The 454055-nt window shown below is 38.3% G+C and overlaps 4 protein-coding genes and 2 pseudogenes across 16 annotated transcripts in view; 2 read left to right on the forward strand and 4 right to left on the reverse strand.

Moving 5' to 3' along the window:
- AFF1 (AF4/FMR2 family member 1) overlaps window positions 1–69038 on the reverse strand; it is a 205772-nt gene extending 136734 nt beyond the window's left edge. For both annotated transcript variants that reach the window (XM_029235699.1, XM_029235700.1), the window contains exons 1-2: window positions 68839–69038; window positions 56294–56367 (exon numbers count right to left, since the gene is read on the reverse strand). In XM_029235699.1, coding sequence (XP_029091532.1) covers window positions 56294–56331 — 38 coding nt within the window. In that variant the 5' untranslated portion in view covers window positions 56332–56367; window positions 68839–69038. The remainder of the gene's footprint in view (window positions 1–56293; window positions 56368–68838) is intronic.
- A 42210-nt stretch (window positions 69039–111248) lies between these two features.
- On the forward strand, window positions 111249–117973 carry CUNH4orf36 (chromosome unknown C4orf36 homolog). Its single transcript, XM_029234533.1, has 4 exons — window positions 111249–111294; window positions 112214–112345; window positions 117049–117203; window positions 117618–117973. Exons 2-4 carry the CDS (start codon window positions 112281–112283, stop codon window positions 117749–117751), a joined length of 354 nt encoding a protein of 117 aa, XP_029090366.1. The 5' UTR covers window positions 111249–111294; window positions 112214–112280; the 3' UTR covers window positions 117752–117973.
- Window positions 117974–143296: 25323 nt separating this feature from the next.
- Window positions 143297–144064, reverse strand: LOC114902833 (annotated as a pseudogene).
- Window positions 144065–150199: 6135 nt separating this feature from the next.
- Window positions 150200–169146, forward strand: SLC10A6 (solute carrier family 10 member 6). The gene is made up of 6 exons (XM_029235552.1): window positions 150200–150720; window positions 160834–160952; window positions 162523–162611; window positions 165624–165799; window positions 167657–167814; window positions 168929–169146. The coding sequence occupies exons 1-6, from the start codon at window positions 150308–150310 to the stop codon at window positions 169144–169146; spliced, it is 1173 nt and encodes a 390-aa protein (XP_029091385.1). The 5' UTR covers window positions 150200–150307.
- Window positions 169147–183539: 14393 nt separating this feature from the next.
- PTPN13 (protein tyrosine phosphatase non-receptor type 13) lies at window positions 183540–418417 on the reverse strand. Of its 12 annotated transcripts, none has more exons than XM_029234946.1 (48): window positions 417936–418417; window positions 360376–360495; window positions 334652–334830; window positions 320701–320766; window positions 318410–318595; window positions 314559–314646; window positions 303570–304136; window positions 287988–288083; window positions 287520–287613; window positions 281094–281316; window positions 277414–277488; window positions 277118–277292; window positions 275050–275203; window positions 274502–274640; window positions 273491–273643; window positions 270399–270581; window positions 267574–267736; window positions 261450–261867; window positions 261212–261309; window positions 259563–259619; window positions 240898–240987; window positions 240238–240345; window positions 239926–240057; window positions 238305–238552; window positions 236921–237067; window positions 235548–235641; window positions 232759–232844; window positions 231897–232059; window positions 230323–230537; window positions 230110–230208; window positions 228358–228725; window positions 227006–227186; window positions 225577–225738; window positions 224896–225067; window positions 224584–224794; window positions 221160–221230; window positions 218716–218777; window positions 216351–216444; window positions 215498–215635; window positions 215310–215398; window positions 199351–199406; window positions 195165–195271; window positions 193482–193630; window positions 191556–191646; window positions 189170–189507; window positions 187491–187706; window positions 186611–186673; window positions 183540–184272 (listed from the first exon to the last, which is right to left on the reverse strand). In XM_029234946.1, exons 2-48 carry the CDS (start codon window positions 360488–360490, stop codon window positions 184177–184179), a joined length of 7275 nt encoding a protein of 2424 aa, XP_029090779.1. In that variant the 5' UTR covers window positions 360491–360495; window positions 417936–418417; the 3' UTR covers window positions 183540–184176. The 12 variants fall into 12 exon arrangements, 11 of the variants coding, with proteins under 11 accessions (XP_029090779.1, XP_029090775.1, XP_029090774.1 ...); XM_029234942.1 differs by having other exon boundaries at window positions 236936–237067; window positions 238089–238552; XM_029234941.1 differs by having other exon boundaries at window positions 238089–238552.
- On the reverse strand, window positions 201096–202714 carry LOC114902605 (annotated as a pseudogene).
- Window positions 418418–454055: the final 35638 nt, after the last annotated feature.

The raw sequence follows: 454055 nt of genomic DNA on the forward strand, positions 1-454055 counted from the left end.
AGAAAGAAAGAAAGAAAGAAAGAAAGAAAGAAAGAAAGAAAGAAAGAAAGAAAGAAGAAAAAGAAAGGGAGAGAGAGCAAAGAAAGAAAGAGAGATAGGAAGGAAGGAAGGAAGGAAGGAAGGAAGGAAGGAAGGAAGGACGGACGGACTTCCCTGACTCCAGGCTGAAGATTACAGGGGCATCCAATACCCTTCCCAATTTTGCACATCAGTAGCTTTCTTTCTCTCTCTCTCTTTTTTCTTTCTAGATCTGAAAATGAAGAATGTATTTATTTAAAGCAGAATTTTATATTATACGTAGCATTCGGCAAACATATAAAAGAAATTCTCATCTTCTTAGAAAAATGGAAGGTAACATTGATAAAGATAAGATCCTATATTTCATGGTATTTCTCCAAAGCAGCATTTTTTTTTTTTTTTTTTTTTTTGGTGGTACGCAGGCCTCTCACTATTGTGGCCTCTCCCGTTGCGGAGCAGAGGCTCTGGACGTGCAAGCTCAGCGGCCATGGCTCACGGGCCTAGCTGCTCCGCGGCATGTGGGATCTTCCTGGACCAGGTCAAGAACCCATGTCCCCTGCATCGGCAGGCGGACTCTCAACCACTGTGCCACCAGGGAAGCCCCAAAGCAGCATTTTTGACCGAAAGTTATCTTAAGTGAAATCAGAGACATAGATGCCACAGACAAGAGATTCTTTCTCCAGGTTCATAAAAAGCTCAAAGCAGTGGGGTTTACTACACAATACTATGATGTTAGTTGTCACTTTGAGTTGCAAACAATATTTAAACTGAAGCAAATGAAAATATTACATCCTCTATGTTATTTCTTTTTTTAATTGAATTTAATTTTTTATACAGCAGGTTCTTATTAGTTATCCGTTTTATACATATTGGTGTACATATGTCAATCCCCGTCTCCCAATTCATCCACCACCACCACCTCCCACCAACCTCCCTCCATCACCATCCCACTCCATCACCACAAAAGCCCTCCAGCCAGCCAGTTCTCTTGTACCAGCAGTCTTTGCACAGAGTATTTTCTCTTTGTTGGAATGCTGCTTCCCCTCTTCTCCAGCTGGAGACTTGCTACCATTATTCAAATCCCAACCAAGGCAGCTCTTCTCAGAAGCTTTCTCTGAGATCTTAACCTTCACACTCTTTACCTATCAAACTCTTACCTCTCATGTCTATCAAGTCATGAGGCTGGATGGGATTAAGGGGAATGTTTGCTTGTTCATGGGAAAGGCAGCCAACAGATACTGCAGTTAATGGATAATTACTGAAACAGAGAACTGTGAAGAACTCTGCTGGAGGGGCAGTTGGCAAGATTTCCTCCTACACATGAATGCCTCCAAACCAGCACAATCTGAGGAGTTCTCTGATCATGTAATCACTGGACTCTGACCTGGGCCCACAAATGAAGCAACTGGAGACCAGTGAACTATTTTCAACATTTCAAAAAGTCCACAGGAAATCACATATCTGCCCATGGAAAGCATGTGAGGGATGCTGCTTTGGGCCTTTCTGGAGCTTATGCCAACTGAGTGTGGCAACACCAGTTAGCTCATGCTGATCAGGAAGTCGAATTGACAGCTGTATGTGGTTTGACTTGATTTAAAAATAGAAAAACAAACAAAATTGTTTAAACATATTTTGTTTGGTAGAGGGACTCTTTCAAAACGTGAGATACAAAGAAAAAGAGAAAACAGTAATAATTAAAAACACACACAGAGGACGTCACTTTGAAGATAGGTACTTCCCTCTTGGATGTGAACTAATGAAAACAATTCAGATCCTTCAGACTGAGCAGTGGTTCACAACCTTGGCTACACCTGAGAATCACGTGGGGAGATGTATAAATTCCTGACACCCAGGACACACCCCAGACCAATTAATCTCTGCAGGTGGGACCCATGCATCCGTATTTTTTAAATGTCCTCAGGTGATTTAACATGCAGCCAAGTTTGACCATCTCTGCTTTTGAGCCTTGCTCCTCCAAGCGTGAGCCACAGAGCCAGAGCAGCAGCATCCTGCACGGGATACTTGTTAGAAATGCAAAATCTTGGGTTGCATGCCAGGTCAACGAAATCAGAATCTGCAGTTTAACAAAGTACCTAGGTGATTCATATGTCCATTAAAGTCTGAGAAACACGGAGAGGAACCAAGATGGCGGAGTAGAAGGACGTGCTCTCACTCCCTCTTGCAAGAGCACCAGAACCACAACTACCTGCTGGACAATCATCGACAGGAAGACATTGGAACTCACCAAGCAAGATACCCCACATCCAAAGACAAAGGAGAAGCCGCAGTGAGACAGTACGAGGGGCGCAATCACAGTAAAATCAAATCCCATAACTGCTGGATGGGTGACTCACAGACAGGAGAACACTTATACCACAGAAGTCCACCCACTGGACTGAGGGTTCTGAGCCCCACGTCAGACTTCCCAACCTGGGGGTCCGGCAGTGGGAGGAGGAATTCCTAGAGAATCAGACCTTGAAGCCTAGTGGGATTTGATTGCAGGACATAGACAGGACTGGGGGAAACAGAGACTCCACTCTTGGAGGGCACACACAAAGTAGTGTGTGCATCAGGACCCACGGGAAGTAGCGGAGCAGTGACCACAGGGGAGACTGAAACAGACCTACCTGCTAGTGTTGGAGGGTCTCCTGCAGAGGTGGGGGGCGGGGGGGGGAAGGCTGTGGCTCACTGTGGGGACAAGGACACTGACAGCAGAATTTCTGGGAAGTACTCCTTAGCGTGAGCCCTCCCAGAGATGTCATTAGCCCCACCAAAAAGCCCAGGTAGGCTCCAGTGTTAGGTTGCCTCAGGCCAAACAAACAACAGGGAGAGAACCCAGCCCCACCATCAACAGTCAAGTGGATTAAAGTTTTACCGAGCTCTGCCCACCAGAGCAACCGGCAGCTCTACCCACCACCAGTCCCACCCATCAAGCCCCTTAGATAGCCTCATCCACCAGAGGGCAGAGGGCAGAAGCAAGAATACTACAACCCTACAGACTGTGGAACAAAAACCACATTCACAGCAAGACAAACAAGATGAAAAGGTAGAGGGTTATGTACCAGATGAAAGAACAAGATAAAACCCCAGAAAAACAACTAAATGAAGTGGAGATAGGCAACCTTCCAGAAAAAGAATTCAGAATAATGATAGTCAACATGATCCAGGATCTTGGAAAAACAATGGAGGCAAAGATCAAAAAGATAAAAGAAATGTTGAACAAAGACCTAGAAGAATTAAAGAACAAACAAACAGAGATGAACAATACAATAATTGAAATGAAAATTACACTAGAAGGAATCAATAGCAGAATAACTAAGGCAGAAGAACAGATAAGTGACCTGGAAGACAGAATGGTGGAATACACTGATGCGGAACAGAAAAAAGAATGAAAAGAAATGAAGACAGCCTAAAAGACCTCTGGGACAACATTAAATGCAACAACATTCCCATTATACAGGTCCCAGAAGGAGAAGAGAGAGAGAAAGGGTCTGAGAAAATATTTGAAGAGATTATAGTTGAAAACTTCCCTAACATGGGAAAGTAAATAGCCACCCAAGTCCAGGAAGCACAGTGAGTCCCACACAGGATAAACCAAAGGAGAAACACACCGAGACACATAGTAATCAAATTGGCAAAAATTAAAGACAAAGATAAATTATTGAAAGCAGCAAGGGAAAAACGAAATATAACATACAAGGGAATTCCCATAAGGTTAACAGATGATTTCTCAGCAGAAGCTCTTCAAGCCACAAGGGAGTGGCATGCTATACTTAAAGTGATGAAAGGGAAGAACTACAACCAAGATTACTCTACCCAGCAAGGATCTCATTCAGATTCGATGGAGAAGTCAAAAGCTTTACAGACAAGTAAAAGCTAAGGGAATTCAGCACTCCCAAACCAGCTCTACAACAAATGTTAAAGGAACTTCTCTAACTGGGAAACGCAATACAGGAAAAGGATCTACAAAAACCAACCCAAAACAGTTAAGAAAGTGGTCACAGGAACATACATATCGATAATTATCTTAAACATGAATGGATTAAATGCTCCAACCAAAAGACACAGGCTTGCTGAATGGATACAAAAACAAGACCTGTATATATGCCATCTAAAATAGACCCACTTCAGACCTAGGGACATATACAGACTGAAAGTGACGAGATGGAAAAAGATATTCCATGCAAATAGAAAACAAAAGAAAGCTGGAGTACCTATACTTATATCAGATAAAATAGACTTTAAAATAAAGAATGTTACAAGAGACAAGGAAGGACACTACATAATGATCAAGAGATCAATCCAAGAAGAAGATATAACAATTATAAATATATATGCACCCAACATAGGAGCACCTCAATACATAAGGCAACTGCTAACAGCTATAAAAGAGGAAATCGACAGTAACACAATAATAGTGGGGGACTTTATCACCTCACTTACACCAATGGACAGATCATCCAAAATGAAAATTAATAAGGAAACACAAGCTTTAAATGACACAATAGACCAGAGAGATTTAATTGATATTTATAGGACAATCCATCCAAAAACAGCAGATTACACTTTCTTCTCAAGTGTACATGGAACATTCTCCAGGACAGATCACACCTTGGACCACAAATCAAGTAAATTTAAGAAAATTGAAATCTTATCAAGCATCTTTTCTGACCACAACGCTATGATATTAGAAATGAATTACAGGGAAAAAAACATAAAAAACACAAACACGTGGAGGCTAAACAATACGTTACTAAATAACCAACAGATCACTGAAAAAATCAAAGAGGAAATCAAAAAATACCTAGAGACAAATGACGATGAAAACACGATGATCCAAAACCTATGGGAGGGGCTTCCCTGGTGGCGCAGTGGTTGAGAATCCGCCTGCCGATGCAGGGGACACTGGTTCATGCCCCAGTCTGGGAAGATCCCACATGCCCCGGACCGGCTGGGCCCGTGAGCCATGGCCGCTGAGCCTGCGCGTCCGGAGCCTGCGCTCCGCAACAGGAGAGGCCACAACAGTGAGAGGCCCGCGTACCGCAAAATGAATAAATAAATTAATTAATCAAAACCTATGGGATGCAGCAAAAGCAGTTCTAAGAGAGCAGTTTATAGCTATACAAACCTACCTCAAGAAACAAGAAAACTATCAAGTAAACAATCTAAACTTACACCTGAAGGAACTAGAGAAAGAACAACAAACAAAACCCAAAGTTAGCAAAAGGAAAGAAATCATAAAGATGAGAGCAGAAATAAATGAAATAGAAACAAAGAAAACAATAGCAAAGATCAATAAAACTAAAAGCTGGTTCTTTGAGAACATAAACAAAATTGATAAACCATTAGCCAGACTCATCAAGAAAAAGAGGGAGAGGACTCAAATCAATAAAATTACAAATAAAAAGAAGTTACAACAGACACCGCTGAAATACAAAGCATCCTAAGAGACTACTACAAGCAACTCTATGCCAATAAAATGGATAACTTGAAAGAAATGGACAAATTCTTAGAAAGGTATAACCTTCCAAGACTGAACCAGGAAGAAATAGAAAATATGAACAGACCAATCACAAGTAATGAAATTGAAACTGTGATTTAAAAGCTTCCAACAAGAGCTTGCCTGGTGGCCCAGTGGTTGAGAGTCTGCCTGCTGATGCAGGGGACGCGGGTTTGTGCCCTGGTCTGGGAAGATCCCACAAGCTGCAGAGCGCCTGGGCCCGTGAGCCATGGCCGCTGAGCCTGCACGTCCAGAGCCTATGCTCTACAGCGGGAGAGGCCACAACAGTGAGAGGCACGCGTACCACAAAAAAAAAAAAAAAAAAAAAAAAATCTTCCAACAAAAGTCCAGGACCAGATGGCTTCACAGGCAAATTCTATCAAACATTTAGAGAAGAGCTAACACCCACCCTTCTCAAACTCTTCCAAAATATTGCAGAGGAAGGAACACTCCCAAACTCATTCTATGAGGCCACTAACACCCTGATACCAAAACCAGACAAAGATACAAAAAAAAAAATTACAGATCAATATCACTGATGAATATACATGCAAAAATCCTCAGCAGAATACTAGCAAACAGAATCCAACAACACATTAAAAGGATCATACACCATGACCAAGTGGGATTTATCCCAGGGATGCAAGGATTCTTCAATATACGCAAATCAATCAATGTGAAACACCATTATTAACAAACTGAAGAATAAAAACTACATGATCATCTCAATAGATGCAGAAAAAGCTTTTGACAAAATTCAAGACCCATTTATGATAAAAAAAAAACTCTCCAGAAGGTGGGCATAGAGGGAAGCTACCTCAACATGATAAAGGCCATATACGACAAACCCACAGCAAAAATCATTCTCAATGGTGAAAAACTGAAAGCATTTCCTCTAAGATCAGGAACAAGACAAGGATGGCCACTCTCACCACTATTATTCAACATAGTTTTGGAAGTCCTAGCCACGGCAATCAGAGAAGAAAAAGAAATAAAAGGAATACAAATTGGAAAAGAAGAAGTAAAATTGTCACTGTTTGCAGATGACATGATACTATACATACAGAATCCTAAACATGCCACCAGAAAACTACTAGAGCTAATCAATGAATTTGGTAAATTGCAGGATACGAAATTAATGCACAGAAATCTCTTGCATTCCTATACAGTAATGATGAAACATCTGAAAGAGAAATTATGGAAACACTCCCATTTACCATTGCAACAAAAAGAATAAAATACCTAGGAATAAACCTACCTAGGGAAACAAAAGACCTGTATGCAGAAAACTATAAGACACTGATGTAAGAAATTAAAGATGATACCAACAGATGGAGAGATATACCATGTTCTTGGATTGGAAGAATCAATACTGTGAAAATGACTCTACTACCGAAAGCAATCTACAGAGTCAATGCAATCCCTATCAAATTACCAATGACATTTTTTATGGAACTAGAACAAATCATCTTAAAATCTGTATGGAGACACAAAAGACTCCGAATAGCCAAAGCAGTCTTGAGGGAAAGAAACCGAGCTGGAGGAATCAGACTCCATGACTTCAGACTATACTACAAAGCTACAGTAATCAAGACAATACAGTACTGGCACAAAAACAGAAACATAGATCAATGGAACAAGATAGAAAGCCCAGAGATAAACCCACACACCTATGGTCAACTAATCTATGACAAAGGAGTCAAGGATATACAATGGAGAAAAGACAGTCTCTTCAATAAGTGGTGCTGGGAAAACTGGACAGCTACATGTAAAAGAATGAAATTAGAACACTCCCTAACACCAAACACAAAAATAAACTCAAAATGGATTTGAAACCTAAATGTAAGACCGGCCACTATAAAACTCTTAGAGGAAAACACAGTAAGAACCCTCTTTGACATAAATCACAGCAAGATCTTTTTTGATCCACCTCCTAGAGTAATGGAAATAAAAACAAAAATAAACAAATGAGACCTAATGAAACTTAAAAGCTTTTCCACAGCAAAGGGAACCATAAACAAGACGAAAAGACAACCCTCAGAATAGGAGAAAATATTCGCAAATGAATCAATGGACAAAGGACTAATCTCCAAAATATATAAACAGCTGATGCAGCTCAATATTAAAGAAACAAACAACCCAATCCAAAAATGGGCAGAAGACCTAAATAGACATTTCTCCAAAGAAGACATACAGATGGCCAAGAAGCACATGAAAAGCTGCTCAACATCACTAATTATTAGAGAAATGCAAACCAAAACTACAATGAGGTACCACCTCACACCAGTTAGAATGGGCATCATCAGAAAATCTACAAACAACAAATGCTGGAGAGGGTGTGGAGAAAAGGGAACCCTCTTGCACTCTTGGTGGGAATGTAAATTGATACAGCCACTGTGGAGAACAGTATGGAGGCTCCTTAAAAAACTAAAAATAGAATTACCATATGATCCAGCAATCTCACTACTGGGCATATATCCACAGAAAACCATAATTCAAAAAGACACATGCACCCCAATGTTCATTGCAGCACTATTTACAATAGCCAGGTCATGGAAGCAATCTAAATGCCCATCGACAGATGAATGGATAAAGAAGTTTCGGTACATATATACAATGGAATATTACTCAGACATAAAAAGGAACAGAAAAAAAAAAGGAATGAAATTGGGTCATTTGTTGAGACGTGGATGGATCTAGAGACTGTCATACAGAATGAAGTACATCAGAAAGAGAAAAACAAATATCGTATATTAATGCATGTATGTGGAACCTAGAAAAATGGTACAGATGAACCAGTTTGCAGGGCAGAAGTTGAGACAGAGATGTAGAGAATAAATGTATGGACACCGAGGGGGGAAAACCGTGGTGGGGTGGGGATGGTGGTGTGCTGAATTGGGCTATTGGGATTGACATGTATACACTGATGAGTATAAAACTGAAAAAAAGCAACTAATACTAAACTTTCTTTGGGTTATTTGTGTGGAAATATGTTAATATAAATGTTTCAGACATTACATGAAATTTCTAAAAATCTTATATGTTCTGGTATAATGTTATAAGTCATAATTCTAGTTATTACTTTAAAATGTATATCTCAGAAATAACTAAATTTCCTTTTCAATTGCATTATTATGAACTTTCATCAAATCTTTACCCGTGGTCATTTTTAAGTCTTTTGTCATTTACAGGCAGCTCTGGGTGTACTCTGATGCTTTTGTAAAAATGTTCCTATAAAAGGGTTTCATCTTCAAGGAATTCATGGAAAAGACTCTGACAAGTACAGGTTTCTGGTAACTGACTATACTGCTGAAATGAATGAATAAGCATTTTCAGAACTCTAATGGAAAACTGATGAATTCATAAAAGTGCTAACAAAAGATCAAGATAAAAAAAATTAATTACATGGGACTGAGTGAACTGATGAGGACGATTATAATTTTTGTGACTTTCTGTTTGAATAAAAAAAAAAAAATCCCACAAGGACTCAGAGGCAAAAAATATACAAATCAATTTTCACTGCTGTTGTAAAGGAGCTGTTCCAGTGGAGCTGTTGCAGTGGAGGATTACTGGACTGAATGTCAATATTATGACATAGTATGAGTGTGTTTCATGTATGGCAATTGCAATCATTGTTGCTTTTGTTGTGGTCATCCATTTACAATGCTTGGTGTCAGTTTATTTATCTCTTGTAAAAATAAAATAGCGTGTGTGTGTGAAAAAAAAAAGTCTGAGAAACATTGCCTTATAAAATACAGAACATTTAAGAATTGCTTAACCAGCATTATTTACAATTGCCAAGATATGGCAGCAACCTAAGTGTCCATCAACAGATGAATGGATAAAGAAGATGTAGTATATATATACACAATGGAATACTACTCAGCCATTTAAAAAAAATGAAATTTTGCCATCTGTAGCAACACGGGTGGATTTGGAGGGCATTAAGCTAAGGGAAGTTAAGTCAGACAGAGAAAGACAAATACTGTATGATATCACTTATATACAGAATCTAAAAAATACAACAAACTAGTGAATAGAACAAAAAAGAAACAGACTCATAGATGTAGAGAACAAACTAGTGGTTACCAATGGGGAGAAGGAAGAGCGGAGGGGCAATTTAAGAGTAGGGGAGGGCTTCCCTAGTGGCGCAGTGGTTGGGAGTCCGCCTGCCAATGCAGGGGACATGGGTTCGTGCCCCGGTCCGGGAGGATCTCACGTGCTGCAGAGCAGCTGGGCCCATGAGCCATGGCCGCTGAGCCTGCGCATCCGGAGCCTGTGCTCTGCAACGGGAGAGGCCACAACAGTGAGAGGCCTGCGTATCACAAAAAAGAGTAGGGGATTAAGAAGTACAGACTATTATGTATAAAATAAGGATATACTGTAAAATACAGCGAGTATAGCCAATGTTTTATAACTATAAACTCAAAGTTTGGGTATAACCCTTAAAAATTGTGAATCATTTTATTGTATACCCATAGCATATAATATTGTACATGAACTACACTTAAAAATTATTAAATTAGTATTCATTTAAACTATTATTTTATTAAGGCATTTATTAAGATATTATCAAATTATAAAATCTTCCTTAAAGTAATTGTTACAATTAATTAGATTTACAAATAAGATCATAAATGGAAAACTCAGCAACAACCAAAAGAATTGCTTAACCTCTCAGAGACAAGTGACCGATATTCCCTCAATATTGAGTCTAAAACATTAATCTCTAAACAATGTTTTTGGGACAGCTTTCTCTGTTGTAGGAGCCTTTTCCATCCTTTCAAACTACTCTCAAATTTTCCTGATTACACATAAGAAAAGGGAAAGATTTAAGAACTGGAAGAAAGAGGATATTTCCCAGTCTTTCTTTGCAGGGTTGTTTTTTTCTTTTTATGAGGGGGGAAAAGAAATTACATACACAGACAAGCCACAATGATCAGTAAATTGCAGCTTATAAATTACACTAAGATCTGATCTCCCCATACATAAAAGAGGTTATGTCAACTACTGACATTTTTTTGTGATACCCAGGCCTGTCCTAAATGTGCTGTTTTTATTCCCAGCAAATGTTTAAATCCCACCAATTTAAAATCTAATTAGAGGTACCAATTTTACTTTCCATTTGAGGACTGAGGATTTCCTCCCAAAAGTCAGGGAAGCTTTATTTGAGGTTTATTTGTCATGAGCTCTGTCTCCTACTAGGTTGCATGCAAAACAGGAAAATTAAGATGAAATCAAATCATTTATTAAGCACGTATAATGTCCATAGCCCTGTGTAACTCTATAGAAGAGGTTTTTGGGGTTTTTGTTTGTTTGTTTAATCCTTATCTTCTAAGCACTTACTGTAACTAAGAGGAAGGACTGTTCTATTTTCTAAGTCCTAAATATCTTGAAAAATACAGTTGACTCTTGAACAGCTCGGGGGTTAGAGGCAGCCACCCTCTTTGCAGAAATACCATGTACCACTTATGGTCCCCCCTCCATACCTGAGGTTCCTCCGTATTTGGGGTTCTGCATCTGCATATTCAACCAACTTGGGATTTTGCAGTGCTATAGTACATATTTACCATAAAAGTGGACCGGTAAAAGTGGACCTGAGCAATCCAAACCCATGTTGTTCAAGGGTCAACTGTAAAGCAAGTCTAAAGAACAAAAAGTTGATTAATAATCAATTAAACCTTTTGCTAATCAAGGATCTATAAGTTATTGAGCAAATTAAATAGTTTTAAGCGTTACATTTAAGGATTCATTTAGGAATATTACAGCAGTTTTAGTTTACAGTATTGCCTATGTCTCAGAAAGGAGGGGTCGAGGTGAGAGTTCTCAGCTGGGAAGTTGTGAGCGCCCTGAACACCTCAAAGCCACTGGCTTCATGCCTTAAAATGCTTAACAACTTAACAGGCCCTACATTTCCATTTGGAAATTCACAGAAAGATAACTCTCCCCCAAATATAATAGTATTTCCTCGGTGTGTGTTATTTGAGACACTTAGTAACAGGGTCTTAGATACTAAAGCCTGGGCACAATGCAAAGCAAGGTAATAGAAATAATTCTGTTCGTGATATGAATTGCCAGTGTTTGCTGATTGCCCACAGTATGTCTGGCCCTGTTCTAAGTGCTTTGATGGTATTAAATTAATTAATTAATTAGATTAATTTATTAAATTAATTCCCACCACAAGCTGTTAAAACAAGTACAGTATTACCATTCTGCCTTAGGATAAGGAAAATGAGACCCAAGAAGTTGGGTAATTTTCTTGAAGTCATGCAGCTGTAAGTGGTGGGACTGAGCTGTGACCCTAACACCCTGGCTCCAGGGTCCCTACTCTTAATCACTATGCCATGCAGCCTCTCTGGAGAACCTACTGTTACACTCTCGAGGAAACAGTCGTGGGATTATTTTAACAATCTTTTAGAAAAACCATTCTTCCTGCTATTAGCTATGTTTCATTACAACACTCCCAAATTTGACATGATTTTTGAGCCCAGCTAGATGGCTTCTGCAAAAGGCAAATGGTGATTTATTATCATGGTTGGTTTCGTTTTCTTTAGGTATATCTGGGTTTGAAATTCAATATCTGGGACCAGAGCATCTACCATTTTTCAATGACTAAAAACAAAGATATTAAAAAAAAAAAAAGCAATTTGAAGTAAACATGGAACTCCAGTCCTGTTTTTTTACCTGATATTTCAGATACCATGAACACTAAAGTCTCCCAACCATGACTCACAAGTCACAGTGAATATGTCATTTTCACCTTTCAGAAAAGACGGTGGTAAAAAGTCTGCAGAACTGCAAGTTAATAATGTTACTGAGTCTGAGGGGTAAGAGTAACAGTTACTGATGTCATCTAGGACAATCATTTTATGAATAGAAAGGATTTTAGAATAAGAACTAAATTGGCTGAAACAATTTCAACTAACAGCATTTCTCTCCCTCCCTTTAACAAATGTATAGTTGCAAGGGGCCATATATGTAAGGCTGTAGATTTCCAACAGCCTCAAATAAGTGGATCACAGCTGAGAGACCAAGATAAAATAATAAACAAAAAATATTTTCTACCCAAACAATTTTCCTAACACTCATACATTTATTCTCAGAGTTGAATCAAGTTCCTGGGATACAACATTTTTGGACAGCCTCCTAATGCCTACATGCAATACTTAAGCCCGCGAGTATTTCAACAAACTTTGATGACGTCTATAGCATGTTACCCAAGACATCTTTGGCAAGCACCTCCCTGTACACTCCCTACTCACCACTGACGGCTAGTTGTTCCTGGAGGGCACCCTCTCTGTGGGCAGTCTGAAACTGCTCTTGGGGAGCCTGGGGTTTCGAGAACTTGTGTTGTACAAAAGCTCTGGTGTAGAGCTCTCTGGAGGTGGATCCCATGGCCTACTGTTTTCATCATACCTCTTTAATGTCAACAGCTAATCAAGGCTCTTTGGATGTTGCCAAAGCAGGGGTACCAGTGTCTCCTCACCCTGAAGGGGTCCTGCTGTCTTCCACAACTTATGCAGTCTTGAAGAAGTGCTAAATCATTACTACTCTACCATGGTATTTGCCTCTGGTTCCCACATGAGCATTAGTTAGTTATCACCTCTTAAGGAATGAGGACTTTCACGTGCAGGGCTGGATCTCAGCCAAATCTGACTTAGCCCAGTCTATAAATTGTTGTCAAGCCCCTAGCAGACCCCTGACTCAAGATGCAGAACCGTTGTGTTCAGACCCTACTAGGGAGGAGGGAAATGACCAGGAGGAAAGCATAGAGCAGCTTCCTAGGGTCCATTAGATAATTTGGCCCAAGCCCCGGAGTTCCTCCTGCCTCCCAGAGGTGCATTGATTAAGTAAAGGCTTGTCCACAAGCGACACCAATGCTTGCACATAACAGTATAAGATTCCGAGAAGGAAAGCAAGTGGGAGTGGCTATTACATAAGGAGCAGAGAGAAAATAGAAAAGACATCTAATCCTCTTGCTTAATTTCACAGGTAAGAAATTCAAGCAGCAGGGTTTTCCAGGTTTAAATAGACTTTATGATGAAGATTTTAAAAAAACATAACCACAATTACCCCACCTAAATGTTTCCTTTAATATTAATTAATATTTATAAAATTGTCCTTTAATAACCTCAAATATCCAGTTAGTCTTCAAATTTAATTGGTGTGCCCAGACCCAAACGGGATCCTTTCATTACAGGGTTGATATGTCTCTTAGGTCTTTTAATAATTTTTTTTTCCTTGAGCTTTATTTGTTGGAAGAAAAAAAGATTATTCTCCGTAGTGTTCTCACATTATGGATTTTGATGATAGCATGCAGGAAGTGTCCTGTAACATGTTCCTCTGTCCAGCATATTTCCTATAACCTGGCTTGTTCGAATTCCTGTCCAAACTTCTAGAAAGACTCTTTCATGGGTGCTTTGTCTACATCCCATTGAATCTCACCAGGATGCACAATAATTAACTCTTAAAAAAAAAAAAATCTTAACATTAAATAGTAATGGATTCAGGTATTAACAGCCACCCCAAACCATCCCATTAAAAAGTTTCTCGGGACTTCCCTGGTGGCACAGTGGTTAAGCATCTGCCTGCCAATGCAGGGGACACGGGTTCAATCCCTAGTCCGGGAAGATCCCACATGGCGCGGAGCAACTAAGCCTGTGCGCCACAACTACTGAGCCTGAGCTCTAGAGCCCACGAGCCACAACTACTGAGCCCGCACACCTAAAGCATGTGCTCCGCAACAAGAGAAGCCACTGCAATGAGAAGCCCAAGCACTGCAACGAAAAGTAGCCCCTGCTCGCTGCAACTAGAGAAAGCCTGCACACAGCAGCAAAGACCCAACGCAGCCAAAAATAAAAATAAATAAATTTATTTTTAAAAAAGTTTCTCACCACCTCTTAACCTAATGATATTATCAGCTATTGGTAACTAGTGCCTATCCAGTTTGAAAATGCAAATATTGTAATGATAATATCCCAATGCCATCAGTCTTTATTTGCCTTTTTTTTCCTGTAAATAACTTTTCCTCATTAATTATTTGGTTACCCAATCTGTTCAGGGAACTAGGATTAACACTTGATTCTTTCTTTCACATTCATTTTTTAAAGTATAAGTTGGTTCCCTGCCCTTTTCCAAAGGTGACTAATGAATTTTGTTGTTTTAGCATTATTTTAAATCCATGGGTTTAAACATGTTTGATGTATTTTAATCCACTGTAGTTTTTATTCTTTTATATTCCCATTGACTGACCTTTGGCCGCTGGGAAACCCTTCAAGTTGTTTCTGGAGTCTTTCTGCTATCACCCCAATACTCTTTTGTAGTGCTTTGTTTTCTGGTAATGATGAGAAATTCTAGGCTCATCTTTACATTTCCAGACCCAGACATAGAATCAGTCTTTACTCCAAAGAGCCCTGGTTCCTTTTAGTGGGAAATGGTGTATAAAATCCACACTGTGGGGTCTGGGAGAGTGCCCTGCTTCTGGCTTGGCCATTTTTATGCTTTGTTCCAAGGGCCAGAAGAAGAAAATGCAATTTTTTAAAACATAATAGGCATCATTAGTTTCATCATTATATTTAGGATTACAGTGTTTTTACTTAACCTCTTTGGTTTTGTTTGTATCATCTCTTTTCTCTTACAATGAAAATTTTGTTCCCTAACAAATACAATAATGATAGCTATGTCACTACTAAACATGTTTGCTGAGAACAGCTTAAGGTTTCTTTGCCATTAAAGTCACTTGAAATACAGATAATCCTCATTTGCAGAGTAGTGCAGGTCCATAAAAAGGATTATGCAGGCTGAAACTTTGCAAAAACAATCTTAATAATGAATGGGGGCAATTACAATTGTTCCATGTCCTTTACAGATTTTTGTCAAAACACTAAAAAGTCTATACATTTATAGTGAAAAAACTTACATAACATATATATCTTATATATATATAATATATATGTAACATAAGTTACATGTAAATAACATATACAAATAACATATATAAGTAACTTACATGGTTATCAGTTTATAGGGAAATGAACAAAATAGTAAAACTAATATTTACTTAGTATGCTGTGATCTAAAACAGACATATTTGAGAACTGAATGATTTTATTTGTTTAAAAAAAACTTTCTAAGAGTTCTTTGAAGGGTGATTGCCTTCCTCTTGCCACATAACTTATGACACAAAGCGAACATCTTTTCTATGCTTTGGCAAACCGTCATACTCCTTTCTAAATATGGATCAACTTCCAACATTGCATCCTTTGCTCTTTCAGTGTAGTGAAATATCTCCAGGACTTCTTTTAATGTGAGTGATTTTGAGGCACCACTTCCCCGGGACATCTTCATCCTTTCCATATCAACCACTTTCCTTATTTATGTCAATAAGTTACTTTCACTGCACTCTTCTGGCTGCACATGCCCACAGTCAGATATTTCTTCTATAACCTCATTATACTCTATTAGAATTTCACTTCCAGCATTGTCACTTTTTGTTTCTTTCCTGCACTTTCATCTTTGTTGGCCAATTCTCTCTTTCGATTATCCATTTATGTGAAATGTCACATGGGTTTGTCACTGGGAGACAAGAAGGCTTTGTGACATGCTTTGCTATCTCTGCAGGAACTAAATGAGCAACTCAGTGACCAATCACCAAAACGCTTTAAAAGAAGTAATATGATTGGTCACTGATCATGAGGCCATCTGTTATTTATATAGTGATTTGTGGAGTAATGAGCTAGCAGCAAAGTTTGCACTTTATGAAATTGCTGTGCTAACTGAAATTTGAACCATTGTGTTGGAGGACTGGTGTTATTTAAACCATGTAACTGAAGTTTGTACGTATTAGAACTGTGCAGAGTAAGGACTGACTGATTCCTCTTGGAAAATATAACCCACCAATTTGAGAAACTATTAAATTCATTTGTTCATTGTTGCTTTTCTTTTTTTTTCTTTTTTTTTTTTTGCAGAGCAAATGTCTTTAATCAACATAAATGCCAAAACAAAACATCAACAAATTAAGTCCAGCAATGTATAAAAAAAGATAATACATGGTGTCCAACTGGGGTCTACTGCAGGAATGAAAAGTTGTTTTAACATTTGGAATCAGTCAGTGAAACTCACTACACTAACAGAATAAAGAAGAAAAACTATATAATCATCTCAATGGGAAAAAAAGCATTCAGCAAAATTTAATATCCACTGATTATTTTTTTAAAAGTCTCAGCAGGGCTTCCCTGGTGGCACAGTGGTTGGGGGTCCGCCTGCCAATGCAGGGGACACGGGTTTGTGCCCCGGTACGGGAAGATCCCACATGCCGCGGAGCGGCTGGGCCCGTGAGCCATGGCCGCTGAGCCTGCGCGTCTGGAGCCTGTGCTCCACAACGGGAGAGGCCACAACAGTGAGAGGCCCGTGTACCGCAAAAAAAAAAAAAAGTCTCAGAGAATTAGGATTACGTCTGCAATATAATAAAGGGTATCTGTGAAAAGCATATTGCTAACGTAATATGTAATGGAAAAATATTGATTATTTTCCTTCTACAATAGAGAATGGAGCGTTGATAGCTGATCTCACTTCTTTCATTCAATATTAGGTTGATGGCCCGATCTATGCAACTAAGTAACAAAAAATAAAATGAAAAGTATAAAGATTGGAAAGAAAGAAATAAAACTACCTGTGATGAATAATTTTATGTATCAATTTGGCTGGGCCATGGTGCCCAGATATTTAGTCAAATATTATTTGGGATATTTCTGTGAAGGTGTTTGTTCGTTTGTTTTTGTTTTGTTTTGTTTTTGGTTGAGAATAACATTAAATTGGGGGACTCTGATAAAGCATATTGTCCTTAATAATGTGAGTGGGCCTCATTCAATCAGTTGAAGGCCTTAACAGAACAAAGACTGACCTCTCCTGAGCAGGAAGGAATTCTACCAGCAAACTGATTTTGAATTTGAACTGCAACTCCTCCTTGAGTCTCTGGCCTCCTGGCCTACCTCATCAGATTTTGAGTGTGCCATGTTGCTTTCAACTTTTAAGAGATCATTTTCCCCCTCTCCAATTTTGATTTAATTTTGTTTTATAATTATGTGTAACATTTAATAGTTCTAAAGTGAGCCACAAAACAAGGTACCTTTAGGAGAGTCTAGCTTCTATTTTTGTGCCCCCATGAGTTTTTGGTTTATCCTTCCATTATTCTTTAATATAAGCAAATACATATACATTTTCATATTCTTCCTCCCTTACTTTTACCTTACTAGGTAAAAGATAGCATAATTATACATGGTATTCTGCATCTTACTTTTTAAAATAATATATCTTAGAGACCACACAACAGTAAAAAAAATCAGTCCTCATTTCTTTTTATAGTTGTATAATGCTCCATTGTGTTGAAGGACGAGATTTTCTTTAAAACCAACTCCCTTTTGACATTTGGATTATTTCCAGTCTTTTGCTGTCATATATAGTCTACAATGAATAAACTGGTAGATACCTTTTTCTTATTTTTGCCAGTGTATCTTGGGGATAAATTCCTAGAAGTGAGCTGGCTGGATCAGGGGGTAAATGTAAACATAATTTTGCTACCTACTGCCAAATTCTCCTTGTAGGGTTATTCTGTTTTGCATTCCCACCAGCTATGAGTGAGAGCACAGTACATTTCCCCCTACAGTCCTTTCCAGGGCATGGCATGTGGGAACTTAGTTCCCCGACCAGGGATCGAACCTGAGCCCCCTGCAGTGGAAGTGCGGAGTCTTAACCACTGGACCTCCAGGGAAGTCCCCCACACACACCCACAGTCTTATCAACAAAACATGCTGTCAAAAATTTTGCTTTTTACCACCCTGACAGACAAGATATGATGAAGCAGTGTAGTTTTCATTTGTATCTCCCTTATCATGCATAAGTGAGCATCTTTTCATATTAAAGGGACATTTTAAAAATGTAAGTGCTTTGACAGGTTTAATATTTTGCTTTATTTTTAAATTTATTTATTTATTTTTGGCTGCGTTGGGTCTTCGTTGCTGCACGCAGGCTTTCTCTAGTTGCAGCGAGCAGGGGCTGCTCTTCGTTGCAGTGTGTGGGCTTCTCATTGCGGTGGCTTCTCTTGTTGCGGAGCACGGGCTCTAGGTGCGCGGGCTCTAGAGCACAGGCTCAGTAGTTGCAGCACATGGCCTTATTTGCTCTGTGGCATGTGGCATCTGCCCGGACCAGGGATAGAACTTGTGTCCCCTGCATTGGCAGGCGGATTCTCAACCACTGCGTCACCAGGGAAGTCCCAGGTTTGATATTGTAGAATAAAGTTTTCAGATAAACTTTTCACAAAGATAAAGGAAAACTGTTAAACACCCTCCTTAATTCTGAGTAATTTAAATACTCAGAATACCCCACATACTCATAGGCTTCATTCATAATACCAGTTCATCTAATCAACACACATTTGAGGGGTTTGGTGCACCAGGACCTGCTCCTGGTGTGCTAACAAAGGCAGGGCAGAGGGTATGGTAAGGCCAATGATGAAGTGTTCAGCGGGCATCCCAGCGGTGTGCACATCACTAGAGTTGAGAGTATCTGAAGCAAATTTCAATAAGGAGTAGTTCATTGGGTCAAAAGAGAAAGGGTTTTCTAGGCTTTAGAGGTGGTCTAAGCAAAGAATAATAAATGGTCACAGCTGAAGAAGCCTGCCTTTTTTTTTTTTTTTTTTTGCGGTACGCGGGCCTCTCACTACCGCAGCCTCTCCCGTCGCGGAGCACAGGCTCCGGACACGCAGGCTCAGCGGCCATGGCTCATGGGTCCAGGCGCTCGGCGGCACGCGGGATCCTCCCGGACCGGGGCACGAACCCGTGTCCCCTGCATTGGCAGGCGGACTCTCAACCACTGCGCCACCAGGGAAGCCCTGCCTTTTCTATTAAAAAAAAAAAAAAAAAAAAAAAAAAGGTGGTGTAATAGGCTACAGGTACCAGAGAATAATGGCGAGAAAAGCAGAGACAGAAGCAAAAGCCTAATACTACTGTAATAAAAACCTGTAGCTAGGTACCTCTAATCTAACGTAACACCCAACTCTGATTAAGGAGTATAAGAAAAAATCGTTCAAGAACAAAGAGTCCAGCAAGGTATTTTGTCCAAGGACAAGTATATATCCCCTGTCCCACATAGGTGGGAATCCTTTCTATTTAGAATTAAAATCTGAGAAACTGAGCAGGCTTACTATGAAACTTTACACTGTGCAATTCACTAGACAGAGTCTGCCATGACATAAACATGAAATGCAACAACGAGAATGTACCACCACCAAAGAGACAGCATTAAAAAATAATTCGAAGATTCTTTGATCAAAGTAATTACACATCTAAACAAAAACCCCAATACAACTAAACCACTTCATAGCTTTTCTTATTAAACCTATCAGCAACCATTTACCTTTTCCCTCAACCCCACAATTAAGACTGTAAGAGTCAACAGAACTCAGGGCAGAGCACACAGCTGATTCATCGATGTATCACCCACAGCACCATGTGCAGCAGGCACTCAATAAATATTTGGTGTATGAAAGAATGAAAACACCCTCCCATAACAACATGCTCAGACTTTTCCACGGGAGGACCTTCGTCCTGAACTATAAGTTGAGGCAACTCCCTAATAAACCTTTCAAATAAATGCAACAAACACTTATGGAGCACCCAGTAGTGTTAGGCACTATTCTTGGCACTGGCACGTAAAGATGAGTAACCCATAGCCCTTAACACCCCGAGGGAACTCAGTCTTCTGTGAGAAACTCGAACTATAAATAAAACACAAAGGAAAATGCCACCGCGGAGAGAAAATGATGTGGGAATACACGTGAAGGAACAAGTAATTATGCTGGGAATGAGCATAAAGAATGAGCATAAAGAAAGGTGAGCTCAAAGAATCTACAAAAATTCAATTCCAGCCCCCTCCTCCCCAACACACATGCTCACACACGCTCACACTCGCTCTCAAATCGTACTTGAAAAACAGACGCAAGACCAAGTCATTGAACTGCAAATAACCTTTCAAGGGTCTACAATAGGTCAAAATTTATCTCCACGCAATACAAAGTCCACCACCACCCTGTATGCTAGACACAGTTCTGAGCATTTTATAAGTATTTAATCCTTACAATGACCTGACGAGGTTGCTTCTACCATCATCTCAGTTTTACAGACAAGGAAACTGAGCCACAGAATGATTTTAAAAAACAAAACAAAACAACCTTGTCCTACATACTGGGCATGGGAACGTCAGATGCTGAGCTATGAGCCCAGTTCTGGCACCAGGGCCCTTTTCATAACCACCCACTTCTCTGCCTCATGTCCTGCCTCTGGGCTCCTTGCACTATAAAACTTCGGTGATATCAAACTACTTTAAATTCTGTGAACACCTCAAATTGTTTCAAACCTCTGCACTTCTGCATGGAAAGCCCTCACCAAACCCTTCCACTGCATGGCGATAAAAACTCTGTGTGCCCCTTCCATGATCAAAGTATCTTTTGTTATATCCCTCCATCACTGAGTTTATCACAATGTATCATAACTATTCATCTGCATTTACATTCCTACACATAGGTCTCCTATACTTACCCTATGATAATTAACCTTTACTACGCTTTACTGTAATTACTTGTTTAAATGTCTTTTTAAAAATGTCACCTCCTTAGAGAGGCCAATCCTGACTCTTTATTTTGTCTAAAATTGATTTTCCTCCACACCCAAGTTACTTGCTTTTTCAGATCAAAGATTTCCCCCTGCTTACAGTACTTCTCACAGATCAATTTTTTAAATTTGATTTGTCTCCCCCACTAGAACATATGCTTCATGGGGGCAGGAAGTATAACTGTTTCTGTCAGTATATTTTCAACACATAACCCTAGGACATAGGAATAAATATTTGTATATCTGCCTCCTTACACTATTAATCCTTAAAAAAAAAAGACTGTCTTAATGCGTTTTGTATCCCCAGCACACAGAACATAGGAAGTCCTCAATAAATGTTTGTTGAACTGAAACCAAATAAAGGTTAAGGCAGGATAGAATTTCCCCAGGAAAAAAAAGGAGCGCTGGAAGGCCATTTCAGGCCTGGGAACAATATGGTTAGAAACACAGCGGGGGGGGGGGGGGGGGGGGGGGTGGGAAGGGGGGGGGGAGTCGCGGGGGGGGGGGGGGGGGGGGGGGGGCGTTGGAAGGGGGAGGAGATTCCCCGGCGGTCCAGTGGTTAGGACTTGGCGCGTTCACTGCGGAAGGCCTGGGTTCAATCCCTGGTTGGGGAACTAAGATCCCACAAGTTGCACAGTGCAGCCAAATAAATTAAAAATAAAGTCATATTGGCTAGAAAGATGATGCTACAGTTAACGTAGTTTAAAAAAAGAAAGAAAGAAACACAGGGGGCACAGGAAGATGTGGCTTTTGGAGGAAAACAGTGAAAACTAGAAGGAGCCCAAGAGAAGTAGGGAAAGAACTAAAGAGGTGGGTGCCCAGCAGGCTGCAGATGCCTGCAATATTTTTCCTTAGGCAGCAGTGATCTAGCAGAGTTTTTAAAGCAGTCGTGGTTTTAGAAAGCTTCTTCCAGTAGACAGGGAATGGCAAAGGCAGCAGTTAGCTGGAGGCGCAGGAACTGCAGCCGATTGGGAAAATCCAGGCAGCATAGTCAAAAGCATTCACAAGACGACAGGCAAAGAAAGAGGGCCTGGAATCTGAGACCAGAAAGGATGGCAGAATCTCCAACACCACAACCTGATAGCTTATTCTTTGTGTCATGACCCCCATCTTTAGCTAGTGAACAAAGTTATTTTCTGAATTTAACCCATGTGACCAAAACATTACATCCAGCTTTTTCTTTTAAGTGTATACGAAATGCCTTCCTGTGGTTTCACATTGTTAGCGTTCAGGATGCTCGATATGAATACTGTTAATTAGAAGAAATACCACCCTTTCAGGAAATCACAAGTTAGCAATTCTTGATGGCATTTCCTGTCTAATCCCTTCATCTGTACTTCAAATCTTAGAAGGAAAGCAACTTCATAGTAACCAAAATGACAATGGTGGAACAGCCAGAAGAAGGAGACTGTATTTAATAATCCCTGCGTTTATAAAAACTCTAAAGTTTAAGTAGGACTAAGTTGAATTTTGCCACTGCAGTGCTTCAAGCAAAACGGTATGACTCCAAAGCCCCCAAAAGAAAGTAAATATGAGTCAGGATAATCGTGGTTCTCAGCAGAAAGACCTTACACAGGACACGTCACCTCCTTCTATGATCCTGTAACACTTTATTGCCACTTCCATCAGAGCATTTATCACACAGTTTCATAATTTATCTGTATGCCTATCTCCCTGGCTAAAGAGACAGGGACCCCTTATATCTTGATCATCTTTGAGACACCAGATTTTAACATACCATCTGACATAAGAAATGTTCAATAAATACTTGCTCAATGAATGAATGAATGAATGAATGAGTAAAAAAAACTAAAAAGGGACTTCCCTGGCAGTGCAGTGGTTAAGACTCCGCACTTCCACTGCAAGGGGTGCAGATTCGATCCCTGGTCTGGGAACTAAGATCCCACATGCCTCATGGTGTGGCCAAAATATTAAAAAAAAAGGGGGGGGCAAAGCTTTCATATGAAAAACTTTCTTAGTCATCATTCTGATTCTAGGAAATAAAGCTAAGCAAATCTGTTATTTGGATACTTCCTATTTCTTTACCAAATCCAACTCTTTCCAGAAATAATAAAGGAAAAGGTAAACTGCTACACTAGTCTAAATATCTACATTAAAATTTGGGGGCCACACAATAATTTGCACACTTCTTTCTTTTCCCTGCTATGAAGGATGTGGCAATTTAAGAAAAAAAAATAGAGATGTTTGGAGGCAGAATTGGGAAGCCCTATGTAAAATGCAGTGTAATCTACTAAGGAACTGTGCAGATTATTTCTACAGTGCATCACGCTCTCACCCTGCCCCCCTCCAAGCAGCTGCAGCAGCCAGGTGTGATGGGCATGGGACCCAACCTAACTGGTCTCCTGGCCTCCGGCCTACGCCAGCTCCACATTTTACTGCCAAACGAACCTCCCTACAGGGCAGCCCGGGATTAACAGAACCAGACTGAGATGTGTCCCCCGCCCTCCAACAGTTCCATGCAGCAGCACACTCCTGTCAAGTCGATTGCAACATCAAGGCCAGAAGCCTCAGGGGTGTTTCTGACCTCCCAAACCAACTGGTATAAATCCTAGAGCTTCACCGTTTCCAGTTTTCGTCTATCCCTTCCCTTCTTTCCATTCACCCTGCTTTCACTCCCTCTTCTAGGGCTACCAGGCCCAGCCTAGATCAGCTACGACCAAGAGAAATATAACAGGGGCTACAAATAGTAATTTTAAATTTGCCGGTAGCAACATTAAAACGGTAAAAGAAACCAGTGCAGTAAATTTTAATGTTTTATTTAAAACCAATATATCCAAAAAGCGTTTTCATTGTTTAACTTGTAATCAATATAAAGTTATTGGTGAGATCTTTTACATTTTTCTCCAGAGCAAGTCTTTGAAATCCGGATGTACTGTATGTTTCCCAGGACATGAGGACTGGTCTCAACTCAGACCAGTCACATTTCAGGGCCTCAACAGCTACATGTGGCCAGTGGCTGTGGTATTGAACTGTAACAGTGCAGGCTTAGATGGAATGACCCCACTGCACCACCGCCTCCGGCTTTTCACCTCTCGAAAATACTTTAACCTAGCTGTAACAGACCATTCCCCCTAAACCTCTTTTCTTCCATGTCACTCCTCTGGCTGTCCCTTAAGCATGTCTTTTCTGCTTCTCTCCAAACTTTAATACCGCGTTCAAGTGCTACCTCATTCATACCCTCCCCTCGTAATCCATCTCTATCTCCTTTGCACTTCCATGTCATCCTTGCAAGTCTATAACAACATCGGTGTTTTTGCCTGTGGTACCCAACAGATCGTAAACTCCTTAAAGACACAGTATTGCTATTTATATTACAGCTCTTGAAGAACACAGCACAGTGCTTTGCACACCGAAGACCCCTGATAAACTTCTAATGAAGTGACTTCTTTAGGTTACCAGCCTTATACAAGAGAAGTGTACCCTTATCATGAATGTATGCCCGAGGTACAGGTAGTTTCAAGGTAAACTAAACTACTGCTCAGTACCCGTTGGCAACACAAAAGCTGAATGTTGGGTGCATCCCAACTTAATCTCAGAAAAAGTGACACTAACTCACACTCTGATCCAGAATTTTAGCAAATGTCAGAGATCAGAAGAATCATCTTCATGGAGAAGAGGACTGAGGCCAGAACCCCTGGACATTCTACACAGCATCATAGGCCACATTCACAATAATTAATTACAGATCTAACTATTAAAAATAACATGCTCTAGGGCTTCCCTGGTGGCGCAGTGGTTGAGAGTCCGCCTGCCGATGCAGGGGACACGGGTTCGTGCCCCGGTCCGGGAAGATCCCACATGCCGCAGAGCGGCTGGGCCCGTGAGCCATGGCCGCTGAGCCTGCACGTCCGGAGCCTGTGCTCCGCAACGGGAGAGGCCACAACAGTGAGAGGCCCACGTACCGCAAAAAATAAAAAAATAACATGCTCTAAAAACATACTAGAAAATGGAAACTCCCAGATTGGATACCTTATCTGTGTAACAGAGTGCTGAAGTAACAACTAGGAAAAGTCAGGACCTGGTACCTACTCTGTAGTGTTTTATGTTCCTGTACCAAACCTTTGACTTTCTCTATGTGTGAAATGAGAGGGAAGAATACTCCCCATCCAAGGCAGGGATAGTTTCCCCTAAACTGCTTTTGCTCACGCCTACCACGTCGTAGACGTTTAGTGCTACTCCTCTGGTCAAAACCCTCAAGCAAGGGTTTCCCTGGTGACGCAGTGGTTAAGAATCCGCCTGCCAATGCAGGGGACACGGGTTCGAGCCCTGGTCTGGGAAGATCCCACATGCTGCAGAGCAACTAAGCCCATGCACCATAACTACTGAGCCTGCACTCTAGAGCCCGCAAGCCACAACTACTGAGCCCACGTGTTACAACTACCGAAGCCCGTGCACCTAGAGCCCGTGCTCCACAAGAGAAGCCACCACAATGAGAAGCCCGCGCACCGCAAGGAAGAGTAGCCCCCACTTGCCGCAACTAGAGAAAGCCCACACACAGCAACGAAAACCCAATGCAGCCAAACATAAAAATTAATTAATTAAAAAAAAAAAAACCTCAAGCGGCTTTTCATCTCACTCCAACAGCTTACCAACAGCTACAAGGCTCTCTACAGTCTGGCCTCCTGCTAGCTTTTTCAGACCTCATCCAACTACTCTCCCCCCTCACTGGCTGCCTTGCTGAGTACACACTGACTGAGGGCCTTTGCACATGCTCCCCCTGCCTGAAAAGTTTCCCCCACTCCCAGATTCAGTCATCTGTCTGGCTTATACTCCTTCAGGTTTTTGCTCAAATATTACCTTATCAGAGAGGACTTTCCTGATGACTTGACAGAAAATAGCACAACTTTTCCTCATACACCTGACACTACTTATACCCACCAATCCTGCTTTATAACCCTAACCTGTTACATGTTTACTCTTTGTCTACATTGGACATAAGCTCCAGAAAAGTAGAATCACATTGGTTTTATTTGCTGCTATAGCCTCACTGCATAGACCAATGCCTGGAATGCAATAGGGACACAAATATTTATTGACTGAACAAGTGAATGTGCAATGGTCTAATTTTCTTAAGGAAGTGGCAGAACGAGGAACCATTTCCTTCACCTTTTCAAATAATATTTCAGAAACCATTCATTTTAATATCTTAAACCTAACTACAAAATTAAGACATGCACATCATGAAAAAAATTACCCTTAAGTGTATAAGTTTTTTTTTTTTTAAGTTATGCCCCTCAGCAACCTGAATAATTCTATTCCCAAGAAAATTAACATTGCAAGGGTTGGGGCATGTCCTTTCAGAACCATTTTAATGCATGTATGTCTAGATAGATAGGACTCTATATTCCTATCCATAAAAATAGACCATATCTTTGATTCTATTCCATAATTTTTATATATTACATCATGCTATGTCCATTCACACAGAATTATCCTTTTTAATAGCTACTTAATTTTCTATTTTGTAGGTGTATCTAATGTAGAATCTAATCTCCTATTAATGAACGGATTCGAGCGTCTTTCATTTGAAAAGGACCCTCCTCCCTCTCAAAAAAAAAAAAAAAAAATCTCAAACCAAATAATTCATGCTCTGGCCAAGACATTAGGATCTCACCTACACATCTGGAGCCAGAGCAGAAACTGATGCACATTAATGAAGGAACAGGGAGGCACTCCATGCAGAGGGTATCGCATGAGACCTGAGACCAATGAACACAGTCTTCTGCTCTCTACCAAATGGCCCCTTCACTCTGTTTTTCTTCACAATTCAGCAAGCACTTATAAAACATAGATGATTCTGGGCCCACTGTGCCATCTCTCTGTCTTCTGCTCCTTTTTTCCCCTTCTGAAAGATGGATTATGTCAACCCAGACTAACCCCCACATAGATTTACACCTATCAATTCTCTGTCACCCATGTGTTATGCAAAAGGGATCTGTAGAGGGTCCCTCGAGACGCTCCAGGGCAGACTTTATTTCCTAAGCTGCCTTCGTGATTTATACAGCAGTTTCTCCCCCTCTTCTGTCCCCAGCAGTGATCCCAGAACAGGATGTTGCTCATAAATCTTTTCCCTCAGCTAACCTACCACCCACTGACTAGCTTATTTTTACAAGAGTTGCCATTTCCCATACTCCCCTAGTGTAAGCCCCCTGTGTAAGGTCTCAAAAGTGTGGTTCCTAAGACAAATACTCTATGTTATCACTTATATGTGGAATCTAAAAAATAAAACAAACAAATGTATATAACAAAACAGTAACAGACACATAGATATAGAAAACTACTGGTCACCACTGGGGAGAGAGAAGGTGGGGGGCAAGATAGGGGTAAGGAATTAAGAGATACAAACTACTATATATAAAATAGATGAGGGACTTCCCTGGTGGCACAATGGTTGGGAATCTGTGTGCCAATGCAGGGGACACGGGTTCAAGCCCTGGTTCAGCAAGATCATACATGCTGCGGAGCAACTAAGCCCATGTGCCACAACTACTGAGCCTGTGCCGTAGAGCCCGTGAGCCACAACTACTGAAGCCCGCGCACCTAGAGCCTGTGCTCCGCAACAAGAGAAGCCACCATGATGAGAAGCTCCCACTCACTGCAACTAGAGAAAGCCTGTGTGCAGCAACGAAGACCCAATTCAGCCAAAATAAATAAATAAATAAAAAATTTTAAAAAAGAATGTTGGCATGGCAACATTAATTATAAAAAAAAATACATGAGCAAAAAGGATACAGTGTACATCATAGGGAAATATAGCTATTGTTTTTTAATAACTTTAAATGGACTATAATCTATAAAAATATTGAATCACTATGTTGTACACCTGAAACTAATATCGTAAATCAACTAAACTTCAATTTTAAAAAAAAAAAAAAGTATGGTTCTTGGGATGGGCAAAGACCTCAGGAAAATGTCATACTTCTGCCACTGTGAGTGCAGAAACTTCTACAAGGGGCTATGAAGGAATGTTGATATATTTAAAAGCACTTCCTAAATCCAGGGAGACAAAAATAAGGCAAATCACTAAGAGGGCATTACAAGCTTCCCTGGTGGCACAGTGGTTAAGAATCTGCCTGCAAATGCAGGGGACACGGGTTCAAGCCCTGGTCCAGGAAGACCCCACGTGCTGTGGAGCATCTAAGCCCATGCACCACAACTACTGAGCCCACATGCCACAACTACTGAAGCCCGCGTGCCTAGAGCCCATGCTCTGCAACAATAGAAGCCACCACAATGAGAAGCCCGTGCACCGCAACGAAGAGTAGCTCCCAATCGCCGCAACTAGAGAAAGCCCACACACAACAACGAAGACCCAAAGCAGCAAAAAATACATAAATAAATAAATTTATATTTTAAAAAAAGAGGGCATTACCATTTCTTGACGGGTAGAGGCCAATTCTTACTCATCTTTAAATTATTTAATTACTTTATTGACTATCTTCTGAGTCTAGATACAATGTCAGCCCTTGGAGACACAAAGATGACAGCTCTTAATCAGCTGTCCAATGACAGAAATTTGTAAGGAAGATAAACATAAAAGCAATTTAAGAAATAAATGCCATAATAAAAGATTTTATCTTTCAGAGGCAGTGGTCCTTTACTGCTGGAAAGTGAGAGGAAGAGGTAACTGAACCAGCAGTTGAACAGCATCAGATGCTCTGAACCACTACAGTCTCTTCTCTTGGCCCCCAAGATAACACTCTCCTGGTTTTCCTCCCACTTCTCTGGCAGTGTCTTCTCAGTCTCCTTGAGCCTTCTTGCTACTTAGTTTCCTGTTCCTAGGCATTTTCATCCTGTTCTCTCCTTGGGAATCTCATGTACAACTCTGATTCAATTTCTACAGAATAATTGTGTATCTTGAGCCCAGACCTTCCCCAATGAGCTCCATTCATGGATGACCAATTGCCCACTTGACACCTCTACATGCAAGGATTTTCACAGGCATCTCAAACTATAAACTCTCCCCCAAAGAACATGTACCACCTTCAGTGTTCCTCATCTTAATCACAGCATCTCCCAGTAACAAAGCCAAGTGGTTGGGAATTGTTCTTGATCCTTCTCTTTTACTCATCCTTTACATCCAACCTACCTACATATCCTTTTGTTGTTCTTGCTGTTGTTGTCATTGTTGTTATTTCTCCTCAATTATCCAGAATCTATTCTGTTCTCTCCAGCTCTCCTGTGGGCTACTTAATAGGCCCCCAATTGGTTTCTGTGCTTCCACTTCTGCCCCACTTGACAAGTGACCTTTTAAAAGCAAACCTACCGATTGGTTCAAGATGGTAGAGTAGAAGGACATGTGCTCACTCCCTCTTGCGAGAGCACCACAATCACAACTAACTGCTGAACAATCATCGACAGGAAGAAACTGGAACTCACCAAACAAGATAGCCCACATCCAAAGACAAAGGAGAAGTCACAATGAGATGGGAGGAGGGGCGTAATCACAATAAAATCAAATTCCGTAACTGCTGGGTAGGTGACTCACAAACTGGACAACACTTATACCACAGAAGTCCGCCCACAGGAGTGAAGGTGCTGAGCCCCACATCAGGCTTCCCAACCTCGGGATCTGGCATGGGAGGAGGATTTCCTAGAGAATCAAACTTTGAAGGCTAGCAGGATTTGATGGCAGGACTTCGACAGGACTGGAGGAAACAGAGACTCTACTCTTGGAGGGGACAAACAAAGTACTCTTTGCATCAGGACCCAGGGGAAGGAGCAGTGACCCCATAGGAGACTGAACCAGACCTACCTGCTAGTGTTAGAGGGTCTCCTGCAGAGGCGGGGGGTGGCTGTGTCTCACCGTGAGGACAAGGACACTGGCAACAGAAGTTCTGAGAAATACTCCTTGGCGTGAGCCCTCCCAGAGTCCATCATTAGCCCCACCAAAGAGCCTGGATAGGCTGCAGTGTTCGGTTGTCTCAGGCCAAACAACCAACAGGCAGGGAACCCAGGCCCCCCATCAGCAGACAGATTAAAGTTTTATTAAGCTCTGCCCACCAGAGAAACAGGCAGCTCTACCCACCACCAGTCCCTCCCATCACAAAACTTGGACAAGCCTCTTAGATAGCCTCATCCACCAGAGGGAAGACAGCAGAAGCAAAAAGAACCACAATCCTGCAGCCTGTGGAACAAAAACCACATTTACAGAAAGACAGACAAGATGAAAAGGGAGAGGGCTATGCACCAGATGAAGGAACAAGATAAAACCCCAGAAAAACAACTAAATGAAGTGGAGATAGGCAACCTTCCAGAAAAAGAATAATGATAGTCAAGATGATTCAGGACCTCGGAAAAAGAATGGAGAGAAAGATTGAGAAGGTGCAAGAAATGTTTAACAAAGACCTAGAAGAATTAAAGAACAAACAAACAGAGATGAACAATACAATAACTGAAATGAAAACTACACTAGAAGGAATCAATAGCAGAATAACTGAGGCAGAAGAACGGATAAGTGACCTGGAAGACAGAATGGTAGAATTCACTGCTGCGGAACAGAATAAATAAAACAGAATGAAAAGAAATGAAGACACCCTAAGAGACCTCTGGGACAACATTAAATGCAACAACATTCACATTATAGGGATCCCTGAAGGAGAAGAGAGAGAGAAAGGGTCTGAGAAAATATTTGAAGAGATTATAGTTGAAAACTTCCCTAACATGGGAATGGAAATAGCCACCCAAATCCAGGAAGCGCAGAGAGTCCCATACAGGATAAACCCAAGGAGAAACACACCGAGACAAATAGTAATCAAATTGGAAAAAATTAAAAACAAAGAAACAGTATTGAAAGCAGCAAGGGAAAAACAAAAAATAACATACAAGGGAACTCCCATTAGGTTAGCAGCTGATTTCTCAGCAGAAACTCTTCAAGCCAGAAGGCAGTGGCATGATATACTTAAAGTGATGAAAGGGAAGAACCTACAACCAAGATTACTCTACCCAGCAAGGATCTCATTCAGATTCGACGGAGAAATCAAAAGTTTTACAGACAAGCAAAAGCTAAGAGAATTCAGCACCAACAAACCAGCTCTACAACAAATGCTAAAGGAACTTCTCTAAGCGGGAAACACGAGAGAAGAAAAGGACCTACAAAAACAAACTCATAACAATTAAGAAAATGGTAATAGGAATATACATATCGATAATTACCTTAAACGTGAATGGATTAAATGCTCCAACAAAAAGACACAGGCTCGCTAAATGGATACCAAAACAAGACCCATATATATGCTGTCTACAAGAGACCCACTTCAGACCTAGGGACACATACAGACTGAAAGTGAGGGGATGGAAAAAGATATTACATGCAAATGGAAATCAAAAGAAAGCTGGGGTAGCAATACTCATATCAGATAAAATAGACTTTAAAAAAAAGACTGTTACAAGAGACAAGGAAGGGCACTACATAATGATCAAGGGATAAATCCAAGAAGATATAACAATAATAAATATATATGCACCCAACAGAGGAGCACCTCAATACATAAGGCAACTGCTAACAGCTCTAAAAGAGGAAATTGACACTAACACAATAATAGTGGGGAACTTTAACACCTCACTTATACCAATGGACAGATCATTCAAACAGAAAATTAATAACGAAACACAAGCTTTAAATGACACAATAGACCAGATAGATTTATTCAACATTTATAGGACATTCCATCCAAAAAGAGCAGATTACACTTTCCTCTCAAGTGCACATTGAACATTCTCCAGGATACATCACATACTGGGCCACAAAGCAGGCCTCAGTGATTTTAAGAAACCTGAAACCATATCAAGCATCTTTTCTGACCATAACGCTATGAGATTAGAAATCAATTACAAGGGGCTTCCCTGGTGGTGCAGTGGTTGAGAGTCTGCCTGCCGAAGCAGGGGACACAGGTTTGAGCCCTGGTCTGGGAGGATCCCACATGCCGCAGAGCAACTGGGCCTGTGAGCCACAACGACTAAGCCTGCGCAACTGGAGCCGTGCTCCGCAACGAGAGGCCGCCAACAGTGAGGTCCACGCACCGTGATGCAGAGTGGCCCCAGCTCGCCGCAACTGGAGAACGCCCTCGCGCAGAAACGAAGACCCAACATAGTCAAAAATAAATTTATTTTAAAAAAAAAAGAAATCAATTACAGGGAATAAAAGTAAAAAACACAAACATATGGAGGCTAAACAATACGTTACTAAATGACCAAGAGATCACAGAAGAAATCAAAGAGGAAATCAAAAAATACGTAGAGACAAGTGCCCATGAAAACATGACGATCCAAAACCTATGGGACACAGCAAAAACAGTTCTAAGAGGGAAGTTTATAGCAATACAACCCTACTTCAAGAAATAACAAACATCTCAAATAAACAATCTAAACTTACACCTAAAGAAATGAGAGAAAGAACAACAAACAAAACCCAACGTTAGTAGAAGGAAAGAAATCATACAGATCAGAGCAGAAATAAATGAAATAGAAACAAAGAAAACAACAGCAAAGATCAATAAAACTAAAAGCTGGTTCTCTGACAAGATAAACAAAATTGATAAACCATTAGCCAGACTCATCAAGAAAAAGAGGGAGAGGACTCAAATCAATAAAATTAGAAAGGAAAAAGGAGAAGTTGCAACAGACACTGCAGAAATACAAAGCATCCTAGGAGACTACTACAAGCAACTCTATGCCAATAAAATGGACAACCTGGAAGAAATGGACCAATTCTTAGAAAGGTATAACCTTCCAAGACGGAACTCGGAAGAAATAGAAAATATGAACAGACAAATCACAAGCAATGAAATTGAAACTGTGATTTAAAATCTTCCAAAAAACAGAGGTCCAGGACCAGATGGCTTCACAGGTGAATTCTATCAAACATTTAGAGAAGAGCTAACACTCATCCTTCTCAAACTCTTCCAAAAAAACTGCAGAGGAAGGAACACTCTCAAATTCATTCTATGAGGCCACCAATACCCTGATACCAAAAGCAGAAAAAGATACTACCAAAAAAGTAAATTACAGACCAATATCACAGATGAATAGAGATGCAAGAATCCTCAACAAAATGCTAGCAAACAGAATCCAACAACACATTAAAAGGATTATACACCATGATCAAGTGGGATTTATCCCAGGGATGCAAGGATTCTTCAATATACGCTAATCAATCAATTTGATACACCATATTAACAAACTGAAGAATGAAAACTATATGATCATCTCAATGGATGCAGAAAAAGCTTTTGGCAAAATTCAAGACCCATTTATGATAAAAATTCTCCAGAAAGTGGGCATAGAGGGAACCTACCTCAACATAATAAAGGCCATATAAAACAAACCCACAGCAAACATCATTCTCAATGGTGAAAAACTGAAAGCATTTCCTCTAAGATCAGGAACAAGACAAGGACGGCCACTCTCACCACTATTATTCAACATAGTTTTGGAAGTCCTAGCCATGGCAATCAGAGAAGAAAAAGAAATAAAAGGAATACAAATTGGAAAAGAAGAAGTAAAACTGTCACTGTTTGCAGATGACATGATACTATACATACAGAATCCTAAACATGCCACCAGAAAACTACTAGAGCTAATGAACGAATTTGGTAAAGGTGCAGGACACAAAATTAATGCACAGAAATCTCTTGCATTCCTATACACTAGTGATGAAACATCTTAAAGAGAAATTAACAAAACACTCCCATTTACCACTGCAACAAAAAGAATAAAATATCTAGGAATAAACCTACCTAGGGAGACAAAAGATCTGTATGCAGAAAACTGTAAGACACTCTTGAAAGAAATTAAAGATGATACCAACAGATGGAGAGATATACCATGTTCTTAGATTGGAAGAATCAATATTGTGAAAATGACTAGTCTACCCAAAGCAATCTACAGATTCAATGCAATCCCTATCAAATTACCAATGGCATTTTTTACAGAACTAGAACAAAACATCTTAAAATTTGTATGGAGACACAAAAGATGCCAAATAGCAAAAGCAGTCTTGAGGGAAAAAAGCGGAACTGGAGGAATCAGACTCCCTGACTTCAGACTATACTGCAAAGCTACAGTAATCAAGACAATATGGTACTGGCACAAAAACAGAAATATAGATCAGTGGAACAGGATAGAAAACCCAGAGATTAAACCCACACACCTATGGTCAATTAATCTATGACAAAGGAGTCAAGGATATACATTGGAGAAAAGACAGTCTCTTCAATAAGTGGTGCTGGGAAAACTGGACAGCTACATGTAAAAGAATAAAATTAGAACACTCCCTAACACCAAACACAAAAATAAACTCAAAATGGATTAGAGACCTAAATGTAAGACCGGACACTATAAAACTCTTCGAGGAAAACATAGGAAGAATAGTTTTTGACATGAATCACAGCAGGATCTTTTTTGATCCACCTCCTAGAGTAATGGAAATAAAAACAAAAATAAACAGATGGGACCTAATAAAACTTCAAAGCTTTTGCACAGCAAAGGAAACTACAAACAAGACGAAAAGACAATCCTCAGAATAGGAGAAAATATTCGCAAACGAATCAACGGACAAAGGATTAATCTCCAAAATATATAAACAGCTCATGTAGCTCGTATTAAAAAAACAAACAACCCAATCCAAAAATGGGCAGAAGACCTAAATAGCCTCTTCCCCAAATAAGACATACAGATGGCCAAGAAGCCCATGAAAAGCTGCTCAACATCACTAATTATTACAGAAATGCAAATCAAAACTACAATGAGGTATCACCTCACACCAGTTAGAATGGGCATCATCTGAAAATCTACAAACAACAAATGCTGGAGAGGGTGTGGAGAAAAGGGAACCCTCTTACACTGCTGGTGGGAATGTAAATTGATACAGCCACTGTGGAGAACAGTATGGAGGTTCCTTAAAAAACTAAAAATAGAATTACCATATGACCCAGCAATCCCACTACTGGGCATATACCCTGAGAAAACCATACTTCAAAATGACACATGCACCCCAGTGTTCATTGCAGCACTAGTTACAATAGCCAGGTCATGGAAGCAACCTAAATGCCCATCAACAGATGAACTGATGAAGAAGTTGTGGTACATATATACAATGGAATATTACTCAGCCATAAAAAGGAAGGAAATTGGGTCATTTGTAGAGATGCAGATGGATCTAGAGACTGTCATACAGAGTGAAATAAGTCAGAAGGAGAAAAACAAATATCGTATATTAACACATATATGTGGAACCTAGAAAAATGGTACAGATGAACCAGTCTGTAGGACAGAAATTGAGACACAGATGTAGAGAACAAATGTATAGAGACCAAGAGGGGAAAGCAGTGGGGTGGTGGGGGTGGTGGTGTGATGAATTGGGAGATTGGGATTGACATGTATACACTGATGTGTATAAAATGGATGACTAATAAGAACCTACTGTAGAAAAAAATAAATAAAATTCAAAAAATAAGAGGAATAAAAATAAAAGCAAACCTACCATTAATCTACTTAAAATTCTTTTATGGCTTTCGATTCCGCTAAATATAAAGTCTAATTTTTTAGCATGGTCTACAGATCACTTCCTGGCCTGGTGTTCTATGCTCCAGCTATACTGAAATTCACTAAGTTCCTGAAAAGGACCCTATTTTTTTTACCCAAATCTTCTGAAGTATATTTTCTTTTACCCAGAATACATTTCTCTTCTCATTCCACCACCCAACTTTTTCAATTGGTTAACTCTTCAACATACATTAATTTTCTGCCTAACCACCACTTCCTCCAAGAAGTCTTCCCTGATTATTCCCTAAATCTACATTTAGGTGCCCTTCCTGTATGTTGCTGTAAAGGTCGTACTTTCCTGATGGCACTTACGGATGAATGCATGAATGAATGAATGAATGGAGCAGGGACGGGAGGAAGGCATAGCATATGCCAAGGCACGGTATTTCAAACACAAAGGCCTATATATGGAATTGTGAGAACTTCTGTACAGCCAGGCAGCAAGGCTGGGGGAAGGACAGGAGTGATGGGAGATGAGACTTGTAGACAAGGTTGAGGCCCACGGGACGCAGGGTTTGAATGCCACATTAAAGGAATCAATCTCTAAATTGTAGGTGATAGGGAGCCGTGGAGGTTTCTCAAGTAGAGGAGCAATGAACTTAGGGGAAACCTCCTAACATAATAAAGTTTCTCCCACTGAGGAGCAATCAAGTTAGGCTAGGAGATAATGACTACCACTTAGAGGCACAAAGGAATATGCTCAGGGAAGTGACAGCACTCTGGAAGCAGTTCTGGCTCAGAAAATCAGTTGGGGGAGTCACCTGGGCTGGGGGTGAGGTGGTGGTGAAGCTATGATGAGTACTGTGCAGGAGAAAATTTGTGGTATAAGACGGAAGCAACGCAGAGATAGAGGTCTAAGAAGTGACTTGCTTTTATCAGGTGGGAAAAAAGGAAGTTTCATGTGAAAGTGAAAGGGGCTAATCAGAATGGTAAGGAGCTTATGAGCCAGGATGAATGTCCAAGAGGGGATCAGGGAGGGAGGAAGGAATGTCCACATCGTGTGTCCAATTTACTGTGCTGTGCTCTGCACACAGTAGGTGCTGAGCATTTGCTGAAGTGTAAAATAATACACTGCGGCACCTCTGTTCAAGCTACATATACTCTAAAGAAGCTGCATATATTTCCCAGATTATCAAGTCCCTCTCTTATTACAGAAATTGTTACCTCAGGGAGTTGGGGAAGATAAAAAGCACACCCACCCAAAATACAGTTTTTTTTTACTACATTTCAAAAAACACCACACCCACTCCCCAATTCTAAGGATGCCAGGTGTGAAACCTTTTGAAAAGAAACAAGATCTTCTTTATACAAATTATTACTCTCTACTTTTTCAAATTGGGGATTTTAATGTATCCTCTGTCTTCATAAAGGAGAGAAATGTTGCTTTAGTGTGAAAAGGTCATCTGCATGGGTGTGAGTGGGGGGGCGGGGCGGTGCAAAGAGTCGGGCAATGACAGACAAATGCTGATGGAGAAGATTGGGCCTGGGCAAGGGAAGGCAGATGCAAATACCCAGGAGCTGAAGTCCGCACATCTCAGAGGTTCAACTAGCAGACTGAGCCAAGTAACTCTTTAGGGATCCACAAATGCCCATTAGCCTCATACTGATTCCACATATCAATATTTCCTTTCTATGAGCCATCACGGAGCACCTATCTTCAAAATGCAGGCAATATTTCTGGTCTTCTGGCTATGCTGCTTTCCTGGATGTAGGCTTACGATGCCAAAGGAAGGGAGAAAACATTCCCCCTATGGGCTGCCGGCTTCACTCCTCCTCCCTCGCTTGTGGGTTGGAGAGAACAGGCTCAGCAAGTGCCTGTGTAGAGCCTGAACATTAACTCGAGCTTCATACCCCCCGCACCGAAACAGACGAAAACGCCAATGCAAGATGACTTTGACAGATTAGCCTGAAAAGTGAAATACAGGTGACTTTTAAGCACCATTGGTTATAAGGCTTGCTGTGCTTTGAAGCAATTTGTTTTTAAAAGGTCAATGAAGACAAATAGGTAGCAGTAAATTATTGTTTACACACTTCTGAAGACTTTATACACGGGGCCTTAACATGTAGTTTTCAACAGTTGGGTCAACAATCAATTGCCTCAACAGCTACAGGATTTCACAGAAACACCAAGTTAACCCATTAGTAATAGAGCAAGAACTTTGGGCTGTTTTTCCAAGAAAGGGCAAATAAATACCCATCATAACCATCATCCATCCTCCATCTCTATGACAGCAACAACTACAACAGCCGCAAACTCAATCATTCATTAATGGCTGGTTATTTGCAAAGCACAGAGATAACGCTCAAAGATTAAACAGACCTCCAGCGTGAAAGAAATATACAATTTACACAGATGTGTGATGTAACACTGAGACTGAGGGAAATGAGCACTAGAGGTCATATTAGCCTAGGTCTAATCAGGAGAGAGAAACCACACGATAATGTGAACAGAAGTGTAAGATAAAAAATGTTAAACTATGATGGGAGAAAACTATCAAGACATAAAGAGAGACTCTAAGAGGTACCCTGGGCTGAGAGACGGTACCCAAGGACAGACAAACTTTGAGTGGGGAGGGTCACTCCCCAAAACTGAAGTTGAGATCTCGTCGTTGGCGAAGTTATGGTTGCAGCCCACTGGATGGCAGGGTTGTTCACTGGAACTGGTTCATACTAGCTGAGCAGCAGGAAACAATTCTCTGGGGTAGAGGCAAGCTGAGGCTGATGGGTATACAGAGAGAGCGGGGTGTCTCTGTAGGCATGAGGTCTGGAGTGTGCCAGTGTCTGCACTGAGAGGACCTAGGCAAGTAGCCAAGAGACTGCAAGCTCTGAGGCGCTGGGCTGGAACAGAGCATCACTGGGTGTCTGCACACGCGGCACAGTGTGCATTCTCTCAATGACAGTGTACAGCAAGAGTAAGAAAGAGCAGCAACCACAACCCTGAAGTGAATCTCTCTAACTGCAGCAATGTCCTTCCAGCACCCTCCACTGACCAAGTGTAACACCGTGCTGGCTATAAAGGATAATGGCCTAGAGTCCATTATAGCAGAGCAGGTACTAAAGGGTGAATTTGGAGAAGAGAGGCATTAATTGAAATGTGGCACGGAGGTAAAGGAAAGGATAGGAGTACACAAAAAGAGTAATGAATTTCTTGGGTGATTAGAGTTTAAAAGAGGTGATATTTCAGCTGAACATTAAAGGATGGGTAAGATTTGGGTGGGGGAGGAATGAGTAAGAGAAAACTCATTCTCTTGAAAGGAGTTTTACTACTGAAAGGAGTTTTACTATTAACTCTGGGATCTTCAGCAAACCACTTAACCTCTTCAAGCCCACCTACCTTATAAGATCTGTATGAGATTAAAATGCAACAGTGAATTGTGAATAAACTTTGAAAAAAGTTTAAAGCATTAGATGAAAACCACTTGATGGTAATACTTTCACAAAGTAACTAGAATGCAAGTGCTAGTGTGAGTTCCTATCAGGTTAATCTATCCCCTCCCCAGTTCCCTCCCTCCCCATCCTTTCCCCCTGGTTCCTAGCAGACACTTGTGACACCAAGGCTCCACAAGTCTTTGCTGAACAGGTGAGTCTTGAATTATCTTAACAGAGAAGACCTTCCATTTAAAGTCAAACAAACTGGACTTCCCTGGTGGTGCACTGGTTAATAATCCACCTGCCAATGCAGGGGACATGGGTTCAAGCCCTGGTCCAGGAAGATCCCACATGCCGTGGAGCAACTAAGCCCATGTGCCACAACTACTGAGCCTGCGCTCTAGAGCCTGTGAGCCACAACTACTGAGCCCGAGTGCCACAACTACTGAAGCCCGCACGCCTAGAGCCCGTGCTCCGCAACAAGAAGCCACCGCAATGAGAAGCCCGCGCACCGCAACAAAGAGTAGCCACCACTCCCCGAATCTAGAGAAAGCCAGTGCGCAGCCACAGAGACCCAACGCAGCCAAAAATAAGTAAATAAGTAAGTTTAAATAAATAAAACTGCAAAAAACTTTTTTAAAAAGTCAAACTAAGGGAAATGTATGATTTCTTATTTACTTAACACAAAAGGGTAGAAGTACTACTAATTAAATATCTACTTTCTCTACACACTTAGGCACACTTATCTTGATGTATACCCTAAACTATATCTTAATGTAATATTATAATAGGAAACATGAAATGAGGGTTTTACTGAGAAATGAATTCAGAGTGTCATCAACTATTTTAAATTGCCCAAACTCTGAATTATATAAATTCCAAAATAATAACAACAACAACAAAAAAACAGTTTCATAATCACCTGAGCCCACAGGAACATTTTATTAAGCAGTTCACACACTGCCAGACCTTGGTCACAGACCAGGATCTCTGAGCTGGGTCTCAGAACAGGGGTAGGGAATTGGGGAGGCAGGCTGCTTCCCAATACTGCCCAATGGAGCCCAAACTTTTAAACCTCCTAGGAACTTTAAGAACATCATTGAGGTCAAATTCTCTGTACCCTGAACACTAAAATTATCAAAGGCAGGTCAATAGAAAGGGGAGAAAATTAGTATTTATTAAATACTGACTCAGTGCAGGCACTGGGTTTTAAAAAATGCATTATCTCATGCAGTTCTCATTATTATTCTTATTTTACAGGTGAAGGAAGTAGAGTTTGGAGAGGTTAGGAAAATTGCCCAGCATTACACATTTAGTTGGGACTAGAATTCAAGCCCAAGTCTCACCGATTTCAAAGCAAAATCACTTTCCCTTGAACTCAGACTGCCTCTCCACGTGGAAATTTAACAGCAGAGTCTCAGTGAGCCTGTAAAAATTGTTCTCCTTACCTCAGTCACTTCCGTAGGTTGGAAACATGAGGACAGAAAGGAAAAGTAACAATGATATTATGAACTATTCCAGGGACTTCCCTGGTGGTGCAGTGCTTAATAATCCGCCTGCCAATGCAGGGGACACGGGTTGGAGCCCTGGTCTGGGAGGATCCCACATCCCACGGAGCAACTCAGCCCGTGCGCCACAACTACTGAGCCTGTGCTCTAGAGCCCACGAGCCACAACTACTGAAGCCCGCACACCTAGAACCCATGCTCCGCAACAAGAGAAGCCACCGCAATGAGAAGCCCGCACACCGCAACCAAGAGTAGCCCCCACTAGCCGCAACTAGAGAAAGCCCGTGCACAGCAACGAAGACCCAACATAGCCAAAAATAAATAAATAAATAAAAAGAACTGTTCCAAATATCTTCCCATCTCACTCCAATCATTGACTGTGCTCTCAACTCTTTGTCCTTTACAAGGAACACATACTTTAAGATATATTTTCTAGACAAGTAAGGTATATTCCCTGCTCTCATTTATTAAACACACTGTCTCTTTGAAAATCAACACCTCCACCCTTAAATTAAGGATGATTTCATATCTCAGTTTTCAAGTGCTCACTGAGGGAAAGTAAATTTCTGCCGGATGGTGAAAGATAATCTAAAATGAAACCTGCTACAGCTTCTAACCGTTGAAAGCTTGAGTTATTCACAGGGTCACCACCTGACATCTGTGCAATGCTCTACAGACTGCAAATTGCTCTCAGGGAGAGAGCACACATCACCTCACCGCAAGCATGAAAACAGCTCTAACTTATCTGAGTATGGGCACCACCTCCATCCCTCAATTTTAAACTTTTATTTATTTGGCTGCGCCAGGTCTTAGCTGTGGCATGTGGGATCTTTGTTGCAGTGTACGGTATTTTTAGGTATGGCATGCAAACTCATAATTGCAGCACACAGCATATAGTTCAGGGATCAAACCCAGGCCCCCTGCATTGGGGGCACAGAGTCTTACCCACTGGACCACCAAGGAAGTCCCCATCCCTCAATTTTAAAATTAATTCACCCTTTTCCAGCCAGCAGCTCATTAGTCACCCCTATCCCCTCCCAACCTTTTTTGTCCACACCCCAACTTCCACACCCCAATGTACAGATATCGGCTTTGTTCCTGCATTACAAAAAGATGAATCAGACTTTGAAGGCTAGCGGGATTTGACTGCATGACTCCGACAGGACTGGGGGAAACAGAGACTCCACTCTTGGAGGGCACACACAAAGTAGTGCGTGCATCGGGACCCAGGGGAAAGAGCAGTGACCCCACTGGAGACTGAACCAGACCTACCAGCTAGTGTTGGAGGGTCTCCGACAGAGGGGAGGGGTGGCTGTGTCTCACCGTGAGGACAAGGACACTGGCAGCAGAAGTTCTCAGAAGTACTCCTTGGTGTGAGCCCTCCCGGAGTCTGCCATTAGCCCCACCAAAGACCCTGGGTAGGTTCCAGTGTTGGGTGGCCTCAGGCCAAACAACCAAGAGGGAGGGAACCAGGCCTCACCCATCAGCAGACAAGCGGATTAAAGTTTTACTGAGCTCTGCCCACCAGAGAAACAGGCAGCTCTACCCACCACCAGTCCCTCCCATCAGGAAACTTGTGCAAGCCTCTTAGATAGCCTTATCCACCAGAGGGCAGACAGCAGATGCAAGAATAACTACAATCCTGCAGCCTGTGGAACAAAAACCACATTCACTGAAAGATAGACAAGATGAAAAGGCAGAGGGCTATGCACCAGATGAAGGACCAAGATAAAACCCCAGAAAAACAACTAAATAAAGTGGATGTAGGCAACCTTCCAGAAAAAGAATTCAGAATAATGATAGTCAACATGATCCAGGACCTCGGAAAAACAACGGAGGCAAAGATCGAGAAGATGCAAGAAATGTTTAACAAAGACCTAGAAGAATTAAAGAACAAACAAACAGAGACGAACAATACAATAACTGAAATGAAAAATACACTGGAAGGAATCAATAGCACAATAACTGAGGCAGAAGAACGGATAAGTGACCTGAAAGAGAGAATGGTAGAATTTTACTGCTGCAGGACAGAATGAAGAAAAAAGAATGAAAAGAAATTAAGACACCCTAAGAGACCTCTGGAACAACATTAAATGCAACAACATTCACGTTATAGGGGTCTCAGAAGGAGAAGAGAGAGAGAAAGGACCCAAGAAAATACTTGAAGAGATTATAGTTGAAAACTTCCCTAATATGGTAAATGAGACAGCCCCCCAAGTCCAGGAAGCTCAGAGAGTCCCATACAGGATAAACCCAAGGAGAAACACGCCAAGACACACAGTAATCAAATTGACAAAAATTAAAGACAAAGAAAAAATTTGAAAGCAGCAAGGGAAACACGACAAATAACATATAAGGAAACTCCCATAGGTTAACAGCTGATTTCTCAGCAGAAAGGCTACAAGCCAGAAGGGAGTGGCATGACATATTTAAAGTGATGAAGGGAAGAACCTACAACCAAGATTAGTCTACATGGCAAAGATCTCATTCAGATTTGATGGAGAAATCAAAAGTTTTACAGACAAGCAAAAGCTAAGAGAATTCAGCACCACCAAAACAGCTCTAAAACAAAAGCTAAAGGAACTTCTCTAAGCAGGAAACACGAGAGAAGAAAAGGACCTACAAAAACAAACTCATAACAATTAAGAAAATGGTAATAGGAATATACATATCGATAATTACCTTAAACGTGAATGGATTAAATGCTCCAACAAAAAGACACAGGCTCGCTAAATGGATACCAAAACAAGACCCATACATATGCTGTCTACAAGAGACCCACTTCAGACCTAGGGACACATACAGACTGAAAGTGAGGGGACGGAAAAAGATATTCCATGCAAATGGAAATCAGAAGAAAGCTGGAGTAGCAATACTCATATCAGATAAAAAAGATTTTAAAATAATGTTACAAGAGACAAGGAAGGACACTACATAATGATCAAGGGATCAATCCAAGAAGATATAACAATTATATATGCACCCAACATAGGAGCACCTCAATACATAAGGCAACTGCTAACAGCTATGAAAGAGGAAATCAACAGTAACACAATAATAGTGGGGGACTTTAACACCTCACTTACACCAATGGACAGATCATTCAAACAGAAAATTAATAACGAAACACAAGCTTTAAATGACACAATAGACCAGATAGATTTATTCAACATTTATAGGACATTCCATCCAAAAACAGCAGATTGCACTTTCCTCTCAAGGGCCCATGGAACATTCTCCAGGATACATCACATCTTGGGCCACAAATCAGACCTCAGTAAATTTAAGAAAATTGAGATCATATAAAGCATCTTTTCTGACCATAACGCTATGAGATTAGAAATCAATTCCAGGGGGAAAAAAAGTAAAAAACACAAACACATGGAGGCTAAACAATACGTTACTAAATGACCAAGAGATCACTGAAAAAATCAAAGAGGACATCAAAAAATACCTAGAGGCAAATGACAATGAAAACACGACAATCCGAAACCTATGGGATGCAGCAAAAGAGGTTCTAAGACAGAATTTTATAGCAATACAACCCTACTTCAAGAAACAACAAACATCTCAAATAAACAATCTAAACTTACACCTAAAGAAACGAGAGAAAGAACAACAAACAAAACCCACAGCAAACATCATGCTCAATGGTGAGAAATTGAAAGCATTTCCTCTAAGATCAGGAACAAGACAAGGATGGCCACCCTCACCACTATTATTCAACATAGTTTTGGAAGTCCTAGCCATGGCAGTCAGAGAAGAAAAAGAAATAAAAGGAATACAAATTGGAAAAGAAGAAGTAAAACTGTCACTGTTTGCAGATGACATGATACTATACATACAGAATCCTAAAGATGCCACCAGAAAACTACTAGAGCTAATCAATGAATTTGGTAAAGGTGCAGGAAACAAAATTAATGCACAGAAATCTCTTGCATTCCTATACACTAATGATGAAACATCTGAAAGAGAAATTAATGAAACACTCCCATTTACCACTGCAACAAAAAGAATAAAATACCTAGGAATAAACCTACCTAGGGAAACAAAAGACCTGTATGCAGAAAACTGTAAGACACTGTTGAAAGAAATTAAAGATGATACCAACAGATGGAGAGATATACCATGTTCTTGGATTGGAAGAATCAATACTGTGAAAATGACTATTATACCCAAATCAATCTACAGATTCAATGCAATCCCTAACAAATTACCAATGGCATTTTTTACAGAACTAGAACAAAACATCTTAAAATTTGTATGGAGACACAAAAGACGCCAATACCGAAAGCAGTCTTGAAGGAAAAAAGCGGAACTGGAGGAATCAGACGCCCTGACTTCAGATGATACTACAAAGCTACAGTAATCAAGACAATATGGTACTGGCACAAAAACAGAAATATAGATCAATGGAACAAGATAGAAAGCCCAGAGATAAACCCATGCACCTATGGTCAACTAATCTATGACAAAGGAGTCAAGGATATACAATGAAGAAAAGACAGTCTCTTCAATAAGTGTGCTGGGAAAACTGGACAGCTACATGTAAAAGAATGAAATTAGAACACTCCCTAACACCAAACACAAAAATAAACTCAAAATGGATTCGAGACCTAAATGTAAGACTGGCCACTGTAAAACTCTTAGAGGAAAACATAGGAAGAACTATCTTTGACATAAATCACAGCAAGATCTTTTTGATCCACCTCCTAGAGTAATGGAAATAAAAACAAAAATAAACAAATGGGACCTAATGAAACTTCAAAGCTTTTGCACAGCAAAGGAAACTACAAACAAGATGAAAAGACAACCCTCAGAATAGGAGAAAATATTTGCAAACGAATCAACGGACAAAGAACTAATATCCCAAATATACAAAAAGCTCATGCAGCTCAATATTCAAAAAACAAACAACCCAATCCAAAAACTGGCAGAAGACCTAAATAGACATTTCTCCAAAGAAGACATACAGATGGCCAAGAAGCACATGAAAAGCTCCTCTACATCACTAATTATTACAGAAATGCAAATCAAAACTACAATGAGGTATCACCTCACACCAGTTAGAATGGGCATCATCAGAAAATCTACAAACAACAAATGCTGGAGAGGGTGTGGAGAAAAGGGAACCCTCTTGCACTGTTGGTGGGAATGTAAATTGATACATCCACTATGTAGAACAGTATGGAGGTTCCTTAAAAAACTAAAAATAGAATTACCATATGACCCAGCAATCCCACTACTGGGCATATACCCAGAGAAAACAATAATTCAAAAGGACACATGTACCCTAATGTTCATTGCAGCACTATTTACAACAGCCAGGTCATGGAAGCAACCTAAATGCCCATCGACAGACGAATGGATAAAGAAGATGTGGTACATATATACAATGGAATATTACTCAGCCATAAAAAGGAACGAAATTGGGTTATTTGTAGAGACGTGGATGAATCTAGAGACTGTCATAGAGAGTGAAGTCAGAAAGAGAAAAACAAATATCGTATATTAACGCATATATGTGGAATCTAGAAAAATGGTACAGATGAACCGGTTTGCAGGGCAGAAATAGAGACACAGATGTAGAGAACAAACGTATGTACACCAAGGGGGGAAAGCAGCGGGGGGTGGGGGTGTGATGAATTGGCAGATTGGGATTGACATGTATACACTGATGTGTATAAAATGGATGACTAATAAGAACCTACTGTAAAAAAAATAAATAAAATAAAATTCAAAGATAAAATACTAATTCATGTGAAAAATTTTTTAAAAAGATGCACATTTCTCTAACTACTGGTGCCACAATGAAGCCATCTCCCAGGATCAGTGTTTTATCTACTACTCCTTTACAACGTCAGAAGGAAAGTCAACCAAGAGGATTTCCGGTCCAAGCTTCAGTTTCAAACCAGAGCTCAGAAAGTATTTCCCTGCCATCGGCTTCTCCCAAGACGATGTGGAACAGACTTGGGGCCCAGTGACAGAAGGAAGGTAGCTTGAGTATCTGCCACTGATGAATCAGTTAAACTTTTCTTCCCCTTTTTCATCTGTAAAATATAGCCTCATAGACAGCTGTGAGACTGAAATGAAATCACACCTATCAAATACTTATTAGTATTTGATAGCACAAAATCTGGTCACCGTGTTCATTAAATATTAGCTGCTGCTGGCATCTGAAGTCTTAAAAGCCATGTCAGCCAGAAGTGTCCCCACATTCGCACCATTCCAGTATGTTGGGGAATGGAGGCCTTGAACACTCTCTTATCTCTAGCTGAAAACGCATTGGCTGGAGGACAGCTCCTCTCTACCCTCCATCCAGGGACGTGCTCCTCTCCAGCTGTGACCTCTGCTCCTTTCTCAAATCTTATAACTTGTTTGGAAGATACACTCAGAAGGTGATTACCAAACACTTGGGAAGTCAGTAAACACATTAGAATTTTTGGATGCCCAGCGCCTTACTGGTTTCACTAGGGTTACAAGGGGCATTCTCTGACCCCCCAGCTGTTTAAAATCTGGCTAAGCCTTGGACTGACTGCAACAAAGGAGCCAAGTGAAAAAAACAGCAAAAGAGAGATATGCTTGATGGGGAGTTGGGGACACAAGGAAGGGAGTTTACTTGAAGGTGGACCTTCAGCTGCAGGGTTGCATTTAAAGAGCAGTTTCCAAGTCTTGGTTCCATAAATTGCCAGGTTATTAGTGCTAATAATAGTATTTTAATAGTGTTGCTTTCAACATAAACATTGATCATAAAATGTTCAAATACTATAATTTTGGTTAAGGGTTTTGATCCAATGCAAAGCCTTCTACTACATAAATAAAAGGAATACTAACTTTAAATGTAAGCCTGAAAGCAATAACCTTTGGACTTCTGTGCAAAGTTCTAAGAATTTCCTTAAAAACTGACCTCTTTCTGCATTGCATGGGAGTAAGGGAGTTTTTCTCTTGATGCTGGGTGGGAAAAGGAACAGAGGAGGGGTCTAAGCCCTCAGTCTCCCCAGAGAAACAGGGCTCAAAAATTCTGCCCTGTTCCTCCCTCTTGCAACAAAAATGTAGCTGAAGCCAGGGTACTTCAATTCTCAACCTAGCAGCAGTATCTGCGGGGCCACCCCAGGCGGAGCCATTTCTCCAGGATTTGCGAGTCAGGGCAAACCCAAGGTAACAGAGGCTGCCTCCCTGTAACCTTAACAAAGATCTTCTCCAGTGGGAGCAGTCAAAATTCAAATGAAGAGCAGCCCCACGCTCTCCACTAGGAAACCCTGTTTTCTTTTAATTAAAAAAAATGTAGAGGTCATCCCTCAGCTCTGCTTACAAGTAATGAGTCCAACAGCCCCCATTTATCACCCCTGGAGATTCTTTTACACTTTGATGTGAAAAGAGTCAGGGCCCATTGTGATGTCAACTACTCCAACAGCAGTCCTTTCACTTGCAAACGAAGCTTGGGCCCCCAGTAAGAACTGACTGTCAGAAAAAATTCATTGCCTTTCCTTCCAGTGATTTATCAGAGATGGGGGAAGAAGCTGGCTTTAAGACAACTTTGCAGAAAGGGTTCCCAGCACACCCCAACTGCATTCCCAGCCTCCACTGGTTCTTTCTGCCCCAAATGCCCCTTTCTCAGTGCTCGAGAAAGGCAACCTTCTCTCTTGAAGCCATCCCATCTGGGAGGACTTTCCTTCTCTCTCCTTCAAGCTTTCTTGGGGGCCTAACATTACTTACTGTTCCCCTGTTTCCTCCCTTAGGGCAACTCTCCAGAGCAAGGACGACACCAGCACCCTGGCTTGGCCATTAACAGACCCATAACCATCCCAATAATTAGGTCACAAGACACCCATTTCCCCATCTTTACCCGTCTCTTACATTAAAAGGAATTGAGAATTAAGGAAGTTTAAAAGGAAAGAGGATTTAAAGATTTCTTGACTCATCCAAGAATCTGAGGTGGTAGTCAAAAAGAGGAAGGTTCACAGCAGAACTAGGAAGATCTTTTTCAAGTAAACTTTAAAAATTAGAATATAACATGCACTCACACATGCATTTTCAAACAGTGACATACCCCTGTAAGCAGCACCCAGATCAAATCACAGAACAATACCAGCACTCTTGGACTATTAACTATTCTTAGCAAAAAGACTTATCTCAAATGTAACTGAGCTTTAGAGCTAACGTCCATTCTACAGGAAATACCTGGGATAGAACCACATGATTCTCAAGCTCAGCACTAGTGAGATTTGGAGCCAGAAAAGTGTTTGTGGTGGGGGCCATCCTGAGCACTGCAGGATGTTTAGCAGCATCCCTGGCCTCTACCCATGAGATTATGACAACTAAAAGTCTCTCAAGACATTGTCAAATGTACCCACCCCCCACCTCCAGGAGGTAAAAGTATTCCAGGTTGAGAACCACTGGTATATAAGAACAAAAACACATTAAGAGGAGCAGTCAGACAAATCCACAAAGTAGGACATACATTCAAACTTAGCTTCCTCAACCAGTCACTCCCCGCCCGCCCCCATCCCTGCCAAATAAGCAAGGTAAATGCTCTAGGTTAAGACTTAATTGACGAAACTTAACACAGTATACGCACTTTGATTTGGCTGAATTAGGATGTAAACAACTTGAATAGACATTTTAAAACACTCTGGATAGTTTGGAGATGGGTTAATTAATAGATGACTCTAAAATGTTAATATTATTAGGTATGAGATTGGTATGCAATTATATAGGAAAATGTCTCTTTTTTTAAGGAGATGCACATAAAGTATGCCAGAGTGAAAAAACAGATGTCTGGGATTTGCTTTAAAGCACTTCAGCAAAGAACAAAAGAAAAAGGATAGATTTTTCTTTTCAAGTGTGGCAAAATATTGAGAAATGTTAAATCTGGGGAATTCCCTCTACTTCTACTAATGTCTGAATATTTCTGTGATAAAATTTTTTCTTCTAAAGCGAAGAAAAAAGAGAGTGGGCAAGAAGTATGATAAAGTCTATACTAAATCAGTTTACATGCCCAGTCAGGGCCAATGTTAATTCTTTATTGCTGCTACAATGCACAAGATTTCTTTCTTTCTGTCTGTCTTTCCCTTGTGTCCCACCCTCCACTCCTGCCTTTCCTGCTTCCCAACCTCCCTCTCTCTCTCCCTTTAGACTGTCTTCCCCTTCACAAGAAGTCTTGGACCACCTCATGCTTTCAGTAGCTTTAATAAGATCTGTTCACTTAACAATATCTATTAACATCTTACCTATGTAAACACATACAATCTAACGTCTACCATTTAAAAATCATTTTAAAGCAACAAAAATGGGGGCATTCTGCATAACAGGTTAAGAAGAAGGCATCATCTGATGAAACAATCAGAACTTGCTGGTCAAAGGCAGAAATGAAATTGCACAGTGCCTTACATGTTAAATGTTATTTAGTAATTTAACAATTTCTCTCCAAAACAAACTAGTTGCCCCAGCATTCCCTTTAGTCTGATTCACACATTCAACTATTAATTTCTCCAGGCTTTTTCTTTCTCCAGTACAATGAGGCAGATTACTATCTAATCTGACCACATTACAGGGTTATCATGAGGTACAGAAAACAAGATTCAGATTCTGAAATAATGTCCTCCAGGCTTCTGAAAAAGAGGAAACTGGAACTGAAATGCTCTTCTTTCTAAACCTGTTCCACAGATTCCAGAGGAGGCTGACTGCTACAGCTTCAGAAGAAAAGGATTGTTATAACCGAAGCCCTCCAAAAAGAAAAGATTCTTCCCCAAATCAGGATAGTATAAAATCAGTATTCCTATAAAGACGGTATAATCCTAAACAATGTCAACACAATGTCCATCTTATCCAACACCATGGACCAAAGTGTCACCTAAAATGATATAATGCCAACTGCTTGGACTAGTAGCCATTCTATTGAAGGCACTGAAAAAATATTAATTCATTCTCCTCCAACTCACAGCATTAGTAGAATTCAGGGCTAAAGACAAAGAGAGAAAACGTACACAAATGAACTTGAAACCGACCTTGGGCACACTGACTTATGAATTTAGAATAATCTTTTTTTTTTTTAATTTATTTTATTTATTTATTTTTGGCAAAATTGGGTCTTTGTTACTGTGACCGGGCTTTCTCTAGCTGTGGTGAGTGGGGGCTATTCTTCATTGTGGTGCGCAGGCTTCTCATTGCGGTGGCCTCCCTTGTTGCAGAGCATGGGCTCCAGGCGCCCGGGCTTCAGGAGTTGTGGCTCACGGGCTCCGGAGCACAGGCTCAGTAGTTGTGGCGCACAGGCTTAGTTGCTCTGCGGCATGTGGGATCTTCCCAGACCAGGACTCAAACCCACGTCCCCTGCATTGGCAGGCGGATTCTTAACCACTGCGCCACCAGGGAAGCCCATGAACTTAGCACAATCTTAAGATGACTCTAAACGTTAATCTACCTTACAAGAAAGCAATTCCACCCCTTAGTAGCTACCCAAAAGAATGAAAACATAGGTGTTTGATGACCTCTACAATCCCTGCGTGTGATTTAAGACAATCCCATAGCCAATATTAAATGTAAAATAGGCCAGAGAAAAACTTGTAAGTGTATCCACATGCCCCACAAATAAACACACTCTTGTGTTTTGTTTTTCTTAAAGGTCTATTTCCTCTATCACTCTCCTTCCTATGTATACTATTCCTGGAATAGCTCACAAAGGAATCCCTTCCATCCAGAGAGTTGCCTCCAAACAAAGCCTTTCTCCTTTGAGGTAGAATTGAGGAAGGTACCGACTCTCCTGAAACCCAACACTATACCATCCTCACCAGAGCGATAGAATTAATAATGTATCAAGGACTTATGATTTACCAGGAACTGTGATAAGCACTTTATATACATTATTCTCTGTATCCCCATTTTAATGAGGCTTTAAAAGTTGAGCAATTTGTCCAAGTAACCAACGTATCAGAGATCTAAACACAAGCTGTGGCCCTGGAGTTCCACACTCAAGCCCAATATATCACCCATGCAGTAACAGGTCAATTGGATTTTACTGGTAAATTTACTCAATACTTCTACAGTTGAGTCTTTCCCCCCTACCCCCCCCACCCCAAAATTTAACTATCCATTTGGGAAATAACTAATTCTGAAAAAGATTTCCTCAGGTCTGGGATGAGTCTGAAATCAAACTCATCTAAAGCCACCAAACTGAATGACTCATCTTAAAACTACATATGACAATGACACATACTTCACACTTAGGAACCATTTTCTAAAATAAAGGGAAACAATGCATTCTATATAAGAAACATCATTGCACTTGTAAATCAGGCCTAAAACACTTGCTTGGGAAATACAGGAAATTTCACAATTCCAGGTGTGGATTATTTACAATGCCCAGGCCAATCACTGTTCCAGGAAAACACGGCCTACAGCCATTAATCTCTCTCCTGAGCGTCCGGAAGTCAGGCCCCTGATTTACTTACACAAAGAAAATCTGTCTATATAATAGGTGTTAATCAGCTTAACACCTTGTAGCCTCCTCACTAATTGAGGACTCTCCTCAATTAGGAGAGTTAAACATTATTTCAGACTCTCCTGGGGAAGTAGAGCATCCACGACTACAGCATTATGATTCAGGGTTCACAGAATGCAATCCTTCAAATCTTCACCCAAACTGAAAAGCATATCAGCAAATCTCCTAATGCATACAGAAGGGTAAGAAGGGGAACATGGTAGTGACACCATAAAAAGGCATGTTCTCTCTTTCAAGAAGGAAAAAGAAAAGTAATTACAAACTCCAGGAAAAATAAAAATACCATCCAAAGATGAAGGAATTTAAAACGTGGCATGAATCTGAACAACTTACTCAGCTAAAGAGTTAATCTGTCCTGATCAATATGAAATTTCTCAAGTGGTACTTGGGTTGACTTTGAACCCATAGAGGAGAAATGAACTTCCCAATCAAAATAATGTAAATAATGCTTATTGGTTTTTCAGCTTTTATTATCAATTCAAAGACAAAGCTTGCAAGGGCACAGAAGCTTATAAAATAAAATGTACTATCAATCTGGACAATTTAAAACAAAAAGCAGAGCTAACAAGTTGGAGGGTAGAGGAGAGAGAAGTGGAAAAATAGTAAGGATAATTATACTATCGTATTAGACTATGAAAAGTTGATGGAAATTTTTTTAAATTTAATATTGATTATATAATTAATATGGTACATTAATTTAAAATACCTTATTATAAAGACATATAAATGTTAAAGATATTCAAGTTTATAAAATAAAAGAAAATAACATAAACATCAGAACTAAATAGACAACGTAAAAGAATATACTATATGATTATTTTTAAATAAAAATCAAAAGCAGGCAAAACAAATCCATGGTGTTAGAAGTCAGAATAGTGGCAGGCTTTGAGGGAGACAGCAGCTGAAAGGGGACAGGAGGGACTTCTGGAGAGCTGGTATTGCTGTTGCTTGATCGGTTACACAAGTGTGTTCACTTTGTGAAAATGCACCGAACTGTACTAATAATGTCTGCCCTTCTCAGTTTGTTATACTCCAATGACAATTTTTAGAAAGAACAAAACGGGGAGGGGAAGGAAGGTGAGGGGAAATTTAAGTAAATCAGATTCAATAATGTCTAATGCTGATAAATTTGGAAGCCAGGGAATAAGCCTATTATTTACAAGAACTAAAACAAATATTGTCTTTACACATGACATTAATATTCTGTCCATGCTTATGACTTCTGATAGCCCTAAGCAAACTAAGGATTCACACGCAGACTTCTATTTAGTTTGAGCAATTAGAGCTGCCTGCTCAATACACATCTGTTTCCTTTAAAATATATTCTAGTCCTGGACCAGTTCCACATGAATTTGATTTTTTTTTTTTTTTGACTACTAAAAGATTAAACTGCCATGACTAAACATTTAAATAAGTGAGCTATTTGGTATATATTAAAAATAGAGCTCCAGGGGCTTCCCTGGTGGCGCAGTGGTTGAGAATCTGCCTGCCAATGCAGGGGACACGGGTTCGAGCCCTGGTCTGGGAAGATCCCACATGCCGCGGAGCAACTAGGCCCGTGAGCCACAATTACTGAGCCTGCGCATCTGGAGCCTGTGCTCTGCAACAAGAGAGGCCGCGACAGTGAGAGGCCCACGCACCGCGATGAAGAGTGGCCCCCACTAGCCACAGCTAGAGAAAGCTCTCACACAGAAACGAAGACCCAACACAGCCAAAAATAAATAAATAAGTAAACTTATTAAAAAAAAAAAATAGAGCTCCATTTAGGATTTCCCCTAGCTTATCACTTGTGCTGGGTGTTAAAATTAAAAAGGACCACATCAGGGAGGTAAGGAGCTGAAAAGGTAAATGTAACAAATAATAAAAACAGCTCTGTAATTGCTAGAATGTTACTACAAAGGGCAGTTACCTATCCTAACTTAATAATTAGCAACAATAGAAAACATATATAAATAATAAGACTACAAAATATCTTTTTTAAATTGTCACTGATGATGTTGTTAACTATAATTGATTCTCCTACCAGAAATTACCCTGGATGCAGCGTCAATAACCAGAAATAGTTGAAAAATCATACCTCCAAAAAATCTTAGAATTGAATTTTAAAATTGCTTCACTCCGTAAATTTTCATTAATCTAATATTTAGATACCTTTGTAAAAAGACCCAGTTTTAATGTTTTATCAAATTCAAATCTAATTGATTAATGCAAAGGGACCCCAATCAAATGCCAACAACTTTTCTAGAAAATGACTAATGACTCCAGAGTACACGTGGAAATGTAATCAGATGTGAATAGCTATAAAAATTCTAAAAATGAAAAGTAATGACAAAGAATCTGCCTGAATATTAAGACCTATAAAAATACACTGAAATAGTATAGCACCATTGCCAGAAGAGGCAATCAATGGAACAAAAGAGTCTAATAATAGACTCAACAATCTGATGGAATTTGGACACAGCACTCAAATCAGTAAAGATAGATGATTTAATAAATTATGTTGTAACAACTGACTAGTCTTTTGCTTAAAAAAAAAAAAAGGCTCCCTAACATCCCCAGACTTTTTTCATTTCTTATTAAAATGGAAATTTACAACACACACTTTACACTAACTTTAATTACAGATGGATCAAAATGCTAAAAAGTCAAAGATCTAAGATGGGTTGCAAGTTAAGAAGGTGAAGCAGCTAACTCAGTGTGTGAATCCAGCTGTGTGGGAATTGTAGTGAACTAGAAAGCATCGTGCTTCCCCAACTTTTTTTTTTTTTTTTTTTTTTAACATCAAGTCTCTCTGGGGCAAGCTGACAAAGCAGATATCTGCAGGAGGAAATCAGGTGGGAGTTCGGGAGTTCTGGAGTTCTGGTTGGGGAGAGCAACATCTTGGCACACCTGAAAAGTACTAATGGCACACCACTTAGGAAGTTTTGAATTAGAAAACTCATGACTTCTCAAAAAGAGGGAGTAGCTATTCAATTCCATCTGAATGTTGCTATATTGCAATGCAAACCCAATGTTGTTAAGTTTTTTAAGAGAGGATGGAAGTCTAGATCATTATGTAAAAATCATTGGTAGATATATTTTTTTAGAACACTGTGAGAGGCCAAAGAAAACCCATCTGTTGACCAGATCTGCCCCATAGGCCACCAGCTTACAAGTTCTGATTAAATGCAAAAAATGAAACCTTTCAAGTGCCAGCAGAGAACACATGACATTATTTTCTCAGTCTTGGAGTAGGAAAGACCTTTCTAAGCACAATCAAAACCAGAATCCATAAAGAAGACATTTAACTACATAAAAATTTAAAACTTATGTGAAACCAAACATTATGAATAAGCCTAAAAAAACGGATGATAACAGCTTCCCCTCTGGCTCTAGCAGAATGTGGACTGTTGCAGCCTGGGTCACCTCTGTGGGGGAGGAGAGTGTACCAAGTTTAACAACAGGACCAACAGGACCACCTGGAGTACAGGAAGAATTTCCTAAATGAACCAGAAAGGAGGAGGAAGTAGGAAAGCATCAGAATGTTCCAGAATTACAGTCACCATCATCTATTACTCAAGAAATATTAATTAATTTGAGTCTCCATGTCTCATACCTTCATATATATGTATCTGAGCATCTAATAGTATAAATAAAAACTGATCAGTGATATTAAGAATTCCTTCTGAATAGCAAATGGGTTATTCTTTATAACTGCTTCAGAATATAAATATGCTCCCCTCAACCAACCCTGGACATGTACTATATGCAAGAACTATATATACAGAGTTGGAGGGAGAGATGTGAAAGTCATAAAATGTAACTGACAGAATTCCCTCTTTCAAGGCTCTCATAAGGTGGATTTCATCATGATATCTGTTTCAGTACAAGCTGAATAGGTGTACATTTTCCCAGATCAGTGTAATCTGGACCAGTACCTTGAACAGAGAATTAAGATGCTGATCTAACATCACAACCACATGTTAAAGAAATGAGTTGAGAGTACTAGATTTAAAGAAAACATGTAGCCAGTCTAATAGGTTTGACTTCATGTAGAGAAAACAGAAATTTTCACACATTTTCCTGCACCAGAGAGTCATAAGTCACAAAAATAAAAAGGACCAAACTTATTCTTTGAACAATAGATTATAAAATTAAGTATCACATCCTTGCATCATGGATTTCATGGTTACCTGTTGCCACTGCTGTTGACTCTCTCGGTAAATGCCATTGCTGCCAGTCAGTGGAAAGCGACGAGTCTATTCATCTGAAAGAGACACAGCAGCCTGTGAACATTAGCCTGTAAGCAACCTCATAGGTACACCTGACCTGTAAGAAATCTTATTGGACACAGAATTCAACGTTCCCATTCGAATAAGAGAATGGCTCTTCACCAACTCTCAAGTTGCGTGAACAAACCAGCCAGCATATATCAAAGGCCAAATGCACTTTTGGCCAAATGTACTTTTAATTTTAAGGCTGCTACTCAAAGCAATTTCAGCCAGGAAAAAATGTGCACAAGTTTATCATGAGAAGGAAGAAAGGAAATAACATTTCCCCAGTGTCTACTTTGTGCCAAGCATTGTGTTAAGCCCTTTAAAAATGACATTTCATGTAAACATTACAATACATTTGCAAGGTGTAAGTGTACTGTAATGTTTACATGAAATGTAACATTAGTATTGCATACTAATTAGTATTGCATACTAATACACCATATACCAAATACCCCATTTTATATATAAGAAAACTGAAACTCAGTTTTAAGTAAGTTGCCTAAGGTAATAGGTTGTGTCAACAACCTCACTAGAGTCAAAAGGGAAAATGGTGAAAGAGTATGGACAAGAAAGAAAATTAATAGTTGATCTTCACATAAGAATTCAACACTAAATAAAAAAGTGGGCCCAGTTTAAGAGCCAATCTTGAGATTTTACTTCCACTCATAAAAGGTACTTAACCCCCAAAGCAATTCTGGAGCATTCTCTCAAAACAGTACTAGTTTTAAAAAGTTGTTATCCAACCTGGGCAGATGGCCTTGGTACTACCTTGTGTATCTCTAGAAACAACCTCTCTCTCTATGGTTAACACTATCAACAGCTGTTTCCTTTTCCCTTTCTTGTATGTATTTGTAAATTTACTGCTCTTATCCTAACTTGCTTTAAATAGTTTCTATTTTTTCAAACATCCTTAAGGCAGAGGGTATGTTACCAAATTATCTTAGTACCAATTTAACAAACTATTTGATGCAAATGGAAACATGATGTTAAATTTGTAACAATTTTAGCTTGTCTGCTACTTTAAGAGGCTTTTTGCCTAAGGCTGAAGAAACGCTGAATAGAGTCCTTCAGCTCTACTCTGCCTCTTGATAAGGTCTTTTATCTCCCCCTCCATGAAATTAAAATTGCTGACTTGCTGACTACAATGTTTCATATTAGTAGATACCACTTGTCACTCTATCTCCTCCCCCAAAAGAATGTAACACAGATGCTACAAATATTCTAATTAAACTCACACTAGTAGAGCTCAAATTTTCAGGGTCAAACATGCTTTGGAGTAGGCCACTCCTTCAACTGGCTATAGTGGCCCTAGGCAAGTTTCCTAAATTCTCCAACTCAAATCCCAATCACCTCCCTCACTCTCCCCCCTTACTCTCTCACTTTCCCCCCTTACTCTCTCACTTTCCCTCTCTCAAACACATGATTTTTAAAATTATTATTAATTTATTTTATTTTTGGCTGCATTGGGTCTTTGTTGCTGCTGGCGGGCTTTTCTCTAGTTGTGGCAAGCGGGGGCTGCTCTTCATTATGATCCGCAGGCTTCTCATTGCTTGTCAGGGAGCACGGGCTCTAGGGGCTCGGGCTTCAGCAGTTGTGGCGCACAGGCTCTAGAGCGCAGGCTCAGTAGTTGTGGCTCACGGGCTAGTTGCTCCACAGCATATGGGATCTTCCCGGACCAGGGCTCAAACCCGTGTCCCCTGCATTCGCAGGCGGATTAACCACTGTGCCATGAGGGAAGCCCATCAAACACACGCTTTTTTTTTGTTGGGGGGTGTGCACACTGCGCAGCTTGCAGGATGCTAGTTCCCTGACCAGGGACTGAACCTGTACCCTCAGCAGTGAAAGTGCAGAGTCCTAACCACTGGACCACTGGGGAAGTCCCTCAAACACATACTTCTGTTTCTCCTTCTTCCTCTGTCTTTCTCTACCCTCCTTTCCCTCCCCCTTCCCCCACCTCCCCTCTCTCTCTCTTTCTCTCTCAACATGCAGGGCTGGCCCACAGCAAATTATCAATAAAATAGTAGGCATTTGCTTTGGCATTAATCTTCTTAACACTGTAAAGCCTTCTCAAGAGTCCATGATGGCAGTCCCCAACACAGCCCTCCCAGTGAGGAGGGCCCACCTGCTTGCGGCCCAACAGCACCCATCCCAGGGCGGATTGGTGGAGAAAGGAGGGCAGCAAGGGAGGGGGCAGGGGGGCTGTTGAGGGATGTCGACCTGACAGCGTGGTCCTGAGTTCCCTTGTTTGTTCATTTACTCACTGAGCCAACAAATATTTCCTGGGTATCTACTGTAAGAATAAGAGAGTGAAGGAAATAGGCACTTGCCATGCTGAGTTGACAAACTACAGGAGGTAAGCAAAGATGAAACATAATATATAGATGTTAGACTTTAAAAGGAGAAAAACAAAGTGAACAGTGTAGCGCACCAGAGAGGAAAGGAGGTAAGGTGTTACAATTTTATATAGAGTGGTCAGAGAAGGAAACATTTGAGCAAAGGCTTAAAGGAAGTGAGGAGCAAACCAGGCAGAGCTGTAGTAAAAGATGGTCTAGCACTCTGGGTGATAATGATGTGTCAATGCTCATGTTCCTCAATTGTAACAAATGTACCACCCTAGTAGGAGACAGTTGATTATGGGGGAAGCTAGGGGTGGGGATGGGGACAGGGAAGTCTATGGGAAATCTCTATACCTTCCACTCAATTTTGCTGTGAACTTAACTGCTATAAATAAAGCAAGCAAGCAAGCAAGCCAGCCAGCCTGTTTTTTAAAAAATGGTCCTAGGGGAGCTTCCCTGGTGGCGCAGTGGTTGAGAGTCCACCTGCCGATGCAGGGGACACGGGTTCGTGCCCCGGTCAGGGAAGATCCCACATGCCGCGGAGCGGCTGGGCCCGTGAGCCATGGCCGCTGCGCCTGCGCGTCCGGAGCCTGTGCTCCGCAACGGGAGAGGCCACAACAGTGAGAGGCCAGTGTACCACAAAAAAAAAAAAAATTAATTTTTTTAAAAAAATTAAAAATGGTCCTAGGAACTGACAAGTCCAAGACTGAAGGAGTCAGCTGAATCCCAGGCTCTCACTACTGGTTTCTTGGTGAGTGAAGTACAAAGTGCAAGAGACATATTCTCTGAGGCATCTGGCCCCTGGGCACAGCCAGGGACTTGTGTGTACAATTCAAATTCATAACCTTGTATGGTGGCTCAATCCGTTCCACAGAGGCAAGGGTAAGGAGGCTATATCACCAGATTATTGACTCTTACGTCTCACAGGAAAGACCAAATTCAGCCTATGAAAGTCTGCTTAGATGCTGATGTATGTATGATTTGCACAGCTGTACAGAGTAGCCACACAACTCAGATATAAGGTTAGTTAGGTTAGAATGGAGGCCTACTGTAGTCAGGAAGTTATAACCCTAAACTACTGCTAAGAAAGGCAATTAGTATATGCTTCAGTTAATGTCTCCTTTGAAAATCTTTCTTAAAAAGTCACATTTGTACAAGAAGGTTTGTGCAATAAAATGTTGTTTATAATAGCAAAAAAAAAAAGTGGTAACAACCTAATACATATAAACACAGAAATGGTAAATAAATTATGGCACATGAGACACAATGAAACATCAAAAAGAATAGGTTTATCCAAACAAGATGCTGAACAAAATGTACAATGTGAGCCAATTTGTTTGAAAAGAAAATGCTTTCCTTTTATATTTATGCATAATACACACCCATAACACACACACACACAAACACACACACAGAACCAAACTGTTAATAGTGGCTTCTCTGGAAAGGGGCACTTTCATCTTTTATTCTATATGCTATGAATCCTTTATTACCTGTGTAAACATTTTTTTTTCCTAAATATAAGGGTTGGGGGGGATGTACTGGCCCATAAATATTGAAATCAGAAGGTCTTCTTGAAGTTTTCATACATTTTTATATTATTCTCACCAGATTATAAAGACAAAGCAGAATAAAAAATGGGGGAGGGGGGCAGTTTAAAATCCTCCCGTTAAAAAAAAGCAGTTAAGATTCCAACTTGGCTCTATATTAAAAACAGAGTAGGGACTTCCCTGGTGGTCCAGTGGTTAAGACTCCACACTCCCAATGCAGGGGACCTGGGTTCAATCCCTGGTCAGGGAACTAGATCCCGCATGTCACAGTGAAGATCCCATGTGCTGCCACTAAAACCCGGCGCAGTCAAATAAATAAATAACATAACATAACATAGTGCTATACAGCAAAAAGAGAATAAGTTCAAGTGAGACAGGTGATCGCTTTGGGCAAATTAAGCCCTACCAGCCTCAGTGCTCCCATCTGTAAAATGGAAAACAGCCTATTTTACAGAGTTACTGAGAAGAGTGTTTTATAGATCTAGCTAAAATGCCCAGCACACTGACACATCATGGGCATTCAATACATAGCAGTTCTTATTTAAGTCAGCAATGTCTATCTTACTTTTTATGTAAGTGAAACAGACTATGCTGCATGTAGGACTGTACCTTGCCAGATCTATTTAAGTGACCCTTCATAGGCCTTCCAGCCTCTTGGCAATGCAAATTTATTCAGAAATAAAAATGTCATGTACATCAAACTACTTTTCTCCCCAAAATAGGTAAAACATTTCAAGTAAAAAAGAAATTTTTTTTAAGTTTTATAGACATTTACGCCATATACATATATAATTACAAGGAAACAAAGAGAGAGGAGGAATACAGAAAAATTATTCAGGATATTTTCAAATATTCTGTTCTAGGTCATTAAGTGCTCCCAAACTTAGCACATTCTGGGGAACCTACTCTCAGCAGTCTTTGTGACATGCTTGTTTAAAGGCCTGCTTTGCAACCTACTAGGTATATAACCTCAAGAAAATCACTGTTCTCCCCCAAGGTCTCAGCCTTCTCATCAGTAATATGGGGCTTCCTGGGGTTGTTGTAGGGTTAAATAAAATGGGTGTAATGTTTTTAGCACAATGCCAAGCTCATGGTGAGCACTCAATAAATGGTTGTAGTAGTTGTTCCGGTTATCTTTCTGCCAACCAAAGCACATGCTAGGGACAATCCATACATTAGAGAAGCTCTTCAACTGGACAAACAGCGCTAAGCAGGTCTCAAAGCCCCATGACCATGACCCAGTTTCCAAAGGAGAATATTAGGAAAATAACTGTCCAGAGACCAGAGGATGTCTGGACTGGTCAGTAGTCCCTGGTCAGATCTCCTTCCCCTTTTCCACACATACCCTCCAGGAATAACAGTCTCTTGGTAATTGGCAACATGTCATGGGTGAGTCATGGGTCATATACTGTTTTCATCTGAATTCTCCAGAACTCTACCCCAAGTACCCCACAATCTCCCAGGGCCCCAAACTGACCTGAGCACCTACAATTCCTTTAGCTCTCCAGTGCCACATGAAGCCCACATGCCTAGAAATTCATAATGGAACATGATTTCCCCAACTATCTCTTCTCCACTTCAAATCCTTGTTCTAGGGGGCTCTGGTGCTGCCCCCAGACTCAAGTACACATCCCACACCTTGTCAGCTCCCTCCCATCATTCAGGTCTCAGCTCAAATGATAAATTCTCAAAGAGGTCTCCCCTGAATACAGTAGCTAATGTAGCGCTGCTGTGCCCTCCTGCCAACCCATGCTCTATTCCATTATACTCTATACGGATTCAGAATGTGCCTAGCTGCAAGTAACAAGTGCTTAATTAATAGAGGTTTCTACTTCTCCTATAGCAAGTCTAGAGGAGGGTGGCTACTGGTATAATTTTAGCTGTTCAGTGAGGCCATCAGGAATTCTGGCTCGCCATATTTAGCACGCTGTCTTTATGTTTGTTATTTCATGGTACAAAAAGGTTGCTGCCATAACCAGACGGCTTTTCAACATGCAAGGCAGGTAGAAGATGAGAGGAGGAAGGTGTGGCTATGTCAGCCACATCTCTCCCCTTTTGTCAGGAGAGGAATCCTTCCCCAAACCTATCTAAAAACCAGAACTAGGTCACGTGGCCTCCTCCAGCTGCAGGTAAATCAGGATACAAATTGTTGTCACTGGCTGAGAACAAACATGATCTACTGCCTAAGGCTGGGCACAATGTAATCCCACACACAATCAAGGTTCTCTTAGCAACAAAAAAATGGGAATGAGCACTGGGGAAGAAAAGAACAGTGTTGGCCACACTTATCTTTTCATAGTACTTACCACTATCTGAAATTAACTTATGCTAAGTAAATAAATATGTTAATGTTTATATCTCCTCCACAGAATGCAAGCTCTATGCCCAGCTTTACATATATATACTCAGAGCCTATATTTTAAAATAAGTGACTGTCAACTTTCTCACAGTAGGCAGGTATTATAGATACTGGAATATAGTAAGGGTAGTCTAGGTTATGCTATAGTGGCAAATTAACCCCCAAATTTCAGTGGCTTGATAGCACAAAAACTTATTTCCTGATTATTCTTTATGTCCATTGCATATTGTGGGGGGGAAGGGGAGGGGTGTAAGAAGGAGGCAGGGAGTTTTCTCCACACTGAGAAACCTAAACTGGAAAAAAGCCAAGTTGGAAGCTCCACTATCTCAAAATGTGGCTGCAGGGTTTACTACAGTAAAAAAATAGAGGTGGAGGGTCTCATAAGAGCCACTTAAATGCTTCAGTCCAGGAATATATGTTACTCCCATAGACATCCCACTGGACAGAATTAGTCACATGATTCTGTATAACTTAAGGAGGCGGAGACACATGGGAGAGCACATGAATGTTGGTAGTAAATATTTAAGCCTAATTCCCCATGGAATGGTAAGATTATCATACAATGCATCATCGCCATTTTAGAACTTAGACCCATTAAAGAAGTTTCTTGGAATGAACTCAAAGTTAGGGATACTCAGTAAAGCAATTATTTCATCTTATAAGGCAATACTTACCATTAAAAAAAAAATGTTTTTCCTTCAGGAGTAATAATAGGAAATATTTATGTAGCACTTATTATGTTCTGCTTCAAGCACTTGCCAAGTCTTATTACCTTTAATCTACCCAACTACCCAGTAAGGTAGATACTACAGTATTGTTAACTCCATTGTATAAGGGAATGGAAAAGTATTGGGAGCCAACTCTCCATGGGTCATTTCTGCATATTGTACAAGCAGAGGCACCAACTGCTTTTGTTCCATACAATCTTTAAAGATGCTTGTATAGAGAACAGCTTTGAAAAATATAATGTCTCCTTCTAGAGCAAAGGGTGGCAGGTTTACTATCCAGTATAATCAAGATAATGTCTCCCTCTGGAACAAAGGGCAGTCATGCTTACTGTCCATTATAAAAGATTAGGATTCCCTAAGATCAGGATTTCTCTCCTTAATATAATCCACTGTGTTTGCAGGTAACGTCTGACTCTCTCCACATCTCCCTTCTTTGGAAACTGGGGCTTAGGGAACCAGTATAAGAAAATGGTGATACTCTGGCCACAGCTATTATTATGAATAATAAACCCATTCCCAAGAGTCCATGAAACTGTGGCAGGTTAGCTTGCTACCTTGAAAGCAGGGTAAAATCTCAGAGCCTTAACAGTTCTTGACCAGAAGTTAAGTAATTTGCCTAAGGTCTGACAGCTAGTAGGTGGCATATCCAAGATTCAAGCCCAAGCTGTCTGGCTTAGAAACCATGCTTTTAAATTCTCTGCTATACTGCAGTAGTCCTCAAAGTGTAATTCCAGAACTAGAAGCATCAATATCACCTGTAAATATGTTACAAGTGTAAATTCTCGGGCATTACCCCAGACCTACTGAATCAGAAACTTGGGGATTGGGGGAGGAAAAGACACATCTGTGTCTTAAAAGCCTTCCAGGAGATTCTGATGCTTACTATAAGTTTGAAAAACACTGCCATATGCATATATTCTGCATATATTCACTGTATCTATAAGATAGAACAAAATGGTATGAGTATATCCTGATTTACATAGGGATGTGAACTGACCTTTCATAACCTGAATAATAGATTTGAAGCACTAAGGGAGATGGCTCCTAAGCCCTTGCATTTAATTTTTAGGAAGGTAGGGATCTTTATTTGGTGCAAATAAATACCACATGTCTGTTTAATACGTCTGCATATTCTCCTTTGGAGTCACAAACATATGTCCATAATGCTAAATGAAAATACCTGTTTTATTCCCATAATGATTAGAAAGAATTACTTAGCCAAGGAGAAACACTATTTATATTTGAGAGTCAAGCTGTAATTCCTGAAAAACAGGAAACCACATATCAACACAGCCAACACAGTGTACCACAGTAGAAAGGGCAGCAGGCTTTGAGTCACAGAGTCAAGTCACTTAACTTCTTCAACTCAAATTTCCTGATTTTAAAATGGAGAATGAACTCCAACTTCAGAGTTGCAATTAGGCCTAAATGATATGTCATGTGAAAGCCGTTGGTAAACAGCTTTTGTGCTACGTGGATGTAAACTCCACCTGCATGGGCTCTTTCTCTGTCTTGATCTCGTGTTATCAGTTTCTCCAAAGCTTAGAGTACTGTCTGGCACTAGAAGATGCTCGATACTTATGAGGTATTGGGAATGAACATGAGGTATTACATTAATGATGTAATTGATTCCTCTGGGCTCCACTTGTCACAATAATCTCAGTCTTTTAATAGGAAAAAGTCACTTGAACAAGAAATCCTTAGTCATGTTTTAAATGGGGCAGATAATTTAAGAAAATCAGCTGATTTTCGTCCCCTGGAGAACACTACTGAAGGAGTTCTGTCCTAAGGCATAAGACAGAAACTCCTATTAGCAACCCTCACGGCCTTAGGAGCCTCATGGTTTCACATCTACGACAATCTCTTGTGCTCTTGTAAACAGTCAGGAATAAAGGATGTGCACCTACAAAGAACTAAATATTCCACGTTTACTTCTTCACTGTGGTAGAATTTTAATAAATAGATTACAGGGTTTATGTAATCTCTTTTAATGAAATCTAATATTAAATCAGCAAATATTAAATAAGCTACTATTGTGTATAAAAAGAGACTGCTACAAAACCATTGTCAAATATCATTTGAGAACAGAAATCATTGTTGAATTTATAATTTAATGAAAAAATATAATTTATTTACAAAACTTTATGTATGGTAAATGCAGTTCCTTAATTTGTACTCTCTCCAACATACCTTCTCGATCTCCTGAAAAATTAGTTAACTCTTGTCCTAAAATAGGGGAACTTTGGGCTTTTAGCTTCAACAGACAAATCTAAGATAGCAAATGAATTCAAGTTGAAGGACAGCTTTCAGTGTAGAGCTGCAATAGTAAGGAGAATATCCCAGCTATGTTGCTATACCTTAAGGGACATCTGTAGAGTGTATTGTCCCCTGTGTATGTCTTATAATAATTCAGATATTTATATATAAATTAGCTCTACCTTTTAACAAGTAGCACAGTCTATCTCAAGATTTGGAATTTTAACAGTCAACTAACTTCATAAAGGATTATGCAAATTTGTTTGATGAAAGAGCACAAATTACAGAGTTGAACGTGAAACTCCTTTCGTTTGCTTCTTTAAAAATATGGGGCTTCCCTGGTGGTGCAGTGGTTAAGAATCCACCTGCCAATGCAGGGGACAAAGGTTCGATCCCTGGTCCAGGAAGATCCCACATGCTGCAGAGCAACTAAGCCCGTGCACCACTACTACTGAGCCTGTACTCTAGAGCCCACAAGCCACAACTACTGAGACTACTGAAGTCTGTGCGCCTAGAGCCCGTGCTCTGCAACAAGAGAAACCACCGCAATGAGAAGCCCGTGCACCCCAATAAAGAGTAGCCCCTGTTCGCCACAACTAGAGAAAGCCCGCATGCAGCAATGAAGACCCAATGCAGCCAAAAATAAATAAATAAATATTTTTTTAAATATGGAAAACAAGTTTGCCTTCCCTAAGCTTTTTTTTTACCCATCTTTTCAACTCCCAAGGCAATATAACTTCAACTAAACAATCACATGGCTACAGTGATTTATAGAGGTACCTAATAAAGATGCAACTCATATATTTACATATATATACCTTAATCGAACAATACTCTTCCAATGTAATCCAAAACCAAATTAAGCAAGTATCTCAGTCAATAAAAAAGTTACTTTTAGCTCCACCAAGTCCTTTCAAAATTCAGTGAAACCAAAAGGAAACAGAAGAGAAAGCCAGTTTTGACATAGTCTAACTACTTACTGTCTCATAACCCCACAATGAAACAGTGACTTCTGGTAGCAAAAAATGCATGCATATTCTGCATCTTGTAGGAGCAAGCAATGTTGAAAATCACCTGGGCTTTACACTTGCCATAAATTCTCAGCCTCTTGATGATTTTTGTATTCTAAATTAATACACTTGAGTCTTAACACATTTTGAGTCTTCAAAATCGTATCTTTATTAAATTGAAGAGTTAAGCAAATGCCAAAGACACTACAGAAATTCAATTGCTACAGTGAATGAATAAGACGTATAAACTCTGATATAACAGTTCATTTTCTTCCTGCAAGTGGGAAGCAAAGAGTCCACAGTAACACACCTTTAAGTTCCACATCCCTAGCCTCATCATCACTGTCAGTTCTATTTAGAAAAAGAAAAGAAGGGGGGGTGGGGGGAGGAAGTCCCCAATATCTAAATTCATTTTTTTTCAAAGACTTGTATCCCACTCTTCAATACCTCTTTGTCTTAAAGTGACCAAATTTGTCCCAAATCATTTCCCTGGTTCCCTTTCCTAAATTAGCTGAATTCAAATTAGTTTTTTATCTATTCTACTTTCTCTCCTAGTCTCCTTTCATTCTCGTGGGTCGTTATCCTTTAGTTCTCTCCATTCCTCTTCTACATATTTATCTTCAAATAAAATACTTTCAGACACTGGCAAGAGACACCACCTTTAAATGAAAACAGGCAAACCATCCAGAATTTTCAACTCTCCTGTGAATTTATTTCCAGAATATCCACTCAAGGAACCCTCGCCACTAAAGATGAAAGGCAAGCTAAGGAAATACATTAGACAGAGGAAGTAAACATCGAAACAGGGCATGCCTAGGTATTCTTAAGCCTCTAAGCAGAACTAGACTCCCGAGTCCAAAGGTCTTTCTTTTTCGTGACTTCTATGCCCTCGCGGAGTCTGACAACGCGTTGGTCCGGGAGGGGTGTCCCACCACCGCCCGTTCCTTCTACCACCTCTGCATGACCTTGCTCTGAAATAATCTTGCACAAGCAAAATCCCCCAAATTCTCAGGCTGGTCCCTTGCCTGAGGTTTCTGTGCCTCAATTACTGAGCTCTTCTCACCTTCCAACCGTCTCAGGGAACACTGGGTCTTCGCCTTAATGTACAGTTTCGCCTTTAAAGTTTTATATCTGTCTGGTTTCTTGATGGTATGTCATCCCTCATCCCCCATCCCCATCCCCGCCTCCAACAGGCACCAAGAGGGTTAAGATTACCCCATCCCACCCTTAAAAAAACAAAACTTCGTCTGTAAGGCCTTCCCCACCCCCACTTCAGCTCCCAACAGAGATGAGCTCCCGAAAGATTCGGACACACCTCCACCTCCAAAGCCAAGGGTCTTCCTGGGACAATTTGCACAACAATACGGGGTCTGTGTGTGTAAACTCTTATAAGACTAACCTAGGAGGAAAATATCAAGACCCTTGAAGGTCCCTCGCAGCTTCATTAACGATACTCCCAACACATTATAGGAAAGTATGATTCCTATAACCCTCCAATTCCTCTCCTTCCTAATTCGCCGACCCCGGCGCTCGCACAGTCGGAGGGCTAGCGTGCGCCAGTCGGAGGATCAAAAACCAAGAAAAAATTACCGTCAAGGGAAATTAACCAGTTCCATGTTCTGCAGACGCCGTCTCCCTGTGTGCCAGGAGCAAGCCTCAGAAGGTGCCTCCAACTTTTCTCCTCCCTCTCTAGAGTGCGGACCACCGACGCACGCTTCCACCTCAATCACAATTTGATGAGATTGGAACCACCAATCTGTCTCTACTAGACGTAGGGGGGAGGGGGGACTATGACGGGAGGGATGGGAACTCGTAATAGAGGAGAGAAAAGCCCCGCTTTTACCCCCCCTGAGAAACTTCTGGGACTCTTCTATTACGCAACCTCAGGACCAGGTTCCAAAATCCGAACATCTATCGGCAAGACGCGGGGCTCACGGGCCAACGTTTGATTTTGGGGAGGAGGATGGGTCCCTTCCTGTGTTCCCCTCCCCAGTTTTTCTAGACGCTACCTGCCGGGATTTGTAAGGACGGTGCGAGCTCTGCGTCTCCTTCGCCCGTTCTACCCTAAGGTTCCCACTGGAAAAGCGGGAACACCAGCGACTTGAGCCAGCGTGCTGGGAAGCCGGCAGCGAGGCGGCAGAGCCTGGGCTTCCCAGAAGTCAGCGACCGCGGCGTTCTGGCCAGGATGACCCCCAGCCCGAGGGGCGCAGGGTTCCGCTTACCTTCCAGACCTTTAGTCCTCCAGTCTCGGGTCGTGCGCCCTCGCCGCCTCCGCCCGCCCCTGACCTGTTGCCGTGGGGAAGGCGCGCAGGTGTGGGGAGCACAGGGCGCTCAGCGTCGGCTAGCGCTGGACCCGGCTCCCAGCCGCGGAGGCGAGAACGCAGCTGTGCCAGCGACGCGCGCAGGCGGCGGCCGAGTGCGCAGAAGCTGCGCGCTCGCCCGCTCGCTCGCTCGCTGGCTGGCAACCTCTGTGCGCCGGCGGCCCAGGAACGCCCAGGAAGCGAAGCCACGCCCCCCAGGAGGTCACGCCCCACCCCGCGCTCCCCGGCCCCGCCCGCCCCACGCCCTCTAGCTGGCGCCACCCAGATGGAGAGGAACTGCTCGGCCCTCCCCCCGGGACCAGTGGGAGGATCTAGGGCGAGCAGCCTCTCAGGATGGAATAATGCAGTGACCGCACCGGCAGCATGGGTGACCCTCCCCCCGGCTGGTGTGGGACACAAGTACCCTTTCGCTTTACAGCGGGATTAAGCTTAGGGTCAAGTTCTGACTAAAGTGTCAAGGAGTCTTTTTGCAGTCTCTTACACAATTGAAACATTCTGTATCCTTTAAAGGAGATAATAACTAACATCTGGAGAGCGTTTTACGGTTTATAAAGGGCTTTTCACACACAGGCCCGTCTCATCTTCGTAACAGCCTTATAAAACAGACACATTATTGCTGCCGTTTCCCAAATAATGAAACCGAAGAGCTGAAAATAAGTATTGTGCCCAATGTCACAAGCTCAAAAGTGGCACGAGAAACCAGGTCTCCAGAATCCAGCCTCCCGGTTCTTGCCCTTCAGCAGCCCAACCCCAGAAAATTCTTCTGGGTATTGGGGCTTTGTCAAATAGATCCAAAAGCTTATGTCTAGTTGCTACCCGATCCCTTCTTTGAACATACCAAGGAAAGCATCACGCTGAGTTCTTTGCATCATCTCACCTTCCTCCCTGAAAGAGATGCAGGAAGATTGTATCAAATGGACCAGACAGGCTTCTTTCCAATATCTTAATGGTTTAAATGACTGAAATTATTTGGATGAAGAAAATCATCTTATTCATATGCAATATAATGTAAATGTAAATTAATATAATGTATGAAAATATCCCCCTTCCGTGCCCTCTCTGTTCTCCCCTCCTTTGTTGTTGTTGTTGCTTTGTCCCTCGTGTCCCTCATTGTCAACATGAACAGTATTTGAAAACCTAAGTGATAGATACTTGCATTTCCAAATTAAACTCTGGGCTGCTTGACTTAATTTCCCATGGACTGCCTTCCAAAATATAACTCTTCTCCCTACTCCCTATGCTCCCATGATGATATTGATTCGATTTACCTTAACAGCGAAAATAATTAAGTTACCCCTGATGAGATCTAGTGTGCCTCTAGATGAAAGCTTTGGAGGTCTTCCCTGGGCAGGGTGGGACAGCAGTCACTCCTGACAGATGCGAGTTTGTGCACTTCTTAAATGTTTCTAACAGAGATTGATATCTATTTTAATCATAACAAATATTTTAACCTTTTTGTTATGGAATTAATATATTTCACTGTAAAATATATATAAGCCTGGTCATAATTTATAATCTGAAGGTTTTTACCAATCTAAAACTTTTTCCTTTGTTGTGTTCCTAATCCCATAACACCTCCTAATACCTTCAAACTGTAGTCAATTTAGTAAATGATGTTGACAGTGCAAGTTTGATAATATTATTTTACTGCTTTTGGAGCTGAAGGATGTAATTTTGCAAAAATTTTTTGTTGAAGATGATGTAGCTTTGGTTCAGGGAATAGTTCATTTCATTTATAGGAATATTTTTAAGGCAATGTGCTAGGTGATGGGCCATATCAGTGACAAAGACAGTGCACCTGTTTTCATGAGATTCCAGTGCCTTGCAGATACAAGCAAGTAAATAAACAATTCCAATGCATGCTTCTATTGATTAATTTCTGGAAATGGAAATAGGTTATTTTAAAACACTTAAATAAAAACTAATTTTCTCATAATAAATAAAGAAAAAGCGGTTAGTCATTCTAGTGAGTTTTTTTTTAAAGTTGCTTTTCTGCCTTTTCTCCAGGTCACATTGTATAACCAGTTAATAAGCAGGCTATTTTAAATAGTGATTATACCATATCCAAATTTTAAAAAAATGTATGACATAAAAGAAAGTAATTATGCAAGAGAGATGCAGATACTTCACTTTATTAGCTACACTTTCCTCTATCTTCTTCATTATAGGAATTCTTTAGTTACATTTTTTAGCTCACTCAATGAAATTCTAGCACTTTCTTCATCTTGACAACCTAGTCACTTTTATTTCTGATTATGTTTCTGCTAAGGTGAAGCATTTCTCTGACATCAGTGATCTTTTTTACAACAGAACTGAAAAAAATTTTTTCCCTTTTTAATACAATTATGGTACTTTATCAGCTACCTCTTCATGTAAGGACTCCTGAGATGTTACCTGACAATTTTTAGTCATGATTCTACTTAAATTTTGAAGACAAACAAGTGAACCCCCAGGAACTCACAGAAGCTCATAGGTGGTATTCTCAGAGCTCCTGAACTGTACAAGGGGGCAGGAACACATGTTAAGGTTGAGACTGGGGGGAAGTGTGTCTACATCCCAACCCCAAGGCTGCTTGCTTGGGCAGACTGGAGTATTCTTAAACTCTGCAGTCAGCAAGACCTGAATATTTTAAACCAGCAGTTTAAATTATGTCACTCCAAAATTACTGCATGTATATATCAAAGGGAATGAATTTCTTCAAAGTGTAAAAAAATGCTAACCGAACTGGCAAATAAATCCTAACCAAGTCCTAACCTGAGCATACACCTGTTGTTGATAACAACAACAACAACAACCAACCAACCAGCCCAGAGCTGGGGAGAAGGTGGTATAGATGAGGAGTGGTGACAGTGAGGAGGAAGGAGGAAGGGTTGGCCTAAGCCAGGTAAAGGGCAGTAGAGATACAGCCAGTTTCCCAAAAAGAACACAAAGAGGAGGGGGAGTAGGACCTCCAGGCAAAGATTTTGAGTGGCAGTGATGAGAAATATAGGAAAGGTCGATGGCAAACTGATGGTGAAAGCCCTACATGCCAACCTAGGGAGTCTTCTTTTCATCCTAAGCACAGTGGGTAGGAGATTGATTTGATCAGGTTGCATTCTAGAAGGACTACTGTGGTTGCCATACGAAAATGAAAATGAATAGGAGACTAAGGCTGTAGTCATAATCCCCGAGGTCATGGAAGAAAGTGTACTGAGAGCTGGGCATAGATTGTAGGCAGATATAGAAATTCCCAGCTTTACATCTCTACCTGGGAGGCAGGTATGCAGATGTAAACCTGCTGTCTTTTGCTTCAAGAAGAACTAAGTGTACAATTATTGTAATTAAAATAACTGTATTTTATCTTGAACACGTTGTATAAAACATGGTTCCTAGTGACCAGACCTCACTTTTTTTTCTTACCTCATTTTTTCTAACAAGTACATATGAGTTTTATATTTGTGTGTGTGTGTTTTTAATATATTTATTTATTTATTTTTGGCTGCCTTGGGTCTACACTTCTGCTCGCAGGCTTTCTTTAGTTGTAGTGAGTGGTGGCTACTCTTCGTTGTGGTGCGCCGGCTTCTCATTGCGGTGGCTTCTCGTTGCAGAACACGGGCTCTAGGTGCGCAGGCTTCAGTAGTTGTGGCTCGCGGGCTCTAGAGTGCAGGCTCAGTAGTTGTGGTGGACGGGCTTAGTTGCTCCACTGCACATGGGATCTTCCCGGACCGGGGTTCAAACCCGTGTCCCCTGCATTGGCAGGCGGATTCTTAACCACTGCGCTGGGCCACCAGGGAAGCCCCAGTGTGTGAGTTTTTACCTATTGCTACTACACAATACTTCCCAATCCCGGGGGGTTATGAATATTTTTGAGTCACGTGATAGTATTGTTAAATTAATTTAGTATTTAAAATTGTAATTTGGAAAATGCCAATGAATCTGGAGAAAAATAATATGAGCACAGATCCATATTTTTCTCTGAAGAAATAAATGTAGGGATTTAACTAAATTTCTACAATTTACCAGACATTTCACACACATAGCTTTTTTAATCCCCTTGAAAACATGTGTATAGTTCTAGTTCATGTCTAAAGAAGAAATAAACTCAGAGAGGTTATTCATCTCTATCATGATTATACAGCAAATAAATAGCAGACACAGTATTTGAACTCAGCTTTTCTATGGCTCAAGGTCATGTTCTTACCACTATCAGAATTAGATTAGAATTAGATTAGTATAAATATCCCAACTAATGTCTGTTACAGTTAAATTTACATCAGCAAGCCTGAGGGAGTTCGCAATGGGTTTTCAATCTGGCGGTTAAATAGGAAGCGGATAAGTAAGCTGAGAGATTATGGGAAAACCAAATATTTGGAAAATGAAAAAGGGAAAGAAATAACAGACAGAGCCAGAATACAAGAGCCAAGTTATGGTGCCCCAGTGGGGCACCACTGGGTGGTGAGCTCCCAGTGGGAGCGAGATGGGGGGGGGTGGGTAAAAGCACCCTAAAGACTATGGCACAACTTTAAGAATGCAATACTCAATACTATGGTTCACCTCAATCTATATCTCTCTTCTAAGTTCCAAACTATCACCCTCATTTGTTTGCAGGAAATTTCCACAGGGTTGTCCCATCGGCAAAACATACTCAGCACATCTAGTATGAAGCTCATGATTTTTCACTCTGTCCACCCATTCTTTTACAACCCACCCAACCCAATTCCTCCTGTTTGGTCTCCAACTTTTGTTGCTGGTACCGTTATAGACCCAGGATTCAGGTTCAAATGTCCATTACCAAGGGAACACTCCTGCACTATTGGTGGGAATGTAAATTGGTGCGGCCACTATGGAGAACAGTATAGAGGTTCCTTAAATAACTAAAGATAGAGTTGCCATATGATCCAGCAATTCCACTCCTGGGCACATATCTGGAAAAGATGAAAGCTCAAACTCAAAAAGATACATGCACCCCAGTGTTCATAGCAGCACTCACAATAGCCAGGACATGGAAACAACCTAAATGTCCATTGACAGAGGAATGGATAAAGAGGATGTGGTACACACACACACACACACACGCACACACACAAACACACACACTGGAATATTACTCAGCCATTAAAAAGAATGAAATAATGCCACTTGCAGCAACATGGATGGACCTAGAGATTATCATACTAAGTGAAGTCAGACAGAGAAAGACAAATATCATATGATGTCGCTTATATGTAGAATCTGAAAAACTGATACAAATGAACTTATTTACAAAACAGAAAGACTCACAGACATAGAAAATAAACTTATGGTTACCAAAGGGGAAAGGGGAGGAGGGAGGAATAAATTAGGAGTTTGGGATTAACAGATACACACGACTATATATAAAATAGATAAACAACAAGGGATAGCACAGGGAACCATATTCAATATCTTGTAATAACCTATACTGGAAAAGAAACTGAAAACGAACATATATAACTGAATCACTTTGCCGTATACCTGAAACGAATACAACATTGTAATACAACTATACTTGAATTAAAAAAATAAAAATAAATGGGCTTCCCTGGTGGCGCAGTGGTTGAGAGTCTGCCTGCTAATTCAGGGAACACGGGTTCGAGCCCTGGTCTGGGAAGATCCCACATGCCACGGAGTGACTAGGCCCATGAGCCACAACTACTGAGCCTGCGCGTCTGGAGCCTGTGCTCCGCAACGAGAGAGGCCACGACAGTGAGAGGCCCGTGCACTGTGAGGAAGAGTGGACCCCGCTTGCCACAACTAGAGAAAGCCCTTGCACAGAAACGAAGACCGAGCACAGCCAAAAATAAAAATAAATAAATTAAAAGAAGAAAAAAGAATAAAAATAAATAAACAAATACAAACTATAGAAAACTGACATTATTACATTGATGAAATTAAAGTTTATTAATTACAAAAAAAAGTCCATTACCTACCAAGTCATACTTAACTTTCCTTTTATATATCTCCCTACCCTACAAGTTCCCTTCTTATTTTTGTTTTTTTTCTCCATTTCACTGAATAGCTACTAAGTGTCAGGTACTAATTCTGATCAATTACAGGGATATAAAGACAGATATGAGACCCTCCTTGTCCTTGGAAGGTTCACATCTCGAAGGAGAGTGTCGAAGGCAGAATTCTAAGATGGCCCTGAAGATTCCCACTCCTGGTGTGTATTTGCTGTTTAATTTCTTCTCTTTGAGTGTGGGTGAGTCTGATCTAACCAGGTGAGCTCTTCTTTAAAAAGAAGATGTAGGGGTCAAAGAAGGAGGAAGTCAGAGAGATTCAAAGCTACAGCAGATGCTCACCTTTGGCCTTGAAGGAACAAATTACTATCTTGCATAGAGGGCCATATAACAAGGACCTGAGAGAGGCCTCTGGGAACTGGGAGTGGTTTTTGGCCTCCAGTTGGCAAAAAAATAGGAACCTCAGTCAGACAACTGCAAGGAAATGAATTCTGCCAAGGAACTTGGAAACAGATCTTTCCCTAGTTAAGACTCCAAATGAAGATACACCTGGACAGCACCTTGACTTCAGCCTGGTAAGATCCCGAGCAGTGACCCCGGTAAAACATGCCGGCCTTCTGACTTACAGAAGCTGTGAGGTAATAAATGGGTGTTGTTTTAGACTGCTCAGTTTGTGGTAATTCGTTATGCAGCAATAGAAAACTAATACAGAGAGATCAAAGAATAAATAGATCATTGTCACACAGCCTGCTTAGTGCTGTGGTACAGGCATGCACAAGGATGCTCTCAGAGCCTAGACAGAGGCATCTAACAAACACTAATGAACTCAGGGAAGGCATCCTGCCAGAGTTAGAACCTAGGATGAATCACAAAGGGAAAGACGGAGTTGGGGGATGTATGACTGGGGAGGGCAGAGTGCTGTGTGTGCAGAGGGAGTTAATATGCACAAGTCCCAGAGTATAGAGCAAGGATAGAGATGTAAGATAGGGTAATAAAAGAATAACACTTACTATTTACTAATTGTATACTATGTAGTAGTTCAGTGTGTAACCTCATCTGAGGTGTTCACAGTAACCCTGTGTGTGCTGGTGAGTCGCCCATTTGCCTCAAACCCAGTCCCTGCTCTTCCTCTACTGTGCTGTGAATCACAAGGGGTCGATTCTTGAAACTACCTTTTCGAGACTTCTTGCTGGGCAACACGATTTTGCCTGGGTTGAGCCAATGGATGGCACGGGGAGGAGACTGGAGGCAGGAAGAGAGGAGACTCCAGGGTGCTTCTCTTCTCTCTCTGCTATGGACAATGGCTCTGGCCCAGCGGCTGCACCTCCTCCCTAGGCTAGCTCCCACAGACCCTGAGTGGCTCTGCCTCCTGGGCTCCAGGAATACTATGTCTTCCCCTTAGTCCCAGCCTTGGGTGTGGCTGTTAGTTGCTTCCTGCAGTTGCTTAATCCCTGGGTAGTCTCACCTTCCCCTGTTTGCTCTAACAGCTCTTCAGCCTGTACCTTTTAACTAGTTCCCTTATTAAATTCTCTCTATTGAAATTACCACCTGGCAGGAGGGTTATTTTCCTAAATGCATCTTACTGAATCACCATAGGACAAGTCTGTGACTCTGAAGTATATCACTTTCTAACAAGCTGCCTTGTGTCTCCAAATTTACCATCATCACCATATTGAGTCAGCTCCTTTTCATTTCACTGTTACAGTAGCCTCTGAACTGTTCTCCATCTCTCCTCCCTCCTCTCTCTCTAATGTGTTCTCCACAGTGCTGCCACATGAGTCCTCTTTAAGCATATCTCTGGTCATGTGACATATCTGGCAATTGCAAAGAGAAGTAAGCACCAACTCCCCATTCTAGACTCAAGACTCCCTAGAATAGTTCTTAAATCAGTCTTTTCGGCCTCACTTTTGTTAAATATTTTGCTCTACTGAAAATCTACCCCAGATTTTCACTTCTGTATCTTTCCTTATACTGTTTCTGTTCCCTTTAGCTAGAATGCTCTATTTCTACCTTTTGAAATAATCTCTCTCTGTTCTATCTTTTGACATATCTGCCCTTCAAGGGTTATTCATCTATTCATTCATTCAACAAACCTGGGCAAGTTACATTCTAGGTCTTCAGGATAGAAAGAAGAACAAAATTATTCCTACCCTCTAGAATAGGTGCTGGCAAATGTTTTCTGCAAGGGGCCAGATGGTAATATATTTTTTAAAATTAATTAATTAATTAACTTATATTTGGCTGCGTTGGGTCTTTGTTGCTGCACGTGGGCTTTCTCTAGTTGTGGAGAGCAGGGACTACTCTTCGTGGCGGTGCACAGGCTTCTCATTGCGGTGGCTTCTCTTGTTGTGCAGCCCGGGCTCTAGGCACGCGGGCTTCAGTAGTTGTGGCATGCAGGCTCAGTAGTTGTGGCTCACGGGCTCTAGAGCACAGGCTCAGTAGTTGCGGTGCACAGGCTTAGTTGCTCTGTGGCGTGTGGGATCTTCCCGGACCACAGCTCAAACCTGTGTCCCCTGCACTGGCAGGTGGATTCTTAACCACTTAGCCACCAGGGAAGCCCCCAGATGGTAAATATTTTAATCTTTGTGGGTCACATGATCTCCTTTGCAACTACTGAACTCTGCCTCTGCCATTGTAGCACAAAGGATAGTACATAAATGAGTATGGCTATACCAGTAAAACTTTATTTACAAAAACAGGTGGCAAGCTGGATTTGGTCTATGAGTTGTAGTTTGCTGACCTCTCCTCTAGAAACTCGCATCAAAGCAAATGGGAAAGCTAGCAGGAAATGATAATGAATAAAAAATAGAGAAGGGATGTGGAGAAAAGAAGTACAAGTGCCAGCATCTATGTAAGAGGAGTTTCAAATGACAAAATTAAAAAGAATACGGAAGAGGGTGATATATTTGAAGAAAAAATAAAATTTCTCATAACTAATGAAAGATGAATGCTTTCAGATCATAAAGTGCCAAAGAGAAGAGATAAGGAAAAACCAGACCAAGACATAAAGAGAAAGCTTTGAAACTTTCTAGAAAGAGAGGGCATATGATCTACAAAGGAACAAGAATCATATTGATATAAGACCTCTCAACAGCACCCTGGCTGCAGGAAGACAAAGGAGTAATATATACTAAATACTGAAAAAAACTTGAGCCTAGAATGTTGTATTCAGCCAAAGTGTCATTCAGAAATAAAAGCATAGGAAAAGTGATACTCAGCCCCAGGCATACAAGTTCTCAGAAAATATACCACACAAAGACCCACATTGAAAATATATTTGAGGAAGTACAGAAATAATAAGAAGAAAAAAATCCTTTCTGAACTCCTTGGGCGGGGGTGAGGGGGTGGGGTGGATCTTGATGTGTTTTACAAGGTATCAGAAGTAAGAATACTATATACTTAAGTAAACTTTTTATAAACTTAAAAAAGAAAAAGCAACTAGGGCCAAAGGAAAGAGAAAGAGAAAATATATCCACTACAACACAAAACTAAAATTCTGGATATTATTGATATGATGGACACTTTGGGAGAAAGTGAAAGGGACAGGAGACCATGCTAATATATATTTCTTTTGTTACGGTAATAATTTGGTTGTGACACATTTAAGAAATAAATAAGGAGAAAATAACTAAGGTTATGGTTGTATCGGTCAGGACACAGAAACCACATCAGTAATTTATCAGGGAACATTTAATGTAATAGTTATGATCTAACAGAGAAGGTGGTTCAACTTTTAACAAAGTTAATAAAACTATTGAGAGAGGTAGCAGACAACTATAGAATAGCAAATGTAAGCAGCACTACTACCACTAAAGTTAAGGAAGAATACCCAAGGGAGGAAAAAACTTGGAAGAGGCCCCATCCCCAAGGCTGAGATTCAGACCTCCTTGGAGAGGGCAAGGAGCTAACTAGATGACAGAATTTCACTGGAGAGCTGCAGCTCCCAGCTGGGGTGCAGCCTGCAGGCCAGAGGTGGCCAGCTGGAAGGCGTCCACTAGGGTGGCGATGAAATTTGCTGGAGAGTGAGTGCCACGGGGTCTCCACAGGAGACGTCACAGAAACCGGAAGATCCAGGAAGGGAAGCCACCTTCTCTGCTCTGCCTTGCAGTGTCCCTCCAGTGCCCTCTGCTGAGAAGGCCTAACATTGTACCAGCTGGCAAATGAGAATGTTCACAGGGTCCAGTTCTAGGTGGCACTGGAGCCGACAAACAAGACATTGATACCTGGCACAGTCCTCCCCCATATTTTCCCCCGCTCAGTGCTATATTGTCAATATTCATCTATGTTCTATGTGTATAGTATGCCTTGAGCACGCTTCCTGGTTATCTTTTTCTTCCATTGTTTTTGGACTGTTTTACAGTTCTGTAAGCTGTAGAAAATGAATAATAATGCAAACAATTTTAGTCTGTAGAAATGGAAATGAATTGTGTCCAGTGAAATACAATTGATTATTTTCCTATGGTTAGACCATTTTGTATCTTTTTGTAAATTCATTCTAGCATTCCTAGTTGCCTATATATGTGTGATTGAGTTCTCCTTTGATCTAGTTGTAACATTTTACTCGTTTCCTCATTAATTAATGAGGGAAGTAAAACCTCTGACATATATTCATTTTATATTTGTATGCGAGTTATGATCTTAACTTTCAAAAAAATTATATCTTAAATAAGCCAGTCCTAGAGTAGTCAAGTTCATCAAGATAGAAAGTAGAATAGTGTTTGCCACACCTGGGGGAAGGAGGGCATGGGGAGTTATTATTTAACTAGTACCAAGTATCAGTTGGAGAAGATGAAAAAGTTCTGCAGATGGATAGTGGTGATGGTTGCACAAAAAATGTGCATGCTTAATGTCACTGAACTGTATGTTTTTAAATGGTTAAAATGGTAAATTTTGTGTTATGTATATTTTACCACAATTTTTAAAATTAAAAATTATACTTTAACATCGGCTGTATTAACCGCTTCTCAAATTCACTCACAGTTCTGCTAAATATTCTATTACCTAAAGACTAAATTGTAAAGTTAGCCACCAACAACTTGTATGTGAAATAATGGGAAAAAGAAGAAAATATTTAATATTTACAAATAAACACATACATACAAGCAAAGAGAAAGCTACTATAGTCCTTGTTTTTGTAATGGGTCATGAGCTATAGTTGATATTTATGACCCCTTTCTTTCATTACCTATTTCATATTTCCTTTGCTCTCAGCTAGAAGCTTAGCTGGTCAGTTTCCTAGTAGAATGACCTAACCTTCATTCTTGAAGCATATCAGTCTTTGAAATTCCTGCTTCTTTTTGGTTACATTTCCTTAATTAATGCTTCCTATTGGGCATGGAAGTATTAAGAGATACCGCAGGAAATGCCCTGGGTTCCAGATATAGTCCTGTTTGTACTCAGCGGTTAGCAGCAATCTAAGTTTCCCCTTGGTAGTTGGGATCAATAACTGCAGCAGTACAGAGACCCCTTTTACTGCCTGTTACTTTGTGACATAGTAAGTTCAAGATGGCCAGCTGGCAGCCTCATCTTCCAATTCAGTGCATGCACTGTTGTGTTCCCCGGTGGAAGCATTTCTCCTTTGGGAACAAAGACCTTTAAAGCAGCAAATCTCAGAGTTGCCAGGATGGGAAGCAAAAATTTGTGAGTGGGTTATTTGATACAATAGTGAGAGAAGCCACTCCTACTTACACCCCTTGATTCCTGAACCCATGTGCTCTGGGATGTGGAGGTGATACTACTACATATTGATCTCTGATTCAAAGCATATACAGCATCTTGCAGGACAGAACCCTGTCTTTAAAGTTGTCTCATAACTGGCACCATAACTTAGTTTTCAGTAAGCAATTCTACCTTTAAGCTAGAGCAGCCACTTCTAGATGATGGAGTATATGGTAAGACCAGTTAATTCCATAGGTATAAGTTCACTGCTGCATTTCTATTGCTGTGAGATGAGTTTCTTGATCAGAAGCAATGCTGTGGGGAATACCACAATGGTGGATAGGCATTCTGTGAGTCTGTTGATAAGAGGTCCTGGCAGAATTATTACGAGTAGAGAAGGCATCTATACTCAGAATATGTGTCTATTCTAATGAGGAAGATTTTTCCACTCTCTCAACAATGGAAAAGTTCCAATGTAATCAGCCTGCTACTAGGTGGCTGCTCATCACCCTGAGAAATGGTACCTTATCAGGGAGGGCCAGTGCTGGTCTCTGCTGTTGGCAGATAAGGCACTCAGCAACAGCATTAGCCAGGTCAGCCTTGGTAAGGAGAAGTCTGTGTTGTAGAGTCCATGGCTAGCCTCCATCTCTGACATGACCATTTTGTTCACGGGCCCATCACTGGGTATCTGGAGAAACAGGTTGTTTGACATCCACAGAGCCTATCGTTTCCACTTGATTATTAAGAGCCTCCTCTGCAGTGAATCCCCTTTGGGGAGCATTCAAATATCTTTACAGTCTGTCCTTTCCAAGATCATCGACATTCCTATTCTCTGTATGTCTTTGTTGCCCACCTTTCAATCTGCTCCCTTCCCTAACCATCCAACCAAACTGTTAACAACCACGCACGAATTAGTGTACGTACATCTGTCTTCTCACATCAGACAAAGCAGATATATTAGTTTCCTAGGGCTTCCAAAACAAATTACCACAAATCAGGTGCCTTAGAACAACAGAAGTTTATTGTCTCATAGTTCTGGAGGCTAGGAGTCTGAAATCAGAGTGTCAGCAGGGCCGTGCTCTGTCTCAGAAGGCCCTAGGGGAGGATTATTTCTCACCTCTTCCTAGCTTCTGGTGGTTGCTGGCAATCCTTAGCGTTCCTTGACTTGTAGATGCATCACTCCAATCTCTGCCTCTGCTGTCCCATGGCGTTTTCCCTGTGTATTGTGTCCAAATTTCCCTCTTATAAGGACACCAATCACTGGCTTAGGGCCCACCTTAATCCAATATGACCTTATCTTAACTTGACGACATCTGCAAAGATGCCACTTCCAAATAAAGTCACATTCACAGATTCTGGGTGGACATGCATTTTGGGGGAGAACACTACTGAAGCCAGTACAGAGGATAATCCTGCTGGGAAGATTTCCCTTTGCCACTGTCCATTAGGGTCATTTCTGGCCCTAAGCACGTTGCAATGAAGTTAAAATTTAATTACAGGGCTTCCCTGGTGGCACAGTGGTTGAGAGTCTGTCTGCCGATGCAGGGGACACGGGTTCGTGCCCTGGTCTGGGAAGATCCCACATGCAGCGGAGCGGCTGGGCCTGTGAGCCGTGGCCGCTGAGCCTGCGCATCCGGAGCCTGTGCTCCGCAATGGGAGAGGCCACAACAGTGAGAAGCCTGCATACTGCAAAAAAAAAAAAAAAAAATTAATTACAAAAGGATAGATAAAATTTCACATATTTGAAAATTAAGTTATGTAATACTGAATAACCTTTATGTTAAAAAAGAAAGTGCAAGAAAAAAAGAAAAGAAAAAAAAGTGCAAAGTAAGTTGATACTTAGAAATAAATAGCAATGAAAACAATACATGTGAATACATATATTTATTAAGAACAAGATAGTTTTAAAACAAAGCAGCTAAGCATTTAACTATGGTATTTGAATAAAAGTAATATCCAAAGAAACAAGAAGGAAGCAAAAAATAAAAATAAGCACTAAAAATAAAGGGAAGAAATAAAAGCAACAACATTTTTTAAAAGACAGAAAATAATAATGAAATAATAGATAAGAAAGGCAGATCTATGGCAAGATTGATGAAAAGAGAAAGAGACAGAGAGAAAATGCAAATAAATAACAATGTGAAAGAAGGGGAATTAACCACAGTCTCAACAGAAATTAAAACTTAGCAAACAGTATTATGAATAACTGTGTGTAAATAAATATGAAAACCTAAATTAAATGGACAAAACTCAAGAAGAAATACAAAACTGCAAAAATATTTCAAGGAAAAAGAACTTGAATAGATCAATAAAGATTAAACAAAAAAAAATAAAACCTCAAGGCCTAGATGGTTATACAGACAATTTCTACCCAAGTTTTAATGTATAATTAATGTGTAGTATATTCTTAGCAGCAAACATGAAAACAAACGGAGAAATCTTAAATGTATATCTTTGAGATCAGGAAAAGGAAAAATGTGTCCAATACTACCGGTGATATTTAGTATAGAATAACTGGTCTTGGCCAATGGTATTAGGAAATTTTTTTAAAGGTGAAGGGCTAGGGACTTCCCTGGTAGCGCAGTGGTTAAGAATCTGCATGCCAATGCAGGGGACACGGGTTTGAGCCCTAGTCCGGGAAGATCCCACATGTTGTGGAGCACCTAAGCCCATGTGCCACAACTACTTAGCCTGTGCTCTAGAGCTGGTGAGCGACAACTACTGAGCCCGTGTGCCACAACTACTGAAGCCCACGTGCCTAGAGCCCCTCCTCCGCAACAAGAGAAGCCACTGCAATGAGAAGCCCAAGCCCTGCAATGCAGAGTAGCCCCCGCTCACTGCAACTAGACAAAGCCCGCGCGCAGCAACAAAGACCCAATGCAGCCATAAATAGATAAATAAGTAAATAAATAAATTTATATAAAATAAAGAAAAGACACCATTTAAAATAGCAACAATACATCTGTGAAGAAAAATGTAAAACTGCAATAGAGAGCATAGAGGATGATTTGAACAAATGAGAGGACATTCCTTGTTTGGGGGTGAGATAACTTAATATTACTAAGATATTAATTTTCCCAAATTAGTCTATAAATTCAATATAAGTCCAATCAAGCTTTTAGTTGAAAAATTTAAGGAACTTGAGTAACTCACAGAGAGGAGTAAAAGTCTATAAATAGCTAAGTCAACCTTGAAAAAGTAGAATAAAAAGTAGGTCTTGCCCCATCAAATATTAGGGCATATTACAAAAATATAGTAATAAATACTGGATGTTGTTGGCACAGGAATAGACAAATAGATAAATGGGGGAATTCCCTGGCAGTCCAGTGGTTAGGACTCTGCACTTTCACTGACAAGGGCCGGGGTTTGATCCTTGGTCGGGGAACTAAGATCCCACAAGCCACACAGCCACATAAATAAATAAATAAATGGAAAACTGGATCGCCATATGGAGACAATAAAACTGGATCCCTTCCTAATATTATGTACAAAGGTAAACTACAGATGATCTAAGAGCATAAATGTGAATGACAAAACTCTATATTAATAGAAGAAAATGTAGGAGAATTTTTTTTTTGAGCACGGAACTTGGAAGGTGAAAGCTAAACACACACAGTGACAGTAAGGATGAAGGAAGATATTTCCTAAATATCTTCAGATGGAAGATATTCAGGAGGTTAACACTGACAGACTCCTTAACTTTCCCTTGTACTGCTGTCTCAAAGTTTAGAGGAGATAGGTGAAATGGGTATAAAATGCACATATATTGCTTTATATTATGTAGTTACTTATGATAATTTTGTGGCACAGTGTTATAAAGGGGATAAAATAAGGGGATAAAATTTGGAGTCAGAAGACCTGAGTTTAAGTCATGGCTCTTTCACTTACTAAGTGTGACCATGAGCCTTAGTGTTCTTATCTCCATAGATCGCATGGTTAAAAAAGATAAAACTTGCAATGTACAGTACTAAATATAGAGCTCAACCCTACCAATACCTGTTTTTCCCACTTGCACAGCCTTCTTCCTGTTATAGTTGGTCTTTGGTCTATGTCTGTACCTGGGAGTATTCTTTCATTCACACATTATAGATAGGCCAATTCAAACAGGATTAAACCAAACAGCAAAACAAAAAGAGGAGGGGGAATTATTAGCTCTTGTAGATGTAAAGTCCATGGGTAGATAGATCTAACTTCTAGCATAGCTGAATTCAGGTGCTCAAAAAGTGTTTCAGAAAGCTGTCTCTCAGGGCTTCCCTGGTGGTGCAGTGGTTAAGAATCTGCCTGCAAATGCAGGGGACATGGGTTCCAGCCCTGGTCTGGGAAGATTCCCACATGCTGCTGAGCAGCTAAGCCCACGTGCCACAACTACTGAGCCTGCGCTCTAGAGCCCGTAAACCACAACTATTGAAGCCCACGCGCCTAGAGCCCGTGCTCCGCAACAAGAGAAGCTACTGAAATGAAAAGCCCATGCACTGCAACGAGAAGTCCATGCACTGCAACGAGGAGTAGCCCCCGCTCGCTGCAACTAGAGAAAGCTCACTCACAGCAATGAAGAACCAATGCAGCCCCCCCCCCAAAAAAAGACTATAAAAAAGAAAGCTCTCTCCACCTCCTGGCTCGATTCATCATGGATCAGGTGTGCCCTGGCCTGTGTTCCCAGTGGTTTCATACTTATACCTTCACAGTTTCAAGAAGAGCTTCTTTTGCTGTAAACTCTCACAGAAGTTCTGGATATACATATGCTGGTTGGGTTAAATTTATTCCTTTTTTCATCCTTGAGCCAATCACTGTAGCCAGACAAGTGGCACTTGTTTTGATTAGCTTAAGCCAGTGTCACATGATCATTCTTGGAGTCAGGTGCACCCAAACTATGAGTACTAAAGGTGGGTTGGGGTAGTTTGCCAAGGAAAATGGGATTCTGTAATAAAAAGGGAGAGAAGGAGGTGCTTGGCAGAGAAAAACAATAGATATTTATTATATCTCTTCCTTTTCCTTTGTCTTTATTGTTCATTCTGACAAGAGAACACATATATGAAACCACTGCAGGAACCAGAGACCTGGTGATTAGCCCTTAGGGAGGACCTTGACTTGAATTCAAGGATGGCTGGGTATATAAGACACTGGGCTGTGTAGGAAGAGTAACTTGGAAATTGGAAGAGTCACTTCCTCGCCTCCTTATCACACAATCAGAGGGCTTTTTTACTTTTATTTTTTTAATTTTAAATTAATTAATTTATTTTTGGCTGTGTTGGGTCTTCGTTTCTGTGTGAAGGCTTTCTCTAGTTGCAGTGAGCAGGGGCCACTCTTCATCACGGTGTGCGGGCCTCTCACTATCGCGCCTCTCTTGTTGCGGAGCACAGGCTCCAGACGCACAGGCTCAGTAGTTGTGGCTCACAGGCCTAGTTGCTCCGTGGCATGTGGAATCCTCCCAGACCAGGGCTCGAACCTGTGTCCCCTACATTGGCCGACAGATTCTCAACCACTGCGCCACCAGGGAAGCCCTACTTTTATTTTTATTAAAAATTTTTTTTAAAAATGTGGACCAGTTTTAAAGTCTTTATTGAATTTGTTACAATATTACTTCTGTTGTATGTTTTGGTTTTTTGGCTGCAAGGCATGTGGGATCTTAGTTCCCCGACCAGGGATCGAATCCACACCCCCTGCATTGGAAGGCGAAGTCTTAACCACTAGACCACCAGGGAAGTCCTCAGAGGGCTTTTAAATTTTATTTATAAAATTTATTTATTTATTTTTGGCTGTGTTGGGTCTTTGTTGCTGAGCGCGGGCTTTCTCTAGTTGAGGTGAGTGGGGGCTCCTCTTCGTTGTGGAGCATGGGCTCTAGGCATGTGGGCTTCAGTAGCTGTGGTTTCCAGGCTTTAGAGCGCAGGCTCAGTAGTTGTGGTGCTCGGGCTCAGTTGCTCAGCGGCATGTAGGATCTTCCCAGGCCAGGGCTCGAACCCGTGTCTCTTATATTCACAGGCGGATTCTTAACCACTGTGCCACCAGGGAAGTCCCCAGAGGGCTTTTTTTAAAAAAGAACTTTATTGAGATATAGTTCACGCCATACAATTCGTTCATTTACAATGCACAATTCAATAGCTTTTTGTAATTCATAGAGTTGTGCAAATATCATCACAATCAATTTTAGAACATTTCATCATCTATGTACCCTTTAGCTATCATTTCTCCTCCCTTAATTTCCTCATCCCCACCAGCCTTAGCAACCATTAATCTACTTTTTGTCTCTATAGATTCTTCTATTCTGGATATTTAATATAAATGGAATAATATAATATGTGATCTTTTATAACTAGATCTTTCACTCAGTATAATATTTTCAAGGTTCATCTGTATTGTAGCATATATCAGTACTTCATTCTTTTTTATGGCTGACTACTCCATTATGTAGATATAACATGCTTTTAAAAATCGCATTCTTGGGCTTCCCTGGTGGCGCAGTGGTTGAGAGTCTGCCTGCTGATGAAGGGGACGTGGGTTCGTGCCCCGGTCCGGGAAAATCCCACATGCCGCGGAGCGGCTGGGCCCGTGAGCCATGTGAGCCATAGCCGCTGAGCCTGCGTGTCCGGAGCCTGTTCTCCGCAACGCAAGAGGCCACAGCAGTGAGAGGCCCGCGTACCGCAAAAAAAAAAATCCCATTCTTTAGTTTATGAACATATGGGTTGTTTCCACATTTTGGTATGTTTTTGGGTGGCAATGTGTTTTCATTTCTCTTTGGTATATACCTAAGGGTGGAATTTCTGGGTCAAATGGTAACACTATGTTTAACTTTTTGAGGAACTGCTAGACTGTTTTCCAAAGGGGCTGTACCAGACTTCCTTGGTGGTCCAGAGGCTAAGGCTCCGCACTCCCAATGCAGGGGGCCCGGGTTCGATCCCTGGTCAGGGAACTAGGTCTCACGTGCCACAACTGAGTTCGCATGCCACAACTAAAGATCCTGCATGCTGCAACTGAAGATCCCGCATGCCGCAACTAAGGCCCGGAACAGCCAAATTAAAAAAAAATTGGCTTGAAAGCAGATTTCAATAATACAAATTATGTTAAAAAAAAAAAAGAAAAAGAAGACCAGGACATCCCTGGTGACACAGTGGTTAAGAATCTGCCTGCCACTTCAGGGGACATGGGTTTGAGCCCTGGTCCGGGAAGATCCCACATGCCGTGGAGCAACTAAGCCGGTGCACCACAACTACTGAGCCTATGCTCTAGAGCCCACGGGCCACAACTTCTGAGCCTGAGAGCCACAACTACTGAAGCCTGAATGCCTAGAGCCTGTGCTCCACAAAAGAAGCCATCACAATGAGAAGCCTGTGCACCAAAACGAAGTGTAGCCCCCACTCGCAGCAACTAGAAAAAGCCCACGCGCAGCAACGAAGACCCAAAGCAGCCAAAAATAAATAAATAAATAAATACATTTATTAGGAAAAAAAACCCCACCAAAAACAAAAAACAAGTGGCTGTACCACTTTACACTCACAATAAGCGTATATGAAGGTTCCAATTTCTCCACATCCTAGCTGGATCTTTTTATTATCTGTCTTTTTAAAAATTACAGCCATCCTAGTAAATGTTAGGTAGTGTATCTCATGGTTCTGATTTGTATTTCCCTAATGGCTAATGATGTTGAGCATCTTTTTATGTACTTATTGGCCATTCATAAATCTCCATTGGAAGAAGGTGTTTTCAGGTGACATATTATTTGCAAATTTTTTTCCCCATTCTGTGGGTTGTCTTTTTACTTTCTTGATAGTGTCCTTCGAAGCACAAATTTAAAAATTTCAATGAAGTCCAATTTATCCATTTTTTCTTTCACTGTTTGATTTTTTTAAATGCCACCCTTGCTGCTTCTAAACCTGGTACTTTATACAAAAGCTTGTCTCTGTTTTATTTTATACATAAAAACCTCACAAGCACTTTAGGCAAATCCTAGGAACGTTTTTTAAAAAATATGACTCACCAGCATGGGACATCAGAGCCTGAATAAGGTGAGGAGGGCATCCACATGGGGGTGATGTGATGTGAAGGATCAGAGCCCACATGGGGCTAGGAGGACATCCATGCATGAGGATGGCCCAGCTCTGGGTGTTGGAGCCCAAAAAAGGGAGGAAGGGCATCCACCTATGGGAGCAGCCTTGGCTAGGGAGTCAGACTCTGAATGAGCTGTGAGTTCACGCAGGGGACACCTCTGGGTAAGTGAGAGACCAAATGGAGTGAGAGGGCTTTCATACAGGGGGTGGGGTGGTCAGGCCTAGAGTACTGGGATATAGGTGAGATGAGGAGGGTTTCTGCATGCGGAAGAGGACAGCAGAGGTGATGGGAGATTGATTATATTAGGAGGAATGATCAAATATTAAGGATAATGAGGGCCAGTTTTCTCACTATTGGAGAAAGGATTAAAAGTATAGAAAGGAAGAAAACTAGACTGAACCTTATGGTTGTGAATTAGAATTGGAGGTATTGGTGTGAACTCATGGTTTTTAATATAGAGAGATATAGAAATACAGATGTAACGTATACAGGTATACACACATTTACATATATGTATGCATACACGTGTCCATATAGACATAAATACACATATACACACATGTATTGAATAGATCTGTCCTCTTAAAGAACCTGGGAGTAGTGACATCTCAGAAGCAATGAGCAAAACTGGTACCCAGATATTGATTTCTAAATACCGTTTTGAGGGCTTCCCTGGTGGCGCAGTGGTTGAGAGTCCACCTGCCGGTGCAGGGGACGCAGGTTCGTGCCCCGGTCCGGGAAGATCCCACATGCCGCGGAGCGGCTGGGCCCGTGAGCCTGTGGCCGCTGAGCTTGTGCGTCCGGAGCCTGTGCTCCGCGGCGGGAGAGGCCGCGGCAGTGAGAGGCCCGCGTACCGCAAAAAAAAAAAAAAAATTAAAAAATAAATTAAAAAATAAATAAATAAATACCGTTTTGAGAGCAGGCAAAGAATTTGGCTCATAAATGAAGGTAGGCATGGACTATTGGGAGACCTGTCAATTCCAGGAAGGCAGAGAGTGGAGCCACATACAGTGAGAGTACAGGGGCCTGCAGTAGTTTCAGGACCAAGCTTTGGGTCTACACCAAGAGTGAGTAGGATCCCGGCCCTGGATTTGCTAGCTAAGCGATGTACCAGCATCAGGTTCCTTAACATTTCTGAGCCTCAGCTCTTCATTTGTAAACAGGATAGTACAATGGTAGAAAGGGACAATTAAGTCAAATGCCTGGCATGTTCTGAGCACTCAGAATTCTTGGGAACACCAGGAAGGCATGCTGCAGCAGCAAAAATCAAAGAAATAAAAAGTCTGTGAAAACTTTCCAAAATCTTCATCTTAGCTCAGAAGGCCAGGAACTTGGTGGCATTCCAGGGGCTTTCCAGTCCCATATACCAGCCTTGAAATTAATATGTAACATTTTTATGTTAATTAAGCCTATTAATAAAATTTGTGGTAAGAGATCTGACCTGTGTGTTGGATATTCCCAAGAGTGGGGTGTTGGATGGGGGTGGGATGAGAGGAATTATGCCACTTTGATTTTGTTCCACAGAACTAATGAGCTGGGGAAATTCCTATGAAAATAGACAGCCACTGGGATCTCACTACTGCTCAAACCAGAGTATTCTAAGTTTCCTCCCTCTCCCAGCAGTGCTTACATCCGATGAGTCACCAAGACATCCTTCCCAATTTCCCACAGTTGTTCTGTTTCTCTTCACCTCCCCTGTTTGGTTCCAGCCCTCAGTTCTGACTTGATTAATTTGTGCAAAAGTTTCTAACTGGCCTTCCTGCCCCTAGTTTTGATGTTCTCCAAACCATTCTCCATCCTGCCATGTAGTTATTTCCCTTTTTCCAAGCGTTAATCTGATTATGTCACGCCCACAAAACTCCCTGAATCCTTTCTTCCAGGATAAAATTGTGCACTTCTTAGATGTCATTCAAGGACCTCCTGCCATACAGTCAGCTAAAACCAATAGAGACCATTTATTCCCTGTCCTTTGGGATGGTGTTCTCACATTTCTACCTAAACTTTTTACCTAAGCCTTCCTTTTCCTTTTTGCAATGATAGTTTCTTTTTATATCCTGCTGTTAAAATATTTTTAATCACATTTTAAAATGCCCATAGAAAAACAAAGCGTCTACACAGACTTAGAGAATGAACTTATGGTTACCAGGAGGGAAGGAAGGGGGAAGGATAGTTAGGGAGTTTGGGATTGACATGTACACACTGCTATATTTAAAATGGATAACCAGCAAGGACCTACTATATAGTCCCGGGAACTCTGCTCAATATTTTGTAACAACCTAAATGGGAAAAAATTTTGCAAAAGAACTAGATACATGTAAATGTATAACTGAATCACTTTGTTGCACACCTGAGACTAACACAATATTGCTAATCAACTATACTCTAATATAAAAGTAAAACAAACAAAAAACAAAAAAAAAAACAAAGAGTCTAAAAGATTGCTGTGTAAACGTCAGTCCCCTGCCCCTGTGCATCACAACTTCCCTCTCCTCAGAGGTTACAACTTTCACTCGTGTTGATTATTTTCGTATCTTCCTCCATATGGTTGCTACTCAATTTTAAAATTTAAACTTTCTACTACTGAAGATTTTGCTCTTTTATACACACACACACACACCCTTGCTGTGCACACATCTTGCCAGTAAAATTATATAATAATTTTGCACAAATACATGTTCATGAAAATGCTAATCCAATTTGAGATGTAGTATATTATGACAACTTTTCCTTTTCTGCTTAATTCCCCCATTTCCTTAATTTCCTCTCAGTTTTATAAAATTCCTCCCACCATATTCAGAAGCATCAATTAAAAAAAAATCATTTCACTTCCTTCTGCTTTATCTCTTGTCGAAGTACCCTTGAAGTTTGTCTACAGTTGTTGTTATGGGACCTCTCTTCACTTCTCATGACGGAGGTCTTGTCTACTGAATCTTGTCTTGTCATCTTCTTTTTTGGTTTACTTCCTCATTTTGGAGAAGCACATTCTTTCTAGTTTCCTAGAGAGAATTCAGTGTACGTATATTTTTTTTGAGACCTTGTGTGTACTAAAATATTCTTATTCTATTTCATACTTGAATGATAATTTGGCTGAGCAGAAAATTTTATACTGAAAAAATATTTTCCTTTACAATCTCATCATCTAGCTTTCAGGGTTGTTGCTGAGAAGTTTGATTCCATTCTGACTCTTGATTCTGTACGTAGGATCAATTTACTTGCCTTTAAGGGCTTAATTCCCACCATATCCTCTGCTTTAGTTAGGATGCCTTCAGCAGCAAGTGAATGGAAATCAACTCCAGGTGGCTTAAAAAATAAGAAAATTTATCTCATATAAGAAGTCCAAAGTAGGATGGCTCCCAGGATACTTAACTCAGTGATAAATGGCTTTATCATTAACCTTAATCTTTCCATTTTCCAGCTTTTCCCCTCTTGTCTTTTTTCCTTACATTAGCTCTCGTTATGGTCACGAGATGGCTGCAGCAATTCTAAGTGTATCAAACATCCAGACACAAGAGGGTGTAAGGGAGAAAAAGATAATTGCTTCATAATGTGTCTTCTCTAGGAGTGAAGAAGCCTTTTCTAGAAACTCCTAGGCAATTTTACTTCATGTTTCTTTGGTGAGAATGTATCACCTGCCCAAGCCTAAAAATATCTATAATAAAGGGAATGGTATTACCTTGACTGTTTTAGATTAATCAGGAGCAAGCACATGACCAAGTGGAGGAAGTAGATGCCTGAACAAAACCGGAGCTGTAACAGCAAGGAAGAAGGGGAAATTGTTTTGGAAGGCAATCAACAACGTCTACTGCACTCCTGGACATACTTTAATTGATCCTGACTTTATTACAGTTCCTTCAATGCTCATATTTTTAGGCTCTGACTTTGGATTGACTCCTGCTGTTTCTGCCACTGTCTATAGAAAGCTGAAGAGTAGGCTTGATTTTTGGAGTCTTCCTAGGAAATCATTTACCTCTGTGCACTTGACTGTCATTAGATTAACCTTGTATCCTCTATAACTAAAGTTACAGTGTTGATATTGGGTGCTCCCTTATTCCCTGAGATGGGGCCCTGGCTGCAGGTTTGTACTGAAGCTCCCCCCTACTCCCATCACCACCAAGGCTAATTGGTCCAAGGAGAGGACACTGAACCCAAGTTTAACCAGATTCCCTCTGTATTTGGTATCAGAATGGAAAGAAAGTCAGTCTCCATTTGCTTCAAACTCAAGAGAGGCAGCTGTATTTCAACTTGTGCTTTGAGGATGAGAAAAATCAGCTTGCAAAAAATCAGCAAATGCACAGAGAGAAGCAGAAATGAGATGAAGTGGAGTGCTCCTGGCTTCCCACTTCTTGATTTCAGTCCCTGCCTGAGGGCTGGCTGCATTCCTACCATTGGGTCTCATGAGATAAGCCAGTATCCCCATCCCCCTTTCCATTTAAACTAGTTCCCTGGAAGTTCTGCTATTTTTAACCAAATTACAACTAAGGGGATTATGACCAGTCCTTCTGGACTAAGGCAATAAAACTTCAGAGCTTGTGACTTTATCATGTGGCTCAGGGCCTCTTTCTCTCTGCCTTATCACCAGGTTTTATTTATTGGTGTACCTTGTGGGGAATCTGGTATGGTTGGGAAAGGGATCTGAGGTGTTGTAAACAAGAACTGGTAGAGAGGGTGTGTGTCTGGTTCATGCAGAGACTAGTAGGATATTTCACTTTTCTTTTTAAAAATATTTATTTATTTATTATTTGGCTGAGTCGGGTCTTAGTTGCAGCATGTGCGCTCTTCGCTGTGGTGCAAGGTCTTCTCTCTAGTTGTGGCACACAGGCTCCAGAGCACATGGGCTCAGTAACTGTGGCACATGGGCTCTCTAGTTGTGGCACGCAGGCTTAGTTGCCCTGCAGCATGTGGGATCTTAGTTCCCCAACAAGGGATCAAACCGAGGTTCCCTGCAATGGAAGGCGGATTCTTTTTTTAAAAAATTAATTAATTAATTAATCAATCACTCTTTGGCTGCGTTGGGTCTTCGTTGCTGCGTGTGGGCTTTCTCTAGTTGCGGTGAGCGGGGGTTACTCTTCATTGTGGTGCACAGGCTTCTCATTGAGGTGGCTTCTCTTTGTTGCAGAGCACGGGCCCTAGGCATGCGGACTCAGTAGTTGTGGCTTGTAGGCTCTAGAGTACAGGCTCAGCAGTTGTGGCGCACGGGCTTGGTTGCTCCACAGCATGTGGGATCTTCCTGGACCAGGGCTGGAACTTGTCTCCTCTGCACTGGCAGGCAGATTCTTAACCACTGCGGGAAGATGGATTCTTAACCACTGGACCACCAGGGAAGTCCCTCACTTTTCTTTCATGTGGCAGGTATGCAGTAAACATTAATAAATATTTGAACAGATGAGCATTCGATACCTCCTAAATCTGAATTTGATAAAAGATTAAATTTTAAACTGATGGTTAATAGCTGTTGCTATTAGACACCATATAAAAACTCAGCAACCATCCTTAATTGTTGCACCTGTGGTCGCTGTGTTGGGGTGTCAGCCTTGCATTTACCAGCTGACTTCCATCTACATGTTATGCAGTCACTTTGCTGTGGGTAGGACAATTTTAGGGCTGACATAGGAGACCACTGAGAGAAGTCCTGTGGAGTTACCAACAGCTTAGGACCCACTTGAACAAGCACTTTTGCTCAGAACCTTGGCATTGATTGTGTCACCTTGGATATGTGTTTGCCTTCTGGCCAACTTTCATCACTTCTTGACCCAAATCTTCCTATACATGGTGTTTTGGACAAGTTGGAACTACGGTTCCTAGAGTCCCTTTCCTTGTGTGACTTGTGTTAGAGTTGGAGAAAAAGAAGCTGGTATGAGATTTGGTAGGTAGAAGTGAAACAGCAGCCATGCACTGGGAGAAGCATGCAGAGAGGTTGGCATGTCCCAGCTGGTCCCCACTCTCCACCGTACTGGTGCAGGTTCCATAGGTCCTTGCTCTCCCCTGCTCCACACCCAGCTCTTCTCTCAAGTGCAGGCCCTGCTGACCACCAGTAACTCCAGGTTAGGTGGTTCCACTCTGATGACTGAAGTGCCTGGCTTTCCAGACGAGTTGACCAACTCCATCTTGCCCACCTGTGCCAGCACTAAAGGAGGGCTGTTTAGTGACTTTTCTCTGATCCTTCAGCTTCTGCTTTCATACCCTTAATTTCCCAGCTTCTCCAACAATAGTGGGTAGTAACTATGTCTTGTTTGCTATCCCAGAAGTCATCATACCTTCTGGCATATAATGAATCCTCAGTAGACATTTACTAAATGAATGATCTTTAGTTTACAGAAAGAAGGAAAGAAAGAAAAAAAGAAATTATTTCTTTTCTTTAAAATTAATTAATTATTTATTTATTTTTGGCTGCACTGGGTCTTCATTGCTGTGCACAGGCTTTCTCTAGTTGCGATGAGCAGGGGCTACTCTTCATTGTGGTGTGTGGGCTTCTCATTGCAGTGGCTTCTCTTGTTGTGGAGCATGGGCTTTAGGTGCAAAGACTCAGTAGTTGTGGCTCATGGGCTCTAGAGTTCAGGCTCAGTAGTTGTGGCGCATGGGCTTAGTTGCTCCATGGCATGTGGGATCTTAGTTCCCTGACCAGGGCTCAAACCCGCATCCTCTGCATTGGCAGGCAGATTCTTAACCACTGCGCCACCAGGGAAGCCCAGAAAGAAACTATTTCTGACATTGAACTGGTCCAATTCTCGTCTGCATAATTTTGGCTATGAGGAAAAGGTGCTTTCCAATCTCTTCTTACTTCTTAAAATAATTCCACAGTCATATTCCTTTAAAAAAAATTAAAAAGGCACGGTTGAAATAGAGAAATGAGGGACTCCCCTGGTGGTCCAGTGGTAGAGAACCTGCCTTCCAATGCAAGGAACTTCCAATGCAAGGAACGTGGGTTCGATCCCTGGTCAGGGAACTAAGATCCCACATGCAGTGGGGCCACTAGGACTGTGCCCCACAACTACTGAGATCGCACGCCTCAACAAGAGAGCCCACATGCCACAAACGACAGAGCCCATGTGCCCTGGAGCCCGCACACCACAACTATAGAGAGAAAACCCACATGCCTCAACAAGAGAGAAACCCAACCAGACCGCATGCTGTAATGAAAAAGATCCTGCATGCCTCAACAAAGATCCCGTGTGCTGCAACTAAGACCCGATGCAGCCAAAAAATAAATAAATAAATAAGGAAAATAAATAAAATATTTTTAAAAATCTTAAAAAAAAAGAAATAGAGAAATGAAAGTAGCTTGCTTAAGAGCCCAGGGCAAGAGAGGAAATAAACCAAAATTAGAACTTGTATTGATACTTATGTTCTCCCTAACTACAACTTAAGCCTACTTAGCAACCCACTGAATTTTATCTTCCTTCCTTTGTCCAGTCCACTTTTGTGCACCACCACCTCTTCTGCCCCTTGCCCATATACACATGTATACTTGTCCAAACGCCAGCACTAAAAAATAAACAAAAGTACTTGTTGAAAGTATGGCTCTCCAAAGGGGAATACATTCAAGTCAATTTAATGGGTATTTATGGAGCATCCTGATGTAAGAAAACTTGCTCTACAGGCAAAGTAATGATGAATAAGAGGGCAAATGTGGTGTGCTGTTGCTGCTGGGAAACTTGACAAAAAAATCTTTGATGTGGAACCATTGTTGGTTATTACTTAATTCCTATTCTCAGTACTGTGTCTTTTTCTCATTCATCATTTGAGTTTTGGGGTTGTGGTTTCCTCATGAACATACACCCAAAGTAGCTTAATAACATTCAGCAGAAATAGGTCTTCCAGCCCATGGCCCATCTAAGAGAACATTTTGTTATTCCCTAGGCCAGTGGTTCTTAAAACTTACCAGTAAACCTTCACCTGGGTAGCCTCTTTAAAATGCAGGCGGCTGGGCTTCCTTGGTGGCGCAGGGGTTGAGTGTCCGCCTGCCGCTGCAGGGGACATGGGTTCGTGCCCCGGTCTGGGAAGATCCCACATACCGCGGAGCGGCTAGGCCCGTGAGCCATGGCCGCTGAGCCTGCACGTCCGGAGCCTGTGCTCCGCAACGGGAGAGGCCACAACAGTGAGAGGCCCGCGTACCGCAAAAAAAAAAAAAAAAAAAAAAAAAAAAAATGCAGATGGCTGGGCTTCCTTCCTCACTTTCCCCCTCCAACCCTGCCCCTGCAGATTGAAAGTTCAGGATATCCATGAAATTTGTATTTTTCACAAGACACCAGGTGCTCATCTGACACAGTGGTCTTCAGGCCACTTTTGAAGAAATGTGCAAAAACACCTGAAAGAGAAATCACCTGGGAACTTATTTTTGAAAAGCTAATTCTTGATCCCTACCCCCCACACCATCTGAATTAGAATTTTGGCAGCAAGGACTGGGTTATGCATATTAAATTAATTCTCCACTTGATTCTTATGGCTCCACAGATTCCCCCTTTGAGAAGTATTGTTAGATCTCCCAGTCTACATTTAAAGGCCAATTTAGACACAGAATCCTCTGGAGGGAGAAACAGAAAAAAAAGGCAAGGCCTTCCTCTCTAATAAACATTGATTTTAGATTCATCCTTTCTTAACTCTTAGAATCTGTTCCCAGCTTATTGCTGATCTGAGCATTTCCTGGGAAATGGCTGGGTTCCCGAGGTCGGGCAGCACTCACACCCTCCGGGGTGGTCAGGACTGCTGAGGGGACCATCCTAGCTAGCCCTGATTTGCAGACAAAATATTATCTGCAGACCCATCAAACAGTAATGGGAACCTCAGAAGCCTAGGGGGTGTTGGGAACTGCCTTCCTGGATAATGGGGGCCGTGATCTTTCTGGGGCCAACCTCCGGTCACCAGTCTGTTTCCCACCCCACCCCCTGGCATCCCCCATTCCCAAAGCCGTGTCTAACCCGTCATACCACATGCCAGTTTTGTAAAAAATAACTCTTATTCAGATCACTTGCAAAGGGCACGATGTGGCTGTGTGGAACAGAACAAGGATCCCGAGGTGGCTGTGGGTTTGAATCTTGACCTCATGCAGTACTAGCCTAAGTTTGGACAAGCTACGGACCCCCAAGGCTAAGTGCAGAGTGCTAACTGCTGGTAGGGGCTGTGTGAATCACGAGAGAGCACGGAGAGCCGCAGGGTGATTGCCTCTCTTCCTGACTCCACACTTCCTTTCGACCTTGCGCTTATCTCTTCAGTCCACTCTTCACTCTCCCGGCTCCCGGACTCATTTGCAAATTTGAGAACGCTTCCTTGCGCCCCCTCCGCCCTCCTCCCGGCTTTGTGGAGGACTCTGCCCCATAAGGCACTACTTTTTCTCACCAACCTCTCATAACCGAGGCCACCACTTCGTCATCTTTACCGCTGGAATACCTCCTAGGACTGGAAGGGAACATTTACTGAGCGCTGCGCATGGGCCAAAAGCCAAGGATTAAAGATACTGCAGGAAAAGTGCTTAGGGAAGGGCTTGGCGGCTTTAGTAATTATAGCTATTATTCACCACTGTTTTGCCATTTATTTCTTACAGTGACCCTGGAGAATGGGTCCTGACTGCTGATCTGCTCCTCTTTGCCGGTGAAAAAACTGGGGCTCAGAGAAAGTTAAGTAATTTGCTCCTGATCACATAGCTAGGAAGTGGTGGAACTGGGATTAAAAAAACCCAGTCTAGAGATGGCTCCAAATCCATACTTTTCAACTGCCATTATTAAGACCTCAGTCTGAGTTACATTCAGAATAAATATAGGAAAACTTTTAAAAAATGCTAGTTTTGGAGATATATACACATATTTAATTATTCTGGTGAAATTACAGTGACTTATCAATGACTTCAAAAAAATTACCCAGTATTTACTGGGAAAGTGATAGGTTAAACAAGCTTTGCAGATGTGTTGATAGCTGCTGACACTGGGTAATGGAGATTCAGTATTTGAGTCTCTTTGCTTTCGTATCTGTTTGAAATTTTTTTCACTTAAGGGTTAAGAACTAAATTCATTCTACATCTGCCCAAGATCTACTAATTACAGCAGCAGATTACCTGTAGGCCCTAAATTGGTAGTTGATAGGCTTCACATTTCGTGAGGATTCTCTTGTTTTTCAAGATTTTGAATACGAAGTTTTTACTTTTTAAACTCTCAAAATAATGAGAATTTGTATTATTATATAATATGGGCATGGCAGTCTTTTAAGTAATGTGTGTTCTCAGTTAATGACCCTGACAGTCCTGTGATGGAAGCATAATTGTCTCCACCTTATGGATGGAAAACGGAGGCACTGACAAGGTACCTTCCTAACTTCAGGGCTCCTTGCTGCTGTGGAAGGAGATTTTGAACACAGTTCGTCTCATGCCCACACATATTATGTTGACCCGCTGGAGGGCACCACCTTTAAGCAAATATTCATCTTAGTATCAGTTAGGAATGGTTTTACCACAAGTAACAGAAAAGCATACTAGTCGTAGCTTGTGTGGTCAGTCATGGCTCCAGGGTTCCAGCCACTTTTTGTCCTGATGCTCAGCCACCCTCTGCGTGATACCTTTCCACCTTTAGGCTTGTCTTCTTGGCACAAGATGGAGGCCTCTTACAACCTTTCAAGACACCTAAGACAGGAAGAAAATTCAGGAGCAGTGCTAGCAAATTCTTAAGTATGTTTCTTTCCTCAGCAGAAAACAAAATATTTCCCAGAAACTCCCAGCAGACTTCCTCCCATGTCTCATTGGCCAGAGCTTTGACTGTGGCCACCCGAGTTATAAGGAAAACTGGGATGTTGAGGATGTAGGATAAAATTATGAGGGTTGACTTAAATAAGTGGTTCATGAGCCTGGGGACACTAAATCACTGGCCAGTGTTAGATTAGTATTATTTATTATTATTATTTAAAATATATAGATCTTTACTTAAAGTTTTTCAGGAACACAGGGGAGAGATTTATACCACATAGCCAAGCAAAATTTCCTAAATATACTTTTTTTTTTTTTTTTGCAGTACGCCGGCCTCTCACTGTTGTGGCCTCTCCCGTTGCGGAGCATAGGCTCCGGATGCGCAGGCTCAGCGGCCATGGCTCACGGGCCCAGCCGCTCCGTGGCATGTGGGATCTTCCTGGACCGGGGCACAAACCCGTGTCCCCTGCATCGGCAGGCAGACTCCCAACCATGGCGCCACCAGGGAAGCCCCCCTCTTTTTTTTAAAAAAAATAAATAAATAAATTTATTTATTTTTGGCTGCATTTGGCCTTTATTGCTGTGCACGGGCTTTCTCTAGTTGCGGTGAGCGGGGGCTACTCTTCGTTGTACTGCATAGGCTTCTCATTACAGTGGTTTCTCTTGTTGTGGAGCATGGACTCTAGATGCACAGACTTCAGTAGTTGTGGCTCGTGGGCTCTAGAGTGCAGGCTCAGTAGTTGTGGCGCATGGGCTTAGTTGCTCCGTGGCACATGGGATCTTCCCAGACCAGGTCTTGAACTCATGTCCCCTGCATTGCCAGGCGGATTCTTAACCACTGCTCCACCAGGGAAGTCCCTTCTTTCTCCTCTTAACTCCTCCTCATTTCCAGCTCTTTCCTTCTGTGTTTATTTCTTTTTCATGTAAGAGTAATCTAGTCTATTGTGTTAGTTATCTACTGGAGTAACAAATTACTCCAAATTTTTAAAAAATAAATAAATACATTTATTTACTTATTTATATTTTTGGCTGCATTGGGTCTTTGTTGCTGCACATGTGCATTCTCTAGTTGCTGCAAGTGGGGGCTACTCTTCATTGTGGTGCATGGGCTTCTCATTGCAGTGGCTTCTCTTGTTGCGGAGCATGGGCTCTAGGCACATGGGCTTCAGTAGTTGTGGCACACAGGCTCAGTAGTTGTGGCTCGCGGGCTCTAGAGCACAGGCTCAGTAGTTGTGGCACATGGGCTTAGTTGCTCTGCGGCATGTGGGATCTTCCCAGACCAGGACTCAGACCCACGTCCCCTGTATTGCCAGGTGGATTCTTAACCACTGTGCCACCACGGAAGTCCCTACTCCAAATTTAGTGGCTTAAAATTGACATGTTATCTCACAGTTGCTGTGGGTTAGGAATTTGAGAGCAGCTTAGTTGGATGTTTCTGGCCCAGGGTCTCTGATGAGATGGCAGTCAAGATGTTGGCAAGGGCTGTAGTCATCTGAAAGCTTAACTGGGGCAGGAGGATCCACTTCTTAAGATGGCTCACTCATATGGCTGTTGACCTGAGGCCTCAGTTTTTCATTCCATGGTATCTCCATAGGACTGCTCAACAGGGTGGCTGGCTTCCCCCAAAGCAAGTGATCTGAGAAGGACATGCAGGCAGCCACATGTGCCTTTTATGATGGAGTCTCTGAGTCATACACAGTCACTTCTACTGTCTTCTATTTGTTAGAAGAGAGTCACTCAGTCCAGCCCACAGTCAAGGGGATGGAAATTAAGCTCCACATCTATACACATTACCTGCTTTAGATTCCAAAATCCAGGAGGGAGCCAAGAACAGGGTAGAGGTTGTGTCCTGACCAATGGGGCCAGAGAGGGAGGAGTTTGGTCTTTTTGTAGTGCAAGGTAAGCCCTATTTCCCCTCAAAACTCATACAGGCACATTCTTCAATAAAGGAAGTAGAGCAGATCTTGGGCAGCCAAAAAATGAAAACTATCCACTATTAATTCTGAACGAACATTGTAGTACTTGAAACGGGAAGGGGAAATTTCAACTTAGAATTCTAATAAAAAAATATCAGGGACTTATTAAGACACCATGGGAAAAAGAGAGATCCTCCTGGGCGCCTTGTCTTCTCTGAGGTGTTATAAATTAAGTGACCTTGAATCACACACAGTGATGACCCAACTCTTGGGTTTGCAGTTGCATTCATACCATGTTGGTTTTCTGTGCTGCAAATCAGTACTACAAAACTTTAGCAGTCTAAGAGACCACCCAATTATTATCTCACAGATCAGAAGCTTGGGCTTGGCACAGCTGGTTCTCAGCTCAGAACTTCACAAGGCTGAAATGAAGGGGTCAGCTAGGCCACATTCTCATCTGATAGACCCTTTCTATCACAGGCTCTTCAGAGCCTCTTCCAAGCTCACAGAGGCTGTTGGCAGAATTGAGTTCCTTGTAGTTTAAGATTGGGGTCCCCGTTATCTTGCTGGCTGTCAGCAGTGGTTACTCTTGACTCTTAGAGGCCAGCCTTATGTTCTAGCCACAACATGGCAGCTCACTTCCATGGCAGCTTATACAGAGTGTGTACATAGGTAGGTGGGAATTTTGGGAGCTGTATTAGTTTGCTAGATCTGCCATAATGAAGTACCGCAGCCTATGTGGCTTAAACAACATAAATTTACTTCCTTGTCATTTCTAGAGGCTAGAATTCTGAGATCAAGCTGTCAGCAGGGCTGGTTTTCATTCTGAGACTATTCTCCTTTGCTTTTATATGGTCATCTTCTCCTCCCTGTGTCCACACATTGTTTTCCCTCTGTGCATGTCTGAGTTCTAATATTCTTTTCTTATAAGGACACTGGTCACATTGGATTAAGGCTGACTCATATAACCTCAATTTACCTTAATTACCTTTATTAAAGGCCCTATCTCTAAATACAGTCATTCTAAGGTACTAGGTGTTAGAACTTCAACATATATAGTATTGTGTATATGTCAATCCCTAACTCCCAATCTAGCCCTCCCCCACCTTTCCCCCCCTGGTAACCATGTTTGTTTTCTATACCTGTGATTCTATTTCTGTTTTGTAAATAAGTTCATTTGTACCATTTTTTTAGATTCCACATAGAAGTGATGTCATATGATATTTGTCTTTCTCTGACTTGCTTTACTTAGTATGATAATCTCTAGGCCCATCCATGCTGCTGCAAATGGTATTATTTTGTTCTTTTTTATGGCCAAGTAATATTCCATTGTATATATGTGCCACATCTTCTTTATCCATTCATCTGTCGATGGACACTTAGGTTGCTTTCATGTCCTGGCTATTGTAAATAGTGCTGCAATGAACACTGGGGTGCATGTATCTTTTTGAACTATGGTTTTGCCTGGATATATGCCCAGGAGAGGGATTGCTGGGTCATATGGTAGTTCTATTTTTAGTTTTTAGGGAACCTCCATACTGCTTCCCATAGTGGCTGCACCATTTCCATTCCCATCAGCAGTGCAGGAGGGCTCCCTTCTCTCTACACCCAGGGATCATTTTAGAATTCTGCCTCCCATACATACATTTTGGCTAAAGGTGTAAGGCCAATGTTGGCTCTTACAAACATTACTAGAAAATCATTAATTGTCACTCTGCTGTGGGGTTTCAAGTCTTCTTTGAAAGATTCACAACTTGCAAAATATAAAGCACCCCCTGGAATATGAAGTATTATTCTGAACATTTCCAATTCCTGAGATTTAGAATAGAATACTTGTTTTAGATATTCAAGGAAACTATAAAGCTACTTAGATACATTTGAGAGAATTTGCTTAAGTTTGGCATAGAAATGAGTTTGTCCTAACATTGTTTCGTCTCTGTTATTTCCTTTCTCAAATATACAGTATATATGAAATAAACCTGAAAAAATTAAAAGCATTTTTTAACGTTTTTATTGGAGTATAATTGCTTTACAATGGTGTGTTAGTTTCTGCTTTATAACAAAGTAATCAGTTTCAATTTCATTTCTTTTTTATGGCTGAGTAATATTCCATTGTATATATGTGCCACATCTTCTTTATCCATTCAACTGTCGATGGACACTTAGGTTGCTTCCATGTCCTGGCTATTGTAAATAGAGCTGCAATGAACATTGTGGTACATGACGGTTTTGGATTATGGTTTTCTCAGGGTATATGCCCAGTAGTGGGATGGCTGGGTCGTATGGTAGTTCTATTTTTAGTTTTTAAATGAAATTGAGTTATTTGTAGTGAGGTGGATGGACCTAGAGTCTGTCATACAGAGTGAAGTAAGTCAGAAAGAGAAAAACAAATACCGTATGCTAACACATATATATGGAATCTAAAGAAAAAAATGGTTATGAAGAACCTAGGGGCAGGACAGGAATAAAGACACAGACGTAGAGAAGGGACTTGAGGACATGGGGAGGGGGAAGGGTAAGCTGAGACAAAGTGAGAGAGTGGCATGGACTTATATATACTACCAAATGTAAAATAGATAGCCAGTGGGAAGCAGTCGCATAGCACAGGGAGATCAGCTCTATGCTTTGTGACCACCTAGAGGGGTGGGATAGGGAGGGTGGGAGGGAGACGCAAGAGGGAGGGGATATGGGGATATATGTATATGTATAGCTGATTCACTTTGTTATAAAGCAGAAACTAACACACCATTGTAAAGCAATTATACTCCAATAAAGATTTTTTTAAAGAAAAAGCATCACGGGGCTTCCCTGGTGGCGCAGTGGTTGAGAGTCCGCCTGCCGATGCAGGGGACACGGGTTCGTGCCCCGGTCCGGGAAGATCCCACATGCCACGGAGCGTCTAGGCCCGTGAGCCATGGCCGCTGAGCCTGCGCGTCCGGAGCCTGTGCTCCGCAACGGGAGAGGCCACAACAGTGAGAGGCCCGCGTACCGCAAAAAAAAAAAAAAAAAAAAAAGCATCACGTTAGGGTGCAGTGCCTACTAATAAGCTGCAGGGGTGTCCTTTGACTTATTGTTAGTACATTGAAAGTAGAAATGGAAGCTGAGAAACAATTAAGGATCGGTGACTACAGACACAGAGATCAGACTGGTGGTTGCCAAGTGGGAGGGGGTTGGGGGAAGGATAGAAAGGGAGGTTGGGGTTAGCAGATGTAAGCTTTTGTACACAGAATGGATAAACAGCAAGGTCCTACTGTTACAGCACAGAGAGCTATATTCAATATTCTATGATAAACCATAATGGAAAAGAATATTTTAAAAAAGTGTATATATATGTATAACTGAATTGCTTTCCTGTACAGCAGTAATTAATACATCATTGTAAATCAACTGTACTTCAATAAAAAAGTAAATATAAGAATTTGTGACTATAGGGGCTTCCCTGGTGGAGCAGTGGCTGACAGTCCACCTGCCAATGCAGGGGACATGGGTTCGAGCCCTGGTCCAGGAAGATCCCGCATGTCGTGGAGCAACTAAGCCCATGTGCCACAACTACTGAGCCTGGGCTCTAGAGCCTGTGAGCCACAACTACTGAGCCCATGTGCCATAACTACTGAAGCATGTGCGCCTAGAGCCCATGCTCTGCAACAAGAGAAGCCACCGCAATGAGAAGCCCGTGCACCATGGCGAGGAGTAGCCCCCGCTCACTGCAACTAGAGAAAAGCCTGCACACAGCAACGAAGACCCAACGCAGCCAAAAATTAAAAAAATAAATAAAGTAAAAAAAAAAAAAGATAGGATAATCTGAGCACGTAAAAGCTATTGCAGTGGACTGAAACAGTGATTGTAGGTAAAGCTTCCAAAGTGAAAAAATGAAAAAAAAAGAATTGGTGATTATAGTTAGTAATACAGTATTGTATACTTGAAAGGTGCTGAAAGTAGATCTTAAGCATTCTAAACAAACACACACACACAGAGTTAATGTGTTCACTATGTGGGGTGACGGATGTGTTAATTTTCTTGACCTTGGCAATCATTTTATAATGTATATGCGTATCAAAATCATCACTTTGTATACCTTAAATACATACAATTATATTTGTCAATTATCCCATGATAAAGTTTAAAAAAAGAGAATTTGTCTTAGAGGTTCAAGCAGATGACAAAAAATTAAGGAGTAAAATTCACAGATAGGTTTAACATTAGGAAGTCAGTGTTTGAGCAAGTATAAGAAATTCTATGCTTTGAAATAATTCCTTTTTTTAAAATCCAGAATTTTAGTAGATTGATATTTATTGCCTATGGGAGCTTATATGCATTCTAATTTTAGATTTTGTCTTAAAAAAGGAATCTTAATTATTTCAAGACAACTTTCACAACTGACAGAAAGAGAGGCAATGATTTCTTTTTTCCATTTTTCTCCAAGCTGAGAATGTATCTTTTTCATAACTGACTTAAATCTTCAAGGGAAAAGAGCTTTTCTTCCATGTGGGGGGAGGGAGGAAAGGGAGGACAAAGTTCAAACTGTAGGGGCCAATCACAGAACCCTGCATACAGAAAGTGCTCAATAGATATGTGTTAAATTGCCTTAAGTTTAACTTAATTAAAGCTTAAGATGAAATATGAATCACTGAAATGAATAAAGTTAAAGAGTTTATGGATACGGTAAACCTGGGATATTAGTCTTCAAAAGAAAAAGTTTTAGGACAAACAAAATTTATAACCTTTTATATACTAACTTTAATGAATTCTTTACACAAATATGCCAAAATATAAAATAGGTAAAATTATTGTCCTTTACTAACTTATTAATGACTTAGCACTGAAATATTTATGTGAAGGATTTAGACAAATTCATGGACTCAATCATAAAACTATTTCTGAGAGCTACATATTAGGTTTCATAAATTATACAAAGGCTTAGAAACCATTCATATTTATGAACAGAGTCTACAGTCCAGGTGTTTTGGATTCCTAGTTAGACCCTTTCTATCAGAGCATACCACCTCTTCAGATGGTCTCTACCTCCTCAGGAAAGGAGTTCAATTGATGTGATTTATAATATATTTGAAAAATCAACAAACTGTGAATCATTTTAACAAATATTTAATGAATAACGAGAGATCTTATCTATTGTTTTCTGATTGCTTCTAATTTCCTACTTACTCTTAAAGTAACATTATGAATTAGCATGAAATTGAAATGTCAATTGGACTGAAGCAGATAAATTCTTTGTTTTAATTTGAACCTTATAGGGTGATGCTGTATGTAACATCCCAAAGGCCTCATATATTAAGCTGTGCAAAGAAAGACCTTTCTTCCCATTCTTACAACAAATGTTTTATGCTTGTGCAATGGAGGAATTCAAGTGTTGCTGTCAGGGGCTGAGCTCTTCTGGTGTAAACAGCTCCATGGTAGATGCAGTTTCTGGTGCCCTCCTGAGAGCCAGCCAGGGATCCCCACTGCTCCAGATTTTGTCCTGGGGAGAATCCTGGGCTGTAAATCACATGTCATAGCCTTGGATCAGGATAACGGATTCTGATCTGCTTTGACTCCCAAAGAACAGGAGAATTCGGTACCTAGAAAATTGTAACTTCTGCCTCTAAGCAGAGCAAAGAAGACACTAGCTGAGGCTATTATTCTTTGTTCTGGTCAGAAAATCATGTGTTTAAGGTACAGAAACATACTCCATTGACCTCAAATAAAATGGGTGGGTAGTGAATGTTGTAAGGATACAATGACGGACAAAAAGACATAGAGTCCAGTCATAAGATCCGGAGAACTCAAGGAGGTAGGTCAGGAGTGAAACAGACCTGGGTTAAATTTGACTCTGCAACTTACTAGTTATGTTATTGTAAGCAAGTCATCTTGTAACCCTATAAACTCTTTCCCCCTTTACTGTATAGGGAAACTATTTTCTCCTTCCCTCCTAAGCTGTGAGGATCAGATGTCATGTAAGACGGCCAAGAACGATGGCTGGCATGGACTAGCTACCCAACAATATGCTTTAAAATGGCTTGATGCCCTAAGTGTGGCTCATGGGAGACTCCTGGGGCATCCCCAGAAATAGAAACAGAAGAGATGGTTTAGGGAGTAGGTGATGAATTACATTTTGGATATGCTGAAATTTTCAGCTGAACAGGATATTCAGGTAGGAAGTTGCCACAAACCAGTGGAAATGCAGGATATGAATTCAGAAAGAAGGCAAGGCTGGCTAGAGATCAGATTTGGGGTTCATCCAAAGAGAAGTGATAATTACATTACTGAGAGTAGAGCCACTGAGAGTACTGCGGTAGAACAAATAGAGGAAGAAGGGCATCACAGCTACAGGCATAAGCCAATTTAAGTAGAGGAACAAAGACGGAAACACGGGAGGGAGTAGCTAGAGAAGTGAGAGAATTAGGAAGGTGATAGTACAGAAGGGTTGAGAACATTTAGGGTTTTCAGTGCTGTTAAGTTCTTTGGTGATTGTAAAGTTTTTGCAGATGAATTACTTTATCACTGTCTTCGAGTTGGTATCATTCCTAGAGAAGTTTTGGGTGTAGCCATGAAAAAAGTGTAGGTTGCATCTGTGATTTACATAATAAGTTAAAAGAAATAAAACATTGCTCTTTGAAAGTAGAACGGATACACATATACTGTATATATGATGAGAAATTAACAGAATGTTCGAAAAGGGCAGTTTCAAAAATATTTACAAGTATATACTCTAACACTTTGCCCTAATTACAATCCTGGGAGGATGTATAGTGCGGTAGAGAGAGCAGAAAATCAGAATCATAGTCCTGGGTCAAATCCTGTGACCTGCTTGAAGGGTCTGTTTTTTCCTTCTCTAATAACCGGAAGATTATATCACTAAATAATAGCATCTATTATTGTGATAATTAAATGAGACAATGTATATGAAGTACCTAGAACAGTGCCCAAAGTACAGTAAATGTTATCACACTAGTATTGTTTTTGTGTTACGATTATTGTCTCCTTTACAGTCCTCCTTGTACTTTAATTTTATCACTAGGTGGCAGCAATGTTCTCTTAACCAGTTTAAATGAAAAGTGGCAACTTTCTGGAATAGATGAGATCAGTGAAGGCTTATCCAACAGGAGGATGTGTGTAGGGCACCAGAAAAACAGGGGGAGAGAGGTCATAGATAGAGATAGAGACAGAGTGAGAAAAGGAGGGAGGGGAGGAGGGAGGGAGAGGGAAAGACAGAGAGGGAGAGAGAGACAGTGAGAGAGATGTTTAGAAATAATTTGATATTTCAAAAGAAAATACTGAAATAGTGATAATGGGGTGCAGGTAGAACTAGATCTATATTGGATATCCTTCCACATTCTATAGGATTTAGTGTTATTTTTGTTTATAAATCCATGTGGGGGAGTGGTGGTTACCATACACTGTTGACCCTTGAACAATGCAGGGCTCAGGGACACTGACCCCTGCACAGTCAAAAACCTGAGTATAACTTATAGTTGGCCCTCCATATCTGTGGTTCCTCTGTATCCAAAGATTTATCCATCCTTGGATCATGCAGTACTGTAGTATTTACTACTGAAAAAATCCACATATAAGTGGACCTGCACAGTTCAAACCCCTGTTGTTCAAGGGTCAAGTGTATTTTCTCTGCTGATGGTTTTTAAGGATCTATACTGGTCCTAGATGAGATTTAGTAAAATCAGCTGCCCAGTAAATGTCAGTAAAGCATAATGTGTTTTACTGTTCATTTGAATCAAACCATTAATCTCAATTATAAAAATATGGCTATTTTCTTCTATGTAAAATATTCCTTTTACAATAAGATACTTAATGGTACATTAGTTAGCTATTGCTCTGTAACAAATATCCCTAAGGTTGGTGGCTTAAAATGATGAACATTTGTTATCTTGTTTTTTCTCAGGGCCAGGAATCCTGAATTGGCTTAGTTAAGTGGCTCTGGCTTAGGATCTCCCATGAAGTTTCAGTGAGGACATCAGCTGGGACTAGTCATCTGAAGGCTTGCCTGAGCCTTGGAGGACCTGCTTCCAAGATGTTTCACTCACATGGTTGGTCGCAAGAGGCCTCAGCTCCTCACCAGTTGTTGGTTAGAGGCCTTGATTCCTTTGCATGTCAATAAGCTGACTTGAGTGTTCTCCCAACATGGCAGTCGACCTCTTCCAGGGTTAGTGATCTAAGAGAGAGGGCAAGAAGGAAGCCACAATACCTTTTATGAGCTAGTTTGAGAAGTCATGCTCTAACTTCCACCACATTTATTCAAAGTGAGTCATATAGGAAATAACTAAACACAATTTTCAGGAATAATATATGTATACAGGAAATGGAGTTCCCAAATGGAGAAATCACAGACTGATCTTTCTCAGCGTGACCCTGGACCCACCACATTCTCTCCCTGCGTCTTCGTTTCTTCATCTATAAAAAGAAAACAGGCCACGAAACCATGGCCACTTCAGCTGTAAGGTGGCCTATCTCTGCCACATCTGGGTGTGACCTCAGTTAACACCTTGGTCTCTGTTTTGTCTCTAAAATGAAGTGATCCTAGATGGTGGATTTGAAACTTTTTAGATCCACTGAGAGAACTGTATTTTACACTGAAACTTCACATACACACAGGTATGTGTATGAGTACATATGTATAACAGAAATGAAACTTCCACAAAATGATACTTAAAAACACTTATTTGCATGTTATATTCTCATTACCCCTTCCCGTCATTCTACGTTAATCCATTAAAAGTATTCGGGTGAAAATCTACTGCTTTGATTTCACAATCCATTAATGGCTTCACCATTCCTTGCGTTAAAATACCAATACCTCCTTTCACTCCTGGCTGCTCCTTTTTCATTGCTACTAGAACAGAAATGTTAAAGAGCAAGGGAGTCCTCATCTTGTTTCTGGGAGGCACAACAGTATCCTCTACAGGTGGGTCAACACTACCAACCAGCTCTAATTAGGCAGGAGCTAGTATCCGAAGTAGCTTGTCAGGGTGGAAAGGGTACTGCGTTTAGCTTCAAAAGTTGGCCCTGTAACTCACCAGCTATCTGACCTTGGGCAGTCCTTTAACCTCTCTAGTTCATCCCTCCTCTCTACAATTGGAATTAGTAATCCCTCACCTATTGCATAAAGTTGGTACTAGGCTCAAAATTATATAATTGGGCACTTACCCTGTAGCAGAGAATTTACAGACCCGATCTTTGAACCTCACAACAACCCCGTAAGATATAGAATATTACACTTGTTTTATAGGTGAAGAAATTAAGGCTTAGAGAACTTACGTAGGCAAGATCTAAAGTCAGCAAGTGGCAGAACTAGAATTCCAAACCAGTTCTGACTCCAAAACCGTCACACAAAAGAGGTAAACTATTAATATTTTCATTTGATGTTAAGTGGTGACCACCTGACGTACTAAAATATAGGTTCATCCCGAACCACCACAGTGTAGTGACTTCAGAAACTAGTCCATCAGGCCACGTTTTCAGATCCTATTTTGCCCTTAACACACATGAGGTGTTTCGAGCTTTAAGGGTTTAAAGCGGCCCTGACGCACCGGGGCCCGCGGGCACTAACAGCTCTTCCGCTCTTGCAGGGCACCCGTGAGACTCACGCACTGTCAGCACGTCAGAACCGGGCGCGTTTCTGCAAGTGCTGCCCCCAAACCAACACCTCAGGTCGCTTCACACAACCCCCTCACACTCATAAGCGTCGTTTTTAGGGAAAGGCCTCGCTTACAGACATTTCTGTCGCTGTGGGCTTTGTCCCGTCAAACGTGAGCCAGCCCTCGGCTGTGGGACGTGGAGCCTCCGCCCCGAGGGGACCCCGCGGGGCGCGTGTCCCGGGCCCGGCGCCCAGGCCTCCTCGCGGTCGGGGCCGGCGCCACAAAGCCCTTTATTGAGGCTGGGGCTTGACGCAGGGCCGCCCGCAGCTCCCGGCGCGAGCAGGAAGGAGGAGCGGGACCGCGGCGTGTGCGCGGCCATGGGCGACTAGATGGGCGCGCGCTCTGCCCTCGATCCCCAGGGGACCGCGACCTTCCCGGACCCCAGAGCGTCGGTAACCGGGCGTCGGCGGACTCTCCCAGGACCCGTCTCGCGAGGCCCGGGCGGAGTGGACGCGCCCGCTGCGTGTGTGGTGCGGCTGGGAGGGGGGGTGGTTTGAGACGCGGGCGGCGAGGGCCTGCCCTCACCTTCTTTTCTCTCTCCTCCCCTTCCCCCTCCTTTCCCCATCCCCTTAATTCCCCGGCTCCCGGCTCCGGGCCCCGCAGGCCGCGGGTTCCTCCAGGGGTCTCCGCGTCCGGCGAGGGGGAGACTCATCCCGAAGAAGTGTGCGTTGGAAGGGAAGTGGGAGTGGTGCTTGAAGTGGGCCACGTTTTAAGTTCAGAGGTTTTTTTTTGTTTTAAGTTCAGATTTATTTATTTATTTATTTATTTATTTTGCGGTACGCGGGCCTCCCACTGCTGCCTCTGCCGTTACGGAGCACAGGCTTCGGACGCGCAGGCTCAGCGGCCATGGCTCACAGGCGCAGCCGCTCCGCGGCATGTGGGATCTTCCTGGACCGGGGCACGAACCCGTGTCCCCTGCATCGGCAGGCAAATTCTCAACCACTGCGCCACCAGGGAAGCCCCTAAGTTCAGATTTTTGAAAAAGGAAAAACCTGGGAAGGTTTGTATCCTTTAAAGAGCTCGGGCGGAGGACGGGAAGTTCCTGTGTCCGCAGAGCTATTTGTCGCTTAACATTGCCACAGTCAGACACCTTCTGGTGATGAGGTGTTTGAGCCAGTTTGGTAGACTTAGGCAATGACAGTATACCGGGCCGGAATGCCGATGCTGTTCACCTGGCATCTTCTCCTTACATGGGAAGACATGATAAAGTGAGTTCGTGGAAAATAAAAGAGAACACAGTTCTACATTAGGAATTCAGTTCAGTGAACGTTGATTGGGGACGTTCTTACATTCAGAAGATATTTTTCTGAATCTTTTTTATTATTTGGATATTAAAAATATTCAAGTGAATATTTTATTTTAATATTAGTTGCATTGCAATCATTTCAGACAAAGTGAACAGAATATCTGAGTCATTACATCAGACAATTAGGAAATTGGACTGTAATAATTCACCATGGCTTATGGCTTGCCAAGAAAGAACGCAGTGGAAACCATTTTGAGGTGCAATTGTTATAAAGTGTAAGTATATTTATCCTGGTAAGCGTTGACTTGGGCTGGGGAGTATCCTTGTTAAAGGATACTTGGGCTGGGGAGTATCCTTGTTAAAATAAAAGTATTGGACACCCTTACGTTCCCCATACCGGACTATATGAGGCATATAGTCCCCATACCGGACTATATGAGGCATTCTCAGGTGTCTGGGTACTGATATTTTTAAAAGGAAAATGCTTTTGTAAGGATTTATAAATTTTCTTACTTGGTTTTTACAACAAAACAACACTGTGAAATGAGGAAACTGAGGTTTGAAGAAGTGGTATGATCCAGGTCCCACAGTCATGTAGTAAGAAAGTGACAGGGTTAGAAGTCTGAGTCTTCTTTACTCCAAAGCAACATTTTCCAATGCAGACAACCACTTTAAAGTCCCTCTTTAGATAGTGTAAATCTACCTAAAAACGCCTTGGTGTCAGATATATCTTAACAGAACACTTAATTAGCTGGTACAGAGAGTCAGTTTTGCATCCTGTACATTTTGTCCTGTGATGTGTGGACATCAAGAAGACCTGGGCTCAAAGCCTGGCCCTGCCACTGGCTCCCCATGCTGCCTTGAACAAATTACTTAACTTCTCTGTACCTTGGCTTCCACATCTGTGAAATGGACATATCAATACCTACATATATGGTGTGGAATACAAATGAAGTAATGTATGTAAGGTACTTGCATGTTGCCTGACATAATAGTAAACCCATAATAAACATGTGTTGCTACTACATGGTAATTTCACTCTGTTACCTTTTTTTAAATTTTTGGACTTGTTTTTTTAAACCTCTCTGCCACAATGTATGACATATTAGCGTGGTGAGTCAATTGAATTTTACTTTTTGACAGTGTTCTAAGAAGTAAACGGAGACACCCCACGGGGTTGTAAGACCAGAGATATGGGAAAACCAGAGAGAACTCATCATTGCATTCTATTTAGATTTGTTAGTTCAGTATGCATTTAGACATTGAACTATAGACAAATACCACTGTAGTCATTATTGTAAACATAATTTTTATAACGAAGATATTCCTGTATCTGGAGAATGATTTAAAGCACTGATTCTGTGGTTTTGGCTATATAGCATTTTATGTCACAAATAATATCTGCAAAACCAGTGTCTTCTCTATCACTCTCACAAGAAAGTATTTGATATTCTATTTATAAGAGCAGCTAAATTAAGAGGAATAGAATGGTAGTAGCAGTCTTTGGAGTTCACTAGCTCAGGTAGCTCCTCACCTTGGGCTTTTTTTGGTTAAGTATTTTTAGAAGATTATAAAAAAATACACTAAAAAACTTTCAAACAGTATAGAAGCATTTGAAAGGAAGATAAAAATGTTACCTCTCAAAAAAAAAAAAAAATGTTACCTCTCACATCCGCATTGCCATCCCTGCCCTACCCACCGAATCCTGCTCAGGTAAAATGTTTTATATATTTTTTAGAATTTCTGTCTGTTACATAAGATACACATATGTATATACACACACATGTTTTTACACATGGGATTATATTGCTATATAATATATTATTGTGTGTAGCCTAGTGGTTAAGAGCACAGATTCTACAGTCTGACTTTCTGGGTTGAAATTTCAAACCCAAGCCTTGTGACCTTGAGCAAGTTGGCCTCTGTTCTTGTTTCCTAATCTGTAAAATGAGCATAACAGTAGCATCTGCCTACTTCATAGGGTTACTCTGGTAATTAAATGTGTTTATATATGTATACTGATTAAAACAGTGTCTTGCATGTAGTAGGTGCTAGGTAAGCACTAGCTGTTTTTTTTTTCTTTCTTTTTTTTTTGGCCGCGCCATGTGGGTTGTGGGATCTTAGTTCCATGACCAGGGATTGAATCCCGGCCCTTGGCAGTGAGAGAGTGGAGTCCTAACCAATCGACCGCCCGGGAATTCCCAGCATTAGCTGTTTAATTGCTCATCTTTCCAAATCAATATATAAGGATAAATCTCATTCTATCATTACATGTATGTACTACAGTTTGTTTAACCAGGCTGCTCTTTTTTTTTTTTTTTTTTTGGGAGGGGGGCGTATAATTGCTTTACAGTGCTGTGTTAGTTTCATCCACACAGGGAAGTGAATCAGCCATATGCATACACACATCCCCTCCCTCTTCTATCCCCTCTCATCCCACCCAGCTAGGCCATCACAGAGCACCAAGCTGTGCTATACTGCAGGTTCCCACTAGCTATCTATTTTACACATGGTAGTGTATTTATGTCAAACCTAATCTCCCAATTCATCCCACCCTCCCCTTCCCCCGCTGTGTCCACAAGTCCGTTCTCTACGTCTGCTTTTCTATACCTGCCCTGCAAATAGGTTCATCTTTACCATTTTTCTAGATTCCACATATATGCATTAATGTACGATATTTGTTTTTCTCTTTCTGACTTAATTCACTCTGTATGCAGACTCTAGGTCCGTCCACATCTCTACAAATGACTCAATTTCATTTCTTTTTATGGCTGAGTAATATTCCATTATATATACCTACCACCTCTTCTTTATCCATTCATCTGTCAATGGACATTTAGGTTGTTTCCATGTCCTGGCTATTGTAAATAGTGCTACAATGAACATTGGAGTACATGTGTCTTTTTGAATTATGGTTTTCTCAGGATATATGCCCAGTAGTGGGATTGCTGGGCCATATGTTAGTTCTATTTTTAGTTTTTTAAGGAACCTCCGTACTGTTCTCACAGTGGCTTTTATCAATTTACATTCCCACCAACAGTGCAAAGGGTTCCCTTTTCTCCACACCCTCTCCAGCATTTGTTGTTTGTAGATTTTTTGATGTTGCCCATTCTGACTGGTGTGAGGTGATACCTCATTGTAGTTTTGATTTTCATTTCTCTAATAATTAGTGCTGTTGAGCATCTTTTCATGTGACTCTTGGCCAGCTGTATGTCGTCTTTGGAGAAATGTCTATTTAGGTCTTCCACCCATTTTTTGATTGGGTTGTTTTTTTGATATTGAGCTGCATGAGCTGTTTGTATATTTTGGAGATTAATATTTTGTCTGTTGCTTCATTTGCAAATATTTTCTCCCATTCTGTGGGTTGTCTTTTCATCTTGTTTATGGTTTCCTTTGCTGTGCAAAAGCTTTTAAGTTTAATTAGGTCCCATTCGCTTATTTTTCTTTTTCTTTTCATTACTAGGAGGTGGGTCATAAAAGATCTTGCTGTGATTTATGTCAGAGTGTTTTTCCTGTATTTTCCTCTAAGAGCTTTATAGTGTTTGGTGTTACATTGAGGTCTTTAATCCATTTTGAGTTTATTTTTGTGTATGGGGTTAGGTAGTGTTCTAATTTCATTCTTTTACATGTAGTTGTCCAGTTTTCCCAGCACCACTTATTGAAGAGGCTGTCTTGTCTCCATTGTATATTCTTGAACCAGGCTCTTCTTGATAGATATTAAGGTTATTTTGTGGAGTTTTTTTGGGACAAACAATGCTTCAATGAGCATTCTTGTAAATACATCTTTGTGTATTTGTTCAAGTGCATTTATAATAATTATAGACTTCAAGTCACTCCTTAAAGTTAGATGATAAAGTAAGAATTAAGCTGGAGGAGGAAAACAGATGGCATGTGTGTAATACACTCACTTCCCCTACTTGTACCAAAGCAGGTCTTTCCTCTTTCCTCATGCATATGAACTCACATTGACTGTAGATGAGAAACATAGCTGATATTTTAAAGTTCCAAATTAGGATACATAAAACAATCCATTAAAATTTCATTGTGATTATTTTTAAATATTGTAGTTTGGGGTTTCATTCCCTTTTCCAATTTTCTAAGGATTCTCTTGGTACTAGTGCTTCTATATACACCTAGGTTACATCCCAGCTCTGGTTCTCTGTTAACTTCTGAGTCTTTGTTTTCCTTTTCTACCTCCATGGTAGTTGTAAAGATTAAAGTCAGATCACACACTCAAAGCCTTAGTGTGTGCCAAGCTCTCTGCTCAATATGTGAGTATTCCTTTTGTTCCTTCCCTAATGTAATCATATTTTTGATCAGCCAAAAAAGACTTGGAGCTTAGTTTTTTTTCTCTTTTTTTAAAAAATTAATTAATTTTTGGCTGTGTTGGGTCTTCGTTGCTGCGCACAGGCTTTCTCTAGTTGCAGCAAGCAGGGGCTACTCTTTGCTGCGGTGCACGGGCTTCTCATTGCAGTGGCTTCTCTTTGTTGTGGAGCATGGGCTCTAGGCACATGGGCTTCAGTAGTTGTGGCTTGCAGGCTCTAGAGCGCAGACTCAGTAGTTGTGGCACTCGGGCTTAGTTGCTCCGCAGCATGTGGGATCTTCCCGGACCAGGGCTCGAACCCATGTCCCCTACACTGGCAGGCGGATTCTTAACCACTGTGCCACCAGGGAAGTCCCAAGCTTACAGTTTTTAACTACATCCTCTTTAAGGACATGTAAAGATTGGATTGACTCCAAAGAGGCTCTTTTTTGAGCAAAAATGTCTGTCATCATAATTTATGGTCATTTTCAGTATATCTCTACATTGGTTAATATAAGCCTCCTTCTCCTGGCTAGGTTTGCAACTCTGAAAAATCCTGAAAACTCTCCTTTAAACCAAAATGTCTAGTGGAAAATAGAACTGAGAATTCAAATGTCTTCTCTATATCCTGCAGTAGATGTCTATAAATATTTATTGAATGAATTTTTCCCCTAGACAGGAACCGTGGGAACTTGTATTATTCACAAAGACCTGGTACACAAACCTAGCCAACATCAAGTTGCCTTTCTTGGAAGAAATTGCGTTTGGTAGTTCTATACACCTCAAAAAATGTAAAACCATTAAGGATGGTGTGCTCCCTTCAGCAGAATGTAAGTTCTGAAGGAACTACTTTATTATACTTTTTAATTTGAATTTTATTTACTTATTTATTTTTATACAGCAGGTTCTTATTATCTATTTTATACATATTAGTGTATATATATCAATCCCAATCTCCCAGTTCATCCCATCACCACCTGCCCCCTCCCTCCGGGCTTTCCCCCCTTGGTGTCTCTATGTTTCTGTAGGAAGTATTTCAATAAATTGCAAACTCTGTGTGTTATTTTAATTATTAGACAAATGTTTAAATCTGATCATTCACACCCATACTCCCTATCTATGTAGCCCTGTCTTGTTTAGTATTCAAGAATGTGAATTTTTCTGTGTGCTAAATATTCAGTTTTGACTAAATTATGCCTGGTGAAAAATGTCAGTTGGATTGCATCATGTATTTTATTTTTCAGCCATCCAACTTGAAAGGGAGTATGAAATGAAGCGCTTGAGTAACCTGAAATGTGAGGAAAATGTAGCCAAGGAAATTCAGTTTTCCCTAAGGGAAAGGCCAGTTGGTTTGAGAAGACCTCTCCCACCTAAGTGACAGTCATCTCACAGTTGAATCTGTACTCTGTGCTTTCTGCATCCAAGGAGGATGAAGGACTCTGACCTTCCACTGTGTGAAGTTTGGTGCAGTCATCTGAATGCCCCCTGGTGGATGAGCCAGCTCCCGTGGGTTAGTTGACAGCTCTGAACAGATCTTCTGGGTCCCAGTCACGTATTTGTACCTTTGTATCACAAGCAACAGTACTGTAAGTAAATGAAAATGTAGCTGGCATCGAGTCATTTGTGCTATTCATTTTGATTTTTGTAAAGTTGCACTAAGGAAAGAAGAAACTCCTTGTCAGAGGCGTCCCCCCACCAAGAGACATTATTTTGAAGAATATTTTGAATTTTCATCTTTGAGACCCCAAGGAGGTACCAAGGAAGGAGAGAGGGAAATTATTTATAAAATGATTAACTTTGAAAAATTTTGTTTGATTAAGAAAAATTGTAGGTTTCATTTTAGTAACTCTCTAGTTTCTAGTTTTCAATGAAACATCATTTACTATTCTCATGTGGTACTTTATTTTTTTAAAACATCTTTATTGGAGTATAATTGCTTTACAGTGTTGTGTTAGTTTCTGCTGTACAACAAAGTGAATCAGCTATATGTATACATATATCCCCATATCCCCTCCCTCTTGAGCCTCCCTGCCACCCTCCCTATCCCACCCCTCTAGGTGGTCGCAAAGCACTGAGCTGATCTCCCTGTGCTATGCAGCAGCTTCCCACTAGCTGTGTATATATGTCAATGCTACTCTCTCATTATGTCCTAGCCTCCCCTCCGCCCTCTGTGTCCTCAGGTCTGTTTTCAACTCATGTGGTACTTTAAAGTGGCAAGTAGAACTTACTTCATTTTTGTTCTTCTAAAAAACTTTTTTCCTTTTGCCTAATTTCATATTGTCTTTCTGGGATACCCTCTGGAGCATGTGGAACACACATACATATGTGAAAATGATATGAAAATACAAAGACAGCATCTGTGAGGAAAACTCTTATTTGTACAGAGTGGTTGGAGAATGGGGAATTAACTGGAAAGAACTGGATTTGCATGAACAAATTTTCCTAGAATTCGAATCCAGTAAAGCACGCTTGGATGTGAAAGTTATATTTAAGCACAATTTAGTGTTAGATGACCCAGTAGGCATTTTATGATCTTCTGGTATTTTAACCTCATTATGAAAGGCATTATGGCATAGTATTTAAGAGTACATACTTTAGACCTGGCTGCCTTCTTCAGATCCCAGCTTGGCTACTGCTAGTGGTGTGACCTGGGGTGAGTTACCTTATATCCTGAGCTTCAGTTATCTTACATCATGTAAGATAAGGGTAATACTGGTACTACTTCATAGAATTGTCATGATTAAATGAAAACTGCCTGGTACACAGTGAGAATTACTCTAGCGTTAGCTATTAGTGTGATCAACATTTCCTTTGTACTGCTGTAATCTTAGTATCGAAGATGCATGACATTGGGCTGACTCTGTTGACATTTGTGGAGACCAGAAATCTTGAATTTTCAAAAATTTGGTTTTATGCTTGTCAATGTATATGTACTTGCCAGACCGTATGACCTGATTTTTTAAAATTTAATTTTTATTTTATATTGGAGTATAGTTGATTTACAATGTTGTGTTAGTTTCAGGTGTACAGCAAAGTGATTCAGTTATACATCTACATAGATCCATTTTTTTTGGATTCTTTTCCCATGTAGGTTATTACAGAGTACTGAATAGAGTTCCCTGTGCTATACAGTAGGTTCTTATTAGTTATATATTTTATATATAGTAGTGTATATATGTCAACCCCAAACTCCCAATTTATCTCTCCCTCCCTTCCCCCTTGGTAACCATAAGTTTGTTTCTATATCTGTGACTCCATTTCTGTTTTGTAAATAGGTTCATTTGTACCATTTTTTTAGATTCCACATATAAGCGACATCATATGATAATTGTCTTTCTCTGTCTGACTTCACTTAGTGTGATAATCTCTAGGTCCATCCATGTTGTTGCAAGTGGCATTATTTCATTCCAGCCTGACATTTTAGTTCAAAATCTGGCCACTGTACCTATGGCATATCCTGATCTTTCTGTTTATAAACGACAATCTATGATAATCAGCTTGTCACTTATGTCTTTCTCTTAAAAGAAGCATGGAAAATTTGTGTGAAAAAAGCCACTGTGTAACTCAGAAACATATGTATTGGTTTATATCTGCTCTTAGGAGCCACCAGGGGACCTTAAGCATCTTACTCCTCGCCTCAGAGCCTTACACCCCTAGTTAGAAACATTAATTGGGGGTATGAGTTACATGCTTCCATCCTTCTTCAGAGCCGTTGTGAAAATGGATAAAATATGTATCTGTTTGCAAAAAGCTTTCCGGAATTAAACATTTTAATATTCCTTAGGAAAAGGTGGGATTTGAGAAAACTTTAGTTTCCCATCATTCTCTTGGGAGAAAAATCTCTGCTTGCAGCTTTAAGATTCTTCTAATTGTGTTTTTAGGTATATATTTCTGAGCCTGCTTTAAACTGTACGTATTTAAGTAAAATTACTTCACAAAATATATGTAATATGTGTATGTACATCTCTGTCCTGAAATGACATAAGAAGAGGAACAGTTTCTTACTTATGTTTGTACTCTGGTGCCTTATCTTGATGCCTAACTCATGTAGCCCCTTAATAAACATTTATTGATCATTGATTGAAAATTTCCATATGGTCAAATTTCATAATAGAAAGTACTTCATAGTTGTATTTACTTTTTGCAGTAGGATAATTTTTATGGAGAGGTAGCCATGGTGTCATTGAATATGGGCTCAAACAGTTCAAGACAAAGATAAGAATGAACAAATACACAATTTTACATAAAACGTGTTAAAGTTATAAAAATTTGTTTTAAACTGTAACAATTTTATTTGCATACTAAAATTTTGCTCCTTTACATCTCTGACCCCTTCCACTTTGTTACTGATGTCACAAGTTACATATTTTTATATTGTATACCCATTAGTATAGATTTATAGTTACTTTTTATGCTTTGTCTTTTAAATTCTTTACCAGCATTCAAAGAGCACCACCATTACAGTATCACAGTATTTTGTGTTTGTCTATATATTTACTTTCACCAGTGACATTTATACTTTCAGATGCTTTCATGTTACTATCTAGTGTCATTTTGTTTCAACTTGAAGGACTCCCTCTAGCATTTCTTGTAGGGCAGGTCTAGTGGTGATGGACTCCCTTAATTCTGTTTATCTGGGAAAGTCTTAATTTCTCCTTAATTTTTTTTTTTTTTTTTTTGTGGTACGCAGGCCTCTCACTGTTGTGGCCTCTCCCGTTGCGGAGCATAGCCTCAGGACGCGCAGGCTCAGTGGCCGTGGCTCATGGGCCTAGCCGCTCCACGGCATGTGGTATCTTCCCGGACCAGAGCATGAACCGATGTTCCCTGCATTGGCAGGCGGACTCTCAACCACTGCGCCACCAGGGAAGCCCTGTCCTTAATTTTTTTTTTTTTTTTTTTTTTTTTTTGCGGTACACGGGCCTCTCACTGTTGTGGTCTCTCCCATTTTGGAGCACAGGCTCAGGACGCGCAGGCTCAGCGGCTATGGCTCACGGGCCCAGCCACTCTGCGGCATGTGGGATCTTCCCGGACTGGGGCACGAACCTGTGTCCCCTGCATTGGCAGGCAGACTTTCAACCACTGCACCACCAGGGAAGCCCCCTCTCCTTAATTTTTGAAGGTCAGTTTTGCCAGATATAGAATTCCCAGCTGGTAGTTTTTTTCTTTTCAGCACTTTGAATATATTATCCCATTCCCTTCTGGCCTGCAAGGTTTCTGCTGAGAAATCTGCTAATAATTTAACAGGAGGTCCTTTATACATGATGAATTGCTTTTCTCTCACTACTTTCAAGATTCTCTCTTTGTGACTTTTAACAGTTTTTTTTATAATGCATCTCAATGAAAATCTCTTTGGTTGAGCCTAGATGGAGTTTTTTGAGCTTTTTGAAGTTGAATATCCATTTTCTTTCTCAAAGTTGGGAAGTTTTTGGTCATTATTTCTTCAAGTAGGCTTTCTTCTTCTGGGACTCCCACAATGTATATCAAGTTGGTCTTCCTGGTACCCCACAAAGTCTCTTAGACTCTCTTCACTTTTCTTCATTCTTTTTTCTTTTTACTCCTCTGACTCAGTAATTTCAAATGATCTTTCTTCAAATTCAGTTATTCTTTCTTATGCTTGATCAACTCTGTTGTTGAACCTCTCTAGTGAATTTTTCAGCTCAGTTATTGTATTCTTCAGCTCCAGCATTTGTTTTCTTTCTTTTTGTGTAGTTTTTCTTTGTTGATATTCTCATTTTGTTCATGCATCACTTTCCTAATTTGGTTTAGTTGTCTATCTGTGTTCTCTTTTTAGCTCACTGAACATCTTTTTTTTTTTTTTTTTGTGGTACACGGGCCTCTCACTGCTGTGGCCCCTCCTGGCACAGAGCACAGGCTCCAGACGCGCAGGCTCAGCAGCCATGGCTCATGGGCCCAGCCACTCCGTGGCATGTGGGATCTTCCCGGACCGGGGAACGAACCCGTGTCCCCTGCATCGGCAGGCGGACTCTCAACCACTGCACCACCAGGGAAGCCCGAGATCTGCAATTTTTTTAGGATCAGTTTAAGGAGATTTATTTTGTTTATTTGAATGGGCCATGTTTACTTGTGTCTTTGTAGGCTTTGCGATCTTTGGTGAGATTTTGGCATTTGAAAAGCCAGTCTTTACAGACTGACTTTGTATGGGGGAAGAACTTCAGCATATGGGGGAAGAGCTTTAACAATCAGCCTGGCTAGAGATTTTGTGGACCTCTCAAACCTTTGTGGAGATACATCTTCTCTGGGTTTGTGTGTATAATTTCCAGGTAAAAGAGGTTTGTCCACTTCCTCACTGGAGCCTGTAATCTCTTGCTCCCACTGTTGTCTGTCTGTGATAGTACACTGTCTCTGGTGCTGTAGCAAACTGCAGTGCTTGTGTTCATTCTCTATGGCCCCCAACATGGTATCCAAACTGCTGTCCTCATCAGTGTTCTGAGTCAGGTGAGACAGAATCCCTTGAGGAGCCCCTGAAAAGAACACTGGATACACAGTTTACTCTTCTCTTTCCTTCCTGAGGGAGAAGCTGGGGGTTGGGATTTTTCTTTTGATCATCCTATACTGTGCCAGGGAGAGGGAGTGGCTAGGGTGGGTAAATGTCATGAGTTCTCCTACTTGCTTTGATGCATCTCTTCTTGGCTTTGTGTTCACCTGAGGTGGTACAACATCTTAACTGGTTTCTGGAGTTCCCACGAGGGCAGTTTGGTCTGTCTATTGTTAAGTCAGTGTCTTCTGAGGGATCAAGAGCCTAGGGCTTCCTATTCTATGATTTTGCTGACATCACTCTACAAATATGCGATTTCTGTTATGTTGATAGTACACCGGGATTTTAGGGTTACGTATAAGGATGAGGTTGCAAACCCATGCATCCCAATATCAAGTAGGTAACATAAATGAACAAAATGGGCCAGTGAAGCCATAAAGGGAATCCAGAGACAGGAGAAGTGGAGAGCATGCATCTCCTTCAAAGGGGCAGCAGCTTCTTAGCTCTTGCCTATTGATGCCATTCTAGAATGGCACCAGGGGGAAAATCTTCCAATTCAATTTTCCCCAGAGGGTAAATCTTCCAATTTTTCAAGGGAAAATGGAAATAGAGATGAAGAAGAGCACAACTTGTTATTGTGGAAAATTTCAAACATACCTAAGTAGTAAGAGTAAGAAAATGAACTTCCATGTTTCCATCATCCAGCAGCACTTATCAGCTCATGGCCAATTTTATTTCACTTATGCTCTCTCACTTTCCACACCATCCCAAGCCCCCATAACTGGGTTATTTTGAAGTAATTTCTAGATATCATATCAGTTCATCTGTAATTACAGAAATGCAGATTTTATAAATGTGAACATTTCCAATTTTATAAAGGATAGACCAATCAAAGCATACATAGGGGGCCATAATCCACCTGTAGGTCCAGTTTGGTTTCTCATTAGGGAGTTGTATCTGGTGGTTGGTGCTTTAAAATATTTAGAAGCTATTGTCTGAATTATCTTGAGATACTTTCTTCTATCTGTGACATGATGGCTCAAATGGAGATTGTTGCTCTTAAGAGTTTTTATGTGGGTGACCCATTTGACTTGGTGATCCTCAGACCTGGGAAAAGTTGTCAGAAACTTAGGGTCTGTATGCAGCCTTGGTTGCATAACTTTGAGGAGGTGGAACTTCCACATTCCTAGTTCAAGTTTGCCTTTATAAAATTCAGATGTGCTTTGTGTAAGATGTTTATCTGCTGAGACTTCCCTGGCAGTCCAGCCGTTAAGACTCTGTGCTTCCACTGCAGGGGGTGTGGGTTTGATCCCTGGTTGGGGAACTAAGATCCCACAAGCTGTGAGGTACACGGCCAAAAAAGTAAAAAAAAAAAAAAAAAAGATGCTTATCTGCCAACCAGAACCACTCCCAAAGTTTCTTGGCTGAAAGTCTGGGAGTTGGGACTTTCACTCTATTACACAATTCTACCTCTTCTTTCCACATCTGTCCCCTCCAATTGTTCTTTCTCCCATTTGACTAGTTTTTTTTTTTCCTCCACCTAGGTTATAATCATTAATATGGCAGCCAGGTTGTTAACTGCTTAAAATGTGGAAAATACCATTTTATGATTGTACAACCAAAGATCAGTCTTTAGCAAAAATTCAGTGTGTTTCTATTTCTTTAGAAATCAAAACCAATTTGCTGTTTTCTTTTAAAAAAATTTAATCACGTCCAGCTGCATCAACATATATTTTGGACAGTAGTGGAATTAATTTTGTGTTTATTTTTGTAGTTCACATCCCACCAAGTAGCTTATACTCTTCCCTTTTAGGGTCATTGTCACTAATCCTCCAACAGTTTCCTTGAGAACTGTAAATATCTTCTTATTTAAAGTCCAGAAATATATTGTACAATGTGTCTAATGCTGTTGTATTAGTAAGTTTTAATTTCTTAAAAATCAGATATGTAAGACAGTGGTAGAAACAAAACTCTAGGTTTTAGTTAACAGGTCTGAGTTCTAGTCCCCTCCCTCCTTTCCCTGATTCATTATGTATCCTTGAGAAAATTTCTTAATTTCAATGGAACTCAGTTCATTTCTCTTTAAAAAAATTATCAGTTTTAAATGTATTTTAAAGGGTAAAATAAAGATTTGTTTTCAAAAGCAGTAGTTCTGTGTATCCCCAACACTCATTTCCACTTCTCAGAGGCAACTAATTTTACCTGTTTCACCTATTTTGTTTTTTACCTCCATGTCTCTAAATAACACTTTTATTTTGCTACTTCTTGGTTTTTTTCCTTTTTAGGCATAATTATGACTTTTTGGGCATAATCTATTGACTTCCCAATGTTGAAGATAGCGTTTTGTTTCTTTTCTTTCCTCCATCCTCACCACACATACATAACATTTCCATCTCCCTCTAAATAGAGATTATAATTTTGCTTAGATCTATCTATCTATATAGATATATATACAAAGATATATATATATAGATCAAAGCAAAATTATTATATATATATATATATATATATATATATATATATATATATATATATGGCCGTGGCATGCAGCATGCGGGATCTTAGTACCCCAACCAGGGATAAAACCTGTGCCCCCTGCATTGGGGGCACGGAGTCTTAAACACTGGACCGCCAGGGAAGTCCCCTAGCTCAATATTAAGTGTTGACATTATTATGTGTAAACTCTTCACAGCTGAACCATGTAGTAAACTATGATTATTTTTCCATTCCTGCCACTTATATATGTGTATGTGTGCAGTATTTAGTAATCGAATTAGTAATTGCTTAGTTTTCAATGTATTTATTGCTAAGTCAACCCCAAGCTCTTTGCCAGTTGTCAGTGTTCTCAAAACATTTCTATATATTCTATCATTTCATCTTCCTAGGAAGTCCTCTGAGAAGGACTTGCTCTAACCTGAACTGTTTATTTCTTCACTCAGAACTAGCTGTCCTGTGATTTCTACATTACCATCTTGGGAATCCACTTCATACTCTGTAGTGTAGGTACTTCTGTTTCTCGTTATGTCTAATCACCCTCTTTCTTGCTTTATTCCTTTATCATAGTAGAGCATATCCTCCAATAGTTACCTGAGAAAGGGTATATGTGAGGAAAATTTTTTGAGGTCTTATTGTCCAAAGTCTTTATTTTACTCTCAGACTTCATTGATAGATTGGCTGGGTATGGAATTCTAGGCTGAACATATGTTCCTCTAACATTTTGAAGGCCTTGTTTATTCTTTTTAGTTTTTTGTATTGTTAGTGAACATTCCTAAAGCCATTTTTACTCTGGATCCTTTCCTTGAGACCTGCTTTTTTTTTTTTCCCCTCTCTGGAAACTATGGCATACTCTGAGAGTAAAATAAATGTGGTAGCTGAAATGAGAACCTTATAAATATTAGAAGATAAAACAGAGTTTCTCTCAGAAATTCATGTACCTCAGTTCTGGGAAATTACTTTAAATTATTTCATGGATCTTTCCATCTTTTCATTTTCTATATACTTTTTAGATTACTGTTATTCATATACTATACCTTCTGTACTGGCCTTCTAATTTTTAAATCTTTTTTCTCCTGTTTTTTATCCCTTTGTCTTTTGCTCCAATTTCTGAGAGAAACTCTGGTTTATCTTCTAACCATTATAAGGTTCTCATTTCTGCTATCATATTTTTTTCCCTCTGAAGGCTTGCCTCTCTCCTTTTAAAAAAGTAACCTGGGGCCTTCCCTGGTGGCGCAGAGGTTGAGAGTCTACCTGCCGATGCAGCGGACATGGGTTCGTGCCCCGGTCCGGGAAGATCCCACATGCCTCGGAGCGGCTGGGCCCGTGAGCCATGGCCACTGAGCCTGCACGTCTGGAGCCTGTGCTCCGCAGCGGGAGAGGCCACAACAGTGAGAGGCCCACGTACCGCAAAAAAAAAAAAAAAAAAAAGTAACCTGTTTTATTCATAATGGCTTATCTTCTCTTATCTCTCTGAGAACACAAAATAGATTTTTTCTCCCAGCATTCTACACATTTCCTCAACACTGTTTTTGTTTGTTTACTTTTATTTCTATCTTTTTATGTTAAAGGCTCTCACAGTAATCCAGGCGTGATGAACAGCATAACTTAAGGAAATAATGGTGGGATAGATAATACAGGTCTGGCTCAGGAGTCATGGAAGAAGTAGAAACCATAGGATAATGTCATTGATTGGATGTGTCTGAGTGAAAGAATATGAGAATTTAGGATGACTTCCAGATTGTGAGCTTGGGAAAGGAAGAATTGTCTTGGGTGTGTAGGAGATACATTTAGCCTTAGATATGTTGGTGTCTGAAGTTCTTGGGAGACATTTGAGTGAAGATTGCCAGTAGTAGTGGGCTTTACAGGTGTGCTGCTCAGGAAGGAGATTGTGTAGAGATGAAAGGCGAAACCATAGATATCTTTAAGCTCATCCACGGGGCGTACGTAGAACAAAAGAGGAGAGGTAGTGAACATTCTGAAACTTTGGTTGGCAGTGCAGAAGAGGCAGAACTTTAGGGGAAAAAATGGACTAGATACCTAAATCCTAAGTGAATTGCATACTACATTTTATTTTTAATGAAAAATATTCTGGCATAGAAATTTAATAGTAAATAATTGAAATTTTTGGAGAGAATCTTTATTTTTTTTCAGTTGATGAAGGTTCCTCAATGAAATTTCTTCAGTGAAAACATTTAATCAGGGTCAGAGGAGGAAGACAGAAGGCAGGAGAGGAAAGAGAAAAAAAATTTAATAAGAACTTAGATGCAAAAATTATTTTAGGTGCTCTATTCATACCCTGTAGTCCTCACAACAGCCCTGCAAGGAAGAAAGGGCAAGAACAGAGCAGAGCAGAGTTCTACCATCAGGGGAAGAAAGTCTAGGGACAGAACTGGGTCAGGGTTTTGATGAAGCAGAACTTATGCCGACAGTTGACAGGGCAGCAAATATGGAGGAGGAAACAAAGGCTTCTCCTTTTTCTCACAGTCTCTAAGTATCTTAGTCTCTAAGTATGTCTTGTTTTCACTCAGTTTCTCTAACGTCTTTTCATCAGAGTCTTGAGAACAATTATCTTCTTTTCTGTTCCAGTAAATGGCACCATTTCCATTCCTTTGTGTAGTTCAGAAGCCTAGGAATCATCTGTGACTCCTCTGTGTTCCTCATCTCCTCTTCCCTCCCAGTCCAATGCATATGCAACTCTTGTTGGCTCTACCTTCAGAATATGTTCCAAATGTACTACTTCTTTCTCCACCTCTATCACCCTTGTCTGAAACTCCATTGTCTCTTGTTTGGAATATGGAGAAAGCTGCTTAACTGACCTCGTTGCTTCCATTCTTGCCTTCCTACTGTAGTCTATACTCAGCTGCCACAGCAATCTTTAAAAAATGGCAACCGTATCGGGCTTCCCTGGTGGTGCAATGGTTGAGAGTCCGCCTGCCAATGCAGGGGACACGGGTTCGTGCCCTGGTCCGGGAAGATCCCACATGCCGTGGAGCGGCTGGGCCCGTGAGCCCTGACTGCTGAGCCTGCGCGTCCGGAGCCTGTACTCCGCAACGGGAGAGGCCACAACAGTGAGAGGCCCAAGTACCGAAAAAAAAAGGCAACCGTGTCATTGCCAAAAAGATCATGTCCCTCCCCTGAGTAACATCCTTTCCCATGGCCCATGAGGCTCTATATTATCTGACACTTGCCTTCCTCTTTGACCTCATTTCTCCCACTCATCATCCAGCCCTACTGGGTGCAAGCACATTAACCTACTTCTTGTTCTCTGACATATCAGACTTGTTTCTGCCTTGGAACCTTTGACCTTACTGTTTACTTTTCCCCAAATTCTCTTCCCTCAGATTTTCATAGTGATGTCTCCTAGTTATTTAGGACTTAGCTCAAATGACATCTCCTGAGGGAGGCCTCCTGTGACCACCCTAGATAAATTGGCCTTTCCTTTTACTCATTTACAATGATAGCGTTCTGCTTTAATTCCTTTATAGCACTCAGTATCTGCAATTATTTATTTGCTTACTTATTTATTTGCCTATATTATTTCTCTGTGGTGGCTCTACTGTCTATAATCGTATCTACCCATAGTAGCCACTCTATCAATATTTGTTGAGTGAATGAATGTATTACCTTAAAAATTGTTGAGAAGGTACCATTTCTTTTTTTTTTTTGCCACGCCCCGAATGTGGGATCCTAGTTCCCTGACCAGGGATAGAACCCATGCCCCCTGCATTTGAAGCGTGTACTCTTAACCACTGGACTCAGGGAAGTCCCAAGGTACCACTTTTTAAAATCAGTGTTTCTAATGCTTTAAACAAAATTTTTTTAATTAAAAATTTAAATCGAAGTATAACATACATGAAGTGCACAAATCTTAAGTGATAGATTTTTTTTTAATAAATTTATTTATTTATTATTTATTTATTATTTTTGGCTGTGTTGGGTCTTCATTGCTGTGTGTGGGCTTTCTCTAGTTGCAGTGAGCTGATGGTACTCTGTTGCAGTGCGCGGGTTTCTCATTGCGGTGGCTTCTCTTGTTGTGGAGCACAGACTCTAGGTGCGTGGGCTTCAGTAGTTTTGGCACACGGGCTCAGTAGTTGTGGTGCATGGGCTTAGTTGCTCCACGGCATGTGGGATCTTCCCGGACCAGGGCTGGAACCCGTGTTCCCTGCGTTGGCAGGCATATTCTTAAACGCTGTGCCACCAGGGAAGCCCTACATTTTTACATATGTGTACACTCATGTAACCACCATCCAGATCAAGATATAGAACATTCCCAGCACCTAGCAGTCTCCCTCATGCCCCCTCCCAGTTAATACTTTTTTCCTTCTGAAACTTTAATTTTTTTGTTTTGTGAAAGACTTCAGTGCTGTTGTGTTTTCTAATGTGGTTTTGATATTTTGTGGCGGCTTGAAGTAGGATCTGTTTCGTGACTGGGAATCAAATCCAGGCCTCGGTGGTGAGAGTGCTGAATCCTAGCCACTAGACGAACAGGGACTCGTATAGTTTAACCTGTTTTTGAACTTTATATAAGTGGAGTCATACAGCATGTACTCTTTAGTGTCTCTTTAATTTTGCTCAACAATCGTGTCTGTGAGATGGTTCCACATTGTTGCATGAAGCTGCAATTCGTTCATTTTCACTACTGTGTAGTATTCCATTGTACATCTAGTACAATTTCTTTTTTTAATTGAAGTATAGTTGACTTACAATGTTGTGTTAGTTTCAGGTGTACAGCAAAGTGACTCAGTTATATATACATATATATTTTTTTCAGATTATTTTCCATTATAGGTTATTACAAGATATTGAATATGTTCCCTCTGCTATACCATAGGTCTTCGTTGTTTATCTGCTTTATATACAGTAGTGTGTATCTGTTAATCCCAAACCCTAATTTATCCCTCCCCTCCTTTCCCCTTTGGTAACCATAAATTTGTTTTCTATGTCTGTGAGTCTGTTTCTGCTTTGTAAATAAGGTCATTTGTAATATTATTTAGATTCCACATATATGTGATATCATATAATATTTGTCTTTGACTTACTTCACTTAATATCATAATCCCTAGGTCCATCCATGTTGCTGCAAATGGCAGTATTTCATTCTTTTTTATGGCTGAGTAATATTCAATGTATATATATACCACATGTTCTTTGTCCATTCATCTGTTGATGGACACTTAGGTTGCTTTCATTTCTTGGCTATTGTAAATAGTGCTGCTATGAACATTGAGGTGCATGTATCTTTTCAAATTAGTGTTTTCATCTTTTCTGGATATATGGCCAGGAGTGGGATTGCTGGATCATATGGTAACTCTATTTCTAGTTTTTAAAGGGACCTCCATACTGTTTTCCATAGTGGCTGTACCAATTTACGTTCCTACCAACAGTGTAGGAGTGTTCCCTCTTCTCCACACCCTCTCCAGCATTTGTTATTTGTTGACTTTTTAATGATGGCCTTTGTGACTACAATGATGGTGATACCTCACTGTAGTTTTGATTTGCATTTCTTTAATAATTAATGATGTTGAGCATCTTTTCATGTGCCTGTTGGCCATCTGTATGTCTTCTTTGGAGAAATGTCTGTTTCGGTCTTCTGCCCATTTTTTTGATTGGGTTGTTTGGTTTTTTTTTGTTTTGTTTTTGACATTCAGCTGTATGAGCTGTTTGTATATTTTGGAAGTTAATCCATTGTTGGTCACACTGTTGCAAATTTTTTCTCCCAATCCATAGGTTGTCTTTTTGTTTTGTTTATGGTTTCCTTTGCTGTGCAAAAGCTTATAAGTTTGATTAGGTCCCATTTGTTTATTTTTTCTTTTATTTCTTTTGCTTTGGGAGACGGATCTAAGAAAATATTGGTACGATTTATGTCAGAGAATGTTTTGCCTATGTTCTCTTCTAGGAGTTTTATAGAGTCATGTCTTATATTTAAGTCTTTAAGCCATTTCAATTTTATTTTTGGGTATGGTGTGAGGGAGTGTTCTCTCATTGATTTCATGTGGCTATCCAGCTTTCCAAACACCACTTGCTGAAGAGACTGTCTTTTTTCCATTTTATATTCTTGCCTCCTTTGTCAAAGATTAGTGAACCATAGGTGTGTGGGTTTATTTCTGGGCTCTCTATTCTGTTCCATTGATCTATATGTTTGTCATTGTGCCAATACCATGCTTTTTTGATTACTTTAGCTTTGTAGTATTGTCTGAAGTCTGGGAGGGTTATGCCTTCAGTGTTTTTTCTTTTTCCTCAGGATTGCTTTGGCAATTCCAGGTCTTTTGTTGTTCCATATAAATTTTACGATTATTTGTTCTAGTTGTGAAAAATGTCATGGGTAATTTGATAGGGATCGCATTAAATCTGTATCTTGCTCTGGATAGTATGGCCATTTTAACAATGTTAATTCTTCCAATCCAAGAGCATGGGATATCTTTCTATTTCTTTGAATCATCTTTAGTTTCACTTATCAGTGTTTTATAATTCTCAGCATATAATTCTTTCAACTCCTTGGTTACATTTATTCTTAGGGTTTTTTTTTTTGATGTGATTTTTAAATAGGATTTTTAAAACTTCCTCTTTCTGATATTTCATTGTTAGTGTAAAGAAATGCAACAGATTTTTGTATATTAATTTTGTATCCTGCTACCTTTCTGAATTCATTTATCAGTTCTAATAATTTTTGTGTGGAGTCATTAGGGTTTTCTAAATAGAGTATCATGTCATCTGCATATAATGACAGTTCTACCTCTTCTCTTCCAACCCAGATACCTTTTATTTCTTTTTCTTATCTGATAACTGTGACTAGGACTTCCAATGTTATGTTGAATAGAAGTGGTGAGAGTGGGCATCCTTGTCTTGTTCCAGAATTTAGTGGGAAGGCTTTCAGCTTTTCACCATTGAGTATTATGTTGGCTGTGGGTTTGTCATAAATGATTTTTATTTTGTTGAGATATGTTCCTGCTGTACCCACTTTTGTGAGAGTTTTTATTATGAATGGATTTTGAATTTTTTCAAAAGTTTTTTCTACATCTATTGAGATGATCATGTAGTTTTTGTCTTTTCTTTTGTTGATGTGGTGTATCACATTGATTGATTTGCATATTTTGAACCATCCTTGTGACCCTGGAATGAATCCAACTTGATCATGGCATATGATTCTTTTTATGTGTGGTTGGATTCTGTTTGCGAATTTTTTAAATTTTTTTATTTTTTAACATCTTTATTGGAGTATAATTCTTTACAATGGTGTGTTAGTTTCTGCTTTATAACAAAGTGAATCAGCTATACATATACATATATCCCCATTCTCTTCCCTTTTGCATTTCCCTCCCTCCCACCCTCCCTATGCTGCCCCTCTAGGTGGTCACAAGGCACTGAGCTGATCTCCCTGTGCTATGCGGCTGCTTCCCACTAGCTATCGGCTTTACGTTTGGTAGTGTATATATGTACATACCACTCTCTCACTTTGTCCCAGCTTACCTTTCCCCCTCCCCATGTCCTCATGTTTACTAATATTTTGTTGAGGATTTTTGCATTGATATTCGTCAAAGATATTGGCGTGTACTTTTCTTTTTTGGTAGTGTCTCTGTCTGATTTTAGTATTAGGGTGATGATAGCTTCATAAAATGACTTTGGGAGTGCTCCCTCCTCTTCAATCTTTTGGAAGAGTTTGAGAAGGATAGGTGTAAGTTCTTCTCTGTATGTTTGGTAGAATTTGCCTGTGAAGCCATCTGGTCCTGGGCTTTTGTTTGTAGGGAGTTTTTAAATTACAGATTCTATATCACTTCTAGTGATTGGTGTGTTCAGTTTATCTATTTCTTCTTGATTCAATTTTGGTGGGCTGTATGTTTCTAGAAACCTCTCCATTTCTTCTTGGTTGTCCATTTTGTTGGCATATAACTGTTCATAGTATTTTCTTATATTTTTTATATTTCTGTGGTATTGATTGTTATTTCTCACCTTTTATTTCTTATTTTATTTGTTTGGGTCCTCTCTCTTTTCTTCTTGGTGAGCCTGGCCAGAAGTTTTTTGATTTAAAAAAAACACATTTTTTTTTTTACTGAAGTATAGCTGATTGAAAATGTGCCACTTTTGAAGAGTGATTAGGGGATTTGATTCCTGCTGTTTCTTCCCTATATATGCTTTGACACACATTTTTCCCCCAGTTTTATTGGGGTGTCTTTGGCTATACCATAAACTGCACATATTTAAAGTACAATTTGATGAGCTTTGACACCTGTAGGATCATCATAACAATTAAGATAATGAACATATCCATCCCCTCAAGAGTTTTCTTGTACCCTTCTTAATTCATCCTTTCTCATTGTTCTTCTCCCATCCCCCGCCTCCCCCAGGGAACCACTGATCTAGCTGCTTCCTGGTACTATAGATTGATTTGTAATTTTGAAAATTTTATATAAATGCAAAAATACAATATATACTTTTTTTTTAGTCTGGCTTCTTTTGCTCAGCATAATTATTTTAAGAGTTATCCATGTTGTTGCGTATATGTTCCTTTTTATTGCTGAGTGGTATTCTATTGTATGAATGTACCACTTTGTTTATCCATGAACTCATTGATAAACATGTGCGTTGTTTCCAGTTGAGTGCTTACAAATGAAGCTGCTCTGAGCATTGTATGGACATATGTTTTAATTTCTCTTGGGTGGATACTTCAAGGAGAGGAATGGCTAGGTTGTATAGTAGGTGTATGTTTAACTGGCCTATTTTCAAATCCTTATTTTAGTTTTGAAGGAATCGGGGGCTAGATGAAGGATATGTAACTTCCCCAAGGTGACACAGCTTTTCAAGGAGTGGAACTGAGATGCGATTTTAGATCTGTGTGAATTCAAAGTACAACCTTTTCCAGAAACCTGTGCTGTTAAGCCATCTGCTTGGTCCAGTTTGGCCTGGCTGCCTGTATGACCTATTGAGAAAGCTCATATCAGAGAATATGGCTGGTATGGGGCAAGTAGGAATTTGGAATGAGACAGATTTCCTCATTTCATTACTGGCAGCCCTGGGCCACAGCAGGCCTTCTGGGCAGCAGGGTGATTTCCAATAAGTGTACTGTGTGCCGAGTTAAGAACATATGGTTTCTCTAGGATGTTAGCTTCCAAGGGGAAGAAAGAGTGAAGAAATTGGGCCACATGTGCCCACTTTCTCCCTCCAAACTTATCAGTTAGCTCCTCTTCCCTTGGGGTGGAGTGAATAAGGGGGCAGAAGGAAACACCCAGAATAGAAAAGTGTTCCTTGTCAGCAACTTTATGTGTGATAACATACAAGACAGATAAGATCTTCTTGAGACAGAGTAGGAAAAAAGATGGTCTGAGTCAAGGTGAAATTTAGGAGGTAAGATTGAAGCACATTTCTTTGCCTTCCCTCATTTGGCTCACTCTAGACCCCGTGACTTTTGTTCTGTGTATTTGGACAGTTCCCAGGTGGTCTTCTGTATGAAGAACATATTGAGACCATTCTTAAATCCTTTGTGACTTTTAGGAGCGCCACTTCCAGGCGATCTGGCAAGACCCACATCATTTTAGATCTCATATGACTCTGGTAGATAATAAATCCTGAGAGAGCCTCACATTCCATCAGAAAGTGGTGGGAACCAACATTCACTGAATGTATTCTATGAGCCAGGGACTGCAAGGTGCTAGTGCTTCTGAACAGTTTTCATGTCATGGCACATGTAGAAAATTATAATATTTTATCCTGGAGTAAAAGATGAATGAGGTTGCTCAAGGCCAGAGGTGACTGGCCCAGGGGCTCTAGGCAACCCAAAGGCTGAGGGATCACCTCCTTGCCATGTGCATCATTTAGTCACAGTGCAGCATTGCACCCAATGGTTGGGAAGCCCTACACTACACATCCAGGATCCCTTATCCCATTAATCCTCTTATTTATAGACAAGGAAATTGAGGCGCAGGGGTTAAACACCTTGTCCTAGGTTGCACAAGCAGAAGCTTTTTCATAACCTAAAACATAAATTTTTTTGCACCACATGATGCTTTCTTCTAAAGGATCTGTGAATATTTCGGTCCAGTCCTGCATATCACTCACTGGATAATTTCTGATTGGCAGTTCATTCAACTGTTGTTCATTTCAATAAATATTTATTTGATTCTGATAATCTGTCAGCAGTGCTTGGTGCTAGAATTTAAAGATGAGCAAGACCCAGTCTTGTCCATTTTTAAAATGATAAATCTTTAGCTTGTTTCCAGTTTTCATTATTATAGATAATGCTTCAGTGAACATACTTAAACATGTCTCTTTATGCACATTGTGTGGGAATTTCAATCCAGACTCTATGCCTAGAAATGGAATTTCTGCATCATAGGATACATATATTAGTTCTACAACATAATGCCAAATTGCTCTCCAAGTGACTGTACCAATATATGCTTCTTCTAGTGGTTTATGAATATATTGGACATTTGCCTTTTTGTTTGTTCATTTTTGGACTGCCCAGAATCTAACCTCATTTCTGTGGTTTTGTGAGCTGAAAAGCCAGGTTCTTGCTCTACCTGATCCCAAGAGCCTGGGCATAAGCATGTGGCCAAAATATGCCAACTGGATGCTTCCTCCTGGGATATTGAATCTGGAGTGAGAGAGACACAGAAGCCAGGCTGGTTTGGCATTGATTTCAGTGACAGTGTCATGCATCCAGTGTCCAGAGGCAGAGGTGGAAGTAACATCAACAGTGGTGTCAGGTGCATCTTAACAGACCCTTCCCATGACAAGATTTTAGCTGTGATTCTGGGTTTCCTGAAGTCCTTGGACCTACCTGTTTTCTGAATCTTATTTTCTAGCCTTCTTATTCATACAGTTCATACCGTGAGCTCTCCAATGGCCTTCCAACAAATTCTAATTCTCCTACTAGAATTGAGTGTAGTGTACTGTTTTCATACTGTTAATCACAGTACATTGGAGGGTTATGAAATCAATTTAGTGGGTATGACCAACATTTAAAAAATGAAATAGTATAGAATCGAATAGAAACATTAGTGTTCATTGACTGTGGTAAGGGTAGGGATTGTTTCATGAAACATACACACATGTAACGTGTACAGATATACACATATGTGTACTAAGTTGCTAAGTAAAGTGCTTTTCTTATTTTAGGTTATCATTCAGATATTTGAAAAGTAGTGATATAGTGTTTAAGATCATGGGCTCTGGAATTATCTGCTTGTGTTCCAGTCCCACTTGCCAGCCATATGGCATTGGGCAAGTTACCTTAGCTCTGTACCTTGCTTTCCTCATTTGTAACATGGTAATATGTAGAGACTGCTAGTTTTCTACCAAAATTATTTCCCCTTCTTTCAAAGCTAGGGTATTTTTTAAGTCAGTTCAAGCTGCTATAACAGAATACCAAAGACTGGGTGGCTTAGACAATGAACGTTTATTTCTCACATTTCTGGAGGCTGGAAGTCCAAGATCAGGGTGCCAGCATTGTCAGATTCTTAGTGAGTGCCCATTTCCTGGTTTACAGATGGTCACCTTTTGCTCTGTCCTCACATGACAGAGAAAGAGATCATCTCTCCTGTTTCTCATAAGGGCACTAATCTCATTCATGAGGGCTCCACCATCATGACCTAAATACCTCCCAAAGGCCCTACCTCCAAATAATATCACAGTAAGGATTAGGGATTCAACATGAATTTTGGGGAACACAAACATTCAATCCACAGTTGTGTTGTAGCTGAGAACATGACAGTGCAGCAAGGCCATATTTGCTGGTTGACTTATAATTAAGTGTGGGGATGCAGCTAAGTTCTTGCCAATGGAATGTATGACAGTAATGTGTACCAGTTTCACATCTGAACCTTGAAAGGCATTGTGTATACTTCCTCCATTACCTTTTCCTTTTCTTGGTGGGTGGAACCCTGATGTGATGGTCATCCAGCTTTGGCCATGTAGACAATGATAATGTGGACCAAATAGACAACAAAATGGAAGGGGCTTGGGTCCTTAAATGACTGTAGAATTCCACTAACATGTGCTACTTACATCAAGACCATTGAATATGAGACAAATGTCCTTGTTCTCTAAGCCATTGCATTTTGGGATCTCTTTGTTATATAAACCTTATCTTTACCCTAACTAGTACACGATATCATGGAGCTGCTGAGGATTATTTGAGCAATTCCTCATGTATAATAAATACTAAATCAGGTATACCTGTTATTAATTTTTTTTTTTTTCCGGTACGCGGGCCTCTCACTGTTGTGGCCCCTCCCGTTGTGGAGCACAGGCTCCAGACGCGCAGGCTCAGCGGCCATGGCTCACGGGCCCAGCCGCTCCGCGGCATGTGGGATCTTCCTGGACCAGGGCACGAACCTGTGCTCCCTGGATCAGCAGGCGGACTCTCAATGACTGTGCCACCAGGGAAGCCCAATGTTATTAATTTTTTGAAATCAAGAACCCTGATTAGTAAAATGAGGGGTGAGTTTAGCTCAGTGGTTCTCTATGAGGGGGGATTTTTTTCCCTCCTCCCTCTCCCCCTCAGGGGACATTTGGCAATGCCTAGAAATATTTTTGGTTATCTTAACTGTAGGGTATCATAAAGGCATCTAGTGGGTGGAGCCCAGCGATACTGCTAAATATTCTACAATACACAGGACAGCCCCCCATAACATAGAGCCCCAAACGTCAGTAGTTCCAAGGCTGAAACCCTGATTTAGCTGATTGGTTTAAGCTACTCGGGGTACATTGCTGAAACAGAAGTTTGGGTCAAACTGCATGGCTGTGAATCATGAGGTGGGGTATTTCCCCAAAAGAAATGACATGCTATTTTACTATGGCAGGAGGAGAATGAATGCTGGGCAGAATGAATAGATGTCTCCAGTACCTTTTTGACTACTCACATTCATTCACACCTTCTTTCCATATATAAACCCACTCACTTATTCCTCAAAATCATATCCAGCTACTGCATCAGCTGCAAGTCCAGGATTTCAGGGTGATACACAGTCCTTGTCTTTAGTCTGGATCTTGCAACCAATAGCTAAATAATATGCCATTAACTCTAACACAATTATTATACCATGATGGAGAGAGAACAAGATAACTACATACAAGACCATCTTGTAGATAGATGGTCTTAGGTCACAAAGCTACCATTCCTTCCTTGGTATTTGGGGACAGACAGCAGAGGAGTTGCTGAATCTATTCAGACTTCATTGAGCCACCAATCCAATATTATGGAGCCCAAGGTGAAATCCAATTACAATTTTCTTTTGCTTCATTTGGGAGTTAAAGGGGTAGGAAACAAGACGATAAAGGCATTGACAGGGAGACTTAGAGATGTTTTCATCGTCCCTCAGAACAGATACAACCTATGAAAAGAACCTAGTGACCTTGGCTTACTTTATTTATAATTATGGGCATAATCTATTGCTCTTAATTGATCCCTAGAGAAGGAAAAAGTTGCCAATGTACCAGGCATCTCAGTCTATTTTGGAATTTTCTACTAATAGGCTCCTACCCTCCATTCATGTGCTCCTTTTAGTTTCAATCCCTCTCCTTCTCTTTAAAGCATCTACCTCCACTCTAAAGACTTGTTTTTCACTTTGAGACTTTCACAGTATTGGAATGTAGGTGTAACCTCCTTCATGCACTGCAAGTGTAGGTGCCATTTTTCCTACATCGAATCAACTCTGTCAAAATAACTTCTTCCAAATGCCAAAAACAAACTCCCTCTCTCATTGTTTTAGAGATTGCTCACCATATGGATATTTCCTGTTGGAACTTAGTTTCTTGCTCTCACCACGTATGTAGAGCAGCTAAGAAAAGAATAACCTGAACCTAACAAATGACCAAACATTTCCTGGGCTTCATTACCTGTACCACCTCCTTTCCCAGGAGCTCTGTTGCATCAGACCTTGGGTGTTCCCACAAGAGTAATTGTCAGAACTTGATCACTGCAGTTTAACAGTATCAAAATTACTTTACATACATAGTGGAAGTAGCTGACTTCATTTCCTTCAAGAGAAGAGGAGAACTGTTTCATAATGGTGGTCTCCTTTCATTATGGAATTGCATGGCTTTAGCATTTGAAAGAAATCACTAAATTTTACTAACAAAAGTCTTTGAAAAGCAAATCAGAAAATTGGAAGCAGGAGCAAAGAAGAATTTATTTATTTTTGATACTGACAGTTATTTTTTTGGGTTATATGTAACAGATGTTATTAATAATAATAACTAATAATAACACAATAGCTGATATTTGTTGAGCACTTAAATGTCCCAGGCATAGCAGCTAGAAATGGTCAGATCAAAAACCTAGAAATTTGTACCAGATGCTTGAGATTGATCCCTGATTTTCCTATGAAATACCTGAGCTCAGCAGCACTCTTTATTTTGATTAATTTTGGCTATTGTACTAGGTACGTGACCTCCTGGCCTAGGAATTGAGAGTAGAGAAAAAATAGCCATAGCTTTGGGGTTTAACCTCTGTTGAAAGTATATAAAGAAGGGATAAATGGCCACTTTCATCATGACTGTAAAATGTCTGATTTGCCTGGTTCCACCCATGTTTGGGGGTTGATTGTTGAGGTCAAGGATCTATTTTGCTTATGTATTTTTTTAGAGAGGACACTATAAAGTAGCTTATAACCCACAGTGAGTGCTGGGAAATATTCTTTGTATTTAAGATCATGAATGTTTGAATCAGGTAATTATTTCAAAATAAAAGAGTTATTCAGACATGTAAATCAGGATATTACCTTTTTAGCATGGATATTATTCTTTCATAATGTCAGTTAACACATGTTTACTGTGCACCTGTATTCAGCACCTGATAAAGCACATGAGTTAAGGGTTTAGGAAGGTGAATAATAGCAACCAGGATGTGATATTTAGTTTGAGTAGCAAGAATAATATTTTATACAAGGGAAACTTATGAACTTTTATTAATTTTTCATATACAGTATGAGCCCTGGAGTTGATTTCCATCATCTTGCCTTGTCATTTATTAGCTTAGCCCATGACAGGTTGTTTAACCTCTATAAGCCTCTCAACATTCGCAGGTAAACGAGGGTAATAATGGTGCCTGCATGACAGGGTTGTTGGATGGATTAAATACGTGTAGGGGAGAAAAAAATCTTTTTCTCTCTCCTTCTTGGGTTCTCCAGCTGGGACCTTGTAAGTTAGACTACAGACAGATTAATAAGAGAAAAAACAAGTTTATTAACATATGCGTCACACATATACATGGGAGCACTCAGAAATGAGTGACTCAAAGAGATGGTTAGAACTTCACCTTAAAAGAACAATACATTTTTAAAAATAATTAATTAATTAATTTTTGGCTGCATTGGGTCTTCATTGCTGCGTGTGGGCTTTCTCTAGTTGCAGTGAGGGGGGGCTACTCTTTGTTGTGGTGCGTGGGCTTCTCATCGCGGTGGCTTCTCTTGTTGCAGAGCACAGGCTCTAGGCGCATGGGCTTCAGTAGTTGTGGCTCGCAAGGTCTAGAGCGCAGTCTCAGTAGTTGTGGCACACGGGCTTAGTTGCTCCGTGGCATGTGGGATCTTCCCGGACCAGGGCTCGAACCCGTGTCCCCTGCATTTGGCAGGCGGATTCTTAACCACTGTGCCACCAGGGAAGTCCAGAACAACACATTTTTAAAGACATGACAAGACAAAGGAAGAGGACTTTGAGTTTCTAGGGGTGAGAAGGCAAATATATGGGGAAACCAGTGGTAGCAAAGTTTTGTTAGGTAGGTTCCTCTGGGCTGATAAGGGTCTAGAGTTGTCTCCAGTGATTAACTGCTGTCCTTCCTGGTAGAGAGGGGAGAGGAGACACTTTTACATATTTATGTCCTGCTTTTAGGCAAATAGGGGGAGGGTAAGGAACTCTTCTTGTATCTGCTTCTTTTAATTGCCTTCGTTCAAAATAATCCTTATGCCAAAGTGGCATATTTTGGGGTGGCAGATTCTGTTACCCTTCATATATAAGGGAACTATCACAAGGCCTGGCATTTTTAGGAAGAACTCAGTAAATGGTAGTTGTTGTTACTGTTATTATCACAGAAAATCAGAATCAGACGTTTGCTTTCATGGCTGACAAACCCCATGATCACACTTGTTACAATTTGTGGATGTTCTTCTTATAATTCTAGGATTTAGACAGGCTATGAGAGTTTATGGCTATAATCTTAACTACGTCTGATCTGATGAGCTGAGGCCAGAAAAGGTCATGGGAAAAGGACTGTAAGTACTATTATAAATAGCAAGGTACCAGTGCAGGGTAAACAGGTCTTTCCAATTGGTTGTGTTGATGAGCTTGCTTCATTTTCCCTTCTGGCTATTTTATCCTGAAGGTGGAGCAGATGCTGTTTCAGTATAACCCCTTTGGGAGTCCATTACCACCCTTCTCTAGATCCTACTCAGCCCATCTCTAGTCCTTCCCATGCCCATGCATTCCATTTTTGCAGGTATCTCTTACCTGGAAACTTTGGTATTTGTTAGCCTTTCTTATAGAAACCTACGAACAAAGACAATGGTTGAATCATCTCAACAGTCTGGCTCCTCCTGGAGTCATCAGGTTGTTAACAACTTTTAGGGAGCTGCTTGAAATAACCACAACTTACTCTATCTTTACTCCTTTTTTTTTCAGTTCCCCTTTTCTTGATTACAAAAATAGTAATTGATAGCCATTTCAAAGATAGTATGAAACATATAAAGAAGAAAAAAAAAATCATCCATAGTCGTACATACAGAAGTATTCACTATGAGGACTTTGGAGCCTTTCGATTTGGTCTCTTTCTGGGCTATTTTAACATGGCTGGGAGCAGTCTGTCTATGCCATTTGATCTTGATTTCTCTTGCTTACACACTTCTAACATAAGCATTTCTCACTGTTAAAATGTTTACATTTTAAAGAACTCCCATATCTCATGGTACCATAATTTACTTAAAATTAGACTCACTTTGGGCATTTAAGTTGTTCCCAGTTTTCTGCTTTTATAAATAATAATGCTGTTATAAATAATAATGTGTTTATAAATAACAGTGCTATTATAAACAGGAACATTTATAGTAATAATAAAATTTTTGCAAGTATTGCAGCTTATTTATTATGACAGCTTCTTAGACATATAGTGACAAGGTTATCAGTACATATTGCCAGACTTTTTCCAGAAAGGTTGTGTGAATTTTCACTCCTACCTGCAGCATATGAGAATGTCTCTTTCCCTCGACTCTTATTTACTAACAAGTAATATTCACCTTAAAATTGTTTCGTTCTTATTTATAGGAAACACGTTATCTTAATGTATCTAAAAAATTATTAGTGATGTTGATTACGAGCCTTGTTAACTGTTTTGTGAATTTTCTGTTCAAGTATTGGGTTTTTTCTGTGAGGTGATAGTATTTTTTTTTATCAGTTTGTGCAACTTTAATGAAGAAAAATAAATCAATTACCAGCAGAGCTATTAGTTGATCACTTATCCATTGACAACTTGCATCATTTATTCAGGGCTATATTAAACAGTATATTATTGGAAAATAGATTAACTAATAGCTTCAAGCCACCTAACAATTTAAATGAAAATTACAAGATGTTTGAGTCCCCATTTTGGAATATGAAGGGTGTTTGACTTCCAATTTCCATTCTCTGTAGAACAAGAACAGGCCATTCCTTTATTGACATGCATAAAATACATCACATTTTCTGTTTTGCTGATCCTATCAATTCAATACCAATCCTCTAGCCACATCAGTTATGAGCATAAAGTACATCATGTACCTCAAATCTCTAACAGTGGAAGACTTAAACAAGAATGGATGCTGCTAGAATAATGCTGCTTCCTTTGATGTGACAACTGAGCATCCATCTCCCTCCTCCTCAAATGCTTCTTCAGTATGTTAGAGCTGTGAGTAATGGTTTTAGTCTTATAACCAAATTAGAGTGAAGACTTTGGCCATGTGATATACATGCTCCATTTTTAAAAAATTTTTGAATCTTGGGCACTGTTCTCTTGTAACTACTTTACAGTTTCTAAAAGCAGTTATTGTCCAAAGCTGGAAGAGCTTAAGTCTTCTCAGATGAACATGTGAATGAATGGAGGGAGGTAAACAAAAAATAAAATTTAAAAAGACAAGGTCTGATAGGGGAGCAGCTGGATAAGAAAATCAAAAAAGGAACAGTAATTTAAAGTTTGTTCCAGCTGTAATGTGGGCTATTCTGACCTTAAGGCAGCATCACATGGCATACTTCTGAGTCCATTCCTGAGATATTCTGTTGTACTTATCTCTGTCTGTCTTATAGATCCATGCAATCTCTGGTATTAGGGGGTCATCTGGGTTTGGATCACACAGCAGTGAACAAATGGATAAAAGAACTTGAAAAATAGTTAAAGCAGGTGACAACTGTGATCTTAGAATATCAAAACAAATGTAGCCATTCCTGTTGATATTTTGATGATAAATTCTTATGGTAAATGCAACCTGGTTTGAAGGGATAGTCTGTAGGAAGATGAATTGTCAAAAAGAATACACCACCTTGATATGGGTTGTCATTAAGTCCCATAATTGTGACTTGTCAATGAAACATCATCCCCAACTGGACCTGCAGAACATTGTGCTGGGGGGTCATGGGCCAAATCACTAAGTTCCTTATTAATTCGTTTCAGCGCCATAGTCTGTGCTTTTCTTCTGGCTCCTCACTATCTTGGTGTCTGCTCAAAGGTCCGGCCTAAAATCTTGATTTTCTGGGCTGCTCGGAAGGGTTGTCTCTTTATCTCACACTGGTTCTGCCAGACATAGACGTAGAGGGGCTGGGGCGTCCCTCACGCTGTGGCCTCAGTCTCTTCCCCGCCCACCTGACAACTGCTGTATCCCTGACACTATGGTGCTCATCATGCACGTGACATGAGGTGATAGTATTTTTCAATACTATCAAAAGGTTTGTTTTTGTATTTTGGTTGCACCCGGCCCCTTGTGGGATCTTAGTTCCCCAACCAGGGATTGAACCTGGGCCTTGGGCAGAGTCTTAACCACTGGACCACGAGGGACTTCCCAAGGTTTGATTTTTTTCAAAATATAGAATTAGGGGCTTCCGTGGTGGCGCAGTGGTTGAGAGTCCGCCAGCCGATGCAGGGGACACAGGTTCGTGCCCTGGTCCGGGAAGATCCCACATGCCGCGGAGCGGCTGGGCCTGTGAGCCATGGCCGCTGAGCCCGCGCGTCCGGAGCCTGCACTCCACAACGGCAGAGGCCACAGCAGTGAGAGGCACGTGTACCGCAAAAAAAAAAAAAAAAAAATATATATATATATATATAATTAGGCTTTTTATCTTGTGTCATGTAACCGTCTATTTCCTTACCACCAATTTATTTTAATTTTGGATTAAGTAAATAATTTTCTTTTAATTTTCTTTTGTTTTGGATCTATCTCTCATGAGTTTCCCTAAACTCTTTTGGAACCTATAGGATTTTTTTTTTTTGGCCACACTGCACCATGGCTTGTGGGATTGCAGTTCCCTGACCAGGGATTGAACCCCGGCCTGGAATCCTAACCACTAGGCCACCAGGGAACTCCCTATAGGGTTTTTATTTTATTTTATTTATTTTCATTTCATTTCATTTTTTTGGCTGCACTGCACGCAGCATGTGAGATCTTAATTCCCCAACCAGGGATGGAACCCATGCCCCCTGCAGTGGAAGCGTGGAGTCTTAACTGGACCACCAGGGAAGTCCCCCAAATTGATTTTATTAAAATATAGTCAATTTACAATGTTGTGTTGGTCTCTGATGTACAGAAAAATGACTCAGTTATATATATATATATATAATACATATATTCTTTTTCATATTCTTTTCCATTATGGTTTAATTACAGGATATTGAATATAGTTGCCTGTACTATATAGTAAGACTAATCCCAACTCCCAATCCATCCCTCCCCCATTCCCCCTCCCCCTTGGCAACAACAAGTCTGTTCTCCATGTCTGTGTGTCTGTTTCATAGATAAGTTCATTTGTGTCATATTTTAGATTTCACATATAAGTGATATCATATGGTATTTGTCTTACTCTTTCTGACTGACTTTAATTAGTAGGATAATCTCTAGGGCCATCCATGTTGCTGCATTATTTTATTGTTTTTTTATGGCTGAGTAATATTCCATTGTATATATGTACCACATCTTCTTTATCCATTCATTTGTCAATGGACATTTAGGTTGTTTCCATGTCTTGGCTATTGTAAATAGTACTATTATGAACACAGCGGTGCCTGTATCTTTTCAAATTATGGTTTTGTCCAGATATATGCCCAGGAGTGGGATTGCTGGATCATATGGTAACTCTGTTTTTAGTTTTTTTTAAAAATTAATCTTTATTGGAGTATAGTTGCTTTACAATGTTGTGTTAGTTTCTTGCTGTGCAGCAAAGTGAATCAGTCATACATATACATATATCCACTCTTTTTAAATTTATTTTTAATTTATTTTATTATTATTATTTTTTAATGTGGCTGCCATTTCCTCAATTCTGGGAAAGGATCTTTTTTTTTAAAAAAATTATTTATTTTTGGCTGCGCTGGGTCTTTGTTGCTGCACGTGGGCTTTCTCTAGTTGTGGTGAGCGGAGGCTACTCTTCATTGTGGTGCGCAGGCTTCTCCTTGTGGTGGCTTCTCTTGTTGCAGAGCATGGGCTCTAGGCGCACAGGCTTCAGTAGTGGTGCTGCATGGGCTTCGGTAGTTGTGGCTCGTGGGCTCTAGAGCACAGGCTCGGTAGTTGTGGCACACGGGCTTAGTTGCTCCGCAGCATGTGGGATCTTCCCAGACCAGGGCTCGAACCTGTGTCCCCTGCATTGGCAGGAGGATTCTTAACCACTGCACCACCAGGGAAAGCCCCCACTCTTTTTATATTTCCTTCCCATTTAGGTCACCACAGAGCACTGAGTAGAGTTCCCTGTGCTGTACTACAGGTTCTCATTAGTTATCTAGTTTATACATAGCAGTGTATATATGTCAGTCCCAGTCTCCCAATTCATCCCACCCCCTTACCCCCTTGGTAACCATTCATTTGTTCTCTACATCTGTGACTCTACTTCTGCTTTGCAAATAATTTCATCTTTACCATTTTTCTAGATTCCACATGTAAGCAATATTATATGATATTTGTTTTTCTCTTTCTGACTTATCTCACTCTGTATGACAATCTCTCGGTCCATCCACGTCTCTGCAAATGGCACTATTTCGTTCCTTTTTAAGGCTGAGTAATATTCCATTGTATATATGTACCACATCTTCTTTATCCATTCCTCTGTTGATGGACATTTAGGTTGCTTCCATGTCCTGGCTATTGTAAATAGTGCTGCAATAAACATCGGGGTGCATGCATCTTCTTTTTTAAAAAATATTTTATTTATTTATCTATCTATTTATTTATTTTTGGCTGAGTTTGGTCTTTTGTTGCTGTGCGCAGGCTTTTTCTAGTTGTGGCAAGTGGGGGCTACCCTTTGTTGCGGTGCACAGGCTTCTCATTGCGGTGGCTTCTCTTGTTGTGGAGCACGGGCTCTAGGCGCGTGGGCTTCAGTAGTTGTGGCATGTGGGCTCAGTAGTTGTGGCTCGCAGGCTCTAGAGCGCAGACTCAGTAGTTGTGGCGCATGGGCTCAGTTGCTCCGCAGCATGTGGGATCCTCCCAGAGCAGGGTCGAACCCTTGTCCCCTGCACTGGCAGGCAGACTCCCAGCCACTGTGCCACCAGGGAAGCCCACATGCATCCTTTTGAATTATGGTTTTCTCTGGATATATGCCCAGGAATGGGATTGCTGCGTCATATGGTAGCTCTATTTTTAATTTTTTAAGGAACCTCTGTACTGTTCTCCGTAGTGGCTGTACCAATTTACATTCCCATCACTGTATAGGAGGTGGATTTTTTATGTTCTTCAAGCTTCTAGAAGTTTCCTGTTGTGCTAATTCTCAGAGTTTGGCAAACAATTCCTTAGCCATATTTAATCACCTTTCTTTTTGGCACTTTCCCTTCTGCCTTTACATTCTCAACCTGAAGAAACCAGGCTTTTCCTGAAGAATATCTTTAACCTCTAATTCTATCTGCAGAGAATAGAAATACATGAAGCATTTCCTGTGGTTTGTAGAATTGGATCTCAAAATTAAGGTGCATATATGTTGAACATATTCAGGTGCATTTTAAGCTTGTGAGCATATGAGAAAAATTTAGAGATTAGGGATTAACTGGTTTCTTTCTCCATCTTAATGCAAATAGTGGTGTTTTATCCCTGAGCTATGTCTAAGTGTTGCCAGTCTTTTCAGCATGATCATGCTGCCAACTACTTTCATTGTTTCCACTTTGCTGTGCTCCAGGGAAATGAGGACAAGCTGAGAATTAGACTGGGATTTAATATCCCAGGGTTACAACTTACTTGCTTAATAACCTTAATCACAAAGGCCTCACTAGTCCTTTGTTTCCTTATCTGTGAAGTGGGGAATGATAGTACATACCTCTTAGTTTGGATGTGAAGATTCAGTGGGATCTCATGATCCACCTCGCTAGCACGGGGTATAAGTTTGGCTTTTGAAATTTTCTAATTAATCACTAGAATCTCTACATGTCAATATGTTTGGGATCCCCTATTTAAAATCTCCTTTACAAATTTACTAAGAACTCTAGGTGCTTACTCTTCCGAAGGAGGCTCCTTCTCAACCCCAAATGGAGAGAAATTCAGAAAAGCCCAACCAGTCCACTGGTAGGCCCTGGTCTCAGCTGTTGTTGTTTTGTTGGGACCTGTTGAATAAATTGGTACTACTGAGGCCAGTGGGTCCTCACCCACTGCTGCCATGCCCCTTCTGGTCCAGATCCTTGCACACAACTTGGTGGCGCCCAGGCTTGGCCTCTCAAGGTTACTTCTCTTCTGGTTACATCCACATACTCAGTTGTGTGTCCTGTATCACCCTGTGACATCTGTGCCCAGACAACTGGATCCAGAGGAACTTGTCACCTGTCCAGACATCCCTTCCTTTCTGGATGTGTAATTAGATTTTATTTTCTACCAGTGGACCTCAGTTGTAATCATCCTAATTCATTTGAGAAATTCTGCTAACACTGAATTTCAAAAGGCAAGTGGCCAAGGACACCTTCCCCTTTGGAGACTCCTTAAGTCCACTTTGCAAATTTAGTCCCCTCCTCCAATCTGTTAGAGCTGAGTACCAAGCAAATCACCAAAGTTCCTATCACTGTCATCTATCAGGAATGGCTTACTAAACCTAAATTTGTATAATTAAGAAGGGTCATTCAAGTGATTATTTCAGGAACAAAGAAGGACTGCCAAGGGACTTTTTTTTTTTTTTAGCCAAGGGACTTTTTGACATTACCCAGACAGAAATAATCTGATACCTTCTTACTAAATAAGGTTAAAAAAAAAACTTCTGCTTCACCAGACACAGCCACATATGTGTAAAGTACCTAGCATGCCTCTGTCACTTAGTAGGTGCTCAAAAAATGTTAGTTCTCTCCTTCCTCCATTTCTCCTCAGCTCGACCACCCCTCAGCATCATTTAGCTGGGAACACGTAGCTTTCCAGAGACCTAACCCACTCCTAAATGTTCATTTCTCTGCTTGGCTCTGTATGAACACAATATAGATGGTTCTGGGTTGCCTCCTGACAGGCTCACCAAGCTTGGTGTAGACATTGGCTTGTTCTCGGGCATAAAACAAGAATTGGTGGCAGCAGGTCCTCATGCTGACCTCTGATGACCTCCAGCAAGGTTCTACCTTCAGAGCTGCTTTTAGGGGGGTTTGCCTCAGGCAGTTTATACTTTCTGCAAATAGTTAGATTTCATTTTACATTTGTATTCAACTTGTTTTTAATACAGCAAACATGCCTGGAGCATTTTGTCATGGAAAATAATTTGCTAAATCCAAAAATAAACAATGCATAGCTAGTGTCCCTCCTTGTCCCAACAAATATACTTCCTGCTTTCTGTGAGAAGGGGTGTGGCATCTGCTGTTTTGGAGCTTCAGTTTCATGGAACTATATTTTCCTTGTCTGGTTTTGCCAACAAAACATGTGTCCATGTGGTTAAGGCACACAGAGGGGCCCTGGGCCACTGCAGTCAGAGGCTGACCTCAGACTCTGTCTTCAGCCTTCCAGACAAGCTCTTTACTACATTTTTTTTGCTGAATTCCCAGACCTCACTACAAGACCTGGGGTGAGGCATCTCAAAAAGAAAGTGACAGCTCCCTTGAATTATTTTGTGTTCAGAAGTGAGTTTCCACATGTTTCATGAGGCAAATATCATTATTTTTACAGGTGTTTAATTATTGGCTTTAGACACAAATTCTAATAGAAATAGAAAGAAGAAAAAGTGAGACTAATTCCAAAGCTCTTTTGAAATTATCCTTAGTCCCTCCTGACATTTCCTTAACTGGCCTTTTGTTTTAATGTCTTCAACAGAAGAGTTCTCCTAATGCTGTGAGGTGTGGCTTTGGCTTAGCTGCCTTTCTTTTTTCCAGAGTTAGCCTTTGTCTCTGCAGAACATTGCATCCTAGCTTTTGGAAATCCCTACTGAACTTGGAGAAATTATGCCTTGCCATCCAACCTCTCTCCTGGAACACAATGTGATTTCTGACGGCATACCAGTTGCTCCACTTGACAGTGTTTGCTTGTCTCATTTCACTTGAATATTCACTGGTGAGTAAGAACAGAAGTGGAAAGTAATTACCACAGTTTATTATATGTTATTATATTATTATAAATAATATTATTTATTATATTTATAATATATATATTTATAATAATATTGTAAATATTATTTATTATATGTTTCATGCCCATGATAATTACTTTCATAATGCCACTTGTGAATAAATTGATCCGATTAGGATGAATCACCTGACTGGCCAACAGCTATTGGAATGGTCCTCCATGTGTGACTTGGAATTATTACAAAACGTGGCAGGATAGACCTGCCCAGCCATCGCGGCAGATGTTCATTTGTAATGCTGCCTTAAGGAATAAGGAGATGAGAGCAAACTGTTCCAGCAGCTCAGCCTGCCCTGCCAACAGTTCAGAGGAGGAGTTGCCAGTGGGGCTGGAGGTCTATGGGAACCTGGAACTTGTTTTCACAGTGGTGTCAGCCGTGATGATCGGCCTGCTCATGTTCTCCTTGGGATGCTCTGTGGAGATCCGGAGGCTCTGGTCGCACATCAGGAGACCCTGGGGCATTGCTGTGGGACTTCTCTGCCAGTTTGGGCTCATGCCTCTTACTGCCTATCTCCTGGTCATCAGCTTGTCTCTGAAGCCAGTCCAAGCTATGGCTATCCTCATCATGGGGTGCTGCCCAGGGGGAACCATCTCGAACATTTTCACCTACTGGGTTGATGGAGACATGGATCTCAGGTAAGTTACACTAGGGAAGCTCAGCTGTCTTCCCCTGATAGCACTCTGCCAGGGATGGGGGTGGGGATGGGGGGGACTGACACCTTCGCGTTAAAAACTCTGCCAATCTAGGTAGACATTCCATTGGGAAACATTTTACACAGACTTGTTCGGTCCCAGAAGGACTTTCCTTTCTGAACTTAAAATTTACTTTGCTGTGATTGTCCTCTGTTTTACTGTCAACTACTTTTCTGAGTAGAGGGGTTGGGTTCATATGCAACAGTGAAAGCAGGTCTCCTTCCTCACCCAATGGCCCTTCCTAGGCGTGAACCCATTCTCACCCACACTGATGGCTTTAACAACAGTCCTGGTTTCGCAGTCTCCCAGGACATAGGTTCAGAATCCCAGGAAGCTAAGGATACTGGTTGGTAGCTATTGTAGTGGTGGTGGTGGCAGCAGCATAACCAGAAGGAGGGCCTCATGGCTCTAATCAGCAAGTGATGCCCGAGCACCTACTTTATGAGATAAGTATTTTGGGGGACGGGATAAGGGAGCTTTAGGGGTATGTGATAGATGTATCCTGTTTTAAGTGGCTATTGAGTTGACTTGGGGAGCAGCACAAAGACTTATGACTAAATCTGTTCTTTCTTGTTGTTTTGCAGATGTTTAACATTCATTACTAGAATCTCATTCCTTTCATTTAAGCCAGTGACCTTATTTCCAATTATGGTGTAGATAAATACCCCAGGAAGCATTAAGCTTTATCATTCACTTACATTTTAATGAGATTGAATTAGTCACAGGTATTTTGGAGTACTTGTTTTGATGGGGAAAAGAGCATTTGAGGAAAAAACAGAGGAGTCACAACTGGAGAAAATGACAGGGCTAAAAACAGTGGTCTTTCTAGAATCTTTGCTTACTTCTGAACAAACTGTTTCACCTTTTGCCCAGAGAAAGAACTACTTATAAATTTAAATCTCTGTTCAATGTGTATGTCATTTAGTTGAGATTTATTATACAATGAATGAATCAGAGGTGCTGACCGTGCTGGGAGTTGACGTTAGTGAGTCAGCGGCAGGTATGGGTTTCTAGTTTCCTGCATGTGCTGAATGTTTAGCATATGGAACTTATTTCACCTATAAATTTTAATGGGTTCATGCCAAACAGACCAATAATTAATTTTCATCTGGCTATGTTTCTAGTTACCCACTTATCAAAGATTTGAAATGAATCACTTGCTTCGCTAATTTAACCCCCCCCCCCAGGGAAAGTGGCGGGGGGTGGGGTGGTGGTGGTGTGAAGAATTGGGAGATTGGGATTGACATGTATACACTAATATGTCTAAAATGGATAACTAATAAGAACCTGCTGTATGAAAAATAAATAAAATAAAATTAAAAAAAAACCCTAATGTGCACTGCTAATTCAAATTCAATTAAGTTGACCATTAACATAATAATTGGGAAATGATAAATATTCTTTACACAAAGTCCATATAACAGTGATAAATTCCAGGGCCTGAAAGTTTTTGGAAAGAAAAAGGAAACATAGTTATTAAGTACCCTGACAGGCATGGGGTCTATGCTTTCATGTATTTTCTTTCCCTTCTTTCTTGGCTCTCAAAATAACCTTGTAAATGGCCTTTTATTATTCTGAATTTTACAGCTGAGAAAATTGTGTCTCAGATTAGTTAAGTATGTTGCCAAATGCTACAAATGAGTATGGCAGAACTCAGATTTAAAAGCACATCTGTTTCTCATCAGCCTGAAATTTAGGCACTTTCTTCAATGCCATTTATTAACACAACTAGATCTTCTGAGCAGGAACATAAGTCCTTAAGCAGTGTTCTCAAGCACTTCTGTTCTGGGAAAGAGAACATTTATTACCTTCATCTCTTATTAGCCAAAATTATAATAAAAACACCAATTAACAGGAAGTCTATAAAAGATAAAGCTCATTTTACTTCCCTTAATTAGCTTTTAACTTTGGTCAAATTATTTAACCTATAAGCTTCATTTGTAAAACATGTTAAAATCGCCTATTCCCCACAAGGATGTATTTTAAGGAGGAAATATGTATGTTGGATGCCAGGCACATAGTAGGTATGTAGTAAATATTAGCTGCTTTCCCATTTTTCTTATAAAATTTTGATTTTGAGACTCACAAACAAAACAAAAAACAAGCATAAAATTTAAATTCTAAGAAATGAAATTTTAAAATGGGGACTAAATATTAGATTTTCAAAAGCTTATAGATACAAGAGTAATAAATCTTAATTCTCAGTAAAAATTGCAAATAGGAAATTCAGTATTATCAAGTGAAACAATCTACAAGTTCACTATGTTTTTCTTACTTGATTACCAACAAAAATAACTTAAGCAAAACTCACTAGGCAGTCATTGATAGAAATTTTGTTTTTCATACTGGATAAAATCCAAGAGCATTTAGTACAACATCTTCATTTTACAAATGAGGAAATTTAGATTTAGTGCTCTTGAGGTGAGCGCTAAACCTAAATGTGTTTCTCATGCCTTAACTCCGTGCTTCATTCAATTTACTTGCAGTTCTCCATGCGTTCACACCAAACAAGGAGTTTCACAATCAACATGTTTGAACCAGTTTCTGCATTCTGAGTATCTGATGCTGACACCAGTCATCCTCCCAGTCACCTGGACTCATCATCTTTGCAGTCCCTCCCCACCCCATGACTCCCCTTCATGCTTCACTTTCTTTAGTCAGTCCTCTGGCTAGTACTGTAGCCCACCCTCTTGATGTCACCCATAGCTATTGCTTCCTATCTGTCCACTGCCATCACCTCAGGTCAGGCACCACAGTTTCTTTCTTGGCCAATTGCAGTATCTTCTCAATGTTCTCTCTACCTTCAGTCTTTCCTTCATGGTTTTGTAGTAAGTGGATAAGGCAGGCTCTGGGGTCAGACTGCCTGTCTCTATATCCTGACTTGGGACCTCTTTCTGTAACTGGAAATCATAGTACTTCCTTCATGGTATTGTGAGGAGAAAAGGAACATATTATACATGTAAAGGCTTCTCAACACCTGTTAAATTGGATAGAACCTAAGCCGGGTCTAACTGACTCCTGCAGGTTTATTTACCATTAAACCCTTAAGCATAACAGGTCTTTGGTCAAAATGGACTATTAACTGTTTTTGTTTTTTTTTTAAGATTTTATTTTTATTTATTTATTTATTTAGGCCGTGCTGGGTCTTAGTTGTGGCACGCGGGATCTTTGTCGCAGCATGTGGGATCTAGTTCGCTGGACAGGGATTGAACCCCGGCCCCCTGCATTGGGAGCAGAGAGTCTTACCCACTGGACCACCAGGGGAGTCCCTAGTAACTGTTCTTTAAACATACCCAGCACTTTTCCAACTTTCTTTTGCCCATTGTCTTCACAGGCTGCAACAACAGCTGGCCTGATCTGTCTCCTCCAATCATCCATTATAACTGTTCTGGAAAACAGTTGGCCTACATGTATGAAGAGCCTTAAAATTATCTTGCCCCTGGACTGAGCTCTGCTGATCTTGGCAGGGCTCTCTCACATGTCCGGGGACTGGCTAAATGTGGACTGATCTTGGATGGCCTCAGCTGGGACAATCGGGCTCTCCTCCCTGTGGCCTCTCATTCTCCAGCAGGCTAGCCTAGACCTAACCACATGACAGTGTCTGGGAAGCTTACAAGGTCTCTTGAGGCCTGAGCTTGAAAGCAGTTCACCATCACTTCCACCACATTCCAGTGGCTAATGCAAATTGCAAGGCTAGCCCAGATACAAGGACTGGAGAAGTAGATTCTGCCTCTCAATGGGGTGAGCTGCAAAGTCACAGTGCAGAGGGCATGGAAAAGAGCGGGAGAAAGAACTGGGGACATTTTTGCAATCTACTATACTAAGGATGGACAGAATTCTTGCCTTGGACAGTAGGACATGAAAACTGAGATCTGGCAGTACAGTGTCATAGTTAAGTGCACCAGTCTGGAGCCAGAAAGTAGATCCATCCCTTACTAGCTGGGTCCTCTTGGCAGGTTATGTAAATTCTCTATGCTTTAGTTTCCTCACTTCTAAAATAGGGAGAAACATAAGTTACCTCATGGATTGTTGTAAGGATTGAATGAGTTAATATATATAAAGTGCTTAGAGTCTTACTGGCACAAAATGCTGTATGAGTTATTATTATTATTATATGGGTCAGGCAAAAGAGCACTGTGTCAGGGGCCTGTGTTTTAGTCTCTGCTCAAGGAGCTGTGTGTCTTTGAGCATACCTTTCTGGACCTGTTTCCTCATTTGTAAAATCATTGGGTTAGACTTTCTGAGGTCCCTTTTTCTTTTACTTTTCCATTATGGTTTATTACAGGATATTGAATATATTTCCCTGTGCTATACAGCAGGACCTTATTGTTTATCCATTCTACATGTAATAGTTTGCATCTGCTAATCCCAAACTCCCAATCCATCCCTCCCCTGCCTGCTTCCCCCTTGCAATCACAAGTGTGTTCTCTATGTTTGTGAGTCTGTTCTGTTTCTTAGATAAGTTCATTTGTGTCATGTGTCTTTTTTCTACTGTGGTAAAATATACATAACATAGCATTTACCATTTTAACATTTTTAAGTGTACAGTTCAATGCATTAAGTACATTCACATTGTTGTACAATCATCACCACCATCCACCTCTAGAACTTTTTCATCTTCCCAAATTGAAACTCTGTATCCCTTAAACAATAATTCCTCCTTCCCTTTAGGCCCTGGCAACCGCCATGCTACTTTCTGTTTCTATGAATTTGACTACTTTAGGTATCTCATATTAGTGAAGTCATAAAACACTTGTCCTTTTGTTTCTGGCCTATTTCACTTAGCATACTGTCTTCAAAGTGCAGCTATGTCGTAGCTTGTGTCAGAATTTCCTTTCTTTTTAAGGCTGAATAATAATCTATTGTATGCATATAAGACATTTTATTTATCCATTTATCCATTGATGGACACTTGGGTTGCTTCTTCCTTTTGGCTATTGTAAGTAATGCTTCCATGAACGCGGGTGTGCAAATATCTGTTGGAGTCCTTACTTTCAGTTCTTTTGGGTATAATCCAGAAATGGATATGAGGCTTTTTTAAGTTTTAAGTATTTTGTGACAATAGGAAAAGAAAAGCAAATTATAAAGTCTAAGCATCCCCCTCTCCCACCCCAGTTTTTAGTGTTTCTCTGGAAACTATTTGGCAGAGATGCCTCTCCTCTGTCCCATAGCACTAAATATGCAATGCTTTCTTGTCATCTATCAGAGGACACTGCAGTAGCTGGGCTACTTTCAGCCTCACTAGGTCTCTGAGCTCCTCCAGGGCTTGTTCCTCTGCATGCTTAGAGCCAGCCTGGTGGTGGCAGGGGCTTGATAGATGAGGGTGAATGACTGAAGGAAAGTTTCTGATTGCTCGTGTGTGTTACAAAAACTTCTCTTGAAATGCAATCAGTTTATTGGTACAACTCAGGACAGCTCCCACTGTCTTTAGTTTGATAACTTTTTTTTTTGGCCATACCATGTGGCTTGTGGGATCTCAGTTCCCCGACCATGGATTGAACCCTGGCCCCAGCATTGAAATCCTGGAATCCTAACCACTAGGCCACCAGGGAATTCTTAGTTTGATAACTTTTGTTATACGAGGTCTGTTCTTCTGTGAGGACGTGTTTGTGTCCTCAGCGGCAGAGAAAGGATTCTGACCACTGGTGGTGGTAGAGCCTGAGGGATTCAGTGGCCCAATTTGACTTTTGAACTTTAAAGGAGCTCCTGATCCTTTAGCAGAAACCCTGAAACTGGGACTTCAGATTCTTCAGATCTGTCTGACAGGGCCTGGTGGAGAACTGAAGATCATCTTGAGAGACAGAACTTAGATTGAATCCATGTGACTTAGTGTGTTTCTATAATGCTATATACCTTAATTTCCTTGTCTATAAAATGAAAATAATACCTACCCATAGGGTTGTTTTATAGACGAAAAGAGAAAATGTATGTAATGAGGTCTGATACTTAGCAGGTGGTGTTCAATAAATGCTGGTTACCGTTCTTGAGAAGCAGCAGACAGGAGTAACATTTATATTTAGGGATGGAAAACCTGGCCTTGAACTCTTCTCTAGGCCCAAGTCTGTTGATCTGATCTTATAGCATATTCCATGTCCATCTGACTGCTTAGATAATTTAAAATTTTTTTTTCAGTGGGGAAGCAAGTGTGTACTTTCATAGTTTTGAGTGTCAGAGTTCTGAGTGTATTGGTTTCAAACTAAAACAACAGGCGTATAACTTAAACCCCAATTGCAAAATGGTATACTTATCGACACTACATTTTAATATAATGCATATATATGTAATTTCCATGTATTAAAGGAGGTTCAGGATTTACCTGTTTGTCCAGACTTGCTTAATCTGCCCCATTATTCTCTGTAATAGTTTGCAGATGGTGACACCATTCTTCTTAGTGCAAGTGGAATCTTGTTATACTGAAATCAGATTTTGCCAACAATTTTCCTATATGTGAACAGCCAAGAGACCCAGTTGACCACATCCTCTGTTTATGCTACATTGGAATTTCATGGCAGTAAAACAAAAGGTGTGACTATCCAACGCATTCAGACACGTTCACTTGTGCTTTTCCAGCTTGGCAGAGCACCAAGGTCATCTGTTGCCTTCCTTGACCATTACTGTGAACATTATGGGCATGAAGTTGTATAAAGGGTGGAAGTAGTAACCTATGTAATCAAGGATATAGAATCAGTCTGATATAATCTCACACTTTGCTTCCCACAGTCATGAATCTTACCTTTCTGGTGTTTGAGCCATAGCCATAGAGGAGGAAAATTCTCTGCTAGTTCTCCAGAAGTTCAAGATCAAAGTGATGTAATATGGAATTCCTTTCAGGATGTGGTGATATGAAGAGCCAGGAATGTAGCACTATCATAGACTAGGAATTTGGAAAAGCGTTCCAGACACACACTATTCTTGAATACAAAGGTTTGAGAGCTGTGGCAAGCTGCTTTTCTTCGTTAATCTGCTCTCTAGTTAGGAAGAAGACTTTGCTCAAAGTAAGCATTCTTTGTTGTTTTTTTTTTTGTTTTTTTTTTTTTTGGTACGTGGGCCCCTCACTGCCGTGGCCCTTTCCGTTGCGAAGCACAGGCTCCAGACGCGCAGGCCCAGCGGCCATGGCTCACGGGCCCAGCTGCTCCGCGGCATATGGGATCCTCCCGGACCGGGGCACGAACCCGTGTCCCCTGCATCGGCAGGCGGACTCCCAACCACTGCGCCACCAGGGAAGCCCAAAGTAAGCATTCTTAATAGAATAAGATAATTTTAAATCTCATATGGAGTGAAATATATGCAAGAACTGCTCAGAAAAGTTTGAAAAGAAAGACTTATGTGGAAGTGTCTGCTCTGTCGTATACAAAAATACACTATGAAAACACCATAATTAAAACAGTCTGATATTTGCTTAGGAAAAAAGGACATTTTGAACACACTTGAACGTATATATAATATATAATGAAGTTGGCACTTCAGTTTAGTGAAAAATTGTTTATTTGGAAAATTTAACACACTTGCCTCTCAATATAGAAGACAATAGATTAGTTTCATACCTTATACAATATAAATTTTAGATAAGTTAAAGATATAAATGTAAAATATAAACCTATGAAAAAGTAAAAAGTGGGGGCAATATTTGAATAACCTCAGGAGAGGGGGAAATCTTTAACAAGGCAAGGAACTTAGAAACCAGGAAAAAAAAAGGACAGATGGACAGATTTGACTGTCTCACTGTTATTTATTATGGCAAAAGTCATAAGCATAGTAAAAATATAAAATAACCTTGGCAAAAATATTTGTATTACATTTGATGATATGTACCCTAATTTTAAAGTAGCTCCTACAGGTTGAGAAAAGAAAAATCGGACAAGAAAGGCTGTTGAGAGGGGATATCCAAGAGGTTAATAAACATGAAAGAAAGCACAACCTTGTATAGAGTCAGGTGTATAACAAAAGAAGAATGAGACGCAGTTTTCAATGTTCTCATGAGAACTGAAAGGGATTGATTGCCTCCAGTGCAGGCAAGATTGTGAAATGCAACAAGCTCTTTTGAAAATAATCTAGAAGTATCTATTAAAATAAAAAACAAACTTTTGACACAGCGATTCCACTTTGGAGAATCTATTTTACAGAAAGAGAAGAATTATTTCAAGTGAAATATATGTAAGAATGTTTAATACATTGCTTATAATGAAAGAAAACTCAAACAATATTTTCAGCATTAATGGAGTGATTGAAGAAATTATGGCATATTTATGTTGTACTCTGCAGTTCTTTTAAAAAAAAATGAGTTTGTTGTATCTGTTGCCCTGAAACATGCCTATGATATTACGTGGAGAAAAAAACAAAAGCAACCAAGCTGCAGAGTAAGTTGCTTTGAAAAGAAAACGACAAAGCCTCTGTTCTCTAAACAGCAGCTATGAAACAGGATTGTTTAAATGAAAACAAAGAGGAGAAGGGATATATACAAGTATTTGTGAATTACCTAAGTCTGGTTTTCTGAAAGGGTCACCAATTAGTTAAATATCTGACAGTGCATCTTTGGGCTGGATTCCCAGATGGGAGATTGTTGGGTCAAAGAGTAAACACATGTGTAATTTTGCTAGATATTACCAAACTCCCTCCAGGGGTTGTGCCATTTTGCATTTAAAAAAATAATAAATTTATTTATTTTTGGCTGCGTTGGGTCTTCATTGCTGCACACGGTCTTTCTCTAGTTGTGGCAAGTGGGGGCTACTCTTCGTTGCGGTGTGCGAGCTTCTCATTGCGGTGGCTTCTCTTGTTGCGGCACACGGGCTTACTTGTTCCGCAGCATGTGGGATCTTCCCAGATCAGGGCTCGAACCCGTGTCTCCTGCACTGGCAGGCAGATTCTTAACCACTGCACCACCAGGGAAGTCCTCATTTCACCAGCAGTGATTGAGAGTACAGAAGGAGTATTTTTAATATCATTGAAATATAATGGTTGCTGCTTTGCTGGGAATATAAACATTCTTCTGATAGAAAATGTCAAAGTTATCACAGACAGATTATTTTATAGACAGGGTAATTAGATGGAAACATTGGTGATTCATATTATGAGGAAGAATGATGTGTAACTTGCAGGCCTGATCAAGTGCTGGAGGACCCTTGCTATCTCTGCAGCAGACCTTAGTCCTACAAAGGGTCTCCTTCCCCTCCTCGCTGGGCTGGGAGGTAGTGAGCCTCAGTTTCTAGGCCATTTGTACCATTAACACAGGTTGGGCATATACTATGTGCAAGGCAGTCTGCTGTGAGAATTTAAACTATGAATATTAAAACCTTCCAAGACTCTTGAAGCCTAGTGTTGAAGGGAATAAACACTTGCTTTACCCCTGGGTTGTGTTGTATAATGTTCCGTGTGCCTCACCTCATCTGTAGAGCAGCATTAATCATGTCTATAAACAGTTTGTATGTGCTTAAACAGATTGTGTAATTTTTCCCGGTGATTTAAACATAAGTATTTTGTTGGCCTGAAGAATATCTCATTTCCATTTACCTTATTTCCCCTAATTTTATGATTGATTTTGTTGCTGGTTTTTTCACCCAGATAGGGACAAAATCCTATAAAGACAGAAAATAGATTCCTGGTTATCAGGGGCTGGGGGGAGAAGGGAATGGGGAGGGACTGCTAATGGGGTGGAGCTTCTTTTTGGGGTGATGAAAATATCCTGGAAATAGAATAGTACAGTCACATATACTAAAGATACTTCAAAACGAATGAATTTTATGGTCCATGAATTATATATCAATAAAGAAGAACTGTACAAGGAAAAAAATGAATCCTTATAGTGACTAGCAGAATATTTAGGACGAGTAAATGCTCATAAAATATGAGTTAATTGATAGATGGCAAGAACTGCAGGAAATCTTTTTCTAGACCACAAATACAGTCATCATTTGTTGAATAATAAAACAGGAGACAGTTTCAAGTAACTTACCCTACATAATCTCTAAGAAGTTGTACCCCAGGAGTCGTTTTTGGTAAGGACTAAATTCTTCATTTCAAACTTTCCCTCTTAAGCATCTACTTTAATTTTACTTTCAGCATCAGTATGACAACTTGTTCCACAGTGGTTGCCCTGGGAGTGATGCCACTCTGCCTTTATCTCTACACCTTGTCCTGGAATCTTGAGCAGAATCTCACCATTCCATATCAGAACATAGGTCTGTATTGGGCTTGTGACATGAAATAGTAATAGTAATGGTGATGGTAATAATAATAGCTGTTGTTTACTATGTGTCTCCTTTATACAGGGGTTTAAATATGTTATCTAATTTAATTCTCCAAATAACCCTACAGTATAGATTCTATTACCAGTCCCATATCCTGTATTTTCAGAATTAGGGAGGTGAAGTAACTCGACCAAGGTCATGCAGCTGTTAAGTGCAGACTGGAATTCTGACTCGCGAATCTGACTGCAAAGTCCAAGCTCTTAACCCCTACAACGGTTCACTTCTGAAAACAAAGCCAGAAAACTTACTTACTAAAAAAACCAAACAACCGTTATATAATTCACTAGAAAGCAGTTAGACTCATTATGACCCACAGGTGAACTGAATCACAGTGGCTCTAATGAGACCTTAGTTCCCTCAGCCCCACCTTTTATATCACCTGTGGCCTTGACTTCTTTACTGATCAACATAAATGATTCCTATTGAGTATTAAAGCATATCCACATGTCACAACCACACCCATAGCTCTTTCATTATCTCCTTAAACTCTGAGAGCTCTGTGGACTCACTAGGATTGGAAGAAAAACTTGGTGAGATGATATGTCTATTCTGGTTTTATCAGAGTCTTTGGAGAATTGGTAGAAACCATGATTCGTAAACTCCAAAGTGTCAATCTGGAGTCTCAAGTAATCACTTGGAGAGCTTACAACCCATGGCCTTTAGTTCAGAACCATGAATAGAGCCATGTCCTGATAACAGGTGAAGCCCACTGAATTTGTAAAATTTGAGTGAAATCTTAATTTAGAAATCATGATTTTATGTGCAACTTTTTCTTATCACTAAATTATTTAATATATTCTGTTTTAATAATATACTCTAAAAGGCACTTGTAAACAATTAAAGCCCCAAATATGAGCAACTCATATGACTTTGGAGCTAGTATTGCAAGTGAGCAGATTTGGAAAGTAGCACTGGAAAATGTCAGTGTATGGATCCTGTTGGCAAGTAGACCTCTGCTCTGTTGAGCCTGTCTTTAGTCACTTGTGTTAATTAAAAGATGTATTTCTCTACCTGCCTTTGGGTTACCTGGCTACACTTGGAAATATAAGAACTTCCTTTGGTTTCTGTAACAAATGCTGTTTTTGTCTTGTAATAGATATTCTTTACCTTGCGAAGCAAATCACCCATTGGCTTCAAATGGAGAAATAATAGCTATAGTTGTAGAGTGGTGACCCCATACGCAGCAACCAAAGAATTTTGCAGACATAAAAGGGTCCTCCTGTTTTCTAATCTTTACATTTTCAGTTGTCTCTAAAATTCCATGTGGTTGTTGAGGGATTCTGAGAGAAATGAGAGACTGTTTGTGACGGCATTCAGTGGTATCATATACCCTTCAAAGATTGTCTTCTAAACATTAACAAACATTTTTTTGGAGGTGGATGCAGAAATAAAATGCATCTTGGATTAAAGCTTTTATCTAATTGAAATAGACATAAATTGTTGAGAAATGGGTGGTCAGGGTGAGAGGGGATACCATCTGACAGATTTTTCTTCTCTTCAGGAATTACCCTTGTGTGCCTGACCATTCCTGTGGCCTTTGGTGTCTATGTGAATTATAGGTGGCCAAAACAATCCAAAATTATTCTTAAGGTAAGCAACTCCATGGGACAGTTAGCACACTTCAGAATCAGAGACTTCACAAATAGACATAGGCAATGACCAGAACAAAGGGGCCAGTCAGACACGGCCCCACACCTAGCAATTTTCTTTATGTGTTCTGCATTTTTGGATCCAGCCACCATATTTCCTCCACTCTAAGCCTTGCTTTGTCACTCCCATGGGCCCCTACACTGAGGCGTATGACACCCTGCAAAGCATGGAACTCGTGCTTTAGTGACAGAAAAGCTTAGGCCTGCGTGTGGCCAGAGAGCACCCATTTGTTCACAAGGCTTCACACAGGTGCTCTCAAGCAAAGGCTGTTCAAATCTGCATGAAATGGGGCCCATTGTTTATGAGTGTGGCTGGCTTCCTGGAACAGCAGGATGAAGGGCTGTCTTTCAGAAGCATTCCTGGGTGAGCCTCTAAAGATGGAGTTTGTACACACAAACAAGGGCTGCTGACCACACGAATAACTGTCAGAATGAAATCATCCAGAATGCACTGAGGAGTCTGGCCCTGGAATGATGGGAGCTGGAACCCTCTACCTCCTCTTGACTTTCCAGGGTTGTCTTTTGTCTGCTGGGGAAACAAGCCAATGTCCTTGTTAAATGGCTTTTAAAATTATGTGGCTTACACAGCACAGGGAGATCAGCTTGGTGCTTTGTGACCACCTAGAGGGGTGGGATAGGGAGGGTGGGAGGGAGACGCAAGAGGGAGGAGATAGGGGGATATATGTATATGTATAGCTGATTCACTTTGTTATACAGCAGCAACTAACACACCATTGTAAAGCAATTATCCTCCAATAAAGATGTTTAAAAAAATAAATAAATAAAAGAGGTTTTTAAAGACGGAAAAAAAAAGTTATGTGGCTTGAGAGGAGGTGTTCTCAACAATGGTGTCCATCTCCTAGGGTGTTGTCCATTTTTCTGATTATGTATTGTTTTAGAAGATATATACTTTTATTATATACTGCTCTCGTGAAGATTTAAAAAATGTTTTAGTTATTTTTTGCATTTGTAAAAAAAGATGTTTGGAGCTGATTGGAGGTTTGGCAAATAAATGTCAGTTCATTTTAGTTTGGGGTTTATGGTTTGGTTCAGTTTAAGCTCTTGATGTTTGGCTCTACCTGACAGAACATGCCACTCCATTTGCCTGCACGAATGGATGCTGCTTCCCCAGTTTGGCACAAGACTGAACAACTCCCTCTAGTCCTCCGATGAGATGGAGAACGAGAAGAGGGGTTGACAAGCAGACAAATTAGCTGGACACAGGGAGCTTAGATGCTATGCGTCCGGATTGCACGTGATGACTTTACTGTTATTTCAGTAGGAGAAAATTTCCAGTGTGGCAGCGTGTGGTTATAATTTTGTTTACAAAACAGGAGGAGAGAGTATGATCATGGGAACCTCTTACTTTTCTTACTTTTCAAGTACTCTATCTTGGAGTACTTTCTTAAAAGGGCATCTAACAAAAAAATAATGATTTTGGTGTTTCCAGATCCTCTACTAGGCCATCAGTGTCAGTGGAGAAATCAGATACATTTTCTGTATGTCTGTAAAGAGCAAATTAAAAACCATTTGGCTGGACTTCCCTGGTGGCGCAGTGCTTAAGAATCCTCCTGCCAGTGCAGGGGACACGGGTTCGAGCCCTGGTCCAGGAAGATCCCACATGCTGCGGAGCAACTAAGCCCGTGCGCCACAACTACTGAGCCCACATGTGATAACTACTGAAGCCCGTGCACCTAGAGCCCGTGCTCCGTGACAAGAGAAGTCACCGCAATGAGGAGACCGTGCACTGCAACGAAGAGTAGCTCCTGCTCACTGCAACTAGAGAAAAGCCAACGCGCAGCAACAAAGACCCAACACAGCCAAAAATAAATAAATAAATAAATAAACCCCCCCCCCCCCCCGCAAAGAACTACCCAGCTGAGCCCAGCCCAAATAAAAAAAACAAAAAAAACCAACAAAAAAAACCATTTGGCTATTCCAGAGGTGCTGTGGCAGAAAATATTTAATAATATGGTAGAAGGTTGACTGAGGATTTTTACAATCAGAGGCCTTTGTGTGTTCCAGCATCTTCCCATTAGGCAGAGGCCCAGTCTTTCCCTGTATTTGAGCAGTAAAAATGATCCCAGAACACATCTTTGGTACATTGGGTTGTTTTTATTTTGTTTCGGTTCCCCATGACCGTCTTTCTCCACACCCTGAATCACTTCAAATCAAGGTTGATGCTGAACTGGGCACATAGTTTGCTGTTTACATGATGTGAATGGGAGCTTGCCAAGATCCTGACTTTCCCCCACATATTCTGGGTCTTGCTTCCTCTTTATCTGGTTTAAAACTCTGACCACTGGGAAAAATTTTTGTTGAATTTTTTTTGTTTCTATTAAACAACAAAAGCAAGAGACAGTATTCATTTGGGAGAAGATATCAGTATCTTCAATAGTATCTCATTTTACATTAATATTAGCTCAGGTTGTCTAGTGAAGAATGGGTAAATTTCATTTGGAGGAGAGAAGAACAGGGAGCAGAGCAGTCAAGAAGTCATTGGTGGTTGAAGGGGTGGTAGGGAGAGAGTGGTGGATGGTCAGGCAGGGCAGATCTCAGGCAAGAGGTTACCAGCGCAGGGCCTGCAAGGTTGTGTATAGAGGTGTTGGATGCTTATTATCAGAATTTTCACTTATTTCACAAATTTGTCCTATCCACGAAAAACTCCACTACCCAATCCTTCTGGCAGAATCCTCCATTTGAGAGGAAAAGATACTGATCATAAAATAAGAAGACTTAGATTTGTGTTGAGCTTCATCAAATCTAGCTCAGTCAAGTCACTTGACCACTTTGGACCTCAGGTTTCTTCTCTGTAAAATGAGATTGGATTCGGTGGTCTCTAAGTCCTCTCTTTGTTCTAAAACCTTCTAGGTTCCAAGGCTTTTGGAGCAGTGATGGACTTTGCAAAAAGACTGTGATGTTTACCTGTGCCTCTTTTATTGGTTTGCCTTAGGTTGGAGCCATTGTTGGTGGGGTCCTCCTTTTGGTGGTTGCAGTTGCTGGTGTGGTGCTGGCGAAAGGATCTTGGAATTCAGATATCATTCCTCTGACCATCAGCTTCATCTTTCCTTTGATTGGCCATGTCACAGGCTTTCTCCTGGCACTTCTTACCCACCAATCTTGGCAGAGGTACAGTTAAATTATCCATAAACTTTTATAAGGAGGACAAATTAAACACACTGCCATTGACAGGCTTTGCTGCCTGGCTATGTCTGGAAGCACAAAGAGTTTTGACTTACAAGGTGGGTGGTGTTGTCCACTTGGGGAACATTTAGGGTAGTAACCAAGTACTTGGTGAGGCTCTGCCAAGGGTATCTCATTTCCTTCTTACTACAAGTCTGAGGGGCAGATACTCTGGGTATCTCATTCTACATTCTACAGATGAGCAAACCCTTCAGGGAGCTTAAGTAACCTGACCAAGGTCATAGAGCCAGAATGTGGTGGACTTAAGATTTGGGCCTTAGGTCCGTACAGTCATATCCGCAGGGCATTGGTTCCAGAGCCCCCTGCAGATACCAGAATCCAAGGATGCTCAACTCGCTATTATAAAATGGCATAGTATTTGCATATAACCTACGTATATCCTCCATATACTTTAAATCATCTCTAGATTACTTATAATACCTAATGTAATGCTATATAAATAGTTGCCTGCATGGCAAATTTAAGTTTTGCTTTTTGGAACCTTGTAGAATTTTTCTTTTCCCAAATATTTTTGATCCGAGGTTGGTTGAATCTGTGGATATAGAACCTGCAGATACAGAGGGATGACTGTAATTAGGAACACGGACTGTTGAGGAGTTGAAATATAATTGGATCTGGAGAGAAGGTATTCCTATGGCAAAGTGTAGTCAGCAATCCTGTTTTTCCACACCTGATGGCTTGAGAAAGATCAGGACTGAGATGCTGCATTTGCCTTGTGAATGGTCCAGGTGTGAGGTTCAGCTGTGTCACTTAATCTTGTCAGGTTATGGACAGGGCTCTGAAAGAAGTGAGGGTGGTTTGGAGAAAGTGTAGTGTGCAACAGGGTGACTAGAAATAAAATAAGAGCCACTGAATTTGCCCTGTACTAGTGACGATATTTTCACTCCCACATTCCACACCCTTGTTACCTCCACATCCCAGTCCAGTCTGCAAAGAGAAGCCGGTTTATCAAACGTCTCTTTCCTCTCTTCTGCCATCTGTAAAAGCCTCAAGATGCCCTTTGTATTCAATAAATTGGAGAAGATGAAACTGCCTAACCCAGCCTCCAAGGTCCTGCCTAGGTTTTCCTTCTTCTCCCTCCTGCTTTTTCTTTTTCAAGTGAGGTTTATTTTTCTTTTCTCTTCTGTTCTTTTCTTTTTTTTTGTAATTAGAAAATGAATAAAATATAGAAAAGGAGAAAGTAGAAAAAACTTATTACTAAACCATTTCACCAAAGAAACCATTTTAGACATTTTGTTTTCATGTAGGGTTTTTATGTTTATTTTCAAGTGTTTATACTGTTTTGTGTCTGACTCAACTTTCCATTCTCATGTCCTTCAATCCTCCACTCCCCGCAGGTTGGCTTAGAGCATAAGCAATGCTTACTGAATAGGCCAAGCTCATACGTGTCCCCAGAACTTTAATTTCAATCACTTCCCCACATTAAATGCCTCTTTCACTCTTTCCATTCTTTAGTTTCACCCTTCCTCTGTGAAGCCTTCTCTAACCATTTATGCCACTTTTCTGAATTTCTACAGCATTTCCCTGACCTTCAATCATACTTTGTCTTGTGCTGTTTCTATGTGTATATCTTGTCTTTTCACCCAGATTCTCAGGGCAGAGTTCATAGGGCCCTATTCAGAGGTGCCTCTCAAGAGGCCACCTACAGAGTAGGCACTCAGCAAATAATTATTGAATGGATAAACATTTTTAGTGGTCTCAGCTCATAGCTTGCACTTATCGCTATACGTAAAATTTAAAAATAGTCCTTATTGCTAGTATGTAAAATTTTTCCATTGGTAGTTGCAGGACGATTTCCTTAGAAACTGGAGCTCAGAATATTCAGATGTGCATCACCATGCTGCACCTATCTTTCACTGCTGAGCAATTAGTCCAGATGCTTAGCTTCCCATTGGCCTATGGACTCTTCCAGCTGTTGGATGGGTTTCTCATTGTTGCAGGTAGGTAAAGCCCCCATTGAGTGGACTTGACTGAAAATTGTTCACCCAGCTTACTAACTCCTTTTTCAATCTGAATATACATGTGCTGCCCTTGTGATACATTTTTAGCCTGACATTTCTGGGGAAAATAAAATGTATAAACAAGATCTTTTGCCACAAGTGGAAGTTTCACAGAAAAATATTTTTAAAAACCTGTGAAAGTGAGCTTATAATTATAAACAATCTTCACAAAAACAATGCACTATCAGAACTCTCCATGAACAATTATTTATCTCAAAAATGACATTTCTTATGTTTTATTAAGAGCCTTGAAAGTCTTCCAAATGTTATTTCACAGTACTTATGTGACTAAGAATTGTGCTGAATGTCTGTGAAATGTTTTTTAACTATGAAATATAATACATACAGATATTAAAAAATATATATGCTTATCTATCCCTACAGCCAAAAATACATCATTTTGCAGGCAGTCATTATGTAGGTTCACAGAAGGTAAATTTAAAATATATAGATTGATAGATATGTACACAAACATACGTATATTTTAATCTTGGCCATTGTAAATTTTTTATTGTCACAGAACGTAAGGCTCAATGATTACTGATATAACTAATTATATACTGATTACAGACAATTAATATAAGGAACACTTGGGGTTTAATTTTCCCACAAGATAAAGTCTAGCAGAATAAAACTCCTGGTCTTAAATTCAGGTTTTAATTCCTTCTCATGGTGAGACTGTGATGGAAGGAGTATGCTTGGCCCATTCCTAGCTACCTCCCAGCACCCGGGGGGGCACCTGACCCATATTAAGCCCTCCACAGGAGTTGCTGACTGACTGGATGGATGGACAGACGGACAGACGGACGGACAAGCTGTCAGCCACCTGATGAATGTCTCAATCACAATAGGTCCATTCCAGACAGAAATAGCCATCTTGATACACTGAATTATTTTGCTCTGTAGTTTTTTCTTTTCCCCTTCTTTTTCCTGTGTGTTTATACATATATGATCCAAAGCAAACAAACCCCCAAAGTATTGACAAGTGCACAATGTCACCAAATTATAGTCTTTGCTAAAGTGATTTTTAATACTGGTATGTTTTAACACCTAGCATATAAGATGTACAAGAGGACACTGAAGATCAAACACAGAATAAAGAACCCCGCTTTAAGGGTAGAAGCCCGCTTTAAGAAGAAATCCACTTCTCCCAAAGAGACCAGTGCTTTCTTGGAGGTGAATGAAGAAGCTGCTCTAACTCCTGGGCCATCAGGGCCCATGGATCTCCACAGGGCTGTCATGCCAACTGGCCAGATCTCATGTGCCAAGTAGGGGTTTGTTGGCTTGACTGGTCCCTGTCTTCCTCAGTGGCCAGTAAAGACAGTGCAGAGCTGATGAGTGAATCTCGTTGGCAGGGCTTATGGGAATGTTTGCGTGTCAGATGTCAACATATTTATATTTCTGTGTGGACTTTGATTTGTCATAGGATCCCCTTTTGAGAATATGCTCTGCCTATTTCAGGTTCTTTCTTTGGGGGTTTACACAACAGATTTATTAGCTACTTTGTGTGTTCTTGTCTTCCCATACAGTGAAGAGTGATCCCCATTGTTATGTGAAGTCGTCAAGCTGTGAATTTTAACCTCACAAGAGTTAGAACTCTGTGTAGAGGAGATGTCACCTCATACTGCAGGGCAAGGACAGAGTCTGGACCCACTTGACTTCTCGACTTTGGGCAAGTCCTTTGGGGCATTTGGGAGGAAGCATACAGCTCTTATAAAAATGGGGTCTTTTCTCAAATGATTGTTTTTTTTAAGGGCTTGAAAATCTTTTTAGATTTATAGATGTAATCACGAGCCTCGAGGGAATTTAATGAACACTTGAAGTTAATATTTTTACTCCCTAGAGATAGACACAATGTATATTCTTCTAATATACATTTATGCGTTATGTCATTTTAAAAACATTGAGGGCTTCCCTGGTGGCGCAGTGGTTGGGAGTCCGCCTGCTGATGCAGGGGACGCGGGTTCGTGCCCCGGTCCGGGAGGATCCCCCATGCCGCGGAGCGGCTGGGCCTGTGGGCCTTGGCCGCTGGGCCTGCGCGTCTGGAGCTTGTGCTCCGCGGCGGGAGAGGCCGCGGCAGTGAGAGGCCCGTGTACCGCAAAAAAAAAAAAACCAAACAAAAAACAAAAAACATTGAGATCATTCCACATATACTGTTTCATAAGTCACTTCATGAAATATTGTGGAGCATCTTTACATGGCAGTCTATGTTGACCTACCTCATTCCTTAGAACAGTGGCTTTACAGAAGTATTCCAGTGCATGAAAGGTCTATAATTTATTTAACCATCCCTTAGTCATGGACATTTAGATAGCTTTCAACTTGGTGTTACAGTGCCGCTACAGACACTTGTGCCTTCATGCAAGTGTTTCTGTAGGATCATTTTCTAGACTTGAAAATGTGCAACCAGGCTGATGGCACATTAAAATGTTGGGCAGTGAGCTCTCTGGCAACACTGTTCAGCAGTGCCTGAGAGTGTCTGGTTTTTCCACAGTCACACCAGTCTTAAGAATGATCATTCTGCTTTGTGAAAATACCTCATTTAAAGTTGCATTGTTAAAATTATACAATGAAGTGAAGCAGAGTATTTTTCATGGATGCTTGCTTGTTCATGTACTTTGCCTGCTTTTTTTTTTTTTTTAAAGAAATGGCCTTTGATTGATTAATTAGTAATTAATTTTTTGGCTGCCTTGGGTCTTCGTTGCTGCGTGCGGGCTTTCTATAGTTGCGGCGAGCAGGGGCTGCTCTTCCTTATGGTGTGCGAGCTTCTCATGGCGGTGGCTTCTCTTGTTGCAGAGCATGGGCTCTAGGGCGCATGGGCTTCAGTAGTTGTGGCTCGTGGGCTCAGTAGTTGTGGCTCGTGGCTCTAGAGCGCAGGCTCAGTAGTTGTGGCACATGGGCTTAGTTGCTCCATGGCATGTGGGATCTTCCCGGACCAGGGCTCAAACTCATGTCCCCTGCATTGGCAGGCAGATTCTTAACCACTGTGCTACCAGGGAAGTCCCTTTGCCTGCTTTTCTATTGCAGTTTTTCCTTTTTAACTGATAAACCAGACAGTGACCCTTTGTTCTATGTTTTGTCAATATTTTACCTACTCGTTTGTCTTTTTATTTTTGTATAATTTCTTTTGCTGTACAGAAGTTTTATATTTTTTATATATTCCACTTTATTAGTCTTTTAAAAAATGTTTTTTGACCTTAATATCTGTCAAATGTTAGACTATTTATACTTTTGTGTGGATTGTGAATTGGAAAAGGACCCACCCCTCTTTGAGAATGTATTTGGCCCCTTTTCAGGGAGTTCTTTTTTGGGGTTAATACACGTATTTACTAGCTGCTGTGTATACTGTCAGTAGATAAAACCCATCCTCCTTCTCTATTCTGACATTATTAAAAATATGTCCCATATATTTCTCTATAACTTTGGACTAAATATGTACATGTTTATTCCATTTTGAATTTATTTTTCTCTATGGCGTGTTAAGAATCTAATTGTCCTAACATCATACATTGAATGATTCATCTTTTCTCTACTGATATGAAATGCCACCTTCATCACATAACTTCCTATATAATGTGTTTTTGTTGGACTCCATTTGGTTCCATTTTTTCTATTTGTAAATTTTGGAGTGTGAGAAAGTGTATTGTCTGAGATTTAGTGCTTTACAATTTTATTTTGTAAGTATACTCAAGAACTTGTGGGTTATATATATAATGACAATGATTATTATGGTATTTTCACAAGTAAGGACATCTTTGTGGTAGTACAGAAAGAGCCCCATTGGGTGTCACAAGTATATTTATATGGAAAAGAAGTACACACGTGTGACATGATTGTTAATTCTCAACTGCTGCAGTGAACATAGTAGAATTATATGTTCAGAAAGCCCCAGTTCTAAAATAAGCATTACCACGAGTGAGTTTTAAAGGATCCACAAAAAAGGAATTTCTAAATTGTTCCTCTACATAGGCACCTAACATAAAATGGTAAATTCCAGTGTTCCATTCTGAAGTATTAACTGCATGGTCAGTATTTACCACAATCAGGACAGGTCTGGAGAGAAGTCTACCAAAAGCCATCCATTAAGACAGAAACAACACAAATCAATGTAAGGGTTTGAAAGTAGTCACATTGGAAGACTGCCATTTCCAGAGATGGTATGTAAACATGTTACTGAGAAGAACTAGAAATAGTCAAGTTGTCCAGGAGGCCACACATTATCTTTAAAAAGAAGAACGTAACTAAACAAAAGCTCTAACTGAATAAATTGTATTCTAACTGATCTCAATAATCATGCATTCATAAAAGCAGGGCCTATATGAAGCTCAGAAGGGGGGCCAGAGAAATAATGTTAAGCAGAATGAGTCCAGCTCTGTGTCTGGAAAAGAGCCAGGTGGATATTTGAGGTAGCAGAGTGTAAAGAACACGGTCTTTGCCAGGGCTACTTGTTGTGATCCACTTAAAGAGCTAGGACGCTTCAGGACTTGTGGGTTGAAGTCACGTAGTCCTAGAATTGAATCCCAGCTCTGTTATTTGGACAACGTTGAGCAAGTGATAATCCCCCTGAACTTCAGTTTCCTTTCTTAAAAAGGATGATATGCTGCCCACTAGCGGGTTGGAACCAGTCCTGTGATGCCCTGGGCTCTGCAGCCAGCTGCCCTGAGACCCTGCCCAGTCTACCAATGGGCTGGCACTGGTTTTGGCAGTCTCTAGGCTCTGCAGCCAACCACACTGGGACCTAACACTGCCCACCAGTGGGCCAGCAGCCACCGCACTAGGCAGGGCCTGGCAGGCAACCAGGCCAGCACCCGCCTCGCCTAACAGCGTGCCCACTGTAGTCAGCCCTGGCATAGAAAAAGGGCCCATGCAGTCAACATAGGGGGAACCCGTAGAGCATATAGCTCTGGTGAACAGAGAGGAGTGTGCTGCTCAGACCCATAGAATGTCTCCGACATAAGGGCACTTCTCTAAGATTGGGAAACATAACCAACCTACCTAATACATACAAATACATACAAACACAGAGAATTAGGCAAAATGAAGAGACAAAGAAATATGTTCCAAATGAGGAACAAGACAAAATCCCAGAAAAACTAAGTGGAGATAAGCAATGTACCCAATAAAGTTTAAGGTAACGATCATAAAGATGCTCAACAAACTCAAGAGAAAAATGGATGAACACAGTGAGGAGTTTAACAAAGAGCTAGAAAATATAAAGAACCAAACAGAGCTGAAGAGTACGAGAACAGAAATAAAAAAAATACTAGAAGGAATCAACAGTAGATTAGATGATATGAAAGAATGGATCAGTGAACTGGAAGACAGCAGAGGAAATCACTTAAGCTGAAAAGAAAAAGAAAAACAAACAAAAAAACAGTTTAAGAGACCTCCAGGACAACATCGAGCATGCTAACATTCACATTATGGGGTCACAGAGGAAGAGAGAGAGAGAGAAAGGCACAGAGAACATATTTGAAGACATAATAGCTGAAAATTTCCCTAAACTGGGAAGAAAAAAACAGGCATTCAGGTTCAGGAATCACAGAGAGTCCCAAACAAGATCAACCTAAAGAGGTCCACATTAAGACACTCTGTAAGTAAAATGACAGAAATTAAAGTGAGAATCTTAAAAACAGCAAGGGAAAAGCAATTAGTTATGTACAAGGAAATTCCCATAAGACTGTCAGCTGACATTTTAGTAGACACTCTGCAGGCCAGAAGGGAGTGGCATGATATATTCAAAGTGATGGAGAAAACCTACAACCAAGAATACCCTACCCAGCAAGGCTATCATTCCGATTTGAAGGAGAGAGAAAGAGTTTTACAGAGAAGTTTTAAAAGCTAAGAGAGTTCAGCACAACGAAATCAGCTGTACAAGAAATGTTAAAGAGATGTCTCTAAGTGGAAAAGAAAAGGCCACAGTAGAAATATGAAAATTACAAAAGGAAAAATCTCATTGGTAAAGGCAAATATACAGTAAAGGTAGTAGATCAACTACTTATAAAGCTAGTAGGAAAGTTAAGACAAAAGTATTAAAATCATCCATATCCAAAATAATTAGTTAAGGGATACACAAAACCAAAAGATGTGAAATATGATGTCAAACACATTAAATGTGGGGAGAGGGAGCAAATATGTAGGGCTGTTACAATGCATTTGAACTTGAGATCAACTTAAATTTATATATACGTTTATATATATAGGTGTGTTCAGAGCTTGTTATATTTAAACCTCATGGTAATGACAAAACAAAAAATCCAAAATAGATACACACACAAAAAAGATAAAGGAGTCCAAACATTAAAGATAATCATCAAATTCTAAGGGAAGAGAACAAAAGAAGAAGAAAGGAACAAAAAAGAGCTTCAAAACAACCAGAAAACAATGAACAAAATGCCAGTAAGTATATACCTATTAATAATTACTTTAAATATAAATGGACTAAATGCTTCAATCAAAAGACATAAAGTGGCTGAATGGATTTAAAAAGAAAAAAGACACATATATATGCTGCTTACAAGAGACCCACTTCAGATCAAAAGACACACATAGACTGGAAGCGAGGGGACTGAAAAAGGTATTGCATGCAAATAGAAAACAAAAGAAAGTTGGGGTATCAATACTTAGTCAAGATAGACTTTATTTTTATTTTTTTATTTTTAAAATTTTCTTAATATCTTTATTGGAGTATAATTGCTTTACAATGGTGTGTTAGTTTCTGCTTTATAACAAAGTGAATCAGTTATACATATACATATGTGCCCGTATCTCTTCCCTCTTGCATCTCCCTCCCTCCCACCCTCCCTATCCCACCCCTCTAGGTGGTCACAAAGCACAGAGCTGATCTCCCTGTGCTATGTGGCTGCATCCCACTAGCTATCTATTTTACATTTGGTAGCGTATATATGTCCATGCCACTCTCTCACCTTGTCACAGCTTACCCTTTCCCCTCCCCATATCCTCAAGCCCATTCTCTAGTAGGTGTGTGTCTTTATTCCCGTCTTGCCCCTAGGTTCTTCATGACCTTTTTTTCCCCCCTTAGATTCCATATATATGTGTTAGCATACGGTATTTCTTTTTCTCTTTCTGACTTACTTCACTCTGTATGACAGACTCTAGGTCCATCCACCTCACTACAAATAACTCAATTTTGTTTCTTTTTATGGCTGAGTAATATTCCATTGTATATATGTGCCACATCTTCTTTATCCATTCATCTGTGGATGGACACTTAGGTGGCTTCCATGTCCTGGCTATTGTAAATAGAGCTGCAATGAACATTTTGGTACATGACTCTTTTTGAATTATGGTATTCTCAGGGTATATGCCCAGTAGTGGGATTGCTGGGTCATATGGTACTTCTATTTTTAGTTTTTTAAGGAAAATCCATACTGTTTTCCACAGTGGCTGTATCAATTTACATTCCTACCAACAGTGCAAGTGTTCCCTTTTCTCCACACCCTCTCCAGCATTTATTGTTTCTAGATTTTTTGATGATGGCCATTCTGACTAGTGTGAGATGATATCTCATTGTTGTTTTGATTTGCATTTCTCTAATGATTAATGATGTTGAGCATCCTTTCATGTGTTTGTTGGCAGTCTGTATATCGTCTTTGGAGAAATGTCTATTTAGGTCTTCTGCCCATTTTTGGATTGGGTTGTTTGTTTTTTTGTTATTGAGCTGCATGAGCTGCTTGTAAATTTTGGAGATTAATCCTTTGTCAGTTGCTTCATTTGCAAATATTTTCTCCCATTCTGAGGGTTGTCTTTTGGTCTTGTTTATGGTTTCCTTTGCTGTGCAAATGCTTTGAAGTATCATATGTTTATTTTTGTTTTTCTTTCCATTTCTCTAGGAGGTGGGTCAGAAAGGATCTTGCTGTGATTTATGTCATAGAGTGTTCTGCCTATGTTTTCCTCTACGAGTTTGATAGTGTCTGGCCTTACATTTAGGTCTTTAATCCATTTTGAGCTTTTTGTGTATGGTCTTAGGGAGTGATCTAATCTCATACCTTTACATGTATCTGTCCAGTTTTCCCAGCACCACTTATTGAAGAGGCTGTCCTTTCTCCACTGTACATTCCTGCCACCTTTATCAAAGATAAGGTGTCCATATGTGTGTGGGTTTATCTCTGAGCTTTCTATCCTGTTCCATTGATCTATCTTTCTGTTTTTGTGCCAGTACCATACTATCTTGATTACTGTAGCTTTGTAGTATAGTCTGAAGTCAGGGAGCCTGATTCCTCCAGCTCCTTTTTTTGTTCTCAAGATTGCTTTGGCTATTCGGGGTCTTTTGTGTTTCCATATAAATTGTGAAATTTTTTGTTTTAGTTCTGTGAAAAATGCCAGTGGTAGTTTGATAGGGATTGCATTGAATCTGTAGATTGCTTTGGGTAGTAGAGTCATTTTCACAATGTTGATTCTTCCAATCCAAGGACATGGTATATCTCTCCACCTATCTGTATCATCTTTAATTTCTTTCATCAGTGTCTTATAATTTTCTGCATACAGGTCTTTTGTCTCCTTAGGTAGGTTTATTCCTAGATATTTTATTCTTTTTGTTGCAATGGTAAATGGGAGTGTTTTCTTAATTTCACTTTCACATTTTTCATCATTAGTGTATAAGAATGCCAGAAATTTCTGTGCATTAATTTTGTATCCTGCTACTTTAGCAAATTCATTGATTAGCTCTAGTAGTTTTCTGGTAGCATCTTTAGGATTCTCTATGTGTAGTATCATGTCATCTGCAAACAGTGACAGCTTTACTTCTTTTTTCCGATTTGGATTCCTTTTCTTTTTCTTCTCTGATTACTGTGGCTAAAACTTCCAAAACTATGTTGAATAAGAGTGGTGAGAAACAAAAGAAAGTTGGGGTACCAATACTTATATCAGACAAGATAGACTTTAAAACAAAGATTGTAACAAGAGACAAAGAAGGACATTACATAATGATAAAGGGATCCATCCCACAGGAAGATATAAAAATTGTAATTATGTATGCACCCAACATAGGAGCACCTAAATACTTACAGCAAATATTAACAAACATTAAGGGAGAAATTGACAGTTACACAATAATAGTAGGGGACTTTAACACCTTACTTACCTCAATGGATAGATCATCCAGATGGAACATCAGTAAGGAAACACTGGCTTTAAATGATGCATTAGACAAGATGGACTTAATAGATATTTATATAGAACATTCCATCCAAAGGCAGAATACAGTCTTTTCAAGGGCACATACACAGAATATTCTCCAGCATAGATCAAATGCTAGGCCACAAAACAAGTCTCAGTAAATTTAAGAGAACTGAAATCATATCATATATCTTTTTTGACCACACTGCTATGAGACTAGAAATTAACTACAAGAAAAAAAAACAAAACCTGCAAAACCTACAAATGTGGACATTAAACAATGTGCTACTAAACAGCCAGTGGGTCACTGAAGAAATCAAAGAGGAAATGAAATAATACCTGGAGACAAGTGAAAATAACACAATGATCCAAAATCTTTTAGCAAAAGCAGTTCTAAGAGGGAAGTTTATGGTGATACAAGCCTACCTCAGTAACCAAGTAAAATCTCAAACAACCTAACCTCATTCCTAAAGGAAAAAAAAAAAAGACCAACATAACCCAAAGTTAGTAGGAGGAAGGAAATAATAAAAATCAGAGCAGATATAAATGAAATAGAGACTTAAAAAAATAGAAAAGTTCAATGAAACTAAAAGCTATTTCTTTGAAAGAATAAACAAAATTGATAAAACTTTAGATTCATCAAGAAAAAAAGAGGGCCCAAATCAGTAATGAAAAAGAAGTTACAACCAACACCACAGAAATACAAAGGATCATAAGTGGGAATTCCCTGGCAGTCGAGTGGTTAGGACTCTGTGCTTCCACTGCAGGGGGCACGAGTTCAATCCCTGGGTGGGGAACTAAGATCCCACATGCTGTGCAGTGTGGCAAAAAAAAAAAAAAAAGAAAAGGGGCTTCCCTGGTGGCGCAGTGGTTGAGAGTCCGCCTTCTGATGCAGGGGACACAGGTTTGTGCCCCAGTCTGGAAAGATCCCACATGCTGTGGAGCGGCTGGGCCCATGAGCCTGCGCATCCGGAGCCTGTGCTCTGCAATGGGAGAGGCCACAGCAGTGAGGGGCACGCATACCACAAAAAAAAAAAAAAAAAAAAAGAAAGGATGATAAGAGATTCCTAAGAATAATTACACACCAATAAAATGGACAACCTAGAAGAAACTGACAAAGCCCTAGAAATGCACAATACCTCAAGACTGAATCAGGAAAAAATAGAAAATATGAACAGCCCAATTATCTCAATTATCTCAATTATCAATGAAATTGAATCAGTATTTTAAAAATCCCAACAAACAAAAGTCCAGAGCCAGACAGCTTCACAGGTGAGTTCTACTAAACATTTAAAGAAGAGTTAAGGGACTTCCCTGGTGGCACAGTGGTTAAGACTCCACGCTCCCAATGCAGGGGGCCTAGGTTCGATCCCTGGTCAGAGAACTAGATCCCACATGCATGCTGGAACTAAGAGTTTGTATGCCACAACTAAGGAGCCCACATGCCACAACTAAGCCCTGGTGCAACCAAATAAATAAATAAATATTTTAAAAAAAAAAGAAGAAGAGTTAACACCTATCCTTCTCAAACTCGTCCAAAAAATTACAGAGGAAGGAACACTTCTGAACTCATTCTATAAGGCCAGTGTCCCCTTGTACTAAAACCAGACAAAGATACGCCCCCTCCACACACACACAAACACAAACATTACAGGCCACTATTACGGATGACCATAAATGCAAAAATCCTCAACCAAATTCAACAGTACATTAAAGGTTCATACACCATGATCAAGTGGGATTTATTCCAGAGATGCAAGGATGGCTCAATATCCACAAATCAATCAATGTGATACACCACATTAACAAACTGAAGAATAAAAATCATATTATCATTTCAATAGATGCAGAAAAAGCTTTTGACAAAATTTAACATCCATTTATGATAAAAACTCTCCAGAAAGTGGGTATAGAGGGAACATACCTCAACATCATAAAGGCCACATATGACAAGCACATGGCTATCATCATACTCAATGGTAAAAAGCTGAAAGTATTTCCTCTAAGATCAGGAACAAGACAAGTATGCCCACTCTTGCCACTTTCATTCAACATAGTATTGGAAGTCCTAGTCATAAAAATCAGACAAGAAAAAGAAATAAAAGAAATCCAACTTGGAAAGGAAGAAGTAAAACTGTCACTGTTTGCCGATAACATGATACTATACATAGAAAATCCTAAAGACAACACCAGAAAACAACTGGTGTTTCTAGAACTAGAGCTCATCAATGAATCCAGTAAAGTTACAGGATACAAAATTAATATATAGAAATCTGTTGTGTTTCTATACGCCAACAACAAACTATCAGAAGCAGAAATTAAGAAAATATTTCCATTTACAATCACATCAAAAAAGAATAAAATACTTAGGTATAGGGCTTCCCTGGTGGCGCAGTGGTTGAGAGTCTGCCTGCCGATGCAGGGGACACGGGTTCGTGCCCCGGTTTGGGAAGATCCCACATGCTGTGGAGCGGCTGGGCCCGTGAGCCATGGCCGCTGAGCCTGCGTGTCCAGAGCCTGTGCTCCGCAACGGGAGAGGCCACAACAGTGAGAGGCCCGCGTACTGGTAAACAAAAAAACAAAAAAACAAAAAAGCAAAAAACTTAGGTATAAATCTAAGGAGGTAAAAGACCATTAACTCAGAAAACTGTAAGATACTGATGAAAGAAAGTGAAGATGACACAAACAAATGGAAAGATATACTGTACTCATGGATTGGAAAAATTAATATTGTTAGTGACTGTACTACCCAAAGGCAATCCTTATCAAAATACCAATGGACTTTTCATTGAGCTAGAACAAATAATTGTAAAATTTGTATTAAACTCAAAAGAACCTGAATAGCCAAAACAATATTGAGAAAGAACAGAGGTGAAAGCATCACACACTTTGATTTCAAACTATTCTACAAAGCTACAGTAATAAAACAGTATGGTACTAGCACAAAAACAGACATAGATAATGGAACAGAATAGAGAGCTCAGAAATGATCCCACACTCATATGTGGCATTAATCTACAACAAATGAGGCAAGAATATACAGTGGGAAAAAGACAGCCTCTTCAATAAATGGTGTTGGGAAAACTGGACACCTAAATGCAAAAGAATCAAGCTAGACTATTTCTCATGCCATATACAAAAATAAACTCAAAATGGATTAAAGACTTAAATATAAGACCTAAAACCATAAAAATTCTAGAAGAAGACATAGGTGGTATGCTCTTTGACATGGGTCTTAGCAATAATGTTTTGGCTATGTCTCCTCAGGAAAGGAAAAAAAAAGCAGAAATAAACAAATGGGACTATATCTGACATTATCTAACTGTAGAATCAATCCCAGCAGTTGTCTATTTGTGAACTTGTTTTCTTAAAGAAAGAAACCTCTAATTTGTGTAAGTCTGTAGGGCTAGTTTTTGCTTACTTGCAGTCAACTGTAATTCAAAATTGATATATTAAAATTTAGATTGGCTTTAAAATATTATGCAGGTCAATGCAATATTTGTTACATTTATCACCTCCATGACAAGGTACCCTGAATTATGTAAAATGGGAACACATTGTCCACCATCAAGACATCTGACTAAAAGACTGCTTTGGTGAGTTGTTCATTTCTTGGATGTATCACATTGCATTTAGATAACTAGACATTTTTTTTTGTGGCTGTCTTGTATCCTTGTTGCTGTGTGCGGGTTTTCTCTAGTTGTGGCAAGCAGGGGCTACTCTTTGTTGTGGTGTGCGAGTTTCTCATTGTGGTGGCTTCTCTTGTTGTGGAGCACAGGCTCTGGGCACACGGGCTTCAGTAGTTGTAGCCTGTGGGCTCAGTAGTTGCGGCACACAGGCCCTAGCGTGCGCGGGCTTTGGTAGTTGTGCCGTGTGGGCTCAGTAGTTGAGGTACATGGGCTCTAGGGCACATGGGCTTCAGTAGTAGTTGTGGCGTGCAGGCTCAGTAGTTGTGGCTCACAGGCTCTAGAGTTCAGGCTCAGTAGTTGTGGCACATGGGCTTAGTTGCTCCACAGCATGTGGGATCTTCCCGCTCCAGGGACCAAACCTGTGTCCCCTGCATTGGCAGGCAGATTCTTAACCACTGCGCCACCAGGGAAGTCCCAAACAGACTTAAAACCAAGAGATCTAGCAGGCTGTTTGGAACCACAGATGTGAACACCTGACCTTTTCTCAATAGCCATTTCTCTTCTTTTTATCATAATACAGAAATATTTCTACTAATGACATATACCAAACTTAGGGACAAAATGATGTATCCAATCTTGCAGTGACTATATTAAGATATTCTTTTAAATTAAGATATTCTTTTAAAATATACAACTTTAGTTCAGTTTTATAAATAGATTCCATCACGACTTGTGGTTCTCCTTCTATAGCAGAGAGTTGTCTGTCACTGGGAATCAGCTGCTCAGCCAACTCATTTCCCAGCTTCCTTGTGCGTAGGGCCACCATTTGGCCAGTCCTTGCTGATAGAATGAATGGCAGTGACGTGCTTTGTTTCCAGGCCTGCCCAGCTCAAAGAATCCCCCACAGGTGTCCCTACTCTTTCCCCTGTTTCTGGCTGGGGAAATGGAAACGATTCCCAGGATGACCTTGGAAGCTATGTGTTGATTACAGAAACTCCATCAGCCTGGGTTCCTAACAGTCAGAGGGAGGAGAGCTGCCCTGCTGAGCTGTTCTCTTGCCCAGATCTCTTAGATAAACTTCTATTATGTATGAGCCATTATACGTTTGGGTGTATATTTTATAGTACTTAGCTATCTAATGTGCGTTAGAGCCAAGTAGTATTTATTCATTCATTGGCTATTGGAGTGTCTCCATGTGCCACCCTGGCTCTGTGGCTTCGCCATGCTTTCTAACCAGCGTGGCCCTAGCAAATGGCTCACCTCATTCCATGGTAGTGGAGCCACATCCCGGATGAGGGCAGTAACATTTTTACTGTAATTATGTTTCCAGGGCTTCCCTGTTGGTGCAGTGGTTAAGAATCTGCCTGCCAATGCAGAGGACATGGGTTCAAGCCCTGGTCCGGGAAGATCCCACATGCCACGGAGCGACTAAGCCCGTGTGCCACAACTACTGAGCCTACGCTCTAGAGCCCGCAAGCCACAACTACTGAGCCTGAGTGCCACAACTACTGGAGCCCACGTGCCTAGAGCCCGTGCTCCACAACAAGAGGAGCCACCGCAATGAGAAGCCCGCACACGCAACAAAGACCTAACATGGCCAAAAATAAATAAAATAAATAAATTTTTTAAAAAAAAAGTTCCATTCAGGGTTTGTAAATCGAAACCCACATTTTCTTCCCACAGTTTCCATTTCCTAGCTACATTCTTTCCAGACAAAGGATCCTTCTCCAGCTTTCCCCCTCTATTTCTGTTGACTTCACATGGTAGCTAATCACCTCCAGCTGTACTGGCTCCTGGACCCTGCTGGCCTTGTTTCCTGTGCTTATGACAGGAAAACAAGGTCACATGATTCCAACTCACTCAGTAGTTTCTAAAAATCTTTTAAAGCAATAGAAACCTTTTTTCCAAATCTTTAGCTACAACTCAATCTGTAGAAACTGTTCTGATTGAAGTGGAAGTGATGGTGGTGATACTTCTCTTGCCAGATTCAGAGCCACTTCTGAGGTAGGATTCAAACTTGCTACCCGGCGAGGAGTCATACATATCCCTGTGGGGTTTTGTGCATTTCCTGACACTGTCTTCTGCCCTTAAATAGCCTCAGCTCTTCAGGAGTAGGTCCCAGAAAATCGTTGCACTTGGGTAAGATCAGAAATTCCAGTTAACTAGCTCAGAATTGGTCAATCTGATGAGAAGGAACCAAGCAGTTTCTGGGGTCTTGGGATGGCGTCACTCACGACTGAGTGGAGGAATGCTGTCACAATTAGGAGTTAGCGAAATACGTTCAGTACTGAGAATCAGAAGCAGGTTCTTTGAAGCTGATCTCTTCCTTTTAGGCAGAATCAAATATAAACCTCCCAGGTAGTGTGATATTGTTTTGTTTCATGAGATAGTCTGAGTTTTACAACAACTAAGACTTGAAAATTCTGACTTATGTACCAGTCAGGCTCACAGGAAGGCAGCAGGAAGGGAGAATGAATTTCTTAGCCACTGTTAGTCAGTACTTGATCCTCACCATCAGAGCCTGGAGAAGATCTACCAGGGGTTCTGACAACACTCCCAGGGCCTGTGGCTGGCACAACCGGCACCCAGTAGGGATATGGAAGTTGGGGTCCAGAAGTTCCTGCCTTCCCAGAGGCCTGGAATGTTGTTAAAAAATAGCGCACTGGGCTTCCCTGCTGGCGCAGTGGTTGAGAGTCCGTCTGCTGATGCAGGGGACACAGGTTCGTGCCCCGGTCCGGGAAGATCCCACATGCCGCGGAGCGGCTGGGCCCGTGAGCCATGGCCGCTGAGCCTGCGCGTCCGGAGCCTGTGCTCCGCAACGGGAGAGGCCACAGCAGTGAGAGGCCCGCGTACCGCAAAAAAAAAAAAAAAAAAAAAAAAAAATAGCACACTGAAAATGTTTAACTTGTCTGCACACACTTTTGGCTTGTTCATGTTTTAATGTGTATTTTTATTTACAAAGTGAGATGATGTATAACATGATGCAGTTACAAACATTTGATATGTCCATTTTCATGAAAAAGTATATAAATATATTACAGGAAGTTCTAGATAGTAAACATTAGAAATTGATATAGTAAACATTTGCTACCTTTTTCTCTATGCCAATATTACTGTCATTTAAAGCTTAAATACTGGTTTCAAGTATCCCCTATAAAATAGCTCTAGTTTTTAAAAAATACTGGAAAATAATTTCGCTATAAACAAGATTGGTGCATTAAAAATAGTCTCAGTGTGTCCTTGTAACAATGTCAACTATAGTCAAATGCTGCCTTAATCATCCCTAAGATATGCATTATTCAGTTAGTGTTAAAAAAATCTTTGATAATTATCACAGGTTAAAGTAGCTGTAAAAATACAGCATTTACCATTATTTATTGTTATTAAGAATGCCCCTCTAAGGTAGAGGAGAATAAGCATAATGATGTTTTATGGACTTACTGCCCTGTGATCTTTATTTTAAATAGACAGCAGGAGCATCTGCTGGAAGTTAGGAGAGAAGTGGACAGACATCCAGAAGGCTGTTCTTGTCATGTCATTTCAGAGGCTGGGCCTGCTCTTTCTCCTCTTCTTCAGCTTGAAGACGTGTCAGGACATAAAGGATGACTTGATAGCAGAAAATATACTGATCCTATAGCACCCCCCCCCAAAAAAAAAAAAAGAAAAGAGGAAAAAAAAAAGAGAGGGAGAGAAGACTTTAGATGTATAATTTGAATATATATATATATATATATATAGCTTCACCACTACTGGAAGTGATGCTTGAGTACTTTTGAAAACATGAAAAATTATGTCATAGGGTTGAATGTAAGAAGCAGGACATAGAATTGTGCACTGTCACAAAAATTATAAGAAACAGAAACCAGATTGACAAAATGTGGAGGGAAGAAGCCTTGGGGGTGGGTGGTGAGTGCTAACTGAAGTTGTCTCTGATGGGTGGACCACTTCTATTTTTTTGTGCTTTGGTGATTTTTATGATTTGCTTTTATAATGGAAAAATAAACTTCCTACAAAATTTCCTCTAGACTTATTGAACTCGTCTTGATGTTTTGAAATGTCAAGAAATTAATACCCAAGAAACTACACAAAATAACTGTCTTTAAATATTTTGGAACAAAAGAATATTTTTGATTTCAAAAATCAATGTGTTTTTGAAAATTAACTTTTTCAGTGAAATTAACTCTCTACTAAGTTGATAGTGCAGGGATCTGAGTTTTCCTGTTATTTGGCAAGGAATTAATGAGCCTGAAAATAAATGGGAGAAATTTACAGTATACTAAGTGGAAAGTAACAGTAATAACTACAGTTGAATCTCATTTAAAACAGTTGTGTGCATGTGAGCACACACACTGTGCACTAAAGAATGTTCGGAATGTTGCCTAAAATGTTAACAACTCTGAAGAAGAAGAATACAAGTCACCCTTTTATTTCCTTTTGCCCACCTGAATTTTAATTTGCCCACATTTTCCACACATTTATCCTTGACTTTCTCTCATGCCACAAACAATCCATTAGCAAACACTTCACATAATGCCCTTTTCTCCCTACATCTACACTCACCACTCCAATCTGGGCCACCACTGCTTGCTACCTAACCAACCTCCTGCTTCTAACCCTGCACCCTCCTTCCTAATTCAGTTTGGTCTTGTTTTAACACAGCAGCCAGAGTGGTCCTTTAAAATGGGAGTCAGATCATGTCATTTTATACAGACAATCCTGCGATGGCCCCATCTCACTCAGACGAAAGCCCAGGCCCTGGCCCCGTCACCTCCTCTCGCACTTCCCCTCCTGCTGCCTCCACCTCAGACACCCTGGCCATGATTATTCTCGAACACACAAGACCCACTCTCACCTTGGACCTCCTCGCAGGTGGTTCTGTCTGCCTGAAAGGCTCTTACCCCCAGACATCTGTGTGACCACCTGCTTCACGTCCTTCAAATCTTTGCTCAAGGGTTACATCCTCAGTGGTGCCACTCTATTTAAAATAGCACCCCAACCTTCCATGACTCATCCTCTTTACCCTACTTTTTCCCTCTAAAGCACTTATCAATTTCAAAGATCCTATATCGTCTACTCAGTTAATGGGTTTATTGTCTGCCTTCCTCATCACCATCCACTAGAAGATCTTTGTTATTCCATCAGCGATCTTCATCTTATTCATTGATACGCTCCAAGCATCTAGAAAAGTGCCTGGCATATAGTAGGCACTTAATAAACATCTGTTAAACAAGTGAACTTCCTGGGTCTAAAGAACTGCTTATACAGATCAGTATGTTTCTGTTACCTAGAAAAATATGACTGTGGATCAGCTTAATATTTAGGAGACTTAATTTGAATTAAAAAGGTATATGAAGGGAAAGTAGGCAAATTTAAATTTTAAAAATAGTAATAAACTTCTATATTCTTCAAGAGGTAGAGATAAATGAATTTATAGATATATGAAACTAGCTTCCACATCCCTCCCCCAATACAAACAAAAAGGATAATGGAACTATGCAGAGCAGACAGACACTCTAAGTAATGCAGTCCCTGGGAAGGACCCAAGTCTGTAGGTCAGTGGGTGATTTAACCCATGTTTTGACTTTAGGTAAGAGAAATGAAAATGATCAAAACAGAGGATAAATGAACACTTTCCCAAGAGTGCCTTCTCCAAGCTAAACAACTCCATCCTCCCTTCTTGCCTTCTGGTCAATGCTGTTGAATCCATTCCCTCTCAGGAAATCTCTGTAGCAAGAAGATTACCTTTTATCTCTTTTTTACGTTGGAAATGGGGAAGGAATGCCACTAATTACATGCTATTTTGTACCACCCCAAATTTTTGCCCCCAATATACCATCCTATTCTCTGTAATCTATTCATTGTAGATATTGCATTTCCTCATTTTTTAAACTAAAAGGCAGCATTTAAAAAAGATAGTCTAGAAATATTTTCACAAAAATCTTCATTAGAAGGCACCAGCCAACACTAACCTCTGTCTGAACCATTCCATGTCTTTGTAGTCTCATGCATCGCACTAAATCAGAGATGTCAAACTGCCAAAGGAAACAGAATCTGTATGTTAAATAAAAAGGATAACTGAATTTGAACCCCAAAGATTCACTAAGGAGTGGCTTACATAGATTTCTGCACCCCAATCTCCTTCCCCTTCTAGCAGTCTTGAGAAACTGTTCTGGACAAAATTAAGTTGGTGAACTGACTTTGCCATCATTTGATAATTTTATTTATGATTTTTTTTAAGAATTAGGAAGGTTATTCTATTTGAAAATCCCCAACAGAAATGCTCTTCCCTCTGAAATTTGACTTTCTAATATCTCCATTAAAAAAAAAAAAGGCAAAGTATTTTTCCTACATTTTGCTGCTCAGAATAAAATTCCTGATCTTTTTATTTTCCCAAGGGAGAAACAGACTATTTCATTTGTCCTACTTAAATTATCATGAGAGTGTGAAGAGCAAGACAGAACTGTTTTTAGCAAATTCTTCAAGAGGTAATGATTTTTAATTACATATTATGTGTAGTAAGATATTCTAACATTCTAAGCGTGATTTATACTAATTTAGGTTTTAAGTAAGATTATACTCTTATTAGCTTTGTTTACTTAGTAATAATTTTAAAAATTGGGAGTAATTGTTTAGAGATAGACTATTTAGCATCAATCTGCATAACAAAAGTATTTCCCACCTATAGGTAACAATAACAAAAAACCCAGTAAAATAAATATAAGTTTGAAGTATTATTTCTTCTTGATTATGGCCTATGCAGTTTTGAACGTTTACTAAAATACAATTCTATGTAGTAAGAAAACTGTCATTCATACAAACTGATAAATAAAAAAAATTCCGAGTACTCACTTCAAGATCTTGACTGATTAATCCTAGAACCACATCTATGCATATCAGGGTCCCTGAACGTCCAATGCCGGCGCTGCAGTGTGTGGTGATTGGGCCTGATCTATGAATGTGTCTCATGTAAGAGATAAAAGTGAGCAAGTTGTCTGGCTGAGAAGGTGTAGCATGGTCTGGCCAGGCAGTGAAATTCAGATGAGAAATATGTCGCACCTCTCCCGTCTGAAATTGTACAACAGAATAAGTAGATAAAGGCATACTACGTTGTTCACATATAATTAGTTCTTATTATTATTTTGTCCTTTTAAATTTTGACTTGGCCGTTGGATTAGATACAAGGAAAAGTGAAAGACAGACTCCATCAAACAACACACTGAGGGCCTTTATCAAGGAGGTTACTAGATCCACACTTTAAATATCGGTAAAAACGACTTTTTGGAAACCCTAAAAGCAAATTTACGTTTTGATATGAATAGCAACCTTTTTTTAATGATCCCATTTCAAATTCACCTTAGATAAAAGCCACAGTCATTGCAGTGGCTTAAAAGTGCTACATGATGTGGCCCAGCTACCTCTCAGACCTAACCTCTTGCTCCTGGCCACTTTGCTCCAGCCATAGGGACCTCTCTGGTTCTTTAAAAACACTAGGCATAGTTCAGTCTCAGGGCCTTTGCACTTGCTCTTTCTAACTGAAATGCTTCCCTCCCCTCAGATATCCCTGTGATGATGTTTTTCTCACAGCATCATCAACAGCAGTATCTTTTCATTAGAAAGTAAGGTCCATGAGGTCAGGGATTTCCTTTTGTTTGTGTTGTTAACTTCTGAATCCCTATATTCCGTAACAGGGCCTAACTAAGCTCTATAAACATGTGTTGATTAAACAAACAAGTCATTTAAGGAATATTGAACAATTGTGCTAGCATAAGTAATGGGAAGGCTGGTGTAAATGAATAAGGAAGTATAATCTTTAATTCTTTGTAAAACCACAAATCAAAAATCATGAAGGAATTTCTCAGGCTATGTTTACATGCCACCAATAACACTGAGTCAGTAAGTTTTGTTTCTATGAAAGTAAAATTATTCTGTTTCTTTAACAAAGTTAAAATGCCAATAGGAAACACATTACTTAAACTGAGTATTACTGGGTGGAGGAAAGAAATAAAGTGAAGGGGTGTGGAGGTGAGGAAACAGTAGCAGCTTTACTTAAGGTATACCCACTTATCTAATTCAAGCTAAATTTATTCAGTGCTTAGGTGGGTGTAATAGGAATTACGTGAATAACAAACATTTATGCTACAATTGTTCCTGTATTACCAAATACATTGTCTTTATGGGGGAATATTTGCTACTTAGAGGGTTTTAAAAAACAGTTTTTTTGAGTCTACTTAGAGGTTTGACCTGAAAAATATGTTTCCAGCACATAGCTTCTGAGCTATTCTGTGCTATCTATCACAAAGCAAAGGATGATGGTTGATCCTGTAAAAGTCCTGTATTATCATTTTCATTTAATACAGTACATACTGGAGGAGACTATTTGGCAGAATTCATGAAGAGGGTCACATTTAAGCTTATATTAGATTAAGGATAGTAGATGGAATTAGTTCCACTGAAATGGGACCCAAGAAGTCACTGGCTTTTATTCAGAAACACATTGATGTAATCATGGAAAGAGTTAATCCACGTACCTGAATGTCTTCTAGGGTCATTGCCCTTACTACAAAGCCCTTTAGCTGCTGTACTCTCACAAGAGCCAGTCGAAGCCTGTTGCTGACCATTGTTGTTTTGCCTAGGACATTAGGCCAATAGCGCTGGCATTTGACTTTTTCCCCTTCTACTTCTTGGGTCATCATGGCTATCACTGTGGATTTTTGTTCCCAAATCATCTGCCAGAAATCTCCAACGGTTGTAGGGAGAGGTCCTTGGCAGGCAATGTAGACGAATTCTTCTCTCCCCACTGGTATCTTAATGAAGCTGGCGTTGATATATCCACCTTCATTTCCAAGAGGCACTCTGGTAGCATCGTCTGTGAATTTCCAACCACAAAACAGAGCCATCTATATCATGCATCTTTAAACAAGAGCCCTATAGACAAGGTGAGTCAAAGATTATTAGAATTTCCTAATAACCATAGATGAAATCATAAAAACATTTTAATAAAGGCATATTTTCAAACTGCAGTACAGTCAAATCATTTTGCACATTTCCCTCATGTTATAAGTATATTTAAGATGTCGACTCAGTTTTGGAAAAACTTAGATATTGTTCACATAGATTTGCTTGGAAAAAATCAAAATTAATAAATTAATGAATGCATTTAGAACTTCTTAATAACTAGGGAAACACAACTTTGCTACTTCTCCATTGTTATTTTAATAATGATGACAATGGTAAATTTAATATGAATGAAAATTTCAAAAATTATTTCATACAACAAAAATTAGTATTACAGTGAAACTATTAAAGTACTTATTACAAATATAATTGACACAATTAATTCTTGCTTATCTAATTATAGTCTTTTGAGTAAGCAGCCAAAATAATAAACTAACTCAATAAATAAAAAGGTAGCTCACTTTATTCTCCAGGCATTGTAACTTCATATAGTCAAAATACATTTTCAAACCAAGCTCCCCCAGTAAAAAGTGTATATAAACCATCTCATCCAAGAGAATTAATCTGTATGTACTTATACATTAGAAGTCATTTCAATCTCAAATATAACTGGTTATTTCTGTGATTACCAAATTATGACATTTAGTAATAGATTTCAAAATCCTCCATCAATTGCCCTTCTATTATTTGACTTCTATCTCTTGATCCACAGAAACAAATCTACTCAGTAGTTTTGGATTTATGGCTTATCCCATTCTGCTTTGAGATACTAGTCTGCCATTTTTTTGCCTGAAACAATTAGCACCTACTTTATGCCAAACCATGATCTATTCCATTTTAAAAATCCTGTCTAAGATTCAATTCTTAAAGGAAGTTTTCTAAAATGAATTTTGTCTTCCACCTTGATTGAAAAAATTCAATTGTATTATTATTTATTGCATGATTTGTCACTATTGGTTATGTTATTTATCTTTGAATTTATGACTTCCTGGCAAAGATAAGGTCAGTATGTCATATCATGTAATCCAACATGACTATATATGTAAATGTGGCTTGTGATTATTATAAGAAGTTGCTAGATGTTAAAATTTTAGCTATATACATATATTCATATATATATATTTAAAAAAAACACGGTGAAATGGGTGAAATATAGGTAAAAAGAATTGCTATTTTTTCTTCCTGTTATCTTAAACAATTCAAAGAACAATGCAACTTGGTAGTCCCATGGTGGCCACACACACGTATACAGCTGTTATGTACCACAGACATTCCTCTAAACTTAAAATAGTAGAATAAATAGATTTGATTGTGACACATGAACTAAGAAATTGCTTATCTAGAAGCCAATTCCAATTTTTAAAAAGACTTTAAAAATCCATCAATGTCTGAAGAAATGTTTAAGATGCCTCTAATCAATTTTCAGAATACACAGATAATTTTATAAATTTTATTTATTTATTTATTTATTTTTGGCTGCATTGGGTCTTTGTTGCTGTGCACGGGCTTTCTCTAGTTGCAGTGAGCAGGGGCTACTCTTCATTGCGGTGCACGGGCTTCTCACTGCGGTGGCTTCTCTTGTTGCAGAGCACTGGCTCTAGGTGCATGGGCTCAGTAGTTGTGGTTCGTGGGCTGTAGAGCGCAGGCTCAGTAGTTGTGGCACGCGGGCTTAGCTGCTCTGCAGCATGTGGGATCCTCCCGGACCAGGGCTTGAATCTTTGTCCCCTGCACTGGCAGGCGGATTCTTAACCACTGCACCACCAGGGAAGCCCCACAGATAATTTTAAAAGAATTCAGGTTGTATATATAAATTTATTTGTTACTGATATAAATCTCTGAATGTGTGTGTCTGCGTGTGTGCACACTTATGTGAGAGATAAGGTAAACTAGCACATAAGTTTTAAATCAGTTTAAATTATATTAAAAATACATTTGATTTGAAGCCAAATTGGAACTTACAGGGAAGTATATTTTTATATCGGTTCTTCCTTCTGTTTTCCTTAGTCTGTCCAATTAGACACTGATCCAGAGGTTTTAATTCTTGAAGATTCTGTAAAGCAAAAGTGGAAATAAAATTAAATTTGTTGAGATAAACAGTAATTCAGTAATGATTGCAAATGCTTTTTTAAAAAATAAATTATTTTATTTATTTTTATTTTTGGCTGCCTTGGTTTTTCATTGCTGTGCGTGGGCTTTCTCTAGTTGCAGCGAGCGGGGGCTACTCTTTGTTGCGGTGTACGGGCTTCTCATTGCGGTGGCTTCTCTTGTTGCGGAGCATGGGCTCTAGGCACGTGGGCTTCAGTAGTTGTGGCTGACGGGCTCTAGAGCGCAGGCTCAGTAGTTGTGGCGCACAGGTTTAGTTGTCCCGTGGCATGTGGGATCTCCCGGACCAGGGCTCGAACCTGTGTCCCCTGCATTGGCAGGTGGATTCTTAACCACTGAACCACCAGGGAAGCCCCTGCAAATGCTTTAAATGTGCAGGGTGAAAAACTGACTATCGATCAGGGCAAATTTGACCGTTAAGAAACAGATATGTCCTGTCAAGACAAATAAGCCCGCAATCCCAATACTAATTCAATATATCAGTTGTTGAAATATATTGTTGCAAATATCTTTAACATGTTGTAGTCAACTAACTTTGTGAGGCAGCAGTTTGTACCTTAATTTTAAATTTCAGCTTAAAGATGTGTATAATTTCATTTTAGAAGAAAAAAACACAATTCATGAAAACAATTTTGGCTTAAAGTAATGAGCTGGAGCAGAATTTCTTGCATTATTGTCTCTGGGGTCACAGAATATTCCACGTGGTAGAATTGTGGTAAGATAGTCCTAAATTCTAAAGCCAACTCTTTCTCACTTTTCATTCACTCATTAATTAATCCATCCATCCATCTAGCCATCCAAGTCAACCAATATACATTGAAAATGCCTACTATATGCAAGGCACTGTAATAAGTGCTGGGAATACATTAGAGAGAAAGAAGATATGATTTGGGCTGTCCTGGAGACCACAGGCTACTGGGAGAAAGAGGCAGTAAAAGAGTAAACAAACAAATATTGCGATATATGCTTTGAAGAAATTAACAAGCTGCTGTGATACAGAAAAATAAACATCTGCTTTATAAAGGGTTGTGATGGAAAGTCTCTGAGATGGTAACATTTAAACTTAAGACCTTAAAGAAGAAATCACTTCTGCAAAATGGAGAGAAAGAGTATAACTTAACATTGTGAACCTGTTTCCAAATCCATACAATGGGATTTAAAATATTTTGAGCATTATACACAAAGCATCTAGCACACTGTTGAAGCTCTCAGTAGAAGTTAGCTCCTTTCACTTCAGGGTCTACGAAAAGCTCAGGATGTGGGCAAGTAAGCAGATGGTTTGAGGGAGATGGGCAAGGTAGACCCCCAAACCACAGTGGTGCTACATTATTCTTTGGCCTAGTGGTAAGTAATGGATGGGGCCAGCAAGACCACAGGAGCAAGGCCTCTGAAGCACTGCTGTTTTGAACTGGGGGGCACATTCTTGGAGCTGTATTAAAATAAAAACTGTTGCTAACGATGAATCACATCTTTAGTGTATTAACTATGAAGTTTAGTGGATGGTTGGAATTGATACTTGACTTTTTAAAAAAACTCTTTAGCCTTACATATGAGGATAATCTTCAGGGAGATTTATCAAGCTCCGAAGCTGCTAAAGAGATCCCTTTAAATCAATACTATTAGGATCCTAATTAGAAAAATTAATTTACTGCTAGAAATGACAAGATGGTACTTTTATAGTTGGAAGTTGTAAAGTAATAGACGTTTTCAAGATTCTTAAAATTTCTCCTAACCTTGCAGAAAACTTTGTTGGAGAAAGAACAATTGTCAAAAGCCCCTTACCTCTAGCTCCTTAGACGGAATTCCTTGATCTAGTAAACCCCGCAACATTCGAATGACTGATTTCAACTCCGTACCGGTGTATTTACTGGAGGGAAGCACTTTGACAATGGGGAGTGTGGTGAGCTCCTCATTTGTCAGAAAGGGATGACCTAACAAGAAGATGGCAGTTGATTAAAAAAAAAAACAATTCCCCCCAGAATTGATTTAGCCAATAAGAGAGCTAATTTTAGCCCGTAAGAGAACAAATTTTATCCTATTCTCACCTCATCTATTTTTTACAAAAGTGAGAGTCTTTGACTTAATAAGTCAATAGAACTAACAAGTAGGCAGATAACTACAATCATCAAAGGAAAATCCTGGCCATAGCAAGATCCTTGTACCCAAACCTTAAGGGAACACCTCACTGACTGTTCAGAGTTCTTAAGGCTCTTGGCTGTCAATTACTTATAGCTTCTAAAGGAGTTTAAATTGTTTCTCTTTGCTTCTCTGGACCCAAATGGCACTGTTTACTTGATAAGAGTGTATTTAGTCCTGTTTTTATTTTGCATTTAAATTAGCCTCCAAGCACATGGAGAAAAGATGAAGGGAGATGCTTCAGAAATTCCTTACAAGGGGACATGGCACTAGAAACACTGATTTCTCCCCTCTCTACCCACCCTTGGTACTCAGTGCCACTATCTCTGTCGTTTGATAGTTTTCTCCATGCAAATGAAATCCTAAGGGTCTTTAGGAGTTTATCAAACAAGTGCTATCAATGTCTAAGAAGAGGTATGTGTCTAATTTAGTACCTGCTCTACCTATGGAAAATGCTGATAACAGAAGGCAACTGTTATCCTGGAAAAAAGTAGGAGAGACTTCTTGCTATAGTCTGCACAAGTGTAGCTTTAATTACATCAATCAGTTGATAAAAGCATTTTGATGATGCAGCTACTATGCACGCAACAGTAATTCCAGACACTGGGGGATCTCAAGAAGCTTAAGTTCTGTCTGGGGCAAAAACTAGTTGTGAATACAAAATCCAATCATATGAAATAACTGTAAACGTTTACAGAACTGAGTGTGAATGCAACAGGAGCTCAGAGGCTGGACAGATGAACCTGGGTTACAGGATTTGAGCATTTCCATTGACACCAACAATCCAACTAAGTCAAAAAAGTGTTAATTCGACTCCTTTAATTTCTTTCAACAATGACTTCAAATCACAAAACCGTGTTCTTTCACTGCATTAATATAACATTTCTTTATACGAAAAAAAAGAAATAAAACGCTGGATAGAACTTCATTTATCTACTGTCTCAGTATAAAACAAGAGAGGCAGTAATAGTGAGGACAGACCAACTGACTCTTGCTCTTAAATATTTTCCTATCTTTGAGCTATTCTTCCTACTTTAAATAAAATGTGCTCCTAGATTTCTTATTCTTGTTTCCATTTAAAGTATTTACACATCTATTTACATATTTTACTCCAAGCCACTGAGAATTTTAGCCTAATAACTGTGCAAATATCTGGTCAATAAATGAATGTTGATGTTTGTCTATGTGATTTAACTTTATGTATAGAACTTAATAATGTAGACATATGGTGAAATAACATATCCATATATTCTGAAAACTGTAATTTTCAAACACTTATTTTTTCTACCTATAGTTTTTGATTTAAAAAGTTGCTAATAAATTTCTTGCCTTTATTGGAATCTTCGTGGTTTGTCACTTCTATTGGCAATTCATCACTTCCCCATGTTATTTCATCATCGTCATCAGTCTTCTTCTCTGCTGACTTGTGAATTAAGCTATGACAACAAAACACATTTATATTTTCTTCAGTTGTGTCCAAAATAAATTGAAATATTATGTCCTTGAATATTTGGAAATATGTCCTACATATTTCCACTACAATTATTATGGTATTTAAAATAGATTATCTGATTAAAAAAACCTTAAATCCACAATTCCTAAAATTTATTGGTAGATATAAATTAAACTGAGGTACAGAATTGTTTAATATAGTTTAAATTTTATCCTCAAACAAATCCCAAGTCTTTGAACCTTAGGTTGAAGGAGTCATCTTGGGGATGGAGAAAGTGGTGGTTTGTTTCCACCCTTCCACTTGGATGCATGATTACAACTGTGTAAGTAGAGCTCTCTTTTGTTTTTTTTAACAGCTGTCTACTATTGTACTGTATGAATGATTCTTCATTTAATTACAGAAGTCCCTACTGATGGACATCAGTCTTTCACTACAATTGGGGGTGAAAAGGACACTCCGGTATCTGGGCACTCACTTAATGTAATAAAACTCAGTACAAGTTCTCATTATTCTAGGGGTGCACAGCAGATGCCATCTCTCGGGTAAGGTGGGTGGCTAGAAAAGAGAAACTAGGTAGAAGAATAACATTTAGCGATCAGATGAGATGAAAAAGGAGAATGCAAAGGCCTGAATACATTTTAAACTTTCTGATGCTCAGGGGAACAAAGCAGAGTACATTTTGTCTGATGACATTATTATACACCATTAAGGCAGGACATGCACTAATGCTCCCAAAACATTGTAACAGGACAGCAATTATGCTGCTTTTATAGTGGATGCTTTCCTCTGCTCCAACTAATTGTACATCACAGTTAACATGTAATTTGCAAGTTCTGCATCCATGAGGTCTTCTTGGTCTTCTAGCAAGTATGCTTTGTTTGGAAGGATATGTTTTGGAGATCCTCCCATAAGGATTCTCCCCTCTTTCTCATTCTTTTGAACAGCTACTTAGTATTTCATTGTATGAGTACACCCTAATTTATTTTGTGTCTATTAGGGTTTTTTACTACTATAAACAATGTTGCAATAAATATTCTTATAGAAACATCTGCATACATATGGTAGTAGGATCAATTCTTAGAAATAAAATTGCTAGGTTGAAGGGAATGTACTACTATTCTGAATTAGGTCACAATGAGAGATACTTGGACTACCTATGTGCCAAACACCTGGAACAGCTGGCTGGGTTGTGGGTTCATAGGCCCTGTCTTCACCCCCCAGTGACCCTGACCAGCCACAGGTCGTGAGGTCTCAGGGGGCCATTCCTGCAGTGGGGCCTGTGGTTGATACATGGACTTCCTTGTCCCCAAGCAAATCTCTAGGAGGTTAGAACCCAGAGTTGACTAAGTCTCTGCTTGAAACCGGGTCACAACCATGGCTTAGGAGGGGCAGAGAGGGGAGACAGAGTGAATAATAAAGCAGGCAGGTAGTGAGGGCCACCATAAACTTCGCAGGAGTTCCTCCAAAGGCATTTCTGTTACCCGTACCCTTCTGAGATCTACATGTCCTTCGAGTTCCTTTGAGGCTGTTTTTGTCTGTTTTGTGGCCTTTTTCCCCTTCATCGTTACTTAAAAAATAAAATAGTTTATATATACGTCAGCAAGCAGAAGAGTGTTTAGACTTCTTTTCTTTTTGGCAGATGAAGTATGGGAAGCAAAAGCCTTCTGAGGTTCTAGTCTAGTTATATTATAAAGTTGAGCGTGGCCCTGCATGCCGGAACTCTTAAACAGGTCAGCTGCCGTCACCCCATTTTTTCACACAATGCCCAGGAGACAGGCTCCCAACAGGCCACTCTGAGGCCAACCTTCTTTGGCAGAGAGGGAGTCTGTGAAGTCCCAGGCATTTAGGGCTGCGTGGGTGGGACTAGGGCAAGGTGGTGGTTAGGGGTGGACAAGTGGACGAGTCTCGGGGCCCGGCCCGCCCACCCCCAGCTTTAATCAGAGCAGTCCAGTATTTGTCTGTTTCTAGGTAGTAGCTGTGTAGCCTTGGGCCACAGCACATTCCTGTGTGCCAGATACCACTCTAAATTCTTTTTTTTTTTTTTTTTGCGGTATGCAGGCCTCTCACTGTTGTGGCCTCTCCCGTTGTGGAGCACAGCCTCCAGACACACAGGCTCAGCGGCCATGGCTCACGGGCCCAGCCGCTCCGCGGCATGTGGGATCTTCCTGAACCAGGGCACGAACCCGTGTCCCCTGCGTCGGCAGGCGGACTCTCAACCACTGCGCCACCAGGGAAGCCCCACTCTAAATTCTTGAGGTGTATTGGTCATTTAATCCTCATACAATCTAGGAGGTAGACAGATACTATCCCTGTTTTAGAGATGAGCTCAGGTAATTTGCTCAAGATCACAGAGTAAGTGACAAAGCCAGGACACAAACTGGGCAGCCTGATTCCAAGCCCATGTTCTTAATCTCTACCAGTTTGCCTCCCAACTGACATGGGGTTGCTCTCACCCTCTCATTTTCTCTCTTTTCCTTCTACTTATCTCCCATGTTGGCCTCTGCACTTCCCCTCTGGCCCTCTCCAGTTCCTTCTCCACAGTACACACCTTATCATGTCAGTCCCCTGCTTAAAAAACTCCATGGCCCCCATTTCTCTTGGGATAAAGGCCAAGGTCCTTACCCTGCTCCCTTCTCATCTCGGGCCCCTCTCCTGTTTGCTCTGCTGTCAGCCACTCTGGTCTAGTTCAGGCCCTCAGGTGCTCTGTGCCCTCTCCCGCCCTGGGGTCTTTGCACACGCTGTTCCTCTGCTTGGACAGCTCCACGCCGTCTTTCCCATACCCCTACCCCTGTCCTAGGCGACTCCTGTTCATGCTTCAGAACGTAAATGTCTCTTCAAGGAGAAACCTCACCTACTACTTACTGTCTGAGAACATCAAGCCCCCAGGTGATATCCTCTCACAGTTTGTCATGACTTTTTACAATAAACAGCATTTTTCATGGTCTATGATGATTTATTTGTGGGATTATTTGATTAATATTTGCCTTTATGCTAGACTGTGAGTTCCTTGGGTTAAGGAGCTTCTTTGTCTTGTTAACAGTGTATTTCAAGCACACTGTCTGGTTTATATTAGGTGCTCAATAAATATCTGGATAATAATAATAATAAAAAAAGATACACTATTACTTTGCTTACATTAAGAAATAATATCAGACTATAATTTTATGACCCTTCATGAGACGTTAAAATTTTTAAAAAGTGTTTCCAAGAATCAGTAACATGTTAATAAAACCTGTATGTTAATAGTGTTTTCAATTTGCCACCCAAAGAATTTACACTAATTTATTCTTCCTCCCTTCCCCTGTTGACAGGGAAGAGCCTGTATCTTATTACTACTGGTGGCTGGCCCAGATATTTGCTGATCTTTTAAATATAAGACTATGCATTTCTATGTTAACAATATGTACCCCCTGTCTAACTTAGTGAAAAATTCACTGTCAATTTGCTTTTCTAGGAAAATGGAAATAGCTCCCTTTGACTGTTTGGTTATCATTTAATATGAAGCAAAATTTATGTACAGCCACTTTGTTGGCCAACAATATATATAAACTCTTCCTGAGACATCATTTAGTGTTACAAAAATATCTTATTTTATATTAGAAACCGTTTTCAAAAAGAAAAACATTTGTGGGGGGTTTAAAATGTTTCTTACCTTCTTTGGTTTTATTTTCTTATTAAAGAATGAAATTTGTGAAGTATAGAAAAATTTAGAGAAACAGAAAAATAGGTTACCTATAATCACACCAGGAGAAGGTACTATCATCATTGTTGGCATATTTCCTTTTAGACTTTTCTTGGATTTTTTCTGATGGTCAAGAGAATACATTGCTTTTTTTGAGCAATGTCATAACAAACACATTGTCACATGTCACTAGAACCTCCTTGTAACAACATTCAGGAACATTTTTAATATTCAACCATAGTTCCATAATCTACTCAATAAGTCTCATTTGACTGGAAAAGACACATTAATTTAAAAATCAACATTTAAATGGAAATCTTGAGAGCACTTCTAAAAAGAGAATGAAAGTGTTATAAATATTTGAAAAATAGTTTTTTTACCTTTCAGTTTTTACTTTTTCTTCACAATATTCTTCACAGCCATTCATTTTGGTAGACTACAACAAAGAGAAACCAAAATCAAATTAGCCCATTGTACCAAACAAACAAACAAACAAACCAAAAACAATCCTATATAATGTTCAATTTTATTTCCTATATTTACTGTTATTATTCATCATCATGTTACAAAGACACACGACATTCAATCAATGCATGCTAAACTGTGGCTAAGGCATCTGCAGTGGCACAAGAGTTTTGGCTGGCTCCACTTATTCACCTCACACTCATCTTGGCTTTTCATTAATTTCTTTTTATATATATATAAATTTATTTTATTTATTTATTTTTGGCTGCATTGGGTCTTCATTGCTGCACGCGGGCTTTCTCTAGTTGTGGCGAGTGGGGGCTACTCTTCCTTGCGGTGCACAGGCTTCTCATTGCCGTGGCTTCTCCTGTTGCAGAGCACGGGCTCTAGGCGCGTGGACTTCAGTAGTTGTGGTGCACGGGCTTAGTTGCTCTGCGGCATGTGGGATCTTCCCAGACCGGGGCTCGAACCCGCATCCCCTGCATCGGCAGGCGGATTCTTAACCACTGCGCCACCAGGGAAGTCCCTTTCATTTCTTATATAAGGGATATGAATGTATAGAGGTAAGGAAAAAGAAAAATCTAAAGTAACAATTATTTAGATGTGCATACATGGCATATGTTTTTACACTACTTCAATTTTAAAATCTAAAATTTCCAATGTGTTATCTTGCCCATTTATTTAATTTTTAAAATTTTTAATTAAAGTATAGTTGATTTACAATGTTTTGTTAGTTCCTGGTGTACAGCAAAGTGATTCACATACACACACACACATATATATATATACACACACATGTATATTCTTTTTCATGTTCTTTTCCATTATGGTTTATTACAGAATATTGAATATAGTTCCCTGTGCTATACAGTAGGATGTTGTTATCTGTTTTATATATAGTAGTTTGTATATGCTGATACCAAACTCCTAATTTATCCCTCTCCCACCCCTTTTGCCCTTTGGTAACCATCAAGTTTTCTATATCTGTGAGTCTGTTTCTGTTTTGTAAATAAGTTCATTTGTATCATATATTTTTCTTTTTAATTTTTCATACTTTATTCCTTATACTGATAGGTTAAGAAAGTAAAATTTTCCTAAGTACTAATTCATAGATAATGTTTATAAGCGGGACACAAAACATTCAGTTTCACAAACAGTAATATCCAATGATCCCTTAAATGCAATTTTAATCCTTACTTTAAGCTAAGTGCAAGAATAATACAATAAGCTAAATACGAACAAAACCTGTATATGCTGAACTACAAAAGTGGTTTCCATGGCCACACATGGTCTTAGTTAAGTACACATTTCCACAATGAACAAGTACTAACAAATAAGTTAATAAACACTACCCCAAATGCTTATCCTGCTACTGAAAGCACTTATTTTTAGAAGCTTTGACCTGGGAAAATGAGTTCTCTTAAAAACTGACAAATAGTATAAGCCCTGAAGATTTTAAATCAAATAAGTCTTCCAACACAGAAGCATTCATAGGGAAGTTTTAGTTTCTCAAAAAATAAAAAATTAAAATGAAAAAAATCACTCTTGTTATCTAAAGAGTATTAAAACAAATTATCTTAAGACAAATAAACACTCCTAAAAAAGGTTGTATTTTCTATCATTTTCTCCTTAAAGGTTGTATTTTTTATCATTTTCTCCTTAAAAGTCTTTTAATAACTTAAGACTACTGTAATCTAAAAACTTTAGAATACATGAAGCACATGTCTTCACTATCAAAGGTACCATTTAGATTTCACATATTAAACAGCTACAGTACAGCCTACAATGGCACAAGTACACCTAATACATAAATATTAATTCGTCATTTAGATGGTCAAAAGTCAGAAGGAACTGAATGGTTTGCAAGGTACTTTGACTTACATGTGGTCATTAAAATCCAGTAATTAATTCAAAGTATGGTAGTATAATGGCAGGCAATTAAAGGCTCAAATATCACTCTAAAATTGGAGACACGAAAATAAAGACTGAAAACGTTGTGGTTCTCCATTTTTCATTCACATGGCTAGATATCAGAACCTTACTGTGGAAAATAGTTATTAAATATGGTTTCCCCAGAAAATCATGAAGCTTCAGAAAGTACAAAAAGTGTCAAGATCCATAGTTTGCTTCATCAAATGCTTTTCTAGCTCGTTTCAATTCTTCATTCATAGTAAGCAAGTCTTTAACCCTAGCAAACTTTCTTGGGTCCTTTCGAATCAAGAAGACGATATCTTCAACTTGTACCCGACCTTGTCTTCCAATTGACATTGCCTTGTGAGTCATTTCGGTGATGAACTCTATGATAAGGTCTTCAAGAATATCTACTGACTCAGTATAAGGATTATGGTCATCCCCAAACCCATACATCATACACTGTAATGCTTTAGAAAAAAAGTCTCTTTCTTTTACCCTGTCCACCTTCTGCACCTCCTCCAATTTCTTCATTTTCTTCCTCAAAGGTGGGGTTTTCTTCTTCATCTGCCACCCCAGCAGCCAGCCACCTCCAGGGCCTGTATCATATTTTAGATTCCACATATAAGGGCTATCATATTTGCCCTTTTATTTTTTAAAGCGAGGGGTGTCTCCCTAGGAAACTGAGATCAATCAGGTCGTACTTTAACTGAGTATGGTGTCACAGAGACCCAAGTCCTGCAGAAGCAGTTTGCTACAATCAGGAGATGCCAAGTTGCATTCTTACATGGTTAATCTTACATTTAAATCTTCATTAGGACAAATTATCTTAAATGAGAAATTCCTTCCATTTCAAGATCCTGCATTATCTGGCCTCTGTCTACCTCTACAATCCATCTGGTTTTACTCTCCTCTTCACTAACTAGGATTCAAACTGATGGGCCTTTCTTTTAGCTCTTCAAAATCGCTCTTTTTTCACTTTTTCCTTGTTTAATCTAAGTGTCTTTACCTTCTGAGGATGTTTCCTAACCACCCAGTCTAAAAGTGGGTCTCCTTGGTATTCTCTTTCGTAGCACTTTTTTAAACTTCATAGACCTCATCACAACTTGTAATTGCGTGTTTATTTGATCTTTTAGGTACAGACTCTGTAGAGTTAAAAAGTATCTATAATAAAGTGACTCTGATATCATTTTCAGTTTATCTGAGGGAAACACAGAACTTCTATGGTGGAAGAAATAAAGTAGATTGTTTTTATCCACTGACAACTGAAAAAAAACCTTCTTAGACCTTATCCGTTTTTTTAAAAAAATAAATTTGTTCTTTGCTGTGTTCGGTCTTCGTTGCTGCGTGCGGGCTTTCTTTAGTTGCAGCGAGTGGGGGCTGCTCTTCGTTGCAGTGCGCGGGCTTCTCATTGTGGTGGCTTCTCTTGTTGTGGAGCATGGGCTCTAGGTGCACGGGCTTCAGCAGTTGCGGCATGCGGGCTTACTTGCTCTGCGGCATGTGGGATCTTCCCAGACCAGGGCTTGAACGCAACAGGCTCCGGACGCGCAGGCTCAGTGGCCATGGCCCACGGGCGCAGCCGCTCCGCGGCATGTGGGATCTTCCCGGACCGGGGCACGAACCCACGTCCCCTGCATCGGCAGGCGGACTCTCAACCACTGCGCCATCAGGGAAGCCCATGGCAGGCGGATTCTTAACCACTGCGCCACCAGGGAAGCCCTCCTTATCCGTTTTTAGAAGCTGATAATTTTAGTCTGGGTTAAAACTTTTTTCCAAGTAGTCATTTGGATTTCTTATTCCCCATCATAATCCTGATCTAGGAATCACCATGTGTGCAATCATTTTGCAAAGTATACAGCCTTTTATAAAGGTGTTACTGGGCTTCCCTGGTGGCGCAGTGGTTAAGAATCTGCCTGCCAATGCGGGGGGCACAGGTTCGAGCCCTGGGCCTGGAAGATCCCACATGCCATGGAGCAACTAAGCCCGTGCGCCACAACTACTGAGCCTGCGCTCTAGAGCCTGTGAGCCACAACTACTGAAGCCCACGCACCTAGATCCCGTGCTCTGCAACAAGAGAAACCACCACAATGAGAAGCCCGCAGACCACAACAAAGAGAAAGCCCGCGCACAGCAACGAAGACTCAATGCAGCCAAAAATAAATAAATAAATTTATTAAAAGAGTAAAGTGCTATTATTAACATTAAAATAATGAGATAAAGCCCAATTGGAAATACACTATAGCAATACTTGTATTAACCAATTTTTCACTATTTTGGCAAAGTTTACCTATGTATGGTTTGGGGGTGGGTCGGTCAGTCTTCTTATTCTGGATTGTAGGCTCTTTGGAAGAGGAGGAGGCTGTAGTACTGCCTCAAGGAAAAGATTTAAGGTTTTTATCATGGCCAGCCTGTTTGAAGGTTAGTTTGTAATCCTACTGCTCAAAGAATCCAGATCCAGCAACTTGAAGAGTAGAGGAGGTATCTGCTGGATCTAGGACCAGCTACATAATTTGTAGTGCCCAGTGCCAGATGAAAACAAGGGCTCTTTCTTTGGCATGGCATGTAAGTCATTTCATGAACCCATCCCTATCTCTTAAGCCTTAGCTTTCAAGACACCATGTGATACCCTAATAGCAATGATTTAGTGCCCTGAATTTTCCATGTTGATCCAGACCTTTGTACCTTTGCTGAGAAGCTCCTCGGTATGGAATGCTCTTTCCCATTTTATCTCACCTATCAAAATCTTTAAAATGCTAATTCTCTAGGAGGCTTTAATAACCATACCCACATACTCCTGTATAGCCCCTATATTCCCTAATTCTTTATAATCCTCTCTGAACTCCACATAGACACTCCATAAAAAAGCAGGATATGTTTTTTTACTATAGCTTTTTGTAGAGTTGAAAGTAAAATTAAGTTATTCTGATATTAATTTCAATTTATTTGTGGGAAATCAGAGCTTCCATGGAGGAAGAAAATTTACTTATTTGCATGTGTACATCTCCCAAATTGACTGCTAGATTGCACAAACAAATTTAGGACGGACACCCTGACGTCCCTTCTTACCCTGTTATCCCCAAAATAAACAAGTTCAGCAACAGCTGAAGTGAAGAGTTTTGAAACTTTCGGTAGTAATTTACAATAATGTGTATGACTGGTATTCATTCACAAATAACACACAGACATTGGCCTGAAGTACTTCGCTAAGAGGTATAGTAGTACCCCTTTATCTGAGGGGTGATACGTTCCAAGACACCCAGTGAATGCCTGATACCACAGACAGTGCTGAACTCTGTTTTCTGTTCATGTCTTCCACTCACAAATTGAATGCCTCTTCCATCTTAACTAAGCATTTTTCATGCACTGTGGCCTTAACTTTTGCAGTTTGAGGTGCAACAGCAAAACCAGCACAAATTTCTTTTTCCTTCTTCACAATTTCGCAGATAGATTTGTTCTTACCATAGATTTTAGCAACTAACCTCGGCATACGATTTTTCTCTTTCCTTATGAAGTAGAGAACTTTCACCTTTTCACTTAAAGGAAGCACTTATGGCTTCTCTTTAGCAACATCCAGATTGCCAGCATCACTACTCTTGTACTGCAGGGCCATCATTGAATAAGAGTTACATGAACACAAACACTTGGATACTGCCATGACCGCTCCGATAACCAAGATGCCTACTAAGTGACTAATGGGCAAGATACATTGGACAAAGGGATGATTTATGTCCTGGGTGGGACGGAGTGAGGCGGAGCAAGACTTCATCTCACTGCTTAGAGTGGCACATCATTTAAAACTTATGAATTGTTTATTTCTGGAATTTCCACTTAACATTTTCCAACTGTGGTTGACCGTAAGTAACTGAAACCCCCGAAAGTGAAACTGTAGATGGGGGGCCGGGGGCTACTATAGTTAAGTATAGAGACAATTAATTGCAGCAGAGGGACAAATGCAACGACTTACACAAGTAGCTATCAGAGGGATAATCTTTCTTTTTAAAAAGGACATTCCTCTACTTTTTATAATACCAGTGGATAGCACCTTAACTTCTGGCACATGATAAAACTTTCAGGGTTGCAAAATACACTGTTAAGAACCAATTCAGTAAATAATCATTTGTTTAGGGTGATTCCCAACGTGGCACACTTACAAACTTCTGAATATTTAAAAAAACTCTATGGAACTCTTTAAAACTACTCAAATGTAGGTAATATTCGAGAAACGTTAAGATGAAACAAAACTTTTCTAGAATACTGGTTCAGTCTTTCTTTCAGCGATGAAGATTAGTCATATTTGTCTCTTGAATTTGCCTTCTTATGAATATAATTAACATTGTGACTTTAACACATTTAGATTTTGAAACATATGAAACTTTTTCATGTTTTTATTTCAGTACCTTGTGTCCTCTTTTCCTAAATTTGTTTTCTGCTTTCTTTGTTTTGCTTACCATTAGCCAAAATCTCTTCTAAAGCAGAAGTCTCACCTATTCAAGTGCTAATTTGTTTTTCAGGATCGACTGGCCCGAAATACTTGGTCTTAAACATCTTGAATTCTCAAGACACAAATTTGTGGGCTCTATCTATACTTCAGTGGCAGGACAACTTATGTATTATTTACATAATATTTCCTAATAACTGGTAGGAATATTCTCCCTCCAAGAACCTTAATTTTTATATTTGTTCTGGATAGATTTACATCCTAATTCTACTATGTAAACTTTAGAATCATTTCACAAAGCCACCCTGCCTCTTATTAAAACAAACAACGAAACAAAACAGAAACCTCAAAATATTTTATGGGACCATATTTAATTTAGGGGTGAATCTAGGGAGAACTTAAATTTTAGATTTTTTTCTATCAAAGAACAATGAATGTTTTTAATACTTTTGTGCTTCTCTGTAGAGTTTTAAAGTATTCATAATATAAATATGTGCATTCTTGGTTGAATTTATGCCTAGAGCTCTTGTTTTGTAACTATTGTGAATAAAATTTGATTATACATATATAATTAAATTTTCCATATCCACACAAAGACGTGCACATGAGTGTTCTTTTTTCTTCTTTTAAAAAATTTATTTATTTTATTTATTTATTTTTGGCTGCATTGGGTCTTTGTTGCTGCGCACGGACTTTCTCCAGTTGTGGCAAGCAGGGACTACTCTTTGTTGTGGTGCGCGGGCTTCTCGTTGCGGTGGCTTCTCTTTTTGCAGAGCACAGGCTCTAGGCATGTGGGCTTCAGTAGCTGTGGCATGCAGGCTCAGTAGTTGTGGTGCACAGGCTCAGTTGCTCCACGGCATGTGGGATCCTTCCAGACCAGGGATCGAACCTGTGTCCCCTGCATTGGCAGGCGGGTTTTCAACCACTGTGCCACCCAGGAAGCCCTTGATTATATTTTATAAGTGGCTAAGACAAAGACTGTGTTATGAACTGACCTGTGTCCCGCCAAAGTTCACAGGTTGAAGCCCTAACCCCCAATGGGACTGTATTTGGAAATAGGGTCTTTAAGGAGATAACTGAGGCTAAATGAGGTCATGAGGATGGGGCTCTAATCCAATAGGATTGGTGTCCTTATAAGAAGAGGAAGAGACACCAGGAGTGTGTGCACACAAAGGAAAGACCATGTGAGGACACAGCTAGAAGAGAGCTGCCTACAAGCCAAGGAGAGAGGTCTTGCCAGAAACCAAACCTTCTAACACCTTGATTGTAGAAGTCCAGCCTCCAGAACTGTGAAAAGATAAATTTTCTCTCTCTTTTTTTAAGCCACTCAGGTTGTGGTGTTTTGTTATGGCAGCCCAAGCAAACTAGAACAGACTACAAACTCAAATGCCTGCAGGAATCAGAAAAATAATATAAACCTTTGAAGTGCTCGGGTTGAGGGCATAATTCTGTCTTGTGAGACCTAGAATTTACATTATAAAGAAATAGGAATCTTTGCTGCATTACTGTTTATAATAAATTTAGTACTCATAATATATAGTCAACTTAATAAATTATGGTATATCTATGCAAGAGAAGAATAGGGAAGCATTAGAAAGTATGAGACAGAGAGGGCAGACAACAGAAGCAAGAACTACAGTCCTGCAGCCTGTGGAACAAAAACCACATTTGCAGAAAGACAGACAAGATGAAAAGGCAGAAGGCTATGTACCAGATGAAGGAACAAGATAAAACCCCAGAAAAACAACTAAATGAAGTGGAGATAGGCAACCTTCACAAAAGAATTCAGAATAATGATAGTGAAGATGATCCAGGACCTCGGAAAAAGAATGGAGGCAAAGATCAATAAGGTGCAAGAAATGTTTAACAAAGACCTAGAAGAATTAAAGAACAAACAAACAGACATGAACAATACGATAACTGAAATGAAAACTACACTAGAAGGAATCAATAGCAGAATAACTGAGGCAGAAAAACGGATAAGTGACCTGGAAGACAGAACGGTGGAATGCACTGCTGCAGAACAGAATAAAGAAAAAAGAATGAAAAGAAATGAAGACAGCCTAACGGACCTCTGGGACAACATTAAATGCAACAACATTCGTATTATAGGTGTCCCAGAAGGAGAAGAGAGAGAGAAAGGAGCTGAGAAAATAGATTATAGTCGAAACTTCCCTAACATGGGAAAGGAAATAGCCACTCAAGTCCAGGAAGCCCAGCGAGTCCCATACAGGATAAACCCAAGGAGAAACATGCCGAGACACATAGTAATCAGACTGGCAAAAATTAAAGACAATTCATTGAAAGCTGCAAGGGAAAAATGACAAATAACATACCAGGGAACTCCCATAAGGTTAACAGCTGATTTCTCAACAGAAACTCTACAAGCCAGAAGGGAGTGGCATGATATACTTAAAGTGATGAAAGGGAAGAACCTACAACCAAGATTACTCTACCTGGCAAGGATCTCATTCAGATTCGATGGAGAAATCAAAAGCTTTACAGATAAGCAAAAGCTAAGAGAATTCAGCACCACCAAACCAGCTCTACAACAAATGCTAAAGGAACTTCTTGAAGTGGGAAACACAAGAGAAGAAAAGGACCTACAAAAACAAACCCAAAACAATTAAGAAAATGGTTATAGGAACATACATATCAATAATTACCTTAAATGTGAATGGATTAAATGCTCCAACCAAAAGACACAGGCTTGCTGAATGGATAAAAAAATAAGACCCATGGGCTTCCCTCGTGGCGCAGTGGTTGAGAGTCTGCCTGCCGATGCAGGGGACACAGGTTCGTGCCCCGGTGCAGGAGGATCCCACATGCCACGGAGCGGCTAGGCCCATGAGTCACGGCCGCTGAGCCTGCGCGTCCGGAGCTCCGCAATGGGAGAGGCCACAACAGTGAGAGCCCTGCGTACCGCCAAAAAAAAAAAAAGACCCATAATATGCTGTTTACAAGAGACCCACTTCAGACCTAGGGACACATACAGACTGAAAGTGAGGGGATGGAAAAAGATATTCCATGCAAATGGAAATCAAAAGAAAGTTGGAGTAGCAATACTCATATCAGATAAAATAGACTTGAAAATAAAGAATGTTACAAGAGACAAGGAAGGACACTACATAATGATCAAGGGATCAATCCAAGAAGCAGACATAACAATTATAAATATATATGCACCCAACATAGGAGCGCCTCAATACATAAGGCAACTGCTAACAGCTATAAAAGAGGAAATCGACAGTAACACAATAATAGTAGGGGACTTTAACACCTCACTTACACCAATGGACAGATCATCCCAAATGAAAATAAATAAGGAAACAGAAGCTTTAAATGACATAATAGACCAGATAGATTTAATTGATATTATAGGACATTACATCCAAAAACAGCAGATTACACTTTCTTCTCAAGTGCGCATGGAACATTCTCCAGGATAGATCACATCTCAGGTCACAAATCAATCCTCAGTAAATTTAAGAAAATTGAAATCATATCAAGCATCTTTTCTGACCACAACGCTATGAGATTAGAAATGAATGTAAAAAACACAAACACATGGAGGCTAAACAATACATTACTAAATAACCAACAGATCACTGAAGAAATCAAAGAGGAAATCAAAAAATACCTAGAGACAATGGATGATGAAAACACGACGATCCAACACCTATGGGATGCAGCAAAAGCAGTTCTAAGAGGGAAGTTTACAGCTATACAAGCCTACCTCAAGAAACAAGAAAACTCTCAAATAAACAATCTAACCCTACACCTAAAGGAACTGTAGAAAGAAGAACAAACAAAACCCAAAGTTAGCAGAAGGAAAGAAACCATAAAGATCAGAGCAGAAGTAAATGAAATAGAAACAAAGAAAACAACAGCAAAGATCAATAAAACTAAAAGCTGGTTCTCTGACAAGATAAACAAAATTGATAAACCATCAGCCAGACTCATCAAGAAAAAGAGGGACAGGACTCAAGTCAATAAAATTAGAAATGAAAAAGGAGAAGTTACAACAGACACTGCAGAAACACAAAGCATCCTAAGAAACTACTACAAGCAACTCTATGCCAACAAAATGGACAACCTGGAAGAAATGGACAAGTTCTTAGAAAGGTATAATCTTCCAAGACTGAAACCAGAAAGAAATAGGAAATATGAACAGACAAATCACAAGTAATGAAATTGAAACTGTGATTAAAAATCTTCCAACAAATGGAAGTCCAGGACCAGATGGCTTCACAGGTGAATTCTATCAAACATTTAGAGAAGAGCTAACACCCATCCTTCTCAAACTCTTCCAAGAAACTGCAGAGGAAGGAACACTCCCAAACGCATTCTATGAGGCCACCATCACCCTGATACCAAAACCAGACAAAGATACTAAAAAAAAAGAAAATTACAGACCAATATCACTGATGAATATAGATCCAAAAATCTTCAACAAAATACTAGCAAACAGAATCCAACAACACATTAAAAGGATCATACCCCATGATCAAGTGGGATTTATCCCAGGGATGCAAGGATTCTTCAATATATGCTAATCAATCAATGTGATACACCATATTAACAAATTTAAGATAAAAACCATATGATCATCTCAATAGATGCAGAAAAAGCTTTTGACAAAATTGAAGACCCATTTATGATAAAAACTCTCCAGAAAGTGGGCACAGAAGGAACCTACCTCAACATAATAAAGGCCATAGATGACAAACCCACAGCAAACATCATTCTCAATGGTGAAAAACTGAAAGCATTTCCTCTAAGATCAGGAACAAGACAAGGATGGCCACTCTCACCACTATTATTCAACATAGTTTTGGAAGTCCTAGCCACGGCAATCAGAGAAGAAAAAGAAATAAAAGGAATACAAATTGGAAAAGAAGAAGTAAAACTGTCACTGTTTGCAGAGGACATGATAGTATACCTAAGAGAATCCTAAAGATGCCACCATAAAACTACTAGAGCTAATCAATGAATTTGGTAAAGTTGCAGGATACAAAATTAATGTACAGAAATCTCTTGCATTCCTATACACTAATGAGGAAAAATCTGAAAGAGAAATTAAGGAAACACTCCCATGTACCATTGCAACAAAAAGAATAAATACCTAGGAATAAACCTACCTAGGGAGACAAAAGACCTGTATGCAGAAAACTATAAGACACTGATGAAAGAAATTAAAGACGATACCAACAGACGGAGAGATATACCATGTTCTTGGATTGGAAGACTCAATATTGTGAAAATAACTATACTACCCAAAGCAATCTACAGATTCAATGCAATCCCTATCAAATTACCAATGGCATTTTTTACGGAACTAGAACAAAAAATCTTAAAATTTGTATGGAAACACAAAAGACCCTGAATAGCCAAAGCAGTCTTGAGGGAAAAAAACGGAGCTGGAGGAATCAGACTCCCTGACTTCAGATGATACTACAAAGCTACAGTAATCAAGACAATATGGTACTGACACAAAAACAGAAACATAGATCAATGGAACAAGATAGAAAGCCCAGAGATAAACCCATGCACCTATGATCAACTAATCTATAACAAAGGAGGCAAGGATATACAATGGAGAAAAGACAGTCTCTTCAATAAGTGATGCTGGGAAAACTGGACAGCTACATGTAAAAGAATAAAATTAGAACACTCCCTAACACCATACACAAAAATAAACTCAAAATGGATTCGAGACCTAAATGTAAGACCGGACACTATAAAACTCTTAGAGGAAAACATAGGAAGAACCCTCTTTGACATATATCACTGCAAGATCTTGTTTGATCCACCTCCTAGGATAATGGAAATAAAAACAAAAATAAACAAATGGGACCTAATGAAACTTCAAAGCTTTTGTACAGCAAAGGAAACCATAAACAAGACGAAAAGACAACCCTCAGAATGGGAGAAAATATTTGCAAATGAATCAATGGACAAAGGATAAATCTCCAAAATATATAAACAGCTCATGCAGCTCAATATTGAAGAAACAAACAACCCAATCCACAAATGGGCAGAAGACCTAAATAGACATTTCTCCAAAGAAGACATACTGATGGCCAAGAAGCACGTGAAAAGCTGCTCAACATCACTAATTATTAGAGCAATGCAAATCAAAACTACAGTGAGGTATCACCTCACACCAGTTAGAATAGGCATCATCAGAAAATCTACAAACAACAAATACTGGAGAGGGTGTGGAGAAAAGGGAACCCTCTTGCACTCTTGGTGGGAATGTAAATTGATACAGCCACTATGGAGAACAGTATGGAGGTTCCTTAAAAAACTAAAAATAGAATTACCATATGATCCAGCAATCCCACTACTGGGCATATACCCAGAGAAAACCATACTTCAAAAAGATACATGCACCCCAATGTTCATTGCAGCACTATTTACAATAGCCAGGTCATGGAAGCAACCTACATGCCTATTGACAAACAAATGGATAAAGAAGTTGTGGTACATATATACAATGGAATATTACTCAGCCATAAAAAGGAATGAAATTGAGTCATTTGTTGAGACGTGGATGGATCTAGAGACTGTCATACAGAGTGAAGTAAGTCAGAAAGAGAAAAACAAGTATTGTATATTAATGCATGTATGTGGAACCTAGAAAAATGGTACAGATGAACAGGTTTGCAGGGCAAAAGTTCAAACACAGATGTAGAGAACAAATGTATGGACACCAAGTGGGGAAAGCCACGGGGGGGTGGGGATGGCGGTGTGCTGAATTGGGCAACTGGGATTGACATGTATACACTGATGTGTATAAAATTGATGACTAATAAGAAGCTGCTGTATAAAAAAATAAAATTCAAAAATTAGAAAAAACAAACGAATAGTAAACTCTGTTATTTGTATGGAAATATGTTAATATAAATGTTTCAGACACTACATGAAATTTCTAAAAATCTTATAGGTTCTGGTATAATGTTATACGTCATAATTCTAGTTTACTTTAAAATATATATCTCAGAAGTAACTAAATTTGCTTGTCAATTGCATTACTATGAACTTTCATCAAATCTTTACCCGTGGTCATTTTTAAGTCTTTTGTCATTTACAGACAGTTCTGGGTGTACTCTGATGCTTTTGCAAAAATGTTCCTATAAAAGGGTTTCATCTTCAAGGAATTCATGGAAAAGACTGTGACAAGTACAGGTTTCTGGTAACTGACTATACTGCTGAACTGAATGAATAAGCATTTTCAGAACTCTAATGGAAAACTGATGAATTCATAAAAGTGCTAACAAAAGATCAAGATGAAAAAAAAATTAATTACATGGGACTGAGTGAACTGATGAGGTTGATTATAAGTTTTGTGACTTTGTTTGAATAAAAAAAGTGTGATGTAAATTTATGTAAAAAGAACTTAATGTAAAACAATGCCACTCTTCTCACATATTTTCTCATTTTGGAAAATATATTTTCTGTTAAAAACGTGATTTATGCTGACATGTAATAGGTTGATTATTGTTATTATAAATGAATTAATAAATATTTTTAAGTTTCAAAAAGAAAAAGAAAATATGAGACAGATTTTTACATATTAGTGGAAAGAGTGTAATGATCAATTTTAACTGAGAACCAAATTTGGAATCACGTGACAAAAAGTATATTTACATGTTTTCATATGTATAATAGAAGGGTAAAACCCAATATTTTAACAATAGCTATCTCAGATGAAGATGAGGAATGGGTAAAAAAAGGAGCTTGCATTTTTTTTTTTTTTTTTTTTTTTGCGGTATGCGGGCCTCTCATTGTTGTGGCCTCTCCCGTTGCGGAGCACAGGCTCCGGACGCACAGGCTCAGTGGCCATGGCTCACGGGCTCAGCTGCTCTGTGGCATGTGGGATCTTCCCGGACCGGGGCACGAACCCGTGTCCCCTGCATCGGCAGGCGGACTCTCAACCACTGTGCCAGCAGGGAAGCCCCAGGAGCTTGCATTTTTAAATGATTCTGTTTAAAATATTTTTTTTACAATGAGGATGTAGTGTCTTCATTATCAAAATAAAAAAAGCAACTTGAATGTAGTTGTCTGCTATAAACTTTTGTTATAATAGCTCAGTGTAAAAGAGAATCTATATTATGTTTTTTTTTTTAAAGAAAAGGCATTGGATTTTGAAATAGATATTAAAGATTTTTATTTACTGTCTTAGTTAAGAGACTTCAGAACATACATTTTAAGGGGTATTTTAAATAGTATTAATAAAAATGATTAGTATGATTTAAAATGTTCAGAAAATCTTTTTCAAAGAACTTATTGTTATAATTATTAATATTTAGATAGTACAAAAGAACAATAACTTAAGTAAAAACACTACAGCATGATACACTGTGAGCTATTTAATATTTGTGTAATCATTTTTTTAGATTAGGAAATACATACTAAAACAGATATAAGCTTCCTTGTATTTACATACATTAATTATATGTAAGTATTTAATGAAAATAATCACGTGTATATGAGATTGTGTGTGGGTACATGCGTGGTAAGAATCCAGACCAGCTTAGTTTTGACAATTTTGAAGATGTTCAATAGGAAGAATCAGAAGCCTTGTGAGGGAAATTATCCTAGAACAATGGGCAAGATCAGATTCATATAAATAGGGTGATGCCTAGTTTGAGCAGGCTTACATATTATTTATCTACTATTTCATGCTTTTTTCTTAGTCAGCTCAATGTCCCAGAAGATCTGAAGTCTTAGTCTTAAATAAGTCTATGATTACATTTTTGAAAATTAATTGTTTCTTTCTCTTCCTTCTTCTTCTTTTTTTTTTTGGCTTGGGGAAACTTGAATAGTAATTCTTTCCCTGGCATAGGATGACTCTTAAATGCAAAAAATAAAATTAATCTCAGATGATTCCAACTTTGGGGTTTTATTTTTTTTAAGATTTTAACAAACATATATACTATATATTAAGCACTAATTCCTGTACAGCTTATTTTTACTAGTTTGCATCCAACTAGTTTAATGTATTATGAATGTCAGCTGTCTAAATCTTTTAAAACATGTCTCAACTGAAACTGCAGAGCAATCAGAGCAAAAGCCATGGAATAAATGAAAGAATGAGATGTTTCCATGATAATTAAGACCAAGGATCCATGAGGGGCAGAAGAAAACAAGCACTCAAGGATAAAAATCAAGTTTTCTACCTAGGTTAGGTATTAACTGGAATGGGATCTTGGAATTACCAACTTTGATTTGGTGTAAAAATAATGAAGATGCAAAAAAAGAAAAAAAAAAAAGATTTTTGGGCACTATTTTCCTGAATGGAAACCTTCACCAAAAGAGGTTAAATGATTTAAAAGCAAGTTTTCTCCAAAATGAGTAAATGACATCAGTTCTAATTCTTACTGAGGTTACTAACCAGCCATCAGTATATTATCTTTAATAGTTAGAAGGGAAACTGGTAGGTAGGGAGAGGTAAGGCCTCATCAGAGAATTCTAACAAGATATAGCATCACAGAGTGTTTACCTAGGTATTATCCTTACCTCCGTAAACTCTTCAGGTAAAGGTGAACCATCATAGTCTGTATCTTCTGCTCTCTCTTCACATAACTTCCCACTGGTTTTCAATGCACCTGGGAAAGAAAGAAATAGGCCAAGAGGAATTAAAATGCTCTGTAGAGGCCTTGCTGTACTCCTTCCGTGTACCAACTTACTCATTCTGGTTCATCTACCTGGAGCACAGGCATCTCGTGCTGCATTATTTTGGTTTAAAAGATTCTGAGCTTCCTCATCCACAACATCCAGCAGAGACTGGATAACTTCAGCTTCTTGAGGATCATCATAAATATCATCTTCTTGTACATCAGATTCTTGAAAAACAGTAATTTACATGGGATTTTACTTTAAAAAATATTGGTATGAGAAAGAGACAATGTGTCAAATATAATATGCCAGGTCTTTCAAATTTTAAGCATCCACTTTGACAAAGCAGCCATGACAGGAAAAGTGGTTTACACTAATGGGACCCAGGCATTTTTAGTTCTAGAACTACTTTGGCTGTTATGACAAAAGACCACACAAATGCAACTGAATAAACAAAAATCAATCTCTGTGATACACCTTTTCAAAGGACATTAATAATTTAATGTTTATTTCCCTAACTTAATCCCAAATTGTTAATTTATAAAAGAAACTAAAGAAATTTCTACCAAAGAAGTTATGTTACAAAGATTAAGGATATAATAGGGCAGCCCAAACATCCCCAAGAAAAAATGTCTCAGTTATTAGGTACCCAGTGAATTGCTGCTTCAAAAAAATACAAGAAACAATTATCAAACAAAACTGCTATCTCTTCAATCATTTAAAAATCATTTTAATCTTAAAGATGAGTATGAATACTGGACATTTGTACAGTAGTGCAGCTAATGTTAATTTTACGCTGTTCTTTTATTTCTCTGAACAATAATCTTTCCTTTTAAAGCTACAGGAACATGTAAGGCAAATAAGAAAGGCTGCCAACATTTCTTTATTACTTGAATTATTAGGGCATTTAGAGTAACTGGATGACTCGATTTGGGAAACTACCTTTGGATAGAATCAGGTCTGCTGATTCCTTCATCTGATAAGTAGAACATTTTCTTTCAGGGTACAAAATTTCAATTATTTCTTCCCCATTAACCTAAAGTATAAAACCAAAGCAAATCATTAGTTTTCTATTTTACTAACATCCAGGATTAGGGAGGGACTGCACACTGTCCCTCCATGTCCTTCTCCCCTTCTTTCTCGGTACAAAATCCTTTTTATATCTCCCCACCTTGGATCAGTGCTTCTAGGAGATACCAGTGCAGTGAAATATGCAAAGGGTATGGGACTTTCCATCATCAGATATGCCTGGAAACACTAGATTAAGCAACATTAAATCAATATTTTTATTCCAAGAATTCTCACAATGCTTACTAATATAAATTTTGAGTTGTCAAAAGAGAAATGTATTATGTAGTATTTCCTAAATTTATTTGACTGCAGAAATCTCTTTTTAAGGCATATTCTATGGGATCTGTCTTCCATACAACTTTTTCGAAAAGTTAAATAGACCTACTAAGAAGTTCAGGGAAATGAAAAAAAAGTCAATCTTTTAAGTATTTGTGAAGTTGTTACATGGACATAGTCTTCAATTTAGCAATGTGATCAACTGTTGGCTATAAAGATTTTCAAATCTAGTCTAAAGCTCATCTCAATTTAAGGAAAATAGCAATGGATTCATAACTATAAAGTACTAATTAAATGGAATGTAACTTTTAAATTCAATGGTTAATTGTGAAGCACTTCATGGCACGTAGCCTATTAAAAGATGATTAGGGCAAAATGCAATATTAAATGATTAGAATAAATTAAAATAATTTTATACAAATAAAGCGTGGTTTGCTTTAAAGATTTTACTTTTTTTATTAAGATAAAAGGTAGACCTAGAGTCTGTCATACAGAGTGAAGTCAGAAAGAGAAAAACAAATACCGTATGCCAACACATATATATGGAATCTAAAAAACAACAAAAAAAAAGGTCATGAAGAACCTAGGCGCAAGACGGGAATAAAGATGCAGACCTAATAGATAATGGACTTGAGAATACAGGGAGGGGGAAGGGTAAGATGGGACAAAGTGAGAGAGTGGCATGGACATATATACACTACCAAACGTAAAATAGATAGCTAGTGGGAAGCAGCCGCATAGGACAGGGAGATCAGCTTGGTGCTTTGTGACCACCTAGAGGGGTGGGATAGGGAGGGTGGGAGGGAGGGAGATGCAAGAGGGAAGAGATATAGGGATATATGTATATGTATAACTGATTCACTTTGTTATAAAGCAGAAACTAACACACCACTGTAAAGCAGTTATACTCCAATAAAGATGTTAAGAAAAAAGAAGATAAAAGGTAGAGATAGTAGATGCAATGAAATTATCTCTTCATAAATAATGGTTACATAATGTCAAAAAATTTCACTGTATTGTAAAATTCCACTCTTCATGAGAAATTCATAGTGCAGACATTAGTATTCAAGGACAGAATATCATTTAGGAGACTTCCTGGAAGATTTTAACTCCAACAAAAAATGTTTACAATCACGAATAACAAAAGTTCTAATTCCAGAAATCTTGTTGAGCTGATAAGATTTTCAGATTACTAGGAGGGAAATGCCTCAGCTCTGGATTTTACATGGAAAGATATTTGAGTAGTGAGGTTCAGAATAGATTGCATGAGATACGTGTGAGATAAAACAGTTCCATGAAATGAAGATCCAGCTGGAAGCTGTGTATATTACATGCCAGAAAGTAAAAAGAAATGTTAGCCAAACAAATGGGTATAAATGTAGCCTTAAATAAAGAGCTTGAAAGTGGAATTTAGTTATGTATTAAAATATTTTTGTTAAAACACCTCCAGATTTCCCTGTGATAATCTTAAATGATTTAGGTTCTTTCATTTTATTATGTAGTAAAGCATTTTCTATGTCTTTAAAAAAGCAAGTAAGCCTACTTCTTTTGCCACTACAGTTTTGCCTCACTAGTAGCAGAGATCTGTCATCTGAGAGTCACTGCTGGTCAATGTTAACCCACTCTTAATTACATTTTTCTCTTCTGGGTATTTAAGAGACAACCAAAAGAATTGTGCATATTAATAAAAAATCCCAGCACTAAAGCTATCTATATAAGTAATCAGCCTATTTAAGAGCTGAATGTGTGCCCGATGATGTAGGGTTACTTGTGTGGGGGCTTTTCATTGTGTGTTACTTAGTTAAGTCCTATTAGTTCACTAAGTACATGTATCTAAAAATCAATACATGTGTCTAAAAAAGGCAAATATTTAAATATGAAATCAGTTTGGTTCAAAATACAAACAAGCTACTTATTTAGATAAGGAAGTAGGACACAAAGAAGGTGGCTTTTCACTTACCTTGGAGAATGAGTTATTAGGTGTGAGTGCCGGTTTGCCACAAGGCTCCACAATGTGATGACCTGAAGGAAGAACAGAAAGAAAAGGATGAGCCACTCAGAACCACATTAGGGACAACAGAATAGTGAAAGAAAACCCATATTTCTGTGCATGTTCTTATTTTTATTAATACACTAAGAGAGGTCATATCACAAAGTGACTTAAAATCAACTAAATGGAATCAAATATTAGAGAAGGGTTTATTCCAAGGACAAAGCCAATTTCTTAAAAGAAAATAGTTTGCATAAAAGCTCAGTTTGGGCTAAATGTTTCTAGAGTGAGACACTAAATATAGATTTTCCCAACTAAATGGAAGAGACATTACAGGTGCTGAACTATATAGTCACTGGAAAGATAGCAGGTCCTTTATCTCATTTCACAAAGACTATCAATTTAACACAGAAAAATAAGTATGGATACAACTGGAAAGGACTTTTAGTATATTTATAAACCAAATGTGGATTTTAACTCTTAGACATCAGCACAAAAATTCAATACGTATATTAAAAATGATATTGTTTCCCCTACAGTTAAAAATTAGATTCATTATTTCCAGGAGATACCTTATTAAACTACCAGGAAAAATAATTAAAAAGTATACCAAAAATGAACCACTGGTTCAAAAGAATAATACTGGAATAGTATAAAGCACAATAGTTTATTATTTGTAATCTCTCCCACCTGTTTCCCCTGTTACTCTCTCCCCCTCTGTCCCCCTCTCCCCCTCTGTCCCCAAGCAACCACTGATCTCCTTTGTCACTATAGACTAATTTGCACTTTTGTACAATCTTGTATAAATTGAATAATACAATATGGATTCCTTTTTTTGGTCTGGTTTCTTTCATTCAGCATACCTATTTTAATTATGTTGTCGCATGTATCAACAATCTGTTCATTTTTATTGCTGAGTAGTATTCAGTTGCTTGGATATATCACAAATGGTTATTCATTCAACAGATTTTAGACATTTGAGTGGTTTCAGATTTTGGTTATTACAAAGAAAGCTGCTAAAAAATTCCTGTACAAGTTTTTGTGTATGAATATATGCTTTGTTTTCTCTTTAGTAAACAAACAGGAGTGGAACGGCTGGATCATATGGTGGGCATATGTTTAAATTTTTAAGAAACTGTCAAACTGTTTTCCAAAATGGTTGTACCATTTTACATTTTCATCACTACAAGAGAGTTCCTATTACTGACACTATGTGATTTTCAGAATTCATAAAGAAATTAGGCCTGAGAATCCCATAAAGACAGATTACTAGGCAGTTTCTACAAGGTGGCAGGGCACAGCTACCCTCCTCTGCCTTGAAAGTTACAAACAGGAGTGTTCTCAGAGGTCACTAGAAAAATGCTCTCCTGACTGTTCTGTGAGGTAGTTTGACTCTAATGTGAACCAGAACTATTAGAAAGCAGCAAGAAGGACCCCTAAGGCATTCAGATAACAACAGAGAACAAAGATAATCAAACTACAACCGCAATTGGCAGATTTCTTTTAGCTATTTTGGTATTTAGATACTACTGCCTGATAACCTAAAAGTTTAGTTATATAAGAAGTACTAAGAAGTACTGGATTTACATTTCAAATACTCTTTAAGTTCAACCACATTCCCCTGTACCTAACATTCTTATATGAATACTATCAATAAAAGTTACATTTACTGAGCCTGATTATGTAAATGAGAGCATGGAGTCAGACATCCTAGGTTTAAATTCTGGCTTGACTATTAACCCTGTAGCTTGGGCAAGTTATCAAACTTTTCTGTGCCTTGGTTTCCCCTTCTATAAAAGGAGGATAATAGTAATACTAGTCTCACAGGGTTGCTGTGAGGATTTAAGCACCTAGAAGAATGCTTAGTCCAGAAAAAGCATTAAATTAATGTTTGCTGCCACAACTATTAAGATTACAATTTCTATTACTATGCTAGAATATAAGACAGATACTTTGTTTACTCATTGCTATATTCACAATGCCCAGAACACTGCCTGGCATAGAGAAGAAATTTAGTAACTGTCTGAATAAATTATTATGTGACAATCATTGTGGTAAGTATATTATTGTATTTATGTCTCATTATAACCTTAACAGATAGATACTATTAATGTTCTTATTTTACTGGTAGAAAATAGAGGCTTAGATACAGATCAAGTAACTTGTTAAGGTTACACAGGACTTGTAAACTCAGTTCTATCTGGCTTTAAATGCCATGCTGCTCAACTCTTTCCTATTATGCACAGAATATTAGAGATGCTTTTATTTAAGTGTAATTTTTTCACTCAGATCCTGCAAAACAGTCTGGAAGGGCAATAAAAACATTTTGGTGATAGTATCCAAACTTGCTTTTGGGGAAAAAAATAGTTACCTCTCTATAACTACTTGCTGTCATAAAATGACTATATCCTTACCATTGGCTTTGGCTGACTTTGGAGTTGAAACAGCAGACGTCTTAGAACTGGGAACCACTGGATGACCATTTCTGTGTTGTTTACAAAAAACAAAACAAAACAAAACGCAATTGCAAATTATTTAAGATGTTTGTTTAAATATCCTTCAAGCCATCTGTTAACTATTTAGCCTCAGGAGCTTTATTTTAGATGGGCTTCAGGGGGTCTAGGTACTTCCTGAAGGTGCAGACAAAATTTTATCAGGGTTCATCTATACATGGTTGAGGGAGACATTCTTGACTGAAAAAAGATTAAGAATCACTTCTTTACATAATCTTTCTTGGGTTTCAGTTCAATACATCACCATATTTCCCCTCTCATTTAAAACACTGGTAATATTCATGATCTAATAACTTAGTTCACTGTCACTCAGGTGATAGTTCAAAGATAACTACACTCAGAAGTCACGGATCACAAAGTTTTGCCTATCTAAAGCCCCTGATATGTATTTTTCTTTGGAATTACTTTAAGTGATAATCTAGACAAAATACATATATTCAAAGCACTATAAGAATAGTACAACCCAACATGAAAAACAGTCAAGAGACAGCACCTTGGAAGAGTATTAGAATGTGATTTTATTGTTGCTAATACTTGAAAGCAAAGGGAGGTTGCCTAAGGTATACAGTGTTGGGAGAGGCAATCAGCCATGGGTCCTAAGCATCCCTGTATGTTCTTGCTGGGTACCTCAGAAATGCAAAGGCTCTAACCACTTTTTATCTGGGCCAGTTCTCAAGGCTATGTTCACAGTGAGCAAGCTTGAGGAATTATGTAATCTCTCTACCCAAACAAATTGCAAGCTTTCTTACAGGCTGCCATAAAGTGGTGGGTTCCCTGGCTCTTCTTACAGTACTCTTCTCCTGTACTATAACCCACTGCATGTACAGAAACCCACTAGGCCCACATATGTCATCTCCATGGGACTTGGAGGACATGGGAACCGACACCAATACCATGCTCATGCTGCTTGCTGTGCCTTTAGTAATAAGGTTTTTTGTTTCCGATACAGGAGTTTCATATCTTCTACCAGCATTCATAAAACAATAACTGGCTAGTTTATTAGTTTGCAAATAGGGTAAAATTACAGACACTTTACAGCTCTTGACAAATAATTACCACAAGTATACAACCCTCCATTACTGTTACCCTGTAGACTTTATTATTTCTTTAATTTTTAAATAAATTTATTTATTTTATTTTTGGCTGCATTAGGTCTTTGTTGCTGCGCGCAGGCTTTCTCTAATTGCGGCGAGTGGGGGCTACTCTTCCTTGCGGTGCGCGGGCTTCTCATTGCGGTGGTTTCTCTCGTTGCGGAGCACGGGCTCTAGGCACGCAGCCTTCGGTAGTTGCGGCACATGGGCTCAGCAGTTGTGGCCTGCGGGCTCTAGAGCACAGGCTCAGTAATTGTGGCTAGTGGGCTCAGTTGCTCCACGGCATGTGGGACCTTCCCAGACCAGGGCTCGAACCCGTGTCCCCTGTGTTGGCAGGCAGATTCTTAACCGCTGTGCCACGAGGAAAGCCCCCCTGTGGACTTAAAAGAGGGCAGAAATAAAACAACAGAGGAGAGAGAGCCGGAAGAAGAATGAAGGGTAAGGTAACTATGACTGCTACTACTGCATCTTTAGTGACTTCAGCAAAGATAAAAGTAGAAAGAGAAAAGAAATTGATTTTAGACCTAGGGTAAGGGCTGCTCTAGTGATCTGGAGGCAAAAAATTCATCTAGATCTATGGTTAGCAGAAATGTTTTCATAAAAACATTTTCCAGGTTGTTTGAACACTCTCCTCCTCCACTAATTAACATTCAGGTACACCTATGAAAATAACTGTATGCCAATCTAATTTTTAGAATATTGAAGAAAACCGGTCAGGGGTTATGTTCAAGGGAAAAAGTATACAATCTAACTTAAAGGTTCAGAAGGAAAAATGGGTTTATGATCAAATGATTTAATTAACAGTTTCTATATTTTGGAAGACATACTATATAAAACTCACCATGTATCGCAGATACAAATGTGAAGTTTTCTCTTATGTAACATAGGACTGTAATCTAGAAAGCCCGGGTTCATGTACATGTGGCAGGCGGAGTAATGGCCCCCCCCAAAGATGTCTGCATTATAATCCCCAGAACCTTTGAATATGTTACCTTGCATGGCAAAAGGAATTTTGCAGATGTGAGTAAATTAAGGATCTAGAGATGAGGAGATTATTCTGGATTATCTGGCTGGGCCCAATGTAATCACAGGGGTCCTTATAAGTTAAACAGAGAGGTAGGAATGTCAGAGTCAGAAAGATGTGATGACCAAAGCAGAGAGTGCTGTGATTGCTGGCTTTAAAGATGGCAAAGGGCTATGAACCAAGGAATATGGGCAATGTCTAGAAGTTGGAAAAGCAAGGAAATGGATTTTCTCCTGGAGCCTATGGAAGGGAGCTTGCCAACACCTTGATTTTAGGACAAAGAATTTGTAGTAATTTAATAGTAGTAAGAAACTAATACATAGGGACTTCCCTGGTGGTCCAGTGGTAAAGAATCCACCTTCCAGTGCAGGTGACACGGGTTCAATCACTGGTTGGGGAACTAAGATCCCACATGCCGCGGAGCAACTAAGCCCCTGTGCCACAACTACCGAGCTCGCACACCTCAGCTAGAGAGCCCCCCTGCTGCAAACTACAGAGCTCACGCACCCTGGAGCCTGCACCACAACTAGAGAAGAGAAAACCCGCATGCCACAACTAGAGAAGCCTGGGCGCCGCAACAAAGAGCCCATGCACCGCAATGAGCACCTCAACGAGTGCTTCAACAAAAAGATCCCACATGCCGCAATGAAGACCCGATGCAGCCAAATAAATAAAAACATTAAAAAAAGAGAAAATAATACATATTTTTTTTCAATTTATTTCCATTATTAAGTGAAAGAAAAGTTGCTATTAGCATTTTTTATAACGTGAAATTGTCAAGAGGTATAGTGAATGTGATGGTCTATGCCCCATTGGTTGTAGACATGACGTTCAGGTAGGACTGACCGTGTCCCAGCTCTGGGAATCGGCCAGGACTGGCCTGGGCCAGTCAATATATTCTTATCCCTTTTCCTCATCAGGGCTGGTCTTAATTTAGGTCTAAGGCAATCAGCACACAGCCCTTGCTTTACTACAGTGATTGCTGAGACCTGTTTGAGGATTGCTCTGGATAGTGTGGGATGCAGGTGCGAGGCATGAAAACTGGCACAGACATTTGACTACTATGAAGGAAACACATAAATTACTAACCCCCATTCACTTAGTCTGTGAATTACTAATTCAGGAATATCTTTAAGAAAACCTAGTATCTTTTAATGGCCTGAAATGCATGTGCACACACAAACAAAATCCATGAATAACTGCAGAGTACCTTGTTGCTTTCAGCACCACTGAAGGCAGTGACATGTCTAATGCTCTCTTAGCTTCTTCCAAAGTCATTCCTTGTGTGCTGACTCCGTTCACATAGTGGATGATGTCTAAGAGCTGGAGATTACCCTCAGTGGCTGCAACTGACCTTGGATTGATATCACTAACATATACCACTTGATGAAGGCTGTCGTGACCTCCAGATAAGGAAAAACCTTTAGGGAACAGAAAAATATTTGTTTCCTTAGTCTTAACAGTACTTACTCTTAATCTAGCCAAGAAAAATCACACTGCACAAAGCTTGAATTTGCATTACCCAGCTCCTCTTTGTTGCATGTAAATGTAATGTCAGGTAGCAAATCAGGCAGCATTAGCATCCTGGGTAATTCTAGAACTCGGCCAAGAACTAATCTGACTGTCTTGGGTGCAGCTCGGAGTAGATTCACTGCATCTGTGTGAGTCATTTTTGTAACATCTGTATCATTAACCTATAAAAATGAGAATGGGGCAAAGTAGGATTACAATTACTGGAACACAGAAGTTGCCAACAAAATACAGTAATTTCCCTAACTTTTTATATAATTTATTTTAGCCAGTAGGAGATTCACAATAAAGAACGGTCTCTAGTTTACTGGTAATCCCCTCTACTGTGGAAATCATGAACACAATGACCAAGTAATTATAAATGAAATAATAATGTAAAATACCTAACAAATGTCATTACTTTGCTAATATAGAAAATTTATTCTTATAGCAATTTAAGAAACTTTCTCTTCCTGAGACCCAAGATAGCTTGTTTAATGCCTTAACTGAGATTAAGCATTTTCCAAATTATTACTATATAAAGGCCTTTACTTTTAACAGGTGGAGAAGGAAAACATAAACCAAGCAGTGAAATAGAGTATTATATTAACTCAACCTTCTTGCTTTTCCTTCTTCGGTCCTGGATTGATCTTTGGTCACATTTGCACAAATAGAATCTGTTTAAATGTCTCACCTTTATAAGCCGGTCCCCAGGTCTTAGCCTTCCATCACTTTTGGCTGGATCCTGAATGACATCATGAACATAACAACCAATACTCTGATTGCCTTTGGTTACTGTAAAACCCAGGCTTCCTTTTTCTGACTTAATTAGGGTAATGTGGAGTTCTATCATCTCCTAAGGGAAGAAAACAGTGATTCTTTTAGGTTGTCTATTTTGCTGTAAAGGCAAAGAGAAAGACAAATATTTCCATTGATTAACACAGGAGGACACTACACCTTAAAAGGTTACTTAACTTGCCCAAGTGAAGAAGCCAGGTATGTCCAATTCTAGAAAATGCCTCCCTGCCCATGTAAGAGTTGAGTTTAAATTCAACATTATGTGCTTGTCTAGAGATAGCTGAGACAGAACTTACTCATGCTTCAATTCTTGTATTTTCAGAACAAACAAAGACAAACACCCATGCCAAGAGCAACAAAAGAAAGTTTTTTTTTGGAGTAAATACATGAAGTCTGGGTGACTAAATATCACAACTTGAGGTATTTAGTCGTATAATTTTTTTTTTTAAGATTTCAATTGAGATAAGGTTGCTTACAGCTTACAGGCATGATGACAGACTTCTAAGGAAATCGTTCAAAGATTATTTTCACTCTGTTGCTGAGAATGAAGTTGAAGATGTAGATGCTACACACACACACACACACACACACACACACACACACACAATTATAGGAAAATGAAATATCTGGAAAGATTAACTCCAAAATGTTTATGGTTTTTGAGTGGTGAGATTATAGGTGGTTTTAATCTTTGTTTTCTAATTTTCCTATAATAAATATTTATTACTTAGGTAACAAAAAAAAACAGTATTGAAAAAGGGTGATTTCGAATCAGTGTTAAAGCATATTATTCTTGGAAATTTGGCTGGCTTCCAAACTGAATTTGTAGCTTTAGAAGTTCTAGGGCTATTAGTAAAGAAAAGGATTCCATTTAGGCACCCATAAAACAGTGTGGAGGAGAATAAAATTACATTCAAACTTGATTAAAAATTAAACAGGTAACTCATCAGAATTTGGAAAATAACAGGTACTGTGCTAGGTGCTCTACATATGTTATTTCATTTAGTCCTCACCACAATACTACGAGGTTACTAGTCTCATTTTAGAGCTAAAACTACTAAGACTCAGAGGATTAAGTAATTTGTCCATAGGCACCTGCCAAACTACAGCAAGTCAGTGGTAGAGTCAGGATTTATACCCAGGTCTTTTTGCCTTTTTCCCTAATTCTCAGCAGAGAAACATACCAGCCAGATATGTTATCTATTTACTGAACATAGATATGAGGCTAATCTAAAACACAGCCTTTTCCCTAAAGGGAAACTGTGGAGGACTACATTTTACTTGAGAGAATATGGAATTTTCTTCATACAAGAGAAATAACTCACCAGTTCAAAGTCTTCAAGGTGGTTTTCCAAGTCATTTTTCAAAGACGTCAAGCTTTCCTGTCTAGTTGGCTCAGAAGTGTGACATTTATGATATTTATCCATTGCATTAGTGGAAGCAGATTCTGACTGAGATTGACAACTCTGCCCAGGAGTTACATCGGGTGGTTGAGGGGAAGGATTACTACAGAGACAAAGTAAGACTATTTTCAAACACATTGCAATGTCAATATAGTAAGTTTGTGCCACAAACAGAAAATGCTCAACAAATATTTATGTTTGCTTTTTATTCAGATCCTAAGCTACTTTTTGTCTGATTCTGGACTATGAATTTATTTCACATCTGTTCTATGCCAACATTACTGATTCTTATTCTCTGTCTACCTCTTTAAGCTGCAAAAATCAGTATGAAAAGTTAAATAGGTATACTTTTTTTTTGTTGTTGTTGTTTTTTGTGGTATGCGGGCCTCTCACTGTTGTGGCCTCTCCCCTTGCGGAGCACAGGCTCTGGACGCGCAGGCTCAGCAGCCATGGCTCACGGGCCCAGCCGCTCCGCGCCATGTGGGATCTTCCCAGACCGGGGCATGAACCCACGTCCCCTGCATTGGCAGGCGGACTCTCAACCACTGCACCACCAGGGAAGCCCTAAATAGGTATACTTTTGACTCCTAGTTGTTAATTCAAGGCTGAAGCTAATGTTATCAGAAGCCTAATGTGTGTTTCAACATAAGAAAAAGGAAGAAATAAGAAAAGAGTAAGTCTTATTCTTGTAGTTATTTTGGATGACACGATAGGAAAAAAACAAAAAAAAAAACTTGAACATATAGATAGTTGGACCTGAATATACCCAAAGTTGTAGCTAAACCATAAAATGTCTGAATAACTCTCATAGGTATAGATGTAGTCTTTCCCTTTGTATTCCTCTATGCTTTCGATCATTTCTTCTGTCCCCCTCCTCAGTACTCTTTTATGTCCTACCTTTTGCAAACTCTTTACCCACTTCCTCCCTACCGCTTCCCTTTATATGTCTACTCCTTACTCTTCCATCCCATCACTATCAAAATAGGTCTGTTCTCCTTCTGGTAAGTAATATGAATGATGGTGAAATATAAAAAACTTTCTTAATTACTAGTTAATATGCTCAAAAGAGCAGCAAGGCTCAGGTCAAATGGGTAGAGAGCGTGCTAACTAAAACTGTCAGACACAATAGCTAGATATCCAATAGAGTCACCTTCTGCCTAACAATTGTGAGGTTCACAGATAGACACATTTCATTCTTAGAGAAATGGAGGTGGCTGCTCTTGTTACTAACACTAACCAGCTGCTTTGAGGGCTACACATAATATTGACAATACCTGTCCTCAAGTTCTGGTTTATTAGGTGTTTTCTGAGGATAGTAAAACATGGTACAAATGGTAGTTTCTTGACTCATGAGTGCGTCGTGTTGACTTTGTGCCTGTGACACCATGTTGCTTAGAGTCTGATGCAAAGCTGAACTCCAGCTCATGTTTGGTATCTTTGCTGGAGCTTTCACTAAGTCGTCTTCTCCACTCCCACTACTGGCACTGTAACTGTCTCTCCTGGATGGGGACGTGCACGGTTTCTTGCTTTTGTCAGACATTTCATTTTCATCTGAGCTGGTGCCTTGCTCCACACATGCTGTCTGAAGAGGGTCTTTACTGTTGCTGTTTGGAGGTACTTGTGCTGGAGAGTGCAGTGGGGTCTGTAATGGACACATTTAAAGAGATCAGAGTGTGACAACTTATATTAACTTATATTTTCATTTGGTTGAAAATGAACGTGTTAAACATAAGCACCTCCTATTAAAATATTCATTTTTTTGCTAACAAAAAAATGTTATTTTTTCTCTCATTAGAGAAAAAATCATATATAAAAGTAACAGCTGTTAATATTGTACAACTTGTACTTTCATTCATAATTAGAGTTACAGTATATATTAATATCATACTTTGTACCCTGCTTTCAAAATTTAGGTTTCTACCATGAGTATCTTCTGAGATCCTTAAATATGCTTTGAAAACAACTGCATAAACCATATAATAATCTTACAGATGGCTATAGCTTTAATTTATTTCAGAATTCTTTTATTGGATACAGAGTTGTTTCTAGCTTTTCACTATAAATAGAAATCTAGAACTTCTTTGTATGTAGATTTTCACCTGAGTTTCTCATTATTTCCTTGTAATTTCCTGTAACAGAAATAGAATTTTCTATATTCAGCATGTAAGATGTTTTTAAAGGCCTTGTTAAATATTTCCAGATTGCTTTCCAGAAAGATCATATCAATTTACATACTCAAGAAATTTCCACTCAGTTCTTCCTATCTGGTTCCCAAAATCAATGTAGTCTCTTAAAATGCTATTTATAATGCACCTTACAGAAATGTTACTTTCCTGTTAATGTCCTTATAATACTCCCTCCTTCTCCCGGATATAAGGGTTAAAGTTTCTGGGGCCAGACACTCCTGCCTTTCATACACAGGTATCATGTTCATTGGTAACGGAGCACTATTTTAAGTAGACAGGCCAGAGGTTGTCTTTCAATTAGATTATTATTCATCTATGTATGGATTCCCACCTATCAGTATGCAATGTATAAATAACCATCAAAATAGATTTTGGATCCTTTAGCTATTCCTTAACATAAGAAAGGAAATGGACAAACATACTGCCTATGTGATTTCTAGTATTAAAAGTTAAGGCAAAAAATCTTAAATAATTCTCATTTTCATCTAAACTAGCTCAGAATGAGGACTACATTTCCAAATTTGATTCAATGAAGAAATGGACAAAAGGTTTTTGTAGCCATTGTTTTATGTCTTTTTGTATTTATGTTTGGAAAATAAATTCCTAAAATCCTAGAATCTTAGAATTGGAAGGGAGAGAAGAGAAAGTGAACTAAATTACTTTATATTACAAACATAGATTACACTCAGAGATTATGAGACCCACACAAGATAATACTCCTATCTAAAGAAGTAACTAGGATGAAACCCAGGAGATCAAACTATGATGAAACCACTACAACTGAATTAATCATTCAATTGATACTCTGTAAATATAGAAATTACTTTTCCTAAGTCTCACCAAAGGAGCAGGGTCGATTTCTGGTAGCACACCAGGTGGTGGTCTACAGAGAAGCAAGGATACTTCTGGAGATGTTCCCCTGAGAGCGGATATGACTTCCTGTGGGTACCATGAGTGAGAAATGAAGATACAGTTAAACCAGCATTATGAAATCATTCTGAAAAGCCAATCCAACTCATTAAAAATGCTGCACTCCACATGCTGGGGGCTCACCTGCTGAGACAGTCCTTTCAAAGAGGCTCCGTTCACTTTCAAGATAACATCTCCCACGTCAATTTGTCCACTTTCTGCTGCTGGCTGTCCCGGAAAAAGCTTTTTAACCCTTACTATGCTGATGTTCATTTGCTCGGGTATAAGGTTATCTTCTCGAGAAAAACTGAACCCTAGGCCTGAGCTATTTTTAAACAATTTCACCTCAAATGTATTCTCTGGAGAAAAAAAAAAAAATAAAGAAAGTAAATATTCTTAACAGGCTGTGTATACAAATGAACATATATACTTTTAGATACATTTTAAAAAGCCCATTTCCACCACATTTACAGCTTTATATGCAATTATTGTATGCTTATTCTATATTTAAATCCTATTTCACACTCTCTATTATTAAGAAAACTTAAGCTGCATGAACTAATATGCTGTTTGAACAGAAAAGTGGGTTCTGAAATAAGGGTTTTGAAAATGAAACTATGTTTTAATTCCATATGTTTTATAAAACTGTACAATGACAGAGAAAAAGAGGGAAAAAAACAAGAAAGCAGAAGAATAAGAGAAATTCAGGTATACAATGGGGAAGAGATGGTAAGAAGAGCAATACAGATGATAGAGAAGGGTTAAGGGCAAGTGAGGTGACCGTCTAATATTTAGGTGAGGTACAATTTAATCCAGAAAACTGCAAAGCATTGTGATAAAATTCTCATCAACAGAAGAAATTAAAAGAACAATAACCGGAAAGCATGAAAAACATATTTAGAGAAAGAGTAATGGAAGAAATAAAGAACGTAAGGCAGTGAGATTAAGTGGATACACTAATTTTATTTTCATAATCAGGAAAAATATATAGGTTGGGCTAATATTTTCTTTTTATTTTGGAGAATAATTCAGAATTGCTAACATTTGTATAATCAAAGAAAAATTTAAAATAAAGACAAAACAATGACCAAATACCACCACCACCACTTATAAAGTAAAGGACATTTATATCCTCAAAAGGAAGATAGATGGACTCAGAGGGCACTTCCGTATTTTGAACACATTCAGCCTTATGAAAAACTCACTACTACATCAGTCTTAATTTCCTTATTTTACTTCCAATTAGTGGTATGTCCAAAGGCTAGCAAAGTTTGTAAGAAAAACCAGTATCTGGGAACTGTTAGTGAATTTCTGCCCAGGCTTAGCTTCATAAGTCCATACAATTAAACAGAAATATAAAAAATGCAAGAGGCAAGGTTTCATATGGGTTTGAAGCCATTCTCGGCAATTATTTATATTTATCTTTTTCCTGTACAAATTTTATTTTGAATTTGACAACTATTTAAGGCACTATTAAATGACCATAATTTACTTTGTGCATGATTTCATTATCCAAAGCCTTTCAGACTTCAACAGCTACAAACGTGTCTGTTTTTTTTTTTTTTAATTTAGTATAGTGCTGCATCAGATTATTATTTACACTTGACAAGAATAAATAAAGAGACCCAGGTATGAATTGTGATCCAACATGTAAAAATCACATTTTAAATAATCCAGGAATAAGTTTAATGTGAGGTGACAGTCTCCCAAGGTCTGACCTTCAGTAACAAAGCTGTAGTCTTTTACGTGAGTCATTTTCTTCATCATTTTTTCTGGGGCTTGACTTTGGGCATCTGGATCTGAGAGGGTACACTGTGGGGTTACAGGGACATGTTCTTTGGCTGCTGGAGACTGTCCCTTTTCTAACAACAGATGAACCACCTGGACAAATAGAACAGTACTTCATTAACTTAGAAGAAAGTTTTATAAGAAAGTAGGTAAGTTTTCAGGACTTTGTATAGTTGATGGTATAAAATCATTTAAAGTAACTACCTGGTCTACCAAAATACAAGTAGAGGGAGAAAAAAATAGAGGGAAAAAGCAAGGGGCTGAAAATTTCAAAATCAAGGTTTTGAAAACTGTATAAAAAGATAAACTATTAGAAAGAAAAAAATTCTATTATAAAAATAATATAAACATGTTATAGAAAATTCAGGTATTAAAATAAAATCACCACTAACCTAATAACATAAAGATCTTTATAAATAATTTGGTAAACTCCCTGACTCAAAATGTATTAGACCAATGTGAATTTAGCCTCTGGGCTGAAATAACTAGAAGTGAAAATCACTAGATATTTGTACATGTTTATGAAAAAATTTTTAATGCAATTTGCCTCCTTCCTCCTGTCAGATCTCTGGTAATATAAGGGCTAAATGTGACAGAGAAAGCCAGCTTCCTAAATAAAAATCCTCAACATAATACTTGCTTCCCAGTTTGGAGGGAAAAATACAAGCATGTTTACACGAATCAGGCTTTGTTTCATGACTAATAAATTTGGAGATCTCAGTAAAATTGGTATTATTCACACAGTATTATGTTTTATGGTATCTAGAAAAGGTTGGTATAATGATCTATTACCTGTCCTGTATTTCTCAGTGTCTCCACAGCTTGCTTATGAGTAGCTCCTTCCAGACTAACTCCATTGACAGCTAGGACACGATCACCTACAAATCAGGCAGTAATGTTGAAAGAAGCAAATCATAAAATAAAGATTCTACATGTTCTTTAATACCTTATGGTCTCGTTTTGTACTAATTTGCTTGAGGAGAGACTCAGACAAATTCTGGACAAAACTGTGTCACAGAGTTTCTTTAACATGTACTTAATTCCTTTCTCAATTCTATGGCTAATCATTTTTTTTTTTTTTTTGTGGTACGTGGGCCTCTCACTGTTGTGGTCTCTCCCGTTGTAGAGCACAGGCTCCGGATGCGCAGGCTCAGCGGCCATGGCTCACGGGCCTAGCCGCTCCGCGGCATGTGGGATCTTCCCGGACCGGGGCACGAACCTGTGTCCCCTGCATACACAGGCGGACTCTCAAACCACTGCGCCACCAGGGAAGCCCTATGGCTAATCATTTTAGAACAGGATATTGTATATATTATAAAATCATTTTAAATTAGGGAAAAAAGATAAACTGAACTACAAATGTAGAGAGACTGGAGAGAACAAACCTAGTTAGTTCTTATTAGAAATGCAGATGTCAGTGTTTTTGCAAGGGCACCATCCCTTTTGCAGTCTCTGGCAATTTGCTTCTTAGAAAGTATCAATACAAAACATGAACTAAAACACTGTCAAGATATTTTCTGATACGAGAGAATAAGCTTAAAATAAGAGTTTTTGGCCCACCTCCTACAGTAACGAAAATAAAAACAAAAATAAACAAATGGGACCTAATTAAACTTAAAAGCTTTTGCATAGCAAAGGAAACCATAAAAAAGACCAAAAGACAACCCTCAGAATGGGAGAAAATATTTGCAAACAAAGCAACTGACAAAGGATTAAGCTCCAAAATATACAAGTAGCTCATGCAGCTCAACATCAAAAAAACAAACAACCCAATCCAAAAATGGGTGGAAGACCTAAACAGACATTTCTCCAAAGAAGACACACAGATTGCCAACAAACACATGAAAAGATGGTCAACATCACTAATTATTAGAGAAATGAAAATCAAAACCACAATGAGGTATCACCTTACAATGGTCAGAATAGCCATCAACAAAAAATCTACAAGCAATAAATGCTGGAGAGGGTGTGGAGAAAAGGGAACCCTCTTGTACTGCTGGTGAGAATGTCATTGGTACAGCTGCTTTGGAGAACAGTATGGAGATTCTTTAAAAAACAAAAATAGAACTACCATACGACCCAGCAATCCCACTAATGGGCATATACCCTGAGAAAACCATAATGCAAAAAGTCATGTACCACAATGTTCACTGCAGCTCTATTTACAATAGCTAGGACATGGAAGCAACCTAAGTGTCCATCAACAGATGAAGGGGCAAAGAAGATGTGGCACATATATACAGTGGAATATTACTCAGCTATAAAAAGAAACAAAATTGAGTTATTAGTAGTGAGGTGGATGGACCTATATATGGAATCTAAAAAAAAAAAAAGTTTCTGAAGAACCTAGGGGCAGGACAGGAATAAAGATGCAGACGTAGAGAATGGACTTGAGGACATGGGGAGGGGGAAGGGTAAGCTGGGACGAAGTGAGAGAGCGGCATGGACACATATACACTACCAAGTGTAAAAGAGATAGCTAGTGGGAAGCAGCTGCATAGCACAGGGAGATCAGCTTGGTGCTTTGTGACCATCTAGAGGGGTGGGATAGGGAGAGTGGGAGGGAGATGCAAGAGGGAGGAGATATGGGGATATATGTATACATATAGCTGATTCACTTTGTTATACAGCAAAAACTAACACACCACTGTAAAGCAATTATACTCCTACAAAGGTGTTAAAAAAAACCCAACAAAAAACAGAAACTAAAAATAGAACTACTATATGACCCAGCAATCCCACTACTGGGCATATACCCTGAGAAAAACATAATTTAAAAAGATACATGTACCCCAATGTTCACTGACTGCAGCACTATTTACAATAGCCAGGACATGGAAGCAAGCTAAATGTCCGTCGACAGATGAATGGATAAAGAAGATGTGGTACATATATCCAATGGAGTATTACTCAGCCATAAAAAGGAACAAAACTGGGTCATTTGAAGTGATGTGGATGGACCTAGAGTCAGTCTGTCATACAGAGTGAAGTAAGTCAGAAAGAGAAAAACAAACATCATATATTAACACATATATATGGAATCTAGAAAAATGGTACTGATGAACCTATTTGCAGGGCAGGAAAAGAGACGCAGATGTAGAGAACAGACTTGTGGACACAGCATGGGGAGGGGAGGGTGGGACGAATTGAGAGAGTAGCACTGACATATATACACTACCATGTGTAAAACAGATAGCTAGTGGGAAGCTGCTGCTACAGCTCCGTATAGCAAGGGAGCTCAGCTCAGTGCTCTGTGATGACCTAGAGAGGTGGGATACGGGTGGGGGTGGGGGTTGGTGGTGGGAGGGAGGCTCAAGAGGGAGGGGATATATGCATACATGTAGCTGATTCACTTTGTTCTACAGCAGAAACTAACACAACATTGTAAAGCAATTATACTCCAAAAAAAATATTTTTTTTTGGAATTATATCAAGGAGTTTTTTAATGCTGTAGTCTTAAAATAATTGATATGTTCTTATTTCATATTATGAATAATTTGAACATCTGTATCAACTTTCCAATTACTTCTTTATTTGTTGAAGTGATAATCCTATATGTAATCCCCATACACACAGTCTACCTTTGTGAATTCTGCCATCGGACTCTGCTGCTCCCTTGGGAATAACAGCTTTCACATAAATGCCACCATGTCTGACACTGGTATTCACACCTCCCTAAGCAGAAAAAGACAAATAAAATAGCATTTTGTAATATGAAAAATTTCCCACTCTATCTTTCAAATCTGAGACATAGAAAGCATTCAATTCATCAGCCAAAGCAGCAGCATCACATCAGCACATGCAATTATTTCAATACCCAAGAATATTTCTAGTAAGTTTTCCAAATGTTAAAGCAGTTACTTTTTTAGAAAAATTCTTTATTCAGAAAATAACAACACGCCAGATCTTGACTGTATGAGGAGTTGCTCTTCCTTTTATAAGTCTATACCATGCATTACACACAAGCAGCAAGCAAAAATCCATCCATGCAATATTAGTGTAAGAATATAACTGTCAGAAAAAACAGCATATGGAATAATATACTTCAGATCATATTTGCTAATCTGAAAGCAAATCTCATGAGTCAACGGAAAATTTTCTTTTCATTTTAAAAGATGTTGGTATAGAAGTTTTGTTACAGTGTAGATGAGATCTAATGAGTAGATTCTCCATCTCTTGTGGATATTCAGCTTTTATTTCCCTTCACAATAGGAAGATAATAAAATTCCAAAGAATTTACGAACAAGGGGGAAAGGGTTACAGATTAAAACTGAAAGAAAAGTAGGTTTGCTTTTTGATCTCTATATGTTAAGAGTGCTATTTCTACCTTACTTCTAAATGGCTTTTCATAACTAACAATATCCTTCAAATGTCATAAATGATAATGTTACACTTAGGGTACAGTGTATTCATTAACAGAATTCTAAAGTGATTTCATCAAATAGCCTATGCTCATATTTTACCTACTTTAAAAGTACTACATATATTCTTGGGAACTTCTAATATTAAGATACTAATCATATTTACATGTTAAGATGTATTATGAAGTGAGAGGCCATATAAACATTTATTAGACTTTAATTATTTTAATGTAGGTTAAAATGTATTATTCCATGCTAATGAAGAAGACGTCAAATGTATACAAAACATACTTATTTGTTAATAAGTATGTTACTTATTAACAAACAAAATATAATTTTATATTTTTCAAGTCTTATATTCAGATTAAGCAAGTATGAGATCTATGGGGGAAAACAGCATTTGTCTAATTTCTTTTAAACCACAGGAAAAAGTGAGTAGCTCACTCAAGTTTTTTAAAAGAAGTCTTAAGACATAATTCAATTTTTAATTTTGGAAATATTTGACAAGTTTCCCTTTTGAAGCAAAATAATTCAATTAATAAACTGACATACAATAGGCTGCTGGAAATGGAGAAGAGAAAACATTTGAAAACCTTGTCAAACAGTACCGTGACACTTATCCCCAAGCTGTTTTCATTTTTAGCCAGTTCAACCTCAAAGATATCTCCAGGTTTAGGAGGTGATGAAGGAAAAGTTTTAAAATTCATTTTGTTGGATGTATTCATTGAGGAGGAAGATTCCTTAACAAAGAAAAACAAACAGGATTTCTTGTTAGAGTCAAACTGAATTTTTAATGGAAGATCAATATGTGTTTTTTTAAAAAATTAAGAAAAAGTAAGACATTAAGGGACAGAGTAGATCTGAAGATCATGAAGTTTGGAAGAGATCTTAGGGATCATCTAATCCAATGCCTTCATAGTTTATGGTTGAGGAAATTGAGGTCTAGAGATTAAAGGGCTTTCCTCAGGTCAAACAGATATGGCAGAGGGAAGCCCAGAACCCAGTTCAAACCTGGCTTTTTACATAATCCTAATCCAATGCTTTTTATACACTCAAATTTAGAAAGTATTTCCATTTCGTTTAAAAAACAATACATATCAAGCAGTAGCTTTTAACTTGGACCTTTAAGATGAGTAGGCCTCATGTTTACTTTGCTAATGTTTACAAATCCACTATAAACACAGACACAACAGCTAAGCCCAGTTTATAAGGACATAACTCTCTTACGAAGAATGTTTTTCAGTGAACAAAGGGCTTAAGGTTCTTTTCTGAACCCGCTTGTGAATATGTGTATAAATTTATATCATTTCTAAAATTTCTAGGAAATGAACAATTTTCTATTTTGTTGCTCTTATTATCATACATTCAGAACTTCAGAATAATTTAGGCTATCAATAGTAAAGTCAACTGTCCATTATATGAACTATTTAGGAACTATTTTTTCAGATATTAAATTTTCTTATTAATATAAACAAGAGATAAACAATTTATAGAAAACAATCATAATCTGATTATTCATTCCTTTATGTAATCATGTAGCAAGTTCCCAGAATGACAGCCATTTTGGAGTTAGTATTCAAAGCTGCTAATTTCTCTGAAAGTTAGTATCAAATGCAGTAGCAGTTAGTAGCATAATATATAAACTATTTCTCCTTTCCAGAACAATGTACTCAGTTTATAGTAGATTATTCTGCTCTGTAATATATTTGCTGTTGTTTGCTTTGTTAAGTGAAAAAAACAAAGATTCAAATTAAACAATGCCTTTTTTTGTGTTTGATGATCCTGACTGCTGGAATAGGTGGCTTCATCCATGTCTGAATCTCCACGGTCAGAGTAATCTGTTGCATCATAAATGCCTGCTTTTTTAGTTTTGCTTTGGTTATTGTCAGTAGAAGTCCCCTTTTTCTCAGTGGCTTTGGATATCACAGATGGGGAAGGGCTGCCGTGCTGTGATTCCTGCCAGCTTCGGTCACCTACATGGCTGACAAAGAAACCATTGACCTGGCTCTGGGACAAGCTGGCACTCTCAGTCCTGGAATCTTGAGAACTCAGGCTTCCCTCCCGCAGGCCCCCAGACAGCCCAAATGAGCTATCTGAGATGTGCCCTGGGGTGCCACGTGGCCAGCAGTGATCCTCAGAAGAATTTACAGCACTGTCTTGCGCATAGGAAGCTTTCTTCATGTAGTTTTTCATGCCAATGCCAATGTGCACAGGAGCAGAAGGCACTGAAAAGTCAAAATCCGTCAATGAGGATAACAGGTTAGTGACACATGTTTGTGCTTACGTACATGTACAATGTTCCCTGGTGATTGTTGGGAGGATTTTAGACAGGATAACACACATACGACACATGAACCAGGGCTTGGAACCATGACAAGGACTCAACAAATGTAGCAGATGCTTTCTGTTTCCTTTGCTTCCTCTTTGGGTCTTTCTTTCCACAGCTTCTATGGAAATGTGGACCCCCTTTGCCTTAACTCCTCATTTCCATTCTCCAAGACCTATTTCTAGTGAGTCTCCCCTGTGAAGACTTTCTCAATTCCCTAACTAGAGATAACTTGAATCTCCAAAAATCCTTGATCCTTATTTAATGGTTATATATTTACTTGTTTTATATTGTCCTATCAGACTGCATTTTTTGGACTCCAAGTAATTATCAAGGAAGGCAACTCCGAACTCCTTACATACATAGTTCTTTCAAAAAGCCACTTACGAAAGCTTTCCTAAGACACAATCCACAGGTGACATGTGTAAAAGAATTACAGATGCAAGTTTATTAGAAATGAAGTCTTACATGGCAAGCGAAATAAGGAAAACTTAAATAATATACAAAGAATTCCTAAAAGTCAGTAAGAAGTATACAGTGTTAAGCAGTGAGACAGAATCTGCCCCTGGACTCTGAGCCTTTCTCACTGCTCACTGCACATGCTGTGTGTGCTGCTTTCTAACACTGCCCCACCACTTGATCCTCGTGACAACTCTGTGCAAGACAGACAAGGCAGGGCCAGGTCACTGTATCCGCTTTAAAGAAAGAAAAACAACCATAGCTCAAGAGGACTTAAGTCACACAGCTAATAAGTGGCTCAGGTATGGCTTGAACTCAAGTCATCTGATCTTTGTCAAGTGCCTTTTTTGTCACAACATGCTAATGGCAGGGATTATGAGACAAAATGATACGGTCTTGCTTCTACATTTCTGGTGTGTTGGTATCCTTTTCCTTTTATAATCAGGTTCACGACATGACTTCATAGGTAACTGTTATATAACTATATTAATTAGGCAATTATTAAGAATTTTATTTCTGATTTGGCCTAAGAAGTGATGGAACACACCGAGTACTCAGAATTTAATTAAGTGATATTGATTTTGCACAACAAGTCCATTTTTATGCATGTATTACTAAAGAGAAACAAGACAGAAAATCTTAGAAGTGATGAATGAAAAAGTTATACTGATGCATAAGATTAAAGCAATCAGAACTACACATATTACATTTCCAGAAAGGAAATAAGTTTAAATCTAATTTATTGCTCCACGTATTGAAATTTTTGTGGAAAGTGAAACAGAACACACAGCTAAGAGACATTCACAACATTACCTTTGGATATCTTTTCTTTTGGCTGAGAGATAACAAGTGTCACGTCTTCAGGTGCATTTTGCAAAATTTCAATTGCAGCATGGTGGCTGACCCCCTCCAGACTCACACTATTCACAGATATCAAACGGTCTCCTGTAAAAATAGACGATCCAATATTTTCTATATCAAAGAGAAATTCATGCTAAATCTTAGAAATGCTACCTGCCCCTCATTAGTGTTGTTTTGCCCAAGTTCTACTTTTGCCATCTGTGCAAATTCATGCCTGTCAGTTAAGTACTTAGGAAATTACCTAAATTACCTAAAAATAAATACCTGGCTTTAAGCATCCATCCAAGTCAGCTGGTCCTCCAGGGGTAATTGAACTAATAAATATACCTAGATCCAGTCTTCCCATCTTTTCTCCACCAATAATTTGAAATCCTGTGAAATAGCACATTTTAAAAAGATCTTCATGGGGAGGGGCAAGATAGGGGTAGGGGATTAAGAGGTACAAACTACTATGTATAAAATAAATAAGCTACAAGAATATATTATATAGCACAGGAATATAGCCAATATTTTATAATAACTATAAATGGAGTGTAACCTTTAAAAATTGTGAATCACTATGTTGTACACCTGAAACTTATATGATATTATAAATCAACTATATCTCAATAAAAAGTAAGTAGAAATAAAAATAAAAGGATCTTCATGATACTGGTGCTTTCAAGGACTAATGATTAGCCTGCATGACACATAGAAGTGTAGTCTCATATCAAATATGATTTAATAGGTAACACATGTGAGACGGGACTTAAATTTGGTGGAAATATTGCTTGTAAGCATTTCACCTTTGACATTCCCTGACTGGGCAGGTTGGGTAAAGGGGATGCAGGTAGGCAGAAGTGGGCTGGGGCCTCAATGCCAATGCTATGCAACTGACTTTTTCTCTTTGAATTTCACAGACCTTTAAGAATCTCAGTGACTTACCTAAGCCATACTTTGTATCTTTTTTCAGGTTAACCAGGATGATCTCCCTTTCTGGTGAAGATACTATGCTCCATCTTTTGTGCAGCACATCTATTGGAAATGCACAATTTTAAGATAAAATAAACATAACATGCTTGGGCATTAGACTGCTTGTTCTAATTTAAATAAAGCTCACTAACAGATTGCTCGGTCACTTTAAAATCATATTTTAAATAATATGCCATTATCTTATATGTTGATAGTGAGTTATAGTTTACCAAATGATGTTATCACATTTATTCCTTATAAATGGTTCCCTGTGAAGTATGTATTGATATATTTCAGTTACAAATGCATAAACAGATCTCAAGAGGTTAAATGATTTGAGCAGGTTTACTCAGCTAGTACAGGCAAGAGGTGAACCTTAAACTTAGGCTGTCAGACTTCATGTCTTTCTGTTATATGACAGTTGACTTCCTGAATTTGATAATGCTCAATATGTTAAGAATTTCCCACTAATAAGTGGTTGGCATTTCTACTTATAATGTGTAAAACATTCATGTAAGTTCTAGGGTAAAAGAGCAACACGAAGAAACAGGATTTATTCTTTTAAATCCCATTAATAATGACTTGGCTGGCACATTCTCAAAGGACTTCTGTTTCTTATTTTATTTGTGGAACAATCTCATGAGGTGAGCAAAGAGATTTCTAATCATTGTTTTGCAGATGAGGAATAATAGTTCATGACTTGCTCAACATTATCAGCTAGTATCACTGGCCAGCAAAATGCCTTAAGTACTTGATAAATGCTAGCTAAATACATTGAGTGAATGTTGGCGTCAGAACTAAAATTTACTTTTTCTTATTTCTACTTGGGGTTTTTTTTTAAAGTAAGCTGATCATATACAAATATCTCCTAAATTAAACCAATAAATATACCACTTAATTGTCATCTTAATAAAATTACTTCATTTACTTAATAATCAGAGCATGTGAAAACACACACACATACACACCCTTCTTGCTATGGGCTGAAATGTGTTGCTCCTCCCTTTCCTCCAAATAAATATGTTGAAACCCTAACTCCTAGTACCTCAGAAGTTAACCATATTTGGAGATAGGTTTTTAAAAACATAAGTTAAAATGAGGTCTTTAGGGTGGCCTAATCCAATATGACTGATATCCTTATAAGAAGAGGGAATTTGGATACAGACGTGTGTGTGCACAGAAGGAAGACCATGTGAAGAAAGAGGAATAGCTCTACCGACAAAGCCAAGGAGAGAGGTCTCAGAAGAAATCAATGCTGCTGACACCTTGATCTCAGACTTCTAGCCTCCAGAACTGTGAGAACATACATTTATGTTGTTGAAGGCACCCAATCTGTGGGATCTTGTTATGGCAGCTCTAGCAAATTAATACACTTCTTAACATCAACTGTAATTTAATAGTTTACACTGGTCTGTGAGGTGGTGGTAAATGAGTTCAACACACTCAGAAAGATATTTGTTTAAACTAAATCTGAAAATTCACCTCTACATAGTTCTTAAGCATATTGAAGCTTTTTGAAAACTAGAGATTATCTGCCAACATATGACTACCCATGGATTTAAAATTGTATTAATATGTTATAAATAGTAACTTTGTTACGCAACATATATTAATGTTTAAATGATGAAAATGTGATATTTCATATTCTAGAAATAAACTCCATTAATTTCAGAAAACAATAACAACCATTTGCTCTCTGGAGTCAATTAACCTTGTCCCTTAAACACCAAGTACTAGTGCAAGTTTGCTAGCTCCCGGTAGTATACACGTCCCTATTCTGTTGTTTCTTTTTGACCAAAACTTAGTTATAAACTTAGTTACAATCAACAGGAGTGGTAGTAGTTCAGTATTTCTAATTAATTAATGAGACTCCAAAAAAAGAGATCACTGGACAATGGTGTGAAGAGCCTTATATATTTGGTTTATACAAACAAGCATAAAGTTCATGAATCAGTTATTGCCTAACTTAATATTATCTAGGTATCCAAGATACTTTTAGCCTAAAATAGACAATTAGGCCTAATTTTCAGCTAGCACCAAATAAAAAATACAACAGAATGAACCCATAAAATAAAACAAATAAGGGATGAGGTCGTGTTAGGTATTAAATGTAAACTTGTATCACCATTCTGAAGACAGAGTCCATTTGCTTTAGACAGAGTGTTTCTGCCTTCAATTACAAAAGTGATCAATATTCTGAATGTTCCTAAGGAGTATCTGTTACAAGTCAAAGGTATTGATTCAAAGAATAAAAATGCCATTTCTTTATTTTCATTTCCAACATATGTACGAACAAGACTGGTTATTTATGTTACTCATTTGGCTAATAAATGTACATGTGTGGGTGTGTGTATGGATATTAAAACATTTCCCAGGTAAACAATATTGGAATATGTGTATAGACCCACACATACACAAAATGTGCAATGTTTTTATGTTATTTATTTCCCTAACTAGAATAGATTAAGCTCTCTGTTTTCAAGGACTCATCAGTGAGATATGAATATTAATTCATTCAATTATACTTTCACCTTTCAGATGTTTGCTGAATAATTTTCCTGTGAAAGTCCCACATTAGGCAATTGGGGAAAATAAAAAGAGATAATATGAAAGCTGCTAGCATAATAAATGTAAGCGCAATCAGATCAGGCTAGAAGAACAAAGATTTAGTCTGACTGATAAATAGAATGTTAAGACTTCAGAGAAATAGTTGTATTATGAAGGCATGAGTCAGAGCTGTAAGAGAGGAGAGGTTTCTTCTTGCCAGAAATAAAGACTTCAAGGACATGAGGTAGAGTTTTAATAAGTGGATTACGGAGATGGTTATACACAACAAGTAAGGCATTAACAAAAGCTGAGATGGAAAAAAGGCAGAAAAGTTTCTGCAAAAACGTCACAGATCAGCTTGGCTGGAGTACAAGGTATGAGTCGGGTGGAGCTGAATATTATTTTGGAAGGGGAAGCTTTGCTAACCTACTCTTTTTAATAGGGAACCCTCCCTTTTGCCGCCATGATATAAAGTGACATTAATGAGGGGATAGAGGAAGAAAGGATGTTGGTGTAGACCTACATGTTACTAGACACTACTGTGCACATGTTGAGTTTCTATCTATCTGGTATTATATTCACATAGATATTCAAAATACTTTCCCATTGGCTAAAAATAAAAAAAACAGAAGGAAGTATCTGAGGATATATAGTACATAAGAACCCAACTAAATTTAAAGTTATAGAATTCAATGAGGATTAAGTAGAATTTATGAATCATTGAAAATGATGAGCTAGATATTTCAAGTACCAAGACATTTCTGAGTTATTTTAATTACTGTATGGAAACAAGCATTAATATTCAAGGAATACATATTTTTACATCTTTAAAAGAATTTTCTTTTCCCATTAACATACTTTATGACCACAGCAAATTCTGTAGATATTTTAACGTGTAAAAGAGGCTCAAATAGAAATTTCCATTTCTTTAATTAATACATGCTGGTGTCATTCCCAATAATGTTTACCTGGGAAATATCTTAAGAATAATCGATAAATGTGTAATTTAGAAATTAAATGTACACCCTCTCTGCATTTGAGATTGTTGTTCCAATGTTGCCTTTCTCATCTCTCACAAGGTTCATGTGGATATATTCAGTCCCCAACTAGAATAACCGTGGATACTAATGATAGATACATCTACGAGTAAACTATTTGAATTTCCCAGTAAAAGCATGCTTCGGATAAGGGCAAAGTCATATAATCAATTTAAGTGTGTCAACAATCTTTTTGCAAGAAAAATTCATTTTCTTGGCTATAGATCTAGACCCTTGTCAACTATCAGGCAGCTCCTCCTGGAGGAACTGGACTGTATAAGTAGAGGAGGCTCTGGATAAATTCATTGCTCACTCTAGGGAAAAAGACCCAATTCAAACTCGGGGATGATGGGTCAGTAACACCACATTGGTATAAAAACAAAGAGAGGTATTTTCCATTGTTATATTACTTAATACACTAACTGTTCCGGTGGTAGGTAAGAAGGATCATAATGAAAATTTTGGTGTTTTATTTCTGTGCTAGCATGAATTAGCTGAGTGAACGTGAGCCATATAACATTTCTGGGACTCATTTAACTCATTCATAGAATGGAAAGGTTTCATTTAGATAAACTTTTTAGTTCCTTTCAGTTCTCAATTTATTTGACTCTATCTTTTGTTTCTGGTGAATTCTCATATCTGTTGAATCCTTTGTGAGCACTTTGGACTTTATTTTTTATTATAGTTTTCAACTTTGTATGTATTCTAATTAAACTTTAGGTGAAAAAAAAACCCCCTAGCATTTAAAGTTACATTGGTCCTTGACATCTGACTAAAAACTAATCTGTACAACATTTTATTACTAGGAATTAAGAATGTTCATAAAGACAATAATCAGTTCTAATACTGGGGAAAAAGTTTACTTAACTGTCCTTACAAGTTACTTTGCACCAGAATAAGCTTTTTCACATGAGTTTTTTTGCTTTTTGCATTTTGCTTTTGTTAAGAGTTTGGTGTTTGACCCCATTTTGTGGTTTGAACAGGAAGGAAGGTGACAAATTCAGCTAAAAGTTACTTTTCAATTGTACAGTAATCCTGAATTATAATAAAACAAGAAAAACTGCAAACCAATTTTACACAAGCCTTGCATAAGTTCTACACATTTTAAAAATGTTTTTACTTTTTGACTCTCTTAATAAGGAATATTAGAGGGGTTGATCACGATGGTGGAATAAGAAGACATGGAACTCACCCCCACCCCAACGAATACATCAAAATAAGTCTCCGTGTGGAACAATTCTCACTAGAAACTGGCAGAAAGACTCCTGTACAACCAAGGCTGTAAGAAAGACTCACATGTAGTCAGGTAGGAAGGAAACAAAAATGATCAGGTCAGGACCTGTGCCCCTGGAAGAGGACTCAGAGGAAAAGGGAAAATACATGGGCAGAGACCAGCTTTGGGGAGTAAGTGGTGAGAGCCGCAGACTGGGCGCTCTAGTCCTGGGGTCCTGCAAAGTGGACATGAGCCCCCTTGGATGGTTGGAGGACTTTAATACCCCACTGACATCAATGGACAGATCATCCAGACAGGAAATCAATAAGCCAACAGTAGTCTTACATGATACAACAGGCCAGTTGGATTTAACAGATATCTACAGGAAATTCCATCCCAAAACAGCAAAATACATATGCTTTTCAAGTACACATGGAACATTCTCCAGGATAAAGTCTCAACAAAACAAGTGCCAACAAATTTAAGATGACAGAAATTATGTCAAGCATTTAGACCTACCAAAACGGTATGAAACCAGAAATCAATTACAGAAAGAAAAATGGGAAAAGAACAAACATGTGGAGACTAAACAACATGCTACTGAAAAAACCAATGGGTCAATGAAGAAATCAAAGAGGAAATCAGAAAATACTTTAAGACAAATGAAAACGGAAACACAATTCTCCAAAATTATGAGATGTAGCAAAAGCAGTTCTAAGAAGGAAGTTTATAGTCATACAGGCCTTCCTCAAGAACAAGAAAAATATCAAATAAGCAACCTAACCTACCAACTAAAGGAAAGAGAAAAAGAACAAAGCCCAAAGTCAGCTGAAGGAAGGAAATAACAAAGATCAGAGAGGAAATTAAAAAAAAATAGAGACCAGAAAAACAATAGAAAAGATCAGTGAAACCAAGAGCTAGTTTTTTGAAAGATAAAATTGATAAACCTTTAGCCAACATCAGGACCTTCAAGATGGTGGTGGAGTAAGACGTGGAGATCACCTTCCTCCCCACAAATACATCAAAAATACATCAACATGGGGAACAACTCCTACAGAACGCCCACTGAATGCTGGCAGAAGACCTGAGACTGCCCCAAAGGCAAGAAACTCCCCACATACCTGGGTAGGGCAAAAGAAAAAAGAAAAAACAGAGACAAAAGAATAGGGACGGGACCTGCACCCTGGGAGGGAGCTGTGAAGGAGGAAAAGTTTCCACACACTAGGAAGCCCCTTCACTGGTGGAGATGGGGGTGGGAAGCTTTGGAGCCACAGAGGAGAGTGCAGCAACAGGGGTGCAGAGTGCAAAGCAGAGAGATTCCCACACAGAAGATCGGTGCCGACCAGCACTCACCAGCCTGAGAGGCTTGTCTGCTCACCAGCCAGAGCAGGTGGCAGCTGGGAGCTGAGACTCAGGCGTCAGAGGTCAGATCCCAGGGAGAGGACTGGGGTTGGCTGTGTGAACACAGCCTGAAGGGGGCTAGTGCGCCACAGCTAGCCGAAAAGGAGTCTGGGAAAAAGGCTGGAGCTGCCAAAGAGGCAAGAGACGATTGTTTCAGGGTGCGCGACTGGAGGGGATTCCTTCCCTGTCTGCCCACAGAAGGCAGAACACCGCCTAAACGAGCTCCAGAGATGGGCATGGGCCATGGCTATCAGCTCAGATCCCAGAGACAGGCATGAAACACTAACGCTGCTGCTGCAGCCACCAAGAATCCTGTGTGCAAGCACAGGTCGCTATCCACACAGCCCTGGGAGCGTGTGCAACATGCCACGGCCAGGGTCCTGTGATCCAGGGACAAGCTGGCTGGGAGAACACACAGTGCACCTCAGGCTGCTGCAATGTCATGTTGGCTTCTGCTGCCGCAGGCTCGGCCAGCATTCCAATTATAACTACCATACCCTTCCCTCCTCTGGGCATGAGTAAGCCAGAGCTCCCTAATCTGCTGCTTTAACCCTGTCCTGTCTGGGTGGGAACAGATGCCTGAGGGCGACCTACATGCAGAGGTAGGCCCAAAACCAAAGGTGAACCCCAGGAGCTCTGCAAACAAAGACGAGAAAGGGAAATTTCTCCGTGCAGCCTCAGCAGCAGCGGATTAAATCCTCACAATCAACTTGATGTACCCTGCATCTGTGGAATACCTGCATAAACAATGAATTATCCCAAAATTGAGACAGTGGACTTTGGGAACAACTGTAGACTTGGGGTTTGCTGTCTGCAACTGATTTGTTTCTGATTTTTAGGTTTCTTACAATAGTTTTTAGCACTTGTTATCATTGGTGGATTTGTTTATTGGTTTGGTTGCTCTCTTCTTTTTTTAACATTATTATTTTCTATTTTAAAAATTTTTAAAAATTTATTACTTTTTCTTTCTTTTATTCTCCCTTTTCTTCTGAGCCGTGTGGCTGACTAGGCCTTGGTGCTTCGGCCTGAGCCTCTGAGGTGGGAGATCTGACTTCAGGACACTGGACAACCAGAGACCTCCCAGCCCCACATGATATCAATTGGCGAGAGCTCTCCCAGAGATCTCCGTTGCAACAGTAAGACACAGCTCCACTCAATGGCTAGCAAGCTCCAGTGCTGGACGCCCCACGCCAATCAACTAGCAAGACGGGAACACAACCCCACCCATTAGCAGAGAGGCTGCCTAAAATCATGCTAGGTTCACAGACACCCCAAACACACCACCGGACGTAGCCCTGCCCACCAGAAAGACAAGATCCAGCCCCACCCACCAGAACACAGACACCACTACCCTTCACAAGGAAGCCTACACACCCACTGGGGGCAGACACCAAAAAAAATGGGAACTATGAACGTGCAGCCTGTGAAAAGGAGACCTCAAACACAGTAAGTTAAACAAAATGAGAAGACAGAAAAATATGCAGCAGATGAAAGAGCAAGGTAAAAACCCACCAGACCAAACAAATGAAGAGGAAATGGGCAGTCTACCTGAAAAACAATTCAGAGTAATGACAGTAAAGACGATCCAAAATCTTGGAAATAGAATAGAGAAACTACAAAAAATGTTTAACAAGGACCTAGAAGAACTAAAGAGCAAACAAACAATGATGAACAACACAATAAATGAAATGAAAAATTCTCTAGAAGGGATCAATAGCAGAATAACTGAGGCAGAAGAACAGATAAGTGACCTAGAAGATAAAATAGTGGAAATAACTACTGCAGAGCAGAATAAAGAAAAAAGAATGAAAACAATTAAGGACAGTCTCAGAGACCTCTGGGACAAGATTAAACACATCAACATTTGAATTATACGGGTCCTAGAGAAGAAGAGAAAAAGAAAGCGTGTGAGAAAATATTTGAAGGGATTATAGTTGAAAACTTCCCTAACATATGGGAAAGGACATAGTCAATCAAGTCCAGGAAGCACAGAGAGTCCCATTCAGGATAAATCCAAGGAGAAACACGCCAAGATACAGATTAATCAAAGTATCAAAAATTAAATACAAAAAAAAAAATATTAAAAGCAGCAAGGGAAAAGCAACAAATAACATACAAAGGAATCCTCATAAGGTTAACAGTTGATCTTTCACCAGAAACTGCAAGCCAGAAGGGAGTGGCAGGACATACTTAAAGTGATGAACGGGAAAAACCTACAACCAAGATTACTCTACCCAGCAAGGACCTCATTCAGATTCAACAGAGAAATTAAAACCTTTACAGACAAGCAAAAACTAACAGAATTCAGCACCACTAAACCAGCTTTACAACAAATGCTAAAGGAACTTCTCTAGGCAGGAAACAAAAAAGAAAAGGAGCTACAAAAACAAACCCAAAACAATTAAGAAAATGGCAATAGGAACATACATATTGATAATTACCTTAAACGTAAATGGATTAAATGCTCCAATCAAAAGACACAGGCTCACTGAATGGATACAAAAAAAAGACCTGTATATATGCTGTCTACAAGAGACACACTTCAGACCGAGGGACACATACAGACTGAAAGTGAGGGGAAAGAAAAAGATTTTCCATGCAAATGGAAATCAAAAGAAAGCTGGAGTAGCAATCCTTGTATCAGACAAAACATACTTTAAAATAAAAACTATTACAAGAGACAAAGAAGGACACTACATAATGATTAAGGAATCAATCCAAGAAGAAGATACAACAATTGTAAATATTTATGCACCCAACATAGGAGCACCTCAAAACATAAGGCAAATATTAACAGTCATAAGAGGGGAAATTGACAGTAATACAATAAGAGTAGGGGACTTTTATACCCCACTTTCACCAATGGACAGATCATCCAAAATGAAAATAAAAAAGGAAACACAAGCTTTAAATGACACATTAAACAAGATGGAATTAATTGATATTTATAGGACATTCCATCCAAAAACAACACAATACACTTTCTTCTCAAGTGCTCATGGAACATTCTCCAGGATAGACCGTATCTTGGGTCACAAATTGAGCCTTGGTAAATTTAAGAAAATTGAAATTGCATCATGTATCTTTTCCAACCACAATGCTATGAGACTAGATATCAATTACAGGAAAAAAAGTGTAAAAAATACAAACACAGGGAGGTTAAACAATACACTACTCAATAACAAAGAGATCACTGAGGAAATCAAAGAGGAAATCAAAAAATACCTAGAAACAAATGACAATGAAAATACGATGACCAAACCCTACTGCAGCAAAAGCAGTTCTAAGAGGGAAGTCTACAGCAAATACAAGACTATCTCAAGAAACAAGAAACATCTCAAATAAACAACCTAACCTTACACCTAAAGCACTTAGAGAAAAAAGAACAGAAAAACCCAAAGTTAGCAGAAGGAATCATAAAAATCATATCAGAAATAAATGAAAAAGAAATGAAGGAAATGATAGCAAAGATCAGTAAAACTAAAAGCTGGTTCTTTGAGAAGATAAAATTGATAAACCATTAGCCAGACTCATCACGAAAAAAAGGGAGAAGACTCAAATCAAAAGAACTAGAAATGAAAAAGGAGAAGTAACAACTGACACTGCAGAAATACAAAGGATCATGAGACATTCCTACAAGCAACTATAGGCCAATAAAATGGACAACATGGAAGAAATGGACAAATTCTTAGAAAAGCACAACCTTCCGAGACTGAACCATGAAGAAATAGAAAATATAAACAGACCAATCACAAGCAATGAAATTGAAACTGTGATTAAAAATCTTCCAACAAACAAAAGCCCAGGACCAGATGGCTTCACAGGCGAATTCTATCAAACATTTAGAGAAGAGCTAACACCTATCCTTGTCAAACTCTTCCAAAATATAGCAGAGGGAGGAACACGCCCAAACTCATTCTACAAGGCCACCATCACCCTGATACCAAAACCAGACAAAGATGTCACAAAAAAAGAAAACTACAGGCCAGTATCACTGATAAACATAGATGCAAAAATCCTCAACAAAATCCTAGCAAACAGAATCCAACAGCTCATTAAAAGGATCACACACCATGATCAAGTGGGGTTTATCCCAAGAATGCAAGGATTCTTCAATATACACAAATCAATCAATGTGATAAACCATATTAACAAACTGAAGAATAAAAATCATATGATCATCTCAATAGATGCAGAAAAAGCTTCTGACAAAATTCAACACCCATTTCTGATAAAAAGTCTCCAGAAAGTAGGCATAGAGGGAAATTTCCTCAACATAATAAAGGCCATATATGAAAAACCCACCACCAACATCGTTCCCAATGGTGAAAAACTGCAACCATTTCCTCTAAGATCAGGAACAAGACAAGGTTGCTCACTCTCACTGCTATTATTCAACATAGTTTTGGAACTTTTAGCCACAGCAATCAGAGAAGAAAAGGAAATAAAAGGAATACAAATTAGAAAAGAAGAAGTAAAACTGTCACTGTTTGCAAATGACATGATACTATACATAGAGAACCCTAAAGATGCTATCAGAAAACCACTAGAGCTAATCAATGAATTTGATAAAGTAGCGGGATACAAAATTAATGCACAGAAATCTCTTGCATTCCTATACACTAATGATGAAAAATCTGAAAGCAAAATTAAGGAAACACTCCCATTTACCACTGCAACAAAAAGGATAAAATACCTAGGAATAAACTAACCTAAGGAGACAAAGACCTGTATGCAGAAAACCATAAGACACTGATGAAAGAAATTAAAGATGATACAAACAGATGGAGAGATATACCATGTTCTTGGATTGGAAGACTCAATATTGTGAAAATGACTATACTATCCAAAGCAATCTACAGTCAATGTGATCCCTATCAAACTACCAATGACATTTTTCAGAGAACCAGAAGAAAAAAATTTCACAATTTGTATGGAAACACAAAAGACCCCAAACAGCCAAAGCAATCTTCAGAAAGAAAAACGGAGCTGGAGGAATCAGGCTCCCTGACTTCAGACTATAGTACAAAGCTACAGTAGTCAAGACAGTACGGTTCTGGCACAAAAAGAGAAATACAGATCAATGGAACAGGATAGAAAGCCCAGAGATAAACGCACGCACATATGGTCACCTTATGTTTGATAAAGGAGGCAAGAATATACAGTGGAAAAAAGACAACCTCTTCAACAAGTGGTGATGGGAACACTGGACAGCTACATGTAAAGGAATGAAATTAGAACACTCCCTAACACCATACACAAAAATAAACTCAAATTGGATTAAGGACCTAAATGTAAGGCCTGACACTATAAAACTCTCAGAGGAAAACATAGGCAGAACACTCTATGACATAAATCACAGCAAGATCCTTTCTGACCCACCTCCTAGAGTAAGGGAAATAAAAACAAAAATAAACAAGTGGGACCTAATGAAACTCCAAAGCTTTTGCACAGCAAAGGAGACCATAAATAAGACAAAAAGACAACCGTCAGAATGGGAGAAAATATTTGCAAACAAAGCATCTGACAAAGGATTAATCTCCAAAATATACAAGCAGCTCATGCAGCTCAGTATCAAAAAACAAACATCCCAATCCAAAACCGGGCAGAAGACCTAAACAGACATTTCTCCAAAGCAGATATACAGACTGCCAACAAACACATGAAAGAATGCTCAACATTACTAATCATTAGAGAAAGGCAAATCAAAACTACAATGACGTATCACCTCACAGCAGTCAGAATGGCCATTATCAAAAAATCTACAAACAATGAATGCTGGAGAGGGTGTGGAGAAAACGGAACACTCTTGCACTGTTGGTAGGAATATAAATTGATAGAGTGACTATGGAGAACAGTACGGAGGTTCCTTAAAAAACCAAAAATAGAACTACTATATGACCCAGCTATCCCACTAATGGGCATATACCCTGAGAAAACCATAATTTAAAAATAGTCATGTTGGGACTTCTCTGGTGGCACAGTGGTTAAGAATCTGCCTGCCAATGCAGGGGATACAGGTTTGAGGCCTGGTCCAGGAAGATCCCACATGCCATGAAGCAACTAAGCCCGTGTGCCACAACTACTGAGCGTGCGCTCTAGAGCCCGTGACCCACAACTACTGAGTCCATGCACTGCAACTACTGAAGCCTGTGTGCCTAGAGCCCGTGCTCTACAACAAAGACAAGCCATTGCAATGAGAAGCCCGCACACCGCAACAAAGAGTAGTCCCTGCTCTCCGCAACTAGAGAAAACCTGTGTGCAGCAACGACGACCCAATGCAGCCAATAAAAAGAAGAAAAAGAAAAGAAAGAAAGAAAAAAAAAAGAGTCATGTACCACAATGTTCATTGCAGCACTATTTACAATAGCCGGGACATTGAAGCAACCAAAGTGTCCATCGACAGATGAATGGATAAAGAAGATGTGGCATATATATACAATGGAATATTACTCAGCCATAAATGAAACGAATTTGAACTAATTCCAGTGAGGTGGATGTACCTAGAGTCTGTCATACAGAGTGAAATAAATCAGAAAGAGAAAAACAACACATACATATGGAAACTTAAAAAAAAAAGGTTCTGATGAACCTAGGGGCAGGACAGGAATAAAGACACAGATGTAGAGAATGCACTTGAGAACACAGGGAGGGGGAAGGGTAAGCTGGGATGAAGTGTGAGAGTAGCATGCACATACACACACTACCAAATGTAAAATAGATAGCTAGTGGGAAGCAGCTGCATAGCACAGGGAGATCAGCTTGGTGTTTTGTGACCACCTAGAGGGGTGAGATAGGGAGGGTGGGAGGGAGATGCAAGAGGGAGGTGATGTGGGGATATATGTATACATACAGCTAGTTCAATTTGTTATATAGCAGAAAGTAACACAACATTGTAAAGCAATTATACTCCAAAAAAGATGTTACAAAAAAAAAAAACAGAAAAACTTTAGCCAGGCTAACCAAGAAGAAAAGAGAGAAGAACCAATAAATAAAATAAGAAATGAAAGAGGAGAAATTACAACCAATACCACAGAGATAGAAAAAATCATAAGAGAATATTATAGTTACATGCCAACAAACTGGACCACCTAGAAGAAATGGACAAACTTCTAGAAACATACAGCCTGCCAAGACTGAGTCAAGAAGAAGTGGATAAATTGAACACATTGATCACTAGTAGTAAAACTGAATTTATAATTAAAACAACAACAACAACAACAAAATACCTCCCAGCAAACAAAAGTTCAGGACTGGACAGTTCACAGGGAAATTCTACCAAACATATAAAGAAGAACTTATACCTATACTATTCCCCAAAGTTAAAGAGGACAGAACACTCCCAAATTCATTCTATGAGGCCACCATCCATTATACCATTTGTATCTAATACAGATGTAAAAATTCTCAACAAAATATTAGCAAACCAAATGCAAGAATATATAAAAAGGACTGTGTATCATGATCAAGTTGGATTTATTCCAGGGACACAGGGATTGTTCACCTTTCACGAATCAATCAATGTGACATATCACATTAGCAGAAGGAAGGATAAAATTCACTTGATCATCTCAATAGACACAGAAAAAGCATTTGACAAAATTCGACATCCTTTCATGATAAAAACTCTCATCAAATTTGGTATAGAGGGAACATATCTCAACATAATAAAAGTCAGTTATGACAAACTCACAGCTAACATCATACTCAACAGTGGAAAGCTGAAAGCCTTTCCTGTAAATTCAGGAACAAGACAAGGGTGACCACTCTTGCCGCTTCTATTGAACATAGCAATGAAGTCCTAGCCACAACAATCAGAGAAAAAAGAAATAAAAGGCATCTATATATTGGAAGGGAAGAAGTAAAACTGTCACTACTTACAGATGACATGATACTTTAAATAGAAAATCCTAACGTCTCCACCAAAAAACTAATAAATGAATTCAGTAAAGTTGCAGGACAGAAGATTAATATACAGAAATCGGTTGCTTTTCTATACTCTAATAATGAACTATCAGAAAGAGAAAGTTAAAATTAAAAAAACCCCAAAACCAAACAAACAAACAAAAAATTCTGTTTAAAATCACATCAAAAAGAATAAACTAGGAACAAACTTAACCAAGGAGGTGAATGACCTACACTCTGAAAACTATGAAACACTGATAAAGGAAACTGAAGATGATACAAAGAAATGGAAAGATATCCCGTGCTCTTGGACTGGAAGAATTAATATTGTTAAAATGGCCATACTACCCAAAGCACTTTACAGATTTAATGAAATCCACAGCAAAATACCCATGACATTTTTCACAGAACTAGAAGAAATAATCCTAGAATTTATATGGAACCACAAAAGACCCTGAATTGCCAAAGCAATTTTGAGAAAAAATAACAAAGCTGGAGACATCATCTTCTCAGACTTCAGATTATACCACAAAGCTATAGTAATCAAAATACCATGATACTGGCACAAAAGCAGACACATAGATCAATGGAACAGAATAGAGAACCCAGAAATAGACCCATGCACCTATGATTAATTACTCTATGGCAAAAGAGGCAAGCATATACAATTAAGAAATGACAAGTCTCTTCAATAAGTGTTGCTGAAAAAACTGGAATGCTACATGTAAAAGAATGAGATTAGAACATTTCCTCATACCATATACAAAAATAAACCCCAAATGGATCAAATATCTAAATTTAAGACCTGGAAACCATAAAACTCCTAGATGAGAACATAGGCAGAACATACTTTGACATAAATTGTAGCACTATTTTTTTGGGTCTGTCTCCTAAGGCAAAAGAAATAAAAGCCAAAATAAACAAATAGGACCTAATTAAACTTAAAAACTTTTGCAAAGCAAAGGAAACCATTGACAAAATGAAAAGACAACCTACTGAATGGGAGAAAATATTTGCAAATGATATGACCAACAAGGGGTAATAGCCAAAATAAATAAATAACACATACAATTCAATATTAAAAAAAACCAACCAAATAAAAAACACAGGCAGAAGATCTAAATAGACATTTAGGCACATGCACATGAAAATATGCTTGAAATCAGTAATCATCAGAAATGCAAATTAAAACCACAATGAGCTATCACCTCACATCTCTCAGAATGGCTACCTACAATCAAAAAGTCTACAAATAATAAATGTTGTTGAGAGTGTGGCAAAAAGGGAATCCTTGTACACTGTTGGTGGGAATGTAAAATGGTGCAGCCACTATGGAAAACAGTATGGATGTTTCTCAAAAAACTAAAAACAGAACTGCCATATGACCCAGCAATTCCACTACTGGGTATATATCCAGAAAAAACAAAACCACTAATTCAAAAATATACATGCACCCCAAGGTTCATAGCAACACTATTTACAAGTATCTAAGTTACAGAAGCAACCCAACTGTCCATCAACAGATGAATGGATAAAGAAGATGTGGTATATATATCTATATACAGCGCAGTACTGGTCAGCCATAAAAAAAGAATGAAATTCTGCCATTAGCAGCAACTTGGATGGGCCTAGAGAATATTGTGCTTAGCGAAATAAGTCTGACAGAAAATACAAATACCGTATGATGTCAGTTATACGTGGAATCTAAAAAATAAAACAAATAGGGCTTCCCTGGTGGCACAGTGGTTGAGAGTCCGCCTGCCGATGCAGGGGACACGGGTTCGTGTCCCAGTCCGGGACACGGCTGGGCCCGTGAGCCATGGCCGCTGAGCCTGCGCGTCCAGAGCCTGTGCTCCGCAACGGGAGGGGCCACAACAGTGAGAGGCCGCGTATCGCAAAAAAAAACCCCAAAAAAACAAAACAAATAAATGTCTATAGCAAAACAAAAACAGACTCATAGATATAGAAAACAAACTACTAGTCACCAGTGGGGAGACGGAAGTGGGGAGGGTCAAGATAGGGGTATGGGAATAAGAGATATAAACTACCATGTATAAAATAGATAAGCAACAAGGATATACTGTACAGCACAGGGAATTATAGCCACTGTAACTTTTAATGGAGTACAAAATACTGAATCACTACGTTGAACACTGGAAGCTAATATAATATTGTAAATCAACTATAATTTAAAAAAAAGAACTGTTATAACGTGCCATTTTTTGAAAGGTTAAGCAACCTTTATTTCTTTTTGGAAATCACAATTAATCAAAGGATTGGAATCCTTTCCGTATTTGTTTCATGAGATTGGAAGACTCCTGCCTTTCTTCTTTTATCTTCTAAGTTTCACACTCTTTATGGGTCTCTGAAAGTTGTAAAAGGTTAAGACTGAATTTTATTCATTGGTCTTTGTATTAAGTGATAAATAATTCAGTATTAACTAATGCTCATTTCTAATTTTCTCTTAATAATCTTGTTCAGCAACGAAAAACACTGAAATTAGAATAAAAAGTCCTATATTTGACCAACAGGCAAGTAATTTAACTTTTTAATCTTCAGTTACCTTATTTGGAAAAACATGTTTGCCATGCTCTATTATGTCAAAACTCAATTCTCAACAGAGCACTAATTCAGGGCTACTTGGACAGACTGAAGGAGAATTTTGAAGAAAATATAAACTTGTCTATAAGCCAACTGGGGAACACCTCCATGGGAAGGTGGGTTGGCCCCTCTGTAGTGGGCAGGTGGGAAGATGAGTGCCTGGAGGTTTAAACACAGATCCTACCCTGCACATGATGTTCATTTGGTACCCAATGTAAATTCATATTCTTTTCCGTTAGAACCTAGGTAAAAACACATTTCAGGCTCTCATCCTTGAATAGATTATTATCCAGCTTATTTCAAAAGTTTATCTGGGAGAAATAATACCTAAAAATAATTAGGCATTATTATACTAGGAGACAGTCTAAAGAGTGGATTAGAGCATAGGCTCTGGAAACAGACATCCTGCATTCAAATCATGGCCCCAGCTTTTGCCAGCTCCATGACCTACTATGCAACTCTACCTTTCTGTGTTTTGGCTTCTCATCTGTGAAAAGGAAGTAGCATTAGTTCTGGCTCATAGGATTGTTGTGGGGATTGAGAGAGAAACATAACGTGCTTAGAACAGTGTTTGGCACATAGTAAGCACTAAATAACTGTCAGTCAATAAGTACAACCGTTATGGACATGTTAATAACTGACCTATTTTAGGTACAGAGGTATTCTAACTTCAGTCCATGTAAGACATTTGGTCATCAAAAAGCTATATGACAAGGTCTTAGTAACTTAGGTCTAAGTATAAACTGACTTTTTCTTTAATGGTATGCCCTCAGATTTTTTAAGGATTAATACATTAAAAAATAGGAGATGAAAAAATCTTTCATTTGCTATGAGTATTTAAGATATTATAAAAGTAAAAAGATTTACTTTTGGACACAATTTTGCTTCCAAGAAAAATGTTCCTCTCTTGAAGAACTGGTATGTGTATTTCTATCAGAGAATGAGAATTATACAAAATAGCTTACTGATGTCTGACAGCTTTGACCTACAAAAACAACAGTTTCATATGGTTCAACTAATTCGCATGCCTTCATTTTTGCCTTGGCTCTCAGGAAAATGAGAGCTAAACTTAAAGCTTCATCAAAGTTTAACTATATTAATACTTGTGATCAGCATATTTGCTTCCTTCTCATCAGGCTTCTGATTATTTCAACTTTAAGAATTTGAGGGTAAAACTTAAACATTTTTGGAGGAAAGATGTATATACATAGTGATAATAATATTCTTTATACCCATGAAGGTTGTTAGAAAAACCAAATAATGTACATGAAAGTATTTTGTAACCTAAATTATAAAAATTGTGAACCCACTGACCTTCAAGTCATTGCACAAAGTTTTTTTCCTACAATTTTGTTTCTTCTTAGATTCTTTCTAAACTATTAATCTCAACATTTAAAGTCTTCAAATTCTTCCCAAAAAATTTATGATAAGACTCAAAGCTGGTCGCCATTTAGTTTTTGACCTTCACTCTGGCCCCAGCATAACTCCATACTGAGATTCTTACATCTCTCTGAATCTGTTATCTTCTCACATGTCTGCATGTCTTTGATCACACTACGCCCTTGGTCTGGAATACTTACCCACACCATTCTACCTGAATAAATACTCCTTTTATTTCAAGATTCAGTTGAAACATCCCTCAGTTAAAACGCTTTTCAATCAAAATTATCTCCCACCTAAGCTACCTTAGCTCCCCAATTAGTGTCCTTATCTCGAATTTGTCATTTCTCTAGTTCATCAACATTAGTCTAAATTACAGGTCCCATCACATCACTGAGATGCTGAAAACCACAACTCTCTTCTGCCTCCAATGTAAGGCCTAAAAGCCTTGACATGGAATTGAAAGCTCTTTATTAGTAGGCCCATGACTATCTTACAAGGTACAAGAGAAAAATTATGATGGAAATGAGGGGAAAAACATTTTGTAAACCTACCATTTTCTTTTAAGGGTACTTGGGATGAAGAATTTCCAGAACTATGCAAAGTCATTCCTGTGGTATAAATTAAATTATTAGTTTAAAAATGGTCAGATACTATATACAGAAGTAATTTCTTCTGATAAATTCATAAAAATCAACAAAACATTAAGACAGCAACAATTTCTTTTATTTACACTCAGAAAAATAACTTGTCTCCCCACAATGGGCTTTTTTTTTTCTTTTTTACTACTTTTAATGTCCAAATTAAGCATATCAACTTGTTTTGCAGAATAAATTTAAACACAAATGTACTGTTTCTGACAATGACATTTTGATGTCACATATGAAATGATGAAACTAAAATGAGTTTTAAAAGTATCTGTTCAAATGTTAAAAGAAAGTTCAATATTCAATAAGAATGAATAATCAATCAAAAACAAATGCAGAAAATAATTTTTTTATGGTTGAATTTTATTTTACTTGTGTTTTTCTATGGAATATTCACTACTCTATATCTGATATGTGATGAATTTTTATGTAGAACAAAGCCTTCCTAATGAAAATAGCTTAGAATCTATAAGAGATCCCACTATATATGAATACACTTCGAAAATTATTTTCTGAAAGATTAAATCAGTGTCTTTTTAGGCTATTTTCAACGCATAGGGTGACCTATAAGATGGAGTCTTGTCTTTCATCTGTTTAAAGTTTTTTTAACCAATTCAATTTAAATTGATGATAGTATAATCTCTGAAAGCTGTGGAAACCTATATTAATAAAGTAATGTGACCTTCCATAAATATTTATCAATTATAGTGTAGTTCTCTTTGACTTCATTTACTCCACATATCCCCAATCCAATTACAGGGTGAGAAAATACTTTTTAACTTTGAATAGTTATGATAACACTTAGTTCCAAGGGAGAGTTAATTAGTATTATTTAGTAAAACAACCATAGAAAAGGGTATCCTTGTTGACTGCTTGTCTGCCCAGCTGTTTCCTATTCTGAGTAGTCATTCAGACCTCTGTGCTTAAATATCTACTTTTCTAAAAGATTGATTCCCATGCAGTTCGCTTTTAAGATGCACAAAACAACAGGAATCCTTCTGTTTATCTTATAAGGTAGTGTGTATTTATAAACACAAACAACTTCTGTCTATACTTAAATAGTTCATAGGCCCCAGCTAGCTGGGAGAAATTGAGAAAACTTAAATCAACTAAGAATTTCTACCTAACAACCATAGCACATTGCATAAAACTATCTCTTTCTAGACACAATTCCATTCTGAAAGTAACCTAAATAAACTTTTCTTAAAAAAAAATATAGCATCAGTGGAGTCTACTCTCACAGACTGTAAGGAAAATCCAAAGGAAGGCTATCCAAAGCCATGGCACCAGACTACCTGGGTTCTCTTGGTAAGAATGTCATGGCCTTTAACTGTGACCAAGAGAAAGCTAACAGTCTGTGCCATGAGGTAATCACTTGTTAAATCAATTTTTGATTTGACTTGGTACTTTTTAAGTAGCTAAAATTTTATATTCACAAAAGTTTTGGTAATTAGGACATACAACCAAAAATAATTTCCTGGTAATTAACACTGTCTCATTCACTTCATTATGAGCAAGAGGTAAGGGAGAAAGAAGGTAAGCTTGTTTATGCTGACCTATAACATATGCTTGACCAGGGTCTTCAAAGGATGAGGAGTCTGATTCCTGTTTCCTCCTTTCAGGACTTCTATTTAAACTTGCAACAGACTTTGAACTAAAGAGGGAAAAGGAAGGTGGGGGGAAGTGTCAGTGTAAAAAAGTATGATGAAAATAATAAATTGTCAAAACAAAAACAAAAGTAGGAAATGCAGAATTTACAAATATGTAGTTTGGGTTAGTTCAGTATGTTCTTACTTATTAAGTTTTGTGAATCCTGCCAAAGATTCCGTATCAGATCTCGCCATCTGGTGAAACGGTTTTCCTACCAACTCCGCAATGGTTTGTGGTGGGGATTCCATGTTAACAATGACATTTTTCCGATGAGGATAGAGAGAGGCCTGACTCAGATCGTGGTATGATTTACTCATCCCTCTAGGCTTTTCCTCCCAAGAAGCTTTGTCACTCTTCTCTTTTGCACTGTTTTGCAATGGCTGGTAAAGCGACAGCTCTGAGCAGGATAGCCTCTTCAGAATCTCAGCTTGAACTGACAGAGGTCGAACGGCAAGTTTGTTCAGGGTGTTGCTGGCCAGACTACCAGTGCTGATTGCTCGTCCCATATTAAATCCTCTAACGGACTCTGCTTGGAGATTCAGGCTCCTAAATGAAGCTTTCTCTACAAGGAAACAGGATTGCTTTACACGATGAAAACACCATAGAACCTTTTATGAGAAGAGCTATTTTAATAAATAAAAAACAGCATGCAATTTTTAATCATTTTGATTGCCATCAGAAGTAGGTAGCTTTCAAAGAGTGGCAATCGAGGATTTTAAAAAGGAGGTTGGAAGATTCTGGTTTTCATACCATCTCTCCATCCTTGTAGCTTTCTCACAGCCAGGGCCTGGTCAGAATTGCCTTATTTCATCTAGTGATTTTCCTGGATCTAATAATGTTTGGGTTTCATTCAGGCTTGCTGACCCCAATACAGTTTTCAGTTAGGAAGGAGAATGACATTTGACAGAGAAAATTTTATCGCTAGTAGTGTCTCTGCTAAAATACCAGCAAACCAAGGATGGGGAGAGGGAGAGATAAAACCTGGATAGGCCAATATAGTGAGATCATGCCTGAAAAGAGCTGTGCAGAGGAGAGTTTTGCCCAGAGAAAAAGTTCTTATTATATTTTTAAAAGCTTATGGCAGATTGTGGTGATGTTCGCACAACTCTGTTAACAATGTGGATATACTAAAACTCATTGAATTGTGCACTTTAAGTGGTTAAATTGTATGGTATGTGAATTAGGTCTCAATAAAACTACTAAAAAACAAACAAACAGGGCTTCCCTGGTGACGCAGTGGTTGAGAGTCCGCCTGCTGATGCAGGGGACACGGGTTCGTGCCCCGGTCTGGGAAGATCCCACATGCCGCGGAACGGCTAGGCCCGTGAGCCATGGCCGCTGGGCCTGCGCGTCCAGAGCCTATGCTCTGCAACGTACCGCAAAACAAACAAACAAAAACAAAACCCCCAAAACCCCAAACCCCCAAACGGAAACAAAAGCCTTTTATGGCCTATTTTATGTCATTTCATTACTGTGCCAATATCACCTCCCCACCTTCTAGACTTTTCCTGATTTAACTGAGGCCCAGGGGCCACAAGAGAACCTCACATTAGTTGTCTTTTTTGTTTCTGTTAATTAACATGATTAAGGAGCTGGGGTTCTCTTTATGCTTAAATTCCTTTCACTCCTAAATACATATCCAAAGTATTCTTTTAGGGGTCAAATTTAGAGATACCTTATAACAAATGATTGGCTATTCTGTTTTGTGAGAACAAATGTCATGTCAGTATTGGAACATTTGAGGCTATAAACGAAAGCACTGCATCACAGAATTTTGCCATCAAAATCCTTTCATGTATATAAAGGACCAGAAGCATAGAATTTCAAATGGTTTGGCTGTTCATGCATTAGTAATCCACATCACAAGGCACCCCAATTGGTCTCCCCATGGAAAGTACCAATACAGCTTGACCACTATGTAAAACAGCTGCGAAAACTTGTTTTTTAAAAAGAGAATGTCAAATGTTGCTGATTTAGATCTTAAGATTCTGTTTCATTTATCTTCTAATTCCTAGGGAGATTAATAATCAATATTTCATCTCAGGTGTAAACAGATAGGAAAACAATGCAGCTCTTTCATATTCATGCATCAGAATGAAGTTTAAATAAACATGTCTCTTGAGGACACAGGGAGGGAAGGGGAAGCTGGGAGAAGTGAGAGAGTAGCATTGACATACATACAGTACCAAATGTAAAATGGATGGCTGGTGGGAAGCTGCTGCATAGCACAGGGAGATCAGTTCAACACTCTGTGACGACCTAGAGGGGTGGGATAGGGAGGGTGGGAGGGAGGCTCAAGTGGGAGGGGATATGGGGATATATGTATACATATAGCTGATTCACTTTGTTGTACAGCAGAAACTAACACAACCCTGTAAAGCAATTATACTCCAATAAAGATATTAAAAAAAAAACATGTCTCGGGCTTCCCTGGTGGCGCAGTGGTTGGGAGTCCTCCTGCCGATGCAGGGGACACGGGTTCGTGCCCCGGTCTGGGAAGATCCCACATGCCACGGAGCGGCTGGGCCCGTGAGCCATGGCCGCTGGGCCTGCTCGTCCGGAGCCTGTGCTCCGCAACGGGAAGGGCCACAACAGTGAGAGGCCCGCGTACAGGAAAAAAAAAAAAAAAAGAAATAAGGAAATTTCCTATATAAATGTAAATGTCCTTACAAAAGGGGAAATTAAAAAAGAAAAACATGTCTCATCACCAGGAAAATTCAACATTCTTTCTCTGAAGTACAAGTGGACACCAAGTTAAAACATAACAATTAAAAAAAACCCTTTTGTTTTAAAATTCCCAGTATAATCTTTAGCTTCAAATAAGAGTTTTTATGAGAGCAGATAACATTAATTCTATTTTCTTTTACTTTGAGAGCAGACTTTATTCAAAGACGCAAAAACTGAGTCTTAAACAGATTCAACTACTGGGAAATGCCTCTATACCCAAAAGTTTTCTTCACCCTAAAGGAAAATGTAGACCAAACTGTGGCAGGCATAGGGACCACCAGTTCAGCTTAGGTTATATCTGTTTTGTAAACATACCAAGGATTATGCTAGTCAAATCCATTCATAGCTCATTCCTGGGTAGAATTTAAAGCATTGCACATATCCATGGAATGGAATAATAAACCACCCACTTATCTACTGTCCTACTGCCCTTCACCTGGAAAGGATTCCAACATGGACCACCAGGATGGGAAAGGACATTAGAATGAACCTACATCCTATTACTAATGTTTCAAATTTGAACTCAAAGTCTTTGTTAGTTCCACACTCAGTCTGCAATCCACACTGTGCTACTATTCAGTCTCTTGTACTTGTTTTGTATTTCCTTATATCATCAACTAAATTGTATGCTCTTTTGAGGAGAGAGGCTTCATTTATTTTTGTAACCCACAGCACCTAGCATGTAGCAAGTGCTCAGTAAATGATTATTAATCTTAATTCCATGCAAATTAGTTCTTTGGAAACTTATCAAATAGAAAGACTACTGGATTAGGAATTAAGAGATCACGTTCTAGTCTCCTTTGACTTCTAACTATGAGGTTAAGTGAGACACTCTTTTCTCTGAACCTGTTTCCTCATCAGTAAAATTTTGGACTTAATGGCCTCTAAGGTTCTTTCTATCACCCATATCCTATGACTCTAAAGAAGCAACATACACTTGTGACCCCATCAAACTCCAATAGATAACACCGGTTATTTTCACTTGTCTAGTACAGACAGTTAAATAGGCAGGTAGTTACTTCTAAGCTGCTTCCAAGCAGAAAATAATTCCTTTCGAGGCTTAACAAAATCAGGGAATAGATGTAGATAATACCATCTTAAAGTCCTTTTACATATGAATTTAAGGATACATAGTTGTGTTCTTAGGGGGAAAACTGAGATATGTAGAACATTCCCACTTCATGGGTGAAGAAAATGAGACCTCAAAACGTCAGTTCCTTTCCTAAGGTCATCCTACTACTACTAAAACTAGTGGTAGTCGTGGTAAAACAATGTTGATGATAAGAAGGATAATGAATATTTATTCAATACTTATTTTGTGCCGGCACTTTTACATGTATGAATTCATTTTGTCTTCACAATAACCTTATGATGTTGGTATTATCATTATGATAATCATTTTACCAGATGCGGAACTAAGGCAGAGAGTTTGAGTCGCCTGCCCACGGTTTCAGAGCTTGCAAGTAAGAGAGCGTGGTTTGAACACTGGCAGTCTTGCCCCACAGTTCATGTTCTTAACTACCACAATATATCATTGAAATGTTGAGGGCGGAAAGCTGGTTCATAGTTTTGTCTTCTGACTCTTCACTATAGCACCCTATACCACATCTACAATAATGTAACCTTCAATTTTTCAATTCTGACTTGAATAGAATATTAATCTAAGTAGGCATATCAATGACTCTCATAAGTTTATTTCACTATACTTTTTTAAAAAAATTTATTTATTTTATTTACTTATTTTTGGCTGCGCTGGGTCTTTGTTGCTGCGCGCAGGCTTTCTCTAGTTGCAGCGAGCGGGAGCTACTCTTCCTTGTGGTGCGCAGGCTTCTCATTGCAGTGGTTTCTCTCTCTCTTTTTTTTTTTTTAACATCTTCATTGGAGTATAATTGCTTTACAATGTTGTGCTAGTTTCTGCTTTATAACAAAGTGAATCAGTCATACCTATACATATATCCCCATCTCTCTTCCCTCTTGCGTCTCCCTCCCTCCCACCCTCCCTATCCCACACCTCTAGGTGGTCACAAAGCACCAAGCTGATCTCCCTGTGCTATGCGGCTGCTTCCCACTAGCTATCTATTTTACATTTGGTAGTGTATATATGTCCATGCCACTCTCTCACTTTGTCCCAGCTTACCCTTTCCCCTCCCCGTATCCTCAAGTCCATTCTCTAGTAGGTCTGCGTCTTTATTCCCATCTTGCCCCTAGGTTCTTCATGACCATTTTTTTGTTTTGTTTTTTAGATTCCATATATATGTGTTAGCATACGGTATTTGTTTTTCTCTTTCTGACTTACTTCATTCTGTATATTTCACTATACTTTGAAAATATATAAGAGCATACAAATTTTTTAGCAGAGCAAAGCAGGGAAAGAAAAGGAATAATGAGATTACAGCAACAGTTATATTGTAGCATGCATAAAATCACTACTGAGGAAAGCCTGTTAAAATGCAGATTCCAGGGACCCAATGTCCAAAGACTGTGATTCACTAAGTGTCACATAGGTTTCTAGAATCTTCATTTTTAATCAGTATACAGCCCCTACCATCTTGATTCTGAAAGGCTGAGAAACATTTATTCATAGGTTGCCATCACCCCAGTCTGATCCTACATGGGAAGTTTCGGATAAAGAATTCATAGGGCTCTGCTGCACAAAGTCATCAGTGCCATTACATTTAATTTTTTAATCAAATTCTTGATTAAAAAAGTGTTTCACTGAAGTCTATAAGAATTTAATATGCAGAACTAGACTTTCTACAACTTTAATCTCTACATGTGGTCTTGCAGAGTAAGCTTTAAATATTTCAGTTCTGATTGAGATTTTCTTCAGAGCTAAATTGGTTTCTTCTGTTGGTTCCTTTTCAAAAGGAACTGAAACCGCTCTCCTGAGCACTTATATTGGTACTATGGTTACTCACGTCAGTCTCAGAACAGGGACGTGACCAAGTAAAACTGAAATCTGTCACCCCCAAAACTGTTATGGTACCTGACTTCCCCATTCTGGGTGCAGAGTCCACCACCCTGTTTCCCATGTTCTTTCCCTTATCTGGAAAGCCCTTCCATTTATCGTCAACCTACTTAAGTATTTTTGTCCTGAAAGTTCCAATTCAAGTGCCACCACTCACATACTCTATCCTCTGATCTCCTTTTCCTCCTGTAGTGTATATCAGAGACTGTACAATATAACCTGTTATTGAAACCTTGACCCTCTATTGTGTATTACTGTTTCATGTTTGTTGGTCTTATCTCCCAGTGCGTAAGTTTACTACGGGTAGAGAATGTGTCTGAAACTTTTACAATATTTACATCAGCTAGCCTAACAATCAGCACAAAATAGTTCAATAGGTACTCCCTGACTGATGAGGGGTGCTGTTTTCAAAATAAACATGAAGTTGACATCTCAGCTTCATTTATGACACCTTTATGAACTTGACTTACATACCTTGTCATTTTCATCCTAAAAGTGGAAGTTCTTTTAAAGTTTGTGGCAAAAATCATGCATCTACCCTGGAGTCATCTGACACAGTTTGCTTCTCCTTACCGATATCCTGGGCATCTTGGTTGCTCTGTCTTGCTCTCATTTGCAGCTGGAACTTATGCTGGGAAGAGCAGAGGTGCAGCAGGTACTGGCATGTCTTACTGTTGTCTGTCTGGAAGGCGTGTTTTATTCCATCTGATGTATTCTGCAATGTGATTTTCTTTTTCTACAATATTAATCAAGGGTATTTAAAATTAGGATATTTTCCTATCACTTCATTGCATGACCAAATTTTAGAAACAATGAGTAAGTACAGATATTATTTTTACTTCACATTATTAGGCATGAATACTCATTGACCTATATCTAATATAAATATAGAAAAATATAACTCTGTATTATTAGAAATTTAGGAAATAAATGAAATTAATATTATTTGCCACTTTTAGAAACTGTAGCCTAAATCAGATTGTATAGACTGTATACCAGCCACCAGCAAGGGAAACAGTTTCCTTTAAAGATTACTGATATTTTGAGTTTACTGCAATGTTTACAAACACCAAAACTATTTGAAAAAGAAATTACAAGAAATATATGTTCTACAGTCTTAGATTAAAAGAAATGAAGTTCAACAAAAACTGATATTGATATGCAGTAATAAGCACTGTGATTCAGTCAAGAAAAATCTTGGTGGCATGAAGGCTGGGATGGAAAATGTGGGAAGTTAAGGAAAATGTTGGAATGCAGAAACACCGGATAACATAACTGCTGGGCTGAGAGATGAAACACATCAATATTTAGAGACAGTGATTCTTGCCAAATTCTGGGAAAGGAAAAGAATCATTAATCAGTTTGATCTCCCTGCTTCTTAAAAATGAATGTTTCATATGTAAGAGGACACCCCGAAATATTGCGACCTATGTGGTAAGGCTTGCAGTGATCCATATGCCTTAAAAGACTAGAATTCAACATGTCAGGGATCTAAGACTAATGTCTCTGGAGAATTGCTCAAGCCCAGCTAGATTCTACTGTAGCTCTTGGCCTCTCTACTGTACAAATTATTTCCTCTATATCATGTCCCTTGTCTTGCTGTCAAATGCAGAAATAGGCTCAGACAAGTCAAATTTCATAGACTCACAAAAGATATGATAACAGAGTATTACTCAAACTTCAATCATGCAGGTGCCATCTTCATAATTCCTGGTCTTAAAAACAAAATAAGACTATTAAATTCTTGCTAGATGTTGTTACCAATGAAATCTCGGGGACCCTGTTCTCTCTTTCTTTAGTAAAGGAAATCAGCAAGTATTAGAGAGGAGTTAAAGCTATAGTAGCACCAAGCTAGTATCCTGACTACCAGTAGCATTCCTAGTAACTCTGCAAATAGTTGGGGAATTTTTCTCCTAACAAACAGTGCATTTAACCACTATCAAGTAATTCCCAAGGATGTTGAACTCCACAGTCGTAAAGCTGTACAGGTTTGAAACAAATCATAAGGATAATTGATCCTAAGTGTTAACTGATGGACTGGACAAGAAATGTGCCTAAGGAAATTCAGTTGTAAGAGATGAGAAGGGCGAAGGGTAATTTATCCATCTCCCCAGAGGCCAGTGGAAGAAAAAAGGAGAGTTTAAAAAAGAGAACTCTGTGTTAGAGAAAGAACTACAGGATAAACAAGTTCTGTTAAAGACAGGAATAGTTTGCAGGGAAATGTGGGCTATTCTTTATTACTGGAGATCTTTAAAAATGAGCTAATCACAGCTAGTTCTATTTTTATTGCAGGGCTGATGTGATAGCTGGTAAATGACGGCTGAATGCTGGATGATTATTTGATTTGCTGCCCTTTTAAAACTGGTCCAAATTAGATTTGTATTTAATTCATCAAGGTTTCCTCTAGGCACTTGCTCTGCCAGCATTTTCATTGGGGAAGGTAAGTTAAACCTAGGTAATTTCCTGATCTTGACAATCTTGGGAAGATGAGGATGGTCTGGGATTTCCTGAGAGAATACATTATTATGTGGTAATCTTAGTGGTATCTCTGGGCTTCACGGGAAACCAACCAACTAACCCTCAGGTCTAGAAATGATTCCAAAGGTCTCTAGGTTGAAGATTATCCACAGTCAGTTGGGACTTTGATATTATAACCTTATAAATTTTGTTTGTTCTGGTGAAACCATATTTCAGCCCAAATATAAACTAAAGATGTCAGTAGTCCCTGAATACCATTAGGAAAACAAATACCTGAACAGATTTTTGATTTACCTCTGGGGTTTGATAATCACACTTCAATGTTCAGATTTTCCACCTACTTCCAAAATCAAAATATGCCTTTATAGTTCATTATCTTTCATAAACATGATTTTCTAAAAATTGCTTTCCTAACTTTATCTCCAGAGACTACACACTAAAACTTAAAACTGTAGAAAGTCCTGAGGCTAGTTCATAAAAGTCAGTAAATCTCTGGACCACTGAGATTCAAATACAGTTCTGTGAGGGACCTATTACTAAACTAGACAAAGTTCACTGGGGTTAAGATAATTATCAGTCTTAAATACATTAGCGGGTTTTCTCCATGTGAGAAGTATTAGTACCCTAGAATAAGTTCTGAATTAACAGAGAAGTCAACTTGGTTGTAATTTAACTAAAGTTAATTGAGCATATAACCAGCTAAGAATTCTTTTAAAAATCACCTTCTGAGAAAACCAAAACCAAAATCTCAATAATACTTCCCACAACTAAGAAAGAAGAGTTAAATAGTATTAAGACATATAAGCCCTACTAAATGCCAGGGTTTAAAGTTCGCTTAAGAAAAGTCAATTAATATGTTACATTTGAAATCGACAACACCAATTTAAATGTAGAATCAAGAGAGGTTAAAATGGACATACGGAAAAAGAAATTTTCTTGGTTTCCCTCCATGGAAAGCGAAGGACCAATGTGCGAACTCCATTGTGAACCTCAAACACAAGGACACCTTTAGAACAGACTCCAAGCAGTATTCCCGTTTGTGACTTTTTCTCAGGGTGCACCCGGTGAAAATGAACTCCATATTCTGTCAGTCTTTGGCAGACCTGTTGGAACAATACCATAACATAAAAATGCACCTTGGAAAAGGTGACTTAAAGATACAGAAGTTGTACCAATGTCGTTTAATATGGAAAGGACAGTCTCTTAAACAAATGTTGCTGGAACAACTGGATATTCGTATGCCAAGAAAATAAATCCTGACCCTTACTTTAGCCAATATATGAAAATTATCCCCAAAACGATAACAGACTTAAATACAGGAGCTAAAACTAGAAAGTTTAGAAAATATTTGACTGTGGGTTAGACAAAGATATCTTAGACGGGACATAAAAAGCAGGAACCACAGAAGGAAAAATTGGTAAACTGAAGCTTCATTAACATCAGAAACTTCTGCTCTTCAAAAGTCAATGCCAGGAAAAACAAAGGCAAGTCACAGACTGGGAGATAAGGAATCGTATCTAGAATACATAAAGAATATGTACTTCTCAGATACAAAATAACCAGATAGAAAAATGGGCAAAAGATTTTATTAGACACATCAACAAAGAAGACATACGAACAACAAATAAACACGAAAAGATGCTCAAAATAACAGTAATTAGGGAAATACAAATTAAAACTACAATCATAAACCACTGCTTACCTTATTTCAATAGCTAAAATGTAAAAAAAAGAAAACAAAACTAAACATACCAAGTGTTGTTAAGGGTGTAGAGCAACTGGAAATCCCATACATTACTGGTAGTACTGTAAAACTGTACAACCACTTGAGAACAATTTGGCAGTTCTGCAGAAGTAACACATACACTTACCACAGATCCCAGCAAACCTAATGGTAGGTATTTACTCAAGAAAAAGAAAAATCATATGTTCATGCAAAAATGTGTATTTGAGTGTTTAAAGCAGCTTTATATCCATCAACTAAAGAAAAAAAACAAATCGTTGCATATCTGTACAACAGAAAACTACTCAGCCATAATAAACAAACTACTATACACACCACACATGGGTGAATCTCAAAAGTATTATTCTAAGTGAAAAGAACCAGACACAGAAGACTATGCAATATATGATTCTTTAAATGAAATTCTGGAAAAGAATAAAATTATAGTGATAGAAAGCAGATCAATATTTGCCAGAGGTTAGGAATAGGGGGGAAGGGACTGAATGTAAAGGGACATGAGGGAAATTTTTGGTGTTGGAAGTGTGTTATATTTTTGGCAAACTTTTTATTTAAAGGGCTAGATAGGAAACATTTTCGGCTTTGTGGGTCATATGATCTCTGTTGTAACTACTTAACCCTGCTGTTGTAGTGTGAAAGCAGATACAGACAATAGGGAAACAAATGAGCATGGCCGAGTTCCAATAAAAGTTTACTTATAAAATAGGCAGACCACAGTTTGCTAACCCTTGTTCTTTATCATGGTTGTGGAAATGGTTGCTCAACTGTATATATATTTTCAAAACTCACTGAACTGAACATTTAACAGTGGTCAATTTTATTGTATGTAAATTATACCTCAATAAAGCAGATTTACAAAAAGATATAAAAGTTTTTCAGAGGCAATATAATATATAGCAGAAGGGTAACCTTGGAAGGGTATATTAATGAGATTTTAAAAAAAATTCTTAGGTTAGAAGAAAGATGCTCAAGCTGAAGAGAAAAGGAGTAACAGGATACATTATTAGAAGGAGAAGGGCAGCCTACTATGCATTAAGCACACTACTTATATGGGGAAAACTGAAGCTCAGAGAGGTTAAAGTACATTGTCCAAGTTTACCCAGCTGGTTGAAACAAGAATTCAAATGCAAGACTGTCTGAAAATCCCCATGCAAATTCTTTCTGCTGTGTTAATCTGTCTTCTACCTTTATTAATAAAAATATAACATGATATTTACTTCCTACAAGTATAAACATGTAATAACCGAGGAAAAAAATAAGTACATAAGGTAATGTCTTTAAAAGTAGAGTCAACTTAAAACAAACCACCCTGCCTTTCTTACCATAAATCCTAGATTAAAGGTGGTATAAGTCTGTGAATGAAACCCCTTTATAGATATTTGTAGGGTTGGGAAACTTGGCTCCCTTCCCTTATTATGGAGCAGCAAATCTAAGGCATGCTGTTACATCCTGGGGAGCTACAAGAGGAAAATATTCTTTTCTTTTCTTTTCTTTTTTTGTCGGCCATGCCACAGGGCATATGGGATCTTAGTTCCCTGACCGGAATCGAACCTGCACGTCCTGCAGTGGAAGCAGGGGGTCTTAACCACTGGACCACTGGGGAAGTCCCCCCAAGAGGGGAATACTCTGAATTTTCTCTTCTCAATAGAATATTATCATATATTTGCTGTTCACACTGGAAGTTTGCATAGTACTGTCTTTTCTAATCATAAATGCACTGTTATTCATCTGAGGTCTTATAGGAACATGGTGGCAGAACTGAAACTATAAATCAATTTTTCTAACTCCCTTCCCCCGTGTGAATTAGTTGGCATTAATGGAAAGACTATTTTTAGAAGATATAATTGAATCTTAAGCTTTTTAAGAAAAAACAAAGCAAAACAACTCTAGAATTAGTTTCAACTTGCTTTTCTTATCCAGAGAGTCACAAAATCCAATTGTTTCTTCTTTATAATATATCTTGATTTTGAGAGTATGAAATAGGATAAAAGCATATAATCCATAGCCAGATAGATACGGGTTCAAATCATAGTTTTGCTCCACATATCAGCCACTGACTTTGGGAACATTACATTTCCTCTCTGAGCCTCAGTTCCCTCTTTTACAAAATGAGAATTAAAATACCATGGTTTTAGTCAGGAATAAATGAGCTGAGATAAAGCATATAGCAACAGTTATTGGCACCTGAGCTTTTAGATGTATGTCTTCCAACACTTCTTCCTTACTTTGAAAAAGATGCAAAGTTTATCATTTGTAATCTTGCATGCTTACCTTTAAAAATTCTAACTCTGTCTCTTTTTCAGAAGCTCCCATATAGGTATTATGCAATTTCGGTAACTCTTCTTTAATATAGGATAAATCAAGTTTCTCCATCACTCTGGGAGGTAAATAATGCTCCAGTCTAAAATAAGACACACCGTGAACCTAAAAGGAGAGTGTTTGTGTAAGAAATTCTGTTTGCCCTCTTCCTCTTATCTTAAAGTTCTTGCCTCAACAAGAGATAAGGTACTCCTATTTATACTTCTCTCTGAGGAATGAGTTTTAGAGAAAGTGCATCTGTCTTTCTCTTTTTATTCAGTGAAGTAGAATGACTGAACTTATCAGCAAGCTTGAGGAGAGACTGACAATCAAAGGCCAAATGTCACTACAGTTAAGGATTAATGTTGTGAAGGATGCCGCTTGAGTGGCATAATCTCTTCTTGCTCCCTGCTTCCTCTTAGGTCCACTTGTATTCAGGTGCATTTGGCCTTGAACATGTGCTCTCCATATAGTGAGCTCTGCTGGGTTCTCAGCCTATCACTGCATGGATCCACGTGGAAGATGGAAGACCCCTTTGATCCGGATTTGGCTGGTAACCCTTATGTCTAGTATCTGTTAGTTAGAAATAGGGAGAAGGAAAGGTAAGTGCTAGATATCCCAAAACTCTGAAACAGGGTAATTTTTAAACAGAAAAAAAAAGAAAGGAAGGAAGGAAGGGAAGGAGGGAGGAAGAGGGAGGGGGAGAGAGAGAAAGAGAGAGAGAAGAAAGAAAGAAAGAAAGAAAGAAAGAAAGAAAGGAAAGAAAGAAAGAAAGAAAGAAAGAAAGAAAGAAAGAGAAATCCCACACTGCATGATTTGAAATAACCAATATACACGGGGAACTCAGTCATTCTGAGGCACCAAACTAGCCTCAAAAATCTCCAGATATAAACAGCAAATGCCTCAACCAGGTTTAGTCTTTAACCATGCCGAGGATAAGAACACCAATGCAAAATTTGTCCTGGAGAAAAAAATAAATCCTACCTCTGGTTGATAATCTCCATACTCAGCTTGTAGAGCCAAGGATGCTAGTAATAAAGAAGTCTCATCATCACAGTGCATCCTCTCCTCCAAGATATCTTTTCGCAGCTGAAGATAATACTGATGACAGGTCAGAGTATGTCTGGGAAAACAAACACATACACAAAACATCTAGGTTTTTGATCTTGAATCTTGGGGTGATTTTTTTTATTGGCATATAAGTTTAGTTGCCCAGATGGCTTATGATTAAGCATAAGAAATTAATAAACTATATTGAAGGAAATACTTCTTTTATGATAAAGAAGACTTTATTATTGATCAGAATAAAATAATTCAGAATAAACTAATAAGCAGTGATAAATAAGACTTTATCATTGATCAGAATAAAATAATATCATTGATCAGAATTCAATAATTCAATAATAAAATAATTATTTCAATAATTATTTCAATAATTATTTGAAATAATTCAGAATAAAATAAATCAGTAAACTAAAGGGTCAAAACACCAGGGGCCAAAAAGAGAAACACAGAAACTCTTGTGTACTCACTGTATTAGACTAACATCATCCATGAAAAATTTAATTCGAAAAAACAAAGTAAAATTAACAGAGGCTTTGCTCTTTTTCTTTGGTTCTTCTTTCCATCCCTCTGGGGCCACTTTGGTTAATTTTAGATCAGGATCAACAAAGAAATATTCATTATCTAGAACAGAATGAGAAATATTCAGATAAAATAAAAATACTTTCATGTTTTCTTTTAATTTCTTCATTTTTTGGTCAGACTTACACAAAACAGTTTTATACCAGAATAAAACAGGATTGTTAAGAAGTATGACAGGGAATTCTGAGGCACTGCATATGGATGGGAGGCAGTATGGCTCAGTCTTTTATAAATGAGAGCTCTGAAGACAGACAGATGTGGATTCAACTCCTAGCCACATCATTTACTACCTGTGTGATACTGAATAAATTATGTAACCTATCTAGACATCAATTTTCTTGTCTGTAAAATCAGGATAGTGCTAATTGCTACTTTTCAGGGTTGTTGTAGAGATCAAATGACATAATGGTTATAGAATATTTGGTAGTTTAAAGCATGTGGCACATGGTAAGCATTCAATAAATATTAGCTCTATTTATTATAGTTGAGCTACCATTGAAACCTAGAAGGAACAATAATCATTTTATTTTTAGTTTTAATGCATCGTTTAATTCTTGATTCTCTCCAAATAAAAGATTAGTCAGTAAGATCTGACTTATCCAGAATGTTTAAGAAATTAGATACAAAATTAGATACAAACTTCTGACTAATTGAATATTTTTATACAGATAGTATTACATGATTAGTCTAAAACTGTAATTAGTAAAGTGATCGAACATCAATAGGCACTAATCGAATATTTATTGGATGACTCTACAAAATGAATTGTGAGTGTTTAAGGAACAAGAATTCAATAAACTAAGTTGAAAGACATATTTCTTGTATGACAAAGATGGTGTTATCCTGATCTTGCAGGGTTTCAGGGTGATTTGATCCTTCAATTATAATTTATTGTACTTTGTTGTCAAAGCTTTTTAAGTTAAATTTTGAGGTAAACAGGAATCTGAAATATTGAAGAGTAATTTATAAATATAGTAATATTAAAGAAATATTTACTTAAACCCAGATCCAAAGGGTTTCTTTTTGTAAAAAAAAAAAAAAAACTAATTCTTTTTTTAAAAATGTATTTATATTTTATTTATTTTTATTTTTGGCTGCATTGGGTCTTTGTTGCTGCGTGTGGGCTTTCTCTAGTTGCTGCAAGCAGGGGTTACTCTTCGATGCGGTGCATGGGCCTCTCATTGCGGTGGCTTTTTTTGTTGCAGAGCATGGGCTCTAGGCACATGGGCTTCAGTAGTTGTGGTGCACGGGCTGTAGAGCACAGCCTCGGTAGTTGTGGTGCACGGACTTAGCTGCTCTGCTGCATGTGGGATCTCCCAGACCAGGGCTCAAGCCCATGTCCCCTGCACTGGCAGGAGGATTCTTAACCTCTGTGCCACCAGGGAAGTCCCCAAGGGGTTTCTTATTGCTATGACAATTCTAATTGATAAACAGCAGCAGTTTCTACTGAATCTGTGTTCTGAGACCCCCATGGTTGTGAACGTCACAGGTCAGTGGATGTAATGCTTAAAAAATGTGAAATGACTTATTTTCCGTCATCAACTGACAACATTTAGGAAGACACTGTTTCTAGGATAGTAAGCTGAAGAAGTTGATATGGAGATTCAGAAATAGGGTCCTGTTATATATTCAAACTCATATTAGCAGAATACTAATTTCTAGAGTACATATGTAGGCAAAATTATGGTCCCCAAAATATAACAATTAAAATCTATGTTTATATAGTCAATGCCAGAGAAAAATCTTCATGATCAGGTACAGAAGATGCTAAAAAGACACGGCTATTAAAACAATGTACCTAGTTAGGAAAAGGAAGGGAGTTCCTAACTCCTACTTCTCAATGCTGACATATCCATGTAGTTAATATTTCCCAAAAGAAGGTTAGGCAGAACAGATATAGGAAGTCGTTGTTGCCAAGTTTCCATACTATACCCTGAATTTAAAATGCCTTGGTACCTTTGAGGGTAGCTAAAGCAAACAAATGATGTTCCACTAAGCCAATATGGGCCACAAGCATATCAAACACATCTTTACATATAGTTTTGGTATCACAAGTCAGTTCCAGTTTCTGTCCACTCAGAAGCATTATGTTTACTTTTCTTCGGTTATCCTCATTCTTCCCTTTCTTGGTCTACAATTGAAAAAAATGAATGGAAGTTATCAATGTAAACATTATAAGAATTTTACTGTTTTAAAAAAATCATTACTAAAATTATTTTCTAAAAGTGACACCAAGTGGTTTTATTACTTACAAGGATAGACCGCGGCAAATCCAAAGATATAAATGGTTCAATCGTCATTTTCACAAACTCAGGGCCAAAGAAATTCTGTGAATCACAGAAGTAGAATCAATAGTTTTTATCATTTATTCTAGCTCTTTCCTTGAAAGGAAAATAATGTAATAATAATAATAGTAATAATAATAATAAACAACTACATGTAAGGCCACCATATCAGAACTAGTAATCTGAAACAAATGTAAAAACTTTCGATAAAGAAGTATGGTGGAATTTGCCAAGAGCGGGAATGGAATATGCCTTACACTAAGTGTGAATAGAAGTTCTATCAGCTTCATTTTCTACCAGCAACATAAAATATAAAGCCTGGCTTTATATTGTTTTACGTAAATAAAGGTTTTCATTTTTTGGACTCCAGGTAGACTCAAACTCCCCCCCAAAAAAATAGCAGTCTCAATTACTGAAGTAATATAGAGTTGTCAAGTTCACATAAGGATTTGGTTTAATAATGCTAATGTGTAAAGTTATTGAACAGAATTTCATTATTTCAGAGAATGATATTCAATTTGCCCTAAAACAAGTCTTAGTTATTGGACAACATCTATTTTGATATTACAAAAGACACATCCATCTGTAATCAAGTTCTGGGAATCCGGTACTTTTTTGTTCTAATTAGTGACAACTAGGGATATTATAAGTATCACAGTCTCTGCTCCCTATTGCTGCTTCTAGTAAGAAAATAATATCTCAGGAGCTGGGGAGAGTAGAGTCCACATTCTGCATTTACTTCTTTTCAATCTACTCTTTCCCTTTATGTCTTGTATATCCAGGGTTTTCTGCCTAGAGGGGAGAATTGGTTGAAGAGATAACTTAAAACAAGTTATATTCCAGGAGGGAGCAGCATTCAGAATAGATGGAAAAATTATGTCCAAATGGGCAAAAGGTAGAATGAACACAGGGCTAATTTTTAGGCCAAAGGCAGGTGGTGTGTGCGGGGGGGCGTGCTTTCGTGCATGCATGTGTTTGAACTAATGGGGGGTTACTGGAGTTTTATTTTTGTTGGTTTCTTCTTTGCATTTCACTGTACAGTTCATTTGATTGCTTGATGTGGGAATTCTATCCAACAGCCAGGTGTGGAACATGTGACAGGTACCATTTAAGTAAAAGTTTAACAGTAAGCATTTGTTAATACTCAACGAACCAGTAGGACACATTTTAAATGAGAATAGAAACAGAGTAGAAGAAATGATAATAGTCTGCCATGGAAAACACAGAATTTGATACAGATCAAATGAGGCAATAGAGTATGAACATTAAAAATTTGTCTGCATCAAAAATAATACAGAAAAAAAAAAAGAACTAAAAACTTATGTTTGGGGAAATAACATTAGTTCAACTGTGAAATTGTTCCTCCTAATACTAGTACTATTTTCAGCCTCAAAAATATAGCCTTCCTACTCTTTTTATTTTATTTACTTATTTATTTATTTGGCTGCACTGCACAGCTCTCAGGATCTTAGTTCCTCCACTAGGGATCAAACCTGGGCCCCCTGCAGTAGAAGCGCGGAGTCCCAACCACTGGACCTCCAGGGAATTCCCCCTTCCTGCTCTTTTTTTTTTTTTTTTTTTTTTTTTTTAGAGAAAACACTGTGTGGTCCTTCAACGACCAACAGTTCAAATTCTCTAGTCATTGATATAGCACGTCTCTGATGAGGAAAGCACACACTGACTGACTGAAAGGAAACACAGGTTTTTAGTGAGATGACACATAACAGTGGCATACTATAAAGGTAAAAACTCTCTAATGAGCCAAAGTTCTGCATTAGCTCTCTGAAACTATGATTTTAGAAAACAATGTGCATATATGGTGCCTTTTATGCTTTATGTGGGCCTTTAATCACTGGAAGCCTATGCTATCCTGCCTATTGCTTAATTTTGACAAATGTATTGGTTATAATGATAAATTGATGAAGCCTTATTGAATTTCTTCCCTTCGGCTTGAAATAAATTCAGTTGTATTTCACTGGAATCTAATAACTTTAAAATTAGACACTGTCTGGGCTTCCCTGGTGGCGCAGTGGTTGAGAGTCCGCCTGCCGATGCAGGGGACACGGGTTCGTGCCCTGGTCCGGGAAGATCCCACATGCCATGGAGCGGCTAGGCCCGTGAGCCATGGCTGCTGAGCCTGCGTGTCCAGAGCCTGTGCTCCACAATGGGAGAGGCCACAATAGTGAGAGGCTCGCATACCGCAAAAAAAAAAAAAACCAAAAAATTAGACACTGTCTTATAAATTACAACCCAATTCCACATTTTAAAAATTAGCATAATGAGACACAAAGTGGTTTAAAAATGTACATAAAGACATATTATTAGAAATTGAATTATTCGAAACTGAATCCAAGTCTTCTAATTTGTAGTTCAGTGTAATTTTCACCATACAATACTGTTTCTTCTCCTTAGAAGACTATGAGGAAAATTTGAATTCTATCAATTTCAGGGTATACAAATATGCTTTTAGGAAGATTCTTTGAAATAAGCAAGAAAACCCAAAACAGAATAAGATAATATACTTTCTTAGTGTAGGACTAAAAAGAAAAAAATCATTCTAGATTTTATCACTTTCCTAACATTTATTTTGCTTTTGAAGAATTATTTGTAAAGGAACAATACAAATGAGATACTGCCTCATCTATCAAATTGGTTATAATAATAAAAAAAAGAATGATAATATCAGAGTCGGTAAGAATATGGTGAAAACAGACATGATCAGAGGAAACATAAATTGGAAGAAACTTTTAAAGGGCAATTTGACCATATGTATAAAATATCTTAAAAGGTATTTGCCTTTGACTTGGCTATTCTACTTGGAGGAAGTTATCTGCAAAGATTTAGCTATAAGGATGTTCTATAGCAATTACAAATTAGAAACATTTTAAATGTCCAATAGCTGGAAACTGATTAAATAAATTATGGTACACAGTACGTTCACATAATGGAGTACTTTACAGCCCTTAACGATAGTATTATAAAAGTTGTAGAATGTTCATGATATTTTATGAGAAAAGACTACGTTCATTTTGAGCTTATGCTTATAAAAATATAGAGGATATATATTGAAAGAAAAATAAAGCAACTAAACACATAAAAGAAAATTTCCCCACAGACACAAGATTTGTTCTTTCTTATCTTTGGATATTGTAATATGAAGATATAATGCTTGGAGATAATGCAGTCATCCTTTAACTATAAAGAGAATTACTGTCAAAATTCTGAGAATGGCAGAGCAGAAAGATGGAATGCGCTTGATAGCATTCTTGAGCTTCTGAACCACCTCTGAACTCTCTATCTCTGATATTCTTGGTTTGTGGGATAAAAAATTTCTTAATATTAAAAAATAATCCCCCACAATACTGAATAAAGCCAGTTGACTTTAGGTTCATGAATATATTTTTAAAATATACAGTTAAGATACTCTAACTCCATCTAATGTTTTTTTAAAAATGAAATCATGAAAACAGCTAAATATTTATTTTAGTATCAACCAACAAGATATTTAACACCAATGGAAACTAATATGAGATTTCAATTTTAACTACAGGCAACCTATAGGATACCTATAGAATTTTTTAAAGTATTTTGTATAACATTTCCCTGTGAGGCCAAGTTTAGGTGCAGTAACCTGAGAATCAACTTACTCTTAGCTTTCTTTGGGTCATGGCTGTTTCTAGGGCCATTTCTCTTAAGGGATCCCTGGTGATGTCAAGCATGGAAGCTTTGAGTGTGTCTCCTGGATACAGGTTCAGTCGAGACTGTCTAAGGGCCATTCTGGCTTGCAGCTGCATCATTTCTTCTTCTTGCCGTTTTAGCATAATCTCTTGATTAATTAAGTTGCCTTCAAGGGGTGTTTCATATTGTCTGCTATATAGAAGAGAAAAGTAAGGGTTGGGAAGAAAACAATTACTTTAAGTCTAAACAATAAAAAGTCATGTTAAGTAAGGTATCAAGAATGTAAACGAACTTTATTTTTTCATTTCAGAAGAACCATTGCAGTAATATTTCAGTCCTATTTTTAATATATTAATATAGTATGGTGTCCCACTTGTAGGTAGATCTACATCCTTCACCTCTTCTCTTAACATCCCAGCATCTTCTGAAAACTGCTTCCCCTGCAGTTCTCTCAGATCGGGGCTGTTTTATTCTCATAATCTTGCACCAGTGGGCCGGGACATGCGATAGAGATTCCCCGTGATTTTTATTTCAGCTTCCAGATCATTACTGACCCGTCCTCCAAGAGCCCCCAGCTTCTCTGAAGTACATGCTATGAACTCACACCATCCACTGCTCTGTTTTGCTCTAGACATTGTCCTGTGGTCAACTCCCCCTTATTCATGAAAGATTTAAGTGGCTGACTCAGCGGTCTTCACCACTACTGCTGTCATCATTCGTGGTGGTGTGACAGAGATCGAAGAGTGCTCCAACACCCTGGCCTCCTCCACCTCAGCCGGCAATCTACACCCATGGTTATGCTGGCTATTACCAATAACTGCACCACTTCTAAAATTTCCTGTTTCTATCTTTCAATACCCTCTCTATCTAATCTCCTTATTTTTTCTAGCTTACTTCCTCATATACTCCCCTTCAAATAATTCACCAACTCTATCAGGAATTGTAGTCCATTGACTCTACCACTTTCTATTAACCCTCTCTTGCCCTTACACTGCTTGAATTCTAAGGCCCATCATTAAAATCATTCTTTTGCATTCAACCTCAACTCTCATGAAACTGCAGAACCATGCTGACTGATCTCAGTGGGTTCTTAGTACTGCCTGGTGATTAATTTTCTTAGAGAACTATTTCATATTTTCTTCCTTGTCTTTTCTTTTCAAAACTCCAGTACTTTCTCCCTCGTCTCCTCTCAACTGATGAATTTTCCTCAGTTTTCTTGGTGAAATAAGGAGCAATCAGGAAGTAACTTCCTTATCCTTCTACCACTGGACTTTCTAAATCTACATCCGTATGTTCTGCTGTCTTTTTCTGTTACAACGGATGGATCTCCTGCACACTTATACAGGCGTCAAACCTCTACCGTGCATGGGATTCCAGACCTCTCCCCCACCCAAAGACTTCGCTCCTGCAATTACCCTCTCACATGCATCACTAGCCTCATGCACTAGGTTATTCTCATTAGCATACAAACATGCTGTACTATTTTCTACTTAGAACAAAAAAACCCTCCTTTGGTTCCACATCCCCTTTCAGATTCTGTCTCATTTTTCTGCTGTCTTTTAGAGTAAATTTCTTCAAAACTGTCCTTTAAATTTTATCTCCATTTCATCTCCCACTCTCTCTTGGACTCAGACCAATAGTTTGAGTCCTTACCATTTCACCAAAACTAGTCACAAAAATGACTACCTTCTGTGTTACCAAAGCCAAAGGATAATTCTTAGTTTGCATCTTACTTGACCTCTAAGCATCATATAACATACAGCTGCTTAATCATTCCTCTTCTTAAACATCTGACTTCTGGGAAACCATGCTCTTTTTATTTTCCTTCTACTTCACTGGCTCCTCCCTCTCAGTCTCTTTTGCTGGATCCTCCTTCATTTCTAATCTCTTAATGTTAGACTGCAACAGTGCTCAGACCTCCAGAGTTTTCTAGTCTCCACAGTCTTCGTACCTACCTGATCTCATGTAGTCACCTAGTCTTAATTATCTTATATTCCCATAACTCCAGGCTCTCCCCTGAATTCTAATTCTACTCACCTGCCTAAGTGAGTGTTCTACTTGGATGTTAACATGCATCTTTAACCTAACATGTCTAAAACCAAATTCTTGATACTTTTTCCTTACGTGCAACCTTCTCTCAATCACTCACTGGTTGCTTAGGACACAACTTGGAGTCATTCTTGATTCCTCTTACAAATCCCACATCTGAATGACCAGCAAATCCTGCAGGGCACAACCTTGAAGAAATCTGTATTTGAATCTTCTTTACCACTAGCAACCTAATCTGTGCTGTATGCAGCTCAAATGGAGTACTGTAATTGCCTCCTAACTGGTCTTTTACTCCTGCAAACTGTTCTTCACAGAACAGATCAATTCCATTAAAATGTAAATTAGATCATGGCTCTCTATGCTCTCAACCATCCAATGGCTTCCCATTACACTTAGAATAACATCTGAAGTGCTCACCTTAGCTTTTGAGGTCTGATATGATTTGGGTCCTGGTTACCATCCACTCTGCCCTTCACTCATTCTGCTGCCTTCTGTGTTATGCTGCCCTTCCTGCTATTCCCCTAACATGGACATATCTCCCCTACCTCAGGGCCTCTGCTCTTGCTGTTCCTTTTGTCTGGAACTCTCTTCCCCCTGATATCTGCATGTTTTACTTCCTTGTTGCAAATAGTTTTCTTTTCATATGTCGCTCCTTGGGAGAGGCCTCCTCTGATCACCCTACCCTATGAAAACTAGAATTTGGACATCACACACCTGTAGTTTCTAACCCTTTAGCCTGATTTATTTTTCTTCCAAGCACCATCACATTCTGATGGTGCATTACTTACTTGTTTTTTCAGTGGTTTACTGGCTATCCCTCAGCACTAGAAAATCTCTTTAGGGACTTCTTGATCTTGTTCATGACTCCATCTCCAGTACCTATAAGTACCCAGTACATGGCAGGTACTCAATAATCATTTGTTGTGCAAATGATTGAACATGATTTTATGGCTCACTCTCACTTAATGGGGTCAAGGAAAATGGTAAGAATTTGAATCTTTACATTTTAACTCACACCTGTCATTTTCATCAAATATATTAGCCTTCTTGTTCAAATTATTTTATACCAGGGCTACAAACAGGTAGCAAAAAATGACTGATCATCACTTTATCTGGCCCAACACAATATCTGGTAGAAATTCCTATAAAGACTGAAATGTTTGAGAGGCAAAAAACAAACAAACTAAACAGACAAAACAAACGAACAGGGACTTCCTTGGTGGCGCAGTGGTTAAGAATTCCCCTGCCAATGCAGGGGACACAGGTTCGAGCTCTGGTCCGGGAAGATCCCACACGCTGCAGAACTAGGCCCATGCACCAAAACTACTGAGCCTGCGCTCTAGAGCCTGTGCTCCACAACAAGAGAAGCCACTGCAATGAGAAGCCCACGCACCACAAGGAAGAGTAGCCACCGCTCACTGCAACTAGAGAAAGCCTGCGTGCAGCAATGAAGACCCAATGAAGGAAGGAAGGAAGGGAGGGAAGGAGGGAGCGAGGAAGGAAGGAAGGAAGGAAGGAAGGAAGGAAGGAAGGAAGGAAAGAAAAAGAAAAACGAACAAAAAACTCAGAAAACCTAGATGATTTAGGAATGAATAAATAGGTTCTTTTGAGACAGAAAAAATGGTTACATCATTAAGCAGATAGGCACAGAAGCAGTGGGAATTGCACTATGTATAAATTGTACTTCAAAAGTTAACACAGAAAAAAAACTTAGAGTTGCTCTTTGGAAAACAGCTTTGAATATCTTTTTTGGTCACTGAAAGACACTTTTGATAGCTCAAAATCCAAAAATTACTCATTCTTCTGGATCTGACTCATAATTTCCTGTTAATCTCCCCCCACCCACTATGATACAAATCAATAGCACTGTCTCGATCTGTTTTTCCATTTCATTCTAGCTAAAGAAATGGAAATTTTATAAAGAAGCAGGCAACATGTCTAAATACAGAACTATTAATAGATCTCACAAATATGTGACCTAAAGAACAAACAGAACCTCCCGATTAAGTACCAGCATGTTAAGGATATTATCAGAAGCCTTTGTACACATACAGAAAACTCTGCACTTGAATAAGGAATCTAGACAATATTTTAGTTAATGTGTTTTTCCTTGTGCAGAAAGAAGAGATGGGGTACTCTAAAAGAAGTAGAGTTTAGCACCTTACATTAAATGTAATAAATACACAGACCTGACAATCTACTTCTCCTTGAAATATTTTTTTTTCACCTATAACTTTATCTAATACAGATGCTATGAACACTATGTTGTGTTTTTTACCCTCTTAAAATGTGAAATAAAAGGTAGCTTATCACTAAATTACGATTTGATGAGCTAAGGCCTCGATGTTAATGTTTCCTAAAATTAAACTGGAAACAGTCAAAACTAAGATTCTTTTATAATGCCGACGCTTTTAGGTACCTTATCAAGAAAATTGAAATAAGACTCACAAAATGGTTCAATTTTGTTTGGAGGAATATGTATTTTAAATAACTAGCAAACTGACTATAAAATCAATCAATCAGATTGGGAGTTTGGGATTGACATGCACTCACTGCTATATTTAAAATGGATAACCAACAAGGACCTACTGTAAAGAAAAAAACAGAAAAAAAAAATCAATCAACACATAATCCCAACAATTCTTCCAGTTGTTATCTTTACTCCTATTTCTGATTAAGTTAAAAGGGCATCATATTAACTATTTATAAGTTTTCTTCAAATTACATATATAGAGAAGAGTGACTTCCTCAATTCAACACAGAGCTTAGTGCAATTCAACATTTGCTTCACATGGCTGGTCATCCCAAAACAGTTTTGCTTCTTTAACAAAATTATGTAATATCAAGCATAGATCTGTCTTTGTCTCTTACCTCTTTGGTCAAAATTACCAAAATAGTAATCACAAATACTATTACCACAATGGGGTCATAAAAATAGAAAATGCTATTATGCAAAGATCATACCGCTTTAGGTAAATGAATACTTATTAGAGCTTTCTTCAAAGAAAGTATCATAGACTATTTTTTTTTAAGATTTTTTTTTTTGATGTGGACCATTTTTAAAGTCTTTATTGAATTTGTTACAATGTTGCTTCGATTTTATGTTTATGTTTATGTTATGGAGGTTTTCTGGCCTCCAGGCATGTGGGATCTTAGCTCCCCAACCAGGGATTGAACCTGTACCCACTGTGTTGGAAGGCGAAGTCTTAACCATTGGACTGCCAGGGAAGTCCCTCATAGACTATTTTAAAAGGAACAAGAGGGAAGAGAAAAACACACAAGTTTCATAAAAACTGGAATATTAAGGAATAATTTTAGTGCAATGTAATTACTTGGAGTCTAAACCCTGGACAAATTGTCTGCTTTAATCACATGGCTAGGGTTACCTGGTCTATTAATAGTTTACAGGTATGAAACAGTGTCTGCCAGAATTAATCAACTAAGGGGCAAGTTTTTGTTAATTTTCAAATGATTCTTTTGTGTATAATGGCACTTGAACTAAATGAACTGATATCAAATTTAAGAGGATTCCTGTCGTTTGGGAGTAAATTTGGAAGCAACCTCTTTTTCTCTAATATCACATTATGAATTTCAAATTAATGCTTAACATTAATAACATGCTTCTGTTCATGTAAGGAACCTGTACACACCTGCAAAAGATACACATTAATATATTCACTACTGATTTGACACTCTTCAGTTCAAACAAAGTAAATCAATCCATGCCTATAATACCACCATTCTAACCCTAGCACAAGAATAATACACACCTTATAAGAAACCTGAGTATTTCAGTATGAAAATGAACTCTAAACAGCCCGAAGTGGGCTTTAAAAAATACAAGATGACCTCTTTTAAGCCAGGAAAGATGTAGTGAAAAATTAACTTTTTACATAATAGGTTATTCAGTAGTAACCTATTAATTATTCATTCAACAAATAATACTCACTGAAAGCCTGCTTGTTGAGCCCATTCAACCTCGAAAGAAGTATTATTCTCTTAGAAATCAAAGTTTACTATCTTCTCACAGATGTTTAATGCCGTGCCTTCAGAACTTCCTTACTGTTAATAAGTTATTTTATATTCACGTTAATTTAAAAATCAAGCACAAACTATAAATAATCAGGGCCAATTCTAATTTTAAAAGATTCCAATAACTCAAACTACTGTAACATCTTTTACATAATTGAATGAATTTGCAAGAACTTAAAGAGGAGGAAAAGGAAAAGGAAAATGGAGAAAACAGAGGAAAAAGAATAATTTTTAAAAATTCTCCTTGATTCTAACAAAGAAAAAAAAACACACCAGCAACAGGAAATAGATTATCATTTTTTCATATTACATACCTTGGTCTCTGTGACTGGCCTTGACTTGGGGTTTCATCTACCCCTGGGAGACCACTGTTGGACTCAAATCTCTTTGACACTTCACTTTTTCTCACTAATTGTGAATGAAACAAAAATAGTACAAGTGATAAAAATATCAAGTCATCTTATTTAAAACTCAAGCATTCAGCAGACACATAAGATAATTTTTACAAATCATATTCATGTAATCAAATTAGTGACATAATGTCAATAAACTCTTTAAAGGTAAGTCATGTTATTTTCAAAACAATTATTTTCTCTACTATGAAAATGACTACACTGCTATTAAGTTCCTATAATACTGTTAAAATGAGTAACTGGAAGTTTTCTATAATTAAAAAATTTTATATAGAATTATTCTTTTGACACCTTATATCTCAACACTACTGAAAGAGAAGAACAATCATGGTTTCTTAAGAACATTTTGCTTGTTCAGATCCCTCTCACCTTTTCTGAAATCTGATTCAGAGGAAACAATAGATGGACTTTCACTGGAGGTACTAAAGATATCACTGTGGTAAGTTTTGTATCTTCGAATTGGTTCTGAAAGGATTAAAACATAAACATTAGAAAGCAAACTCATTAGCTGTTCCACACAAATCAAATAAGGCACTAAATTTATTCTTGTGAGACTAGAACATTTTTATACATTGCTTTAAATTTAATAATGGATAGGTGGTATTCAAAAATGTGACTACAGTTTTGAGGCAGTTTGGCATACGGGTTAAGAGCCTGGACTCTGAAGCTAGATTTGCTGGGGTTTGAATCTCAGCTCCAGTACTTACCAGGTGCATGACTTTAGGAAGGTATTTAACCTTCCTGTGACTCTTCTTCAACTGAAAAGAGGGTATAATAGTAGTGTGCATCTCATAGGGTTGTTGTGAGCATTAAATGAATTAATATATGCAGAGCTCTTAGAATACAGTGTATGCTACAGAAACATCATTCTTTGCACTACGTGCTATGAGGATGGAAAATCCAAAGACACAGTCCCAAGTTCAAATAATTTAAAAGGCAGAAGTACAAAATACTTAAGACGGGACATGTGGGGACAGGGTGGGGGGCGGGGGGAGCTGTGTAGGGATGTACGGTGTGTACTCTGTATCAGGGGGGCAGAACTCCACTAAAATCTAAATTCTACCTTCTAAATGTTTCTGACTCACCCCTCTTCTTTGTACTCATGGTCACTATCATAGATGACTATTCAGCTCAAGCCTGGACTACTTCACGTGTCCTAGATTCCCCTCTCTGCAGTCTTGCTTTCTTGCTTGTCTCGTATTAAAATGCACATTACAAAGAGTGAACTTTCCAGAAATGAAAATCTGAGCATAATACTGTATTTCTTAAACTTCTTCAAACTAGAGTTTTCAAGATACAGTTTAGTATCTCCTTAGCTTAGTATTCAAAGCCTTTCCATAAGGTGGTCCCTGACTACATTTATAGCAGTAGCTCTTCATATTCTGAAGTCATAGGTTCTTACTTGCTAGAATCAGATGAAAAGCACAGACCTCTCTTCTCTGCCTGCCCGCCCAAAGCACACTGAAATACACAAACATTGAAACAGAACTTTAAAAACTCAATCCAGGTAGAACCCTTGTTCCAGGGCATCATCACTATCCACTTCTCCAAATTTTGCACTTGTGTTACTGAATTTACAGATAACCAAAAGCATATAAACTTTTAGATTCTCTCCTGAAAGATACTTTCCCTGCTAGAAATGCCTTTCCTCCCCTTTTCTTCTGAATACTTTTTCTTTTTCCTTTAAGAGAAGCCTTAAAGGAAAAAAATCTTTCATGTCCACAAAAGCTTTCATGACCACCTCAAGGCTGAGTTAGATATTGCTTCTTGTACTTTCATATTGCCTTATGCTTAAAAAATTGTGACTCTTCCACTGCCTAATATTGATAGTTCTTTCTCTACTTGTTTCCTCTACCAAAATTATAAACTCTGACAAAAAGGACTGTGTCTTTTTCAGATATACCTCTAGTATCTAGCAAGTGTCTGATGCATAACAAGCACAAAATAAATATTTTCTGAGTAAATATGAATGAATGAATGAAAAGATGAATATATGTGATACACAAAGGTCACTGATGACCTTTAAGAGGACTATTTCCATTGCACAGACAGGTGAGAGACCAAATCAGACTAAATGATAGTAAATTGAGAAAATGAGTAACACTATTCTTTCAAGAAGTTTGAGGGTTTGAGAAAGAAAAAAGATTAAAAAAAATAAACTAAATGAGACTAGATGAGTTATTAGGGTCTTTTTGGAAGAGTGAAATGTCTGAGGATGTTTTTAGGCAGTGGATAATAAATGTGTAGATTGGAGGAGATTGCAAATGATAGTGGGGAAAACTGATGGAAAATGTGAAGGAACCAGGAGGAGGAGATGGGAAAAAACCAACATACATGGGATGGTTAATTTAGCAGGGAGGAAGAACCTTTCCTTCTTAAGAGAAGGAAATAATGAACAAAGGAAAGAGTGAAAATACAGAGGGAATCCCAAGATACTCATCAGAAATTTGCCATACTCCTGGTAATAAAAGTAAATCACGGGCCTCCCCGGTGGCGCAGTGGTTGAGAGTCCGCCTGCCGATGCAGGGGACACGGGTTCGTGCCCCGGTTCGGGAGGATCCCACATGCCACGGAGAGGCTGGGCCCGTGAGCCATGGCCGCTGAGCTTGCGCGTCCAGAGCCTGTGCTCCGCAACGGGAGAGGCCGCAACAGTGAGAGGCCCGCGTACCGCAAAAAAAAAAAAAAAAAAAAAAGTAAATCACTTCCTGAGAAGAGTAAAGAAATTCTGCTGTGAAGAAAGTGTTGAGTCAGCAAAAACAAACAAACAAACAAAAAAAACCATGAAAGCTTTTACATTACAGTGAGAGTTTAGATTAGGCTAGAATGCATGAATTTTATTGGAACCAATCAGAATGGTTTTGTGGCTTTTTCTAGGCACTAGAGAAAGCAGACCGTGGGAAATACCTAGAACTGAGGAGTGATATGGGATTCGTGGTAGCAGATAATCAAGGTACGTGAGGGTTTCTTTTTTACTAGTTTGCAAACTTGAGGATGGGTACTTCACAAAATGAATTATTCCCTTATGCTAGGAGGTGTTTAACAGAGATTGTTAAAAGAAAAAGAGATGAATAAATGAATGAAATAGTTAAATGGCACCACAGAAACCAGGCTGGAAACCAGGATGGAAATGATGGGCTGGAAAAATTGGGAGCTCATGCTGAGGCAAAGGATAGGAGTAATGCTGGGAAGAGTTGAAGGATAAATGACTGGCCATGGACTTGATGGAGAGGAAGTTGTGTATTGTTCTTATAACAATGTTTACCAGGAGAAGCATGCACAATATAGAAGACTCCTACTTTGTCCAGTTTTGTATACAGTGAACGTAAGTATCAAATAATACTATAATTAATAAAAAGAGTTTTGGAATTGAGAATCCAAGTATGTACCAGAACTTTAAAAAAAATGATTCCATTCTACCACAGGGAAGTCTCATGGTAAAATAAATGATTAAAAAAAAATTCCTCTCTGGGACTTCCCTGGTGCCGCAGCCTGCCAATGCAGGGGACACGGGTTTGAGCCCTGGTCCGGGAAGATTCCACATGCCACGGAGCAACTAAGCCTGTGCACCACAACTACTGAGCCTGCTCTCTACAGCCCGTGAGCCACAACTACTGACCCCGCACGCCACAACTACTGAGGCCTGCGTGCCACAACTACTGAGCCCATGTGCCTAGAGCCTTGCTTTGCAAAAAGAGAAGCCACCACAATGAGAAGCCTGTGCACTGCAGCGAAGAGTAGCCCCCGCTCGCTGCAACTAGAGAAAAGCTCAAGTGCAGCAACAAAGACCCGACGTAGCAAAAAAAAAAAAATGTGGGCTTCCCTGGTGGCACAGTAGTTAAGAACCCGCCTGCCAATGCAGGGGACACAGGTTCAAGCCCTGGTCTGGGAAGATCCCACATGCCACAGAGCAACTAAGCCCGTGAGCCACAACTACTGAGCCTGCACTCTAGAGCCTGCGAGCCACAACTACTGAAGCCCACATGCATAGAGCCCATGCTCCACAACAGGAGAAGCCACCGCAATGAGAAGTCTGTGCACTGAAACGAAGAGTGGCCCCCGCTCGCCATGACTAAAGAAAAGCCTATGAACAGCAACAAAGACCCAACGCAGCCAAAAGTGTAAAAAAAAAAAAAAAAGCATAAAAAAACTCCTCTGGTTTAAGATGAACGTGATTTGAAAGGATTGTAGAAAGTGTCAAACAACAGTTTTATCTAATTTATTTATTAGTTTTATGTAATTTAAATGTAATGAACATAGTTAAATTGTTATGTAAGAAAAACTGCTATCTTCAAGGGGCACCAAAGAACTTTTTGTTTTATTGTACAGAACCTCCACGCTAAAGTTTTGAGGAATCTTCCCAAGGTAACTTGACCAAATGACAAACCTGGCATTGTAACAAACAGGACAGTAAAACCAACAAGGCCAAGGGAAAGACCCAAATGTATGGAGGCAATATGGTTTTACCTCACAATGAAAAGTAGGAAGTTGCAACAAACCTATTCAGTGGACAGAGGAGAGAACTTCAGTCACTTGGATGTTAAGCCTGCAATAACAATTTCACACCCCATATTAATTGAATTTACTGTTTCATAACTATTTCTGCAAAGTGGCTGTATGAGAGTAAATAAATTTTAATTTCCATTCTCTGGTGGTGCTTTATAACTATTCTTACGTTATTTCACAGCGTCCACATTCCCTGTCTTTTGCTCACCTATGTTTTGTTTCCTATACTCTGACAACACTAGTAAACTTTTTTCAATCCTTGATTTCCTCTGTAAGACAAATTAATGTAACTTTGACAAACTCTTCTTAAAAATATAACACCAGGACTTCCCTCGTGGCACAGTGGTTGAGAATCCGCCTGCCAATGCAGGGGACATGGATTCAAGCCCTGGTCTGGGAAGATCCCACATGCCGTGGAGCAACTAAGCCTGTGCGCCACAACTACTGAGCCTGCGCTCTAGAACCTGCAAGCTACAACTACTGAGCCCACGTGCCACAACTACTGAGCCCACGTGCCACAACTACTGAAGCCCGCACGCCTAGAGCCCATGCTCCACAAGAAGAGAAGCCACCCGCAATGAGAAGCCCGTGCACCACAATGAAGAGTAGCCCCTGCTCACCGCAACTAGAGAAAGCCTGTGTGCAGCAATGAAGACCCAACACAGCCTAAATAAACAAACAAATAAATTTACACACACAAAAATATATATAACAATAAATCATCTTCCTGTGATGAACTACTGGTCTGTAAATGTTCTCAGTACCACACCCGGGGGGAGGACATTGCCTTATGATGCTTTACTGCTTCAGAGTAATAGGGCACAAACACTCTGGAAACACAAACTAGATGACTAGCTTAGCAGGACAATTAAGGGGCAGGAAGAACTTTTCCCTTCTAAGGCTGGGGTAGGGGTGGGGTGTTTATGTTAATTAAAGTGGTAGGAATCTTTTGTGAGCTTCTTGTATTCCGGAATGCATCTTTTAAAAAAAAACGTTGTTAACCATGTTCCTTTCACTTAATGGCATGGCAGATATAACCAGAGTCGAGTTCCCAGGCAATATTTACTACACAGTCATGGTTATAAAAAGGTTAGAATCAGATTAAAGTTCTCAGCCAAAATTTACTACTCAGTTCTGCTTACAAGAAAGTTTAGCCCTTATAAGCTTTCCATTTCTGAATTAAATAATAAATGTAACAGTTTCAGGAATTACTATAAAATTACATGTCCTTTACCAAGAGAATCTGCGTTGGTGTATAATAGAGGCATATTTTCCATGCTGACAGATAGAAACACTTCTTGGCTTTCTGATGACCCACATAAAAGGCACCCAGTAGACACTAACTAGATAGGTAGTAGCTTTCTTCCTCTGTTCTGGTCTGCAAAAGAAGGGTAATCCCTAATTTTCCACAAGGTGTCCTACCGTTATTGACGAGTTTTTTTGGAGGATCCAGACAACAGATATGTTTTCTATCTATATTTAAATGTATACTATTAGCACTTTAGATTTGGTCCAGATCCCAGGAATGTGGTATTAACTGAGTGAATAAAAAAACACACACAACTTTTTATTATGAAAACTTCTAAACAGACACAAAAATGGAGAGTACAAGTCCTCATATGTACCCATCTCCCCGCATCAACAAAACCTAGTGATTTTTATTTTAATTAGAAAGTGTCAGACTTTTTTTTTTAAACAAAGAGATGCTTTTAAGTATTTATAGAATATTACAAAGTTTCCTGAATGCCAAAATTTTTGAATCATGTGTAATGGACCTATTAAGAATGTTCAAATACACATTTTATAAAATACACATGTGGCTACTTTCATTGCAATGTTAAAACTGCAACAGCAAAATTTTAAGCTGTCACCATTACAATTGGAGAACTGAATTTATTTGCCTTTTGTGGGATAAAATTAGACTCAGTATCTAATTAGTTGGTTTGCAAATTTCTTTTCTCAGCTAGTAAATATTTAAATGAAACCTACATTGTGTAAATCAGTGTACTAGAGTTCATTTAGGATCATGAATATTCCTCATTTCACTAGATGATTTTCTTCTCTTTGACTTCCTATATGTATTTAGTTTTCAGACATGGAAAATAAAGTTGTAGTTAACAATCTTAGCATAGAAATAATAATGAGTGCAAAAGTAAAAATGGGAGAATAAAATTAGCCTGAACACATGTTACCAAAAAAGCAGTACATCAAATTGAGTGTGTGAATATATGTATGTAAAACACATAGGAATACAGTCTCTCCAAAAAACATTTTGTAGAATACTGGTGAGAGAATGAGAAGAATAGGGACTAGAGAATAATGGCTTAAAGAATTAACATCTGGATAGAAGTCTAGTTATAGAGATTCTGTAATCATACATACTCTGACAATTAAAGATATATTTTAATTTCTAGTATTACTTTACTATAATTAAGAGTGTACTATTTTTTTGGTCAGATTACAAGGTATAAAAATCTGACAGGACTTCCCTGGTGGTGCAGTGGTTAAGAATCTGCCTGCCAATGCAGGGGACACGGGTTTGAGCTCTGGTCCGGGAAGATCCCACATGTCGCGAAGCAACTAAGCCCGTGCACCCGTGCACCACAACTACTGAGCCTGTGCTCTAGAGCCTGCGAGCCACAACTACTGAGCCCCCGCATCACAACTACTGAGGCTCGCGCACATAGAGCCCGTACTCTGCAACAAGAGAAGTCACCTCAATGAGAAGCCCATGCACTGCAATGAAGAGTAGCCACTGCTCACCACAGCTAGAGAAAGCCCAGGTGCAGCAATGAAGACCCAATGCAGCCAAAAAAAAAAGAAAAAAAAAAAACAACTGACAAATATTTTATTATTCTTTAACTGTAAGCTGATCCTCTAAACTGCAGCTCTAACATGGTATTGACTCCACATTTATATAGCAACATTAAAAGGCAGCTTTTCAATAGGCTAGTGTTTTGTCATAAATTCTTGACAACTGAGAGTCATAATTTCCACCAACACTTAACACACTTAACAGTTTAAACATATGAAGCTGTGGCATGTGGTCACGAACACTATACTTTTAATGGTTAGGGAATTATGAAGACTTGCATGATATTCTGAGCTTATGCAGAGCTATTTTAGATGAAAAGTTCACATCTACAATCTTTACATTAAAATGTATCTAAGCCAGTGCAAACCGTAATCTAAAAACACGTTTTACAAGTGACACATATTCAAGCTCAGACACGTAACACGAAGGAACTGAGACTCAGGAAATTGCAACATCAGGAATTAAATAACCACTTTTAGCTTGGCATTTCTTTACCTTTAATACATGACCCAAATTACAGATAAACGTTTCAAAGAGAAATGCACTAAAATGACGGGTTTTGTAGTTCAGAACTATAAAAAAATATTTAAAACCCTGCATTTTATAGTTATAGGTCCTAACAAATAAAATATTTCAACCTTCAAATAAAGCAGAGAAACAAAAGTAATAACATTATGTATTCACGCATGAAGTGTTTTCCTCTATGCTTTCTTTTGAGGGGGTTAATTTCTGGAGATGAGAGATTGTATCTTGTTTATGCTCACTAGAGTCCACTGTATTCTATATTACACCATGCTGCATGATACATGAATAGAATATATTCTAAAATCCTTTGAGAGCTAGATGTGATCAATAGAATTTTTAACCAAGAGAAACGGAACACATGCAAGTATGAATATATATAAATGAGGAAAGGTATATGGAGAAATACTCTGTGAAATATAAATTACTTTATAGATGTAAAATTTGTGCAGAGTAGGAATGCAACAAGAGTGAACAGTTCCTCTATGATGGTCTTGTGTAATGCAGTAGCCATAAATCTGGGCCAGCTGTACCACTCTTCTAGCATCCTCCAGGATCCTTTGTTGTTATGACTTCAACTGCCCCTTCTAAAGCTTTCAAACAGTACAGAGTTCTAAAGGAAAGTGATTGCATTTGCTGTTGGTTGGTCAGGCTGTGACTGACAAGCATGTGATTTTCTCTTAGAGTTGGACAAAACAGAGGAGAAGGAGGTGGGATTTCTCCTCACTATATAGCATAATTCATCAGAGAATATTGTTGTATTCCATATCTGAAATAGCACCACTGAATATACTAAACATTTAATATTAATAGCCATGTTGCAATATTCAGTTTAGATTAACAAACACTTACTATCTATTATATGCCAGGCATAGTCGTAGATACTAAGGATGTAGCCATGAATTAGACCAGGGCAAATTTCTGGTGTCTACGAGAGGAGAAAAAAGCTCTTCAAAACAAATAATTTCAATGAAAAATATAGGCCAGCATCTGGAAGTGGGAAGATGAGAGAAAGCTTCCTAAGTTACGCAATGCCTGAAAGCTTAGACAGTCTTTTAAGGCAGAAAGCTGCATGAATAAAAGCATGAAAATATAAAATAGCCTGTATGGAGGGAGGGAAGTTGGTGAGGGAGGGCAAGAGGAGTGGGAGGGGAGGAGAGAGAGAGAGCGCGCGAATACACGTGGTGTTGGAATGACTTATGAGACGGGAAATGCTAAAGGGTGAGACTGGAGAGACACAATAATGGAAAGCCTTAAATACCATAATCTAAGAAGCCTGGATTTTATCCTGCTCAGCTGATAAAAAGTTATTAAATGGCTGAAGGCAGAGAAGAAATGTATTCAAATTTGCATGGCAGGTAAACAGAGGACAAACTATAGCTGAGAGAGATCAATTTAGAAAGCTAGTTCTATAGTCCATGGGCAACAGAAGGAATTGAGAGACTGGAATGAAATGAAGAAATATTTTGGAGGCTAAAACTGTTGGGTCTTAAACCTTGTGATGATACTCATTACTTGTAAGATCCATTTAAAATCTTTCTTAAAACATATCGATCCATGCTTTTCAGAAGGTTTCTATATCAAAGCCAAACTGGGTCTATGTTAACCATGTATGAGTTAGATTTAAATTAGGTCCCTAATTTCTGATAAAGTACCCTCTGATTTCTGTGGACTCCAAAACCAGTATTATATTACTATGATTATAGACACTGGAAAGCTCATTTTGGTTTCACTTGTAACTTTCCTTAGCATTTAAAAATGCAACTTCATTTTTTTTCACTTGGATAAATCAAAGAAGAGAAGTAAATGTCTATGCTCAGTTGTTTTTAAGCTAAAGAATGACTTACTGCATACTTCTTCTCAAATGCTTTTCAAACCAATCTTTGGTTATTTTTTTACTGGACTAACTGTGTGAGAATGGTTTGAAGCTGCACTCAATGGCTAGGTAATTTTAAGTAAAATATTGTTCCTTAGTTGCACTAGCTACAATGCAAGTGCTCAACAGTCACATGTGGCTTGTAACTACAGAGCTGGACTTTGTAGATATAGGACATTTCCTCCATTGAAGTTCCATTGGACAATGCTGGTCTAAAACATAAATCTCTTTAAATTTCAGCCCTGGAAACATAGTAGGCACTTGATTCTTTCTGGTTAAGATGTTGAATCCATCTATAATAGTGTGCTCTTCAGAGCTACAAAATATTTTGTATCTTAGTAGTATAATAATAAAGTCATTAATACTTAAGTATATGTGATACTTGACAAATATCACATAAAATCCCTGCTTATTAATATTTACTTCTGTGGAAACTGATTATTTAAATTATTTAAGTTCATGGAGTAATCCAAATAATGACTCAATCTTTTTTTTTTCTTTTTTGTGGGGGGGTTGCTATTCTAAGGGAAATAAGGTAAAAATAAAAACTGAGTAGTTCATCTTTACCAGTTTTGGCTCTTAGAAAAGAAAGATAAGTTTTGAAAATATTTCTCTCTCTCCATAAAATGTCACTAGTAGCATCCCCTATGATGAACTGTAACATTTATGATTCCATCCTCCTACTCTTCAGAAATGTTACTATAAAAGTATATGCGGGCTTCCCTGGTGGTGCAGTGGTTGAGAATCCGCCTGCCAATGCAGGGGACACAGGTTCGAGCCCTGGTCTGGGAAGATCCCACATACCGTGGAGCAACTAAGCCCGTGCGCCACAACTACTGAGCCTGCGTGTCTGGAGCCTGTGGTCCGCAACAAGAGAGGCCGCGACAGTGAGTGGCCCCCGCTTGCCGCAACTAGAGAAAGCCCTCGCACAGAAACGAAGACCCAACACAGCCAAAAAAAAAAAGTATATGCACTTTCAAGTTCAATGGAATGAATGTGAATGGAAATGAAACATTAAGGTGCCTTAATAATGAGAACAAGCTCACATATTTGAGTGCTTACATACTCTAGCTGCACAACAGAGTTTAAGCTGTATTCACACAACAGTCACAGAACAGCAAAAACTAGGCTAGACCAGAGGCCACAGCACTGAAAGAAAGGAAACGATACTTAATTTAGACATAAAGTAGATTGACTGTTGGAAGCAAAATTCTATTCATAGTCCCCACCCAGGGTGTGGAGTGCTGTTCATACTATACTCACAGTACTGGTTCCAACTCAATCTCTCATAATCAGGAATGTGCTGCCAACCCACAGAGCAATGGATAGGGAGTGTGTGGTGATTACACCACAAATGACACGACAACAGATACTCTCATTAGAAAACAGACAATTTCTCAGATCTTGAGATGGAGTAGAGACAGGTGGAAAAGAAAATACTGGGAACAGGGAAGAAAGGAAAAGAGTATAACAGTACAGTCCTATGCTGAGGTGAAAAGAGTGAAATGAAAAGAATAAAGCAAAAAAAGGGAATGACATCAAATTTTAAAACTAATTTCCATGAGAGAAAGCTGTTATGTTTCTTCCTGCCCCTCCCTCACTGCTTTATGAATGTAGAAAACTATTAATAATCATCATAATAATCTTATAATGTTTAAACTTCAACTACAATTTCTTTCTTGGGATCTCTTTTGTTCCTAACTTTATTTTGTTCCCAAAGAAATTAGAGCACTCAATACCAACCACTGCTTTTTGATAGTTTACTCTCTTATGCCATCAGGTACAGGATAACCGTCTTACAGATCCTACTGCAGTAAAGCCCCATCAAAACACTACCCAAAACAAAGCAAAACAAATCCCACTATCTGCCACAATAGAGGATATGACACGAGCTCCATCTTAACCCATATCCAGTGTAGTTTATTGAAGGAAAAACCAAATGAGCCTCTATATCTTGTTTTACTGTATTAAAAATTATATAATTTTACTAGGAAGAGACCTAAGGGGTTTGTTTAGGTGGTTAGTTGAATGTCCAACTTCCCAGGCAGTAAAATATTTTCCCAACAATATATCTGAAATGTTTCTGGTTTCTGCTTGAAATCAGAATGGCAGAATAGAAAAAATCTTATTCTGGGGCTTCAGAGACCTGGATTCTAAATTCAGCTCTGTTATGATTTATGAATTATGTCTTTCCTTTGGCAAACTAGTCTACTCTGGGTCTCCGAAAATGAGATGTTTGATTTAAATGATATCCAAATTCCTTCCAACACCAAACTCTGTGATTTTAAAGTCTGACTTCCCCTGTGCTAGTTGGCTGGTTGATGCTGTCAGCTGAGGAGATGCTATGGAGGTGATTTAGGTACAGGCTCCTTTCAAGAGGATGGGGCCTGGGCTAAGGTAAGGGCTATACATTTGAGGTTGAAGGAGACAACTGTCTTTCCCATTAGTTCAATGAATCTCCTCATGTGCCCCAAAGAACAAACTGCAATTTAGCAATTTCTTTTTTCTGACTGTTGTATTATCCCAGTGAACACTGTAGCACATCCTTTTTTAAAAATTAAGAGGTAACATGTAGCGGGAAATTCTTAGACGGAATGCTGAAATCTCTCATGGAAATCTACAATCTCCCATAACAATGGAAACTTTATCATTAACCAGTTATGTGATCTTGGGTACATTATTAAATCTTCACAAGCCCAAGCACATGTGCTTTAAGACCTCTTCTAATTCTAAAATTACTGATACCCAGTAGCAACTTCCAATTGTAAAGATCACAAAAACTGTACAGTGTTTTGTTTTTTTTTTTGCAGTATGTCGGCCTCTCACTGTTGTGGCCTCTCCCTCTGCGGAGCACAGGCTCTGGACGCGCAGGCTCAGCGGCCATGGCTCACGGGCCCAGCTGCTCCGCGGCATGTGGGATCCTCCTGGACCAGGGCACGAACCCGTGTCCCCTGCATCGGCAGGCGGACTCTCAACCACTGCGCCACCAGGGAAGCCCCCAGAGTATTAATATTTTTAAATGCTTTAGTCCACAGAAAAGGGATCTATGAAGCCTACTATTCATAAGAATTAAATGAGATAAATGGGTTTATATTATTTTCCATTCTTTTTTCTTCTTTGTATACTAGCTGAAATCTTCATATTGGCAATCTGTACTTTGCTCGGCTAACATAAATTATCTTACCTTTAGAAAAAGACAGCACAGCATAAAACCAGTAAATTATTCAACTAAATAACTAATAAAATTATTGCTTTTGAATTCCAAACCTCAAACATTCCTTTCAAACAATGCTTTTAGTCTAAAGCAAATATAATTTGTTACTACTTGCAAGTTACTATATAATAATGGAGTTTATTTAAGGTGCTATATTTCTATAATAAACCAACATTTTCAAGGTGTTCTGTTTTCCTTAACTTGGTTATAAAATATACTCTGGGGGAAAAATGGGTAGGTTCTTTGTGGGAGCAAATGCTTTTGAAAACTCTTCAATACCAAAGAAAGATTTCAGGATAGAAATTGTCCTATATCAAATAATTGAAAGCATATTTATTTTAAAAAAGAAATCTTTTCCTTTTCTTTTATCTCTTATAATAAACCTAAAATTTCTAAATCTGGAAATTTTTTTTTTGTAACAAGTTACCATTTTGAAAAAATAAGAGTTTACAGAGATTATATATCATCTTTGCAGATATATATATGCATATCTGAAAACAAGTTGGTCTATTTGAGTTTCCATAGTACACTTACACACACATGCATGCACATGTTTCCCAAGAAGATAAAAGACTTCTATGCAAACTAGGACATAATTTGACTTAATACTCACTTTATAGGAAATCCCCATAAATCACCTATTCAAACAAAACATGTTAAACAGACTATTGTAGCATAATTTAACAAATTAAAAATATTTTCACTAAAGTTTTGATGTTTTACTATTTGACTCTCAACCAAGGTTCAAGGGTAAAAAACACTTTCCTCACTTCACTAATCCAAACTACTATTAATTTACCAAATAGTAAGTCAGATAATCTTTTGAAACGTACACCTGAAAACATTATAAATTAATATTTTAATATTTACATGTTAAGAAAATATACCAACCTTTTAAATGTTAGAAACAGTCATCTAAACTGGTGTGTATCTTCACTATTTATATTCTGAGACAATCATGGTTTTATCTATTTGAATCATTGAGGGATTTTTTTTTTCCCACAATGGGCAGAATTTCTTTACATAAATGTCTCCATGAGGGAATGCTCATAAGAATGTCAGGCTAAATTATATTCATATGTTAGCAGTTGTGCAACACTAAATAGTCATGAAATACAACTTCTGAAAGGAGAGACTTTATTTTAAGCTACAAAGTCACTGCTTTTTGCTGTCACAACTCTAAAAGTTTACTTATCAGAGTTAAACAGTGAAATCATGCATAAAACAAATTTCTAAGTTTTTATTTTCATTGAAAAATAAAAGTCTTTTTAAGTCTTCGAAAGTTTTCAGATCTAGGTTATATTTGACCATCTCATAATGCTGGCTAATGTTTTTAAAAATGCAATTATATACAAACCCATAATATTAATTAAGTGTTCAATAATTTCCTCCATAATTTCAATTTCCCCACTTATTTGCAACTCCTGAATTGAAAAAAAAAGTGCAAAACTTCATTTATGAGAAGTAAAGCACAATGTGGGGTCTATTTTCAGTCCTAGAACTATGCTTAAAACTTAAGTAACAGACCAAACCTTTAGCAGAGTACTGTAAAGGCAACCTATGAATCAAAAATATTCACTAGGACATGATCTTAAAAATGAATATGACCCTTGATTATGTTACTACTCTCACTGAACTAGAAGCACCTTAAACCTCCCTTTAATCACCTATGTTCCAGGGGTCTAGAAGCGGCAGTTACAAAACTTTAATCTTCAAAAATGTAGAGGATTAGGGACTTCCCTGGTAGTCTAGTGGTAAAGAATCCACCTTCTAATGCAGGGGACACAGGTTCAACCCCTGGTCAGGGAACTAGGATCCCACATGCCACAAGGCAACTAAGCCCTCGTGCCACAACTACTGAGCTTGTGCGCCTTTACTAGAGAGCCCACGTGTGCAGAGCCCACATACTCTGGAACCTGCGTGCCACAACTACAGAGCCCACGTGCCCCGGAGCCTGCACACCACAACTAGAGGGAAGCCCGCGCACCGCAAGGAAAAGCCCGCACACCTCAACAAAGATTCCGCGTGCCGCAACTAAGACCCAATGCAGCCAAAAATAAATAAAATAAATAAATAAATCTTTTAAAAAATGGAGAGGATTAGATTGAAAATTCTTATTTTGCCCTCTCTTCTACTTATCTATACTAAAAACAGCCTCTATCCATGTCTAGAACATAATTTTATTCTGTTCAATATATTGTACTTTGTGTGTGAATAGGTACTTTTGAAACAGAGCTTTCCCTTGTAAATAATAACTGATAATTTATGAAGTTATTTTATGCCCCCATACTAGGATTGTAATAATTTGACTTATTAATCACTTTACATTCACTACCCAATTAATTTATTTGTGTTAAGCCCATTTTACACATAGGGTAACTTAAGACGGAGTGATTAAGCCCAGCTGCTGAACTAAGGATCACATAGCTGAGTTGGGTAAATAATTCAAGCCTAGGCTGTCTGACTCTAAATCTATAAACCTAAACACTATGATTTTAAAAATGTAGATTTAAAACTTCATTCCAGACCAAAGAAATTATAATCTCCAGGAGTCGTGTCCCAAAATGTGTTTTTTGAAGCTGGTGGTTTGGGAACCACTGTACTGTCACCAGTCTACGCTGCCTCCCTGGGATTGCTGATTTTGATTAACTGCATCTAATTTCCACGAACCAGTCCTTTACAGAAACCTCCCACAAGATAGTGTATGATAGCCAGTGCTGTGGAGGATTAAAAAGAAGTAGAAAACATGGCTCCTGCCTACCTAAAATACTGAGAGACTTATACAGTGGCTGGACTGGGTGTGTTTAGTAGGGATGACTTTGTGGTAGCACTGTACTTTGATTAGGGTTTTTGTGGAAGGAAGAACAGAAATTGATAGAGAAGAAAGAGCCTAATTTGGCTACAAAGGTTTGGCAATGGAAATAAGACTTATGGAATGGTTTACTAACCCTTCTTTATTTCAAAACACAATTTTAAATACTTCAATTCAATTCTCTCTCAAACACACACGAAATTACTAACCTTCTTCATTCATGGCTTCTCTCAGAACCTGAAGTTTCTTTTGTCTTTCTCGGATTCGGTCCAAAGCACTTGATATTGCTGAGGAGGTGGGCAATTCTCGTGTGTGAAACACTGGATCCATTTTCTGAGGGCCAAAGATATCTAAGGCCATGCTTCCATCTGAGTATCTTGCCTCCTTTTTCCTAGGAGTAGTTGAAGTCCGTACTGTTACCGCCTCAGGCAGACAGTGTTGGTATCTGTCAGTCTCCCCAGAAGAGATGTCTCTGTCACCTGTGCAAAGCAAGTCCATGGATGAAGCCCAAATCTTCTTCTTGGGAAGTGCATCAATGCCAGGGATAGCTTTTTTTTCTGGGCCACTAGTTTTGAACTGGTAAGGGGAGCAAGAATTTTCAGAATCTTCACATCCAGAGTTATTATCTGATGAAATGTCCTTGAAATAAACTTCTTCATATTGTGTGTCTCTGATGGACAGAAATCCCATAGATTTACTAAGCCCTTTGTTAAGAAAGGTCTGATGAGAGAACAGAGACTTGTATGTGTCTAGTACATCAGAAGTAGAGCTTCTTCCTGGAATGATAAGAATCTATCATGTATGCACAGAATTTTTAGAAAATAACTGGAATGTAACCTTACTATTGACAATGAAAGTGGTGGCAATTTCCTAATTCTCCGAATGGAGGAAGAGAGATGAAATGGGATGGTGGTGATGATAAGGGAAGTGGAAAGAGATGTTATGTTTGTATAACTTTTCATAGTTCAATGTTTCTAACCTAATGATATCAATAATATATTGAACTTACTTCTTAAAGTAGCATTATTTTATATTCAAAGGTGAATGATTTGGTTTTAAAAAATAGGTAAGAGTTTCTGATACTAACCAGTTTGGTAGAATATTAATTATTCATGAAACGATTTGGGGTAATAATAGAATATGTAGTATATTCCTTTAACTTCTAAAGATATAATTCAAATAGGTATTATTTCAATATAAAGCCCTGCCATTTTCTGGTCATTTAAATAAACATGTTCAAAGAAGAAACAAAGAATTCTTGCTATATTCTGGATGGAAAAAAGATTGTAGTATTTGGAATTCTTAAGTATCAAAGTTTTATTATGATTAGATATGTTTTCAGAAATTTTGATTATGTTTGAAATCCACACAACTTGACTGTGTTTAAATTATGTAAGAAACAATTTTTCCACGGCAGACCATCATGTACTGAAATAGTTTTTCCTCTCGAAAACAACGTATCAATGTTTGTCAACTAGAAGAAATTACCCATTCTTATTTATGCTTTAGTCTTTGATGTAGTTAAAACCAGTATGCCATTCTAATTTTTTTTAAGGCAGCAGTCTAAATGCATTGAGGCGCAGCAAAAATGTCCAACCAGAAAGTTTTTGAATTCATAGATTCAACAACAACAAAAATGACACATATATATGGCTCCACTATTAAAAAGAAAAATGTAGAAAAATATAGTTACTAACCCAATAGCCCATAAACACTGAAGATTTCCTGCGTGACCTTCTGTGATCCCTCTTTGATAACCTATTTGCTATGGATACAATGTAAAATGATGACTAAAACCTTCCTGATAATAATAAATTGCTTATTGACTCATTTGAAGAAGTCAATTGCTTCTTCAGGGTAACAACTATAAGATCTAATTCCCTGACCACAAATTTTACCTTAATAATCATAGAAAAGTAAATTAATTTCAGAATGGCAACACATAATTGCTTGAAAATTAGATTCAAATGTTTTCTTGGAACTCATTTTCCCCCTGAACATGGATCCACTCAAGTGCAAATAAGGATAACGTCGCCTATTTGAGGGCACATCATCTATAGCAGCGGTTCCCAACCTTTTTGGCACCAGGGACTGGTTTCACGGAAGACAATTTTTCCACATACTGGGAGAGGGGGATGATGGTTCAGGGGGTAATGTGAGCGCTGGGGAGCAAAGGCAAGCGGCACATGAAACTTTGCTTGCTCGCCCACCACTCACCTCCTGCTGTGCAGCCCAGTTCCTAACAGGCCATGGACCGGTACCTGTCCGTGGCCCCGGGGGTTGGGGACCCCTGATCTACAGAATACTGGGAAATATACCACACCACATCTAGACACATAGATTGCCACAGACTTTAGATTATAATATAAAATAATTTTAAACTGATAAATATGTCTATCTTACAGTATTTCAGTGGTGAATTACATTCTTAAACCACATATTGACTCATTAATTTAAAATTGTATTAAATATAAAGAACAAAGATACTCTTAAAATTGATAGAATACAATAGATAAAAAATAAGAATTGAAAGGATTTACAGATCATAGAATCACAGATGAACTCAACAATCTGCCTTCTTTTACTATCTTGACTACCAACAAATAGTCAAAACTTGGAGAAAATCAAACAAGTGGGTATTTTGGCAGCACCATAAATTCACGGTCAACCACTTTGGACACTCAACATCATGTGCTAAGAGTAAGTTCACTCACTTTCCACAACTGATTCATTTTTCCTCATTCTTCAGATTTCCCACCTTAACTCTCATCTCTCTTTGCCTGATGAGCTGGTCTCATACTCCACCAAGAAAATAGTTGTCAGAAGACAACTCATTTTTCCATGACTAATTCTACATATCCACCCATGTCTGCAATCTTTTCCCTACTGTCTCAAAGGATGAAATTTCTTACCAAAGGCCAATTCCCGATATGTGTTCAATTCCTCCCTCCTCTTAGTTTATCAAAGATTTTATTTCTTTGGTTAATTAACTTCTACCCTCTCTGCTTCCATCTTCATTATCCCCCATTTCTACTGAGTCATTCCCATTAGGACACAAAACGTGCTCTAATATCTCTATAACAAAACCAAACTAAACAAAACCTCTCCCCTATTACCACATTTCCCCTCTAGCTACTGCTGTCTCCAATTTCTCACTTCCCATTCATTATTCTACCCACTTTAGTCAACTTCCCACTCCTCTACACCTTGGCAACTCTCATCATGTATCACTGATGATACCCATATTACCAAATCCAATGGACACTTCTGCATCCATTTCTTACCTACTTCTCAGCAGCAACTAATAGTGATGACAATCCCCTAACGAATCATTTTCCTCTCCGTACAAGCTTGGTTTCTTCCTACTTCTCAGACTGCTCATTCTAAGTCTGCTTTTCCTCCTCTACTGGATATCCAAATGTTGGCTTTCCTCAGATGTCAGTTTTAGAACCTTATCTTTTCACTCTTTCCTTATACAATTTCACCTATTAACAAGGCTTTAAATATTATCTACATACTGACAACTCCCCAATTTATTTTCTTGGCACTGATCTCTTCTGGGAGCTCCAGTCTGAAACAACTGGATCTTCTACTAGTATATCTCAGAAGCACCACAAACTGAACATGCTTAAAACTAATCTTTTGCTTCCCATACCCAGAGATGTCCATTTACCCTGGTCTTTCCAACCTGAATGAGTGGCACCATTATCCAACTGACGGCTCAAAACAGAAATACGGGCACCCTCCTGAAACCCTTCATCTTCCTAATTCCCCATATCAAACCCATCAGAAAGTGCTGGCTATCTAAATTCTCAAAGATATGTTACTCCGTTATTTCCAATTCCACTGGCATCACCCTATTCCCAATTAACACTATCACTTGACTATATAACTGCAATGGCCTCCCTGCTTCTTTTTTCATCCGACTACTCTCCACCCAGCAGCCAGAACTAACTTTTAAAAACACATTCCATGACGTCACCATCCTGCTTAATAAGTCTCAAAGGCATACTATTGCACTCCAAATAAAATCTAGACTCCTTTTGGGCATGCCATTTGAATCCTTTTTAGTCTCATCTCCACTTTCCTTATTCCATCCAGGCCACAGGTTCTTCTCTGTTAAGGTCTCTTAAATGTTAGGACCTTTCTTATGGTTAGTTGTTTCTTATTCTATAGTTTTATTTTAAATATGACTTCTTCAGTGAAGCTGACCACTATTGAAATAAATCACTTTCCAAATGTATCATGAGTCTATTACATTCGTAACGGTATATTATCCTCTTTTAGGTCATTAGTATTTACCAGCTATCTATTACTGGGCCATGGTATCCTAAAAGAGCCATGTCTTCTCACTTGTCATATGAAGCTTAAAACTAATTGCTAATAAGGTGGCTCTTGGACAACTACGGCTTTATAAATGCTAGGTTTTTATTGTCTTTATAAAAATTAATAGATATAAAATATTTCAGTTCATGGTTATTAAAAACTTCAGAAAGTTATTTTAAATTCTGCAGGGTAGAACAAAATTATAATGAAAATAATTCATTTAAAGGTTTATATTAACTTCCTACTCTGTTTCTACAAAATATGGCTCATTTTGCTTTATATGTTTGGAAATCACATTGTGATAGCTAACTTAAAATCTCATGACTATTACTTATAAAGTAATGATTTTGAACCACAATTCTCTTCTAGTAGCCAACAGGACAAAGAAAGGCATGGTGACATAGGAAGAGAAGTGAGAAAGTAAGATGGCGGGGGAGGGAAGGGAGAGGGCAGTGATACTCTTCAGGAAAACAGCAAAAAAACTGTGGAAGTGTGAAACAAGGTTCAAAGTGGTATGTATATACTTGTTACAAATGCTCTAAAGTAAAATTGTAAGAGCTATGGGCTACAAAAGCATTAAAGGGAGAAACTGAGTGTGGATGACCTTTTGAAGGAAAAGAAAGGAAGTGGTAGGAAAGAGATGTTTTGAGCTAAGTGGTTTCTCCAGTGGATCTTCTAGCCTAGGACTGCTTTTCTTTGATTTTGGGGGAAAAAAGGAGACATATCTTTAGGTAGAGACACAGAGAGGTGGATTTCAGCTGGTTATAAACATACTATTCTTAAATCACATATTCCTAACTGGCTGGAGTCTCAATGTGTTTTGTCATGTCAATGATGCTCACTATCTTCAACTACACAACAAGATATGTAATTGCCTGATTAACACTTCACAGGTGGATAAAATACATATGGCATCATACACAGCAATATAGTATCATGGTTGCTTTGTGCTGCTAAAGCACTAGGGAAAAAATTTCACTAATCTGGGAACTCAAAATTAGAGTTCAAATATAGCATCTGGACATATAAATGAGGAAAAACATGGAATTCTAGGCCCTCTTATTAGATGCTTCAGTCTAGTAAACAAGTGAAAACCATCTACTGTTAATACCAGTGTCACCTCAAATAACTATATTTGAGACTAGACAAAATGCAATTTCTTCAGATGCTTTCCAGATCTTTCCAAACATGTGCCCAGGCTATTATAATTACTTTATTAAACAAGCAAAAAGCAGCACTGAAATCATTAATTAAGTTCACCTAATAGCTATGCTTACTACTCATTTTGATCACAGGAAATTAAACTAATGGTATTTCTGAAAGCAATGCCATTGTAGCTACTTTTTAAAAGATGTCAGGTGGAGCTTTCTGTGGTATTTTCCTATCCTGGCAGAGTTAGAAGCTCCTTCATCAGAGCATGCTGGACCTCTATGAAGACATTCTCTCACTGCATTAAAATTAACCATTTTATTATATATCTGTCATCACTCCTACTCATTTCCTCACCCCCACCCCCAACTGGAACAATAACGTAAGGGATCATGTCTTACTTGTTTTTGTATTTACTGTTCCTGATAAAAGAAATTCCAAAAAAAATGCTTGCAGAATGGACTGGTTATATAACTTTTGAAACCTTTTAAAGTCAATTTAGGTAGCATAATCTACCAGAAAGATTACTGTCAAAAGATGGGGTTTTAACTAGCTTTGTCATTCAATCCCTGAGCTGGGGCAGGCCACTTAATTTGTTTCTCACTTCCTTCATCTACAAAAATGTGGATATAATTTGTTATGTCTTCTTCTTAGAGGTGACAGGATAAACGAACTAACCCATTTGAACTATTATGAGCTCTTCTGAACAAGTAGCAACATAAAGTTCTAAATTTTGTTTCTATTTTATTTTTCTCAGCATATAATTATCTGAGGGAGAATTTAAGTTATTTTGAGAGAAAGTCATAAAACCAGAAATCAAAAGATCTCCTGGAAAAGTTTTAGATTCTATAATTTAAAAAATCAAGTTATTCAGAACAGAACAATTAGTGACTATAGGTAGATTTTTCCACCTTTAAAGATGCTCTGAGTTCAGAAACAGTTTACAGACAACATTAGATTACATACAATTATAAGTATTCAAATTTAAAATGAAACCACAAACATCTTCTTTCAGAGGGTGCGTAGTTTGCTAAAAAGTAAATGGCAAACAATAAATAAATGTTGAAGAGCTATGAATAAAAGATTTTAAGATCATAAAGAGTATTCATAATATAATATATTCCAGTTATTAAATTAAATTGAAAAAATCTTCTTTGTAAAGTACATTGTGTTTTAACTATTTTTGTTATTTATGATGAACATTATCCTTAATGGGATATCATCATTCATCTTTCTCCTCACACTGAGTCTCAAAAAATTCACAGCATCTCTTAGAAGCTAACTTCAAAATGACATTTCAGTATTAAAAGAGGCTCCCCGATTCCCCATCTGTCTTCACAAATGTGTTCAGGTACATAAAAAAAGAAACATGATATTATCAATACACCCAAGTTCTGAAGCACTATCATGCTGATCTGATCAAGGTGTAGGTTTCCACCTTAAGCTTTCTTGGCAGGAAATGTTTGATTTCTTTCTGCTTAGTGAAGCCTTTTATCAGCATTGACAGTATTATATAACAGAGTGGAGGCACACAGCCCACTAGTTTAGGCTTTAGCTTCTGTAACAGATCTCAGAGGTAAGATGTAAGGAGAGACCTTTTATGGTCATTTACTCATAAATGAAAAATTTTATTGTTAAGTTTTAGTTGAACAATCAGATCACTTAGATATGAGGCATTATGTCTAAAATTGCTTACTTCTTTTAATCTAATTTTGTATCTCACTGCCCATCTTGACATTTTATTTATTGAGAACAGTAGTCAGGAATGTAATAAACTAAGTTATCACTACATAAAGGCTTTAGGCTGGTCTGCATCAAAGAGAATGCCTTACTACTAATGTAATATGACAACGTTGCGTTGCTGCAAGTGACCACTGACAGTTAAGAACTGGCACTGCCCAAAGGTAACACCAGTGTCCTAGAAGAATATTTCTTCTTCATGAGTTAATTTTTTTAATCTTAAGAGTTATATTAATAAGTGTGTGCCACTGACTATTAGGTCCTAATTGCTTCTGTCTGGTAATGTCTGTAATTAGTATACTGTGTGGATTCTGTCCTTGAGATGTGGTTTTACAAATTTATTAAAGATAAATTAAAAGAGACTTTGAGCAGTAATATTTTCCTTACTGCTTAGCAGTAAGCAACGGCTAAGACAGGCTGAGGATCCAAAAGGCTATTGTTTCTTTAAGTATAAGGACCTCTAGTTCTACCCCAACTACAGGAACTAATTTAGGTTTATCCTGAGTGACACATTGTAATTCCTTACAAATTCTCTTGAGTTTAGATATTGGGGAGATTGTACTCTCCAATAAGAAGATAGGATTATTAGAGAATTAAAATCTATGGACAGTCTATTTACAGATTTCTCTGTTAATTTTCTTAAGTTACTACAGTCACTTCTAGATTATCTGCATTTGGACAGTCTATTAGTCATAAGAATTCTAGAGCACTATTAGACAGTAATACTAAGTCTTAATATTACAAAAACAAAGTCATAAATAAAAGGCATTAATACTTTGGTTTAAAACTTCTGATACATTTGTTGTTATAATAAAATAGTCTAATAACATGAGCCAAGATGGTGAGCTAAACTACCAGTTTATTTTTTACTCTGCACACAACTTAATGCTTAAAATAGGCTATCTAAAAAATTAAATCATAGTCTCATATATTTCTTTTCAGAACCATTAACATTTTATTACAAATGTATTACTATATCTAATATTTTTATAAAACTTTTTCTCATATTCAATCAACAAACATTCATTTAACATGTACAAAAACTAACATGCTTAATAGGGGATGTTCCCCATCTCTAGCATCTATGTGTCCAGGAAGCTTAATTTTGTATATGGTTTTCACAAATATATGTATATATGTAAATGACAAGTAAATAACCTGCTATTTAAAATATGCTATAGATAAAATGTATAACCAACAAGGAATTACTGTATATCACAGGGAACTCTGCTCAATACTCTGTAATAACCTAAATGGGAAAAGAATTAGAAAAAGAATAGATACATGTGTATGTATTGATATAACTGAATCACTTTGCTGTACACCTGAAACTAACACAACACTGTTAATCAACTATACTCCAATACAAAATGAAAATTAAAAAAATAAAACAAAATAACTTAACAGTAAAAAAAAAAAAAAGTATGTTATAGAGTTGGCATAGATTCATTTCAATCTCTATTGCTACCTCTAAAATGTTACATAACAATTGATGTCTGAAACAATAAGACTCTGAATCATTGAAAGTAATATAATCTAAACTATGTTAACACTTGTGAGTCTTTAAAATTTGATAAACTAAATATGGCAGGGTGATCTTTTTCTGCAGATTCTGTAGATTCATGATGAAGAGGGATAGAATGGGGGGTCTCATATATTTGGGAACATTTTTTATTCTTAGAAAAAACAAACTATCTTTAAAAATTAATAATAATATAACGTATTTACTAAATCAACACGTAACAACCAAGCATACAAACTTCAATTTCATATCCTGGCCACTTAATGACAGCAGCAGATGACAGAAGGGAACTACGAAAAGAGAGAAAGAACAGGAAAGAGAAATAAGGAAGCAAGGAGGAGGGGAGAAAGGGAGATAAGAGGAGAATAAGAAGGGAGGAAGAAATAGAAAGATGATAAATAAGAGAAACAAATCATTTCTTTTAAATCTAATGTTTACTTATTAAAGTATTCACTGTGGACCTCCCTGGTGGCGCAGTGGTTAAGAATCTGCCTGCCAATGCAGAGGACATGGGTTCGATCCCTGGTCCGGGAAGATCCTACATGCCGTGGAGCAACTAAGTCCATGTGCCACAACTACTGAGGCTGTGCTCTAGAGCCTGAGTGCCGCAACTACTGAGCCCATGCGCCGCAACTACTGAAGCCCTCATGCTCTAGGGCTCACGTGCTGCAACTACTGAGCCTGCGTGCTGCAACTACTGAAGCCCACGCGCCTAGAGCCCGTGCTCCACAACAAGAGAAGCCACGGCAATGAGAAGCCCGAGCACCGCAACAAACAGTAGCCCCCACTCTCCGCAACTAGAGAAAGCCTGCACACAGCAACGAAGACCCAACGCAGCCAAAAAAAAAAAAATTCATTGTGTCTCCTTGAAAAAGACTCATTCTATTCTAAAACAGGGAATTGATTCAAAATTTGATAGATTAACAAAGTGCCGCTATTCTTAGCACCAAGGTTTACATGATATCTTACCTCAAATCCTAGTATTGTTTTAAGATAAAAGAAAACAGATTTTTACCTATGAGAGGAAGGTGTCTATATATATAAGGACGTAAGTATAGTAAGAAAACACAAGGAAGGGTTAAAAATACTTTTTTTTAAATTGCCATCAAAGCATTGTAAAAACTAAGTTAAGCAAAGTCTGCCTTCTTTTCTGACCCATGCATAAACTAATAATATATGTATTAGAAACAACATTATGTAACCCGAAGTAAATTGACTATATTGATGATATGAAAGCTAAGTACCTTTTCAGAAAAACAATCCTTATTCTCAATAAGTAAAATGAAAGTACCAAAACAGACACAGAACTAACTGCATTATTACAGAATCACTCCATTAGAAATGATTTCATTGCTTTTCTTTGACTTCTTAAGATAAGCAGTACACTTGCTTAGGGCATATCCTTCCCTCTCAGACATGAGTTCTGAATTCTGCAAAACTTTTAGTCCAGATAATCAAATGTCTATATTTAGTTTTCACGATGAGAGTTTCTCATAGGTTTTAAATAAGATAGCTGTGCTCTGATTATCTAATTAAGCAGTTAAACATCTTAACATTTTAATCTGACTATATCAATTAGAATGTTTTATTAGAATATATTTAAGCAATATTTACATTTACTTTAACCCCAGCTTCAAGACTTAAGACAATAAAATATTTCACCCACAAAATATTTTTGTTAATGTTTAAATTATAATTATCAATATTGCTTGATGAAAAGGGAACAAAGATAATCAACAAAAACAAAAGTTCATTTTATAAATAAGCCAAGCTTGAAACTTACCACTGAAAAATAAGCTTTCAGATAAAAATTTAGTTTTTCTACTTCCATTTCTTGTGTTTTGAATTTCTATTCATTTCCTTAAAAAATCAATTTAATAACTATGTAGAACTTAAAATTATCTAATGCTACTGGCAAATAGCAAAACCACTCTTCATCAGTCTTTACTTAGTCAGCATCATATAACCTCAGTTAGTATTTGGTAACTCTAAGTCATGAAATTCGTTGGTCACAAAATCAATTTAGTGGGGTGCGATTAGCATTAAAAAAAGAAACAGAATAGAAAATAACAGTATGCAACAAGAATAATGTTGCTTTCTGAAACCTTTGTTTTAGTAGCATTTATGTTCATAAATATGTGTTTTGTCGTACTTTAAAATGTATTTTTAATACAAAATACCATGATAAAGTAAAAAATGATATTATTGCTACAATAACAATACTGGGAAAGAAATTATTTACCATGGTGTCCTGATTGTATTAACATTTTCTGCCTAACTATCGTGGATTTATATATTAATACACATAGCATTCCTTATCTGTACGGTGCCTCCACTTTGCACACTTATGTTATGATTATGGTCACAATTACCAGATTTCCAAGCTAGGTTAAGTATGATTTTGTAAAGGAAACAATAACTAAGGTTAAAGTCTAAAAGTTTCCTATTAATATACTCTTACCTGTTGGTAATCCTTTTCCTCTCAATCGGTCTCGGATAGTCTGGCTTCGATCAGGCTTCTGCTCACTGTTACGGGAAAGCTGATCCGTCTGTACATAGGTAATCAAAAGTCAAGTTTGACAATAGAATCTCCCTTTTATTTTCATGGTAATTGTCTACAGAATGACACCAGTTAGATAATTTTTGGAGAGGATAACATTTAAGTAAAAACACTCCACGTCTGCTATTGTCAATATATATTCCTTGGATAAGATTTACGTAGCTTAGTTTTGGCCAATTCATCTTCAGGAAATAAAAGCCAAGAAACATCTGTCAAAGACTAATCTGCTAACTAGGGAACAAAATTAGCCAAATTAAAGTAGTTAAAATGAGTTCCATTTCAAAACAACACACTTGAAGTATTCTTTTTTTTTCCAAACTGATAACCACTTTCACCTCTCAAGTGTGACTATAATTTTAAAACCATATTAATTCTGGTATGATAAAGCTCTCTCCTAATTGCAACTATGCACTGAGGGTGCTGATTTAAATTATTTTCGAAAATAATTTTCTAGATTTTGCCTGCCAGAAATTACATTTGAGAAATATTTTAAACTAAATAGACATATTGAGGGATGACAAATTTAAATCAATGCTCTTTTGAGACACTTTAGAACAAAACGTTTAAGTAGTCTTAAACTTTAATAACTTCAACCGAGGGCACTTGTTTAAAATAAAGCACATCAAATTCCACATTACAAGGGGTGAAATGTTAGAATACTGAGTTTATTCAGCTGATCAATTAGAGTAGAAACTTCAAGAAATAAATGTAAGGAGAGAGAATGGTGAAGAGAAATTACTTAACTCTGGCACCAAGAACATGCACACTTATCTGTTTACACACACACACACACACACATTCTAATATTCCTCCATGAGTGAAACTTATTTAAGTATGCATTAAAAATCCATTTAAGGTAGTATTCGAGGTATTATGCTTCCTACCTATAAGAAGACTTAAATGGAACTATTTCTGAAATGATGTTATCATTTAAATTATATAAATAATACTGGTCCACATTGCACTATATTGGCAGTAACTGAAGAGATAATATCCTGTATCATCTTTGTGAATTCCTGCATTGACACTACTATTAATAATAGTTGTCATTTACTGAGCAATTACTATAAAGCAGGCACTACCTTAAGGGCTTTACAATACTTTATGTTAATTATCCAAAAACCTCATGAGGTATATATTATTATTATCTTCATATTACAATAAAGGGAGAAATAGCAAGGAAAAATTCTAAGGACCTTGAAGCAGCTCATCAACATTGAAATAATTATTTTCAAAACTGTTCAGTAATATGGGTGGATGGTATGTACCATTATTCCTATTTTACAGTTAAGTAAAATTGAGGTCAAACATGCTATATAAATCAGTGGAAAAACCAGGACAACTAAGCTGGACTACTGACTTTTACTCTATGCTAATTAATTTTAAGTAAGTAAGAATTATAGTCACTTGTAGTGAATTTCACACTGAGTGAAAGACTAACTCGTTCTATCAGCGACTGGAGGCAATGACAGCTTCCAAGGAGCATAATGGCTGACAGCTAATGGCTTTGGGGTCAGAGAGATCCAGATTCCAATTGTGTCTCTGCCATTTACCATGTGTGTGGCCATGGGCAAGTTATTTAATCTATTTGAGCCCCAGTTTCATTATCTCTAAAATGAGGATGAAATTATCTCTTGCAACCTGGGGTTGTGATGAATAAATGTGAAAAAGCACATAAGTCATTCAGCACAGTGCCTGGCACAAAGTAAACACTTAAAAAATGGTAGCTGTGGGCTTCCCTGGTGGCGCAGCGGTTGAGAGTCCGCCTGCCGATGCAGGGGACGCAGGTTTGTGCCCCAGTCCGGGAAGATCCCACATGCCACAGAGCGGCTGGGCCCGTGAGCCATGGTTGCTGAGCCTGCGCGTCGGGAGCCTGTGCTCTGCAACAGGAGAGGCCACAACAGTGACAGGCCCGCGTACCGAAAAAAAAAAAAAAAAAAAAGGTAGCTGTGAGAGTTACTTCTGCCCAGTGATGTCCAGGAGACTGGCAAGAGCAATGGATGAGGGGAGTGTTATTATTTCTACTTAGAAAGGCAGGCTCTCTACATACTGATTCCAACTGACCTTTCTATTCTTCTCTCCCACTAAACAACCCCACAGCACACCCCATATCAGACTTATTACTGTTCCTCAAACATCCTGCTCTTTCCCATCTCACAGCATTTGTACAAGTTTACTTCCCTCTGCCTGGATTACCCTTTCTATCTAGTCTACAGGATCTAGCTCAAAGTGCTATCTTTCAACCCAGTCATTACTTGTATCCTTTCCCCTCAAAATCTCATAGCTTTTAAATCCCTGGCTGATTAATAAGAAACATAAGTCCCATAAAGTGAAGGAGTTAGTACAGATCAACGTTCCTCAGAGCGAGTTTTTACAGAATATCAGTATTATGAGAAGATCTGTGAAAAAAGGCCAATATAAGTTTGGGAAATGTTTCACCTGTGTGCCTATCCCTCTTGAGGGTTAGTAATACAACTTAGTGTATTAAAGGCTCTGGGAAGTTCTACGGTGAAAATATACTTAATTTTCCTAAAATAGTTTTTCCTCAACTTTATTTGACTATAGAGAAAAATTTTTAAACAAAAATATATTTCAAAATACCTGGGAAACTTTGGTCTGAATAGAAGATCAAAGTTTTAGTAGCTTTATCTTTGTTCCAAAAAAAAAAATCACATACAGGAATATAAACAAATAAATCAGCTCTAGTTAAGGAGGGGAAATAAACAGCCGAGAACTCTCTTCACTTAGCCTCTACTACCTCCCTTCCTCTGACTACAGAATCGCAAAGGCTCCTTGGGGTACAGTTTACAAACCATCTGCCTAGAAGACTTTATGAGCCTGTTTCTTATCAACTGGCAAAGCATGTGGAATTTGGATATACCCCTGCCAGCCATACGACATCCTGGTTAAGATGGCAGAACTAAACCCTTAGGGATGAGGAATTAAGAGGAAGCCAGCAAGAACCCTGTGTGACAGCAGTAAATCTATCCAAAGCCTACATAAAGGAGGGGGACTTAGGCACCATAACCTAAAGGGTCAGAGCAGATAAAGTTTAGACCTACATCAAATATCAAACACCAAGGGGGGGGGGTCCCAAACTGGAGCAAATGGGATAGAATATAGCTTAAGAAATGCAGCAATGGGACTATTAGATATAGAGATTGTTAGTCCTGGGATTCTTCATATCTAAGACAAGAGAGAAAATAAAGGAGTCCCAGTTTTGGGACAATCTAGTAGGGATACAAGCATGCATCCCTCTTACATACCAGGTGCCAATGTCCAAAGAAGGTAGGGAGGGTTTGAGAATACCTAAGGGGTCCAGACTAATAAGTGAGCAAGAAAGAGGTATAAAGCAACAGAAAGTGCACTTAAATAATTCTAAGACCCATTTTGCATGTCCATACGACTTTCACAGTAGGTAGAATCACTTACTGAAAGCTCCATGGGAAAAGATGTAAGAAAAGAGTCAAGAAGACTTCTCAGCTCTAACATGCTGTGATTCTATAATACCTGCTAGAATAAAGTTCTAAAAACAGACTAACTCCCATAAAATCTAGGAGACTAAATTATTGCAATGGGTTTCTAGATTTTTAAGTACTGTTTCAAATAAACAATTAACATTAGAACCTGAAATTCAATCTCCTGTTCCTAGTCTTCACTGAGAAAATGCTATCCATATTTAAAGAAAATTTTGTGAAATGCTACTAAATTTTAAAGTATGACTATAGGAACCAATTGGAACTGTGGCTTACCCCAGAAAGATTTCCCAGAACCAGTTTTACCAACTGCTTCACATAGGAAAATGAGGGTGCACAATTGCTATTCCTAATGTGGGCACTGCAAGCGTCCAGGACAGTCCGAACAGAAACCCGAGCATAAATAACATCCTCACACATTCCAAGCAGTATACTGTTGAGATGATCTCCAAGCTTGATAGGCTGCATACAAAGAAAGAAAAGGTAATGTTGGCAAGTGTGAGTAAATCTAACTAACATGAGAGAAACCATTCCAAGAGTCACAGGAACCACACCAAACACACCTGGAGGAAATAAATTTCTTACCTAGTAGCATGTATATTTGACTGCATTTTACATTTTTATAATCAAAAAATTTTATTAGCAGAAGTTGGTTAACAGACATCTCCTAAGGTAGGAGGTATTATAGAAAAACTCTGAGGTGTTTTGGTATGATTAAGAAATGGAATGTTTTGGTTATCCAAGTATTTTGGTAAGCAGTTTATATATATACACTACTTGGGGGGAATAAACAATTTCCTAACATTTCAAAAAAGGAATATATTTGATATATATTTAATGTAATTTGACACTCATGATAACTTAGAAGGGATTTCAAATACTGCAATGACTCAAGGTCATTTAAATGTAAGTTGTCATTATGCTGGTGAAACAGAAGCCAAAATGTGAGTTTTTTTTTAATTAGTTGACATAATTTATAGAATATTATATCTAAATGTCCAATAATCATACCAAGAAATGCAAATTAAAACCACAGAAAGAAGTCACTATATATATATACTCAGTAGAATGGTTAAAATAAAAGACTGATAATACGAAGTAGTGGTGAGGAGAAAAGCATTGCTTATGGGAGTTTGAACTGGTACATCCACTTTGGCTTAAACATATGCTTTACCTGTGACCCTTCCCTTCCACTTCTCATCCATTTGGTATTATATTTCATCTTTTAGAGCTCAGCTTAGCAGCAATGTCCTTTAATAAACCTATTCTAACCCTCCAAGTCTAGTTAGAGGCTCCAATCTTGGTCTTCCATAGCACCCTCCATTTTCCCTAACATAGCATTTGTCACATTGCATTGTAATTGGTTATTTTGGTTGTCTGTACCTGTGATAGGACTCCACAGACATGGGACATTATATTCCTAGTGTCTGGTACAGTGTCTGACATAAGGTAGGTGCTTAATAAATACTTCTGAATTAATATTAAATATTTCCAAAACAGTTATGATATCTGACAGTAAAATAGAAGTAAATGTTTATACTTCCCATCCAATTTACACATTATAGATATATTGACTTTATTTTCAGTTACCAGAAAAGAGAAAGTGTTATTTATAGGCATTGATCACATTTTACATGTAAGTTAGGTTCTATAAAATGACCCTATTATTTCCAGTAATAATTTAAGTTTCTCATTTATATTTATAGAATTGAAACTGAGGAAAGTAAATATACAGTATTTTTCATGATGTAAAATGAAACCAAACCAAGTTGAAGACTATCATTCGTTTTTCATGGATCTTAAGATGTCTGAATTTTAGAATAAAAGCCTAAAATACTTACTCCTTCTTAATTTGATAAAAAAAAAAACCCCACACTTAGTTACTTTTGTTTGGAGTCCTAAATGCCTAAAATGACACAATTCTGTATGCTACATCTTTGATGAAATACAGTTATTTAAAAATTTTTGATTATATTTATTACTATGTTTACTATTGTGTCTTCAGGAAAACAGTTATTTTAGAAAATAAAGACTAGAAGCAGCCCAATGATCATCAGAGCCTAAGACTCCACAAGTTACTTTAATATCTGTGTCTGCTGCTGCAGGAGTAGTGAAGTATGATTTTGAAGTGACAAGAGAAAAAGTAATGAAGTATAAACTCTGAGACATAGTTAGAGCTACTATTATTCCTACAGTTTTTGCATCAAAAAAGGTTATCACTTCCTGTTCAAGAATGAATCATCAAAGAAATTTACAATCCCCCTTTATCAGTCATTAAATTAAAAGAAATAAAGTGGACTCCCATTTCTCTCACTATAATTTTGAAGAGGCTACTATATTTCGCAGAGTGAACTGTTGAAACAGGTAGTGACTGCTATAATTCTAAGAACAGTCTAAGAAAAATAATTTCTTTAGTACTTTATTATTTCATTCTGAGAGTGTGACATTATTAATGTGAACAACCAGTATAGAAACACTGGTGTGCCTGACAACACACTGTAGAACACATAAATACACAGAACTTCTTAAAAAGTGTAAAGTTGTACAAATGTGACAACTTGACTTACTTGGCTCTGAGGTACTTCATGATCAGCCCCCCAATACAATGTCATTCCAAGAGAATAAATATGGATCTAGGAACAGAATTTTTAAAAAAAATCATTTTATGTAAAAACTTAATTTAGCAAGTACTATATATTCATGACTTTGCTCCAAAGAGAGTGCAACACATGATTTGAGAAAATCATCATTTCATATTTTGCATTAAAGTATGTGAGAGCTTAAAACAGAAAATAAGACTGGAAATGATCAGAACAGACTTTTTTTTTCCCCCGCAACTTTCTAGACTGTCTGCTATGAGTAATCAATTTTATTAGTTCTTACTTAAAGTTTCTTTATGAAAGCTCAAGCAAATATGAATAGTCTTACTTTCCCCTTCTTTTACAAAAGGTCAGAAATTTAAAAAATTACTCGACACCTTGCAGTTTTAATTTAACAAGACAGCCATTTCCATATCAATGTTTAGAGATCTCATTCTTTTTACTGCTGCGTAGAACTCCATTTTGTGGCTATAGCATTGTTTACTTAACTGATCTGTTATTAATGGGCAATTAGAATTTTCCTAAACTTTTGCTATTATACATAATGTTTTAGCAAACAGCCTTGTGATGTCATTTTGCACGTGCAGGTATTCCTCTTGAATTGACTCTCTTAGATTATGAATAAAAGAGTAAAATCATCTATAGTTTTGATACATTTTGTCAGATTTTCCCCACAGACGTTTTATCATTTTGCATTTCTACCAGCAACATATGATTTTTTCACAAGCCTTATTCATAGAATGTGTTATGAAGATTTGGATTTTTACCAAACTGAAAAGAGAAAAAAAATCTCATTGCAGTTTTTTTTTTTTTTTTTTTTTTCTCATTGCAGTTTTGATTAGCATTTTTCTTACTAAGAATGGATGGGGTAGCAGTAGATAGAGAAAAAAGTTGGGTCAGAAAAGATTCCTTTTTCATTGTTTGTTTGCTTCTTAAAGACTGAAGAAAGGACAACACAATTTTATGCTGGTAGGAATGATCCAACAGGGAAAACTGGAACCGCAGGAGAGAGAGGAGACTGTTGGGAGAACACTGCTGAGTAAGCGGGAGGAAGTGGAAGCTAATGCACAAATGAAGGAGTTGGCTTGACACCTCTGTCACAGTTCTTCTGAAGTAGGGAAGCAAAGAATATGAAAATTTATGTAGGTAGTCCAGTTGTGGTATCTTGGGAGAAGTCTCCTGATCGCTTCTACTTTTTTTCCCCTGTGAAACAGGGAGCAAGATTATCAGCCTGAAGTGAGGACAGTTAATCCTTATAAGTAATCATTCTCCAGTTCTCCTGTTAAGCGATTTCAGAGCTAGACTTTTAGGCCATCTCCACCAGTACTGAATAATCTTACCACGAGCATTTTTTTGCACCAATCTTACTCCAGGGCCATCTTATTTTCTTGTCTTTATTTTTTCTTTTCATTTTGCCCTTATTTTCTCACCTGTATTTTTTAATTATACAAACTGTCTCAAATCCTCTTTAGATATAGGTGAGGTAAATACAAATAAAACTGGGTATCCTTACAATCTCACAGCATTTTAATCTATTCCTAGTATTGCCTCCTAAATGATTCCTAAATTACAGATTAGTTTTTCCTCTTTTCAAATATTTTCATGGCTCCCAATTTTCAAAAATCCAAATTCTTTTTGTGTGTGTGTGTGTGGTATGCGGGCCCCTCACTGTTGTGGCCTCTCCCGTTGTGGGGCACAGGCTCCAGACGCGCAGGCCCAGCGGCCATGGCTCACGGGCCTAGCCGCTCCGCGGCATGTGGGATCTTCCCGGACTGGGGCACGAAGCCATGCCCCCTGCATCGGCAGGCGGACTCTCAACCACTGTGCCACCAGGGAAGCCCCCAAAATCCAAATTCTTTATGATGATATGCAAGGCTCACTCTGACCTGCCTCTAGCTCCATTTCCAGGTTTTTAAGTTTTCCTTCAATTATCACTCCTTCCTCTATACACTTAACACTTCAGAACTACTATATAATTCTCTGTTGACAAAATAAATCTTTCTCTTTCCCAGCGTTTCTTGAGCAGTTCTTCCTACCAAGAATTTCTTTTTTCATCTGTCAATAAAAGTTCCACCCATTATTGAGAGTCTAGAGATGATGTTATCTATTATGTATGTTATATAAATCTTCTCAAACAGGATAAAGCATTCTGTCTTATATGATGGTTATTATTTCATTTGTGTCTCTAATGAAACAGTTAACTAATACTACCTGTAACATAGTTAAGATGTGTCCTTGTTTGTCTTCCTTGAGAAAGCCTTTTTAACACATCTTAATATCCCTCTTAGCAGTTAACACAGAACTTGTACATAATAGATATTCAATACATGCCTACTGAATTCAATTAAATGTGCATAAAGTTCAAGGCAGCATGATGTAGGCTATTTGTATCATATTTCTGTTTAGAATTCAAAAGAACCTCACATGGGAACACCTTTTCAAAGAGTCTCATATATGAAAAACATTTTTCATACCTTTAGCAAAAATGACTAATTGCATACTCAAATATATTTCTCTTAATATATTAATTTTGATTTGTGATCCTTTGAGATACTGGTAGTATTTTAAGATTCTTTACTACATTTACTTGTCAGGAGGCTAATTAAGTTATTTTAATAATTTTTATACAAGACTATATAAAATTATTAACATTTTAAAAACTAGGTTATAAAATTATACATCTGTTGATCATTTATGTATATAGTATAATGATTAATTTTATGTGTCAACTTGACTGGACCATGGGATGCGTAGATATTTGGTCAAACATTATTCTGGGTGTTTCTGTGAAAGTGTTTTTGGATGCAGACTGCTCTCCCCAATATACGTGGTCCTCATCCAATTATTTGAAGGCCTGAAGAGAACAAAACAGTTTACCCACCCCCAGATAAGAAAGAACTTTCTGTCTGACTGCCTTCAAACTAGGACATCAACTTTTTGTTGCCCTTGGGTTTGATCCGAAATACCAGCTCTTCCTGGGTCCTGAGCCTGTTGGCCTTCATTGTGGAACTACACCCTCAGTTCACCTGGTTCTCAGACCAGAACTACACCATTGGCTCTCCTGGGTCTCCAGCTTGCTGGCTCACCTTGGAGATCTTGGGACTTGTCTGCCTCCATAATTACATGAGCTAATAAGAGTCTCTTTATATACACACACACACACACATATCCTATTGATCCGGTTTCTCTGGAGACCCCTGCTTGATACATATAGATATGAAATATCTATATATAGAAAAAACATGCAGAAATTATAGTTGCTATTTTATTAGGATAGTGCTTTATGGGTTCAAAATTTTTAATATTTTAAAAATCATTTAAAATTTTGTTAAATAAATAACTCCAGGTACATCAGATCTTTGTTAATGTATAACAATATCTGGTATCTAATATTAGAGAAATATTATTAATATTTGAGAAAAAGTTTGTACAGTATACAAAGAAAAATGCTTTATTTTTACATTTATTCCAAAATAATCTGTAAAGTAAATATGGATAATACTTCCATATACATTATTCATAAGCTAAGAGTTTTTACTGTTGATGCAACCTGAAAAGATACAGGCAGAAAGAAGATCAGTGATACTACGGTGTAACTAAATTAACACAGTAACGCTGCAATACCACTGAGAGCACTTAGTTCACCTGGTTGATAAATAGCAATGAATGGGTTATAGTTTAGTTACAGTCATATGGAAAGGAGAAGGTCATACAAGGAGTGATTATTCAAAAACAGGCAAGTATTTGGGCTTCATATGTTTCTTTGGTTTTTACATAAACAGAAAAAAAGGAGAATACGATGGCCCATATTAAAAGAAGTCAGGCATTAGAAGTTTTTTTTTTTTAAAGGTTTTGATCTGCCTCTCACTTCTACTGCATATTTATTTAGCTTCCAAGGGAATTTTTTGCTTTGTGATCTTTGCCAAGGTCCTATTTGTATCAAAGATCTCAGTACCTATCTGTTCCTGATGGATAGTACAGAGAAAATCTATTCCTTTCCCTTAGTGTAATAGCAAGCCAGGATGGTTTCTTGTAGAAGTGGCTGCTTTTGATAATGATGATTCATACACAGGGTTAAACGATAAAGGAACTGGTTCTAGAAGATACCATTTATAGAAGAGCTAATTAACTATCCATTTAGTCATTCAACATTTTTTCTGAAAGTCACTAAGCTTGGGATTGTGGTAAAATATAAATATCTTATTCTGGATCAATACTACTACCATATACTAATACATAAGAATATCAACAGCAAGCATGTACATAACGTTTACTGTGTGTCAACCTTACAGTTTGTACTCCAGCTTATTCAATAACTACAGAGAGAGAAAGTAACTTTTGTCCAAGGTCACACAGGTAGTTAAGTGCTAGGGGCGGGATTCAAATTCTGGCTCCAGAGCCATATTCTTGACCTCTAAACCAGGGCTTATACTCCTCTGTACTACTGACATTTGGGATCTTTGCTGCGGACAGCAGTCTGTGGATATTTATCCTGTGTAGGATAACAGTAGTACCCCTGGCCTCTACTCACTAGATGCCAGTAGAACTACCTTCCTCCTCTTCCCCCTGCCCTCCCACCAGTTATGACAACTAAAAATGTCTCAAGACATTGCCAAATGTCCACTGGAAGATAAAGCAGCCTCTGATTCAAAACCACGGCTTTAATCTGTTGTACCCTTCCTAGAATCAGAACTCTAAGAAGAAACCTATATGAATATATATGTATGCATCTATTAAACAAAGTAGAAGTAGTACATTTGTACTAAGGAAATTCAAAAGGACAAGATTACTTCTGATTATAGAAGAAATTTAAAGCAGGGGGAGTTTAAGCTGAGGTTTGAATGTAGGTCATGTGTCCCTTCTCCGTGTTCTCTTAATATTTTGTACAGATCCACTATTACTGTATATATTTCCATTACTATTACTACTATCATTAATTTCTTTTTTTCTATCTGTCCATTACACTGCTGGCCCTTTGAGGTTAAGAACTATTTCTTTTTTTTTTAATGTATTTATTTATTTTTGGCTGCATTGGGTCTTCAATGCTGCATGCGGGCGGCGAGGAGGGGCTACAGTTTGTTGCGGTGTGCAGGCTTCTCATTGCGGTGGCTTCTCTTGCTGCGGAACGTGGGCTCTAGAGCTCAGGCTCAGTAGTTGTGGCACACGGGCTTAGTTGCTCCGCAGCATGTAGGATCTTCCCGGACCAGGGTTCGAACCTGTGTCCCCTGCACTGGCAGGCAGATTCTTAACCACTGTGCCACCAAGGAACTCCCAGGACTATTTCTTATTCATCTTTGTAACCCTATGGCCTAATATACTGTAGAATATATAAGTTCTCAATAGATGCTGATTGAAATGGTTGGTACAGAGGATGTGGACATGTAGAAATGCAGAAGAGCATTGTTATACAAAACAGTGAAGCCAGCTTCCCTCTTTGTTTCCTGGTGCACGAGGAGAGGGGATTAAGAGCTGTGCTTAAAGGAGCTCCAGAGACGGGCGCGAGCGGCGGCTAGAGACAGGCATGAGACGCTAAGGCTGCTGCTGCCACCACCAAGAAGCCTGTGTGCGAGCACAGGTCACTATCAACACCTCCCTTCTGGGGAGCCTGTGCAGCCCGCCACTGCCAGGGTCCCGGGATCCAGGGACAACTTCCTGGGGAGAGCGCACGCGCCTCAGGCTGGTGCAACGTCACGCCGGCCTCTGCCGCACAGGCTCACCCCGCACTCCGTACCGCTCCCTCCCCCCAGCCTGAGTGAGCCAGAGCCCCCGAATCAGCGGCTCCTTTAACCCCGTGCTATCTGAGCAAACAGCAGACGCCCTCCGGCGACGTACATGCAGAGGCAGGGACAAATCCAAAGCTGAACCCCGGGAGCTGTGTGAACAAAGAAGAGAAAGGGAAATCTCTCCCAGCAGCCTCAGGAGCAGCAGATTAAATCTCCACAATCAACTTGATGTACCCTGCAGCTGTGGAATACCTGAATAGACAACGAATCATCCCAAATTAAGGAGATGGACTTTGAGAACAAGATTTATTATTTTTTCCCCTTTTCCTCTTTTTGTGAGTGTGTATGTGTATGCTTCTGTGTGAGATTTTGTCAGTATAGCTTCGCTTTCACCATTTGTCCTAGGGTACTATCCGTCCGTTGTTTTTTTTTTTTACTTAAGAAAACTTTTTTCTTAATAATGATTTTTTTATTTTGAAAACTTTATTTTATTTTACCTTACTTTATTTGATTTTCTTTTATTCTCTTTCTTTCATTCATTCTGCTTTATCTCCCTTTTATTCTGAGCCGTGTGGATGAAACGCTCTTGATGCTGCAGCCAGGAGTCAGTGCTGTGCCTCTGAGGTGGGAGAGCCAACTTCAGGACACTGGTCCACAAGAGACCTCCCAGCTCCACGTAATATGAAACGGCAAAAATCTTCCAGAGATCTTCATCTCAACACCAAGCTTCACTCAACGACCAGCAAGCTACAGTGCTGGACACCCTATGCCAAACAACAAGCAAGACAGGAACACAACCCCACCCATTAGCAGAGAGGCTGCCTAAAATCATAATAAGTCCACAGACAACACAAAACACACCACCAGAAGTGGACCTGCTCACCAGAAAGACAAGATCCAGCCTCATCCACCAGAACACAGGCACCAGTCCCCTCCACCAGGATGCTTACACAACCCACTGAACCAACTTTAGCCATGGGGGGCAGACACCAAAAACAACGGGAACTATGAACCTGCGGCCTGCAAAAAGGAGACCCCAAACACAGTAAGATAAGCAAAATGAGAAGACAGAAAAACACACAGCACGTGAAGGAGCAAGATAAAAACCCACCAGACCTAACAAATGAAGAGAAATAGGCAGTCTACCTGAAAAAGAATTCAGAATAATGATAGTAAAGATGATCCAAAATCTTGGAAATAGAATAGAGAAAATTCAAGAAATATTTAACAAGGACCTAGAAGAACTAAAGATGAAACAAGCAACGATGAACAACACAATAAATGAAATTAAAAATACTCTAGAAGGGATCAATAGCAGAATAATTGAGGCAGAAGAACGGATAAGTGACCTGGAAGATAAAATACTGGAAATAACTACTGCAGAGCAGAATAAAGAAAAAAGAATGAAAAGAACTGAGGACACTCTGAGACCTGTGGGACAACATTAAACACACCAACATTTGAATTATAGGGGTTCCAGACGAAGAAGAGAAAAAGAAAGGGACTGAGAAAATATTTGAAGAGATTATAGTTGAAACTTCCCTAATATGGGAAAGGAAATAGTTAATCAAGTCCAGGAAGCACAGAGAGTCCCATACAGGATAAATCCAAGGAGAAACATGCCAAGACACATATTAATCAGTCAAAAATTAAATACAAAGAAAACATATTAAAAGCACTAAGGAAAAAACAACAAATAACACACAAGGGAATCCCCATAAGGTTAACAGCTGATCTCTCAGCAGAAACTCTGCAAGCCAGAAGGGACTGGCAGGACATATTTAAAGTGATGAAGGAGAAAAACCTACAACCAAGATTACTCTACCCAGCAAGGATCTCATTCAGGTTTGATGGAGAAATCAAAACCTTTACAGACGAGCAAAAGCTGAGAGAGTTCAGCACCACCAAACCAGCTTTACAACAAATGCTAAAGGAACTTCTCTAGGCAAGAAACACAAGAGAAGGAAAAGACCTACAATAACGAACCCAAAACAATTAAGAAAATGGGAATAGGGACATACATATCGATAATTACCTTAAATGTAAATGGATTAAATGCTCACATCAAAAGACACAGACTGGCTGAATAGATACAAAAACAAGACCCATATATATGCTGTCTACAAGAGACCCACTTCAGACCGAGGGACACATACAGACTGAACGTGAGGGGATGGAAAAAGATATTCCATGCAAATGGAAACCAAAAGAAAGCTGGAGTAGCAATTCTCTTATCAGACAAAATAGACTTTAAAATAAAGACTATTAGAAGAGACAAAGAAGGACACTACATAATGATCAAGGGATCGGTCCAAGAAGAAGATATAACAATTGTAAATATTTATGCACCCAACATAGGAGCACCTCAATACATAAGGCAATACTAACAGCCATAAAAGGGGAAAACGACAGTAACACATTCATAGTAGGGGACTTTAACACCCCACTTTCACCAATGGACAGATCATCCAAAATGAAAATAAATAAGAAAACACAAGCTTTAAATGATACATTAAACAAGATGGACTTAATTGATATTTATAGGACATTCCATTCAAAAACAACAGAATACACATTTTTCTCAACTGCTCATGGAACATTCTCCAGGATAGATCATTTCTTGGGTCACAAGTCAAGCCTTGGTAAATTTAAGAAAACTGAAATTGTTTCAAGTATCTTTCCTGACCACAACGTTATGAGAGTAGATACCAATTACAGGAAAAGATCTGTAAAAAATACAAACACATGGAGACTAAACAATACACTACTTAATAACAAAGTGATCACTGAAGAAATCAAAGAGGAAATTAAAAAATAAGTAGAAACAAATGACAATGGAGACACGACAACCCAAAACCTATGGGATGCAGCAAAAGCAGTTCTAAGATGGAAGTTTATAGCAATACAATCCTACCTTAAGAAACAAGAAACATCTCGAATAAACAACCTAACCTTGCACCTAAAGCAATTAGAGAAAGAAGAACAAAAAAATGCCAAAGTTAGCAGAAGGAAAGAAATCATAAAGATCAGATCAGAAATAAATGAAAAAGAAATGAAGGAAACAATAGCAAAGATCAATAAAACTAAAAGCTGGTTCTTTGAGAAGATAAACGGAATTGATAAACCATTAAACAGACTCATCAAGAAAATAAGGGAGAAGACTCAAATCAATAGATTTAGAAATGAAAAAGGAGAAATAACAATTGACACTGCAGAAATACAAAAGATCATGAGAGATTACTACAAGCAACTCTATGCCAATAAAATGGACAATCTGGAAGAAATGGACAAATTGTTAGAAATGCAACCTGCCAAGACTGAATCAGGAAGAAATAGAAAATATGAACAGACCAATAGCAATGAAATTGAAACTGCGATTAAAAATCTTCCAACAAACAAAAGCCCAGGACCAGATGGCTTCACAGGCGAATTCTATCAAACATTTAGAGAAGAGCTAACACCTATCCTTCTCAAACTCTTCCAAAATATAGCAGAGGGAGGAACAGTCCCAAACTCATTCAACAAGGCCACGACCACCCTGATACCAAAACCAGAGAAGGATGTCACAAAGAAAGAACACTATAGGCCAATATCACTGATGAACACAGATGCAAAAATCCTCAACAAAATGCTAGCAAACAGAATTCAACAGCACATTAAAAGGATCATACACCATGATCAAGTGGGTTTTATTCCAGGAATGCAAGGATTCTTCAATATACGCAAATCAATCAATGTGATACACCATATTAACAAATTGAAGGAAAAAAACCATATGGTCATCTCAATACATGCAGTGAAAGCTTTCAACAAAATTCAACACCCATTTATGATAAAAACCCTGCAGAAAGCAGGCACAGAGGGAACTTTCCTCAACATAATAAAGGCCATATATGACAAACCCACAGCCAACATCGTCCTCATTGGTGAAAAACTGAAAGCATTTCCACTACGATCAGGAACAAGACAAGGTTGCCCACTCTCACCACTCTTATTCATCATAGTTTTGGAAGTTTTAGCCACAGCAATCAGAGAAGAAAAGGAAATAAAAGGAATCCAAATCGGAAAAGAAGACGTAAAGCTGTCACTGTTTGCAGATGACATGATACTATACATAGAGAATCCTAAAGATGCTGCCAGAAAACTACTAGAGCTAATCAACGAATTTGGTAAAGTAGCAGGATACAAAATTAATGCACAGAAATCTCTGGCATTGCTATACACTAATGATGAAAAATCTGAAATTGAAATCAAGAAAACACTCCCATTTACCATTGCAACAAAAAGAATAAAATATCTAGGAATAAACCTACCTAAGGAGACAAAAGACCTCTATGCAGAAAATTACAAGACACTGATGAAAGAAATTAAAGATGACACAAATAGATGGAGAGATATACCATGTTCTTGGATTGGAAGAATCAACATTGTGAAAATAACTCTACTACCCAAAGCAATCTACAGATTCAATGTAATCCCTATCAAATTACCACTGGCATTTTTCACAGAACTAGAACAAAAAATTTCACAATTTATATGGAAACACAAAAGACCCCGAACAGCCAAAGCAATCTTGAGAAAGAAAAACGGAGCTGGAGGAATCAGGCTCTCTGACTTCAGACTATACTACAAAGCTACAGTAATCAAGACAGTATGGTACTGGCACAAAAACAGAAAGATAGATGAATGGAACAAGATAGAAAGCCCAGAGATAAACCCACGCACATATGGACACCTTATCTTTGATAAAGGTGGTAGGAATGTACAGTGGAGAAAGGACAGCCTCTTCAATAAGTGGTGCTAGGAAAACTGGACAGATCCATGTAAAAGTATGAGATTAGATCACTCCCTAACACCATACACAAAAATAAGCTCAAAATGGATTAAAGACCTAAATGTAAGGCCAGAAACTATCAAATTCTTAGAGGAAAACATAGGCAGAACACTCTATGACATAAATCACAGCAACATCCTTTTTGACCCACCTCCTAGAGAAATGGAAATAAAAACAAAAATAAACGGGACCTAATGAAACTTCATGGCTTTTGCACAGCAAAAAAGACAAGACCAAAAGACAACCCTCAGAGTGGGAGAAAATATTTGCTAATGAAGCAACTGACAAAGGATTAACCTCCAAAATTTACAAGCAGCTCATGCAGCTCAATAGCAAAAAACAAACAACCCAATCCAAAAAATGGGCAGAAGACCTAAATAGACATTTCTCCAAAGAAGATATACAGACTGCCAACAAACACATGAAAGAAGGCTCAACATCATTAATCATTAGAGAAATGCAAATCAAAACTACAATGAGATATCATCTCACACCAGTCAGAATGGCCATCATCAAAAAATCTAGAAACAATAAATGCTGGAGAGGGTGTGGAGAAAAGGGCACCCTCTTGCACTGCTGGTGGGAATGTGAATTGGTACAGCCACTATGGAGAACAGTATGGAGGTTGCTTAAAAAACTACAAATAGAACTACCATATGACCCAGCAGTCCCACTACTGGGCATATACCCTGAGAAAACCATAATTCAAAAAGAGTCATGTACCAAAATGTTCATTGCAGCTCTATTTACAATAGCCAGGAGATGGAAGCAACCTAAGTGTCCATCATCAGATGAATGGATAAAGATGTGGCACATATATACAATGGAATATTACTCAGCCATAAAAAGAAACGAAATTGAGCTATTTGTAATGAGGTAGAGTCTGTCATACAGAGTGAAGTAAGTCAGAAAGAGAAAGACAAATACAGTATGCTAACACATATATATGGAATTTAAGAAAAAAAAAATGTCATGAAGAACCTAGGGGTAAGACAGGAATAAAGACACAGACCTACTAGAGAATGGACTTGAGGATATGGGGAGGGGGAAGGGTAAGCTGTGCCAAAGTGAGAGAGTGGCATGGACATATATACACTACCAAACATAAAATAGATAGCTAGTGGGAAGCAGCTGCATAGCACAGGGAGATCAGCTCAGTGCTTTGTGACCACCTAGAGGGGTGGGATAGGGAGGGTGGGAGGGAGATGCAAGAGGGAGGGGATATGGGGATATATGTATATGTATAACTGATTCACTTTGTTACAAAGCAGAAACTAACACACCACTGTACAGCAAATATACTCCAATAAAGATGTAAAAAAAAGAGAGTGAAGCCACAAAGCATAAGACCTGTTTAATAATAACTGACTACAACTTGTGACTCTGAAAGAGAGGAGTTGAAATATGGTTGGAATCAGACTCTGGAGAGGTTGTCTATGTTTTGTTAAGGAATCTGTACTTAACTGAGTAAGTGGGGCCATGCAGTTCAAACTGGCGCTGTTCAAGGGTCAACCATATGTCAAAGATTTAAATGCACATACTTTTTAATTTCACAAATTTACTATTAGTAAAGTATTAGGTTAATTTTTGAACCTATATGCATTGATTATGGGAAATGATATTCATAGCAAATTCAGAATTCTCCAAAGTTCCCTATCTAAATTACCACAGCTTGCTACACACAATATATATATGTTCCAAAATTTCTTTTCATAGCCTTGACAATGAAATTAGATCTTCTGATGTTAATGGCATTACCATCCTCAGACTGGATATTTCTATCATAAACATTTCCATCTCATTGTTTCATCAAATCAACTGTCGAAACTCTGTCAGGTTTGCTTCCACTATAACCCCATTATCCTCACCTCCATAGTTCCAAGGCATTGCACGATTTTTAGATCTTTCCCCCAGATTATTAAAGTGTCCCAGTTAGATTCTTACATAATCTTTTATCTCACCTAGTTATCCACTTTCATCAAACTTACCCTCTGAAATAACAAATTATATCATATCACTCTCCTAAAAATATGCCCCAGAAGAAAGTCTCAAGTTCTGGCATTCAAAGTGTTCTTCATTCTGACCTATAGTCTCCCTTTAACCACAGCCTTCCAGGTAGCTAATGCTACAGCCCAGCCAGTCTGACCAAACATTCCTCTATCACAGTGGACAATTTCCTACCCCTTAGCATTACACATCATAGCAACACTGAGGGGAATCCCCATTTCTACCTATCTTCAATTTTCTAAATTGTACTCACTCTTCGTAGCTCAACACAAATGCTACCTTCTCTGCAGTATCATTCTAAATTAGAAATCGCTTCTCTTCGAAATTTCCAAACTACTTTATCCCTCTATATAGCATTCATTTCAATTTGCCTTATATTATAGATATACATATATGTATACATATGTATAATCATTAACAAATTTTAAAAATATTTTCCACACGAGAAAGTGTTGACATAAAATACAAAGACTGAAAAATAAATCTTAAAATTCTTTAAGTATCTTAGAAAAACTCACAAAAAAGGTTATAAATATATTAGAACATCTATTTAATAAAAAACATTAACCAGATCATTGCTACTGTAAAAACATCAAGTTGACAAATAATGAGAGAGAAAGAAAAAAAGAGAAGGAAAGAGAGAAGGAAGGAGGGAAGTATGAAAGAAGTGAGGGAGGGAGGGAAGGGAGGGAGGGAGGGAGGGAGGGAAGGAAGGAAGGAAGGAAGGAAGGAAGGGGGGGGAGGAAGGAAGGAAGGAAGGTCCAGTTATTTTTGTATCTTCCTCCCAAGCACAGTGTTTTAAACAGAGCAGGCATTTAATAAGTATTTTAAAACATGAATTAATAATGGCTCACATTTTTTTCATATTTTTTCTTAGATCCATACATTTTTATAAAACTAGTTTGAATTTTTAAATATGAACCTCTTGGAATACATGATCATTTTATTTTTTAATTGAAGTATAATTACTGTACAATTACATAAGTTACAGGTGTACAATACAGTGATTCACAATTTTCAAAGGTTAGGCTCCATTTATAGTTACTATAAAATATTTGGCTATATTCCTCATGTTGTAGCCTATTTTATACCTAATAGTTTGCACCTCTTACTCCCCTCTCCCTTTCCCTCTCCCCACTGGTAACTACCAATTTGTTCTCTATATCTGTGAGTTTGATTCTTTTTTGTTATATTCACTAATTTGTTGTATTTTTTAGATTCCACACATAAGTGATTACGTGATCATTTTAAATTCAATGGATGTTTTTCAGAGGGTTGAAGGTAGCCCAGTGTCTACTTTTCCTATCCCCACCAAAACAAAAAACAAAATAAAGCAAAAAAGACTTAATGTTACCTTTTCAACATCGGAGAGAGAAGTTAGTGATTGATTTTGAAGAACCTCTGGTGCAGTGAATGCTCGAAGATCCTGACTGGAAATATTTTCATCTGTAAATGACACGCTACCAGATGGCAGCAATAGCAGAGACCATGGAGAAATGATGAAGCCAAGGGCAGCAGGATCAGCTATGCTTACTGGTTTGTAACCATACAGAATGAAAAGAAAAAAGAAAGATAAATGCTTAAAATTAAGTGATTACAGATCACATAAATGAATACCCCAGCATATTCATATATATGTGCAGTTACATACACCAAATCAACATGCTACAAAATGAGAGTGGGTTTCATACACCTGATACTGCTAGCATTATTAACAACAATGCCTTGATTTGGCTTAGTCTTTCAAACTTAGACTAGATGGCAGATCTTAGAAACCAGAAATAGAGAACTTTCATCGTCAGTCATGAGACTATACTTGGTTCAAATACTTATCACAGTGATAAAGAGATATGAATAAGAATCAACAGTTCTTACATTTTGTTGGGTGGAGGGTGGTTCATGGATTCCTTTGAGGATTTGGTAAAAACTATGGTTGAGAGACCATTTCAAGAAAACTGCCCATAAATATAAAACCCTGTAAACAAAAGGTGTTTGGGGACTTCCCTAGTGGTGCAGTGGTTAAGAATCTGCCTGCCAATGCAGGGGACATGGGTTCGAGCCCTGGTCCGGGAAGATCCCACATGCCATGGAGTAACTAAGCCACAACTACTGAGCCTGCACTCTAGGGCCTGCAATCCACAACTACTGAGCCCGTGTGCCCAGAGTCCATGCTCCACCATAGTAGAAGTCACTGCAATAAGAAGCCCGTGCACCGCAACGAAGAGTAGCCCCCACTCGCTGCAACTAGAGAAAGCCCGCGTGCAGCAACGAAGACTCAAGGCAGCCATAAATAAATAAATAAATAAACAAATATATATATATATATATATATATATATATATATAGGTGCTCATGGATCTCCTTAGAGCCTGTTTATGGACCCCAGGTTAACATTCTCTGATTTAGACTACAGTGTTCTGAAACTGATAGAAAATAATTCCTTTGAAAATTCATCAGATTTAGAATTAGTTTCCAACTACAATGAAAGTCTCCTTTTTTTTTAAAAGATGTTGGGGGTAGGAGTTTGTTAATTAATTAATTTATTTTTGCTGTGTTGGGTCTTCGTTTCTGTGCGAGGGCTTTCTCTAGTTGTGGCAAGCGGGGGCCACTCTTCATCGTGGTGCGCGGGCCTCTCACTATCGCGGCCTCTCTTCTGCGGAGCACAGGCTCCAGACGCGCAGGCTCAGTAGTTGTGGCTCATGGGCCTAGTTGCTCCGCGGCATGTGGGATCCTCCCAGGCCAGGGCTCAAACCCGTGTCCCCTGCATTGGCAGGCAGACTCTCAACCACTGCGCCACCACGGAAGCCCGAAAGTCTCCTTTTTGCATCAAGATATATATAGTCTTGTATGCATTTATTCATTATTTCAGTAGAATTTCAGGCAGCTCTGTGCTACCAAATGTGATCAATGTGGGCTCTAATTTTGCTATGTTTTGATGTTTGTCTTTATGGGTGCCTAAGAGCTCAGTTTAAGAATATTAAAAAAAAAGTTCTTAGATTTCAGCAGGCCTCCTCTAAAAGTAGAGCTATACATTGGGCTCAACAATACAGACTTATTAGAAGGAATATTATTTGACCTCCCATTTCAAAAGGAAATTAAAATAGGTTTTAAGGGAAATGTTAAATAAAACTGAGTTACAGACACAAGAAATCTCTATAGGAAGGTCACAGAAGGCCGTTGCCCACCAATGCCATGCTTATTCAATCTGAATGTATTACACTGCTCTCTAAGTCAAATCATAAGAAACTGACAGAAGTCTATAGAATAGTTTATCAAACATACAGTATCTATGCTTTCCTAAAAACAACTTTCATTAGAAGTGAATCATCCATCCTTTCTGAATTTTTAACCTCTACCTATGGTCAAGATTCTGATCATCAGAATTTGACTTACACTGATAAAAAAGTAAGCTATTAAAATTCATTTCTCCTTTGAAGAGTAAAAAGCCAACTGTACGTCCTCCTGTATTCTTATGAATTTGAAACATGTCTTTAACAACTGTATCAAGGAAGAAAAATGTGTTTGAATGCATCTTTAATCAGTCAGCATATCTTATGTGGCCCTGAGGCCAAGTTACAGACTAGTGGTCCTCACATTCCTACTCAACCACACATCAGGTTGCTAAGAACATGACTCAGAATTCTCATGGCAAAATATGTTTCAATGAATCATCATAGCTGTTAAGCTTAGGTATACTGTTGCCTTTCACAGCCACTTTACACACTGTCTTTTACTTGAGATTTTTCTTGTTTCTTGAGGTAGGATTGTATTGCTATAAACTTCCCTCTAGGTTTGGGTCATTGTGTTTTCATTGTCATTTGTTTCTAGGTATTTTTTAATTTCCTCTTTGATTTCTTCAGTGATCTCTTGGTTACTGAGTAGTGTATTGTTTAGCCTCCATGTGTTTGTAGTTTTTAGTTTTTTTCCTGTAATTGATATCTAGTCTTATAGTGCTGTGGTCAGAAAAGATACATGGTACGATTTTAATTTTTTAAAATTTACCAAGGCTTGATTTGTGACCCAAGATGTGATCTATCCTGGAGAATGTTTCATAAGCACTTGAGAAAAAAGTATATTCTGTTGTTTTTGGATGGAATGTCCTATAAATATCCATTAAGTCCATCTTGTTTAATGTGTCATTTAAAGCTTGTATTTCTTTATTTATTTTCATTTTGGATGATCTGTCCACTGGTGAAAGTGGGGTGTTAAAGTCCCCTACTATGATTGTGTTACTGTCGATTTCCCCTTTTATGGCTGTTAGCATTTGCCTTATGTTTTGAGGTGCTCCTGTGTTGAGTGCATAAATATTTACAATTGTTATATCTTCTTCTTGGATTGATCCCTTGATCACTATGTAGTGTCCTTCTTTGTCTCTTGTAATAGTCTTTATTTTAAAATCTATTTTGTCTGATATGAGAATTGCTACTCCAGCTTTCTTTTGATTTCCATTTGCATGGAATATCTTTTTCAATCCCCTCACTTTCATACGGTATGTGTCCCTAGGTCTCAAGTGGGTCTCTTATAGACACCATATACATGGGTCTTGTGTTTGTATCCATTCAGCCAGTCTATATCATTTGGTTGGAGCATTTAATCCATTTACATTTAAGGTAATTATCAATATGTATGCTCCTATTACCATTTTCTTAATTGTTTCAGGATTGTTTTCGTAGGTCTTTTCCTTCTCTCGTGTTTCCTGCCTAGAGAAGTTCCTTTAGCATTTGTTGTAAAGCTGGCTTGGTGTTGCTGAATTCTCTTAGATTTTGCTTGTCTGTAAAGGTTTTAATTTCTCTGTCAAATCTGAATGAGATCCTTGCTGGGTAGAGTAATCTTGGTTGTAGGTTTTTCCCTTTCATCACTTTAAATATGTCCTGCCACTCCCTTCTGGCTTGCAGAGTTTCTGCAGAAAGATCAGCTGTTAAACTTATGGGGATTCCCTTGTATGTTATTGTTGCTTTTCCCTTGCTGCTTTTAATATTTTTTCTTTGTATTTAATTTTTGATAGTTTGATTAATATGTGTCTTGGCGTGTTTCTCCTTGGATTTATCCTGTATGGGACTCTCTGTGCTTCCTGGACTTGATTTACTATTTCCTTTCCCATATTAGGGAAGTTTTCAACTATAATCTCTTCAAATATTTTCTCAGTCCCTTTCTTTTTCTCTTCTTCTTCTGAGACCCCAATAATTCGAACGTTGGTGCGTTTATTGCTGCTCCAGAGGTCTCTGAGACTGCCCTCAATTTTTTTCATTCTTCTTTCTTTATTCTGCTCTGCAGTAGTTATTTCCAGTATTTTATCTTCAAGCTCACTTATCCATTCTTCTGCCTCAGTTATTCTGTTACTGATTCCTTCTAGAGAATTTTAAATTTCATTTATTGTGTTGTTCATCATTGTTTGCTCTTTAGCTCTTCTAGGTCCTTGTTAAACCTTTCTTGTATTTTCTGCATTCCATTTCTAAGATTTTGGATCATCTTTACTATCATTGCTCTGAATTCTTTTTCAGGTAGACTGCCTATTTCTTCTTCATTAGTTTGTTCTGGTGGGTTTTTACCTTGCTCCTTCATCTGCTGCGTATTTCTCTGTCTTCTCATTTTGCTTAACTTACTGTGTTTGGGGTCTCCTTTTCGCAGGCTGCAGGTTTGTAGTTCCTGTTGTTTTTGGTGTCTGCCCCCCGTGGCTAAAGTTGGTTCAGTGGGTTGTGTAAGCCTCCTGGTGGAGGGGACTGGTGCCTGTGTTCTGGTGGATGAGGCTGGATCCTGTCTTTCTGGTGGGCAGAACCACATCCGGTGGTGTGTTTTGGGGTGTCTGTGACCTTATTATGATTTTAGGCAGCCTCTCTGCTAATGGGTGGGGTTGTGTTCCTGTCTTGCTAGTTGTTTGGCATGGGGTGTCCAGCACTGGAGCTTGCTGGTCGTTGACTGGAGCTGGGTCTTAGCGTTGAGATGGAGATCTCTGGGAGAGCTCTCACCAACTGATATTACATGGGGCCTGGAGGTCTCTGGTAGTCCAACGTCCTGAACTCGGCTCTCCTACCTCAGAAGCTCAGTCTTGACACCCAGCCGGAGCACCAAGACCCTGTCAGCCTCACAGCCAGGTACGTGGGGATTTTCTTGCCTTTTGGGAAGTCTGAGGTCTTCTGCCATCATTCAGTAATGTTCTGTAGGAGTTGTTCTACATGCAGATATATTTTTGATGTATTTGTGGGGAGGAAGGTGATCTCCACATCTTACTCCTCTGCCATCTTGAAGATCCTCCCTCGCACTGTCTTTTAAAAGCTTCTTCTTGGGTATCTCATGCACAAATACCACAGAATCGGGGCTTCCCTGGCTTCCCTGGTGGCGCAGTGGTTAAGAATTCACCTGCCAATGCAGGGACAGGTTCGAGCCCTGGTCCGGGAAGATCCCACATGCTGCGGAGCAACTAAGCCCATGCGCCACAACTACTGAGCCTGTGCTCTAGAGCCTGCGAGCCACAACTACTGAAGCCCATACACCTAGAGCCTGTGCTCTGCAACAAGAGAAGCCACTGCAATGAGAAGCCCACACACCGCAACGAAGAGTAGCCCCCGCTCGCTGCAACTAGAGAAAGCCCGCGTGCAGCAACGAAGACCCAACACAGCCAAAAATAAAAATAAAATAAAATTAAAAAATTTACAAATACCACAGAATCCAGCCAGAGAAGAACTCAAACAAGGCAGAAGAATATTTTCTTTGCCAAAAGATGCTATTCAAAATATTGAGATTTCACATGTCATGGACATAATAAAATAGTCTATAATCAATTATTTTCAAATTAGTAACTAAACGGAACAAACACCAGGAGACCAATTCAGAAGGCAATGCACTAATATCTGTTATGAGATGATGATGACCTGGAACCACAGTGGTAGTGAGAACCTGTTGGAATGCAAGTGTATCTAGAGGTAGTGACAACAAAATTTCCTGACAGACTGGATGTGCAGTGAGAGAAAGAGGGGAATCAGGATGACTCCAAGAGTTTGGTCTCAGGAACAGGAAGGATGGAGTGTCATCAACTGAGAGTAAGAAGACTGTAGGAATAGCATAGGTTGCTGAGGTAGGGGCTGGGAGATAGTGGTAGTAATTAGAACTGTACTTTGGGACCTATTAAGTTTAAGATACCTGTTAGATATTCAAATGGAGGTGTCAAATATGCAGTTGGATCTCAAGTTAGGGAGAAAGGCCTGAACTGGGGAGTTACTGGTCTAATAGATGGTACTGAAAGCCTTGTAACTGCATGAGATGACCAAAAAGTGAGTTAACATAGAAAAGAAATCAAGGACATTGGACAGTGCTGTGGGGTACTCCAACTTTAAGACCAATTGCTCCTTCTTAGTCTTTTCTTCCAGCTCGCTGAACCGAAGAGAGGAGGATGGGATTCTAACTCTCATGCCTAATTCCTGTCATCCTTATTTGGGGACAGAATTATGATTTCTGGTATATCTGTTACCATTTGAATTTATAAATTATTAGGGATCACAGCTAACACAGAAGCATGAATGCCATCCAGAAGTCTAAATGCTATGTCTTGTCCTGCCATTCTTGGTATTGCTATCCACTCAGACCTGAAAAGAGGTTGCTGCACTCCTCCTCCTTATCCCAGGCGACAGACTGACCCTACCCTCTCCTTGACAGGGTAGCACAGAACAGAAACTGTTGAAGGTGAAAGTAATCTGTAATTGCTTATCACTTTGAAATTAAGAGGTTTACTCACTTATCAGCACAATGAAGATCAGCAAAACTAATACTCTGACAAGAACTGTATCTTTCAACTTTTGCTTTATACAATAGGTTTTTGTTTCTTTGTTTTTACTGAACATCTAAAGTATACCCGTATTTTAAGTACTATATATTTAAACATAATATTCTCAAAATTACAAGTCATTTGCCCATAGAGTCCATAGTTTTATTGGGGAGATAAAATGTATTCATAAATAAATACAAGATAAAAAGTATAAGGTATTTAAAAGACAATACAAAAGGAAATTCAGAGGAAATTACTTCAGTTACAATGAAGAGAGAATTAATTTTTTAAATATATGTGGTCCTTTAAGACGAGTAAGATCTGACCATGGTTAAGAGGGAGATTCCAAAGAGAAGAAACAGCCAAAGCAAAGGCATATGGTCAGGAAATTATTAAGTTTGTACAAGGAATAAACTCCAAGAATTTGGAGCACAAGAATGGCAGAGAGCAGTGAGAAACAGAATTACCAACGTGGGTCATATTTTTACTTGTTAAAAAACACACATACAAATAAATGACATAAATATTTTCGTTGTTTTTAAATGTGATTTTTAAATGTCTTGTAATAAAGCTAAAGCAGCTGTGACAACAAACTACATTGTTGTCAAATTCCCAAAGCACACACACAACATTTAAGTGCTCCATTCTTCAGAAAACAAACCACAAAATATATTTTTCAATAACTGTAAAGGGTCGTGCAAACCTTCAAGTGAGGAAATTTAGAGTCATGGCTACAATCAGTCTAATTCACCCTCCTTCTCTAACTAAAAGAAAGGAATTTAAAGCAAATGGATTCAAAATCCTTCAAAGAATGCTAACAAAAGAATATTTAAAAATGGAATTCCAGAAGCTTGTAATTTGGTGTCCCATAATGTTTTAGTTGTGTGATGACTGTCCTCAAGAATGCTATTATTGTTTAAAAGTAAATCTGATGTGAACTGATTCCAGGACTCAAATGATTCTACTTAAAGACTTTTTCCAAACATTCCACAGAGAAAGTTGCTTAATCAAAATTTCAAGCAGTTAGAGGCAAAGTTATAAATAAGCAGAAATTTGATATGCAAAGAAACATCTTAGAGCTTCTTTCCAATGTTCCCCCCCACTGAGGGGTCTTACCATTTCCTTTAGATTGTCCCCTTCATTTAATTTTCTTGGCCTTCCAGTTACAGTATAAAAATTAGAGAAATGATCATAACTGGATAACAAACAGGATGAGGCAAAACAATCGAAAGTATCAGCAAATCATCTAAAACACTTAGAACAACAACGAAACCATTTTGACCTGAAAAGTCCCTTTGCCTATCTAAGCACATATATGTTCTATTATAGTACTTGGCAAAAATCTATGCAGAGGCCACTGTTTCAAACTCTGAAGGATCTGATGAAGTCATTCTATGATACAGAATTCTCTCAAAAATTCAGTTCATGTGTGCATAAAAATACACACACAAACACACACACACACAAACACACACAGTGTTAAATCAATCATCTGGTTTAACAATGCACAAACAGAAAAAAATATGGTTTAGAATATTTCCCCTATATTTTAACATTTTCTTGATAGTAAAGCTTTGTGATAAACTGTTTAAGGTTCACTGCAACTCACCAAGAAAAAAAAGGAGAGAACTCAAATCAACAAAATTAGAAATGAAAAAGGAGAAGTTACAACGGACACCACAGAAATACAAAGGATCATAAGAGACTGCTACAAACAACTATATGCCAATAAAATGGACAACCAAGAAGAAATGGACAAATTCTTAGAAAGATACAACCTTCTAAGACCAGACTAGGAAGAAATAGAAAATATGAACAGACCAATCACAAGTACTGAAATTGAAACTGTAATTAAAAAACTCCCAACAAACAAAAGTCCAGGACCAGATGGTTTCACAGGTGAATTCTATCAAACATTTACAGAAGAGCTAACAGCTATCCTTCTCAAACTCTTTCAAAAAATTGCAGAGGAAGGAACACTCCCAGGCCCACTCTATGAGGCCACCATCACCATGATACCAAAACCAGACAAAGATACCACAAAAAAAGAAAATTACAGGCCAATATCACTGATGAACATAGATGCAAAAATACTCAACAAAATACTAGCAAACCAAATCCAACAATACATTAAAAGGATCATACACCATTATCAAGTAGGATTTATCCTAGAGATGCAAGGATTCTTCAAAGCCTGCAAATCAGTGTGATATACTACGTTAACAAACTGAAGAATAAAAACCAAATGATCATCTCAATACATATAGAAAAAGCTTCTGACAAAATTCAACACCGATTTATGATAAAAGGTCTCCAGAAAGTGGGAATAGAGGGAACTTACTTCAACATAATAAAAGGCATATATGACAAACCCACAGCTAACATCATTCTCAACAGTGAAAAGCTGAAAGCATTCCCTCTAAGATCAGGAACAAGGCAAGGACGTCCATTGTCACCACTTTTATTCAACACAGTTTTGGAAGTCCTTGCCACGGCAATCAGAGAAGGAAAAGAAATAAAAGGAGGACTTGCCTGGTGTTGCAGTGGTTAAGAATCCGCCTGCCAATGCAGGGGACACAGGTTCGAGCCCTGGTCCAGGAAGCTCCCACATGCTCTGGAGCAACTAAGCCCATGTGCCATAACTACTGAGCCTGCACTCTAGAGCCTGTGAGCCACAACTACTGAAGCCCGCATGCTTAGAGCCTGTGCTCCGCAACAAGAGAAGCCATTGCAATGAGAAGTCTGTGCACTGCAACGAAGAGTAGCCCCCGCTCGCCGCAACTAGAGAAAGCTTGCATGCAGAAAGAAATAAAAGAAAGAAAGAAAGAAATAAAAGGAATACAAATTGGAAGTAAAACTGTCAAATATTTGGAGATGACATGGTACTATACAAAGAAAATCCTAAAGATGCTACCAGAAAACTACTAGAGCTCATCAATAAATTCAGTAAAGCTGCAGGATACAAAATTAATACACAAAAATCTCTTGTATTCCTACATACTAATAACAAAAGGTCAGAAAGAGAAATTAAGGAAATAATCCCATTTACCATGGCATCAAAAAGAATAAAATACTGAGGAATAAACCTACCTATGGAGACAAAAGACTTCTACTCTGAAAACTATAAAATGCTGATGAAAGAAATTGGAGATGACACCAACAGATGCAAGGATATACCATGTTCTTGTATTGGAAGACCCAATATTGTCAAAATGACTATACTATCTAAGGCAATCTACAGATTCAACGCAATCCCTATCAAATTACCAATGGCATTTTTCACACAACTAGAAAAAAAATTCTAAAATTTATATGGAAATACAAAGACCTCAAATAGCCAAAGCAATCCTCAGAAAGAAAAACAGAGTTGGAGAAATCAGACTCCCTGACTTCAGACTATACTACAAAGCTACAGGAATCAAAACATCATGATACAGATGATGCAAAAGCAGAAATATAGATCAATGGAACAGGATAGAAAGCCCAGAAATAAACTCACATACCCATTGTCAATTAATCTATGACAAAGGGGGCAAGAATACATAATGGAGAAAAAACAGTCTCTTCAATAAGTGGTGCTGGGAAAACTGGAAAGCTACATGTAAAAGAATGGAATTAGAATACTCTCTAACACCACACACAAAAATAAACTCCAAATGGATCAAAGAGCTAAATGTAAGGCCAGTTACTGTAAAACTCTTAGAGGAAAACATAGGCAGAACACTTTTTGACATAGACCACAGCAATATCTTTTGTGATCCACCTCCTACAGTAATGAATATAAAAATAAACAAATGGGACCTAATTAAACTTAAATGCTTCTGCACAGCAAAGGAAACCATAAATAAAATGAAAAGATGGCCCACAGAATGGGAGTAAATAGTTGCAAATTAAGCAAGTGACAAGGGATTAGTCTCCAAAATATACAAACAGCTCATGCAGATCTGTGTCAAAAAAACAAACCCAATCAAAAAAAGAAAAAAATGGGCAGAAGATCTAAATAGACATTTCTCCAAAGAAAACATAGATGGCCAAAAAGCACATGAAAAGATGCTTAACATCACTAATTATCAGAGTAATGCAAATCAAAACTACAGCGAGGCATCACCTCACACTGGTCAGAATGGCCATCATCAAAAATTCTATAGACAGAGGCTTCCCTGGTGGCGCAGTGGTTGAGAATCCACCTGCCAGTGCAGGGAACACGGGTTCGATCCCTGGTCCGGGAAGATCCCACATGCCATGGAGCAACTAAGCCCGTGCCCCACAACTACTGAGCCTGTGCTCTAGAGCCCGTGAGACACAACTACTGAGCCCGCGTGCTGCAACTACTGAAGCGCACGTGCCTAGAGCCCATGCTTTGTAGCAAGAGAAGCCACCGCAATGAGAAACCCGCGCACTGCAATGAAGAGTAGCCCCCACTTGACGCAACTAGAGAAAGCCCGCATGCAGCAACAAGGACCCAACACAGCCAAAATAAATAAATAAAATAAATAAAATTTTTAAAAAAGTCTATAGACAATAAATGCTGGAGAGAGTGTGGAGAAAAGGAAATCCTCCTACACTGTTGGTGGGACTGTCAATTGGTACAACCACTATGGAGAACAGTATGGAGGTTCCTTAAAAAACTAAAAATAGAACTACCATATGATCCAGCAATCCCACTACTGGGCATATATCTGGAGAAAACCATAATCTGAAAGGATACATGCACCCCAGTGTTCACTGCAGCACTATTTACAATAGCAAAGACATGGAAGCAACCTAAATGTCCTTGGCCAGAGGAATGGATAAAGAAGATGTAGTACATATATACAAAGTAATATTAGTCAACCATAAAAAAGAATGAAATAATGCCATTCACAGCAACATGGATGGGCCTAGAGATTCTCATACTAAGTGAAGTAACTCAGACAGAGAAAGACAAATACCAAATGATATCACTTGTGTGGAATCTAATTTAAAAAAAAGAAACAAACAGACAAATGAACTTATTTACAAAACAGAAACAGACTTAGAGATATCGAAAAGAAACATATGGTTACTGAAGGGGAAACATGGTGGGGAGGGATAAATCAGAAGCCTGGGTTGAACACACACACACACACACACACACACACACACACACTACTATATATGACAGATAACCAACAAGGGCCTACTGTATAGCACAGGGGACTCTACTCAATATTTTGTGATAACCTATATGACAAAGGAATCTAAAAAAGAATGAATATATGTGCATGTATAACTGAATCACTTTGCTGTACACCTGAAACTAACACAAGATTAGTAAATCAACTATACTCCAAAAAAAAAAAAAAGATTCATGGGAAATTACAGTCTATGCTCCAAATTGATTCCCAATTAAAAATTTATTATTTCCTCATAAATTTTGTTACTAACTTTTAAAACTTCAGTTTCTCTAATACGAAACAACAGAATAGCAACCCCTTTTTGAAAATAAAATTATGTATTACAATTGGAATTAAGACATCTGTATCGGGACTTCCCTGGTGGTGCAGTGGTTAAGAATCCACCTGCCAATGCAGGGGACACGGGTTCGATCCCTGGTCCCGGAAGATCCCACATGCCGCGGGGCAACTTAAGCCCATGCACCACAACTACTGAGCCTGCACTCTACAGCCCGTGAGCCACAATTACTGAGCCTGTGTGCCACAACTACTGAAGCCTGTGTGCCCTAAAGCCCGCACGCTGCAACTACTGAGCCCATGCGCCCCAACTACTGAAGCCCGCATGCTCTAGGGCCCGTGTGCTGCAACTACTGAAGCCCGCATGCCTAGAGCCTGTGCTCTGCAACAAGAAAAGCCACAATGAGAAGCCCGCACACCACAACGAAAAGTAGCCCCTGCTTGTAGCAACCAGAGAAAGCCCACACGTAGCAATGAATACCCAACACAGCTAAAAATAAAATAATAAATTTAAAAACATTAATAAAAAATGACATCTGTATAATATAAATTGATAATGATCATCTCTTCAAAGACATTTTACATCATGTAAATTTTCTTGATGTAGCCAATCATTCAACAGCATTTAATAAACTCCTATAAGCCTTTGGTCCTCAAGAACTTATGTTCTGATATAGTATGTCTCAGACTTTGCTAAGCATCCAAATCTCTGAAGTCCCCTAGGAGATTTAAAAATATATAAGACAAACTGTCAGCTTCATATCATTCCTTTTATTATCTGACATCATTAATTTAGTATATAGTCTCATTTAATAAGAGAGGCAGTAGGGTGTAATGGTTAGGACTAAAAACAGAGTCCCTGGGTTCAGATCCTAGGTTTGACATTTGTAGCTTACATTGCGATCTTAAATAAGTTACTTGGCCTCTCTGTGTCTCAATTTCCTTATCTGAATAGACAAGGCTGCTGTGGGGATTAATGCAAAAAGCACTTAGAAATGTTTCTCGCACACAGAAAATGCAATACAAAAGTAGTAGCTATTATTATTTAATAAAACTCTGAAGATACCAGATGCAGACAGTATATCTAAGAAAAGTCTCTACTTAAGTTCATCTTCAATCACCTATTTAGCCTTTTCCCCCATAATGGAAGACAAGGAACATACCATACATAACAAGTACTGTTTCAGAATAACAAACTTCTCAAATTGCTCTATTTTAGATCTTTGGGGATTTGGGGGGCATTTCTTACCTAAAATTCATACTAGAAATAGATGATTTAAGATACAAAGTATCCTAAAATATTGTTTTTTTCTTTAATTCCTTGGGGAATATATCTTCTATAAGTGTTCTATTTATTGCATTGCATGGCATTTCTAGTTAGCATAGATCCCAAATTGAGAAAAATCAGTTTAAAATTTTACAAGCAAGGAACTTTGTACTTGCTGAGTAACTAACCACACAGGTGAAATTGGTTTTACTGTACCTAGTCATTATCTTCAGTCATTATATTCATTATCTGAATGTACACATATCAACTATAGTAAGAACATACAGTTTTAGAAATTTTTATTTGTAATAGAATTTACAGCATTCTGATAACACAAAATTATGCAAACTCATCAGTGTAAATTGATATATATGAGCTTTTCTTCACTAGAATAGGAAAAGACATTTTATCTCTTACTGATGACATTTAATCACACAAACACACACATTCTTTTCTTTTTCTTTTTTTTTTTTTTTTGTGGTAGGCGGACCTCTCACTGTTGTGGCCTCTTCCGTAGCACAGCACAGGCTCTGGACGCCCAGGCTCAGCAGCCATGGCTCACAGGCCCAGCCGCTCCGCAGCATGTGGGATCCTCCTGGACCGGGGCACAAACCTGTGTCCCCTGCATCGGCAGGCGGACTCAACCACTGTGCAACCAGGGAAGCCCCTTTTCCTTTTTTTTAAACACTAAACACAAGCAAGCCACCTATCCAAACCACAACCACTGGAATCTTGGTATGACTTAATGTATCAATTAGGCTTTTAGTAGTTTTGTTTTGTTATGTACTTGCAAGACTCTTGAGGTAATTCCAAACCATGCATCTTCATAACAAAACACTAATGAGATCTGAGTTTAACAAAAGTGATATATGTATGTAATCTATATTAGTAAAACTAAATTGGTTATGATTATTAAAAGCAATAGGGTTTAAATACCTGGACAATATGGATAGAAGGCAGCAGGTCTCTTAGCCTTTGCCCTCCTTTTCAGCAAACCTCCTTGGCCACCTGATCAGCATTAAAGAAACAGTTGTAGAAATATTTCTTCCTTCCGTTCTTATCATATTCTGAAGAAACTGCCCACTTTGTTGCTTTAGCATATTAAGTTCCTCCTCTCTGATTTTTCTTTAGTGTTCACCTTTCCCACCAATGTTCTTTACCCACATCAATAAAAACTGCACACCTCAAAATTATATGACAAAATACTGAACAAAATGCTTCTGTAACTCTGTTTTCACACATTTCTTCTAGAATATAAGTGGCTTAAGAATAGGAAATATGAATTTCCTAAAGATCAAGTACAACACCATTATAAGGTAATTGCAATACTTGAAAAAAATGAATTTGTTTACAATGCTAACTCTAGACCACCAGTCCACACCTTTTAAAGGTGTCCTCTGCCCTGATCTACGACAATAACTTATCAATTCATATTCTGCTGGTCACAAAAAAATTTTATTTTGAATCTCTATTATGAAGAAAAAGTTTTCTTTCAACTTTCGAACACCAGGAACTCTGAATTATTCACTGAGGGAATATACTGGATCTTCATTTTATTCACCAATCTTTATTACTTGTAGTTACATTTTCAAGTATGATTCAAAGGAAGTGTCAGCTTTTTTAACTGGAATACGAAAACAAACTTATTACAAAGCATCTGATTTTCAGGACTTAGGGGTAATTGAGAAAGCAGAGTCCTCCTGTCTCCTAACTCACAGGATTTTTGTGTGAATTCTGGAGACAGGGCACAGGATTCTATACAGTATTTTCTAAAAGCTTCCTGGGGGACTTCCCTGGTGGTTCAGTGGTTAAGAATCCGCCTGCCAATGCAGGGGACACGGGCTTGATCTCTGGTCCGGGAAGATCCCACATACCACGGGGCAACTAAGCCCATGTGCCGCAACTACTGAGCCCACGTGCTGCAACTACTGAAGCCCGCACACTCTGGGGCCTGCATGCTGCAACTACTGAAGCCCACACCTAGAGCCCATGCTCCGCAACAAGAGAAGCCACCACGATGAGAAGCCCTCACACCACAACAAAGTGCAGCAATGAAGACTCAGCACAGCCAAATTAATTAAATTAATTAATTAAAGACTTATCAAATTGCATATTAAAAAAAAAAGCTTCCTGGGGATTCAGATGGGCACACCAATCTACCCAACACACAAACAGGAACCAATGCCCTTATCAGGGGCAATAAAATAGTATCATAGCTCAATTAAGTTGCGTCTTGACCTTGTACTTGCTCCATCTCTATGTCAATTAACTAATACCAAGGATATCATGAGATGGAATATGTATGGCTTTAAATCCTTCCTTAAAGCTCAAAAAATTTTTTTCACTTTATAAAGCCATGAATGAGGCATTTAATAAGAGATATGGTAAGCCAGAAAGTGTTACAAGAAACTATTTTATCAAATTATAATAAAGTCATTTTGTATTAGAAAGGCAGAATGACTACCAGAAATAATTTTAGACTAGAAGGGAGACCTAAACAGCTCTTCTCTATAAGAGGGAAGCTGAATAAATGGCACCAAACTGAGGATATCACTGACTGTGCATTTAGAAATGAATTCCCTCATGCAGCTGATAAAATTATCTTTATTTGGTATTTTTTTCTATCTTGTTCCCAAAGGAAAGCAAACTGCAAATGAACTTCCAATGCACTTTGCTTCTTTTCTGACACTTTCTTAAATCCAATGAATATCTACATTGTATCTCTTCAAACTTTGAGGTGAGCACCTTTGATCTCTTCTACCCTGATATGTCAATGTGGTATTAAGCATACAACCAGTATGTGGAAAACATCCTGGGATTAATACCAATTTTTTATTTCCCCAAGGAGGGCCTAAACTTTGAGAGCAAAACTGTTTCTTACGTCTATCATATTTTAGGCTGTAGACTTCCAATAGACAAATTTGCTTGAAGGTGGTTTCTTTCTTAAAATGCACAAATCATATCTTATCTGAGCATTCCATTCAAGCAGTTGCAAAAATGTTAATCTTGAATGGTAAAGTCTATTTAAAAACTTGATTTTATTGCTAGTTTAACAATTTTGCCTAAGCAATCTTGGAACCAAGTGCTAAGCTTCTTAAAGCACTGGCATTTCTGTTGCCACCTAACAACTTCATGACAGCCCCTGTAGATCACACAACTGCCACATTATAGTTTGCCAGACAAAATAAATTATAACTGAGGTAATTAGCAATAGAAATAACTTTCATAGTAAAGGCCCTTTATAAAGCAGCGGGTTTGGGGTTTCCCCCCGCCCCAGTACAGAAAAGTTTCAGGTTAAAGGAGATCTTCTTCCACCCTTGCTACCTGCATAAAGCTGGGGAAAAAAAGAACACAAAATTTTAAAAGTGAACTCACCAACTTCTCTTCACTTTGAAGGACCTGGAATTTATACAAAGACTGAAAAACCAATAATATCAAGGGTAACTGTCATTTATTTCATTTTTGAGGAACTAGATGCAAAGGTCAATGAAGATTAGTGTATATTTTCAGTTTGCAGAGGAAGGAAATAGTATTCCAGAAAGAAAATGGCTTGATTTATGATGACATGCTTCCACATAACCATGATCTGTAGCTGCTTATGAAAAACATTTTTGTGCTCACTAATGCTATTCTCTGCTGCTCTTCAGATTACCATCCTCCTATTTTACATTTTAAAGAAATTTTCCTTCTCAAAGGGAAAAGGAGGGAGGGGGCTTATTTGAATGGTAAACTATTCTATTTTTCAAAAAGAAATATAACGATATATTTCTTGTAAAAATGTTAACCATGACTGACACACATCACCCCAAGAAAAATCTTAACTTGTTACTAAATGATACAAAGCATAAAGCCCCCTTCTAATTTCTACATTTGAGAAAAGAAACATGAGAATTGCAAAACGTTTTCTTTAAAAAGCTGAGTTACATAATATGGAAAAATCTCGGTCAGAATGTTGAATAAAAGAAGTCAGACAGGGCTTCCCTGGTGGCGCAGTGGTTGCGAGTCCACCTGCCGATGCAGGGTACACAGGGTCGTGCCCCGGTCCGGGAGGATCCCACATGCCGCGGAGCGGCTGGGCCCGTGAGCCATGGCCGCTGGGCCTACGTGTCCGGAGCCTGTGCTCCGCAGCGGGAGAGGCCACAACAGTGAGAGGCCCGCGTACCGCAGGAAAAAAAAAGAAGTCAGACACAAAAGAGTTCACATTGTATGATTCTATTTATACGATGTTTAAAGATTGTTTAAAAACTTATTTATGTGATATCTCATAATAATGATTATTCTTGGTAACCAAGAATTGATTAGGAGGAAGCAGGAGAGAAGCCTTCCCGGGTGTTAGAAATGATCTAGGCAGTGGTTATATGAGTGTGTACATTTATAAAATTTATCAGGCAGTACAATTAATAATGCTCTTTACTATATATATCTCATTTTTAAAAATTCCTGTTTTAATTAAAACAATAAATACAGTAAAATTACATTTGTCAGCAAAGATGGGGCTAGAGAGCATGACCTGTAGCTACTTTCCCCTCTAAACGTATGAATCTTTAAATTTATAAAATGGCCTATTTGTCACATCTAGAGCCAAAAGAATTTCACATCAAAACACGGTAGACAGGGCTTCCCTGGTGGCGCGGTGGTTGAGAGTCTGCCTGCCGATGCAGGGGACACGGGTTCATGCCCCGGTCCGGGAAGATCCCACATGCCGCGGAGCAGCTGGGCCCATGAGCCATGGCCGCTGAGCCTGCGCGTCCGGAGCCTGTGCTCCGCAACGGGAGAGGCCACAGCAGTGAGAGGCCCGGGTACCGCAAAAACAAAAACAAAAACAAAAACAAAAACAAAAAACACGGTAGACAATAGTTGTAGGGGAGGGGTGGTTTACTACAAGTGCTTCATACACTTGTTAAACAACCCACATTATTCATTTTAAGAATGTTAGACATTAAATTAATTTCATGTTTTATAGTTTGTTTCCAGGGAACATATGGGGTAACTTTACCTGGCTCAAACACATTTAACTTGAAGGACCTGTTAATTCCGGCCTTATGTAGGCAGGGCAAGATGTAGCATGTCAAAGACAACTAATACACCCTGTTAATCAGAAAAATTACTATTGTAAATAATTAGGAATTAATATAAAGAGACTAGTTAGGATTTGGTCTTTAAAAGCTGCATAGACTATACAAAGATTTACTCAAAAGCTTTTAATCCACAAAAACTTTCCATATTTCTTATAAAGGCTTAAAACAAAACAAAACAACCAGTAAGTCAATTTGAAGTTCAGTGCTTTGTCTCCTTTTTCATGCATTGAGTTACTTACTCTCCTTTGGTTCCACCAGATTGGAAGTTTTACATTTTCTCTCTTTTTGTTTTGTAATTACTATTACAAACTTTAAGGATATTTGACTACGCAAATTCTAAAGTCAAGAAACCTACCATTCTCATGAATAGAATCAAACCCTTAAATTGTTTTACTCCTGTCATCTATCCCAGTCTAAGTCTTATTATTTTATTTATAATTTTAAATTTGACATCATTATTATCAATATTTTATACAGCCAATGCTTATTTAGATTTACCATCAAGATGACTAATTCTTTTGCTTTCATTCCTTTTTGAAGGTTTCTTCTTCCTTCTGAGTTAAATTTCCTTCTTCCAGAAATACATCTTTCAGTAATTTCCTGAATAAGGGTTTGTTGATGGTAAATACACTGAATATGTATTTTTCATCCAAAACTGATGTTTTTCTTGAACCACAGTTTAGGACAGTAAATTCTAACTGAACATTTTAGTAGCCACTAGCCACATATGGCTTTTAAGAAAGAACTTGAAATGTGGCTAAGATAAGTGAGGAACTGAATTTTAAATTTATTGTATTTTATTTTATTTATTTTTTAACGAAGTATAGTTGATTTACAATGTTATGTTAGTTTCTGGGGTACCACATACCATATATATATGGTTTATTACAAGACAGTTCCCTGTGCTATACAGTAGGACCTTGTTTATCCATCCTATATATAATAGTTGGCATCTGCTAGTCCCAAACTCCCCATCCAACCCTCCCCTTTGGCAACTACAAGTCTGTTCTCTATGTCTGTGAGTCTGTTCTGTTTTGTAGATAGGTTTGTGTCATATTTTAGATTCCACATATAAGTGATATCATATGGTATTTGTCTTTCTTTTTCTGACTTACTTCACTTAGTATGATAATCTCTAGGTCCATCCATGTAGCTGCAAATGGCATTATTTCATTCTTTTTTATAGCTGAGTAATATTCCATTGTTTATATGTACCACATCTTCTTTATCCATTACTCTGTCCAAGGACATTTAGGTTGCTTCCATGTCTTGGCTATTGTAAATAATGCTGCAACGAACATTGGAGTGCATGTATCTTTTTGAATTAGAGTTTTCTCCAGACACATGCTTAGGAGTAGGGTTGCTGGATCATATAACAACTCTCTTTTTAGTTTTTTAAGGAACCTCCATACTGTTTTCCATAGTGACTGTACCAATTTACATTCCCACCAACAGTGTAGAGGTTTCCCTGCTCTCCACACCCTTTCCAGCATTTGTTATTTACAGAGTTTTTGATGATGGTCATTCTGACCGGTGTGAGGTGGTACCTCATTGTAGTTTTGATTTGCATTTCTCTAATAATTAGCAATGTTGAGCATCTTTTCATGTGTCTATTGGCTATCTGTATGTCTTCTTTGGAGAAATGTCTATTTAGGTCTTCTGCCCATTTTTTGATTGGGTTGTCTTTTTTTTGATATTGAGCTGTATAAGCTGTTTGTATATTTTGGAAATTAAGCCCTTGTTGGTCACATCTTTTGCAAATATTTTCTCTCAGTCTGCAGGTTGTCTTTTCATTTTGTTTATGGTTTCCTTTGCTGTGCAAAAGCTTATAATTATTTGATTAGGCCCCATTTGTTTATTTTTGCTTTTACTTCTTTATTTCTTTATTTTTCTATTACATACTAAATAAGCAAAACTATATGTTCATTTCAGTAGATGCTGAAAAAAAAATTGATTCCTTAAATGTGTAAAAGTTCTAGAAGAAAGCATAGGAGACAATCATTGTAACCCTGAGCTACAAAGATTTCTTAGATATGATATTGAATGCATGATTTATAAAAGAAAAAATGATAAAGTAGTCTTCATCAGAGTTTAAAACATCTACTGCTCTTAACACATTATTAGGAGAAGTCACAGGTGGGAGAAAAATATTTGCAAATCATGTAAATACGGTGAATTATAATGATTGATTTCTAATGTTAAACCAATCTTGTATTCCTGAGGTCTACTTGATCATGATGTATTATAATTTTTATATACTGTTAGACTCGATTTGTTAAAATTTTGTTAAGAATTTTTGCATCTATGTGCATAAAGTATATTGATTTATTGTTTTATCTTCTCTAGTGTCTTTGTCTGGTTTTAATATTACAGTAATTTTAGCTTCACCGAAAGAGTTGGGAAATATTTCCTCCTCTTCAATTTTCTTCAAATGTTTGGTATAGTATTGTTATTATTTCTTCCTTAAAATTTCAAAATTCCCTAGTGAAACAATATGGGCCTGAAGTTTTCTTTGTGGCACATTAAAAAATATATATTCAATCATCTTAGTAGATATAGGGCCATTTAGGTAATCTTCTTTTTCTTGAATGAGCTTTGGTAGTTTGTGTCTTTTAAAGTGTCCATGTAAATGGTTGAATTTTTTCAAGAACTTTGTTCACAATTTTCCCTTATTACTCTTAATATGTGTAGAATCTGAAGCAATGTCACTTTCGTCACCTGATACTGGTTTTTTAAACATCTTGTTGCTATGCTCATAGGAGAGCAATCAATTTTAAAACTTTATTGTCCTGTATATATAAAGTGATTCTATAGCTCTAAAAAGGTACTGCTCATGACTTTAAAAAGTTATATTATTTCTGCTCTGCTAACATTAATTCTTATAAGTCACTTAAGTTGGGCCTTGTTTCCTTATCTCTAAAAATGATTAGTTCGGTGAAATGGATTAAGATCTTTCCAGCTCGAGGACTTTGATTCCATAAATGAAAACATATATGTGTGTGGGGTTCTGAGGTTATATATTTCTTATATATATTTTCCTTTCAGTAGCAAGGGAATTTCCCTGAAAGTATTTATTCAATGAAAGCAATTCTACAAAACAAAAAAAGAACTTACTCTTTCACTCAATTTTGCTGATTAAAATAATAGATCATTCATTCTCTAATAAGATTGTTTTCTTAAACAGGTACCTACAAATTCTAATTTTTAAACACTTTTCAAGGAGGGAAGAGCAGAGAAGTTTATTTGATATTTACCCAGCTATCTGTAGTAATTTGCTTTTTTCACTCATGCATATAATAAGCAAGTGTTTATAATAAAATACAGATTCTATATGCCCTGCTCTCTGCAACCTTATACGAATCTGTTTTCCAAAAACATTAAGAAATGCAACGTCTTCTCAATTTTCCAAGGCCACTTGCTAGTAACTCTTTGAATGTTTTTATTTTGACAATGAATCTTGATTGTTTTTTAGCACTTCTATTTATCAAAATGCTTTATTCTATTATTTTTTTAACTGTTTAATTTACTAATTTCATTAACTATTACTTTATTTATTAAACAGGGAATCAGAAATGAGTATACATAAAGGGATTTTTATGGAATTTATATCCTTACCTAAGTAAGGAAGATTGGGTCTTTTCCTCTGATTAGTTATGAAGGGGCAATTTTAGCAACAACCAATCAACCATTCTAATACCTTAAAATCCCACAGAGTCAAAAGATCTGTTTTCTGCCAAGAGCAACAGTTTCATAACTTAAAAAAAGAAATCACTGTTTTGGGCAACTAATATAATTGTAAGCTAAATTTTCCAAGGCAGCAATAATTTCATTTCTGAAGATTATCCAGAATGCACGTGAGAATAGCATTGTTTTTTTATTATCCAGGACCACTGAGCCCCTGCATGAGTTCATCCACGATGTAAAAGCTAAAATCTTAAGTGTGTATACATTTTTGGACATCAGCTACGCTTTCCCAATCAGTTAATAAGAGGAACTGAGAAACATATAGTTAGAAGTCATGATACGAGAGGACCCTTAATGAAATTCCTCCAGAACTTTTATTTCAGTGGCCACGTTTAATTCCCTAATTAAAGAATATCCATCTCCTTAGTGAGGCAAAAAAGTAAAATCCAGCTATCTATTATTTAAAAGAGATATCTAAATTACAATACAGATGATTTGAAAATTAAGGAAGGATAAAAAATATACTAGGTAAATGGCAAGGGAGCAGAGGTGGCAATATTAAGAGCAGGGGGACAGAATTTAAGGCAATGAGTAGTAAAAAGTGGGGGGAAGGGCTTACTTTATAGTAATAGAAGATCCAGTCCATTTAAATTAGTCATTAGCCATATCATAAAATAGCACAAACACATGACAGTAGTAAGAAGACAGACAAAGACATCATTATAGTAAAAAATTTAAACTCTTCCTAAGAATCTGACATAGCAAGTATACAAAATAATAAGGATATAGAAAAAAAATTAAAAGCACAAACATTAACAAGCTTAAGTTATACCTTAGAAATAGAAAAAAAAACATTCTTTTCAAATTCCCACAGAATATTACAAAACTAAACCATGTGCAAGACCACAACAGAAATCTCAAAAATTCTAAAAAGTAATCACACCAATCGTGTTTTAATATTCACAAGACAGTAACACTAAGGAACTTATAACAAAAGGAGAACGACGTATCATCATCACCATCATCTAAATGTTTGGAAACATATTTTTTTAAACTTTTACTTTTCTTCTTCTCTGAAGAGAAATTCATTTGAAAATGATGTCTTTCAACAAGGTCATGCTTAGGTATCATTATTCTATGAATACTAACCACAACAATTTTGTCTTTAAAAAGGACTTAAATTACTAGGAGGCTCAAAAAGATGAAAAAATAGATAATTTTCTTGATCTGTGCTCAATAATCCCCTAGTAGAAATGCTTACTTCCAGCCTTCTATTTATAGGAAAGTCAATTTGCACTGAAAAAGACACAGGAACAACATACAAGTTCAAGAAGATAAGGGAAAAAAAAAATCCATAAGAACTAAAAGATTTTTGTAACAGACACAGAAAGACAAAGAAAATCACTGTATTTTACCTGCTGTTTTCCCCATAACACTACTAGTGTTATTCATAAGGGTATGTACTAGAGAACAAAGACCAACACCTTTCATCCACAAAATAAGCAAACAAAATAGTTATTTTATTTCAGTTTGTTAAAATAGGAGAAGAACTTGTGGCAAAAAGACATTGTGCTATCAAATAAAAGGAATGAAAAACCATAGATTTTAGGTAAACTAAATAAAATAAGCCTGAGTTTCCTCCAAATAAATAGAAATTTCCAATTGGCAATCACGATAGTTGGTAATCTCAACTGCCAAAGAAGCCAAATTCAATCTCTCTATATTACTGATGTTAGGCTGTGAACTGGACTGAAGGTCTATAGTAACCAGCTCCCACTGGACAGTGTTTAAGATATACCTGCCTCACAATTAATTTTATGAACACATCCAGGAAATCTCTTTATTGTAATGTGCCAATATGTTATGCAATAATTCCATCTCAATGATAGGGACTTAACATTCAGACATTCGATCTCTGCTAACATTACAAAATTTGAAAGAAGGAAAACACTTAGGTACTCACAGTGTGCGAAACACTTTATATTCTATGAGTCATGGCCAGGGCAGTGATTTCGCTACTAGCATAATGAAAAAAGGTATTATCTCTCCCTCCTCTGAACATCCCTAGCACTTACTGTTTCTCTCACACACCTGGCACACTGTTTTGAAGTAGTAAACTTTTCATATGTATCTGACTGATCTGAGTGTATCCCTTAAGGGCAAGCAACTGTGACACCTTCTACTTACTGGCATCTTCCACACAACACCTCACAAGAAGGAGATGCTTTTTAAATAGACTGTTGTTAATTAACTGAGTAATAATGCCACCAACATATCCTTCCTTCAACAACACCTCTGCAGCATGGTTACCTGCTCTGTACTCCAGAGTACCTATACTTTCTGAAAATTCTCTTAAAAATTAAAATGAAGCAAACAAAACAACAAGGTCTACTTAAAATAACTAGATTTTAGTTAAGTGGCATTAGATAAAATGAGTAAGTTTTCTTTAAATTAATCCTAACTCTAATCAAAGATCTTCAAATATCTAGGTTTCTCCCTCTGGATTAGAAAACAGCAGCAGCACCAAAACACTACCATCTATTCCCACTTTTCCCCTGTGCTCTAGACTTTGCTTAATCAGTGGTCACCTCTACACCTTCCAAAAGGTTCCCATGGCTCCTGGTCTTCAGCAATTCAATTGTATAATGGTTCTCAAACTTTAAAATGCATCAGAATATCCTTAAAGACTTGCTAAAACACAAATTGCTGCTCTACTCCTAGGGTTTCTTATTCAGTGGGTCTAGGGTGGGCCTAAGTGTCTGCATTTCTAACAAGGTTTTAGGTGATACTGGTGCTTCTCATCCAGGGACCCACTTTTTTTTTTTTTTTCTTTTTTTTGCGGTACACGGGCCTCTCACTGTAGTGGTCTCTTCCATTGTGGAGCACAGGCTCCGGACGTGCAGGCTCAGCGGCCATGGCTCACAGGCCCAGCCGCTCCGCGGCAGCATGTGGGATCTTCCCGGACCGGGGCATGAACCCGCGTCCCCTGCATCAGCAGGCGGACTCTCAACCACTGCGCCACCAGGGAAGCCTGAGGGACCCACTTTGAGAACTCTTACTACCCTCAAATCCTCCCCTATTTCTGTCATGCTTATTGTGCTTGATTAATTAATTCAAATCAATTTTAAAGTTTAATTATTCCTTTAGATGAAGCATGGTTTCTTTACTACGCTAAATAGGTGTTGGACATGTGGTGTGAATAGCAAACACCATCTTCATGTGGAGCTTTTCAGCATGATAGCAAATGTTTTTAGACAACCAAAGGGTGACTGATTCTCTAACTTTTCTAGCTCCAAAATGCTACACAACCATTTGGACCACGTAACCACCTTTGCAGGGAAGCATCAAACTAGTTATTCAGTTTGCATTATCCCAGGGATGTGCATATAATTCTCTCCGCCAGGAATGTTTTTCCCTCGCTCTTACCTGGTTAACTTCTCTTCTTTTTCAGGTCTTAGCTCAGGGGAGATTTAGACAGGGAAGACTTTGTTTCCATCCTCTTCACCAGATCAAATCCTCCTACTATGGGTTCTCACAGTCAACTGATTCCCCTCCCTGGTAGCCCTTGTCATGATTGCATTTTTTACATTTGTTTACATAAATCTTTTATTAATAGCTATCTTCCACGCTGGACTGTAAGCTCCAGAAAGACAGGGAACGTTTTTGCTTTTGATCACCATTATATTTTCAGTGCCTAGCACAATATTAGACACACAGAAGATGTTCCAATGAAGGCAGACAAGATCAGAGCTTTTTCAGCCCTAAGAGAGATAAGAGAAAGCATTCCTTTCTATAGTCTGCCACCCTAGCTGCTTTTCAGCTACCCCCACCTCCCCACACACACGCAAAAGGCCTTACCTTTTCTGAATAATTCTTGAAGACTTTCGGCACTTTGATTTAATACAGCCCATAGCTCTTCCTCCTGCAGTGGTCCACCCCGAACCTCCAGGGCCTCAGCTAGTGTCACATGCATATTACCTAGGAAACAAGGGTAACAGATGGTCTACACATCAGCCACTTTACTGCACTTGCAGTAGTGAAAGTTCTGCATCAGTAATGAGACTATGAGGTCCCTGTCCACCTGAGTTCTCAATATGGCCTTCAATGTAAATATAATATAGTCCTACAGCTTAAAGTCACAGAAGGTAAAGGAGTTAAAGAACTCTCAAAACAACCACTTGCCCTAGCCCAATAGGGTCAACTTCAGAGATAGAACTGGAGAATAGCCATAGTGGTGGTGACTACTTCATGGGAGAAGACAGAGACCTCAGGGTACCAGAGACACCAAAGTGCAGGTAATTAAATCAAAGCAGCCAGACTGAAGTTCCAGGTTTCATGCTATTCATCCTAGGTAAAAAGAATAGAGAGGAGACCCTACAGCCATGGTGGAAGAAGTTGGGAATAAGATGGAACACATTTTTTCCATTCACTAATTCATTTCTACATTTCTAATATATACACTATAACTATAAATTTTGCACTGAATGAAATTAACTATTTCTAGACCCAGCTTTGCTGCCAACTTACCATTTGCCCCTGGGAAAGTCATTTTACCTCTAAACTTCAATTTCCCATCTGTGACACAGGAATAATAATAATAGTAACAATAATGCCATTTTGAGGTGGCTATGACAAAGAAAGATGTTATGCATGTAAATATGCTTTGTAATCTAAGACGTTATTGAAGTTGAATTAATAAAAAGTCAGGGTACTTCCCTGGTGGCGCAGTGGTTAAGAATCCACCTGCCAATGCGGGGGACACGGGTTCCAGCCCTGGTCCGGGAAGATCGCACATGCCGCAGAGCAACTAAGCCTGCAAGCCACAACTACAGAGCCCGTGTGCCAAAACTACTGAAGCCTGCACGCCCTAGAGCTCGTGCTCCACAACAAGAGAAGCCACCGCAATGAGAAGCCTGCACGCCGCAACGAAGAGTAGCCTCCGCCCCACCCCCGCAACTAGAGAAAGCCCGCGTGCAGCAACAAAGACCCAACGCAGCTAAAAATAAATAAATTTATTTTTAAAAAATAATAATAATAAAAAATAAAAAGTCAGAAAGGTGCCTCTGTGGTGACATTTCTGTAGGGTCAGTTTTTTTTTTTTTTAAAGCATTCAATTAAGTAGGTGATATATTGATAAATTAAAATTTTCTATGGGGCTCAATAATCCTATTTACATTTTGGAAGAGGGAAATGCAGCTAGTCAAAATCCTCTTATATAAATTTTACTAAGTTGACCCTCCTTGAAAAGAAAGTTGCTCTTTGTAGTGATTACTAAGATTTTTACACTAACCAAACTAATTTAAGAATAATGTATATCTATTGATAGGCAGAAGCAGTGGGTTTGGAAAAGAAACTAGAAGGGGAAGAAAATAATAAATACTTATTTTCTGTAATTATATCCTTCATTAAATTTTAAAATTAACCTATAAAAACATCTCCTTCAGATAAAAGTCGACTTTGTTTAGTCAGCTAACAATATTTAATTAAAAGAAAAGCTAATATTTTCTTTTAATTTACATTTGTGGTACTTTAACACAGATGGAAAAAAAAAGCAACTACAGCTCTACAAATGAGGCCAGGCTTGTCCTGTTACTTTCCTTTTCAAATGTTTACTATAGCATTTTATTCTTAGAGTCTGCCTTGAGGGGTGTCTACTTAAATGCAGAATGTGGTAGTTAAAAGGGAAGATATAAGATATTGCTTTGAAAAAGCCAAAGGGGTTTTTATTTAGCTTGTACAAGAAGAGATTATTATTCAGACCGCTCCCCCAACTCTCTAAGTTTCTCATGTACTTTATTATATGATAACACTGTAATAGCCCAGTTATTAAATTAAAAAAAAAATAGAAGCTTCACTCCTTTCTGAAAGATATCTGAGTAATCTACACAAAACACTATGTTAAACTGGAAGTTTTAACAGAAGATACTATTAGCAATCAGATACCAAAGTGATTTGTGAGAAAGACTACTCTGTAGCAAATTTCCGAAGTAATATGAATGAGATGAGAACCGGTTAGACAGCTCTAAAGCCTACACACAGGGTATAAAGAGTAGGGAGAAAATTCCATCGGGAGAATTTCTTTGAAGAGAGTTGTACTGATTTTCATGCTTCCTCCAAAGCAGGAGGGGTGTGGGAAGGTGACTTAGAGTGCTTGGTATATGTTCCCTGGAATTTAGGGAGGACACCACAGACTCATGTCTGATACTTTAGGGATCTAAAGTCTTTGACCATCACTGAGGCAGTAGCCAAAGGGAGGAGAGGGCAAACAGAGAGTTGCAGTGAGGAAGCATGCTGTACTGGGAGCTAGCTACTCTTCCACTGGTTGGGCAGGGGCAGAGGGTAAGGTGGACAAGGAGCTGGGCCACACAGCCTCGAGTTAATGAAATCCCACCCCGAAGGTGAAAATGTCCCCAAATTTAGATTGTGGTGATGGCAGCAAAACCCTAAAGCAGTGGTCCCCAACCTTTTTGGCACCAGGGACCAGTTTTGTGGAAGACAGGTTTTCCACGGACCAGGGGTGGGGGTGGGGGGTGGTTTGGGACGATTCAAGTGCATTACATTTATTGTGCACTTTATCTCTATTATTATACTGTAATATATAATGAAATCATTATACAACTCACCATAATGCAGAATCAGTGGGAGCCCTGAGCTTGTTTTCCTGCAACTAGATGGTCCCATCTGGGGTCTGATGGGAGACAGTGACACCCGAAGTCTGTTGCTTATGTCCAGTCTACTCTGTAAGATGCAGCTTAATTGTCACTTGCCACTCACTGATAGGCCTTTTGTTTGTTTGTTCCTTTGCGGTACACGGGGCCTCTCACTGTTGTGGCCTCTCCCGTTGCGGAGCACAGGCTCCGGACGCGCAGGCTCAGCGGCCATGGCTCACGGGCCCAGCCACTCCGCGGCATGTGGGATCCTCCCGGACCAGGGCACAAACCCGTGTTCCCTGCATCGGCAGGCAGACTCTCAACCACTGCGCCACCAGGGAAGCCCACTGATAGGGTTTTGATACGAGTCTTCAAGTGACTGATTTATTATGGTCTCTGTGCAGTCAAACCTCTCTGCTAATGATAATCTGTATTTGCAGCCGCTCCCCAGTACTAGCATCACCCTCTCAGCTCATCAGGCATTAGATTCTCATAAGGAGCGCGCAACCTAGATCCCTCACACGTGCAGTTCACAGTAGGGTTTGTGCTCCTATGAGAATTTAATGCTGCCGCTGATCGGACAGGAGGCGGATCTCAGGCGGTAATGAGAGCGATGGGGAGCGGCTGTAAATACAGATGGAGCTTCACTCGCTCGCCCAGCTGCTCACTTCCTGCTGTGTGGCCCGCTTCCTAACAGGCCACGGACCGCTACCGTGGCCAGGGGTTGGGAACCCCTGCTCTAAAGGTTTTTTTTTTTGTGGTATGCGGGCCTCTCACTGTTATGGCCTCTCCCGTTGCAGAGCACAGGCTCCAGACGCGCAGGCTCAGCGGCCGTGGCCCACGGGCCCAGTAGCTCCGCGGCATGTAGGATCCTCCCAGACCGGGGCACGAACCCGTATCCCCTGCATCGGCAGGCGGACTCTCTACCACTGCGCCATCGGGGAAGCCCCTAAAGTATATTTTAAAAGGGTAAATTTTATGGTATGTCAAGTATATCTCAATAAAGCTGTTAAAAAAATTCTCCCCAGAGTACCACCTGAGGTTCCCACAGTACTAACCAGAAGGAGGAGGAAGTGAGGGGAGGTGGAGAGGGAAGAAGAGGAAGTACGAGGGGAGGGAGAAGAGGAGGAGGAGGAAGAATAATTAGGTGTTGGCTAGTGGGAGGAAAATTTTTTTGAAGCATCACAGGAAGTATATAGTTCCAGTGAAGGACTCTGAAGAACCCAAAAACATACACACAAAAGGGTCAGCCTTAAGCATATAACAAGCTCAAAGACAGTGAAGCCATGTTATAACAAGAGTCAGGTAAACAATTGTTTGCTTCTCTACCTTTCTTCCTGCCACCAGTTTAAATCCTGAAGCAGTCAAATATAGCAACTTGCAAATGGAAGAGGTAAGCAATAAAAAGAGAAGCCAACCACACTGCCTCCTATTTACTGTTAATCCTAGCTGGGGAAGGGAAGCGTTTTAGTTTTGAATGAAGACTGAAATGGTGCTTAATATATTGACTAGGCACTTTTATTTATGGAATTGACATTGTATTTGAAACGTGATTGTAGTTATTACTATCAAAGAATAAGGAGAGAATTATAGACTTGAGTTTCCTTACAGAGGCAAGAGAATAACTTCCCCACATGAAGGAGAAAGAAGGAAAAGAGAAAGAGAGGAAGGAGGGAGGGAAGGGGGGAGGGAAAGGAGGGCAGAAAGAAAGAAAAGTGATGGGCACAGTAAGATGCTTATGATTATCTATTATAAAGCAAATGCTACATTCACACACACAAAGTGTTAATATTAAGATACTGGTTTTCACTTACTTTTAAAGAGATTGGTTTTTAAAATAAATTTTTCCTATAAGAAAATGAAAAAGTAAAAGTAACTTCAACACAACAGAATTTTTTCCACACTTGATTGTTCTGTCTAAAAAGATTACTAATTACACCTCTATTTCTTGATTCAGTCAGGTCTGATTTATGTTATTAATCCTCTTTTGATTTTTATTTAAAACATTTTTTGCCTACTTAGTGTAGGATCTCTATGCATCTCTGGTTGGAACTTGTTAGACCACCAAAACACAGATGGAACATCTGTTTTTAAAAGCAATATTATCTAGCTAACAGAAGAGATTAGACATTTTATATGTATAACTTTGTTAGAAAAGAGGTTTAAGATTTTTAAAAACTGCCTCAACCCCCTAACCACCCAATCTCAAGACAATGTAATGTTAAAGCAGCTTTCTAAAATTCAAACAAGTAACAACATACCTATACCTTATAAATTGTCTACCATCACCAAGTCTGGTAATTGCCTATCATCATCATCTCTCTCTCTGTTATTTTTATTCACCTTTACTATAGCTCTCCAGATCAGTAGGTCTGAAAGGAAAGAGAAGGGAACAAAAGAAATGCAGAAGTGGAAGAGAGATGCAACAAAAAGGAAGAAAAAGGAGAAAAAAATTTAAAAGCTTGAATTCAACCATTAGATGAGGGAACAGTTATGAAAATTCTAAAGAGTTTATTACTTCAGTTGTTTCCTTTAGACACAGTACTAGATAACTTGGAGTGTAGATATATGACTGGCATTATTTTACTGTCAATAAGGTCCTGCTTTACAATAAACATAACCATATTATTCACTTTTATTTCCTTGAAAGTGGTAGGGTACATGATAACTATGCTTTTGGAAAGACTTTCAAATAAGAATAATTATATTACATAATCCGAATCATTATTATGTTTTTGGTTAACATAGGTATTGTTGTCATGACCTTAAAACTGTGCCCACAGAATCAGATAAAAACACAAAAGGATTCTAACAGATGTCATTTTAATCCTGAAGGATTTGTGGCACTCGCAAATAGGAAGCACATAAAAATGATTCCAAAAAGAATGAAACAGTAAACAGTTTAACTGAACCCAATCAAGTGATACCATGACTCATCTGGGGGTAGACTAACGAATTAGGAATGTTAAAATAGATTCTAAAGAAATAGGACCATAAGAGTACTCTGTTTCAAGAACAAAGCAACTATAAAATAGAGCTCTATGTGTGCCACGAGTCTGGGGCAAAGACACACTCATCATCCTGGCTAAAGACATCTCTGGTCATTAAGAAATCATAATGAGTTGAGAAAGCAATCCCCAAAATTACAAGCATCTTTAACCCGGGATGATTTACAATGAATTTTATAAAAGTTTAAGAGAAGCAAGCCCATATATTAGTCTTTTTTTAAGTTAAAGAATCTGTACATATTTGGTATTTTAGCTGTTTATAAAGTTTAAGAGAAATAGGTCAGTTAGAATAACAGATTTGCCTTGTGATTCCAATTTAAATAATGTAATTGAGAAAATGAGTTCAGGCTTGTATGAAATACCACTGGAACATATAAGAGAACTTAAGTTTTAGCATACTTACAAGTTTTCATTAATTAGAGACTTATTTAAAAGTACTCAGGAAGATTTTTTTTGGCCGTACCGCATAGCATGTGGGATCCTAGTTCCCCTGACCAGGGATTGAACCTGTGCCCCCTGCAGTGGAAGCACAGAGAAGTTAACTTTTAATTGTATGAATGCAGTTTAAAACAGTTAAAGGATTTTAATTAATAAAGTTTGAACAATGGGATTATACACTCAATCAAAAGGTCCCTTAAAAGTGACTATCAATCTTTTCTACAAGTAAAATAAAATAATTGACCTTAGAAACTTAAGAACTAGGTTTTAGAATTTGTAATTTAATAAGAATACTCATTTAAAAATAATTTTCAATAAGCTTTTCTATATACAGGAATACCTTGGATACCATTTATTTTTAAGTTAGGAGAAAATCATTGTGATCCTGGATGAGACAAATTTTTCTTAGATACAACATCAATGTGTGAACCATGAAATAAAAACATGGTTAAGACTTCATCAAAATTAAAACCTCTGCTCTTTGAAAATAACTGCTCAAAGAATAAAAAGAAAAGCCACAAAATTAAAGGAAAATATTTACAGATCACATAACTGATAAAGGATTTATATCCAGAATATATAAAGTACTGTCAAAACTCAGTAATAGGAAAACAAAGCAAATTTTTTTTATCAAATGGGCAAAAGATTTGAATAGGTATTTCATTAAAGAAAACACATGGATAGCAAATGAGCACGTGAAAAGATGTTCAACTTCAACAGCCATTAGGAAAATGAAAATTAAAATGAGATACTGCCACATAGCTATCAGAATTACTAAAATGTAAAAGACTGACCATAAGTATAGTCAAGGATGTGGAGGAACTAAAACGCTCATACATTACTAATGGGAATGTAAAATGGTACTCTTTGGGAAACTGACAGTTTCATAAAAAGTTAAATATAAGCCTACCAGATGACCTGGCCATTCCACTTCTAAGTATTTACCCAAAAGAAATTAAATCTTATATCTACACAAAGACTCATACAGGGAACACTTCTCAGAGCTTTCTGAGATGCTCCTCCCAGGTTATAATCCTCAAATTTGGCTCAAATAAAATTTTCCATTTCTTAAAAAAAAAAAAGACATATACAGATGTTCGTATCAGCTTTATCTGTAACGCCCGAAAACTGGAAACAAGCAAATGTCTATCAACAAGTGAATGGATAAACTGATTTTAGTACATTCTCACAATGGAATATTAGTCAGCAATAAAAGGAATGAACTATTATTGATACATGCAACAACATGAATCTCAAAATAATTATACTGAGTAAAGGAAGCTAGATCAAAAAAAAAAAGAGAGAGAGAGAGGAATTATATACTTTATGATTACATTTGTACAAAATTATAAAAAATGCCAACTACAGTTACAAAAAATAGCTCAGTTGCCTGAGGATGGCATTGACCTATGGAGAGGCAGATGGAAGTTGATTACAAGGGGGCATGAGAAATCATTTGGGGATAATGGATATGTTCGTTATCTTGATTGTGATGATGGTTCGCAGGTGCATACATATGTCAAAACTCATCCAGTTGTACACAATATGTACAGCTTATTATATGTCAATTATTCCTCAATGAAGCTGTTAAAAAGAGAAAACAAACAAACTAACTAAACCTGATGAAAGCCAGGACAGCATTCCTTTTCTTTGTCCTGTGAAGCCCCAACATGAGGTAACATATGCTTTAAAAAGAAAAAAAGTTTTCTAAAAGTTAATTTCTCCCATTAAAATAAAAATCTATAAGACTAAAGAAATCAAAATCCACGGCAAAGGTCTGAGATCTTCCCTCCTTAAACAGCCAAAGCATATCTAAGATGCCATGTAACTTACGTTACTAAAGTTAGAATGTGTAGCTTGATAACGCAATCATTTTTTAAAAACCATTATTCAAGATAGCCATGTCTTGTTTTTCTCTTAACTTCTAATTTCCTAAAGCACTTCAAACTGAAATGATAATTACAATAATTACAGGACATTTTAATTAATGTGAAATTATTTCTACCTTTTATCTGTTGATCCAAAAATGGTCAACATCAAGACAGATGTATACAAAGTAGAAATAAAAGCACTATTAGAGCTCTTGAAGACTAAAAGCTAATCTCTCTAATTAAAAAACAAAACACTAATATTTCTTTTCCATTAGGAAGGTAGGTACAGATAAGTAGTAGAGAAAAAATATTATTGCCTAGTATAGTTAGAAAAGCCTAAGAAAGAATTGGGATTTTAAAGGAAAAAAAGAGATAAAAGTCTGTGAAATTTTAATTGAACGTTGTCTCAAGGTAGAAAATAGCATGTGACCAAATATCTTTATTGAAGTTGGAGCAATGCTTAATATTTGTCAACTTTTCCGTTATACCTTTCCCAGTGAGAGAAGAGAAACTAAAACAAACACAAGTCTAAATTGCCTTTCTGGGCCGCTGGCTCAGGTCAACTACTTATCTAAATAGAAGTCATATATGCCTATTCCCTGCTTTTCAAAGGACAGCTTCAAAAAACCAGAAGAAAAATTCTGGAATTCTTTAATCTTTCTCTGTAACATTTAAACTTAGGAGAAAAGTAAATGGAGGGGAAAATCCCTAATTTCACGTGTGTTATATTTTTCCTCACCAACTATGAGGTACTAACAGAAAACAATGTAATGGTATTGACAGAACTTTGGTTTCGAGTATTGTCTTTCTACATCACTCCTCCTCCCCACCCACTGACTTTTGTTAAGATCATTGCTTTAGAATACTTATGATTGGTCTTCAAGAAATCTAGATTAAAATGTCTCAGAGTGGGCTTCCCTGGTGGCGCAGTGGTTGAGAATCTGCCTGCCAATGCAGGGAACACGGGTTTGAGCCCTGGTCTGGGAAGATCCCACATGCCGCGGAGCAACTGGGCCCGTGAGCCACAACTACTGAGCCTGCGCGTCTGGAGGCTGCGCTCCGCAACAAGAGAGGCCACAGCAGTGAGAGGCCCGAGCACCGCAATGAAGAGTGGCCCCCGCTTGCCGCAACTAGAGAAAGCCCACACACAGAAACGAAGACCCAACACAGCCAAAAATAAATAAATAAATAAGCTTTCATTAAAAAAAAAAAAAAAAGTCTCAGAGTAGGCAGCCACTAAAGGAAACAAATATGTACAAAGCACAAAAGTCCAAGAAAATAATCTTATTTGTCCTTTATATTGTAATAAGCAAATTAATGTGGTAGGCAGAATTCTGAGATTACCCTTAACATCCCTTTCATGTTGTGAACTGACTATACAGAGGGATACATGACAAGGACCTGAGAGTGGCCTCTAGGTGCTGATGGTGTACCCCAGCCAACTACCAGCAAGAAAATGGTCCTACAACCACGAGGCACGTTCTACCAACAACCAGTGAACTTTGGCACAGGACGCTGAGCCTCAGATGATATCATATTCCCAGTTGACACCCTGATTTAAGTCTGGTGATATCCTGAAAAGGGGAACCAGATAATCTGTACCCAGAATCCTGACAAACAAGAAGTACAAGATAATAAATGTGTGTTGCTTTAAGGCGCTAAATTTGTGGTAAGTGAAAGTGGGATTCGGCTATAACAAGAACTAAAAATGTGGGAGCAGCTTTGGAATTGGATAGTGCGCAGAAGCTGAAAGAATTCTGAGAACGCCTAACTTGCCTTGAACAGATTCTTAATAGATATCTGGACTTTGAATACTGTTGGTGAGGGCTCAGAAGGAAACAAGGAACATGTTATTGGAAACTGGAGGAAGGGGAATCCTTGTTAAATAGTGGAAGAAAACTTGGTGACATTGTATCCTGCAGTTATATGGAAAGCAGAACTTACGAGTGGCAAAACTGGGCATATGGGAAGGAGATTTCCAGGTGAGGTGTTAAATGTGTTGTCTGGTTTACTCTTACTCCTCATAGTAAAATGCAAGGAGAGATAAATTGAGGAAAGTCCTATTAAAGAGGAAGGAACCAGGACTAGATGATTCTGAAGATGCCCAGCCTCTCCAGATGGCAAAAGATGCTAAAAGTCAGAAATGGTTGCCAAAAATATAATAGACAAAAAGAAAGAAAAAAGACCCTCTGCTAAAATTTCAGAAAGATCAAAAGGTCAGAGGATTCAGTCACATAAAGGGCCCTTTCAAGATTTTAAGGGTCTCTGGTAAGCTCTAGAGTTGTTCCTTAGCCATCTCAGCAGGAGGCAAAGACAGAAAAAGCATTATTTTGAAAAAAAAAATTTGCAGGTATAGCTTTCGTCTAACATAGTGAATCCCTGTGAAACCCACATAAAACCCAGAATTCCTGAGAAAATTGTTTCAGCATAAACACTGCCAGGTTGGACTAAAAGAGGAAGAATATAAAATCGAAAGAGGCTGCTGGAGGTGCCCTCAATTCTATAGTCAGGAATAAGCCTGGTTAATACCACTCAGCTGGGGCTTCCCTGGTGGCGCAGTGGTTGAGAGTCAGCCTGCCGATGCAGGGGACACGGGTTCGTGCCCCGGTCTGGGAAGATCCCACGTGTTGCGGAGCGGCTAGGCCCATGAGCCATGGCTGCTGAGCCTGCGCGTCCGGAGCCTGTGCTCCACAGCGGGAGGGGCCACAGCAGTAAGAGGCCCGCAAAAAAAAAAAAAACCACTCAGCTGCAAACATATGCTACCATCCTAGAAAAAGGAAGAATGATTCAGAAGGCAGAATGGAGACTCAGAGGGCAGAGTTGAGAGCCATGAAGGATTATTCCCAGGCTTTGAAACCTAACCAAAAAACCTCCACCTGACATCTGCCAATCTGAATCTCAAACTGTGATGGACCAAGTGACTCCTTTTTGACTTTCCATTCTGCCCTTCTCCTTTTTGAACGAGAATGTCTACAATAGTTATTCCATGCTTGTCCCACCATTTTATGTTGGGAATGTTGGGATAGTCTCCTTAGTTTTACAGGTTCACAGATAAATAACACATAGGAGCCTCATCTAAACCTAATGTAGATGATTTAGATGCGCCCTTGGACTTTGAGCTGATGCTTTAATAGGATGAGAACTCTGGGAACCGTGGGAGGAGATGTATTTTGCTTGTGTGTGTATGGGGTCAGAGGGCATGAATATCTGAGGGCCAGAGGGAAGACTATGGTAGGCAGAATCCTGATATAGCTCCCGAAATTCGTGCCTCCCCCCCACCCCACCGGTATACCAGACCTGTATAATCTTTCCTTGCGTATGGGTGGGACCACAAATACCAAGCGATAGCAGCCGACTTGATTAGGTTATGATATAGAAGACTCTGTTGGGGCAGACTGGAAAGAGATTCAAAGACAGGGAGATTTCCCCTGCTGGCCTTGATGATGCAAACAACCATGCTGTCAACTGCCTATGGAGGGGACCACATGGCAATGACCTCATGGTAACACTGTTGAGCAGAAAGCAGACCCCAGCTGACAGCCAGCAAGAAAATGATAAAATTAGACCTACAGCTACAAGGAACTGAATCCTGCCAAACAACCAGTGAGCATAGAAGACCTCCAAGCTTCAGATGAGATTTCAGCCTGGTGTGACCCTGAGCAGGGGATCCACAGGAACTGTAAAAAAATAAATGCGTTGTCTGAAGCTACTAACCTTGTGGTAATTTATTATACAACAATAGAAAACTAATACAACCTGGGTATAGATTCTGAAGAAAATGTAACAAAGTAAGTCCCCTTATTATACTTCTGAAGATTTGAGGATAATGCTTTCAGACCATTAAAGTGTATCTTGTAAGAGACGGAACATTCTGAGTAAATTAATCTTGTCTTTCTAGACATCAAGTTTTTTACAAACTTCTTACTTCATGTTTTAATTGACAAAGCTATCTGCACTGAGCTGCCTGTATCATATACTGTTTGGGATGTAATGTTAGATGGTCCAGAAAAGTTGACCAAAGCTCACTCAACTCAGAAGCGAAGTAACTAGCATAAGCAAGACAAACAGTGACAGTCTATTAAAGAGGCTCTTGCTACTTTCCTGATTTTCTACCATTTAGCATTCTCAAGATCAGGCAATACTTCTACAGTTATGATCTAACTGAGAAGCGAGAAGCAAGAAGCCAGCTATTAGAGGTGTTAAAAGGCAGAAGGCAACAAACACTACCCACCTGGCAAATACTGGCCAAAAAGTTCGTTCAGGTTTTTCGGTAAGATGTTATGGGAAAACATGAACGAACTTTGTGGCCAACCCAATACTAAAAGTTGAATATTGAAGGAGAAAGTGATGTTTGTCTTCTTCTCTTGTCCTTTCTTACAAATCTATACAAATCTTCTAAACCTAAAAATTTGCGGGTAAATTTATAGTGTAGTAAAATAAGGTAGTAGGTGTCATTCTGTATTAATGTGGACAAATCAACTCTGACTCTAGACAAAAATCAATGAAAAGAGTAAGCCCCAATAACTTCACAAGTCACAGCTGAAGCATAACAAGCCTAGGCATGCTCCAGTAATTACAAGAGTAATTTCAACTTGATATTTGGAGACAGCCAAAATTCTACTCAAACTGCTCTGTTCTAAAAGTGATTTTGATATTACCAATTTCCATTCTGAAATATTTTAAAAACGGAAATGTTGTGTAAAACATCTACTTTTTATACCTAAACAATAAATTCAATAAATCTAAACCCAAAATCTAAAAATACTAAGCAGTGACAAGAGATATTCATACTGAATACTGCTGTTCATTTTGCCATTTTTATTTTATCTAATATAATTGTGACAACTAAATTAGATTATTGCTTATAATTTAAATAATGACATGACTTGCAAGAACTCTTGAACCCAATTTCAAACCATGTGGTTTGGGCCACTCCCTTATTTTGTGGCAATCCAACTAAATCTATAAAGATGTGTTTTTCAAAGTATAGTATTCATATCTAATTTTTATTTTAATTAACTATAAGGTACTCTTGTGCAACTGTTATAAATAAGAATGATTAATATGCAAAAGCAAAGGAGCCCTTTTTACATGAGAAGATAAAAGAATTCTGGCTTATAGACAAATAATGGTAAAATCACTTCGGATAAATCATTCAAATGGAATATTAATATATTACAGATTAGAACAACTGGAATAATGCACTCACTCCCCTCTACAATTCACTTGACAAAATTCTGAGTTTAATTTCAGATTACATCACATTATCTCTTTTAACTCTAATCAATGCCACTCAACATCAAAGTTAATTTTAACTCATACAATCTCCATCTACTCTCATAAAGCTAGAAGTGTTCTCTATATCCAGTTTTTATTGGAGAATGCATCCACTGCCAAGACTTCACCTAATCACCTTAGGGCAGATTATTCCTAAATCTATCTCCAGCCTTGAGAAAGCTTTGTTCCAAATTCTAGATTTTTAAATTTAACTACCTACTGTACTTTTTTGCCTGGGTAGATACTGTCCTCTTGTATCAAATTCAATACATCTAGGGAGCTTCCTGGTGGCATAGTGGTTAGGATTCCGGGCTTTCACTGCCATAACCCGGGTTCAATCCCTGGTCAGGAAACTGAGATCCCGCAAGTTGCGTGGCCAAAAAAAAAAAAAAAAAAAAAAAAAATTTTCCTCCAAATCAGCCACTCTCACCATTCCAAACAGATTAATGCAACTACCATTCCTATAGCTATCAGGCTCAAAGTCCCTCTTCTTTGACTTCTTTTTTCCTTTCTTTTGCCTTAGTCTTGTCAATAAGAACTGTTGCTTATTCATTCTTAATCTCTCAAATTAATATTTGTTTCAAGTCTCAAAAAGAGGAGGAAGGCAGATGAAGAGGATACAGAAGAGTTACAGTTAAGGTCTTCCAGGCAAAGGAATACCTGTAAACCTGAAAACTGAGATATGAAACAGTAGGAGGTGTTCAAATTCTGTAGATTATCAAGAGAAAGGGGAGGGGAGACAAGAGATGAGGCTATAGCAGTGAGTAGGTGCCAGATCATGTAAGGTGTTTTTGTGATTTGCTAAGTAGTTTGAATTTTATACTGAAACCCATGAAGAGGCACTGACAAATTTCAGGGTGAGGCATAAAGTGTCAAGAGTTTGGATAAAGTCACTCAGGAAGAGCATATAAAGAAAAAAAGTCAAGTACAGAGATCTAGAGGCACTAAAAAAGCATTTAAAAGTTAGAGGAGGGAAAAGAGCCTGCAAAGCCACCTGCAAAGGAATAGCCAGAGAAATAAGAAGAAAACCATAAGATTATTATGTTAGAGAGGATGAAAGAGACGTTTCAAACAGGAGATTGGTAGAATGCAAGATTAAGAATATGGAGTTTTGTGCCACGTTGCCCAGGTTCAGATCACTAACTCTGTGACTTTTGGCAAATTAATATTTCTAGGCTCAGTTTTCTTCTTAAAGCAAGTTATTAACAGTTCCTATCTTATGGGAAATTGGCAAGAATTAAAAGAGATACATACGTTTCAGGACCTGATAGAGAATATACTTGTTACTCATCTTTATCATTCTTAAACAACATAGAGAAGTCATGCAGTATGACAGCATACATATTTGGCTCTCTGGATGTCATAGGTAACTTTATGCAAAGAAACTTTAGTCAAGTAGGAGAGGAAGCAAATTGATGCTGAATTGTAAGTGCTGATTAATTTTTGAAACTTGGTTGGTAACAGAAGGAGTAAAGTTAGGAGGATAAATTTGAAGGTGAGGGTGGATAATGTTTACTTTGATTTTAAATACATAAGGGACTCTGTGTATATGCTGAGGGAAAGAGCCAGTAAAGAGGTTGAAGGTACAGGAGGAGGTGGGCGATCAGTAGGCAAGGTCACAAAGGAATTGATTACCCTTCAGATGTTTCATCAGGTCCACTGAAGTCAAAGGGAAAGAAGCATGTGAGCAGATGGAGAAAAGTCAGGAAGAGGAGTTCGTGCCTAAAGCCCTCATTGGCTGAATGATGTAGTCCCCGTGACGTGTTTCAAAACGGTTGGTACACATGTCCATTTGCTTACATAGTGCAAAAACTGACTTTCTTTCAGTGTGTATTCAGGAATCCACGGATCCCCTGGTAATTCTCATACACAATAATGTTAAAGAATTATTACTCTAAACATCTTCGGATAAAACTTTACCTCTCAATTCCAATAACTCCTATGATCATCTTGATATTAATCAATTCTAAAAGAGGAGCAATCAATGTCAGACTTTCCCTATGAATCAGAGATCAGCCAGTTGAGTACTTCCTTATGCTCATCCTTGATTTCTAGCAATTAGAGGTTCTTAAACTAACTGATGATAAAGGGCTATTTTAAGTGGTACCCTTACAGTATAGAAAACTAGAAAACCAAAGCAAAGAGACTACTGGAGTTGCAGCATACAACTATAGAATTATACATCATATCATAATGAGAATACAGGTCCCCAGTTGGTCTATTTCATGGTTGCCCCTGATGTCGGATGGAAGTCAGTTCCTCAACAAACTAGTGAATATAAGAAAAAAGAAACACACTCACGGATACAGAGAACAAACTAGTGGTTACCAGTGGGGCGAGGGAGGGGGGAAGGGGCACGATCGGAGTAGGAGATTAAGAGGTACAAACTACTATGTATAAAATAATTAGCTACAAAGAGGTATTATATAACACAGGGACTATAGCCAATAATTTATAATAACTACAAATGGAGTATAAGTTTTAAAAATTGTGAATCACTATGCTGTGTACCTGAAACTTATATAATATGTCGACAAACTTCAATTTAAAACAAAAAAAAAAAGCTAAAAAAAAAAGAAAGCTAGAAGAGAGTCAAAGAGATTGGGAGAGAATAAGATGATCCATCAACTATATTATTTAACCACTCATTCATTCATTCATTTAAATATTTATTAAAATTCTATTGTGTGCTTGGTATTGATAGGTACTAGATTTTTATTCATTAAATCAACAAATATTTAGTACCCACTATAAGCCAGACACTCTTTTAGACACTGAAGATACAGCAGTGAACTAACCAGACAAAAACACCAAGTCCCACAGAGTTTACATTCTATTAGAAGAGAAAGACAAAAAATAAATAAGTAAATAGAAGATCACATGGTTATAAAAGCTATAGAGGAAAATAACTCCACAAGGATGGCTAATGAATACCCAGCAGGTTAGAGAGTACACATTTAAAATAAAATAGTCAAGAAAAGTCCTTAGTGAGAATTTGTCATTTGAGCAAAGATCTAAAGGAGGTAAGAGGGTAAGTAGAGCAGAGATATCTGGGAAAGAACATTCTGTGCAGAAACTGAAAAATCCCTGAGGCAAGAGGATGTCCCAGGAACACCAAGGAGAAACAAACTGAGTGAGAGGAAGAAAAAATTGAAGATGAACTATATAGGGTCTTCCAGGCCACTGAAGAAACTCTAACGTGTACACTGAAATGGAAAGCTTATGGGAAGGTTTTGAGAGATGTGATCTGAGCTGTTTTAAAAGGATCACTCTGGCTGCTATTTTGAGAACTGACTATAGAAGGGCAAGGGTAGAAGCAAGGAGACAATTAGGAGGCTGTGGCAATAATCCAGGCAAGAAATATTGGTAGCTTAACCCAAGATGGTAGCTGCGAGACATCTAGGAAGTGATCAAATTTTGGAAATATTTTGAAGGAAGGGCCAAAAGGATGTCCTGATATGGATGCTCTGTGCCCTGAGAAAGTGGCAAGATGAAGTTGTTATTAAGATAGAGAAGATTGTGAGGAGTTGGTCTGGAAGCAGTTTCAGAGTTCAATTTGTACATGTTAATTCTGCAGTGCTGATTAGACATTCCAGTGAAGATGCCAAGTAGAAAGCTGCATACATGAGTCTGGAGCTTATGGGAGAAGTCTGGGATGAAGATACACATGTAGAGATTATCAGCATACAGATGGTATTCTAAAGCCGTGAAATTTCATGTGATCTCTAAGGCAGTACATGCAGACAGAAGAGATACCCAAGGACAGAAGAATGAGAATTAATAAGAAAAGGAGACTGAGTAGGAGTGTGTCTCTTTAATCTAAAACAGTAATCCCTTACACCATTAATTTGTTTAACAAATTGGTTATACTTTTAAAGTCCAATTTTCTCCTCTCATCTTAAACCCTAGAAGCAAGTGAACTAAATGGACAGCAAGTAGGTAAGTTTTTTCTAGCCTTCATTTGCTTACTTTATTTTTTTTTAATTAATTTATTTATTTTTGGCTGTGTTGGATCTTCGTTCCCGCCTGCAGGCTTTCTCCAGTTGTGGCAAGTGGGGGCTACTCTTCGTTGTGGTGCACAGGCTTCTCATTGCGGTTGCTTCTCTTTTTGTGGAGCACAGGCTCTAGGCACGTGGGCTTCAGTAGTTGCAGCACATAGACTCAGTAGTTGTGGCTCATGGGCTCTAGAGCACAGACTCAGTAGTTGTGGTGCACGGGCTCAGTTGCTCTGCAGCGTATGGGATCTTCCCAGACCAGGGATTGAACCCATGTCCCCAGCATTGGCAGGCGGATTCTCAACCACTGCGCGCCACCAGGGAAGCCCCATTTCCTTACTTTAAAAAGGATTTTATGTATTTATTTTGATATTACCAAAGAATCTCCATAAGCCTACATTACGTATTTGGCAATTATCGCTTTCAAAACTACAGTATCTGTTTCTGAAGAATTAGTCTTTATTAACATTAGCAAAAAATCTAAGCTAAAATACATGATAAAAAGTAAAACTCATAATTAATGTTCAGATGGGTACATAGGGCATGGAATAGAGCAATGGTCCTATTTTCTATACTATACTAGTCTGAAGATAAATGCAATAGAATTTTACAAAACCTGTGCAATCTGAAGACAGAAAATAAAATGACCAAATGACAGGGTTGCAATATTAACTCAAATGACCTTTTGGAAGCACAAAACAGAGAGGATTTTAAGAAAGAATAGTGTTGAGGGCAGAGTCAAGATGGCAGCGTGGGAAGATGCGGAGTCCGCCGAGGGCACCACACATGGCTTTTAGGATCCTGGTTCACAAGCCAGGGGTTTGGCCAAAGCTCCTGCAGTGGGAGCTCTGAGTCTGAACCACTGGATTAACAGAGAACCTCAGACCCCAGTGAATATTCATCAGAGTGAGGTCTCCCAGAGGTCCTCATCTCAGCACCAAGACCCAGCTCTACCCAACAACCTACAAACTCTACTGTTGGAAGCCTCAGGCCAAACAACCAGTAAGACAGGAACACAATCCTACCCATAAAAACAAAAAAGAGAGATGGCAAAAAAATGTCACAGATGAAGGAGCAAGGTAAAAACCTACAAGACCAAATAAATGAAGAGGAAATAGGCAGCCTACCTGAAAAAGAATTGAGTAATGATAGTAAACATGATCCAGAATCTCGGAAATAGAATGGAGACACAGATTGAGAAAATACAAGAAATGTTTAACAAAGGTCTAGAAGAACTAAAGAACAAACAAACAGAGATGAACAACACAATAACTGAAATGAAAAATACACTAGAAGAAATCAATAACAGAATAACTGAGGCAGAAGAACGAATAAGTGAGCTGGAAGACAGAATGGTGGAAATAACTGCTGAGGAGCAGAATAAAGAAAATATTATGAAAAGAACTGAAGACAATCGCAGACTTCTGGGACAACACTAAACGCACCAACATTCAAACTATAGGGGTCCCAGAAGAAGAAGAGAAAAAGAAAGTGTCTGAGAAAATATTTGAAGAGATTATAGTGGAAAACTTCCCTAGCAAGGGAAAGGAAATAGTCACCCAAGCCAGGAAGTGAAGAGAGTGCCATGCAGGATAAACCCTAGGAGAAACACACCAAGACACATATTGATCAAACTAACAAAAATTAAATCCAAAGGAAAAATATTAAAAGCAGCAAGGGAAAAGCAAAAAATAACATACAAAGGAATCCCCATAAAGTTCTCAGCTGATTTTTCAGCAGAAATTCTGCAGTCCATAAGGGAGTGGCAGTGATGAAAGAGAAAAACCTACAACCAAGATTACTCTACCCAGCAAGAATCTCATTCAGATACTGCAGAGAAATCAAAAGCTTTTCAGACAAGCAAAAGCTAAGAGAATTCAGCACCACCAAAACAGCTCTACAACAAATGCTAAGGAACTTCTTTAAGTGGGAAACACAAGAGAATAAAAGGACCTATGAAAACAAACCCAAAACAATTAAGAATATGGTCATAGGAACATACATATTGATAATTACCTTAAATGTGAATGGATTAAATGCTCCAAACAAAGGACACAGGCTTGCTGAATGGATACAAAAACAAGACCCATATATATGCTGTGTACAAGAGACCCACTTCAGACTTAGGGACACATACAGACTGAAAGTGACGGGATGGAAAAAGATATTCCATGCAAATGGAAATCAAAAGAAAGCTGGAGTAGCAATACTCATATCAGATAAAATAGACTTTAAAATAAAGACTGTTACAAGAAATAAGGAAGGACACTACATAATGCTCAAGGGATCAATCCAAGAAGAAGATATAACAATTAGAAATGTTTATGCACCCAACATGGGAGCACCTTAATATGTAAGGCAAATGCTAACGACCATGAAAGGGAAAATCGACAGTAACACAATAATAGTAGGGGACTTTAACATCCCACTTACACCAATGGACAGATCATCGAAACAGAAAATAAATAAGGAAACACAGCTTTAAATGACACAACACCAGATAGATTTAATTGATATTTATAGAACATTCCACCCGACAGTGGCAGAATACACTTTCTTCTCAAGTGCACATGAAACATTCTCCAGGACAGATCACATCTTGGGTCATAAATCAAGCGTTGGAAAATTTCAGAAAACTGAAATCATATCAATCATCTTTTCCGACCACACGCTGTGAGACTGGAAATCAATTACAGGAAAAAAACTGAAAAAAACAAATACATGGAGGCTAAACAGTGTGCTACTAAATAACCAAGAGATCACTGAAGAAATCAAAGAAGAAATAAAAAAAAAAACAAAACCTAGGGGCTTCCCTGGTGGCACAGTGGTTGAGAGTCCGTCTGCCGATGCAGGGGACGCAGGTTCATGCCCCGGTCCGGGAGGATCCCACATGCCACAGAGCGGCTGGGCCCGTGAGCCATGGCCGCTGAGCCTGCACGTCCGGAGCCTGTGTTCCTCAACGGGAGACGCCACAGCAGTGAGAGGCCCGTGTACCGCAAAAACAAACAAACAAACAAAAAATACCTAAAAACAAATGACAATGAAAACACGACGACCCAAAACCTATGGGATGCAGCAAAAGCAGTTCTAAGAGGGAATTTTACAGCAATACAATCCTACCACAAGAAACAAGAAAAATCTCAAATAAACAACCTAACCCTACGCTTAAAACAACAAGAGAAAGAAGAACCAAAAAACCCCAAAGTTAGCAGAAGGAAAGAGATCAAACAGATGAGATCAGAAATAAATGAAAAAGAAATGATGGAAACAATAGCAAAGATCAATAAAAAAGATCAATAAAAGCAAAGAAGATAAACAAAATTGATAAACCACTAGCCAGACTCATCAAAAAAAAAATGGAAAAGACTCATCATCAGAACTAGAAATGAAAAAGAAGTAACAATTGACACTGCAGAAATACAAAGAATCATGAGAGATTACTACAAGCAACTTTTGCCAATAAAAGGGACAACCACGAAGAAATGAACAAATGTTTGGAAAGGTACAATTTTCCATGACTGAACCAGAAAGAATTAGAAAATATAAACAGACCTATCACAAGTAATGAAATTGAAACTGTAATTAAAAACCTTACAACAAACAGAAGTCCAGGGCCAGATGGTTTCACAGGCAAATACTATCAAACATTTAGAGAAGAGCTAACACCCATCCTGCTCAAACTCTTCCCAAAAATTGCAGAGGAAGGAACACTGCCAAATTCATTCTATGAAGCCACCATCACCCTGATACCAAAACCAGAAAAAGATATCACAAAAAAAGAAAATTATGAACCAATATCACTGATGAACATAGATGTAAAAATCCTGACCAAAATACTAGCAAGCAGAATCCAACAACACATCAAAAGGATCATACACCATGATCCAGTGGGATTTATCCCAGGGATACAAGGATTCTTCAATATATACAAATCAATCAATGTGATACACCATATTAACAAATTAAGGAATAAAAACCATACGATCATCTCAAGATGCAGAAAAAGCATTTGACAAAATGCAATACCCATTTATGTTAAGAACTCTCAGGAAAATGGGCATAGAGGGAACCTACCTCAACATAATAAAGACCATATATGACAAACCCACAGCAAACATCGTACTCAATGGTGAAACACTGAAAGCATTTCCACTAAGATCAGGAACAAGACAAGGATGTCCACTCTCACCACTCTTATTCAGCATAGTTTTGGAAGTTCTAGCCATGGCAATCAGAGAAGAAAAAGAAATAAAGGAATACAAATTGAAAAAGAAGAAGTAAAGCTGTCACTGCTTGCAGATGACATGATACTATAAATAAAAAATCCTAAAGATGCCACCAGAAAACTACTAGAACTAATCAATGAATTTTGTAAGGTTGCAGGATACAAAATTAATGCTCAGAAATCTCTGGCATTCCTATACACTAACAATGAAAAATCTGAAACAGAAATTAAGAAACAATCCCATTTACCATTGCAACAAAAAGAATAAAATACCTAGGAATAAACCTACCTTAAGGAGGTGAAAGATTTGTACTCAGAAAACTATAAAACACTGATGAAAGAAATCAAAGATAACATAAACAGATGGAGAAATATACCATTTTCTTGGATTGAAAGAACCAATATTATGAAAATGAATACTATCCAAAGCAGTCTACAGATTCAATGCAATCCCTATCAAACTACCAATGGTATTCTTCACAGAATCAGGACAAAAAAATTTACAATTTGTATGGAAACACAAAAGATCGCAAATAGCCAAATCAATCTTGAGAATGAAAAACGGAGCTGGAGAAATCAGGCTCCCTGAATTCAAACTATACTGCAAAGCTACAGTAATCAAGACAGTATGGTACTGGCACAAAAACAGAAATATACATCAATGGTACAGGATAGAATGCCCAGAGATAAACCCACGCACATATGGGCACCTAATTTATGACAAAGGAGGCAAGAACATACAATGGAGAAAAGACAGCCTCTTCAGTAAGTGGTGCTGGGAAAACTGGACAGCTACATGTAAAAGAATGAAATTAGAACACTACCTAACACCATACACAAAAATAAACTCCAAACCAATTAAAGACTTAAATGTAAGACCAGACACTATAAAACTTTTAGAGAAAAACATAGGAAAAACACTCTTTGATATAAACCACAGCAAGATCTTTTTTGACTCACCTCCTAGAGTCACAGAAATAAAAACAAAAATAAACAAATGGGGACTTCCCTGGTGGCTCAGTGGTTAAGAATCCGCCTGTCAATGCAGGGAACACGGGTTCGAGCCCTGCTCCAGGAAGATCCCACGTGCCGCAGAGCAACTAAGCCTGTGTGCCACAAATACTGAGCCTCTGCTCTGGAGCCCACAAACCACAACTGCTGAGCCCATGTGCCACAACTACTGAAGCCCTGTGCCTAGAGCCTGTGCTCCGCAACAAGAGAAGCCACCACAGTGAGAAGCCTGAGCACCGCAATGAAGAGTAGCCCCCGCTCATCTCAACTAGAGAAAGCCCATGAACAGCAACAAATACCCAACGCAGCCAAATAAATAAATAAATAAAAATTTTAAAAAAAAGCACAACCAAGTAGAAATTTTTTAAAACTAAAATAAAAAATAAATAAACAAATGGGACTTAAATTTAAAAGCTTTTGCACAGCAAAGGAAACCATAAACAAGACAAAAAGACAACCTTCAGAATGGGAGAAAATATTTGCAAATGAAACAACAGACAGAGGATTAATCTCCAAAATACACAAACAGCTTATGGAACTCAGTATCAAAAAAACAAACAATCCAGTTAAAAAATGTGTGGAAGACCTAAATAGACAATTCACCAAGGTAGACATACAGATGGCCAAGAGGCACATGAAAAGATGCTCAACATCACTAAGTATTAGAGAAATGCAAATCAAAACTACAGTGAGGTATCACCTCACGATGGTCAGAATGGCCATTATCTGGCCATTATCAAAAAAGCTAGAAATAGTAAATGCTGGGGAGGGTGTGGTGAAAAGGGAACCCTCCTACACCATTGGTGGCAATGTAAATTGGTACAACCACTATGGAGAACAGCATGGAGGTTCCTTAAAAAACAAAAAATAGAATTACCATATGACCCAGCAATCCCACTGCTGGGCATATAACTTGAGAAAACCATAATTCAAAAAGAGATATGCACCACAGTGTTCATTGCAGCACTATTTACAATAGCCAGGACATGGAACCAACCTATGTCCATCGACAGAATGGATGAAGAAGATGTGGCACATATAACCAGTGGAATATAACTCAGCCATAAAAAGAAATGAAATTGAACTATTTGTAGTGAGGTGGATGGACCTAGAGTCTGTCATACAGAGTGAAGTTAGTCAGAAAGAGAAAAACAAATACCGTATGCTAACACATATATATGGAATCTAAAAAAAAAATGGTACTGATGAACCTAGTGGCAGGGCTGGAATAAAAACGTAGACATAGAGAATGGACTTGAGGATATGGGGTGTGGGGGAAGCTGGGGCGAAGTAAGAGTGGCATGGACATATATATAGTACTAAATGTAAAATAGATAGCTAGTGGGAAGCAGCTGCATAGCACAGGGAGATCAGCTCGGTGCTTTGTGACCACCTAGAGGGGTGGGGTAGGGAGGGTGGGAGGGAGGCTCAAGAGGGAGGGGATACGGGGATATATGTATGCATATGGCTGATTCAGTTTGTTGTAAAACAGAAACTAACACAGTATTGTGAAGCAATTATACTCCAATAAAGATTTATAAGATAAAAAATTAAAAAAAGAAAGAACAGTGTTTGTTTAAGGTTCTGTCCGTTATGGATTCTATTACAAATGATGAATAACAGAACTTATTAAGGTCAATTGGAATGTTTTAAGGAAAAAGTCTTAGTACATCTGATATTGCTAGTTGGGTCATAGCTACTGATGTTAGGAAGGAGGAAGAGGAGAGGCAGAAGGACAGCAAGAGAGGGAAAGGGAAAGATGAATGACAACAGAGCAGCAGCACAAGTGCACTCCTGCCCAGGCTTTGTCTGCCTTCTGAGTGTAAGGAATTCAATGTGCCAGTGAGAAACTGGAAACACAAGACCCAGTTAGAGGTAGTGGGTAGCCTCCGAGACAGAGGGTTACATTGTAAATCTGTGTTTTAGGGAGAAACAGGAAAGGATTCAAGAGAAACATAGGAGAGGCTTCCAAAGACGATAGATACCTAAACGAAAATAGGGGAATCTTCAGCAGTAATCAGTTAGTTGTAAACACTCAGGTAACGAGAGGGAAAGAGCTGGAACTGCAAAGTAAAGTTATTTGACATTTATTTCTAAAATTACCTCCAGAGTAGAGACTATCTATTGGACAATATCTAAGAGTAACTGCAGATGGTTAGCACCCCAGTAATCTGGATTGCACAAACAAGACTGAAAAATTGGCATTTGATTAATGAGCACAGTAGTGAGTTAATTATGTTCTGTGTTCGTTACTCAAGGAGAATGTGACCCAGTATATATGAACATTATGATTCAGAGAATATGATGCATAACATCTTGTTTTCTGTTATTTATATTATATCATATGTAATGTTAGTGACATAGCCTATATGGATTGAACACTCTCAAAAACACCTCTGTTGTACTCATGTAAACAAAAGATTTCATGTATCTACATGGATGAAATCTCTGATCATGTTCTCAACTTTCAGTATCCTCCCAGAACAGTTCCATTTTCACTTTTTTTTTTTTTTAAAAAAAAGCTAACTTTTAAATTAGGGGTACTACACAAATACCATAAGAGATCATTCCACTACAGGGCTCAAGAGGTATCATTTTCTTTTTTCTCTTTAGAGTTCTTAATTTCCAAACACCTCATTTGAAACTGGGCTTTGGTTAAAGAGACTTAATTTTATGAAATGGTTTATCTAAGAACACACACTAAATTACTGACACTGTTAAAAAAATATGTATCAACTCAAATTTCAAATATTATATACTCATAAGAAAACCATCACTAAATTTTGGTTCTTTCTACTCATAACTTTACAGAATAAGGAACTTGTCAAAATGGCCAATAAGGAAACCTTTTTCAGTATCTCCAAGAACAGAAAAGGGAAGTATCTTTATTCCTGTTAGTCCTGTTGTAAGAACTTTACAAGTTTTAGAATATCTTTTTTTCTCTAATGCCAAACTGCAAACAAACAAACAAAACAAAAAACAAAAAAAAACCACAAAACAAACAAAAAACAAACCAAGAAAGATTTGGCTTCTGAAATGAGTTAATGGACAGACTGAGTATATTAAGCAAGAGACTCTTAGCCCTTTAACAAATCTGTTGGGTAGCACAGGAAATTACTGTGTTATTGCAACAATTCCATGAGGTAGATACTATGATTATTCCATGTTACAAATGAGGAGCTAAGGCACAGAGATTAAATAAATTGCCCAAGATCATACAGCGAGTAAATTGTAGAGCTGGGATGTGAATTCAAGCACTGTCAATTTCTTCATCTAAAAAATGGGGACTTCTGAGTTAATACATGCAACAGTCTTTGAACATGTGCCTGGCACATAATTGCTTAATAAATGTTAACTATTATTATTAAAAATTAGATTAGTGAGAGATTTCAATGAAGAAATACAAAATGAAGAAATACAAAAAACAAACTGTATTTTTCAGTCTTTCTGGCAGCTCACAGATGGAAACTTGATAAAGAAAAGGAGAATGTAGATTACATTTGCACACTAGCCTGAGATGGGCTTAACCTACAGATGAAGAAAGAAAATTCAAGTTCTTTGATCTTTTAAATATCTAGTACAAAGGAAAAATTTAACTTAAAAGAGGAAAAGGCATTGCTTGCTCTTTTAGTAAGCAAATTCTGAAACTGCATTAAAATCCAGATAGGGAAGAGAGACAATTCTGGAAGCCTTCCATAGCCTGAGGTCTTTCATTTCTTAGGAGAAGTGGAAAGGGGCTGTAGGAAGAGACCCAAAATTTAACTCCTATCACCACAACACATTTCTATATCTCTAAATGTCTTTTCTAACATCCCTGATTATTACATTTGGCTTAAGGTGAAGCTTTTCTAAGAGTAATGCTAGTGGTGAGAGAGAATTTCTGCAGCTAAATTTTAGAAAACTGAATTTCATAATAAGCAAGTTACTCTGTTTTAAATTCTCTTTCAATACTCCTGATTAGGTCATGGAGAAAGTTCCAGTTTAGTGCTAGTTAGTTTTATTTGCTAATGCTCCCCTTTCAACAAATAGAGACATGTCCTAAGCTTGGAGCACTGCTGCACAGGTAGGCCACTCTATCATAGCTCGCATTTAATAACATTATTATGTTTTTATGTTTCAAAATGATACTGACTTTTGCATTTACCGTCTACTTACAGAACACTTTACTGGTTTTCCATATAAGAAAATAATCCTGAGGTAAGATTTCCTTTTTAAATAAATAAACATAAAAATGAGATATTTAAAAATATTAATAGCATTAGGATATGGCAAAGATTATGATGGTAGTACTGATGAATAAAGTATAGGAAACACAAGCTTAAGGAAATTCTATTCTTAAGGAAAAATGGATGACTTAGCAAGATGGTTCAATTAATGGGCTAATTAACACTTACGGGTTATTTGTGCAGGAGAACAGAGCAAAAACATTCTAGAACCTCTTCCTCCAAATTTCATGACCCATCACTAAACCTCAGAACCTCCCATCTAAATAGCCAACATTGCTAATACAATGAAACATACAGTATACCTCAATTAAATTTAATATTCCAGTTATATCACAAAATGTATTTATTTATATACATTTATAAGTAAATCCCTATTTAACAAAAGAAACAGTATTTTTACAAGATGGTTTTCCCTAAATCAGTGCATAACTCTCTCCTCTTTCTAACAGGTCTAAATTCAGGTACAGCAGTTTCACTTCTGGGAATTACAGAGAGAACTGGGGCGGGGCGCACAAGAGTGAGGCGGTGGATTTAATTGTATTGAATTTGCCCTATCATGTAGCTAAGAGGTAATTCTTCCTAATTCCCCCTTGTTTCTGAGGCAAAGGGAAAGAAATGGGAGAGGAAGAACCTGAAAATGGGTCTTTCATATTTAATATTCCACTGTAATTCCCTCCACTCGATTCTAATTATGTGAGACATGTATCTGGGTTTTCCCTCTCAAAATTAAAGATAAATAGGGGTTCAGCATACAAGGAGTACACGGTCAAGGCATGGAGTGTCTTGAATTTTGTTTAATGCTTTGAAAAATATAAACAGAAAAAATGATACACTGTGTACACTTTGAATCCTCATTGATTGATGTTAAATATTCCTTAAAATACTAATAATTTAATAGAATTTTAGAAACTGAAACACTAATAATACATATTAAATATTTCAGTTCAAATCTTTGTCTCCATAGCACATGGCACTCCTGTTCCCCTTCATATCTAATGTTTCTGAGTCTTAGGTCTCTCCAGGGTTCAGTGGGACAAAAATGGGTCCACCCTTTTCTATCCCGTTCTTCATTTTCTGTGCTTGATTTCTTCCACTTTGCTTCCTCAGGTACCTTTGCTCCTATGATCATTTAAAAATTTTTGAATTTTTTTCTAGAAACAGATGGCCACTCATCTATTCTCTTCTTTATTGTGAGTTTTTAGCATTTTTATTCCTTTACTATCATTTAAGCAGAGACTTAAGAAATTAAGTTGAAAAATCTGTTAACCTTCTGAAATTGGAAGTTTGAATACTTTTCTGATGTTAACACCCTAACATCCTCATTTATAGGAAAAGTACATAGTACTCAGACCTAAGAATCACAGGGCAAATAATGAAAATAGAAAAATGAGTATTTTGAAAAAAATTTTAAAGAGCAGTAATGTCCATGTTGTCAAATTCAGTGATTCAGTCTCTTATATTCAGTCTCTCTAATAGGCATGTCATTTATCAAATCAAAAACTGTATTTCAACTACTAAATCTCTCCTCCAGCATTCCCCATTTTGAAATGGAACTGAGCTATTTATTCATGCAACAAGCTTTGGAGTCACCTGATTTCTTTCCTTCCCTAATATCCCACATCCAATCAGTTAGAAAATCCTGTTAGCTCTTCTTTCAAAATATATCTTGAATATATCTGATAAGTTTCAAGACCTCTATTGTCTACTCTATATCGTCTAGAACAGTGCTCTCCAACAGAACTTTCTGTGATGATGGATATATCTTACATTTGTGCTGCCCAGTATGGTTAAAGTCAATAGCCACACATGACTACTGAGCCCTTGAAATGTGGCCAGTGCAAGAGAGGAACTGAATTTTAAAATTTTATTTAATTTTAACTAACTTAAATTTAAATGGTCACCTGTAACTTGTGGCTACCATAATGGACAGGGAAAGTCTAGAAACCTATAACAATATGGTTGTAACTGGTCTTTTTGCTTCCTCTCTTGCCCCCTTGTAGTCTATTCCCAATACAGTTGCTGTAATGATCCTTTTCAAATGTAGACCTAATCATGTCACTTTTCTGCTTCATGGTTTCCCACCACTAGGAATGAAATCTCAGATCCCTACTCAGGCTTACAGTTCCTTATATGATTTTTCTCCAGGCTACCTCTACACCTTAACTGCTCACTTTTCCCTTCAGTCCTGACACACTCAACTCCAGTCACAGTGACTCAAGCCCTTGCAGTTGTCTACACCATTCCTGCCTCAAATAACCACATGGATAAACCTCTTTATTAAGCTCTTGACCTCATAGAAAGGTTTTACTTGATCACCCAGTCCCTAACTTTCTCTCACATCCTTATCCAATTTTATAATACCTCATAGCATTTACAATACCTGACAATATATTATAATTTAATTTTTATTGAATGTCTCTCACACACAAATACAAAACTGATGAGGACAGAAATTTGTCTCTTTTGTTAACTGGTGTATCCCCAAATGTCTAGGATAGTGCCTGGCACAAAGTAGATTCTCAATAAGTATTTATTGAGTGATTGAATAAACTTAAATTCCATTTATCCTCTAGTCTCACATTTAAATAATAAACATTTATTTAGTGTTCGTTATTTATAAGGCACTGTATCAGACAACATGGCGAATTCAAACTGACAACACCCAGACCTTGTAAATCGGATAATCAGTGGAATTATCCTCTAAGTTCCTTAAATCTTAAAATTTTGAGTCGATGACCTCAGCTGGAAATAGTTGAGATTGTTTCTCTTGGGGATGAGAGTAGGAGTATAGAGCATGCCTATCCTCTAATGTTAAAACATTTGCCATCTGGAAGGAGTAGTCTTTTTAGAGTATTCCTTACAGAATGCAGAATTGAAACCAGTGAGTTAAAATTAGGTAGTTTACAGTTCAAAATATAGACTTTCTAACAATACAGAAAAACTTTTGAGGTAATGTCTTAAAGTGGTCAAGCAGAGGGAAATAACTACATATAGGGCTGTCAAATCTTACTATATTAGGTGAGTGGGGTGGCCTTAGGTGACCTCTAACATGTTTTCCAAGTCTAACATTATATTGTCTATAAAATGCTATAATGAATGCAAGTTAATACATCCGTCATTTTCTGACAAGTTGCTTCCTGCCTGTTACAAGCAGTAAGTCTCAAGTTTGATAGACAGCAAGGAATGAAAATGAGAATCAAAGCAGAGTTACACAAATATTCCACTGAATAATTAAAAACACTTTGTACCTGTATTATAGAAATATACCCAATTATCTGGATGAATCATAAGAAATTGACAGTATTTGACGTCAACACTTTTGTGGTTCAACTTAAAAAATGGCTTGCCAGACTTTACTAGCATAGTTACTATGTAATTTCTGCATCTGCGCTATTAGGAAGTCAGTCAAGTCATAACTTTTAAAAGTATTCAGTTAAGGAAAACAAAATCAACTCAATAGCATATGCCTTCCAAAATTTCACTTAGACTAACAAAACATAAGTTCTTAGTTCCAATCAGTAGACCATTTAATCCTTAAGATTTTAGGGGGAAAAGCTAAAAACAAACTGTGTGCTAAAACATATGTTAGCACTAACATGTAGTTCAGTAGCATATTCAAACTTGTTAGTGAAAAATCAGAACCTGGATGACAATCTCTTACTTCCAATAATAATTAAATCTTAAGTAAGCAGAGCAATTATATTCCTAACAAGTTTTTTTCTTCATTCAAAAATGAAGCATAATTTTTAAGTCTGTTTTATGAAGGGCATTTCAGCTTTCTTACACCCTCCTCTACATATTAGCAGTCTAATGTCAGAGGTATTTCCAAAATCAACAATACCTTATTGGGGACTTCCCTGGTGGCGCAGTGGTTAAGAATCTGCCTGCCAATGCAGCGGACACGGGTTCGATCCCAGGTCCGGGAAGATCCCACATGCCACAGAGCAACTAAGCCCGCGCGCCGCAACTACTGAGCCCGCATGCTACAACTACTGAAGTCATGCACCTAGAGCCCATGCTCCACGACAAGAGAAGCCCCACTGCAGTGAGAAGCTCCCGCTTGCCGCAACTACAAAAAGCCCGCACACAGCAACGAAGACCCAACAGAGCCAAAAATTAAAAAACAAAAACCAAAAAATACCTTATTGGAATTGGTACCATTCTTTTAAGTATGGAGATTTTTAGATAAACAAGTTTTACATTCTTCATTACAGGACTGTTTTGTTTTAATCCATGGCCAACTTAGCACAACTTTCATATCAGGAAATGAATTCTGATGGCTTTTGTTCCACTGTAAAAGCCCAAAGTGATAACATTTATCTGATAATTCCAACCGGTTTTTTTACTTGAATTGACAATTTAATTGACTATGATAAAAGCATTCTGTCAAACGTAAAGGAAATTCTTAAAAGTCAAACCAAAAAATAATAACTTCATTGAGAAATGATGAAAGTTCTTATGGTAAATAAGGTGATCCTTTTTGAAAAATATCTCTTCAATTTGGAAAATCAACCATATAATAGTGTAGACAAAGACTCCTGTGTGAAAATAAATTTGCAATATTACAATAAAGAGCAATTCCTAATGAATCCTGTGTGATTCCCTTGGGAGAGGGCTCTTAGAAATTTACTCCTGGTTTCCTCCAGGCTTTGCCACACTGTCTTTTTCCCCTCTGTGGATTTTGCTTTGCACCCTTTTGTTGTAATAACTCTATTGTGAAGAGTCCTGTGAGTCCTCCTAGCAAATCATGGAACCTGGTTTGATCTTGGGAACGCCCAACACATTAGCCAGTGAAATGTCTACAGGCGCTATCTGGAACTGTGGCAGCTATATGTATTGCAACGACTAGAGTAAAAGCCTAAGGATTCAAGATAATATTCAGAAGAACAGTAGGCCAAAAAAAAAGAAAAAAAAAAAGAAAAGAAAACCTTATAAAATGCATGACTGAGCTGCTGAACAAACATTTGAACCTTCTACCTCTAGGCTATGTTCAGTATTTTAAAATAAAAAAATTTTATCATTCGTAATGGAAAGAATCTTTGTAAGTGCTTTTCCAAGCCTTCTAAAGAATTGATTATGTAGAAGTAAAATAGAGTTATCTGAAGACTCTTTGGGGTTTTATAATTTTAATTTCTCCAGAAAAGCAAAAAATAAACAAAACATGGTACGAAGATTTTTCATTTCCTAACAGAAGATACAGTAATATCTAAGTTGGAGAGTGCCTATATTTTGGTAGATCTCATTGTCTATTTCATTTTAAGTTGTTGAATTTTTTGGCATAAAATCACTGATAATATTCCCTTACTATTCTTTTAATAAGCGCAGAATCTGTTGCAGAATCTGTCTCTCATTCCTTATATTGGTGCTTAATGTCTTCTATTTTTCCTGATCAGTCTGGCTAGGGGTTTATACATTTACTTGCTCTTCTCAAAAAATCAACTTTAGGTTTCATTGCTTTTTTTTTTTTTCCTTTCTGTTTTCTGTTTGATTTCTCCTCTGATCTTCATTCTTTCCTTTCTTCCACTTACTTTTCTACTACTTATTACTTTGCTTCTTTTTCTAAGAGAGAGCTGGTTGGAGACATATTTTCTTTTCTGCTATTGGTATTTAGTGCTATAAATTTTCCCCCAAGTCTTACATCCCACACATTTTTATATATTGTGTTTTCATTTGTATCCCAAACAATATACTTTCTCATTTCCTTTTTGAGCCATGGGTTATTTAGAAGTGTGTTAGTTTTCAACTTTTTGAGAATTTCCCAGAGACACTTTACATGACTTGAATACATTTAAATGCATTAAAACTTGTTTTGTGGCCCAGAACATGAACTATCTTGGTAATTATCCTGTGTCCACTAGAAAAGAATGTGCATTCTGTTGTTGTTGGGTGGTGTGTTCTATAAATGTTAAGTGAGTTGATTATGTTGTTAAACTCTTCTATACCTTACTGATTTTCTACAGGCATACCTTGTTTTATTGAGCTTCGCTTTATTACACTTCACAGATTTTGAGTTTTTACAAAGTGAAGGTTTGTGGCAACCCTGCATCAAGCAAGCTGATTATTTTTTAATTAAGATAAGTACATTGTTTTTCTAGATATAATGCTACTGCATACTTAATAGGCTACAGTATAGTGTAAACATAACTTTTATACGCACTGGGAAATCAAAATATTTGTAAGGATCGCTTTATCGTGGTGGTCTGAAACTGAACCCACAATATCTCCAAGGTATGACTGCATGTTTTGTCAGCTCCTGAGAGGCATATTGAAATCTGTAGCTACAATTGTGGATTTGTCCATTTTTACTTGCAGTTCTATTTTTGTTTTGAGCATTTTGAGGCTCTGTTATTAGGTGCATAAATGTTTAGAACTCTTACATCTTCTTAATGAATGGACTCTGTTGTCATTATGAAATGATATTTTTTCACCCTGGTCACATTCTTCATTCTGAAATCTACTTTGTCTCATACTAATTTAGTCAATTTTCTTTTAATTAGTATTAACATGGTATATCTTTTCCATGCTTTTACTTTCTTTTCTTTTTCTTCTTTTTTTGGCCATGCTGTGCAGCTTGCAGGATCTTAGTTCCCCAATCAGGGATTGAACCTGGGCCACAGCAGTCAAAGTGCCAAGTCTTAACCACTGGACTGCCAGGGAATTCCCATTCTTTTACTTTCAATTAAGATTGGATTTAAAAATCAAGATCAAACTGTAAGCAATCTGACAAACTCTGCCTTTTAATTGAGGTGTTTAAGCCATTTACATTAAATGTGATTACTAATATAGTTGGATTTACTGTTTTGCTTTTCTTTTTTTTTTTTTTTATTTGTCCCATCTGTTTTTCCTTTCACCTCTTTTTTTCTTTTCCTGACTTTGGATTAACAATATTTTTCATGATTCCATTTTATATCTTTCGTTAGCTTTTAGCTGTAACTCTTTTTGTTATTTTAGTCATTGCTATACAGTTTATAGTACACATCTTTAAATTATCCCAGTCTACCTTGATATGATATTATACCATTTCATATAAGAACCCACAATTGTATATAGTTAACCCTTGAACAACACAGGGATTAGGGGAACTGACCTTCTGTGCAGTTGAAAATCTGTGTATAACTTAGAGTCATCCCTCCATATACATGGTTCCCCCATATCTACAGATTCAACCAACCACAGATCACAAAGTGCTATAGTATTTACTGTTGAAAAAACTGGCATATAAGTAGACCCATGCAGTTCAAACCAGCGTTATTCAAGGGTCAACTGTACTTTCATTGCTCTACTCCCAACTTTTGTGCCAATGCCATGCATTTTATTTTTACATGTGTTGTAACCTCCATACTACATTGTATTTTTGTTTAAAATAAATTATCATTTAAAACAAGAAAACGTTTATTAAACATAAGAAAATACAAGCACATTAAAAAGTACCAATTTTTATCCATAGGTATTTTTAAACCATTCCCATGTGACTTCAACACTGTTATTATTAGTACAAGTCAAATTACTTTTTCTTCTGGCTAGCTGATCTTGTAAGTAAAGCTGTAAAATGTTACAACTGTTATTTAAAAATGAAAGAGAGGGCTTCCCTGGTGGCGCAGTGGTTGAGAGTCCGCCTACCGATGCAGGGGACACAGGTTCATGCCCTGGTCCGGGAAGATCCCACATGCTGCGTAACGGTTAGGCCCGTGGGCCATGACCGCTGAGCCTGTGCGTCCGGAGCCTGTGCTCCGCAACGGGAGAGGCCACAACAGTGAGAGGCCCACAAACTGGAAAAAAAAAAAATATATGAAAGAGAAAAATATTTAATAACTTAGGCCTGCAGTCCACCCAGTTGATGAACAGAGAGGTTCATCACCTCCCTGGACAGACAAGGGTATGTTTCTCTCCCTTCCGTAAGTCCACAGAGCACATTCTGAACTATGTGAAGCTAAAAACAAGATATCTGAACTCACTGGCTCCCACATCTGTGTAAATTTTATATTTTAAAAACTATTAGAGGGGACTTCCCTGGTGGTGCAGTGGTTAAGAATTCACCTGCCAATCTCCAAAATTTACAAGCAGCTCATGAAGCTAAATATCAAAAAAGCAAACAACTCAATCCCAAAATGGGCAGAAGACATAAACAGACACTTCTCCAAAGAAGATATACAGATTACCAACAAACACATGAAAGAATGCTCAACATCATTATCATTAGAGAAATGCAAATCAAAACCACAATGAGGTATCACCTCACACCAGTAAGAATGGCCATCATCAAAAAATCTACAAACAATAAATGCTGGAGAGGGTGTGGAGAAAAGGGAACCCTCTTGCCCTGTTGGTGGAAATGTAAATTGATAAAGCCACTATGGAGAACAGTATGGAGGTTCCTTAAAAAACTAAAAATAGAACTACCATAGGAACCAGCAATCCCCCTACTGGGCATATACCCTGAGAAAACCATAATTCAAGAAGAGTCATGTACCACAATGTTCACTACAGCTCTATTTACAATAGCCAGGACATGGAAGCAACCTAAGTGTCCACTGACAGATGAATGGATAAAGAATATGTGGCACATGTATACAATGGAATATTACTCAGCCATAAAAAGAAACAAAATTGACTTATTTGTAGTGAGGTGGATGGAACTAGAGTCTGTCATACAGAGTGAAGTAAGACAGAAAGAGAAAAACAAATACTGTATGCTAACACATACATATGGAATCTTAAAAAAAAAAAAAAAGGTTCTGATGAACCTAGGGGCAAGACAGGAATAAAGATGCAGATGTAGAGAATGGACCTGAGGATATGGGAAGGGAAACAGTAAGCTGGGACGAAGTGTGAGAGTAGCATTCACATACATACACTACCAAATGTAAAATAGATAGCTAGTGGGAAGCAGCTGCGTCGCATGGGGAGATCAGCTCAGTGCTCTGTGACCACCTAGAGGGGTGGAATAGGGAGGATGGGAGGGAGACACAAGAGGGAGGAGATATGGGGATATATGTATATGTATTGCTGATTTACTTTGTTATAAAGCAGAAATTAACACACATTGTAAAGCAATTATACTCCAATAAAGATGTTAAAAAAAAAAAGAATACCTTAAAAAAAAAATCCGCCTGCCAATGCCTGGGACACGGGTTCGAGCCCTGGTCTGGGAAGATCCCACATGTTGTGGAACAACTAAGCCTGTGCGCCACAACTACTGAGCCTGTGCGTCACAACTACTGAGACCGTCTGCTCCAACTAATGAAGCCTGCACGCCTACAGCCCGTGCTCCGCAATAAGAGATGCCATTGCAGTGAGAAGCCCATGCACCGCAATGAAGAGTAGCAAATAGAGAAAGCCTGCGCACAGCAAAGACCCAACACAGCCAAAAATAAATAAATTAATTAATTTTTAAAAATTAGAGTTAAAAGTGTCATCTTGAGTGGCCTTGACCATCCAAGTAGAAATAATCGGTGATGATAGGAACTGATGATATCTGCCAAGCTGTCTGCCAGCTCCTCTTTATTCCTTCCCCCTTGACTCTTTCCTTGATCCTCTTTGACCTTTGATCACATGTTCTATACTATTTGCTCCTTCCCTGGGAAGGCAGTGTAGAAAAATGGTAAAGTATCTAAGCTTTAGAGTCAGAATGAGTTTAAGTCCTTGCTCATCCATTTAATAGTTGTGCAATCTTGGACAAGTTATTGCACCCTCGTATAGCTTACTTTCCTCAAAGTAACAACAATGGTACTTAAAGGACTGTTAGATGGATTAAATCAAATGATACAGGTAAAACTCCTTGCCCATAGTAAGTGGTCAAAATGTTAGCCATTATTATTTCATTACTGCATTTTGGGATTTTTATAGAGTGAATCTATGAATTCTACTTTTCTCAGCTTTTTATAGATTACCTTTTAAAGACATTTAAATAACAAGAAAAATATCATATATATTTTACCAGTGTAGTTAGCATTTTATCTGCTATCCATTTGGTATCACTTGCCTTCTGCCTGAAGGACTTCAACATTTCTTGGTCTGCTGGTGATGGATTCTTTTAGCTATTGTATCTCTGAAAAAGTCTTTATTTCACCTCATTTTTAAAAAAGATTTTCATTGGGTAGAGAACTCTAGGTTGACAGTTTCTTTTAGTACTTTAAAGATGTTGCTGCACTGTCTTCTTGTTTGCACTGTTTCTGACAAGAAACATAATGTTATCCTTATTTATATTCCTCTTTTTTTCTTTGGCTGCCTTTAAGGTTGTCTCTTTATTATACATTTTGAACAGTTTGAATATGATGTGCCTTGGAGTAATTTTCTTCATGTTCCTTATGCTTGGGGTTCATTAAGATTCTGAACTGGGTGTTTATAGTTTCCATTAAATTTGGAAAAGTTTCAGCCATTATTTATTCAAGTATTTTTTCATCATGGCCTCCTTTCTCCTCTACTTTAGGGACTCTAATTCCATGTATATTTGGCCACCTGAAGTTATCTCACAACTCACTGATGCTCTGTTCATTTTTAAAAATTATTTTCCTTTCTGTGTTTCACTTTGAATAATTTATATTGGCATGTCTTCAAGTTTACTAATCTTTTCTTCTATAATGTTTAACCTGCCATTAATCCCATCCCATGTATCTTTCATCTCAGACATTATAGTTTTCATATTTAGAAGTTCAATGTGTTCCTACTAACTTCTGCACATATGGAGTACAGTTATAAAAACTACTTTAGGGGCCTCCCTGGTGGCGCAGTGGTTGAGAGTCCGCCTGCCGATGCAGGGGACACGGGTTCGTGCCCTGGTCCGGGAAGATACCACATCCTGCGGAGTGGCTGGGCCCGTGAGCCATGGCTGCTGAGCCTGTGCGTCCGGAGCCTGTGCTCTGCAACAGGAGAGGCCACAACAGTGAGAGGCCCGCGTACCGCAAAAAACAACAACAACAACAACAACAAAAACTACTTTAATGCACTTATCTGCTAATTCTAACCTCTGTGTCAGTTCTGAGTTAGTTTGATCAATTTATCTTCTCATTATAGGTCATATTTTCCTGTTTCTTTGCATGTCTGGACATTTTTGATTAGATGCCATATACTGTGAATTTTATCTTGTTGGATGCTGAATATGTTTATACATATTTTTGAGTTTTGCCTGGGGATGAAGTTAAATTACTTGAAAACTTGTAAATTTGACCCTTTTGGGTCTAGCTCTGAAGATCTGTTAGTTTGGCCCAGAGCAATGCTTAATCTAGGGCTCATTGGTGGGGCAAGATTCTTCTGTGTACTGTACCTAATGCCCTGTGAATCTTGAGGTTCTCCAATCTGGTCTGTGGGAACAGGCACTATTCCCGGCCCTGCCAGCATATACAAATACTGTCCCTTCTAACCCTTTTGTATGGTTCCCCTCCAGCTCAGCAAGTTTCCTTACATGCATGTACGTATTGAGTACTCAGGTGAATACTCGAAGGGGACCCTCTGTAGACCTCTGGCGTTCTTTCTGTGTGCTATTCTCACCTCTCTACTACTCTGTCCTGTTAACTCTAGCTGTCTTAATCTTCCCAGACTTTCAGCAGTATGTCCTGAATTCAGGGTTCTGTACCATTTTCCACCTGGTTTCCCACACATTGCACCACAGTCTAGAAACTCTCTCAAGTTAGCAAGCTGAGCAGTCATAAGGCTCATCTTATTTCCGTCACTCAGAGATATCACTGTCTTTCACTACCTGATGTCCAGTGGCTTGAGAACTGCTGTTTTCAATATTTTGTCCATTTTTTAGCTGTTGTGGACAGAAGGATAAATCTTGTCCCTGTTATTCCATCTTGGCTAGAAGAGGAAGTTTTGCCAGTTTATTATTTTTATTTCTCTGTACTGAGCCACTGTAAATGGCAACTCAGTTCAATCGTCCCTCCTGACGGATTGGGGTCGAATCTTACATGGTTATGAGGCTGCCTCCTTAGATTGTTTCTGTGTGAGTCTTTTCACTAACTGCTTTAAAGGCAGTCATTCTTCTGTTTAGAAAGCACATTTGAAAGAAATAGTACTAGGGCTAAGGAATTTTAATGCTATGGTGAAGAATGTCTCAACGTTTGTGCAGCTAAGTCAGTCACAAAGTGATTTTCATTCTATAGAGTTTCTGTACAAAAGATTTTTCTTTCATAACTCTTGCAAATGAAAAGAACATTCATGGGAAGAGCATGGAGATACTGAATGTGCAGGCAGGAAAAAGGAAGAATGACAGACTTTGAGAAAGAAAGGGATTGAGAACAAAATTTCTCTAAGAAAAATCATGGAACCAAGTCTCTGATACATTTACACATCAGACATTATCCTCTATATATTTTAGAAAATAGTCCTATTCTTTTCTTTCCGCCTACACAAAAATCCAATGTTTATACAACTAATATGCTAAAGTGAAATATTAATCAAGGCAGATGGCTGGAAGCATTATCATCATTATTATCCCTTAATAAATGTCAAAACAAAATATTTCAAGTTCATACAAGTGTAAGGTAGTTCATACAAGTGTAAGGTAGTTCATACAAGTGTAAGGTAGTTCAGGGCATGGGTTGTGTACTGGTGGCCCATGGGCTTTATCTGGCCTGCAGACATGTGTTTGGCTTATAGAGCAATGGCCCACACCATATTTTACAAAAGTGTGAATTTGTGCCAATATTTATAAATTGAAAGATTTCACATATAAAAGAGATTTCACATAAAAATCTTGGGAAAAAAGGAGATGTGGCAGCACTCAAGGTGGGTAGCAGATGTCCACTTTAGCTACAGTCTGAGCCCTTTAGTTCTTTACAATATCCATCATTCATTATTGTTTTCCTCTACCCTCAACTATCTTTGGCCCTTCTTGTTCCTAAAGGTACTGAGGCTAGTGACACCTACTCAAGGGTATGTATAATATTATCCCAACAAATTAACTTATATTTTTTAAATTTATAGAACAAATTTATAAAAGCATGACCGAAATATCTATATTTTTAAAGGAGAGATAGGATTCCTAGAAAGATACAATAAAAAGTGTACTTATTTTCTACCAATTTTAGGAAAGCTGCATGTGGGGCACATTTTAAAACTATAAATTCCTGGGCTTCCCTGGTGGCACAGTGGTTGAGAGTCCGCCTGCCGATGCAGGGGACGCGGGTTCGTGCCCTGGTCCGGGAAGATCCCACGTGCCGCGGAGCGGCTGGGCCTGTGAGCCATGGCCGCTGAGCCTGCGCGTCCGGAGACTGTGCTCCGCAACGGGAAACGCCACAACAGTGAGAGGCCCGCATATCGCAAACAAAACAAAACAAAACTATAAATTCCTGAGGGTCTAGGAATTATCCCAAAATGTTTATTTTTAATCAATTCATAGATAATTCAGCTACTGCTCATGTTTGGAACCTCCAACCTACCCTACCTTTTGCTTACATTTCAAAAGGTACACATAAAAGGAAGCACAATTACAAAGAGTTAAAACAATGTAATTAGAAAAGTATACTCTGGCATAGTTTTCCTCCCAATGCACTCTATTTAAGCAGGAAATAAATCTGAACTTTGGGTATACAGTAAGAGTAACTCCATACATAGTCTTCAGTTTTCATGCTTCGACAAGAAAAGCAGAAGAGCAAGCACATTAAAAAAAACTGTTATATACCAAATTTCTATATACCAAAATTTCTATATATTGGAGTTTCTTTGTAACTCAATGCTCTTTAAGAGAAATGAAATAGATCTAAGTTCCCCTTTCAACTGTAAAATGATCCAAGTTCAGCTGTACCAAATATTTATCAACCTCAGTTAAAAGAAAATGTTCAACTTAACAAACAAAACAGTATATTAATGGTGAGACATTCAAGTTTGCTTTTACTAACAGATTTCTAACTGGTAACAAAAGAATGGGGGTTAACAGGTCAAAAGTGTGAGAAATGTCTGACTAATGAGGTAATTTGAGGAGGGGAGAAAAAGAAAACCAGAAAAATAAAGATGTATTGTTTAATATATAAAAAAGGAAGATTTTGTATAAATTATTTTGAATAGCAAAGAGCTTTTTAGCATACTAAGAGGGTACATGTAAAGTTTCCTGTTAAGGAAGACTAAAACATCAGTTTGGTACATTGTTCATTAATGTTTTCTCCTGGCTCTGGTGACATTACTGAAAATGATGGCTACAGAATAGCACCCCTGGAGGGGACCTGGAGATACGAATAAAAAGACAACTTCAATTTTTGTACTTTTCAATCTTGTACAGTACACATGTTTTATCTTTCTAAAATATAAGATACTTCAAAATAATAAAACAAATTTTACCTGCTATAAGAATTAAAGTCTGTGGGCAAGAAAACTGTTCACTTAATAAAAGATCATCTAACTACCTGCATAAGAATAGTATACAATTCTTAAGTAGAAAAGAAAAAAGGACGTGAAGACAGTTAAGGGAAAGGGTTAATAGAGATTTTTATGTTTCAAAGAACTCCAGGATATAATTCCACTTCTCCAAATAAGAGCAAATGTCAGTCAATTTATATTGTGAATGAGTTTTAAAACGGCATGATAAACTAAAATTTAGAAACTTTTGGAGTTCTCCTATCAGACACTTTCTACACCACCACATACAAAGCACGCAAGCCTACTGAAAGAGTTGATTCAAAGGAGAAGAAAAGAAACTTTGTTAGCAGTCACCAACAGTTTGGGGCTCTGTAAATACAGCTGTCAACCAAACCAAAGGACAATTTTTAAATGCACTAAGAATGGAATGGAGAGTTGGTCATAAACTGTTCTTAATGACCGCACCTTAATAAGATCATTACTTCTAACCCTGAACTAAAAGTTACAAATGATTTTCACTATTAAAATTATCTAGTGTGTAGCAATTAAGTGCACAGGCATTGGGACCAGACTACCTAGATTCAAAATGCTGGCTCTTCTGCTTAATTACTCTGAGCAAATGAATCTAACTCTACCTTGGTTTCCTTACCTGAAAAAATGGAGATTTTAGTAGTATCTACCTTAAGATTGTTTAGAGGAATTAATTTTTTACTAAACAGTACATTTTATAAGTGTGTATTATCATTATTATCTAAACATCCTTATAAAAAGTAACCCAGGCTCAACTACATCTTCTAGTTTGTCTAAAGCATTAGCTAAGATAATTCGATGTATTAAAATCAGTAAGCCCCTTCCATATTAGAAAAAAATCACCAGGCAAAATATCTATTTCTCAACTCAGCAGAACAAATTTTATATATTTTTAATTCTTCACATTCTAATCTTTCTACTTCTAAAACAGGTTGGTTTTCCTTTACATATCACTATTTGGGGCATTTTGGGTTTTTTTTCTGGCCTTTTTAACATTGAAAGTTTTCATAAAATGTAAAGAAAATGAAAACTATGTCTATAATCATGCTTTGTTTACTAAATTTTTATCTTTTTTCTATTTAACATTATATTTTCATGTTAAAAACCTCTTATCAACCTAATTTTTGATGATCATAAAATTCCATTATAAGGATTTAGAACAGTACTTTAAACCATGCCTCCTCTGTAAGCTATTTATGTTGTTTCCAATTTTATACCATTACAAATAATACTGTGATGAGCATGTAAACATTTTAAAAAGATTTTCAAAAGGACACATTTTTGTCTTTATTTAACAGTTTATAGGAACTTGATGCTAGGAAAACCACAGGATAGTAGGGAGAAGACCTTGGGGGTAAAACAAGCTGAAAGTAAAATACACTACCAATGCAAGAACAACTGTTTGAAAGCTCCTGAACGACTGCATAAACTCAGATTCCAGACTATGGAGTTCTCTTTCACACTTTCTATGTAAATTGAGGTAATTTTTTGCCTCTCCTTGATTCTGCTTGTTTTAAAATGTACAATCAATCAATCAATAACTAAATAACTAAATAAAAGATACTATTCACATGAGAAGTTATGGTTAAGACAATTGACTGGAGTCAGACAGACATGGATTCAAAATCCCTACTCCACGACCAACCAACTGTGTGACCTATGGCAACTCATCGAGCCTCTCTAAGATTCAGTTTTCTCATCTGTAAAATAAGAATAATAACATCTATCTCACAGATTTGTTGTAAAAATAAATAATATCCTATTTTAAATTCTTATAGTAAATACACAAATAGTATCTCATCATTGTAATCATTTTCACTGTTCCTTTAGGTGATCTGAAAGATATCATAAACATACATGTGTGGTTTGTGTATAAATTTTTGGCTTAATCTACAGATTATAATGGCACAGGTGCATATTTACAAACTGCTGCTTCATATAATTAGCTTTTAAAGTATTATTCAGTCTAAAAAGCTAATTGTCACAATATAGAGAAATGAAAACCTTTACAATGGCCCTCATTAGGGTAGTAAAAGAGGATTTAAATAACTTCTTAAAAGATTAATAGTTTTAAAGGTATCATAAACATGAATTTTGCTGTTTATAGCATATACCATTGAAACTGTTTCTCTTGAGACAATAAATTCCTGATTAGGTCTTTTTCACATGATTAGGAGGTCAAATATACTTTTAAAGATGCTGTCTAAGTGAACCAAGAGTAATTTATAAACTAGAGTAACATTATTTCCTCTAGATTTTTTTTTCTTACAACTATTTGGTAATACAAAAAGCAGAAAAGGAAAATGCACCAGCCACCATTATATACACTTTATTAATCAAAGCAATGACAATTAATCCTTTAGATGATTTGGCCAGCTAAGACACTATTTGTAGAGGCCTACACTGAATTTTGCTGTTACTTAACAATCAACTAGGTGACTTCAGGCAATAACCAAGTATTTGTAGATAGCCAAGAAGTTTTGTAATATGTTGTTTCAGGAATTTAAAAATAAATCAAGTCCTGAGTTGATAAAATACTGAATATATTTTTGAATTTTACTTTTTACATCACATTTGGTATAGCAGATAAAACATTTATCTGAATTAAAAATGGAAAAATGAGATTCAAAACTTTTTTAGGAGTTGGTCTATCTGCCAAGTATAATGCTAACATCTAAGAAAAGGATAGAAATTTTTTTTGTAGCCAAAGCAATTTGCAGAAGAGATTCCCAATTAATTTACAATTTTGAATCCCAGTGATAACTATAATAAATAAGTACAAAGACTGACAGTAAAGTCATACTAGTGGCACATAAAAAACCCAAGTACTATAGCACAACATTAAACAACAGGATGAGGTTTTTATTTAAACACTTTTTCTGAATTTATGGTTTACATGGCCCCTTTTAAATACAATCCCCAACTGCAGGTTAAGTGACCCAAGCAGTAACTAATCCACATAAACTGAACAAACATCATACACACTTTACTCGGAGTCAAGATCCTTTGTCAGCTTGTTCTAACAAGTGGCAGATAGCAGCAAATGATAAATATCTTTGATTCAGTCAGTAGTTGGCTTATTGAGCAAATTCAGAAAGTGCTGAGTAAAATCACTTTCTATTTCAACCAATCTTCCCAGCCTCACTGAGTTTCCTCATTACTCTAGGCCCCATATTTCACTTGACCACTGCAGATTGCAATAACCCCTATACCTTACCCTTCATTTTCTGTAGATGTGGATTTAGGCCATCAATGTTCAAATTTTCAACTTCAAAGTGATAAAGCCTATAAATCATTTATCGATCTCCCATTACTCTCCCAACAGTGATTATTTCTAACCTTTACATCTCTCTTCAAACTTCCAATTTTTCATCACTACCGAATCATAGTTAAAAGCAGACAAGCTTGCCTCTTCTGACGGCACTTTCTGAAGATAACTGCATTAAGTGTAAATTTTCTTACAGAATTCTCTTATTTTCATTTCTATTCTTCAACAGGCCCACATATATCTTTGTAACATTCCCTTCAATCTTACAGAAAAAGCTGCTCTCCTCCTGACCAAAGCTAACAACTCTACCTACAGTTCACTCCTTCCCATCCAGACAAAGCCTCATAAAAAGAGAGTATTCTTTTTCACTCTTTCTGGAACTTTAAATCTCTTAATCTCATAGAATCTGTTATTTCACCATCTTCAATTTTACAAAGAAATTTTTTCTGACTCATGAAATCATTCAGATCATCTGAATCTCATCTATTTTGCCACCAAATACCATCCTCCATTTCAACTTCCTTCCTATTCCTCTCCTTATCAGTATAGTAAAATGGTGTTGAAGGTAATAACACTCAACTGATCACACTGTTCTTTTTCTTCTACTTTTCTTCCATCATCTTTTGTTGGCTCCCTATGGCATCTGTTGCTACTGGTCACATACTCCTTGACAGACTCTCCTAATGCATCATCTTTAACATTACACTTTCCTAGTTCTCTTACTCTTTAGGTACTTCCTTCTCTGTCCCCCTACTCTTCTCATTTTCACATGCCACCTTCAGCACTTCTTAACACTTCCTCTCTCCTGAATTGACTCACTCATATCTTTTACTCTGCCCTGTGATACACCATGCTCTTTCCCAGACATTAATAACATCTTCAAGACAGCTCAAGCTCTACCCAAGTGAATCCTGTGACTAAGCCACACTTTCTTCCTCAAAATTTTAGAGCATTTATTCATTGTTTTCTAATATATAATGGCTTCCTATCTTTCCTATCTGTGTTTTTTTTAAACCTAGATTTTAAGTTTTTTGGTAGGAACCTTTTCCTTTTATTTTAAAATATTTCTCAATATACTGAAAACAATTCTGAACACAGAGCAGTCAGTCACATACTTTACAGCTGTATAATTAGTTTATCTAAGAAACAAAAGACATTACAACAAAAATTAATTTATATTACTTGTAAAATATTTATAATTGTTGCTATTTTAACTGTAGTCAAATAATCCTGTAGGTATTTTTTCCTACCAATTTCCATATTTTTCACATATTCACGGGGGCATGGCCGATTTGCCCATTTTATTTCTTTTAAGATGTCAATTTTAAAGTAAATATGTAGCTACTATGTCTAAAAAGATCTTACATGTAAAACATCTGATAACCAAAGCATAGTCAGTGACCTAATCAAAACATACTAGAGAGGCTAAAATCTGGGAGGATGAAGAGATAAGCCAAGCTTTTTTCTCAGTATAATTAATCATATTTCTTAGGTTGCTGTTTTGCCCAGTATATATAGATGAAAAGGGAAGTAAAAGGTAAAGAATTCTTGTAAACTGAATCCGTGGGCTGTGCCCAATCATTTTATATATGTAATGACTCAGGAATAAAGCTCATGCAACTTTCTGAGGTAGACATTATTATTTCCATTTTACAGATCAGACACAGAGAGATTAAATTACTTATCCAAAATGACTCTAATTACTAAAAGAGCTAAAACGCAAACCGAGGACTACCTAAATTCAAAATCTGTGCTCTTTCTACTATACTATACTTCCAAATTTATGTTTGAATGTTAATAAATTATAACACCACCTAGATTTAGTTTTCACAAAAGCTAAACATTTAAGAACAGACATAAATATATTAATTTTGTCTTGTTAAAGGTTAATAATAATTTAATATTTCAACGGTAGGTTAAATACTGATTTTTAAAAATTATATGAATGATACGTACTTACTACAAGGAATTAACTATGAAACAATGCAAAGTATAAAGTACTAAACAATCTTAATGGCTGTGAACCAGCCTCCACAGAAAGTAAATCTAGTTTCTTAATTATCTTCTAGGTCAAGGCACTTTAATTAGCATAATGTATGTGTTAGCTATCAAGTGATAAGTCAGTAAAACCAAGCCTCCTATCCCCCCAAAAACCTAGCATAGGATCTATAATTTATTCAGAGGTACTACAACCAAATCCCATTAACCTGGAAACAAACAGTGATCCGATGTTAGGCAGTCTGGAGAAAATAATAATTGGATCCCCAATATCTACTCTCTTCAGTTTGTTTTGGGACAGCCAAGTGCCCAGCAAAAAAACTACAATTCCCAGCATCCCTTTATGTACAGATGGCCAATATAAAGTCATTGGGTAAGACTTTCAAGAAAATTCTTTAAAAGGATCTGACTCAGCTGGAAGGCATACCCTTTTTTGCCATTTCCCCCATTTCTTCCATATATTCTGACTAGAAGGACATTTTTATAGAATGCTAGCAGCCATTTTGTAACCAAGAGGGCATCTTGAGGATGGAAGCCTTGCAGTAAGGAGGTAGAGAAGAAAAAAAAGATGTCTGGGTTCATTGCCATGTCTTAAAACAGCCAGAGCAGCTCTGGAGTCCTATGCCTGGACTTTATATTAGAGAAAAGGAAATCCCTATCTTCTTAGGTCATTGTTATGCCAGGGTCTCTTGTCCTAGCAACCCAAAGCAACTTCTCATTGGAAGAAGCAAAACAAATAATTCATTGCAGTGGTCTTGGATAGGGCAAACACAAAGAATATTTCCCAAATCAGTGCTCCTATTAAGAAAGATGCTAAGGGCTACCCTGGTGGCGCAGTGGTTGAGAGTCCGCCTGCCGATGCAGGGGACACTGGTTCGTGCCCCGGTCTGGGAAGATCCCACATGCCACGGAGCGTCTGGGCCCGTGAGCCATGGCCGCTGAGGCTGTGCGTCTGGAGCCTGTGCTCCGCAACAGGAGAGGCCACAGCAGTGAGAGGCCCGCATACCGAAAAAAAAAAAAAAAAAAGAAAGATGCTAAGAGATGTATTGTGGGTTCTGTAGTTAAATTGTCAAATAAATTAAAATGATAAACAGTTGGCCATCTGTAACCACAGGTTCCACAACCACAGATTCAACCAACCTCAGATGGAAATTATTTGGGAAAAAAAAAATTACATAAAGTTCCAAAATGCAAAACTTGAATTTGCTGCATGCTGGCAACTATTTGCATTGTATTTACAATGATTTACGCAGTATCTACACTGTATTAGATAGTATAAATAATTTGAAGATGATTTAAAGTATATGGGAGGATTTGTGTAGGTAATATGCAAATACTATGCCATTTTATATAAGGGACTTGAGTATCCACAGCTTTTATATCCATGGGGGTCCTGGAATCAATCCCATGGAGAATATGGAGGGACGACTGTATACATAATCATCTTGGAGATTCATAAGGTATATTAGTATATTAAAGGTTCTAAAAGGGTGCGCAAAATCAGTCAGGATAAACGTCTACAAAAACTTACTAAAGAATTTTAGGTTATAGGCTTCCCTGGTGGCGCAGAGGTTGAGAATCCTCCTGCCAATGCAGGGGACACGGGTTCGAGCCCTGGTCCGGGAAGATCCCATATGCCGCAGAGCAACTAAGCCCGTGCGCCGCAACTACTAAGCCTGCGCTCTAGAGCCCGCGAGCCACAACTACTGAGCCCACGCTCCTAGAGCCTGTGTTCTGCAACAAGAGAAGCCACGGCAATGAGAAGCCTGCGCACCGCAATGAAGAGTAGCCCCTGCTCACTTCAACTAAAAGCCCGCACGCAGCAACAAAGATCCAATGCAGCCAAAAATTAATTAATTAATTAAATTAAAAAACAAAAACACATACCCTTTAAAAGAAAAAGAAAACAATTTTAGGTTATGTTACACAACACTCCTAGGGGCATAGCAACATAAGATTCACAAATATTAAGTAATGTATCTGTGTGACTGTGAACAATGTACATTTAAACATACTAGAATTTATGTACCTGATAGTGTTAACTTTCAAAATAGACACTATGGGAGGATAGATACCTTTGTCCTCAAACACAATATTATCAGAGATATTTCTGGGACTGTCTTTCTAATCATGTTTACAGTCCTACTTTAAAAATCACTCCTTTTACTTTATAATCATTTTACATTTTAATTGAAATTATTAAATCCTCCTAAATCATTCACCTTTCTAGATCATGAATATATTATTTAATTGAATCAAACCTATTCTCAAAGAAGAGATGTGCCACTACAAAGGATCTTCAAAAACAACATGCCATATGCTCTAAAAAGTAACTCCAAAACAGGAGATGTGTAGGGTTCTAAAAATGAGTAGTTTTGGGAATTCCCTGGGGGTCCAGTGGTTAGGACTTGGCACTTTCACTGCCATGGCCCACATTCAATCCCTGGTCAGGGAACTAAGATACCACAAGCCACGCAGCATGGCCAAAACAAAAAAAAGGGTAGTCTGAAGAGGATGACATTTATTTTCACAAGTTCCACGAAGTGTGTGAAAATTAGGCACAGGTTACATATATCAACAAGCCCAAGTAATGAGTGGAAGAAACAGAAACATGCAGCCCAAGAAACAAAGTAGGGCCATAAACTTTGAAACAAAAAAACATATTTAAGTTCATATATTACCTTTACCCAGGGTATTAAATAAATAAATAAAAACTGTTATAAGAGTATACCAAAAATAATAATAGCTAATATTTATTAAATACTTAGTATGCATTAGGCACTGCTCCAATTGCTTACATGTTTTAATGAATTAATCATTTAGTCCTTACAACAATCCCATAAAAGAGGCCTGGTAATTATCCTTATTTTGTAGATGAAATATCCACAAGGGTTTTCCACAGGGAAAATTTCCACAAGGTCACAGAGCTTATATATCAGAGTCAGAAATTAAAACTCAGGCTGCCTGGCTCCAAAGTCTAGGGTCTAAATCCCATGCTATACTGTTGTCTCTAAATCAAAGAGGAATGGTCAACACAATGCACAGCTGCATCTAAAAACAATTCATATATATTCAGATCAGTACTCACGTTTGTAAAGTTTTACATATGATTTAATTTTTACCTTTACAGCTGTTCTGTGCCAATATATCCTGTCAATAGATTGGCTTACTTGGCTTGAACTCAGATGATTAAATATATGTGGCCACAGACTAAACCATTTATCTGCTATCTTGGAAATGTGCCCTCTCTGTGTATCACCAGTGCCTAGTACAGCGCCCGGCAGAAAACAGGAATTCAATGTACGTTTACTGAATACAGAACAATTAAAAAGGGGGCTAGCCAGGGCTGCCCTGGTGGCAGCAGTTGTTAAGAATCCGCCCGCCAATGCAGGGGACAAGGGTTCAAGCCCTGGTCCAGGGAGTTCCCACACGCCGCGGAGCAACAAAGCCTGTGCGCCACAACTACTGAGCCTGCACTCTAGAGCCCGCGAGCCACAACTACGGACGCCCGTGTGCCCAGAGCCCGTGCTCCGCAACAAGAGAAGCCAATGCAATGAGAAGCCAACGCGATGAGAAGCCCATGCACCGATGAGAAGCCCATGCACCGCAACGAAGAGTAGCCTCCCGCTCGCCGCAACTAGAGAAAGCACGCACGCAGCAAGGAAGACCCAACGCAGCCAAAAATAAATAAATAAATAAAATAAAATAAAATAAATATATTTTTTTAAAAAGGGGGGCTGGCCATCAGAATATGGTTAGATCAGTCCAGATTCATCATTACGGCTACTAGAAAAACACTCAACTGGCTTGGTTTACCAACAGTGATTCTTTAATATCCCTTTAGGTGGAAGGACAATATCATCTATTTTTTAATTAAATCTCAGTATCTCAGTACAATCTTAAAACACCCTTGAAGTTAGATGAAGTCTTGATGTACACACATAAACATTGAGAAAGATTAAGATGAAATCTTATTTTTAAAATGTAGCTCTGGGGCTTCCCTGGTGGCGCAGTGGTTGAGAGTCCGCCTGCCGATGCAGGGGACACGGGTTCGTGCCCCGGTCCGGGAAGATCCCACATGCCGCGGAGCGGCTGGGCCAGTGAGCCATGGCCGCTGAGCCTGCGCGTCCAGAGCCTGTGCTCCGCAACAGGAGAGGCCACAACAGTGAGAGGCCCGCATAACGCAAAAAAAAAAAAAAAAAAAAAAAATGTAGCTGTTTGGTCTTCAGCTATATAATGAGTATGACATATTATGTGATAACATTAAAATAGTTTCTTTTATTTAAAAATTGAAGGAAATTCCCATTAAATTTTAATAATGGAAAATAATATAGTCTAGATTTTTTCTTTGTAAGTGTAAGAATTATATAACTATGAACACTGAAGGATATGTTGGCTTGAATTACAAATAAAACAGCAATACTGCCAGGTACTGTGTAATAACACATATACTATCTGTTATTTATTTCTGTATACCTCAAAGCAGTGCCAGAATTTCAAAGTTCTGACTGAATTCAACTGACTGGTACATATCCACAATATAGTTTTAGCTGGTTTCGATCTGATAATTGAATATTCCTAAGCTAAATTATATTTATTGTATATTTTAAAAAATTATGTTATTTTGCTTTTTCTAATCTAAGAGTTGTTTTTTATTTAATTTAATTTAATTAATTTATTTAATTTGGTTGCACCGGGTGTTATTTGTGGCATGCAAACTCTTAGTTGAGGCATGCATGTGGGATCTAGTTTTCTGACCAGGGATCGAACCCAGGGCCCCTGCACTGGGAGCTCGCAGTTTAAACACTGTACCACCAGGGAAGTCCCTAAGAGTTGTTTTTTAATTGAAGTATAGTTGATCATTTTTTTAAAAAAATGAAACACCTATTTCAGCTTTCATGATGTACAGCCATAAGGATACATTTTAGCTTTTGTAAATTTTCACACAGTACTTAGAAAACTGGTGTATGTTGCATCTGAATCATCATGTGAAGCTCATTCCTTCACTTCTAGAAACTAGCATCAGAGTCAAATCAAAATAGACTGTGAAGAATGAATTTAATCAATATTACGTTCAAATAATTCTATGAAATTACATCTCAGCAAAGTCAAGAGTATGAAAGACATTGAGAGAATGAATTTGTCATTCAAAACATTACAAATAAGGGAAACTCCTGTGTCAAAACACTGATTATTTCTTTTTACTTCAACATTATATTTTCCAGAAGAGATATCTGACTACACTAAGACCTAAAATAAATAATCCCTTAATAGTTTAAATATTTATTTTAAAAATTACACTTTTCTAGAGAAAGTGCTTAAGTAATACTTAAGCAGTTCTAAGAGTAACTAAGTTTCTTAAAAGGGTTCTCTTCTTTTAAAAAATTCTCAGGCTCTATCTTTCTTCCTAAAAAAAAAAAATACACCAACTTAGAATATTTTTAACACATTCTCAGATTATATAATCATTCTAACCTTAATTTAAGTTATTCAATAAGAATGTTTCATTTTTGTTCCACAACTACATGAGAAATAAGAGGAAAAGCATTAAAATATGAAAATGATACAGAATACAAAACATTCCATCAGACAGCCTTTCAACAAAATAACTCTCAACATCTTGGATGCAAATTTTTCTGAACTGAGTAGTTAAAAAAGCATGTGTTTATGTTAAAAGAAATGAACAATCTACCAATAAGGAAAAAAAGAAGGAACGCTTTTAATTAAAAATAATGTTTCCATTTCTACCCACTTTAGTTTCTACTCACAACACAATAAACCAATAAAGAAAACTTTGATTTTTTTTTTTTAAGGTGCTAAGGGGGGTGGTACAGCTGAGATGAACTACATGTACAGTTTCTTCGAAGCTGTGCATCAGTAGTTAACAAGTGACAAACACCATCAAAATTCACGACATAGTGTTAGCTTTCAACCATCTCAAACTGCTTAGGAACCTCATTTTTGTTGAAGGGAATGCTTTCTTGTGGGAAGAAATAGTCTCAGGACTTCCTTGGTGGTGCAGTGGTTAAGAATCTGCCTGCCAACGCAGGGGACACGGGTTGGAGCCCAGGTCCGGGAAGATCCTACATGCCGCGGAGCAACTAAGTCTGTGCACCACAACTACTGAGCCTGCGCTCTAGAGCCCGATAGCCACAACTACTGAGCCCGTGTCCCACAACTACTGAAGCCCGCGCGCCTGGAGCCCATGCTCCGCAACAAGAGAAGCCACCTCGATGAGAAGCCAGTGCACCGCAACGAAGAGTAGCCCCCGCTCGCCGCAACTAGAGAAAGCCCACACGCAGCAACAAAGACCCAACGCAGCCAAAAATAAATAAGTAAATAAAAATATTTTTTAAAAAAAGAAAAGAAATAAAGTCCCTCATGCAACTCTATGTTCAAGTTAAAACCAATAAGACGGTTTTCTGTTGGAAAATTCAATTGTACCATACGGCAACTAAGAGTCTCCATTTGTAAAAGAAAAAAAAAAGCTTCCCCAGATAGAAAAACCTTGAATCAAATTCCAACACTTAAGTTGAAATGATGACTTTCTCTATTTCCTGAAACTGTTGTAGTACACAAGAGCAATTAAGCCGTTGGTTGGATTCAGAGCATACTGATATAAATGATAAACATAAGGACACTCAAGTTCCTCCTCTCAGTTAACTTTGAAAAGGAAAACCTCACAACTAGGTACAAGGAATTGAGGAAAGCATTAAAAATGTGATATTTCTCTTCACTTAAAAAAAACTATCAAAAATAACATATTTTAAATTATAAATCTAAAGGAAATGCCTATATATATCATATTTACCTCATTTCAGATGATGGGAAATTGTAATACAAATTTCCAAACCTTTAGGTAATACAGAAGTTTCTGTGATGATAGAAATATTCCATATCTGAGCTGTTCAAAGCAGGGGCTACTAGCCACAAGTGGCTACTGAGCACTTAAAATTTGGCTAGTGGGGGGAGGGAAGGACTGGGAATTTGGGATTAGCAGATGCAAACTATTATATATAGGACTGATAAACAACAAGGTCATACTGTTTAGCACAGGAAACTATATTCAATATCCTGTGATAAACAATAATGGAAAAGAATATGAAAAAGAATATATGTATAACAGTCATTTTGCTATAGAGCAGAAATTAAACACAACATTGTAAATCAACTATACTTCAATAAAAAAATTTTTTTAATTTGGCTAGTGGGAATAAGGAACTGAATTTTAAGTGATAGCTAATTAAATTAATTTAAATTTAACCACATGTGCAGCTCTAAGGAACTGGAGGGAAATATTTATACCTTAAATTCTGATTCAAATAGTAAAAATCCTGTAGATGGGCATATACATAGTTGCTTCTGAAACATATTTATTTTTTTTTAATTCTTGTGATTTATGTAGAGGAAAATACCAAAACACAACATAAAAATGTTGCTGCATTTGTGGGAATCAAATTTTCTATACTCACCTTCTAGAGAGGACTAGAATACTGGTTTGTAAGTTGGCTCCATGTTGTAATTTCTTAGGGCGCTTCCAAAAATAAGGATGTGTGGGTCTTACCCCCAAAGATTCTGGTTTAATTGGTCTGAATTGAGTCCTGGGCATAAAGATTTTTAAAACCTACCCAGGTGACTCTAACATGCAGCCAGAGTATCACTAAACTAGAAAGAAAATAAGAAACTGTTAAGTATAGATGCAGTGTGCAACCAAAGACATTTCTTTGCTGGTAGGCAAAGAGGGCCTTCCAACAACACAGATTCAAGTCAAAACCCCTGAGGGCTATGGTGTGTTACATGTTCAGGAATGATTTGGGTGTACAATCATAAGTTTTTGCTATTATTGAATGTTATTCAATTATGTAAACGAGACTAGAAAGGAAGGAAATAAACTAAATACTGAGTGTCAATTTGCACTTGCCACTTTTGCATAAATTATTTAATTTCATCCCCAACATACCTTGGGAAGTAGATATTATTAAATTATTTAAAGATGTGGAAAGTAAATTTAAAGATATTCTCTAGGATTTGGACACATGTTTCTCTGACAGTAAAGTCCACATTCTATATACTACAGCAGAATTCTCTCTGAGGAAGTTTGTTTCAATAAATTTTCATACTGGAATCAAAGAAAAATAAAGAAAAAGCAGGATTCAGTGGTGGAGCACAGGATAAGGCAAACACACTTAAACAGGTGCTTAAACCAGTTCCTGTATTTCCTAAGCACCTGAAAGCAAACCCGGGGAAAAACATGTTCATCTGTGGTTCAAATCTACAGCAGCCTCAACACTAGACCATTTAGAAGTTGCTGCCTTTCTATCCTAAGAAGTTAAGTAATTGGTCTCCTACTGTCTCACAAGCTATTAGCTATAGTCATACATTCTTCATACAGGATAGAACAGGATGCTTATTCACAGTGACTGACACTAAACAAGAATAAGACAGGGGTCTTAAAGATATTTTCATTTTGCCCCCTAGACTCACAGGATTACTGGGATTACTCCTCGTGGAGCAGTTTACAGACCACAGTTTTGATGTGACATGCTTACAGTGACTATGTAACTTTTAACTTAGATCATTGATGTTCTATATTAATTACTCATTAAAAGCTTTTTAAATCCAGTTCCTGGGTTGTTCAACCTATCTTAATTTTCAAATTAAGAAAAGTTGTCAGTGGAAAAAATTGGAAATCCAGAGCAACAGGCCCTCACCCTTCCCCTCAGCACTAATCCTTCTATTCTGAGACCCAATATCCTTTCTCCTTTTTCAGGCTCCAGCAGTGTAAAGGGACATTAACTCAAATGAGTCACACTTGGTTACATCAGATGCCTGAGAGGAGAAAACCTTCAATTCTCTATTCTAATTAATGGCACAGACTTCTCCCAAAGCATATTCCAAAATAAGAAAATGTTGACAGGAGTAACTCCTAAAATGCACAGGCTTGGAGTATGGCAGTGTTTCCTTTCGATTTCAATTGGTATTAATTACAATTTAATTATACCACAAAAAATGTTTTGTAGTTTATTTAATAATGTCAAACTCTTGTCAAAAAAAGAGAGAGACCATTGTAAAGCAATTATACTCCAATAAAGATGTTAAAAAAAAAAAAGAGGAAGAAGCTGCAGCAGCTTATTCTCAGTAGTTCCTTTCTCTAGCTCATTTGGAATGGGCAATAAGATGAGCTGGAAAAATACATACTCAATTGATACAGGGGAAGTTACAATGCCCCTCATCCAATCCCTGACCTATTAAAAGCAGAATAAAGCAAGGATTTGACCTGTTTTTCTTAATAAAAAAATACATAAATTCCATTCATTTCAAGATTGATACCTATCATCTACCAAAAACAATTAGCCAATTCTCACATTCACTTCCTGCATTTGAGGCATGCCTCCAGAAAAACATAATGTAAGTTTTACAACTTTTGACCCCACCATAGTATCAAAATCCATCTTTGCAATTGACACTGGTTTTAATGGTTTGTGTATGTGTGTTTATTGTGACATGAAAAGCTATTTATAAATATTTTCAGATGCTGGTAATCACCCTCCAAAAAAGAGCAGGCTTTACATGCAAGTAAAAGTTTTGGTGGGACAAATGTAAATTCAAACCTACATAATAGATTTCTTTTAAAAGTTCTTGTATCAACTATACTCCAATAAAAATTAAATAAATAAAAAATTTTTTAAAGTTCATGTAAAAGTGAAACACACTTCAAATTAGTTCCTTTTCTTAATAACCCTAGATATTTTTTCTATTTTTAATTCCACCTTCCATCCTACCATCTCCCCAACACATACTTCCACAAGGCCTCTAGAACATCAAAGTTAGAATACAAAGTTATTATGAAAAAACTATAATAAACTTAAGATTGGACAATAAAGCAGTCAATTCGCCTCTGTACGAATTTACTGAATCAATACATGCATGAACTTAATAAATAATGCTAATGATATTAACATAAGAAATAATTTGTATCATAGCACCAACACAAACAGCCAATGAACAGGAAGCAAGTTTACACGTTGACCCTCCCAACCCAGTCAACAAGAATTTGGGAAAATACCAACGCTTGTTTCATAATACAACGACTTCCATTTTTTCCCCATCCTTTAGTAAACTCTGTAGATCTAAATTTTAAAATCTTTCTAATTAGTTACCTGCACTCTTCAACCCACAGATCAGGTGTCCTACATTTCGTTTAGGTCCCCGCCTTGAAAACAAACCCGATTGCCCCATTTTCTGAGAGGTAAACTCAGCTCCAGGCAGCTCCCCATGAAGTCACCGCGTTTGTTATTTCAAAGATGCAATTAAACGAAAATGACACAAGGCTGTCCAAGAGATTAGTTGGAACTGTATGGAAGGGTCTATCATATATGTGTAAGGCCATTGAAAACTGTATTGCTGTTAACCTATTTTAGTGGTAATATTTCTCCCCATTCCCCCTTCTCCAGTGTATTCATAACAGAGGGAAATTAAACTTTGTAAAAACTTTCTTGCTTCTACCAAACTTTAGCTTTCCAGCTTTCGGTACTACAGTATCTTGTAATGAGTAAAGGAGAGAGGGAGAGGGGTGGTTAGCTCCACTCAGAGAAAAGCAATAAAAGAGCTTGCATCAGGCAGTGTCTCTCCCTCTGCCCCCTCTTCCCTACCACCCAACCCCCTCTTCTCCGAGCCCTTACATATACACATTCTTCTCGGCGGCCTCTAACCACACCATGTCCACAATCATTTACAGAAATTGGAAACAGACTCTGGGAGCCCTTCCCTTAGCACGCACAGAGCAGAGATGTAGTAGCAAGATGGGGCAATGTCACTCTCTATTACCCCACAATCTCTTACCCCCTCTGGGGTTTAATTCCCGAGAATCCGACTTTCCTCCGCGGAGAAGGTGAATCTACCTAATTCACAATAAAACATCATCTCATCCCTCCCCACCCCAGTAACCCCACCCCCACCTAACACACCAAAACACTCCAACCAAAAAAAGTTCCTTCCACCAGGGCAACAGGGTTGATTTTAGGGGCTGGGGCAAAAGCAGAGAGAGGTGGAAAAGAGCGAGCGCGGTGCACTTTGTTGGGCACTTTCTGCACACGCAGTCCAGAGCCCAAGGCAGCTCTCGTCCTTACCCGCTCTTCCGGAGACACGGTCCTACTACTGGAGCGCGGGACGAGGGCTGCGGGGACGCGGCGTCGGGGTGGGCAGCCGGCAGCCCCCGCGGGCGCCCAGAGCCTCCACCTCTTCTTCCCCAAGCGGCTGCGAGCGTGGGCCGAAGGAGCTGGAGAAGGAGCCTGGGGAGGGGGAAAAGAGGAGCAGCATCTCCTCCTCCTCCACGCCTCCGAAACGCCCCTCCAGCCGCGACCCCGGCCGACCGCCTGACCTTCGAGCGCTCGCGCACCCTTCCCGGCCCTCTGCTGCCCGGTACGCCTCCAAGGGCTTCGCCAAACCCTCTGGTGCGGAACGGCTCAACTTCTGCAGCCGGCTCCGAGCGCTGCCGAGGCGGCAGAGGCGGACCGGGAAGCCAGGGAGTGGTGCTCGCCAGCAAGACGGTCTCTAGGAGATGTAATCATGGTGTGTCACCCTCGCCGCGCCGCGGCTGCCGGAGCTACTCGCTTCACTCGGGCTACACCTCACGCGCCCGCACCGGCTCCGCCCAGTTCATGTCAATCAACCCTCCTCGGATTCCCGGAGCACAGCGGATCTCCGACCCCGCCGTCCCCTCGGCCTCATTGGCCCGACAGCCCTCCAGCCCCGCCCCCTCCCTAGGGACAAGGTCGCCGGGGAGACAGGCGCCCAGGTTCCCATGACAACCGGAGTCTTGGGCCTGGCTTTTCGCGTTCTTCTGGCTTGCCAGACGCTCAGGTTGATGGCCTGGCAGCGAAGTTCTTAGCCCCTGCGGGGTGGGCTCCTAATTTCTGGCCAAGTTGAAAATGCAGCCGACCGCCCCCACACTTCCAACTTCAGAAACAGAACTTTGTGGCCCAGCAGAGCGCGAGGGAGAGTGAAAAATGCCCTGCTCTTCCCCTGTCAATCGAAATAACCCCTCCCCCCTTGCCCTCCCTTGCCTCCAGCCTTGTTTCCATATTCCCACCGGGCGGATTTGGGCTTTGAAAGGGTGAGGAGAAGAAGAATGAGAGAAAGAGCAGGGCTGTGCCAGCTCCCTGCAGCAATATAGCGACTTGGAAATGGCGGGGTCAATGAAAACATCTCGGTGAGTATTCCCACAGTTGTAAAATGATCTTCAAAGGTATGGTGGCAACACTTGGTAAACCCCAAATGCCCTCAGGAAAACTCACATTCTCATATTTGTAAAAAAAAAAAAAAAAAGTGTATAAATTCTTGTAATTTTCCTTCTGAAGCTCAGATAATCCTAAATTAAAAAAATAAGTAAAATGTTTGACAAAATGGAATAAAATAAAGGCATCCATTTTTCTATAGGACTACACATTACAACTTAGCAGAAGTACGTCCTAGCAGCTATGACCCTCCTGCAAGCTAAAAGATTTGGGTTACAACAATTTACAAGGAAGTCTTACTGAATTCATGAGCGAATGGTATCTTGTCATTTGAGTTTCAAAAGTTTGGGTTTATTCTCAGAAGTATGAGGTAAACCTGGTACAAGGGGACCTGGGAGTTAATTTAGTCTTGGACCCCTAATGTTGAACCCTAGGTGAAACTTAACTTCATGGCTGGTTCCAAAATGGAGAGATCTGAAGCAAAGTTAGAGCTGCAACCCTAGCCCCTGAGGCTGCTGTACACGTATGATGAATGAGGGGATTAATAGTAATGGTTTACCTTTGGCGAGCCTTGAGTTTTCATTATCTCATTTACTAAATGAATATCTGTGATGGATGTGTTCAGTCAAATATGCCTTGCAAATGTGCACTGAATGTGATTACTCACAGCGCTAAACAATAGAAAATGCACAGCAGAATTTTAAGATAAGGGTCCTGCCCTCAAGGAGATAACCACAGAGCCTAAGGAAGAAAACTAGCATTCTTGAAACAATTTGAGATTATAGTTAGAATGTGCAGCCAAACACTGAGTTCAGTACTCAATGAGAGAAAGTCTGTGTTATGTAGAAAGGGCTGGATTAGTCAGATTAAGGAGGAAAGGAATTTAAACTGGGCTTTGAAGGGTAGGGAGTGGGATGAAAGAAGCAAAGATGAAGAAAGACATTTGAAGGAAAAAAGTAAAACCAAATTGCAACAGCAGGAATAGAGTGGTGAAAGTAAATAACAGTGAGAAGATCAGCCAAGTTGAACTAGAGACAGAAATGAAGGATTGGAGCCCTTTTCCCAGGCTTTCCCCCATTTTCTGAAGTAGTTTTTAAATGTTCTGGTTGAAGTATCAGGGTGGTAAGGTAGAGAGGGAGAGGTAGTTTCGTGAGAATAAAAACCTTCATGGAACATCAGCTGCTGTTTGCCACTGAGAGAAAGTTCATGTATTTATTAGAAAGAAAAGCAACATCCATAATACTTGGAATAACTTGTGAATTCATGTCAGAAAGAAAGTATAAAGAGTATAGTGTTGGAAATTTTCACAAAAGTGGACAAACCACAGTGTTATGAGCAGTTTTCCCTTTTTTTTTTTTTTTTTTTTGCATTAAGACCATTTCAGGTGATTGCCCTCAAGGCTCTGTCACCAGTAATCCTTCTGTTTTGTATGAGCTGAAAGGCTGGTTTTAAAATAAATGACTGTGATACCAAAATCTGATAAAGTGTACACAAAAGAGAAATCTATAGGTTAATCTCCTTTTGGATATAATATAAAATTAAAATACAATAGAAACTAGAACTACATTACAAATGACATGCCAAAGTTAAGAGGAATTATGCCAGGTATATAAGAATAATTCAATAATAGAAAACTTATTCATATAGTTGACTATATTAATAAGTCAAAGGAGAAAAGCGGTACGTGTCTTAATTGATATTGAAAATGATTTTGTAAAATCCAGCATCATTCCTTAATAAAAATTTTTAAAGAATATATTTTTATATCAAAGCCAGAAACTTGCTGAATAATGAAACACTGTACTTATTCCTGCTGAAGTCAGGAACAAGGCCAAGAATGCCCACCATCACATCATGTAAGGCAATGACAGCCCATGAAATTAGATATGGAATACAAACAAGAAATTAAATACTGAAAATGTTAGGATTGTCATCTGTTTGCAAATTATATGAAAACTCCAGGGATCAACAGAAAACCTTTTAGAAGCAATAAAAGATGAGTTAGAGTAACATTTTACATTTTGGTAGACAAAACCAAGAAGTGGTACAAGTTACAGTCATCCTAATACAGATGGAAAGTTTGATAGTGTGCTCTGTTTCTTCACACCCTCACCAACACAGTATCATCAAACTTTTTGATCTTTGCCAGTCTAATAGATACAAAATGCTACCACATTACAGCTATAATTTCCATTCTCTTATGAGCATCTTTTTATATGCTTATAAGCCATTCTATTTTCTGTTATCAAAAATATTATCCCATGTTTTCTTCTAGAACTTTTATAGCCTTCACAGTTTATTCTTTGATCCATATGGAATTTATTTTGGTGGCAGCAGCAGCTATCCATTTGTCCCCCAAAACCTTAAAAGAATTTGTAAATTTTACTACATAACATGTAAAGCTTCTATAGAGTAATAAAATGACAATGAATAAGAAATTTACAAAAGAAGAAATTCAGAAAAGCAATGAATATTTTAAAATAAAACAACTGTATAAATAAAAATTAAAACAAAATGAGGTATTTATAACTATCAAATTAGAAAAATACTATCAAAATAGAAAAATACTTTTAAAGACATATCTGATATTGGTGAAAATATGTGAAATAGATATTGTCTCATCATTGTTGGTAGGATTATAAGTTGGCTTATTCCATTTGGGAGTGCAACTGCAGTGTCTTTCATAATTTATAATGTTTATATCCTTTAACTTACTCCATTTTGGAAATTTATCCTATAGAAATATTTATACACATGACCACAGATATAATCAAGAATATTCTTTGCAGTATTGTTGATAGTCATAAAATTAAAAACAGCTAGAGAGGGTGTGGAGCAAAGGGAACCCTCTTGCACTGTTGGTGAGAATGTAAATTGATACAACCACTATGGAGAACAGTATGGAGGTTCCTTAAAAAACTAAAAATAGAACTACCATATGACCCAGTAATCCCACTACTGGGCATATACCCTGAGAAAACCATAATTCAAAAAGACACATGCACCCCAATGTTCATTGCAGCACTATTTACAATAGCCAGGACATGGAAGCAACCTAAATGCCTATCAACAGAAGAATGGATAAAGAAGATGTGGTACATATATATAATGGAATATTACTCAGCCATAAAAAGGAGTGAAATTGGGTCATTTGTAGAGACGTGGATGGACCTAGAGACTATCATACAGAGTGAAGTAAGTCTGAAAGAGTAAAACAAATATTGTATATTAACACATATATGTGGAATCTAGAAAAATGGTACAGATGAACCAGTTGGCAAGGCAGAAATACAGACACAGATGTAAAGAACAAACATATGGACACTAAGTGGAGAGAGTGGGTGGGGGGGTGGTGGTGGGATGAATTGGGAGATTGGGATTGACGTGTATGCACTAATATGTATAAAATAGATTAATAAGAACCTGCTGTATAAAAAATAAATAAATAAAACTAAAAACAAAGTAAATGCCTATAATGGTGGATTGCTTAAATTAACTATGGTCACCCACATATACTACCTATTGACAAAATCAAGTGGCCGTACAGAATGATCTGATTTCTGTTCAAAAGTACTTATATCTATGTATATGGCAATATTTATACTGTTAACAGTGGTTTCTATGAGGATTTTTATTTAAAATCTTCACAAAAAGATTTTTGTGAAAAATTTTTGTGAATTTTTACTTTTGTTTTTGTTTTTTTTTAATTCACACTCCATTACTTTTATTTATTTATTTGTTTATTTATTTATGGCTGTGTTGGGTCTTCGTTGCTGCACACGGGCTTTCTCTAGTTGCGGCGAGCGGGAGCTACTCTTCATTGTGGTGCGCAGCCTTCTCACTGCGGTGGCTTCTCTTGTTGTGGAGCACGGGCTCTAGTTGTGTGGGCTTCAGTAGTTGTGGCACGCGGGCTCAGTAGTTGTGGCTTGCAGGCTCTAGACTGCAGGCTCAGTAGTTGTGGTGACACGGGCTTAGTTGCTCCACAGCATTTGGGATCTTCCCAGACCAGGGCTCGAACCCATGTCCACTGCATTGGCAGGTGGATTCTTAACCACTGTGCTACCAGGGAAGTCCCATGTTTACTTTTCTATAAAAAGCCAAGGGGATTAAAAGGCAAACTGCCAGCTGGAAAATAAATTAGTCATGGGGATGTAGCGTACAGCAAAGGGACTATAGTTAGTAATACTCTATTGTACATTTGAAAGTTGCTAAGAGAGTAGAGCTTAAAAGTTTTCATCATGAGAAAAAAATTTTTGTAAATTAATTAAATTTAAATTAAATTAAAAATTCAGGGACTTCCCTGGGGGCGCCTCAAAGGTTGAAATGAATTCTAGGCTAATCTAAATCTGTAAATAGCAGTCTTTTTCCAGCTGGCTTCTTGTGTTCATCTCAATATAAAATATTTGTATTCTGGCTTGTACTAACTATTCTAGTGTTTTTTTCCACCTTTAAGCCCAGAAACATATTATCCTTTCTTGCTTACAGAGTAAGGACTGTGATGGGAACTTTGCCCAGGTGAGAATCAGAAGCAAGATAAGTAATCCACCAAAACATGAGCAGGTAATTGGAGCACAAACTCTGACAGTGCTTAAGGAAGACTTTGTGAGGCAGTACTAACACTTCCAAGTGAACCAAGAATTAGCTAGGGAAAAAATGCAGCGATGGAAACCAGATAGGACTACAGTTACCCTCAGGTCCGTTGAATAGGCAGGTTATTTTCTTTTGGTGGTAGCTGAACTCTCTTTAAAATGTGAGAATTCCCCTAGGATGTAGAGTTACATGACAGCAATGGCAAAGATAACACTAAACATTGGGAGGCAGCCTTGTAGCTCAGTACACTGAAAGAGCACAGCATTTGCACTCAGAAGACCTAAGTACAAATCTTGGCAAGTCACCTGACTTCTTTGAGCATCATTTTCCTCTTTTATAAAGTGAAGGAAATAAGAATAGCTGATATGTTCCACATATAATAGCCTGTAATGTTCTTTCGGTATTCAATAGGATTACATGAAATACGCGTATGAAAACGATTTGTGAACTTTAAAGCACTGTTTTAAAAAATCAAATGACAGCAATAACCAAAGCTGTACAGATTTTTGGAATTAGTGTTTTAGTGTAAATGAAAAAGAAATTTTACATAATCTCTTTCATTCTGAAGACGAACTTTAGAAAATATTTACTAGGTGCCAGGGCTAGCCAGTCCTATGAAAGGTTAAGTCAGAAAAATTTAATTGTGAAAAAAAAAAAAAATTTAATTGTGGTGCTTCTGTATCTTCTGCTTTTCTTTGCCAGCCAGATTCTTGGCTCTTTTCCAATTTCCCCCTACTGGCCCCAAACTGACCAGGGCTTATTAGTTACTCTGATTAGGGCTGGCACCCTGTCAGGTTAAAAGCATTCACCCTACTCCTGCTTGATTTGCCAAGTGCTCTACCTGACTCAAAATATTTCTCTCCCCTGAATGCCTCAGCTGGTAATTCTCACTTTTAGTCACTAATGAGTTAAACTACAAGGTGTTAACTTTAAAAGTTTGAAGTTTTACCATCAAAAGTTTGAAGCTTTTACCTTCCAGCTTTCTCTCTTTGCATATTAGCATGATTGATTTATCAGATTAGGTAGTTGTCACTTTAAACCTGGAGGGTGAGACATACTGGAGAGGTAAATTTTAATTAATGAAGGGGAAGGAGGAATGAGGGGAAGCTAGTTTCATTATGAGTGGAAGAGAAAGAATGAGAGAAAGGAATTTGGTGGGGAAGAGGTATGTGGTATGAGGGTGGCCCTTAGGGCTGATGATACCAAGGGAGGGGATCAGAGAAGTATATGTAGTACTAAAGGGGTGTGGCACTGAAGTCAAACTGCCTAATTCACAATTTTTTCTAGGGCTGGTCCTATCTGACTCATTTCTACTACTTGCCCTGGCAAGTTATGTAACTGCCTCTTCACTTTGGTTGAAGGGAGTATGGCAAATAAGCACAGCCCTTCTGCTTTTTGAAACTTAACCATGTCTCAACATACACAAAGTAATTTAATGTGAATATGCTGTCATCTAAATCTGACCTACTGGGACTTGCCTTAGGATTCATGACTGTTAATCTTGATTTTTTTGTGTGTTCCCAGAAATGGAAACCAAGTCAGAAGTTAAGCTTTCTAGTTTATGTTTTGTCTTAAAGAGGGTGATTTTACACTGTCTGATGAGAGCGAGCTGCTGCACAAGAAAAGGCTTTGTTAGGTGGAATTGGAATGTTTAATAAAATAAAGGATCACTTTGTAAAAAATTTCTCAAAAGTTGATTGCCTTGATTTTTTCATTCTCCCCTGTAATGTCTAAAAGAAAACTTAGGAGGAAAAATGGTCTTATTTATGGAAACTGGTTATCAGTTTAGGGCCAAATCCAGGCTTGTGATATCATATAAATGGGAGAAATATTGAACCTGCCATACTTTACAACCACATGAAGAGAAGAAATTTGTCTTGGAGAACTGAAGCTAAGCAGTCCTTTGGTTCATCTAAAAAGTTAAAGTAGGGAACTGTAAAAAATTATACAGATATAACTTAGGCATTTTACTTTTACTAAAAACCTATCATTATGCATTCATTAGCAAATCTTTTGATGCTGGGTCAAGGCCTTTCTGACCATGAATCTGCTGTTTAGAGTTCCAGGTTGTCTTTTTTACATAAACCCTTCTCAAATGCAAAATCTACAATTTTCTGTTTTGTTTTTTGTTAAAGGAAACACAGAACCTAAGAATACTCGTGAAATAATATGACTTAGAGTATTTCTATATTTGTATAATATATTCCAGTTTTCTTGCTTCCGGTAATTTGTGGCAGTAATTTGTCTTTCTTTTCTTTTTTTTTTAATTATTTATAATTATTTCTTTTTGTTTTGTTTTATTATATTTTTTACCTTATTTTAAGGATGGGTATTCTTATTTCTGTAAACATGTCATTTCAATTTTCATAGGATTTGCATCAAATCTGTAGACTGCTTTGAATAGTATGGACATTTAATTTTTTAATGCCTTCCAATCCATGAACATGAGATGTCTTTCCACTTATTTGAATCTTCTTTATTTCTTTCAGCAATGTTTCAGCCTCCTTTCTGTAGCATTCAACTTTTTAAAATTGTTGTAAAATATACGTAACATAAAATTAACCACTTTCAACTTCATTTGCAATAGGAAAAATATCTTTTACACTTGTACTTAATAAAGTATATAAAATTTAAATTACCTAATTACATTAGCAAGAATAACTAACATTAAGAGTTTGGAAAACTAAAACAATTGATTTTTATGTAAGCTTCATAAGGGCAGGATTTTTGTCTGTTTTATTCACTCCTGTGTCCCTAACTGCTAGAACGATGCCTGTCACATAGTAGGTACTCAGACACTATTAAGGGAATGAATGGATGGCTCTTGGTAGTTAACAGCTGGAGGAAGGATAAATGTGCGTATACAATGATATAGCCCATTAGTAAACCTTCAAAGGCCACAGACCTCAGTCTGTGTGTCTTACAGAGGGAATAGAGAACATTAATCTCGTGGTTTGACTAAGTGAAGGTCATTTAATAGCGCTTCTATTTTACTTTGAAAAATTCCCGTGTAATGCTGAGCACAGTATCTTATACACAGTGTCTTCAGAAAATAATCTTTGTAATTTTTGTTGTAATAATCTTTGTAATCTTTGTTGATTGTTGGTTGATATCACTCTACTGAGGGAGGGAGGCACAAGAGGCCTGTTTTTGGGGGGAAAACAAAGAGCCAGGGTAGTTAATTTGATATTATCATGAATGAAGTTAAAGTTTGTATAGTTTTGGTAAAACCAAAGTCTTGATAATATTTGCACTATATGTGCAAAAACTGTTGCTTAATTTTGTCTGTTTCATACGACTATTGTAAATCATATATTGAAAATCCTATGTTTATATTAGTAATATGGCATCTAGCCCTTGAAAATAATATAATTTTATAATGTACTTCTAACAACATAAACAAATATGTATTAGCTATTTTGCCTTGGACATTTAAGTTTGTTCTTCCCAATAGGGATTGTTTTTGACTTTGAAAGAGCTAGAGATTACTTTTGGTTTATTTTTCTATTTTTTCATAAATGGATTGGATATTTGTTATTACTTTCACTTTCACAGTTGATAAATATTTCTTGTACTTTTGAAGAGAAAGGAAAAAACTTTCAGATTTACTATGATGCTCCTGAGAATTCCTATTATACTTGACACCTGATTAATGATATTTTAACAGAAAATTAATTTCTATTTAGGCATCAGTTCTGCATATCTTTTGGTTCACATGCCACTTCAGGGTTTGAAGAGCGATTTACCATGTTTTCATAATTTCTAGAAATTTATCAGTGCCAACTAGTAACATATAAGAACATTCAGTTAAACTGTTATGTTATGCTTTTATTCCTATTAATAATGATTTTTAAAATTGATAGTCTCTTCAAAGCTACAGATATAGATTGTATAAAGAATTTCAAATTCTTACATCTCAATCTTCACCAAAATAGCACACATACACATGATGACAAACAACTCAAAGAAAGATAAGTTGGCTACACAAAATTGAACAAGAGTGAACATACAAATTTGTTCAGACAGAACACCCATTTGGGGGGATTTCATGTGACTGAAATATCATTGATGGAGTTTTGATAAAGAGCTTGCTGTTTTTCTTTGTTTTTAATTTCCTGCCTGTGAATATACATAATTTTCACGGAATAATCTTGATTTAATTTTCATAATTAGAGAGCTGATAAAATCTATATTTTACAGTTCTTATCATTTGTTTTTTTTTTTACAGACTTCAGAATGAATCTCGGGACTTCCCTGGTGGTGCCGTGGTAAAGAATCCGCCTGCCAATGCAGGGGACACGGGTTTGAGCCCTGGTCCAGGAAGATCCCACGTGCCGCGGAGCAACTAAGCCTGTGCGCCACAACTACTGAGCCTGTGCGCCTGCAGCCTGTGCTCTGCAACAAGAGAAGCCACCACAGTGAGAAGCCCGCTCAACACAATGAATGAGTAGCCCCCCTGCGCGCAGCAACGAAGACCCAATGCAGCCAAAAATAAATAAATTAAATAAATTTAAAAAGAAAAAATGAATCTCTTTATTCACGCATTTTGAAAGTGGTTATTTTGTGATTCACATGCTAAAAATATGACAACAGTTGTTATATACAAACCATTCTTATGGTGTTCATATATATAGGCATAATAACTCAATATCATCTCTTTACTTTTTTTTTAAAATTTATTTATGGCTACATTGGGTCTTCGTTGCTGCGCGGGGGATTTCTCTAGTTGTGGAGGTGGCTATTCTTCGTCGCGGTGCGTGGGCTTCTCATTGCGCATCCTCTCTTGTTGTGGAGCACAGGCTCCAGGCACATGGCTCGCCGGCTCTAGAGCGCAGGCTCAGTAGTTGTGGTGCATGGGCTTAGTTGCTCCATGGCATGTGGGATCTTCCTGAACCAGGGCTCAAACCCGTGTACCCTGCATTGGCAGGCGGATTCCTAACCACTGTGCCACCAGGGAAGCCCATCATCTCTTTACTTTAAATATACTTTTTTTTCTGGAATTTTTGAATTTTATTTTATTTATTTTTTTATAGAGCAAGTTCTTATTACTCATCAATTTTATACACATCAGTGTATACATGTCAATCCCAATCACCCAATTCATCCCACCACCACCCCCACGCCCCGCAGCTTTCCCCACTTGGTGTCCATACGTTTGTTCTCTACATCTGAGTCTCAATTTCTGCCCTACAAACCAGTTCATCTGTACCATTTTTCTAGATTCCACATATATGTGTTAATATACAATATTTGTTTTTCTCTATCTAACTTCACTCTGTGTGACAGTCTCTAGATCCATCAACGTCTCAACAAATGACCCAATTTCATTCCTTTTCATGGCTGAGTGATATTCCATTGTATATAGGTACCACATCTTCTTTATCCATTCGTCTGTAGATGGGCATTTAGGTTGCTTCCATGACCTGGCTATTGTAAATAATGCTGCAATGAACATTGAGGTGCATGTGTCTTTTTGAATTATGGTTTTCTCTGGGTATATGCCCAGTAGTGGGATTGCTGGATCATATGGTAATTCTATTTTTAGTATTTTAAGGAACCTCCATACTGTTCTGCATAGTGGCTGTATCAATTTACATTCCCACCAACAGTGCAAGAGGGTTGCCTTTCCTCCACACCCTCTCCTGCATTTGTTGTTTGTAGATTTTCTGATGATGCCCATTCTAACTGGTGTGAGGTGATACCACATTGTAGTTTTGATTTGCATTTCTCTAATAGTGATGTAGAGGAGCTTTTCATGTGCTTCTTGGCCATCTGTATGTCTTCTTTGGAGAAATGTCTATTTAGGTCTTCTGCCCATTTTTGGATTGTGGTGTTTGTTTATATATTTTGGAGATTAATCCTTTGTCCGTTGATTCATTTGCAAATATTTTCTCCCATTCTGAGGGTTGTCTTTTCGTCTTGTTTATGGTTTCCTTTGCTGTGCAAAAGCTTTGAAGATTCATTAGGTCCCATTTGTTTATTTTTGTTTTTATTTCCATTACTCTAGGAGGTAGATCAAAAAAGTTCTTGCTGTGATTTATATCAAAGAGTGTTCTGCCTATGTTTTCCTCTAAGAGTTTTATAGTGTCCGGTCTTACAGTTAGGTCTCAAATCCATTTTGAGTTTATTTTTGTGTATGGTGTTAAGGAGTGTTCTAATTTCATTCTTTTACATGTAGCCGTCCAGTTTTTCCAGCACCACTTATGGAAGAGACTGTCTTGTCTCCATTGTATATCCTTGCCTCCTTTGTCATAGGTTAGTTGACCATAGGTGCGTGGGTTTATCTCTGGGCTTTCTATCTTGTTCCATTGATCTATGTTTCTGTTTTTCTGCCAGTACCATATTGTCTTCATTACTGTAGCTTTGTAGTATCGTCTGAAGTCAGGGAGTCTGATTCCTCCAGCTCTGTTTTTTTCCCTCAAGACTGCTTTGGCTATTCAGGGTCTTTTGTGTCTCCATACAAATTTTAAGTTTTTTTTGTTTTAGTTCCATAAAAAATGCCATTGGTGGGCTTCCCTGGTGGCGGAGTGGTTGAGAGTCTGCCTGCTGATGCAGGGGACATGGTTTCGTGCCCTGGTCTGGGAAGATACCACATGCTGCAGAGCGGCTGGGCCCGTGAGCCATGGCTGCTGAGCCGGTGCGTCCAGAGCCTATGCTCCGCAACGGGAGAGGCCACAGCAGTGAGAGGCCCGTGTACGACAAAAAAAAAAAAAAAAAAAATTGCCATTGGTAATTTGATAGGGATTGCATTGAATCTGTACATTGCTTTGGGTAGTATAGCCATTTTCACAATATTGGTTCTTCCAACCCAAGAACATGGTATATCTCTCCATATGTTTGTGTCATCTTAATTTCTTTCATCAGTGTCTTACAGTTTTCTGCATGCAGCTCTTTCGTCTCCCTAGGTAGGTTCATTCCTAGGTATTTTATTCTTTTTGTTGCAGGGGTAAATGGGAGTGTTTCCTTAATTTCTCTTTCAGATTTTTCATCATTAGTGTATAGGAATGCCAGAGATTTCTGTGCATTAATTTTGTATCCTGCAACTTTACCAAATTCATTGATTAGCTCTAGTAGTTTTCTGGTGGCATCTTTAGGATTCTCAATGTATAGTATCATGTCATCTGCAAACAGTGACAGTTTTACTTCTTCTTTTCCAATTTGTATTTATTTTATTTCTTTTTCTTCTCTGATTGCCGTGGCTAGGACTTCCAAATCTATGTTGAAAAGTAGTGGTGAGAGTGGACATCCTTGTCTTATTCCTTATCTTAGAGGAAATGCTTTCAGTTTTTCACCATTGAGAATGATGTTTGCTGTGGGTTTGTTTTATATGGCCTTTATTATGTTGAGGTAGGTTCCCTCTATGCTCACTTTCTGGAGAGTTTTTATCATAAATCGGTCTTGAATTTTGTCAAAAGCTTTTTCTGCATCTATTGAGATGATCACAAGGTTTTTATTCTTCAATTTGTTAATATGGTGTATCACATTGATTCATTTGCGTATATTGAAGAATCCTTGCATCCCTGGGATAAATCCCACTTGATCATGGTGTATGATCCTTTTAATGTGTTGTTGGATTCTGTTTCCTAGTATTTTTTGAGAATTTTTGCATCTATATTCATCAGTGATATTGGTCTGTAATTTTCTTTCTTTGTAGTATCTTTATCTGCTTTTGGTATCAGGGTGATGGTGGCCTCATAGAATGAGTTTGGGAGTGTTCCTTCCTCTGCAGTTTTTTGGAAGAGTTTCAGAAGGATGGGTGTTAGCTCTTCTCTAAATGTTTGATAGAATTCACCTGTGAAGACATCTGGTCCTGGACTTTTGTTTGTTGGAAATTTCATTTCAATTTCATTACTTGTGATTGGTCTGTTCATATTTTCTATTTCTTTCTGGTTCAGTCTTGGAAAGTGATACCTTTCTAAGAATTTGTCCATTTCTTCCAGGTTGTCCATTTTTTTGGCATAGAGTTGCTTGTAGTAGTCTCTTGGGGTGCTTTGTATTTCTGCGGTGCCTGTTGTAACTTCTCCTTTTTCATTTTTAATTTTATTGATTTGAGTCCTCTCCCTCTTTTTCTTGATGAGTCTGGCTAGTGGTTTATCAATTTTTTTTTATCTTCTCAAAGAACCAGGTTTTAGTTTTATTAATCTTTGCTATTGTTTTCTTTGTTTCTGTTTCATTTATTTCTGCTCTGGTCTTTATGGTTTCTTTCCTTCTGCTAACTTTGGGTTTTGTTTTTTCTTCTTTCCCTAGTTCCTTTAGGTGTAAGGTTAGATTGTTTAATTGAGATTTTTCTTGTTTCTTGAGGTAGGCTTGTATAGCTATAAACTTCCCTCTTAGAACTGTTTTTGCTGCATCCCATAGGTTTTGGATCATTGTGTTTTCATTGTCATTTGTCTCTAGGTATATTTTTGGTTTCCTTTTGGTTTCTTCAGTGATCTCTTGGTTATTTAGTAACGTATTGTTTGGCCTCCATGTATTTGTGTTTTTTGCATTCTTTTCCCTGTAATTCATTTCTAATCTCCTAGTGTTGTGGTCAGAAAAGAGGTTTGATATGATTTCAATTTTCTTAAATTTACTGAGGCTTGATTTGTGAACCAAGATGTGATCTATCCTGGAGAATGTTCCATGTTCACTTGAGAAGAAAGCGTAATCTGCTGTTTTTGAATGGAATGTCCTATAAATATCAATTAAATCTATCTGGTCTATTGTGTCATTTAAAGCTTCTGTTTCCTTATTTATTTTCATTTTGGATGATCTGTCCATTGGTGTAAGTGAGGTTTTAAAGTCCCTCACTATTATTGTGTTACTGTTGATTTCCTCTTTTATAGCTGTTAGCAGTTGCCTTATGTATTGAGGTGCTCCTATGTTGGGTGCATATATATTTATAATTGTTATCTCTTCTTCTTGGATTGATCCCTTGATCATTACATAGTGTCCTTCCTTGTCTCTTGTAACATTCTTTATTTCTTTATTTATTTTTAATTTTTATTATTAATTTTTATTTTATTTTTTTTCTTGTAACATTCTTTATTTTAAAGTCTACTTTATCTGATATGAGTATTGCTACTCCAGCTTTCTTTTGATTTCCATTTGCATGGAATATCTTTTTCCATCCCCTCAGTTTCAGTCTGTGTATCCCTAGGTCTGAAGTAGGTCTCATGTAGACAGCATATATATGGGTCTTGTTTTTGTGTCATTTAGCGACCCTGTGTCTTTTTGTTGGAGCATTTAATCCATTCACGTTTAAGGTAATTATCAATATGTGTGTTCCTATGACCATTTTCTTAATTGTTTTGTGTTTGTTTTTGTAGGTCCTTTTCTTCTGTTGTGTTTCCCACTTAGATAAGTTCCTTTAGCATTTGTTGTAGAGCTGGTTTGGTGGTGCTGAATTCTCTTAGCTTTTGTATGTCTGTAAAGCTTCTGATTTCTCCATCGAATCTGAATGAGATCCTTGCTGGGTAGAGTAATGTTGGCTGTAGCTTCTTCCCTTTCATCACTTTAAGTATATCATGGCACTCCCTTCTCGTTTTGTAGAGTTTCTGCTGAGAAATCAGCTGTTAAGCTTTTGGGAGTTCCCTTGTACGTTATTTGTCATTTTTCCCTGCTGCTTTCAATAATTTTTCTTTGTCTTTAATTTTTGCCAATTTGATTACTATGTGTCTCCGTGTGTTTCTCCTTGGGTTTATGCTGTATGGGGCTCTCTGTGCTTCCTGGACTTGGGTGTCTATTTCCTTTCCCATGTTGGGAAGTTTTTGACTATAATCTGTTGAAATATTTTCTTGGGTCCTTTCTCTCTCTCTTCTCCTTCTGGGACCCCTATAATGCCAATGTTGTTGCATTTAATGTCGTCCTGGAGGTCTCTTAGGGTGTCTTCATTTCTTTTTATTCTTTTTTCTTTATTTTGTTCTGCAGCAGTGAATTCCACCATTCTGTCTTCCAGGTCTTTTATCCGTTCTTCTGCCTCAGTTATTCTGCTATTGATTCCTTCTAGTGTAGTTTTCATTTCAGTTATTGTATTGTTCATCTCTGTTTGTTTGTTCTTTAATTCTTCTAGGTCTTTGTTAAACATTTCTTGCATCTTCTTGATCTTTGCCTCCATTCTTTTCTGAGGTCCTGGGTCATTTTCAGTATCATTATACTGAATTCTTTTTCTGGAAGGTTGCCTGTCTCCACTTCATTTAGTTGTTTTTCTGAGATTTTATCTTGTTCCTTCATCTGGTACATAGCCCTCTGCCTTTTCATCTTGTCTATCTTTCTGTGAATGTGGTCTATCATATTTTTGATAGCACGTTATTCTTTTTTAACCTCTGGAAAGTTGTAAGGGACAAATGCCTTCTTTGCTTATTTAGTTTCTGTTTTAATTTCTTCCAATTATTTTATATATGTTTAAATTTTTTCTTTCCCTGTTTTCTGGGTTTTTTTTTTTTTTTTTTTTTTTTTTGTGGCTGCACCGAGCAGCATGCAGGATCTTAGTTCCCTGACCAGGGATGGAACCCTCGCCCCCTGCAGTGTCTTCACGACTGGACTGCCAGGGAAGTCACATCGTTCCCTGTTTTAAGGCGTTCAGCTGATCTTCTCCTTTCTTTCAGTAGTCTTTTATTTGAGACAAGGGTATGCCTATATGCCTTAAAAAAATTCAAGCAGATGTGGTGCAATGACTTGTGACTATCTGCTGGGTCATCTCTCTATTTTCAAAGTAATTTCTTTTCTTACTTGAAATAAAAGGCACTCATGAATTTAATATATATCCCAAAGATAGTATTAATTTGCGTTGGAATAGAAAACCATTCATTCAAATACTATTGGCCATAGAATAGTGGTTTTACTGAGAGTATAAAATAGGCTTTGGTCTTGGGAAGAATCTTGGAAGGGCCACAGAGGAACTCACTCTCCTTTGATTTCACAGCTCCAGGCCAAATCAGCCTTACTGGAGCAGTGTGAAGAGTAGTATTCCCGAGTTAACTTGGTGGATGGTTGTTATGTGCTGCATTTTTCTTTCTCTCCTCTACCAAGTCCCCATTCTGAGCTCCACTCAAAGAAATATGTTTCCAACTGAGCCGTCCAGGTTGCATGGGGTTGGGGGATGGGAAATAGTAGAAAGAAGGTGGGAGGTTTTAATTATTTACACAGTTCTAAGCCCCTTAATTTCCCATTAAAATCTTGTTGAAAAACATTTGAATTCAATGTGTTTACTTAAGCTTTTAGCATTTGTTTTATGATCTTTGACTATATCAAGAATGATTTTTTAATATGAGATTAAAATCTTTGATAAAGAAGCATATTATTGAAATTTTAAGTAATTACTATTTAGCAGTACAGAAAATGATAAAAAATTTAGCCAATTTTTAAAACCACTGATTTATTTTTATCTAGTACAAGGGATATTGTTAGGTCTAATTGTGACTTTGTTTCCAAACATATGATTTGTTTAGGTACAAATTTTTATTGAGTTGGCTTAACTAGTAAGTTTTTTTTTTTTTTTGGCTGTGTTGGGTCTTCATTGCTACACGCAGGCTTTTCTCTGGTTGCAGTGAGCTGGGACTACTGTTTGTTGCAGTGCATGGGCTTCTCGTTGAGGTGGCTTCTCTTGTTGTGGAGCACGGGCTCTAGGCACGCAGGCTTCAGTAGTTGTAGCACACAGGCAGTAGTTGTGGCTCATGGGCTCTAGAGTGCAGGCTCAGTAGTTGTGGTGCACAGGCTTAGTTGCTCCGTGGCATGTGGGATCTTCCCAGACCAGGGCTCAATCCCATGTCCCCTGCATTGGCAGGCGGATTCTTAACCACTGTACCACCAATGAAGCCCCCCTAGTAACTTCTAAAAACATAGAAAGTGTACACTTGATTTTAAAAATATTTTTCTTTTAGTATACCTGAGAACTGAAAAACTTTTTAAAATTGTTAAGTAATTATTTAATAGTTGTTAAATAATTGTTAAATAATAATTACATCTCTTTAATAGAGACATATTCTCCCTGGACTGAAATTTTCTCATTTGTTATACAATGAGTGTCTCTAAGATGGCCAGACTTTAGCTACCATAATTAAATTTTATTCAAAGTATTTTTATGTGAAATAAAGCAAGAAATAGAACAGTACATATGGGAAATATAAGGAAATATATATATATGTACATATCTCGATTTGCTTGTATTTACATGAAGAAATACTAAGAGAATCCATGCTGTTACAAATGGTTACCTCTAGGGGACAGGGAGGAATGGACTGAATGTGGACAGCAGCAGAAGCAAGACTAATTACTGTATACATTTTGATGTCTTTTTTGCTTTTTGAAAATGTGAAATTACATAGTCAGGGAGAAAAACAGGCACACATACAGAACCTTAAACAGAGATAGCCAAAGGAAGAAAATAGAGTTGTGGGGGAGGAAATAGAGATGGGGAAGATTCTTGCAGATGGCTTTTGTTTTCTCTGAGAATAAAGAGTGAGATAATCTATTGATCCAATCTGTTGCTCTAGTAGTGACATGAACTTGGCATCTTCCTTTTCTCTGCAGTATATCCTGTTAAGTTAAAGATGTATTGTTACTGGTACAAGATATTGGGGGTTTGGTGAGCTTCCAAGTTAGATTTGTATTTTCTATATGGATTTTTAAAGATTACATGATATTTATGAATTTAAAAATAGTTATTAAAGATAAGTCATCCCTCAGTGCTTTCACTGCCGGGCCCTGCGTTTGATCCTGCAAGCCACGTGTCATGGCCAAAAAAAAAAAAAAAAAAGGAATAATAACAGTCATCCTTATTTCACTTGCTTTCAATGCTTGTTTGTTTTTTGTAAATAACTTCATTGTTCCTCTATTATGGATGCTTTTATATATGTAATGATAGAGTTGGTAATCTATCATTATCTAGTAAAGCTGTTTATTCTTGTTTGCTTATAATTAGGTTTGAAATAGCTTTTCCATTAGGAATCTGGATCTTCAGGATTTTCTGTCTGAAATGCTTCATTATGTTGCAAGTTAGAACTTGATATGCAAGATGTCAATCAAGATGAAAGTTCTTTTTTTGTGTATTCTGTCCTTCATGAATATTTTTCCTTCTTTTCATTTATTCAAACAAAATTTACTGAGAGACAGCTCTTATAAACTGCGTATTACTAAACACTTCGAAAATATGAGAAAAAATATTAAGTTAAAATTAGTTTATGATTTGAATGTTCATAATCATTTTAACATTTAAAAATAAATATAATTCACGTAGTTCTTCAGACCTTCTACAAGAACAACAAAACCCAATAACCAACAACTAACAACACACACAAAAATATTCTATTGGCCTTTATTCCCCACCCAAGGTTATCTCTCCACACAGGCAACTACTTTCAACTTTTCCAGCTCTTTCTTCTGATATTACCTTCATGTTTCTAAATAACACGTTTGGGCTGCTATTGACAGGCAACGTAGTAAGGTGGAAAGAGCTGCTAGGATTCAAATTGCAGCTCTGCTACTCACCATTTCTGTTCATCTTGTCAGTGTCTCTTAACAGGCACAATTGACATTTTGTGCCAGATAACTTTTTGTTGTGTGGAGCTATCCTGTGCATTGTAGGATGTGTAGCAGTATCCCTGGTCTCTACCCACTAGATGCCAGTAGCACCCTCACCCCACCTATAATGACTAAAAATGTCTTCAGGCATTGCCAAATGTAACCCCCAGCTGAGAAGCACTGGTCTTGGGGAAGTTAACTAAGTTTTCTGTGACTTTGTTCCCTCATCAGCAAATTGGAATTAATGATAGTACCAACCTGGTAATTCCCTGGCAGTACAGTGGTTAGGACTCTACGCTCTCACTGCCGAGCGTCCAGGTTCAATCCCTGGTCAGGGAACTAAGATCCCACAAGCTGTGGTGTAGTGCAGCCAAAAAAAAAAAAAAAGTAATAGTACCAACTCATAGAGCCAATATGAGGATTAAATGAATAGCATTTGTGAAGCATTTACTGCCTAGCACATAGTAAGTATTCTATAAATATTTGCTAAATAAATGCAATTACAGTAAAAATTTTTCAGCTTTATGTTTTATCCATTAGACTTTTATTCCTCCCATTTTGCCTGTACAATTATCATTATTTTTGCTTATGTTAATATTCAACCTTTATGGGTCTTCTCTGGTCGTCTAGTGGTTAAGAATCCACCTTCCAATGCAGGGGTTGCGGTTTCGATCCCTGGTCGGGGAACTAAGATCCCACATACTGCGGGGCAACTAAGCCTACACCGCAACTACTGAGCCCATGCGCTCTAGAGCCTGTGCACCACAACTGAAGAGAAGCCCTTGCACCACAACGAAGATCCGAGGGCTGCAACTAAGAGCTGACGCAGCCAAATAAATAAATATTAAACAAAATGAAGCTTGGGTGTTACAGTATCAGACATGCATTTAAAAAAAATATTCCACCTTTATAATGGTTATGACCATGTCATTGCTCAAAACTGAGCCACATAGTGTATTAGTATATTCATTTATATTCAGAATATTCCTTTTCTTGTACTATTTTCTTTTCCTCTTAGAGTAAATAATTGCCCCTTTATTGTTTATCTGCCCAGTTTTCTATGTAGCTAAATATCTCTAAATTGTCTATTAGAAACACAAATCTGCTCTCAGTAAGATTGGACACATTAGGCAAATTAACTAATTTTCTGATCTGATTGCCGAGGTAGGGAAAGAAGAACCCACTGGATACATTTGATTCAAAAGATTTCTTCCGGTGATGACTGAAGTACTACTGGAAAGAAGATACAGACCAATTCCAAAAGATATCCTACTTCAAGCTTTTGAGGTATTAGATCCAGCTAAATATGGGTTTCTAAGGAATAACTGATCAAGTATATGACTGCAGAAGGTGAGCCTTTTTCTCAGGAGGAAATGGAAGAAATGTCTACTGCAATTGATCCAGAATCGAATTCAGTTCACTTCAAGGACTATATAACAATGATGGTGATGAAAATTGAACACTCTAAAGACTTTTAATTTCTAGTTGAAATGATAATTTTAAAAATTGTCCTTGTTAATTTCACATTTTATCTTGTAATTCCTACATATGCTAATTAATACCTTGTGACAACTATTCCAAGGTATTCTGTTTTTTTGTTTTATGTTTTTTAAAATTTTTTATTTATTTGTTTATTTGGCTGTGCCGGGTCTTAGTTGCGGCATGTGGGATCTTTTTTTTTTAGTTGCAGCATGTGGTCTCCTTTAGTTGTGGCATGCAGGATCTAGTTCTCTGACCAGGGATTGAACCCGGGCCCTCTGCATTGGGAGCACAGAGTCTTAACCACTGGACCATCAGGGAAGTCCCTCAAAATATTTTGTTTTTTAAAGATGACCACAACAATTTAAAACATAAGTTATTTAGTATGTCTGGCCTATGGAATGACAAATTGCTATATATTTTTAAACTATTCTTAAAATATTTAACATTATCCATGGATTGTTGTTAATTTTCTACAGTAAAACCCAGGTTACCTTCAAATTAAAAAAAAAAAATCCCCCCCCGAAACATTCTTCCTAGAGCTTTCCATTCTTCTGTTCCAGTATGGACTTTCTGCTTTCTAGGCCTGCTGTGTAGATAGCATCTGCACTTCGCAACATTGTCTTGGGATTCCTCTTATCTTTATTGTGTGTTTGATCTCCTATTTTTGGATCTTACACCTTTTTCTTTCTAGTTTACTCTTTTAATTTAATGGAATACATCCTCCAGTAGACCTTTGAATGTCTAAAAATATATTTGTTCTAAATATAATGTTGGAAAGTATTTCCCATCAAATATTAAAGGCACTGTTCCATTGTCTCTTACTTTCAGGGTTATAGTTGTAAAGTTTGAGACCATTCCAATTTCTGAGTCATTGTATGTAAATTGTTTCCTCAGTGGAACATTTGGGATCTTTGTCCATTTTGTCCATGGTGCTCTGAAATTTCACAATGATGAGCATAATATAAGTCTTTTTAATATCATTCTGCTGGGAACTGGAAATTCTGGCTTTTTAGTTTAGGGAAATTTTCTTGTAATGTCACTATTAATTCATCTGCCTATCTGCCCCCACTGCCCCATATCTCTGCTCTCTCTTTGTGGAACTACCATCAATCACATGCTGATCCTCTAATTTTCTTATGTTCTCCCCCGACCCCCTTCTTAATTTTCTGCTCTTTTTTCCTCTATTTTCTGGAAAATATTTTAATGTCATTAAAAAAAAATTTAATTACAGGAACTCTTTTAAGTTCTTTGTATCATTCTTTTAAAAATATACAGTGTTGTGTTATTTTTCCTAGGGTAGTTTATCTCACTGTAGGTACCAATGCTACTTTTGAATATTTTCTCTGTTCATTGTACTCTCTATTTTCCGCGTGCCTTTTTTTTTTCCTGTTTGTTTTGGTCTTATCTTTCATGTTAGAGTCTCCTCTCAAATGTCTTGCAATCCTTGTCTATAGTTTTATGTTTGAATGAATTACTACACCATAACCAAGTGGGGATTATTCCAGAAATGCAGAGTTTGCAATTTGAAAAGCAATCAATGTAATTCACCATATTAACAGGCAAAAAAAGAAAAAAAAATATGATCATCTTAGTATATGAAAAAGAGTTTGAAAAAACTTTGTCATTCATGATTAAAAAAAAACCCACTCAGCAAATTATGAAGATAATGTCCTCAACCTGATACACTAGAAAAAAACCAGAGCTAACGTCATACTTAATGGTGAAAGATGTTTAGTTCTAAGATCAGGAATAGCAAATAGGTCTCAGCTCAAACTATTTATGTTAAATATTGTATTGGACATGCTGGTCAGAGCAGTAAGGCAAGAAAATAAATAAAATGCATACAAAACAGAAAGGAAGAAATAAAACTCATATTTTCAAATAGCATTATTGTCTCCCTCAAAACCCAAAAAGCCACAAAAAAAATCTACCAAAATTAATGAGTGTATTTAGGTGGTTCACTGGATACAAAATCAGTTATATTTCTGTATATTTGCCATAAGCAATTAGAAATTGGAACATTAAAAGTATCACAACAGCATCAAAACATGAATATTATGGAATAAATCTAAGAAAAATGTGGAAGATTTATACACTGAAAACTATAAAACATTGGTGAGAGAAATGAAAGAAGACCTAATAAATTGAGAGATATGCCATGTTCATAGATTGAAAGACTTGCTCTTTTTTAAGATGTAAATTTATCTCACGTTTGTCATAGAATCAGTGCAATTCAAATAAAAGTTGAGGCAACTTTTCAGGTAGAAATTGACAGGCATACTCTAAAATTTGTTTGGAAATGCAAAGGATTTAGTACAGGAAAAATTATTTTGAAATAGAAAAAGTGAAAAGTCTCACACTACCTGATTTCAATACTTATAAAGCTACAGTATTCAAGACAGTGCAGTTTTAGAGTAAGGGTAGACATACAGATAAAGAGAACACAGGGACTTCCCTGGTGGTCCAGTGGGTAAGACTCTGTGCTCTCAATGCAGGGGGCCCGGGTTTGATCCCTGGTCAGGGAAATAGATCCCACATGCATGCTGCAACTAAAAAAACATGCCGCAACCAAGATCCTGTGTGCCACAACTAAGACCCGGCACAGCCAAAATAAATAAATAAATAAATAAGTAAACACAAAAAGATGCCCACATAACCATGGTCAAATGGTTTCAACAAAGATGACAGGGTGATTCAATGGTGTAACAGATTTTCAACAAATGATGCTGACACAATTGAACATCATATGCAAAAAGTTGAACCTGAAACTTACCTCTATTATATAAAAAAATTAACTTGAAATGGATCATAGACCAAAATGTGAAACCTGTAAAAATTTTAGAAGAAAACATAGAAGAAAATTCTTGTGACCTTTGGTTAGCAGAGATTTCTTAGGACATAAAAAGCATGTTCCATAAAAGAAAAAAATTGATAAATTTTATCAAAATTAAAACCTTGTGTTCTTCAAAAGACCCCCTTGCAAAAATGAAAAAAACAAGCCACAGATCAGGAGAAAATAGTTGTTAAAAAGACATCTGATTAAGAATTTATATCCAGAATATATAAAGAACTCTTAAAACTCAATAATGAGAAAACAAACAACTTTTAAAAATGAGCAAAAGTTTTTAACAAACATTTCACTAAGGAAGATATCCAGAAGGCAAAGTACATAATTATTCATGACTTATGAATGAATAATTCATTGATTAGTGAATAATTAATACAATTGTTCACTTGGTTTAATGTTCTGTTGCTATCTTGAAATTCTTTTTTTTTTTTATTTTAATTAAATTTATTTATTTATTTTTGGCTGTGTTGGGTCTTTCTTGCTGTGTGCAGGCTTTCTCTAGTTGCAGTGAGTGGGGGCTATTCTTCGTTGTGGTGCGTGGGCTTCTCATTGTCGTGGCCTCTCTTGTTGTGGAGCAACGCGCTGTAGGCGCGTGGGCTTCAGTAGTTGTGGCACGTGGGCTCAGTTGTTGTGACTTGCAGGCTCTGGAGCTCAGGCTCAGTAGTTGCAGTGCATGGGCCTAGTTGCTCCGTGGCATGTGGGATCTTCCCAGGCCAGGGCTCGAACCTGTGTCCCTTGCATTGGCAGGCAGATTTCTAACCACTGCACCACCAGGGAAGCCCTGTCTTGAAATCTTAATAATTTTAAAAATTAATTTATTAATTTTTGGCTGTGTTGGGTCTTCGTTGCTGTGCTTGGGCTTTCTCTAGTTGCAGCAAGCAGGGGCTACTCTTCGCTGCGGTGTGCAGACTTCTTATTGCAGTGGCTTCTCTTGTTGTGGAGCATGGGCTCTAGGCATGCGGGCTTCAGTAGTTGTGGCACTCGGGCTCAGTAATTGTAGCTCGCAGGCTCTAGAGCGCAGGCTCAGTAGTTGTGGTGCACAGGCTTAGTGGCTCCATGGCACGTGGGATCTTCCCGGGCCAGGGCTTGAACCCATGTCCCCTGCATTGGCAGGTGGATTCTTAACCACTGCGCCACCAGGAAAGTCTCCAAAATTCTTAATAATTTTATCTCTGAACTTTGTATTATAGTTAAAGTCTGTTGAAACACTGGAATATGTGCAATATATCTGCCGTTACTTGCTGCCCATTCACATACAGTGTTCAAGATGCCCCATAAACACATAATTCCAGTGCGTGAGAATTTAGTGAGACTCAAATGTGGTAGAAGTAAGCAAGTTAATGTCTATGACCAAGTGGGGACAGACAACCCCTAGAAGCCACATTTTCTGTTTGAACCAGAATTGTTTCTAATGCAGAAAGAAGGCAGTGACATTCTAAGTAACACAAATGAGCATGGAACCCTGTCATAGTCTTTCTTACTCCTGTTACTTTGCACTATTTGTAAAACACTTATGGTGAAAGTGATGATACCAATAAGCCAGAAGTAGAGAGTATTGGTAGAATGTATGCATATCAAGACTTGAAATAAATAATTGAGTTAGTTTTATGTATTGGTTCCACTGTTTTGGTAAGAACAAAATACATATGCATGTATGAGCTACAAAATACAAATTGAATAATTTTGGTGATTCTGTATATGAATTAAATGTTCTCATATTTACATTTAAAACTGGTACTGTACAATACAAAGATGAATGGTGAAAATCAAGGTAATAATTTAAATTAAAAAACTTTCTTTCCTTAGAAAGTGTTAAATAGCAAATAAAAACACCATAACAAGTTGAAAGAGAGACTGAGAAAGATAGGAAAAAACTTTATATTTTAACATTTTTAGCGACTCTTTTTTTGTTCCTGCTTTTTGAACAGGGGGCCTGACACATGGCATAGCTGACCATGTAAAAATTACACATTTAAATTGTACATTTAAAAATTTATGAATTAAATTATACATTTACTATATGATCAAGAAATCATTTGTTGGGCTTCAACGAACAGTTATCAGAAGATATCCAACCAGATATCCCAGAATGCTACAGACAGTGTTCTCAGAGCTACATTGGAGAACAGCTTAATTCTTATTATTCAGAATACAGATTTTTAATTAATTCACCTGATTTTAGTATGGCATTCTAGCCCTTATCTGTGCTTAGTAACTTCAAGTCCAGAGTCCCTCTGGTTCAAAATCTACAAAGGAAAAATGTCTAGTCATCTTTTGAGTTGGGGAAGGTGGTCACCTTGCTTCACGCGGCTGTTAGGAGCTGGGGGGGATAGAGGGGAGGAGCCTGTTTCTTATTTGAACTTTTAACCAAGCCTCCTATTTGTGACTCCCACTGGCACCTCCAATTCCTGAAGCTTTCCAAGGTTTTGCCAAATGAATGAGTCTGCTTCTTGATGTTCCCAGCTATAGGCACTTACTTTTCAGCTTCCTCTGGTCTGCTAAAAAGTCGGTTACTACTTACCTGATCATATGCTTTCCAGATACTAACATTTATTTTTTGAATTTTCTTTTTTTATACAGTAGGTTCTTATTAGTTATCTATTTTATACATATTAGTGTATACATATCAATCCCAATCTCCCATTTCATCCCACCACCACTTTCCTGCCTTGGTGCCCATACGTTTGTTCTCTACATCTGTGTCTCTATTTCTGCCCTGCAGACGGGTTCATCTGTACCATTTTTCTAGGTTCCACATATATGCGTTAATATACAATATTTGTTTTTCTCTTTCTGACTTACTTCACTCTGTATGACAGTCTCTAGGTCCATCCATGTCACCACAAATGACTCAATGTCGTTCATTCATTTTTATGGCTGAATAATATTCCATTGTATATATGTACCACAACTTCTTTATCCATTCGTCTGTTGATGGGCATTCATTGAGGTTGCTTCCATGTCCTGGCTATTATAAATAGTGCTGCAATGAACATTGGGGTGCATGTGTCTTTTTGAATTATGGTTTTCTCTGGGTATATGCCCAGTAGTGGGATTGCTGGGTCATATGGTAATTCTACTTTTAGTTTTTGTTTTGTTTTTTTTTTGTGGTATGCAAGCATGTGGGATCTTCCTGGACCGGGGCACGAACCCGTGTCCCCTGCATCGGCAGGCAGACTCTCAATCACTGCGCCACCAGGGAAGCCCTACTTTTAGTTTTTTAAGAACCCTACATACTGTTCTCCTTAGTGGCTGAATCAATTTACATTCCAACCAACAGTGCAAGAGGGTTCCCTTTTCTCCACACTCTCTACAGCATTTGTTGTTTGTAGATTTTCTGATGACGCCCATTCTAACTGATGTAAGGTGATACCTCATTGTAGTTTTGATTTACATTTCTCTAATAATTAGTGATGTTGAGCAGCTTTTCATGTGCTTCTTGGCCATCTGTGTGTCTTCCTTGGAGAAATGTCTATTTAGGTCTTCTGCCCATTTTTGGATTGGGTTGTTTGTGTTTTTAATATTGAGCTGCATGAGCTGTTTATATATTTTGGTGATTAATCCTTTGTCCGTTGATTCATTTGCAAATATTTTCTCCCATTCTGAGGGTTGTCTTTTCGGCTTGTTTGTAGTATCCTTTGCTTTGCAAAAGCTTTGAAGTTTCATTAGGTCCCATTTGTTTATTTTTGTTTTTATTTCCATTACTCTAGGAGGTGGATCAAAAAAGATCTTGCTGTGATTTAAGCCAAAGAGTATTCTTCCTGTGTTTTCCTCTAAGAGTTGTATAGTGTCCAGTCTTAGATTTAGGTCTGTAATCCATGATGAGTTTATTTTTGTGTATGGTGTTAGGGAGTGTTCTAATTTCATTCTTTTACATGTAGCTGTCCAGTTTTCCCAGCACCACTTATAAAAGAGACTGTATTTTCTCCATTGTATATCCTTGACTCCTTTGTCATAGATTACTTGACTATAGGTGTGTGGGTTTATCTCTGGGCTTTCTATCCTGTTCCGTTGATCTATATTTCTGTTTTTGGGCCAGTACCATATTGTCTTGATTACTGTAGTTTTGTACTACAGTCTGAAGTCGGGCGTCTGATTCCTCCAGTTCCATTGTTTTCCCTCAAGACTGCTTTGGCTATTTGGGGTCTTTTGTGTCTCCATACAAATTTTAAGATATTTTGTTTTAGTTCTGTAAAAAATGCCAAGGGTAATTTGATAGGGATTGCACTGTATTTGTAGATTGCTTTGGGTAGTATAGTCATTTTCACAATATTGATTCTTCCAATCGAAGAACATGGTATATCTCTCCATCTGTTTGTGTCATCTTTGATTTCTTTCATCAGTGTCTTATAGTTTTCTGAGTACAGCTGTTTTACCTCCTTAGGTAGGTTTATTCCTAGGTATTTTATTCTTTTTGTTGCAATGGTTAATGGAATTGTTTTCTTAATTTCTCTTTCTGATCTTTCATCATTAGTGTATAGGAATGCCAGAGATTTCTGTGCATTAATTTGGTATCCTGCAACTTTACCAAATTCACTGATTACCTCTAGTAGTTTTCTGGCATCTTTAGGACTCTCTATGTATAGTATCATGTCATCTGCAAACAGTGACAGTTTTACTTCTTCTTTTCCAATTTGTATTCATTTTATTTCTTTTTCTTCTCTGATTGCCATAGCTAGGACTTCCAAAACTATGTTGAATAATAGTGGCGAGAGTGGACATCCTTGTCTTGTTCCTGATCTTAGAGGAAATGCTTTCAGTTTTTCACCATTGAGAATGATGTTTGCTGTGGGTTTGTCATATATGGTCTTTATTATATTGAGGTAGCTTCCCTCTATGCCCAGTTTTTGAACAGTTTTTATCATACATTGGTGTTGAATTTTGTCAAAATCTCTTTTAGCATCTGTTGAGATGATCATATGGTTTTCCTTCTTTTGTTAATGTGGTCTATCACATTGATCGATTTGTGTATATTGAAGAATCCTTGCATCCCTGGGATAAATCCCATTTGATCATGGTGTATGATCCTTTTAATGTGTTGTTGGATTATGTTTGCTAGTATTTTGTTGAGGATTTTTGCATCTATATTCATCAGTGATATTGGTCTGTAATTTTCTTTTTTTGTAGTACCTATGTCTGCTTTTGGTATCAGGGTGATGGTGGCCTCATAGAATGAGTTTGGGAGTGTTCTTTCCTCTCCAATTTTTTGGAAGAGTTTGAGAAGGATGGGTGTTAGCTCGTCCCTAAATGTTTGATGAGATTCAGCTGTGAAGCCATCTGGTCCTGGACTTTTGTTTGTTGGATGAATTTTAATCACAGTTTCAATTTCATTACTTGTGATTTGTCTGTTCATATTTTCTATTTCTTCCTGGTTCAGTCTTGGAAGGCTATACCTTTCTAAGAATTTGTCCATTCTAGGTTGTCCATTTTATTCACATAGAGTTGCTTGTAGTAGTCTCTTATGATGCTTTGTATTTCTGTGGTGTCCATTGTAACTTCTTTTACATTTCTCATTTTATTGATTTGAGTCCTCTCCCTCTTTTTCTTGATGAGTCTGGTTAAAGGTTTATCAATTTTATCTTCTCAAAGAACCAGGTTTTAGTTTTATTGATATTTGCTATTGTTTTCTTTGTTTCTATTTCATTTATTTCTGATCTTTATGATTTCTTCCCTTCTAGTAACTTTGGGGGTTTTTTTGTTCTTCTTTCTCTACTTCCTTTAGGTGTATGGTTAGAATGTTTATTGAGACTTTTCTTGTTTCTTGAGTTAGGCTTGTATTGCTATAAACTTCCCTCTTAGAACTGTTTTTGCTGCATCCCATAGGTTTTGGATTGTTGTGTTTTCATTGTCATTTGTCTCTAGGTATTTTTTGATTTCCTCTTTGATTTCCTCAGTGATCTCTTGGTTATTTAGTAACGTATTGTTTAGCATCCATGTGTTTGTGTTTTTTACGTTTTTCTCCCTGTAATTCATTTGTAATCTCATAGCGTTGTGGTCAGAAAAGAGGTTTGATATGATTTCAATTTTCTTATATTTACTTAGGCTTGATTTGTGACCCTAGATGTGATCTATCCTGGGGAATGTTCCATTTGCACTTGAGAGGAAAGTGTAATCTGCTGTTTTGGGATGGAATGTCCTATAAATATCAATTAAATCTATCTGGTCTGTTGTGTCATTTAAAGCTTCTGTTTCCTTATTTATTTTCTGTCTGAATGATCAGTCCATTGGTGTAAGTGAGGTGTTAAAGTTCTCCACTCTTATTGTGTTACTGTCGATTTCCTCTTTTATAGCTGTTAGCACTTGCCATATGTATTGAAGTGCTGTGTGTTGGGTGCATATATATTTATAATTGTTTTATCTTCTTCTTGAATTGATCCCTTGATCATTATGTAGTGTCCTTCCTTGTCTCTTGTAACGTTCTTTATTTTAAAGTGTATTTCATCTGAAATGAGTATTGCTACTCCACCTTTCTGATTTCCATTTGCATTGAACATCTTTTTCCATCCCCTCACTTTCAGTCTGTATGTGTCCCTAGGTCTGAAGTGGGTCTCATGTAGACAGCATATACGTGGGTCTTGTCATTCAGCAAGCCTGTGTTTTGGTTGGAGCATTTAATCCATTCACGTTTAAGGTAGTTATCAATATGTATGTTCCTATTAACATATTCTTAATAGTTTTGGGTTTGTTTTTGTAGGTCCTTTTCTTCTGTTGTGTTTCCCACTTAGAGAAGTTTCTCTAGCATTTGTTGTAGAGCTGGTTTGGTGGTGCAGAATTCTCTTAGCTTTTGTATGTCTGTAAAGCTTTTGATTTCTCCATCGAATCTGAATGGGATCCTTGCTGGGTAGAGTAATGTTGGTTGTAGGTTCTTCCCTTTCATCACTTTAAGTATATCATGCCACTCCCTTCTGGCTTGTAGAGTTTATGCTGAGAAATCAGCTGTTAACCTTATGGGAGTTTCCTTGTATGTTATTTGTTGTTTTTCCCTTGTTGCTTTCAATAATTTTTCTTTGTCTTTAATTTTTGCCAATTTAATTACTATGTGTCTTGGCGTGTTTCTCCTTGGGTTTATGCTGTATGGGACTCTCTGTGCTTCCTGGACTTGGGTGGCTATTTCCTTTCCCATGTTAGGGAATTTTTTGACTATAATCTCTTTAAATATTTTCTCGGGTCCTTTCTCTTTCTCTTTTCCTTCTGGGACCCCTATAATGCAAATGTTGTTGTATTTAATGTTGTCCCAGAGGCCTCTTAGCCTGTCCTCATTTCTCTTCATTCTTTTTTCTTTATTCTGGTCCGTGGCAGTGAATTCCAGCATTCTGTTTTCCAGGTCACTTATCTGTTCTTCTCCCTCAGTTATTCTGCTATTGATTCTTTCTAGTGTATTTTTCATTTCAGTTATTGTATTGTTCATCTCTGTTTGTTTGTTCTTTAATTCTTTTAGTTGTTTGTTCTTTAATTCTTCTAGGTCTTTGTTAAACATTTCTTGCATCTTCTCGATTGTTGCCTCCATTCTTCTTCCGAGGTCCTGGATCATCTTCAGTATCATTATTCTGAATTCTTTTTCGGGAAGGTTGCCTATCTCCACTTCATTTAGTTGCTTTTCTGGGGTTTTATCTTGTTTCTTCATCTGGTACAAAGTCCTATGCCTTTTCATTTTGTCTGTCTTTCTGTGAATGTGGTTTTCCTTCCACAGACTGCATAATTGTAGTTCTTCTTGCTTCTGCGGTCTGCCTTGTGCTAACTTATTTTTGACAGTTCTCTCTGCTATTTTCTCTCCAGCTCTTCTTTTCTTTGAGGTTTTATATCTTTAAACACTCCTCTTCTGCCACTATCTTTGTGATGTTTTGTGAGAGAGAGGGATAAGTATATACATGTGTTCTATTCACTATCTGTTACTGAAGGTATTTAAAATTTGGAGGTCACTGCAAAGGCTTTATTTTTTTTATTTTTATTTTATTTTTTTGCAGTACGCAGGCCTCTCACTGTTGTGGCCTCTCCCATTGCGGAGCACAGGCTCCGGACGCGCAGGCTCAGCGGCCATGGCTCACGGGCCCATCCACTCCGCAGCACGTGGGATCTTCCCGGACCAGGGCACAAACCCGTGTCCCCTGCATTGGCAGGCTGACTCTCAACCACTGTGCCACCAGGGAAGCCCAATACTTTATTTTTTTTAATTCGTTTTATTTTCTACAGACTTTTCTCCGTTAAAAAAAAAAATTATCTTACTTTTTGTATAAAACAATGCAACTTTAAAAAATGAACAGTGAACACACTGATAAGAAAATATGTAACAAGGACCATGTCCATAGGCGTAATAGAGATTACGGTGTCTTCTCAGTAGAGATCCCTACTCCCACTCACAGAGCTCTTCCACAACTGGTTATACACACCATCAGGCAGCTGGTTATAATGGGAATCTACTCCATGGTAGGAATATCCAGTTAAACATCCTCACCTCTTAAATAATCACACTGAATTGCATCTGGGCATCTGTTTACCTGAGGACCTGAACTAACCCACCAACTATCCTTGATGATCCTTCTGCCCATCATCCCTTTTGTTTTGTTTGCTCCTACTTAGTTTTTCAGACTCAGTCCGATGTTCTTCTCCCAGAAGTCTACCCTGAAACCATGACACCAGACTGATTTGGGTGTTCCTTCCCAAAGTTTTCACAATAACTTAAATTTTCAAGTTATATTCTCTATCACTGTATTTACCACATTATATGTTTAATTATTTCAGGATTCAGCACACTTTTTCTGTAAAGTCTACAGTTGTAAATATTTTAAGCCTTCAGGCCAAGAGGTAAACCCAAAGATATTATGTAGGTACTTATATAATAAGAGAGAAAACAAATTTTAATCATTTTCATTGACAAAAATAAAAACAATTGAATACACTTGTTTTTGTAATACAGATAAACTTACCGGAAGAATGGAATTCTTTTGGAGGGGATAACATTTCTCTTAATTGTGGTTCAAAGTTAGTGTTCTCATTTATCAAATTGATTTCAAATGTTTATCTGTAAAAACCATTCTTAACTCAAAAGCCTTGTGAAAACAGGCTGTGAGGTCTCCTGACCTCTGTTCTATTTATTTAACTCCTTGTCTCTACTGTATTTTGAGATCTAGAACCTGTCCTTGGTCTTATTTATCTTTCAGTTCCCAGGCAACGACTGCCTGGCACATTATATATTTTTTCAGACAGTGAAGAGATCTGACTTTTATCTTGATGGATAATACTTTGACTTTATGTATTACCGTTCCTGTAAGGATTTTCAGATCTGTTATCTCATATCTATTATCTAATATGCAATAAGAAAAGGATTGCTATTATTATTCACATTTTACTGATAGAAAAGTGACACAGTAGTATAGCCAAGACTAGAATTAACAATTCTGATTCTCAGTTATAGAAAGTTTTCAGAGGATTACAGTACATTCTCAGGTATATATGTCTCTTGTCTATTTCATGAATTATCAATTATCAGAAAATTCAGAGGTGTAAGTAAACCAGAATGGGCTGGTATAGATAAAGGAATTACTATAGCACTTAGGGGGAGAAACACTAAAAATCCAACTACAAGTTAAATAAAATCTCTAGAAATAATATTCTGTACTGAGTTTTCAAGTGTGAGACATCATACTTTTGAATAATATTTTTATATATAGTATGTAATTTTAAAATGCAGTCCTGAAAGAGGTATACCAAAATGAATATAATTACCATAAAGAAATGAGGAAATAGGTGATTATTGTCAAAACATGGTATAAGTTACTTTTATATCTAGAGAATTTAGCAAAGGAACAGGATGTTTTCATGTTTTTGTGGCCAATAATTTCCTAAGAGATCCCAGGCTACTCTTTGTTTGTCATATGTCCATTATCATCACATCAACATTATTATCTGTGACAGTATTATTGAGTACTTTTTAGTTCCAGTTTCTGTGCATAAAAATAGACAGTAGACCTGATCCTTGACCTTGGGATGAGGGAATAAATATAGGCAGTATGAAGGCATGAAGTAAAGGCATGAAGTAAAGACCAAAAGGCAGTCCTGATAATACTTGTCAGAGTACAGGAAAGAGGGTGTTCCACAAGGGTGTGAATGTCTGCGGCTCTGTTGGTAGGGAGAGAGTTGGGAAAGGCTTCCTGGAAGAGGTAGCACTTAAACTGCATGTTCAAGAAAGGTAATAGAGAAGGGATAAAAAACATGCGAAAGTGTTGAGCGGAAACCATGAAGGTAGAAAGAATGTGAATGATGTGTTCAGGAAACAGTAAATAGACCAGTTTGTCTTGATCAGGATTTTTATGTAAGGAAGTAGTTGGAGTACATCTGAAGTGTTAGGGAGGAATGTGAGGAGAAAGGCCAAACAAAGGAGTTTGAAAGTTTAATGTAGGAAATGGTCAGCTGTCAACGAAATTTAAACAGGAAGATGGGGATGGCATAGGTAACAAGCATTGTAAGCAAGCTGAATCTTATCTGATCCTGGGCTAAAGCACTGAATACTGGATTATTTTTGCTACATAAGCATGTGCTACATAAAAATGCTACATCCATGTCTTTATTTTTCATGTGCTTTATATCTGAGTTGCTTTCAAAAAGCTAAACACAATTTTATCTGCAACCATTCAAAAGGAACTTGAAGGTCTTTCAGTGCTTCAACTATGTGTCCCATTTGGGGATCAGTTACGATATTGTGGGTGAGCTGAAGTGCTAGCTTTCAAGAAAATTTGTGTGCCTGAGAGCATCTTAATAGTCTATCATAGTGTTAGGAAATACTTAACATCTTATACATTTAAGATTTTTATATCCTGTCTACTTTTTTTTTTAAATATCATTACAAAGTAATAGAAATGCTGGGAATTAAAACTTTTAGTTTATTTTAATATGGATTTATTCTTCTGAGCAAAGTGAGAAACGGGTTATATGTGTAATTTGAAAATATACTCTGGATTGATCGATAAAAATGTTGCTCTGAGCTATTAAAAAACAAAGTTGTACATAGATGAGCTTGATTTGATGAATGTGTTGTTGGTGTACAGTAAGAGGCGGACCCATCTTCCCTTTGTCCTGTTGACTCCTCACCACCTCATATTCTGAGTGAACTGGGGAGCCATCTGGTTACCACATGTGCGGCCAGTTGCATTCTCAACAGGAGTGGAAAATGAAAGAAGAATTCTCACAGAAGCACATCTGTAGAGTTAGACTTCCTCCCGCTAGTCTGGATAAGTTCTCAGGATGCCAAATCATTAAGCACACTTTCCAGTGTGGGAGGCCCGTGAACCTCCCCCACTATCTTTGGCTCGAATGAATGCAGATTGTTCTGCAAGCCTAGGCAAATACTCTATTGTGTTATTCTCCAGAGTAGTTTGACCTTGTATGTTTGAAGAATTCCTCCCCAAGACTATCTTGCCCTACCGGAAATTCACCCTTTTCAGAGCTTTGAGGTCTAAATCCAGCCTGAAAAACATTTGCCTGTTTCATCTCTTTAAAATAGTAGTGGAAGAGAGGAAATGATACCTCCCGACAGCTCCTTGCCTGCGTGGGATCACTCAGAGTGGGGAGAATGGGTTCATTTGGTGGTGTCTCAGCGTTTCTTCATCCATAGGCAAATAAATGCTTTACACAACTATTTTTCATCTTCTTTCTGTAGTCAGCTAGCATTCCTTTTGAATCAAGTACTATATCTTAAGGGAGAGAAGGGTGAAAGACTGCAGTGGAGAAGCAAGCAGGGGGCTCTGAAACCAGTGGCTTTGAGGGGAGGCATCTCCTGTGCTACTTCTAACAGTTGCAATCCCTTTCCTCTTCTCTCCTTGTGTTCCTTTTTCAAAACACTACGCATCCAAAACCTTTTAGTGGTCAGGAGGCTGTTCACCTTAAAGCTATGTGAGCCAGAAGGAAGTAGGTTATATGTATCAAATAATCAGAAAAGTTACTCCTATCCCAGATGGGCCTACTTACCATGATGACACCATAAATATAGAGAGGACAAAAGTAAATAGATATTTTAGGACATAAAATCTGGTCATCTAAATCGCTTGGGCTATAAATAATTCTGCTACCATGAACAAGTTCTCTTTTAGATATTTTGAATTTCCTCTCTTCTGAAATTTTTATGATGATTTCACCTATTGACTTCAACACTTTTTTGTACCTCCCCCGTATTTTATAAATGAATGAAATGCTTATGTGAGAAATTGGAGCTTTCTTGTAAGGAAACTATAAATCAACACACAATTGTGACTAAAATTCCTTTCTTCAATATTAAATTTAAGCTCCACTTCTTTTATTCTTTACAAAGCTTTCCATGACATTTATCTCCACCAAAGTATTTGCTCTCATCTCTGCACACTTGTTCCTCTCACTGTATTCATTCAACACCTCACAAATATTTACTAAGCGCTCAATGTATATGACATATGCCAAGAGTTATGTGGGCGTTTTTAATATGCTTGTAAGGAAGAAAGAAATAAACATAACAATACAAGGTAGTATTTGATTGGTGCCATAAGAGTGATACAAAGAAGTGGAAGCATTTAGATGAGAGAGAGAGAGAGAGAGAGAGAGAGAGAGAGAGAGAGAGAGAGAGAGAG

The sequence above is a fragment of the Monodon monoceros genome, unplaced genomic scaffold (assembly GCF_005190385.1).
Source record: "Monodon monoceros isolate NGI ecotype Baffin Bay Population unplaced genomic scaffold, NGI_Narwhal_1 Super_Scaffold_20, whole genome shotgun sequence".
Taxonomy (NCBI): domain Eukaryota; kingdom Metazoa; phylum Chordata; class Mammalia; order Artiodactyla; family Monodontidae; genus Monodon; species Monodon monoceros.

Coding starts and splice junctions, on each gene's coding strand:
- CUNH4orf36 (XM_029234533.1), top strand. CDS start 112,281: ATGGCTTATGGCTTGCCAAGAAAGAACGCAGTGGAAACCATTTTGAGG. Junction 112,346..117,048: donor AGGTGCAATTGTTATAAAGT/GTAAGTATATTT, acceptor TTTTTCCCCTAG/ACAGGAACCGTGGGAACTTG. Junction 117,204..117,617: donor TGTGCTCCCTTCAGCAGAAT/GTAAGTTCTGAA, acceptor TTTATTTTTCAG/CCATCCAACTTGAAAGGGAG.
- SLC10A6 (XM_029235552.1), top strand. CDS start 150,308: ATGTTCATTTGTAATGCTGCCTTAAGGAATAAGGAGATGAGAGCAAAC. Junction 160,953..162,522: donor CATTCCATATCAGAACATAG/GTCTGTATTGGG, acceptor TCTTCTCTTCAG/GAATTACCCTTGTGTGCCTG. Junction 165,800..167,656: donor ACCCACCAATCTTGGCAGAG/GTACAGTTAAAT, acceptor TTCCATTGGTAG/TTGCAGGACGATTTCCTTAG.
- PTPN13 (XM_029234941.1), bottom strand. CDS start 360,490: ATGCATGTGACACTAGCTGAGGCCCTGGAGGTTCGGGGTGGACCACTG. Junction 277,293..277,413: donor ATTTGCCGCGGTCTATCCTT/GTAAGTAATAAA, acceptor TTTCAATTGTAG/ACCAAGAAAGGGAAGAATGA. Junction 193,631..195,164: donor CCACGAAGATTCCAATAAAG/GCAAGAAATTTA, acceptor TCTTCTTGTTAG/GTCATCCCTTTCTGACAAAT.